This window comes from Triturus cristatus, chromosome 5_1, assembly GCF_964204655.1.
Source record: "Triturus cristatus chromosome 5_1, aTriCri1.1, whole genome shotgun sequence".
NCBI lineage: Eukaryota > Metazoa > Chordata > Amphibia > Caudata > Salamandridae > Triturus > Triturus cristatus.
In genome coordinates, this window is record NC_140587.1 from 514,626,068 (window position 1) to 515,202,783 (window position 576,716).

The window sequence follows — 576,716 nt, forward strand, 5'->3', positions numbered from 1 at the left end:
GAAGGCACGTTAGATGGGGCAATATAACCCGTGCGAAGGCAAGTGTGGCATGACATATTCACGGGGTGGTGTTACAGTGCACATGGGCTAGAGAGTGTCATCGCATACGCACTAGCTGGTGGAATACAACACAGAGGTGTGTGGCACTCTGTCAGACTCTAATTACGGTACTCAACTTACACAGGAACAGAGATGCTAGTTCCCAAATCCACCCCGACAGCAATCCAGAGCTTAGTGTGACAAGTCTCTAGAGTGGCTATCTAGGGGGGAGGGGGGAAATGGATAAAATAACAAAAGAGAGAAGAGACTGTTCTGTGGCTTCCTTCAGGAGTCCGTCCAGCAGACTTCTATTGCTGAAGAGATAACCTGTAGACAAGAGTTATTGTTATCATAAACTTTTAGTCCTTAACCTCTATTATCTCTTAACCCCTATTGTCTTATTTCCTTACCATGCCAATTTCAGAACTCAGCTTCTCTTCTATTTCTTTTCTGTGTGTGCTTTTATTCCTTAACTATATTCTTCGTCTGCAATTAAAAAGGAAATAGCTAGAACCCAAGGTTTATCTGCCTCATATAAATCTTTCTCTCTGTGCTTCTTACTTACTTTCCTATTTTTCTTTTCACTCTCCTATGTTTTATCTTCCTTGGTATCTGCCTTAGTTCACAGTTTCTTTTTCTTTTTGCACACCTGCAATATATTTACATTTATCTGTTAAGAACTTCTGCTTTCTTTTTAACTAGGTGTTATCTATTTTCATTTGGTATTCTACTTACTGAGTTTGAGGTCTTTTCCTATTGGTAATTATTCATCTGTGTATTTAATGCTTTCTCTTCTTTTCGTGGTGGTATTTTACTCTCTGTACTTAGCTACTGTTCGACGACTTATTTCTGTGGTAAGTATGGTTTTATCTTATTCTAATTATTAGTAGTTGCTCAAGCGTTCTAACCTGTATTGCAATTCTCTCTTCGTTTTTTCAGGACTTGCCGTTACAACTCGTTACCTCTGTGAAGAATTACAGTAAAGCCACTTTCCTCACAGTAAGTTCTATGACTCTATTGATATCAGTAATTTACTTCAGTTCTCTGACGTGACAAATATACACTCGTTAACTTAGCTTCGTTTTTCTTTTTCTTCCTTCAGATGCTCCTGTTGACGCTGCTTCCTCTCCCTGACGACTCGGTGCGAAATCTTCACAAACTGAGATTTGCTGTTCTCCTCAAACGTCACTTTACTTCATTGAACTCGGATTTCGAACTTGTATCTACTGACTTCCGAAAGCCCTTCAGTTTAGATTCTATAAAGCCTTCAAACGAAACCTGAAACACTTTTTGTCAGCGCGCTCTGAAGTGTGCACCTGACTCTCTAGAATACTTGGTGAAGTGCGCAGTTCCTAAGCAGCGCGAGCCTCACCTAGGATTCCAGCGCGTTCTCTGCCAAACACTAGAACGCTAACAGCTACTCGGTTCTGGTGGCCTTTTCTGGAGCCATTTCCGAGTCAGCTCCACCCATGTACCTTCCATTGCTCGGGGTGTACAAACTTTGAATCTTCGATGCGCAATTAAACCTATCTGTAATTTTGGGATCCTGAAACACTCGGCGGGCACTGGTGGGTGTAACACAGCATTGGGCTCAGCTAGGAGCACGCTGTGACTCTCAAGTGAGGTTCGTCTCCTTTCCAGAGAGTAAAATAAAAAGTATTACACATCCGGCGGTGGATGTGTGTTTTATTAACCGTGAGGGGGGTTTCTTGCATAGTTTGGTCGAATTTTTGTCGAATCCCCTTTGAATGGCTTGGTGTGCGTGTGTATTAAATGTGCCCATCAATAGCTACCCATATTTGTATAAATAAACAACAAGGGTGTCTACTTGGAGAGTACCCACCGGCGGGGGCGCCGGGATTAGGCACGGCAGGGCATCAGACACGTCAGAGCTTCACTAGCTGTAAATACATTCCACGTGGATTGATTGTATGCATAGTCGCCTTTTAATGAATATCACGCAAATCGTCATGGTGATAGGTACATACGGTTTGTCCAGCATGTCCTAGGTGTTTCTATAAATATAATTAAATATATATATTTTTAAAATAATAAAAAACAAAGGACGTCCCGGGGGATGGGGTCCCCGGGGCCATAAGTGGCCTGAGGAGGGGGGCAACGCAGCCCCCCTCCTAAAGATTTTTTTTTAAAAAGGCCATGACCCGGGGGTTGGGGTCCCCGGGGCCGATTAAGGCCTTGGGAGGGGGGCCACGCGGCCCCCTTCCAAATTTATTTTCTTCAACAAAAAAAATGAGGGTGCAGGCCCTGGGGGATGGGGTCCCCAGGGCCAATAAATTAGAAAAAGAAGGGGGGCCACACAGCCCTCCTTCTTAAAAATATAAAATAAATAAAAGACCGGAATCGCCCCCTCCTTGCAGCATTCTGCAAACGCGCCCCCTGACCAGTTGTAAGTTACTGAGGGTCCCTGAGGGCCAACTAGCCCAACAGGTATCTCCAGTATGCGCCAGGGAGCTGCGTTGCAGACAGGTGTTATGAGGCCACGCCCCTTTTTACACCTCTATGCAACGCAGCTCTGTGGCGCTTACTGTAGGTACCTAGTGGGCTAGTTTGACCCTAGGGAGCCTCAGGATTCAAGGGGACTTAATCTCCCAACTTAAAACGGCCACAGGGCGTGTTTACACAGTGGGGAAGGGAGGGGACGGGGCCTGAGGTGACGTGTGCAAACACGCCCTATGGCGCATTTTAAGTTGGGGAAATAATTCCCCTTCAATCCTGAGGGCCCATGGGGGCTAAGTAGCCCACCAGGTGCTTTCAGTAAGCGCCACTGAGCTTCGTTGCAGAGAGGTGGTCCAGGCCGTGCCACTTTTTACACCTCTCTGCAAAGCAGCTCTGTGGCACTTACTGGAGGTACCTTGTGGGCTAGTTGGACCCTAGGGACCCTCAGGATTCAAATGAACTTAATCTCCCAAATAAAAACGGCCACAGGGCGTGTTTACACAATGGTGAAGGGAGGGGACGGGGCATGAGTTAACGTGTCCAAACACGCCCTGTGGCGCGTTTTAAGTTGGGGAAATAATTCCCCTTCAATCCTGAGGGACCCTGGGGGCCAACTAGCCCACCAGGTGCTTCCAGTAAACGCCACTGTGCTGCGTTGCAGAGAGGTGGTCTAGGCGTGCCCCTTTTTACATCTCTCTGCAACACAGCTCTGTGGCACTTACTGGAGGTACCTAGTGGTCTAGTTGGACCCTAGGGACCCTCAGGATTCAAGGGGACTTAATCTCCCAACTTAAAACGGCCTCTGCAGCACCACTAAACTTGACATGGCGGTGCGACTTTCACGGCGGGACGGCCGTTAAATACCTTTCGGAGTTTGTCCAGAAACGAAAGCGCACTCCGACAACAGATCACTTTCCAGTGCTTTATTAATTGCAGGAGCAAGGCTGGGCATTTGGTGTCAGGATAATTTCTTTACCTTCTTTGCCTTCTTTGCCTGTGAACAAGAGCCTCCTGGCTCTTGTTCACAGGCATCACAGTTAACGCAGGCACCAACAAACAACGGCAATATGTTTCCCTTCAGTGGGACTCTCTCAGGTGAGTTCACTTTCACGCCATGCACTTTGGGTCTTGTAGTGCTGTTTTATGCTTTCTACCCTCCAGTGGGCGTGCTCCATTTGCCGCTAATTATGATTATTGTGTAAGCCCTCCAGTGGGCCCCCAACACCCAAGCACAGTCTATTTACCATCTGTTGTGGCCGCAGTGAGGCAGCGACAGGTTCTGTGCCTCTGCAATTAATAAAGCACTGGAAAGTGATCTGTTGTCGGAGTGCTCTTTCGTTTCTGGACAAACTCTGAAAGAATATACCCTCAGCAAAGGATAACCGACAACGTGCGACAGAGATGGGAATAATTCAAGTGGGGGATAAAACCCCTTCAGACCACCTTCACGTTTCCTTCCACAACTTCCTATGGATGCCATTGATATATTCTCGGAATCAGTGATTCAGGACCTCAAAGAACTCAGAAACAGAGAGGGAAGTTGCAAAAGCAAAAATCAGCGACAATGGAACTTATCCTTGAACCAGAGAAAGGCAATACAGAATTTACAACAGGATGCTTCTATAATCATAAAACCTTCAGACAAGGGCGGCAATGTCGTCATACAGACCTACACAGGTTATTGTAAGGAAGCTCTCCGTCAATTACATGATGAAGCTAACTATGCCCTAACGACTGAAAAAGAGTACAGGATTAGCATTCAGAACTATGCCAATCTGATCCAAAAGTGGTTCGAAAGAGGAACGTTGTCCAGGGAAGAACTATTGTTCTTACAAAACAAAAATCCAAAGATGCCTACATTCTATCATTTACCGAAAGTGCACAAAGACACAGTGAACCCACCTGGAAGGCCAATAGTGTCTTCAATTGGAGGTCTGACTGAAAATATGTCCAAATTTATTGATTATTTTTTAGCACCTTTGGTTGTTCAGACAAGCTCTTATACGAGGGACACTAAGGACTTTCTGAAACAGATGCAGGGCATTACATGGGAGAATGATTTCCTAATGATAACCATGGATGTTTGTAATTTATACACGAGCATAAAACATCAGGATGGTTTGATGGCTGTAAAATTCTTCTTGGGGCAACGACCAGCGAGGCTTCTAGATCACAATGAAATGTTACTGGAGTTTATTGATTTTTGCTTGAACAATAACATCTTTGTTTTCCAAGATCAGAGGTATCGACAGACAATGGGTACTGCCATGGGCACCTGCTTCGCCCCCAGCTATGCAAATCTTTTTGTAGGCTGGTGGGAGAAGCAGGTAGCCTGGGCAGATGACAATAGCATTTGGGTGGACCAAGTTGTCTGCTGGCGTCGTTACATTGACGACCTCTTCATTATTTGGAAGGGGTCCAAACAATCAGCAGAAGAATACATTACTGCTCTCAATGTAAACAACTTTAATTTGCGATTTACCCATGAAATAAGTGACAAGGAAATACACTTTTTAGACATAAGGGTCTTTGTAAAAGCTGGTATGATTCAGACATCATTGTATAGGAAGACCACAGCAGGCAACTCTATTTTGCATGGCGGGAGCAGCCATCCCAGAAATCTGATAGGTAGCATTCCGTATGGCGAGTTGCTACGTATCAAGAGGAATTGCTCAATGGATGAGGATTTTGACCAAGCAGCTAATGACAGCGTTAGACGCTTTAAAGCTAGAGGATATTCCCAAAAGGTACTGAATGAGGCACAATTGAAAGTCAAGGAAGTGACAAGACTAACCTTGTTAGAAGACAGTCCCAAAAAGAAAGATGAGGCAGGAAGCTTAAGATTAATTACTACTTATACCTCATCAGCAATGAGGATAAGACAAATATTACGAAGGCACTGGAGGATTCTCAGAATGGATACTACTATAGGTCGTTCTCTGACTGTTCATCCTCAGATTACTTTTAGGAAATCAAGATCCCTAAAAGATCTATTGGTACAGAGTCACTTAAAAAAACCATCTGTTTCCACCTTGGGACTGGGGGACCTTCAAGGTTCATTCCCATGTGGGAAATGTAAGGCGTGCCAGGCAAGTAGAAAAACCATCATGTACACCATTCCGGGATGTAAAACCCCAAAAAAGATTACTAAATTCATAACTTGCACTACACCATTTGTGGTATATTGCCTCGAATGCCCCTGCAACTACCGTTATATAGGTAGTACAGTAAATGCGGTCAAGATGCGCATCCTAGAACACCAAAGGGCAATTGCAAATAGAGATGTCAATTACCCAGTTGCACGACACTTTGCCTCTCACCACAACAGTGATAGAACTCTCCTCAGTTTCTTCAGTCTGGATTGTATCCCTAAAGATATCAGAGGTGGAGAAAGGGAAAAAGCTCTGAGACGCCTGGAATCCAGGTACATTATTGAACTCCAGACAAAAACACCTGAGGGGCTGAACTCAGGGGAGGAATTAATTACTCACTTATGAGAAACTACTTTGTCACTGTGTTCCAAAATTTGAGCTGAATAGAAATCAAGGAATAATTGTAAAATTTGCATAAATATGACCAATGAGGTAATGAGATGTCTCGTTTGAAGTGCACTAATGATATTGTGAATATACAATCTTAGAGTATGCCCATACAGGGCTTTATATTTACAGAATATATGAGAATGAGATGCCTCATCGAGAAAGAATTTATGAATTGTAAAACATTCAATTTAAAGTTTAAATATTGAATGAATTATAAGTTTAATTTGATTATAAAGAATGTATATCATGAATGAAATGTAATTTTGCATGTTCAAAGATGGCGACCAAAGTCACATAGCACTGGTCCCTCATTTATGTTTATAGAATGAGATAAAATCAATTTCCGTTTTGAACGCGAGCCGACACTGACGAAAGCTACGGCTGAAACGCGTCTGTTTGCACTAATAAATCCGAATTGGGATTAATATCTAACCGGAGTGCTGGTCCTTTGTTCTTTTTGTGGAACTTTGGAGCGTTATATATATATATATATATATTCACTGAAAAAACCATGGGTTTCACACACGTTATAGTTAGGAATTAGCATTTAAAAAACCTTAGAAATTCAGTGAAAAAACCATAGGTTTCACACATGTTATAGTTAGCTGGACATTTTACTCGTAAAAAACCAATGAAATTGCCCCGTTATAGTTAGTTCAGCTAACTATAACTCGCACGCGCCCGCAATGCACTGCTGATGACGTCACATATTACATCACTCATGACATGGTCAGTGACATCACTCATGACATCACTGATGACATCTCAAATGACATCACTGATGACATCACTGATGACATCATCCAGTGAATGTGTGTTTTTCTGAAAATTAAATATGTTTTATATATGTATATCTCAAGGTCGATGGAAGAATAAATGGGTATATAAGTGTCTAAATGGATGATTTGTTTTTGAAAAATTGATTGTGTAACTGACTGATTAAGTGTATCATAGTGAATACATGGCTTAGTGAGTAATGTTTAAATATGTAAATATCTGTATCAGTCTCTCACTTTGTGTATAAGTGGCTGCATGGGTTGGTGAGTAGCTACATGGGTGTCTATATAGGTTATTAGTTGGTTTTTTGAGTGTCAGTCTGAGTGTCTGCATGGTTCGGTGGGGGGTATTATGTAGTGCATAGGTGCATGAATGAGTCACTCACTGTTTGTATGTGTTGAAGACAGCATGTGTGCAGGACTGTATGGGTGGATGAGTGTGTGTATGGGTGTGTTAGTGAGTGAATGACTGTCTCAATAGTGTCTTTATGAGTAACTACATATGTTTTAAACTAGTATATGTGACTATTGGTGTATATAAGTGAGTATATGTGAGAGTGAGAGATTGAAAGAGTTCCTGTATGAATAAGTATGTGTTTCTATAAGTGATTGTTTAAAAGACTAAGTATGTGTAAGTTTCCGTAGAAGTAAGTGTGGTGGTGTGTGTATAACTGTATATGCAAGTAAAAGTATGTTTGATTCTTTATTAGTATGAGTGACTATGTGTGTGAGTAACTCTATGGATGAGTGGCATTGTGTAACTGGATGTATAGGTGTATGAGTACATATGATGAGTGAGTACATGTATGAGTGACTGTATAGGACTGTTGGTGAATGAGTGAATGTGTATGTGAATCTTAGAATTACTGAAGAGGTTGTTGTAACTGGTATTGGTATGTCCATTGTTTTAAAAATTTTAGTCTCTATTATTGAATGTGTGTATCAAAGGTTATATTAGGGTGAGAGGAGGTCTGCCACTCTATCACAAGGATGATGTCATCAGTGATGTCATTTGAGATGTCATCAGTGATGTCATGAGTGATGTCACTGACCATGTCATGAGTGATGTAATATGTGACGTCATCAACAGTGCATTGCGGGCGCGTGCGAGTTATAGTTAGCTGAACTAACTATAACGGGGCAATTTCATTGGTTTTTTACGAGTAAAATGTCCAGCTAACTATAACATGTGTGAAACCTATGGTTTTTTCACTGAATTTCTAAGGTTTTTTAAATGCTAATTCCTAACTATAACGTGTGTGAAACCCATGGTTTTTTCAGTGAATTTGCAAGGTTTTTTAAATGCTAATTCCTAACTATAACGTGTGTGAAACCTATGGTTTTTTCAGTGAATTTGCAAGGTTTTTTAAATGCTAATCCCTAAATATTTCGTTTTTGAAACCTATGTTTTTTTCTGAGAATTTGTATGGTTTTTTATATGCTAAGTTATGTATTTTTAATTAAAGATATTTTTTTTTATTTAAATAAAATTACTTTATATTCATTTATATATTATCTGTATTTTTTTTAAATTATTTTTTTAAATAATTTTTTTTTTTTTTTTTTAAATAATTTTTTTAATTATTTAATGTCCTCTTTTTTTTTTTTTTTTTATTTATAAATTCTTGGGGTGCGCGCTCTGAGCGCGCACCTAGTACTATTTCGTATGTTTTTTATGAATTCCAACGTACGTTAATTACGTACGCAAATATACTTATTGGTGCGCGCTGGGAGCGCGCACCCAGTACGTATGCGTACGTACGTACGCATGCGTCCTACGCCCTCGACACGGTTTACTTCCGCATACGCTAAAATTACACGCAATAACGGTCGCGTATACGCGTGTTAAACGTATGCGCGCTAGGTGCGCGTATATGACGTATGCACCTGCGCGTTTACGCGTTCGTGCATACGTCATCACGAGGTGCGCGCACGGAGCTTGCGCAGTGCGCGCACCTCGGGTTTATACATAATAAAACAACATTTCTTATTGGTTATCATTACTTTCAGTTTCTAATTGTTTCAATACCACACCCAATCCCCTCATGGCAAGTCATGTGATCAAGAATCATCACTTATGATTGGTTTGAAGTACTTTCTGTTCCAGATTCTTCCCAAACCACACCTACTCCCCTCATTATTAGTTCTGATTCCTTTGGAGAAGGAGCTATTCTGTTGTTGAGAGACAATGGCTGAACAGCAACCTACTTCAGACAGTGAGCAGGACACTCTTGAGAGGCAGAGGAACAGGAAGCAGAAGGACAGCTTTGTATGGCAGTTTTTTACTTTTCCTGAGAATGAGAAAAAGGTAAATGCACCAAAAGTTACATGTGTACTTTGTAAAAAAGTCTTATCTCGTGGGAATCCTAACAAGAAATATTCTTTTAGCATTCACACTATGTTGAGACATGTTTACAAAATGCACCCAGCATCTTATCGTCGAGCTTCTGGAGAAAACCCTCCACCTGCTCAGCCGATGACATCAGCAGCAGCTCAGCCGAGCACATCTTCGGCAGCTCAGGGGAGCACTTCAGCTGCGATGGTGCCTTCACCTGTTTCTTTACCTCTTGTTGGTCCACCTTGTTTGGCGAGGTTGTCTACACGGTGCACTGATTGCGGTTCTCTTATTTCTGTGGGGGAGACCAGTCTTGATCTCCTTCAGAGAAAATTTGATGCGCATTCATGCACTAGGCCATAGATGTTTTTTCTTTTTTTGCGTTTTTCTCTTCCTGTTTCCCTCCATTAACTCAAGGGCTCTTTTAAGAGCCACTTATAAACTTAACCAAACAAATTTTTTTTTTGAAAATTTTTTTTAAATTTTTTTTTGAGGTGCGCGCACCCTGCGCGCACCCAAGGTTTTTTTTTTTTTTTTTTTTTTTTTTTTTGAGAGACTCCCCCTTTTTCCTACTAATGCAACTGTGAAATCACCAGAGCAAAACGCAACAAATCTCTTCCTGTAATTCCTATTTGCACACAGAGTCATGTTTTCACATTAGTCACAAAACGAAAAATCTTTGCCAATTTGAATGCACACTTACTGCTCTTTTTTGTTGGCAAGTGAAAATCACTTTTACAGACTGACACATTATGAATCCACTTTTCAGATTTTTTTAAATGCACATGTCCAGACTGCTTTTTCAGACCACAAACCATGTGTATGCTGGGTTACTGCCTACACTCCAGCAAGGGCAACCAGCCTTAGTGATGCTGAATGTATTTGCATTACAGACTGAAACCTCAAAACCCCACAGCACATTATCAGAGCCAGGACCTCTGTTCTCTACACCTCTCTCCACTCAGCAGAACCAGATAATGGCAATCTTTCCCTCTATTTTTCCACACATATATATGTTAATTTCAAATCTCACTGCTTCCCCCTTTTTTTCAAATGTAATCACACATTTCTATTGCTTGAAAACCAACCCTTTTCCAAAAGTACCCTTCCCCAAACTTCACTTCTGCCTAGTTCCCTTCCCCCAACTTGACTTCTGCCTGCTACCATAGCAACAGCTCATGGAACACTGCTGTGTGGAGTTAGGTCAGAAGTTCGCCACACAATGTTTCAATTCCACAGAGCAAGAGTGCTTGACTTTTCAAACCTTACAGCAAATCCATAGTACTGTTCTTTGGTAACACATTTTTCTGAACCAATACAAAACATGCTTCTATTATTTTACACATACAGCCTAGTTTTTAGTGTAGAATGGTATGAAACAGCCAATCAGTTCTTTTTTTTTAAAAAAAAAATATGTATGCCTCCATTTCCAAACTGTCTTTGATTTCTTTTTACCATTCTACTGAATTACACCTCCTGAGTGCATCCAGATCTCCTTTGAAGATGTTCACAGTGTGGATTGTAGGACACAGCTATGTCTTCTGGAGTGAAAAATTTGCAGAGAAAAGAGGTATGGTGAGAGACCTTGCTTTGCCAAATGTAGACATCAAGTGGATTGGTCAGAGAGGGTTAAAGTGGCACCAATTAATGCCTTTGGTGAAAACCTTTCAACATCTCCCACAGCCTAACCTTATTATTGTGCACTGTGGTGGTAATGATCTAGGCACTTTAACTGGGGTAGGTTTGGAAATGCTTATTAAGGACACCTTTGTGCAATTGATGTCGCTTTTTCCACAAACTGCCTTTGTATATTCTAACATATGCCAAAGGCAAAAGTGGAACTGGTCCAACCAATTTTGTCCGCAGATTGACAAAGCAAGGAAGCACGTCAACAAATCTATTTCTGCTTTCCTCAGAGACTATGGTATGGGTTCCATTTACCACAACAACTTGCGTTACGACATGCAAGACATTTATAGAGGAGATGGTGTGCACTTCAATGATGAAGGGAACAGAGTCTTCCTCTTGAACCTCAGACTCTGCGTCGGTACTTACTTGTAGGTACCGAAAAACAAACAATAAACACAAGGGCTCTTTTTAGAGCCACCTTATATCTAAACACTTAAATGCAATTTTTTTTAAATTTCTTTTATTTTTATTTTTTTTCCGGGTGCGCGCAGGGTGCGCGCACTCGGCGATATTTTTTTACAAAATATTATTCTTTTTTTTTGCCCTACAAGGTCCTACTTTGACCCCCTTACAATGCCTACTGGGTCTATTTCTACCCACTCTGCCCCCTTTTCAACTGCTCCCCCTTTGATTATCACCTCCTCTTTATGCGATAGCCAAAATGGCGGCCGCCGCTTCCTGACTTCCACCGATTCGAATGTTTACTAAGATCTAACAACCAATCAGAATTGCGCTCGCGCACGGCAAGGTGCGCGCACCCAGCGCGCACTCTGCGCGCTTACAGATATATATATTGATTCAAAGGCTATTTTCTCAGAATCTACTGAACAGATTTACACCAAACCTACAAAAGGCACTTCCTTGACCTAGGGACTACCTCTCTGCCAAATTTTGAGTAATTCTGTTCAGCCGTTCGGGCTGTAGCTCGTTCTAAAGGTCCTATGGAAAAATGCATGGGAAAAACGCGTTTTGGGACCCCCCTTTTATCTCAGCCCCCGCTTGACAGATCCCCCCGAGACTTTCAGGGTAGGAGCGGAGCGTAGCGCCCCACCTATTTTGAGAAATTCGCGAGGATTCGTCGACCGGCGCCAAAGTTATTCAAAATAGAATGTTGAGGTTTTCCTATGGAAACGTGGTCCTAACTATAACTACCTACTGGCGACCGCCAGTAGGTAATATATATATATATATATATATATATATATATATATATATATATATGCTTGCAAAGACCTCCAGTTTGCTGGGGACCCCCAACCTTGCAGGGCGGGCTCGTAAATAGACAAGACTGGAGAATCCTGCCAGATTTGCACAACACGAACACCACAGAGCCCAACTCCGTCTTGTTCCCTGAAAAGCATTTATTGTACTGAATGCGCAGCAGCTTTTGAACACTTAGCTCCACCTACGCGTTTCGGCATCTTGCCTTTATCCAGGTGAGTGTTCATAATATTTAAAGTCACAGTGATAAAAATTAAATCCCAGTGGTCACATGGCCATATTCAAACTTCAGGCCCCAGAATGCACTTTGAAATACTGCAACGTGATGTGGCACAGTTCAATAGTTGCTGAATAGCGTGATTTCTTTGCTGCCATTATCTCGTGTTCATTCTTGCATTCGTGGTGCATCTGTAAATGTAAAAGCATAATGCTGGTAGCTGCCACGCAAAAATTGGATATTCAGGAATGCGAAGATCACGAGAGGAGGGTGTCGCCTCTCTCAGCTCCCTTTCTCTCTCCGACTCGCAATACCAAATTGCCATGGAAATCCGACGGCTGGTGCGAGAGAGAAAGCAGGTCATGTCCCCTCCATTAGATGCTTGCAAAGACCTCCAGTTTGCTGGGGACCCCCAACCTTGCAGGGCGGGCTCGTAAATAGACAAGACTGGAGAATCCTGCCAGATTTGCACAACACGAACACCACAGAGCCCAACTCCGTCTTGTTCCCTGAAAAGCATTTATTGTACTGAATGCGCAGCAGCTTTTGAACACTTAGCTCCACCTACGCGTTTCGGCGTCTTGCCTTTATCCAGGTGAGTGTTCATAATATTTAAATTCACAGTGATAAAAATTAAATCCCAGTGGTCACATGGCCATATTCAAACTTCAGGCCCCAGAATGCACTTTGAAATACTGCAACGTGATGTGGCACAGTTCAATAGTTGCTGAATAGCGTGATTTCTTTGCTGCCATTATCTCGTGTTCATTCTTGCATTCGTGGTGCATCTGTAAATGTAAAAGCATAATGCTGGTAGCTGCCACGCAAAAATTGGATATTCAGGAATGCGAAGATCACGAGAGGAGGGTGTCGCCTCTCTCAGCTCCCTTTCTCTCTCCGACTCGCAATACCAAATTGCCATGGAAATCCGACGGCTGGTGCGAGAGAGAAAGCAGGTCATGTCCCCTCCATTAGATGCTTGCAAAGACCTCCAGTTTGCTGGGGACCCCCAAACTTGCAGGGCGGGCTCGTAAATAGACAAGACTGGAGAATACTGCCAGATTTGCACAACACGAACACCACAGAGCCCAACTCCGTCTTGTTCCCTGAAAAGCATTTATTGTACTGAATGCGCAGCAGCTTTTGAACACTTAGCTCCACCTACGCGTTTCGGCGTCTTGCCTTTATCCAGGTGAGTGTTCATAATATTTAAAGTCACAGTGATAAAAATTAAATCCCAGTGGTCACATGGCCATATTCAAACTTCAGGCCCCAGAATGCACTTTGAAATACTGCAACGTGATGTGGCACAGTTCAATAGTTGCTGAATAGCGTGATTTCTTTGCTGCCATTATCTCGTGTTCATTCTTGCATTCGTGGTGCATCTGTAAATGTAAAAGCATAATGCTGGTAGCTGCCACGCAAAAATTGGATATTCAGGAATGCGAAGATCACGAGAGGAGGGTGTCGCCTCTCTCAGCTCCCTTTCTCTCTCCGACTCGCAATACCAAATTGCCATGGAAATCCGACGGCTGGTGCGAGAGAGAAAGCAGGTCATGTCCCCTCCATTAGATGCTTGCAAAGACCTCCAGTTTGCTGGGGACCCCCAACCTTGCAGGGCGGGCTCGTAAATAGACAAGACTGGAGAATCCTGCCAGATTTGCACAACACGAACACCACAGAGCCCAACTCCGTCTTGTTCCCTGAAAAGCATTTATTGTACTGAATGCGCAGCAGCTTTTGAACACTTAGCTCCACCTACGCGTTTCGGCGTCTTGCCTTTATCCAGGTGAGTGTTCATAATATTTAAAGTCACAGTGATAAAAATTAAATCCCAGTGGTCACATGGCCATATTCAAACTTCAGGCCCCAGAATGCACTTTGAAATACTGCAACGTGATGTGGCACAGTTCAATAGTTGCTGAATAGCGTGATTTCTTTGCTGCCATTATCTCGTGTTCATTCTTGCATTCGTGGTGCATCTGTAAATGTAAAAGCATAATGCTGGTAGCTGCCACGCAAAAATTGGATATTCAGGAATGCGAAGATCACGAGAGGAGGGTGTCGCCTCTCTCAGCTCCCTTTCTCTCTCCGACTCGCAATACCAAATTGCCATGGAAATCCGACGGCTGGTGCGAGAGAGAAAGCAGGTCATGTCCCCTCCATTAGATGCTTGCAAAGACCTCCAGTTTGCTGGGGACCCCCAACCTTGCAGGGCGGGCTCGTAAATAGACAAGACTGGAGAATCCTGCCAGATTTGCACAACACGAACACCACAGAGCCCAACTCCGTCTTGTTCCCTGAAAAGCATTTATTGTACTGAATGCGCAGCAGCTTTTGAACACTTAGCTCCACCTACGCGTTTCGGCGTCTTGCCTTTATCCAGGTGAGTGTTCATAATATTTAAAGTCACAGTGATAAAAATTAAATCCCAGTGGTCACATGGCCATATTCAAACTTCAGGCCCCAGAATGCACTTTGAAATACTGCAACGTGATGTGGCACAGTTCAATAGTTGCTGAATAGCGTGATTTCTTTGCTGCCATTATCTCGTGTTCATTCTTGCATTCGTGGTGCATCTGTAAATGTAAAAGCATAATGCTGGTAGCTGCCACGCAAAAATTGGATATTCAGGAATGCGAAGATCACGAGAGGAGGGTGTCGCCTCTCTCAGCTCCCTTTCTCTCTCCGACTCGCAATACCAAATTGCCATGGAAATCCGACGGCTGGTGCGAGAGAGAAAGCAGGTCATGTCCCCTCCATTAGATGCTTGCAAAGACCTCCAGTTTGCTGGGGACCCCCAACCTTGCAGGGCGGGCTCGTAAATAGACAAGACTGGAGAATCCTGCCAGATTTGCACAACACGAACACCACAGAGCCCAACTCCGTCTTGTTCCCTGAAAAGCATTTATTGTACTGAATGCGCAGCAGCTTTTGAACACTTAGCTCCACCTACGCGTTTCGGCGTCTTGCCTTTATCCAGGTGAGTGTTCATAATATTTAAAGTCACAGTGATAAAAATTAAATCCCAGTGGTCACATGGCCATATTCAAACTTCAGGCCCCAGAATGCACTTTGAAATACTGCAACGTGATGTGGCACAGTTCAATAGTTGCTGAATAGCGTGATTTCTTTGCTGCCATTATCTCGTGTTCATTCTTGCATTCGTGGTGCATCTGTAAATGTAAAAGCATAATGCTGGTAGCTGCCACGCAAAAATTGGATATTCAGGAATGCGAAGATCACGAGAGGAGGGTGTCGCCTCTCTCAGCTCCCTTTCTCTCTCCGACTCGCAATACCAAATTGCCATGGAAATCCGACGGCTGGTGCGAGAGAGAAAGCAGGTCATGTCCCCTCCATTAGATGCTTGCAAAGACCTCCAGTTTGCTGGGGACCCCCAACCTTGCAGGGCGGGCTCGTAAATAGACAAGACTGGAGAATCCTGCCAGATTTGCACAACACGAACACCACAGAGCCCAACTCCGTCTTGTTCCCTGAAAAGCATTTATTGTACTGAATGCGCAGCAGCTTTTGAACACTTAGCTCCACCTACGCGTTTCGGCGTCTTGCCTTTATCCAGGTGAGTGTTCATAATATTTAAAGTCACAGTGATAAAAATTAAATCCCAGTGGTCACATGGCCATATTCAAACTTCAGGCCCCAGAATGCACTTTGAAATACTGCAACGTGATGTGGCACAGTTCAATAGTTGCTGAATAGCGTGATTTCTTTGCTGCCATTATCTCGTGTTCATTCTTGCATTCGTGGTGCATCTGTAAATGTAAAAGCATAATGCTGGTAGTTGCCACGCAAAAATTGGATATTCAGGAATGCGAAGATCACGAGAGGAGGGTGTCGCCTCTCTCAGCTCCCTTTCTCTCTCCGACTCGCAATACCAAATTGCCATGGAAATCCGACGGCTGGTGCGAGAGAGAAAGCAGGTCATGTCCCCTCCATTAGATGCTTGCAAAGACCTCCAGTTTGCTGGGGACCCCCAACCTTGCAGGGCGGGCTCGTAAATAGACAAGACTGGAGAATCCTGCCAGATTTGCACAACACGAACACCACAGAGCCCAACTCCGTCTTGTTCCCTGAAAAGCATTTATTGTACTGAATGCGCAGCAGCTTTTGAACACTTAGCTCCACCTACGCGTTTCGGCGTCTTGCCTTTATCCAGGTGAGTGTTCATAATATTTAAAGTCACAGTGATAAAAATTAAATCCCAGTGGTCACATGGCCATATTCAAACTTCAGGCCCCAGAATGCACTTTGAAATACTGCAACGTGATGTGGCACAGTTCAATAGTTGCTGAATAGCGTGATTTCTTTGCTGGCATTATCTCGTGTTCATTCTTGCATTCGTGGTGCATCTGTAAATGTAAAAGCATAATGCTCTGTGGTGTTCGTGTTGTGCAAATCTGGCAGGATTCTCCAGTCTTGTCTATTTACGAGCCCGCCCTGCAAGGTTGGGGGTCCCCAGCAAACTGGAGGTCTTTGCAAGCATCTAATGGAGGGGACATGACCTGCTTTCTCTCTCGCACCAGCCGTCGGATTTCCATGGCAATTTGGTATTGCGAGTCGGAGAGAGAAAGGGAGCTGAGAGAGGCGACACCCTCCTCTCGTGATCTTCGCATTCCTGAATATCCAATTTTTGCGTGGCAGCTACCAGCATTATGCTTTTACATTTACAGATGCACCACGAATGCAAGAATGAACACGAGATAATGGCAGCAAAGAAATCACGCTATTCAGCAACTATTGAACTGTGCCACATCACGTTGCAGTATTTCAAAGTGCATTCTGGGGCCTGAAGTTTGAATATGGCCATGTGACCACTGGGATTTAATTTTTATCACTGTGACTTTAAATATTATGAACACTCACCTGGATAAAGGCAAGACGCCGAAACGCGTAGGTGGAGCTAAGTGTTCAAAAGCTGCTGCGCATTCAGTACAATAAATGCTTTTCAGGGAACAAGACGGAGTTGGGCTCTGTGGTGTTCGTGTTGTGCAAATCTGGCAGGATTCTCCAGTCTTGTCTATTTACGAGCCCGCCCTGCAAGGTTGGGGGTCCCCAGCAAACTGGAGGTCTTTGCAAGCATCTAATGGAGGGGACATGACCTGCTTTATCTCTCGCACCAGCCGTCGGATTTCCATGGCAATTTGGTATTGCGAGTCGGAGAGAGAAAGGGAGCTGAGAGAGGCGACACCCTCCTCTCGTGATCTTCGCATTCCTGAATATCCAATTTTTGCGTGGCAGCTACCAGCATTATGCTTTTACATTTACAGATGCACCACGAATGCAAGAATGAACACGAGATAATGGCAGCAAAGAAATCACGCTATTCAGCAACTATTGAACTGTGCCACATCACGTTGCAGTATTTCAAAGTGCATTCTGGGGCCTGAAGTTTGAATATGGCCATGTGACCACTGGGATTTAATTTTTATCACTGTGACTTTAAATATTATGAACACTCACCTGGATAAAGGCAAGACGCCGAAACGCGTAGGTGGAGCTAAGTGTTCAAAAGCTGCTGCGCATTCAGTACAATAAATGCTTTTCAGGGAACAAGACAGAGTTGGGCTCTGTGGTGTTCGTGTTGTGCAAATCTGGCAGGATTCTCCAGTCTTGTCTATTTACGAGCCCGCCCTGCAAGGTTGGGGGTCCCCAGCAAACTGGAGGTCTTTGCAAGCATCTAATGGAGGGGACATGACCTGCTTTCTCTCTCGCACCAGCCGTCGGATTTCCATGGCAATTTGGTATTGCGAGTCGGAGAGAGAAAGGGAGCTGAGAGAGGCGACACCCTCCTCTCGTGATCTTCGCATTCCTGAATATCCAATTTTTGCGTGGCAGCTACCAGCATTATGCTTTTACATTTACAGATGCACCACGAATGCAAGAATGAACACGAGATAATGGCAGCAAAGAAATCACGCTATTCAGCAACTATTGAACTGTGCCACATCACGTTGCAGTATTTCAAAGTGCATTCTGGGGCCTGAAGTTTGAATATGGCCATGTGACCACTGGGATTTAATTTTTATCACTGTGACTTTAAATATTATGAACACTCACCTGGATAAAGGCAAGACGCCGAAACGCGTAGGTGGAGCTAAGTGTTCAAAAGCTGCTGCGCATTCAGTACAATAAATGCTTTTCAGGGAACAAGACGGAGTTGGGCTCTGTGGTGTTCGTGTTGTGCAAATCTGGCAGGATTCTCCAGTCTTGTCTATTTACGAGCCCGCCCTGCAAGGTTGGGGGTCCCCAGCAAACTGGAGGTCTTTGCAAGCATCTAATGGAGGGGACATGACCTGCTTTCTCTCTCGCACCAGCCGTCGGATTTCCATGGCAATTTGGTATTGCGAGTCGGAGAGAGAAAGGGAGCTGAGAGAGGCGACACCCTCCTCTCGTGATCTTCGCATTCCTGAATATCCAATTTTTGCGTGGCAGCTACCAGCATTATGCTTTTACAATTACAGATGCACCACGAATGCAAGAATGAACACGAGATAATGGCAGCAAAGAAATCACGCTATTCAGCAACTATTGAACTGTGCCACATCACGTTGCAGTATTTCAAAGTGCATTCTGGGGCCTGAAGTTTGAATATGGCCATGTGACCACTGGGATTTAATTTTTATCACTGTGACTTTAAATATTATGAACACTCACCTGGATAAAGGCAAGACGCCGAAACGCGTAGGTGGAGCTAAGTGTTCAAAAGCTGCTGCGCATTCAGTACAATAAATGCTTTTCAGGGAACAAGACGGAGTTGGCCTCTGTGGTGTTCGTGTTGTGCAAATCTGGCAGGATTCTCCAGTCTTGTCTATTTACGAGCCCGCCCTGAAAGGTTGGGGGTCCCCAGCAAACTGGAGGTCTTTGCAAGCATCTAATGGAGGGGACATGACCTGCTTTCTCTCTCGCACCAGCCGTCGGATTTCCATGGCAATTTGGTATTGCGAGTCGGAGAGAGAAAGGGAGCTGAGAGAGGCGACACCCTCCTCTCGTGATCTTCGCATTCCTGAATATCCAATTTTTGCGTGGCAGGTACCAGCATTATGCTTTTACATTTACAGATGCACCACGAATGCAAGAATGAACACGAGATAATGGCAGCAAAGAAATCACGCTATTCAGCAACTATTGAACTGTGCCACATCACGTTGCAGTATTTCAAAGTGCATTCTGGGGCCGGAAGTTTGAATATGGCCATGTGACCACTGGGATTTAATTTTTATCACTGTGACTTTAAATATTATGAACACTCACCTGGATAAAGGCAAGACGCCGAAACGCGTAGGTGGAGCTAAGTGTTCAAAAGCTGCTGCGCATTCAGTACAATAAATGCTTTTCAGGGAACAAGACGGAGTTGGGCTCTGTGGTGTTCGTGTTGTGCAAATCTGGCAGGATTCTCCAGTCTTGTCTATTTACGAGCCCGCCCTGCAAGGTTGGGGGTCCCCAGCAAACTGGAGGTCTTTGCAAGCATCTAATGGAGGGGACATGACCTGCTTTCTCTCTCGCACCAGCCGTCGGATTTCCATGGCAATTTGGTATTGCGAGTCGGAGAGAGAAAGGGAGCTGAGAGAGGCGACACCCTCCTCTCGTGATCTTCGCATTCCTGAATATCCAATTTTTGCGTGGCAGCTACCAGCATTATGCTTTTACATTTACAGATGCACCACGAATGCAAGAATGAACACGAGATAATGGCAGCAAAGAAATCACGCTATTCAGCAACTATTGAACTGTGCCACATCACGTTGCAGTATTTCAAAGTGCATTCTGGGGCCTGAAGTTTGAGTATGGCCATGTGACCACTGGGATTTAATTTTTATCACTGTGACTTTAAATATTATGAACACTCACCTGGATAAAGGCAAGACGCCGAAACGCGTAGGTGGAGCTAAGTGTTCAAAAGCTGCTGCGCATTCAGTACAATAAATGCTTTTCAGGGAACAAGACGGAGTTGGGCTCTGTGGTGTTCGTGTTGTGCAAATCTGGCAGGATTCTCCAGTCTTGTCTATTTACGAGCCCGCCCTGCAAGGTTGGGGGTCCCCAGCAAACTGGAGGTCTTTGCAAGCATCTAATGGAGGGGACATGACCTGCTTTCTCTCTCGCACCAGCCGTCGGATTTCCATGGCAATTTGGTATTGCGAGTCGGAGAGAGAAAGGGAGCTGAGAGAGGCGACACCCTCCTCTCGTGATCTTCGCATTCCTGAATATCCAATTTTTGCGTGGCAGCTACCAGCATTATGCTTTTACATTTACAGATGCACCACGAATGCAAGAATGAACACGAGATAATGGCAGCAAAGAAATCACGCTATTCAGCAACTATTGAACTGTGCCACATCACGTTGCAGTATTTCAAAGTGCATTCTGGGGCCTGAAGTTTGAATATGGCCATGTGACCACTGGGATTTAATTTTTATCACTGTGACTTTAAATATTATGAACACTCACCTGGATAAAGGCAAGACGCCGAAACGCGTAGGTGGAGCTAAGTGTTCAAAAGCTGCTGCGCATTCAGTACAATAAATGCTTTTCAGGGAACAAGACGGAGTTGGGCTCTGTGGTGTTCGTGTTATATATATATATATATATATATATATATATATATATATATATTACCTACTGGCGGTCACCAGTAGGTAGTTATAGTTAGGACCCCTTTTCCATAGGAAATCCGCAACATTCTATTTTGAATAACTTTGGCGCCGGTTGACGAATCTTCGCGAATTTTTCAAAATAGGTGGGGCGCTACGCTCCGCTCCTACCCTGAAAGTCTCGGGGGGATTCGTCAAGCGGGGGCTGAGATAAAAGGGGGGTCCCAAAACGCGTTTTCCCCATGCATTTTTCCATAGGACCTTTAGACACAGCTACAGCCCGAACGGCAGAACAGAATTACTTGAAATTTGGCAGAGAGGTAGTCCTCAGGTCAAGGAAGTGCCTTTTGTAGGTTTGGTGTAAATCTGTTCAGTAGATTCTGAGAAAATAGCCTTTAAATCAATATATATATCTGAGCCAGCGTACGTAGCGCTTACGGTGCGCTTACCGTACGCGTACGGTGGCGTGCGCGAGCGCGATTCTGATTGGTTGTTAGATCTTAGTAAACATTCGAATCGGTCGAAACCAGGAAGCGGCGGCCGCCATTTCGTGTGTTTCACTCAGAAAAAAAAGAGTGATATCTTGAAAAGGGGGCAAGGGAGAGAGTTACAGACCCCCTAACATTTGTAAGGGGGTCAAAGAAGGACAGAAAAGTACAAAGAAAACATTTATTGATTTTAAAAAAAATCACGGGGTACGCGTACGGTAAGCTTAACGTATGCGTACGGTAGAAAAAAAATAAAAAAAAAGAAATGAAATGCAGATTTAAGAGTTTAGATATTAGGGGGCTCTAAAAAGAGCCGTTGTGTTTATGAAGTGATTTTTTAGTGGTACCTACAAGTAAGTACCGATGCAGAGTCTAAGGTTCAAGAGGAAGACTCTGTTCCCTTCATCAGTGAAGTGCACACCATCTCCTCTATAAATGTCTTGCATGTCGTAACGCAAGTTGTTGTGGTAAATGGAACCCATACCATAGTCACGGAGGAAAGCAGAAACAGATTTGTTGACGTGCTTTCTTGCTTTGTCAATCTGTGGACAGAAATGATTGGACCAGTTCCATTTTTGCCTTTGGCATATGTTAGAAAACACAAAGGCAGTTTTAGGGAAACGTGAAAACAGTTGTGCAAAGGTGTCCTTCATAAGCATTTCCAGACCTACCCCAGTCAAAGTGCCTAGGTCATTGCCACCACAGTGCACTATTATGAGGTCAGGGTGTTGGATTTGCATGAAGGATTTCACCAATGGCATCAATTGATGCCACTTTAACCCTCTCTGACCAATCCATTTAATGTCTACATTTGGCAAAGCAAGGTCTCTCACCATATCTGTTTTCTCTGCATACTTTTCACTCCAGAAGACATAGCTGTGCCCTACAATCCACACTGTGAACATCTTCAAAGTAGAACTGGATGCACTCAGGAGGTGTAATTCAGTAGAATGGTAAAAAGAAATGAAAGACAGTTTGGAAATGGGGGCATACATATTTTTTTTATAAAAAAAAGAACTGATTGGCTGTTTCATACCATTCTACAATAAAAACTAGGCTGTATGTGTAAATTAATAGAAGCATGTTTTGTATTGGTACAGAAAAATGTGTTACCAAAGAACAGTACTATGGATTTGCTGTTAGGTTTGAAAAGTCTCCATTGCTTGGACGCCGAGGCCCCTTCTCGGACTAATCCCGATGTTTGGTTACCTGACGATACTACTCTAAGCCCCTTGGACTGATCCCGTTGTTTGGCAACTAACTCGCCTACCCCAAGTGCCGAGAACCCATTCCGTTGTTTGGCAGTCTACGATTCTACTCTAAGCCCAATTTCTAATATTGCGGAATTAACTACCGCTGGATGCCCTTTCGTTATTTAACAACGTGCTCTTTTTGATGGCTGCCCTTTAAACACAACCAGGACATATTTATCATTCCCATTGGCCTTCATTTCTCTGTTGTCAGCCACAGACTATTGATGATCCCCCTCTAAATGTGACGGACCTTATATAATTGATCCACCATTCCCTGCAATTAACTTTGAAGTGGTTTCTGACCACGGACACAGGTATTTAGAATATTGCAATAACCATAGTCCTGATGATGACCTCTACTTATGGAGGTTGAAACGTCGTCGACCAGACAACATTATTTACGGCTAACTACAGGGTCCTGCGAGACCTTCATGTTTATATGTAAATTACCCATTGTATATAATTCTCCTTGACCTTGAATTTATCTAAATCATTTCGCCGTACCGTGTTGTCACTTCCACACTTTTTGTCACTGCGCCGTTCACTTTTTCACTTTTTTGTCAGTGCATATGTGTTAGTTATGGTTATTTTGAATTGTATATACCTTTTGTGTATCTAATTATTAAATCTGTTCCTTCTCTACCTTGGATCTCTCTTAATTTTGCCCTTCCCTTGATTGAACCATGTATTGATTGGTCCCTTTATTCATCTTCCCTGTTGAGACATTGTTTTTTGCTATTATGTATACCCGGTCTCAACTGGGTTAACGGGCTTGCTCCTGTTTTTCTTGTATAGGTTTGAAAAGTCAAGCACTCTTGCTCTTTGGAAATGAAACATTGTTTGGTGAACTTCTGACCTAACTCCACACAGCAGTGTTCCATGAGCTGTTGCTATGGTAGCAGGCAGAAGTCAAGTTGGGGGAAGGGTACTAGGCAGAAGTCAAGTTGGGGGAAGGGTACTTTTGGAAAAGGGTTGGTTTTCAACCAATAGAAATGTGTGATTACATTTGAAAAAAGGGGGAAGCACTGAGATTTGAAATTAACATGTATATGTGTGGAAAAAGAGAGGGAAAGTTTGCCATTATCTGGTTCTGCTGAGAGGAGAGAGGTGTAAAGAACAGAGATCCTGGCTCTGATAATCTGCTGTTTGAGTGCCACATTTCTTTCACAACTAACTAATTTTAAAGGTGAGTTTAGAGTTTGAGAGGGGATGTATATGGTAAATTAAGAAATGAATAATAGAAATGGAATTCCTTTTGTTGAAGTTGTGTTTATCATTTTCTGTTTTGGGAGAAATTTAAATGTGAGGAACATGTAAAATAATATGGACTATGTTTTCACGATAAATTAAGGTGTACTGGTATAAATAACGAATACTTTTAGGGTTTGAGGTTGCACTCAGTAATGCAAATACATTCAGCATTACTAAGGCTGGTTGCCCTTGCTGGAGTGTAGTCAGTCACCCAGGTTACACATGTTGTTGGTCTCAGAAAGCTGTTTGGTATTGCTCTGGTGATTTTACATTTGCATTAGATGGAAAGGGGGAGGTATTTTTTTATGCAGAAGCAGACTCTTAGCACACAGCCAGCTGCTTACCCTGTGGAATCATGCACAGTATTCACAACCGAGTGGGGTTTGAGGTTTCAGTCAGTAATGCAAATACATTCAGCATCACTAAGGCTGGTTGCCCTTGCTGGAGTGTAGTCAGTCACCCAGGTTACACATGGTGCTGGTCTGAAAAAGCAGTTTGGACATGTGCTTTTTTAAGAATCTAAAAAGTTGGTATAAATGTGTCAGTCTGTAAAAGTGTTTTACACTTGCTAAAAAAAAGAGTAGTAAGTGTGCTTTCAAATTGGCAAAGAAATTTCGTTTTGTGACTAATATGAAAACATGACTCTGTGTGCAAAAAGGAATTACAGGCAGAGATTTATTGCGTATTGCTCTGGTGATTTCACAGTTGCATTAGATGGAAAGGGGGAGCCATTTTTTGGTGCAGAAGCAGACTCTTAGCACACACCCAGCTGCTTACCCTGTGGAATCATGCACAGTATTCACAAGCGAGTGGGGTTTGAGGTTTCAGTCAGTAATGCAAATACATTCAGCATCACTAAGGCTGGTTGCCCTTGCTGGAGTGTAGTCAGTCACCCAGGTTACACATGGTGCTGGTCTGAAAAAGCAGTTTGGACATGTGCTTTTTTAAGAATCTAAAAAGTGGATTCAAAATGTGTCAGTCTGTAAAAGTGTTTATCACTTGCCAAAAAAAAGAGTAGTAAGTGTGCTTTCAAATTGGCAAAGAAATTTCGTTTTGTGACTAATATGAAAACATGACTCTGTGTGCAAAAAGGAATTACAGGCAGAGATTTATTGCGTATTGCTCTGGTGATTTCACAGTTGCATTAGATGGAAAGGGGGAGCCATTTTTTGGTGCAGAAGCAGACTCTTAGCACACACCCAGCTGCTTACCCTGTGGAATCATGCACAGTATTCACAAGCGAGTGGGGTTTGAGGTTTCAGTCAGTAATGCAAATACATTCAGCATCACTAAGGCTGGTTGCCCTTGCTGGAGTGTAGTCAGTCACCCAGGTTACACATGGTGCTGGTCTGAAACAGCAGTTTGGACATGTGCTTTTTTAAGAATCTAAAAAGTTGGTTTAAAATGTGTCAGTCTGTAAAAGTGTTTATCACTTGCCAAAAAAAAGAGTAGTAAGTGTGCTTTCAAATTGGCAAAGAAATTTCGTTTTGTGACTAATATGAAAACATGACTCTGTGTGCAAAAAGGAATTACAGGCAGAGATTTATTGCGTATTGCTCTGGTTATTTCACAGTTGCATTAGATGGAAAGGGGGAGCCATTTTTTGGTGCAGAAGCAGACTCTTAGCACACACCCAGCTGCTTACCCTGTGGAATCATGCACAGTATTCACAAGCGAGTGGGGTTTGAGGTTTCAGTCAGTAATGCAAATACATTCAGCATCACTAAGGCTGGTTGCCCTTGCTGGAGTGTAGTCAGTCACCCAGGTTACACATGGTGCTGGTCTGAAAAAGCAGTTTGGACATGTGCTTTTTTAAGAATCTAAAAAGTTGGTATAAATGTGTCAGTCTGTAAAAGTGTTTTACACTTGCTAAAAAAAAGAGTAGTAAGTGTGCTTTCAAATTGGCAAAGAAATTTCGTTTTGTGACTAATATGAAAACATGACTCTGTGTGCAAAAAGGAATTACAGGCAGAGATTTATTGCGTATTGCTCTGGTGATTTCACAGTTGCATTAGATGGAAAGGGGGAGACATTTTTTGGTGCAGAAGCAGACTCTTAGCACACACCCAGCTGCTTACCCTGTGGAATCATGCACAGTATTCACAAGCGAGTGGGGTTTGAGGTTTCAGTCAGTAATGCAAATACATTCAGCATCACTAAGGCTGGTTGCCCTTGCTGGAGTGTAGTCAGTCACCCAGGTTACACATGGTGCTGGTCTGAAAAAGCAGTTTGGACATGTGCTTTTTTAAGAATCTAAAAAGTGGATTCAAAATGTGTCAGTCTGTAAAAGTGTTTATCACTTGCCAAAAAAAAGAGTAGTAAGTGTGCTTTCAAATTGGCAAAGAAATTTCGTTTTGTGACTAATATGAAAACATGACTCTGTGTGCAAAAAGGAATTACAGGCAGAGATTTATTGCGTATTGCTCTGGTGATTTCACAGTTGCATTAGATGGAAAGGGGGAGCCATTTTTTGGTGCAGAAGCAGATTCTTAGCACACACCCAGCTGCTTACCCTGTGGAATCATGCACAGTATTCACAAGCGAGTGGGGTTTGAGGTTTCAGTCAGTAATGCAAATACATTCAGCATCACTAAGGCTGGTTGCCCTTGCTGGAGTGTAGTCAGTCACCCAGGTTACACATGGTGCTGGTCTGAAACAGCAGTTTGGACATGTGCTTTTTTAAGAATCTAAAAAGTTGGTTTAAAATGTGTCAGTCTGTAAAAGTGTTTATCACTTGCCAAAAAAAAGAGTAGTAAGTGTGCTTTCAAATTGGCAAAGAAATTTCGTTTTGTGACTAATATGAAAACATGACTCTGTGTGCAAAAAGGAATTACAGGCAGAGATTTATTGCGTATTGCTCTGGTTATTTCACAGTTGCATTAGATGGAAAGGGGGAGCCATTTTTTGGTGCAGAAGCAGACTCTTAGCACACACCCAGCTGCTTACCCTGTGGAATCATGCACAGTATTCACAAGCGAGTGGGGTTTGAGGTTTCAGTCAGTAATGCAAATACATTCAGCATCACTAAGGCTGGTTGCCCTTGCTGGAGTGTAGTCAGTCACCCAGGTTACACATGGTGCTGGTCTGAAAAAGCAGTTTGGACATGTGCTTTTTTAAGAATCTGAAAAGTGGATTCATAATGTGTCAGTCTGTAAAAGTACTTTTCACTTGCCTAAAAAGTAGTAGAAAGTATGCTTTGCAATTGGCAAAGAAATTTCGTTTTCTGTCTAATTTCAAAGCATGACTTTGTGTGCACACAGGAATTATTTTAAGATATTTAATTTGTGAAGGTGTTATTGTGATTTTCATTTATAGGAAAGGGGTTTATAGTATTTTAAGATTTCTAAAGAACATAAAAAATGTAGTAATATATTTAAATAAAATAAATGAATTTTTTTTTAGTTTTTTTTAGGTAATGCTGAAGAGCAGTGAACAAAATTTAAGATGCCTACAAAATCCAGAGTAAAGAAAGACCACAAAAAAAACCTATATTTGAAGACAACTGGAGGACCTAAGTTAGTTGGAGATGCTCATGTTGGGAAAAAGAAAAAATCTTCTGGTAAGCAAACAAAAGATTTTTTAAAGAACATATTCAAAAAAAGGAAAAATTTACAAAATGTCTGTACTGGAAAGAATGTTTTCAATAGAAAAGGAGAGGAAAAAATTGAGAATTTAGTTAATGCAAATATACCTTCTGCAACTAAAAAGATTAACTTAATCAGAAAAACAGCGTTTAAAGAGATACGTAGAAAAATGTTTCAGAGAAGAGTTATGTCCAATTTGATAAAGGATGTGAAGAAATATAAGCAAAAGGCTAAATTTTACAAGAGAAAAAAAGAAATTGAAGCCATTGCAGCAAAGGCATTAGAATTAAAAAGGAAACTATTCATTTTAATTTTGAATAGGATGCGTACATTAGATAAAATGGTTAATGTACTGAAATCACAAAGCAAAAGGAAAAGAGTAGTGAACAGAACAAACTTTTGTAAAGTGTTTTTAGGAAAATGGATGCATAGTTCAAGTAGTGAACCTTTTTTTAATGAAGAGAGCTATTTTCAAAGTAATAGTTTGCTGCATGCAGTTGACACCAGAGGTCGTGCTTACGAAGTGAAAAATGGTTGCATAATGGAGAAGGAGATAATGGTTCCAAGAGATGAGGTACAAGTGATGGCGGATGAGGCTATGGGGAGACGTCCTAAAGCCCCAGTGTACACTTGGAATTGTAGTAGTATTTGCACTGTGCGTCAGGAATCTATTGATAAATTTCGTGAGTTTCTAAGAGAATATAGTAAAAAAAGTGTAAAACAGAAGATTAAGGTGCTTCAAAGTCTAGATCCATGCAGAGTGAGAGAGAATACTGGTTTGCAGGGTCATTCTCTGGCTTGTCTATCTAGAAAAGTGTGTATTCGTGTTTTCCATCATTTTAGAATGCTGGCTGTTCATCATACTGAAATGAGAAAGTTTGTGAGACGGTTGTATTTTGCTAAAAGTCCAGCAATAAAGTTAGATGAATTGAATAGGGCTCTGTTCCGTGGGTCAGTATCAGATGTAGAGAAGGTTGTTGATGAAATTCAGTTTTGTTACTTTGGTCCTGAACAAAACAGTGCAGAAAAGGACACAGTAAATGAGGAAGAAGTGGAAGAGAATGTACAACCATTTGTAAGTAAGACATTTAGGGCCTCATGTAGGTAGCCAAATACCGGTCGGTAACGGCCGATTTTCGGTAAATATGCCGTTACCGACCGGTATTCAGACAAGTGAGATGTAGGAGTCCAAAAACCACCTTTCGGTAAATATGAGGCGGTAAATACCGAATCATATATACCGAATTCTAAAATACCGAATCAGATTTACCGAATACATACTTAACGAATCGGTAAATATGAAGTGGTAAATATGAAGTGGTAAAAATTAAAATGACATGTAGGAGCACTCGGTAATTAAGAAATCCAAGAAAATCGGTAAATAAGAGTCGGTAATTAACACGGATTGAAAGCAGGTGGTAACCATCAACAGTGCATATTAGCAATCCCAAAATGCAACAGCGTGGACAACATGGCCGCTATGTATGTCATTGCAAGGCGCCTACCTCTACAGGCAGCAGGACTGAGGGTTTGGCGACGGGAGGAACGCATCTACAGACAGCGCATCACACTATTCCAGCTGACTGATGCAGAGATACATGAGAGGTACAGGCTACACCCCGAAACCATCATGGACTAATTCAGGGACCTGCACCCACTCCTGGACCAGCCAATAAGAAGGGCGCACGCCATACCCCCACATGTGCAGGTGCTCTGCAGCCTACATCTGCTGGCATCCGGCAGGTAGCAGGTGGTGATAGCTGCGGTGGGTGGTGTATCCCAGAGTTGCCTGTCACGTGTCTTCAGGAAGTTCCTGGATGCCATGATGCAGAGAATGCACCACTACATCAGCTTCCCCAACACACAGGCTGCACTGCAGAAAACAAAAACAGACTTTCAACACATGGCACAGTTCCCCCATGTCATCGGCTGTATTGATGGTACACACATCCCAATCTGTCCACCAGCTGACACAGAGCACATCTACAGGAACAGGAAGTCCACCCACTCCATCAATGTGCATACCGATTTGAATGATTTTGTTAAGGGTCCTGTGGGTGGCAGAACCAAAAGGTGGGCGTATGCTATTTATTTGACAGGCGAGGAATGTACCACAACACCAGACCATTCCTTGGTATGTAGGCACATTCAATTACACGGCGCATGCAATGTACAAGCCCCGAATTTGGCGTGCGTCCTACGAGGTATCCCAGTGCCTGTGATTACACCTCCTTTCACGCTGCTTGCAAACGGTAGTTATTCAATTTTGAATAATGAAGCTTGCTGCGGGATGTTAGTAGGAAACCTAACTGTCTCGCAGAAAGTTGTCTGCTGCATTAATGTTCTTTTCCACCCCCGCATGGGCGGCTGGATGTTTCCATCTGGCCTTCGATTCCAACCTTGAAAGCAGAGTTCAACAAGTGGAGCAGAAGAAGAGCGCTATTGTCCCACAAAGAGGTGCCTTTGACTTCCTCTCGTGAAACATTTGTCCTTCACGTTGCTAATACGCGCACTGAGGTACAGGCGCTTCTGAATACTGACCTCCCCCTACATTTCGGCTCTTTGATCCAAACTATTTCCAATGCCTCGGCCACGACCGGCCTGGCTCATTTTTTTAACTTGTGGGCTCGGGTCTCGTGACCTCTTTCCAAACTATTTTTGGTGTGATTCCGGCATTTTTTCATTCACTTTTCTCGAGCATCTTTGGAGGTGTCACGCTGCTTCTGGCGCTAGTGGCAGCTGTGCTGCATTTCCTTTTTCTACTCCGGAATGGCTGGTCCTTCTGTGCCACACGAGCACCTGTCCCGTCTGCATCTTCTGCGTGATAGGATGCTTGACTTCTATGGTACTTTGCCATTGGCGACTTTGAGCCTGGCTTATGGATTATCCTTCAGGTATTCCTACTTCACCTGCGTGCAACCTGTATTTCACTGCCTGGATTGTCCCTTTGAATGGCCTCTGGATTTGTGCCTGACCAACACGGTGTCTCCGGTGCCGGATTTCGATCGACTGATGAGGCCCTTAGTGTCTCACGAGTTGGCCTGTTCTGGTGTCCGGATTATGGCCTGTGGTGCGGCGCATGGTATCCTGGGTAATTGGGACATATCAACTGCTGCCTACGACTTCTTGGCTATGAGCTATTTGGAGGAACATTCCGGTTGCCCTCTGATTGTGCTAGAGGCTCCGATGGTTGGAGAACACGTATGTTCCTTTTCTTTACTTAATTGGATGGCTGAGACTTTTAGTGGCCCTGCAAACGATTTTTTGTTGGAAGCAGTGGCCACATATGCAGCCTATACATTCATGGATTAACTGGACTGTCGTCCATTGCGCCTGTGCAACTGGACAGCACCCTGGCGCAACATTTATTTCTTTTAATCATCTTTTTTCTCTTCCTGATGGTCGTTTTGAGTTTTTTTATATACTTGCTTTTTTTGATAGAATTCTATGATGCTATTTTATGTAGTTTCGGACTTTGGCACAGCATTGGTTACGCCTTGTTCTGCGCTGACTAAACTGAACTCTGCGTTCTCTCTTTTCTTGCCTATTAAATGGTGCTTCGATCAAGGGGCCGTGTAGTGAGTTCTCCCTGAATACGTACATACATTGTTCAGTTAGCATGACCACGTTAAATGTTTGCAAGCCATCTTTTTGTCTTTGCACACGACACTACGTTTACATGTTATTTCTTAAATAAACTGCTGACTCGAGACTTGCTTCACACGAGAGCAATCTGTTGTTCCCATCCCAAGCTCTGCGCAGCGACCTTGGTCTGTACATGGTGTGACAAACAGTCTGGAATATTACGCAATGCATGTTTTCCACTCTAGGTTGATCGACCCACTATTTAGCCATGACACACGCGCAGCTGCAAACACCTGAAAGTTGGTGCTTTTAATGTCACAGACATCATGTTTATTATTCAGACCGAAGACGAGCCTTCCTGCGAGAAGACTCCTGATGCTCCTGTGATGTGATTTCACTAAGCTGATCTTTGAGGTATGGGGTCCCCTATTCAAGCCTGAGAGACCTTCTATTGGCATGGTACTAATTTTAGCTTTAGTGAAGGGAAGGTGGTAGTATCCTCGGTATTTTCCGATTCGGTAAATACCACCTCGGTATTTACCGATTCGGTAAATACCACCTCGGTATTTTCCGATTCGGTAAATACCACCTCGGTATTTACCGATTCGGTGAATTCCGATTCGTGATTACCGAATGTTACCGAATCGGTAACTGTTACCGAATTTTTACCTACATATAACTTGCCGATTCTAATTTACCGATTCGGTACGGCTCGGTATTTAAGAATCGGTAAAATTTATTTACCTACATGAGGCACTTAATGATCACATAACAAAATTTGAAAAAATCTCTAATGAAAGACCAAATATTACTTGTATTTGTTGCCGCAGAACTCATTATAGAAAACAAACCAGGTATGTTGATCTCTATAGAAAAAGTGAAAATGAAGATAATTATAAGTGGAAGGATTTTGCCACATATATATTTCTTGAAAATTGTTTTGAATTGGGTGAAGTTCAGCGTATTTGTAAATACTGTTACAACAAATTAGAAGAAAATAGAATGCCGACCAGAGCTGTACTATAATTTAGAATTGGATGTTATTCCTGCCGAACTTTCTGAATTAAATACTTATGAGTCTATACTTATTCAATGTGTTCATCCGTTCCAGACCATAGTACGTATGGAGCCCAAAACTGGTAAATTACCTCCTTCAGATTTACTGAGAGGTTTAAAAGGTAGAGTGGTATATTTGCCCTTGGATTTGAAAAAAAATATGGAAACTATTGATGCAGATACTTTGGAAACTGAACCATTAGTTATTCTGGTTAATGGTGTACCTACAAAGAATAAGAAGATTTGGCAGGAGCTGGTAGATGTACGGAAAGTACAAAGAGCAAATTTGTATTTGAAAAGGAATAACAAATGGTATGAATCAATTTATATAGAAGAAGAAGAAGAAGAAGAAGATTTACAAGAAGACACAGAAACACCAACTGGACAAATTGAAAAAGTGGACAAGTCAAAGGAAGAAGAAATTTATGAACATTTTAGCATACATCCTCTACATTCAAAAGAAGTTATGGGAGACAATATTGATCTGTTTCAGATGAAGAAAGCAAAAGGAACTCCCGTGAGTGTATGGGAGGAGAGCTTGGAAGCTCGATGTTTTCCCCAGCTGTTTCCTAAAGGAAAAGGAGGACGATACGATGAACGTCCAGAACAGATTCCAGCTTCTGAGTATCGGACTACAAGACTATATGCAGAAGATCCAAGATTTCGACAAAGTATTCCTTATTTGTTCCATCTTTTATTTGAAAGCGACTTGTCTGCATTATCATATGCAGTAAATCACATTTTAAAAAGTGGAGTACATTTACAAAATGTGTCTGCTAAGGATTTTATGGAGAAAGTGCAGCACCGAGATGATCATTTGGAAACACAACTGATCAATCTGATGGCTTGTCAGTGTGGGACTAATGAATATTGGTACCGATGCCATGGTGAATTAAAATGCATGTTACGGAATTTAGGAACACCAACATGGTTCGTTACCCTAAGCTGTGCTGAGTACGCTTGGGATGATTTACTGGATTTTCTACGAGAGGCAAATTCAAACATTAAAAATATCGAATACAAGACAGCAGGAGAACTGTGCTCATTGGATCCGGTTAATGTTTGCAGATATTTCAATCATAGATTTGAGGCTATGATGTCCTTCATCTGCAATAAAAAAAATCCACCTCTAGGAGAAGTAGTGGATTTCTTTTGGAGAAAAGAGTACCAGGCAAGAGGTGCTCCTCATATTCATATGCTGTTGTGGATCAAGGATGCCCCAAAGTTTGGAACAGATGCTGATGAAGCAGTGTTATCTTACATTGAAGAATATGCAACATGTGCTATACCAAAAAGCACAGAAGAGAAAAAGTTAAAGGAGCAAGTTTTACGTTTCCAAAGTCATCGGTGTGGAAAATACTGTCGACGGAAATACAAGAGCAAAGATAAATACTACACTAAATGTCGATTTGGATTTCCTAGACCTGTTCTTTCAAATGGAAGAGTAAACAGTTTTATGTCATCTGTGAGACATACTATCACAAGAAAATCACCTAAGAATACCTACAACCTTAAAAGAAAAGAAGAATCAAAAAATATAAATGACTACAACCCAGTCATTTTATCCATGTGGAATGCTAACATGGATATACAGTATGTAGCTGACAATTCCATTGCTGTTGCTCGATATGTAACGTCTTACATTACGAAATCAGAAAAAACTGAATTGAAGGAAATGTGGGAAGAGATTTCTCATGAGAAGACTGTCAGTAAGAAGCTGTACAGTTTCAGTTTAAAGATGTTATCGCATCGAGAAATTGGATCCTACGAATGTTCAGATAGGTTATCTTCTGCAAGTCTCTACTCGAAATCAAGAAGAATAATTTGGGCAAGTTTAGGCCTTGTAGCAATGAGAAATCGGGTTCTGAAATCTGTTGGAGAAATTGAATATTTGGCCGAGAATGACCCAGAAAGTACAGATATTTTGAAATCAATCATGTTGGACACATATTACCCAAAGAGAAGACATCATCTGGAGAACATGTGTCTTTATGAAGTGCTGCAGAACTACATTTATTCACGGAAAGCCGCAGAAGACATCAACAATGGAAAATATAAAGTCATTGGTGAGGAAGGATGTTTGGTGAAGCAAACAAAAGGAAGTTTGATAAATCACAGGAAGCTGAGTTGCGACAGTACTGACAAAAAGAAATTTTACTACTTGGCTCTTTTACAGCTGTTTAAACCATGGCGTACAGAGGATGAACTACTGGGAGAATTTCAAAGCTATGAAGATTCTTTTAATGCTTGCAAAGACAGCATACAATGCAGTACATTCTCAACTTATCTGCAAATGTTAAATGAAGAAATTGAACAGGAAACTACAATTGCAGCAGAAGTAGCTAGAGACAGTTCTCAGGACAGCCAAAGTTCAGGAACACTCAGTCAAGATCCCCTAGGACAACCAATCGTTGAAAATGAAGCATCAATAGCCATGAATGAAGTGGAAACGGCTATGAATCAAGCTCAAGAAGAATTTATAGACTTACAAAATTTGGAAAGACAACTGAACGAAGAGCAGCAACAAATTTATGAAGAGATCAGAAACAAAATTGATCACGGATTTCTACATGAAAAAAAAGAGTGCTCATGCACATCATTTCATCCAATCAGGATGTATGTAAGTGGACAAGCTGGAACTGGAAAAAGTTTCTTAATAAAAGTCATCAGAAGCTACCTACAGCAAAAAACGGATTCTACTTTGTCTTGTGTGGTTACTGCTCCAACTGGGTTAGCAGCATATAACATAAAAGGAATCACCTTACATCGTTTGCTAATGTTACCAGTGGAGCATGAGAACAAAATACAATACAACAAGCTAACTGGAGAAGCATGCTTGGAAGTTTCAAGAGTATTGAAGAAGATGCAAGTTCTCATTATTGATGAGGTGAGCATGGTATCAAACTTAATGCTTGCCTTTGTGCATTTAAGAATGCAGCAAATTCTAAGGACAGACTATGACGTGTTATTTGGTGGAAAACATGTCATAGTTTTTGGGGATCTTCTACAGCTTACTCCAGTTAAAGGACAACCAGTGTTTAATACTGTGACACTTGAAGACACAAAGAAGTCATTGGGAAGCATCGGTAATGCAAATATTTGGTCCTTCTTTGAGTACAAGGAACTCACTACCAATATGAGACAAGCAAACGATGAAGAATATGGAAGTATTCTGAAAGATATCAGAATTGGACTACTCACTGAAGCTGGCACAAAAGCATTACAGAGTCGGTTGCTACATAATTTATTTCCAAAGGAAGAAATAGTTGCAGAGAAGATATACAAGAACATTGCAGAAAAGAAAAGTGTCATCTGCTTAATGCCAACTCTACGTGAATGCTCAATATTCAATGAGGAGCTTTTGAAATTGGAAAAGGAAGATATCAGGAAATTGGAAGCAGTGGACAAAATTGAGGATGGAAGAATTACTATCACATTAACAAGCACACTGAAAAATAAATTGGATTCACTAGAGAAGAACATTTCCAAAACAGCTGGATTAGAAAAAAATCTATGTGTTTGCATGAACTGTAGAGTATTTTTAAGGAGAAATTTGGATGTTGAAAAAGGTTTAGTTAATGGAGCTATGGGAAGAGTTGTGGGTTTTATTAATTATCAGAAAAAAGATGGAATTGAATGTTTAAAAATAAAATTTGATCAGATAGAAGAAGTTAAAGATATTTGTCGTTGTTCAGTTCGTTTCATGCTTGTGAAAGACTTATATGTACGTAGGAAGCAGTTTCCGTTTTCTCTAGCATATGCTGTAACTATTCACAAGTCTCAAGGATTGACTGTAGATTGTGCATTTGTGAACGTTGGTTCAACTGTGTTCAAAGAAGGTATGGCATATGTTGCTTTGTCACGAGTGAAAACATTATCAGGTTTATTCATGATAGACTTTGATGATTCAAAAGTTAGTGCTGATACAAATTGTGTAAAGGAGTATAATAGATTAAGAAGAAGCTATGCTCCTCATTTAGGTCAGTATCCTGTGTTGGAGAAACGTGTAGTTTCTCGTAAAAGGAGAAATGAGAATATCTGTAATGAAGATGTAGAGAGGAGGAAAAAAAAGAGGAGTGATGTAATTGCAAGCAAAAAGAAAAATGAAGAACAGGTTGTAGGATGTCATTTTGAAAATAGCTCTGGTGTCAACTGCTACGCTAATGTAGTGCTGAATGTTGCATTTTATCTGGAAAGTGTGCAAGAGCAGATAATAGTAAATCAGGGAAAAAGATTCTGTTCTGAGTTGAGTCTCCTTTTTCAAAAGCTGAGTAATGATAAAACTCAAATAGAAAGTGCTACTGAAATTAGAAAACTTTTAGATGTATGTTCAGGACGAACACAGTTTTCTCAAAATGTACAGCAAGACGCACAGGAATTCTTGATGTTTTTTCTTCAGGTACTGGAAGAAGAAGGGGTTCCCATTGAAAATGTATTTGGTCTCTCTTATAAATGGGAACATAGTTGTGAAAACTGTTATAATATATGTGGCTCTAATGTTGATTCTGAAAGGTTTATTTATTTAACATGGCCAGAAAGTAAAACAGTCACTTTTGCTAAATTAGTTAAAGATGCTAATCATAGCATGGAATGCAGTGAGTGTCAATCTGACATGTTTTCAACATTAATTTTAAAAGAATACGGACAGTATGTAATTTTAATGATGCAACGCTGTAAAGCTGATGGTTCAAAATTAGATACTTTAATAAAGAAGTTTACAGGACAGCAATTATCAATTTCAGGAAAAACTTTTGTAACAGTTGCAATAATTTTCCATGAAGGACCTACTGTTACTTCTGGACATTACACAGTTTATCTTAAATGCGAAAAAGGCTGGACACTGTGTAATGATTCCCAATTGATTTTCAAGCAACGTTTGCCTTTTGATTTAGCAAATTCCTATCTAATCTTCCTGAAACCAAAATTTTAGAGAGACTTGGCAAGATCTGTACAAAACAATTTTACCATTTTATTGGATTACCATTGGAATTTTCAAAAAAAATGATTTTACAAATTATCATTTGGCCTAATGGAAAGGTAACCAATTGTAATGTGGCCTTTTCAATTTTTAATGAAACTTTGGAAAAACAAAAATTTAGAAAAAATCGGTAACATCTGCACAATTTAAATTTTGGAATGTTATTGGATTGCCATTGGAAATTTATTGCAAAAAGATTTTTAAAATTACTATTTGGCCATGCGGAAAGGTAAACAATTCTATTGTGGACTTATTTAATTATTAATTAATCTTTCGGAAACCAAAATGTTACAGACAATCGGTGAGATCTGTACAATTTAAACTTTAGATTTTTATTGGATTACCATTGGAAATTTAATCAAAAAAGAATTTTAAAATTACTATTTGGCCTAAAGGAAAAGGAATCAGATGTATTGTGGAGTTATTTGAGATATATTATTTTTGTGATTATGCTTCTGTAACAAAATTGTCAGACGGTATTTTAAAGAAATAAGTATTGATATTAGATGATATTTTTTAAGAATATTATGCATTTCTATAAAGTTATGTTTATGCAAAAAGAGATTGTGGGCTTTTTTAAAACAATCTTTGAGATTGTTAATTTTTTTTTTGCCCGCTGTTAAATGATGAATGCAATTGCTTTCACAATTTATAGTGAAATGCAATATATTCTGAAAACAGCAAAAAAAAGGCAAAAAATGTTTTGGAAAAATATGTAAATATGTGTACTGTATTATAAAATGTTTTATTAAATATTAATACTTTTTTCTTTTTTTTCAGATTGAGATAGAAAATTTTCGAAAACTAGAACCATTTTTAAAGCAATTAAAATTAAATTTAAATTAATAAATATTTTTTTGAGTGGGTATGGTAAGTCAAAAATTTCATGGTCCCTTTTTTCCACTTCTCCACAATCACATTTTCAGTTTTTCATTGTAGTCTCTCAAGGACCTTGTAATGTGATAATTGATTTTTAGTGTTTTTTAAAAAAAAAAAAAAAATTATTACGCGTACCGTACGCGTACGGTAAAAAAAAAATCAAAAAAAGTTTTCAAAACATATATAAAAAATAGATGAAAGGTAAGGTTGGCTCTTACAAGAGCCGTTGTGTTCATGCAGGGACAGAGGAAAGAAAGAATGGGAATATTAGTCGGTACGACAAATGTGCTGATCTATTTTATTGTTCACTAGGGAAACACTGGTCTCCCTATGACAAATTAGATCATGACAAGTGGCGCACCGTATTTCAACCCTCAAAAACGATGGTTTGTTTCCAGAGGAGAAGAAAAAGGAGATGCTCCCACCACAGATGAAGGGCTCACCTGACCTGCAGAAGAAGGACTCGGCCCTGCAGATGATGGACCAGGCTGAGCTGCTGTGGATGTGCTTGGTTGACTTACTGAAGGGTTACCTTCAGTATGTCGAGCATGTGTCCTTCTGTGTACATCTTTAAGGTGTCTCAACATGGTGTGATTCCCGAAGGAATACTTCTTGTTGGGATTCCATCTTGACAGTACACGCTTACACAGCTTACAAGTCACTAAGGGTGCATTTACCTTTTTCTTGCCCTCTGGAAAAGTAAAATACTCCCATATGAAAGAGGTCTTTTCTTTCCTCCTTCTCTGCCTCAAGGTAGTGCTGCTAGCCTCACTCTCAGAAGAGCTCTGCTGTTCTGCCATCGTATCACAAAGACAACCCAGCTCCTTCTCCTAAGGGATCACAAGCAGAAATGAGGGGAATGGGTGTGGTGTAGGAGAGTTCTAGAACTGAAAGTAGTTTCAACCAATCAAAAGTTGTGTTTCATGATCACATGACCCACCGTACGCTTACGGTGCGCTTACGGTGCACTTACGGCAAAAGTACGCATGCGCGTAAAAAAGACGCGCTCGCGCGCATGCGCATAACAGTCACTCCCCAACACTTCCGCGTAACGTGCGCGTGTAGCGTACACGCGTACGCGCCCCACGCGCAGTACGCGCGGCTACGCAAATTGCGTAACTATACGCAAACAGCGTAGATAAATTACGGACATTGCGTAAACCGTACGCTTACCGTAAGCTTACCGTACGCGCACTAAAAAAAAAATATATATATTTTCAAAGTTATACTAATATATCTTACCTGTTTGGTAAAAAAAAAAAAGGAGAAAACTTGAAATATTGCAGATTTTTTAGAAAAAAAACATAGTGTTTTAAGAAAATAAAAAGTTAAAAAAAAACTTGTTTTTTTTTAAAAAAAAAACACATTTAATATAAGAATTTATAAAAAACAAATCATAAAAAAACAATAAAAAAAATATGGGAATCACATATGTTATAGCTAAGAATTAGCATTTAAAAAACCATACAAATTCACTGAAAAAACCATGGGTTTCACACATGTTATAGTTAGAAATTAGCATTTAAAAAACCTTGCAAATTCACTGAAAAAACCATAGGTTTCACACATGTTATAGTTAGGAATTAGCATTTAAAAAACCTTGCAAATTCAGTGAAAAAACCATAGGTTTCACACATGTTATAGTTAGGAATTAGCATTTAAAAAACCTTGCAAATTCAGTGAAAAAACCATAGGTTTCACACATGTTATAGTTAGAAATTAGCATTTAAAAAACCTTGCAAATTCACTGAAAAAACCATAGGTTTCACACATGTTATAGTTAGGAATTAGCATTTAAAAAACCTTGCAAATTCAGTGAAAAAACCATAGGTTTCACACACGTTATAGTTAGGAATTAGCATTTAAAAAACCTTGCAAATTCAGCGAAAAAACCATAGGTTTCACACACGTTATAGTTAGCTGGACATTTCACTCGTAAAAAACCAATGAAATTTCCCCGTTATAGTTAGTTAAGCTAACTATAACTCGCGCGCCCGCAATGCACTGCTGATGACGTCACATATTACATCACTCATGACATGGTCAGTGACATCACTCATGACATCACTGATGACATCTCAAATGACATCACTGATGACATCACTGATGACATCATCCATGTGATAGAGTGGCAGACCTCCTCTCACCCTAATATAACCTTTGATACACACATTCAAAAATAGAGACTGAAATTTAAAAAAAAATGGACATACCAATACCAATTACAACAACATCTTCAATAATTCTAAGATCCACATAAACATCCACTTATTCACCAACAGTCCTGTACAGTCACTTATTCGTGTACTCACACATCATATGTACTCATACACCTAAACATCCTGTAACACAATGCCACTCATCCATAGAGTTACTCACACACATAGTTACTCATGCTAATAAAGAATCAAACATCCATTTACTTGCATATACAGTTATACACACCACCACACTTACTTCTACGGAAACTTACACATACTTACTCTTTTAAACAATCACTTATTGAAACACATACTTATTCATACAGGAACTCTTTCAATCTCTCACTCTCACATACACTCACTTATATACACCAATAGTCACATATACTAGTTTAAAACATATGTAGTTACTCATAAAGACACTATTGAGACAGCCATTCACTCACTAACACACCCATACACACACTCTTCCACCCATACAGTCCTGCACATATGCTGTCTTCAACACATACAAACAGTGAGTCACTCATTCATGCACTACGTAATACCCCCCACTGAACCATACAGACACTCAGACACTCATACTGATACTCAAAAAACCAACTAATAACCTATATAGACACTCATGTTGCTGCTCACCAACCCATGCAGCCACTTATACACAAAGTGAGAGACTGATACAGGTATTTACACATTTAAACATTACTCACTTAGCCATGTATTCAATAAGATACACTTATTCAGTCAGTAATACAATCAATTTTTCAAAAACAAATCATCCATTTAGACACATATATACTCATTTATTCTTCCATCGACCTTGAGATATATAAAACATATTTAATTTTCAGAAAAACACACATTCACTGGATGATGTCATCAGTGATGTCATTTGAGATGTCACCAGTGATGTCATGAGTGATGTCACTGACCATGTCATGAGTGATGTAATATGTGACGTCATCAGCAGTGCATTGCGGGCGCGCGAGTTATAGTTAGCTTAACTAACTATAACGGGGAAATTTCATTGGTTTTTTACGAGTGAAATGTCCAGCTAACTATAACGTGTGTGAAACCTATGGTTTTTTCACTGAATTTGCAAGGTTTTTTAAATGCTAATTCCTAACTATAACGTGTGTGAAACCTATGGTTTTTTCACTGAATTTGCAAGGTTTTTTAAATGCTAATTCCTAACTATAACATGTGTGAAACCTATGGTTTTTTCAGTGAATATATATATATATATATATATATATATATATATATATATATATATATATATATATTCACTTAAAAAACCAATGAAATTCCCCCGTTATAGTTAGTTCAGATAACTATAACTCGCGCGACCGCAATCCTCTGCTCATGACGTCACATATTGCATCACTCATGACATGGTCAGTGGCATCACTCTTGACATCACTGATGACATCATCCTTCTGATAGAGTGGCGGTCGCACGAGTTATAGTTATCTGAACTAACTAACTATAACGGGGGAATTTCATTGGTTTTTTACGAGGGAAATGTCAACCTAACTATAACATGTGTGAAACCTATGGTTTTTTAAGTGAATATATATATATATATATATATATATATATATATATATATATATATGTATATATCAACGAAAATTGGAGTCCCAACGCGCTCTCGGAGACAAACAGAATCACCAGGGAAACGAAGGTCACTTAGACACAGGTAGGTTTATTAGCATCATAAACCTGCTGCAACGCGTTTCACCCGCGAACGGGCTTGTTCACACAGCGTGTTCAAAACAATTGTCACAATACATACTGTTTCGTAAAGTAATCATAGAAAGAGGACTTCGAAAAGTCTACTCATAGTACATGTATCAACAGAAACGGTTAATAACACACAGCGCCATATTGTACTCTGTTTCATGTCGATAAACAGTGTTGAATAATAAACCAAACATGTCCTTTAGTCATCGCACATCATGATTTTTCAATCGAAAACAAACATTTGGCACAATAGTGTTACTAGCATTTAGGCACAGTGATAATATTAAAGTTATTAAATGGCCACAAAACGTGTAAGTTCCCGGCAAGGTGGCGCAAACTTTCTCTATATCGACAATGTCAGTGGGTCTGCGCTCTATCCAGGTTAGGATCTCTATTATCTCTGTGCACTCAAACAAGATTACATGTTTGTACAAGTGAAAGAAATGAAACTATATGCGATCACGTGATCGCACAACAACCGCTCTTCCTCTAGGCAAGGGTATTTGCAGGTAGTGCAAATAAAACTTTATGCGAACAACTGATCGCATAGCGGACATTGTTCGTCAAATAGTGACTGGGAGTAGCCTATAATAGACTCAGGCAATGAAACTCATGTGAGTGGAGGGAAAAAGCCGCTGTGAGTAGGTCGATACACAAATAACATGTGGATTTAGGTAAATGTTATGTTTGCCCAATAGTGGCACAGAACCGACTCTACTACATTAAGATAGGTGCGTAAAGCATGCGGAGATGTTTGTCTGTATCTAATTGGTGTATCGACGAGTATCCGTCTTGAGTGATCACCTTGTGTAAAAGGTGGTCTGGACCTCTGTTCAGGGTCCCACACTGCAGTTAATTACAGTATGTACGTGGCAAATTGAGTTGCCCTGTTTAAACTTAGTTCCTATAAACACCCATATGTGTAAATCAAAATGTGAGAACGGAATCAAATTGCAAAGAGAGAGAGAGACTATAGTGCAGCGTGGTCCTGTTGGCAATAGTAAACATAAAAATTCAAGTTTAATCTTAGCTAATTAGTGCATCATAATATAGAATACATGGATATCTAACCAAAATCTCAACTACTGTAAAAAGTACTTGATAGTAATCAGAATACTTGATAGTTGTCAAAGGCCCAGTGGCTGGAAGTAAAAACGAAGAAAAGGATAGGGGCCCCCTCGTTCCTCTAGGCAACAGTCCCTTCCCTTCCTCCTGCAGGCAGAAGAACAAGATAAAAGAGAGAAAAGAAGCATAATGAGAAAAAGCAAAAAAAGAGTCAAAAGTCATTAAAATACATGGTCTTGTACAACATGGTTCAGTAAAGGGATTCATGTCAACATATTGCTAGATAAAATACTCTAGAGTAGGCTATGATGCTATTCACAAAGCTAACATTTAGCTCCCTCCTACTAAACATGGTTTAAGCAAATAGAACGATTTAAACCATAACGGGATCTTTTTAAAAGAACAGAAAAAGAGGAAAGAAGAAAGAAGAATAGTACACATGTCACAGTGTTACTGCCTGTCATTCAATCAGATTGTAAATGAATTGACAACTCTTCGTCCAAATTATGCCCATTTGGGAATCTGGTACACATCCCAATGATGTGTCTTGATTCCCTTTGTCTGAGCCGTAGGGTCCGATCCCCCCCACGTTTGTTTGGTAAGATTTGTTCTATCCCATAGTAGGAAAGTTTTTTGCAATCCGAGAAGTGGAAGCTTTCGAAGTGCCGAGCGATAGGATATTGCTTATCCTTATTCGTAATCGCTCTCATGTGTTCCAGGATCCGTTTTTTTGCCATGTGTGTTGTGCTTCCCACGTACCTAAGTTTACATGGACATTCTAGTACATAGATTACAAAAGTACTATTGCATGTCAGGAATTGATTGATTTTGACCATCGTGTTAGTACTTGTGTTCCAAAATTCCTTCACCATGCGACTATTGGCACAGGCCTTACAGTGTCCGCAGGGGAAGAAGCCTTGAATATTGATGCCTCTCTGGACAGTACTGGTTGTAAGGTCACTGTGAACAAGTAGGTCTCTAAAGGTGCGGCCCCTCCTGTAGGTGATTTTCGGTCTATCTGGTATACCGTCGCCTATTATGGGGTCACTTTTCAAAAGCTTCCAATTCTGTATCAAAATCTTTTTTATTGGTTCAGAGTTACCATTAAAGGTTAGGATCATGCGTGCAGTGTTAGAATCATCTTCTTCTCCTCTATATTCTTGCATTTTATCTTTTAAGAGAGTATTCCTTTCAACGTTAGAAATTTTGTCCATTGCCCTTTTTAATACCCACTGTGGGTACCCTCTTTCTCTGAATCTTTTCACCATTATTTTTTCTTCGCTTTGGTAGTCTGTCAGATTGCTACAGTTTCTTTTAGCTCTAAGCAGCTCTCCGTACGGGATGCTCCATTTCAAGTTGTCTGGATGACTACTCATAGCATGGAGCAGTGTATTACCTGCCGTACTTTTTCGATAGAGGATAGTTTGTAATTTATTTTCCACCACCCTAACTTGGGTATCCAGGTAATTCACTTGATTGCGACTGATGGTGCTGGTAAAAGTCAGATGTTTGTCATTTTGGTTCAGAGACTGAATAAAGGAACTTAATTCTTCCTCTTCGCCTTGCCAGATGAAAAAAATGTCGTCTATGTACCTCAACCAAAGAGCAACTTTGGTTAAGGTATCACAGACGATGGTGCTCTTCTGAAGGTCCTCCTCCCATGCTCCCATGAAGAGGTTCGCAAAACTCGGGGCAAAACATGTACCCATTGCTGTCCCCAAGGTTTGCTTGTACAGATCGCTGTTAAACATAAAAAAGTTATTCTGTAAGCAAAACTTGATCATGTCAAGAATCATAGCTGAGTGTTTTAAGAAGCTTACATTCCGCCGTTTGAGAAATCTGGCGCATGCCTCCAGGCCTTGTTCATGGTCAATCACTGTGTAAAGGGAATTGACATCCAATGTAACCAAGATATAGTTACTTTTCCATTTGAATTTCTCAATTTTACCTAAGAAATCCTTGGTGTCTCTGACAAATGATGGTAATGCATGAACAAAGTCTCTGAGGAAATGATCCACGTATCTGGAAACATTTTCTGATACACAACCTCTTGAAGAGATAATAGGTCTCCCTGGTGGATTGTCCCTATTTTTGTGTATCTTTGGGAGTAGGTACATGACAGGCAGAATGGGATGATCTTTCTTAAGGAAACAATATTCCTCCCATTCAATCAGTCCTTGATCTTTCCATTCAGATAGTTTCTCCCAGATATCGTTGATGCTTGCATTGTACTCTATCCTACTGGTCTGTGAATATGTGGTACTGTCACTCAGTTGTCTCACAGCCTCTGCAATGTACATGGTTTTGGTTAAAATCACAATATTGCCCCCTTTGTCTGCGGGTCTTATGACAATATCGTCATCCTTCGCCAAGTCCTCCATGGCTCTTTTTTGGGAAGGTGACAAGTTGTAACCAAAGTTGCGTAATTTCTTAGGCCAATTCTTCTGTCTAAATTTAAGGAGATCATTGCCTACTACCTCTTGAAATGTATCAATATTGTCATGGTTCATTTTGGGTAGGAAGACAGATTTGGGCTTGAATTGGCTACATGCCGCTTTGTCATGTTTGATTTCGAGCTCCCCTAGTATGAGTAACGAATCTGCACTCATTTGTGTGCCATCAGGGTTATTCTGTAGTTCATGTATTGTCACCATAGCATCTATATCACCGATTGTGAGATTAGATTCTTGTGAGGATCTTTCTAGTTGTTGGAATTCACGGTTTTTAACAGGTTTGAGTTTGTGCCACTTTTGTAACTTCAACTTCCTACAGAATTTAAAAATATCAATCCTACTATTAACATAATTCATAGGAACAGTTGGACAGAAAGATAATCCTAGGCAAAGTGTTTTCTTATCTCTGCTACTAAGGACTTTAGAGGTAAGGTTAACAATCGTCTGATTTACCATCTTTTCTTCCATCAGTAGTTCTTCTTGGAGCGAGTTTGCCTTTTTCCCATGTGCTCCGCTGTATCTCTCATGTTTCCTCTTCCTGTTCCTCTTCCTCCTCTTCCTCTTGTATTCCTTCCTCTTCCCCTTCCTCTTTCCCTCGGTGCAGGGGAATCGTCTCTCTGGTCTGGTCTTGTGTCTTGTCTGCTCTTCTTCAAGAGACGATACTCGTCTAAAAAAGTTGATTTTGGACGTGTTGCACTGTCTCCCATGTCTTGGAGACTTTCGGAGGAGGAGGTGGTGGCTGACACATCTGTATTTGTATCACTGTTGTCAGTTACAATATTAGTATTTTGATTGTAGGATTCAGTTTGTTTCATAGCAGAGTGCTTCCCATTAGTTTCATATAGATAGTCATATTTTTTACTGTAGGTCAAGATCCGGCCTGTTTCATAATCTCCGCAGTCGCGGTGCAATTTCCTTTGTTTTCTCCTTTTGATATCTTCTTCAAGGATCTTAAGGTGTTTGCGCATTTCTTCCAAGAAGGTCTTAATTAATTCTTGTTCTTTATGTTGATTCAGACTTTCTCTCATCTCTTCAATTTCTCTTTTGATGTTGTCTCTGTCTGACCAGGCATATTTGACCAGGATGGTCAACATTTTCTTTGAACTGTTAGCTGAGTTTGCGGACCAGTCCTCAAGCATCTGTGGGTCTGGGGATTCATATGATGGAGTAATATGAATTCTGAGGCCGCGTGGTACCATTGATTTTTCAATGTAGTCTTGCAATGACGTGGCCTCCCACCACTTTGACATCTCCTGCTTGTGCAATTTTTCAAATTTGGATAGTGTGTCCATAATTGTTTTTTCTGAGGCCGTTATTGTTGGTGTGGGACGGCCTCTGCCAGGTGCCCGGGCGAACAAGGTTGCTGCCGCCTCTCTTCTCTCTCTCTCATCATCCATATTGACAATTCTTGGGAAAAATTTCCCTGTCTGTGTGACCCCGTGACCCTGGTAAAGAGTTCTCCCCCTTTTTTAAATAAAGGGTTCCCCTTGCTACTCGTCGTCCGGCAAATAGGGAATCAGTGTCATGATATTCTCTTCGTGCCGTTGAAATTAACGCAACAGAAACGGAATTTTGCTGCACAAACAAAAAGTAAGGTAAAATGTTCTTACCTGCACGGCGTCTTCCTGCGTGCAGTATACTGTAATCCGGGTGCAAAAGTAATCCGATCTGTGAAGTAGCGGCGAACTTCTCAAATTCAAATTGTTCACGAAGTCACTCTTTCTGAAGTTCAAGCCCCAAGAGGGGTGGCGCGAACCGGCAGAGACGACCGGTAATTACTATCAACGAAAATTGGAGTCCCAACGCGCTCTCGGAGACAAACAGAATCACCAGGGAAACGAAGGTCACTTAGACACAGGTAGGTTTATTAGCATCATAAACCTGCTGCAACACGTTTCACCCGCGAACGGGCTTGTTCACACAGCGTGTTCAAAACAATTGTCACAATACATACTGTTTCGTAAAGTAATCATAGAAAGAGGACTTCGAAAAGTCTACTCATAGTACATGTATCAACAGAAACGGTTAATAACACACAGCGCCATATTGTACTCTGTTTCATGTCGATAAACAGTGTTGAATAATAAACCAAACATGTCCTTTAGTCATCGCACATCATGATTTTTCAATCGAAAACAAACATTTGGCACAATAGTGTTACTAGCATTTAGGCACAGTGATAATATTAAAGTTATTAAATGGCCACAAAACGTGTAAGTTCCCGGCAAGGTGGCGCAAACTTTCTCTATATCGACAATGTCAGTGGGTCTGCGCTCTATCCAGGTTAGGATCTCTATTATCTCTGTGCACTCAAACAAGATTACATGTTTGTACAAGTGAAAGAAATGAAACTATATGCGATCACGTGATCGCACAACAACCGCTCTTCCTCTAGGCAAGGGTATTTGCAGGTAGTGCAAATAAAACTTTATGCGAACAACTGATCGCATAGCGGACATTGTTCGTCAAATAGTGACTGGGAGTAGCCTATAATAGACTCAGGCAATGAAACTCATGTGAGTGGAGGGAAAAAGCCGCTGTGAGTAGGTCGATACACAAATAACATGTGGATTTAGGTAAATGTTATCCTCTGCTGATGACGTCAGATATTACATCACTGTATTTAGACACCTATTTACCCATGTCTTCTTCCATTAATCTTTAGCTATACATATATTACAAATATTTATTTTTCAGAAAGACACATATGTAATCAGTGATGTAATATCTGACATCATCAGCAGAGGATTGCGGTCGCGTGAGTTATAGTTGCCTGCACTATCTATAACGGGGGAGTTTCATTGTTTTTTTACGAGGGAAATGTCCAGCTAACTATAACATGTGTGAAACCTATGGTTTTTTAAGTGAGTTTTCAAGGTTTTTTAAATGCTAATTCCTAACTATAACGTGTGTGAAACCTATGATTTTTTAAGTGAATTTGTACGGTTTTTTAAATGCTAAGTTATGTATTTATTAATATTTTCTATTTTTTTAATGATTTTTTTAGGCGTGCGTGTACGGTAAGCTTACCGTACGCGCACCCCGCGATTTTTAAAAAAAAATATAAAATGTATTTTTCATACTTTTGGGTCCTTCTTGGACCCCCTGACAAACGCTAGGGGGTCTGCAACTCTCTTTGTTGCCCCCTTTTCACGTTCTCCACCTTTGTTTATCATTGTGAGACACACAAAATGGCGGCCGATACTTCCTGATTTCGACCGATTCGAATGTTTACAGTCATGTAACCACCAATCAGAATTAAGCTCGCGCACGGCAGCGTGCGCGTACGGTAAGATTACCGTACGCGCTCGGAGCGCGCCTATAGATATATATATTGATTTAAATGCTATTTTCTCAGGAAATACTGAACAGATTTACACCAGACCTCCAAAAGGCACATCCCTGACCTGAGGACTACCTCTCTGCCAAATTTCAAGTAATTCTGTTCAGCCGTTCGGGCTGTAGCTTGGACTAAAGGTCCTATGGAAAAATGCATGTGGAAAACGCGTTTTGGGGCCCCCCTTTTTCTCAGCCCCCGCTTGACGAATCCCCCCGAGACTTTCAGGGAAGGAGCGGAGCGGAGAGCCCCACCAGTTTTGAAAATTTTGCGAGGATTCGTCAATCGGTGCCAAAGTTATTCAAAATAGAATGTTGTAGATTTCCTATGGAAACACGATCCTAACTATAACTATCTACTGGCGACCGCCAGTAGATAATGTATATATATATATATATATATATAAATATATATATATATATATATATATCAGGAAACTGTTACAGCCCCGCCGCATGCAAACTCAAGCGGGGTTAATGTGGCGAGGACCTCTTAAGGCAGAATCCGCTCAAAAAAATCAGGAACAAAAGGAAGTTCAATACAGGTGCAGGTTTATTCGGCATTGTAATATCCAAAATAAACAATGGACATAGTGTCCGCCATTGATGTGTTTCGCTCGCGTCCGTGAGCTTGATCACATATATATATATATATATATCCAGAAAACGATCAATCTTTCTTTGTTCAAAGATTGCGCCGAGCCCCAATTCTTTTCAATAGCGTGCTTTATTTAAAGCAAAGACAAACACTGTCCCGACGCGTTTCAGAACCTTAGTTCCTTGGTCACGTGTCATCAAACGTTAACGTGCATCATGTGATATAGTGCAACAAATGATAACAATGCAAACAAAGGACTACGGTGTTGCCTTGATTTTGAGATTGTTTACACCACCATATTGGAATGGTTCATTGATATCACTTAATATACAATGATTTTCATTTCGAAACATTAAATCACAACTTGAAACCATTACAGAAAGTAACCGTAATGCAAAAAGTAATTTATACATAACATGATCAGATTGGATCAAATTAATTGTCAGTTGTCAACACTAAAATATCGCGTTAAACATAAACCATCCTTGATTCGTGTTTACATTGTTACCCAAGTGGGTAAATATTCACAGGTTTTAATCGCAATGTTGACTACATTATTCCTAAATCATAATGCCAAAAGTAATATATGCATAATATGATCAGATTAGATCCAAATTAATTGTCAGCTGTCAACACATTAAAATATCGCGTTAGACACAAATCATCCTCGATTCATATTCACAATGTTACCCAAGTGGGTAAATATTCACAGAATTTAATCACGATGTTGACTGCATTATTACTCAAATGCCTTAGTGGGCTAATGTCAAAATGTTTCTAATTCATATAGTGATACCAATTCGTGGGGTTTAATACTGCAATTCTTTACAACAAGGCATACACTCCGTCTCCTATAAAAATAAACCAAATGCACTAATCAATATAATGGTTACTATTTACCTATTAAAAACAACACAAACATCATACATAAAAGGCAAACTTTCGAGATTCATAGTATTAAAAACAATAACAATAGATGGTCAGGTCGAAACTGCGTTTTTTTGACAATTTTGTTACAGTTTGTTGCAGTTTAACCAAGATGGACTGATAATTCTTCATCTTTGTTTATGCCCCCTGGGAACATAGTTTAGTATTTAATTATCAGCCGTGATTCCAATCTGCGCAACTCTTGCATTCTATTCCGCCCTCTTTCAGAAATGACAATTCTGTCGAGGGCGCAATATCTCAGTAAACCAATATCCTTATTGTGGCATTCTTTAAAATGTCGAGCAATAGGATTCTGCCTGTCCTCATTAGTTATATCCCGCATGTGTTCCAAGATGCGCAGTTTCACCTGGTTAATAGTGCTACCAATGTATACCAGCTGGCAAGGGCATATCAATGCATACACACAAAAATCTGATTTACAGTTAAGATGTTTTCTTATAATGAACGGTTTCATAGTTTTAGATAGAACTATCTGTTTACAGTTGAAACTGTTTCTGCACGCTTTACAAGAAGTGCATGTAAAAAATCCCTGAATATTCTTTTTCAGGTATTAAAGTATTTTTACCTAATACATCTTTCAGGGCAGGACATCTGCGGAATGTAATTTTTGGGAACTCATCAATACATTTTCTGAAGGTTTCATCAATTCGTAACACCTTCCAGAATTTGTTTAAGCATTTTCTGACATCATTTGCCTGATTACTAAATGTGGTAATGAATTGTATTGCTTCATCCTCCACTTCTGCATTGGCCTTGATTTAAAAAAAATTCTTCTCTTTTTATTTTTGTGACTTTCTCGCATGCCTTTCTGATAACTTTACGAGAATAACCTCTTTCTTCAAACCTTTCTCTCATCGTATTCATCTCCTGTGCAAATGCAATTTCCGAGCTACAATTTCTTCTAGCCCTTAATAGTTCCCCATAGTGTATACTATTAATAAGATTAACAGGATGACAGCTTGCAGCATGCAAGATGCTATTTCCAGCCGTAACTTTACGGAATAGTTTGCTCTCCAAACGATTTCCAATAGGCTTTACTTCCACATCTAAGAACTCAATAGCGTTCTTATTAACTGTACAAGTAAACTTGAGATTAAGGCCGTTTTCATTGAGGGAATCTACAAATTCCACTGCCTCTACTTCATCACCCTTCCAAATGCAGAATATGTAATCAATATACCTTGCCCAGAGGACGACCTGATGGTTAAAGGCACTGATGTTTTTCGCCACCTGCTCCTCCCACCAGCCTAGGTACAATCCTGCATAACTGGGGGCGAAGCAGGTTCCCATCGCCGTTCCCCGGGCTTGGCAGTATATCACATGATCAAAGATAAAAAAAATATTTTTTAAGCAAGTTGACATCATGTTTAATAGCATCTCTGTATGCATGAGATAGCATACGGGTCGATCTTTTAGATAATACCTGCATGCTTCTAAACCCAAATCATGAGGTACGCAGGTATATAATAGATAATCCGATTCCCAAATTACCTCATCAATCATTTTCAAAAAATGCCCCGTATCTTTAACATACAACGGTCAAGCTTGTACATATGGCCTTAAAAAGTGATCGATATATTTTGAGGTATTTTCAAACATGCTTCCAATAGAGGAAACGATTGGGCGTCCTGGTGGAACATCTTTGTTTTTGTGTACTTTGGGTAATAAGTACATTGCTGATAGTTTGGGGAATTTACAACATAAAAATTTGTACTCATCATTAGAAATCAAATTTTCATTTTTCCATTTCTCCAACTCATTTATATAGATTTCATCACTTTTTTCATAACAATTTCTGTCACTTTTTGTGTAACTGTCCTCATCATTCAATTGTCGTCTCCCCTCTTCTAAATACATATTGAGGGGCCATACAACAACATTCCCACCTTTATCTGCTTTTTTAATAACTATCTGCCTGTTGTCCTGCAGTTCCATGATAGCTATTTGTTGTTTTTGGGGAGATTGTTGTTAAACTGAGGTTTCTGTTTGGCCAATTTCTTAAATTCTTTAAGTACACCCTTCTCAAATACCTCTATTGACACATTATACAGTTGTGGCAAAAATACAGATTTTGGTTTGAAACCACTTTTACATGCGTCATCAATCACCAATTCTTCCTGTGCCAGGCTAATCAGAGGATCGTCTACCCAATTGTCATCCACTAATTCTCTCAGTGTATGCAAAGTTTCTATATCACCAATAGATAATGTGGGGTTTTTAACATAGGTTGTATATGTCAGAGGCTTCAACTTATTCTCATGCCATTTTTTCAATTTCAATTTGGGTGTAAAAAAGAATAAATCAATCCTACTTTCTGTATAATTAAAACTCTTAGTTGGACAAAAAGTCAATTCCAATGCGAGTACATCAAACGTGTTTTTAATCTCGCCATTTCTGTCTCCAGCTCGCTTGTGGTGCATTTGTTTTTCAGTAATTCAGAAAGCTTTTCTATCTCCAATGCTAATCGTTCTGTATCTTTAAGTGCGTATTTAATCAAAAGTTTCAACATTACCGTGGAACATTCATGGTTATTTGTCATCCATTCTTCAATAAGATTGGGGTCAGGGTCTTGGAAAGTAGGGGTGATAAAAATGCGTAGCCCCCTCGGTACTCTTCCAAAATCAACATATTTTTGAAGGGCAGTTGCCTCCCACTACTTCGCCTGTTTCAATTTGGCCACTTTCCACAATTTATCCCATAGTTCTTTTTTGTTCTGTGATTCACTCATGATTTTGTTGCCCACATTGTTCACACCAACCTGACCATCTCTAGTTGGTATAAATAGCAGCTCCGCTGCTTCTCGTCGTGTTGCCTCTCTGTTTGTCAGCATATTGCTTATATGTCTTGGAACCTGACATATACTGCTTCCATTTTGATGTTGTTACCTGCACGCTTTCAAAACGTGACATGCCCGTCACGTTTGTTCCACCTAGCGCATTTGAGTAATAATGCAGTCAACATCGCAATTAAATTCTGTGAATATTTACCCACTTGGGTAACATTGTAAATACGAATCAAGGATGATTTGCGTCTAACGCGATATTTTAATGTGTTGACAGCTGACAATTAATTTGGATCTAATCTGATCATATTCTGCATATGTTACTTTTTGCATTACGATTTAGGAATAATGTAGTCAACATCGCGATTAAAACCTGTGAATATTTACCCACTTGGGTAACAATGTAAACACGAATCAAGGATGGTTTATGTTTAACGCGATATTTTAGTGTTGACAACTGACAATTAATTTGATCCAATCTGATCATGGTATGTATAAATTACTTTTTGCATTACGGTTATTTTCTGTAATGGTTTCAAGTTGTGATTTAATGTTTCGAAATGAAAATCATTGTATATTAAGTGATATCAATGAACCATTCCAATATGGTGGTGTAAACAATCTCAAAATCAAGGCAACACCGTAGTCCTTTGTTTGTATTGTTATCATTTGTTGCACTATATCACATGATGCACGTTAACGTCTGATGACCCGTGACCAAGGAACTAAGGTTCTGAAACGCGTCGGGACAGTGTTTGTCTTTGCTTTAAATAAAGCACGCTATTGAAAAGAATTGGGGCTCGGCGCAATCTTTGAACAAAGAAAGATTGATCGTTTTCTGGATTTTAAGGGGTCGCGACCCTGCCGGTAGCCCGCCACCACTCAAGAGGCAGAGATCAACCGCGAAACAAGGTTTGAATATATATATATATATATATATATATATATATATATATATATATATATATATATTATCTACTGGCGGTCACCAGTAGATAGTTATAGTTAGGACCGAGTTTCAATAGGAAATCTCAAAATTCTATTTTGAATACCTTTGGCGCCGATTGACGCATCCTCGCGAAATTTTCAAAACTAATGGGGCGCTCCGCTCCGCTCCTACCCTGAAAGTCTCGGGGTGATTCGTCAAGCGGGGGCCGAGAAAAAGGGGGGGTCCCAAAACGCGTTTTCCCCATGGATTTTTCCATAGGGACTTTAGTCGCAGCTACAGCCCGAACGGCTGAACAGAATTTTGTGAAATTTGGCAGAGAGGTAGCCATAAGGTCCATGAAGTGCCTTTTGCAGGTTTGGTGTAAATCTGCGCAGTATTTCCAGAGAAAATAGCATTTAAATCAATATATATATCTGTACGCGCGCACCTTGCCGTGCGCGAGCGCAATTCTGATTGGTTGTTAGATCTTAGTAAACATTCGAATCGGTCGAAACCAGGAAGTGTCGGCCGCCATTTTGTCTCTCGCACTCTGAGGGGGTGAAAAACAAATGTGGAGAACGTGAAAAGGGGGCAGGGTGGACAGTTCCTGACCCCCTAGCCGTGGTCAGGGGGTCCCAGAAGGACCCCCAAGGGCAAAAAATTTTTTAATTTTTTTTCCGAAAAATCGCCGAGTGCGCACCACCCAAATGGAAAAAAATCTGCGAAGTTCGCGCAGCGTGCGCGCACTCCATGATTTAAAAAAAAAAAAAAATGTATTTGGCCCTTGGGGGCGAAGCGCTCCGTGCCCACCGCGCGTGCACGGCACTAACTGCGAAAAGTACAAATTCACTGAAAAAACCATAGGTTTCACACACGTTATAGTTAGTGCAGGCAACTATAACTCACGCGACCGCAATCCGCTGCTGATGACGTCAGATATTACATCACTGATGACATATGTGTCTTTCTGAAAAAAGAAAAAATGAAATATATGTATAGCTAAAGATGAATGGAAGAAGACATGGGTAAATAAGTGTCTAAATACAGTGATGTAATATCTGATGTCATCCGCAGCGGATTGCGGTCGCGTGAGTTATAGTTGCCTGCACTAACTATAACGGGGAATTTCATTGGTTTTTTACGAGGGAAATGCCCAGCTAACTATAACATGTGTGAAACCTATGGTTTTTTAAGTGAATTTGCAAGGTTTTTTAAATGCTAATTCCTAACTATAACGTGTGTGAAACCTATGGTTTTTTCAGTGAATTTGTGCGTTTTTTTAAATGCTAAGTTATGTATTTATTAATATATTTTTTTAAACAAAACTTTTTCAAAAAGCACCGTGCGCACACAGTGCCGTGCATGCGCGGTGGTCACGGAGCGCTTCGCCCCCAAGGGCCATGACTCCCAGTGGATGCGCCTTCAATGTCCCGAAATTAAAACAATATTTGGTGTTCAAGTCCTGTACGTGCATGTGACTGTGTTGTACGGCTACAGGCGAAGTGGGGCCAGCTATGGCCCCACGAAGTCCGCTTCCTGGAGCTATTTCAAGTCAGAGGTTTTGAGTCAATCCGGCTGCTCATCGCGCGCATCGTACTTGGTCACTCGGAAATCAGACCCATTGCGCTACACGAGTCGGCCCTGTTGTAGTCGTCCGGAGGGCATCGCTGACGGGTAAGAGTTGCTCGGAGCGTGAGGCAATATGCACATCGTACTCGCTCACTCGTACGGCGGGAAAAGTCGATCGGAAATCGCCCTCGCGACTCGGACTCTCTCATGACGGATGCCGTTAGGAGCCCTTCCGAGTGAGATCGGAATCATGCCCTTAGTTACTTTTCCTTGTCCTCTGGATTGGTTTTGGGACAGTCTTTGTCCTGCTTCTAAGCAGACACTTTCTCCCCAAACGCTCTGTTATTCAATTGGTGAACTTGATTTTAAAACCCCATTCTTCATCACACAAAGTGCGAAAAGATGTTTCCCTAGTGAACCTTTCTGCTGTTTTGGTTCCTGATGGAATTGTTTAGGATAGCGTATTCTTATGATATATTCGGGCCTGCTGAACTTTTGTAAATACCATATGTATTCTAAAACTCTTGAAATGATTCTTTCACCCAAGCACTGTCTACGATGATTGAGACATTGATACATTGAATGAAATGCTGAAAGGTCTAGAGTATTTCACTGTTTTTAATTCTGAGGAAATGTATGATGCACGTCTAATTATGATGAAATGTTCTGTTTCCAACATTAGGGTGACTACTTCTTGCATTAAGAAAGTACCCCACGTGCCGTCTTTAGTTACATACAATTGAAGCACTGCCCTATACCATCACTGGGTAGCTCACAAACATTTGCACAGAAGTTTACATATTTCTCTGGTCACTATACAACTGACCCAGTATCTTATTTTCACAGGCTTACACCATCACAAGCAAAGAAAAATATGCTCGCCAAAACAAAGCTGATATATTCTGAAACTTTTACTCTCCGGTTGTCAACACATGGGTTTAACCTTTGGAGAGACACTGTTGATTTAAAATAAAATTGAGGAACTAAAGATTGTCAGGTTCAGGGGAACAAGGCATTATTTAGAGCATGGTAAATACCACATCAAATGATTATCCTGAACAAAACTGCCAAGCAGATGTCATGTCTTGGCCTGGCTAAGATAAAAGATTTAAATACACCTAACATTCCCTCTTTTGCACGTTTTGTGAATTGGCAAGAGTTCACAAATTACACAGAGGAACCATTAGGCTCCTTGTTTCGCAACAGTGCATACAATTCTTCAGGGACCAATCAGGGGTGATGGTTAGTGTGGCCGTTAAATACTAACCAATTTCATGCACATTTCCTGGGTGACACCAAAGGATTTAATAACCAGGTACGACCAACGATATGCGCAGACACAACACTCGGGAGTGTTAACAACTTACAGCTCTGGGAAACTTTCAGTAGTTTACTCACCATAACCGGGTGCCTGAAGTTGACTACAACAAAATCCCCATCTATATATTTCCTCATGGGTCCAACCCAACTCACTCTTCGCACCATTAGGATATCACAGCTATCTGTTGGATCAAAGTACTTATGTATTCCCAGCCATTTCACAACGTTGTTTCGAAGTTACCCCTCTACATAGTCGGCCATGTGGGATCCTGAATAGTTACCTGTGTCCTCTCACTACCATATAGGAGGTCCCATTGGAAGCTTTGATAAGTGATGAAGCTACAATTCCCCGACTGGGGATGAAAATAATGAATTATCCCTTCTACCTGTTACATCAACTATAACTATACAAACAACTTGTACAGAAACACAGATTTCTATTTGAAAACCCAACATGTATTGTGTCTACATCAATATACCACAAATCTAGTCTGCTCCAAGATCTACATAACCTAAAGGGCTGCCAAAAATAGATCATACAGACTCAGGCTACTTTATTAACTTTGATGATTTCTCTTTGGATTCATCTTAACCACCACCTCCATGAGGTAAATTGTGCGCATTCTAAATTTGATTGAAGAAGGCGTACTTTGTTCCTCCATGGCTGTATCTCTGGTTTACTCTTTAGGGCCCGATTCTGATTTCGCTCGGAGAGCCCTACAGCCGACTCGGTGCCGTAGAACTTTCCGACCGACTGGTGCTCCTGGGCTCCGAGCTCCTGAGTACGATGCAAGTATGAGCTGACGGACTCGGGCCGCTCAAAACCCCATTGAAGTGAATAAGATCCTGTTGAATATTGCATGGATAGGCTTCCATTGTGAAAAAAGGACGTTACGGAAAGGGGCGCGGGGGGACGGGGGGACGTGTCGGTGTCCCCTGCACTGTACGTGCATGTGTATGGGGGACCCTAAGGGTCCCCCTGTGACTGAGTTGTAGGGCTACAGGTGAAGTGGGGCCAGCTATGGCCCCACGAATTCCGCTACCTGGAGCTTTTTCAAGGCAGAGGTTCTGAGTCAATCCGGCTGCTCATCGCGCGCATCGTACTTGGTCGCTCGGAAATCAGACCCATTGCGCTACACGAGTCGGCCATGTTGTAGTCGTCCAGAGGGCATCGCTGACGGGTAAGAGTTGCTCGGAGCGTGAGGCAATATTCACATCGTACTCGCTCACTCAAACGGCGGGATAAGTCGATCGGAAATTGCCCTCACGACTCGGACTCTCTCATGACGGATGCCGTTAGGAGCCCTTTCAAGCGAGATCGGAATGAGGCCCTTAGTTACTTTTCCTTGTCCTCTGGATTGGTTTTGGGACAGTCTTTGTCTTGCTTCTAAGCAGACACTTTCTCCCCAAACGCTCGGTTATTCAATTGGTGAACTTGATTTTAAAACCCCATTCTTCATCACACAAAGTGCGAAAAGACCTTTCCCTAGTGAACCTTTCTGCTGTTTCGGTTCCTGATGGAATTGTTTGGGATAGCGTATTCTTTTGATATATTCGGGCCTGATGAACTTTTGTAAATACCATATGTATTCTAAAACTCTTGAAATGATTCTTTCACCCACAGCACTGTCTACGATGATTGAGACATTGATACATTGAATGAAATGCTGAAAGATCTAGAGTATGTCACTGTTTTTAATTCCGAGGAAATGTATGATGCACGTCTAATTATGATGAAATGTTCTGTTTCCAACATTAGGGTGACTACTTCTTGCATTAAGAAAGTACCCCACGTGCCGTCTTTAATTACATACAATTGAAGCACTGCCCTATACCATCACTGGGTAGCTCACAAACATTTGCACAGAAGTTTACATATTTCTCTGGTCACTATACAACTGACCCAGTATCTTATTTTCACAGGCTTACACCATCACAAGCAAAGAAAAATATGCTCACCAAAACAAAGCTGATATATTTTGAAACTTTTACTCTCCAGTTGTCAACACATGGCTTTAAACTTTGGAGAGACACTGTTGATTTAAAATCAATTTGAGGAACTAAAGATTGTCAGGTTCAGGGGAACAAGGCATTATTTAGAGCATGGCAAATACCACATCAAATGATTATCCTGAACAAAACTGCCCAGCAGATGTCATGTCTTGGCCTGGCTAAGATAAAAGATTTAAATACACCTAACATTCCCTCTTTTGCACGTTTTGTGAATTTGCAAGAGTTCACAAATTACACAGAGGAAACATTAGGCTCCTTGTTTCGCAACAGTGCATAAAATTCTTCAGAGACCAATCAGGGGTGATGGTTAGTGTGGCCATTAAATACTAACCAATGTCATGCACATTTCCTGGGTGACACCAAAGGATTTAATAACCAGGTTTGACCAACGATATGCGCAGACACAACACTCGGGAGTGTTAACAACTTACAGCTCCGGGAAGCTTTCAGTAGTTTCCTCACCATAACCGGGTGCCTGAAGTTGACTACAACAAAATCCCCATCTATATATTTCCTCATGGGTCCAACCCAACCCACTCTTCGCACCATTAGGATATCACAGCTATCTGTTGGATCAAAGTACTTAAGTATTCCCAGCCATTTCACAACGTTGTTTCGAAGTTACCCCTCTACATAGTAGGCCATGTGAGATCCTGAGTAGTTACCTGTGTCCTCTCACTACCATATAGGAGGTCCCATTGGAAGCTTTGATAAGTGATGAAGCTACAATTACCCGACTGGGGATGAAAATAATGAATTATCCCTTCTACCTGTTACATCAACTCCAACTATACAAACAACTTGTACAGAAACACAGATTTCTATTTGAAAACCCAACATGTATGGTGTCTACATCAATATACCACAAATCAAGTCTGCTCCAAGATCTACATAACCTAAAGGGCTGCCAAAAATAGATCATACTGACTCAGGCTACTTTATTAACCTTGATGATTTCTCTTTGGATTCATCTTAACCACCACCTCCATGAGGTAAATTGTGCGCATTCTAAATTTGATTGAAGAAGGCGTACTTTGTTCCTCCATGGCTGTATCTCTAGTTTACTCTTTAGGGCCCGATTCCGATTTCGCTCGGAACTCCCTACAGCCGACTCGGTCCCATAGAACTTTCCGACCGACTCGTGCTCCTGGGCTCCGAGCTCCTGAGTACGATGCAAGTATGAGCTGACGGACTCGGGTCGCTCAAAACCCCATTGAAGTTAATGAGATCCTGTTGAATATTGCGTGGATAGGCTTCCATTGTGAAAAAAGGACGTTACGGAAAGGGGCACGGGGGGACGGGGGGACGTGTCGGTGTCCCCTGCACTGTATGTGCATGTGTAGGGGGGACCCTAAGGGTCCCCCCTGTGACTAAGTTGTAGGGCTACAGGTGAAGTGGGGCCAGCAATGGCCCCACGAATTCCGCTTCCTGGAGCTTTTTCGAGGCAGAGGTTTTGAGTCAATCCGGCTGCTCATCGCGCGCATCGTACTTGGTCGCTCGGAAATCAGACCCATTGCGCTACACGAGTCGGCCATGTTGTAGTCGTCCGGAGGGCATCGCTGATGGGTAAGAGTTGCTCGGAGCGTGAGGCAATATTCACATCGTACTCGCTCACTCGTACGGCGGGATAAGTCGATCGGAAATTGCCCTCGCGACTCGGACTCTCTCATGACGGATGCCGTTAGGAGCCCTTCCGAGCGATATCGGAATGAGGCCCTTAGTTACTTTTCCTTGTCCCCTGGATTGGTTTTGGGACAGTCTTTGTCCTGCTTCTAAGCAGACACTTTCTCCCCAAACGCTCGGTTATTTAATTGGTGAACTTGATTTTAAAACCCCATTCTTCATCACACAAAGTGCGAAAAGACCTTTCCCTAGTGAACCTTTCTGCTGTTTCGGTTCCTGATGGACTTGTTTGGGATAGCGTATTCTTATGATATATTCGGCCCTGCTGAACTTTTGTAAATACCATATGTATTCTAAAACTCTTGAAATGATTCTTTCACCCACAGCACTGTCTACGATGATTGAGACATTGATACATTGAATGAAATGCTGAAAGATCTAGAGTATTTTACTGTTTTTAATTCCAAGAAAATGTATGATGCACGTCTAATTATGATGAAATGTTCTGTTTCCAACATTAGGGTGACTACTTCTTGCATTAAGAAAGTACCCCACGTGCCGTCTTTAGTTACATACAATTGAAGCACTGCCCTATACCATCACTGGGTAGCTTACAAACATTTGCACAGAAGTTTACATATTTCTCTGGTCACTATACAACTGACCCAGTATCTTATTTTCACAGGCTTACACCATCACAAGCAAAGAAAAATATGCTCTCCAAAACAAAGCTGATATATAATATTCTGAAACTTTTACTCTCCAGTTGTCAACACATGGGTTTAACCTTTTGAGAGACTCTGTTGATTTAAAATCAATTTGAGGAACTAAAGATTGTCAGGTTCAGGGGAACAAGGCATTATTTAGAACATGGCAAATACCACATCAAATGATTATCCTGAACAAAACTGCCCCGCAGATGTCATGTCTTGGCCTGGCTAAGATAAAAGATTTAAATACACCTAACATTCCCTCTTTTGCACGTTTTGTGAATTGGCAAGAGTTCACAAATTACACAGAGGAAACATTAGGCTCCTTGTTTCGCAACAGTGCATAAAATTCTTCAGGGACCAATCAGGGGTGATGGTTGTGTGGCCGTTAAATACTAACCAATGTCATGCACATTTCCTGGGTGACACCAAAGGATTTAATAACCAGGTACGACCAACGATATGCGCAGACACAACACTCGGGAGTGTTAACAACTTACAGCTCTGGGAAGCTTTCAGTAGTTTCCTCACCATAACCGGATGCCTGAAGTTGACTACAACAAAATCCCCATCTATATATTTCCTCATGGGTCCAACCCAACCCACTCTTCGCACCATTAGGATATCACAGCTATCTGTTGGATCAAAGTACTTATGTATTCTAAGCCATTTCACAACGTTGTTTCGAAGTTACCCCCATGATTCCACCTGATTTGCTTTCAGCGGGGGTACTCCCGCCATTACCAAGACATAAGGGCATAAATCAGGTGGCAGATTTAAATTTTCAATACAAGGAACCTTGCCCATAACCACATCTCCCCTTCCTTGTATAACTGGGTCACTTTGATCCTTTAAACTCCCTGAGGGTACTCCTGTTAGAGCCATTCATGTCGTGAGCAATACCCAATGGGACCTTGGTTACATGATTTTTTAACGCCAAGACTATAGAGGGGGGTGGGTCAATTGAGGTTGAAATTGATGTTTAGATTGGAGATCCAGAGACTGTGAAGTAACTCCCCAATTCAAGACTGTACCCCCTAAACGTTTTGAGGGCCTCATTTTAGATCTCAATTCAAGTGCATTTCCATTGCAGGCACCCTCAGTGACCCAAGTGATCACTGTAGTGCACACTTGCATGATACCATCGCGAGCACATGCTGGTGCAATTAGAAGGGCCTCAATCTTCTCAAGGTGCCTCCTTATAGGCTGTAATTGTGTCTCTAAAATGTTTGAAAAGTTCTTATACACCTCCTACATGAAGGTCTTATCCGAGAGAGAAAACATAGTACTCAGGTCCCCTCCTACCACCGTTTCAGGTCCTTTGGATTTTAATCGTGGTGCCCCCGTATTTGTCTTCTTTCATTTTGCCACCAGCTCCATGGGGAAAATAATGTTTTCCTGCCTTAAATCATCTATCGGGGGCCTTGATTAGCACCACTAGTATTATCTTCATGTGACTATGATGGGTGAATGGAAGGTGTAATGCTTTCAGTCACATCGATAATGGCCTCTTCCTCAGAACAATCAGTATCACTAAACAAGTCACCTCCGATAACAACCATAGCATTTCCTAACCCTCCCTTGCCCAAAGACAACCGTTGTTCAGTTAGGGCAATTTCATTGGACACCACTGCAACTGCGCGCTCAAGCATGGTATCATACTGGTAGGTCTATAAGGAGTTTTCTTCAGGGTCCGGAGCCAGGACATCCTAAGCCCTTGCGCTTTACCATGTTCTGTGAGAGTTCAAATAAAACTTCAAACACCGGAACAGGATTAAATGTCTCACCTTACTGTCCACAAGTTCAAGATGGTGATATCATGGGGGTAACCCAGCTCAGCCTCATCCGGACGTGGATGGGCCTGCCCTTTGCCCAAGCACTCCCATGCACATCCCGAGCTGCAGAGTATGAGGCAGTACTATAAGCACTGTGATAGCGCACCCCGAGGCTCTTGAGGACCAAGAGCAGCCCCATCCAGAAGAGGATAAGGGGTTCCCCGGCCTTGGGACGATCAAGGCATCTGGGTGTGACTCGGCAGGGCTCCGCGTATACTCACTGCTACCAGTTTCAATGTCCATAAGAAAATAGGCTTTGGCTTGGTCAGTACCTTCCAGACAGTCTTTGGAGTTATTCCATTAATCATGCACTCTGTGCTGGGAAGCATTTTTGGAGGTCTTCTGCTGGTCCTGTTCCTGATTGTTAGGACTTTGCTTTTACTTTTCCTGCTCCGCCAGGGTTGTCCCATTAAGAGACCAAATGGAACTAGCACTTCCATATGTGCTCCTGTGTCATGAACGCATGATACAGTGTTTTGGCGCACCTTTGATTCAGGAACTAAATGAAGACTAGTTCATGTCCTTTCAGCCTGTGTGACTATGCTGCATGCAGCCTGTATTCCGCTGACCTCTTTGCACTTTCGAGTGTGCCGTAGTCATATGCCAAAGAAAGCAACTGGTCCCTTCTTTGGACTTTGACCTACTGGTGAGCCTGTTGACCGCTCACTAGTACTGTTGTCCTTTGCGCTTGCCGTTGATCCTGAATGCATTCTAAGAGCGTCCTGGGATGCTTCTGCTACGAGTGATTAGGATCTTGGCTTGGCTTCTGCAGATCCCGCACTGGCTGTTCCTCCTTCAGCGGCTGCTGAAGTGGATGGATGGGAACATATTTGCTTGATGGATCTGATTTGATGGGTGCCTCTGAGAACATCGTCTGCAGTTGCTGGGAGCAGCAATGTTTTGTCTACCTCTCGGAACACATAAGTAATCTGTCAGTTTCGAGTCATCTGACATTTTTTAAGTTGGTTATATTCTAATGCTAAATTGCTTTTTAAATTTGTTTTAAATACAGCTTTTAATATTTGTAATGATTTTAAAATGGCTCTCTCTATGCTCTTTGCTATTAAAGAAGCATGATACCTTTTTAAATTTTAGCAGGGTTTTTATACTTCTTGACCCTTACATTTTAGCGTTTGTCTAGGGATAGCTTTCACTGACACACATCCAAGGAGTGTGTGTCACGTGGTCAGGATATGCCCGGAAAGAGACATCACCATTTACATGTTCTCGTTTCTTAAGTTCCCATCTCTTTCAGACATAGTGACTTTTGACATACATTTGAACCATGCAGTATAACATTCTATGAATCTGCACTGCTTTCATTTCCACTTCATAGGCACACTATCACAACACCTTGAACATTCAGTTGATGGGATAAAGTTCACTGCGGAAAATGTTATTTATGTTATCGTCCGGCTACGATGCTATCCTACTAGATTAAACAATTGTGGTCTGACAGGGCTTGTGACAATGCCATATGGGTGCTCTTATAATATACACATAACTACTTCCTTGTTTATGGATAGGAGCACTCAGCTGACACTCCGAGGTCACTACATGCCGAAATTCAAGTTTAACTGTTTCCTGAACACCAACACGGGTATATCCAGCTGTGCACCAAGACAGACAGCCTGATGACACTTACCCCCAGGCAATGGGGAGTTAGACCACTCGATCAAGTATTAGGCAGATCACCCACCATAGGCAAGATCAGGTTAGGGAGTGCTAGGTGGAAGTACACTATGCGTAGAACTTATTTGCCCACATATATTCACTGACTTCTCACAATGGTAGAGATGTCAATTTTTTCACTATTCTTGTAATGCTAATTACTCTGATCTGTTTCATTCTCTTGATTATTGCAGCACAAATATTGTATAAAAGAATCACAATGCTTCAATAAATATTGAAATGCATTGCTGAGTATTTCTTTTGTTTTTCTTTTGGTATGTATGAGAGGACAAGCAAAAGGGTTCTAGATCTGTTACCACGATTTTCTTGGGGGATCAGTGTTGTCATGTTCTGAGGTTGCACACACCTTTGTTGCCATATAAGGTTAGGGGTGCAGATGATGAACTGTGGGCTGGCAGGGAGCTAGGTCAACATATCCAGGGTGTTCATGGAATCAGTCTGGCACAATCCTGACTTTTATGTTGTCCAACAAACGCACAGTTTACCAATGTGGTGCAAGCAGTACAACAGTGCTGCAACTCAAGAAAATCTACAAATCAAAGAGGTTGTGCTGATCGGAACTGGTGCATTTCCTATGACTATTTCTGCATCGCCACTGCTGTACGAACCGTGGACACCACATCACCGACTGCGGTACGCATCGCCCCCGGATTCTGACCCATCTCTGACTCTGCTCGGCTCGGTGCCAATGCATCGCTTCATGCTGCTCGCATTGCCTACTGCCCAGTGGTTTGTTTATGATGCATTGCCTCAATGTCGATCACATCTTCACTCTCGATGCATCCTCGTCTCTGCACAGCTCGAAACCGTCGCATTGACTACATCTCTGTGATTGACAGTGATGCATCACGTACTTTGCTCCATACTTTAACCTCGATGTCGCTGCATCTAAGGTACTGTTCAGCGCTCCTGTATCCGTCCCGTGCTCTATCGTGGTCGGCCTGAACTTTTGGAGCGTGACCAGATAGTGCCAGCTGGTGCTATCTGCTTCTAAGCACTACAAAGCAGTTTATTATTTAAAAAAATCATATCTTGGTTTCTACTCATTGGTTTTTTGTCGTTATGGTCTTGTTTTACTCATAAAAATATTGGCTATTTTTCTAACCTGGTGTGGATACTTTTGTGGTGTTTTAAGTGTGTTACTTTGTGTGCTGTGCATAAATACTTTACATATTTCCTCTTAGTTAAGCCTGACTGCTCGGTGCCATCTACTAGAGGATGAGCACAAGTTAATTTAGAGTGGGTTACTGACTTACCCTGACTAGGATTGTGGTTCCTTCTTTGGCATGGTGCATACCTCTGCCAACCAGAAACCCAATTTCTAACACCACCCTTTCAAAGGTGGTGCCAATGACAGAGAAAGGTTACAGAGGAGCCTTCTGCTTCTCTCCTGAATTGCCAGAGGCCTGGCAGATAGGACAGGACCTGCACAATATATCTGAGGCCTTCCTCATTTGAGGCCAGTAAAAGTGGGTTACAAACCTGTCAAATGTCTTGTTCTGCCCCAAATGGCCAGTCAACGGTACATCATGAGCCAGCTCCAGTAGGAAGGCCCTGCAGCACTGGGGGGCCACCAACACACAGGTTGCACCAGGCTCAGGAACCTTGGACTCACTTTATAGGAGACCATTCTCCCATTAAATCAGATGATCCCCAGAGGTTTCGTCAGCTGCCTGGGCCTTGACCTGCTGCCTTTGACCCACAAGAGTAGGGCATTCCCTCTGCATATTGCCTCTCTGGCAGGATCCCCTTCCTGATGCCAGTTGGTCAGCTCAGGCAGGTTCCTTAGTTCTGCCACATCCTCCCATGTAGGCTCTGGTGCATCTTCCTCATGGTCAGCCTCCTTCTGGACCATGAAGTACTCTTAAATGTGTTTCATGAGTGGGTTTCCTGTGCCACTTGCCCTTCCTCTTCTTGGCAGGCGCTTGGGTTATTCTTCCAGACTCCAGGTCCTCCTGACTACCCTCTCAGGCTGCCATGGATCATGTGGCTAGGCACACCCACTCAGGCAACCGTAACATCTCCTAGTGGGACCTGACCTCCACCTTCTTCCAGATGGTATTCTCCAGGTCATTGCCAAGCAGACATTCCACAGCCATGATGGACTCACAGCTACCCTCAAGAAACCTGAGACTGCATGCCACTCATACAGAACCAGAGCCACTGGATAGTGACTTTCATGGTTGTCAGCTGCAACAACCTTATGGAATGCATTAGGGACAGCCTACTCTGAGGTCAACAGGTGACATCTGATGGTTTTCGTGCTGGCTCCAGTGGCACTCAGCACCTCCACCCTCTTCCCATTGATGGTGACTCACTGCCTTTATTTCCTAGTATTACTAGGCATGTGAGATACATGAGGTACTAACTCCCTATCACTCCCAAGTGCTACACTAGCCAAACCCAGTGACTGCCCACCAGTGGGGGGCTGTGTTTGCTTGGGACACTTGGCATCCCCCTTTAAGTGCCCTTCCTGTTGGCACTCATAGCACTTGGGGCATGCCTTCACCGAAGACGTACTGTCAGGGAACCAGCTGGGGGGTATGAGTCCTGACCTGAGGAAGCAGTTTGGTGCCCTTTAGAGAACTTACTTGTTTTTATGTTTATCTCCCCCTCCTTCTTCTGATGGGGACCCTGCCCACCCTTGTGGCGATCCCCCCAGGTACCTTCTTGTGGACCATGATGCTGATCCAGCAGTCCGCCATTTTAGCAAGCTCCCTGGGGCCAGTGAGCATACTATCACTCAAGTGTCGGTGCAGATCTGCAAAAACAAAGACTGAATATTTGGTACTTTGTAATCAAACTGTACAGCCCCTGTTTGAGGTTTTCTCTGAAGTGTAGAAAAGACTGATTGGTACGAAAATCCAGTGGCAGGGCATTCAAATTCTAGGTGCATTCCCAGAGAAAAACAGGTGGAATTAGGAGTAGGGTGCTAGAGCTTTGCAAAGGTATCTTTCGGCCATCGTTTGATCATTTGCTTGTGAGGTAGATAAGTTGTTCAGTGTAGAGAGCTTTATGGGTTAGCAGGTAGTTTTGAATATACGTCTCGCTTCAAGAGATAGCCAGTTGATTTTTTTTAGAGTGGGAGTGATGTGGTCAGAGCAGCTTTCTATACTCAACCTCCCACTCGACCAACATCTATTATGCAATGGCTATATTAAGATCCAACGGGCTGTCCCTTTGCTATAAGTATCACTGGATACAACAAAGATGCATTAATTCATATTTTTATTTTCAATCTTCCTTTGTAAATATATTGCAAAATTCGTAGACCATATTTTCACACAGTCACTTGCCATGCTGCCAAGAATAAAGTTATTCTCCTAATATTCAAGTGCACTCTTTTTAACAGAGATGTGTTTGTTCTGCACTGCTCAGCAGAGACGATGCATCGGTTCCGCTGGTGAGCACCTTAGGCCCACTTCCAAGGGTACAGAGTTGACTGGCACCATGTGGGAGAGTAGACTCACAGATGTGAGAGTCTAGGTGCAGGTGCAGGATGTTTGGAAGCCTGTTATGTCCTTGGGGATTCAGATCAAGAGGTTCGCCAACTAGCCCTTGGAGTCACTGTGGGTTCTGGGTTCAAAAAGTTCAGGTCCAGTCCTTCTCAGCCAGGCAAGAGGGCAGCAGGTCAGCATAGTAAAGCAGGAGTCCAGCAGAGTAGCAGTCCAGCAGAGGGGCAGTCATTTCAACTGCACAGCAGTCCTTCCTGGCCAAGTATCCACATGTCCAGAAGTGTACTGAAGTGGTGGTGTCTGAGCTCCTTCTTTTATACACAGTTGTGCCTTTGAAATAAGAAGAACTTTCTAGAGACATGCCTTTGAAGTGCACAGTTGCCCTACCTCCCCTGCCCTGGCTCCAGACTAACTATTGGGGGTATGCAGCCCTTTGTGTGGTCACAGGACATCACCTATTCAGCTGTAAGTGAGGCTGTGCCCAGCTCATTCCTCCCATCCTGCCGGTGATGGCCCATTCTAAAATACCAAAGTTCCCATTGGAGGAATACACAAAGCCCAACTGCCAACTACTCCCAGTCATGTGACCAGAGAGGAAATCCAACTATCTCATAAGTTAGGATTTTAAATTAGGATTTCAGAGACAGCAACCTTGTCCCAGTTATACCTTGCCATTTGGAAATTACACTTATAAAATGTAATACGGTAATCCCAATGTTATCCCATGGATGGGAAATATAGGCCTTGCAGTGGTGAAAAACGGATGTAAGAGTTTTTCACTACCAGGACATGTAGAACTTAAAAGTAAATGTCCTACTTTTAAATACTTGGCACCCTGCCTTCTGGGCGGTCCAGGGACTACCCTAAGGGTGACGTAAATGTATTAAAAAGGAAGGTTTGGGTCTGGCAAAGGGTGTATCTTGCCACGCCAACATGGCAGTTTAAAACTGCACACACAGGCTCTGCAATGGCAGGCCTGAGACATGTTCATAGGTCTAGTTAAGCGGGTGGCACAAGCAGTGCCGTAGGCCCACTAGTAGCATTTAATTTGCAGGCCATGGGCACATGGGATGCACTTTTCTGGGGACTTATACTTAAAGTAAATATGCTAATTGGGTATGAGCCACTGTTGCCATGTTTTGGGGTAAGAGCACCAGCACTTTAGCACTAGTTAGCAGAGGTAAAGTTTGCAGAATCCTAAGGCCAGCATTAACGAAGTCAGCAAAAACTGCAGGTCTGAAGGCTGAAAGTTAGGTGGAAAACACACCAAGCATGCCAGGTGTAACAGAGAGGTAGGCTTCACAGTAGTGAAAAACTAATTTTAGACATTGTTCACTACCAGGACATATAAAACTTAAAAGTACATGTCCAATCTATTAATTACAATGCACGTTGCTCTATGGTCTATCTAGGTCATATGCAATAAAAGGGGAGCATAAGGCTTGGCAGAGGGGTAATATTGCCATATCGAATTGGCAGTTTAAAACTACATGCAGGCTGCAATGCCAGGCCTGGGACATGTGGCTACTAAAGTGGGTGGTAAAATAAGTGCTGCAGTCCCACTAGTAGCATTTAATTTACGGGTCCTGGGTATATGGTACATAACACTACAAGGGACTTATAAGTAAATTAAATATGTCAATCAGGTGTAAGCCAATTTTACCACCTTTAAAGGAGGGAACACAAGCATTTTAGCACTGGGTAGCATTGGTAACATGCACCGAGCTCTAGGGCCAAAAGAAATGATTTATTTCAAAACTAGAAGGAGTGAAGGCAATATGTTTGGGGTAAACTTGCAGAGAGGGCCAAGCCCAACCAATAGCTATAGAAAAGGATGTAGAATCACTGTACTATCACTCAGAGTAGATAAACATAAAGGTTAGGGAACTTAGCGGATGGTAGAAGACCAGCATGATCCACGCTTGGTTCCTCTGAATGGTTTTCAGGTGGTATATCCGCTACATTGCGACCATTAAAGCTTTGCATGACCCTTTCCAATGCAGTTTTTTCCTTGTCATGATCTGTTTGACATTCATGAACAGGAAAACTGAACAATAAGCTCTACACTCCTTTGCAGTTTTATTATACAGAAAAAATCTCCCATTTTATATTGATTTTCTGAAAGGCAAACAAACTGTCATGACAGACTGCTTGGGCAGCAATGCATTTGAATTGAAAGTGTGCCTGACATATAAGGCGCTGTTTAAAACACTTATATTGGTGGGTGTTGGAGAAGTGGGTGTAATGAAATATATGTGAAAATCTCTAAATGCTAATTTTACAATTTGTAAATAATTTGTTTCACATATTTTACACAATGATTCCTCACTGTAACTCCTCCCATTCTCTTGCCTCCTTATTACATTCCTCTGAGCTCTTTTTTAAAAAATGTATTGTATTTGCAATAGACACTTGGTATTCACTCTCCCTTTTCAAATTCCTTATAAACAGCTTATACACAGGTAATTCAAACAATATTATAATTAGTAACATGGCTGTATGTCAGAATATCAAATTGAAAATATATTGGAGCCCTAGTGAGGCCTAAATGTTGAGAATCAAAATATCTAGAAGGTAAGTGTACATAGATAGGTACAGATTTACTACTCTTGAACCCACATCTTCGTACCTTGAAAATATGCATATCCTGAAATACATATTGTGAATTGATTATAGTAAACCTATATTCACCTATACATGCTTAATCTCCAGATATTTTGGTTCTCAATACTTAGGCCTTGATATTTTGGCTCCACGATAATTTCTAGTCATTATTCTGGTCTGGTGGAATTCCAGAAACATGCATACACTTACATAGAGGGGCTGTGGTCAGACTTCTTCACCACCAGGACTGGTCAGCTGTCATTTACCTTTTTCTTACACCCACCACAGCATTAAACAAGGGGCAACCAGTCAGCTCACTTAATCCATTGCCTAACTTTCACTGTGAATGATGGCAATTTTCCTTATCACATGTGTACATCTGCCTAAAAAGAAGAGCCCTTCAGTGCCAGGACTGATGATCCAATACTTCATTTTGCCAATGCTATTTTCTTTCCTTTATTTATTCTTGTTTGGTTTAATTCCTTTAATAATGCATTTGTGTTTAAGCAATAACTGCAGCTTACAGTAATTGAAAGCCAATATCACCTTTTCTTTGTGCCAGTAAGAATAATCTTTTCTAGTGATGTGCATTACATTTTAAAAGTGTTTCTTCTATTTCACTTCTAAGTACACCTGCCTGCTAGAAAACACCACAGTTTTCTGATAAAAGTATGTGAAATTATTATTATAGTTTAAAAAACGTGATGCAAACAAATGTCCTCCTTGTTTAGGTAAATCATTTTTCTTTTTGTAGCATATGCTTACCATTTGAAATTAAAAGTTACCATCACATCAACCTGCCAAGGAAAGAACTGTTGGCTTTGCCAGTGCTCCCTTGTGCTTCAAGTGTTATTTTCTCTTGCCCTGTACATATAGATTTGCAGAAAAATTAATTTTTTGCAGTTCCTTTACTAACATACAACACTATTTAGGTCCGTTGTCATTTCTAATAAGAATATTATTGCAGAATTTTTCTTTTAAAAACAATACTTCCAAAGTTTTAAGGGAGCACAGCTGGGATGTAGAGAATTTTACTAACTGGTAAACTTAGGGTGGATTGTGATAAGTGTGTTGGCTGAAATAGAAACATTAGCTCTATTTGTGTGCATTAGTGAAAAAAAAAAAGAGACGATGGAAGCACCTTTTAAAGAGCCAGCTAGACAGGTTGGTGGGCCTAACCCTTTCTGAGGAAATGTATGTGATTTTTGATACTAGTTTGAACCTTCGCAGAGAACATTGAGCTAGAGTAACAGGTTGATGAAAACGAGCACTTGTAAACAGTGTAATAAACTAATACTTTTTTGTGGCCGAAAGTGAAAATGCTAACAATAGCTACAATTTGATTAGTTTTAGTTAATTCTAGTTAGGATTTATGCTGCATGAATCAGTGAATGCCTTGAAGGGTAAAGGGGTCAAGCAGTTATTGGGCTAGTTTCGGGGAGCAGAAGAACCTCCCTAAATTGTCAAAGCTCCTTCTCCACCAATTTTAGCATGCGCAAACGGGTTAGTGACCCGTTTGCGCATGCTAAAATTGGAATGGTCATCTACTAACACAATTTTGCGAGTCGCAAATGAATTGCGACTTGCAAAAAAGTATTTAGAGACTCGCTATTTGGAAGGGGCGTTCCCTTCCAAATAGCAACTCTCTCATCCATTTATGAATGTTTTGCGACCGCAATTGCATAGCAAAACACTCGCAAATTACCACCGTCTTCAAGAGGGAGGTAATGTATTCGCAAATTTGAAGGGGTCCGTAAGGGACCCCTTCCCCTTTGTGACAGGCTCTGAAAATATTTTTCAACAGCAGGCAGTGGTCCCAGGGACCACTACCTGCCCTTAAAAAATGAAAAAAAACCGTTTCATTTTTCTTTTAAATGCAGCCCGTTTTCCTTAAAGGAAAACGGGCTGTATTAAATAAAAACTCCTTTATTCACAAGCAGTCCCAGACATGGTGGTCTGCTGAGTCCAACAGGCCACTATCCCTAGGAGGGCCTGCCAATCCCAATGGGCTCGCAAATTGCGAGAGGCTTATTAATATTCATGAGCTCCGCAATTTGCGACCCCATTGGGAATCGCAAACCGTGTTAAACACACTGTTGTACATCCCGTTTTCCGACTCGCAAATTGCGAGTTGCAAAATTGCTGGTCGTACATCTGGCCCATAACCCCTTATTTCCTCACTCATTGAGAGGTAGGCAACGACCTGGTTTCTAATGGCAGACCCTCAGCTGTGCCCATCTACATTACAGAGTGAATGTCACAAGACTTGGGATGGGCTTTCCGACGTTCCATGTGTCAGGGTATATTTGGGCAGAAAATACGACAACACTCCCTGCACATCACAGACATGTTTTTCACTGGTTCTTGTCGGTGTGAAAAAGGTCTACCAGAGCAGCGGAAAACCCCAGTATGTTCGGAGGGAAGCTTTGTGGCTCACCCCACCCCTACCCACTTTACTAAATGACACCATAGTTGTATTTTCAAAAGAAAAAGATTTTTTAAAACGAAGTAGAGCATTCTTTGTTATATAACCTGTGGCAAATGTCCGTCTAACTTCAACACAGTTAGGGGGTTATGTATTAGGAAGTGGAGGAGAGAGGTGTTAGCCTTCCTGGCTTAACACCTCTTTCCTCCACTTCTGAAATGCAAGGCTGCATCATATTCACAAAAATGTGGGGCAGCCTTGTGTTTCCCTCTGCAATGGCGCTATGTTTAGCAACTTAGCACCAACGCAGGCACCCTTGCACCAGAGTGTAAGGGTGTCTGCGTACAGGGGAGGATTGTTTATGTGAAGGAAAGTGTCCCTTCCTGCACATAAACAATCCTAGAAATGCCATTCTGTCACTTTCATGCGTGCTGCTTCATGTAGCACACATGAAAGTGACAAATTGGCATGTTTTTTAAAGTTTGTTTATGTACAGGAAGGGATATATGGCGCAGCCCCTATCGCCACCACAACATCACTATAGGTAGCTGCTACTTGCTTCAACGTCCTAAAATGGCTAAGAAAGATCTTATGGATGATACCTTGTGCCGTACAGAAAACGGTGGTCCATGCCTTGGTCATGTCCAGGTTGGACGATGGCAATGTTCTTTACTTGGGTTCCAGCAAAGCCATCATCCATAGACTTCAAGTAGTACAGAACGCGGCAGCTAAACTGCTGTGCAATATACCTAAGACTGCATCAATTACTAGCTATCTTCACGACTTACACTGGTTGAAGATAGAGAATCGCATCAGATTCAAAGAATTATGCTATAAGCATAAAATCAAAATGGGAGTGGCCCCAACATATCTGCAATCGCTGGTACAACCGTATCTCCCTTCACGACTCTTACGATCAGCCCATCAATCTAGGTTCACCAATCCCAAATTCAAACTGTCGCGCATGCGCGGCCGCTCATTTTAGTATCTTGGCCCCACTTTGTGGAATTCCATGCCTCTTACCTTACGTGAGGAAACCATATATGGTAGTTTCCGAAAAAATCGAAAGACTTGGCTGGTTAATCTCTGATTCCCTATTCTGCACTCTCTTCCTACCGGTTGGCGCCGGGAAACCTTTTGGGGTAGCTGAGCGCCTTACAAATTTAGTTTAATAATAATAAAAATAATAATAATAATTGATGTTGTGGTGGTGATAAAGGCTTGTATATATGCCCCTAAGTCCCTTCAATTCTTTTTAGCGCCCTCAAGACATAGGGAATTTAATATTTTGACCAGAAGACCTTATCCAGTTTATTACACAAATGAAATGTTGCTGTCCAATTTATTATATCAGTGACTAAGTGTTCACTCGGTAAAGTGAGACATCCTTTAATTTTTTTCCTCAGTAACAGAAATCATTTGTCAACATTGACAATTCTCCCATTTTTGTTACATTGATAGTAAAGGGAGCCTAGCCTTGTTAACTTAGGCTTCACTTGTACCACAGAGATATCTCAATCCACACTAACTAAGCATTGCCAAAACAGTGTATAACACATTCTATGAAGTGCAACCAAACAAGGGTCTTGTAATTGATAATTGCACGCGATTTTCATGACTACACTGGAAAATGTACTAATGGTGTAGACTTGTGCTCCCTTTGAAAGCAAATATTATCTTGCAAGAAAGTACATCATTCCCCATTAGGCAGATGGGCCGTGAGACAGAAGTATTTACAGATCAGGCTTTAGCCCATCATCTGACGCTCTCTGCTGCAGGTCCCACCAGCCTTTCAGAGACATTATAACCGAATTGTGATGATTTTGCCTCAGTCTAGCCAGTGTTCAAGAGATGCTGGTCGTATAAGCAATATACTCTTTCTCAATCATGGTATCTCAAAATTTCGGAATAGTAATTACAACAACAACCCTGAATACACGCCGGCATTTTAGAGTCGAGTGATGGCACCCCCGGCAACTGCAATGGTCTCGCCAGTGATGTAGGAGGCATCAGGGGAGCAGAGGAAGGAGACGACACCGCCATAGTCCGTAGGCTGTCCTATTCTGGGGCGGGGATGGGCACAACAGGAAACAACAAGAATTAATAGGTGCATGGGTCACAGTCTCAGACATACTAGCATCCATGTGAAATCAAGCATGCACAACAAACTCTTCTCCTCTTCAGACCTGACCCATCCCACCCTAGAAATGTCATTCACAGCTTTCCTCTGTCACTTAAGAGCTCAATCCAATCAAGAGGTGACAAGCTGTGAGCACCAAAAGACATTTTGAACTTATCAAAGACTACAGATGAAAGGCTCTTAATCCCTGTGTCAAACCACTGAACCATCAAGTCTCAAAGGATATGATTTGTACCCTTGTGTCAATCCCCTGATCCCATGCAGCAAGAGGTTCCCATTCTGAGTCATTCAGAGTCCCAGACAAGTCTGACTGACTCACCATACCCACACATGAAGGTTCCAGACCCAATTTTCATCTACTGAGAGCAGGTGGGAAATGTCTGCACTAAAGTACACAGCATTGGACATCTGTATGTGGTAGAGGACCTAACATTATGGGTTATGCATGTCATTCCTCATTGCAGTCAGTTTAGTTCATGATGCTGTGCCTGGTATCCCCACTCCTTAATTCTGGGCATACTTTAATGATGGCCATAGATGTGACAAACTGCATCCCTACACCAGTTACCTGTGCTCATCAAGCTGTTATCGAGCCATGGAGGTGAAGTCAGACAAATCCTCTCATTTAACTTGTTGAAAATTCCCAATCAACAAAAACACCGTAATGGACAACATATATATGTCATCAGAGAGCTTATTCTCAGTGATTCCTGAATGTTATGATGACCAGACATTCATTTGAGACCTCGGCTTTCTGTAGTCTAAAGTTATAGACTTGGAAGATAACCTTCCTTGTGGCCTTTTCTTTTCTGGGGAGTGACCCAAAAAGCTCTAACAGTTTCAGGTAATGGTGCAACGAAAATTTTGTTGCGATTTCTATAAATTTCCAAATAAACCAGGAGATATCTCTACAGGACTCTTTCCCTAGACTCAGTTGTTGTACACAAGAGGATTATCCACACAATTTGGACGCAAAACATATTTTGAGATTTCATGTCAACTGCACAAATCTTTACAAGGCACTGCTAGGGACAAATTGCTCCAGCAACATTTCTAGGTTTTTCATAACTTATTGTGTGGGGCAAAAGGTACATGGTGGACAAATGTTCAAGGCCTTCTTTCACATCAAATGTATTTCCACATCTCGTCTTACTACAAAAGCTGAATGCTTCCTTCCCAAAATGAATGAGAGGAAGGGCATCTTGGAATTATTTTAAAGTATGTTCCAATTTCTAAGATATCTGGGCAGATTGTACCACTCCAGATCCCTTCTCTTATCATTATTGTCTAAGTATCTGGTTGAGAGTCTTATACCGGCGGTGGTCACATTTCTGTCAGCATGTCCTTCTTTGTAATGCGTTTCCAGAAGCAGAGACTTGAGCTGAGCCAGGCTCAGTAAGCAAAAAGTTGCCCATGTGTGGTGCAGCCATGCTTTTAGTCTAGCGGCTCCTCTCTAGTCTTGCATTCACACTCCATCACCCCAAATCAGCTACAGCCAACAGACATACCTCAAGTTGACATTACATTTTTTTTAAATGTTGGTAAAGGCACAAAATGGCCGTCATGAAGGCAAGGTCAGGCATACAGACAAGGAATGTTCTGTGTGCTCTGGTTTGGTGTAGCACACTTTTTAAAACTGTTGATGGCACAGTATCCAGGCTACTTGGTGTTTGCTGCAAGGACCCCTCATTGGTTTTCAAAGAGACATGTGGGTCCAGAGTGCTGGAATTACTACAGACAGTAACTTTTGATAATTAGCAGGTTTGGAAGAAGCCTTTTGTAGTTGGCTGGTTTTACAGGCATCCTGATACAACCATCGCAGTGAATACCTGAGAATTGAAAAATATTTACCTGATGTCGTAGTTGGCCTTTCGTAAAAAGTTTAGGATGGTTTCGTCTTTCCACAGCTGTTTAAAGACAGAGAAGGTTACATGTGTTAAAAATCCAACCAGTACTCACATTAGCACCATCAATACCCAGATCTCCTCTCACAGTTGAGATAGAAGGAATAATAGTATTAATATCCCACACCTATTCTTAAATGCCGGTAGTTCTATAATCAAATATTCTACGAGTCCCTATACCTCCCTTGCAACCCCAACTACACTTATACTATTTAGGCAGATGACATGTGACCTTCAAGGATTCTTCACTGTTACTATTTGGGCTTTCAGCAGTGTTTCATATAGTTAACCAAGAGGTTTTTATCAAGTGGCTTGAAAGAATCGGGATCGATGGTTCCACCCTGGCCCTCCTCAGTTCCCTTTTAACCAACAGATTTCAAAGAGTGGAATGGAACTGCTTCAATTCAAAGCTATTTTTCCTGCCATGTGGTGTTCCACAGGAGTCATCCTTATCCCCGACATTTTTCAATATCTATATCACCCCCCTGCTAGAGCTTATCCAGTATTAAAGGAAGAGGATGTAGCCTTGCGGCTAGAGCGGATGACCTTGAAGCTAGGGAACCGGGTTCAAGACTCGGCAGGAACACTCAACATGCTTTGACTCTGGGCAAATCACTTAATCTCCGCGTATCTAATAAAAATGAATGTGACCATCTGTAACAAAGCTGGTGCTCATGTTAATCACTCTGATTCCTGATATCTTCCTCCCACCTCCGCATCTGCTGTACTCATTGACTGGCGCTGCACTCCGACCTGGAGTTTCCGGCTGAGGAGTCCCGGGACCCCCATTGGTCTCCGTCCCGGATTGTTCCGTGACAAAGACGCAGTGAGTACTGGGCTGGCCTGGATTCGGCCCCGCTGCTCCACTGGCTGAACGACACTGTCTCTTCACGGGGGCATCGCTCGCCCGTCTTCTCAGCTGCAGATATTCTTTGACTGGTGCGCATTCTCCAGCCGCACTGTGGAGTCCTTGATCCCATGATGACTGCCGTGATCGCAGCAAGCCTCCCTGACCCTTTGGGCCCTGACCAGCTCCACCACGGGGAAGACTTAATTGGCCGTCGCCATCCTGCCATCTACTGTCTGGAAGAGGATTATGTTCGGATTTCCCCCCCCCTTTCTATGCCCAATGCTCTGCCACTGACTTCGGGGTGGCCCCTATCCGCCCGGGCTCTATCTGTCCAGGTGCCTGTGGCTGTGCTGCCTTTTTGCCCCATCCTTGCTCTCTGACTTTGGGATGCTCGGTGTCCCTGGCGCTCCTTACTGCTCTTGCCGGGAGACCTCTCTCCCCCCTTGGAGGGCCTGCACTCCTGCGAATGTGTCGCCGCCGATGCTGCCGCCTTGGATGTGGGCCCGGGATGATGGTGTGAAGGATCAGATGGTCGATCCTCTTTTGCTTCGCCATTTTCGCTTCACCATTTCCAGCAACTGGGCTCCTGTGGTGGCACACTGCTACTGAATCAGTCCTGCCTTCTCTCTTTAAAATGGCTGCGGCCCCCCCTTAACTTACACCACAAGATGGCGAGTGGCGGTGCATTCCGTGCAAGACTTTCCCTCTCCCCCCACCTGGACTACCACCTGGATCCCTTTTGTTGAATGTTCCTTTCTCCCATTTTGGGCCTCCTGGGTTAAATGCTTGCTGGCTCCCGCCCTCCCCCCACATCATCCTCCACTATTTGTCTCCCTCTGACACTTAGTCTCAGGCAGGTTGTCGATGCCCGTATACTATGCGCCTTTGCTTCCCTATCTTCCCAGGCTTCCGCCGGTAACTTGTGGCTTATTTCAGACCTTACGGCCCTACGGACTCTAGCCTCCTGGAGATTCCCCCCTTCTTCACAAACTTCTTCATTGCTGCTTGCTGTCCCCGCTCTCAGTCTTGGTAAGCACTGCGACTTTCCTGCTATGCCTGATACCTCTCTAGCGTTGTCACTCTAACCACTTCCCTCATGACTTGCCTCCCTTGCATGCCTCTCAGGACCGTCTAATCTCTCAAAAACATAATACGATCTGTTTTCGTCCTGCACTCTAATCCTGCTGCGCCAAAAATACTCCTCCCTGGATCTCCATCTTTCTCTTTTGTCACTGGGTTCCCCTCCTCAATAGCTGTTTTTATACCAGCACAGTCTGGACTCCCATGTGAGCCCACAGATTAATCCGCTTTCCTTAGCAACCGCCCGCAATCCTCTGACGGATATCTATTTAATCTATACTAAACATCTAAAGATTATTGTTCCTTTTATCCATTGCAGATTTTATTGTCATGCCGCTCCTTCTTACTTATTGTCACATGGCTAATTATCCTGATCTTTAAACACCTGAAGCTACCTGTAAGCAACCGACGGATGCCAGAATACCCTTTTACAAAGTACCCTATTTATGTCTGTTCTCTTTATACATTATTAATTTAATGTTGCCACTCGTCTCACCTACTGACACTTCCTATTAATCCAACCCCCCTGTATTCTTCTGACCTCTCTCACCCCCTCACTCTCACCTGTTGTTTCGCCCTCATCACTTAATCTCTGTCTATCCCTCCCCTCCTACATAATCTCCCCATCTTACTTTAACCTCCTTCACCTCACTCCTTGTTGTGCCCTTAATAGCTACATTCCACTCCTCCTTCCCTCCCTTTTTCTTCCTCTCTCTCATCCAACCAAATTGACCATCATGTCCCACCTTGGTCCCACTCACACGTCCCGCACCAACCCTGCTCTCTCACCCCTTAGCACCCCCCTCAGCAGACATGGCCCTAACTCTTGGTCCATTCCCTATCCTCCCAATTGTTCAAAAAATGCCAAGAACATTTTTAAACATAAAGTACTAATCCCGCATCCCGAAACCTTAATTGTGGACATCTACCTCAGCCTCACGTCCCCCATAAAAACCAACTACATTTTCTACTCTAAAGGCCCCTCCAAATGGAAGAGCACCTTCCCAAGCCACCTCCCAGTCATCAAATCTAACAATATTCCCTACAGTTTCAAACTTTCTACTACTCCTTCCCCAATTTTTCGCGGTGAAATTGACATCTCCATCTTCAAAACTGGAAATATCCTTATACAAGCCTCTGAACACCACGTCAACATCTTCGAGCATCATTTCAACACTCTGTCCCACCAATTGTCCTCACCTCTCCCCTCTACCCCAGCCTCTAAACCCATCCTTGTGCTTCCCTACCTCACTCTTCTCCTCTTATCACGTCCCCTACCCCTTTAACTGTCCCATCCCTCTCCATGCCTGCCCCTCCCCCACACTGCCAGATCACCCCTCTCTCCTCCCCCCAGGCCCACCCCACTCCACTTGCCATCCCCCAGGCCTCTCACCCTCTCTGAAAAACAGACCTCCACCCCCGACCAACTCTGAACTCTCCTACTCCCCCCTGCCCCAACTACCTCTATAACTATAAAGTCCTTCCCCACTCACCTCCCCCAACTGACTGCCGGAACTCCCCTCTCTCCCCCCCACAGATCTCCCCCACATCCACAGCTTCAACACCTTTCTCATACCCCCAGACCTCTCACCCTCTCCGAACGCCAGACCTCCTCCTCCAACCAACTCAGAACATACCTCTCCCCTCTGCCTCAACTATGGCCCACCTCACTCTTTTAACCCAGACACTTTGCAGCATTGACTGCAACATTTCTTCCCTGCTATCCGAACTAGCCAGACTTACAGAGGATTTCATAGACTTCAAATCCTCTAACCCTCTAACCCTCCCCTCTTGGTCGATCTTGCCATGCATTGGCCCTCCAAAACTCACTAATCCCATACTCTGGAAAAGCACACCACTTTACAACCGCTCACATAGACCTCTTTGCACCTTGAATGACTACTCCGCCTCTAACCTCTCCGACATCCGCAATTCCTATCCACCCCACCTTAGGATGCGGCCTTTCCTCATTCTAACTTCCCTGTTGTTATTGGGACCAGCAGAATTCTCTCCTCTCCTTGCTCTCGCAGACCCCCCCTCAACTAACCGCCATCCACTCGTGCTCCCTCCCCAAACACAACCCTAAGCCCCTGACCTGCATGCTGATGTTTTGATCAAGTGGCTTGAAAGAATCGGGATCAATGGTGCTGCCCTGGCCCTCCTCAGTTCCCTTTCATCCAACAGATTTCAAAGAGTGGAATGGAACAGCTTCAATTCAGAGCTATTTTCCCTACTGCGTGGTGTTCCACATGGCTCATCCTTATCCCCAACGTTGTTCAATATCTATACCACCCCCCCCTGCTAGAGCTTATCCAATCTTACAGTCTGTCGGGGGTGTCCTATGCTGACGACACTCAAACCATTGTCGCCATTCCTAAAGAGGACGGGCCTATGGCCTCTACCATAAAGTACTGTCTAACCCAAGTGTCGATCTGGATGCGAACAAACTTCTTAAAACTGAACGCTGACAAAACGGAGGTGATTTTTTTTGGCTCGAGCACTAATTTCTGTAAAACTACTTGGTGGCCAGCATACCACGGCCCACTACCTACACCCATACCAAAGGTAAATAATCTGGGCATGACCTTTGACAACCAGCTCAGTTTCAGAGAGCAGATTAATCACACCACTTCCACCTGCTATTTCACCATCAGATTATTAAAAAAAGAATTCCCATTCATCGCTCTTAAGCTACAAAAATCTGTCGTGGTTGCACTCATTCTTTCCACGATCGACTATTGTAATGCCCTTTACTGGGGCACTACGAAATGTGCACAGAATAAATGACAATCTTTGCAGAATGCCAACGTATGGCTTCTTCTGAAGGCTCTCAAATTCCAATCAGTTACCAAAGTTGTACGGGCCCTTCATTGGTTACCACTAGTGGTCAGGATTACATCTAAAGCGCTATGTCTTATTCATAAAGCCCTGCACGGAAAGGGAACTTTCATTGGTATATTCACAACAAGCTCTTCGGTCCGCCTCTGCCCACTTATTAAAAATTCCTAAAATGCCAACTGAAAAACGAGATTGGGGAAGGTTAGGAAGCAGATTGCACAAAAAACATCGAACCAAGAAGAAAGGGTCAAGAAACCTAAAACTTCCCTGGAAAACTTGACAAGGCGGCCCATCAATATCACCCATTCTACCGCTATTTGGGAAAATGAATCCCAGTGGAAAATTCACCTTTCTAAAGGATCCAGCAACTGTCATCTATGCAACAACTGACAAAATGACGGGCCTCCCGAACCGGTCAACACCGCAACGGCTTGATACCACATCAGCCAGTGACATAAAACCCAACATAAACCAGAATCCAAAATCAATCCTAACACAGGATTATAAGGACACAAAGGATCAACCCGGGGGTAATAGAATTGTGACCCAAGTACATGCCATAAATCTAATACATTCCACTCCAAGATCGGTGATTCAGGGTGGTGCCCCACAGCCTGATACTAGAAAAGATATTCATAGCTTGGAAGGTGTGAATAATTAGTGGTTCCACTCAATCTCACTAACAAGTAATATGGGTTTAATGCAGGCACTAGAGGTCAAAACTATAAACCCGGCTGACAATTTGACTAGTAATTTACACAATGACCATTTGAAAGGCCAGAGGCAATCAGTGATTGAGATATCAAGTGCATCGGAACAATTACATTGCACGGATTACGTCAAATTCACAAAAATCAAGGATGCTGAGCAAATGACATAAAACAGAATGTGCATGTGGCCCAATCGTTGACAAATGGAGCACCATACCAGTCATCTTGATAAGTATCTTGAACAAAGGAAAAAATAGTAAACAGCCAATCGTGTCTAGTGGTCCAGTACAAGAGCATGGTAACAACTCACAAAAACCAACACAAGAAGAATCACAATCATCGGTGAAAAGTAAACCAGTTAGTGACCCAGCGCTGACACAGCAACTTACAGACCGGCCAAGCAAACAAGATAACCCTATGATCCCAGTTCCAAACAAGAGACAGAAGAAATTAGCTAGAAAGAACCTACTGTGTAGAGGAAAGTACTCGAAAATAGACAGTATCCTATCTTTGAATCCAAATATAGGATACAAGATCTATCAATAGTCTAAACAACAATAAATCAAGTAGTAAAGGAAGACACCAAGGAAACCCAGGAAACCTCTACGCTGCCGGACTCAGACTCTATGCCAACAAATGTGATGGGAAGAACTTGCAGTATGCATGGGATAAGGCTCAGGAGCAAATGAGCCCTGCTCAGGGTTCGCAAACGGAAAAAAATATATTTAATGACCAACGTGTACAGGGCTCAGTGAGCAATAGGAACACCATTCTGGCAAAAAAATGGAAAAATTACACTTTGATTCTGCCACGACTCGTATTAAAACCGAGAGGATGACAGACATGGAGAGCAACAAATATATTAAGCCAATCCTAGGCCATCAATACGGAGGACAAACATTCACCTTGAAAAGTACCAACCAGAAAAGAAAACGATGGGAAATGGTCTGGCCGAGGTGCCCCCAAACAATGGGCAAAGCGAATAGATAGTAATCAATGTAAAGAAAGATACTGAGATGACCCAAAGATCAAACCGGAAACAAGGAGTTACAGAGTATAGCTCTCCCTCTTCATTCTTGACAATGATTAAAGAGCCGCCAGGAAAAAACAAAAATCAGATGATATTAACACCTCAGTACACATTGCAGGGTCATCAGGACTCTCTCACCAGAGGAAACATATTGAGACTGTTTGCGGAAATATCGACACTGAAAAATCTCTCCTCTACTCACTTATTGTAAATCAAATACATTTTCCAGGGAGGGGGTGAAGAAGCAGGCGGAACAAACTCTGTCCACTTAAAAAACAGAGTAGATCGTATCATTAATTCTAAATGCCACCCAACAGTTTGAAGCCTAGGGTACACTTACAACGCCCACAATGAAACGCTACCCTTTACCCTTGCTACTTCCGTACAGAAAGCTTAGCACTGATCTTTGAACTACTCCTGTATACTCAGTACTACAAAGTGCCAGAGGCAAGATGGAAACTGACAAACAAGAAGTAAAGAAGCAGCTGAACGAACGGAGTGCTCGTAAATAGCATTGGATTGCATCAACCTTAAACAACACTGGAGGTAAATGACACACTAAAAATAGAGCCAGTAAACCCAACCACTCATCATTAAACCTTGTACTCTGGAACATCGCTGTGGCAAAAAAGGAATTACAGGATAACTCTCCACCAGACAACGGGAAAAAATACGAGATCATCGCCCTCCAAGAGACTTGGTTAATTAACCCTGTCCAAGTGGCAGGTTATACTCTTCAGCATGTAAAAAGCAACAACACTGCAATGACATGGGAGGCCAAAAGGTGGCCTCACAGTATATGTATTCACGGCATTGAATATCATATCGGATCAGCTGCCCAACTCCACAACAGATATACAAATAATTAAATTCTACTCCTGGCACAAATATCCAACAATCACGATAATTCTGATAAATGTTTATGCACACCCAAACAAGAGTAAAAAAATGGTGCTATTTAATAAATTAATTTCCATGATAATGGAAATAAGGTTCGAGAACCCAACATGTGAAATAGTGGTGACAGGTAACCTAATTTACACACCAGATGAAGATGAACATCTAGCAGCAAAAAATGCTAGCTGGTCAGTACAACCTCAAGCGTGCTCGGTATTCAAGCGATTTGATCTAAATGGACAAAGGTTAGTGACAGACTTGGAACATCTTGGAATGAGAGTTATAAATGGCAGATCTCAGCATGATAGGCTCCAGAGATGTACTTATCACGGTATAAATGCTCAATCAACAATAGATTATACAATTCTTACTTTACCGTTGCTTGCAAATATGAAGAATTAGAACATTGGAATATGGAGTACTCCATTGAAGACAATGGAGTGCGCCGTGCTTCTACGGGCCAGTAAAGGCCCACAAAGCAACATTCCAATGTTTTCACAAAGGCCTCTCGGAGCCCGAGGGGATTTAAACCCCTCGGGCTCCAAGAGGCCTTTGTTTTATTTGTTAGAACATTCTGCCTTCTAGTGGCAGATTGTTCTAATAGCCTTATAGTCCTTCGTAACTGGGCTATACTGGCTATTAAAGTCCCGCTACCTTGTTAAAGCCCTCGCCGAATGCTGGGGCGCACCTTTAATAGCCGGTGTAGCCTGCTATGGCGGCTATAAGGCTTTAATAGATCATCAAATACACAATTCGAAGCAACCACTCATATCAACACCTTGAGCTGAGTATCATCCCTCCTAGGCACCTGACTGCCCCACTCGAAGTGGGGCAGGTAACAACCACAAACTTGAAACTCCTAAGAGGGTCGAGTAACACTCTCTGGGCCAGATGCACGACCCTATTTTGCATGCGCAAACGGGTTTGCGACCCATTTGCGCATGCAAAATGTGAAAAGGCTATGTACAATTCCTAAATAGCGAGTCGCAATTTATTTATGACTCGCTATTTAGGAATTGCAAGTCGAAATTAGGAAGAGGCACTCCCTTCCTAATAGCAACCCCAACCCCATGTATGAATGTTTTGCAACCGCAATTGCGTTCCCAGGGACCACTGCCTGCCCTTAAAATTGTTTTACAAAAACGTTTCATTTTTTTTTTTTAACTCTTCCCGTTTTCATTTAAGGAAAACGGGCTGCATTTAAAAAAAAACACCTGCTTTATTTAAAAGCGGTCCCAGACATGGAAGTCTTCTGTGCCCAGCAGGCCACCATCCCTGGGGGGGGCAGCCATTCCCAATGGGGTCGTAAATTGCGAGTGGCTCATTAATATTCATGAGCCTCGAATTTTGCGACCCCATTGGGAACCGCAAACCGTGTCTGAGACACTGTTGTACATTTCAAATTGCGACCCACAATTTGAAATGGTCATACATCTGGCCCTCTATGAGCTTGCGAGCATGGCAAAAGAGCTAAATGCATGTAGTAACAACTTAAGAGGAACCCAAGTAGGTATCTGGGTGTCCTTTTTAAATAATCTGCTAAAACATGCTCATGCAATTAACCATGTCAGAAGGCCCCTACACGTGCAGTCTAAATGCCTGAAAAAAAAAGCACGGAAGTTAAGAAAAGAACAAAGAAGGACAATTAGAACCACAAGGAATGCCATTGCCTCAAAGGATGCTTGGGAAAAAATAAAATACCTCAGGAAGCAATATAAAAAACAAATCTGGGAAGGTAAGAGAGTGCAAACAGACGCATTTTGGACTAAGCGCCTCATTAATGCAAAATGAACAAATACCTGGGAAACAGTAAATGGCCTTACAAGAACGTCAAAAGTAATAAATGTCTCATAGACAATGCACCCAGTAGGGAATAACCTGGCCAAACCCACACACATTTCCTATGTGAGCCAAGGGAGTAGACCACTTTGCCAACTTAATTGTTTCGATCCCCAGCCTCCCCAAGAATGCACTACTTACGCTGTAGTTCTAGAGAACGTCACTACGCTAGCTAACTCACAGAGGGGAGATCAACCTGCGCTCGAAAACTAACAATGTATTGTCTCAAAAAGAGCACAGGAGGATAATATGACCTCTCAGCTTAGCTTCAATCAGTTCGTAGAACAGCACGGGTTGAAAACCGGGAAAAACAATGCTGGGGGTCTGTTTAATTATCAACTTTAGAAGACCTTTGGAGGCTAGTTCTGTTCTTCAACGTCTCCAACCCTATATTTGAACACCTGGCTCTGCAGCTCAGGTATTTTTATAGGCCACATTCTCGGTAATAGACGAAACACAGGGTGCTTCTGAGCAACAGACTTTTACTTTAGAGAAAAGGAACAGCTACAAAGTCCTTTTTAGGTCTCGCCTGACCCAGCGCATGCGCTGAACTGGTGAGACATATAGTAGGTGGGTTTAGAAAGTGCTACCCACCTTTTTGTGCTGGCGACAAGCTACAGTGCACGATGGCATGCACGCGCAAAGCTGCTCGCCGCATTCCCCCCTCCCTTCTCGCCCAGCCATCCTGCGCCAGCCTGCTGCACCATACCCCTCCCCCCGCTTCTGCGCGCGCATCCCTAGTGTGCGTCATCGCGATCACTTTCTCTTTTCCAGTGATCGCGATCGCGATGAGGGACTGTCAGTGTGAGACCTCACGCCAGCACACATAATCTACCTTCATTTTTTTAACCTGTCTCCCTCCCATACTTAACACCCACCATGCTCCTTCTGCCGCCGACCCTCCGCTCTCTGTCTTCCTTTTTTTACCTGTCTCCCTCCCATACTTACCACCCACCATGCTCCTTCTTCCACCCACCCTTCATTGTTAAAGTTATATGTGATGTTTAATTTTAACTTGTTATTGCAAGCACACAGTTGTCACATTTAAGCACTGATATATTTTATTTTATTTTTTTGTGACCTATACTTGCAAATAATTATAACGAATAATTTACCCATTTCACCAAATGTCCAAGTGTCTTTCTAATGCTTACGCTTGACGCGACTGAGTCCATTTAGACAACTAAGGATTACTTACTGCCGTTTTCCTCCATTTAAATTTATTTGAAAATGTTTCGACTCTTTTGCCTAGTCGATTACTGAAACTAAATCTGCTTACCTGCACTTGACATGGCCTCCGTGAAATGTCAGCAGGATACAAATTAACAAAATAAATGATTAGAGGGGTGATGTTCCTCATAGCTCAGCTGCTGAATTTGGAGGATCAGTTATAACTCCCAGCTCCCCGCAGGATCACAATTTGTGACTCTCAGACAGATATTAAAGGCCTGGTTCGCCGTGCCTCCCTTCGCCACGTTCATGTGATCCTTTACCTAAATTGCTTGCTTTCCAAACCGGCTAATTAAAACTCCAGTTCTTCCCTGCGTATTAAAATCTTTCTCTGAATTGCACCAACATATATTAAGAGAAAGGCAAACTCTTTTGTTATGATTGCAAGCTTTTCCGCCTTAAATGAATGTTTGGGAGTAGGACACCTCGTGGCTCCTCCTGTCGAATGTCTTGTCCGATACTTGCTCTGCCAGCAGGCGTGCCTCGGTATCGCAGGTGTTTTGGGCCTAGCGAGCCTCCGTAGAGGGCAGGCTACTTCCCGGATCTTAGTTCCACGTTGTGCATCTGTTTCTGCTCAGCGTAGAGCCACGCTCTCTGGTGCATTGCATTCCTTCTTTGAAGCGCATTGTGCTGTTCACCCGCCCCCCTTTCCCTCTCTAATGTTGAATGGGAAATACGCCTTTGTTTCTACTTCCTGCTTTTCATTCCCGTAGGAAGGTTGTGGGCCCGCGCTTTGATTACAAAAAATAATAATAGAAAAAAAAGCTTGCCCTTTATCGTCCGGTCCTTGAAAAGACTTCATGGAACATTAAGCTGCTTTTAGATGTTACTGAAGTCGAGCAGTGGACGCTGCGCACTCCAACCAAACGGCAAATACATCCATACATTTAATGCGCCATACGGACCCATAGCTGGGTCTAGTATGCTGCTATCGAAAGAATCCCACACTTAACATTGACCCGGAACCACACCTGTGCTGTATAGAGTGGCTCACCGCGAAACAATGGAAAAAACAACCAAATACATTCTAAACACGGCTTTTTGACTTGGGCCAATGAGGAACTCAAAACTGCAAATGACACCCAGATCCCAGTAGTACTAGGGGTAAATACTAATGTTAATTATTCACATACAAATGCACATAACCTGTCGCCTCCCTCCTTAGAACACAGGCTCTCGCTCCCTCTCAGGCAGGTGAGCAAATTCAGCTGGTAAAAACACCGATGCACCCGAACCCATCACATAGAGAGATGACTTGTTTGGTAAATTGTTGCCTTTTGAAACCTTGAGACCTGGTTTTTAATCTCCGTGTCTGTACTTTCACCATAGTGAAATACTGTGAATCTGGGCATCTCATTTTAACTAACAATGTCTCAGTTTATTAATATGTGCGCTAGAAATATTTTACTGTTTGCTAAATTTATCAGTTCCTTTTCTCTTCACTCCCTGGTTTTTCCACCCCAGTCTCAGCTAAACTTCACACCTTATGTTTGATAGTCTACGCAAACAATAGAAATGTTCTCTGCTAAGTGTAGTGACGCTTTTTGTCCACTGACATTTACTCGTACGCAACTTTTTATTTTGCCTGTTATATATATGTGAAGCACTCATTTCTGCACGTGAAGTGTTCCTGGCTATACAGATATTATCAATGACTAAATCGGTAGTATTGGCCATACCCTCAGGAAAACCCAGTACTGAGGCTTCCGCTACAAACAGCCGGTTTATTGTCCACGTGCTTGCTCCCAGCCCCTCCCTTCCTGCCACACTCTGTTGTCTTCAGTGTACCTCAGTACCTCCGCCTTTCCCACCCTCTGTTGTCTGTGTGCTTGCTCCCAGACCCTCCCTAAGCCCTCCCTTGTTGCCCTTGATTCGATGTCTCTCCCTCTGTGTTACCCTCTGCCCCCTCCCTCCAAATGTGTTGCCTTCTGCCTTCCGCCCTTCAATAAACCAAACAAATTGCAATGATGCAACCAGTGTTGTGCTACCCATATGCCTTGCCTTCCTCCGTGTTGGCATCGCTAGCAATAACAAGCATTGGCATAACCAATAGGTCTCGCCTTTGGGACCTAATAAGTGTTTAGCCATGCAACAGTTGCATAACTAAATACTTGTAAGGTCCCAAAAGCGAGACCTATTGGCTATGCCAATGCTTGTGTCAGTGGAGCAGCTGGACTGACTCCACACCAATTTCATCCCAAAGAACTTCCAACAACTGCAGACCCTAGAGGTTTGCCTCATTACAAACCTCATTAGAGAAAGGTCTGTCACATCCTCTCCCTAATAAGCCTGACACTAGGAAAGGCTTTAGTCTGCTCTCAAGGAACGTTACAAAATCAACAATTGATGGACAGAATGCAGAACAATGTCATACATTCACCCCAGTACAGAGATCTGGGCCTAAATCCATCGTTTTTTTGCTCACCATGCCATTCCAGTTTGAACCCAGCCATGTGCAAATCAGTCTTGACCCTGTGCCTCATGGGACCAGTCCAGACCGAACAGCCATGCAAGGTCCTCCCTGGACTGGAAACAAGCATCCTAGGACCGGTTTCAGGGTTTCACCCCTCATCTGCCAGGATAGCTTGACTCCAGTGGCATGGAGAGCACTGACTGGGGAAGAATGTTTGAATCATGCAGCATTACGTCCATCATTTGTTGCAGTTACACTCAAGCAACGTGCCAGGTATACGGTTTAAATTGAATAATGCAAATTGGCTTTTGTTGGCAGAGAACCTTGATATAATATGTTGTCAGAAACACGGGTTAGCAATTGATAGACTTGGGGGTTTCTAGTTGGCATAGGTATGCACTTGTGACAAATAGGGACCTCCTCCTCTAGTCAGGGTAGGGGGTACACTCCTAAAATAACCCCTGCTCACCCTCTTGGTAGCTTGGCATGAGCAGACAGTCTTATCTCAGAGGCAGTGTGTAAAGCATTTGTGAGCACATACAGTAACCAAGTGACAATACTACAAATGGACACCACACAGGTTTTATATCAAAAATAAGTATTCTTTATATAGATTTACCACAAGACCATTAAACGACAAAAATACACAATACTGTTACTTTAGATGGTAGAATTTTGCTTAGTTCTCTTAAGTTCTTAAATGCGACACTTTAAGTCAATGTACCTTTTAGATGCGACACGCAGGGCAATGAAAGTGTTGCAACGATGTTGATGCGATGAAGTTTTTGGTGCAAAGAAATAAAGTCGTGAAGATCTTTCAGATGCGGTACGCTTCTCCGATGTTGCGAGAAGACTCAACTTGATGCTTCAGCTGCAGCGGCGTCACTCTTTATGCGATGCGACGACAGCGGCCTTGGCAGCGGCACTCTTCTCCGACGTTGCGAGACGCTTCCGCTCGATGCGATGCTGCAGCGGCGACACACTTTACGAGATGCGATGACAACAGCTCCTACGGCGGCACACTTCTCCTTCATGAGTCGCGCTTCCAGCTCCTTGCGACACGCAGTCCCTCAGAAGGCCCAACAACAGCAGCAGGCACTTCCAAAGAACTCTGGGTAGCTGGGGGGTGGTCTGTTGTTCCTGACACTTCAGCAGGAGGCAAGCTCTTTTCCAAGCCCTTGGAGATCCTTCACAAGTTGAGCAAAAGTACACACAAATTTCCTTTCTCCTCTCTTTGGCAGTAAGGCAACCACTGCAGGCCAATCCCCCAGGTTCAGGGATAGTTTCCTCCTCAGTTTCTTCTGGTTTCTCCCTCAGCAGAGGTTCTTCTTGTTTTCCCAAAGTGATCTAAATTCTTGGGATCAGGGTCCCAATATTTATACCCAGAAATCCTGTGTCCTCTGAAGGCAGAGGGGCCTTTGCCCAGTCCAAACCAGTTCCTGAGCACTCTGTTTACCAGACTTCTCCTTTCCTTTCACAGTGCAGGGCAGAAACATTAGACACCCCACAGGAGGTGGAGCCAGCAGTGTGGAAGGCAAGTACAGCCCTGGAGCACTTTGTTGACAGGATTCCTTATCTTCATTCACTGTGCAGGGCAGAGACATCAGCCGCTCCCCAGGAGGTGGAGCCAGCATTGTGGAAGGCAGTCACTCAAACTCCAGACAAAGGAATACACACAGCCTAGCAGAGGCAGGTTTCAATGGTTAGACAAGAAAATGCCTACTTTCTAACAGGGGCATTTTCAAACAGAGAATGGTAAAACCAACTTCACTAAAATATGTATTTTATGATCCTGAGTTCAGGCATACTAAATTCGAATTTCTACCATGTTCTCTGATTCAGTTAGGATTATAAGATGTAAAAACCAAACTGCCCATTCTGGCCTATGGAGAACAGGTAGCCTTGCAATAGTGAAAAACGAAAATGGCTGTAATTCACTATTAGAACATGGCACACACTCCAGGGCATGTCCTACCTTATCCTTACAATGCACCCTGCCCTTGGGTCTACCATAGGGGTGTCTGATATGAAGAAAAGGGAAGGTTTAGGGCCTGGCAAGTGGGTGAACTTGCCCAGTCAGCATGACAGTACCAGACTGCACGCAGGCTCTGCAATGGCAGACCTTAGACACATGTTTATAGGCTGCTTCTGTGGGTGGCACAACCAGTGCTGCAAGCCCACCAGCAGTATTTGGATTACAAGCCCTGGGCACTCCTGGTGCACTGTACTAGGGTCTGACAAGTAAACCAAACCAACCAATCATGGAATCACAAATCATACATCAATTTACAATAGGGAGAGCATATGCACTTTAGCACTGATCAGCAGTGGTAAAGTGCCCAGAGTCATAAAACAGCCAACAACAGGTCAGAAAAAATATAGGAGGAAGGCAACAAGTTCAGGGATGACACTGCAAAAAGGGCCAAGTCCAACAGCAATCATTCTGTATAACTGGAAACTGCTTTTGGTGTATAGCTGCATCACCATTATGGGCGGTCAGAGCAAAAGGTGGCTTATACGTGTTCATTTCAGTGAATTTGACCAAGCTAGTAGTTTCTGAAATTCACTGTACTTCCCATTATCAAATGCTATTATTAAACATTCCTGATTCCTAAGATTTGCTGTTGGTTCATTTTTCCCACAATAGTTGTGCTGCCTGTGCTACCTATGTGATTGAAGGCTTAGATGTACAGTTAACCACCTTTTTGGATGTGTGTAAAAAGGAATTACTTATGTTTTGAGTTGGAGATTTTAATGTTCAGCTGTATAATTTATGATCTCATATGTTATGTGGTTTTGAGGATATTGATGGGAATGAACTGACACACTTCAAGCGTGTGCCCTATGGAGATGCTTTAAACAACAACATAGGTGGCGATTCCGATCGGGAAAAAAAAATTCCTGTACGACTCGTATCCGTATATTTTCATGTACGAATCGTACAAGTCCTGTCCCACCGGTGAAGTATGATTCGTACGTGAAAAATACATACGAATCGCTTCGGGAAAAGGTCTACGAGACGTACCCGGACAGCTTTACGTACAAATCGTAAAACTGAAGTCCGAGCGCACAAGTACGATCAGTACCGCCCTTCCGAATACACAAGAGTATGTAAAACGTCCCGTACGGAGCGAACTCTGTCCCACTCGTATCCCGGGTAAACTTGTGCCGGAAAAGGGAGACGTACAGCCCCTCCCTCCCCTCGTGTATGTCCGTACGTACCCCCCGTATGGCAGCACTGTACCCCCGTATGTCAGCACCGTACCCCCCATGTCCGCACCGTACCCAAGCCCCGTACTTGTACGCACCATACCCCAGCCCCGTACTTGTATGCACCGTACCCCAGCCCCATACTTGTACGCACCGTACCCCAGCCCCGTACTTGTATGCACCGTACCCCAGCACCGTACCCCAGCCCCGTACTTGTACGCACCATACCCCAGCATTGTACCCCAGCCCTATACTTGTACGCACCGTACCCCAGCCCTGTACTTGGACGCACCTTACCCCAGCCCCGTACTTGTATGCACCGTACCCCATCCCCGTACTTGTACGCACCGTACCCCAGCCCTGTACTTGTACACACCGTACCCCAGCACCATACCGCAGCCCCATACTTGGACGCACCGTACCCCAGCACCGTACCCCAGCCCCGTACTTGTACGCACCGTACCCCAGCACCGTACCCCAGCTCCGTACTTGTACGCACCGTACCCAAGCACTGTACCCCATCCCCATACTTGTACGCACCGTACTCCAGCACCATACACCAGCCCCATACTTGGACGAACCGTACCTCAGCACCATACCCCAGCCACGTACTTGGACACACCGTACCCCAGCACCGTCCCCCAGCATCGCGTATGTACGGACCTTACAACAACATTGCATATGCGAGCACGGTACAACAACATCGCGTATGTACGCACCTTACATACACGAAAACGACTCTTACTGAACCAGGACACTGTAAAACAGCACAAGGAGGGTCAATTTGACTCGCACAACACCACAAAACACATCTACAGTAGAAAATACATAAAAATGACTGACCTGGCACATTCAAACAGGCAAACAGAGGCCCAAACTCACAACCACCTATTATAACACACACACAGAAATTTCAAACTCAGGCACACCCACAAATGGACCAATAAAAAGGGCCCACACACACAAACCATGAGCCTTTGCAACAGACTCACTGCAGCTACAGAGCATACCCCAACAACTGCACCCATACACCTTAACATATACACCTTCACACACTCCTTCACACATACCCCCTCTTCACATTCCCACACACACCTTCACATTCACACCCACACACCCACAACCATCCACACCCTCACCCTCACCCCACACCATGCCCACAGAATCCAAAGTTCACAAGGGAGGAGCTGGACATCCTTGTCAACGAAGTCATCAGAGTCGAGCCACAGCTCTTTAGAACATTGGTCAGACAGACCAGCATAGCCGAAAAATCACGCTTGTGGCAGAGGATCGTCGATAGGGTGAATGCTGTTGCGCCCATCAGAAGGACCAGGAATGAATGCCAAGCCAGGTGGTACGATCTGCGGAGGGCAGTCAAGCGGAAAATGAACGAGGACTACGCCCAGAGCAACATCACTGGAGGTGGGCTGCCCCACAGACCGGTACATTACCATCCCTGGGAGGAGAAGGAGATGGCCCTGCTTCCGCCGGTGGGAGTACACGAGTCGAAGGCGTTGCAGAGCCTGGTGAGTACACAAACAACTTACGTAACATGGGGGTAATGGCATCCACACCCCAACTACACCAAATGCACGCAACTACCCCCAAGCCCTCACCGGACACAACCACACTCAAAAACAACGCTCATGCCACTAACATGTGTATGCCTCATTCACAAAGCAAGGCCATGCCATGTCCCAGGTACCACGAACCACAAACCCAAGACTGGATGTCCAGGATGCTAGGAGGGTGGGGCTCACAAAATACATTGTTCAACTCAGAATCAGACACCATTGCCCTCAGCCCATATGGCCCAGGTACATACCCATGCACCATGCTCTATGCACAGGGACTGGCAAAGTACTGACAAGGTAGCTGACACTTGGCCCTGCTGTAGGCAGCACAAGGCCCTCCTGTGACCACTGTAAACTCAAATACCAACACCACAAGCTCAGATATCTAGGACAGGAACTTACACTCACTGTCATGGCAGCATGCTCCATGAGGGGACAGATACATCACCTGGGAGACCCAATGCCAAATCACACTACACCTACCAGCAGGCCCTGTCACACACACCCCTTACACAAGCACACTCCCCCGGGGCAGGCAATGGATTTACCCACTCTCACAATGGACATGTGACACAACTAGATCAATCCATAACCAAAGAAGCATCCAAGCCAAAAATCTACATGTCAAACACTAAGGAGAACATATCAGTCTGTCCCCCGCAACATACCCATCCACAAGTGAACATTGAGGGGAATGCTAGGCACATACAACTACCTGGAGGAACTGTGCCAACTTGAATATGTATGAAACATGGATGTCGCATGAAACAGCATTAACATTGTCTCTCACACAGGGCAACGTCAGGGATCTCCCCCCAACAATGGGGGGGAAGAATCACAGTCCCAGGCTCGGGAGGAACCTGATCCCACCGGCAGCGACGCCTCTCAACACTCCGCGGATGACCCCAACCCACCTGGACCCTCTGGTGTCCAAGCCCCTTCAGCACCTGCTTCAGGTACATCTGTGCCAACCACCACCCCCATTCCTGCCACATCCCAGGAGACACCCAGGAGCCCTGCCCGCACTGAACAACTGAGCCAGTCTGACCTGGAGGGACAAGGTTCGTCGGGCACCCAGGAGGAGGCAGACAACCCCGCAACTGCCATCCCTCAGGGGTCCCGTAGACCCAATGTGCCCACAACGGCAGGCCAGGCTCGTGTGGGCAGGGGGGGTGGGAGTGGAGGCAGGCGGAGGCGAGAACCTGACCAGCCAGCTAAAGGGACCGGTATGTCACACATACGCAACATCATGGACGCATACCGGTGTGACACCAGGGCCATCAGCCAGGTAGTGGAGACCCTCACAGAGATTAAGAAACAGCCGGCCGAGCAACACGCCAGTCAACAAGAACACCAAGGACGGATGGAGGCAAGACTGGCTGAGCTCCTGGTGGTGCAAACTGACATAAGCCATTCACTCCGTCGGATCGCCGACAACATGGCCAACCCTCCCTGTGCCACCAGGCGAAGACCACCACCAGCCACAGGGAGGGAGGAGGAGGAGGACTCGTCTGACGGAGCGTCCCAAACATCGTCAAGGCCTGCATCTGAGGGTCCCGCGAGGAAGGTGGGTCGTCCACGGAAAAGACCGTGAGAGGCAGCGGACCATCCACATCTCCCAGGTCACCTTGCCTGGCACCTGGCCTTCATGCGCAACAGCAGTACCTCATTCACTGACATTCCCTGCCACATGGACTTGCTGGTCACAGTCTGACCAATGATGACAAACACTGTGGTTTGGACTCTGATGACTTCAAATGCCAAGGATCCCATCTCCCCCTGTGAACTTTGGATTCTAGGCACACTGTATAGCACCTATTTTTCCCACAAAACACGCCCCCCACCGAGAATAAAACTAAATTTCTTTAATTAGATGTTGCAGTCATTTTGCATGAGTCTACAACATACGTGTGGGGAAATGTCAAACTATGCCTGAGTGTTGAGCTAATTCCAGCCATCCATACCCTGGGATCTGAGTTGGATACAGGACACACATGGGTCGCAATGTATCATCCAATACAGACATGGAGCACAATACTCACCTGTGATGTCCTCAAGCTGCTGAGGGGGGGCTTACAATACTGTGCGGACAGACCAATTTGGAAGAGTATCATTAAGGCGTAGAGGTCATGGCTAATGTCGAGGTTCCCGGGGAGGTAGTGAAAGGTATGTTTGGACAGGTGGGAGAACTATGTCCTGCATGCTGGAGTTCGGTGGATGTGAAGAATGGTGGCCAGGGCAAGGTTGGATGCACGGAGTTGGCCCAACGGGGTCTTGGATGACAGAGGTCCAAGGTTGGTTTGGGGTCTGGGGTTGTGGACTGCCTCCTGAGTGTGGGGTGAGGAGTGTGAAGGTCATCCTGCAGCAGACAGTGATCCATTGCAGCTATCTCAGGTGGACGGTGATGTGGCTTGGGTGCGGGATGTTGAAGCTGAGGTGTGCAGATGCACCCTGGATGTGGACAAGTTTTCCGGGAGTTTGGCAGCACTTGCTCCGTAGAGGGCGGGGCTGTAGTTGACACGGCTGGTGTCGTGGACCTGGGGGACGTTCTGTCTTGCCTTGGAGTGGATCTATCTGTGGATCATGTGCATCATGCGGAGGGTGTTGCAGCATGAGGTACAGATGCTGGTGAGTTGCATGGCAATTGTGAGCGACGAGTCCATGATGCACACCATCTTGTGTGCGTGGGCCACTGGGTGCTGGTGCAGTGCCCTGGGGGGTGGGACACAAGGAGTTGACCCAGATGTAAGGGGACAATCCTCAGATGATTACCTCAGTCCTGTACAAGTCCAGCCTCAGGTGGCTGAATGTTCAGCCATTCATCAACGGACCTCATGCTTTCTTGAAGGTTGGAACTGGCAATGGCTGTGTCTTTGGTGAGGGTGAGGAGCAGCTTGCTGTCAATGGCATACAAGATGATGATGAGGTTGTGTGCGCATGTGATGGTGGAGAGGGGGGTCCTGGACACATTGAAGATTGACACGCTGAGAGATGAGCCCTGGGCCATGTGCCAGATGACGCCACTGTACTACATGCTGAAGGCTTGAGTCCCACTTCCATGGCCATGCTGGTGAGCTACTTGGTGATTTCATCTTGGTCCATCCCCTGGATACCAGTGTTGGAGATGTGTGAGCTGACAGTGTGTGACCACATCGTGCATAATGCTGTGTAGAGGTCAAGGGGGGTGGGCTCACCATTGTTGAGCAGGGCAAAGTTGTCGGTGTTGGTGGCAATGATGACGGTTGCAGTGGGGTGATTACTGTGGAAGACGGTCTTGTGCAGGTTGCCTGGAGCTCTTTGCATGGAGGAAGATTGTCAGTTGCTCGTTGACTGTCTTCCTGATGACATTTGCTGGCTAGGGAAGCACGGTGATGTTCCTTGATAGCCAGAGTTCCTGCCGTCCATTGTCTAAGAAGGGCCTGGGTCACTGCATGCCTCTATCTACCATAGAATGTGGCTAACTCCAATGATACATACATGACGTGCTGGACGGGGGCTACAAGGATGGGGAATGATGTGGTTGAGATGTTGTGTGGGAAGGGGCCTGATGGAGATCCCCAGGGGATGTTGCACATGAGCCGGGTGTTGTATCTGCTGATGATGGAAGTCCAAAACCTGAGGGTGGTTGGTCCTGCGTATAATAGTGTGATCTGCCTCTGTGTGCCAAGGCTTGCATGTATGTCCATGAGCTTGCAGTGGTGGAAAGATGCAAGGGATTGGCTCAGCCTTGCAAGGGTAGGGTGTCTTTTGGATGGAGAGCTGATGTCAGTGCACTCACGATGCTGATGAGCTCCTTGATGTCGTGCGGTTTTATGGCCTCGGTCCCAATTGAAGGATCTCCAATTGTCCTTGCTGATAATATGGTGATGGCTGTGTGTGCCGTTTTCCAGGGTTGTAAGGCCACTGATGGTTATTTGTGTTGCAAGCTGTGCAAAAGAGTCCTGCTAGACGTTTATGAGTCCAGTAGGTCTGCCTTGTCCCAGGTGGCTTAATTGTTGATGTGCGTCACAGGAAAGTCCGTCAACGTGGCTAGATTGTTGGATCAGTTGCTGATCCAGTGTGTGAGGTTACAGGGTGTGGCGGTGGTGTTGGTTCCAGTGTCCCACACAGCATGGCTGTGTTGACTTACATCAAGCATCTTTGGGGGATTGGTAGCGGGGTGTGTGGCAGTGTGTTGCTCGTTGGAGACGTGGATGCTAATGTGGATGGACCAATGATGGATGCTGGTGTGGTTCTCATCCAGCCAGAAGTTCCTGGCCCACAGCTACATGTATCCTGTGGATGTGAGGGCGTGCGTGACGATGGACGTGTTGATGACTTTGCGGAATTGTGGATGTAGGCCTGGAGATCTGTAGATGAGTGTTACTCGGAGGGTTTGCAGGGGGTTTGTGCTAAACCGGATTTGTGACCCTGAGTGCGTACTTGGGAATAGATATTAATTCATCCTCCGGGATTGTTAGTGCCGTCCCTGCGGGTGCTCTTGTATCCGTCTGACATGGCAATAAAGAAGTTGTGTGCTGAGGATGCTTTCATCCAGGTCACTGTCATGAAGGTGATGTGTGGGCCTGTTGTGTTGAGGAGGTAACAGAGTCCCATGGCAAGCTGGTGGATGGAGCCGGTGTGGAGTAGGAGGGACATGAACTGGTTGGTGTGACAGGACCTGGAAGGCGGGGCAGCGCTGTGTAGGCAGTTGGAGTTGCACACTCAGCATGCGAAGGTGTCGTGTGTGCGCTTAGGGTATGCCTGAGAGCATGCGGTTGATTTTCGGTTGGACATTGCTTGGAGGGTGGCTGCAACATGAGACTGTTGTGTGATGTGGGTCATGCAAGGACATGAGGGTCGTGCAATGTGCACTTTGCATGCTCTGATGGTCCTGCCTTTGGCACTGCGTGGCCGCTAACAGTGGCACAGACAAGCCGATGACAGCCTAATGAATGGGTGGAGGGAGGAAGCGAGGAGCATCTTGGAAGCGTGTGGGTTGCAGAATCCGGGAACTTGGTGGGCCCTTGCCGCAGGGGCCGCAGCAGCAGGCGGCATGTACTGGAAACTAAGCCAAAAGTAGCACACAAAGACAAGGTTGTCAGAAAGGACAACTGCAACAGGCGTATGTAAAGGAAGGAGTGTCAGGTTACTCATGGCTCACCCAGAGAAAATGGATGAACAATCACCAAAGATGACTGAAACAGGATCAGGAAACAGAAGGCCGAGCTGCGCACAGGAGACACACCCTCAGTAGGCGTTGACGGCCCGTTGGGGGAGCAACCTGCTCAGATACATACACAACCATGGACTTCATTCACAATAGAGATTATAAGCCATGAAGAACTGCATGCATGTTGCCAAACTACACATAGACTCATATGCACAATCTTTGACAACTATGCCAGAGATGACGCATGCAAAGTGGCAAGAGACCTGCATTGACAGAGATGAGGCACTTTGGAGGGTGAGGAACACCTTTATTACTCAGGCTCACACTAAGGGAAATGCATCAATATGAACAGACTCACAGGTCATTTGACTGAACATGTGGGACCTACGCTGGACACCCTCTTCACAACACGGATGTTGTAAATCCAAATGAACAGGCACACAAGTTAAGGGGATGAGCCAAACACCTCCTGCTGCACACGGAGAGGCTGCAATTCCCCATTGAGCCTGTTATGGGGATATCCCACACTATGTCCACCCGTAGCATCCCGTATGTTTTAGAGGGAAGTTTTACACACATTGATGCCTTCATCAGAATCAAAACACCATTACAGATGACTGTCACGAAGGGTGACTATCAATTCGTGTGAGTCATGCTACATGTTATGTGCCCCATGGTGAGTTGACATGTATGCATGGTAACACAACATGCACAGAAGCAGTCCCCACACATTCCAAACACGTACCGCACCCAAAATGCCTTGCTGCAATCCTTACCCAAAATTACATTTCCCCAGGTCCAGGCATGGAACGCTGATTCAGCACATGTTGCAATCCTCATGAGGAATAGCAGGAGGACAACGATGACACGAGCAGACAACATGCGCAAGAACCTGGGAATGACAGACACACAAGAAGTCAGCTAAAATATATTTCTCCGCATACATGGTCGTTTACTACACAGGACCAATGTTGTCCCCATGCTAATTTAAAAGAAAGTGTCTCAGCTTAAATGTGTGGAATGACATCATCACTCGAGTGGCACATCAGAACACACATCTAAGTCACTTAGCATACAGTCAGCTGGACAAACACTCCGCAACACATGCCACCCAAGGCTCCAAGCGTGCACACTCAGACCCAGTGACTCACCATTATGAGAAGAAGTTGCGTATGAGCTGACTCCGGATATCCTCCCCCTCCTCCTCACTTGCCTCGTGACCAAGCCCTTCATCCTCCACGGGTGGATGTTCCTGTTCATCCTGCTCCAGGATGAGTGGCACTGCCTTCTCCACTGTCATGTTGCGCAGCATGCAGCACACAAGGAAGATTTCGCAGACCTTCACCGGTGCATATGGGAGGGACACGCCTGTCTTGTGAAGGCACCGGAATCGGCTCTTCAGGAGGCCAAACGTCCTCTCAATCACTCGCCTGGTCCGCCTGTGTGCATTTTTGTACCGGTGATCTGCAGCTGATCTTGGGTTGCGGAGAGGCGTCATCAGCCATGGCATGTTGGGATAGCCAGAGTTCCCTACATGGAAACATCATGTAAATAAGTGGGTCAGGAGATGCCGTAAGAGCCAAAGATACCGCAACACACAGGACAAACAGAGTATACCCACCAACAAGACATGCTCGTTCATTGTGCAGCCGCAGCATCATTTGTGGCACCCTGCTACGCCTCATGATGTAGGCATCGTGTGCTGACCCTGGAAAACGTGCACAGACATGGGAAATCAGCGTGTTAGCAAGACACACCACAAGGGCATTTATAGAGTGGTAATGTTTACGGTTGCGATAGGCTACCTCCTGTGCCTGTGGTGGTTCCAAAGCCACATGTGTCCCATCAATGGACCCAATGACATGAGGCATCCCTCCCAGAGCATAGAAATCCCCCTTGACACCTGTCAACTCCTCAGGAGTCGGAAAATGGATGAATTCATCAAGGTGCTCCAACATGGCTGCCAAAACATCACGCAGGACACGGCTGAACATTGTCTGTGACATGCCACCAACATCAGCTATGGTGAATTGAAACGTACCTGTGGCAAAAAAATGTAGGGCTGACATCACCTTCATCTTGGGGGTCAGCACAGTAGGATACCTGTGTCGCGGTTGGAGGTGTGGTGCCACCTTGGCAGTCAAGTCCTCAATCAACTGTTGAGTGAATCTGTAATGTCGGATGCAGGCACGTTCCCTCATGGCACCCAAGTCTGGCATTGGTCGGGGGACAGGCGGTGCCCTGCAGAAAATTGTAATGAATAACGAAGATTGAGAGCATAACAACATCAATGTCAATGAACAGAGCACATGCTCAACTGCTACTACACATCTGCTAAATACATAGTCTGGTCTGTGCAATACATCCAGGACACGTATGCCAGCTTGGTGATACTCCTACGAAAAGCCAGATACACCCGTTGATTGGCAAGTTTACATGACATGCCCTGAAACGAGCTGGGGGCCAGTCTGATTGAACAGCCAGAGACATCACAGGAGTGAAATACATCCACATAGCTGCATTTGAAGGATGTCATCTCATACAGACAGCTGACGGCAAGCTAGACGCACAGGTCACATGGAATGTCAAATGTACAGATCACACACATTGCGATGAAGGGGTACACGTGAAAACAGAAAACACAGACATTGAGACGACGCAGATATGTCCTCATGTCAAAATATCATGTTCGATGCATACAGACCCTGCTTACATGGGAATCCCTCATGTGGCATGGTGTGCGTAGATGTGTGCCATGCCCATCTCCACACAGACACATGTTGGATGCAGCAACAGCAGATGTAGTTGACGGAACACCAACGGCAAGCTCATGGGAACACATGACACACACATGACATAGTCACATCGGGGCACGCTGATCGTGAAATGTCAGTTGTTAGTGTCCCTGGCATCAGGGGACAGTTGCGGGTGGTGGTGAATGTGCCATACCAGTGATGCTGTGCTTGACACGTTTGTACTACAGGCACACATGTACAAAGTGTGAAGGGGAAGTGTGACACATAGTTCCCCATCACACATGGCATGTGTACACAGGTCATCACACATCAATTGTGCAACTACATGAGGAGACATGTGCAATATCATTGCCTGACACACCTAGGCCCTGCACATGAAAGTCTGCAATGACAATGACGATGTACAGCCTTGTGTGAGTCGGAGACCTCCATTCTTTACGTGTGCACCTCCTATCACCAGTGTAAGAGTGTGAAATGCACCCTACACACGCTCCGAGAGCGTGTGTACGGTCCGTATCACTATAGTAGTGGTGCCGTAGGAGTACGCGTGGTACGGACCTAACACACACGTACTCCTACGGCACCACTACCATAGTGATACGGACCGTACACACACTCTGATAGCGTGTGTACGGTCCGTATCACTATTGTAGTGGTGCCGTAGGAGTACGCGTGTGTGTACGGTCCGTATCACTATTTTAGTGGTGCCGTAGGAGTACGCGTGGTACGGACCATACACATGTCGTGTATATGGTCCGTATCACTATAGTAGTGGTGCCGTAAGAGTACGCGTGGTATGGACCATACACACACGCGTACCCCTACGGCACCACTACAATGGTGTTACGGACCGTACACACGCTCTGAGGGCGTGTGTACGGTCCGTACCACGCGTACCCCTACGGCACCACTACAATGGTGATATGGATCGTACACACACTCTGAGGGTGTGTGTATGGTCCATACCACGCGTACACCTACGGCACCACTACAATGGTGTTACGGACCGTACACACGCCCTCAGAGCGTGTGTACGGTCCATACCACGCGTACCCCTACGGCACCACTACAATGGTGTTACGGACCGTACACACGCTCTGAGGGCGTGTGTACGGTCTGTACCACGCGTACCCCTACGGCTCCACTACAATGGTGATACGGACCGTACACACGCTCTGAGGGCGTGTGTGCGGTCCATACCACACGTACCCCCACGGCACCACTATTATAGTGCTACGGACCGTACCCACGCTATGGATGTGTGAGTACGGTGCATATCACTATTGTAGTGTTGCCGTAGGGGTACGCGTACACGTCCACTTCCATTGTTGCGTATCGCAGGGATTGGTGGACACGCCCCCCGGAGTGACCAGACCCTGGAGGTAATGTATGTCCTCAATATTGTAGGTTTTAATTTGGGTAGGGGGTATGTTTCCTGCCCCTCACCCCCCCCCTTGGCCCCTGGGTGTTGTTCTCACCTTCTGCGGCGTGTGCGTCGGGTTTGGTGCACCAGGTCGTAGACTAAGAGGGCCGGGATGACACGTAGGATGGGGTCCATGGCTGTCCGTCGCGTACCGGGGCTCCGTTTTCTCGTCGGACTCAGTTTTACGGCTTTTTTTGGCTGCCGTAAAAAAATAGCTGTGCGTAGTGACGTAGGGACGAATCGTACTTGCTGGTCCGTAAAACGCTGCCTGACTCCGTACGGACGTCGCGTACGCGCTGTCCAGGACCAGACTCGTAGGTATTTTTTTGCCGTACGGTGTTTTGTACGAATCGTACGGACATGCTATTTCCTACCCGGGTTTTACAGGATTGGAATCGGCACCCTAATGTGAGAATCATTGAAAATTTGAGGAGGATTTTATATGAGATCAAACCAGAGCCTACACCTATACAGTTCGAAGCACTTAATGCTTGGGAACGTGCAGCTCATGCTAGAGAGAAGGAAATGTATCAATAAAGAGCCAAAAAGGCAGGGCCCGATTCACAGAACTAACTTAAGACAAAATCCTAAACTTACTACCATTTTGGTATTCACAGAAGGCACTTACTCATTTTGGTACTCACAGAAGGCACTTACTCATTTCTGTATTCACAGGAGTTAGGAGTCCTAACTTAAGGACTCCTAAATGCCTTCTGTGAATACCGAAAGTCTTAAAGTTAGAATTTTTCTCAGTTTAGGAGTAGTAAAGTTAGGACTCCTAACTTTAGGACTCCTAAATGCCTTCTGTGAATACCGAAAGTCTTAAAGTTAGGATTTTTCTCAGTTTAGGAGTAGTAAAGTTAGGACTCCTAACTTTATGACTTTCGGTATTCACAGAAGGCATTTAGGAGTCCTAAAGTTAGGAGTCCTAACTTTTCTACTCCTAAACTGAGAAAAATCCTACCTTTAAGACTTTCTGTATTCACAGAAGGCATTTAGGAGTCATAAAGTTAAGACTCCTAACTTCTGTGAATACCGAAATGAGTAAGTGCCTTCTGTGAATACCAAAATGAGTAAGTGTCTTCTCTGAATACCAAAATGGTAATAAGTTTAGGATTTTGTCTTAAGTTAGTTCTGTGAATCGGGCCCGCAGTGTGCACATATTTTGATGTGAAGTGGGACACAGTGCAGAAGAAGAGGTGAACAGATTTAATAAAGAGAGCTAAGTTGTATCTGGCGTTGACAGGTGAGGAGTTTGAGAAGGGTACACAAGAGAAGAAAAAGAGAGAGTGGAAATGAGTAAAGGAATCAGCTGAGGGATGTTAAAATACTGATAGTGACTCAATTGATAGTCTTTTGTATGTGTTGTTGTCGGAGCATCCGCCCCATACAATGAGGCTCAAACAAGGGCGGATGGAAATGCTAATACCAGCAGAAATTCTGGAATTGCTACTGCACCAGTAACCATGACTCCTAATATAATGGTGCCACCCCAGGGATTATGAAACAAACCTCAGTGGAAGGGAGGTGGGGATTTGTGTCCCTGGTCCCTCCACAGTTCCAAATATTACTGCATGATCCTGATGTTCTCACTGTTCCAGTTACCATTGGCCCTGTAGTACCTACATATAATCCCAGCTCCACAGGGAGTGTTATGCATAACCTGGCTGCTCCTACTGAGCCAAGAGCCCTAGAGAAGGCTCCTAAAAGTTTGAATGTAAAGTTTATTCCCTTGTTCCCATTAAATGGGAGTTCTACTTATGGTGCACTTGAAACCCCTCATCAGCGAATCAGACCGGATATGGACCTTTGAGGTCATTTCAGGGTTTGCCAGATGTGGATTCCATTACCTGTGAGCTACCTCTGAGGGTGCATATTAGCACCATCAGAGAAGAAGCAGTACCAAAGAGGTATATGTGGAACCTGCTGAGGTTCCACATACACTTGATGCTCAGGAACTAGATGACTGGCTCAAGATTCTTAATGCTATCCTGAATGAAAATGGAAGTACAGTAATAAGTGAAAGTACAATCAGGTCATCTTTAAAAGTTAATTAGGTGGATGTAGTTAAATTAAGACTTGAATTAGACAAGAAGATAAGTGGATGTCTTGAATTAGCTCGAATAGACACTTATTAACAAAATGAGCTTCTGTTTATGGGCAAGGGTGTCACTAGGAGGGTGAGGCAAGGTCATGATAAATTATCTGAAATAACTCAGAAATATGAAGTAGTTTTGAGTGTACAATAGCTTTGTAGAAAAAACAACAGCTCTCGTTTCGCAATCAGGACTTAGAAAATATGAGGATACCAGGGTTGAAAATTCATGAATTAATTCAAAGTATCCGGATTTAGAGTGCGCTGGATAAGTGGGAAGTTAAATGGCCAAAAAGGAAAAGTCCCAAAAGGTTAATGGGGGAACCACCTCCTTCCGGAGAGGGTGAAGCAGAGCCACAAGCTTCCCTTTATGAGAGGTACCTAGTAGAGGTTACATTCATGTACCTTGGAGTAGGAGTGATCTTGCGTCATTCCCTAATGAGTTCTCTAGGTTAAGAGAGAAACTTATGGAATGGTACAAACAAGTTGAGAGGTTTATGAAAACATGGAAGGTTTTGTGGGCTGATTTGAATGCTATTGAGGTTCCAAGTGATTTGTGGACAACATGTAAGATAGCTACAGATGGCTCGAGCGAGAACCACTGAGGGACAGTTTGACTAATGGTCCGTCACTCATAGTTATGAGGAAGTACAACCAGGTGATGATGTAGTTGAAGTATAAATTGTCACCCCAAGATATTGTATGGCTCAAGATTGATTGGACTACCCTGGAACCTAAAGAGACAAATCATGCATATGTTGAGAGATAGTTTCAGGCGTTTGTTCAAACAGTACAGGGGAATGGTAGCATTGGAAGCTAAGGATATAGGACATTCTGTGTTTAGGGTTGTGATAGGATTGAGACCTGAGAATAGCATGATCATCTAACAGCATTTGATTTGTTGACAGAATAAGTTAGTTGATGAGATCTTGCGATAGGCTAAGTATTGCAATGATAAGATTGACATGAGGGAGAAGAATCTAAAGGAGAAGCTCATGGTAGCACAGATGAAAGCTGCTCAGTTGGGAAGTCAAGGTCCTCCGTTTTGTTGGGAACCCACCTCCTGTGCAGGCAGTGTACCTGCAGGGAGCTTCTGTCATGAAAAGGTGGAGGTGGTTTTCAGTCACAAGGTAGGGGTTGGGGTCGGGGTATCCCTATTGATCCAAATACTGGAACTGATGTAGCCACGTTGAAAAAGTCTAACCCATGCCTCTACTGTAATCGGTTGGGGTATTGGAAGTGAGAATGTTGTCTTAATCCTGCAAATCAAGGTCAGAATTCAGGGCTTACACTGTCTCAGAACAGTAATCTTATGCAGCCACAGAATGTACCTAGACCGAGGAATTCAAAATTCAATGTGCCCCAAGCTCCAGGGATGCAGGTTCCACAACGCCAATGCCATAACAAGATGCCCCTGGTTCCAGATTTGTTTCGAACCAAGTTTGAAATTTAAATCAGAATTCTTTCCAGGGATACATTCCTTACTGGCACTATACTATGTTTGAGACCATTGAGAATGTTGGTTCCGATCAGTCTGCTGCCAGTGCCTGAAGGGGGAGGAAGATTGCGTGCTTGGGGCAGTCTTGGAGGTAGAACAGAGTGGCCCAAATTTAAATGGTGAGGTAAATGGTTACACTGTATCATTCTTGGTTGATACTGGTTGCTACCCATCGCTACCCATTCTCCTGTGCAAGTTCCAGACCTACCCCTCTCAAGAACATTTATCCAAGTTGTTGGAGTTGCTGATCAACAAATGAGGAATCCTATTACTGAGGATGTCCCTGTAAAAATTGGGAATTTTGAGGCTAATCACCTATTTGTGGTCTGTGATTTAAGCCCTGTGGGTTTGTTAAGACGTGACTTGTTGTGCAAGTTGAATTGCACCATTTACTGAACATACAGAGGTGTGGAGTTCCAGACCCAAGACGAGGATGTTGCCTTTAAAATGGTTAATCAAAACCTGGTTGTTGCACTGTACCCTATGATGACAAGTGAAGACTTAACCCTGGATCTCAGAGAAACCGTGAGGTCTGAGTTTTGGGATTTTTCAGGAAAGGACATGGGACTCATTAAACAAGTTGAGCCTATCCGTATACAGATAAAGCTAAATGCAGAATATCCCAGAACACCACTGTATAATCTGACACAATTGCCAAAATAACTCCAGGAATGGAGACAATGATTCAGCAAGGCATTTTGAAAGAGATTTTGCGGAGTCCATGTAACCCACCTAGTATGGGCCTACAGAAGCCTAGAAGTAAGTACCGCATAGTGCAGTGCCTTCGCAAGATAAACAATATAGTGATTCCTTGTTGACCTGTGGTGCCAAATCCTGCTGTGATATTGTTTTAAATTCCATGTGCGGCTGAGTGGTTCTCTATACGTTTGCATGAGGACAGTCAGTTCCTCCTTGCACTTAGGCTTGGCAATCATGTTTTAGCATGGTGCCCAGTCCCACAAGTGTATACGGAGAGTCTTTCCATTTTCAACCAGATCCTTAAAAGGAATTTGGAGTCTTTGGTTTTGCCCTCTTATTCTGGTACAGTATATTGAAGACCTGCTTGTTGCGTCAAAAACTGGAGAAGCTGCAAAACTGACACTATTTCACTGTTGGACCATTTGTCTGAGAATGGACGTAAAGTGTCCCCAGCAAGATGCAGTACTGTTTGAAAGAAGGAGTCAGAAAGCTGTTGCAGGAGAGAATCTCAGCGATTTTTCAAATGAAACCGCCAACCATCTAGAAAGAGGTCAGGATGTTTTTGGGAATGGTGCACTATTGTTGCCAGTGGATGCCCAATTTTGCCCTAGTGGCCAAGCCTTTACAGAGGCTGGCACACAAAGATGTGTTGGATCTGGGGCCTTGGGACAATGATTGTTTGGTTGCCTTCCTGAAGTTGGGAGAAAGTCTGTGCCATGTCCAGCACTAGCATTGCCTGATTACAACAAAGTGTTTTCACTCTTTTGCAGTGAGAGGAAGGGCAGCACTCTCTCAGTGCTTACACAAAGACATGGATATACCCGTAGACCTGTAGCATACTTCTCAGCTACTTTATATCCTGTAGCGGTGGCTTAGCCCAGATGTCTTAAATCTGTGACAGGTGCGAGTGTCAGCATACAGAGGTGTGAAGGCATTGTGGTGAGTCATACTTCAAAGGTGTACATGCATAACTCTGTGGAATACTGTTGACTCATACTAGCACACACTATTTGACAAACAGCCACCTGACCTGGTATAAGCAGACAATACTGGCGGCTGAAAACGTTACTTTGAAGAGGAATTCTGTTTTTAATCCTGCCACCCTACTACCTCATGTGTAGTCCTGTCGGTTGCCTCTGAGGTGTATATGTTTGAAAGGAAGGAGGCACATTCTTTCATTATGTCCATTAGATACATTGTGTCTTCCTCCAGAGCACTATATTGTTAGGACTGTCTATTGGACTACTTTTTACTTTTGAAGCCTGTACTCTTCCTGCTTTTGAACCTTGCTCATAATTCTTCCCCTTGATGCAAGTCTGATTTTTTCTGATAACGAGAATGTTTAACTCAATATATTTTGTTTTTGTCCATAAGAATTCTTAGATTTTCATCTGTTCGTAACACTATTAAAAGTTTGATATTCCATTTTTGAGGTTGGCTCTATTTTTCATCAGTTTTAAAAAAATGTGTCTGAATTTGTCATTATCAGTCCTCTTATGTATGATTTCTACAATACATGTAGAGAGGTAACCAATTGTTAGCTGAGGTCTTAATATTGTTTAAATAGATCTTGTAACCTGTTTTCTCTAGCAGTTTATATTTTATGACAATCATTCTTAAAGTTTTTGATTTCAGGGCTGTTGTGTGCGAGTCCAGTGAATTAAATATAGGTGAATGGTCTGATATGCTGTTGACACCTATCACACATTCAAATACCTTGAGGAACATAGTTCCATTCAGTAAGAGGTAGTCTATCCTTGATTCAGTGCCAGGAGTATTTTAAAGACGGGTGTATTTAAATACTGTGGGAAAGAATGGTGTATTTGTATACTGTTGAATGACAGAGGAGCCAAGTAAGCAGCAGTGCAATATCAGATCTATATTTAAGTTCGACACTCCAATCCACGGATTTTAGATTGCCTGAATTCTGTGAAAAGTTTGTTAAGGGTGGAGAAAAAGCCTTGTTGTGGGCCATTATGTGCATAGATAGAGCCCACAGTGAAGGTAGTATCCTTTTGATTATTTTTGCAAATACATGAAAGGCCATCAAGTCCGGCATGTTTAATATTCATACAGCAACTATTTTGAGAAGGAGAATAGCCACTTTGTTTTTCCTGTAATTCTGAGTGCAAGCTGGGGGAACAGTGTCTTGAGTAGTTGAGTCTGCAGAGAAGGCAACCTTTCCCACCCATTCCCTTATTAAGTCCTCTGATTAAGAGAGAATGTAGAGAGGTGGGTCTCTTGTAAAGAGACAGTATCAGGTTTTGTGGCCACTAAATAGGTTATTGATTTCCACTTAATATAAGAGAACAGTCCATTTATTATGAGGGACCACACTGTGAGTTATTTATGCTGTGCATGACTTCCATGAATGTTTAGCAAGGATGTCATTATTGTTGGCCTGTTGACTATGATCTCAGTAGTGGTGTAATGGGTGTATGTGTCCTTATTCCTGTGTTTTAGGTATGGAGAAGATGTCTTCTAGTATCAGATATGGCAGATGTTGGTGTTTGGCTATTAGCCTATTTCCCTGTCAATAATGTTTCTTGCTGTGATAGTTCAAGCTCTTTGATTCTTTTAGAGTACAAACATCATTTAGTGGTAATTCTATATTACCTATCATGTTCCTGTAGAAGCAGGCTCTGAAAGCTTTAGTTGGGTGTTTTGAACTTCTGTTGTCCATGTGTACACTCCTATAGTCCAATATGTCTTGGCAGTCATTGAAAGTGCAGTGTTTTCTACCCTATTTCCATAGGATTATTTCGGACAGGCAATATCGTAGGTTCTATAGGGGAGTTTGGCTTGTCTCTAGCTCTCATAAGTTTTCCTCCTGTAATACAGAGACTTCAGCTGCCCAGAACGCTACGGCTCGTCTTTTATGACACATTCCTAAGCATGACCCTGTGTCAGCACAGCTGTGTGATCTCCATTGGCTCTCCCTTGATAAAAGGATCAAATCCAAGGCCCTTTGTTCTATGTACAGAGTTCTGTCTCAGACAGGACCACTATACCTTAAAAGTCTAGTCCATTCTTACTCTCCCTCATGTAAGCAGAACCTAGCTGTGGGACCTCGCTTTAATCTTGTGAGACAGGGCGGTCGCTCCTTTAGATTCCACACACAACTTAAGACCTGGCTATTCAAACTCGACTCAACTGTGCGTCTCCTTTATGTTTTGCTAGCGCTGAGAAGTCCTTTACGGCAGCCACGTGCTTTACGAATTTCTAAATTAGAAATGCACTCTGCTTCTTTGTCTCTGCATCTCAAGGGCTGTTATTGCGCGCCCTCTATTAGAGCATCAATATTGGTTTGTAATCTGCCGGTTGCCTTTGTGCTATCTTCCTGCAGTTTAGATGGGCATGATCTCAATGCGCTCTAGGACTCTCTCCATTTGTCCTTGTCACATTTCCTTGGCCTGCCATTAAAAGTCACCAGCATCACAAAACATATCTATTTTTTTCCTTATATTACGTTACAGTGTGTGAAGTTTGTTTGTGCAGGATATTTGTTCCTTGTAGGAAATCTGCTGCACAATTTTTTATGTCTGCAGTATAAGCCTTGTGTATTGTAGGTGGGAGCACAAAATCGGCCTAGATGTGTCTTTTGTGGTTTGTTTTCTTGGGCACATTCTATGCACTTTTTCAAATTCTTTGGTGACAGTATATTCCAGGCCTAATACTTTTTGGTATGAACATGGAGAGAAATTGCATTGCATTGTTGTCTTTGTCTGTTTCTGGAACTTCAAAAATTAGGATGATGTCTCTCCAACCCCTGTCTTCTCATTCAGTTACATTTTTGTCTGTTCTTTCCCCAGTCTGACACCTTAAGAACTTTAGCTTCCAGGACATTCAGTCCTGTTTGGTTTACAAAGTACTGTACTGAATGTGGCAAATTCTCTACAGAATGTCTTCAATTCTTTATTTATCTCTGTTGTGGAGGGTTCCACTTTTGTTATTCCACTGTAGTTCTCGATGTTTTGATGTTTTTCAGTTTGGTCATAATTGATCCCAGTGTTCAGCTCTGGCGCTTCTGTTGTGTTTTTTACTGGTTAAAAAACAAAAAGCACGGATCCCTAGAGGTCTGGCTCCTTGACATTGTAATGACTGTGTATGTAAGAAGAGCCATGCTTTAGGGTGACAAGTACCAATCAGGTCTTTGGCTCTCTTATACCTGTGTGGAAAGTTGATCCAAAAGTTGTTTATGGGGTTCTATTTAGTTACTAGTGAGCTGTGTATATGTAAAAAATACTTATAACTTTTGGTAACGTCTCTTTGTATCTTTCCCCCTTCAGATGTCAACTCTTTGTTTACTTTAATTTGCCAGCCTATGGTTTATAAAGCTCTATTGAGTCATCGCTGTAGTTTTACAGATACACAATTGGGGGAGTTTGATCTATAGCTATGTTTACAATGCTAGAAACATGGCCGCTTTCAGTCGCTGTGCAACATTTGAGAAACTCTGCTTCATAGAGCACCAGTGTTTATGGACTTATGCGGTCACTTTCTCACACACCAGTTCACTGCTGTGACCCAGGTTTTATTCTCCTTTAACACGATGTACACAACATCGCTTCTTCTTATTGGACTTTGTATTGGCTCCTGTGTAGGACACAACTTACAGGAGTTTTATGCCTGGCAGCACCAGCATATCCTACTCTCACATATGGATTGTCTCTATTTTGTCTGATGTAAATGGATGTTGCTTTGACCACCCTCCCTTTAGTTGGGCATCACTACTGTCAAGTGGCGGAGTGAAATCTGGAGTGGTCTTCATTGGTGGTTCTCAGTCCTCTATTTCCTTTCACCCAAAATGGTTTCTGATGTGGTGAAAGTGTTTCTGATGCTGTGAAAGTGTTTCTGAAGTATGTGAGACTTTAAGACTTTTAATTGGAGTGTACAATTGGAACTCTTCAAAATTGGCCATTCCTCACATGTTGCGGCTCCACCCCCTCCCGGGGCAGAAGTGTTTGGAAGACAATCATAGGGTTTCCGTGTGTGAAGTCTGGCACAAATTATGAGTGCTGGCTTAGTAGTTTGTCATATTATGATGGCTGGCATAAGAACTTTGAACATTAACAGCAAGACAGGGGGATTTTAAGGCTTAGAATGAGTTGGGGGTGCTCTGGTAGTTGACAGGCTATTATAAAGAACAGAAAAGTACAAGTGACAGTAGGTGACAGATTAGCTTGAAAGCCCATAAGAGACATCAGAGACACGAAAGAAGAATTCTGAAGCTGTGAGATGCACTAGAGTGATTCCAGCAGGGCCGGAAAAGGAACAGCATCAGCCCTGGTGATTTTAGATTGCTTCCATGGGTGAGGGCTTGCCAATGGCCAAAGGGAGCTCTGAGAGCTGTGGTCCTCATCGTCAGCACATGTGAACAAAGGCAGACAAAGAGTAATCTAGGAAAATGGGTGCCAGCAAAGGAGGGCCGAATGAGGGATGAGAGAAGGTCGATTGAGAGGCTTAGAGGGCCATCACAAGTGGTTCTGATATCAAGGATGGAAGAGTTGGTCTAAGCAAGAAGGACTGTGAGGACTAATAAAAAGATAAGATCTGCCTGAAAAGAATCCAAGGCACATGGGACAAACTGGCGGAACGTATATGTCAGGAGCTGGGCCAGCCCAGCTGTTCACCAGGGAGGAGGGAAGTGGTCCACAAGTTGTCTTTCAAGGTATGAGCGATATTGAAACAAGGATTAATTTCTTCAAAGGGCCATTTTTCTCAGTTTAGGAGTAGTAAAGTTAGGACTCCTAACTTTAGGACTCCTAAACTGAGAAAAATCCTAACTTTAAGACTTCCAGTATTCACAGAAGGCATTTAGGAGTCCAAAAGTTAGGAGTCCTAACTTTACTACTCCTAACCTGAGAAAAATCCTAACTTTAAGACTTTCGGTATTCACAGGAGGCATTTAGGAGTCCTAAAGTTAGGAGTCCTAACTTCTGTGAATACCGAAATGAGTAAGTGCCTTCTGTGAATACCAAAATGAGTAAGTGCCTTCTGTGAATACCAAAATGGTAGTAAGTTTAGGATTTTGTCTTAAGTTAGTTCTGTGAATCTGGCCCGTACATTATTGCTTGGTACTACACAGATGTCCCTGTTGGCTTTTCCTGAAGAAGGCATTTTTGTGCCGAAATTAGAGTAGAGTTAGATTTTTTTATTGCTATGCCACTCTTTACCAATGGATCATAGTCTTTTGTGTCATTGACCAATATTTCTTTTGACTAATTGCGCAGTATAAATTAAGAATTGCAAGATATTATCAGTTTAGTTAAATTCTGTTGTTATTGTTCTCGGCTGTGTACCTTGTTTTTTATTGTGAAAGAATGATTGTAGAATTAATGTATTTGAAGAATGGAGATGATTTAGATAGCTAATATATGTATTTTTAAATAAATTATACTTGTATACGTTTATAGTAATTTGATGTTGTCCCTATATGTTTTGTCCCTATATGTTTTAGAAAGCTTTTTCAATTTGAATATATGTGAGTTGCCCTTGGTATTTGCATTATAGTAGAGCTTGTCACTCGCAGCATCCTTAATGAATGGACTGAATGGATCCTGATTCAGGATGCTATACGACTGGGTCTTGCTGGCATTTGGGCTATGTGTATTCCTCCTAGACAGCCACCAACTATAGGGAGCTTATGTGTGCCTAGATTAGCCACCACTGGCAAGATGGGAGGGATGAGCTGGGCACAGCCACACTTACACTTGAATAGGCTGTGTTCTGCCTCCACACTGTCCTCCCTGTAGTTAGTCTGGAGCCAGGATAGGGAAGAAAGGATGCCTGAGGGTTTCAAAGTGAAACATCTAGAAGCTTCTTCCTCACTTCAAAGGCACTACTTGGAATAAATACTGGACCTCAGACACCACTACTTCAGTACACTTCTGGACATTTTGATACTCAGCCAGGGAGAAGGACTGCTGTGCTTATGAAGGACGTCCACTCTGCAGGACTGCACTCTGCTGGACTACTGCTTTGCTGTGCTGACCTGCTGCATGCAACACTCCAGCCTGTGTGAGTAGAACTGGACCTCTCTGAGAAGAATTGTGGTTGCTGCATTCTGACGGGTTTGACCCCCACCTCCCTCAACCAGCAACCTAATTTCTTACAGTGAGTTTCTGCTTGGCCCTGCCCCATGCTCTTTTACAGATACAAGAGACCTCTTGTTCACCTCATTCATTATTTAGGACACAAAGCTCTCTATTACACTGATAAACCGACTGTCTGTGAATGCCTGCGAGCACTGAGAGATGCTGCTACAGAGGTGAAAGACACAAAAGGTTAGGGGAGGAATGCTTGCAATTTGTCTAACCACTGGCAGTCGCTCGGGGAAGCATTCCAGCACATTGTCCTTTTACTCACCATGCCACCTCAGTTTGGACACAGCCTTATGCAAATGAGTCTTGACCCTGCTCCTCCTGGGAACAGTCCAGCCCGCACTGCCAAGCCAGGTCCTTCCTGAACCAAAACACAAGCAACCCAAGACCAGGGTGCCCTAGTTATAGGTTCACCAGCTGGGTACAGTTTGGCTCCAGTGACACAGTGAGCATGGGACTCACGCCTGGGCATACCCATGCCACTTAGGGCAGTACATGAAATGCACTACGGAGGTGAGGCATGAAGAGGGACCAGATAGTAGCAGAAATATTGGGGCTTTTTGAGAGAGTGACTGACATTTGGGCACAACACCTGGTGGTACTTTTCTGAGGCTGTAGAATTATAGTACCTGGGGCCGTGTGAAGGGGACAATAGAAGTTGAATGCCACAGAAGGAATGACATATTTGAAATGGTGGAGTACATATAGTACAACTTGGGGGCACTAACAACTGCAAAATGGATGTGTGGGGCATATAGAGAAGGGACATGAGACCAGGGGTACCTCTGTGATCAGAGTTACATGGGGGCTATTGGGGCCAGCAATGAGAGATGCTACTGGTTGGTATTGATAGAACACTCTCAGGGCAACATGGCAGGAGGCTCCGGACCCCTTAGAGGAGGCAATTGCAGCCGGCAGCATACCTCATCTGGTTGTACTTTGACAGGGGTATTGGAACACAGCTCCACAGGGAGCATTGACTGGGCATTTGAGAGTAAGAGTCCTTGGAGAGTCAAATGTCACTACAACACTTAAAGGGGGAAACGCATTTTGAAGTTACCTGGAATGGAATTATGGGCATTGGAAAGTCGTACAGGGTAGGGGCACACCAAGACAATCTGGCAATTGGTGGGGGTGCTAAGCCTCAGAGAGAGGAGGCAGTTGGACGCAATTGGTGGCTGAGAGACATACACCTGCAAACTGGGGCAAACAATTTGCGCTACAGCACTCCCTGTCTTATGGTACTTGAATGAGTTTTTTATAAAAATAGCAGGTCACTGGAACAGTACACAGGGACAGCGTGTTCACACTGAGTGCTTCTGGGAACTGGTCATGGAGATAGGGCATTAGTGACCCTGAGGCAATTGATGGTTAAGGCATGAAGAATAGACATCTGCAGAAGATAGCAAGAACACATAGTGCACTCAGTTGGGGAAATTGGCAGTGGGGGCACAAAGATAAGCCTTTTGACAAAGATACAGTGTAACCTTGAGGCACCTAAAATTCCAAGTACTTTTCTTTCAGCAAAACAATTAAACAATTGCTGTTTCATAATAGAGGATTGTTGCATCTGTTATTCCCAGCTTTTTTTACCAGTTATTTTTGTTTTGGTTTCAGTGCCAACAGGCCACTCATATTGGGTACATTTTGTTTCACAAAGAGATCAGTTAAAGGGGATCAGAGGAGTCACTTGGGGCCTGATGCACTATTCTCATTCGCAAATCAGTGATGCAGATTTCACACAGCGACTGGTTTGTGTATGGGAACACAATTTGCGATGCAGCCTATGTACTAATATATTGCATCATAAAATGTCCATTTACCGTGTGACACAAACAACCTATCTAATGAATAATATTTAGGCAGTTTGCGGTTTGTGACCCTATATGATTGGCTGTGCATGTAGGGATGGAGGACTGCATGGACAGTAGACCTCTGTCCTTGCATTTGCATCCCAAACATGAAACATCTTTTAAAGCAGCCTGGTGTCCATTAAAGGGACATGTGCAGTTTCTAAGAAATTTTTACTCCTAGGGAAAACATCCTCCAGACCCCTGTCTGCTCCCGTAAGTTTACCGAAACGATTTACAAAGGTGAAGCTGTCCTATGAGGTGTCACAAGTGTGCTAATGGAGGAACTGTAGGATTAGAATGATAAAAAACAAGAGCACACTAAAGGCTCTAATTAATGAATAGTGTGAGAACCTTTCCCTGGGACCTGTGGGAGTCAGGGTCACTGGGTAGTAGATCACCAACTGCCCTAGGAGCCAGGAGAGACTGCTCACAGACGTCCCTTCATTTCAAACCTTTGCTAGCCCTCGCATAGTGCTGTCTAGAGGTCCACCCCACAGATTTGTAAGAACAATGTCCTTGAGCCTCAAAACACATATATCCTTTCTTGATACACTATATGCCTTACAAACTGTGAAGGTGAAATTTTATGCCATGGCACACTTTCCGAACCATAGATGGCATGCATGTGGCATTATGCCCCCTCCTTGAAAGTCCAGGTCATCTGGAAAGCAAATTATATCCTCAAAGACGCAGTGGCTAAGCACCACCAGAAACACATCACACCTACACATTTAGACATTGTGAAGTTTAACATCAACTTCAGAATGGCGATTATGGGGATAGATGTCTCCTCGGTAAAGCCACAGAAAGCTACGGGTAGACGACATTACCTTGCATGTTAGCAGAATGCATTATATTTTATGTGTGACAGTGTCTATGGCACATGTAGATGATCCCTAATTCCTTACCTAAATCTAAGTACTGCCAAGTAGCAGAGGTACACCCCTTTCCACAATAGGATAGGATAGATACTAGATTAAACCACTGAAAGGAAGATGCAGGTGCATTCACAAATAAGGAACATGAACCATAGACATGTGGCACAGTAATTGCAACATGTGCCATTTTATACAACCTGGCATTGCCTTGAAGCACTGAGAGTGAAGTGGAGAAGTAGGAAGACAAAGAGGATGGTTTTCCTGATATGTCACACATGCATAATTGTGATGGAGCCATGGGAGCGTGTGCCAGGAGAAATGCAGCTACTTAAAATGATATCTGAGGAAAGCATTATGCAGTTTAATGTGCACACTGCAGATAATGTATTATAGATATATTGTGCACAACTCTGTAGAGGAAAGAGTATCAGTGACAGGAAGCCACTAACTTGAAGAGCAATAACCCCAAGGCAGTCTTTTTTGCAGCAGTGCCTCAAACCCTTAGATGTGTCCTCTCCATCATCATTTACCATGAGGCTCAAGATGCTACTCTTCCTCTTGCATATAAGCACAGAATATCTGCAAAGCCAGTATGCAACCGTAAGCACTGTTAAAAATGAATAATTACGGAAAATACCTCTGGCCTATATTTCCCTCCTGCTTAATGTTTCCCAGTTTGTACCTCTACCTCTGTTTCTTCATGCCACCCCCTTCTCCTACAGTGTTTCCCTTGAATGCTCATGACGTAGCTGCTGGATATCTGCTTTATGTCTGACCACCTTCCTCTCTCTTTCCCCTGCCCATGCAGCCCCTCTGAAAGATAACAGCACTCACCACATTTATACATCAATCCCTGAAACCTAACAGCAGTCTTATGGCCTCTCTCCTCTGTAGCTCCTGGACGGCTTTTGTCTCCACTCCCTCCCCTCTGCCGATTCTTTTTCACTGCGGATTGATTATAACTGCATATTCTGAATTTGTTGAATATGTGTGTAGGTTTAAATATAATACAATTGTAATTGTGTATATAGTTCTAATAATTTTGTTGATGCCTATATGCTCTATACTTCATGTATACCATCTGGTGTTTCCTTAGGGCGGTGCATCTATCATTTCAGAACCTTATCCACTACACCCTCCTCAACTCATCATGTGCAAACCCATAAAAAATATCTGTTTTTTACTTTTGCGACAGTAATGTCAGTAGGATCCAGCCCCGCCCCAGTGCTTCCTTTTATGAGGAAGCAAAAGCACAGGTCTGTATATCTGTAGAGGCACCACCTGTGCTAGCAATTGACCGCAGCCTGAACAAATCCTGTTGATTCTGATGATCATCCAACAAGTGCCTCTCTGCACCCTGCAACTCTCTGCCCTGTGTGATAGATCCACAAGATGCTTTTGTGTAAACATAAAGGGCTGGGGTTCTCTAACCAAAAAGAGACAATAGCAATTCTCCAAATTAAATGCCAGGAGAATCTGGATTTCATTAAAGACACTGAGGCTAACATTATGCATTGCTCCTTTAATGCCACTCCATGCAGCACTTAGATGTAATACATCACAAAGAAAAAACATTCGAGAGAGAACCTTCCTGACATATAATAGACATGCATACAGAACAGTCTGCCTCTTTGAAATGCGAACAAAAGTCTTTTTCATTGATAAACGAAGAATCCAGTAACAGTAAATAAACATTGGTATAGCAAATACCTTCACAGCTGAGCCATGAAAAGGAGTCCTCTCGACAGTGCCAAACTTCCAGAAGAAGATACACCGTAGTAGGACCAAATTACTGAGCCATGTCTGAAAATAAAGAAGAATGCAAATCCTCAATTTGCAGGTAATTCTGAATTAATAACCAACATTAATCATATGCACCAATCCAACCCTACTCTTGAGCTGGGAGGGTGTGATAATGTTAGCTTCTGTGTCTTTAATGAAATCCAGATTCTCTTGGCATTTAATTAGGAGGAAATCTATTTCATTACAAGATCGGAGGCTACCATTATGCATGTTGGTAGTCCTGCAAAACCACATCTAGCATGTGGTCAATCGGTTTACAATAGAGTTTTGAAAAGGTAGTAGAATTTGACCAATCAGAAGCCCTAAGGATGTCCTCTAGTCTGTCACATTTCCAAAAGAACGGACTAGCCATAGCTCCTTTCATACAGTGCAATTTTTTAAGGTCAACGTCCACTAAACACATTGTCCATTTAAGCCATCTTGCTATTGCAGCAAACGTCACACCTCTGAAGGGTTTTACAAATAAGATGAGCATCTGATTAACACCATCAGAACGATGCTCCCTCATCCTAGAACCATTTTCCTTCATATAATCTACCACACAAACTTCTTGCAAGAGTCAAATTTGGGATAAAATCTCCTGACACTTTCCAGGCAAGAACATTCACACTCCCTTTCTAAACCAGAGAGTGTTCTCTTTCTTCCACGCCCATTAAAAGGCCTTCCTCTGCTGGTAGAAGCAAGGGAATATTGCAAGCTAACTCAAAGGTCACTGGGAACCTAGCCTGGGATTACCAAAAGGAGTTACAATACAACAGACCATACCTCCTTTCTCACCTTCTGGAGAACTCTCTCGATCATTGCAAAAAGGGGGAAGGCATATGCTTGGGTTCCTTCCAAGACTGCAGGAATGCGTAGACTGCCAGAGCACCCTGGGATGGTATACAGCTGAAGTGCTTCTTCAGTTAAAAAAGTCAGCCTGCTTGCAAACAGATCCAAATCCAATGGACCCCACAAGTGACAGAGACTTCAGAGTGGCTTTCGTTCAGCTTCCAGTTGCTGTAATCCCTCAAGAACCGCGAGTGCCAATCTGGTGAAATATTTGCCTTCCCAGGTAGGTACTCTACTCTGAGACTGATCTTGTGTTCCAGACAGAACATTCAAAGTCTCTTTGCCAGATCTGACAAGTCTGAGGATTTTGTATCCCCTAACCGAATTAGGTATGCCACTGCAGACTCCTTGTCCATCTTCAACATGACTGTTCTGCCCTGCAGAGAATGTTTGAAGCTCATTAGAGCATATAGGCCTACTGTCAACTCCAGATAGTTTATATGATGGGACCTCTTCATATAAGACTGTAAACCAACCATCAACCCAACTCTGATCTGGCCTCCTGATCGAAGATCATCCTGTTTCCATACTCAAGACCAGGCTCTTCGACTGAACCACAGCGCATTTGACGGATCAGCAGTCCCCCCTTCCCAGCGCCTTGAGCCCCTTACGGGTGAGTAGGCACATTTTACAAGACACTTGATTGATTGATTGATTGATACCACAAACCTCCTCCTAGGACTCTAGCTGTCACCCTATGTAAAGCATGATAATGTAATGGTCCCAGAACTATAGCTTGAATGTAAGAGGAGAGGAGACCTAGAGGTTTTGCAAGTTCTCTAAAGGTTATAGAGTCTTATTTTAACATAAGCCTTATTTCCTTGCAAATCTAGGTAATTTTTTTTTCTGGTAAATGCAGCAGAGTCTTTACTGTGTCTAATATGAAATCCAAGAATTCTAGGGACCTGGATGGAATCAGAATGGACTTCTCCCTGTTTATAACAAAACCCAAGCTTCCGAGAAGATATACACCCATATTCAGATCCTATAAAATCTGAGATTGACACCGGCACATGTTGATATCATCCAAAAAAACTATCAAACATATCCCTCTCTCCATCAGAAAGGAGGCAATCGCTCTCATTACTTTGGTGAAACATCAAGGGGCTGAGGAGAGACCAAAGGGAAGTCCTTGAAACTGATAAAGACCATGATTCCATATGAACTGGAGGTAACATTGACACTCTATAGCCATGGGAATGTTGAAGTAGGCATTCAGATCCAACTTCACAAGCCAGTCTTTTTCATTGTTTTTGTCTTTTTTTTTGGACCGTTTGTTAATTTAATCATGTGTTTGAATCACTCGAAAAGACCCAACTCTTTTTTAAACACTTCTGGATATAACACATCCAAAGAGCTTGGTTGGACAGTTTGAACTTGGAAGAAATCTTTCTTCAACATCACCTGCTGTATGTTATTGAGATCAAGAATGATACCAAGATAACCTTGGTCTCCCCACCCGAGAAGACATGCATCATCCCTTGCTACGTATACAATGCCTTTGGATTTACTATCCCTGAATTCCAAATCAGCTATAGATTCACCAACAACATCAATAATTTTTCCACCATAACCAATGGGTTGTACAAAAGACTGATTGAGAGTTTGCTTTGGAAAGGATTGTTTTCAGAGTGATTCGCCTATTAAAGTGAATGGAGATCCAGAATCTGCCAACATTTGTACTTTTACACCATTCACAATAATTGTACGCAGAGGTCTCTTCAGTCCTTGAGGATCAACACCCCAAATACCATTGGAACAATCCATGTCCACAATAGTGAGGATTTCATCTTCTTCGCTGGATGAAACGTTTTCTTCCGTTAAAGATTCAACATTGTGTACTTTCTTGAATGGTCAATTTCTTTTAGACTTGCAAACATCAGAAAAGCGTCCTTTCTTGGAGCAATTGACACATATTTTATCAATGGCTGGGCACGATATAACATTAGCAAGGTGATTAGTACTGCCACATCTGTAACACACCGGTACATTCCCTGACATAGTGTTACTACTTTTCTATCTGGTTTAAACTTTAAGTAATTAGATATCTTATATTTTGATTTAACTGCACACATTTTTTGGTTATTGCTGTTGGTTAAAGACATTTGTTCCATGTACGAACAAGTGCTTTCAATCCTTGTAGCGATGTCTAAAGCCTTTTGTAAAGTCAGGTCAGGTTTGAATAGAAGTGCCTCTTGAACCTATTTGTTGTTTGTCTTTTCAACTAACTGGCATTTGATCATTTCCTCTTCGAAGGCTTTGTATTCGCAAGAAGAAGCAAGAATGCGCAAAGCGCCAACGTATGTTGAAGCAGATTCACCTTGCAATTGAACTCTCTTGTAGAACTTGTGTCTTTCCAAAGTTACATTTCTACAAGCTTTGAAACAATTGTCTAATGCTCTGATGGCAGAGGCATATTCATCTACTACATTGTCTCCTTTACCATTACCAACAATGACAATTTCTTTAGGAATCTGTTATCATATGTTGCGGCCTTCAGTTGCTAAACAATGTCTAAAAACAGCATATTTCTTCTTACAGGTAAAAGACTCTCTATCAAGAGCTTTGAGATACGCTTCAAATCCTTCTTTCCATTTTTCCTAGTCTTTTCCCAGATGACGTATGACGTAATGTCGTGGTGTGCAGATCACCGTGAACCGCACTTGGAAAAGAAATGGAGATAGAATGCCTGCACCATTGAAAACAGAGTGCTCGCGCACATCAGCGAAGGCGGCTTGCGGTCTCCAAACAGAATGGCACAAAGTTCAGCGTGACCATCCGAGCCAGTCTTTTTCTAACAATATATCTCTCAAGAGATGGATTCCTTCCATCTTGAAGTATCTGTAGACCAGTAATCTGTTGAGATCCCAGAGATTCATAACAGGTCCTCATCCTTGGTCTTTTTTTTCCTCAAGGCAGAGCGTACTCACAAAAACCCTGCGATCCCAAGGAACTTCTGCAATAGCGCTCTTTTGTATCATTGATTCCAACACTTCTTCCACCACCTTCTGTTGGTCTAAAGTAATATTCAGTTTCCTTGGTCAAGAAAATTGAAATGGAACCTCTAGGAATTCTATTTTGAAGCCCTGAATGGTTTCCAGAACCCAAGGGTCTTGTGTAATTGACTCCCAAGTCTGGGAAAATAACCTGAGGTGACCCCCCACTTTTCCCAGGAAAAAAGAAATAGGAGAAATGTTTGTACTCTGAAAGTTGTTAGATCCTTGTCCACGTGATCTGAATCCTCTAGTATAATGGGTCGTCCTCTTTGGGTATATAAGGATGGCGAGGCACCTGGCTGGTAACCTCTACTGAAGCCTCTTTGCCTGAAGCTGTGCCTCTGGGAAACTCGGCCGGTAGAAAGGCCCCTTCTTCCGACCCGACCAAAAACACCTTAATTGAAAACTTTTTCCCATGTTTGTTTGTGCTTTGTCAAAAGCTGTAAATGTAGCCACATATTTTCCTAGCATCTTGATCATATCTTCCCCAAAAAGAAGGCCTTTGGGGTTTTCCGAAGGTTATTTCACTGCCAAGTCACCTAGTTTGGGGTTGATCTTAGTTAAAACAACCCTACGCCGCTTGGTGTTAAGCCCAACATTTGCGTTCCCTAGGAATATTAAACCCTAAGTATGTTAATATCTACTGGGGTCCCATTTACATGGGCCTCTTCTGCCATGTCAATTATTCTGGTGAGGGGTCCTAAGATATCAAAAAGGCAGTCCTGGCAGGCAGTAAGAGATCTTTCCATCCCTTTTCTAGGATCCTTTTCAAGCTTAAATAAGAAAGTAATAAGTTCGAGATCCAGATTAGGTGTCAAACAAACTTTCTCCTGGGTCACTGGTCTAGAGCATTCAGCTCTCAAGATGTTACATGCTTCTTTTTATAGGGGATTTCTCATCCACCTTCTAATTAATTTCCCTACATGATCTTGAGGCCACCATTTGGCACTTCTTGGGTGCCTGATATTATGATGGGAGAACATCTCTTGACCTAAGGGGTCCATGATTATACCCTCTTCTGTCAGGAGGCCTTCAATGTCCAAATCACCCTGATTCAGGTCAAAGACTTATTCATCCAGTAATTCCTCATTTTGATGCCCTTGATCTTAACTTTCTTTAACCTCTTTCCCTCTTTTTTACCGCACTTGGAGTCTCCCCTTGAGGTGGATTCCATGGCACAATCTTCATCAGAAGCTAAGGATCTCTTATTGGACATGACCTACTGCAAGGTTTCGCGTACGCAGGTGTGCATCTCCTGTTGTACAATTGTTTTTAATTAATTCCTCATTTGTATTAGGAATGAAGGTATCAGGGCTATTGATTTCATTATCATACATCTTCATAAAGGTATTTTAACCTATTGTGTAATAAGATATTTCTTTTGATACCCCCTCTTTTTAATTTTTTTAAATTGCAATGGTACCGAAAAAGTTTCAAGTTTTCTTAAAAACTCAAATAAATGTCTGAACAGGCACAAAACAGTATAAATTGCCTAGAAAGTGCCTTGTTTAACCCTAGCGTATGAGCGTATGGCTTTCTCCAGCTGATCGTCAGAGACACTGCAACTGTCAGGAATTCCCTGATGTCATTGTGCCTCGAGCAATCAGCTGTCCAATTAACCGGTTGCCATATAAGATGGCGGCACGTAGGGTGAATGGCCATTAGCCGATTCTTTCTTCTAACTCCTTGTCCTGACGCGTCGTACTTTAATAGACGCGCTGGGAGAAATGTGATAATGCGGCCTGAAAAGGATAGCTTACCGCAATTGCAGCGGATGGAGAATATTTCCTCGACACATCCGCAGCTATTGAGATACGTAAGGGAAGAGAAAGGTTCAGAAGGCAGGAATTGCTTTCAGCATTATGAAGGCGTGCTCCCCGCTGAATATCGAAAACAAACAACGCCCGCGGAGGGGACCACGGAAACACCTCACGAAGCCAATTAAAACCCACAAAGTGGCAATAAATGAAGGAGCAATCCGCAGTGTATAAGACACAAATATGTGTAAAATGTAAAGAGAACATTTTATAAAGAGGGAAGAACAATTCTAATTCTAATTATTAATTAATTAAATACACAGAATGACAAGCAAAGAGAGTAGGTTTCTGTACATCTGAAAACCTAAATGAACTAGTTGAATATTCTAAATGTAAAGGATGAGAATAAAAAAAAAAAGAAACAGAAAATGGAGATACTTATCTGGGGGTAGCCGCATGTAGTAGTAGACTGTTCTGTGAGCATGCCTATTATATGTCAGGAAGGTTCTGTTCTGGAATAGTTTTTCTTTCTGATGTATTATTTCTAAGTGCTGTGTGGAGTAGGTATTATTATTAAAGGAATAATGCATAACATTAGCCTCCTGTCTTGTAATGAAATCTATGTTTTCAACAGTATTTCTTAGAATCAGGACTCCGAGCATCTCTAGGTGCTAGCTCCAAATTTCTACACTAAACCCACACTTCATTTGCAAAAATATGTCTTTACTCAGCCCTGCAAAAACATCTTTATTACATTTCTTAATGTCTTCACCACCTGGTTAACCATCGATCATGTCCTCTCTCGCCTAACAATGCCTGATCATAACATTTCCTTTACATCCAACATATGACTCCTTTGTCCAGATACTCTTCACACACCCACCACATGGTTGTGGGACCCACGATGGCAGTCAGCACTTCTCTCCAATCTGGCATAGAAGCCGTATCTTTTCCTCAACAATGCCCCAACCTCACTTATTCAATTTCCATCCACCACTTTTATGCCCACATACTCACCACACTGCCAAACTTGGTAAGCGTTAGTCCTCCTGCCAAGCAGTTCACTCTGATATTCATTGGCGATAAGGCCGGTGCCAGCACTTTGGTCAGGCCAAAGAGGGCAGTCTTACTGACAGCGTAGGGACCGATGTTCTGAAAAAGAAAGTAATAATCACTTTTGAGGTGGGTGAAGCATGAAGGGGCTATGCGTTGGGATCAACAAGGTTTAAAAGCAGAAAACTGAAAGAACATTATAGCAGCAGGTGTACTTCCAAAGTGCTTGTTTCAGTATTCACAAAGAAATACTATAGCAGAGTCTAATAACATAAAAAACATTCGAATTGAACCAAACATTGGAAAAGCCAATAGATTTGACCTTTTATTGATAAAAGTGCATTCATTTTCTATTTTCTATTGTTCATTGATCCACTCAGGAACCCATACATCCATCTGTATGGCTATTCTGTTCATGCACTCATTCAATCATCCATCCCTCTACTTGTCTGTACATTGATAAACCAAGGTACAGGGCCATATTTGTCTTCTTCCTTGTGTTCACCTGAAATCATTCAGTCCCACCAGAATGTTGCGGCATCCTCGCAGTTAGTAGGTGTAGCCCACCTCAAGGTCAACTGGACCACAGGTCCCCAAGAGGGCCTTCAACATTGGGCAATTAAATTGGGCAGTTGCAGCTCTACACAGGCCAGTCATGGATTTGGCTGGTGCAGCCTCATCCGGACCAGTAATGGATTTGTATGATGCATGCTCACAGACGTTTGTTTTGGACTCGACAGGTGAATCTACATATGGGTCGATCAGGAAGTCAGCAGATGCGGCCTGCATGGGCCCGTGATTGCTTCAACAGATACAGCCACACAGCCGCTATTTAGTAACATGCAGTAACAGCCCGGCCTAGCGTCGGCAATCACACTGTTGCAGTTCACATAAGGATCCACTGGGAGTGTCTAGGCATCCTCTCTGGCACCTAGGTCCTGTCAGATCGCTCTTCAGAAATCTGCTTCTTCTGGGCACCAAACAGCCAGTGGGGATGCACTGAACCTCACTCCTTAATGGACAGTCTCTCCTACAGCAGGGCAGGCATGCTCCTTCCATCTCACAACAGGAGGACAGCCTTCTACGTGCTCTATGACAGGTGCAGAGATTCTCCGCCAAAAGATCTACAACTCAGGTGATGTCCACGCATCTCTGTGAGACCAGCACACATGCTGGCACCAACCATAGTTGCACTGCAGGTCCATGACGAATCTTTGGCGCAATCCCTTACTTGCTCATAGAGGCCTGCTAATGGAACAAAGTGGGGTGGTTTGAAACCCATGTTTATCCATGTCTCAAATAACAGAAAGGTGCTCTCCAGACACAGCCTTGGTGTAGAGTGATGCTTCTCACAGCTGATGGGTCTTTATCTTGAAGAACCCATAACAGGATCACCTTGCTGTCATCAGCACATCTGGAAGACTAATCACGGAAAGATGAAAGGGTTGGCGTCACCTAAATGTTCTCCTCATCTTACACAACAAAGCCTGCAGTTCCACTCTTCACTCTCACCTTCCACCAAACAGCAGTGTTCAGGAAGACTAATAAGCAGATTCTTGCTAACCAAAAGGCTTCTTAGAATATATAAAGGTCTCCGCTCCTCCATCACTGCAGTATCTACACCTACTCCCTCCAACTACAGGAATTTGACCAATGCACTTCCACTTTCTGGTTGCACAGTCCTCATTCCTCACATTCCATCCTGTACAAGGCCACGCCATGGACATTAATAATGAATTACACTGACCTCAATTACTCTGGTTCATTCACACACCATGCTTCTCCCACACAGGATGCACACACCAGCACACTTAACACACACTTGAGATGCTGCAAAGAAGGACTGGGCAAGCGCAAACTGCAGAACTTTACACAAGTGGCAAGTAGGCCTCCACTCCAGTGACTCAGATAAAAAAGGCATGTTAACACTGCTGATACTCGAAATATGGTTTGTTGTCACCACCATTCTAGAGTGTAAAACCAGTGACAATGACACTAGTGCACTGTCCCAAATGATGGCAAAGTTGGGGCACCAAGGCCTAAACATCAAAAGTCAGGATATAAGTTACACACAGCCTAACACTTAGGGCACGGGAACATGCCTGATTACTAAGCAGGGGACATGCTTGGCATAGACTGTAAGATTAATTTTCTGCAACTAATTTGCTCAATATCATTGATAATCTGAAACCTTTAATTGCCACTGAATATCTAATTGTCTTGGGAGGAGGAGGAAACATATATTCCGGGTCTACTACAATATGAATCATATGGAATTTCTATAATTCATGAAATTCTGTGTGTTCCTTTCTTGAATATTTGTGTTTTTTCAGGTAAATGGAGAGCTTTAACTAGCAACTGATTTACATAGCTGCCAAGATTGCCGATTACTATTCTGTAGCTCAACATATGTAAATTGATATTCCTGGGAAGCGTATTGCTTGTTGCTGCTTCCATATCTTGTAAGAAAACTCTAAAAAGCAAACAACATGGAGGGGAAATTAGGGGGCATATTAACAAGCCAGGCGATAAAATTATCGCCGCTTTGGCGGCAGAAAACTGCCGCTAAAACGGCGATAATGGGCTTGATAATATGCTCTATGGAATTCCAATTGAAGCCCATGTTAAATGTGAAGGGCGTCTAACATGGGCTTCAATTGAAATTCCATAGAGCATATTATCAAGCCCATTATCGCCGTTTTAGCGGCAGTTTTCTGCCGCTAAAGCGGCGATAATTTTATTGCCTGGCTTGTTAATATGCCCCCTAGTTATTAGTTGAGAGTTGTGAAAGTCCCACTCAAATAATAAACACAATCCTTGTCAGGGTGAACCACAGAAAGTCACTACATTAAACTGTGCTTTAACCTCTGGTAGCTTGGCACAAAGTAGTCAGGCTTAACTTGGAGGCAATGTGTAAAGTATTTATGCTGCACACACACAGAATGAAAGTAAAAACGCAACATAAGAAAAGTCCCAAACCAATTTGCATAAATACATTTTAATCAATAAACCAACATCTAAATGAATGAAATCCAGTCAGTAGTACCAGAAATATGATTCCTTCAAGATTTTAGGGAAAATAGCACCAAAAAGCACAGAGCACCACTTGCAGTTATCTAGTTGCACCAGACCAGGCGAAAGTCACAAGTTCAGGCTGACTACAATGCATCGCGGCTCGGAAATGGACCACGTTAATCCTGCTGAAAAATTACCGTCTCAAGTCCTTTGCATTGACAGGGACCACTAGGAGCAGGTTGAGCTTCATGGATGGTCGTCGTTGTACCACAAAAAACTAGTGGGTGGATGTCGTTGTAGCGTGAAGAGCCGGTTGGACATCCAGGACAGTCATTGTTGGAGCTTTGAACTGGCTGTTGATGCAGTCATGCAAAGTGCATCTCTCACTTTGCCATTCTTCGCAGGCAGCTCAGTCTTAGCATGAAGGGGCCCGTCCGTGGTCATGAAAAGTCCAAACATCTGGGTTTTCACCTTTTCTTTAAGGGGTAGCTCTCATTGATCCTAGCTAAGGGGCCAAGATCAGGGGGCACCTCTGGGAGGATCAGGACCCACTCCAGCAGAATAAATGAATATGCCGTTTATAAAGCACTCAGCTGTGAAAAGATGTCTCTGGGCTTATAGCAGAAGAAGACTTAAGTAGCTGTATAAAAAGACTCATCACATGTTGAATAGCCAAGTTTTACACCTTTTCTTAAATGAGAGTCCATCAAGAGAATCCTGGATAGATAATGGCAAAGCTTTCCAAAGCTGTGGAACTAGGTAAGAAAAGGACCTGCCTCCCAGACATGCATGACACACCCAAGAAACCGCAAGCAACAGCTGATTGTAAGTTCTTAAAGATCTGAGAAGAACATAACGCTGAATTCTATTCCTAAGGTAGATAGGACCTTTATGGTGAAAACCACAAAAGGTAAATACCAATGATTTGATGTGATAGGCTATTTATACTGCGCACTGCTACTCCAAGGAGTGTTCCAGTGCAGTTATAGCTGAGAAGTCGGTGAAGAAGAGTGAGACCTACATGAAGAACCAGGTTTTCAGTTTTTCTTTTTTAAATACCTGGGTCACTCGTGGAGCGTAATTCCAAGGGAAGCTGAATCCATGCAGATGCGCCGAAAAAAGTTTGCAATCTACCTTTTGCTCTCTGTCGCTGGATCCTAGGGGTGCATGCCAGATACGCAGGTGTGCAAGCACTAAAAAGAACTACTCTTGCTAATCAGAAGCCAGGGTAGAGACTTTAAAATAACCAGAGATAGAGTAATGTCTAGAAATGTTAAGAAGCAGCCCGCCAGCTGCATTCTTAACCAGAGGCAGAGGCCAGCTGCAGGGTTCATGCAAGTTCAAGCTTGTCCTGTTGGTCATGGCCAGTTGCAGCAAGGCCTCTGGAAGCTTGTTGAGCTTGGACTCAGCAAGGGTATGCCCAGACAAGGGTTCTGTGCTCACTGTGCCACTGGAACCAAGTTATACAAGCTATACCTGGCTGATGAGCCCTTATCAGGGCAAAACAGTTCCTAGGTTGCCAGTGTTTCGATTCGGTGAGGACCTGGCCTGTGATTTCGGGCTGGACTGTTCCCATGAGGAGCAGGGTTCAGGCTGATATGCATATGGCTGGGTCCAAACTGAGGTGGCATGATGAGCAAAAGAAGAAGGAGTTAGGATGATACCGCACACAATCACCAGTGGTTAGAGACTTCACCTTTTGTGTGTATTGATGTCACCTATTGTGTGTTTGATGTGTTGTAGCCTGTAGGGCAGTTTTAAACTGCCATTCTGACCTGGCAAAATACAACTTTTGGCAGGCCTAAAACTTTCTTTTTAATGCTCATAAGTCGACCCAAAGGTAAGATCTAAATGCTCCTAGGGCAGGGTACGTAGTATTAAAAAGTAGAACATGTGGGTTTATGTTTTACATATTCTCCCTTCCACTGGATTACCTAAATACATTTAGAACATGCTAACGTTAGACTAGGAGCAGATACATACATACTTCTTGGTCTCTTTTGAATTGTAATTTAAAATCCACTTTAATGGTAAGGCTGGATTTTAAGTTACAATCATAAAAATTTCCCTTTTAGAAAGTTGGCATTTTTATGCCCGAATCCACTGTGCCTTTCTGTCAGTAGCCTGAGTAACATGCCTCTTTTGTTTTGGGTTGTGTATTGCTGCCAGACAATGAGACAAACGTAGCCCACATGTCAATAGGTTGGGCCATCCTGCCAGTTTGGCCTAGAAAGGGCTGTGCCCAGACCCACCTGCACTTCTAAGGGCTTTACCTCCAGCACACACAAAGGAACCTGATACCAGGCCTACTATTGCCCCCCTAGCTCAGTAAGAAGAAAGGGGTGACATGGAGGCACCCCTTACCCACAGACTGGTACTGAATAAAAAAGGTGGTATTCTCAGACCCCAAATCAGATGACTCCTGATCCTGTGGAAGATTCAAAAGAAGGACTGCCCTGTTGTCCATGTGTTAGAAGGACTGACTTGCTTCCCTGATGTCTGAGAAGGGAAGATTGGACCTGCTCTCTTGAACCCAGGACCAGAACAGTGACTCCAAGGGCTAGCTGGCTCTGTTTCAGAGAGCCCATGCAATGCTCAGGATAATATATTTAATGCTCCCGGTATTATTGTGTTTATTTCTTAGTAGTGCCATCTGTATCCAACTTTATTTTGTGCTTATTGCATCAGTAATTTACCATATTTATTTGTGCTCTGTGAAAAATCGAAGTTGAGCTTGGTATGCAAAAAAATCTATTTCCTAGAAAAATGTACATTCAAAGTGGGATGCCCATAGCATTTAGTGCTACGGGTGGCCTTATACAATAAAATAATACACTGACGTGAAAGCATGAACATTGTGGTACAAACACAACACAAATGTGCAGTTGTTAAAGCTTCATTAGGAAATCTGATTTCATTATAAATATTTGTAATGACTGTCGCCCAAATTAACACGCATTTTTGTTTTTTCCATTAAAAAACATAAATACAGGTATACAGACCGCAAAACATTGTTTTCCATCAGTGTTTACCTGTAAAAACTGAAAAACTTGACCAGAATCTATAAGTCATTGCCACTTTAATCAAAGCTGGATAATGGAAGATAACACTCATTTTAATGTGCAGATCAGCAAACCTAGGAAATGTAACATTAGAAGTGAGGGCCAGGCAACAATTGTTGGTGGACACATATCTTTCCCATTCCAAATTCCTGGACCACTTAGTTCTGACTTAAGTTAGCAGTGAAATCAGAATGGAGATGGTCAATGGCTGTGTTTGTACGCTGATTTTGTTTTCGATCTGTCATTTATCCCCATTGTCATGGGAACTTCACCCCCATATATCCCTACTGGAAATATTTCGGCACACGTTTCACTGGTTAAAGTTGTGGAGTTCTGGATTGGTGTGTGTACTCCCAATTTCAAGGTTTGTCGGTGGCTACTATTAAGGGCTCTGAAATATATTTCTAATTATGTATCTGGAGAGCGGGGTCTAAGCGTGAAGGCATGTAGACTACGCTGCCATACTGGCTTGCCATGCTCGGGGTTGGGATGCAAGATAAGAAGACCCGCATGAGTAAACATTAGTGCCCGAATTAGCTATGGATTACATACATGAAAGAGATATGAACAACTAGTAGTTAAGAAAATTACAATTTCACAAAAAAAGTGCTGTCAAAAATGTACGTTCCCCTGCATTGTAATTATGTAGACATACTTGTTGTTATTAAAGCCTATTGAAAGTTTTCTGGAAGACCTGTATATCCGTAGATCATAGAACAGGGGTTCAGGAATTACAGTAACAAGCTGCAACGTTTTAGTTAGGTTCCCATATTTAACTATACCCTCTTGTAGTGGCAGAAGATACCTCCTCCATTGCAAAAGCGTGAAGTCTCACACCACTAAAGACCAGCTCTGAGACTTGAAAGGATGAACAAAAGTGGTTTATTCATTAAGCACCTCAGCCATAACCTGCCAGCATCCACTGACAGTTGAAGCCCACCTCCCTGACTGTCATCCTCAGCATTTCAAATGGACATTCCATGAGTCGGAATGATAGGGTAAGGCAAACGTAAAAGAAGGTGGCACAAAAAGGTGCGCAGGTTCCACAGCCAGATTCAGCATCTCAAAATCACATTCTGTTGGAATGTTTTTTATTGTCAAAAGAATCATTTCATAATTAAATTGATTATGGTTTGATTACAACCATTTTTAATTGGGAAAGCTTGCAGCACTTAATAAAGTTACGTCGAGCCAACAAGCCTTACCGGTTTTTAATGGTGAGAATGATATATTGATACTCTCACAGGGGTCCATTGGGTACTTGTGAAGACGTTATGCACTGACAGTTCATTTACTCTTGGGTTTCACTGTCTTTCTCTACTTCATTGGGTTGGAGATTTTCACGATAATACACACACTTTTCTTTTGCTGTATGGAGAGAAAGTAACCTGTGATGATAAGTGGGTATGCCGGTGAGTACCAGCCAGCAGCCCCCTAGGTGTTACGACCGTTAGGTGCTTTCTCTCCTTTCCCACACTTTTTTCTTGTTATTTGTGGTTGGAACAGGTTTTATGATGGTTTATGACATTGGTTTTGAAATTTAATACACCACGACACACTGACTAGTGAAAGGGAACACACTTTTGAGTGAGCTGAAAAGTATTGGAAACCCCTTTAGTGTTGAAGTTGTACTAGGTGTATTTGCTTGGTCAGGCCAGTTTATGTTTATGATGTGCTGAGTGGGGGGTGGCCTGGCCTTATTTCCCCCTATAGCTCCTATTGTGATAACTATGTGTAGTACTGACCAATAACCCGAGTGTCATTAAAATGGCCACCAAAAGCGCGGGATTCTTACTGCACATGCATCTACTGCATCAACGTAGTATGACATTTTCTATGCTTGGAGGAAAAAACTTTGGAGCTGCGCAATAGCTTCTAAAATGGCCGCTTGAAACTCACATGTTAATGTGCATGCTTTGCTTACACTAAACCTTGCAAGTTCTACTAAATTGGTAATGCAAAAGATATATAAGTAAATGGGATTAGAGTAGAGATAAGTGGTATACAGTGAATTCATTTAATTTCGTATTCTAACATGTCTTTTTCTGACTTTATTAATAATTCATATTTGGGCCTTGGAGGGTGACTGAAATCCCTACCCCACCTGACCTGTGCACAAGCGCACTCAAACCTGCCCAGAACTATGATGACACCGTTGAAACTCCACCTAAGTTGCGCTGGCAAGAATCTTTTGGGAACTTAACCCATCGACCTGGACAGAGGAAGAGAAGATAAACAAAATATATACAATGTATTGATCATAATGTGAAATGCGGGTGGGAAAAAAGTTAGGGAAAGTAAATAAAGGGGCGGGAACATTGAACAATGAACCTAAGTAAAATATTACATCTAGCATGGTGTGATGACCTCTTCCCCTTGCCTTGCCCAATCAGAAGTAGGGGTTACCACGACATTTAAACATTTGGGGTTGGTACATGAACATAGAATAGTATAACCGAGGTAGTTTAGTTAGTTAGATGTCACAGACCCTAAGCAGACTGCAGATGCCAGAGACCCTGCTTGAGAGACCGAAATACTGATAGAAGAATCCAATCATCTAGAAGGGGATTGCGGAAGAAGATCAAGGAGGCACATACAAGAAGGGAATCGTGGAAGAAAATCAGGGAGGCACATACAAGAAGGGATTCGCAGAAGAAAATCGAGGAGAGTAATGCCAGAAAGTGGTGCGACGCATGCGTTGCACTTAGAAGAGATCACCTTCCCAGTCCTGAACATCTCCTGATCCTTTGTCTCCCCACCTGTCCTGGGGACTTCACCTGACTCATTGGCCAGGAGTTTGGTTCTCACACCATCCTAGGTAACTATAATTCTGTGTAGTCTGTCCTTATACTGCTCTCTGTTTTCTCCCTCTCCAGGTACTGTCATCACGATATTTTTATTTAGACATATTGAATCAACCTTGATTTCTTCCTGAAGGAAAACGGTGTATAACATATATTTTGATCTTTGACTCACAAGATTATTGATTAGATAAAACTTTTAAAACTCTTTGAGTCTGAATAAACTTCAATGTAATTTCTACCTATTCATCTAGCAACTAGATTAATTGACCAGAGGAAATTTATTATCAAGGAGATTGGGTTGGTAAGAATTTGGTAAAGGTACATACAATCTTGCAGGTAAATCAAAATTGACTCCAGTGGTACTACTAGCTTATTGTATGAATGTTTATGGGCCCAGGTGAGAATAGGCTGTGTGAGTAACCCAAGCTGGTAACCCGCTGGATCAGTTTTTCTTGGTAGCAGAGCTATGGTTTATAGTTCTAGTTAGTTAGGTAATAAATATTGTGGTTTGAATTATTGATTTATGTATTAACCAAACCTGTGTGTTTTGTTTTATGTTGTCTGGAAATTCCCAGGAATATTGAATAGCGGTTGGCGAATGGAAGTCACACTGCAGTGAGGTTACTTGTCATGATTTTGAGAAGGTGCTGAAAGTTATGCTGAACTAGAAGCACTGATTTAGTGATTATGTTTTCGAATTAAAGTGAGAGTAATTGGTAGCAAAGGAGTTCGTTGGTGAAACTTTGGTCTTAAATCACCTAGAAAGGGTAATACTGAAGGAGTAGCAGGTTCTCTGATGCTTGAGTGAAGAGTAAGTGGAAAAGTTACACTCGTAGTGTGTGAAGAGTAAGCGGCAACATTTTTTTACTATTCTTTGGAATTTAGAGAATCTGACAAAGTAGCGAATGTTTCTATGTTGTTAATTAATGCAATATACATGTAAAATTGTGAGAAAATATGTTTTACCTGGTAAAGGAGGGGTCAGCTGCGAGTGCTGCACTGACGTCACAGAGGGCCGCGGTGAGATTGGTTGGAACAGCGGGCTTGTGACTGACGCGAACATTGTAAAGGAGGGGTCAGTAGTAAGAAGTGATACTGACGTTACTGAGAGCCGTGCTAGTATTGGCTAAACGCATAGCAAAAACAGAATCTGATTGGTTAGAAGAATAAGAAGTCACGCTGGTATTGGTCAATTATTAAAGTAAAAGCGAACATTTGATTAGTTGAAAATAGAAGCCATAATAATTATTCATAGTGGGTCTTGTATGTGGAAACACGATCCTACTTTGATAGGGAATTGCCCAGACAGAAGGTACTTAGGATTTGCAAGAGAACAGTATATAAAAGGATTAACAACAAAAATGTACGGAAAAAAGAGAAAAATTTCAATTATGCAGAAACTTAAAAATTATTTTAAAAAGGATAAACCCATTAAAACTAGAGAAGGGATTCTTATCCCTCCCCCGAAAACGCCCACATCATACATGATGATGGAAAGAGGCTATCATACCTGTGTATGGTTAGAAAATTAAAGATTGAATACACAAAAGATGATGGAATATTAGCTTTCCCCGAATTTGGAACATTTAATGGGAGAATCTGACATAATTTTACGCACTAGAATGAACGAATTAGAACCCAGAGCCAGATTAACACAGTACGAGGCATTAGAGGAATGGGAGACTGAAGCATTTGAGCGTGATAGATCCAGAAGTATCAGAAACTCGAGCAGATTTTATCCCAAAATTCCACGTGAAACCCGAGATAGTCAGATGAAACAGTGGAGACAAGCCACGGTGGCTGAAGGATTATATCCTGTATTGATGGCTGAGGAACGGACAGAAGAAAAATGCACAGAGAAAACAAAGCACTTAACAATGGCAGGTAGTGGAGACTCGGAATATGATTATTTAGAAGATATTTTAATGAAAAATCCTCTGCCTTATCAAGAAAGACCTAAAAGAACTACCCCGAGTGCCCCAATTCTAGAAATACCTTTAGTTCCACAGGTTGTACATGAAAAAACAATGGAGATGTTACTTCGAGAAAGAGAAAGGGAAGCGATATATAAGAAGAGAAGCAAATTAATACAGAAAATAACCCAGTTAAACACGCATCCTGAAGCTCTGACTATACCAGTGACTATAGGTCCTGTTGTCCCACTGTATGGGGATAAATCAAATTGTCCTAAAACACCCGTCATGACTTCTCCCATTATTGCACCTAGACAAGAAAAAATAATAATTGATGACCAAGCCTGTGAATGTGAAGTCAGTGATTTTAATAATTGACTTACCGATAAGAGGGCAAATAAATGACACACCTAGAAGAGACACACCAGGTTGCTCGTAAGAAGAACAATTAGAGACATCCACAAGAATGAAGAGTGCCACAATAGTAACCCCAGAAGAAATAGAAAGATGGGCACAAGAAATAGAAAAACCAAACCCACCAGCGAAAATATTAGACATTTTCAAATTAAGAGTTGAATTAGAAGAAATGATAGCTGGAAATGTAGGACTGGATAGGTTAAACACCTATAGTGAAGAAGAATTGCTGTTCATTTGCAGAAGCATAACTAGAAACAAGAAAATGTTTCATGAAAAATTGACAAATTTGGCCTCTGAAATGGGAATTGAAATAGGGAGACCCAAGGTGTTGCAGAAACCCTATAGAACATAATTTTCTGATAAAGATTTGGAAAACATGAATATGTCAGGAAACAAATTGCAGATTAAGGAGTTGATGACAATTTGGCAAAAATGGGGAGATTTAGACAGACGGAAAGTTAGATGGACAAAGAAAAAGGAAGAAGCACAGACAAGTCGATCAACATCCGAATATTTGATGAAAGAAACAGAGAAGGCTGGAAGATTGTGCCCAATGAGAGAGGTTCCAGGAGGGAGATATGAATATGTCCCATGGACCCAACAGGATATTTTATCATTTACTAATGATTTCCCTAAATTGAGAGAAAAACTAGTGGAATGGTAGAGGCAAGTTGAAAGGTTTGGGAAGGTTTCGAAGGTTTTGTTGAAAGATCTGGATGGTTTATTTGACATAGTGGTACCTGATGATTTGTGGACAGAATGTAAAATTACAGTTGATTGGCCTAATGATGAGTACCCGAGGGATGTAAAAACAGGAGCCCCGTCAGAAGAGGTTATGAAGAAATATCATCAAGTAATCACTTTCTTAAAAGCGAAAATTCCACCAAAAGAAACAGATTGGATATAGATAGATAGAACAACCCAGGAAAAGTCTGTACATGCTTACTATGAGCGCCTTTTACAGGTGTTCAAACAGTATAGTGGATTTGAAAGTATTGGGGCTAAGGACATGACTCATTTTGTGTATCGATTTGTGTCAGGGTTAGGGCAAGATATATCCCAAATGAATAAGCAGCACATGCTGTGCTGGCAAGCGAAGCCCATAGATGAGATCCTCAAATATGCAAAATACTGCGGAGATGAAATTGACAATAGACAAAAGAATTTAGAGGAGAAAGTGATGTGGGCCCAAGTGAAATTAGCAGAACAACAAGAACTGCAGCTAAATAATCAGGCAGGAAATACAGGAAAAGGGCAAAGTCATGGTGAAAATAACGGGGTAAACCAAAAGGGCGATTGAGCAGAGAAGAGGCAAAGAAACAGTTTCCTTCATGGGTGCGGAAAATTGGGGCATTGGAAAAAACGAGTGTAATAGTATACAGAATAATAATGGCCCAAATCAAAATTTAAATCCACAGACGCAGAATGAGGTGATAATGAGTCAACTGCAGCAGGTTGTAAACCTACAGAGTCAATTGCCACCAGCCCCTATGCCAAATTTTGTGAGTCAAGCCAAGTACAGTACGGACACTGGATTTCAAGAAGGAAGTGGTAAGAAAAATTTGGTAACATCACAGTTTCTTTTGCAGGACTCTTATTTTGATGACAATACCCTATGATGGTGCCTGATGGGGGAGGAAGAGGAGTGCGTACTTGGCGCATCCTTGCCGGTAGATCAGTCAGGTCCATACATTGATGGTAAGATAGAAGGAAATAACATTACCTTCTTGTTGGACACTGGTGCTACCTGTTCTACTGTGAGAACAGCAGACATCCAAACCTACCCCTCTCGGGAGAAGCGATCCAAATAGTGGGCGTTTCTAATAAACAAATTAGAACCCCTATTACAAAACCAATGGAGGTACGCATTGGAAAATTCAAAGAGATGCATACGTTTGTAGTGTGTGACTCCAGTCCTGTGAATTTATTAGGTAGAGATCTACTGTGCAAGATGAATTGCACCATATTTTGCACACCGGATGGTGTTGCAATTCAGACCCCAGATGAAGACGGACTATACAAAATCATGTTAGCCAAACAAGAAACAGAAATAGATGAATTGTTTTCCCTAATGACAAAGGATGAGTTACCAAATGAGGTCAAAACAACAGTAAATCCTGAAGTGGGGGATTTTACAGGAAAAGAAGTAGGATTAATGACAAATGTAGATCCTGTGAAAGTGACTGTGAAAGAAGGTGCAGTTTATCTAAATACTCGACAATACAAAATGAGTCCTCAAATAAAAGCTGGTGTTGCAGCAGAAATTGATCGAATGGTCGAGCAAGGCATTTTAAAAGAAATAATGAGTAGTCCCTGTAATTCACCTATAATTGGCATTAAGAAACCTAACGGAAATTATTGGGTAGTTCAAGATTTGAGGAAGATAAACAAGATTGTTGTGCCATGTTGCCCTATAGTACCGAACCCTGCAGTGATTTTGTACCAGATACCATGGAAGGCAGGATGGTTTATCATAATTGATTTATGCCATGCCTTTTTCTCCATTCCATTACATCCTGATAGTCAGTTTTTATTTTCTTTCAAATTTGAGGACTGTATTTATGTTTGGAATCACGTACCTCAAGGGTATACTGAAAGTCCTTCGATTTGTAACCAAATTTTGAAAAAGTGTCTTGAAACATTAGTGCTGCCTAGGAAGTCAGTCTTGGTACAGTATATTTATGACCTATTGGTCGCATCAAAAACAAGGGATGACTGTCTTACTGATTCCATTGCTTTATTGAACCATCTGGCCAAAGGTTGACAAAGTGTCCACGGAGAAATGACAGTTTTGTAAAACAGTAGTAAAATATTTGGGACATCCGAGGAATAAGAAGAGTGACCTCTGAAAGAATAAAAATAATAAGACAAATGCAATTACCACAAAACCAACAGGAAAAAAGGATGTTCCTTGGTGTCGTAGGATATTGCAGAAAATGGATTGTAGGGTTTTCTCTAGTGGCAAAACCCCTGATAAAAATGACAAAGAAGCGAGGAAAAGACCCAATAGAGTGGGATGATCAAAGCATGGAAGCCTTTGTAAAATTAGGAAAATGTTTGTGTGAAGCACCTGCTTTAGGTATGCCTGACCATTTGAAGGAATTTGCACTGTTCTGTTGTTAGAGAGATAATTGTGCACTCTCAGTCTTAACACAGAGGCATGGTCTAATGCGACATCCTGTGGCATATGTTTCTGCTACTTTGGACCCTGTAGCATCTGCATTGCCTGGTAGTCTAAAAGCTGTAGGCACAACATGCATGAGTCTGGAACAGAGTGAGTCCATTGTGATGGGACACCCTGTAAAAGTGTACGTCCCTCATTCAGTTGTAATTTTTTTAACAAGAACTCAAACTCAGTATCTTACCCCTAGTAGAATGACAAAATATGAGAAAATTATACTAGGGGCAGAAAATGTGACCATAGTCAAATGTACTGTTCTTTACCCAGCTACCTTGTTACCAGATGCATACAATGAAGAGGTGAAAGATGAAGTTGAACACAAATGTCTTGACGTGACGGAACTCAGTACCAAACCCCGTCCAGAAATACAGGAGAGCCCTTGAGGAATGCTGAACATGAGCTCTTTGTAGATGGCTCGTGTATGCGCCATGAGGAAAGAGGACTTAGTGCTGCTTACGCTGTGTGTACATTGGCCGGAATAGTTGAAGCATCCTATTTACCAGAAGTCAAGTCTGCACAAGTAGCTGAATTGATAGCTTTAATCCAAGCTTGCAAAAGTGGGAACAATTGGAGAGTAAGATTTACACTGATAGCCAGTATGGTTACAGGGTTGTGCATGACTTTGGCCAGCTCTGGATGCAGAGAGACTTACTGATTTCTTCAGGGTCTCCCATTAAAAACAGAATATTTGTGAAAGAATTACTTGAGGCAATACAATTGCCAAAAGAAGTGGCAGTGGTCAAGTGTGCTGCACATCAGTCAGGAAATGACCATGTGACTGCAGGTAACCAATATGCTGACCAGGTTGCCCAACACTGTGCCAAATATAAAATAGCGGTAAACAAGAAAATTGAAACATGTGGAATCAGCTGCCAACTTATGCTACTTTCTGGATTAGAAACATGGAAGAAGTAAGAGAACTACAAGATGAAGTGGGAACAAAAGAAAGAGAAGAGTGGTAAAAGGTTGGTTGTCAGAGAAGGGCAGAAGATGGTGTATGGGTCTATTTGGATGGCAGGCCAGTAATGCCAGACTGTATGCTTGCACCAATGGCTAGGATGTATCATGGGGACACCCACATAGGCAGAGATGCTATGATTAGACTTTTAAGACAAAATTGGTTTAATGCAAAGTTCAGGAATGTCGCAGAGAGTCTTTGCCAGAGATGCTTAACATGTCAACAAATGAATCTAGGCAAGAAAACAATAGTCAGTATGGGAAAAATTGGAAAGGCAGAAGGTCCATTTGTAAGGCTTCAAATAGATTTCATTCAGTTGCCTGTTTGTCGAGGATTGAAATATGTACTTTTCATAGTTTGTTTATTTTCAAAGTGGGTGGAAGCATACCCAACCCGAAGAAATGACAGCTTGACAGTGGCCAAACTCCTATTGAGAGAACTTTTTCCAAGGTTCGGTTTTCCAGTAACTATTGAATTAGATAGAGGTTCTCATTTTAATAATGAAATAATTCTATTAATTTGTGAAGCATTTAAAATTGAACAAAAGCTGCACTGCGCATACCGCCAAAGGCTTCTGAAGTGGTAGAACAAATGAAAGGCTCAATTAAGTCAAGACTGGGAAAGGTGTGTGCATCAGCCCCACTGGAGTGGCCTGATGCTTTACCTCTTGTTCTGATGGGACTCAGAAGTATTCCAGACAAACATACTTGATTGAGTCCCCATGAAATACTTAAGTGAAGAGCAATGAGGCAAGCATGTATACCAGGACACAAGCTGTTGAATATAGCTGATGATTTGGTACTGTAGTATTGCAAAGAGTTGGCTGAACAAGTGCATTATATCTCTCACCAGGTTGGAGAAGACACAGTCGCCAGGCAGCTGAACCAAGTGCATTATCTTAACCCCAGTGACAGGGTTGTTGTGAAGAATCACACTCGAGAATCGTTACTAGCACCAATGTGTGAAAAAACACATCAGGGTATATTGGTTACAACGACAGCAGTAACATGTGCAGGCTTGCCTAATTGGATTCATGCAAGCCATACCAAAAGAGTACCAGCACCTGACGAAGATGAACCTCAACTGACTCAAGCAGTTGGGGACACTGAAGATTGTACAGCTGAAGGATCCATATTAACAGATCCTGAAATAGCTGACCAAGAACAACCAAGCACCAGTCAGGATGATTGGATCCCAATAGTAGATATACCAAAGTAATTGTAGGAACAAGAAGCCAACCCAGATTAGTTAGTCAGGAAAAGAGTGAGGACCAGATAAGAGCAGAAGAACGCACTCAGGTAAGTGAAAATACAACTGTTAGGGAACCTGAGCAGGACCAGTCAAGGAGAGAGCAATCTACTCAGACAGAAGAAATTGAAGTCCCAGCCCCTGAGTCTGAGGAGGGACTGATAGGTCTTAGAGAACAGATTCAGGCAGAAGAAAATCAAGAAACAGAAAGACCTGATCAGGACCAGTTAGGAAAAGAAAAACGGGTTCAGGAATAAGAAGAAAAACAAATTGTAATAAAACCTGAACAGGGTCAGATTAGGGAGGAAGAACGTATCCAGGCAGATGATACTAAGGCGATAAGCCTTGGACAAGGTCAAATAGGGAGAGATTATGAAGGCGAAAATAACCAAGTTGTGCCACAAATTAACGAAAACAAAAAAACACTTGGAGAAAGTGAAAGTGCAGTGCAAGCCAAAAGAATCAGAAAAGGCGATAGTTGGCCTATTATTATCAAGAGATTGGAATACCACCTTAAAACAATAAGTGAAGAACCGGACCAAGTAGACAAAGTATCCAGTCAGCCTGAACCATCAACTGAAAATCCCAAACGAAGAAGCACAAGATTGAAAATACTAAGCAATAAATTCAAAGGTCCTGAATGGACGTACGTTATTCTTGAGGATTTCGAGAATCTGGAAATAAATGAAGGAAGTGATGAAGAATTAAATGCAGAACAAATTGACGAAGAAGTGAGACCAACCTGAAAGAAAATTTTGCTTTTCCCCAAAGATTCTGTCACAGATTGAAATTCTCAATTGAAGGAGAAGAATCTTCTTATCCTAAAGAAAATGGCTGACAATAGAGCTGCTGGAAAACCGAAACAAAATTGTGTAAAGAAATGTTGTAGAATATGTATATGTAGCATATTTTTAGTACTTATAGTTTGGTTAGTATTGACAGTAGCCATCCCTTATTTGATGGTTGCAAAGAAAAGTAATAACACCGAGATAAATGAGAAAGTAGCTAACACTAAAGGAAATAAGGTAGCATTAGAAGCACCAGATGAGAATAAGACAAAACGAGACAAAGTAGATTTAGAAGCACCAGATGAGTTAGACATATTGCACACTGTGACAGACAATGACACTGCTTAAAATGTATTTACAAAGTTTTTAGTACAGTATGTGTACACTATGGAAGTTAGTGATTGTTATGTGTGTATGAAATTACCGGCATCAGTAGCAGAAGGTGTGACATATCATCCTATTCCATTAACATATGGTATATCTTGTAGTGTATCAGCAAGTTTGTTTTATAGAACAGGAAAACTACAATATTATTATTCTAATGTAGGCGTGATTTTTTCCGAGGTTCCTATGCGAAAGAGCATGAACCCAGTTCTTAGTACTAGAGATTCTCAATTCATGGGTGAATATTTTCAAACTATGAAGACAATAGATATAGCTGAAGCACACAAGCACAATTTAACATGTAAATTACACGAAGAAGAAAAGATAATTTTGAATTTAGTTGAGCAAAGGAGACAGGACTTCCAGAGAAGGGCTTCTGAACCAAAACCACAGATACCTCAGTGGGCTGGGAAAGAAGAAATTTATAAAACTGGCAACACTCATGCTGCTATGTCCCTGGGCTTTGAAAAGAAAGGGAAGATCTGCCTCCATAGATGAAAGACTGAATATAACAATGTGTTTATTGGTTCCAGTGAATGCGAGCATAATTTTTTGATTATCGGGGATGGGGACTAAAAGGTGGAACAGATCCAGTATTTCTTGGAATTTATTATGTGTGTGGCAATAAAGCTTATTTCAGATTGCCTGATCATTGGTACAGGAGTTGCTATTTTGGAATAGTATTTCCAAAAGTGTACCGTGTGAAAAGAATCACTGGAAGCAATGAAGACGCAAAGGAACTAACACGTATAAAAATAGCTAGTTTTTCTGAAATAGTAGGTGACATTTTCAGTGCATTGATACCTTCAGTGGGAGTAATTATGAATTCACGGAAAATGTGTCAGCTTTCTACAGTAGTGGATCGGTTATCTACTGACACTGCTGGATGGTTCTTGATGACAAAATACAGAAATGGTTGCGATCAGATCTATGGTTTTGCAAAATCGACTTGCTCTTGATATTATTGGCAAAAGACGGCGGAGTCTGTAAAATGTTAAAAGTGCAACATTGTTGCACTTACATGCCTGATAGACGTGTTGAAATTGGAGGATATTTTAAAACTATTACGAAATTAGAAGAAGATATAAAACCACTGGAAGTTGACAGTGTATGGAAGAAATTAACAAATCGTATTTCTACTATAGGTAGTTGGTTTTCTAATATATGTAAAGGTATTTTAGGTCAAACAATAATGCCAATTATGGTTTGGAACAAATGATGCAGGAAAAGAAAGAATTATGAGGTGAATGAAAAGGGAAAATAAAATAAGAAGAAATACAATTGGAAGAAATAAAGGGAGATTTTTACAAAAGAATGAGGGGTTTACAGCACAAAAAGGAAAAAGAAAGAAATGAAAGAGTTGAAGAAGAAATTGAAATGGAAAGGTGCTAAGTTATTGATCACATAAAACTTTTAAAACTCTTTGAATCTGTAGTTATTAAGAATAAACTTTAATGTCATTTCTACCTATTCATCTAGCAACTAGATTCATTGACCCGAGGAAATGTATTATCAAGGAGATTGGGTTGGTAAGAATTTGGTAAAGGTAAATACAATCTCGTAGGTAAATCAAAATTGACTCCAGTGGTACTACTAGCTTATTGTATGAATGTTTATGGGCCCAGGTGAGTATATGGTGTGTGAGTAAACCAAGCTCGTAACCCGCTGGCTCAATGTGCTAGGTATATTTACCACATAAACTTGAACAATTTAGCATTGCAGTATATGTGTGTTTAACTGAAAACATCGAAATGTTAAAATTGTGCTAGATACTTGCAGTTATTCATGCATTTGATGTGCCCATGTAATGTGTTGATTTAGAAACGCTCAGAAAAGAGTTCATTTACATGTAAATTCAGGAGGCCTATGTGCTATTCTCGTATGTTGGCCGATTTCTGTAGGCCAGAAATGCATTTTTCCCTCACGCTCTCATGTTGTAGAGTTAATAGCTGAATTTCATGTTCATGTTGGATTTGTTCTTTACTCACCTTTCTGCTGCAGGAGGGGCAACCCATCTTTGTAAGTTAGAATAACACATTTGTTTTAGGAGTTAGGCTCAGGGGATGAAAGAATACATTTACACAAGAAGCGCTGATAACGTAAGACAGTGTTCTTTCTCACTGGTGAAGGCCTGGGAATCAAGGTCATAGAGCCAGGAGCTGGGAGTATCAAAACTAAATGGAAAATCACCTATGAGGAGTGCTCAGCTGGATGAGGTGATCGGAAGTCAAGCATTGGGTGTGATCTGAGATTTTGGTGTTTGAATTAGGGACGGTGCCCCGGGAGTTGAGTCAGGAGAGGAGAGGAGATCAATGGTGATGAAGGAGAATCTTAGAACGAGCTCTGTAGCCTTTGGCTACTTGACCCATACAACGTGAGTGTACTTCTCAGGAAGTCTTCACACGCTGACACCTTTTCCTGACTTGCCTGGGGAATGCTAAGTAGGGATGTCACATTAGTGGTAGTGTAGGGACAGACTAATAATCTTACTTACGAACTTTCAATGAAGTCTGATCTTGTCGTGGGGGCATTTATTGCCTGTGTCTTGGTCTTGGAATTCGTCATACTTTTCATGATCTAAAGATTGAGAATCGCTCGTAGGTTTGGCTTTGTATTAGTACGGATGTATTTTTAAAAACTCGTCTTGATGTGTTTGTATGTCCAGTTATTTTTGGCTTTGTGTAATAAACCTACTAAACTTAGAACCTGGAGTCTGTGATTCTTCGGAGTCAGAAATTATTGGATTTTAATCTGTTATAAAAAAGTTGTTTCTCCCCTCCAGACTTCCAGGTGGACACCAACGGTCCATTGGCTGAGGGTTCTACAATAAATGATCAAGGAGAACCCAGCCCCTTCACAAGTATATGGTACTGAGGTACCCAGGGCATAGGTACACCAGTGGTCCCCCGCGGGCTGAAGCATGTATTATGCCACCCATGAGGGATCACTCAAAGTGTAACTACAGGCCTGCCATTGCAGCCTGTGTAAACTGGTGCTAGCACCACTTACGAAAGATATAGGTTTCCCTATATCTAAGGTCACTGCACCCCTAGAGCAGGCCTTTCACTCCTAAAGGCAGGGTGCTTGGTTCCAAGTGTGAGGGTGCCCCTGCATGAGCAGGACACCCCTACAACATTCGGAGTCCATTTTCCCAGGTTGTAAGTGCATCAGCCATTAAGAGACATAGAGTGGCCATGCGTCATTACGCGATGACCATCTCTAAATTGGCTGTATCGAACCCTATCATGTTTGGTATCAAACATGTTGGAATCATACCCTCCACACCGTAAACAGTGTGGGAGGTGAAATTCCATGCACTGTAAAGATCCTCTGGGAGGCCATCAATGCTCCCGGTACCAGTCTTCTAGACCCGGAAAGCACAACATAGATGCTGCTGACCAGAGACACAATTCTACCTTCCTGCTGCTGAGCCAAGCTCAAGCAGGGGAAGGCAGAACAATAGGTATCCTGTCACAGGGAGGTGTGACCACTCCCAGACAGGGTTTAGTGTATTGCTTGTTTAGTCTGCTTGAAGGGCACATTTGGTACCCTCCTTGCATAGTCCAGTTTAAACCAGCTCAGGGAGCCATTGGCGCCCGCTCTGATGCGAAACTGAACAAAGGAGATGGGAGTATACTCAAAGTAACACAGAAGAGGGTCCCTGAAAATGTCAATATTAAGGGGAGAACCAGGGAGAGAAACAACAAAGAACACAATTCGTTAGGATATCAGGAATAAGCAATGTCCCACAGAAATAGAGTTTACTTCATTTATTATCAAAAAACATATTTTTCATTTATTTAAAAGTCACATCATACTTATATATACAGTAAGTATATTACTGAACAAATGGACAAAATACAAACATAACATAAGAGCCCTAAAAATGTAGAAGGATACAAAGTCTGTACATGTCTCCAAAACATAGCATACAGAAGAACAACCATATATTGAGAGAAAACAACACAATATTACATTAAACAAAAAAGGACCAATTACAAATTACAAACACAATCATATTTAATACATAGACAACGTAAAATGCGCCAACGTGCATTTTGGGGTACCATGTACTTTAAACCATCCTTCATCAGGGCGCTGAATTGGTACTTCCGTTCAGTGGTAAGGAGCCATCTGTCACCATAAATATGTAATAACGGGCTCTATACAATAAAAACACAGTATTCTGTGGGAGCAAACAGACAGAATCAATATATATATTATATCTGAGTTTAATGATAGAGAGAAGGAGCAAGGTGGTTGATGGATATATCACCACCACTAATATGTCGTAATATAGAAGGCACTATGTCACCCAATGTGCACTATAAAAGAGAGCACATTTGTGAAAATACTCAACAACAGAGAAAGTTATAGAAAAAACAGACCCAATCAGAGCCCTCTGCATAAAAGAAAGATGGGAAAAATGTAAGAAAGGAAGAAAATGTATGTAAGGAAGAAACTGGCATACTTTCCAGAGATGTGCCATTCCAAGTAGACTGAAGGGGAACCCTCTAGTGAAGCTTGGAATATCTAGGGAAGAATAAAAAGGATAAATTAGGGGTTATGGGGCTTACTAAGATGCTATAATAGGGAAGACTAGAATAATGAAAGACAATGCATAGTCTCTCAATGGAGTCACGCTGGATGCCTTAGTGACGCCTAGTCTATTACGTAAAAGAGAAGAATTGAGTGAAGTAAACTAAGGGAAAAAATATATAAACGGTATGACATATAGTGACGAATAAGTGCAAAAAAAGTTACAGAAACAGATAAGATAGGTGGTCTTACATAAAATTAGGCAGCCATGACCCGAGGACTTTTCTAATAATCTGTAGTCGCTCTGTGTATCAAGGCTGCAACTGGGAAGACTCCTGCTGCTCCTGATCTCGTTGCCCTGTTCGTCTGCTGCAACCTCCATGCCTGAACTTCATACAGGAACCTTCCAAAGCGTGTGGGCATTCAAGACACCTAAAGGAATCTACCTTGAAGTGAAGGAGTCACTTGCCTGCATCTGCAGGCACCATAGCTAAGCTGACTGGTCTGCTGATCCTAGGCTCCCACAGACTTCGAAAAGCTCAGCAACACAGGTGGTGGTTCTTCACATTCCTTGAGGCCTGATCTGTCCTCTCACCAAGTTTGATGCCAGTATCCCTCGTCGGAGTCGCAGGAACCGAACCCCTGTGCATCGCATCAACTTGTTGTTGCAAAGGCTTATTTGCTTCCTTCTATCAAGATCTTCAGGCTCCAAGTAGTTCCCACCTCAAGCATTTTCTGTGACCAAGATCTTTGTCCTCACCACAGCACTTGCACAGTGGGCCCTCATCTTTCGTGAGCTGCTCAAAGTCCTCTTGCGACTCCAGTGCCTCTAGCCTGTGGGTCCTGTTGAGGCTCTTCTTTGCTTTCTGTGGCCTCCCCTGGTTGCTTGAGTCCTGCCCTGACTTCCCTGCGTGTAGTGAGTCATCTGGACCTTGCTGGTCCTGACACTGTACCTTCTTTGCTTTCCACTTTGATTGCAGTTGACAAGCCTTGTTTGTGCTCTCGACAGACACCGACCCCTAAACTATCGACATTCGATATGGGACAGCTTGTGAATGGCTCCTTGTCTTCCACAGCATTGCCTGGTCCTCACAGCTGCACCTCCAAGGTCACCATCAATTTCCCGGCAACACGCAACATCGGTGGGCATTCGTCTTCCATTCCCCCTGGTCACTCCTTTAGTGGCATAGGCTCTGTCCCCTCTGCTTGCGGGTACCGCTCATACTGAATCCACCTTGGGTTCTACCAGACACTTTCACCTTCTCCAGCAGCGGCATCTTCCTGAAGTCTCCCATTGAGTTTCACAGTGGGTTACGACGTCACTTCACACCTCTGCACCGGCTTCCCTGGTGTAGGTATCCTGGTTCCTAGGGTATGCAGGGGTGGTGTGGTTCTTCAACCTTCGGTCTTCCACAGGGTTTCTTCAGGGTCCACTGGGAAAAGTCCTTATTTAAAATTGCAACTGCGACTTTCCTATTGACTTGCATTGATCCCGCAGTCGTGTTCCCACTCTGCACACGACTTCTGTGGGGCTCCTGATTACTTACCTCGGGTGGTTCCTTGGGTCCCCGGCACTTCTAGATCTTCTAGGTATAGTCTTGACTCGAGTCATGGTTCGCATACCACTATTTTAGTTTATGTTTGGTCTCCCCCTGGTGACCACTGTGTATTCTGTGCTACTTATCTTTTTTTATTGAAAAGTATTGTGTGCAATGTGTATATCTCCGGGTAGGAGATATCTGTATGTGTTAGTGAGTGTCTTACAATCAATACATATTTTTATAAATACACTGTGTGGTTCTTTTTCACTTAAGCTATATTATAAGATTGCATTCTGGTAAAACAAGCTGCTTTACACTCCTGGACTAAGCCTGAAGGTTGCTCTCCACAGCTACCACTTAGAGAGCATTATAAGGTTGTCTAAGACTACTAAAATCACCATAAGGGTTGTCTGGATTGGTGCTGGGTGCCCACTTACATAAGTGTGCATCATATACCAAGTGTGCTTCTCACAATAATCTACCGGTTAAATCCGCCATCTTACACCATATAGAAAGCAAGAATAAGAGAAGACATGGTTTAATAATGTAAGAGATATTACCGTGGCCCGGTTCCGCATGTGTAACATATGAGGAACAACTTTGACGTGAAGAAAAAAGGTGTGTGAAAAATTAGATTTCTTCGGTTTGCAAGGAGGGCCGAGTCATGTATTCCCGGATATCAGATCCATAGGAAGCAATGGCTACACATTTTTGCATGATAAATCTTAATCATAGCTTCAATAGGCTTATTACCTAACCTTATGACAAAATCCAAAAACCAACTAAACTAATCTAGAAAAGAGTTGTCTTCTACATGAAGATACCGCTCATACTGAATCCACCTTTGGGTTCTACCGGACACTTTCACCTTCTCCAGCAGCGGCACCTTCCTGAAGTCTCCCATTGAGTTTCACAGTGATTTACGACGTCACTTCACACCTATGCACCGGCTTCCCTGGAGTAGGTATCCTGGTTCCTAGGGTATGCAAGGGTGGTGTGGTTCTTCAACCTTCGGTCTTCCACAGGGTTTCTTCAGGGTCCACTGGGAAAAGTCCTTATTTAAAATTGCAACTGCGACTTTCCTATTGACTTGCATTGATCCCGCAGTCGTGTTCCCACTCTACACACGACTTCTGTGGGGCTCCTGATTACTTACCTCAGGTGGTTCCTTGGGTCCCTGGCACTTCTACATCTTCTAGGTATAGTCTTGACTCGAGTCGTGGTTCGCATACCACTATTTTAGTTTATGTTTGGTCTCCCCCTGGTGACCACTGTGTATTCTGTGCTACTTATCTTTTTTATTGAAAAGTATTGTGTGCAATGTGTATATCTCGGGGTAGGAGATATCTGTATGTGTTAGTGAGTGTCTTACAATCAATACCTATTTTTATAAATACACTGTGTGGTTCTTTTTCACTTAAGCTATATTATAAGATTGCATTCTGGTAAAACAAGCTGCTTTACACTCCTTCTGGACTAAGCCTGAAGGCTGCTCCCCACAGCTACCACTTAGAGAGCATTATAAGGTTGTCTAAGACTACTAAAATCACTATAAGGGTTGTCTGGATTGGTGCTGGGTGCCCACTTACATAAGTGTGCATCATATACCAAGTGTGCTTCTCACAATAATCTACCGGTTAAATCCGCCATCTTACACCATATAGAAAGCAAGAATAAGAGAAGACATGGTTTAATAATGTAGGAGATATTACAGTGGCCCAGTTCCGCATGTGTAACATATGAGGAACAACTTTGACGTGAAGACAAAAGGTGTGTGAAAAATCCGATTTCTTTGGTTTGCAAGGAGGGACGAGTCATGTATTCCCGGATATCAGATCCATAGGCAGCAATGGTTACACATTTTTGCATGATAAATCTTAATCATAGCTTCAATAGGCTTATTACCTAACCTTATGGCAAAATCAAAAAACAACTAAACTGATCTAGAAAAGAGTTGTCTTCTACATGAAGAGACTGGACCAGTTTTGAGAGGAGCTGGGGCGGTTGGGAACCTTTAAAAGTGGTGAGGCAAGCAAAGTGCCCCACCGCTTCCCAAAAAAGAAAATTAAACAACCCCTCCCTCCGAAAGCCAAAAATAAAACAGCCCCTCCCTCTGAATCCCAAAATAAAACAACAAGCATCATACAATACAAACACAAACTAAATACTACAATGACATGCATTATACTAACATTTAAAATAAATAAAAGCAAATAAATGGTACTTAGGTTTTTTTCCTAGTCCTTTAAGGTTTGTATCGATAATGACACAAATAGACAGAAAGGGAGGAACAAGCTAGGCAGACAAGCCTGCAGGCTGCTCTCTGTCTGCTTTGTCACTTCCAGCATCACCTGCCCACCATAAAACTCCATGGAGCACTTCAAACCACACGTACAAGTAGCCTGATGTTAATTAACACCGTAGGATTAGTTAGTAACACCACTGACCCAGGCAGTTTATGTAATGTGGACCTCAGAGTGGCACACGTTGCTCCCTCACAAAGTTAAGTGAGTTTGCCTGCTTCGAGCTGAGTCCTGGGAAGCGAAACACTACATCATCATCTGGCATGATTGCTGGCATTTATGTACATCCTCAACTCGAAGAAACTTCGAATCTGGAAGAGGCAAAAGGCAAAGCCTTGCATTGTGTGGATAGCCTGTTTATACTCATTAGTGGAGGAGCCAGGACTCCCTTCGAAGGTGGCGCTCCCAGGCTCTGATTAGGGTGACCGACTGTCCGTAAATTTCCCGGACCGTCCGTTAATTGGAAGTCACATCTGTTGTCCATGACGATCCCTATTACGGATGCCTTTTGTCTGTAATTTTGGAGGTAATAACCACCTGCACTGCTCACCTTTGAAATGCCTCTGTTTTATGAGAACTCCCTGCTGGGGCCGCCTCGTACTCCCCTGTGCTCAAGAGCAGCCCCTCACCAGTCTCACAGACTGTGACGGACCCATTTGCCTTCTGTCTGCCAGCTGATTGTGGCATACAAAATGGCAATGGGACAGTCTGGGCAAATGGCATGTGGTGGGGCTGAAGATAAGGAAAAAAAAATTTAACAAATTAAATGGAAGTATCATTATCCAGGTACGTTTAAAAAACAAGCCTATGCAATCGGTCACATATTTGTACAAGTTAGAGCTTTTGTTTACCTAATGTCTAATATAAACTTATTTTGACTTGCACTTATGTTGGTTGTCTATTTACTTATATATTATTGTGCAATCTCCTCTGATGTGTCTTTAAAACTTACCCCTTGTCCCAACGTTTTGTCCTGAATTTTGACCTTCTGTCCTGGATTTTTGTCCTGAATTTTGACCCTTTGTGCTGAATTTTTACACCCACTGTCCTAAATTTGCACCCATGCCAGTTGGTCACCCTAGCTCTAACCCGCCCTGACCAGCCGCTACTGTTCTCTCTCATACTTCATTTCCCTTTCCCTGTTAGCAGTCTTTCCTCGTTTTCTCCCTCCTTCTTCTTTATCCCTTCCTTCTACCTTTGTCTCTTCCTTCATCCCTTCCATCTTTCCCTCCCTCCCTGCCTTGATTGCTCGTGTCTCCACTGCCCCTTTGCCGTAACATGTCTGCGGAGGTGAGCCACTTGCTTTAATATCAAACGGTTTACGGCTTTGACAGTTTTTTTTTTGTTGCATATTTATATAGCGCGAACTCGAACCGAAGGTATTGGAGCGCTTTACATAGCACCGTATTTCTCTTCTCTTTCTCTTTTAAGCTTTATTTCGGCTTATATAGCCATAAAAGCAAGAATACATAAAACATTTCCAACATACAAATACAAATACACCGACCAAATCTTCAAGATAATACATACGGAGGGGCAAACAACAATTAATCACATCTCGGTTGTGCAACTTACAACTTTAAAATCAAAGACATACATTATAATTTAATTTAAGCCAGATTTTTTTTTAAAAACTTTTTTCTAAAAACATATTAAAAAGGAGGAATCAGTGCAATTCGTAATAACTAACCAGACCAGGGGAGGGTGCAAATCGCATCTGTATATTACAACTTGCAACCTATCTGTTTCCTTATAAGGTACACATTAAATAGGAACCTGCTTATACAAAACACTACTAGTTGCGAGGTATTTGACTTGAGTATACGTTCTGCCTCTTTATAGGACCTAATCCCCATGTTTTTACATAAGGGTTTGATCTAACGGTCCCTTTATTTTTCATAGGCTGGGCAGAAAAGCAATAAATGGGCATCATCTTCTTTTGCTTTTTGAAAGCAAAGGGTACACAGCCCACTGGCCTCCTTGCCCCCCCACCTACAAGTGTTTGCAGAGGTCTGTAAGACCCCATATCTAAATAGCAAATATAATGTTTTTGCTAAGGGTGGTCTTATCTCGTCCATGAATTGTTCAAATTCAGGAATATCCTTTATGGTCAGAAATCTCTGGGTCAGTGTGCCAAATGTTGAACTTAAAAATAGTTCGCCATTGATATATGTCCAGAAAGTAGACTTCAGAAGCTTTTTGAAGGGTGGTGTCATGTTCTGAGGTTCTTCCCAAAAATGGGAGAGCCCTAGCCTGGTAAACCACTGGGAAATGTGCTTTAACCACGCTTCTTATACCCATCAATCCGGATTATTTCTATCAGTCCACTTTTATAGTCACTCAACTCCGGAGTTGTCCATAACCTAATCCAGTACAATAGTGGCCTTAGTATGGCTTGGTAGTCTGTCCTTTTGAGGTTAATATCCATAAACACTGGAACTATGGGGGTTCTAATTGGTATTTTAAGTAACCTACGTATAAAATAATTTTCTTCCTTCTCGAAGTTACTTTTAGAAGAATGCCCCCATACTTCAGCGCCATAAAGTGCCGCTGATTGAGCCTTCTCTTTAAATAATTCGAGTGCCGGCGTAATAGCTTTAGAATGACTACTGGCGTGCACCTTTAGAATAGGCATCGAATTTTGTTTTAAGATTAGTTTACTTTTTTCCAACTGCCCCTTCCAAGAAGGCGTACTATCCAGCATGATTCCTAGATAATTAAAACTCTCCACATACTCTAATTTTTGGTTGTTTAAGGCCAGATTCTTCCTAAAAGACTTCTGGGGATTTATGGACATATATTTTGTTTTAGATAAATTTATTTCTAACCCCTTCCCCACACAGTAATTATTAAAGGAATTCACAAAGTTTTGCAGACCCTTTGGAGTCTGTGAGATGAGAATTGTATCATCGGCAAAAAGTAATGCTGTGATTGCCTCATCTCCTAGTTTCGGGGAGTCATGTTTGCAGTCTCTTAAATAAGTAGGTATATCATTGACGTATAATGAGAAGAGTGTAAGCGCCAGTACAAAGCCTTGGCGTACACCCCGTCCTACTGGAATAGCTTTTGAGGTTTCACCTTCCTTCCCCCATCTGACTTTGGCATAATTCCCTGTGTAGTCTAATGAGTTCTTTAAGTAACTCACTAGGGACCGCCATGTTCTCAAGAGTAGACCACAACAATTTACGTGATACGAGGTCAAAGGCGGCCCTCAAGTCAATAAATGCCACGTACAAACTGCCCTTTCTTATGTTAATGTATTTCCAGCAGATGCACGTGAACCTGAATACTTGATCAACCGTGCTGGTTTTTTACCTAAACCCTGCCTGGTATTTAGTTAATAACTGAGTCCCCTCTATCCATACTAAAAGTCTATTTAAAATATGTCTGGCAAAAACCTTTTGTAAAAGATGTATTAAACTTATAGGACGGTAATTGGCTGGATCATAACGGTCGCCTTCCTTAAAAATCGTTACAATTTCAGCCCCTTTCCAGGTTTCGGGAATCGGCGTTCCGGCCACTATAGAATTACAAAGGAAATTAATATAGGGCCCCCAAACTTCCACATCGTGCTTTAATAGATCACCAGGGATTTTGTCAGGGCCAGGGGCTTTACCCATTTTGACGGCCTGTAATGCCTCGATAGTCTCTTCTAGACCAAATCGTAAGGGAGAGTTATCGGATGTTAGATTAATCTCTTGGTCTCCCATGGTCAACCCCTCACTGACATTAGAATATAATTTAGAAAAATGGTCACACCATGTTTTTTCGTCTAAATAGATATCCCTAGGTGATCTCCCCTTCTTATTTCCTTTTGAGATTAGATTCCAAAAAGCACCCTGATCTCTCTGTTTAGCCGCATTTAGAAGGTCATCCCATAGGGCATCATCCCACGCTTTTTTTGCTTGGGTCAGTGTTTTATTATATACCTGTCTGCTATCACTTATACCGTGAAGGTTCTTTAGTCTAACAGCCTGGATCAGATTGGATTTAGCTACACGACAATCCTTATTATACCATTGATTAACTACCTCTAAATGAGTTTCTTTCTGGTTCTTATCCTTTTTGTAAATTTTACTTAAATGAGGAGTTAGCGCATCTACTAATTTATAATGTAGATCTAAAACACCCTGGGTGCCCAATAAGGGCATCTGGCTTGCTTCAATGGTGTCAGCAAAGGTATTGTAAATATTTAGCATTGTCTCTTCATTAGCCAGGATGTAGGGCCATCTTATAGCACGCCTATTGTTTGTTACCTGGAGTTCCCCAAGGGGGCTACTTAACATAACTTCTACAGCTATGTTAGATATAAAAGGCTCTGAGTATAACCATAATTGAAGAGGGAAATGGTCACTCTCTGTCCTATGATCTATTTTAAAATCAATTATTAAGTACCATAGGCTCATGGAAACCAATATAAAATCTATATGTGACCTACAGTTGCCTTTACAAAATGTTGGAGCCGATGGTCTATCGGACTGAAAACGGCCATTACATGCCCTTAAATCATGAGTCACTGACATTTGTGAAATCTGCATAGCAGCTATGGAGTTTTTAGCTGAACCAGTGGAATCCAGAGGCAGGACATTGTTTGCAATATCCTGTTCCTCAATTAAAATCCCCTCCAACTACTACCTGTTCATTTGGTCTTAGTGTATCTAAAAAAGAATCCAAGAACTCTACCACCTTCGATTCCTTATTAAGAGGGTGTGGTCTATTATAAATATTTAGCAAATATATAGTTTCTTTTCCCCTAGTCACCATTTTTAATCCCAGTAAATCGGGGGAAGGAATCGACAATTGGGTGATATCTAGTTCCAAAGTAACCCTTACCCAAATCACCAAGCCCCCAGACGCTCTTCCTCTTACTGACGGAGTTGCGCCACAACAAAATGATTTGTACCCTAGTCTATGCGGCGTTTCTATAGCCCAAGTCTCCTGAAGGAGAATGATGTCATACTCCTCAATATAGGAACACCAGGCTGCATCCCGTAGGTTCCTGGCTATCCCTGCTATATTCCATGATGTTCATCTAACAGGTAAGTGTTCTTTTGGGCAAGATAAAGATACATTCACCAATCTGTCATGTCTTGCTGCACCATCTACAGGGCTACCTGAGGTGTTCGTTCCATCAACTGGGAGTTTTACAGTATTAATCCCCTCTGTCTCAATACTCCTAATGCAACACTGTCCAGCCTCACTCAGACTAGCATTACTAGCTCCTATATTGTTTGGGAGCTCATCAATTACCCCAGCTTTAAGAGTTGAGACAGGCCTAGCTCTAGCATCATAAGATAATGTGGGAGTCTCCACATTTGTTTGTTCAGGCTCTACAGTACTCGAATTCATATCCCCAGCCTCAGTGACTACAGTAGCCTCTATATCAGAATTATTGACCGACGAAAGGCAATCATTCTGATCCAGGGTACTTAATGCCAAGTACCTGTTATTTGTAGGGATCTGGAAGGTTGGGCATCTGTTAGAATTCTGAAACCTACTTGGAATGTTAACCTGGGGAGCCTTAGCTAGATGACTATAGAAATATCCCAAGGGATGCACACCCACACTATTCTCTCCCAGTACCAACAATGCTGCTCTGAGTAACACAGTTGCAACATGTTGGGGATATTTGAAATTTATAATTATACAATCGCCTCTACAGGTTTTCCTGGCATTGCCAATCCATGAAACCCGTCTAGTCGATAGTATCTGGTACGAATAGTTTAGGGGGAACCCTCAATTTGTGTTCAACCAGGACACTGTTTTCCGTTTAAGGGAGTCATGTGCTTCATTTCTTGTATTAGACTGTGAGGAGTCTAGGGGTGGAACGTTTGAAAGAACAACAACATATGACTCACACTCTAGAGGTAGATTAATGGGGCGTATTTTTCTTACTGGGACCGAAGTCCATGCTGGGCTAGTTGAAGCCATTTTAGACGGAGTGGTTTTATCAGCCATCTGGCTTCTCACCGTGGGATTAGGTGAGCAAATACTCTCAATCAACGGTAGCTGTACAGCTTTTCCATGTTGTTCCACTAACTCACTCTGTGAATTACTCTGAACATCAGTTGTTTTAAATAGAAGATCACCCAATCTAGACACTTCTGCTGATAATAATTCTATCTTTTCAACAAGTGGTTTAACGACAGCTTCAAATTTGGCTTCTAATACCTTGGCTATATGAGCCAAAATTTCTGAGCTCATATCTATATTGGAGCCACAATTATGGGTCATAGTCTCCTTATGGCCAATAGAACTTCTCTGAGCTGGTTCGGGTAGTAGCTTGTGCTGTGCACTCCCCGTTTAAATTGCGTTTTCCTACACTTCCTTACCGCTCTCTTTACAGGAGAGCGCACTATTAGAACGACCCTGGGCTCGTCCAATAGATTCAGGTCTAATACATCCTGGTCTACAACCATTAGTGCAGGAGACTCCGCTAGTAAGCAGTCAGTAACTAAGCCTGGGCGAAGCACTACTCTACGCTCGCGAAGTTTGCGAAGTTCGCGCTACTTCGCACTACGCGAACTGCACCTAGCACAGTGCGAACACGCATAGCGTAGTGTTGCGTAGTGCTGCGGTCATTTTTTGCTTGCTCGCGGTCCTCAACGTCAAGTTGGCGACCGCGAGCAAGCAAAATGACATCCCGGCAAGATTTTTTCCTTGTTCGCGATTAGCCACTGCAAGTGGGCGATCGCGAGCATGGAAAATAAACCTCCCGGCAAGATTCCCAACGCGAGGAGGTCAGGTTTCTCATTGCGAGTGGTCGCGTATGCTCGCGACCGCTCGCGATGAGAAACTACCAGTTCGCGTTGAGAAAGCTGAAGCTCGAGTAAAAATCTACTCGAGCAGCAGAAAACTACAGCTCGCACTGTGCAAGATGCCATTTTCAATGATTGCACAGTGCCGGTTGCTTGTCCGCACTGTGCAATCATTGAAAACAACATCTTGCACAGTGCGAACATGTTACTACGCAGTTCACGAAGTGCTACGCGTAGCTCGCGTAGTGCGAACTTCACTTTGCGTAGCTTCGCGAAGTGCTACTTCGCGAACTACGCCCACCCTTATCAGTAACAAGAGGTGCAATAACATTTGGGCTGGTGCTAACGTCAATGGTCGTAGATGTTAACTCCATGCTACTATCCCGTCCCAATGATTTTCTTCTGTCATTATTAATTTTACTCACCACCTTTACTAGGTAGTTATCCATGGTTGATTTGTTTTTAGCCATTGGTGTGCTTATATTACACTTTTTAACTCTTAGGCTATATAACAAACACTTCAAGTAAATGCTACCAACAGTGTTCAAACTTTACAATACTTGTTAAATAATCACCAAACATTTAGCACAAAACACAGAAAGAATCTTGTTGCTGCGACCAGCACAATTAAGAGACGCAACAGTCAGGGCGTAGCCGCAACAGGAAAACAGGCGACAAACAGTCCCGCCCCTCTCCTTTCTCCTTTCACCTGGCGTGAAGTAAACAGCTCAACCCACAAAGTACCTCCAGAAGCGTTCAAGGCGATAAAGTAAGAAAGCCCACGATATTTTGGGGGAACTATTCACTCTGTCACACAATAGAACACAGGAGCAACAGAATAGCCATCGTCATCACCCCCCAGAAGCCGGCCACCGAGGCGACACAGGTCGCAACATAAATAAGGGGGCTCTGTCAATAATATTTGGCTTGGTCCTTGCAACGGATGTTCCACACAGTCAATGAGCAACAAAGGAACTAACAATATTCAAGTATAATCCCCCACCTTACCTCGCGTAAAGGGGGTGGCCCAGCCCTGCCTCTCCCTGCCCCGGACGGCCACAGACGGCCCGCCCTTTGCCCGGGCTTAGCCCGGCACCGCCCGCGCACGTCCCGCGACACGGGGTCTCTGCTCGCGCTTTAATGCCTCCTGGCGCGATTGTCTAGCGGCGTCTTCCGGCCGCTGAGGCTTCTGGGGCTCGTAGTCCCCCCACACTGCGGCCGCGATGATTGTTGCTGCGGCGGCGGGAGGGAACGGTAGATGCAGTGGCCGGGTATCGGGGCAATACGCTCAGGACCCAATGCAGGAAGACAACCGGCGAGTCCAGCTACAATTTAGAAAGCACCCCAATTGGTCACCCTAGCTCTAACCCACCCTGACCAGCCGCTACTGTTCTCTCTCATACTTCATTTCCCTTTCCCTTCTAGCAGTCTTTCCTCGTTTTCTCCCTCCTTCTTCCTTATCCCTTCCTTCTACCGTTGTCTCTTCCTTCATCCCTTCCATCTTTCCCTCCCTCCCTGCCTTGATTGCTCATGTCTCCACTGCCCCTTTGCCGTAACATGTCTGGGGAGGTGAGCCACTTGCTTTAATATCAAACGGTTTACGGCTTTGACAGTGTTTTTTTTTTTGTTGCATATTGATATAGCGCGAACTCGAACAGAAGGTATTGGAGCACTTTACATAGCACCGTATTTACATTACACATTCAGGCACGGGGAGATTAAGTGATTTGCCCAGAATCACAGGATGTGGACGCGACCTCGAGGCTCGAACCCTGGTTTCGTGCACCAGAGGCGGAAGCGCAGCCGACAGACCACATCCAGTGTCGGACCCGGGTGCAGACTGGGGGCGGGTTGAGTGGTCTCTTGTGCCTGATGCGCTTCATTCCTGAATTCAGTTGGAGGCCACAGGACAACACGCTCCATCTTTCACATGCACAGCTACACCACTTAGACCTCACATAGCGCCTTATATGCCTCGAGGCGCACTGCAGGGTTGGAGCCGGAAAGGACATGAAGGCTAAGCGTGTCATCCATCTCCGTCTATCAAACACTGGCCAATATGTGAATGCAAGCCTGTCCGGGCATCCTTGGCATGTAACAGTAGGTGTTGCATGCAGCATGATGTCTGTGGGAGCCCTGACTTCAAGTTACCGACCCCCCATTTACGTGTCTCTTTTCTGTCTAATTATAAATGCCTACATACAGGTGGGCTATGCTGCACACCAGCAATTGTTTCTTTCTTAGACGGACTGCAAAAAAACAAAGAACCACTCACCAATAGTCTGGTTTGCACAGCAGTATACTGCTTCACTTTGCAAAAGACACCTTGAGTATTTTTTCACCTCATCCAGACACCATTAATTATCTTACCCAAACCAGGGCATGGGCCGTAACCAATCCAGACGCAGCTCTCATGCTATTGACCAGCATGAGAGAATCACCAGGATTGGATGGAGCCTGTTGGCTGGACACTCCTTCAGGCCCTGGACCCTGTGCTTGCTCTCCAACCACTTGTCTAAGACAGCTCGGGTTGGAGAGCTTCAAAGTGCATATGCCAGGCTGGCCGTAATAAGACAGCCAAACAAACTGACGTGCACTTTGGAGTGTCTACCCAGCCATACCCCCAGTCTTCCATGCTGCCAATCAGCAGCAGAGGACACGCCCCGCATTTCTGTCGGCTCAGGGGCAGGCTGCACCTCATCGGTAAAAAATAATTACGCGTGGCTGTCAGAGGGCAACTCTCCTCTGAACCCATGAGGAAACAGCCACTGTCAAAAAGAACCCTTAGGTACAAAAAACAGTGGACTTTATTAATGTGATGGTCCTTAACTTAAAAAACTGGAGACTGTAATAGACATAAGGCCTACACCCATTTGTGATTTACTCAGTTTGGTGCTTCAATCTAAACTATTCATGAACATAGGAAAGGAATGCAAACGTGTAATATTCATTGTACAAGCAACACGTGGCATCACATTTCTACCAGCAATGGATTACATTACGTCATTTGTGGTACATAGCTGTTTGATGTAATGGATTACATAAACCAGAGTGGTGATGTAGGCTCTGACCAAAGGAACTGTTTTGTGATGCAGCAAAAACTTAAATAATATGAAGGAGAAAGCAATAGCAAAGCATAAATACATGGTATAGTGATATAGTATAGGAGAATGCATCAACTAATGTTTTACTCCACTCAAGAGGTGGCAGTTCAGGGTAATTTTGAAATAAGAGTTGGGGGCAGTATCAGATTTCAAGGGGCAGAAAGTTTGAATAATGGGATCCATATAGAGAGATCTGAGAATGGATGCAGCTCATGGTTCTTAAATGGAAACAAGCAAGTTCTTGGTAATGTAATGTCAATTTTTGATTTGTCTGGAGGAGGTCCATACATTAACAGTGCAGTCGAAGGAGGTAGTGTAGGACCACTTCATATAACATAGTTGTCAGCAGTCACCCAATTACTTGAGAAATGTGAGCGGTGACTATGTACTTGGGCAGGTTGCATCCTGTCCTGGTGGGATGGTAACGTTGAGAACCGTGTCAAGTGAGGAGAAGGAATTTCGAGGGAGTTTCACAAGCAGTTTTTGATGCATCCACACCTATTTTTCCCATCATCACATCACTGCTGTGAACAAAGGTCTGGGCACAAAAATGCTATATCTCTTGACCTCCAATATTTTCCTCCAGTACTCCTTTTGTCGTAAGGTCAGGATCAACATTGCCTGCTGGCATGGAGTCTTGCAGGGACACACTTATATTCTTCCTCTACTGTTGATAGCTTAAACACTGCTTGAGTGCCTGTTCAGTCTGACTGCAGTTGAGCACTCTAGCATAATGCTCGCCCACTAGCACACTTGCTGCCCCTTGCAGTTGCTCACATCTGGCCAAATCACTATACTTGTGGTAGTCAAAGTAGTACTCAGAGGGTTTGTATGAGATGAGTGGGGGTGTGGCATGTTTTGGCGAGGGCTTCACCTGCTGAAGCAGCTCTTTGTGGTTGTGTACAAGGTCAGACTGCTCATATTCTGTCTGATAATGATGATGTTGTATCATCAAAGCAGATCAGAGCATAGTTGCTTATCTAGGATATTCTGTTCATCAGACCAGTTGCATGTAGTTGAACATCATGCGTGGGTGGCAGTTCTCCAAGTAGAGATGACCTTTCCTGCCATTGAATAGAAGAGAAGAAAAGATCTGCTATTGATCTGGTAGGCAGAGTATCATAAAGCATTGATTATTGTTTTGGATTTTTGTGAAATTGCTTAAAAATTTGTGTACATGTAAGCCTTAGGGCATCGCTGTGTGTGCTGTATCTAGGACCCTGCAGTGGTCAAGTTTACTCACAAGTTAATTCATGGGTTTGGGCAGGGCTCGCTTCAGAACTGCCATTTGAGTTTGAATTCATTTGTATGAACAGGTCAAATTTGTTTTATTTGAGTGCATCACAACCATTGTACTAGTTATAATGGTTTTCCTCCTCACACTGTTGGTTTTGCATCATTCAACATGTCATTTGAAGATATATCTCATATAACTGACAACTAAGCAGAGACTAAAGCCTACACTTCTGAAGAGTCCTCTGATATTTACATACTTATTCAGGAGGTCAGATCATTCAGCACATCATCTGGTTAGACCACACAATAAATCAGACAACCTGAATGGCTTATGCAAAAGTAAATCAACCAGCGTTTACACACAACTACCTTGAGCAAATACCATAAAGTAAAGAGGATCCTGAGGGGTTTATACTTGCCCATTAAACCCATGCTGTTTAAACTTAACAATAAGTTCATGGCCAAATGGTACACCATTTTGAAGAAGTGTTTTATAGACCTCATTTTGTTGTACATTGAAGAACTGTCTCTTATTCTGAAGGGAAATGAAGCATAGATTCATGATTTAAAAAGCAATCTGGAGAAGAGAGTGGAAGATGAAAGTTGGCAAACATCTCTTAATTATATCAACTCAAAACTTGATACTTATGCCAAGGAAATCCACGAACACAAGATTCGCGAGTTTAAAAGAGACACTGTTGTTTACAAGGTCGACCAAGTATAAGCTTGGGCTGAGGTGTACGCTCAAAAGCATGTGTTCAGGAAGTCAACCACCACCTCATCTGAGGAGAGTAATGCTACCAATAGTGACGTTCAGCCTAATCGTCCAACGATCACCTCTAGTATTTTTCTGGCTGAAAAACAAATGACACCAGCAGCAGATATTTCCGCAGCCAGGGTCTCTTTTTTGTCAACGAATATGTTGTCTAACGACACCCCGATAGCTTACACCAGCCACGACAACATGAGCATGGCAAAACCCGCAGGGGACATGGCCATAGAAAAAAAGGGGTGAAAACCAGGAGCCAGACGAGATATTAATAATCAACATATCTTCCACTAGTCTTACCACCATGCAGACATAAGAGCTACACTTCACCCTCTAACTCCACCCCCTCTTTGTCTAAGGAAGTTAGTCAACCGGCTACACGCCAGACACCGGCCCAACTACACTAATTGCCTCCCCTAGACTCGGTAAATTTCTGGAAATTATTACATTCTTTTAAATCCAGCTCCCCACTCTATCCCCTTCCCCCTACCAAAATGTGTACCCTGAGTCCTCATCACCTGTCCCTGCTGGTCGAACTTCTGAACTCTCCTCTGCAGGAGGGTTCCTTATCCAAAGCCTGGAAGCACACCATGGTTCTCCCTCAGCTAAAAAAGACCCCATCTAGACCCATCTAACTTGTACAATTTTAGGCCTATCTCTCTTTTGCCCACTCGCTTTAAGATATTGGAGAAGTACGTTAACACCAATCCTACTTCTTTTATGGAACCGCAGAATACCGTTTATCCCTTCCGGTGAGGATTTAGAGCTGGGCATAAATAGGAATCAACCCCATGGGAGTTATAAAACACCTCAGACGGCTCCTGGACATGGGTGGCACTGCTGCGCTGATTCTCAGAGCAGCTTTTGGCACTGTGTCTCATTACACCCTTATCAAAAGCCTGACACTCATAGGTCTTCAGGGCTCTACTCTGGCCTGGCTTTCCTCCTTCCTGACGGATTGTATGTTTGAGGTCTTCTCGTCAAATGTCGTTCCTAGCTCACACTTGCTTATTTCTGGTGTCCTGCAGGGATCCGCCCTCAGCCCTTTGCTTTTTAGTATCTATGTCCGCCCCTTGGTGGACTTAGTGGAAAGCTGAGGCATTACTCTATTCTCATACATGGACAATACCCAGATTATTTTCCCTCTGACTTCGGAGCAAGATTCCACCCCTGAAGATCTTAACCCTTGCCTCTGCCTTGTCTCCACTTTAATGAATTCCAGCTCTCTAAAATGGACTCGTGACAAGACTGAGGTCATGGCTCTGGGTAAGAACCCTCAGCTCTGGGGATCTCAGAACAGGCCTGCCTTTCTGGGGGCCTTTCCCGTCCCTGCTGACAAGGTGAAGAAGAAAAGATCTGCTAATGATCTGGTAGACAGAATATCAGAAAGCACTGATTATGGTTTGGGATTTTTGTGAAATTGCTTAAAAATATGTGTACATGTAAGCCTTAGGGCATCGCTGTGTGTGCTGTATCTAGGACACTGCAGTGATCCAGTTTACTCACAAGTTAATTCAAAAGCCTGACACTCATGGGTCTTCATGGCTCTACTCTGGCGTGGCTTTCGTCCTTCCTGACGGATAGTACGTTTGAGGTCCTCTCGTTAAATGTAGTTTCTAGCACGCACTTGCTTGTTTCTGGTGTCCTGCAGTGATACGCCCTCAGCCCTTTGCTTTTCAATATATATGCCCGCTCCTTGGTGGACTTAGTGGAAAGCTGAGACCTTTCTCTTTTCTCAAACATGGACAATACCCAGATTATTTTCTCCACCCCTCCTGCCTCTGCCTTGTCTCCACTTGGATGAATTCTAACTTTCTAAAATGGACTCATCACAAGACTAAGGTCATGGTTCTGGGTAAGAACCCTCAGCTCTGGGGCCCTCAGAACTGGCCTGCCTTGATGGGGGCCTTTCTCGTCCTTGCTGACAAGGTGAAAAAACTTGATTTTTGGCTAGACTCCACTCCGTCCATGAAGCCTCAGGCTGCCATGGTGGCCTCCACGTGTTTTGCCACTATGAGGTTGCTTAGAAAGATCTTGTGGATGCTTCCCATTGCTGCTCAAAGAACCGTCATCCAGAATTTGATTCTGTCCAGGTTAGACTATGGTAACATCTGAAATCTAGGAGCAGACAAGTCTGTGATCCGACGGCTTCAAGTGGTGCAGGACTCTGCAGCCATGCTCCTGTTCTGGCTTCCTAAACACTCCTGTGCATCTGGCCTTCTTCATGATCTCCACTGGCTCACCGTGGACAAGCGTATCACTTTCAAGGCCACAGTACTTGACAAACCTTGCCTCTCCCTACAATCCCCCCATACTCAACCTTCCAGCATTCAATCTCTGTTTACTGTTCCTAGAGTCAGGTGCACCCGAATGGTCGGTCACTCTTTTGCTCTTTTGGGACCAAAGCTCTGAAATGCATTCTCGGAATCTCTGCGATGCTGCACCGCTCTGCTCACCTTTCGGATAGAGCTCAAAACCTGGTTATTTTGGGGAACCATGTGGGTAGCCATGCAGCTCTACAAGAATTAAGCAATAATAATAAGCAGTCCTCAACAAGGGCATGTCATTTGTTCCGAAACACTAAACTAACTTGTTGGAAACTTAAGAGTCTCTTTTCAAATGTATGCACAAAGTATGATTACTCAATATTTTTGACAGTTTGAAATACCCGGCTTTGGCATGTCAGGATCCTGAATACCTTGAGTTCAAGCCTAAAAGTCCTTAATCAGTACCCACATCTCATAAAACCCTCGACATGTTCGAGACATTGGTGAAAAAAAAGATTTCCAGCAGATTAACTTTTGTGGCTCCAATTTTAAGAAAAACTCCAAACTGGAGTATGACGAACTCATTTCACTTGCTCAAATCAGAGACTTGGCATTACAGTCGGCAGATAAGGCTGGTGCCTTATTGGTAATGGGTACAAAAGGGGGTGGTGATGGACGGAGCATCAGAACCAATCAAACACTCACACCCAGTCAACAGATCTGGGTTTGATCCATCACCGTTCTTTAGCCCACTCTGCCACCCCAGTTCAGACATGGCCATATGTAAATCAGTCTGACCCTGTGCCTCATGGGAACAGTCCAGCCCGAACTGCCAAGCCATGCCTTCCCTGGACTGGAAACAAGCTTCCTAGGACCGGTTTCTGGCATTTCAGCCGTCTTCAGCCAGGCCTGCTTGAATCCAGTGGCAAAGTGAGCAAGGGACTCACGTCTGAGCATACCCTGCCAACTTATGGCGAACAAAGCGGTACAAAAGGGGGTGGTGATGGACGGAGCATCAGAACCAATCAAACACTCACACCCAGTCAACAGATCTGTGTTTGATCCATCACCGTTCTTTAGCCCACTCTGCCACCCCTGTTCAGACATGGCCATATGCAAATCAGTCTGACCCTGTGCCTCATGGGAACAGTCCAGCCCGAACTGCCATGCCATGCCTTCCATGGACCAGAAACAAGCCTCCTAGGACCGGTTTCTGGCATTTCAGCCGTCTTCAGCCAGGCTTGCTTGAATCCAGTGGCAAAGTGAGCAAGGGACTCACGTCTGAGCATACCCTGCCAACTTATGGCGAACAAAGGAGAAGGGAGAGGAGTTGGCCTAACGGCTAGGGCGCTCGACCTCAGACCTGGGGAACTGGGTTCGAGTCTCGGTAGTGACGCTGAACATCCTGTGATTCTGGGCAAATCACTTAATCTCCCCGTGCCTAACAAAAAATGAATGTGTGTCCTCATGTAACGTAACTGGTGCTATGTAAAGCGCTCTGATACCTGATTGGATTCGGGTCAAGTTCGCGCTATATAAAACTCTGCAAAAAAAAAAAAAAAAGCGATACAAAAGGGGGTGGTGATGGACGGAGCATCAGAACCAATCAAACACTCACACCCAGTCAACAGATCTGGGTTTGATCCATCACCGTTCTTTAGCCCACTCTGCCACCCCAGTTCAGACATGGCCATATGCAAATCAGTCTGACCCTGTGCCTCATGGGAACAGTCCAGCCCGAACTGCCAAGCCATGCCTTCCCTGGACCGGAAACAAGCTTCCTAGGACCGGTTTCTGGCATTTCAGCCATCTTCAGCCAGGCTTGCTTGAATCCAGTGGCAAAGTGAGCAAGGGACTCACGTCTGAGCATACCCTGCCAACTTATGGCGAACAAATCGGTACAAAAGGGGGTGGTGATGGACGGAGCATCAGAACCAATCAAACACTCACACCCAGACAACAGATCTGGGTTTGATCCATCACCGTTCTTTAGCCCACTATGCCACCCCAGTTCAGACATGGCCATATTCAAATCAGTCTGACCCTGTGCCTCATGGGAACAGTCCAGCCCGAACTGCCAAGCCATGCCTTCCCTGGACCGGAAACAAGCTTCCTAGGACCGGTTTCTGGCATTTCAGCCGTCTTCAGCCAGGCTTGCTTGAATCCAGTGGCAAAGTGAGCAAGGGACTCACATCTGAGCATACCCTGCCAACTTATGGCGAACAAAGCGGTACAAAAGGGGGTGGTGATGGACGGAGCATCAGAACCAATCAAACACTGACACCCAGACAACAGATCTGGGTTTGATCCATCATCGTTCTTTAGCCCACTCTGCCACCCCAGTTCAGACATGGCCATATGCAAATCAGTCTGATCCTGTGCCTCATGGGAACAGTCCAGCCCGAACTGCCAAGCCATGCCTTCCCTGGACCGGAAACAAGCTTCCTAGGACCGGTTTCTGGCATTTCAGCCGTCTTCAGCCAGGCTTGCTTGAATCCAGTGGCAAAGTGAGCAAGGGACTCACGTCTGAGCATACCCTGCCAACTTATGGCGAACAAAGCGGTACAAAAGGGGGTGGTGATGGACGGAGCATCAGAACCAATCAAACACTCACACCCAGTCAACAGATCTGGGTTTGATCCATCACCGTTCTTTAGCCCACTCTGCCACCCCAGTTCAGACATGGCCATATGCAAATCAGTCTGACCCTGTGCCTCATGGGAACAGTCCAGCCCGAACTGCCAAGCCATGCCTTCCCTGGACCGGAAACAAGCTTCCTAGGACCGGTTTCTGGCTTTTCAGCCGTCTTCAGCCAGGCTTGCTTAAATCCAGTGGCAAAGTGAGCGAGGGACTCACGTCTGAGCATACCCTGCCAACTTATGGCGAACAAAGCGATACAAAAGGGGGTGGTGATGGACGGAGCATCAGAACCAATCAAACACTCACACCCAGTCAACAGATCTGGGTTTGATCCATCACCGTTCTTTAGCCCACTCTGCCACCCCAGTTCAGACATGGCCATATGCAAATCAGTCTGACCCTGTGCCTCATGGGAACAGTCCAGCCCAAACTGCCAAGCCATGCCTTCCCTGGACCGGAAACAAGCTTCCTAGGACCGGTTTCTGGCATTTCAGCCGTCTTCAGCCAGGCTTGCTTGAATCCAGTGGCAAAGTGAGCAAGGAACTCACGTCTGAGCATACCCTGCCAACTTATGGCAAACAAAGCGGTACAAAAGGGGGTGGTGATGGACGGAGCATCAGAACCAATCAAACACTCACACCCAGACAACAGATCTGGGTTTGATCCATCACCGTTCTTTAGCCCACTCTGCCACCCCAGTTCAGACATGGCCATATGCAAATCAGTCTGACCCTGTGCCTCATGGGAACAGTCCAGCCCGAACTGCCATATTGGTAATGGATCACAGTTTTTATGAGAACAAAGTCATGCTGCATGTCTCTGATGAACATGCTTATATGCCATTGGAGAATGACCCAATCCTCACATTCATGGTTACCCTAAAACAGATTCTTGATAGAGCTTTGAAATTGGAGTGGATCAGTGAAAATGCCAGGTGATATTCGAAAACAGATTTTCCATGAAGACCTCACCTTTATATGTTGCAAAAAATACACAAAAGCATCTGTGATCCTTCGTTTAGACCCATTGCTTCTGGGTGTGTGTCTATCCATGAACCCCTTGGCAGATATCGTGACACATTTCTACAACTTTTTGTCGAAAACTGCCATTCTTACGTTTAAGACACCACAGGTTTTTTGAAGCAACTTGTGCATTTTCAGTTTACTGACAATGAAGGAATTGTAGCTCTGTACCATAGATGTCGTCTCTCTGTATACATCTATACCTCACAAAGAATGTTTTGAGGCTGTGGAATGGGCAATGGTCAACTCAGATGATATACGTTCCAGCAAGGTTTTTCTTTTAGAAGTATTGCATTTCTGCTTGTTTCACAGCTATTTCATATGGAAAGATACTTTTTATCTCAAGAAGAGTGGCACATCCATAGGTGCTTCTGCGGCACCCAGTTATGCCAACATCTTTATGTCTAAATTTGAGGACAGCTTTATCTATCACTCTGATACTCGGCACACCCACCTCATCATGTACTGACTGTACATCGACAATATATTTTTGATTTGGCAAGGCAGCAAGCATCTACTTGAGCAGCAGATATTGGATCTCAACTCTAAGAATCTGAGGATTCACCTCACTTACTCCTTTCACAAGACTCACATCACTCATTTGGATGTTGAACTTGAGCTTACACCCATGGCCCTTTCTAGCAACATCTTCAAGAAGCCCATACACCGTAACAATATGTTATTCTACAACAGCTTTCATCCTCACTTGCTGAAATGACACTTACCATTCTTGCAATTAATTCATGTAAAATGGAAAACATCTGATGAGAATGTCAGCAGACGGATATTTTCGCAGTTTAAACATCAATTTTCCAAACGCAGGTATCCTGAAATTGCACTGGACACTGCTCTACATCGAACATCCAGTCTGGATCGTCCAACACTACTACTCAAAAACAAGCTGTGAAACCAACATGGGAAGTATTTGTGTCTACATTTTCAACTCAATCTAATGTGATCAAATGGATGATTTTACATTGTTAGGAGCTTCTGTGAACAGAATCAGATTTTAAGAGTCTTTTCTTGAATAAACCCCACTTTGAGTACTCACGCACCTGGAATTTGAAAGTGTTATTGTCATCACTGGCACAGAAGCATGACAACACATCAAAAGATATGGGGAGAGGTTCCAATTGTATCCACTGTGACAATGTCATTGTAGGCAACACCATTTCTCACCCCCAAACTGGAAAACAGTGGTTGTGTATGCCATCAAATGTCAATGTGGATTACTTTATGTGGGCAAAAGAGAGAGGCAAGTCAAGGTGTGCATCAAATGAGCATATAAGCATGATAAGGCTTAAGAATAGGAACTCGTCTCTTGTGGATCATTGGATGGACAACAATCACAATATTGCACAACTCAGATTTATAGTAATGGAAACCATGCCCGAGATTCCAAAAATTAACACATGGAAACGTTTATTGCATCGTGAGACATACTGGCTCAAGTATGGGAACACACTTATCCCAATGGGTCTCAACGATAAGATGGAACTGGCATGCTTTCTTAAAAAAATATTTTCTACTACAAACATCTCCCTTACTGTGAACTAGGCCACCCATCTTGCATGTTCCACTCATTCACCGCTAATGGTTACTAGAAGTTTCCACAAAGAAAATACATTCATATCCATCTTGATTTTCGTTGCACACACGCACCTCCCAGCATTTGTTGTACATGATACATACTTCTGATCATGTTCACAATGAGTTTTCCATCATCCTTAAGATTCTGTTGTTTAGCCATTTGAAACACACATGATATCAATGTAATCGCTGGACCTGTGCACTGATTTCTATTGCTTTATGGCATGTTTCTGTGACACTTATACATGTGCTGGTGCCGGATGCTCATATACATGCACTGTGATTTGCAATACTATTTGGAAAACTAAATTGCGCTACATCTTTTCTACACATTTTGCTGATTGTATTCCCCATTTCTGTCATTAGGGCAGCTTAATGCAGGTGCAATAAGCTTGGACAAGACCCATTGTTACTATTGTGTTTCGAATGGCATTTGGATGATATAATCGATTTTTTAACAAGAAGCGCCAAGCCGTTAACATTGATAGTTTTGTTTTCATCACTTGCATGTCTTTTGTTTCTTCTCGACCTGCAGTTATTTTATCATGGTCGGTTTTTATGATGCAAACAAGTGGGTGTGGTGCGCGCCTTTGGGAGCGAGGGGTGCAGACAAACACTGACCAATTTTGTGTGTTGAAAGGGCTCTTTATTGAAAAAGGTGCACATCACAACCTATCCTGGCCAACTGCCTTACAAAACTAAGACCTCACTATACATTCAGTGAACTAGCCCCTATCCCACCCCTACGATCCCCCTACATACCCACCCTGTAGCTAACTCATTAACTGTATTGCATTTCAACATTTCCACTTTCAATGCCCCCTACATCCTATGAGTATCTATATGAACCTGTAAGTAACCAAATGTCCTAAACTGACCCTTTAACTACCTGCCTACCTCCCCTTGTACATGGTTCCCTAACTGGCAACGCCAAACGACTTCTGCAAACTCCTGTCAATCTTTTCATGCCCCCTGGAGCACCTGTTTCAAGTGATGGTGTACGTAACCCTTGCCTCTGCACATCTGTTTCAACCACCGTCTTTAAAACCCCTAAACAATGTTTTAGCCCCCTCCCCCCCGAATCCCTAATTAAAGAGATGGGAGGGCGGGACAAAATTAACACTAAATACAGACTAACAGCCACCAGGTCACCTAAACCTAGAATGGTGGCTGATAGCCCGAACCAACCTATACATTTATGTGCTAGGCTATTTTTGTTCTATAAAGTAGCCCAACACAAAATGGTAGTCACTGAACTGCACCATCCTCCCAATCTGCCCGGCGGCAGACTTCCTTCAGGTCAGCTGCCACCCAAACCCCCCTTACAATGTCCTAAATGTACGGCTTTTGAACTCTTTTTGTAGCTTTCTTGTGCATTCGATTTATCGCACTGATACACCTCAATGCTCGGGCACCTATGCTGTCTCCCGATTCACCACATCTGTCAGGCTTGATCTTTATCCTTAGGAGCTGTACTGAGGTGAGCCACATATTTAGTACCTTCTGGGAACAGTCTTTGTGCACATGGTGGAGATTGTACTTGATGGTGGGAGCATGGTTAATGTTTATTTTCCCCCTTTTTTTACCAGCGCAGATGCATGTTGGGACTTGTTTTTCTTGCCAGCCTCCGTCTCACACATGTCGCTATCAGTACATTTGTTTTTCACTGTAACATGAGCTCATTTTATATGCTTAGATTACAGATAGTATATTGTTTGATAATGGAACATTAGTCTGCATAAATCTTTGTCGGTAACGCATTGAGGTGGCATCACCGAGGTGATGGTCTTTTGTACATGCTGAAATATTGGATGTGTTTTATTTTCCTTCGTTTCCCTGTCTGCCGGTTGTGTTTGAACGTATGACATTATTTTACATATGCCATCAGTGATTTTTTCTTAAATTTTAGTTACCCCTGATGAATGGTGATTCCCACCCGAAACGCATTGGGTTTTTTGAGCAACATTGATGGAAATTCTCTTCTTGTTAATGATATTCTCTTTGTCAGCAAATGTGATCTAACAATTGTAAACCAGACATAAATCCTACAGGCTACTTAATAAACTGCAATCGATGTACTATGAAGCATTGATTGTTGTTATGGACTTTTGTGAAATTGCTTAAACATTTGTGTACATGGAAGCCTTAGGCATCGCTGTGCATGCTGTATCAAGGACACTGCGGTGATCTCGTTTTCTCTCCTGACAGAGATTTCTGCCAGGTTAGGGGCCTCACAGGATCAGTTATCACTAAAGTCCTGTGGCTCATAAATAGGCTCAACCACTGTGCCTTTGGTGCATGGATCTATACAGTGAGGAAGGGTGGAGGATCAACTCGCTGGTGTCAACCCCATCTCCACCTCCCTAGAAGGGCAGAGAAACAGTTTTTGTGGTGGTAGGGTTGGATCTCCCAGAGTCAGTCCTCTAGTTTTTCCTTGTAGTTTCCTTGTGCAAGCATCATTGGACAGTGCAGCAACCGTACAATCAAAGCAGAATTTCTCTTTTAAATTATTCTGGTCATCATGCTGGTTTTGGGCAGAGATGGAGCATTCTTTCTGGATGGGGCCTCCATGTAAGATGACTATTTCTGCTTTGATCATTTTGTTTGCCAGCAATCTTTGACAGTGCTGAAAACTGGACTACAACGACAACACAAACAAGAAACATGCAAAGCCCATTGAAGCTGGTGACCATCAACAATGCAGGTGGAGGAGCGTGGCTCAATGGTTAGAGCGGCAGACCCTAAAGCAGAGTTCTGGCCAGGGACCAGGGTTCGATTCCCGCCTCGGCGGGGCTCGGGCTTAATTTCCTCGGACCTGTCTATTCTCGCCTCGGTGCCTATTCTAATCACGGGCCCCACGCTGCAACTCTGGGCAATAGCTTGCTTAGCCTCCACACCGGCCCCAACAGCGCTAAGGATGCCTGGCTTCACCCTGGGGGTGCCCAGGAGTGGACACTTCACAGGGAAAGCCAGGAGGGGTTCCACAGCGGTATGAGTATCAGCGCCAGGAAACCTCAAAGGCGACACCGCAAGGTGTCCGTCTGGTGACAGTGCGCTCTATAAGTACCTTGACATTTACATTCCTGCAGCCATGCTGAACACAGGGCCAGTTGCTACGACACACACTCTCCTGGAAACAAGAAGCTACTGAAGCAGTAAATCTAAAGGTGTTTTGCTTTACAGCCTCTCACAAGATAGTGGAGTGATTCTGAGGTGGTGTTGAGCATAGAATATGACACTGGTAATGCTGCTTCGACAGTTGAGACTGGCTTAAGAGGGTGAACAATGTTCTTGCACTAACAAGGTTAACGAAAAATACTAACCAACAGTGGACTGTACCCAGATATAGAAGAGGAAAACACAATCGACCCTCTCCTGCAATAAGAAAAAAAGACAAAGTTTCATTAAGGAGTGTGAGAAGATCAACAAATATTGTACAAACAAACGTTTCATTTTTGCATTGCCCCACCTCATTCTCACTGTACCGGGTCTCGTACTGGAAATGGGGACAGTTTATCTCTTTGTAAGCACTCACTACTACTGGTGCTCTTCTGGCCTCTTCCCTCTCTCTGAGGCAGTGTAGGCCTGCTGAACCGAGGCCAGCCTGGAAGTCTTGTGCTCCTTCCAGCAATTCCCTCACTCCTGGAGCCTAGTGGACACTGTCATGTGCTAAAAGAGAATCACAACTAACCACAGCCCTCATCCCCTCAATTCCCGCTCTCTATCAAACCACTTTGGAATGTTAAAAGGGATTTGTAAAGAGAATACTCCTAACACACAGTCATTGTCTACCGTAAACAGTCAAACATGGCTCCACTTACACCTGTCGGGTATTCACAAAAGGAAACCTAAAACTTGTAAATACATTTAACCCAGCATAATTATTTGCCAACACTGCACGCAATTGTAGAGTTGCAAACACCACACACTACACAGAATGTTGGCCAAAACTTTATGAACTCCCACAAACGTATAAGTTTTCCAACGTCACATAATCCTTGCTGATATTAGAATAAATAACTTGTGAAAAAATATCAAATGATGACATTCCCAGTAGTACGCCTGGAAACCTGAGACTGGCATGGCTTTCGATGAGCACTTCTGGCCATGTCTGTGAATTCCAGAAAACTAGTAAATCTACACCAACTCATAACAATGCCTCTATGGGAGTAAATGCATTACTTTTTTGTGACTGTGTCAAATTTGTTAATCTGCAATGCCAATTAATAACATATAGGAATATATTGAAAGTAGCCGTTTACGACTTCCCCGAGCTTTGATGCTATCACTAAAATATTTTATAGCCGCCATTTTAAAGTTTGATCAGAATGTTTCCTCCGCTTATTTTTGGTTTGTTAATCATATAACTCGACTGCTCGTTTGACTTTGGATATGCTGAAAAAGAGACCTCATTTTCTGACGGGATATGCAAAAAAGCTGTCAACCCCCAGTCCAGCTTTCTCGCGAGACACTCCCAGCTGTTCTCCATCTCCCTATATCCAGTATGATGTTATCAAGAACCCTCAAATTTAGAAGGCATAATACTGAGATCAGTTCTGCTCCGCTGCATCCATTCTGTTCACCACACCTCTTTGTGGATACTGCAGTTTGCAGAGAATTTGCTGCTAGTTCTACCTCTATGAGCCTCCGTCCTATTCGTGACGAGCCCACCAGCCAGGCCTGTCAAGAGACTGCCAGCCACTCTGTATGCCGCCTTTCTCCTTGATTGCTTCACTCATTATTCCAAGACCAGGAGTCACTCAATGGACCCTAGCTATCGGTAATATTTCATTCACCTCAACTTGAATGTGCACTGCACTTTGGCTAGCAATCATGCATTGCAAACTACGTCCTCTATTATACATCTTCACACAAATCAGTGTCTCACTGATGAGCTTTCATTAATTTGTTGATTGTTTTATTAATTCTATCAATTGTCATTCTCTGAGACCTCCCTTGCCCTATGCTTCAATTCTTTTCACACTTCTCTGCCGATTTCAAATCGGCTAAAGAGAGGGTTGTTGCTTAAACATTCGACCTGCCACACATTTCTCTTGCTCAACAAAGTGTCATTATAGCACCTCAAGCACAGAAGTCTCCAGGTCCAGAGTGTCCTGCAAAACTGAAATGCAGCCAACTCTATCGAATGAAGAAACGCTCTACTACCTTCAGTGTCCTCAATACTCAGCCCAATGTAAATTGCACACGATGCAAACCCGTTATAACCATGAAAAACGGGCACTATGCTGTTTCCTAATGATATACCAGGAAACCTCTCAAGCATGCCCATGATATGCATGGCCTTATCAACTGCAGCAAACTAGACACCCTAATCATCACTGCTCTAAAGTTTAACAACACATCAACACAAATTCATTTGACTCAGCACCAAGACCGCTCCCAACACTGAATACAATATTCTCTGCCACTGCTGACCACCAAGCTGAAATGTTTCTAGTCCTTCATCTAGCAACTCTTTCTCACATCAAATCACCTCCTCACTGGTTGTGATTTCCACATCTGGCAGGAGGATAATTCCTTGAACATGACAATCCTGTCAACAAGTTGCTTACATATCAAAGACCATTGCCTAGACATCATCATTCTACATGGCATTTAAGTCATCAACAATTTACCACTAATCTCAATCATCTGATCAGATTAGTTCTCACCACTGCTCCTTCACTTCTCTTCCATTCAAACATGAGAAGAAGAGAAACTCCACCATTCTCACTCTCTTCCACTCAGTAAAGACAATAGCTACTTCATTATTTATTTGCATGTTAGTGGATGACTTCTCCAACTTCACGAAGGCTGCCAACCACAGTATCTTTTGGAAGCATTCACAAATGACAACAGGGCATACAATACAATAGCTTCAAACTGAATAGCTCAAAAATCATCCTAGGCACCCATCATCTTGTCAAGCAAATGGATGTACCTCCCCACCTCATCCTCCTCCACATGCCAGTCTTTATTTGACCAAAAAGTTTAATGCAAGAAACCTAAGATCCAGCTGTGATGCTGACTTCTGCCTCAATTCTCAGATTGGACAATGTTAAAAAACAATTACAACTAAAAATTATCAAAAACACTTCCATACAAGTCCCCTTAGACAGTCTTCCAGCATCCCAGAAAAGGACAGAAAGCTTGTGGCCAGTATTCTCTTATTTGGGTGTGAGAAGTACCAACTGGTGGCAGCCCAACTAAAGAGCCTACACTGTCTCCCAGTAAGGAAATAATCAATTTAATTATTTTCTTCCTTTATCTATAAGTGTAATGAAAGATTCACTCTCAAATAAATCAAAGCTGAGATTTAAAAAACAAAAGCATCAACCATGTGGTCCTCAACACTTCACATATGAAAACATTCTTGTTATGCAAAAATCCAGGACTGGTGTCAGAAGATTTGCATTGCTGGCACCCCGCCACTGTAAAAATCTTCCTTTTGGGACCTTCAGGCACAAACTCAAAGAAGAGCTTATTGAGCCCTAAGCTTAATGGGGCACTCATGATAATTGTAACCCTGTCTATTTTAACTAGTTTGGCTTACATTGTTTTCAATATGCAGTTCTATCCACTTCTGTGAATGTGTTGTAATTTGCATGAACGCATGCATCTATTGTATACCATTAATCTATTGTTTACTAATTCTTCTTTACATGTGGTCTGCAGACCTCTAGGAGTCTGTGACTGTGAAAAGTATGACTAGCTGAGTAATAAATTATTTACACATAAAAACTGAATTGAAAATTGTATATTACACTATTAATTGTGACGGAATTTGAAATTGAAGGATAATTATTAAATTGGTATTGTTAGTTTGATTTGTGGGGCATCACCGGTACAGCAAACAGTTGGATTTAATCGAAGCACTAATATGTACCGATAAAAAGATAGGAGGCAAAAAGATTAGTAATATGCTGAAGTCTAAGCTGTGGCTTTGTTTTTTTTTTTTAGAAATAAAACAACATTTTGAAAAGCTCCAACTTTCCCATTAAAATTCGATTTTTCTATATTTTATTTTTCTTTGTGAATTTAAGACTATATTTTAGAATTTGTGTAGGTCTTTTATGTCATTTTGTGTCAGTATTTTTGTGTATTTTACGTGATGTTCAAATCAAAGAAATTGATTAGGTTGAGGTCAATTGCTTCTAATAGGCTCCCAGGTCCCAGAAATCACAAAGTGAACAACTGGTTTACACTCTTTCTTCCCTCATGTAGGTAACTGCTCTATGTATATGCTCCACTCACTCTCACAAGTCCTAACAGGAATTAAGTTGTGTAAATAAATAAACATAAGCACTGTGAGCTCTCCTCACCCTCGCTTCTGCATGTGAGGAACCGATAACTTTGCCATCAAGAACGTAGACTTCACATTCACATCAAAAATCTGCAATAATTCAAAGAATGGTAAGATTAATGTAGGAAAACAGAGGACCTGAAAGTATAAAAACCCCTGATGTTTGAGATATACACATACAGTGACTATTAAAGGTAGAGGCAGGGAATTCCACTGAAACAAAACAATAGAATGTGGCCTAACAGCTAGGGTGGTCAACCTCAGAGCTGGGGAACCCGGTTCAAGTTCGGCAGGGACGCTCAACATTCTGTGATTTTGGGCAAGTCACTTAATCTCCCCATGCCAAACAAGAAATGAATGTAACATAACTGGTGCTCATGTAAAGCGCTCTGATACCTTCGGGTCTAGTTTGTGCTATATAAAACTCAACAAAAAAAAAATCCAGATGCACTCAAAGCCAATTCTTCTTCTTCAAGTTACCCCTGCTGATCTGGGTTGGCAGTGCTTTTAGACCAACACTGTTATTGTGTTTCTTGATGCTATCGCATGTACAGTATACCTACAACCCATAGAACAGACCCAGTAAATTAAAGAGTGAAGAGCAAGGTTTTTTTTTCTTATTTGTAAACTTGATATGACCTGTTTGCTGTTGTAGATCAAGTGAAAATGTATTTCAGGGTATAGCGCCTTCATTTATTAGAGGAACAGCCAAGTACTCTTCTTAGAGTGAATACGGTTAACTAGTACATGGAGTGCTGCTGAAGTAGCATAGTTCCTGAGGAATGGATAGCAAACTATTGCTCTCAAACTCCCTACTGCTGAATAGTGTGTAATGGATGCCCACCATATCAGCCCTCTTATCTTCCCTAGAGGACACAGCCTTACCTTGTCCCACATTTCAGCTGTTGAATCCAAGACATTTCCAACAAATGGATTGACTGCAGCATTGGAAATCATGTAGTCTATTCCGCCTTGCCACTCCAGAGCCTCAAACAGAGAATCAAAACAATAAGACATGCAACAAGTGCCTTCATGCAACAAGAGCCTTCACAATGCTTGGAGATTTAGTCAGGGCACTATCTGTTGGTTAGTATCCCCAGATTTGAAAATTGTAGGGACTGATATTCGTAGTAGTGCTTTGATTATCTCACTCCACAATGGATGATAAAAGCCAAAACATTAATCTTGGTGGAATCAATATTGAATATGTGTGTTATGCCTCATTGCCAGGGCCAGAACTCAGAAAAGGAGGTATTATCTACACTCTGATCCCAAGGTGTGAGGGGTTTTTCCAGGTTTTATTTTCAAGCATGTAAAAATCCATTGTTAAAGAAAGATTAAGAGAAAGAAAAAACACAGGAGAGAAAAGAATAGAGCTGGAGCTAGATTGAGAGAACATAAGAGAGAGGAGGAACATAGGTTAGAGGAAGAAAGTGAAATCTAAGAAAACATTAAAAGAATGGTGAAGATGGGGATGCCAGCAAAATATTTAGGAGAGGTGAATCAAAAGATAAAGCAAGGACCTGAAGATTGAGAAGGTATTTTTTGAGAAAGAAGAGGGGCTTAAGTAATAAAAAGATCAGGAACTAGTCTCAAGAAAAAAAGTAGCATACATAATTAAAAAGTTGAGAGATAAGGACGGTGCACAATATAGCACAAATTACGTAGTTTCGGTCTTGTGACACAATCTTTATTTTCTTTTTACAGTACGGCACAGCCAACGCGTTTCGTTCCTACGGAACTTCGTCAGGGCTGAAAAGAATATATATACACATAAAAACCTTTACAGTAGGTAGGACATACAAACATTACAACTGTTAGACATGTATATTTAAACATATATATGAACACATATATAAAACTCTAGACAATGCATAACATCAGGATGGTTAAAACACATACACCATAACAAACGTAAACTTCTTCACATATTGGAAAAACATAATTTGCAGCACAAAAAAAAAAAAAAAAAAAAAAACAATCTCAAACACATATCACAACACATTTTGGAAGGAACCAATATTTTTACCTGTAAAATTACCAAAAGGGCACAAACATGTACAACCTCAAAGAACATGTAAAAATACATTAAAAGACATATACAAAAAATCTCAAGGATATGAAGACCAAAAAAGTTGCAGGTAGGTGTATATAAAGTGAGAATCTAAACAGTGTACCATGAGGACCTATCTACATACATAGAGAACACCTGCAAAAATTGGACCTCCAACATCCCATCTTATTGGTATAACACAAAATAAAGCGATCATTTGGTTAAGAGAAGGAGGCCATATGACCCTCTAAATACAAAAACAATATCATCATTATGGCAAATTGCAGCAACGTAAGAAGGCCTCAAATATCCTAACACAAGGACATCAATACTCGGTAATAGTCTCACCTTTTATTGCATCCGTTTAAGAAAGATCCTATATGTCCATTTCATTCTAACTTCCTGATATTGAAAGCAAAAATTGCGTTGATCTAAAATTAAGCAAAAGTGGGAAAGCAACGAGTCAAAACAAACACGTCAACTTGAGCTTTAAGTACGAGCAAGAGAGCATAAACAAACGAAATCCCACGAAGTCAGAGTCTCAGTCCCATCTAGGTATTGGTTTCAATCGCCTCAAAAAAACAAGCCAATAGATAATCGGTAATTGCACATTTGCTCCCTCGTACGCCTGCCTCTTCATGGGGTGGTTTGAGAGGGAGCATGCTTGGGGCAGAGGTGCCTCCCCCTGGATCAATAACATCGTATACTGGGGGAGGTATATTGACGATGTAATCTGTATTTGGTCCGGGTCTGTACAACAGCTTGATCAGTATGTAATGTATCTTAATGCAAATACCTTCAATGTTAAGTTTTCCATGGTATATCATAAAGAACATATTAACTTCTTAGATATCCAGTTTTATATCAAAGGAGATCAGATACACAGTACCCTGTATAGAAAAGAAACCTCATGTAATGCAGTGTTGCACGCTAAGAGTGCACACCCACGTTCTGTAATAAATAACATCCCATATGGTGAGATGATAAGAATCCGACGCAATTGCAGTGAGCAGGACACATTTAAGACCCTCATCAATGACACCATTGGGAGATTCAGTAAACGGGGGTACGAAAAGAAAGTCCTAATGAAGGCGGAACGGAGAATTCATAATGTAAGCAGAAACGATACGTTATTGGACAAGCCTACTAGGGAGGGTACCAACTCTTGAATTAGGTTTGTCACCCAATATACTACACATAGTAGTGCCATCTTCAACATTTTCCGTAGACATTGGTCCCTTTTGACGGAAATTCCGGGACTTAACGAGTCAATTGAGAATAGACCCTCCATTACTTACAGAAGGGGGAGAGCCCTTAAAAGTACACTATGCCCGAGTTATGTTATAACACCCAAAAGTACACTTTCCTGGCTGCCTGAGAAACCAAAGGGTTTCTTTACTTGTGGAATGTGTAATGTTTGCCCGATGGGCAAGAATAAGACGCTTGATTTTTGTTACAATACCAGTAGGAATTATGTGATCAATTACTTCTTGAATTATAATACTACATATGTGGTTTATGTTCTAGGTTGCAATTTTGGAATCATTTACGTTGGTAGCACTATTCGTAGTCTTAAAATAAGAATGCAGGAACACCGACGTGCAATCAAAACTAAAGATACGAGATATCCCATAACGAACCACTATGCGCAAGAACACCCTTGTGATCAGTCTTTCTGGTTCCATGCCATTGATCATGTCCCGGTACTAACGAGAGGTGGTAATAGGGAACTATTATTGCGTCAAAAAGAATCAAAATGGATATGTAATCTAAGGGCCACTAGTCTGGGGCATAATACGGATTGTGAAATGCACTACTTTCTTTGAAATGTATCTACTACAATCCCGGATATATGTAGGAGATATATCAAGTAAACACAATGTTTCTGATTATAGTTACATAAGTTGTTTGTTGATTTACTCCACAGAGACTTAACATCTCCCAAAATGTTTATGATGTGAGTAAGTTCATTATTTTAATTCTTTGCCCCTGGCAAATTGCTTTCCACACAGATGAGGATTGTCTTCCTATGGTTTTGGTTTCTTTCAGGTCTATGTTTAAGTATCTGTTGTACAGTAGACTTATATACACAGATCTCATTTCTGGTTTAGTAATGTACGTGCGGGTCCTATTTGGAGACTCATACTAGATTTAATCTGTCCCGTGATCTCTCGTCTCAGTACTATATATGGTACTTACCTATGAACAACGTTGTCCCTTACAAAAATATAATATTTCCGTTTGTGTTGAGATCATGGTGTGGTGATCGGTTGGAATTATGGATACTTCTCTGGAGTAGTTATTTCCACCAACTTTAATACTCCAATATGGCGCGTGTGTCCACTCTTGGTTTCTATCTGCCATGTCTAGCACACCGGGTTTATGTCTGGGGGTGTGATTGTTCTTTTTTAAATCATGATCACCATCATTTTTAATATATTCTAATATATCGGACGTATAATTGGTTCGGAGATTTTTTTCTAAAATATAAACCTTTATGTATCGGTTCTCTAAATATAAAGTGTGCCAATGAAATATCGCTTTATGACTTTATTATGTCTGTCGTCATTTGGCTAACATTTTAAATGACTGTACTTGCCGTATATTTGATTTAGAATAATATGGTAGACGTTTATTCATCAATATTGAGCTTACTGTGAGCTCCTGATACTATTACAATATGGCGCACTATTTGCGCTTGTATTTATCAATGGTCGACGTGGTGTGACATGTGACCTGGGGGAGAGGCATGGCGGGTAATCTGAGGGATTTTAGAACACGAAAGCGGCAATGGCAGGTTACTCAAATTTGCTTGAAACACTACGAGTGGACTGTTATTATGGTCGGCATGGAGACTTTCCAGGTTAGGATATGGTTTTCTTTGTGTTGTATTGTTTATTTATCCGGAAGATGAAACTATTGCCTAACGTAATTTTGTCGTGTTTGGGGTGATACCATGTATTTATTATCTTTTTGGTTTGGCACTTTAGAAATGAAACTTATGATTGGATAGGACCGATATTCGTTCTATCGTGAGGATTACGTTTATCTCGTTATATTGGGAGGTAAGCGGACATCGTTATTTTTTAACTATTTATTTATCGTGTTCGACCAATGTCCGTGCGCATATATTAGCACAGACAGGGTTTTTTCCCTGGCATGTGTCTGAACCAATACGATTATATTGGATCTGCATTGTGATATCTACGAGTACCCTATGCTAAGTCTCTTTGCTCTATGATGGTTGCTCAAAAATGTATAAGACGCATATTATAAACACCTTGTTTCTCGGACTCTTTGTGGATAGGGACAGAAATATGTCCCTATTCCTTGTTTATTGACACTAGGAAAGGACAATGTGCAATTATCGATTATCTATTGGCTTGTTTTTTTGAGGCGATTGAAACCAATACCTAGATGGGACTGAGACTCTGACTTCGTGTGATTTCGTTTGTTTATGCTCTCTTGCTCGTACTTAACCCCTTCGATGCTCATGACGGAACGGTTCCGTCATGAGCATCAGTTGGGCTGTGCTCATGACGGAACCGTTCCGTCATGAGGACAGCCCCCGGGGGAAGCGCTGGCGCTCCCCCCCTTGTGCAGCGATCTTCACCCCCTTTACGGGGGTGGCAGCGGAAGAGCTTCCGCTGCCACCCCCGAGCCCCCCCGAGCCCCCCCACGCTTTCTGATGACGTCAGCGCGCACAGCGCGCGCCGGCGTCATCAGGAAGCGTTGGACGCGCTGGAATCCATTTCTTCCAGCGCGTCCAAGGGAGCAGAGGTAGGTTTTTGTAGTCCGGTGGGGGCCGCGGCGGTGAAATCTGTAGTATTGAGGCATCGGGGGAGAGGAAAGAGTATTTCCTCTCCCCCGATGTCTCAATACAGGGCATTCCTGCTCCACGATCGCGCACAGCGTCGCGATCGTGGAGTAGGGATGCCCCACTAGACACCAGGGATTTGGTATTTCGAATTTGGGAAGCGACCCCTTAGGCAAGGGTCGCTTCCTTGGGGATAAAAATTTGGCGAAGTCTTTTCTGCCCCCCCTGGGGGCAGATCGGTCCGCTTTCTGCGCGTTTCTGCCCCCAGGGGGGGCAGAAAAGCCCACTAGACACCAGGGATGTCGTTTTCACTATGTAGGAAGCGACCCCTTAGGCAAGGGTCGCTTCCTTGGGGGCAAAATTTTTGGAAGTCTTTTCTGCCCCCCCTGGGGGCAGATCGGTCCGCTTTCTGCGCGTTTCTGCCCCCAGGGGGGGCAGAAAAGCCCACTAGACACCAGGGATGTCGTTTATGCTATGTAGGAAGCGACCCCTTAGGCAAGGGTCGCTTCCTTGGGGGGCCCAATAATTTGAAGACTTTTCTGCCCCCCCTGGGGGCAGATCGGTCTTCTTTCTGCCCGTTTCTGCCCCCAGGGGGGGCAGAAAAGCCCACTAGACACCAGGGATGTCTATTTCGTTATGTAGGAAGCGACCCCTTGGGCAAGGGTCGCTTCCTAGGGTGGTAAAGTGATTAGAAGACTTTTCTGCCCCCCCTGGGGGCAGATCGGTCGTCTTTCTGCCCGTTTCTGCCCCCAGGGGGGGCAGAAAAGCCCACTAGACACCAGGGATGTCTTTTTCTTTATGTAGGAAGCGACCCCTTGGGCAAGGGTCGCTTCCTTTGCGGCCTAATTTTTTAGAATACTTTTCTGCCCCCCCTGGGGGCAGATTGGTCGTCTTTCTGTCCGTTTCTGCTCCTAGGGGGGGGGCAGAAAAGCCCACTAGACACCAGGGATATAAATATTATTGTAGGAAGCGACCCCTTGGGCAAGGGTCGCTTCCTTGGGCCCCTAAATGTTTTGAAGACTTTTCTGCCCCCTCTGTGGGCAGATCGGTTTTATTTTTTTGCCGTTTCTGCTCCCATTGGGGGCAGAAAAGCCCACTAGACACCAGGGAATTAGTTCAATTAGAAATAGAAGTGACCCCTCGCTTCCAGGGTGCAATTTGTTATATGTATTTGGCTCACCTGCCCCGGGACTGAATAGCCTTTTTTTTCCTGCTGTTTTCTGCCTGACCTGGCACACAAACCGATTGACCATTTGGGTAGTGACATGGCATGTTATAATGTTTATTGTTATATTTTTTGTGATTTCCAATTGTAATGTTTTTTTTGTTTACTTTTTTGTTCTAGGTGAAGGCTTTTCTTCTGTTCACGTTGACGTTTTGGTTCTGGTGGTTTTGCTGTTTGTGTAGTTTGGTAAGAGACTGTTTTTTTGTACAATGCAAATGTGTTTGATTTCTCTGCCTGTTTTTTTTTTGCAAATGGTGTAATAATAGCAGTATGTTTGGTTTTTGAGTTTCTAAAACTTTTTGCATTGGTGCACGATGTGTATTTTGTTGTCTTGTGAGTAATTTTTTTTTTTTTTCTTCTTTCTAGTTTGATATCGTTGGTCTTTGCTGTGTCACTGCAGAGTTTGTTTCTGGTGAGTGCAGCTGTCTCTTTTGATTTTGGATTGTATAGTTTTTGAGTACATTGATCTTATTGATATAAGGTACACATTTCTTTACTTACTTGGTTTGCACATTGTTGGTTGTTGTTGACTTGTTTGTGCAGTCTTCTATCTTAGTAGGTATAATGGCTAGCCGCAGGATTACTGCTCAGCAGGTTGTTGGTTTGCTGTTTGAGTCTTCCTCTGATATTGGGTCAGAGACTGACTCTGCTTCTGAGGGAGAGGGGGCAGGGGACGATTCTGGCAGTGAGTTTTCTCTCCGTATGGGGTCATCGGATGATGAAGATACTCTTAGTGCGGATGAAGTGCCTGTGTTAGAGGAGGAGACTGATGTGCCGATAGTGCGGCAAGAGGCATCTGGGCTGCAGCCTGCGGCTGCAAGGCTTCCCGTTGGTGTAGTGCGGCAAGAGACATCTGGGCTGCAGGCTGGGACTGCAAGGCTTCCCGTTGGTGTAGTGCGGCAAGAGGCATCTGGGCTGCAGGCTGGGGCTGCAAGCCTTTCCGTTGGTGTAGTGCGGCAAGAGACATCTGGGCTGCAGGCTGGGGCTGCAAGTCTTCCCGTTGAAAGTGATGACCTCTGGGTTGCCCCTGGCATGGTGCAGCCGGAATTTCCTGAGTTTACTGGTGTTCCAGGGTCTAGAGTGAATACCGAGAACTTTTTGCCTGTAAATTCTTTTCAGTTGTTTATGGACGATGTGTTTTTGGCAGAGATTGTTGAGCAGACTAATTTGTATGCCGAACAGTTTTTGAGGGACAACAGTGCCAGTCTTAAGCCACACTCTAGAGCTACCCGGTGGACTCCCACAAATGTTGAAGAGATGAAGAAGTTCTTGGGTTTAACTTTTTTGATGGGCTTGCTAAGGAAGCCATCATTGGCTTCATATTGGTCTAGCAGTCCCTTGATGGCAACGTCTATTTTTCCGGCAGTCATGACTCGTGACAGGTATTTGCTTCTGCTTCGGATGATGCACTTTGTTGATAATGGTTTAGCGTTGCCACGAGATCACCCTGATTGTGACCGTCTTTTTAAGATTAGGCCTGTCCTTGATCACTTTGTTGATCGATTTTCTGAGATTTATGCCCCTGGTAGAGAAATTGCAGTGGATGAGTCTTTGGTGTTGTTCAAGGGCCGCTTGGTTTTTAGGCAATACATTCCTAGTAAGAGGGCACGCTATGGAATAAAGCTGTATATGCTGTGTGACAGTAGGACTGGATATGTCTCTAATTTCAGGGTGTACACCGGTAAGGAATCTAGGTTTAACCTCCCTGGTTGTCCGTCCACTTTTGGAGTGACTGAGAAAATTGTTTGGGAACTTGGTAGAGGATTTTTTAACAAAGGCCACCATTTATATGTAGATAACTTCTACACTGGTGTACGGTTGTTCAGGGAATTGGCCAAAGTGGACACTTTTGCTTGTGGAACAGTCCGCTGTAACCGTAAAGGTTTTCCGAAAGAACTTGTTTGTCAAAAGCTTGTGCGGGGACAGTGCAGTGCGTTGCGTTGAAAGGAGCTTCTTGCTGTGAAGTTTACAGACAGGAGAGATGTCTACATGCTGACTTCCATCCATGATGAAAGCACTGCACCTGTGACTGTTTGGGGTCAGGTCGCTGAAGCGCGCAAACCTGTATGTGTTTTAGACTATAATAGGTACATGGGTGGTGTTGACAGAGTAGATCAGAGGTTGGAACCTTACACTGCTCTTCGTAAGGCTTACATTTGGTACAAGAAGTTGGCTATCCATCTTTTCCACTTGGCAATGTTTAATGCTTTTGTTGTGTTCCAGGATTCTTGCCCTGAGTCAAAGATGACTTTTGCTAAGTTTCAGGAGTCTGTAATAGGCAGCCTTGTTGTAGTGGAACAGGCAAGTGTTCCTAGAGTTGGACTGGTGGAGGATGTTGCTAGATTGAAAGAACGCCACTTTCCAGATCACATTCCTCTCACACCCGCAAAAGATTTTCCCAGTAGGAGATGTAGAGTCTGTTGGCGAAGAGGTTTGCGGAAGGAGAGTCGTATGTACTGCCCCGATTGTCCCTCTCATCCTGCACTGTGTCTCTCTGCTTGTTTCCGAGCGTACCACACGCGTAAAAACTTCTGGGAAGATTCATGAGTGGTAAAGTGAACTGCCTGGTCTGTATTCTTTGGAAAATATGATTCTGTTTCAAGGTTGGTGTTAGTGCAATGTATTTAGTTGCTGATTTTCTGTTAGAAGATTTGTATCTATTTGCAATTTGTTTGTGTTTTTATTTTTTTCTAAAAAAATCCAAAATGTGATGGCGGTGTGTGTAGGCTTGCGCTTGGCTGTTGGTGTGTGTGGACTGGCACTTGGTTGGTGGTGTGCGTGGAATGGTGCTTGGCTGACGGTGTGCGTGGACTGGCGGTGTGCATGGACTGGCGGTGTGCGTGGACTGGTGCGTGGCTGGTGGTGTGCGTGGAATGGTGCTTGGCTGGCGGTGTGCGTGGACTGGTGCGTGGCTGGTGGTGTGCGTGGAATGGTGCTTGGCTGGCGGTGTGCGTGGAATGGTGCTTGGCTGGTGGTGTGCGTGGAATGGTGCTTGGCTGGCGGTGTGCGTGCACTGGTACTTGGCTGGCGGTGTGTGTGGACTGGTGGTGTGTGCGGACTGGTGTTTGGCTGGTGGTGTCCGTGGACTGGAGCTTGGCTGGTGGTGTCCGTAGACTGGAGCTTGTCTGGTGGTGTGTGTGGACTGGAGCTTGGCTGGCGGTGTGCGTGGAATGGTGCTTGTCTGGTGGTGTCCGTGGACTGGAGCTTGGCTGGTGGTGTAGGTGGATTGGCGATTGGCTGCCGGTGTGCCTGGACTGGCGATTGGATGGCTGTGTGTGAGTAGTGACTTTCTGCTGGTCACTACACACACTGCTAGCTGAGTGCCACTCCACGCAATCCTTCAGCCTGTGTAGTTGCTGTGTCTGGATTGTGGGCGTGTGAAAGTGATGGGCCCTTGAATGGCGCTGTGTGCTGGTGTGAGTTTTGTTATGTGATGGGCCCGCGGCTGGCGGTGTGAATGGTTTTGTATGTCTCACACGTATGAAAGGTGTATGAATGGCCTGTAAAGAGGTTGGTGCCTTGTCGTGGCTTTACAGCTCACGAGCTGTGAGTCAATGGTTCAGTTTCTTGCCCTTTCAATTATTACCAGTGCATTTCATGTTTTGTGAAATCACTTGGTAATACAATATTATCTACTGAACCATCACTCACCCTCGTGCCAAATCCAACCAGTATGTGTGTGTGCTTGCGTGTTAGATGACTGTGCAGTAATATTTGTCTTTCTGAAGCAGGGTGTACCTTGTCCCTTTTTGGTGATTTTTGTACTGTGTTGCTTTTGTACCTGGTGGTGCGAATGGTCTTGTTTGTATCACGTATGAAAGGTGTGTGAATGGCCTGTAAAGCGGTTGGTGCCTTGACGTGGCTTTACAGCTCACGAGCTGCAAGTCATTGGTTTGGTTTTTTGTGAATTTAATTATTGACAGTGCATTTCATTTTTGTGAAATCTCTTGTTAATAAAATTTAATACACTGAACCATGACTTGCCCTCGTGCCAAATCCAACCAGTATGTGTGTGTGTTTGAGGAATAGATGGTTGTGCAGGAATCTTTGTCTTTTGTTTCTCTGCCAAGGTACACTTTCCATGTAAGAATAACCCACCAACTGTAGATATTGTCGAAAACCCTTGGGAGTTCATGGTGATGTCTCTCTAGTGATTTGAAAAATATTTTTTATCCCCATTGTCCTGTAAACCTCAAATTGTCTGCCACATTTTCTTTGCAGTATTATTCCTAAATTCTCACGCTGTAGTAACAACAGGTAATCTGGTTTTGCAAGGGGGGTTACTTTGGTTTTTTGCCCAGGGCTCGGCGGCCATCTAGGGAAACCTTTCCAACCCACGCATTTCTGAAAACTAGACACCCGGCGGCTTCCAGGGAGGTATGGCTTGCGTGGATCCCCCAACGTTTCCTTACCCGGAATCCCCTGCAATCCTCATTTTTTGCCCAAAAAATCACTTTTTTCACACATTTTGGGGTGGGAAAGTAGTGGCATCACCGGGCTCACACAAATTTACCACCACCCAGCGTTCCCCCAGGTCTCCCGGTAAAAATGGTGCCTCACTTGTGTGGGAGGCCCAAGTACCCGCGGCAGGCAAGGGCCCCAAACGTAGTGAGGCGACATCAAGATGGCCTATCGCCAAACCACCTGGTTTTGCAAGGGGGGTCACTTTGGTTTTTGGCCCGGTGCGCGGCGGCCATCTAGGGAAACCTACCAAACCCAGGCATTTTTGAAAACTAGACACCCGGCGGCTTCCAGGGAGGTATGGCTTGCGTGGATCCCCCAACGTTTCCTTACCCAGAATCCCCTGCAAACTTCATTTTTTGCTCAAAAAATCACTTTTTTCACACATTTTGGGGTGGGAAAGTAGTGGCATCACTGGGCTCACACAAATTTACCACCACCCAGCGTTCCCCCAGGTCTCCCGGTAAAAATGGTGCCTCACTTGTGTGGGAGGCCCAAGTACCCGCGGCAGGCAAGGGCCCCAAACGTAGTGAGGCGACATCAAGATGGCCTATCGCCAAACCACCTGGTTTTGCAAGGGGGGTCACTTTGGTTTTTGGCCCGGTGCGCGGCGGCCATCTAGGGAAACCTACCAAACCCAGGCATTTTTGAAAACTAGACACCCGGCGGCTTCCAGGGAGGTATGGCTTGCGTGGATCCCCCAACGTTTCCTTACCCAGAATCCCCTGCAAACCTCAATTTTTGCTCAAAAAATCACTTTTTTCACACATTTTGGGGTGGGAAAGTAGTGGCATCACCGGGCTCACACAAATTTACCACCACCCAGCGTTCCCCCAGGTCTCCCGGTAAAAATGGTGCCTCACTTGTGTGGGAGGCCCAAGTACCCGCGGCAGGCAAGGGCCCCAAACGTAGTGAGGCGACATCAAGATGGCCTATCGCCAAACCACCTGGTTTTGCAAGGGGGGTCACTTTGGTTTTTGGCCCGGTGCGCGGCGGCCATCTAGGGAAACCTACCAAACCCAGGCATTTTTGAAAACTAGACACCCGGCGGCTTCCAGGGAGGTATGGCTTGCGTGGATCCCCCAACGTTTCCTTACCCAGAATCCCCTGCAAACCTCAATTTTTGCTCCAAAAATCACTTTTTTCACACATTTTGGGGTGGGAAAGTAGTGGCATCACCGGGCTCACACAAATTTACCACCACCCAGCGTTCCCCCAGGTCTCCCGGTAAAAATGGTGCCTCACTTGTGTGAGAGGCCCAAGTACCCGCGGCAGGCAAGGACAACAAACGTAGTGAGGCAACATCAACATTGCCTATCCCAAATGTCGACTCACTTGGGCCTCCCACACAAGTGAGGCACCATTTTTACCGGGAGACCTGGGGGAACGCTGGGTGGTGGTAAATTTGTGTGAGCCCGGTGATGCCACTACTTTCCCACCCCAAAATGTGTGAAAAAAGTGATTTTTGGAGCAAAAATTGAGGTTTGCAGGGGATTCTGGGTAAGGAAACGTTGGGGGATCCACGCAAGCCATACCTCCCTGGAAGCCGCCGGGTGTCTAGTTTTCAAAAATGCCTGGGTTTGGTAGGTTTCCCTAGATGTCCGCCGCGCACCGGGCCAAAAACCAAAGTGACCCCCCTTGCAAAACCAGGTGGTTTGGCGATAGGCCATCTTGATGTCGCCTCACTACGTTTGGGGCCCTTGCCTGCCGCGGGTACTTGGGCCTCCCACACAAGTGAGGCACCATTTTTACCGGGAGACCTGGGGGAACGCTGGGTGGTGGTAAATTTGTGTGAGCCCGGTGATGCCACTACTTTCCCAACCCAAAATGTGTGAAAAAAGTGATTTTTTGAGCAAAAAATGAGGTTTGCAGGGGATTCTGGGTAAGGAAACGTTGGGGGATCCACGCAAGCCATACCTCCCTGGAAGCCGCCGGGTGTCTAGTTTTCAAAAATGCCTGGGTTTGGTAGGTTTCCCTAGATGGCCGCCGAGCACCGGGCCAAAAACCAAAGTGACCCCCCTTGCAAAACCAGGTGGTTTGGCGATAGGCCATCTTGATGTCGCCTCACTACGTTTGGGGCCCTTGCCTGCCGCGGGTACTTGGCCCTCCCACACAAGTGAGGCACCATTTTTACCGGGAGACCTGGGGGAACGCTGGGTGGTAAATAAATTTGTGTGAGCCCGGTGATGCCACTACTTTCCCACCCCAAAATGTGTGAAAAAAGTGATTTTTTGAGCAAAAAATGAGGTTTGCAGGGGATTCTGGGTAAGGAAACGTTGGGGGATCCACGCAAGCCATACCTCCCTGGAAGCCGCCGGGTGTCTAGTTTTCAAAAATGCCTGGGTTTGGTAGGTTTCCCTAGATGGCCGCCGCGCACCGGGCCAAAAACCAAAGTGACCCCCCTTGCAAAACCAGGTGGTTTGGCGATAGGCCATCTTGATGTCGCCTCACTACGTTTGGGGCCCTTGCCTGCCGCGGGTACTTGGGCCTCCCACACAAGTGAGGCACCATTTTTACCGGGAGACCTGGGGGAACGCTGGGTGGTGGTAAATTTGTGTGAGCCCGGTGATGCCACTACTTTCCCACCCCAAAATGTGTGAAAAAAGTGATTTTTTGAGCAAAAATTGAGGTTTGCAGGGGATTCTGGGTAAGGAAACGTTGGGGGATCCACGCAAGCCATACCTCCCTGGAAGCCGCCGGGTGTCTAGTTTTCAAAAATGCCTGGGTTTGGTAGGTTTCCCTAGATGGCCGCTGCGCACCGGGCCAAAAACCAAAGTGACCCCCCTTGCAAAACCAGGTGGTTTGGCGATAGGCCATCTTGATGTCCCCTCACTACGTTTGGGGCCCTTGCCTGCCGCGGGTACTTGGGCCTCCCACACAAGTGAGGCACCATTTTTACCGGGAGACCTGGGGGAACGCTGGGTGGTGGTAAATTTGTGTGAGCCCGGTGATGCCACTACTTTCCCACCCCAAAATGTGTGAAAAAAGTGATTTTTTGAGCAAAAATTGAGGTTTGCAGGGGATTCTGGGTAAGGAAACGTTGGGGGATCCATGCAAGCCATACCTCCCTGGAAGCCGCCGGGTGTCTAGTTTTCAAAAATGCCTGGGTTTGGTAGGTTTCCCTAGATGGCCGCTGCGCACCGGGCCAAAAACCAAAGTGACCCCCCTTGCAAAACCAGGTGGTTTGGCGATAGGCCATCTTGATGTCGCCTCACTACGTTTGGGGCCCTTGCCTGCCGCGGGTACTTGGGCCTCCCACACAAGTGAGGCACCATTTTTACCGGGAGACCTGGGGGAACGCTGGGTGGTGGTAAATTTGTGTGAGCCCGGTGATGCCACTACTTTCCCACCCCAAAATGTGTGAAAAAAGTGATTTTTTGAGCAAAAATTGAGGTTTGCAGGGGATTCTGGGTAAGGAAACGTTGGGGGATCCACGCAAGCCATACCTCCCTGGAAGCCGCCGGGTGTCTAGTTTTCAAAAATGCCTGGGTTTGGTAGGTTTCCCTAGATGGCCGCCGCGCACCGGGCCAAAAACCAAAGTGACCCCCTTGCAAAACCAGGTGGTTTGGCGATAGGCCATTTTGATGTCGCCTCACTACGTTTGAGGCCCTTGCCTGCCGCGGGTACTTGGCCCTCCCACACAAGTGAGGCACCATTTTTACCGGGAGACCTGGGGGAACGCTGGGTGGTGGTAAATTTGTGTGAGCCCGGTGATGCCACTACTTTCCTACCCCAAAATGTGTGAAAAAAGTGATTTTTTGAGCAAAAAATGATGTTTGCAGGGGATTCTGGGTAAGGAAACGTTGGGGGATCCACGCAAGCCATACCTCCCTGGAAGCCGCCGGGTGTCTAGTTTTCAAAAATGCCTGGGTTTGGTAGGTTTCCCTAGATGGCCGCTGCGCACCGGGCCAAAAACCAAAGTGACCCCCCTTGCAAAACCAGGTGGTTTGGCGATAGGCCATCTTGATGTCGCCTCACTACGTTTGGGGCCCTTGCCTGCCGCGGGTACTTGGGCCTCCCACACAAGTGAGGCACCATTTTTACCGGGAGACCTGGGGGAACGCTGGGTGGTGGTAAATTTGTGTGAGCCCGGTGATGCCACTACTTTCCCACCCCAAAATGTGTGAAAAAAGTGATTTTTTGAGCAAAAATTGAGGTTTGCAGGGGTTTCTGGGTAAGGAAACGTTGGGGGATCCACGCAAGCCATACCTCCCTGGAAGCCGCCGGGTGTCTAGTTTTCAAAAATGCCTGGGTTTGGTAGGTTTCCCTAGATGGCCGCCGCGCACCGGGCCAAAAACCAAAGTGACCCCCCTTGCAAAACCAGGTGGTTTGGCGATAGGCCATCTTGATGTCGCCTCACTACGTTTGGGGCCCTTGCCTGCCGCGGGTACTTGGGCCTCCCACACAAGTGAGGCACCATTTTTACCGGGAGACCTGGGGGAACGCTGGGTGGTGGTAAATTTGTGTGAGCCCGGTGATGCCACTACTTTCCCACCCCAAAATGTGTGAAAAAAGTGATTTTTTGAGCAAAAATTGAGGTTTGCAGGGGATTCTGGGTAAGGAAACGTTGGGGGATCCACGCAAGCCATACCTCCCTGGAAGCCGCCGGGTGTCTAGTTTTCAAAAATGCCTGGGTTTGGTAGGTTTCCCTAGATGGCCGCTGCGCACCGGGCCAAAAACCAAAGTGACCCCCCTTGCAAAACCAGGTGGTTTGGCGATAGGCCATCTTGATGTCCCCTCACTACGTTTGGGGCCCTTGCCTGCCGCGGGTACTTGGGCCTCCCACACAAGTGAGGCACCATTTTTACCGGGAGACCTGGGGGAACGCTGGGTGGTGGTAAATTTGTGTGAGCCCGGTGATGCCACTACTTTCCCACCCCAAAATGTGTGAAAAAAGTGATTTTTTGAGCAAAAATTGAGGTTTGCAGGGGATTCTGGGTAAGGAAACGTTGGGGGATCCACGCAAGCCATACCTCCCTGGAAGCCGCCGGGTGTCTAGTTTTCAAAAATGCCTGGGTTTGGTAGGTTTCCCTAGATGGCCGCTGCGCACCGGGCCAAAAACCAAAGTGACCCCCCTTGCAAAACCAGGTGGTTTGGCGATAGGCCATCTTGATGTCGCCTCACTACGTTTGGGGCCCTTGCCTGCCGCGGGTACTTGGGCCTCCCACACAAGTGAGGCACCATTTTTACCGGGAGACCTGGGGGAACGCTGGGTGGTGGTAAATTTGTGTGAGCCCGGTGATGCCACTACTTTCCCACCCCAAAATGTGTGAAAAAAGTGATTTTTTGAGCAAAAATTGAGGTTTGCAGGGGATTCTGGGTAAGGAAACGTTGGGGGATCCACGCAAGCCATACCTCCCTGGAAGCCGCCGGGTGTCTAGTTTTCAAAAATGCCTGGGTTTGGTAGGTTTCCCTAGATGGCCGCCGCGCACCGGGCCAAAAACCAAAGTGACCCCCCTTGCAAAACCAGGTGGTTTGGCGATAGGCCATTTTGATGTCGCCTCACTACGTTTGAGGCCCTTGCCTGCCGCGGGTACTTGGCCCTCCCACACAAGTGAGGCACCATTTTTACCGGGAGACCTGGGGGAACGCTGGGTGGTGGTAAATTTGTGTGAGCCCGGTGATGCCACTACTTTCCCACCCCAAAATGTGTGAAAAAAGTGATTTTTTGAGCAAAAAATGATGTTTGCAGGGGATTCTGGGTAAGGAAACGTTGGGGGATCCACGCAAGCCATACCTCCCTGGAAGCCGCCGGGTGTCTAGTTTTCAAAAATGCCTGGGTTTGGTAGGTTTCCCTAGATGGCCGCTGCGCACCGGGCCAAAAACCAAAGTGACCCCCCTTGCAAAACCAGGTGGTTTGGCGATAGGCCATCTTGATGTCGCCTCACTACGTTTGGGGCCCTTGCCTGCCGCGGGTACTTGGGCCTCCCACACAAGTGAGGCACCATTTTTACCGGGAGACCTGGGGGAACGCTGGGTGGTGGTAAATTTGTGTGAGCCCGGTGATGCCACTACTTTCCCACCCCAAAATGTGTGAAAAAAGTGATTTTTTGAGCAAAAATTGAGGTTTGCAGGGGTTTCTGGGTAAGGAAACGTTGGGGGATCCACGCAAGCCATACCTCCCTGGAAGCCGCCGGGTGTCTAGTTTTCAAAAATGCCTGGGTTTGGTAGGTTTCCCTAGATGGCCGCCGCGCACCGGGCCAAAAACCAAAGTGACCCCCCTTGCAAAACCAGGTGGTTTGGCGATAGGCCATTTTGATGTCGCCTCACTACGTTTGAGGCCCTTGCCTGCCGCGGGTACTTGGCCCTCCCACACAAGTGAGGCACCATTTTTACCAGGAGACCTGGGGGAACGCTGGGTGGTGGTAAATTTGTGTGAGCCCGGTGATGCCACTACTTTCCCACCCCAAAATGTGTGAAAAAAGTGATTTTTTGAGCAAAAAATGATGTTTGCAGGGGATTCTGGGTAAGGAAACGTTGGGGGATCCATGCAAGCCATACCTCCCTGGAAGCCGCCGGGTGTCTAGTTTTCAGAAATGCGTGGGTTTGCTAGGTTTCCCTAGGTGCCGGCAGGGCTAGGGTACAAAATCTACAGCTAGTCACTTTGCCAAAAAAAGGGTCATTTTTCACTGCAAAACCACGTTGCGTTTTGCGCCGTTTCCTGTCGCGGGCACTAAGCCGACCCGCACAAGTGAGGTACCATTTTTCTCGTAGGACTTTGGGGAACGCAGGGTGGGTGGAAATTTGTGGATCCACGCAGATTCCAGAACTTTCCATCACAGAAATGTGGGGAAAATGTGTTTTTTTTGTCAATTTTTTACGTTTGCAAGGGATTCTGGGTAACAGACCATGGTGGGAGGCAGTCAAGTCACCCCATCCTGGATTCCCCTGGGTGTCTAGTTTTCAAAAATGTTTAGGTTTGCTAGGTTTCCCTACGTGCCGGCAGGGCTAGGGTACAAAATCTACAGCTAGTCACTTTGCCAAAAAAAGGGTCATTTTTCACTCCAAAACCACGTTGCGTTTTGCGCCGTTTCCTGGCGCGGGCACTAGGCCAACCTGCACAAGTGAGGTACCATTTTTCTCGTAGGACTTTGGGGAACGCAGGGTGGGTGGGAATTTGTGGATCCACGCAGATTCCAGAACTTTCCATCACAGAAATGTGGGGAAAATGTGTTTTTTTTGTCAATTTTTTACGTTTGCAAGGGATTCTGGGTAACAGACCATGGTGGGAGGCAGTCAAGTCACCCCATCCTGGATTCCCCTGGGTGTCTAGTTTTCAGAAATGTATAGGTTTGCTAGGTTTCCCTAGGTGCCGGCAGGGCTAGGGTACAAAATCTACAGCTAGTCACTTTGCCAAAAAAAGGGTCATTTTTCACTCCAAAACCACGTTGCGTTTTGCGCCGTTTCCTGTTGCGGGCACTAGGCCGACCCGCACAAGTGAGGTACCATTTTTCTCGTAGGACTTTGGGGAACGCGGGGTGGGTGGAAATTTGTGGATCGACGCAGGTTCCAGAACTTTCCATCACAGAAATGTGGGGAAAATGTGTTTTTTTTTTCAATTTTTTACGTTTGCAAGGGATTCTGGGTAACAGACCATGGTGGGAGGCAGTCAAGTCACCCCATCCTGGATTCCCCTGGGTGTCTAGTTTTCAAAAATGTATAGGTTTGCTAGGTTTCCCTAGGTGCCGGCAGGGCTAGGGTACAAAATCTACAGCTAGTCACTTTGCCAAAAAAAGGGTCATTTTTCACTCCAAAACCACTTTGCGTTTTGCGCCGTTTCCTGTCGCGGGCACTAGGCCGACCCGCACAAGTGAGGTACCATTTTTCTCGTAGGACTTTGGGGAACGCGGGGTGGGTGGAAATTTGTGGATCCACGCAGATTCCAGAACTTTCCATCACAGAAATGTGGGGAAAATGTGTTTTTTTTTTCAATTTTTTACGTTTGCAAGGGATTCTGGGTAACAGACCATGGTGGGAGGCAGTCAAGTCACCCCATCCTGGATTCCCCTGGGTGTCTAGTTTTCAAAAATGTATAGGTTTGCTAGGTTTCCCTAGGTGCCGGCAGGGCTAGGGTACAAAATCTACAGCTAGTCACTTTGCCAAAAAAAGGGTCATTTTTCACTCCAAAACCACGTTGCGTTTTGCGCCGTTTCCTGTCGCGGGCACTAGGCCGACCCGCACAAGTGAGGTACCATTTTTCTCGTAGGACTTTGGGGAACGCGGGGTGGGTGGAAATTTGTGGATCCACGCAGATTCCAGAACTTTCCATCACAGAAATGTGGGGAAAATGTGTTTTTTTTGTCAATTTTTTACGTTTGCAAGGGATTCTGGGTAACAGACCATGGTGGGAGGCAGTCAAGTCACCCCATCCTGGATTCCCCTGGGTGTCTAATTTTCAGAAATGTATAGGTTTGCTAGGTTTCCCTAGGTGCCGGCAGGGCTAGGGTACAAAATCTACAGCTAGTCACTTTGCCAAAAAAAGGGTCATTTTTCACTCCAAAACCACGTTGCGTTTTGCGCCGTTTCCTGTCGCGGGCACTAGGCCGACCCGCACAAGTGAGGTACCATTTTTCTCGTAGGACTTTGGGGAACGCGGGGTGGGTGGAAAATTGTGGATCCACGCAGATTCCAGAACTTTCCATCACAGAAATGTGGGGAAAATGTGTTTTTTTTGTCAATTTTTTACGTTTGCAAGGGATTCTGGGTAACAGACCATGGTGGGAGGCAGTCAAGTCACCCCATCCTGGATTCCCCTGGGTGTCTAGTTTTCAAAAATGTATAGGTTTGCTAGGTTTCCCTAGGTGCCGGCAGGGCTAGGGTACAAAATCTACAGCTAGTCACTTTGCCAAAAAAAGGGTCATTTTTCACTCCAAAACCACGTTGCGTTTTGCGCCGTTTCCTGTCGCGGGCACTAGGCCGACCCGCACAAGTGAGGTACCATTTTTCTCGTAGGACTTTGGGGAACGCGGGGTGGGTGGAAATTTGTGGATCCACGCACATTCCAGAACTTTCCATCACAGAAATGTGGGGAAAATGTGTTTTTTTTCGTCAATGTTTTACGTTTGCAAGGGATTCTGGGTAACAGACCATGGTGGGAGGCAGTCAAGTCACCCCATCCTGGATTCCCCTGGGTGTCTAGTTTTCAGAAATGTATAGGTTTGCTAGGTTTCCCTAGGTGCCGGCAGGGCTAGGGTACAAAATCTACAGCTAGTCACTTTGCCAAAAAAAGGGTCATTTTTCACTCCAAAACCACGTTGCGTTTTGCGCCGTTTCCTGTCGCGGGCACTAGGCCGACCCGCACAAGTGAGGTACCATTTTTCTCGTAGGACTTTGGGGAACGCGGGGTGGGTGGAAATTTGTGGATCCACGCTGATTCCAGAACTTTCCATCACAGAAATGTGGGGAAAATGTGTTTTTTTTGTCAATTTTTTACGTTTGCAAGGGATTCTGGGTAACAGACCATGGTGGGAGGCAGTCAAGTCACCCCATCCTGGATTCCCCTGGGTGTCTAGTTTTCAGAAATGTATAGGTTTGCTAGGTTTCCCTAGGTGCCGGCAGGGCTAGGGTACAAAATCTACAGCTAGTCACTTTGCAAAAAAAAGGGTCATTTTTCACTGCAAAACCACGTTGCGTTTTGCGCCGTTTCCTGTCGCGGGCACTAGGCCGACCCGCACAAGTGAGGTACCATTTTTCTCGTAGGACTTTGGGGAACGCGGGGTGGGTGGAAATTTGTGGATCCACGCAGATTCCAGAACTTTCCATCACAGAAATGTGGGGAAAATGTGTTTTTTTTGTCAATTTTTTACGTTTGCAAGGGATTCTGGGTAACAGACCATGGTAGGAGGCAGTCAAGTCACCCCATCCTGGATTCCCCTGGGTGTCTAGTTTTCAAAAATGTATAGGTTTGCTAGGTTTCCCTAGGTGCCGGCAGGGCTAGGGTACAAAATCTACAGCTAGTCACTTTGCCAAAAAAAGGGTCATTTTTCACTGCAAAACCACGTTGCGTTTTGCGCCGTTTCCTGTCGCGGGCACTAGGCCGACCCGCACAAGTGAGGTACCATTTTTCTCGTAGGACTTTGGGGAACGCGGGGTGGGTGGAAATTTGTGGATCCACGCAGATTCCAGAACTTTCCATCACAGAAATGTGGGGAAAATGTGTTTTTTTTGTCAATTTTTTACGTTTGCAAGGGATTCTGGGTAACAGACCATGGTGGGAGGCAGTCAAGTCACCCCATCCTGGATTCCCCTGGGTATCTAGTTTTCAAAAATGTATAGGTTTGCTAGGTTTCCCTAGGTGCCGGCAGGGCTAGGGTACAAAATCTACAGCTAGTCACTTTGCCAAAAAAAGGGTCATTTTTCACTCCAAAACCACGTTGCGTTTTGCGCCGTTTCCTGTCGCGGGCACTAGGCCGACCCGCACAAGTGAGGTACCATTTTTCTCGTAGGACTTTGGGGAACGCGGGGTGGGTGGAAATTTGTGGATCCACGCACATTCCAGAACTTTCCATCACAGAAATGTGGGGAAAATGTGTTTTTTTTCGTCAATGTTTTACGTTTGCAAGGGATTCTGGGTAACAGACCATGGTGGGAGGCAGTCAAGTCACCCCATCCTGGATTCCCCTGGGTGTCTAGTTTTCAGAAATGTATAGGTTTGCTAGGTTTCCCTAGGTGCCGGCAGGGCTAGGGTACAAAATCTACAGCTAGTCACTTTGCCAAAAAAAGGGTCATTTTTCACTGCAAAACCACGTTGCGTTTTGCGCCGTTTCCTGTCGCGGGCACTAGGCCGACCCGCACAAGTGAGGTACCATTTTTCTCGTAGGACTTTGGGGAACGCGGGGTGGGTGGAAATTTGTGGATCCACGCAGATTCCAGAACTTTCCATCACAGAAATGTGGGGAAAATGTGTTTTTTTTGTCAATTTTTTACGTTTGCAAGGGATTCTGGGTAACAGACCATGGTGGGAGGCAGTCAAGTCACCCCATCCTGGATTCCCCTGGGTGTCTAGTTTTCAAAAATGTATAGGTTTGCTAGGTTTCCCTAGGTGCCGGCAGGGCTAGGGTTCAAAAACTACAGCTAGACTCTTTGCAAAAAAAGTGTAAATTTTCAGTGTGAAAATGTGGTGTGTTCACCTTAGGTTTTGAGCCACTTCCTGTCGTGGGCACTATGCCTACCCACACAAGTGAGGTACCATTTTTCTCGGGAGACTTAGGGTAGTTCAAATTTGTAAAGCAACTGTTATTACCTATTGATTTTTGATGCATTTCTCCCTTCCAAATGAAAGACATTGTGTAAAAAAAATGTCATTTTGAAAAATGACCAATAATTGTCATGCAAATATGAGTATTCCCAATTTCGAAAATGTGCAAATATGCACTGTTTCTGAACACTGTAATTTGTTCCCATTTCAGAAATACATAGGTGACTTTCATACCGATTTTTCCATGTATACATTTTCCCACAATAATTGCTATATACCCGGACCAAAAAGAAAAAACATTACAAAATGCTGCTCATTTTTCTACTCTGGGTTCGTTGGGCTCTTGGTGAACCTACAAGTCCTATATGTCCCCACAACCAGGAAGGTCTACCGGATGTAACGGTACATTGCTTTCAAAGAGATGTCATAATTACGAAGAAGTTACAGGTAAAAACGTTGACTCAAAAGGCTGCTTTTTTCAACAAATTTTTAATTTTTCCTATATTTGCCTGTAAATTTCTATAAAGAAACCTTGATGGATCTACGCAAATGACCCCTTGCTGAATTTAGAATTTTGTCTACTTTTCAAAAATGTATAGCTTTCCAGGATCCATTATTGTTTTGTTACCCTTTTCTACCGTTAACTGGAAGGAGGTTGAAAGCACAAAAAATAGCAAAAATAGGGTATGTCCCAGAAAAATGCCAAAACTGTGTAAAAAATGTTGGTTTGCTAACAAAATTCTGTCATTCCCTAAAAGCTGGAGAAATTGTGATTTCAGCCCCACAAACCCTTTTTTGATACCATTTGCAGAGAAAAACCCAGAAGCTTTCATTTGCAGCCCGTTTTTCACATTTTTCACAAAAAAAAAAAAAATTGCTGTATTTTGACTAATTTCTGGGAACCCTCTAGGAGAATCCACAAACCCTGGGTACCTTTAGAATCCCCAAGATGTTGGAAGAAAAGGACGCAAATTTGGCGTGGATACCTAATGTGGTCAAAAAGTTACAGGGGCCTAAGCACGCACTACCTCAAATAGCCCAAAAAGGGCTTAGCACAGGAGGGGAAAAGGCCTAGCAGCGAAGGGGTTAAAGCTCAAGTTGACGTGTTTGTTTTGACTCGTTGCTTTCCCACTTTTGCTTAATTTTAGATCAACGCAATTTTTGCTTTCAATATCAGGAAGTTAGAATGAAATGGACATATAGGATCTTTCTTAAACGGATGCAATAAAAGGTGAGACTATTACCGAGTATTGATGTCCTTGTGTTAGGATATTTGAGGCCTTCTTACGTTGCTGCAATTTGCCATAATGATGATATCGTTTTTGTATTTAGAGGGTCATATGGCCTCCTTCTCTTAACCAAATGATCGCTTTATTTTGTGTTATACCAATAAGATGGGATGTTGGCGGTCCAATTTTTGCAGTTGTTCTCTATGTATGTAGATAGGTCCTCATGGTACACTGTTTAGATTCTCACTTTATATACACCTACCTGCAACTTTTTTGGTCTTCATATCCTTGGGATTTTTTGTATATGTCTTTTAATGTATTTTTACATGTTCTTTGAGGTTGTACATGTTTGTGCCCTTTTGGTAATTTTACAGGTAAAAATATTGGTTCCTTCCAAAATGTGTTGTGATATGTGTTTGAGATTGTTTTTTTTTTTTTTTGTGCTGCAAATTATGTTTATCCAATATGTGAAGAAGTTTACGTTTGTTATGGTGTATGTGTTTTAACCATCCTGATGTTATGCATTGTCTAGAGTTTTATATATGTGTTCATATATATGTTTAAATATTCATGTCTAACAGTTGTAATGTTTGTATGTCCTACCTACTGTAAAGGTTTTTATGTGTATATATATTCTTTTCAGCCCTGACGAAGTTCCGTAGGAACGAAACACGTGGCTGTGCCGTACTGTAAAAAGAAAATAAAGATTGTGTCACAAGACCAAAACTACGTAATTTGTGCTATATTGTGCACCGTCCTTATCTCTCAACATTTGTATCTGCGATTGCAGTGGAGCATAAGTGTAGCACGCTCCGGACGTCGTGTGCACAAATCAAGACTTCACCAAGTGACTCAGAAACGGGGTGTGCTTAGCCATGGTCAGCTACACTGTCTTTTTTTATTAACATAATTAAAAAGTGACAGGGGGAGAACAGAGAAGGAGTCAAAAAGAGAGAGACATAGGATGAGAATAATGACATTGAGAGACGTAAGAACAAAGAGTTGAAGAGGAAATTACTAAAATGGACAAGTAGACAAGGCAATGGAAAAAAATGATGGGATAATCAAATAAATAGAATTGGAATAACAGTGACACATGCAATATCACATTCCTTATCTTTGCCTAGTAGCCATGCATCCTGTTTCTGTGTTTCACCTGTAAATATTGTTGCTGTGTGTGAGAAATCAGGTCCTGTTTGTAGTGTCCCACCATTTCCCCCCATTTCAACCACTAGATGCTGGTTTTCTGACTCTGATTGTGCTCTATGCTAACCAGACCAAGGGTATGTGCTCCGATTAAAAGTATATGGTAATTGAGTACAAGTACAATTGGCAATGACAGACGCATGTAAGTCCCTAGTATATAATAATGCAAGGGGGATTCAAAGTACCTATATGTCCCTATCATATAATAGGGCAGGGAGGTTTAGGGGTCCAGTAGATTCCCTGCAGTGCAGTGTGCACTACTCTGGTGCCTGCTGCCATTTTAAAAGCCAGTTCCGCCTCGAAGGTTGTTTTTAAATTCCAATTGTTTGTAAATTCAACTTTGGCTTTAAAGGTACTTCCAAAGTAGTAATCTACCTCATGTTTCACAAATAAATCACCCCTAAGGTCTACCCTAGGTGCCCCAGTGGTAGGGTGCCATCTAACTATAAGCAGGGTCCTTATAAAATATGTTTTATAAGACCTGGTGAGGGGAAAAACTTCCAAATTTGTTTTCCCTTATTGCAGATAATTGGAATATTTTATTTAATTATACATATTGCCTGGAAGGAGCTAGAAATGTCATTCAAGGACTTAAAATGATACTTCTGATAAATCTGACAACTTGCCACTGTTAGATTTATAACTATTACAGAAAAAAGGTTTTGAGCTTTCTTTTCTGTAAGCCAAATCCAGCCTTCCAGCTGCCCTCTCCCAATTAGCTAGACCTGCCAGGCTGAGCTAAGCTGTCTTAATGAGGTGTGAAGTAGCCTGCTAGAGAGACAATGGATTTCCTATGGGAGGAGAACTGAAAATGCAGATGGAGAAGCAGTAGGAGGAGGATGGGGTGGCCAACAAACTGGTTTCCAAGGGGAGAATGACACTTTAGGACAGAACAGGCTCACCCCCACATCCGGCAACCCCAACCACACACGAGCCCCTGTAAATTGATTTAGGGAGAAAGATGGAAAGGGAATGTTGGGGAATCTTAGCCAAGCCAGTGCAACCTCCAAGAAGAGAAGTTCTTCATGTAGGATTGTGAGAGATTAGTGCTTTCTGGGATTGACGAGAATATGCCACACTTTGGAGGAGGTAGGCATACACCTAGGTGGCACCCTGCATCCCATTGGTCAGGGGTGCCCTCCTGCTTGAGACCCAGAAACGCTGCATAAATATGGAAGAGTTGCCAAGTAACAGATCTGCTGCTTGAAATTAAAGAGAGAAGGACTTCCCTGTTGGAAACCTGATCGGCACCCCAAAGAATTGCAATCTGAAGAACGGCACCTGCTGCATAATCTGGAACTACAGCCCTAAGGACTTTGCCTGGCTTCATAAGGTTTAAGGAGTAGACTCTCTGAAAGTTACAGGTTAACAGAGCCCACCTGCTTCATCTCCACCAAGAAGTCCCTAGCCTGGAGTGCGTCCAGTAGACTTTTGAGGATTTAGCCAGGTGTATTGTGGGAATTGTAGTCCCAACATCCCAATGGCCATCTCGGAGGACACTTTGAACTCTCAAGGAGACCTTCTGGAAGAAGTTCCAGAAGTTTGGAGCAACTTTTGTCAAAAGCTCCAGAAGTTGACCGGGTACATTGTGGAAGTCTTAGTCCCAGACCTCAACAGTCAAACCAGAGCATCTCAACCCTTGGTTGGTGCTGTGGGCTACTTTCCTGCATCAAGAAACAGTTCTGGAAGTAAGTGTAAAGTACTCTTGTCTTTGTCAGGCCAGCATGGGCCTTTTTATTACTTTGGGTGCTATTTGCTTCTAAGAGGTAGTTTTACTTTCAATCTTTAAAAATATATATCTGTGCTTCCTTATATTGGATGTTTGTCATTTTGGTGTCTATTTGGTCACACAAACATATCTTATTTCTATAAATTGGTTTTGGATTTTTATTGTGTGTTACTCATTTAATGTATTTGTATTTTTAAATGCTTTACACACCTGTCTCCTAAGTTTAGCCTGCCTGCTCGCAGCCAGCTACCGAGGGTTGAGCAAGGGAATAATTTGTTGAGACCTTTACTGAACCTTTTATTGTGTTAGTGGCCTTATTACTAGTAGGTAGGTCCCTACTTAGCACTATTAATAATCCACTTTCCAATATTTGGTTACAGTGCTCAGTGGTGCAGCTATTTTCTAAAGATGCAAAGACTGAGTCGCTACACCATCTAAGTATATAACACTAAGGGCCCGATTCCAATCTGGGATGTAAAATGTACCGACCGACATGTACCGGGACTGGAGTCTGAGCCACACGTACACGCTCCGTATGACCATACGAGTATGATGCCATGCCTGTGATTTCCAAACGAGTCCCACGGAGCGCAGCAGCACATTCGAGCCGCACGGTAAACAGTGACCCACTCGTAAAGGGAACGCGAAATGTACCGACCGACACGGGCCCGGACTGGACCAGAACGACACATACATGCTCCGTACGAGCGTACAAGTACGATGCAATGCGTGCAAAAGCCAAACGACTCGCACGAAGCACAATCCGGAAGAACGAGACGTACGGGAAACAGTGACTGCCATTGAAAACAGCCCGTCATGACCGACGCGTATGCAAACGCTACAACACAGTACATTGTGAGTTAGAAAGACTCAGAGTACCTCCCTATTGCCCCTGTCCGCGTCATTCACAGTTAACTGAACGTCTCCATCATGCACAACAAAACCCACATTTAAATCCAGAGAAAAAAAATCAAACAAGCAATATCCAAATCAATAAAGAAATAAAAAAAAGAAAATCATGAACAAAGACACACCCACTAATCCACCTACATTAAGGCCCAAATCCCCTACCATGATCCTTTGCCATTTTCAAACACATCACAGCAGAGAAGACAACTACACTACACTCTGAGCCACACCCACAACTCACGCACCACACAACATCCACACTATTATCACCTTCTAAACACACTCACAACAAGCAAGAGAAACTGACACCCACTCACCCTCACTTACACTCTCTCACACACATCAATTTCCACAACCACACAGCACCATGCCCCCAAAGAAGAATCCAAAGTCCACAGATAGTGAGTTGAAAGTATTGGGTGATGAAATACTTTGAGTAGAGCCACATCTATTTGGAACCTTGGTCCAACAGACCCCCATGTCACAGAAAACAAAGATGTGGGAGAGGATCGTCGACAAGGTGAACTCACAAGCACCTTGCCTGCGCACAAAGGATGACATCCAGAACAGGTACTACTATGTGCGAAGGAGGGTCAAAACGCTCATAGCCAGAGAGCACACCTTGAGCCAGCGTACTGGCGGTGGCCCTCCTGCAAACCAACATACGTCACGTCCTGGGAGGAGAAAGTGTGGGCCATACTCCCACCGGAGGGCATCCATGGATTGACAGGAATACCAGAGCCTGGTGAGTACCCAACCAATCCAGTAAACATTGAGTGGCAACACACACACACACACATCACTGCCAAGTGTACATTGAAAACAAGTAGCATTAGCAAAGCCAAATTAAGCCTGAAAAAAGTTATTCAGTGATGTTTATGCCAGTTACAGAAAGGCAATAGCTGCTATCTCCGACTAATATAGTACTAGGTCATAACATGTAAAAAACTAACAACAAATACAGCAATGCATTGGTACTAAACACCAACAAACACTGTCAGCCATATTGCCAGCACTGTTACACCACCTCCCAGGGAACCTGAGTCACTTGAAGGAAGGTCATGAATGCTGGGAGGGTGGGTGTATCCAAAAGCTTGATGGCAGCTGTAGTCACAGACAACGACCCCCTCCCACATGATCCATACAAGCTCTCCCTAACCATGTCCACCTCACAGGGAGTGGAAAAGTACTGACAATATGGCAGACACTGGGTCCTGCTATGGGGAGCACAAGGGCCTGGTGGGGGTTGTGCACCAACATACACCAGGACACCACTGCCTGAAATCCAGATCTTTAACTAGGACTTACTGCAGTGGAAGCATTGATGGGAATTGGCTGGCCTCTGTGGGAGACAGTGGGCCTGCGAGTACACCAAATAACAGCAATCCCGCAAATACACCACACCTTCACAGCAGGAACAAGTACACCCCTTGGGACCACTCACACAAAAAGTAATGCCCTGTCAAGATGCATGCAAAAACAACAATTGATGGACAGAATGCAGAACAATGTCATACATTCACCCCAGTACAGAGATCTGGGCCTAAATCCATCGTTTTTTTGCTCACCATGCCATTCCAGTTTGAACCCAGCCATATGCAAATCAGTCTTGACCCTGTGCCCCATGGGAACAGTCCAGCCCGAACTGCCAAGCCAGGTCCTCCCTGGACTGGAAACAAGCATCCTAGGACCGGTTTCGGGCTTTCAGCCCTCGTCAGCCAGGATAGCTTGATTCCAGTGGCATGGAGAGCAAGGGACTCACGTCTGAGCATACCCTTCCCACTCGGGGTGACAAATGCAAAAACAACAATTGATGGACAGAATGCAGAACAATGTCATACATTCACCCCAGTACAGAGATCTGGGCCTAAATCCATCGTTTTTTTGCTCACCATGCCATTCCAGTTTGAACCCAGCCATATGCAAATCAGTCTTGACCCTGTGCCCCATGGGAACAGTCCAGCCCGAACTGCCAAGCCAGGTCCTCCCTGGACTGGAAACAAGCATCCTAGGACCGGTTTCGGGCTTTCAGCCCTCGTCAGCCAGGATAGCTTGATTCCAGTGGCATGGAGAGCAAGGGACTCACGTCTGAGCATACCCTTCCCACTCGGGGTGACAAATGCAAAAACAACAATTGATGGACAGAATGCAGAACAATGTCATACATTCACCCCAGTACAGAGATCTGGGCCTAAATCCATCGTTTTTTGCTCACCATGCCATTCCAGTTTAAACCCAGCCATATGCAAATCAGTCTTGACCCTGTGCCCCATGGGAACAGTCCAGCCCGAACTGCCAAGCCAGGTCCTCCCTGGACTGGAAACAAGCATCCTAGGACCGGTTTCGGGCTTTCAGCCCTCGTCAGCCAGGATAGCTTGATTCCAGTGGCATGGAGAGCAAGGGACTCACGTCTGAGCATACCCTTCCCACTCGGGGTGACAAATGCAAAAACAACAATTGATGGACAGAATGCAGAACAATGGCATACATTCACCCCAGTACAGAGATCTGGGCCTAAATCCATCGTTTTTTTGCTCACCATGCCATTCCAGTTTGAACCCAGCCATATGCAAATCAGTCTTGACCCTGTGCCCCATGGGAACAGTCCAGCCCGAACTGCCAAGCCAGGTCCTCCCTGGGCTGGAAACAAGCATCCTAGGACCGGCTTCGGGCTTTCAGCCCTCGTCAGCCAGGATAGCTTGATTCCAGTGACATGGAGAGCAAGGGACTCACGTCTGAGCATACCCTTCCCACTCGGGGTGACAGATGCAAAAACAACAATTGATGGACAGAATGCAAAACAATGTCATACATTCACCCCAGTACAGAGATCTGGGCCTAAATCCATCGTTTTTTTGCTCACCATGCCATTCCAGTTTGAACCCAGCCAAATGCAAATCAGTCTTGACCCTGTGCCCCATGGGAACAGTCCAGCCCGAACTGCCAAGCCAGGTCCTCCCTGGACTGGAAACAAGCATCCTAGGACCGGTTTCGGGCTTTCAGCCCTCGTCAGCCAGGATAGCTTGATTCCAGTGGCATGGAGAGCAAGGGACTAACGTCTGAGCATACCCTTCCCACTCGGGGTGACAAATGCAAAAACAACAATTGATGGACAGAATGCAGAACAATGTCATACATTCACCCCAGTACAGAGATCTGGGCCTAAATCCATCGTTTTTTTGCTCGCCATGCCATTCCAGTTTGAACCCAGCCATATGCAAATCAGTCTTGACCCTGTGCCCCATGAGAACAGTCCAGCCCGAACTGCCAAGCCAGGTCCTCCCTGGACTGGAAACAAGCATCCTAGGACCGGTTTCGGGCTTTCAGCCCTCGTCAGCCAGGATAGCTTGATTCCAGTGGCATGGAGAGCAAGGGACTCACGTCTGAGCATACCCTTCCCACTCGGGGTGACAAATGCAAAAACAACAATTGATGGACAGAATGCAGCACAATGTCATACATTCACCCCAGTACAGAGATCTGGGCCTAAATCCATCGTTTTTTTGCTCACCATGCCATTCCAGTTTGAACCCAGCCATATGCAAATCAGTCTTGACCCTGTGCCCCATGGGAACAGTCCAGCCCGAACTGCCAAGCCAGGTCCTCCCTGGACTGGAAACAAGCATCCTAGGACCGGTTTCGGGCTTTCAGCCCTCGTCAGCCAGGATAGCTTGATTCCAGTGGCATGGAGAGCAAGGGACTCACGTCTGAGCATACCCTTCCCACTCGGGGTGACAAATGCAAAAACAACAATTGATGGACAGAATGCAGAACAATGTCATACATTCACCCCAGTACAGAGATCTGGGCCTAAATCCATCGTTTTTTTGCTCACCATGCCATTCCAGTTTGAACCCAGCCATATGCAAATCAGTCTTGACCCTGTGCCCCATGGGAACAGTCCAGCCCGAACTGCCAAGCCAGGTCCTCCCTGGACTGGAAACAAGCATCCTAGGACCGGTTTCGGGCTTTCAGCCCTCGTCAGCCAGGATAGCTTGATTCCAGTGGCATGGAGAGCAAGGGACTCACGTCTGAGCATACCCTTCCCACTCGGGGTGACAAATGCAAAAACAACAATTGATGGACAGAATGCAGAACAATCTCATACATTCACCCCAGTACAGAGATCTGGGCCTAAATCCATCGTTTTTTTGCTCACCATGCCATTCCAGTTTGAACCCAGCCATATGCAAATCAGTCTTGACCCTGTGCCCCATGGGAACAGTCCAGCCCGAACTGCCAAGCCAGGTCCTCCCTGGACTGGAAACAAGCATCCTAGGACCGGTTTCGGGCTTTCAGCCCTCGTCAGCCAGGATAGCTTGATTCCAGTGGCATGGAAAGCAAGGGACTCACATCTGAGCATACCCTTCCCACTCGGGGTGACAAATGCAAAATCAACAATTGATGGACAGAATGCAGAACAATGTCATACATTCACCCCAGTACAGAGATCTGGGCCTAAATCCATTCTTTTTTTGCTCACCATGCCATTCCAGTTTGAACCCAGCCATATGCAAATCAGTCTTGTCCCTGTGTCCCATGGGAACAGTCCAGCCCGAACTGCCAAGCCAGGTGCTCCCTGGACTGGAAACAAGCATCCTATGACCGGTTTCGGGCTTTCAGCCCTCGTCAGCCATGATAGCTTGATTCCAGTGACATGGAGAGCAAGGGACTCACGTCTGAGCATACCCTTCCCACTCGGGGTGACAAATGCAAAAACAACAATTGATGGACAGAATGCAGAACAATGTCATACATTCACCTCAGTACAGAGATCTGGGCTTAACTCCATCGTTTTTTTGCTCACCATGCCATTCCAGTTTGAACTCAGCCATATGCAAATCAGTCTTGACCCTGTGCCCCATGGGAACAGTCCAGCCCGAACTGCCAAGCCAGGTCCTCCCTGGACTGGAAACAAGCATCCTAGGACCGGTTTCGGGCTTTCAGCACTCGTCAGCCAGGATAGCTTGATTCCAGTGGCATGGAGAGCAAGGGACTCACGTCTGAGCATACCCTTCCCACTCGGGGTGACAAATGCAAAAACAAGAATTGATGGACAGAATGCAGAACAATGTCATACATTCACCCCAGTACAGAGATCTGGGCCTAAATCCATCGTTTTTTTGCTCACCATGCCATTCCAGTTTGAACCCAGCCATATGCAAATCAGTCTTGACCCTGTGCCCCATGGGAACAGTCCAGCCCGAACTGCCAAGCCAGGTCCTCCCTGGACTGGAAACAAGCATCCTAGGACCGGTTTCGGGCTTTCAGCCCTCGTCAGCCAGGATAGCTTGATTCCAGTGGCATGGAGAGCAAGGGACTCACGTCTGAGCATACCCTTCCCACTCGGGGTGACAAATGCAAAAACAACAATTGATGGACAGAATGCAGAACAATGTCATACATTCACCCCAGTACAGAGATCTGGGCCTAAATCCATCGTTTTTTGCTCACCATGCCATTCCAGTTTAAACCCAGCCATATGCAAATCAGTCTTGACCCTGTGCCCCATGGGAACAGTCCAGCCCGAACTGCCAAGCCAGGTCCTCCCTGGACTGGAAACAAGCATCCTAGGACCGGTTTCGGGCTTTCAGCCCTCGTCAGCCAGGATAGCTTGATTCCAGTGGCATGGAGAGCAAGGGACTCACGTCTGAGCATACCCTTCCCACTCGGGGTGACAAATGCAAAAACAACAATTGATGGACAGAATGCAGAACAATGGCATACATTCACCCCAGTACAGAGATCTGGGCCTAAATCCATCGTTTTTTTGCTCACCATGCCATTCCAGTTTGAACCCAGCCATATGCAAATCAGTCTTGACCCTGTGCCCCATGGGAACAGTCCAGCCCGAACTGCCAAGCCAGGTCCTCCCTGGGCTGGAAACAAGCATCCTAGGACCGGCTTCGGGCTTTCAGCCCTCGTCAGCCAGGATAGCTTGATTCCAGTGACATGGAGAGCAAGGGACTCACGTCTGAGCATACACTTCCCACTCGGGGTGACAGATGCAAAAACAACAATTGATGGACAGAATGCAAAACAATGTCATACATTCACCCCAGTACAGAGATCTGGGCCTAAATCCATCGTTTTTTTGCTCACCATGCCATTCCAGTTTGAACCCAGCCAAATGCAAATCAGTCTTGACCCTGTGCCCCATGGGAACAGTCCAGCCCGAACTGCCAAGCCAGGTCCTCCCTGGACTGGAAACAAGCATCCTAGGACCGGTTTCGGGCTTTCAGCCCTCGTCAGCCAGGATAGCTTGATTCCAGTGGCATGGAGAGCAAGGGACTAACGTCTGAGCATACCCTTCCCACTCGGGGTGACAAATGCAAAAACAACAATTGATGGACAGAATGCAGAACAATGTCATACATTCACCCCAGTACAGAGATCTGGGCCTAAATCCATCGTTTTTTTGCTCGCCATGCCATTCCAGTTTGAACCCAGCCATATGCAAATCAGTCTTGACCCTGTGCCCCATGAGAACAGTCCAGCCCGAACTGCCAAGCCAGGTCCTCCCTGGACTGGAAACAAGCATCCTAGGACCGGTTTCGGGCTTTCAGCCCTCGTCAGCCAGGATAGCTTGATTCCAGTGGCATGGAGAGCAAGGGACTCACGTCTGAGCATACCCTTCCCACTCGGGGTGACAAATGCAAAAACAACAATTGATGGACAGAATGCAGCACAATGTCATACATTCACCCCAGTACAGAGATCTGGGCCTAAATCCATCGTTTTTTTGCTCACCATGCCATTCCAGTTTGAACCCAGCCATATGCAAATCAGTCTTGACCCTGTGCCCCATGGGAACAGTCCAGCCCGAACTGCCAAGCCAGGTCCTCCCTGGACTGGAAACAAGCATCCTAGGACCGGTTTCGGGCTTTCAGCCCTCGTCAGCCAGGATAGCTTGATTCCAGTGGCATGGAGAGCAAGGGACTCACGTCTGAGCATACCCTTCCCACTCGGGGTGACAAATGCAAAAACAACAATTGATGGACAGAATGCAGAACAATCTCATACATTCAACCCAGTACAGAGATCTGGGCCTAAATCCATCGTTTTTTTGCTCACCATGCCATTCCAGTTTGAACCCAGCCATATGCAAATCAGTCTTGACCCTGTGCCCCATGGGAACAGTCCAGCCCGAACTGCCAAGCCAGGTCCTCCCTGGACTGGAAACAAGCATCCTAGGACCGGTTTCGGGCTTTCAGCCCTCGTCAGCCAGGATAGCTTGATTCCAGTGGCATGGAGAGCAAGGGACTCACGTCTGAGCATACCCTTCCCACTCGGGGTGACAAATGCAAAATCAACAATTGATGGACAGAATGCAGAACAATGTCATACATTCACCCCAGTACAGAGATCTGGGCCTAAATCCATTCTTTTTTTGCTCACCATGCCATTCCAGTTTGAACCCAGCCATATGCAAATCAGTCTTGTCCCTGTGTCCCATGGGAACAGTCCAGCCCGAACTGCCAAGCCAGGTGCTCCCTGGACTGGAAACAAGCATCCTATGACCGGTTTCGGGCTTCCAGCCCTTGTCAGCCATGATAGCTTGATTCCAGTGACATGGAGAGCAAGGGACTCACGTCTGAGCATACCCTTCCCACTCGGGGTGACAAATGCAAAAACAACAATTGATGGACAGAATGCAGAACAATGTCATACATTCACCTCAGTACAGAGATCTGGGCTTAACTCCATCGTTTTTTTGCTCACCATGCCATTCCAGTTTGAACTCAGCCATATGCAAATCAGTCTTGACCCTGTGCCCCATGGGAACAGTCCAGCCCGAACTGCCAAGCCAGGTCCTCCCTGGACTGGAAACAAGCATCCTAGGACCGGTTTCGGGCTTTCAGCACTCGTCAGCCAGGATAGCTTGATTCCAGTGGCATGGAGAGCAAGGGACTCACGTCTGAGCATACCCTTCCCACTCGGGGTGACAAATGCAAAAACAAGAATTGATGGACAGAATGCAGAACAATGTCATACATTCACCCCAGTACAGAGATCTGGGCCTAAATCCATCGTATTTTTGCTCACCATGCCATTCCAGTTTGAACCCAGCCATATGCAAATCAGTCTTGACCCTGTGCCCCATGGGAACAGTCCAGCCCGAACTGCCAAGCCAGGTCCTCCCTGGGCTGGAAACAAGCATACTAGGACCGGTTTCGGGCTTTCAGCCCTTGTCAGCCAGGATAGCTTGATTCCAGTGACATGGAGAGCAAGGGACTCACGTCTGAGCATACCCTTCCCACTCGGGGTGACAAATGCAAAAACAACAATTGATGGACAGAATGCAGAACAATGTCATACATTCACCCCAGTACAGAGATCTGGGCCTAAATCCATCGTTTTTTTGCTCACCATGCCATTCCAGTTTGACCCCAGCCATATGCAAATCAGTCTTGACCCTGTGCCCCATGGGAACAGTCCAGCCCGAACTGCCAAGCCAGGTCCTCCCTGGACTGGAAACAAGCATCCTAGGACCGGTTTCGGGCTTTCAGCCCTCGTCAGCCAGGATAGCTTGATTCCACTGGCATGGAGAGCAAGGGACTCACGTCTGAGCATACCCTTCCCACTCGGGGTGACAAATGCAAAAACAACAATTGATGGACAGAATGCAGAACAATGTCATACATTCACCCCAGTACAGAGATCTGGGCCTAAATCCATTGTTTTTTTGCTCACCATGCCATTCCAGTTTGAACCCAGCCATATGCAAATCAGTCTTGACCCTGTGCCCCATGGGAACAGTCCAGCCCGAACTGCCAAGCCAGGTCCTCCCTGGACTGGAAACAAGCATCCTAGGACCGGTTTCGGGCTTTCAGCCCTCGTCAGCCAGGATAGCTTGATTCCAGTTTCATGGAGAGCAAGGGACTCATGTCTGAGCATACCCTTCCCACTCGGGGTGACAAATGCAAAAACAACAATTGATGGACAGAATGCAGAACAATGTCATACATTCACCTCAGTACAGAGATCTGGGCTTAACTCCATCATTTTTTTGCTCTCCATGCCATTCCAGTTTGAACTCAGCCATATGCAAATCAGTCTTGACCCTGTGCCCCATGGGAACAGTCCAGCCCGAACTGCCAAGCCAGGTCCTCCCTGGACTGGAAACAAGCATCCTAGGACCGGTTTCGGGCTTTCAGCCCTCGTCAGCCAGGATAGCTTGATTCCAGTGGCATGGAGAGCAAGGGACTCACGTCTGAGCATACCCTTCCCACTCGGGGTGACAAATGCAAAAACAACAATTGATGGACAGAATGCAGAACAATGTCATACATTCACCCCAGTACAGAGATCTGGGCCTAAATCCATCGTTTTTTTGCTCACCATGCCATTCCAGTTTGAACCCAGCCATATGCAAATCAGTCTTGACCCTGTGCCCCATGGGAACAGTCCAGCCCGAACTGCCAAGCCAGGTCCTCCCTGGACTGGAAACAAGCATACTAGGACCGGTTTCGGGCTTTCAGCCCTTGTCAGCCAGGATAGCTTGATTCCAGTGACATGGAGAGCAAGGGACTCACGTCTGAGCATACCCTTACCACTCGGGGTGACAGATGCAAAAACAACAATTGATGGACAGAATGCAAAACAATGTCCTACATTCACCCCAGTACAGAGATCTGGGCCTAAATCCATCGTTTTTTTGCTCACCATGCCATTCCAGTTTGAACCCAGCCATATGCAAATCAGTCTTGACCCTGTGCCCCATGGGAACAGTCCAGCCCGAACTGCCAAGCCAGATCCTCCCTGGACTGGAAACAAGCATCCTAGGACCGGTTTCGGGCTTTCAGCCCTCGTCAGCCAGGATAGCTTGATTCCAGTGGCATGGAGAGCAAGGGACTCACGTCTGAGCATACCCTTCCCACTCGGGGTGACAAATGCAAAAACAACAATTGATGGACAGAATGCAGAACAATGTCATACTTTCACCCCAGTACAGAGATCTGGGCCTAAATCCATCGTTTTTTTGCTCACCATGGCATTCCAGTTTGAACCCAGCCATATGCAAATCAGTCTTGACCCTGTGCCCCATGAGAACAGTCCAGCCCGAACTGCCAAGCCAGGTCCTCCCAGGACTGGAAACAAGCATCCTAGGACCGGTTTCGGGCTTTCAGCCCTCGTCAGCCAGGATAGCTTGATTCCAGTGGCATGGAGAGCAAGGGACTCACGTCTGAGCATACCCTTCCCACTCGGGGTGACAAATGCAAAAACAACAATTGATGGACAGAATGCAGAACAATGTCATACATTCACCCCAGTACAGAGATCTGGGCCTAAATCAATCGTTTTTTTGCTCACCATGCCATTCCAGTTTGAACCCAGCCATATGCAAATCAGTCTTGACCCTGTGCCCCATGGGAACAGTCCAGCCCGAACTGCCAAGCCAGGTCCTCCCTGGACTGGAAACAAGCATCCTAGGACCGGTTTCGGGCTTTCAGCCCTCGTCAGCCAGGATAGCTTGATTCCAGTGGCATGGAGAGCAAGGGACTCACGTCTGAGCATACCCTTCCCACTCGGGGTGACAAATGCAAAAACAACAATTGATGGACAGAATGCAGAACAATGTCATACATTCACCCCAGTACAGAGATCTGGGCCTAAATCCATTGTTTTTTTGCTCACCATGCCATTCCAGTTTGAACCCAGCCATATGCAAATCAGTCTTGACCCTGTGCCCCATGGGATTAGTCCAGCCCGAACTGCCAAACCAGGTCCTCCCTGGACTGGAAACTAGCATCCTAGGACCGGTTTTGGGCTTTCAGCCCTCGTCAGCCAGGATAGCTTGATTCCAGTGGCATGGAGAGCAAGGGACTCACGTCTGAGCATACCCTTCCCACTCGGGGTGACAAATGCAAAAACAACAATTGATGGACAGAATGCAGAACAATGTCATACATTCACCCCAGTACAGAGATCTGGGCCTAAATCCATAGTTTTTTTGCTCACCATGCCATTCCAGTTTGAACCCAGCCATATGCAAATCAGTCTTGACCCTGTGCCCCATGGGAACAGTCCAGCCCGAACTGCCAAGCCAGGTCCTCCCTGGACTGGAAACAAGCATCCTAGAACCGGTTTCGGGCGTTCAGCCCTCGTCAGCCAGGATAGCTTGATTCCAGTGGCATGGAGAGCAAGGGACTCACGTCTGAGCATACCCTTCCCACTCGGGATGACAAATGCAAAATCAACAATTGATGGACAAAATGCAGAACAATGTCATACATTCACCCCAGTACAGAGATCTGGGCCTAAATCCATTGTTTTTTTGCTCACCATGCCATTCCAGTTTGAACCCAGCCATATGCAAATCAGTCTTGACCCTGTGCCCCATGGGAACAGTCCAGCCCGAACTGCCAAGCCAGGTCCTCCCTGGACTGGAAACAAGCATCCTAGGACAGGTTTCGGGCTTTCAGCCCTCGTCAGCCAGGATAGCTTGATTCCAGTGGCATGGAGAGCAAGGGACTCACGTCTGAGCATACCCTTCCCACTCGGGATGACAAATGCAAAATCAACAATTGATGGACAGAATGCAGAACAATGTCATACATTCACCCCAGTACAGAGATCTGGGCCTAAATCCATCGTTTTTTTGCTCACCATGCCATTCCAGTTTGAACCCAGCCATATGCAAATCAGTCTTGACCCTGTGCCCCATGGGAACAGTCCAGCCCGAACTGCCAAGCCAGGTCCTCCCTGGACTGGAAACAAGCATCCTAGGACCGGTTTCGGGCTTTCAGCCCTCGTCAGCCAGGATAGCTTGGTTCCAGTGGCATGGAGAGCAAGGGACTCACGTCTGAGCATACCCTTCCCACTCGGGGTGACAAATGCAAAAACAACAATTGATGGACAGAGTGCAGAACAATGTCATACATTCACCCCAGTACAGAGATCTGGGCCTAAATCCATCGTTTTTTTGCTCACCATGCCATTCCAGTTTGAACCCAGCCATATGCAAATCAGTCTTGACCCTGTGCCCCATGGGAACAGTCCAGCCCGAACTGCCAAGCCAGGTCCTCCCTGGACTGGAAACAAGCATCCTAGGACCGGTTTCGGGCTTTCAGCCCTCGTCAGCCAGGATAGCTTGGTTCCAGTGGCATGGAGAGCAAGGGACTCACGTCTGAGCATACCCTTCCCACTCGGGGTGACAAATGCAAAAACAACAATTGATGGACAGAATGCAGAACAATGTCATACATTCACCCCAGTACAGAGATCTGGGCCTAAATCCATTGTTTTTTTGCTCACCATGCCATTCCAGTTTGAACCCAGCCATATGCAAATCAGTCTTGACCCTGTGCCCCATGGGAACAGTCCAGCCCGAACTGCCAAGCCAGGTCCTCCCTGGACTGGAAACAAGCATCCTAGGACCGGTTTCGGGCTTTCAGCCCTCGTCAGCCAGGATAGCTTGATTCCAGTGGCATGGAGAGCAAGGGACTCACGTCTGAGCATACCCTTCCCACTCGGGGTGACAAATGCAAAAACAACAATTGATGGACAGAATGCAGAACAATGTCATACATTCACCTCAGTACAGAGATCTGGGCTTAACTCCATCGTTTTTTTGCTCACCATGCCATTCCAGTTTGAACTCAGCCATATGCAAATCAGTCTTGACCCTGTGCCCCATGGGAACAGTCCAGCCCGAACTGCCAAGCCAGGTCCTCCCTGGACTGGAAACAAGCATCCTAGGACCGGTTTCGGGCTTTCAGCCCTCGTCAGCCAGGATAGCTTGATTCCAGTGGCATGGAGAGCAAGGGACTCACGTCTGAGCATACCCTTCCCACCTAGGGTGACAAATGCAAAAACAACAATTGATGGACAGAATGCAGAACAATATCATACATTCACCCCAGTACAGAGATCTGGGCCTAAATCCATCGTTTTTTTGCTCACCATGCCATTCCAGTTTGAACCCAGCCATATGCAAATCAGTCTTGACCCTGTGCCCCATGGGAACAGTCCAGCCCGAACTGCCAAGCCAGGTCCTCCCTGGACTGGAAACAAGCATCCTATGACCGGTTTCGGGCTTTCAGCCCTCGTCAGCCAGGATAGCTTGATTCCAGTGGCATGGAGAGCAAGGGACTCACGTCTGAGCATACCCTTCCCACTCGGGATGACAAATGCAAAATAAACAATTGATGGACAGAATGCAGAACAATGTCATACATTCACCCCAGTACAGAGATCCGGGCCTAAATCCATTGTTTTTTTGCTCACCATGCCATTCCAGTTTGAACCCAGCCATATGCAAATCAGTCTTGACCCTGTGCCCCATGGGAACAGTCCAGCCCGAACTGCCAAGCCAGGTCCTCCCTGGACTGGAAACAAGCATCCTAGGACCGGTTTCGGGCTTTCAGCCCTCGTCAGCCAGGATAGCTTGATTCCAGTGACATGGAGAGCAAGGGACTCACGTCTGAGCATACCCTTCCCACTCGGGGTGACAAATGCAAAAACAACAATTGATGGACAGAATGCAGAACAATGTCATACATTCACCCCAGTACAGAGATCTGGGCCTAAATCCATAGTTTTTTTGCTCACCATGCCATTCCAGTTTGAACCCAGCCATATGCAAATCAGTCTTGACCCTGTGCCCCATGGGAACAGTCCAGCCCGAACTGCCAAGCCAGGTCCTCCCTGGACTGGAAACAAGCATCCTAGGACCGGTTTCGGGCTTTCAGCCCTCGTCAGCCAGGATAGCTTGGTTCCAGTGGCATGGAGAGCAAGGGACTCACGTCTGAGCATACCCTTCCCACTCGGGGTGACAAATGCAAAAACAACAATTGATGGACAGAATGCAGAACAATGTCATACATTCACCCCAGTACAGAGATCTGGGCCTAAATCCATCGTTTTTTTGCTCACCATGCCATTCCAGTTTGACCCCAGCCATATGCAAATCAGTCTTGACCCTGTGCCCCATGGGAACAGTCCAGCCCGAACTGCCAAGCCAGGTCCTCCCTGGACTGGAAACAAGCATTCTAGGATCGGTTTCGGGCTTTCAGCCCTCGTCAGCCAGGATAGCTTGAGTCCACTGGCATGGAGAGCAAGGGACTCACGTCTGAGCATACCCTTCCCACTCGGGGTGACAAATGCAAAAACAACAATTGATGGACAGAATGCAGAACAATGTCATACATTCACCCCAGTACAGAGATCTGGGCCTAAATCCATTGTTTTTTTGCTCACCATGCCATTCCAGTTTGAACCCAGCCATATGCAAATCAGTCTTGACCCTGTGCCCCATGGGAACAGTCCAGCCCGAACTGCCAAGCCAGGTCCTCCCTGGACTGGAAACAAGCATCCTAGGACCGGTTTCGGGCTTTCAGCCCTCGTCAGCCAGGATAGCTTGATTCCAGTGGCATGGAGAGCAAGGGACTCACGTCTGAGCATACCCTTCCCACTCGGGGTGACAAATGCAAAAACAACAATTGATGGACAGAATGCAGAACAATGTCATACATTCACCTCAGTACAGAGATCTGGGCTTAACTCCATCGTTTTTTTGCTCACCATGCCATTCCAGTTTGAACTCAGCCATATGCAAATCAGTCTTGACCCTGTGCCCCATGGGAACAGTCCAGCCCGAACTGCCAAGCCAGGTCCTCCCTGGACTGGAAACAAGCATCCTAGGACCGGTTTCGGGCTTTCAGCCCTCGTCAGCCAGGATAGCTTGATTCCAGTGGCATGGAGAGCAAGGGACTCACGTCTGAGCATACCCTTCCCACTCGGGGTGACAAATGCAAAAACAACAATTGATGGACAGAATGCAGAACAATGTCATACATTCACCCCAGTACAGAGATCTGGGCCTAAATCCATCGTTTTTTTGCTCACCATGCCATTCCAGTTTGAACCCAGCCATATGCAAATCAGTCTTGACCCTGTGCCCCATGGGAACAGTCCAGCCCGAACTGCCAAGCCAGGTCCTCCCTGGACTGGAAACAAGCATCCTAGGACCGGTTTCGGGCTTTCAGCCCTCGTCAGCCAGGATAGCTTGATTCCAGTGGCATGGAGAGCAAGGGACTCACGTCTGAGCATACCCTTCCCACTCGGGGTGACAAATGCAAAAACAACAATTGATGGACAGAATGCAGAACAATGTCATACATTCACCCCAGTACAGAGATCTGGGCCTAAATCCATCGTTTTTTTGCTCACCATGCCATTCCAGTTTGAACCCAGCCATATGCAAATCAGTCTTGACCCTGTGCCCCATGGGAACAGTCCAGCCCGAACTGCCAAGCCAGGTCCTCCCTGGACTGGAAACAAGCATCCTAGGACCGGTTTCGGGCTTTCAGCCCTCGTCAGCCAGGATAGCTTGATTCCAGTGGCATGGAGAGCAAGGGACTCACGTCTGAGCATACCCTTCCCACTCGGGGTGACAAATGCAAAAATAACAATTGATGGACAGAATGCAGAACAATGTCATACATTCACCTCAGTACAGAGATCTGGGCCTAAATCCATCGTTTTTTTGCTCACCATGCCATTCCAGTTTGAACCCAGCCATATGCAAATCAGTCTTGACCCTGTGCCCCATGGGAACAGTCCAGCCCGAACTGCCAAGCCAGGTCCTCCCTGGACTGGAAACAAGCATCCTAGGACCGGTTTCGGGCTTTCAGCCCTCGTCAGCCAGGATAGCTTGATTCCAGTGGCATGGAGAGCAAGGGACTCACGTCTGAGCATACCCTTCCCACTCGGGGGGACAAATGCAAAAACAACAATTGATGGACAGAATGCAGAACAATGTCATACATTCACCCTAGTACAGAGATCTGGGCCTAAATCCATCGTTTTTTTGCTCACCATGCCATTCCAGTTTGAACCCAGCCATATGCAAATCAGTCTTGACCCTGTGCCCCATGGGAACAGTCCAGCCCGAACTGCCAAGCCAGGTCCTCCCTGGACTGGAAACAAGCATCCTAGGACCGGTTTCGGGCTTTCAGCCCTCGTCAGCCAGGATAGCTTGATTCCAGTGGCATGGAGAGCAAGGGACTCACGTCTAAGCATACCCTTCCCACTCGGGGTGACAAATGCAAAAACAACAATTGATGGACAGAATGCAGAACAATGTCATACATTCACCCCAGTACAGAGATCTGGGCCTAAATCCATCGTTTTTTTGCTCACCATGCCATTCCAGTTTGAACCCAGCCATATGCAAATCAGTCTTGACCCTGTGCCCCATGGGAACAGTCCAGCCCAAACTGCCAAGCCAGGTCCTCCCTGGACTGGAAACAAGCATCCTAGGACCGGTTTCGGGCTTTCAGCCCTCGTCAGCCAGGATAGCTTGATTCCAGTGGCATGGAGAGCAAGGGACTCACGTCTGAGTATACCCTTCCCACTCGGGGTGACAAATGCAAAATCAACAATTGATGGACAGAATGCAGAACAATGTCATACATTCACCCCAGTACAGAGATCTGGGCCTAAATCCATCGTTTTTTTGCTCACCATGCCATTCCAGTTTGAACCCAGCCATATGCAAATCAGTCTTGACCCTGTGCCCCATGGGAACAGTCCAGCCCGAACTGCCAAGCCAGGTCCTCCCTGGACTGGAAACAAGCATCCTAGGACCGGTTTCGGGCTTTCAGCCCTCGTCAGCCAGGATAGCTTGATTCCAGTGGCATGGAGAGCAAAGGACTCACGTCTGAGCATACCCTTCCCACTCGGGGTGACAAATGCAAAAACAACAATTGATGGACAGAATGCAGAACAATGTCATACATTCACCTCAGTACAGATATCTGGGCTTAACTCCATCGTTTTTTTGCTCACCATGCCATTCCAGTTTGAACTCAGCCATATGCAAATCAGTCTTGACCCTGTGCCCCATGGGAACAGTCCAGCCCGAACTGCCAAGCCAGGTCCTCCCTGGACTGGAAACAAGCATCCTAGGACCGGTTTCGGGCTTTCAGCCCTCGTCAGCCAGGATAGCTTGATTCCAGTGGCATGGAGAGCAAGGGACTCACGTCTGAGCATACCCTTCCCACTCGGGGTGACAAATGCAAAAACAACAATTGATGGACAGAATGCAGAACAATGTCATACATTCACCCCAGTACAGAGATCTGGGCCTAAATCCATCGTTTTTTTTCTCACCATGCCATTCCAGTTTGAACCCAGCCATATGCAAATCAGTCTTGACCCTGTGCCCCATGGGAACAGTCCAGCCCGAACTGCCAAGCCAGGTCCTCCCTGGACTGGAAACAAGCATCCTAGGACCGGTTTCGGGCTTTCAGCCCTCGTCAGCCAGGATAGCTTGATTCCAGTGGCATGGAGAGCAAGGGACTCACGTCTGAGCATACCCTTCCCACTCGGGGTGACAAATGCAAAAACAACAATTGATGGACAGAATGCAGAACAATGTCATACATTCACCCTAGTACAGAGATCTGGGCATAAATCCATCGTTTTTTTGCTCACCATGCCATTCCAGTTTGAACCCAGCCATATGCAAATCAGTCTTGACCCTGTGCCCCATGGGAACAGTCCAGCCCGAACTGCCAAGCCAGGTCCTCCCTGGACTGGAAACAAGCATCCTAGGACCGGTTTCGGGCTTTCAGCCCTCGTCAGCCAGGATAGCTTGATTCCAGTGGCATGGAGAGCAAGGGACTCACGTCTGAGCATACCCTTCCCACTCGGGGTGACAAATGCAAAAACAACAATTGATGGACAGAATGCAGAACAATGTCATACATTCACCCCAGTACAGAGATCTGGGCCTAATTCCATCGTTTTTTTGCTCACCATGCCATTCCAGTTTGAACCCAGCCATATGCAAATCAGTCTTGACCCTGTGCCCCATGGGAACAGTCCAGCCCAAACTGCCAAGCCAGGTCCTCCCTGGACTGGAAACAAGCATCCTAGGACCGGTTTCGGGCTTTCAGCCCTCGTCAGCCAGGATAGCTTGATTCCAGTGGCATGGAGAGCAAGGGACTCACGTCTGAGTATACCCTTCCCACTCGGGGTGACAAATGCAAAATCAACAATTGATGGACAGAATGCAGAACAATGTCATACATTCACCCCAGTACAGAGATCTGGGCCTAAATCCATCGTTTTTTTGCTCACCATGCCATTCCAGTTTGAACTCAGCCATATGCAAATCAGTCTTGACCCTGTGCCCCATGGTAACAGTCCAGCCCGAACTGCCAAGCCAGGTCCTTCCTGGACTGGAAACAAGCATCCTAGGACCGGTTTCGGGCTTTCAGCCCTCGTCAGCCAGGATAGCTTGATTCCAGTGGCATGGAGAGCAAAGGACTCACGTCTGAGCATACCCTTCCCACTCGGGGTGACAAATGCAAAAACAACAATTGATGGACAGAATGCAGAACAATGTCATACATTCACCCCAGTACAGAGATCTGGGCCTAAATCCATCGTTTTTTTGCTCACCATGCCATTCCAGTTTGAACCCAGCCATATGCAAATCAGTCTTGACCCTGTGCCCCATGGGAACAGTCCAGCCCGAACTGCCAAGCCAGTTCCTCCCTGGACTGGAAACAAGAATCCTTGGACCGGTTTCGGGCTTTCAGCCCTCGTCAGCCAGGATAGCTTGATTCCAGTGGCATGGAGAGCAAGGGACTCACGTCTGAGCATACCCTTCCCACTCAGGGTGACAAATGCAAAAACAACAATTGATGGACAGAATGCAGAACAATGTCATACATTCACCCCAGTACAGAGATCTGGGCCTAAATCCATAGTTTTTTTGCTCACCATGCCATTCCAGTTTGAACCCAGCCATATGCAAATCAGTCTTGACCCTGTGCCCCATGGGAACAGTCCAGCCCGAACTGCCAAGCCAGGTCCTCCCTGGACTGGAAACAAGCATCCTAGGACCGGTTTCGGGCTTTCAGCCCTCGTCAGCCAGGATAGCTTGATTCCAGTGGCATGGAGAGCAAGGGACTCACGTCTGAGCATACCCTTCCCACTCGGGGTGACAAATGCAAAAACAACAATTGATGGACAGAATGCAGAACAATGTCATACATTCACCCCAGTACAGAGATCTGGGCCTAAATCCATCGTTTTTTAGCTCACCATGCCATTCCAGTTTGAACCCAGCCATATGCAAATCAGTCTTGACCCTGTGCCCCATGGGAACAGTCCAGCCCGAACTAACAAGCCAGGTCCTCCCTGGACTGGAAACAAGCATCCTAGGACCGGTTTCGGGCTTTCAGCCCTCGTCAGCCAGGATAGCTTGATTCCAGTGGCATGGAGAGCAAGGGACTCACGTCTGAGCATACCCTTCCCACTCGGGGTGACAAATGCAAAAACAACAATTGGTGGACAGAATGCAGAACAATGTCATACATTCACCCCAGTACAGAGATCTGGGCCTAAATCCATCGTTTTTTTGCTCACCATGCCATTCCAGTTTGAACCCAGCCATATGCAAATCAGTCTTGACCCTGTGCCCCATGGGAACAGTCCAGCCCGAACTGCCAAACCAGGTCCTCCCTGGACTGGAAACAAGCATCCTAGGACCGGTTTCGGGCTTTCAGCCCTCGTCAGCCAGGATAGCTTGATTCCAGTGGCATGGAGAGCAAGGGACTCACGTCTGAGCATACCCTTCCCACTCGGGGTGACAAATGCAAAAACAACAATTGATGGACAGAATGCAGAACAACGTCATACATTCACCCCAGTACAGAGATCTGGGCCTAAATCCATCGTTTTTTTGCTCACCATGCCATTCCAGTTTGAACCCAGCCATATGCAAATCAGTCTTGACCCTGTGCCCCATGGGAACAGTCCAGCCCGAACTGCCAAGCCAGGTCCTCCCTGGACTGGAAACAAGCATCCTAGGACCGGTTTCGGGCTTTCAGCCCTCGTCAGCCAGGATAGCTTGATTCCAGTGGCATGGAGAGCAAGGGACTCAGGTCTGAGCATACCCTTCCCACTCGGGGTGACAAATGCAAAAACAACAATTGATGGACAGAATGCAGAACAATGTCATACATTCACCCCAGTACAGAGATCTGGGCCTAAATCCATCGTTTTTTTGCTCACCATGCCATTCCAGTTTGAACCCAGCCATATGCAAATCAGTCTTGACCCTGTGCCCCATGGGAACAGTCCAGCCCGAACTGCCAAGCCAGGTCCTCCCTGGACTGGAAACAAGCATCCTAGGACCGGTTTCGGGCTTTCAGCCCTCGTCAGCCAGGATAGCTTGATTCCAGTGGCATGGAGAGCAAGGGACTCACGTCTGAGCATACCCTTCCCACTCGGGTGACAAATGCAAAAACAACAATTGATGGACAGAATGCAGAACAATGTCATACATTCACCCCAGTACAGAGATCTGGGCCTAAATCCATCGTTTTTTTGCTCACCATGCCATTCCAGTTTGAACCCAGCCATATGCAAATCAGTCTTGACCCTGTGCCCCATGGGAACAGTCCAGCCCGAACTGCCAAGCCAGGTCCTCCCTGGACTGGAAACAAGCATCCTATGACCGGTTTCGGGCTTTCAGCCCTCGTCAGCCAGGATAGCTTGATTCCAGTGGCATGGAGAGCAAGGGACTCACGTCTGAGCATACCCTTCCTACTAGGGGTGACAAATGCAAAAACAACAATTGATGGACAGAATGCAGAACAATGTCATACATTCACCCCAGTACAGAGATCTGGGCCTAAATCCATCGTTTTTTTGCTCACCATGCCATTCCAGTTTGAACACAGCCATATGCAAACCAGTCTTGACCCTGTGCCCCATGGGAACAGTCCAGCCCGAACTTCCAAGCCAGGTCCTCCTTGGACTGGAAACAAGCATCCTAGGACCGGTTTCGGGCTTTCAGCCCTCGTCAGCCAGGATAGCTTGATTCCAGTGGCATGGAGAGCAAGGGACTCACGTCTGAGCATACCCTTCCCACTCGGGGTGACAAATGCAAAAACAACAATTGATGGACAGAATGCAGAACAATGTCATACATTCACCCCTGTACCGAGATCTGGGCCTAAATCCATCCTTGTTGACTGTTGCTAAACTCCCACACATGTTATGGCGGATCTACGTTGGACCAATGTTCCAAAGGACTGTGGACTTTCCTCTAGAAATTTCATCAATCAACACTACCATCTGCACTCTGAGCTTTGGAGTCCTATTGCACTGTACAGCACTTCCACTTACGTATAACTTTCAAACACATGCATGTGAATAAATTCACTAGAGTTCAATACATGTGTCTGTTGTGACTGAAACTTGGTTTGTGTAATTGAGAGGATGAACTGTGTAAATATGTCTGTGCATGGAAATTACTACAGCTATGTAAACACAGTAATGTGAGTCATGGTGATGTGACACATGTGAGGTAGACACCGCACTACGTCAACACAACACATACTTACCATGCCCATCTAACTCATCGTCCCAACACATGTGAACAGAGAATGCAGTGTGATGCATGTAAACAACAACCATCCTGAGTCTGTGGCAAGCTGCCCACAGGTACAGCATGCAAATGAATGTTGGATGTGTGGACACAGACAAAGCACACTTCAAAGTGATGCACAGGTTTATTACACCAGCAAAATTCATAAGTCATCAACAGATGGGAAGTAACCTCACGTGACAGTGAGCACAAAGTCAGCCACTGGCAAACCACATTAGTCTAGGGGTGTGTGGCACATCATGAATAGGACAATGGCAGCCTGCAGTCTGCACCAGGAATCCGTGATTTGGGGGGTCACACTTGACCAAACACCAGCCATAGGACACTGTGGAGCACAGACATACAACTTCTTTAGAATCATCATACGTCTACAATACACATGCCAGTCACTAAGCTCAAGATACCTGGACACAACTCATTTACAATTTCAGCACTGTTTGGTAGTACATGCCCAATAGTAGGACACATCACTGCAAGCAGCCTGTCAATGACACACTAAAGCTACAACATTGCAAAACTTACACATATCAGCCAATTACAAAACATAGGCAACATATCACTGTATACTCACTATCATGTGAAGAAGTTGTTGATGAGCTGTGTTTGTACATCCCCCTCACCCTCATCATCACTGGCAACATGTCCCAGAGCAGGATCCTTCACGGCAGGCGGCTGTTGGTCATCATCATCCGGGATGAGAGGCAACTCCTTCCTCACTGCCAAGTTGTGTAGCATGCAGCACACAATAACAATTTTGCACACCTCGTCCGGGGCATATTGGAGGGCACCACCAGTCTTGTCCAGGCAGCGGAATCTGGTTTTCAGTAGTCCAAATGTCCGCTCTGTCACTCTCCTGGTCGGCCCATGTGCCTCGTTATAACGGATCTCCCCAGGAGTAACAGGGTTCCTGCGGGGGGTCAGCAACCATGGCATGTTTGGGTGTCCACCTACATACAAACAGACAAACATTCAATGAGTTGGAGAAGTGGGTGAATCTGTAAAGTTGCCAAAAAACACAATGGAAACAGATATTACACATCAACAAGCCAGGCACGGTGGTTTGGCAGCTGTGTCATCATGTTTGGTATCTGACTCATCCGCATGATGTAAGTGTTCTGTGCAGAACCAGGGAAACGTGCACACACATGTGAGATGGTCATGTCTGGCAGACATACCACCAGGGCATTAATAGAGTGGAAATGTTTCCAGTATGTCTGCTCATGTGCCTGTGGTGGCACCTAAGCAACATGTGTGCCTTCTATGGAGCCTATGACATGTGGCATTCTTCCCAAGGCATAAAAGTCACTCTTAATTGCAGGGAATTGTCCTGAGGTTGGGAATTGGATGCACCGGTTCAGGAATAACAACATGCCACCAATACATCGCGAAGCACACAACTGAACATGGTTTGTGACATCCCACCAGCACCAGCCACAGTGTACTGGAAGGTACCTGTGGCAAAGAAGTGTAGGGCTGCCATCACCTTCACCTTGGAGGTCAGCACTGATGAATATGTCCGGCCAGGTTGCAAATGTGGTGCCAATTGCTCTGCCAAATTCTCAATTATTGGCCTGGTGAGGTGGTACCGCTGGATGCAGTCACGTTCATACATGGCTGCAAGGTCTGGGAATGGTCTATGGACAGTTTGTCTCCTGCAGCACATATGTGAGCAAAGAAAGTGTGTTAGTGACCCTGCATATGTGGCAATGACCTTGCACAATATCACATGCAACTTCAGAACAAGACACAATAAAGTGTTGTGTGTGCTGTTGGGCACAGACAAAAATGTCAGCTATGTGCCCTTCACATGACATCTCAGCTCTACATGTTCACACAACAAGTGCTAAGCTGTGCTGTGAACAATCAATGTTGTCGCCCCCAGTACATCATCACACATGTCACCTACCCAAAACACACCTCAGTGACTAGGTCCGACAGATGTGTTTCCCACATGACCGGTGTTTGTCTGTCACACACACAACTATCTTTTCTCGTCACAAGGGCACTGACATTATGAAGCATCAGATGTACATGTCACAACACACCCAAAAAACACACATGATGTACTACCAGAGTGTCGCACAGTCGAAAAATGAATGCCTGTGATGGACAGGCACAACAGAAAATCACATGTCCAAAACACATGGAGGATGATGACGATTCACAACTACCGCAAATGATCAGCAACATGTGTGTAGCACAATACGCACATACTCTGCATCAACACCACAATGTCGGATGTGGGACACCCAGTGAAACTTCGAGCCTTTCACCTATGAGTCAGGGTGTATGTTACATGTCAGCACACAATGGGCACCTACAAATGTATACATGCCTCGGGGTGTGATCTGCACAGTTGGAAATGACAGTGGTGATGTGCATTACACACAATGGTGTCTGTCACCATCACACCTTGCAAAGCCTGGGAGTGTGTGCCACTAAGTCCACATATTCCCACTGGTAAAACATCCTGAGATGTCACATCATACACTGTGTGACAGGCTGTTCATATTTTGTTAAGTAACTTATTCCATGGTAAGGTATTGTGTGTGTTGCATCACTTAGCAATTGCCTGCATTGGTGATCGATACGTGTGAGTTCCCAGGAGACGTGTCGTACACTGACTGAGCAAGACGTGCGCCCGCAAATGCTATTGCCTGCAATGGTGATCAATGCATGTGAGTTCCCAGGAAATGTGTCGTACACTGACTGAGCGAGACGTGCGCATGCAAATGCTATTGCCTGCAATGGTGATCAATGCGTGTGAGTTCCCAGGAGATGCGTCGTACACTGACTGAGCAAGACGTGTGCACGCCTAGGCTATTGCCTGCAATGGTAATCGATGCGTGTGAGTTCCCAGAAGACGCGTCGTACACTGACTGAGAGAGACGTGCGCACGCCTCTGCTATTACCTGCAATGGTGATTGACGTGTATGAGTTCCCAGGAGATGCGTCATACACTGACTGAGAGAGATGTGCGCAAGCCTAGGCTATTGACTATCATGGAGACAGACGTGGCTGATTTTTTAAAAGACGCGGCGCACACTCACAGCCTGAGCCGTGCACGCGCATTAGCTATTGGATGTGATGGAGACGGACACGGATTTGAGCGTTGTATGAATAGTGTCCAAATAAAATTCAGTTGGCTCCCTACAACAATGTATCAACAGCAATGGGGTGATGTGGTTGAATTTTTTAACCATGCAGGAGGAGTGTACGAAGCGTACAATGCAATTGATTGGCCATTTTCATAACATGCAAACGTGTTGAACCTATCACATAGGGTGCCTGGGACAGCAGGCAAGCAATGTGAGGCACTCATTTCTGTGGCACACCTAATGCACAATATTAATGGACTGGCCATGGGCCTTTATGTTCTCTTTGGTTTCACCACATCAATTATTTGAAGCTGAATAAAGCACATTTTAATTTCAATGTTGTTTTGCATCTGCTGTACATGATGTTGTTCATGTGTATCCCCAGTTGCTGTTGTAATACTTGTAATGTAGCTATTGATTGTTTTTCAATTGTGATGGACTCCATGTGGTCCCTTGTATCCGAGTCCTATTACAGTATGTATCCATGTTATCCTTTGCTGCAATTAGAGTGTGTCATGATCCATACAATTTGGCACAGAGAGCCTCACAATTCCTTTGCTTTGTCACATCTGTGGCTTGCACTGTTGCACCTATGTCATGCTTACACTTGTGCACAAAGTCATTTCTTGGAACAGTGGGCACTTCTACACTGGACATGCAGGTTTTTGTAAAATATGGTGACCAAGTAATCTGTGGCGTCAGTGCCAATTGCCATGCATGTTAATTGAGTATGTGCAGAGGACTTAATTACCCTCCTGTACACAGTCTGATGTGACCTGAACTTTCAGTGTGCTGTAGTTGTTGGCTCACAAACCACAATTCAGGCAGACATGACAGGGCCCTGCACAGACTACTTTTTGCACACCTGACCTTCCACACGAGTGGAGTCACCTCATGGCAGTGTGTCATTCATTGTAATTGCCAGAGGCCATGTGGTACGTTCTGTGTGCATGTCTCTGAGTGTTACTTTCCATTTTTCTACACAGCCTGTATTCCCTACAGATGTCCCTGTCTGTGATGCTTGATGAGTTGCCCTGTATTCATCAAATAATTTTGCCCTGTGATTTCTGGCTGGTAGGTGCATGGGAATCTACTGACCATTAGTGTGTCATCCCTCAGTGTGTTTGTTGTTAGGGCCTGGGAGGTGGGCAAACACAAGTGTGACATATGTAGGGTTGGCAATGGCTGTTTATTGTTTCTAACATCAAGTTGATTTCCCTTTGTGGTATCTTTCTCTGACTGGGTCACTTGTATGTGTGTGTTACTGCTCCCACTGCTCGGATGCAAAGCTGCACAGTTTTAAGTTCTCAACATATAGGTGCCGATTCCGATCCGTTAAAAATAATTCGCGTACGACTCGTATCCGTATTTTTTTACGTTCGAGTCGTAGAAGCACCGTACAAACGGCCAAGCACGATTCGTTTGTGAAAAATATCTACGAATAGCATCGGGAAAAGTCTACGAGAGTGCGCTGGAAAGTTTTCACGTCAGAATATCGTCGGGAAAAGTGTACGAAAGTGAGCCGGACAGTCTCACGTACAAATCGTAAAACACAAGTCCGAGCGCGCAAGTACGATCTCGACCGTCCGTCCGAATACACAATCGCACGTAAAAAGGCCCGTACGGAGCCAACGCAGGAGCACACATGTACACGGGTAAACTCATGCCCGTGTACGAGCCGTACAGCCACCCCACCCCCAAATATGTCAGTACCGTACACCACCCTGTCCGCACTGTACCCCAGCCCCGCATGTACGCACTGTACCCCCAGCCCCCCACCGCATTTAGGCACCGCACACCAACACCGCATGTACGCACTGTGCCCCAAGCCCCCCCCCTGCATGTACGCGCCGCACACCAACACCGTACCCCAGCACCCTCACCCAGCATCGCGTATGTACGGATCGTACCTACGCCAAAAAGACACATACAGAACCAGGACAGTGTAAAACAGCACAAGGAGGGTCAAAGCGACTCGCACAAAAACACAAAACAAGTCTACACAACAAAATACAACTCAATGACTGACCTGCCACATCCAAACTGGCCAACAGAGGCCCCAAACACAACCACCTCTTATAACACACCCACCAAAATTCAAACACAGCCACACCCAAAAATTGACCAATAAAAAGGGCCCACACACACAAACCATGAGCCTTTACAACAGACCTACTGCGGACAGAGCCCACACACAAACCACCCCACATAACTCATACCTTCGCTACACCGCCACTCACACACCTCCACACAACCTCCCCCACAAACATCCCCCTCTTCACATTCACACACACACACATTCACACCCACACACCCACAACCACCCACACCCACACCCCACACCATGCCCTCAGACAAGAATCCAAAGTTCACTACGGCAGAGCTGGAGCTCCTTCTCAACAAAGTCATCAGAGTCGAGCCACAGCTGTTTGGAACAATGGTCAGACAGACCAGCATAGCTGAAAAACCTGCCATGTGGCAGAGGATCGTCGACAAGGTGAATGCTGTTGCGCCTGTTCGAAGGACCAGGCATGAATGCTGTTAGACCTGGCACCTTGGCGTGAGTCTCCCTTCCTCTTTTTGTCGCTGTGCCTCATGTGTTTTTATGGTGTTGGCCGCTCAGCGCACTGTGCCACTGCCAACCAGTGTCACGGTGCGAGTGCTCCCTATGTAAATTGTATATGTTGGTTGGATTCCATGATTGGATTGTTTGATTTGCTGTCAGACCCCAGTAAAGTGCGCCGGGGGCGCCAGGGCATGTAAATGCGAACACCGCTGGTGGGCTTGCAGCACTGGTTGTGCCACCCACCGAAGCGGCCGGTAAAATAGATCTAAGGTCTGCCACTGCAGAACCTGCGTGCAGTCTGGTACTGACACGCCGACCGACAAGTGCCCACACTTGCCGGTCCCTGAAACCTTCCCTTAGCTGCATGTTAGTCACCCCTCTGGTAGGCCCACGGGCAGGGTGCATTGTACGCCTGAGGTAGGACAAGCCGGGATGCGTGGCATGTCCTAGTAGTGAATTACCGCCATCTTGTTGTTCACTACTGCAAGGCTACCCTGTTCTCATAGGCCAGTATGGGCGGCCTGGATTATTACACCCTATGATCCTAACCGACCCAGGGAACATGGTAGGAGATCGAGTTTAGTATGCCTGAACTCGGAATGATAAGGTACATCTTTTCGCAAGGTTTATTTTAATATTCCGGGTTTGCAAATGTCACTTTTAGAAAGTTGGCCTTTGCTTGCCTAAACATTTCAGCCGCCTCTGCATGATGTGTATCTGATGTCTGGCTGGTGTGAGTGACAGGGCTGGGGGAACCCAGATGGGCAGGGCTAGGTAGCCTGGTATGAATAGGACGATCGACAGGTAGATGGGTGGGAGGAGTGCTCCTAGGCTCTGAATAGGACAGTGCTCCGCTACCTCGATGCCGGCTCCACCCCCTGTGGAGCGTCTGATGACTCTGCCCTGCACTCTGAAAGAAGAAGCCTGCATCACGTAAACAAAGTGCTCAGAAACCGGACTGAACTAGGCAAGGGCCCCCCTGGCCTGGGAGAACAAAAGATTTGCTGTATAAATGGAGGAGCCCTGCTCCTAAGAAACTAGATCCGCTTTTGACCAAGAAGAATCTCTGCCTGAGGAGGAGGCACCGGGAAAGCTGTAGGAGGAAGACTGTCCCTATCCTGGGGGATTGGCCTGCAGTGGTGACCTTGCTGCCAAAGGAGAGAAGAGAAACTGTTGCTGAAAACTTTTACTTTACTTTTACTTTCAAGACTTGTGCTTTTCCAAAACGATCTCCAAGGGCTTGGAACTGAGCTTGCCCCCTGAACTGAGCCCCAGGACCATTGGGCTCTACCTGATCTTCACTCGCCTGCTGCTGGACTGTGGTGTCCTTTCCCCCGCCGGAGCTGTGACCCTCGTGCCCAGTCCCTCCCTGAGCCGTGACCAGGACCGCTTAGCCGCCCCCGCCTTGGGAAGAGCCTCGCTCGATCGGAGCCGCTCCCCCTACGCTGTGGTGGGCTGCCCCGTCACCTCGCTCGTGGAGGCTCGCTGTGCACCTTCACCCTCCCGCCGGAATCGGCGTTTGTGAGCATCTCCAAGCCTCGGACGGCCCGGACGCATCGGCGTGCCCGGCTGCCCCGCTTTGTTCACCCGCCACCTGCAACACCCCGCTCCTGTCGTGAGCCTGAGGATCAGACCCCCATCGTGAAGTGTGGGAGCCCCGGACGCCGCCTCGCTCTTCTGCCGAAGAGCCGCTGAAATCCCGCACCCGCCTTTGCGTCAAGAAACAAGGTACTGTACTTACGAACTCGACCGCGAGCTCGCATCGGATCCAGGGTCCGCAACGTTCTTATTTCCCTGTCATCTGCTGTGTGCTCCCCGGGCGCTGCCTCAGCACGAAGTGCGCTGAGGCCTACAGTTACCTTGTGCCCGCCTAAAGAACTTTCCGTAAAACAGAGAGAACTTGACCGTATTTCCAAGAATTGTGGCCCCATCAGTTCAACGTTACTGGGCCTTGTATTTGAATCTGCTGAAACTACATAAAAGCTTATTTTTATATACTTCCTGATTGGTGTCCGTTTGTGGTGCATGCAAGGGGTACTGTATGTGTAATTGCATTTGCTTAACCGTGTACGCCTGAGACTTAGCCTAGACTGCTCGCGCCACGCACCTAGAGGGTGAGCAGGGGTTATTCTGGGGAGTCATCCTTCGCCCTGACAAGAAGTAAAGGGTCCCTGCTTGTTGTGGGTTCACACCTGCGTCAACCAGAGCCCCCTCATTTCTAACATTGGTGGCAGCGGTGAGGATTTACGGATTTGCATTTGTGGTTTGCGTATAGTGAATCACTGATCACCACGTAGTGAGAGCAGACCAGTAACACAGCCACAAGGCTAGCATTTGTTTTTGTTTTGCCAAGAGTCTCCGTTGCTAGAGCCATGCCTGGTTCACTTTCAGCCGGAAGGGCGGCTTCCATAATCTCTGGATTTGAAGACGTAGATTGGGAGGAAGACGCACTTCAGAATCGTACCAATGAAGACTTGAAAGGTCTTTGCTCCAAGTTCAGGATTGCCCAAACTGGATTGAAAAACAAGACCCAATTTGTGAAGGCGCTGAGGGCCTGGTATGAGTCAAAGGCACCAGAGAATCAGGTGGAAGTGGTTCCACCAGAAAGTGTCCATGAGTTTGGCAGATGCCTGTCGCCAGAAGAGTTGGCGGACAGGGCAGCAACCCGGGCACACGAGGTGGAAATGGCAAAACTTCATGGGCAGATGGATATGGAAAAACAAAGATTAGCCATGGAAGAAAAGAAACTACAATTAGAGCATGACATGAAGCTGAGGGAGCTGGAGCTGAAAGCAAAAAGTTTGGAGCTTAATCCCTCTGGTGGCAGCACACCGCCAGTACCGGCGGAACCAAGAGTTTATATTCCCAAGGATGTAGTGAAGGAGTTCTTCAGGAATGACGACATCGGGCAGTGGTTCAGAGCCTACGAGGTAGCCATGTCTTCCCACCGGGTCCCTGAGAAAGATTGGGGAGCGGGGTTGTGGGGAAGGTTCCTGAGTGAAGGGCGGGACACACTGTTAGATTTACCTGTTGATGTTCGTAATTCTTATGCCCATATGAAGGAAGCATTGATGGCTAGGTATGGGTTGACCCCTGAGTTATATAGACAGAGGTTCAGGGGTTGCACTAAGATTCCCAATAGTACGTATGTGGAGTATGTGACTTTCTTTTGCAGAGCGCTGGATGGTTGGGTAAAGGGTAGTAAGGTAAATGATTATCAAGGGCTTCTTGATTTAATGGCATGGGAGCACTTGTCCAGTAATTGTTTTCCTGAGCTACGCCAGCACCTGATCGATAGTAAGCTGACTAACCCGAGGAAGCTTGCTGAGGAGGCGGACCGCTGGGTCAGTACCAGGGTCCACAAGGGTACCGTGGGAGATTCCGCCAAGGGTGGGCAGGGTCCCCAGCAGAAGAGTGGGGGGGACAGGGGTAAACAGAAGCAGTTCCAAAAAGGGCCCCAAAATAGTCCCCAAGGGAACCAAGGGAAGGGTTCTCAGCCTCCCCCACCCCAGAAACCGACCGGGGCCCCGACAGGTCCTCCTGTTCCAAAGGGGCCCGTAAGATGTTACAGGTGTAACAATTTGGGGCATTTTGCCTCTGATGTAAAATGTCCGTTGTTTGGTAAACCAGCACCCACTGGTGCTCCACCCCGGCAGGTGACTAGTGTAGCCTTGGGGGAGGAGAGGGATGTCCAAGGTGGGTGGGGTCCCGCAGAGATGTCCCTGGTCTCGCTAGGAGACCGTGAAGTGGTCCCTCCAACCCAGCTGCCTGAGAACACTAAGAAGTACAGGCAGTGGGTGACCATAAATGGCCGTAGAGTGGAAGCTCTTAGAGATACAGGAGCCAGTGTGACAGCTGTCAGGTGTCACCTGGTGTCTCAGGAGCAGGTGGTCCCCAATGCATTCTATCCCGTTGTTGCCGCTGACAACACAGAGAGACACTGCAAGGTGGCTCAGGTTCCCTTTGAGTGGGGGGGGGTCTCTGGTACTCTTCAGGTAGCTGTGAGGCCCGCCATGCCTGTAGACTGTTTGTTTGGGAACGATTTGGAGAGCTCACCTTGGGCTAAGGTGGAGCGGAGTGCTCACCTGGAGATGTTGGGTATGCCGGATTGGACGTGTGTCACCACACGGTCCATGGCAGCCAGTAGAGGTACTCAAGAGGTCCTGGAGCCTGAGAGGGAGGCCCAGGAACCGGCCTCAGAGAGAAGGAGCAAGGGGCGCGGGAAGCCGGCCCCTGAAGTTCCCACGGTCCAGGAGGAAGCAGACCTTGAGGGGGATGCCCTGGAGCCTACAGGGGAGCAGATAGCTGAACTGGGAGACCTGCCGGAGCTGACCCATTGGCAGCAGGAAGGGGGTCCCACCAGGGAGGACTTTTGCAAGGCACAGAAGGAGTGCCCTTCTCTCGTGGGTATGCGGCAGCAGGCTGCAGACCAGGCCGCAGGTGATCAGTCAGGATCGCATTTCGTTTACTGGGAGAACGACCTCCTATATACAGAGCCTAAGGTTGCTGAGCCTGGGTCAGCCCGTGCGCTGGTGGTACCCCAGGACTTCAGAGCCTTCCTACTGGGGCTGGCTCACGATGTGCCATTGGCAGGGCATTTGGGGCAGGACAAGACCTTTGAAAGGCTTGTCACCCACTTTTATTGGCCTCAAATGCGCAGGAGTTCCGATACTCACTGCAGGACATGCCAGACTTGCCAGGCAAGTGGAAAGGGTGGAAGGAAGCAGAAGGCTCCACTCCAGCCATTCCCTGTGGTCGGTACCCCATTCCAGCGAGTGGGGATTGACATTGTAGGGCCACTGGACCCCAAGACAGCGATGGGCAATAGGTTCATCCTGGTCCTGGTGGACCATGCCACCCGGTACCCGGAAGCCATTCCTCTGAGGACAGTGACGGCCCCCGTGGTGGGACGTGCACTGATGGGAATTTTCTCCCGAGTGGGATTCCCTCTAGAGGTGGTGTCTGACCGAGGTACCAATTTCATGTCCAAGTACATGAAATCTCTTTGGCAAGAGTGTGGTGTAACCTACAAGTTCACCACCCCTTACCACCCCCAAGGAAACGGGTTGGTTGAGAGATTCAACCGAACCCTCAAAGGCATGATAATGGGCCTAGAAGGAGCCATGAGGCGTAAGTGGGACGTCCTCTTACCATGCCTTCTCTTCGCTTACCGTGAGGTGCCACAGAAGTCTCTGGGGTTCAGTCCCTTTGAGCTTCTGTATGGTCACCCAGTCAGAGGACCTCTAAGTCTGGTCAAAGAAGGCTGGGAGCAATCTCCCAGGAAACCTCCCCAGAATGTATATAGTTACATGCTGGCCTTCAGGAATCAGACTAGGCGATTCAGGCAACTTGCTGAGGCAAATCTGGAAGCCAGCCAGGAGGAGATGAAGCGGTGGTACGACCAGAATGCCACTCTGGTAGAGCTTCAGCCTGGACAGAAAGTATGGGTCTTGGCCCCCGTGGAGCCGTGTGCGCTCCAGGATAAGTGGACCGGTCCCTTTGAGGTGGTGGAGCGCAAGAGTCCTGTTACCTACGTGGTGGACCTGAAGTCTCCGAGGAACCCCTTAAGGGTCCTACATGTCAACCGCCTCAAGCCCCACTTGGAGAGGTCCCAAGTGGGCATGCTCTTGGCAACAGATGCTGGAATGGAAGAGGAGACAGAACCTCTTCCTGACCTCCTGTCAGCCAAGGAGCAAGATGGGTCAGTGGATGGTGTCATCCTCTCTTCCACCCTGACCCCTGAGCAACAGAATGATTGTCGCCAGCTGCTGGGACAGTTTTCTGACCTGTTTTCCCTGGTCCCTGGTGTCACTGATTGGTGCGTCCATGATGTGGACACTGGGGATAGTCCACCTGTGCGGCACAAGGCCTACCGGGTGACTGACAGGGTGAGGACATGCATCAAGGAGGAGGTCTCCAAGATGTTTGCCCTCGGGGTAATTGAGTCTTCTAGCAGTCCTTGGGCCAGCCCCGTGGTCTTGGTCCCAAAGGCTGCAGCGCCGGGAGCCACACCCGAACTCCGGTTCTGTGTGGAATACAGAGGACTCAATTCGGTCACTAGGACCGACGCACACCCCATCCCCAGAGCTGATGAGCTCATCGATCGGCTAGGGGCTGCCAACTACCTCAGCACGTTTGATTTAACGTCGGGGTATTGGCAGATCACCTTGACCGAGGGGGCCAAAGAGAGGTCAGCATTTTCCACCCCAGATGGGCACTACCAGTTCCGGGTTATGCCATTTGGGATGAAGAATGCCCCTGCCACCTTCTAGAGATTGGTCAACCAGGTGTTGGCTGGGCTGGATTCGTTCAGTGCAGCCTACCTGGATGACATCGCAGTGTTCAGCTCCACTTGGGAGGAACACTTGCGTCACCTCTGGGAAGTGTTGATGGCGCTGCGCAAGGCAGGCCTCACGATCAAGGCGAGTAAGTGCCAGATCGGGCAGGGTTCCGTGGTGTACTTGGGACACCAAGTTGGGAGTGGCCAGGTGGCACCCCTTCAGCCCAAGATAGAAACCATCCTGAATTGGGAGGCGCCCAAAACCCAGACGGAGGTGAGAGCCTTCCTAGGTCTCACCGGGTACTACAGGAGGTTTGTCAAGGGGTATGGCAACATGGTTGCCCCCTTGACAGCGCTGACTTCGAAGAAGCAGCCCAGGAAAGTGATCTGGACTGACACCTGTCAGAAAGCTTTTGAGGCCTTGAAAACTGCTATGTGCACGGCGCCCGTGCTCTTGGCTCCCAACTTCTCCAAAGAGTTTATCGTTCAGACAGACGCTTCAGAGCATGGTGTGGGGGCTGTTCTTTCACAGATTAATGAGGAGGGCCTAGATCAACCCGTAGCCTTTCTTAGCAGGAGGTTACTTCCACGGGAACAAAGGTGGAGTGCTATTGAGCGTGAGGCATTTGCTGTGGTCTGGGCGCTGAAGAAGCTAAGACCCTACTTGTTTGGGTCTCACTTCCGGGTTCAGACGGACCACAGGCCCCTCAGATGGTTGATGCATATGAGGGGTGAGAATCCCAAGCTGTTGAGGTGGTCCATTTCCCTACAGGGTATGGATTTCACGGTGGAACATCGCCCTGGTACAGATCACGCCAATGCTGACGGTCTGTCCAGATTTTTCCGCCTTAGTGAAGAGGAACTCCCTGGGGTAGGGTAGTTCCCCCCACTTTTCAGCTGGAGGGGACACGTGTTAGACCTGGCACCTTGGCGTGAGTCTCCCTTCCTCTTTTTGTCGCTGTGCCTCATGTGTTTTTATGGTGCTGGCCGCTCAGCGCACTGTGCCACTGCCAACCAGTGTCACGGTGCGAGTGCTCCCTATGTAAATTGTATATGTTGGTTGGATTCCATGATTGGATTGTTTGATTTGCTGTCAGACCCCAGTAAAGTGCGCCGGGGGCGCCAGGGCATGTAAATGCGAACACCGCTGGTGGGCTTGCAGCACTGGTTGTGCCACCCACCGAAGCGGCCGGTAAAATAGATCTAAGGTCTGCCACCGCAGAACCTGCGTGCAGTCTGGTACTGACACGCCGACCGACAAGTGCCCACACTTGCCGGTCCCTGAAACCTTCCCTTAGCTGCATGTTAGTCACCCCTCTGGTAGGCCCACGGGCAGGGTGCATTGTACGCCTGAGGTAGGACAAGCCGGGATGCGTGGCATGTCCTAGTAGTGAATTACCGCCATCTTGTTGTTCACTACTGCAAGGCTACCCTGTTCTCATAGGCCAGTATGGGCGGCCTGGATTATTACACCCTATGATCCTAACCGACCCAGGGAACATGGTAGGAGATCGAGTTTAGTATGCCTGAACTCGGAATGATAAGGTACATCTTTTCGCAAGGTTTATTTTAATATTCCGGGTTTGCAAATGTCACTTTTAGAAAGTTGGCCTTTGCTTGCCTAAACATTTCAGCCGCCTCTGCATGATGTGTATCTGATGTCTGGCTGGTGTGAGTGACAGGGCTGGGGGAACCCAGATGGGCAGGGCTAGGTAGCCTGGTATGAATAGGACGATCGACAGGTAGATGGGTGGGAGGAGTGCTCCTAGGCTCTGAATAGGACAGTGCTCCGCTACCTCGATGCCGGCTCCACCCCCTGTGGAGCGTCTGATGACTCTGCCCTGCACTCTGAAAGAAGAAGCCTGCATCACGTAAACAAAGTGCTCAGAAACCGGACTGAACTAGGCAAGGGCCCCCCTGGCCTGGGAGAACAAAAGATTTGCTGTATAAATGGAGGAGCCCTGCTCCTAAGAAACTAGATCCGCTTTTGACCAAGAAGAATCTCTGCCTGAGGAGGAGGCACCGGGAAAGCTGTAGGAGGAAGACTGTCCCTATCCTGGGGGATTGGCCTGCAGTGGTGACCTTGCTGCCAAAGGAGAGAAGAGAAACTGTTGCTGAAAACTTTTACTTTACTTTTACTTTCAAGACTTGTGCTTTTCCAAAACGATCTCCAAGGGCTTGGAACTGAGCTTGCCCCCTGAACTGAGCCCCAGGACCATTGGGCTCTACCTGATCTTCACTCGCCTGCTGCTGGACTGTGGTGTCCTTTCCCCCGCCGGAGCTGTGACCCTCGTGCCCAGTCCCTCCCTGAGCCGTGACCAGGACCGCTTAGCCGCCCCCGCCTTGGGAAGAGCCTCGCTCGATCGGAGCCGCTCCCCCTACGCTGTGCTGGGCTGCCCCGTCACCTCGCTCGTGGAGGCTCGCTGTGCACCTTCACCCTCCCGCCGGAATCGGCGTTTGTGAGCATCTCCAAGCCTCGGACGGCCCGGACGCATCGGCGTGCCCGGCTGCCCCGCTTTGTTCACCCGCCACCTGCAACACCCCGCTCCTGTCGTGAGCCTGAGGATCAGACCCCCATCGTGAAGTGTGGGAGCCCCGGACGCCGCCTCGCTCTTCTGCCGAAGAGCCGCTGAAATCCCGCACCCGCCTTTGCGTCAAGAAACAAGGTACTGTACTTACGAACTCGACCGCGAGCTCGCATCGGATCCAGGGTCCGCAACGTTCTTATTTCCCTGTCATCTGCTGTGTGCTCCCCGGGCGCTGCCTCAGCACGAAGTGCGCTGAGGCCTACAGTTACCTTGTGCCCGCCTAAAGAACTTTCCGTAAAACAGAGAGAACTTGACCGTATTTCCAAGAATTGTGGCCCCATCAGTTCAACGTTACTGGGCCTTGTATTTGAATCTGCTGAAACTACATAAAAGCTTATTTTTATATACTTCCTGATTGGTGTCCGTTTGTGGTGCATGCAAGGGGTACTGTATGTGTAATTGCATTTGCTTAACCGTGTACGCCTGAGACTTAGCCTAGACTGCTCGCGCCACGCACCTAGAGGGTGAGCAGGGGTTATTCTGGGGAGTCATCCTTCGCCCTGACAAGAAGTAAAGGGTCCCTGCTTGTTGTGGGTTCACACCTGCGTCAACCAGAGCCCCCTCATTTCTAACAAATGCCAAGCCAGGTGGTACGATCTGCGCAGGGCGGTCAAGAGGAAGATGAATTAAGAACATGCCCAGACCAACATCACTGGAGGTGGGCCGCCCCGCAGACCCGTACACTACCATCCCTGGGAGGAGAAGGTGATGGCCATGCTACCGCCGGTGGGACTACACGGAGTGGAAGGAGTCGCAGAGCCTGGTGAGTACACAAACAACTCACGTAACATGGGGGGAATGGCATCCACACCCCAATCACAACAAATGCACGCACCTACCCCCAAGCACTCACCGCACACAACCACACTCAATAACCACGCCCATGCCACGAACGTCACCATTCACCCTTCACAAATCAAGGCAAGGCCATGTCCAAGGCTACAACAACCACAAACACAAGACTGGATGTCCGGGAGGCTGGGAGGGTGGGCCCCACACAACACATTGTGAAAATGAGACGCAGACAACAATGTCCTTAGCCCATATGGCATAGGGACATACCCATGCACAATGCACAGGGACTGGCAAACTACTAACAAGGTCGCTGACACTGGGCCCTGCTGTATGCAGCACAAGGCCCTCCTGGGACCACTGTACACTCAAACACCAACTCCACAAGCACAGGTATCTAGCACAGGAACTCACACACACTGTCATGCCAGCATACACCATGAGGGGACACACACAGCACCTGGGAGACCCAATTACAACTCACACTACACACAACAGCACGCGCGGTCACACCCCCCCCTAACACAAGCACACACCCCTGGGGCAGGCAACGGATACACACACTCCCACAATGGACATGTGACACAACAAGACCAATCCAGAGCCAAGTAAGCATCAGAGCCAGGTGGGCAACTAGAGCCAATTTCCGTGGGGGGCAGAAAAAGATTTCGGGGGGGGGGCTAAATCTTCCAGCCATAGGCAGAGTGGCTGTAAGAAGGGGTGAAAACACAACAAAAGCCTCATTAACAAGTAAATGGTCTTCCAAAGACCTGTGAAGTACTCGGGTCCGGCTGCAATTAGACGGACGCCAGCCCGCGAGGCGGTCTCAGCCGGGCTGACACACATGACAGGGGGGGCTGAAGCCCGGTGAGCCCAATGGGTGTTGCGCGCCTGATCAGAGCCAACTATCTACAGGTCACACACTCAGGAGAACATCCCAATCTGTCCCCCGCAACATACCCATCCCCAAGTGGACACTGAGAGGAATGCTAGGGACATCCAACTACCTGGGGGAACTGTGTCAACTTGAATATGTATGAAACATGGATGTGGCATGAAACAGCATTAACATTGTCTCTCTCTCACACACAGGGCAACGTCGACGATCTCCCCCCAACACTGGGGGGGAAGAATCACAGTCCCAGGCACCGTGTGAAGAGGATCCCACCGGCAGCGACGACTCTCACCACTCCGTGGATGACCCCGACCAACCTGGCCCCTCTGATGTACAAGCACCTGCAGTACCTGCGTCAGGTACATCTGTGCCAACCACCACCCCCATTCCCGCCACATCCCAGGACACACCCAGGATCCCTGCTCGCACTGAACAACACAGCCAGTCTGACCAGGAGGGACAAGGTTCTGCGGGCACCCAGGAGGAGGCAGACAACCCTGCCAATGCCATCCCTCAGGGGTCCCGTAGACCCGATGTGCCCACAACGGCAGGCCAGGCTCGTGTGGGCAGGGGTGGTGGGAGTGGAGGCAGGCGGAGGCGCGAACCTGACCAGCCAGCTCAGGACCCCGGTATGTCACACATACGCAACATCCTGGACTCATACCGGCGTGACACCAGAGGCATGGACCAGGTCGTGTCCAGACTTTCCAGGATGCAGGGGACCCTCGATGAGATAAAGAACCTGCAGGTCGAGCATCATGCCAGTCATCAACAACACCAAGGACGGATGTGTTGTAAATTGAAACCACGATGTGATTAAGCATTCACTAAAGACATGAATTCCCCTTTTATGACCAAGTCTCTTTCGTTATGTTGACTAAAGTCTGGACTCCATTTTGTATTGTCATGTCTCCACGTGCTCAACACGAGAAGAGTCCTATCTTCGTGTTAGTTGCTCTTGCAATCTGCCTAGTAACAGTCTATAAATAGCTCCTTTGTCCATCTGGCGCATACCCAGGCTTGACCACATCTGTTATCAGTTAGTCCTTGCTTGACCATGTTTTCGCGGGCTCAAGGAGTGTGTCAGCTCCGCCCACATATTGATCTTGTATCGAAAATGTCCATAAAAGGTAATATTCTTTGCCTCATGTTGTATCCACCCACTTATGAGCCCCTCTGTTGTGTATAAAAGGGGACCGTGTACGCAAGTCCTTTGTGCTACTCTATGCAATACTGAAGGGTGTTGTATGGATTGTAGGACCACCCTTAAGGGTTAATAAACTTTGTCTTTGTACTTTACAGTTTCCGTGCCAACTTCCTTATAGATTCCATTGCAGGAGAGCGAACCCTTGTGTCCTCCGGGCCTAGCTGGGGCCTGTATTCGTCAATTGGCGCCCGTCACGTGGGGCTCATCGGCGACTCGGATGCTCGAAGGATTGGTCGCGACGAAGGTGAGGAATTTGGCCGGGGATGTGATCACTGCCAGAGGCACTTTAGTCCTGGCATCCCGAGGTTTTTCTTCCTTCCCTTCCGAGCTGACCATCTGGGTGGCGCCGGTCCTCGACTGAGACCTCTTCTGTCGGTCCTGCCGTGACAGCCGTTTGGGCGAATTTTGGAGCTTGGCAGTTGGAATCTGGACTATTGATTGGTAAGAACCGTTGTACGGTACTTGCTCCGAGTTTTTGAAGCCTGGTTTGGCAATTTGAGTTTGATTTGTGATGACCGGTCATATCTTGTATTGGCTATTGTGAGAATATATGCGTTGCAACACATATAGGCAGGTAATGTGGAGATATTTCTCCGGAACTGTGTAACTTTGAACGGCACAACGTTTAAGTGCCATTTCTGATAATACTGCATATTTTGCATTATTTTTGAGCATGCCTGCTTTTAGCGCACTCCGTAAGTGGTGCTGCTGTTTTGGAAACCGGTTCAACCTCGAGGAATCTGCTCCAGCCCCCCCAGAGGGGACTCCTAATAGGGATATGTATGTGAAGCATGGTCTTTCCTCTATAATGTACAGCACGATATGGAGGAAATACACCAAGAAGGATCCTGAGTTGCGATGGCCTTTGTATGGATCGTTTGATATGCGTAAGATTGAGTATGTGGAACAGAGTAAATGTAAACGGCGTGCTCGTCAAGACATGTTTGAATGTGTGCGATTATGGGTGAAGGAAGTGTGTGAGCGAGAGAAACGTGAGAAAGCGCTGTTTGATAAAGAGCAACGGAAGAATGATCATGTGAGAGCACAGGAAGCAAAGCGTCGGGAGGAAAGAGAACTGGCGGAGAGACAAGAGAAAGAGCGTCGGTTGCAAGTCTCGGGTCAATATGCTGTTCGTCAATCACTTTATCCTGTCCTTAATAATCCTGACGATGATTTTTATTTATTAGATCGTTCTCCGCCCCCTTATGTCGGCGCGTCTGCCCCGAGGTCACAAGATTCTGGATCGGTTACGGGTAAGGTAGACACGCGGTCCATGTTATCGGCTGACCGAATGGGTGAGCTTCGGCAAGTTTCCTATCGTGCACTTAAGGGCAAGTTATCCCTTGCTGAGTTGTTGAATTCCTGGGAGCTGTGGCAGGATAGAGAGAAGTTGTATTTTATGGGCCACTTTTCTGATGAAGTGATTGCTGCTTTCCGGAAATATTCCAGTGTCTTTGAGCCTGACGATGTGGTATCAGATGCTAAAGCATTGCGTAATGGTGTTTTCTCTCCCTCTAAGGCGCCTGATGCGGTTCGGCGGCTGTTTGCATTGCGGGACGCGGTGAGGGACCTTAAAGAGAAAGCACGCCAACAAGCTGAGGAGGAGAAGCAGTCGGATTCGCATACCGGAGATGGCCACTCATCCACCTCCCAGTCAGATAAGAGCGACCTAGTGCATGCTAAACCAATGCGAGAGGCAGCACCTTTGTATGTTCCTCCTAAAGGAGCGGGGACTAGTTTGGATATTACCTCCGCCGATGCTAAGGGATATTTTGTGTATAATTGGGTTTATACTCCTTGGCATAGGGCTGATGTCATGGCATTAAAAAATGCATTGCCTGATCCCCGCAAGAATCCAGCGGCCTTCTACGAAGAAGTGGAGGGGGCCCTGAATTCTTGTACTATGACCTTAGCAGATATAGATCTGTTCTTTGGGCTTATTTTACCACCAGATATGTGGCGATCTGTGCGGAAGGTGGACGATGTTGCCGCTTTTAAAGCTCGGTGGTCTGAGCTGGAGGATGAGGATAGGGAGAGGAAGCCCGCGCAGAAACCACCTCAGCTTATCTTAGATCTCCCTGCTGCTATTCTGACTAAGTTGAAGACAATCATCCCCCCTAAAAAGATTGACTGGAATATGCTAGCCTCGTGTAAGCAGAAAGTTGACGAATCAGTTGCAGATTTCTTTACGCGCTTTGAGGAGACGTTTCATGATTTTAGTGGTCAGTCACTTACGGATGATACGGGTCGACACCTCTTTGCTGATAAATATGTGGCGAATTTACTACCGGCGATCGCAGCCCGCCTAAAAGCGAGTGAAAGTTCTTGGTCCACTGCGACCCCGACAGCCCTCCTGACTATAGCTCAGTATTATGAGCGCCAGGAGCAAGAAGCGAAGGGACAGGAGGAGAAGAAATCGAAGGATTGAAAAACGAAGGTGATGTTAGCGCAAGTATATGGTCCGCCCCGCCGGGGTGTCAATAGAGGTAGGGGAGGATTTTATGGTCCTCCCTCGGGCCGATCTGATTTGAACAGGAATCAATGTGCGTATTGTAAGCAATCGGGACACTGGGCCAGAGATTGCCCGGCGTTGCATGCTTCGCGTCAGGGACACAATCAGGGTGGCCCGAGAGGTAGAGGGGGTTTCTCGAATTTTAGAGGGAATTCTAACGATCACGCTCGTTTTGACCCTGCCGGGCAGCAACGAGATAGGCCTAATATTTTCGATCGACAAAACCAGTATCAAGTGTCGGGGGTTGACCGCTCAGGGTACCATGATTCTCAGCATGCATAGGAATGCGTTGGATGGGGGTTAGAATCAGTTGAGGTGCCGGTTGATCAGAAGGGTCCTTACGTATTAGCTGAGGTTTTGGGTTCTACTGATCAGTTCCTAGTGGATACAGGAGCGACTCGTAGTGCGCTGTCTAAACAATTGGTTCCGAGGGCTCCCCCATCTGGCTTAATGGTTACATCGGTAGGGTTTGACGGTACACTCTCCCGAAGACCTCTTTCGCGGCCCCTCACATTTCAGGTTGATTCTTTTTCTGCACCCTGTCCGTTTTTGCTTGCCCCGAACACGCCGGACAACATTATGGGCCTTGATATGTTAAAGCACTTCAGAGCTACGATCCGCTGCTCCCCTGCTGGAGTGCGGGTGATATTAAATGACAATTACCCTTGGTCTGAACGGATGTGTGTGGTTGCAGAGGATGCTGTGTTAGCTACTCTCCCTCGCGCTTTGTGGGCCACCTCGGATACTGATGTGGGACAGATGGTGATTCCGCCTGTTCACATTAGTGTCCAGGAGGGGGCGGTGTTACCACGCCTCCCACAGTATCGTATTTCCCAGGAGGGGGAAGAGGCTCTTATACAGATTGTGCAGGATTTGATTAAGGTGGGAGTAGTGGAGGAAGTTCCCTACAACGTCTGTAATAGCCCGATTCTACCCATTTTGAAAAAGGATACGGATGCCAAAGTCTATCGGTTTATAATTGATTTGAGAGAGGTAAACAAGATTGTGATACCTCAGTACCCAGTGGTTTCTGATATCACGACGTTGCTTACTTTGGTCCCACCTACGGCGACCACGTTTTCAGTTATTGATTTGAAAAACGCTTTCTTTTCGATTCCTATTCACCCCGATAGCTGATACCTTTTTGGTTTCACTCTAAATAATAGGTCTTATCGATTTTGTAGAATCCCTCAGGGCTACACGGAAAGCCCTAGCATTTATAGTCAAGCTTTGAAAAGACAATTGGACTCCTTTGTTCTTCCCGAGGGTGTCGCCCTCATTCAATATGTCGATGACATCTTGCTGGCGGCCGACACTCCGGAGTTGTGTGAAACGAGTACGTTGTCCTTGCTTTCCTTTTTGGCATCCCACAATCACAAAGTATCTCGGAAGAAATTGCAGTTCTGTAGACCAAAGGTGACTTATCTGGGTCACCTTTTGTCTAAGGAGGGGCGTGCACTCACACCAGATCGTATTCAAGTAATTTTGGACACGCCAGTGCCTTCCACGCAGAAGGACGTGCGTGCATTTTTGGGTCTTGTTTCTTTTTGTAGGCAATGGATACTAGGGTTTTCACACATAGCCAAGCCATTGTTAGCCCTTTTGACAAAAGACACACCTATTCCGCTTCCTTGGTCAAATGAGTGTGACACTGCCTTCCAGAAATTGCGACAGGCCCTTTGTTCAGCACCAGTGTTAGGGACTCCTGATTATACAAAACCTTTTTCGCTGTATGTGCATGAAAAAGATGGATGTGCATTATCAGTTTTAGTGCAGATGCACGGCGACAAGCAGCGCCCTTGTGCATATTTTTCGGCTGTACTTGACCCTGTTGCCCGAGCATTGCCTGGTTGTTTTCGTACGGTTGCGGCGACAGCTGTGTCAATACGCCAAAGCGAGGGAATTGTGTTATCTCATAAGCTGTTGGTATTAGTCCCCCATGCTGTTGATGCCCTGCTTAATCAGACAAAGACGCAGCATTTGACCAGCGCCCGTTTAACGGGATATGAGCTGACACTCTTGGCTCCTCATATTACGTTAAAGAGGTGCGTAACGTTAAATCCGGCCACATTGTTGCCATAGCCCGAGATTCAGTCTGAAGCACAGAAAGCACATGATTGTATTCTTCTGACTGAAGAACAAACAAAGGGTCGTATTGATCTCCAGGATACGCCCTTTCCAGATGTGGATGGAGAACTGTGGGTGGACGGGTCATGCCTGAAGCTACCAGATGGTACGACTTCAGCAGCGTATGCAATTACCACATTGCAAACAATAGTGAAGACAGCACGCATTCCACAGAAATCAGCTCAAGCAGCGGAACTGATAGCATTAACACGAGCATGTGAGCTCAGTACAGGATTGTGTGTGAATGTTTATACAGATAGCCGGTATGCCTTCGGAGTAGCGCACGATTTCGGCCTGCTCTGGAAGGAGAGAGGGTTTTTAACGTCACATGGAGTACAAATAATGCATGGGGAGTTAGTTCACAATCTTTTAACTGCATTGACATATCCGAAGAAAATTGCCATCGTTAAATGTAGCGCCCATAGGAGAGTAGTCGATAAAGTTGGAGAAGGGAATGCGTTAGCAGACCGGGTGGCACGGGAGACTGCGATGCAGCCCGGTGCTACTGCCATGTATGTAGTGAAGTCGCAAGTAGAAAGATGGCACGATGCGAAGGAAGAAGTGCGAGAAATACAGAGGACCGCTTCTGATAAAGAACGGGAGCAATGGTCCAGTGAGGGAGAATTGGACGATGAGGGTTGCTGGAGAAATAAGCAGATGGATAGATGGAAATTACCCACGGCTTTTGTACAACCTATGGTTCAGATGGCACATGGGCTAGCACATGTTGGAGCTTCCGCAATTGTAAAATTGCTTACCCAAGTCTGGGAGCATCCAGAGATTGCTAGCACGGCAAAGAGGGTGGTGCAGACCTGTATGATCTGCCTGAGGTACAACCCAGGAAAGGGTACTCGAACTCCAGCAGGAGGATTTGTAACACCTACTGCACCCTTTGAGGTTTTGCAGATGGATTACATCCAGCTTGAGCGCTGTAACAATTTGAAGTATGTTCTAGTAGTGGTTTGTGCCTTTAGCAAATGGGTTGAGGCATACCCTACGAAAGACAATACTGCAATGACTACCGCCAAGATGCTGTTGAAGGAGTTCTTCCCTCGATATGGCGTTTGTAGACTTCTGTGGAGTGATAACGGACCCCACTTTATTGCGGATGTTATAAAGTATGTTTTGAAGGGTCTGGGCATCACCCAGAAGTTCCACGCAGTGTTTCACCCTCAATCTGCGGGACTGGTCGAGAAGTATAATGGAACACTGAAGCTCAAGATCGCTAAAATCCAAGCTTCGACGTCTTTGACTTGGCCAGATGCTTTACCACTGGCGTTATTGTCAATTAGATCGGTACCGCATTCTCTAACCGGTCTTACACCGTACGAGATTGTCTTTGGACACCCAATGAATAATTGGGGTCCACCAAAACCTAAGACTGTGTATGATGTACCTTGTGTAATGATGAATGATTATCTGGCGCAGTTAACGGATAACTTGGTTTCTATTCATCAACAGGTCCGGGAGGCGCTCCCAGATCGGTCCACCGGTGAAGGACATAGTCTCCGGCCTGGCGACTATGTCATGGTGAAGATCTTTGACAGGACGAACAGCTTGGAGCCGAGATGGGTTGGTCCTGAGCAGGTCCTACTTGCAACGAGGACGGCTGTGCGAGTTTCCAACAGAAAGAATTGGATCCATTCCCTGCACTGCCGCAAAGTACCGCCCGGATTGGTGGAGTCTGCTGTATTGACCGATCAACGAGAAATTCTGGCTGCAGAGAAAGGCCGTGTTGGGGAACCGAACGACACTGAGGAGCTCTTTCCGGACCACGCGACTCCTGGAGGAAAGCGATATCATCTCAGGCCAAGGAAGTGAATTCTTCAGTACCGGGACATGTTGTCAGAACGGCCCTTGGGTTAGTGAAACGGAGAGCCAATGAGGCAAGGGGGGGGGGATCAGCCCTGCATTAGTGTAGCGACACCCGTCTTGGCCCGTTGGTGAAGAAATCGACCGCTGCCTAAGGGGAAGAGTTCTGACAAACCTTTTAGTTTCAGGAAGATATTGATCCTTTATTCTGACATGGAGAAAAAGAAAATCCTTTGTGCAACAGGTTTTATGCTTACAGTAGCTATTGTGGGGATAACCACATGGTTTGTGGAGGATGTGACCCCTGCTCGAAAGTTACTTGTGTTGACTACTCCCGTGCCTGAGGAGCACTACTTCTATACCCTTCCGTATCAAGAATTGAAGCATCGTCAGTCTTATTTGAATAACACTTTCATCCAGATGTTGCATCATACCCACGTTGCCACGAATGCTACGAACTGTTGGATATGTGGTATGATGCCAGCTCACCAGAAGAAAGGAGGAACGCCATTCATACCTCTTCCTTTCTCTCATAATGGCTCTTGTAGAGCATGGTACACTTTGCTTTTTGCCACCCGGAAGCCCACAGTGGGACGATTACTCTTCAGACTCAATAAAGAATGTCATCAGGATAAAGATGGATATCCGCAAGCGAATGGGACAATTTGGGAATGGGAAGAGTATCGACCAGACAATGAATCGATTCCTTATATTTTCACGAACACCAGAGACACTGTGGGAAAAGACAGATTTGTGATTCAAGTGGCACAAGCTCAAGCGGACCTGTGTGTCCAGAGTGTGGGTTATATTCCTGTTGGGGTTAGTGATTGCATTACCATATTAAACATCGACGGGTTGAATAACAGTACCTTTTTAGCATCCCATAATACATACTTCGTATGTGGAAATAAAGGTTATTACCGTTTGCCAGCCGGTTGGTCTGGAGTATGTTATGTAGCCTTTCTATTGCCCCCTGTATTTTTGGCACCTGCATCCTATCATAAGGATTTGAAGTTCTTAAATAATGTGACTGTAAATAGGTATAAACGTACTCTATCAATTGATGATGTGGATCAGACTGACACTAGCCTGCAGCAGTATATTGATTTTAATTTAGGATTGTTTTTCTTCGTTGGGGCTGCCCTAAATAGTAGGAAAGTTCGAAGGTTAACAAGAGTGGTAGAGGCCGTGACAAACCAAACCGCTGCTGCTCTTGGGAATCTTACGGAAGAATTACAGATTACTAGAATTGTTGCATTGCAGAATCGTATGGTGTTAGATGTTATGTTAGCCGACCGAGGTGGAGCTTGTAAAATTATCGGAAGTAGTTGTTGTGTGTTTATCCCTGACCACACGCCGTCAGTTTATAATGCTATCAACAGGTTGCACAAAATTGCAGCTGAAATCCATACAGAAAACGGCACTTGGTCCTTTTCTGGATGGTTTTGGGCATTGATCACTGCTTGGGGGTGGGAGGTTTTAACTGGTCTTTGTATAATTGTAGCAGTTCTGTTTTCTTGTTGCATCTGTGTCCAATGTGGTCCCTTGCTCTGTTCCTTATGTGTATCATTCTGTATTCCCGATAAGAAAGCTATTGCCGATGTCACTTATCAGAAACATTTAGCTAAAGAAGTAAAAGAAATGATGACAATTGACATATATGATGATTATCCTAACAAACCGGATGTCTTCAGTAAATGCTGAAAGGGTCGTCTGTTGTAAATTGAAACCACGATGTGATTAAGCATTCACTAAAGACATGAATTCCCCTTTTATGACCAAGTCTCTTTCGTTATGTTGACTAAAGTCTGGACTCCATTTTGTATTGTCATGTCTCCACGTGCTCAACATGAGAAGAGTCCTATCTTCGTGTTAGTTGCTCTTGCAATCTGCCTAGTAACAGTCTATAAATAGCTCCTTTGTCCGTCTGGCGCATACCCAGGCTTGACCACATCTGTTATCAGTTAGTCCTTGCTTGACCATGTTTTCGCGGGCTCAAGGAGTGTGTCAGCTCCGCCCACATATTGATCTTGTATCGAAAATGTCCATAAAAGGTAATATTCTTTGCCTCATGTTGTATCCACCCACTTATGAGCCCCTCTGTTGTGTATAAAAGGGGACCGTGTACGCAAGTCTTTTGTGCTACTCTATGCAATACTGAAGGGTGTTGTATGGATTGTAGGACCACCCTTAAGGGTTAATAAACTTTGTCTTTGTACTTTACAGTTTCCGTGCCAACTTCCTTATAGATTCCATTGCAGGAGAGCGAACCCTTGTGTCCTCCGGGCCTAGCTGGGGCCTGTATTCGTCAGATGGAGGCAAGACAGGCTGAGCTCCTGGCGGTGCACAGGGACGTGAGCCAATCACTCCGTCAGATCGCCCAAAGTCTGGCAAACCCTCCCTGTGCCACCAGGCGTAGACCAGCACCAGACACAGGGAGGGAGGAGGAGGAGGATTCATCTGACGGAGCATCCTCAGCATCGTCAAGGCCTGCATCTGAGGGTCCCCGGAGGAAGGTGGGTCGTCCACGGAAAAGACCGTGAGAGTCAGCGGACCATCCCCATCTCCCAGGTCACCTGGCCTGGCACCTGGCCCTCTGGCGCAACAGCAGCACCTCACCCAATGACATTCTCTGCCACATGGACTTGCTGGTCACAGTCTGACCAATGATGACCAACACTGTGGTCTGGACTCTTATGACTTCCAATGCCAAGGATGCCATCTCCCCCAGTGAACTTTGGATTCTATTCCCCCGGTAGAGCACCTTAGCACATCTACCAAAAGACTCACCCCACCAAAAATAAATTCACATTGTTCTAAACATGAGATGTTGCTGTCATGTTGCATTATTCTATGACATATGTGTGTGGAAATGTCTAACTATGCCTGAGTGTTGAACCAACTCCAGCCATCCATCCCCTGGGAACAGAGTCTGGTACAGGACACACATGGGTCACAAGTATCATTCAATGTAGGCATGGAGCACAACACTCACCTGTGATGGCCTCTGGCTGCTGAGGGGGTGCTTGCTAAACTGTGCGGACAGACCTATTTGGGAGATCATCATCAAGGCGTAGAGGCCATGGCCCATGTGGAGGTACCCGGGGAGGGAGTCCCAGGTATTTGTGGCCAGGTGGGAGAACTATGTCCTGTATGCTGGAGTACAGTGGATGTGAAGAACGGTGGCCAGGGCAAGGTTGGATGCACGGAGATGGACCAACGTGATCTAGGCTGACAGACGTACAAGGTTGGTGTGGGGTCGGGTTTGTGGACTGCCTCCTGTGGGTGGGGTGTGTGGAGGACATCCTGCAGCAGACAGTGATCCATTGCAGCTATCTATGGTGGACGGTGAGGTGGCCGGGGCGCAGGGTGTAGAAGCCCCCTGGAAGTGGACCAGTGTCCTTGGAGTTTGGATGTACTTGCTCCGTAGAGGGCAGGGCAGTATATGAGATGGATGTTGTCATGGACCTGGGGGATGGTCTGTCGTAACTTGGAGTGGATCTATCTGTGGATCATGTGCATGATGCAGAGGGCGTTGCATCATGAGGTACAGATGCAGTGGACTAGCATGGCATATGTGAGCGAGCCAAACATGATGCACTCCATCTTGTGTGTGTGGCCACTGGGTGCTTGTGCAGGGCCTGCAGCAGCAGGCGCCATCTCCCTGCCAAATGGCCCATTTTGCACACAAAGACTAGGATGTCAGAAGGACAACTGCAACAGGCGTGTGTGTAAAGTGAGGAGTGTCCAGTGTCACATGGCACACCCAGAGACAATGCATGCACAATCACCAAAGAACCATTACACCGGATCAGGAAACTGAAGGTCGACCTGCGCACTTGAGACACACCTTCAGCAACTGGTGATGGCCCATTGTGTGGTTGACCTCGCCAAAAAACATACACGACCATGTACTACATGCCCAATAGGGACCCTAATCCATGATCAACTGCATGCATGTCGCTAAACTACACATGGACTCCTATGCTTTATCTACAGCAAGTATGCCAGAGATGCCGCATGCCAAGTGGCAAGAGACCTGCATTGAGACGAGGCACCTTGGAGTGTGACAAACACCTTTATTACTCATCCTCACACTAATGGAATTGCATCGATTGGAACAGAAGCACAGGTCATTCGGCTGAACATGTGTGACCTACACTGGACACCCCCTGCAACACACAGATGTGGTAAATCCTACTGAGCTGGCACTCAAGTGAAGGGGTTGAGCCTCACACCCCTTGCTGCACACGGAGAGTCTACAATTCCACATTGAGCCTCATATGAGGATGTCCCACACCATGTCCACCATGGCCATCCTGTATGTTCCTGAGGGACGTTATACACACATTGATGCCTTCATCAGTATCCACAATCCATGACAGATGACTGTCAGGAAGGGTGACTATCAATTCATGGGAGCCATGCAAGACGTCACGTGGCCCATGGTGAGTCGACATGTATGCATGGTAACACAACATGCCCAGGAGCAGTCCCCACATATCACAAACACGTACCACCCACAAAACGCCTTGCTGCACTCCTTACCCAAAATGACTTTTCACCATCTCTGTGCATGTAACTCTGATCCAGCACACGTTGCAATACTCATGAGGAATAGCAGGAGTGCAATGATGACATGAGCAGACGACAGCCGCAGGAACCTGGGGAGGACAGACACACAACAAGTCAGCGAGGAGCTAGTAATCCGCAGACATGTACATGCACTCTACAGGATTGATGTTGTCACCATGGTAATAATGAATTTTGTGTTCCTGCACAAATATGGGGAATGACATTATCACTTGTATGACACATCAGAACACACCTCCAAGTCACTTGGCACACAGTCAGCTCGACACACACATTGTAACACATGCCACACAAGGCTCTAAGCGTGCACACTCAGACACAGGGACTCACCATCATGAGAAGAAGTTGCGGATAAGCTGACTCCGGATGTCCTCATCCTCATCCTCATCGTCACTTGCCCCGTGCCCAAGCCCTTCATCCTCCACAGGTGGATGATCTTGCTCATCAAGATCCAGGATGAGTGGCACGGCCTTCTCCACTGCCATGTTGTGCAGCATGCAGCACACAAGGAAGATTTTGCAGACCTTCACCGGGGCATATGGGAGGGCGCCGCCGGTCTTGTGGAGGCACCGGAATCTGCTCTTCAGGAGTCCAAACGTCCTCTCAATCACGCGCCTCGTCTGCCCATGGGTGTCGTTGTACCGGTGTTCTGCGGCTGTTCTGGGGTTGCGGAGAGGCATCATCAGCCATGGAATGTTGGGATAGCCAGCGTCCCCTACATGGAAACATCATGGACAGAAGTGGGTCAGGAGAAGCAGTAAGATATGAAGAAACCGCTAAATAGAGGACTAACAGAGTATACCCACCAACAAGACATGCACGTTTGTTGCACAGCTGCAGCATCATTTCAGGCACCCTGCTACGCCTCATGATGTAGGCATCGTGTGCTGATCCTGGAAATCGGGCACAGACATGGGATATCATCATCTTAGCAAGACATACCACAAGGGCATTGATGGAGTGGTAATGCTTGTGGTTACGGAAGGCTACCTCCTGTGCGTGTGGTGGCACCAAAGCCACATGTGTCCCATCAATGGCCCCAATGACATGGGGCATCCCTCCCAGGGCATAGAACTCACCCTTGACACCTGTCAACTGCTCACGAGTTGGAAAAGTTATGAATTCATCCAGGTGTAACAACATGGCCTCTAACACATCATGCAGGACATGGCTGAACATGGTCTGGGACATGCCACCTACATCAGCTATGGTCAATTGAAACATACCCGTGGCAAAGAAATGTAGGGCTGCCATCACCTTCATCTTGGGGGTCAGTGCAGTAGGATACCTGTGAAGCGGTTGGAGGTGTGGCTCGAGCCTTGTGGTCAAGTTGTCAATCAACGGTTGGAAGAAGCGGTAGCGGCGTATACAGTCACGTTCCCTCATGGCAGCCAAGTCTGGCATTGGTCGGGGGAGAGGCGGTGCCCTGCAGAAATTTGGAAGGAATAACGAAGATTGAGTACAGCACTACACCACTGTCAATGGACTGAGCACATGTTCAACAGCTACTACACATATGCTACATACAGAGTCTGTACTGTGCAATGCATCCAGGACACGTATGCCAGCCAGGTAACACCCCTAACAACAGTCAGCTACACACATGGGTGCGCAAGGTCAACATGCCATGCCATGGAACTAGCTGTGGGCCAGTGTAAGTGAAGAGGCTGACGCATTACAGGAGTGACAGACATCCACATATGTGCATAAGAAGGATGTATTATCACACAGACCGGTTGTGGGACACTAGAGGCACAGGTCACATGTCCTTGAAATAGGACAGTCCACACACCTTGCCATGAAGGGGTACATGTCAGGAATGATGACACATAAATTGAGACTACGCAGATATGTCCTTGTCTCGCAAGTCCATGTGCGATGCATACATACACCCGTTACGTCTGATTCCACATGTGGCCTGGTGTGCGTAATAGTGTGCCATGCCCATCGACACGCACACACATGTTGGATGCAGCAACTGCAGATGCATGTCACGGAACAACTACAGCAAGCTCATGGGAACACATGACACACACATGACATAGTCACATCGTGCAATGCCGGTAGTTACATGTCAGGTGTCATTATCCGTGTCCCTGGCATCGGGGGACAGTTACGGGTGTAGGTGACTGTGCCATGCCAGTGATGCAGTGCTCGACTGTCCCCAGAGAGTAGCTCCTCTGTATCGATTTAGATCAAGTAATTTGCTGTTGTGTCATGCTCCCCATTGTTTCCCAGTGGCATGGTGGGTAAACCAACTGTGTGGTGCAGGGCCTACATATGTTTGTAGTATTGTAGATGTCACTCATGTTGCTGTTCATGCTATGCGCTGTGTCCTATGTAGTTTGGACTCATGTGTCATATGTATACAGGTGTCTGATCATTTCCTGTCTCTTCACCTTGGCCACAGCATCGTCGGGGGAAACCGAGGGAGACACTGGCATGGACGTGGGGGAGGTATCCAGCACCGGGGCCACCAGTGCTGGGGAGTCTGGCGCAGCAAGTGGCACGGAGGCCGAGGGGAGTCAGGCGGAGGACCTGTCCAGTCCCAACACCGACTATGACGCTGATGGGTCCGAGGCTGAGCTCCCAGAGGGGGCGGAGGCTGCTCCCAGAGCTGAAAGCAGCACTCCATCTCTCGCTGCACCCTCCATTCTCATCACCGCCCTCCCAGTTGCTCGGGTCCCTTGTGTCTGTGCTAGGCAACAACAGGTGCGTGAGAGACGGCAAGGAGGTGTATTTAAGAGGTGAAGGGTGCACTTCCACTCCGGATCATTCTGTGGTGTGTAGGCACATTCAATAGCATGGTGCTTGTCACATGCACGCTCATGATTAGGGATTCGTGTGCCAGTCATGACCCCGTCTTGTACGCTGCTTGCTAACGGTAATTATGTGCTATTCAATGATGAAGCTTGCTGTGGGATGCTTCCGGGAATTCCTGACATCGTGACTGTATCACTACGAGTGGTTTTCTGTCATTACGTCCTTTTCCCACCCCCGCATGGCCGGCTGGATGTATCCATCTGGCCTTCCATTCCAACCTTGAAAGCAGAGTTCAACAAGATGAGAAGAATAAGGGCTCCATTGTCTCAAAAACAAGTCGTGTTGACTTCATCCCGAGAAACATTTGTCCTTCACGTAGCTCACACGCGCACAGAGGTGCAAGCGCTTTTTAACACTGATCTCCCACTACATATTTTGGACTCGGATTCAGACTATCTTTCATGCCTCGTCAACAGGTGGCCTGGCTGTTTTTTTCTACATTGTGGGCTCCGGCCTCGTGACCTCCTTCCAAACTCTGTTTGGTGTGATCCCCGCATTTCATCATTCGATTTTGTCTAGCGTCTTCGGAGGTGTCCCTTTGCTTCTCGCCCTTGTAGCTGGGGTGCCATAATTGATCTGCGTACTACGCTGTGGCTTCACAAGACAGCATGCACCGGCTGCCCCATCTTCGGAACAAGATGCTTGAATTCTATGGCACTCTGCCGCTGGCGACCTTAAGCAGTGCCTATGGATTGTCCTTCCGGTTTCCCTTCTTTACCTGCGTGCAACCTGTCTTTCATTGCCTAGATTGTCCATTCGAATGAGCTCTGGATTTGTGCCTGTGTAACTCGGTGTCTCCTGACCCGGATTTTGATCGACTGATGAGCCCCTTAGTGGCTCATGAGTTGGACTGTTCTGGCGTCAGGATCATGGCCTGTGCTGCTGCACATGGAGTCCTAGGCAATTGGGACATCGGAACGGCTGCAAATGAATTCTTATCCAGAAGTTATCTTGATGTCCCCACCTGTTGTCCACAAATTGTGCTGGATGCCCCGATTGTTGAGGAACACGTGTGTTCTTTCCCCCTGCTGAACTGGATGGCAGACAATTTTTCGGAACGTTCAGATGATTTCCTCTTGGAAGCTGTTGCAACTTATTGTGCTTATACCTTGATGGATTGACTTTAGCCCTGCTCATTTCATGGTGCATCCATCGATGTGATATTTTTTCCCCTTTTACATGGTTAATTGCCCTTCAACATCGTTCATAATTGACATTTCTTTTCTGACTTTTTCGCTTCCCTTCTATGGACTTCCAGTTCATGCCCTTGGTTCCGTTCTATCAAACTTGAACTCTGCGTTCTCAAATTTGCGCCCCTAGTGGTTAGTGGTACGAACAAGGGGGGGGGTGTAGTGACGATTCCTATCTCCCTATGTACAATGCTAAGTTGGCACCACCGCGTTAGTTGTTAGTAAGCCATCTTGCCAATTTTGCTGCTTTTGCACGCGACTCTGTAGTTGCGTGTTATTACTTTTGAAATGCCTACTCGAGTTTACTTCACATGAGGACTGTCTGTTGATTGACATCCTTCACAGTGAACAGCGAGCTTGTACTGTACATTGTGTACACACACAGTCTGGGTGACTAGACGGTGCATGTTGTTGTGTGCAGGTTGATCGTCCCACTGGTTAGCCATAACATGCACGCAGCTGCAGATACCTGATGGACGAGTGCTTGCCATATTGCAGTGCAGCACGTTTTAGTTTCATTGTGATGGAGGACTTTAGCAGGAGATGGGACTAGATGATCCTGTGATGTGATTCCACTGAGCTGATCTGTACGGTGGGGGGTCCCCCGTTCTAGCTTAGAGACCTTCTATTAGTCGAATGATACTACTTTTAGTTTACTGGCGACAGGAAGGTTGCTGTTTCCACTGTCAGTTTCTTATGATTGCTCCTTTCAATGTCTATGATATTTCAACAATGCTGATGCTTCTGGCCTTAACCATTTGTCTGCTTATGTTAGCTACAGTCCTGCATCTTAGGACTGATCTGAGAATAATGACGAACAGGTATGTCTGATTCCCACCATTCCTGAGAATGTTGTAAGTCGCTTGTTCTGGGTTGTCTATACATTGGGACCGCCGAGCTCAGCCTCGGCTAACAAATGGGACACTTAGCTAGTCATATGAGGGGTTCTGGGTTCTGAGGGGAGTTTGTGGTATGCCAAACAGGTCTCCTTCGTGCCAGGCACCGCACCCCCTGCCCCTGTCTCCCCTGCTGCCGTCAATGCAGAGTCTGTGGACATTCAGCGCCAGTTGCAGGGTGCTCGGACATCGCTGCTGCGTGTCCTCCATGGCCACACCAGACTGCTGACACGGATGGTGTCATACATGGAGGGCATGTCATCAGCGATGTCTGACCACCGGATGCTGCTGAGGTCCATGGACTCGTCACTGACGGCAGCGGTGGGTCTCCTGCAGCGCTCCGTCCCCCCCTACCCCAGCACCATCCGCACTTCCCACTCCCATGCCTGTCCCATGCACACCCAGACGTCCCCATGCACGCACCCCACCGGACACAGGCAGCACACAACCAGGGAAGGCCAAGCGCACACCTCCTGTCACGCACCCACAGGGGGGAGAAGGCACAGGCACTGGGTCGTGGGGCAAACAGCAGCCACGCTGTCACAGTAGGAGTCCGCATTCCTCACGACCCACTACCTCCAATACCACTCCCCTTGGCTCTCTTGCCCAACAGTCGGCCAGAGTGTCCTTCATGGCCAGTCCGTCCCTCAGCCCCAGTGTCTAACCACCCCGCAAGCGTTTGAGGGATTCCCCGGGCAGGGTAGTTGAGTCCCCCCCTTGTCCACACCCTCCCCAGTTGCGCTGCGACCCATCCCTCTGACCCCCCCCCCCCTTCTTGGGGCCTGTGGTGCCTTCGGGTGCAGGGGAGACACTGGAAGAGCTTGCGGCCATGTGCAGCGCCATACTGCCCTCCTCCTTTGGCGCTGCCCCACCCCCTGTGGTGGAGTCGTCCGTCCCTGCACCCACAACACCTACCCGTGCCCCTCCTGTCCCTGCGGTGCCTGGTTCTTCCCCCCCACATGATGCCCCCCCTTCTGTGGATGATATGGTACAGTGAACTGTGCAGGCGAGCTTGGGGAGACGTGTCCCAACGTGTACCCCCCCGGGACTTCGCATCTGGCGTGGCCTATGGGCTTGTTGAATGGTGTACTCTAGCTACTTTTCTTCGATATGCTGAATGTGGTTGTTATTTTTTTGTTTGCACACTATTTCTTTTCTGGTATTGCTGCTGGTGCTGCTGCTCCCTGAGTTGGGGTGGTGATGATGTGTTGGGTGTCTGGTAAATGTTGTTGTGTCCTGCTCATGGGGTGGACCCTCGTATCTGCATGCCGTCACAAGGTGTCTGCATATATTCGTAGGTCATGTTAGCTCTTACTGCATGGTGACATTGTCCCAAGGTGTGTTCCTTCCTCTGTGGCACCTGTCATCTTCCCTGCAGGGTGTTTCCAAATTGTTGTGCTGAGCTGTGTCAACATTTCCTCGGTGTGTGACACATCCCTTCGACTTTGGCCATGCATGCTCTGCAATGTCTCCACCTGCATCGTTTGTGGCATCCTTGGTGGACACTGTACTTGTGTATGGAGTATATTGACATGACTTCATGTGGACATTTTCCCTTTTCCGCACTTTGCATGTGTGTACTCCCTGCCTCACACACATTTGTTACGTGTTCTGCAGGGTATTTGGGCACCTGCCTGACAATTGTGGGCATTGAATCTGTGTGTACTCCACCCTTTTAATTCCATGGGAGGCAACGACTTGTTGGCTGCCCCGGCACCTGTAAATTCCTATCATTCCTGGAATGTGGGTGACAGTGTGTGTTCCCTTTGGCTCTCTTAGTTTAGTGGTGTTTGACATGAGGATGCAGTCTTGTGGCATGATCTCAGTGTGTGTATTGTGCCGCCTCCGCCAGGGGTGGGTATGCATGTGTAATTTGTCATCACACCCACATGTGGTGTGTCATGCAGTGGGGGAAGGACGTCCATCCTCATGGGAGTGGGACACTGCTGTCAGTGATGTGTTGTCATGGCACTCTCAACATTGTCGCACATTGTGGATGCCTTCATGCACCCATGGAGTTTTGCTCATCAGAGGGTGATGTACACACCCCCATGTCTCTGTCCACTGCTGGGGGTCCTCTGCACCCACCCCCATGTGTCTGGGCACTGCTGGGAGTGATGGGCACCCACCCCTCATATGTCTGGCCACTGCTGGGAGTGATGGGCACCCACCCCTCATATGTCTGGGCACTGCTGGGAGTGATGGGCACCCACCCCTCATATGTCTGTCCACTGCTGGGAGTGATAGGCACACACCCCTATGTATCTGTCCACTGTCATGGTTCGAGCCGTACCCACGCGCTGATGGCCTGGGTGGTGCCCGTACCCCTAGGGCTCCCCAACTTTGGGGGTGCGGCCCGTACCCTTGCCTTTGGGATGTGGGTACAGGCCGTACTGGAGTAGTTGGTGTGACGTAGGGGTGGGCGTGGTATGTGCCGTACACACGCGCTGCTGGCCTGGGTAGGGCCCGTACCCCTAGGGCACCCCAACTTTGGGGGTGCAGCCCGTACCCATGCCTTTGTGACGTGGGTACAGGCCATACCGGCGTAGTTGGTGTGACGTAGGGGTGGGCGTGGTATGTGCCGTACACACGCACTGTTGGCCTGGGTAGGGCCGTACTCCTAGAGCACCCCAACTTTGGGGGTGCGGCCCGTACCCATGCCTTTGGGACGTGGGTACAGGCCGTACCGCCATTGTTGGTGTGACGTAGGGATGGGCGTGGTATGTGCCGTACCACCATTGTGGTGGTGACGGGTACGCGTCCATGTCCACTTCCGTTGTGGCGGGACGTGGGATTGGTGGACACTCCCCCCGAAGTGACCAGTCTATGGTGGTAATTACTGTGCATGATGTTTTAGTAATTTGTGGGGTGTGGGTTATGTTTCCTGACCCTTGCACACACACACCCCCCCTTTGCCCTGGGGGTTGTTCTGACCTTCTGCGGCGCCTGCGTCGGCTTTCTGTATACGAGTTGGTAGGCTATGAGGGCCGGGATGACGCGTAGGTTGGGGTCCATTGCTGTCCGTGGAGTGCCGGGGCTCCTTGTTCGCGTCGTCCTCAATTTCCCGGTAGTTTTTGGCTCCCGTAAAAACTGCTGCATGCGGAGTGACGTCGGCACGAATCGTACTTGCTGGTCCGTGAAAAGCTGCCTGGCTCCGTCCCGACGTCGCGTGTGCACCGTCCAGACAGAGATTTGTATGTAATTGTTTGCCGGTCGGTGTTTTTTACGACTCGGGCGGTAATGGTATTTCTGTGCGAATTGTACTTGCGAGTTTGTAAGGTGTTTTTCCCGGGTACGAGTCGGACGGAAAAAACGCTCCGTCCGACCATTCGTACCCAGGTTTTACAGGATCGGAATCGACACCATAATCTTTGTCGGTATCCATGTTTTCCTCATATTTTCTGGGACTGTGGCAGGGATCCCAATTATTCCATGTGTGACGAGTTGGTGCACTTTGGATCCCCCCTGCCACCCCTTGTATTGTCATGCTGAATGCGCAATGTCCACAGGCCATGGCAGTTGCATTGCAGATGCACATTGGTGCAGTTCACAGTGTGTGGTGTTGGGAGTGTCCTTATGTGAGTTGTGCCATGGCCAGTGATTTGTGTTTGTGTAAGTGTGAATGTAATTGGTCTGTCAAGACACATGACCCAGTGTGCACAGGTGACTGGGGTCCACAGTAGGGGCAACATCCCAAATTTTCTTCACAGAGGGGTTATCATGCACTCTACTGTCACCTCAATGTAGGGTCCTTGAGGGTACAGATGGAGTGGGTCTGTCTCTTGCATGTGTTGGTTGCTGTTCCACCCGGCTTGTGTTACCTGAGTCTGTTGGGATCCCACTCATCTGACGATGCCTTATTGCCCACAGAGGGATAGCCAATTCATGATTTACTTTTGTATGGCACTGTGTGTAATTTGAGCTCAGCACACCATCATGTGTTGCATACCTGCATGTGTACACTGAGACACACACATACATGTTGTGTTTGAGATGCAGTGTGAGTCAGCCTGTTTGTGTTTGTGCATCTGCACCAATGCATTGGTATGGCTTTTGTGTGCCATAGGCTGAATCTTGTGTTGTGGTTCTCCACTGCTATCCTTGTGTCTCCTACATCATTAGTCAGCACATTCATCCTGGTTGGTATGCCCCATTGCTGCCATGGTATGTGACTGCGTCACCTCACATCTACAGTCTCCACAGGATACCTTAGTTTGTGTGTCTGTCCCTGCAGATAAATGTGTGTGCATTCTGATGCTCACTTCTTACATGGTCTGATTGCCCACAGGAGCATTGTCAGCCCCAATGGGCAATGGTTGTCTGCACATGGCTGAGTGTATATTTGTGAGACCCAACAAACTATCCATCAACAGATCTGTGTGTGTTTACAACACAACCACTACTTTGCCACTACATTGCTTGTTGTGTATGTGCTAGGTATGATACCTGGTATGTTAAAGTGGCAGCAGAATTTGTGACCACAATCATCTTTTGGATACTGTAGTGATGGTATGTTTAGACCCCATTACCATGATGTTCATGATGTGCTTGATTATTGAACACCATAATCACCTTTCGGTCACTGTAGTGAGGGGGTGTTTAGACCCCATTACAACACTGTTACATTCACCTTTTGGTCACAATGGTGATGGGAAGATGTTATGTGTTCCCTTTCAGTGTCACAGTTGCAGGCACTTGATGCACAATTTAAAATCATGACGTGATGGCAGGGGTGGTGCGTTTGTCCTGCAACGCCTAAGTGTGAGGAATACTGATAGTGGTAGGTATCCCCCCTATGAGTAGGGAGTGCCAGTAGTGGTAGGTATCCCCCCTATGAGTAGGAAGTGCTGGTAGTGGTAGGCATCCCTCCCTATGAGTGGTTACTGCTGGTAGTGGTAGGTATCTCCCCCTATGAGTAGGGAGTAATGGCAGTGGTAGGTATCCCCCCTATGACTGGTTACTGCTGGTAGTGGTAGGTTCCCCCCTATGAGTGGTTACTGCTGGTAGTGGTAGGTATCCCCCCTATGAGTAGGGAGTACTGGTAGAGGTAGGCACCCCCCTATGAGTGGTTACTGCTGGTAGTGGTAGGTATCCCCCCCATGAGTAGGGAGTGCTGGTAGTGGTAGGTATCCCCCCTATGAGTAGGGAGTACTGATAGTGGTAGGTATCCCCCCTATGAGTTGGGAGAGCTGGTAGTAGCAGGTATCCCCCTATGAGTAGGGACTGCTGGTAGTGGTAGGTATCCCCCCCATGAGTTGGGGGTGCTGGAAGTGGTAGGTATCCCCCCTATTAGTAGAAAGTACTGGTAGTGATTGATATCCAACCCCTATGGCTTGGGCAATGCTGGTGGAGAGGGATATCCCCCCTATTGTTTGTGTGGCATTTCGGTGGTTTGTGATGTTTGTTTGTGTGGTGGGTGTCTGACTTACCTTCTGCGACGCACGCGTCGATTCCTGTTGTTGATCCGGTCATAGAGGGACAGTACAGGGATGACTTGCGCAATCGGATTCATGGTTGGTTCGTCTCCTAGGCGTGGATCGTTAGTTCGTCTCATCGGCGTTGTGAGTTGGTCCGGCTCGTAGCCGTGTATCGTCATTGTGGCGCAAATCGAACCTGAAAAACTGTTCTTCCGGAGGACGAGACGTGCTGGAGGTGGAGACGCGTTCGGCGTATAGGAAGTATGCATTGTACTTGCCCTCCCGGAAACTACTGTTGTTTTGACTCCGTGAGACTCGTTTCAGCTTTTACAGATCCGGCTTGTACGGGAACTGTAGCTGGAATGGGAGCATATGGCTAGTTCGGGTTTTCTACACATTTGCGCATCGTACTTCCTCGCTCGGATGGTCCGGATGCCAGTACGTGTCATTCGGAAGGTGAGCCTACGAGTGGCTCTTTGGGTGCATACCGAGAGGGATCGGAATCGACCCCTAAGTGGGAAACTGCCATCGTACTCCCTTGGTCGGAAAGAGGCGGTGAGGGGAGTACTGAAGGGTTTCCAGATGGCAGACGGGCTCTCCGAGCCCAATGTAAGCCATCCAGAAATCCGAGTCCGATTCCTTTCCGACTGAGCCCATCGGAATGGCTCGGCCGGAAAGGAATCATAACGGCACATTCCGATGTGGGTTGAAGGGCTCCGACCGTCGGTTGGAGCCCTTCCGTCCGACATCGGAATTGGTCCATTAATTGTTTCTTACAGCAACCGATTAATAGTTTCACAGCATGTGTTAAGCTTCTAGATATGGGTGTTTAGAATTGTGAACCATTATTAAAACAATGCATCAATGGATTGCATTTTTAATTCAATTTGTAGCCAAACTCTTTTATTGCAAGACTATAGATAGCCACATGTACTCTTTGCCAAACGTATAGAGAAAACCTGTATCCCAGGTGGGATCTGGTCATGTCGAAAAAAGGAGATTTCCAAACGTTCATTAATATAGTTTTACTTTTCATGTTGACAGGCATTGGTGGTGGGAGTAAGGGTCACTGGCTATAATTAACAATACTAGCACATGACCACTATAATATTTTGTTGCAATTAATTAGTTTTTTCTTCTGGGTATCTAATACTATTATAAGAAAATATAAAATTATTATTTCATGTAGACTTCACAAAATATGGTTTAGGCAGTTTAGTATAAATCAGTGCGAAGGGTGCTGAATTTTGGATGTCTTTATACCATGCTGTCAGGCTCCTGCTTTCTAAGGAATGAGAAATAATTAAAAAAATAGTAAAAATATGATCTGCAAAGCATAGTTATTCTTTTCACTGTTTAAATAGCATTTATAATTTTGCTCAGGGCCCTGAATTTCACATTGTCTGGTGGCCGTGGCGACAGGCATTACGACATAACTCAATTGTAATAAGTTATTATAATAAAGTAGCTATCTCATTTTTATTTACTGTTGAATAGTGATATCACAGCTAGACATTAATAAGTCAATTAGAGGAAGGTTTGATAAATCTATTGCAGGCTTCCATACATGGTCAGCTTTCCATAAGGCAAAGCTTCCTACTTGTGAGTTGCATTACTGCAAAAAGCCTGAGAAATTGCCTTTTTCAGGGTATTACAGGGAGGGCTTCAACTCCCAATGCTGTGGATCAACTGCAAGAGAGTATTGTGTGGTTGTTTGATGTAGGCTTCATGGATCCGAAGGTCTACAGTCATTCCATTGATGCAAGGTCTGTAGCATCTCAGCTGAGAACACTAAGCATAGCCTTTAATGGAGTTACTCTAATGAACTGGGCCAACAACGAGTTTTGTGAACATGGCTACTATGCTTTCAAGCTAGGGCTAGATTTTTCACACATGAAAATCTCAAGGGTGCTCGTGTTAACTGTCCTGAGCTTGGATCCTTTCAGAGGAACACAAGGGCCTGGAGAATTATTAAGAAAAATCTCTATGGAATATTTGTTTTCGGGGTCCTTGGGGACTGGGATGCTAGGCTTCTAACTGGGTCCCCAGATATTTACGAAGGGCTCAGATATGGGCATGCATTGGCTGTATTGCTTACTGTGGCTATCAGCCTCTGTCTGTCTTCCTCCTTCCCAACATGGCATACAGCTCCCAACACGGTCAGATTCTCTGCCTTCAGCTCCTCCACGGCCCGGTCCACGTTCACCTTCTTACGGCTGCTCACCACCACATACGCACCATCCTCTGCTAGCCGCCGGGCAATTGCAAATCCGATCCTGAAAGAAGCCAAATCGGTACTATTAACAACATGCTTTACTGTAAGGGAATTAGGGACAGGAACCCATTCAGGGTCTTGAATGTCTCTGAGCTGGGTGTTTGGAGTCGTCTTTCTCTAGTCCTTGAGCTGTCTGCACTCCCAGTTATACCTCATTCTTGTCCACTCACCCAGACATAGTCACAATAAATTGGTCTCATTTAACTGGTCTTCCAGAAGCAAATGCTGAAAATGAAGTTGCTCTGTTTATGGAGGGTCATTTTAGTCTGTTCTGTTTTTGAGCCTTTAGCATTAAGACCGCTAATAATAATAATATCATTGTGTTGTAGTAACCAGAATTTATATCAACAGAAGCCAGCTTCTCAATGGATGGCGTTCTTGTTCAGCTCACTTTAGTCGTGTAACATGAAGTTTAATGACCAGGTTGTCAGTTGATTTCCTTTTCATCTCCCTGGTATCTTCTTTCTCCATCCAGAAACCTAATTTTAGAGGCGGTTCAACGTAATGACATACTCACATGTCTCTTACAACCTGGCGTCCAGAATCCCTCCTTTCAAGTTATCAATCTTCCCTTGGTGTGGTAGGGGAATTTGACCTTAGGTCTCAAAACGTCTCAAAGACGTTTTTGGGCGGCTTCAGTAATGCCCCTGCTTCCCTTGATTCCTTGTCATGCATCAAAGATTTAAAACTGTAAGCCCCCTAAAAATACCCCTTGCTTTGGTACTTCTCATCCTCTCTCAGAAACTTACCTTGCACACATTGGTTTCATATTGATTGCATAGGTCTCTTAATCTCAAGTCACATGTTCAAAACCCTCCATTTTAGGCTCCCAGGGTGTTCAACAAAGGGACCAAATCAGCCAGCAGCAACAGTTTGTGTGCCCATTATTTAGTCTAAGACGGATTCAGGGCCCAAAACCTATCCATTCTCACTAGACCTTTTGTCTTCCTACCCATAAAAACTGATGTAGCACATTTGACATTATGGTGAGTTAAGACTGCTGAAATGCTGTGTTACATATGCACCTACATGCTTCAGAACGCCTGATGGACGTAGGCAATTCTATGAAATCATTAAAGTATGCCATACATTTTAAGAAATGTAACATTCTAAAATATTTGGTATCCTATATTATATTCTTGAATTTCCTTGCTCGCCTGAACTAGAGGATATCTGCATTCTGTTATATAATAATTAAGACACTGAGATACGTCCATGTAAATGTGTGATTTACACTGACATTTGAGTGTCTCCGACTTCTGCCATATAACTGCATAGACTAGAATCACAGGCCTAATAACAGTTTGAGGTAGCCCTGAACATGCAGCTGGAATTAAAACATTCCAGTTTGGTAGGTAGACATAGGTGCCGATTCCGATCCTGTAAAACCCGGGTACGAATGGTCGTACAGAGCGTATTCTCCGTCCGACTCGTACCCGGGTAAACCACCTTACAAACCCGCAAGTACGATTCGTACAGAAATGCCATTTCCGTACGAGTCGTACAAAACACCGACCGGCTAAAAAATACCCATAATTCCGATCCGGGACATCGCGTACGTGACGTTCGGACGGAGTCAGGCAGCGTTTTACGGACCAGTAAGTACGATTCGTGCCTACGTCACTCCGCACGAAGCATTTTTTACGGAAGCCAAAAACTGCCGGCAAATTGAGGACGACACGAACAAGGAGCACCGGTACGCGACGGACAGCCATGGACCCCATCCTACGTGTCATCCCGGCCCTCCTAGCCTACGACCTGGTGCACAGAAACCGACGCAGAAGCCGCAGAAGGTCAGAAAAGCACCCAGGGGCAAAGGGGTGGAGGGGGGCGAGGGGCAGGAAACATAACCCCCCCCAAGTTAAAACATATATATCCAGCATATAACTTACCCCCATGGTCTGGTCACTTCGGGGGGCGTGTCCACCAATCCCACGTACCGGCACAACAGAAGTGGACGTGGACGCGTACCCGTCACCACTACAATGGTGGTACGGCCCGTACCCAAGCTCTGGGGGGGGCGTGGGTACGGGCCGTACCACCAGTGGAGTGGTGATGGAGGGGTACGCACCGTACCCACGCTGTGGGGGCGTGTGTACGGGCCGTACCACCATTGGAGTGGTGATGGAGGGGTACGCGCCGTACCCACTGTGAGGCTGTGGGTACGGCGTGTACCCCTCCATCACCACTCCACTGGTGGTACGGCCCGTACCCACGCCCCCACAGCGTGGGTACGGCGCGTACACCTCGATCACCACCCCAATGGTGGTACGGCCTGTACCCACGACCCCCAGAGCGTGGGTACCGGCCGTACCACCATTGTAGTGGTGATGGAGGGGTACGCGCCGTACCCACGCTGTGAAGGCGTAGGTACGGCGCGTAGCCCTCCATCACCACTCCACTGGTGGTACGGCCCGTACCCACGCCCCCACAGCGTGGGTACGGCGCGTACACCTCCATCACCACCCCAATGGTGGTACGGCCCGTACCCATGCCCCCACAGCGTGGGTATGGCGCGTACACCCTATGAATGCGGGGTTAGGGTCCGTCCCACCTGTACCCCTATGGCACCAGTACAAAATGGATACAAGGCGTACACACGCCACGAATGTTGGCATAGGGCCTGTTGTAGCATATAAGCAGTATATTGGTGTGTGTGTATGCACAGGACAGCAGTGTACTTGTTAGACCCGGCCCTCGTAACATAGCTAGACCTGACCCCTGCACCTCACACCAGCCCCCAAACCCACGGCCTAGCCGATCCTTCCCACCAGAACTCACACGCACCCAACCCGGACTTCCCCGTCCGTGGCCTTCCTCCCTTCGGCCACACCGGGCCCGCGTGCCCACTTCATGCACCAAGATGGCCGCCCGGCCCCAGCGCGACCCTGGCCTAGAGGCGCCACTCTGGCTGGAGGACATCACGCTCCCCTTGGGATGAGAGAGGGAGGAGCAGTTTCTATCACACCTCTGCGCTTCCCTGGGACGGTGGGTTTCGATCGACCTGCCGGCCTCCCCGAGGGCTGGCTCCACGCCTGCTGGGTGTCTGGGACTCCTACCGACCCGGCCCTGAAAGGATCAAAAGACAATGGCAGGAAACCCCAACAAGCGACCCCCAGGTGACAAGACCCCTGCCTGCACAGACTCCGGACATCAAAGAGGAGTCGCCCTATAACAAGGGGTGCTCTGGGACTGTCCGGCAGATTCGCCTTGGAACACCTGAGCCCTGCTGAGTGACTCGCGGCTCCCTGAAGATCGTAAGACCTCCGAACTTGTACCTGAGCCCTGCTGAGTGACTCGCGGCTCCCTGAAGATCGTAAGACCTCCGAACTTGTGCTTGAGCCCTGCTGAGTGACTCGCGGCTCCTCGAAGATCGTAAGACCTCCGAACTTGTATCCGAGCCCTGCTGAGTGACTCGCGGCTCCCACAGACTCTCTTGGTCCCGCCGGACCCCACGACGACAAGCGTATCCCCCAGCTCGAGGATTGTGAGCTGTGCGCCGGGTACGCTCCTGCATTTGATCCATATCCCCAAAGACTGTCCCGCTACCTCCTAACCCCCTCCAAGACTCTGTGAGCCCACGCTCTGCTTGTATATATTTGCCTTGCTGATCATAAAGATCCTACCACTTCGATCTGATAAAGATTTGCTCTTAAGAACTCCTCGTGTGGTGTCTCTCTGTCGTGTGGTGCCGAGTGTGCGATCCTAGATACGAGGATCCTCCCCTGAGGAGTCTCCCGCCAGTGCCCGGCTACGATACCTCGAGGGTGGGTCTCAGGGCAGTCAGGGCCCCCTCCGGGCCCCTCTGAGGTCGCCTTCTAACAGTACTGCACCAAGGGGGCGGGTGGGTTGGTGGGTGGGTGGCTGCATATCACTCCCAGCAGTGCCCAGACAAATGAGGGGTGGGTGCAGAGGCATCCCAGCAGTGCCCAGATATATGAGGGGTGGGTGCAGAGTCCTCCCAGCAGTGCCCAGACATATGAGGGGTGGGTGCATATCACTCCCAGCAGTGCCCAGACATACGAGGGGTGGGTGCAGAGGCATCCCAGCAGTGCCCAGACAAATGAGGGGTGGGTGCAGAGGCCTCCAAGCAGTGCCCAGACATATGAGGGGTGGGTGCAGAGGACTCCCAGCAGTGCCGAGACATATGAGGGGTGGGTGCAGAGGCCTCCCAGCAGTGCCCAGACATATGAGGGGTGGGTGCAGCGGACTCCCAGCAGTGCCCAGACATATGAGGGGTGGGTGCAGAGGACTCCCAGCAGTGCCCAGACATATGAGGGGTGGGTGCAGAGGCCTCCCAGCAGTGCCCAGATATATGAGGGGTGGGTGCAGAGGACTCCCAGCAGTGCCCAGACATATGAGGGGTGGGTGCAGAGCCTCCCAGCAGTGCCCAGACATATGAGGGGTGGGTGCAGAGGACTCCCAGCAGTGCCCAGACATATGTGGGGTGGGTGCAGAGGCCTCCCAGCAGTGCCCAGACATATGAGGGGTGGGTGCAGAGGACTCCCAGCAGTGCCCAGACATATGAGGGGTGGGTGCAGAGGCCTCCCAGCAGTGCCCAGACATATGAGGGGTGGGTGCAGAGGACTCCCAGCAGTGCCCAGACATATGAGGGGTGGGTGCAGAGGACTCCCAGCAGTGCCCAGACATATGAGGGGTGGGTGCAGAGGCCTCCCAGCAGTGCCCAGACATATGAGGGGTGGGTGCAGAGGCCACCCAGCAGTGCCCAGACATATGAGGGGTGGGTGCAGAGGACTCCCAGCAGTGCCCAGACATATGAGGGGTGGGTGCAGAGGAATCCCAGCAGTGCCCAGCCATATGAGGGGTGGGTGCAGAGGCATCCCAGCAGTGCCCAGACAAATGAGGGGTGGGTGCAGAGGCCTCCCAGCAGTGCCCATACATATGAGGGGTGGGTGCAGAGGACTCCCAGCAGTGCCCAGACATATGAGGGGTGGGTGCAGAGGAATCCCAGCAGTGCCCAGACATATGAGGGGTGGGTGCAGAGGATTCCCAGCAGTGCCCGGACATATGAGGGGTGGGTGCAGAGGCCTCCCAGCAGTGCCCAGACATATGAGGAGTGGGTGCAGAGGACTCCCAGCAGTGCCCAGACATATGAGGGGTGGGTGCATATCACTCCCAGCAGTGCCCAGACATATGAGGGGTGGGTGCAGAGGCATCCCAGCAGTGCCCAGACATATGAGGGGTGGGTGCAGAGGCCTCCCAGCAGTGTCCAGACATATGAGGGGTGGGTGCAGAGGACTCCCAGCAGTGCCCAGACATATGAGGGGTGGGTGCAGTGGCATTCCAGCAGTGCCCAGACATATGAGGGGTGGGTGCAGAGGACTCCCAGCAGTGCCCAGACATATGAGGGGTGGGTGCAGAGGACTCCCAGCAGTGCCCAGACATATGAGTGGTGGGTGCATATCACTCCCAGCAGTGCCCAGACATATGAGGGGTGGGTGCAGAGGACTCCCAGCAGTGCCCAGACATATGAGGGGTGGGTGCAGAGGCCTCCCAGCAGTGCCCAGGCATATGAGGGGTGGGTGCAGAGGACTCCCAGCAGTGCCCAGACATATGAGGGGTGGGTGCATATCACTCCCAGCAGTGCCCAGACATATGAGGGGTGGGTGCAGAGGCATCCCAGCAGTGCCCAGACAAATGAGGGGTGGGTGCAGGGGCCTCCCAGCAGTGCCCAGACATATGAGGGGTCGGTGCAGAGGACTACCAGCAGTGCCCAGACATATGTGGGGTGGGTGCAGAGGCCTCCCAGAAGTGCCCAGACATATGAGGGGTGGGTGCAGAGGCCTCCCAGCAGTGCCCAGACATATGAGGGGTGAGTGCAGAGGACTCCCAGCAGTGCTCAGACATATGATGGGTGGGTACATATCACTCCCAGCAGTGCACAGACATATGAGGGGTGGGTGCAGAGGCATCCCAGCAGTGCCCAGACAAATGAGGGGTGGGTGCAGAGGCCTCCCAGCAGTGCCCAGACATATGGGGGGTGGGTGCAGAGGACTCCCAGCAGTGCCCAGACATATGAGGGGTGGGTGCAGAGGCCTCCCAACAGTGCCCAGACATATGAGGGTGGGTGCAGAGGCCTCCCAGCAGTGCCCAGACATATGAGGGATGGGTGCAGAGGACTCCCAGCAGTGCCCAGACATATGAGGGGTGGGTGCAGAGGCCTCGCAGCAGTGCCCAGACATATGAGGGGTGGGTGCAGAGGACTCCCAGCAGTGCCCAGACATATGAGGGGTGGGTGCAGAGGCCTCCCAGCAGTGCCCAGACGTATGAGGGGTGGGTGCAGAGGCCTCCCAGCAGTGCCCAGACATATGAGGGGTGGGTGCAGAGGACTCCCAGCAGTGCCCAGACATATGAGGGGTGGGTGCAGAGGCCTCCCAGCAGTGCCCAGACATATGAGAGGTGGGTGCAGAGGACTCCCAGCAGTGCCCAGACATATGAGGGGTGGGTGCAGAGGAATCCCAGCAGTGCCCAGCCATATGAGGGGCGGGTGCAGAGGACTCCCAGCAGTGCCCAGACATATGAGGGGTGGGTGCAGAGGAATCCCAGCAGTGCCCAGACATATGAGGGGTGGGTGCAGAGGACTCCCAGTAGTGCCCGGACCTATGAGGGGTGGGTGCAGAGGCCTCCCAGCAGTGCCCAGACATATGAGGGGTGGGTGCAGAGGACTCCCAGCAGTGCCCAGACATGTGAGGGGTGGGTGCATATCACTCCCAGCAGTGCCCAGACATATGAGGGGTGGGTGCAGAGGCATCCCAGCAGTGCCCAGACATATGAGGGGTGGGTGCAGAGGCCTCCCAGCAGTGCCCAGACATATGAGGGGTGGGTGCAGAGGACTCCAGCAGTGCCCAGACATATGAGGAGTGGGTGCAGATGACTCCCAGCAGTGCCCAGACATATGAGGGGTGGGTGCAGAGGCCTCCCAGCAGTGCCCAGACATATGAGGGGTGGGTGCATATCACTCCCAGCAGTGCCCAGACATATGAGGGGTGGGTGCAGAGGCATCCCAGCAGTGCCCAGACAAATGAGGGGTGGGTGCAGAGGCCTCCCAGCAGTGCCCAGACATATGAGGGGTGGGTGCAGAGGCCTCACAGCAGTGCCCAGACATATGAGGGGTGGGTGCAGAGGACTCCCAGCAGTGCCCAGACATATGAGGGGTGGGTGCAGAGGACTCCCAGCAGTGCCCAGACATATGAGGGGTGGGTGCAGAGGCCTCCCAGCAGTGCCCAGACATATGAGGGGTGGGTGCAGAGGACTCCCAGCAGTGCCCAGACATATGAGGGGTGGGTGCAGAGGCCTCCCAGCAGTGCCCAGACATATGAGGGGTGAGTGCAGAGGACTCCCAGCAGTGCCCAGACATATGAGGGGTGGGTGCAGAGGCCTCCCAGCAGTGCCCAGACATATGAGGGGTGGGTGCAGAGGACTCCCAGCAGTGCCCCGACATATGAGGGGTGGGTGCAGAGGCCTCCCAATAGTGCCCAGACATATGAGGGGTGGGTGCAGAGGACTCCCAGCAGTGCCCAGACATATGAGGGGTGGGTGCAGAGGCCTCCCAGCAGTGCCCAGACATATGAGGGTGGGTGTAGAGGACTCCCAGCAGTGCCCAGACATATGAGGGGTGGGTGCAGAGGACTCCCAGCAGTGCCCAGACATATGAGGGGTGGGTGCATATCACTCCCAGCAGTGCCCAGACATATGAGGGGTGGGTGCAAAGGCCTCCCAGCAGTGCCCAGACATATGAGGGGCAGGTGCAGAGGACTCCCAGCAGTGCCCAGACATATGAGGGGTGGCTGCATATCACTCCCAGCAGTGCCCAGACATATGAGGGGTGGGTGCAGAGGCATCCCAGCAGTGCCCAGACATATGAGGGGTGGGTGCAGAGGACTCCAAGCAGTGCCCAGACATATGAGGGGTGGGTGCAGAGGCATCCCAGCAGTGCCCAGACATATGAGGGGTGGGTGCAGAGGACTCCCAGCAGTGCCCAGACATATGAGGGGTGGGTGCAGAGGCCTCCCAGCAGTGCCCAGACATATGAGGGGTGGGTGCATATCACTCCCAGCAGTGCCCAGACAAATTAGGGGTGGGTGCAGAGGCCTCCCAGCAGTTCCCATACATATGAGGGGTGGGTGCAGAGGACTCCCAGCAGTGCCCAGACATATGAGGGGTGGGTGCAGAGGACTCCCAGCAGTGCCCAGACAGATGAGGGGTGGGTGCAGAGCCTCCCAGCAGTGCCCAGACATATGAGGGGTGGGTGTAGAGGCCTCCCAGCAGTGCCCAGACATATGAGGGGTGGGTGCAGTGGACTCCCAGCAGTGCCCAGACATATGAGGGGTGGGTGCAGAGGCCTCCCAGCAGTGCCCAGACATATGAGGGGTGGGTGCATATCACTCCCAGCAGTGTCCAGACATATGAGGGGTGGGTGCATCATCCTCAGATGACCACAACTCCATGGGTCCATGAACGCATCCCCAATGTGCGACTATGTTGAGAGTGCCATATCAACACATCACTGACAGCAGTGTCCCACTCCCATGAGGATGGATGTCATTCCCCCACTGCATGACACACCAAATGTGGGTGCGATGACAAATGACACATGCATACCCACCCCTTGCGGAGGCTGCACAATACACACACTGAGATCATGTCACAAGACTGTATAGTCATGTGAAACCCACTAAACTAAGAGAGCCAAAGGGAACACACACTGTCACGCACATACCAGGACTGATAGGAATGTAGAGGTGCTGGCACAGCCACCAAGTTGTTGTCTCCCATGGAAGGAATAGGGTGGACCACCCACAGATACAATGCCCACAATTGTCAGTCAGGTGACCAAATATCCTGCAGAACAAGTACCATATGTGTGCTAGGCTGGGATTACACACATGCATAGTGCGGAAAAGGGACCATATCCCCATGGAGGCATGGCAACATACTCTATACACAAGTGCAGTGACTACCAAGGATGGCACAGACGATGCAGCCGGACACATTGCTGAGCAGGCATGGACATAGTTGAAGGGATCCATCAGCCACCAAGGGAATGTAGACACAGGTCAGCACAACAATGGTGCAACTCCCTGCAGGGAAGATGTCAGGTGCCACAAAGGAAGGAACACTCCTTGGGACAATGTCTCAAAACACAAAGAGCATACACGACCAAAGAATCATTGCAGAGACCTTGTGATGCCACGCAGATACCAGGGTCCACCCCATGAGCAGCAGACTACTACATTTCCCAGATACCCAACACATGATCACCACCCCAACTCATGGAGTATCAGCACCAACATCAATACCTGAAAAGCAATTGTGTGCAAAGTAATACAAAATGCTTTATTCAGCATGAAAACAAAAAGTAGAAAAGGACACTATTTACAAAGGCCATAGGCCAGTCCAGACACGAAGTCCTGGGGGGGGGACACATGGCCATGCGTCTCCCCTAGCTTGCCTGCACATCAGATACCTCTGGTTGATCGACTGGGGTGGGGGCATCATGTGGGGAAGGACCAGGCACCGCAGGGACAGGAGGGACAAGGGTAGGTGTTCTGGATGCAGGGACGGACGACTCCACCACAGGGGGTGGGGCAGCGCCGAAGGTGGTGGTTAAGATGGCGCTGCACACGGTTGCAAGGTCTCCCAGCGTCTCCCCTGCACCCGAAGGAACCACAGGCCCCAAGGAGGGGGGGGTCGGAGGGATGGGTTGCAGCGCTACTGGGGGAGAGTGTGGACAGGGGGGGGGACTCAACTCCCCTGCCTGGGGACTTCCTTGACCGCTTGCGGGGTGGTGTCACACTGGGGCTGAGGGACAGACTGGCCATGAAGGACTCTTTGTCCGACTGTTGGGCAGGGGAGCTAAGGGGAGTGGTTTTGGAGGAAGTGGATCATGAGGACTGCGGACTCCCACTGTGGCTGCGTGGCTGCCGTTTGCCCCCTGACCCAGTGGGTGTGCCTACTACCCCCTGTGTGTGCGTGACTGGAGGTGTGTGCTTGGCCTTCCCTGTTGGTGTGCTGCCTGTGTCTGGTGGGGTGCGTGCATGGGGATGTCTGGGTGTGCTTGGGACAGGCATGGGAGTGGGAAGTGTGGATGGTGCAGGGGTAGGGGGGGCGGAGCGCTGGAGGAGACCCACTGCTGCAGTCAGTGACGAGTCCATGGACCTCAGCAACATCCGTTGGTCAGACATCGCTGCTGACATGCCCTCCATGTACGACACCATCTGTGTCAGCAGTCTGGTGTGGCCATGGAGGACAGTCAGGATCGATGTCTGCCCAACCTGCAACTGCCACTGAATGTCCACAGACTCGGCAGTGAGGGCAGCAGGGGAGACAGGGGCAGGGGGTGCGGTGCCTGGCACGAAGGAGACACGTTGTTGCCCTACACGGACAGAAGGGACCCAAGCAAGCGGGAGGGCGGTGATGGGAATGGTGGGGGCGGTGACAGTTGCAGGGCTGCTGCCAGCTGTTGGAGCAGCCTCCGCCCCCTCAGGGAGTTCAGCCTCGGACCCGTCTGCGTCGTAGTCGGTGGTGGTACTACCCAGGTCCTCCGCCGCACTCCCCTCGCTCTCCATGCCACTTGATGCTGCCGACTCTCCAGGTGTGGTGGCACTGGTGCTGGATCCCTCCTCCACGTCCATGCAGGTGTCTCCCTCGGTGTCCCCCGATGATGCTGTGGGCAAGGTGAAGAGACAGGAAATAATCAGTCACCTGTGTACATCTGACACATGAGTCCAAACTAAATAGGTCACAGTGCATATCATGAAAAGCATCATGAGGAACATCTAGAATAACCAGCACATATGTAAGCCCTGCACTCCCCAGTTGGTTCACCCAACATGACCCCTGAAATAATGAAAATCAGGACACCATAGCAAATAACTGGAAATCCAATTATACAGAGAAGCTAGTGTCTGTGAACAGTGGAGCACAGGCAGATCATGACGGCATGCCACCTCCTGGTCACTGTGAACGAAATAGTATTGGTGCACCCAATGCCAAATAACAGACGCCAATGCTGAAGGGGTCCCCACACTCATGGACCTGTGAGTACTGTAGAAAAGCAAATGTAATACTGTCTGATCTATTGGGAAGCACAAAACTTTACATAATTGACATATTTGGAATGAGTGAATGTCCCACCTGTGGAACAGAACACACCTGTGCATGAATATCAGAAGTCACACAAGGAGGTGCATACAAAACTACATTTACACAGTCATAGTATGAGCTGCCCACATAATGGCAAGAAGCCAATGTTAAGAAGAAATGTGGTATCAGGGAGTACACATACATGGCACCACGGTGGTCGGGATGACTTGACACCGGTAAGTTGCCTTCAGCAACAACCAAGGACTAACCCAAATGCTAGCACACTGTGGGAACATGGATATGTATAAATCCTAAACAACTTTTGGCCTGAAATGTGCCCATGTTCAAATTGTGCCAGCGTGTACCACAAAAGTGTAAAAGTGGTACTTGTGCACTCCCTTGGGAGACCTCTGTCATGCAGGCACATCATTGTCCTTCACAAAAATCAAAGTGAAGCATATAAACTTTTGGGACATGTTGACAAGTGTAGTGAGTGCCAGGGCACATGCCGTCTTGAATAACAACTTAAAACATGCCACCTGTTACATGGCCATCCGTACCATGATGACACAGTTGGCAACACATCTGACACACTACCTGTCATGTGGAGTGGCACACATGTCCAGACACAGGACAATGCATTAGCAAATGGCCATGAAATTGTGTTGGAATAAGGAACACCTGCACTGAGGAGACACCCTGATGTGAACGAAGAATGTCCACACAGATGTCAGCACACACAGACCAAACCACATAGCATCTGGAGCACACACCCGTGCCAATAATGGATGAGCAGGAAACTTGTTTTTTAACTTGTGACACATGCTGCAAAGCACAAGCATGACACCCTGCACAACATGCCTGGGTCACTGCACGTTGAGTGCCTGTCCAAACAATCATCACACACTGGTCAGACCTAGCAAGGAGACATAAGGTATAGACATGTAGTCCTTGCCCGCAAAAACAACCCATACCTGAGACAATGTGATTGAGACAGCTCAAAAAGTGACACCTCTCAATCTGGGTTTACTAAAAAGTGCATCAGGAAATCCTAAATGTACTCCACATCACCTCGTGAGGCTGCCAACACATATTTGTGACACAAAACCTCAACAGATTGTTGGACATAGACACACAGGCACTGGCCAGTGTGAGGATGCAGAAGCAAAATGGGGTCAGCCTGTACAATGGGCGCATGTAGCACACTTTAGATAAATACAAATGAGGCCAGGGAACAATGCCACAGAGGTAAAACTATGCTGAACACATTGAGAATGGGCACAGTGTTGGATGACACACATGATACCGAGGCAAGGGTGTCTTAGGGTACTGAAGTGGGCACACTGCTCCATGGGCCTGAAATTATCTGACTGTAACATGAGCTACCGTCCCGGCACTATGCATATCTACCACTCATGCACATCATGTCTGAGGAAACAACATCAGTCATGCATGCTGCAAGTCTGTTCATTTGAACACTCACACTCCTATGTTGAGACTCAGCATCAGTGCCAACTGATATGGACCCCCACATGACTGAACAGGACAGGGCACAGGCAAGGTAACAACACATGTCTCCGACCCCACCCCCACATGATGCAGACAGCAATGTGCACTTGGATCAACCGCCAGCCTAGATGAGCATGTGCAATAGTGATTACACACAGACCAGGGAACACATGTCAAGGAGGGGAAAGGAGGAAGAACAGCAGCAGATGACTTTGGGGAACAGGAAATGCAATGCACATATTAACCCTGCCAGTGTATCGATGCGACTGGGCACTTCCCAAAGCTGGTGACACACTATAAACACACATGTACCTACCCCCTTGCTGCTGCTGCATCGCCTGTAACCACCTATCCATGTCAGGGAGGACCACCGCCAGGACACGCTTCATTTGGTGGTTCAGGCGCCGGCGGCCGCAGTTCTTGCCTTCCGGTGAGTCCCCCAGCAGGAACCAGGCGATCCTCCTGGTCCAGCACCGGATGTCCTGCCAGCATTTCCTCACCTGTGCCAGGCGCCGACTCTGACCCTCCACAGATCTCACGGCCCTGTCGGCCCACTTCCAAATCTCCCCCTTCTCGTAGGCGGTTACCTGTGAGGATGACAAAGTGAGACAACATCACTACACCTGCTCCATGTCACAGAGACACACATTTGAACATCTTTGATATGTTGAACAGGGCATAGTATGCTGCCAACGAATAGCACCTTTGTCATAGGGACATTAGGCTCAGTGGAAGCCCCAATGCACTACATGCATTGAAAGTACACAGGAGGCATGAGAGGTGCGACACACTCCCTGATCATGGCACACACTGGACATCACAAGCAACACAAAGCTGATGGCCAGCACCTCCAAGCAGTCACATGCCCCAGGCCACTGACCCAACAACAGCAGACTACACAGACACACACAGGCACAGATCATTCACCTGCCAGTGGCAACAGCCGATACAAACCTCACTCTGCACATGTGCCACTTGCCTGGGGGTGTCACAGGCGTGGGGCTAGCCAAGCAAGTCAGACACACAACACGGCTTACTTCTCACATCAGATGGGTCGAGCTGTTGCCTCCTCCATGCAGCTGTGGTGCAATACTCCACATAGACACTCACCCACATGACAAGGAACATTCACACACATCAATGTCCAGATCATTTGGACACTCTCACCACAGCTCCACTCAACTCACACACATCTGTGGGTACAGTCACCTGTCACACGGGGGGAACACTGAACCACCTCAGGACTATAGAACAAGAAGGGCCAAGAGGATTAGCTATGCTGAATGTGCCATGCAGCATGCAGTGAATGTCAAAGTAAGCACAATGTAAGTGAGGAGTGCACACATGAACCACATCATGCTCTGCATGACAGACATGAGCCATTCCCCCCCCCCTGGGACCCACTCTAAACAACATTTCATGTCTGTCACACCTGGACACAATGCCAGAAGTGCCAGTCACAAAAAGAAGGGGCATAGTCAAAGGTAGTGGAGTCAGCACTCACCTGCACTCCTGGTCTACCATACAGGCTGGGGAACTGTGGGAGGATGACGTCCAGCAACGCCTCATTCTCTTCCTGAGTGAATGGCTGGGCCCTCTCCACAGACCGCGACATGGTGACAGAGGAATCACAAGCAGCAGTAGTGGTGTCGAATCAAAGGTTGTGCAGGCAAGTGCCCTCTCATGGGTTCTGCCTGACTTATATCTGCATTGCTGGCCTATTTCAGTAACAGGAGTGCAGAGTGATTGGTCAGACTCCTTTGCATCCTACGTTTACTCCAATCCCTTTAAACATACACCAGTGACAGCATTAGCATTTTTTTCGAATTTGCAGCATCCTGTCAAGTAAACAACCACTTTGCAATAATGTATATTGTGGCCAACTGCTTTTTCCAGGCCACATGATGGAAAAATTTGAACTTCAAACTGGGTATCCATGACAACCAGCATGCATGTAGGCCCTAATACTTGTCCCTTATGTGTCCCCATTGTTAATTTCAAATCCCCACACAGGTACGGTGCGTTTCACACATACCTCTAGGGCACCATTGCTCTAGTGCTACGGGCCGTACACGCGTGTGTAGGGCCTGTAGCACTATGGTGGTGTTGCCGTACGCGTACGCCATAGTGCTACGGGCCCTACCCACGTGTGTAGGGCCCGTAGCACTATGGTAGTGTTGCCGTAGGCGTACGCCATAGTGCTACGGGCCGTACCCGCGTGAGTAGGGCCCGTAGCACTATGGCAGTGTTGCCGTAGGCGTACGCCATCGTGCTACGGGCCGTACCTGCGTGTGTAGGGCCCGTAGCAGTATGGCGGTGTTGCTGTAGGCGTACGCCATCGTGCTACGGGCCGTACCCGCGTGTGTATGGCCCGTAGCACTATGGTGGTGTTGCCGTAGGCGTACGCCATCGTAGGCATACGTGTGCAGGATGTATTGCACAGACCTGAATCTGTATGTAGCATATGTGTATTAGCTGTTGAACATGTGCTCAGTTCTTTGACATTGGTGTAGTAATGTACTCAATCATCGTTATTCCTTCCAAATTTCTGCAGGCCACCGCCTCTCCCCCGACCAATGCAAGACTTGGCTGCCATGAGGGAACGCAACTGCATACGCCGCTACAGATTCCCCAACAGTTAATTGTGGACCTGACAAACAGGCTGGCCCCACACCTCCAACCGCGACACAGTTATCCGACTGCGCTGACCCCCAAGATGAAGGTGATGTCAGCCCTACATTTCTTTGCCACCGGTACGTTTCAATTGACCATAGCTGATGTGGGTGGCATGTCCCAGACCATGTTCAGCTGTGTCCTGCATGATGTTTTAGAAGCCATGTTGGAGCACCTGGATGAATTCATCCATTTTCCAACTCCTGAGCAGTTGACAGGTATCAAGGGTGAGTTCTATGCCCTGGGAGGGATGCCCCATGTAATTGGGTCCATTGATGGGACACATGTGGCTTTGTTACCACCACAGGCACAGGAGGTAGCCTTTCGTAACTGTAAACATTACCACTCCATTAATGCCCTTGTGGTGTGTCTTGCTAACATGGTGATTTCCCATGTCTGTGCACGTTTTCCAGGGTCAGCACATGATGCCTACATCATGGGGCGTAGCAGGATGCCAGAAATGATGCTGCAGCTGCACAACGAACGAGCATGTCTTGTTGTTGGGTAGACTCTGTTTGTCCAGTATTCAGCGGTATCTTAGTATGTGACGCCATCTCCTGACCCACTTCTTTACATGATGTTTCCATGTAGGGGACTCTGGCTATCCCAACATGCCATGGCTGGTGACGCCTCTCCGCAACCCGAGAACAGCTGCAGATCACCGTTACAACAACGCCCATGGGCAGATCAGGCGAGTGATTGAGAGGACGTTTGGCCTCCTGAAGAGCCGATTCCGTTGCCTCCACAAGACCGGCGGGTCCCTCCCATATGCACAACATGGCAGTGGAGAAAGCTGTGCCACTCATCCTCGATCCCGATGAGCAGGAACATCCACCTGTGGAGGATGACTGCCTTGGTCACGAGGCAAGTGAGGAGGAGGAGGAGGAGGAGGAGGAGGAGGAGGACATCTGAAGTCAGCTCATACGCAACTTCTTCTCATAATGGTGAGTCCCTGGGTCTGAATGTGCACGCTTGGAGCCTTGTGTGGCATGTGTTGCAATGTGTGTGTCCAGCTGACTGTATGCGAAGTGACTTTGAGGTGTGTCATTCCACACATTTTAGCTGATACACTCAATTGACAACTAGCAAGGTGTCAACCTTATTCATGTAGAGTAAATGACCATGCATGCGGATGACTATGTGTTTCCTGACTTCTTGTGTGTCTCTCATCCCCAGGTATTTGCGCATGCTGTCTGCTCGTGGCATCGTTGTTCTCCTGCTATTCCTCCTGAGTAATGCAACGTGTGCTGAATCAGCGTTACATGCACGGACATGGTGAGAAGTCTCCTTTTGGGTAAGGATTGCAGCAAGGCTTATTGGATGTGGTAGTTGTTTGTAATGTGTGGGCACTGCTCCTGTGCAGGTATTGTTACTATGCAAACATGTCGACTCACCATGGGGCACATAACATGTAGCATGACTCACATGAATTGATAGTCACACTTCGTGACAGTCATCTGTTATGGGATTGTGGATTTTGATGAAGGCATCTATGTGTGTACAACTTCCCTCGGAAACATACGGGAGGCTACGGGTGGACAATAGTGCGGGACATCCCCATGAGAGGCTCAATGGGGAATTGCAGCCTCTCCGTGTGCCGCAGGGGATGTTTGGCTCATCCCCTTCACTTGTGTGCCACTCCCATGGATTGACAGCATCTGTGGTGCGAAGGGGGTGTCCAGTGTAGGTCCCACATGTTAATCCGAAAGACCATGTGATCCTGTTAATATTGATGCATTTCCACAGGTGTGAGCCTGAGTAATAAAGGTGTTCCTCAGCCTCAAAGGTGCCTCATCTCTGTCAATGCAGGTCTCTTGCCATGGTGCATGCGCCATCTCTGGCATGGTTGTCAAGGATTGTGCATATGAGTCTATGTGTAGATTAGCAACCTGCATGTTCTACATGTATTTGATTCTCTATTGGGCATGACGTCCATGGCTGTGTATGTGTTTTGGTATGTTGGTCCCCACAACGGGCCGTCAACACCTTCTGGGGTGTGTTTCCTGTGCGCAGCTTGGCCTTCAGTTTCATGATCCGGTGTCAGTCATCTTTGGGGATTGTGCGTCCTTTGTCTCTGGGTGTGCCATTAAAAACCGGTCACTCCTTCCTTGACATACACCTGTTGCAGTAGTCCTTTCTGACATCCTAGTCTTTGTGTGGAAATTGTGGCATAGTTCCCAGGACATGCCGCCTGCTGTTGCAGCTAGGGGTGGGCGGAATTTGCGTAATCGCGTTACGCAAATCTCCGCGAAACTGTAAAAAATCTCCGCGAACACGCAGAATTGCTTGTTCGCGATACTTTTTGCCTGTTCGCGATCGCTGTTTGCGTGCTCGGGGTGAAATATCTCGCAAACACGCATATTGAGAGCGCGAACAAGCCAAAAATTTCACGAAGTCACGGAACGCAGATTTTTGTCAATTTCGCGTTCTCCGCGGAACGCGAAATTACACAAATTCCGCAAATTCCACGAGCTGAACGGATTTTACCGCCCAGGCCTAGTTGCAGCCACTGCAGCAAGGACACACGAAGTTTCCTGATTTGGCAACACACACACATCAAAGATGCTCCTCACTTCCTCCATCAACCCATTCATTTGGCTGTCATCAGCTTGTCTGTGCCACAGTTGCGGCCACGCCGTCCCACAGACTGGACCGTCTGCACATGCAACGTGCACTTTGCACGAGCCTCATGTCCTTGCATGACCCACATCACACTACAGTCTGATGTTGCAGCCACCCTCCAAGCAATGTCCATCCACACATCTGCCGCCAGCTCTCAGGCATACACTAAGCGCACACACAACACCTTTGCATGATGAGTGTGCAACTCCGACTGCCTACACAGTGCTGCCATGCCTTCCAGGTCCTGTCACACCCACCAGGTCATGTCTCTCCTACTCCCCACCGGCTCTGTACCCCGGCAAGGACATGGGAGTGGGACTCAAGGTAGTATGCTGTCGTTGTGAGGCACATGGCACAGGTATCATCTGTCAGTGTGTCAAACTACAATGTGTCCAGGACCCCCTATCCACCATCACATGCACACACAACCTCATCATCAACTCGTATGCCATTGACAGCCAGGTGCTCCTCACCCTCACCAAGGGCGCAGACATTGCCAGTTCCAATATTCTAGATTGCATGAGATCCATTGATGAATGGCAGAACAGCAGCCACCTGAGGCTGGACTTGTACAGGACTGAGGTCAACATCTGAGGATTGTCCCCTTACAGCGGAGTCAACTGCTTGTGTCCCACCCGCAGAAGCCCCACACAAGCACCCAGTGTCCTTGCATCATAAATTGCTTGCTCACATTTGCCATGGTAATCACCAGCATCTGTGCCTCAGACTGCAACACCCTCTGCATTATGCACATGATCTCCAGATAGATCCACTCCAAGGAAAGACGGACCATCCCCCAGGTCCACGACAACATCCGTGTCAAATACTGCCCTGCCCTCTACGGGGCAGCCACATCCAAACTCCCAGGATACTTTTCTACAACCAGGCTGCATCTGCACACCTCAGCTGCAACATCCCGCGCCCCAGCCACATCACCGTCCAGCAGAGATAGCTGCAATGGATCACTGCTTGCTGCAGGATGACCTTCAGACTCCCCACCCACACTCAGGAGCCAGGCCACAACCCCGACCCAACACCAACCTTGTACCACTGTCATCCGAGACCCCGTAGTGCCATCTCCATGCATCCAACCTTGACCTGGCCACCATTCTTCAGATCCACCGTACTCCAGCATGCAGGACATAGTTCTCCCACCTAGGAACACATACCTGGGACTCCCTCCCTGAGAACCTCCGAATGAGGCATGACGTCTACGCCTTGATGGTACTCTTCCAAATAGGTCTGTCAGCACAGTATTGCATGCACCCCCTCAGCAGCTTGAGGCCATCACAGGTGAGTATTGTGCTCCATGTCTGCATTGAATGATACATTGTGACCCATGTGTGTCCTGTACCAGACTCCTATCCCAGGGTATGGATATGTGGAGTTAGTTCAACACTCAGGCATAGTTTGACATTTACACACACATATGTTGGGGAATAATGCCAAATGACAGCAACATCTCATGACAAAATAAAGTATTTATTTTTGGTGGGGTAAGTCTTTTGGTGGATGAAGTAAGGTGCTCTACTGGGTGCATAGAATCCAAAGTTCACAGGGGGAGATGGCATCCTTGTCAGTTGGAGTCATCAGAGTCCAGACCACAGTGTTGGTCATCATTGGTCAGACTGTGACCAGCAAGTCCATGTGGCAGAGAATGTCATTGGGTGAGGTGGTGCTGTTGCGCCAGAGGGCCAGGTGCCAGGCCAGGTGACCTGGAAGATGTGGATGGTCAGCTGACTCTCCCGGTCTTTTCCGTGGATGACCCACCTTCCTCCGGGAACCCTCAGATGCAGGCCTTGATGATGTCTGTGATGCTCCGTCGGACGAATCCTCCTCCTCCTCCTCCCTCCCTGTGGCTGGTGCTGGTCTTAGCCTGGTTGCCCATGTTGTCGGCAATCCGACGGAGGGAACGGCTCATGTCCGTTTGCACCGCCAAGAGCTCAGCCAGTCTTGCCTCCATCCGTCCTTGGTGTTGTTGTTGACTGGCATGTTGCTCGGCCTGCAGGTTCTTCATCTCGTCGAGGGTCCCCTTCATCTCTGTGAGGCTCGACACTACCTGGCTGATGCCCCTGGTGTCACGCCGGTATGTGTCCAGGATGGCGTATGTATGACATACCGGTTCCCTCAGCTGGCTGGTCAGGTTGCGCCTCTGCCTGCCTCCACTCCCACCACCCCTGCCCACACGAGCCTGGCCTGCCGTTGTGGGCACATCGGGTCTACGGGACCCCTGAGGGATGGCATTATCGGGGTTGTCTGCCTCCTCCTGGGTGCCCGGAGAACCTTGTCCCTCCTGGTCAGACTGGCTTTGTTGTTCAGTGCGAGCAGGGCTCCTGGGTGTCTCCTGGGATGTGGCAGGAATGGGGGTGGTGGTTGGCACAGATGTACTTGACGCAGGTGCTGCAGGGGCTTGGGCACCAGAGGGGCCAGGTTGGTCGGGGTCATCCACGGAGTGGTGAGAGTCGTCGCTGTCGGTGGGATCATCTTCACGCTGAGCCTGGGACTGTGATTGTTCCCCCCCATTGTTGGGGGGAGGTCGATGACGTTGCCCTGTGTGTGAGAGAGAGACAATGTTAATGCTGTTTCATGCCACATCAATGTTTCATACATATTCAAGTTGTCACAGATCCTCCTGGTAGTTGGATGTGCCTAGCATTCCTCTCAATGTCCACTTTGGGATGGGTATGTTGTGGGGGACAGTTTGGTATGTTCTCCTGAGGGTTTGACCAGTAGAATTTTGGCTCGGATGCTTATTTGGCGATGGATTGGACTTGTTGTGTCACATGTCCATTGTGAGAGTGGGTAAATCCGTTGCCTGCCCTGGGGGTGTGTGCTTGTGTGAGGGGGGGTGTGTGACCGGGCCTGCTGTTGGGTGTAGTGTGATTTGTCATTGGGTCTCCCGGGTGATGTGTCTGTCCCCTCATGGTGCATGCTGGCATGACAGTGAGTTTGAGTGCCTGTGCTAGATATCTGAGCTTGTGTAGTTGGGGTTTGAGTGTACAGTGGTTACAGAAGGGCCTTGTGCTGCATACAGCAAGGCCAAGAGTCAGCTACCTTGTCAGTACTTTTCCAGTCCCTGTACATTGGGCATGGTGCATGGGTATGTACCTGGGCCATATGGGCTGAGGGCATTGGTGTCTGCTTCGGAGTTGCACAATGTGTTGTGTGAGCCCCACCCTCCCAGCATCTCGGACATCCAGTCTTGGGTTTGTGGTTGGTGTGGTCTGGGACATGGCATTGCCTTTATTTGTGAATGGGGCATGGAGACGTTAGTGGCATGAGCGTGGTTTTGGAGTGTGGTTGTGTGCGGTTAGGGCTTGGGGGAAGTTGCGTGCATTTGGTGTATTTGTGGTGTGGATGGCATTCCCCCCATGTTACGTGAGTTGTTTGTGTACTCACCAGGCTCTGCGACTCCTTCGACTCCGTGTACTCACACCGGCGGAAGCATGGCCATCACCTTCTCCTCCCAGGGATGGTAATGTACGGGTCTGCTGGTCAGCCCGCCTCCAGTGATGTTACTCTGGGCATATTCATCGTTCATCTTCCTCTTGACTGCCCTGGGCAGATCGTACCACCTGGCTTGGCATTCATGCCTGGTCCTTCGGATGGGCGCAACAGCATTCACCTTATCGACGATCCTCTGCCACAGGCTTGTTTTTTGGGCTATGCTGGTCTGTCTGACCAATGTTCCAAACAGCTGTGGCTCGACTCTGATGACTTCGTTGACGAGGAGGTCCAGCTCCGCCCTTGTGAACTTTGGATTCTTGTCTGTGGGCATGGTGTGGGGTGTGGGTGTGGATGGTTGTGGGTGTGTGGGTGTGAAGGTGTAGGTGTGTGTGTTAATGTGGAGAGGGGGTGTTTGTGAAGGAGGTTGTGTGAAGGTGTGTAAGTGAAGGTGTAGTTAAGGTGTAAGTAAGGTGCAGTTGTTTGTCTGTGGGGTCTGGCAGCAGTGAGTCTGTTGCAAAGGCTCATGGGTTGTGTGTGTGGGCCCTTTTTATTGGTCCATTTGTGGGTGTGGCTGGGTTTGAATTTGTGGTGGGTGTATTATAAGAGGTGGTTGTGATTTAGGGCCTCTGTTTGCCTGTTTGGATGTGCCAGGTCAGTCATAGAGATGTATTTTGTCACGTTGACGTGTTTTGTGGTGTTGTGCGAGTCAAATTGACCCTCCTTGTACTGTTTTACAGTGTCCTGGTTCTGTACGAGTCTTTTTCGCATAGGTAAGGTCCGTACATACGCGATGCTGGGTGAGGGTGCTGGGGTACGGTGTTGGGGTATGCTGCGTACAGGTAGGGGCTGGGGTACAAGCATGGGGTGCGTCGCGTACAGGTGGGGGCTGTGCTAAGGTGTTGGGGTACGGTGCATACAGGTGCGGGGCTGTGCTACGGTGTTGGGGTACGGTGCGTACAGGTACGGGGCTGGGCTACGGTGTTGGGGTACGGTGCGTACAGGTACGGGGCTGTGCTATGGTGTTGGGGTACGGTGCGTACAGGTGCGGGGCTGTGCTACGGTGTTGGGGTACGTGCATACAGGTATGAGGCTGGGCTACGGTGTTGGGGTACGGTGCGTACAGGTACGGGGCTGGGCTACGGTGTTGGGGTACGGTGCGTACAGGTACGGGGCTGGGCTATGGTGTTGGGGTACGGTGCATATAGGTGCGGGGCTGTGCTACGGTGTTGGGGTACGGTGTGTACAGGTGCGGGGATGTGCTAGAGTGTTGGGGTACAGTGCGTACAGGTGGGGGGCTGGGGTACGGTCCTGGGGTATGGGGCGTACAGGTGCGGGGCTGGGAGATGGGCCTGGGGTGCGGCGCGTACAGGTGCGGGGCTGTGCTACGGTGTTGGGGTACGGTGCAGAGGGGGGTACGGTGCTGACATATGGGGGTACGGTGCTGACATGTGTGGGGTGAGGGGGGCTGTACGACTCATATCCGGGCACAAGTTTACCTGTGTACATGTAGGCTACAGCGTTCGCTCCTTACGGGGCATTTTACATGCGGTTGTGTATTCGGACGGGCGGTACGGATCGTACTTGCGCACTCGGACTTCTGTTTTACGATTTGCACGTAAAAATGTCCGGCTCCCTGTCGGACACTTTTCCCGAATCTATTCGGACGTAAAAAATTACGGCTCCCTCTTGGACCATTTTCCCGACGCAATTCATATGTGTTTTTTACGTACGAATCGTACTTCGCTGTTTGTACGGTACTTGTACGAATCGTACGTAAAAAAATCCGGATACGAGTCGGACAGTAAATTTATTTAACGGATCAGAATCGGCACCATAATATCGAGTTTTAAATATCGTTCTGTTAGAATATCGAGTTTTAAATATCGTTCTGTTAGAATATGGAGTTTTTAATGTCGATAGTCAAAACTATTGTGGTTTATAATATCGATGTCAAGAATATCGATTTAATGTGTTGTATAAAATATTGTTGTTAAAAATGTTGATTTTGAAAATATTGTTATCAAAAAAGATTGATTTTGTAAATGTAGTTAATTTTTTTATAGTATATATTTGTTAATGTAATAATAATTTTAGTAAATTGGATAAGCGTGGGGAGTGTTTTAAAAAACAAATTGTTATTTAAAAAACATTTTAAGTAATATTAAAGAAATGTAAATTTGCTTTTTAGGAGTGGGATGTTGGGGTTATAGGGGATAAGGGTGGGGAGTGTTTAAAAAAAGACATTTTTTAAATTGAATTTATTTTAAATTAATATTAAAGAAATGTAAAATTGTGTTTTCTGAGTGGGATGTTGGGCTTATAGGGGATAAGGGTGGGGAGTGTTTTGAAAATCAATTTGGGGGACATTTTAAAATGTTTTAATTAATATCAAAGAAATTTATAATAGTGTTTTAGGAGCGGGATGTTGGGGTTATAGGGGATTAGGGTGGGGAGTGTTTAAAAAAAAGTTTTTTTCAATTTGAATTGTTTTTGTTATATTATAAAAAATCAAAATTGTTTTTTAAGAGCAGGATGTTGGTGTTATAGGGGATACAGGTGGGGAGTGTTTTAAAACTTTTTTTAAATTTAAAGAAAAAATGTAAATAATAATAAACACATTTTAAAATGTTTTTTAGGAGTGGGATGTTGGATTTGTATGGTATGAGGTGGCTAATTCAAAACAAAATGTACATTTAAAATTTTAAAAGATCTTTACAAATAGTAATAACATTTGTATGTTAATAGTGAAGATTGGTTGGTATTGCAGATAATTTATCAGAGTAATGTTTACAATTTCAAAATAATTTGAAAAAGTAAAAATTTGAAATCAAATAAAAAAAAATATGATGAGTTGGTGATTTTTATATAGTATTATATTAGTTAAAAATAAAAACAAACAAAAAATAAATAGATTTTTAATGTAGCGATGTTTTGTTTTGAGACGGGCTCATTGTGCTTTTCTAGAAAAATGTATAATAGTTTAAAAATATAAAAATTATAATAAAAATTTATCAAATTATAAACTTTGAGGATGTTGAATGCTTGGGTTTGTAAAAATTAATGGTTTAAAACTGAAAATTAAACATTTTTACATTTACTTTTGTATGTAAAATTAATATTAAAATTAAATTTTTTCTAAAATAAAATTTGTTGTTTTTTTATCATGTAATTCCTTCAAGAACATTTGTAAAAAATCATAAAAAAACTCTCATAACTTTGTTCTGGATATGTTTTTAGAATTAGGAATATGTTAATATATATGTAGAGTGTGTATTATTTTACATGGGTTTATGTACTTTTTGGGGGGATATTACATTCTCGGAATATATTGTTTTGCACTTTCCTTGAGTTAATATAGTTTGGAGTGGGAATAGTAAATTATATATGTTTAGTGCCCAGCACCTTCCCTGAGTCAATATAGTTTGGAGTGGGAATGGTAAATTATATATGTTTAGTGTCCAGCACCTTCCCTGAGATAATATAGTTTAGAGTGGGAATAGTAAATTAGATATGTTTAGTGTCCAGCACTTTCCCTGAGTTAATATAGTGTGGAGTGGGAATGGTAAATTATATATGTTTAGTGTCCAGCACCTTCCCTGAGTTAATATAGTTTGGAGTAGGAATAGTAAATTATATATGTTTAGTGTCCAGCACTTTCCCTGAGTTAATATAGTTTGGAATGGGAATGGTAAATTATATATGTTTAGTGTCCAGCACCTTTCCTTGAGTTGATATAGTTTGGAGTGCGAATAGTAAATTATATATGTTTAGGGTCCAGCACTTTCCCTGAGTTGATATATTTTGGTGTGGGAATAGTAAATTATATATGTTTAGTGTCCAGCACCTTCCATGAGTTAATGTAGTTTGGAGTGGGAATGGTAAATTATATATGTTTAGTGTCCAGCACCTTCCCTGAGATAATATAGTTTAGAGTGGGAATAGTAAATTAGATATGTTTAGTGTCCAGCACTTTCCATGAGTTAATATAGTGTGGAGTGGGAATGGTAAATTATATATGTTTAGTGTCCAGCACCTTTCCTTGAGTTGATATAGTTTGGAGTGCGAATAGTAAATTATATATGTTTAGGGTCCAGCACTTTCCCTGAGTTGATATATTTTGGTGTGGGAATAGTAAATTATATATGTTTAGTGTCCAGCACCTTCCATGAGTTAATGTAGTTTGGAGTGGGAATAGTAAATTATATATGTTTACTGTCCACCCTTTCCCTGAGTTGATATAGTTTGGAGTGCGAATAGTAAATTATATATGTTTAGTGTCCATCACTTTCCCTGAGTTGATATAGTTTGGAGTGGGAATAGTAAATTATATATGTTTAATGCCCAGCATTTTCGATGAGTTAATATAGTTTGAAGTGGGAATAGTAAATTATATATTTAAAGAAAAAAACACTAACAGTGGAACCTTCACTTGGCCAGCACCTAACCTTGTGTAGCTCTCCCTGTAATAACCCATTGTATGAGGGAAAATCGTGTGCACTCTCAGTGGCACCCACTGTTACAATGCCTATTCCCTTAGGAATCCGAGTATATACCAATAACCGAGAGGTGCACCACATGAAAGGCTTGAGAACAGAGGAATCCTTTGTAATAATAAAATTTCTTCAAAGATCATTCCTTATATTCATTTTATTTTCATTGATATAATAGTTCCAAAAGACATAAAAATCAGTTCATGTAACTCTACAAACAGACCAGCCGACGCGTTTTGTCGTTTTCTCCTCTTTTGTTTTTCCTGTTATTTCACTTCACTTCCCTTTTTGTCTTTATTTCACGAATCTTATCTGTTCTTATCTTCTCACTTAACAATTAATGCAAGTCGTTTTCCTTTTGTTTGGCCCCTAAAAGGATTTTGGATTTGTATTAAATACAATGCACTGCTTGGAATGTTTAGTGTGAACTCTCAACATAGGAATAAAATTACTAATAGGTGTAAATGCATTCCAGAACTGGGAATTATTTCTTCTTTCTCCCGGTACACAATGTCGTTCTGTCTTTTTGGTGCTTTTATGGTGCTTATATCTATGTATAAGTGTTTTTATATATGTATATGTATTTTTATATGTGTGTTATTTATATGTACTTTTCTGTTTACTGTTTGACAGCCCTGAAGAAGTCCTGTTCCAGGACGAAACGCGTCGGCTGGTCTGTTTGTAGAGTTACATGAACTGATTTTTATGTCTTTTGGAACTATTATATAAATGAAAATAAAATGAATATAAGGAATGATCTTTGAAGAAATTTTATAATTACAAAGGATTCCTCTGTTCTCAAGCCTTTCATGTGGTGCACCTCTCGGTTATTAGTAAATTATATATGTTTAGTGGCCAGCACCTTCCCTGAGTTAATATAGTTTGGAGTGGGAATAGTAAATTATATCTGTTTAGTGCCCAGCACCTTCATGACTTTTTCTAGTTTAGAGTGGGAATAGTAAATTATATGATTAGTGTCCAGCACCTTCCCTGAGTTAATATAGGGGCTCATTACGATGGCGGAAAAATAGCTACCGCCAGGCCGGCGGTGGCAATCGTTCCGACATCATCATGATATTTACCCCTGACACATTATGATGACGTTGAGCATCGCGGTGGACGGAAAGTCCGTCTGCCGCTTTTCCTGCCTGTAGCAATCACCACAATTGCCTGGCGGAGCAGTCAGCATGCTCACAATGGCGGCGGAGCCTAGCAGGCTCTGCCGGCACAATCATGATGCGTGCGGAAGCCAGCCTTTCGGTGGGGGTTGAACCGCCATTGATAGGCTGGCAGAGAATGTCATCAGGGGCCCGTTGCAGGCTCCCCTTGTGTTAGGGGGAGGTATGGGGGTATGGGTACACTGGGGGGGTACCATGCATTTCAGTGCACCAAGTCGCAGGCTCAGTGTAGTGCCTGCCACGCAGTGCAATGAAATGCACAACATGCTCTTTTTAACATTGCAGCAGTGCTGCTGTCAGTGCTACCACCGCTATGTTAAAGGTGCGGAATCCGACCGCAACGGTGGCGGTCCCATCATAATTGGATATGCGGGACCTCCGCATGCATGGCGGTCGGACCCAATCACCGCTTCGGTGGCGGGCGGACCAAGTTTGCCCGCCATCGTAATGAGCTCCATAGTTTGAAGTGGGAATAGTAAATTATATATGTTTATTGTCCAGCACTTTCCTTGAGTTAATATAGTTTGGAGTGGGAATAGAAAATTATATATGTTTAGTGTCCAGTACTTTTCCTCAGTTAATATAGTTTGGAGTGGTAATAGTAAAATCTAGGTCTTTATTTTGGAGCAAGGTTAATGATAAAAATGTATGTTTAAGTGGTAATAGTATGGTATATATGTGTATTAAAAATAGATTTATTACAGCAAGTTAATGTAGGATAATTATTTTATTATAAATATATAAAAAAAAATAATACAGGAATTAAATACAGAACAATATTTATATTTTATTTATGTCTTTATTTTCATCCAAAGACTGAAGTAAAGAAATATTATGCATTTTATTTTATTTACAATGTTTGATATATATATTGTTATAAAAAGAAATAATAATATTATTTTTATTTTTGGATACATTACTTGGGGCCTTATTACGATGGCGGGCAGATCACCACCGCCGGCCCTGGTGGTGGCGACCCGCCCGCCATCGTAACCAGATTTACCCCCGCCATATTATAATGGTGGGGGTATCGCGGCGGATGCAAAGTGCGTCCGCTGATTTCACGCCAGTCGTCAATCGTTCTCGCAATCATGCCCACTAATATGGTGGCGGTTCCTACCAGGCACCGTCATCCATATTAGGATGTGCGCGGAAACTGGCGTTTCCATGCCTGCGATGTGCTTTGGGGGCCTGTTGCGGCCCCCCGGGGGGTCGGGGGTGCACTTGGAGGGTACCCATAGTACCCCCCTTGATTCCTATGCACAAGGTGGCAGGCACCATGCGGTGCCTGTCACGCTGTGCATTGGAATGCACAACATGGCAATTTGGCATTGCGGCAGGTGCTGCTTTAAGCAGCACCCGCCACAATGTCAAATGTGAGGAATACGACCGCCAGGGTGGCATCGCATCCTAATTAGCACATCTGGCGTCCAGCCCCAGCACCACGAGGATGTCCGCCCACCATCCTAATCACCCCCATATTTAGTAGATATTTAATCATAAACATATACATTTTAAGTATAGTCAGTATAACAAATTTTTATGTTTTATATAAAGGAGAAGTTGGTAAATATGTAAATTTTTTACAAATAAAAGATGCAGTTATCCACTGGTTTTTATACATTTTTTTAATACATTCTTTTGGTTACAGTTGTAGAATATTTATTTATATTGTAACTATGCATTACATAATTACATATATGGGGTCATTAGTATGGCGGGCGGACTTTGTAGAAATGGGACCGACTGCAATTCATGCTGCGGTCCCGCAACTACAATTAGGATGCTCCCGCCACACTGGCAGGCGCATCCTGCATTCATGACATTGCGGCGGGCGGTGCTTTCAGCACCCCCCACCCCCCAGAATCCCTGGGGGCCCGCTAATGTCGAAGACTGCATGCCTTTCTGTGGCGGGAAAGGCATGTCCCGCCTGCTTATTAATATGGATGGCGGTGTCTACCAGACACTGCCACCATGTTAACAGCTTTTCCGCCCGGTAGGCAATCGGGCGAAAAGACCGTCCGCCGGGGTACCCCCGCCATAGTAATATGGAGGGGGGGAATTGGCATGCGGGCGGGAAAGAATGTCAGGCTGAACGCCAACGCCATGCGGGCGGTGGCAGTCCGCCCGACATTCTAATGGGCCTCTTTGTGTACATTTTTAATAACCACCATTAGGTTTTCATTGATAGGTTAATTATATTATTTGCATAATTCCTAAAAAATAATATTATATTTTGTATAATATTATTTAAATTGTATCTATAAATAATATTATAAAGGTAAGAAAGCATTTAGTAAAAGAAAAATATTTTTTAACATTAACACAGTTTTTCACATTTTTAGCAAGCAGTACAATTTTTTTTCTTACATTGGTAAGTTATCATAATGTTTTTAATGTATAATAATAAATATTATACGTGTTCTAATATTTACTATAATAATTTCAATTTTAAACAGCAAAGAAAAAACATTTTGCACATTAGTAATATTAATTAGTATTTTAAAAACTTTTTTTTATTACATTTGTAATGCACATTGAGTTTAATGCAGAAAAGTATTTTTATTATTTCAATTAGGCAGCCATTTTTAAAACTCAGTTCTATTTTGTATGCTATCTATGTTGTTTTTGGTCATTTCTGAGGTGGGAAGCTGCGTCGCATCCATTACAGTAAGTTTTATTTAATTGCTTTTATGCTTAATTTAGGAGTAGGACAAAGTTAGTTAGGTAGTATATAGTGTGTGTAATGTTTGGATTTTGTGTTTTTTGGGAGGTTTAGTATGTAGTTTTGCATATGCGAAATGGGGTTAGTGTGTTGGTAGGTCAGTGTTAGGGTTTGCTATGTATTAACCTCGGGCGTAGTGGGCTACGCGGGGTTACACGGAGGTCCACGGAGTTGCGAACAAACTCCGTGGACCTCCGTTACGCTACATTACGCCACCCGCCTCCATCCCCCTGTATTAAAAATTACTTCTACATGACTCTCGCAAGAAATGCGCGGGCACGCGCCCATGCGCAGTTTTTTCAAAGAATTACCCATACGGTGAGGAAGAGGAGGAGGGCAGCCTGGAGACGCCGCATGCCAGGTAAGTGGTTTTAAATTAATTTTAAGTCATGTAGAAGTAATTTTTAATATAGGGGGCTCAAAAAGCACATTCACAAACACCCAACTCAACTTATACTCACTCACCCTCACTTTCACACACACACACACATACATCTCCACCACCACCCATCACCATGCCCCCAAATAAGAACCCAAAGACAGACCCCCATGTCCCAGAAAACAAAGATGTGGGAAAGGATTGTCAACAAGGTAAACACACAAGTACCTTGCCTGAGCACAATGGATGGCATCAGGAATAGGTACTATGATGTAAGAAGGAGGGTCAAGAAGCTGATTGGCAGAGACCATGCCCTGAGCCAGCGGACCGGTGGTGGCCCTCCTGCAAAACTTACGCACTTCACTTCCTGGGAGGAGAAGGTGCAGGCCATCCTTCCACCGAGGGCATCCATGGATTAATAGGAATACCAGAGCCTGGTGAGTACATAACCAACTAGCCAATATTGTGAGGCAATACACACACACAGACATCACTGTCTAGGGGACAGTAAAACCAATTACTGTTAGCAAAGCCATATCAACCAAAAGCTAATTATCCTGTGATGTGTATGCCAGTTAGATAAACACAATAACTGCAATCTCAGAGTATTGTGTAACTATGTCATAACATGTACAAACGTACTAACAAATACAGCAAGGCTTTGGCCTCAAAACACCAACAAACACTGTCAGCCATCTTGCCAGCACTGTTACACTACCTCACAGGGAAGCTGAGTCACAGGAAGGAAGGTCGGGTTTGCTGGGAAGGTGGGTGTAACCAAAAGCATGATGGGAGTCGTAGTCACAACTAGCAGTCTCCTCCCACATGGCCCATCAAGCCCATCTTCAACTATGCTCAGCTCACAGGGAGTGGAAAAATACTGACAAGATGGCTGACACTGGGCTCTGCTGTGGGGAGTACAAGGCCCCGTTGGGAGTAGTGCTCAAACAAACCACAGGACACCACTGGCTGACATCCTGAAGGTAAACTTTGACTCCCTGTAATGGAAGCATGGTTCATGGGGGATTATCTGGGCTCCCGGGCAGGAGGAGGTTTTGCAATGACTCCAACTGCTATCAAGGCCTGCTCTACACACACCTTCTCAGCTAGAACAAATACAACTCTTGAGACCAGTTAGTCCATGACAGTTAAAGTAAATGCCATGGCAAGATGGTTGACACATGGGCCTGATGTATGAATGGGCCACAAGTCACACCTAGGTTCTGGCCCTCACACACACGTTCACACCCTCAGCTATCTTAACTGTATATTTTCACTCACTGTCTGGAAGGTGTGTGGAGTGCAGGACAAGTGGTGAAATGCAGACATAGCACACATCAATACACACACAGGAAGCTACATATACATCATTGACAAGGGATGCCTGACAGGGAATGGAATGGCCTTAGAAAGATAGCTGTCACTGTTGCATGGTGTCATTTACACAAAGCGCTATTGTGAGCGGTTTTTAACTCCTACATCATGCAGCGTTGTCAGCATCCTTGCCACTACACACCCCTCACTGTCATTGACACTTTCAATACAAGGAGTAATCTGGACTGGGTTGGAGGAGGCGTACAACTCACAGCAGCATAACACAAACACACAAACCTCTGGACCTCACTGTTATGAGCATGGAAAAGCAAGTAAGCAGCCTTGGTTAACTAATCTTTCCATGGCAGACATTGACAAGATAAATGATGTTATCACATACAAAGCTCAGCAGCAACAGCATTTGCTATGGTAACAAAATCACATGTGGGCAATGAGATGAGAACTGGGAAAACACATATAACAATATAGTATATCTCAATTGATCACATACATGTTCAGGGTGGAGACCCACATGTCCAGTATGGAGTCCAAAATGGATAAAATGGATGACCCCACTGTGGTGCATAGGGACATACTCACATGCCTCCGCCAGATTGCTGAGAACATGACCACACCTCCCTGTGTGCCCACTACATCTGTTGCCACAACATCTGCAACTGCCACTGGAAGGGATGAGGACTTTGTCAGAGAGTCCCCGGTACGGCAGCAGCCTGCACCTGAGGGTGCCCTCAATAGAAGAAGAGGGGTTGTGCGATGAAGAAGGACAAGTGAGAGACAGATGGGCATGCATACCCCCCAGGAAGTGAACACCTGCTCCTGATATCCTCCATTGTGTACAAAGCGTTCACCTTGTTGATTGTCACTGAACTCTCCCACATGTCATGGTGGTTCAAGGTTGGAACAATGAATCAAATGACTGTAGACTTGGCTTTAAAAATGTCATCTACTAACACTAACAACTCCTCTCTGAACTTTGGACAGCACTATCAATTATGTGCACATACTTAAAACATGCATCTAAGTTAAATCATAATCACACAATACTCGCCTCTGTCGTGAATTAAATTTGGTTTGTGACAAAGAGATGATGACCTGCTAAACAAATACTGTGCAGGAAAACAAATACAGGAATTAAAACATAGTCTTGTGAGTCATGGTGATGTGACACATATGAGAAATAAAAACCGAAGGAAATGATGGACGGAGTGTTGAACATTGCAAGCACTCACCCCCAGTCAACTGATCTGGGTTTAATCAATCACTGTTCTTTAGCCCACTCTGCCACCCCAGTTCAGACATGGCCATATGCAAATCAGTCTGACCCTGTGCCTCATGGGAACGGTCCAGCCCGAACTGCCAAGCCATGTCTTCCCTGGACCGGAAACAAGCTTCCTAGGACCGGTTTCTGGCATTTCAGCCGTCTTCAGCCAGGCTTGCTTGAGTCCAGTGGCAAAGTGAGCAAGGGACTCACGTCTGAGCATACCCTGCCAACTTATGGCGAACAAAGCAAAAACCAAAGGAAATGATGGACGGAGTGTTGAACATTGCAAGCACTCACCCCCAGTCAACTGATCTGGGTTTAATCCATCACTGTTCTTTAGCCCACTCTGTCACCCCAGTTCAGACATGGCCATATGCAAATCAGTCTGACCCTGTGCCTCATGGGAACAGTCCAGCCCGAACTGCCAAGCCATGTCTTCCCTGGACCGGAAACAAGCTTCCTAGGACCGGTTTCTGGCATTTCAGCCGTCTTCAGCCAGGCTTGCTTGAATCCAGTGGCAAAGTGAGCAAGGGACTCACGTCTGAGCATACCCTGCCAACTTATGGCGAACAAAGCAAAAACCAAAAGAAATGATGGACGGAGTGTTGAACATTGCAAGCACTCACCCCCAGTCAACTGATCTGGGTTTAATCCATCACTGTTCTTTAGCCCACTCTGCCACCCCAGTTCAGACATGGCCATATGCAAATCAGTCTGACCCTGTGCCTCATGGGAACAGTCCAGCCCGAACTGCCAAGCCATGTCTTCCCTGGACCGGAAACAAGCTTCCTAGGACCGGTTTCTGGCATTTCAGCCGTCTTCAGCCAGGCTTGCTTGAATCCAGTGGCAAAGTGAGCAAGGGACTCACGTCTGAGCATACCCTGCCAACTTATGGCGAACAAAGCAAAAACCAAAGGAAATGATGGACGGAGTGTTGAACATTGCAAGCACTCACCCCCAGTCAACTGATCTGGGTTTAATCCATCACTGTTCTTTAGCCCACTCTGCCACCCCAGTTCAGACATGGCCATATGCAAATCAGTCTGACCCTGTGCCTCATGGGAACAGTCCAGCCCGAACTGCCAAGCCATGTCTTCCCTGGACCGGAAACAAGCTTCCTAGGACCGGTTTCTGGCATTTCAGCCGTCTTCAGCCAGGCTTGCTTGAATCCAGTGGCAAAGTGAGCAAGGGACTCACGTCTGAGCATATTGTTTTTGCACATATGAGAAATACACACTACAAGGTCAACACAACACAAAATTCCCATGGCACACATACTCATTGCCTCCACTATTATTAACAGAAAAGACACTGAAATGCACATACACTAAACTCATTCTGAGAAAGTGACAACCAGGCTACAGGTTCAGTATGCAAATGAATGTTGGATGTGTGTATACAGACGAGGCACACCCCAATGTGGAACACAGGTTTATTACACAATCACAACATGTCGCATCCACAACAGATGCAAGGTAACCTCACTGTGACAATGAGCACAAAGTGACCAAGAGGGGCAGAAATGTCAGTACTGGGGTGTATGGCACTGCTTCTGGTTTCCAAGAAAAGTTGCACTCTCTGGAACAGCATTGTGTGTTTTGGAGGTCACATGTCACTAGACAACAGCCAAAGGACCCTGTGAAGGACAGGCATACAGCAGTCTTGAAATCACAAAATAACTGCATACATCTCCAATAGACATTCCATACACAAGTCTAATGATTCGTGAACAAAACCTAGGACTCATGTCAACACTGTAATGGTGAACAGACTAACTCAACGGACACATAACTGCAAGAATCATGTCAAGTAGCATGCAGCCACACGTAGACATTGTACTACATACACATATCAGGCAAGGATAAAGCTTAGACAACTCATCACTGAATACTCACAATCATGAGAAAAAGTTGTTGATGAGCTGTGTCCGAACATTCCCCTCACCCTCATCATCACTGGCAACATGACCCATGGCCGAATCCTCCCCTGCTGGACGCTGCTGGTCGTCATGTTCTTGGATGAGAGGTAGCTCTTCCCTCACTGCCAGGTTGTGTAGCATGCAACACACAATGATGATCTTACACACCTTTTCTGGTGCATATTGGAGTGCCCCTCCTGTCTGGTCCAGGCAGCGGAATCTGCTTTTCAGTAGTCCAAATGTCCGCTCTATCACTCGCCTGGTCCGCCCATGTGCTGCATTAAAATGTATCTCAGCAGGGGTAACAGGGTTCCTGAGTGGTGTCAGCAACCACGGCATGTTGGGGTATCCAGAGTCACCTACATACAAACAAACAAACATATCATGGGTCTGAAAAGAGGGTTAAAATCCAAGCTACAAAAAGCACACAAGGTAAATAGACATTACACACCGTCAAGCCAGGCGCGCTGGTTTTGCAGCTTTGACATCATCTGTGGGATCCTACTATTCCTCATGATGTATGCATTGTGTGCGGATCTGATGAAACGTGCACAAACATGTGAGATTGTCATGTCCGGCAGACATACCACCAGGGCATTGATAGAGTGAAACTGCTTACGATTCCTGTATGTCTGTTCATTTGCTTGTGGTGGTATCAAAGCCACATGTGTACCATTTATGGAGCCAATGACATGTGGCATCCTTCCCAGAGCATAAAAATCACTCTTGATGTCAGCAAATTGTCGTGGTGTTGGGAATTTGATGTACCGGTTCAGCATTCAACATTCCCTCCAAAACATCATGAAGCACATGGCTAAACATCGTCTGTGACATCCCATCAGCAGTAGCCACAGTGTACTGGAAGGTTGTCGTGGCAGGGTTGCCATCGCCTTCACCTTGGGGGCCAGCACTGGTGGATATGGCCGTCCAGGTTGCAAATGTGGGGCCAACTGCTCTGCCAAATCCTATATGAGTGGTCTGGTTCAGCCATGGTTTCTAGGTCTGGGAAGGGTCTGTGGACAGCTGGACTCCTGCGGTACATAGGTGAACAAAGAAAGATTATCATTTCCCATTCATATATGGCAATGAACATGAAAAATATCACATGCGTTATCATAGCAAGACTCACTGAAGTCAGGTATGTGCTATTGAGCATGGACACATATGCCAGCTATGTGCCCCTCACCGAACATTTCAGCTCCTCGTGGTTAAATAACAAGTGCGATGCTGTGCTGTGAACAATCCATAGGGTCTGTCACAGTACATCTCAACAAATGTCACATACCAAACACACACCTCAGTGACTAGTGAGGACAGATGTGTTGTCCAAATGACAGGTGTTTGTAAGGTCCACACACAGGGATCTTGTAATGCCACATGGACACTGTCAATATGTAAAGCCTGACATACACGTACCATCGCACACATGAAACACATGATGTGCTGCCAAATTTGTTTGCTTGGCAAACATGTATGTCTGTGACACACAGACACAACTGCAACTCACATGCCAAATACAAATAGAAGTTTGAAACGATTTACATCTATAACATACAAAAAGAATTTTGTGCATAGCACAATACGCAAATACTCTGGATTAACCCCACAATAGTAGCTCAGGAACACTTTGTGACACACAGTCCATTTCAGCTGTAATTCAGGGTGTATGTAACTTGTGATCACACAATGGGCCCCTGGAACTGTGTCTTGGCCTAGGGTGGTGATCTGCAAAGTTGTCACTCACAGTTGTGATGTGCATCACACAGAATTGATTTTGTCCCCATGAAACATGGCTCATCATGGGAGTGTGTGCTACAAAGAGCTCTGTCCAATATGACATGTGAAGCTATGTACCCACGCATGTAATGAAGCAGGACATGTGGTTTTCTATACTGTGTGACAGGCTTATTGATTGGTGTAGAGCACCTGAGGCTCTGCCAAAATATTGTGGATGGCATCCTTTGGCTGTTTTCTGTAATGGTGACAGACGCGGGTGACTATTCAAAAGCCGCGACGTACACTCCAAGACCAAGCCGGAAGCATACATTGGATATTGGCCTTCTGTGAGACAGACGCGGGTGACTATTCAAAAGCCGTGGCGCACACTCCAAGACCAAGCCGGACGCATATATTGGATATTGGTCATCATGTGGACAGACGCATTTTTACAGAGTGTACAAATAGCGTGCACACAAATTTGGTTGGGCAACAACAACAATGTATCCAAATCTATAATGTCATGATGCAGAAATTTGGAAGGACGCGGTAGGCGTGTCCGAGGCGTGCAATGTGATGGATTGGACAAAATCCAAGAATGCGAACGTCTCTGACCTATCTCTTTGGACCCATGGAACAGAATCCGCCTCTGCAGCACAGATGTAGGGCTGTCTGTTCCCAAGAGACTTCACTTGCCTGCACTACATGCTACTTGCCTACATCACAACCTACCACTGCTGCTGTCTCTGCATCCTCTGGAGTCTGCAATTGCACATACTGTGGAGAGGGCCCCAGAACAGAGGAGGAAAACCATGCCCTGCTGGACAGCCTCCTTCCACAGTACAGCAAGCTGTATGGGAAACCAGGGGAGCAGGTGAGTGTTGATTGCACTGACTTCTCAGTACACCATGTTTCCTAAGATGCACTACTACCATTCTGATCACCAAGGACATGCATGCACACATAGTCATTGTAATTCTCACAGTGTGTACAATCATGTACTGGACAGGGACAGTGAAGTAACATGTATCCTGGGCTATTTCATCTCATGCACTGTACTTATGTTGTGAAGGCAGGCTTACACGCAGGACAACAGCCCCTGCTGATACATGAACTACCTTAATACATCTTCTGCCCTACTACCAATGACCTATATGTCCACGTGTGTGAAGAACAAACATGTTGCATGTGTAGTAATGGTGTGTCACTATGTCATCCTTACAGGTCGACGCCCATCAGAAGCAGGAAATTTGGTTGACCATCATACGGGCTGTGAGATCTGTGGGGGTCTTCAAACGCCGCATCCGCCACTGCCAGAAGAGGTGGCAGGACCTCTGTGGCTGGACCCGGAGGATTGCCAGAGTCCAGCTGATGCTGACACCTCCTCGCAAAAGGGGTGGACAACGGACCCTCACACCCAACATGCTCCAGATACTCACAGTGATCTTCCCTGACCTGGATGGGCAGTTGAAAGCCAGACAGCAGCAAGGAGGGGGTGAGTTTGAGCCAGTTAGCTGTACTATGTCTGACATGCATGTTGCACTCCCTCAGCCTGATAACACTATCACGTCGTGTGTCTGCTGAGACAACACTTGTGTTGCAAAATGTAAACATGCCCCATTGTCATCTGATACTCAGGTGTGTCCCTATCCATCTGTGACATGTGTCACTAGACTACTGTGTATTAGCTGTTGTCCAAGGTCACTGTGTACAGCACCATGTGCAACAGGTGCATTGAGTTGACCGTCATGAGTGATGTGCTTGTTTGACATGTGTCAGCAACTTGACAGACATATGACCTGCACTCTGTGTGGTAAATACCTAAATGGACGATGAGATGATCGGGGTAAACAGAGGTTTGTGGCCTGAGTACTGCACACACGTGCAGCAGGTAAGACCAATGTTGCATGGTAAGCAGCCACGTACTCCCACCAATGCCATGTTTCACATGGACTAGGACAGGTATGCCAACTCAGGCCATCAGGGACACTGTCATATCTCATTTGTGTGTGTCAGGCAACACTGTAACCATTGCAAATGAAGATTAATGTGTCTGACTCTGTGTCAGTGTGTACAGGATGAGCGAATTTGATGGCACATGTGGCGAATGTATTGGATATGGACAGAAATCTCATGTATCTCAATTTGCACAGATACACAGGACAACTCATTTGTGTGTCATCCCTTGACTGTGCATATTGGTGGCTTAAACAGATATGTGTATGCTGCATTACTTTGTTTTTGGGAGTATGCAAAATGCTCCTGTACTGAGATATCAGACTTCGTATACTCAAATGTCTCAGTTAAACAACATGAGTTTGTAAAAGTGTTCGAATTCTATGTAGCACTTAAGAGTCATGTATACTTGTGCACTAAAGATGATACTTGCACAGTGTATACTTGAGTGTGACCTGGTACTGACTGCTAAATCTTGATTCACTGGCTCAGGAACAAGAGTCAGTACAGAGTGTTTAGGCAGACAGGACTGTGGCAAAGTGTGGCACATGAAAATGTTTAAGATGCAGTTTTGTACTTGTCAGTTGTCCTGCATGCAGACCTCTTTAGCATTGGAGTTCACGACATGAGCCCATATTGGTTACTGTGGATGGGAGTATGTTCATCATGTAAACTTAGGTATTTGTCCATCCCATTTGCGTGCCCAATTCAAGACTACCTTGCATGAGATGAGACATGTTTGTGTTAAGCCCTGACACTCAGGAGCATTACAGATCAGACAGCAGGCAAGACAGTGCCCCGTTGGGCATGTACATAGTTTAAATTGAGATACAGCTAACAGATGTTTCCGTTGCCAACATGTGTTTGTTAACCATGATTCACAGGCAGACTGAAAGGTGACCTATCTACATATGTGTGAGGTAAAGGAATATTGGCTTTGGCATTATGCAAGGCCTTGCTCTGTGATGTGTTGGGATTAGAAATCCAGTGTTGAGTATCTGCAGATGACTGATGTGAATCTGTTTCCCCTCATTGCTCACAGCATCCTCAACGCCAACTGGAGGAGAGAGTTCCACAGACCAAGAGGAAGCAGCTAGCCAGACAGGGTCCACTGTGGAGGAAGATGAGGGATCCAGTGCACATAGGGTGAGGGGAGCCACACTGATGCCCGCTCAACCACATCAACATCAGCTGATGAACCATCCAGCTCCAGTGATGACTCCCTTGTGGTGATGGGTGTTACCAGAGCGGTGGCCGCACCCACAGAGTCTGTCCCCACCACCACCACCACCCTCCCAGCTGCTCCCATTCCAAAGGTCCGTAGACACTCCCGTGTGAGAGAGTATGTCTCCTTTGCTCCAGACACCGCACCCCCTGCATCTGTCACCCCTGCTGCTCTGAGTGTGGAGTCCATGGACTTGCTGAAACAGTTGCATGTGGGGCAGACATCCATGCTGAGTGTCCTCCATTCAAACACTAGTCTATTGACCCAATTGGTGTCATACATGGAGGGCAAACCAACAAACATGTCTGCCCGACAGCGGACAAATCAGTCCATGGCATCCTCACTGATGGCAGCAGTGTCCCTCCTATAACAGTCCCTCACCCCTCCTACCTCTGCCCCAGCCACAGTCCACACTGACCTACCTGCCCAAAGCACACTCACACAGGCACATGCGCACACACCAAAAGACAAAAGCAGCACACAGCAAGCTAAGACCCCACCTTCCCAGAGGGTCTTCCTCTGTGACCTAGGGCTCTTCCCCACTAAAACATCAGTTCCATCTCGCAAGGGGAAGAGGAAGTCACCACGCACAGAGAGGAGATCCTCCACCACATGCACACCCTCCCCTAAGGGTAGGAACACTGAGGCCCCCACCCGTACACCCCCAGGACGAAGAAAGGCAAAACCCCACCACCATGCCACACTTCCCCTGAAAGCTACATTCGCCCAACCCAAGACCACCCATCCCAAAGTTCACACACCAAAAGCCATCCCCAGTTCACATACACACCATTATTCCATCCCCAAAATGAATAGGCCCTCACCCCCTACCACAGACACTTCCACTCCCACACCACACACTCAGTCACTTCCAGACACTGCAATGGAGACCCTGGGCCCCCATCTGACCTGTCCACTGCTGTGGATTCCCCACCCCCCCAATCTGACATGGGCACTGCAGTGGAGCCCCCACTCCCACAATCTGACATGGTCACTGCAGTGGAGCCCCCACCCCCACAATCTGACATGGGCACTGCAGTGGAGCCCCCACTCAATCCGATTTGTCCACTGCAGTTGCTACAGACACTCCAGTTCCCCCCAATCCTCCCATTACCCATCCTGCAACACCCTAATCCTGTCCCTGCGGTGCCTGGCCTGCCCCATAAGATGCCCCTCCTTGGGGAGTTGTCCCCTAGTGATGTAAGTGCAGACAAGCAATGTATTACAAGTCATCCTACATAGCCCCTGAAGGACTCATTGACACGGACTGGCCATTAGCCTTGTTTATTTGCGAGAATCGTGATGTTACATTTAAATGCTGAATAAAGCAATTTTTGTTATTTTGGCTATTTTTTGGGGTGTACATAATGTTGCTGATTATTGTACTGCAAATGCTGTTGTAGCATTGTTTTAGGCCAACTCATGATAAAGTGATGTGATGGACTGCCTGAGGACCATGTGATATGTGTCCTAGTACAGTATGTTGTGGAGTTGTTGTTGGCTGAAATGGCTTGTTGTCACGAGCAACATTGTATTTGACAAGGAGTGTGACATTTTTTTCACAACATCTCCCATCTTTGACGTACAATTCAGCACTTATGTTGGTCTTGACATTTATACTTATTTTACTGTTTCTAATGGTATGCACCACTCCAAAAGATATCATATTAGCGCATTGATGATGTACAAGTCATCTGTATACTTGGTGTCACTTGGGATACATGGATTCTGAGTACGTGTAGCCAACTTGGGAAACACACCTGTACACAGGATGATTGGGACAAAGTATTCTGTGTGCTGTAATAGATTAGTCAATGTCCGAGTCTCATTCTGACATGGCAGAGACATGCTAAGACCAAGCTTGACACAGTGGAACTTCAACGGTAGTAAAATCACCTCTTGGCAGTGATTTACTCTGTGACCTTTCCTAAGCCCATGGTATGTGTTCTGTGAGTATTCATTTCTGGTGTCGACAGCCCTTTTTCTACCAAGACTGTAGTCCCTGCAGATGTTCCTGTCAGTGAGGCTTTCAAAATTGTCCATTGATTTGACAGCCAATTTGACTGTGAGTCTTTGTTCTGTGGGTGCATGGGACAAAATGAGTCAATCTGGTGACCGCCATAGTTTGGTTGCTATAAGTGCCTGCGCTGTGTGTAAACTCACATTAGACATAATTAGGATTCCACCGCTCACATCTGTGCTACCAACATTGGCGAGTTTTTCTCTTTCTTCTGTTTTCATGCATTTGGTACTTGAATGTGTGTATGACTGCTCACACTCAGCAGATTCTTCCCTTCCCTGTCACCTGATGTCAACGTGTCTTGTTTGTAGGTCTCCTTGGGTGTATCATTGCTACAGGACAGTGTTGGGTTTCGCTATGTGTCTGTTCATGTGTTACATTTCACGTTATGCATGTCATTGGTCCTAAGTGGAGTGACAAATTCAAGCATGTGTTATGTCTAGCTATGTGTCTTGTGTTTGTGAAACACAGATGCAACCACCACCCCTGGGATTGGCATGGGTGCATGTGCATTGCCACCATTCAATGGAGACTTAGCTGCTGCACATTGTGTGTGATCAAGGTGTGTGGTATTTCAACTGGTCAAATGTGACTCGCCTCTTGCCATGGCCCCTGTCTCCATTGTGGCCCTACATTACAGGCCAAGCCCTGTGAGTGATGTTTGGGTATGTGTAAGGGAAGGTGTTCTGACAAGACACATGACACAGTGCACAAGAGTGAGTGTGCTCAAGCGTATGGTCCACATCATGATTTGGCAACACAGTGGATCATCATACAGGATACTGTCACCACAGTGTAGTGCCCTTGAGTTTACCAGGGATGGTGAGTCAGGCTCCTGATTGGTTGTTGGCCTGCACATCAAACAATGCAAAATTGCCAATGGTCTGTGATACAATGGTGGAGATGCATCTGGGTTATACTAATGACGCATATGTCTCAGTGGTGTTTAGCCCACCATCGTGTGGTGGGAGCATAGGGACACTTACACATACACATAATGGGCCCGATTCACAGAACAAACTTAAGACAAAATCCTAAACTTAGTACCATTTTGGTATTCACAGAATGCACTTACTACTTCTGGTATTCACAGAATGAACTTACTACTTTTGCGATTCACAGAATAAACGTACTACTTTTGCTATTCACAGAATGGATTTAAGACTACTAAATTTACGTCCGCACTCGGGCCGGATATTCTAGTAAGTTTATTCTGTGAATCGCAAAAGTAGTAAGTTCATTCTGTGAATACCAGAAGTAGTAAGTGCATTCTGTGAATACCAAAATGGTACTAAGTTTAGGATTTTGTCTTAAGTTTGTTCTGTGAATCGGGCCCGTTGTGTTTGTTCTGCAGTGTGTGGTTGGCTGGTTGTATTGGCACATCTTGACCCGCGTATTTCTACTGGCTTTGTGAGCAGTGATTCGATGTATGGTTTTGTTTGTTTAGCTACTGTTCCTGGGAGTCCAATATCTTCAATTTGGCCATTCATCGTGCTCTGGATTTGCCATTGCTGCCACAGTGTGGAACCGAATCTTGTCTACAGAATACGGAATTCCTTTGTATGTGTGTCTGTATGTGAACAAATGCGTGTTTATGCATTTGAATGGTCACTTCTTCCATTGTCAAAATGAACATTGGTGGCTGTGTTAGCCAACAATTTTAGTGCTTGTCTCCACATGGTATGTTTTTCTTTGTAAGGCCCAACTATGTCTGCCTCAACAGATATATGTTAGTTTGGCACACAACCACTACTTTGTCACTACATTGCTAGTGGTTTTAGGCTTCAGAGAGTCATACCTGATTGTCTGCACATGCTGGGAGTCTGAACCCCACAATCACCTTTTTGTCACTATACTGATGGGGTGTAACAGCCCATGTCCCCTATGTGTTTACAAAAGAAGAGGGTTTGAACCCCATGCTCATCTTTTGGGCACCACATTGATGGGGGTGATAGCCCATCTCCCCTATGTGCTTGTCAATGCTGGGTGTTTGATCCCCCTATCACCCTATGGTGACAACACTGGGGGGGGGGGGTAATAACCCATTTCCCTAATTGTAGTATGCAAATGCAAATAGAAACAGGAACTCCTTGAGATAATTCCTGTTCTTTATTGGCAGATACCAAAGTAGTTAAGCAGAAGGAAATAAAGAGCCCACGGACACAGCAGTCACCCAAGCAGGAAGACAAAAGCAACTGACATAAAGGCTAGAACTATTGCATGACACACCACCATTCTAGATTAAGGTTCTACTAACTTAAAGAGACAGTAAAGAAATAAAATAGAGCACAATACAGTATACCACATACCCCCCCTTATAATGAACAAAATATATAAACACATTAATATAAGACATAATCATGAAATGTTGTTGGCAATTTACAGACTCGTTGACCACGTGATGGTAATAATGGTAAATCAGAAATATTAGCTGGAGAAACACCAGTATGGCAACTGGAAGAAGCATTCAAGTGAGAATCAACATTTCCAGAAGTTAAAGTTTTAGAAACTTCAAAATCCGGACCAAAAGAAAATTGTGCATCATCATCATCATCCATGTCCACCCTGTTTTCATAAACTTTGTTAAAAATTTTGGCCTGATTTTCAGTTAGTTTCACAACATTGTTTCTGTTCCACCAACCTTTGTTCTGTAAAAGAACAGAGGATTTAGTGACCCTAATGACACGAACAGGAACAGAAAATTTAGATTGGCCTTTACAAACTTTGTTCGGTTTTTTAATTAACACCCAATTATTATGCTTAAACTCAGGGCCATGAAGATTGGAAGCACTATTGTAATAGTTCCTTTGTTGTAACTGCTTGCTAGATACTCTATTCTTAACAATCTGAGGGTCTGCGAAAGTATTTCTTTTGTTTTGCAAAGCTAAACCTGCATCCAAGTTGGTAAACCAATGTGGCATTAATTTTGATTTAGCTTCTCTACCTCTCAAGGCTTTAAAAGGTGTTACACCAGTTGTGGAATGGGGTGTTGTGAGGTAGCTCCAGACCTTTTATTTTTTATTTTTTTTATTTTATTTTTTTTTAAACCTTTATTCATCAAAAAACAGGGACACAGCTATTCAGCCGACAACCCGGAGGTTCGGCAGCTTCAAGAGGGCAGTACAAAGAAGCGTCCACAGTGCATAAAAGGAGAAGCAAAAAGGTTCTATTTTAAATAAACACAAACACACACCAAACCCAAGCAAGGCGAAAAACACTGAGTACAACTGGTGAATGCCCCTCAGGGGAGTCCGGACCCCCCTCGTCTATCAGTCACAGTGCTGTGATAAGAGGAAAAAGGGGAAAAGCAGAGACCCAAGAAGTCAATTAACAATCAAATATATGTACAGAGCTGGAAAGAATGCTAAGGAGAGAGCTGCTCCTCGGGGGGATCCAGATCAGGGGCAAGACATATGCCCCCCCTATATTGGTTCCACCGCCCCCAAATGGCATGCCACTTCCGAGGGCGCCCTCTAGCGCAATATACCGTCTTTTCCCTGAGCATACTCCAGTCCATGTTTTCCTTCCACGCAGCCAATGTGGGGGGTCCCGCGGAGCCCCACAGGCGCGCTATGTCTCGCTTAGCCACCATGTTACCCAGTGTCACCCATTGGGTCTGTGCCTCATCGTGATCAGTAGGCCCCCAAACATTCAGGAGACAACACCGCGCCTCCGGCTGCATAATAATGCCCGTCACCTCCCCCATTACCGCATGGACTCTCCTCCAAAATTCCATGATGACGCCACATTCCCAAATGATATGCAGGAAGGTACCCACCATACCACAGCCCCTCCTACATAAGCCCTCCTCACAAAATCCCATATGAACCAGCCTTGGCCCCGTAACATAGACTCTGTGGAGTATTTTGAGCTGCACCAGCCTCAGACGCGACGGGATCGCGACCTCCTTAGGAGAGGAAACCGCAGACTGCCAGTCCTCGTCGTCCAGCTCAAGTCCGTCCCTAGTCCATTGGTCCCGCAGCGCCAGACCTTTTCTTGCAAGAAATTTCTTACATCAAGGTTTGACGCAATGGCAGTTAGGACTCCTTCCTTTAGAAATCCATTGGCTCTCTCAACTAGACCATTAGAGGAAGGACTGTATAATGCAACTTGGCAATGTTTGATTTCATAATATTCCAAAAATTCAGTAACCTGGTGAGAAAGAAAAGGTTGTCCGTTGTCAGTGTCTACGCACTCCGGGGTACCTTCAACTCTAAATAACTTCTGAAGAAAAGAAATAACAGTTGAAGAGTTAGGCGTATGTGTGAATGAGTAATAGATCCACTTAGAGTGATAGTCTATGGCGACTAAACAGTACCTATGTTCTGGTGGTAACACATTGAAAGGACCAGAGAAGTCCAAAGCAATTTTCCCCCATGGAGAATCAGGAAATGGAACCGTGATCAACGTTTTTTGTAGGTTTTCCAATGTTTGTCAGATACAATACAGGTTGGGCAATTATTTACGAAATTATAAACCTGTTTATCTAAACTTGGCCACCAATATATCTCTTTCAATTTCTTAGAAGTAGCAGAGACTCCTAGATGACCTTCATGACTAATTGATATGATTTTCTCTCTGAGAGAAATGGGAGGGACAAATAATCCGTTCCTAATACAAATACCATTTTCAAAAGACAATTCCTCACTAATCTGTGTAAATTGTCTTAGGTCACTACTTAAACTCTTGCTACTAGGCCATTTGTTTTTTATAAAAACTTCAACTTTTTTGAGGGTCTCGTCAGATGCCATGGCAGATGTCCACTCAGTTTGTGAAATGCTACCATTACATGATGAAATGGCATCGACAAGACCAACAACACAATCTTTATGGTTATCATTCTCTCCTTCATCGCAGTTAGACAGAGGAATGCGGGAAAGGCAATCTGCCCTAACATTTTTCCGGCCATGAATATATTTTATTGTTAGGTTGTATTCTTGTAATTTGGACAGTAGTCTGACCAATCTTGCGGAAGATTTCCCTAAACCATTGCCAGAGAGTAATGAAACTAAAGGTTTGTGATCAGTGAAAATTTCAGTTTGGCTACCCCAAATATAAGTTTTGAATTTGTGAACTGCCCACACAATGGCTAAGGCTTCACGTTCGATGGTGCTATAATTGCACTCAGTACGTGTTAGTGCCCGTGAAGCGAAAGCAACAGTGTTTTCTTTGCCATCAACCCACTGTCCGAACACTGCCCCAAGCCCTCTTTGACTAGCATCTACTGAAATGAATGATTTAGCATTGGAAACAAAAGGTTGTAGAGCAGGGGCCTTTATGACTAACAATTTGGTATTTTCAAATGTGTCTTTAAGAATGTCAGACCATTCAAACTTTGTGTCCTTCTTAAGGAGATTTCTTAGCGGTCGTACGATTTGTGCGTAGCCAGGCACAAATCTTGCATAATATTCACATAAACCTAAGAATGAGCGTAAGGAATCTTTGTCGTATGGAGAGGGTGCATTGCGTATGGCTTCAATGTTGCAAAATTTTGGTTTGATGCCATGACATGAGATGTTATGACCCAAGTATTCAACTTAATTGACAAGTAGTTTACATTTGGTGGCTTTTATGGTCATGCCTCTGTTGTGTAAAATGCCAAAAACTTCATTCAGTGTTTTTAAATGTTCTTCACTTGTCTCTGTGGGAATTAAAATATCATCTTGGATTGCTTGTACTTGGGGAATGTTGCAAAACAAGTTGTCCATTAGTTTTTGGAAGACACTTGCGGCTGAGGCAAGTCCAAAAGGTAGTCTCAAGTATTTGAAAACCCCAAACGGTGTTACGAATGCAGTGAGGTTTTGGCAAGTTGGAGTTAGTTCAATTTGGTGGTAGGCCGAGTGTAGATCAATAGTTGAAAAAAACTTGGACTTTCCAATTTTGGCCAACATCTCATGTATGAGAGGTAGCGGGTGGAAATCAACCAATATATTTTGGTTAAGAGACCTTAAGTCCACACGTAATCTCAAATCGCCGGTCCTTTTTTTTCAGAGAACGACTGGAGAAATCCATTCCAAAGAATCTATAGGGGAGATGATACCTTCGCATTGTAAATTATTAAGTAATGATTTGAGATCATCTCTGATACTTAGAGGCACCGGTCTCACTTTATGCATAATGGGGATAGCATTTTTTTTAAGAATAATATTCTGTTCGTAGCCCTTGACTGTGCCTACGGAGTTTTTGAAAACTCCTGGAAATTTACTTTGCAAATCTTCAATTATTGAGTTGGGATTGATGATTAGAGAGATATTTAATGGTAAGTCCCCTAGAACGATTGGAGGATCTTGACCATGGCGTAAGATAATACCTAAAAGTGCAAGATCTTTCCAGCCGATGATATCTCTACCTTTAATGGCAACATAAATCTTAGTTTTAATTGATCTGCCAAGGCATTCTAGGATGTCCCAGAAGAAACCTATTAGGTCAATGTCTTGCTCACCAAAAGCCTTAGGGTTTATGTCTGGACTGATTAGTGTTGTCTCGTTAGGCCACAGTTTGTAAAATGTAGTGTCGGCTAATATGGTAACAGGTGCTCCTGAATCAGCCATTGCTAAAATAATTTTGTTATCAATGCAAATATCAATTAGAGGACCTCTTATAGGTTTATCAAACGATTCAGGAACTTCAATGGTAACAACGATGTTTGTAAATTGAGGATTATATTCTTGCGTCTCTGGTGTGTCTAAAGAAACACTGGAAATGTTCATTCTGTTGGGTTGTGAATTATGCACAGTGCTCCTGCAAACACCTTGGAAATGCCCAGTCTTTTGGCATTTAGTACATTTCTTACCCAAAGCAGGACAGGCAGGACTGTTTCCGATGTGATTTCTGGAACCACAACGGAAGCACACTAATTGAGTCCTAGATGGTTGATTCCCAAATTGTTTCTTGCGATATACCTGTTTAGGATTTATCGCACAAATTAAATTATCATCAGAAATGAGGTTTATATTTGCAGGGTCTGTAGTTTGAAGAGGAGAAAGACTCTGGTTATTGTGTGTGGATAATACCTTAGATGTGACGATTGATCTCTCAATAGACTTTGAAACGTCAATAGTTTCAGCTAAGGTAGGATCAGGGAATGTGAGGAGACGCTCTTGAACCTTCTTGGAATAACATCAGAATACAAACTGATCCCTTATATGTATATCTACATTAGGTCCAAAATCACACTTCTCTGCTAACACTCTCAAAGTTGCAATGAAATCTTCAACTGACTCTTCAGCAGACTGCTTGCATATAGCGAAATTAAATCTCTCCAATAACACGCTTGTAGCATCAGTATATTGCTTGCCCATGCGCAGGTTAGCTTCAATAAACAATTTCCAGACAGTATCCTCCGAAGTAGGAGCAGGATAATGTGGAAGATTGTCAAAGACCCTGCGACCAGCTGTGCCAAGATGATTTGTTAACAGTGCTAATTTCCTTGCGGGTGCATATTTATCGGCATCGATGGCAGTGAGGTAATTTTCGAACTCTCTTAACCACTCTGACCATTTCAAGTCTGGTTTGCCCGGTTTGACAAGAAAAGGTGCCGGTTGGATGACACCTTGGCTGGATGCCATTGAAACTTGAAGTATCGAAGTTATATTAAAATGCTGGAATAATCAGTCATTAAATCAAGTTGACAATTTGAGTTACAACCTTGTGGAGAAAGCTGCGGCAATAAAGGTGCTAGTCCGGACGTTAGAAGTTAAAATTAAAACAGAACAACTCACTGAAATGAAGATGATGGTGTGCGAATCACCGCCGTGTATAACAGATAAATCAGAATTGAGATAACGATGAGATGACTCGCTGCAGCGAAGACAGTGCGTGAGTCAGCGATGCAAATACCACGTAACCGAAGAAATCTTGATCCGAAGTCCAGATAGTGTAAGAAACCCAATCAAAGATGGCCGCCGACAAGCGTGTGACGAAGTCACGCTCTCCCAAGATGCAGCGCGGTTGTCAGTGAGCAGTGGAAGCAGCGATGCGGGGAGATGATCGGAATGACTGTAGATTCGGTTGTAGAACGAACCGTGGCCACAACGACGAGGTAAGCGACTTTTGAATGTAGACGTCTCGCGCCTCGCGTTACACCACAGTCGTCGTGAAATAAATAGGAAACTTGATGCCACTGACCTTGAAAAATGGAAATGTTCTTTAAAACTCAATGACGATATAAATCGCCCTAACGAATCGTTCCGGTGGGCTCTTTCGTCGTGAAGTTGTGGCGATAGGGAATCTACCCCACTCCTGGTACCAAATTGTAGTATGCAAATGCAAATAGAAACAGGAACTCCTTGAGATAATTACGGTTCTTTATTGGCAGATCCCAAAGTAGTTAAGCAGATGAAAATAAAGAGCCCACGGACACAGCAGTCACCCAAGCAGGAACAGAAAAGCAACTGACATAAAGGCTAGAACTATTGCATGACACACCACCATTCTAGATTAAGGTTCTACTAACTTAAAGAGACAGTAAAGAAATAAAATACAGCACAATACAGTATACCACATAAATGTGCTTGGCAAAGCTTGGGCTTTGAACCCATGCTCATCTTTTGTGCACCACACTGATGGGGGATGATACCCCATCTATCCTATGTGCTTGTCAATGTTGGGGGTTGGTACCCCTAACACTGAGAGGGTGATACCCCATTTCCCCTATGTGCTTGACAAAGCTTGGGCTTTGAACCCCATGATTATCTTTTGTGCACCACACTGATGGGGGGGGTGATACCCCATCTACCCTATGTGCTTGTCAATGCTGGGGGTTTGTACCCCACAATCGGCCTTTGTTCACTAGAGTGATGGATGGAACAGCATTTGTTTGCATAATGTGTCACTGAATCGAGATGTTTGTGCACAATACACAAACCTGGCATGGTAGGAGTGTTTGCCCTCCATCTCCTCTGGGGTAGACTGTGCTGGGGGAATGGTCATCTCCCCCTCTGGGGTAGACTGTGCTGGGGAGTGGACATCCACCCCCTATGTGTGTTTAGGCTTTCACGGGATCATCACATATTAGTGGGTGGTAGGTGTCTGACTTACCGTCTGTGATGTACGCGTCGGTTCCGGTTGTTGATTCGGTTATAGGCGTACAGTACAGGGATGACATGTACGATCGGATACATGGCAGCTTTGTCTTGTACGCTGTGTTCGTGTTGTGGTGCGAATTGGACCTGATGTACTGTTCTTCCGGATGCTGTGACGTGCTGGAGGTGGCGACCTGTTCTGGGTGGAGGAAGTACGCATCGTACTTGCCCGGCCGGAAACTGCTGCGGTAATGGTTCCGGCCTAGTCCATTCAGCGTTTATGGATCCGGCTCGTACGGGAAATGTTGCTCGATTCAGAGGGTGCGTGTCGCTCGGGAAATGCACACATTTGCGCATCGTATTTCCTCGTTTGGACGGACCAGCTCTGGGAATGAGTTGGTTGGAAGATAAGGCTACGGATGGCTTTGGGAGGGCCATTCGACCGAGATCGGAATCGGCCCTTTAGTTGTTGGTAACTTTATTCTTTTTGTATTGATTGTAATAATTTATGTAGGGTTGGTTGGGTTCTGCCTGTTGTGGCTTAGAAAGCATTATACAAAAACAACAGTTGATGGACAGAATGCAGAACAATGTCATACATTCACGTCAGTACAGCGATCTGGGCCTAAATCCATAATTTTTTTGCTCACCATGCCATTCCAGTTTGAACCCAGCCATATGCAAATCAGTCTTGACCCTGTGCCTCATGGGAACAGCCCAGCCCGAACTGCCAAGCCAGGTCCTCCCTGGACTGGAAACAAGCATCCTAGGACCGGTTTCAGGGATTCACCCCTCTTCAGCCAGGATAGCTTGATTCCAGTGGCATGGAGAGCACGGGACTCACGTCTGAGTATACCCGTCCGACTCGGGGTGACAAATTCAAAAACAACAGTTGAGGGAAAGAATGCAGAACAATGTCGTACATTCACCCCAGTACAGCGATCTGGGCCTAAATCCATCATTTTTTTGCTCACCATGGCATTCCAGTTTGAACCCAGCCATATACAAATCAGTCTTGACCCTGTGCCTTATGGGAACAGTCCAGCCCAAACTGCCAAGCCTGGTCCTCCCTGGACTGGAAACAAGCATCCTAGGACCGGTTTCGGGGTTTCACCCCTCTTCAGCCAGGATAGCTTCATTCCAGTGGCATGGAGAGCACGGTACTCACGTCTGAGCATACCCGTCCCACTTGGGGTGACAAATGCAAAAACAACAGCTGATGGACAGAATACAGAACAATGTCATACATTCACCCCAGTACAGCGATCTGGGCCTAAATCCATCGTTTTTTTGCTCACCATGCCATTCCAGTTTGAACCCAGCCATTTGCAAATCAGTCTTGACCCTGTGCCTCATGGGAACAGTCCAGCCCGAACTGCCAAGCCAGGTCCTCCCTGGACTGGAAACAAGCATCCTAGGGCCGGTTTCGGGGTTTCACCCCTCTTCAGCCAGGATAGCTTGATTCCAGTGGCATGGAGAGCACGAGAATCACGTCTGAGCATACCCGTCCCACTCGGGGTGACAAATGCAAAAACAACAGTTGATGGACAGAATGCAGAACAATGTCATACATTCACCCCAGTACAGCGATCTGGGCCTAAATCCATCGTTTCTTTGCTCACCATGCCATTCCAGTTTGAACCCAGCCATATGCAAATCAGTCTTGACCCTGTGACTCATGGGAACAGTCCAGCCCGAACTGCCAAGCCAGGTCCTCCCTGGACTGGAAACAAGCATCCTAGGACCGGTTTCGGGGTTTCACCCCTCTTCATGTCTGAGCATACCCGTCCCACTCGGGGTGACAAATGCAAAAACAACAGTTGATGGGCAGAATGCAGAACAATGTCATACATTCACCCCAGTACAGCGATCTGGGTCTAAATCCATCGTTTTTTTGCTCACCATGCCATTCCAGTTTGAACCCAGCCATATGCAAATCAGTCTTGACCCTGTGCCTCATGGGAACAGTCCAGCCCGAACTGCCAAGCCAGGTCCTTCCTGGACTGGAAACAAGCATCCTAGGACCGGTTTCGGGGTTTCACCCCTCTTCAGCCAGGATAGCTTGATTCCAGTGGCATGGAGAAAAGCATTATGCCATCCTTCCACAGCGTTATTAGTTTTTCTCCTTTCTTTGGGTACTGTTATATACATTCCACCATGGAATGTGATATTTGGTCTGTCTCCTGTGTCGAGATCTATGTAGCCTTCCCAGCCACGTATCCTCAAAATAGTCGAGTAGGGGACTTAGTTAATGTCCATTTGTTTGGTAGTAGGGGCTTTCTATTAATAAATTGTAATGTTCTGTTACATCAGTTATTGGGACGTATGCTAGTGCAATTAGCTTTTTAATTTCATATGCAAAATTGCTATTAGTTGCATACTCTAATGCATGACAGGAGGCAAGCATGAGTAAGACGTATACATAAGGTGTGGAAGGTGGTTTATGGACAGCCAAAAGGTCAGTTTTGAAGGCTGCAAGGTGTGAGGTAAGGTTTTATATTTATGTTGCTGAAGTATGTATTCTAGAGTGATGGTCACAAGGCCACACTCTTTTTACATATATATGTTTGCAAGCACTGTTTATATTTGATTGTTATCCCACGAGCGTGGCTGAACAGCAGCTACGAGCTTCCTAGCAGCCTAGGTCAGTTGCATTCAGGACTCACTGCAGCTGGGCAGTCCCGGTCATGCGTGCATCTACATTTGGAAAAACACCTAGGTTCTTTATTCTGTGTCCTGGCATTCTCATTCTATCTGGTGATGAGAGGGATGCGATTTTGCTCGCAGCCACAGCAGAGGATCTATTTTTGCCACAGACGAAGACACATTTTCAGCCTGCCGCTAGTCGGTTGCTGTGCCTTCCACTAACACCAAGCCCCATTGCTATGAATTTTCCTTGCGTCTTTTTCCTTGACACTCATCTCACTGGCCTGCAGCCTCCAGAGGGAAGTTAAGGAACAGTTTTATTAGCTGTACCTTTGCTTAGACGTCCTCGAGCTGACGCACTCGAATAGAACTCTTTTGCATTTTCACATTGAAGTACTGGGTTTTTAAAACCCAGCGGTGCAGGGGAACACACCCTAAGACTTCGAGTTCTTCCTGTTTCAGACCCACAGAAACACAGAGTCTTCTAGGTGAAGTCAAAGATCGTATTTATTGGCTGCAGACCAATTACAGGTATCCGAGAAGTACAACACAATGTATGTTCTCAGGAGACTGCTTAAACTTACAGAAACGGGCTTCTCCTTATATACAAAATATCAGGCTTCAGGCACACATTCCTTGTTTTACGATATGGTCATTCACATGTATTCATTACAAACGAAAAGGCAGAGTCATGATGACCATCCCACATTCCAGTTAAGCCAGCCCACAATTATTTACCCAGCGAGGCTCAGATCCCACATCAGATATCAACAGACCCCAATAGACACGGGCACCTCCTGTTTGTAAAACAAGCCATAAAGCAGGAAGGGTCAGGTGTGAAAGAGATTAGCCGGAGGCTTGTGTAGGATGAAAAGGCTTTATGGTGTGTCAAACCCTGATGCTAATCACAGGTGGCCGTAGGACGGGCAGCTCGTGGGACCGGACTGACCTGGGGCGGTGGAGCCAAGTCGCACAGGTCATAGAGAAGTCAATGGAAGGCGCATGTGTTCGTAAGGCCTGTACTCGTCCTTAATGTGTAGCCTATGTGAGGGCAACCATAAGATGGCCACCGCTCCAAGATGGAACCCACGAAGTCAAGGTGAAATATCGTATACGAAGTGCGTTTATCGATAAAACGTTATGCAAGGCACTTGTACAAACTGCATTGGCCATTCGCGGTTCGGTAATACCGGAATAGACAGGGGTAGGGCCCTGCCTCCTACGCGGTCCCAAATTTTAAAGTACCACAGACCCTCCTTTTGCCCTTACATAGGCAATAACTATGCTTATATCAATCCGAGTCCAGGTCTATATTCATAAAGTCATGGAGATGTTGCTGTAGCATCATCCTATTACTTAGCTCGTCCCTCGATACAGGTTTCCTTACACATAATGTAGCACAGAGGCCACATATCGCAGGAGCGCACTGTATACACAGACAGAACAGGAAAAGAATGGCTAAGATCATTCCAATGACCATCAGAATCTTCCAACCCCAGGCAGATATCAGTTCCCAGAACCACCCCATCAGTGACCAATCTCCTTTATCCACGTGTATAGATTCAGATATTTTATGCAGTTTGGAGATGGCTTGATAAACTGTTGGAGCGTTATCTGGTATGAAAATGCAACAGCTAGATTGGATAACCTTACATACCCCACCGCGGTCTGCAAGTATGACGTCTAGAACCATACGGTTCTGCAAAGTCATAAGGCGATCCGCCTGGAGCTCAGCTGTCAAATTACCAAGGGCACCAGCTGTAACATTAACAGTGGATTCAACCACCCGAGTCAGTTGTCTCAGGTTCCTACTATTGACCATAGGTCCCCAAAATGGCAGGAGACCCAGAAAGAAGTCTCCCGCTTCCTGACCGGCAGTATCCTCCTTACTAACCACGCCTCTCACAACTCTGGTCTTGTGATAATCAGAGGCAGCAGTGAATGTTGGCGGTAGCAAGTTTGCAATATAACATGTGCCCGAGAAATCAGGGGGCAACCATGTATATGCTCGGTCATTGCAGACACAATATGTACCCTTGGCAGCCAAAAACGCAGGGGAAAACTGTGATGGAAAAGTGTACGTTTCAGTACAGTCACTTTTCCCCAGTTGAGCTCTTGGATTCTGACCAATACCTTGTAAACAGAACCGACCTATGTGGGGTACGACCCAAATTGGGGATGAGATTTTCCGCTGCCTTTCACCCAGACTAATGCTATACCCCGTCGCGTTCCAACCTACATAAGCTCGCAATTAATCCTTGGGAATAGATGAGTATGCGTCGATATCCCTGCTCATATCGGCAACTCCTTTCATTAAGGCTTTATTATTTGTGCTAGGTCTGATGGAACGCGGTTGTCGCGGGGAGTAGGCATCTAATGCAAAGAGAAACATGGTCTGGAATGCCCATGACGATCCATTATAGCTAAACGGCAGCACTAGATAAGGAATACCCTTGTTAATGGTGTGTGGCATTAAACCACACACCCAGCAATTGGTTGTATTCATGACTAGTTGGTGCTGGTGCAGGAGTTGAATAAACGAGTTGTTTACGAACTCAGACCATCTGGCTTGTTTGTGTTCAGGCAGAGGGTGGAAAGAGTATAAGGAGGCAGTAGGAGGAGGTATAGGCTGTTCAGTGGGTGCAAATGGCTCTTGAGAGGAGAAGAATACAAATCCTACAGTAAACACCATCATACTACATAGTATAAACAGACATAAAAATACAAAACGTTTGCTCTTCATTATTTTACATATTTTAGTCTTAAAGTTCATTTCCTCAGCGGGTCTCTCCATCTTGAAAAACTCCATCCTCTAATCGTGCCGCTCGCGGCGGGTGAGTATCTTCTGCTAAGGAGTACGCCTGTCAGTCCAGGGAACGCCCTAGACCAACCAGAACCGTTGACCTAACGTCTTCGGCCTGTACCCCAAAGTCTTGGCACCACGACCCTGCGGCTGAACCCGGATGGTGGTTCGAAAAACAAAAATCAAGAAAGTCCTTCAGATGGGAGAGCTATAATATCAAAAAATAGTAAGGGAAGGGAATTTTTATTTGTCCATAGGCCTTGGTCTCAAGTTGTAGCGGTTTCTGCCAGGTACTGACTGGTCTTGAAACAAGAGTTCAGGCTCTGTGGTGTCCAAACGATTTAACGGTGGCACAGCTTCTTGCAAAATATCGTCACTTTCTTGTTCTGAAGTTGTGCCTCTTACGCGTGCATCACTAAATGGTACAAAACGAGGTACAGTGTCTGTTTCTGAATCGGCGATACCCTCCTGGACCCACTGGTCATATGGTAGAGGCAAAGGGATCCGTTTGCAGTGGGCGCCGTGAATCCAATTATTTTTCCCTTTTACTCGAACCGCTGATCTTGTCGACAGAAGTACGAGGTGAGGGCCGATCCAACGGGGCTCATCGTTGTTCTTTCGCTGAAAGTTCTTCACGAGTACCCAAGAGCCAGGATCGATATGGTGTCCTGAAGCTTCAGAGGCCTGGGGAAGAGTATCGTGCACCTGTTGGTGTAAAACACGCAATTTAGCCGTCAATTCATACAGGTAGTCAAGCAGTACTGGATGTTCGATTTCGCTGAATTTTGTCGGTCTTGGCACACCCCATACATTGGCCGGGCGGCCAAAAACCACTTCATATGGACTAAGTCCTACTCGTGAATGCACAGTCATTCTTGTGGATAGGAGTGCTAAAGGCAGAGCGTCAGGCCATTTAAGACCGGAGCTCGCCTGGATTTTGGCCAGTTTGAGCTTCAGAGTGCCATTGTAGCACTCTACTAATCCAGCTGATTGGGGGTGATTTGCAGCGTGAAATTTCTGTTTTATACCTAATCCCTCACACACATTCTTCATCACTCGACCCACAAATTTGCTCCCATTATCACTCCACACCATTCTTGGCATTCCAAACCTAGGGAAAAATTCTTTCACAAGGGCTTTGGCTGTGGACAAAGCAGTATTGTCTTTTAGGGGATATGCTTCTATCCATTTTGAAAAAGCGCAAACAACAACCAGTACATATTTCAAGTTGTTGCACCTTTCCATGTGGATAAAATCTAGCTGCAAAACCTCAAATGGATATGATGGAGGCGCAAAATGACCAGCTGGAGTTGGGGTTCCCCTACCAGGGTTATATTTCAAACATACCGTACAATTCTTGACCACATTCTCTGCACACTTGGGAATTCCAGCGTTCTGCCATACTGGAGCCAACAACTTACAGATTCCTTTCACACTAATATGTGCCATTCCATGTGCCATAGTAACTACTGGAAGCACATATGCATCATGTAGCAACCATCGCCGATGTTCTGACAAATCGACCCAACAACCATTCTCATCCAATTTACCAGTACTTTCTCTCCACTTGCTCAACTCTTTCTCTGTGGCTTCAGCTTGAAGGGACTTCACACTTTCTATCGTGTCTTCACACATTCCAACATCACCAACCCATCTTGCAGGGCCTGCAACATACATTCGAGTCTTCACATCTTTTGCTGTCTCTTTCGCGATTTCGTCAGCAAATGCATTACCACGACCAACATCATCAGTGACTTTCTTGTGCGCACTGCATTTCATAATCGCAACTTGTAACGGTAGGGTCAGTGACTCGAGGAGATCATTCACCAACTTGCCATTCTGAATTTTAGCTCCATGCGAAGTCAGGAACCCACGTTCTTTCCACAATCGCCCAAAACTATGAGCCACGCCAAAGGCGTACTGTCTGTCAGTATATATGTTCACTTTCATTCCTTCAGACAATACGCATGCTTTTGTAAGGGTAATTCATTCTGCTGCTTGAGCCAAATTATGTGGCACGTGCAGTTTCAACAATCGTGTGCAAAGTCGTGATAGCATATGCAGCAGTCGTATCACCATTCGGAAGCTTGAAACACGAACCATCCACCCATAAGGTACCATCACACTCAGTCAGGGGAGTATCTTTAAGACCTATTCTCCCTTTTGTCTCTTCTTCTGTTCTGAACAGACAATCATGTTGCTCAATCTCATCTATGTCTGCTGGAATCGGCAATAATGTAGCTGGGTTCAACGTGTTGCATCTCTTTATGTGTATATGATTTGCCAACAGTGTCAATTCATATCCTGACAATCGAGCACTAGTTAAGTGCTGTGTCTTGGTCCGGTTTAACAATGTGTCCACAGCATGTGGAACCATTACAATCAATGTTTTATCCATTACCAATCCAGCAGACTGTCGAATAGACATAGCTGCTGCGGCTGTAGCTCTCAGACAACTTGGCAATGCCCTCGCTACCGGGTCCAAGGTTGACGAAAAATATGTGCATGGACGCGGTCTGTCGCCAAAAGGCTGTGTTAACACTGATAATGCGCAACCGTCCTTTTCATGAACATACAATGTAAAAGGCTTGCTATAGTCAGGGGTACCCAACACAGGAGCTGAACATAATGCATTACGCAATTCCCAAAAACTTTTCTGACACTCTTCGGACCATGGGACAGGATTCGGTGTGTTTTTACATGTTAATGCTAACAAAGGTTTTGCCAGCAAAGAAAAATTCGTTATCCAATGCCTACAGTATGAAGTAATGCCCAAGAAAGCACGCACTTCTCTCTGTGTTCTTGGCACGCTTAATTGTGCAATGGCTTGAATTCTTTCTGGGGTCAGTTTCCTTCCCTCCTTCGATAAGAGATGACCTAAGTAGGTCACTTCTTGTCGACAATATTGCAGTTTGGAGAGAGACACTTTATGATGAGAGGCAGACAAATGGCGCAACAATGACAATGTAGCTTCTTTACAAATCTTTTCAGTATCCGCGGCGATTAGTAAATCGTCAACGTACTGAATGAGGGTAGCACCACTAGGTAAAACAAGTGCATCAAGCTGCGCTTTTAAAGCTTGACTGTAGATTGATGGACTTTCACAGTAGCCCTGTGGAGCGCGTTTAAAGCGGAAGCTTCGACCTCCTAAACTGAAGCCAAAAATGTCCCTACTCTCCTCTGCAATTGGGATGCTAAAGAAAGTATTCTTTAAATCGATCACTGAGAACCATGCAGCAGAGGCTGGAATCATAGTTAACAAGGCAGTTATATCAGGGACAACTGGAAACTGTGGCACAACTATTTTATTTACCTCTCTAAGATCAATCACAAATCTGTAAACAGGTGGCTGTGAAGGGTCCGTTCGTTTTAAGACAGGTAAAACAGGACTATTGCAAACGTTGCCTCTTGTTTCTTCAATTACACCCTTTTGAATCAAATCGCTGACAATTGCTAACAACGCTTTCTGACCTTCATTGGAGATCTTGTACTGGGGAATGCGTGGTAATCTGACATTGGCCTTTAAAGTGATTACATATGGCGGTATTTCCAAGAGACCCACATCATTGGGACCAGCAGCCCAAAGGACATCCGGAAGGGATGATAATTCAGGTGGCAATGTATTCTTTGACAAGTACATCGGGGAAATCACTTCCTTACCCAATGTAAGTTGTACTCCTGAGGAGAACAATATAGCGTTGCATGCAATCTTTTTAACAAATCCAACCCTAACAGATTTTCACCACAACCTGTCGTTAGGATGAGGGGTGCTTTTAGCTCACAAAGTCCAACAGAAAGGGGCATAGGACTAGAAATCGAGTTCCTAACCGGGGCGCCAGAAAAACCTACTGAAACATTAATTTCGCCAGACAAAGGCGCGCCAGCGAGTTTTGAATGCATAATTGAACTCTTTGCAGCACCAGTGTCCAGCAGAGAGGGCTCTGTTACACCCGCTGTAGTAACCTTAACATACGGTCCACTCTGATCCACTGGCACTGAAACAACTCCCTCTCTCTGTCTATGGCTGTCCTAGTAATCATTACCTTCCACATTGTCGTCTTCTGCATAATAATCATTATTATAGTACTGAGCTGTATTACCATTTGCATTGGCTTGCTGATCAAAGCTATTTATCATATTTTGAGGCAGAAGAGGACGCGCGTTCTGGGGAACATTTCCACGCCCTCTGCCTCTAGGAGCTTAAAATGACCTTCCTCTCTGCAATATGAACATTGATTGGGACCTATAGGGATACGTGGTTGATAATACCCATTCATTTGCTGGTTATTCTGAAACTGTTGGGGTTGCTGATAGATACCTTGGGTTTGCCTATAATTATTCTGTCCTCCACGTGGCGGATAAGCCTGCTGTAGAAGGACCTTCGTTTTCAGTTCTTTCGTTTTCTTGTCTGTTCTATCCTTCTCGTCTTTATCTCTATTTTCGTAATACTGTGCAGTAGCCAGTATTTGCACTGAAGAGGAAACAGCCCAAGAACTCTCTGAATCTTTTAATTTCTTACACAACTCGGGAAGTAGATTCTGCACAAATTTATCAACAAATAACCGTTGGCCACCTTCAGTACTCATGTCTTGACCACTGTGGTCGATAAACGTTTCTTCAAACCTTGTAAAGAAATCGGACACTGTTTCATCTTTCTTCTGTTTGCATGCGGATAGTTTATCCCAATTCACGCGCATCGCGGGCATTAAAGTTTTCATTTATGTAATAATTCTACCAGGGAGGTCTGCTACTAGGGGCTCAGGTTTTGCACCACCAACTTGTCTAGTGTCGCAACGATATTAGCCCATGTGCCCCCTAGTTCTGCAGCATGATCCGTATTACGAATGGATCCCCATAAAGGCTGTGGAACCACATTCCCAAACAACATATCTATGTCAGCCAGATTCATGACACACGATTCTGCAGTCTGTGATAACTCCTTATAATATCCTGTAGGGTTTTTACGGGGGTCAGGCAATGTTTGTTTAAGCGCTATTACTTCAGAACGCTTCCAAGGGACATGTACCCAAACACGCTGGAAATGAGCTGGAACAGCTGGATTAGTATTTGGATCAGCAGGTCTCCAAACTGGAGGAACCTCACGCATCGGATATTGGCGCGCTTTTACCTTTTTCCTCACAGGGAATTCCTGTTCGAACAATGATTGTTGACAATCGCCATTCCTGAAGGACAGTAAAGTCGCAACTGCTTTATCTACATCGGGACCCACAATTGTACCTGTTTCAAAATCAAATCGCACTCGACACACCTCCTGCGGGTTTGAGTTTGAACCATGATCCTCCAATTCCTCACAGAGGAATTCACACATTTTGTTGAACACATACCTCTGTTTTGGGGCGTCCCATTGGTGAAACACGTTAACAACTGACCCCACATCATAGAGTGAAGGGAAAACAATCCACCTACGCGCCATATGATCTAATACCTCTTTCTCTTCAGGATTAGGCAGCTGACTACGCAACTGCTTGGGGTCATACTAGATGACCCAAAGAGAGGCGACATTAAACCAGTAACTACATTAGCTAGTCGTTGTCGCGCTGAAGGAGAAGTTGAGGCGAAAACGGGGGGAAAGACAGAGGGAAATAAAGCGGATGCAGATACAGGTACCTGGGTAGTGTAAGGAAAAGCGCCAGGGGAGGCAGCTGATGTACTAGGCAAAGTCGCAGGAAGCGCAGGGGCAACAGGTAACAAAACTGGCGGCCCTTGAGAGGGCTGCGCTGTAGGGATAGGAGCCAGCTGATGGGGAGCTGGCGGCTGTGGGAAGGCTTGCGGAACATTAACTGGAGGCTGCATATTTACGAGCTGTGGAGGCGCTGTGGCATTTTGCGCATACGGGGGTGGTGAACTTAGCAAATGGGACATTAGGGAATCATTCTCTTTCTCTTTTGTCTCATCTTGTACAAGGGGTGACAAAACTGGGTAACATTTATCGATCCCTAGTTTCCGCTGTCTATGTAATTGCTCATTCATTTGCTCCTCCTCATTATCTTTAAATTGCACAGCTGCTTGCACCATTGATATACCTTTTTCTCTCTTATTCCTTTTTGCTAGCTTAATTTCCTTCTGTTTGGCTTCCTTTCGCCATAGGCGGAAAGAATCAAACATCGCCGGCCGGGCTTTCTTTTTAAACAATTTAACTTCCAAATTATCTAAGATATCTGTATCGAAACTACCATTTTGGGGCCATTTTAAAACACCGTCCTTTCTGGTGTATCGGATCCATACTTCATTATATGCAATAGGGCCATGTTTTACATAAAGCTCATAAGTTGGAGTTCCAATTGGAGGAACCGGACATGAATCCTCTAATTGGGAATCCCTTCTACAACCCAAACAAAACAATCTTCCAAATACACTAGATCCAGGCATCTTCGCTCACTAGTCTAGTTTCAAACTTCAAAGGATTATCGAATACGATAGTCTCGTGAATACACGAGTCCTCTGGCTTTGGCACTTGCAAGTTCCAGATCAAAGCGATCCCGAAGGATACCAAATTCCCGAAGGATACCAAACAAACTGGGAGACGCTCCACTTATACTTAACTGAATATCGATGATCGATGGCGTCACCAGAAGACTCTCTCGATTGTTTCGCTCTACCAAATCGTCAAGGGTCCAAAACAAGTCGATTAATCAGGGCAGCAGTCCTTCGTAGCCGTCGGGACGCGGAAAACCTCGCAGAAAAGACTTTCGGACCACGTCGACATGCAGGGGTCGATGAAGTGGCGGCCTTCCTCCGGAATTTCCACACGAAGCTCCTCACGGACCTCTGGCTTGGACCGGTATCACTGAAATCGCCCCGAGTTGGGCGCCAACTGAAGTACTGGGTTTTTAAAACCCAGCGGTGCAGGGGAACACACCCTAAGACTTCGAGTTCTTCCTGTTTCAGACCCACAGAAACACAGTCTTCTAGGTGAAGTCAAAGATCGTATTTATTGGCTGCAGACCAATTACAGGTATCCGAGAAGTACAACACAATGTATGTTCTCAGGAGACTGCTTAAACTTACAGAAACGGGCTTCTACTTATATACAAAATATCATGCTTCAGGCACACATTCCTTGTTTTACGATATGGTCATTCACATGTATTCATTACAAACGAAAAGGCAGAGTCATGATGACCATCCCACATTCCAGTTAAGCCAGCCCACAATTATTTACCCAGCGAGGCTCAGATCCCACATCAGATATCAACAGACCCCAATAAACACGGGCACCTCTGTTTGTAAAACAAGCCATAAAGCAGGAAGGGTCAGGTGTGAAAGAGATTAGCCGGAGGCTTGTGTGGGATGAAAAGGCTTTATGGTGTGTCAAACCCTGATGCTAATCACAGGTGGCCGTAGGACGGGCAGCTCGTGGGACCGGACTGACCTGGGGCGGTGGAGCCAAGTCGCATAGGTCACAGAGAAGTCAATGGAAGGCGCATGTGTTCGTAAGGCCTGTACTCGTCCTTAATGTGTAGCCTATGTGAGGGCAACCATAACATGGCCACCGCTCCAAGATGGAACCCACGAAGTCAATGTGAAATATCGTATACGAAGTGCGTTTATCGATAAAACGTTATGCAAGGCACTTGTACATACTGCATTGGCCATTCGCGGTTCGCTAATACTGGAATAGACAGGGGTAGGGCCCTGCCTCCTACGCGGTCCCAAATTTTAAAGTACCACAACGTACGTTGCCATATCAACCTGCAATGCTGTGGTTGTTCAAAATGTATTCCTGCTGCACACGGGGGGAGCATAACAGAAGGCTTTATTAACGGCACAGCACCGGTAAAGGAACAGCACATCAAGTATTAAAGGGACATCACACATTTGCTCAATAATTTTTCTGCACTTGTGATATGTTTTTATAAATTCATTCTACTTAACTTCATAGTGAGTTTAATCACAGATTTTACCAAAGGAAAATTTTACTTTGTACTTGTCTACCTTCAAGGTTAATGCATGTTATTACAGTGAGCTCCTAGCACGAATTCTCAGCATAGGAAGTTTCACTAATTAACTTTAACACTTAGTTTTATGGCTTCCACACAGCAATTTCAGCAGCCCCTCCATTTCTACAAACTCCCGGCAAACCTCCGATTAAATGGCGTCAGTAGTTCAGTGGAATTGAAAACCATCTCATTGCAATTGGCGAAATGATATTTCCTACAGCACGCAAAGTAGCAATTTTGTACGGTTGTTTTGGAATAGCCACACAAGTGTTCAACAATCTTCCTAATTTCCTAGCAACAGGTGGTTCGCGTGATGATTGGGATGTCTATAAGGAAGCTTTGGCACGCATGGGGTAGCAATATTCTGAAAAACCTAGTATTGTACTTGTGCGCCACAACTTTTAATATGCAAGCACAGTGCTGATGAGGGCGTGGAGGAATACATTGCAGAATTAAGAAACTTAGCTGCTAGGTGTGATGTTGGTGCAACTACAGACCAATAGAGAACAACTTATTTTCTCTTCTTTCTAAAAGAATTTAGGAAAGATTGCTTGGCTGCTTTAACCTTTGATTACTGTAAATGATTGACATTGCGAAAGACATAGAAAGTGCCATGATTTCTTCTAAGGGGCAACAAGAAAACCAAGCATCTCATGCAAACATATGGTCGATGACAACTCTCTGTGTGCAGTGAACATTAGTAACAAGTTTCCAAACAAACTTTTGGGAAGCATCTAATGTGTTTCAGGTGTGGTTTGAGATGTCACGTTGGCAATTCTCCCAATTGTCTGGCTGTTGGTAAAAGGTGCATGTCCTGCAAAAAAATGGGCCGTCTTCAGGCGGTTTTTCAGAGGAGGCAAGAGATTCACAAAAGTTAACAGCGTTGAGATTACTGCGAATATAGAAATCTGTTCTGAAAAACTGAACAATGTTATTTTGACCATCGAATGTAATTCTGTTGATGTATGTAAAGTCAAAGGTCCCTGGTGTGAGATGATTATTGGTATTGTTTCCATTAAGGCCATGGCTTACTTGGGTTATCCGATCACCATTTTATCAGATGTCACCCTTTATGAAAATTGGAATGATGGTGTTACTCTCACTCAGACTGATGTTAATCCAAAGGCTTTTGGAAAAACGGAGATTGACATGCTGGGGTATTTCCACCTCAGATTAGAACGCCTCGGCAGGCGTACGTTCAGCAAAGTATATGTTGCTCTTAGAGGTAGAAACATTATAGGTTGGCAAGATTTATCCAAAAAGGGTTTGTACCTTAAACCAGGTAAAGATCAACCTATTGTTATTGGTGATCTTCCAGCTGACTATTAGAATTACAATAATGAATGCAATGTGAATGTGGCTAATCTTTCCTTTTCAGAGTCCAATGTCAATGGCATTCTTAATCAATTTCCTTCAGTATTCAGCAACAAAGTTGGTAACGCCATTGGTTTTGAACGTGAGATTCGACTTAAAGCTGATGCTCAACCAGTTGTGCATAAAGTTTGTCCTCTACCATTAGGTGTCTGGGAGGAGTTGAAGAGCGTACTGAAAGATTTGTGTGGTGAGGGCATCCTCGCACCTTGGAATTCCTCTGAGTTGGCTTCTCCCGTAGTTTTGGCTCACAAAAGGTCAGGAGAGGTCAGGTTGTGTGCAGACTTGCGCTCACTTAATTGTAACATCTTGGTGGATTGTCATCCCCTGCCTAACATTCATGAATTGTTGTCTAATTTGGGTTGAGCAAAGTATTTCTCCATAATAGACCTCAAGTTGGCATACCACCAAATTCCACTATCTGTTAAGTCACAAGAACCCACCACTTTCATGACTCTATTTGGTGCATATAAATATCTCAGGCTACACTTTGGTTTAGAATCAGCTGCCAGCGTATTGCAGAAATGAATGCACTTGTTACTGGAAGACACTCTAGGAGTACAATCTTATCGGAATGACATTCTGGTGTATGCTGGGAGTCGAGTTGTCAGAATTCTCAAAATACTTTACAAGTTAGGAATGACTGTAAGGTGTGATAAATGTAGATTTGCTTTTCAGGAACGTCGTCATTTAAATATGAATGACTATGATACTGATATTCTATATGTTGTTTTCAAATGAAATTATATGTCTTTTTTGATTTTATCTATAAATATGAATAAAGATGATGATGATGATGATGATGTTCAGGAACTTGAATATTTAGGTCACTCTCTCTCCTGAGGGGATCAAACCCAAGATCTCACTTATTAAAGCCATCAGGGATTCCACACCACCTAAAGAAAGGGAACATCTTTGCTCCTTTTTAGGGCTAGCAGAATATTATGCTTGTTTCATACAGGGTTATGCGCATATTGTAGAACCTCTGTTGGCACTACTGAGAAAAGGTCTCAAATTTGTTTGGTCTGACGACCTCTAAATTGTCTTTGAAAAAATCAAGAAACTTATTGAAGAATCTCTAGCTTTACGCTCATTTCAGGGTGGCCAAAGATGTTTTCTGACAGTTGATGCAAATCTTACTGGCCTTGGAGCTGTTTTGGGGCAGTGGGTAGCAGGTAAGGAGCACACTGTTGTCATTGCCTTCAGGACTCTCCAACCAGCAGAAACACTCTATAGTACCATCGAGTGTGACTCGCTCGTGTGTGTATGGGCAATTCTGAAATTTAAGTCATATATTTGCGGTTGTGAGTTTGAGTTTAATAGTGATCACAAACGACTCATGCACATGCTTGGTAACAGTGGTGCGAACAAAGCTTCTGCGAGATTGATTCATTTGCTATCCGAACTTGAAGAGTATCTTTTTATTATTAGGCACATACCTGGCGGAAAGAATTTCAGGGCAGATTGTCTGTTAAGAATGGCACTGAATGAAGAACAGAATGAATCTGAAGATATTGAGTGTGTAGTGGCAGCTGAGGATGCCTTGCTGGAATGTGCACCTATTAAGGAAAATGAATGGAATGCTGCCTGTGCTAAGGATGTGACACTCTCTCAGGTCAATGAAATTATGACAAGCAGCTGGCCAGAATGCAGAACTCTTTCTGCAGAGTTAAGCTACTTTGCAAATGTTGAGTTATCCATCATTCAGGATATGGTCATGCGTCATGACCTCTTTGTTTCTCTAGAGACCTTGCGCAGCGCAATCATCCAGGCTGATCATCGGGGACATTTATGGGTCACCAAAACTTGTCAACGTTTAAAGCAGTATCACTGGTGGCCTTCTCTAGAATCTCAGGGTGGGTCTATGATTAAAAATGTGTGCAGAGTGTTTGCTGTCAGATAAGCATGGGAGAATATTATCTACTCCATTTCATCCTGTTCCATTTCCCCAGAATCCATGGGACAAAGTGGATTTAGAATTGTCTGGTTCATATGAAATCTTGCCATCTGATAACAGGTATTTTATCTTGCTTGTTGATTATTATACTAAATGGATGCACTGTTGTATTTGTGAGGGGGCAACTACTGCTAATGTTATAAAATTCTTGTTTTCCCCAAGATTATCTTCACTGATAATGCACACATTTTGTGTCACAACAACATATGTGTTCATTTCTTAAACAACACGATGTCAATAATTTTAAGGTGACATTATATTCCCCCTCTTCATAGAGAGGAAACAGAATTGTGAAAGAGGGTATACAGACTGCAGTCTCAATCGACAAGACCCTTTAGAATTTATACGTAATAAAGATTGGTCTCATAACATAACTCTGCATGCTACAACAGGGGTTGCGTCTGTTGCTCTTCTTAGGGGCAGATAGGCACACACTTGTCTATTTCCTAACTGGTTAATTGAGAAAGGTGAGCAAAGTGTGAAATTTCTGGACACACCCAGATCCCAGGTACAGCAGAAACAGGCAATTATGAAAGTACGTTTCGATGCGGAAAAACATGTTGAAGACCAACCTTTGCAGAAAGGAGATTGGGTACTTATTAAGAATCCTAAGAAAGTTATGAAGGGCAGGTCTAGATTTTCCTCAACTGTAGCTGTGATACAGGTGAGCAAAGGGTCAGCTCTCCCTGATAACAAAGAATGGTGGAATAAAGGTCACTGGTTAAGATTACTAGTTCCCAGGCTGACATCATAAACAAACATGAAGTTGGTAGTAGTGACCATTGTGAATGGTTTGACTGGCCTCAGAAGGGAGAAGAGGAACAGAGGTCAGGAATGTGTTCTGTAACACCGACGTCGGTTGTGGAACAAGTTTCGCCAGCACTTAGGACATGTGACATGTCGTAGGTGAGTGTGGAGTGACAGAGACGTTTGCCCTGCTGGTTCAAAGATTATGTATTGTATTTAATTTTATACTTTACGTTTTCGTTATTTTCTCTGTTTTACTGTTTATTAAGGAGTTACACACACACTTTCTACTTATCTCTATTCTTCCTTATACTTGTTATGTTCACTTTAATTTTTGTGGAATTTCGTTTTTCTACTGTTTAAAGGGAAGATGTTGTACTATGTATTCTAGAGTAATGGTCACGAGGCCACACTCTTCTTACGTATATATGTTCGTATACACCGCTTATATTTGATTTTTGTCCCACGAGTGTGGCTAAACAGCTGCCATGAGTTTCCTAGGAACGTAGGTCTGTTGCATTTGGGACTCACAGTAGCAGATGGTCCCGGTAGTGGGTGCATCTACATTCAGAAAATAAATCACCTCGGTCCTTCATTCCGTGTCCTGGCATCCTCATTTCAGTAGCTTATACCATTCACAGTAAAGAAGTATATTACACACTAGGGATCAAGGGGCATATCAACAACAACCGGCGATAATTATCGCTGAGCGCACTTAGCACTAGGATAATTATCGCCGGCTAGCGTGGATTTTTATCGCTGAGATAGCGTGCTATTAGGAATGCTTATCTCAAAAACGATACAAATCCTAGCGCTAACTGCCTAACGTGAGAATATCGCTGGAAACCCAGCGATAATCTCACGAAATGTGTCATTAGCTTGTTGATAGGGACTCACAAACTTAGCCATGATATCCTCCTTCCATAGGATATCATGACTAAGTCAGTCCTGAAGCAGGCGTAAGGAAAGTAGCGATAACAGGGGTTATCGCTACTTTTCCTGCCGCTATGCTTCATAGTGTGGGCCTTGATGATAGGAGAAATGTCGCTTAGCAACATTTCTCCTGTCATGTCAGGTCAGGAACGCCCACTTTGCATCTCATTAGAGATGCAAAGCTGGGCGTTAAGATTTCGTACGCTAAAGCAAGGTTTCACGCGTTAGAGTGACCTTGCTAATTAGGCGATAAAATGATCGCCGCTTTTCGGCCGAAAACGGGCACAAAAGTGGTGATCATTTTCTATCGCCTCATTGTTGATATGCCCCCAAGTCTGTCATGTTTATTCCATAGCGCCAATTCTAAGGAAGAGCTACCTCACTCCCCCTGAGGACAGTGAAAGATATTGTAGATTGTGGTGTCCTGTCAGGAGTATAAACATGAAAGTCAACACCAGAGGACGATGCACCAGAAAATGGCTCAAGGCCAAGAAGTATCCCCATTGGAGGTTCCAATTACCTTTCACCCAGTTCCTCCATCCCAGTCTCCTGAACATAATTGCAAATTGAAGTTTTGCAGGAATTCAGCATGGCAGCTGTGATCCACATTACTAGTTCATTGCTCTATCCTTTTTTTTCTCCCTCAAGCAATCACCCAGGTTTTATTGCGCCTGCGTGTAGCTCGCTTGGCGCTCTCTAACTAATACCCTTGCTTGACGAGCGGTGTTTTGATCACACCTGCTTGCCTGACAGAAGAAAATTGTCTGAAACTTATCATTTTTGAGGTCCCACCTACTAGATAGGCTCGTGCACACCCAAGGAGTTTCCTCCTCACATTTGTTTATTGTTAGTTCCTCTTCTGAAGAAAACTCGAGCGAGTGCTTTTCAGAGAGGCTCTGCCCGAGTGAACAAACAAGTGGTTCCGTTCAGCGTCTGCTGCTGTCAGTCAGTGAAAGGTTGCTAGATCCCTAAGTAAGGTTTTCTTAGTGATTACAGTGACAGAAAGTATTTGACTGCAAGGAAAAGACTTACAAAGACTTGGTACTCCTTTTCTAAGTGAGTCTTTCCGTACATTCCGAATACTACCGGCAAACATTATTGAAATAAACTCCACAAGAGAATTAAAGTCAAAACTAGACTCTTAACCCTACAACCACATAAGAGAGGGGCTAGTCCTTGAAGGGTTCTAGGTACAGATGAGAATTATTACATAAATATTTACTGTATACGTAAAAATTGTTGTGGTATTGCATTTAAGAAAAAGTTATTGTATGCCAACTGTCATGTTCATGAAAGTTATAATCTTTTAGATGCTTGTTAATTTGAATAGCGTCAAAAAAAGAAAACTCAACCAAGAGACTAGAGAGGTGTAATCCGAAGGCAGCACCAGGGACCTCAAGCCAGTCTCTTCTTTCCAGCCCCACTCCCCTTCCCCCTACAAGCAATAGGAAGTTTGCAAAAGTTCCTTGTGAGTATACATTGGAGGGCATTGAGAGAACGTTCTTTTGCTCCTGTGGAACCAGTTGCCAACAGCTTACTCCCTTGACACTTCCTCAAGGATCCACATCATTGAAAGACCCAAGCTGGAGGGAAAGAGGAACCAGACAAATCAAGCTGGTGGAAATCTCCTGGAAGACCACAAGGAACTGTCTTTCAAATCTGTCAACAAGTCATTCCATGTGCCCATTCCCACAGAAACTCTCTATGATGTCTTGTCTGCTCCTCTTTTTCTAGTCACACCAGTGCTGAGTTAGGTGTCACAACACTGCATTCAAGAACAGGGCAATTCATACACTTCAACTATATATCATCTGTTTCTCTACTGCCCCCTGCTGACTCACCCCGAGTTCACTTATTCTGCTCTACCCACAATGTCATTTATAAATCTTTTCCACATGTGTGGTCATTATGCAGGCATTTGAATCGTGTTCTCCAAACTTCAGAATATCTTAAAGACTAAAAACATGGATGCATCTTTCCAACATCTATCCTATGATACTAGTGCTAATTTACTTTTTATGACATTTGGTATCATGCAGAAGATCTTTTAGTTACGATGTTCTTCTTAGCTTTTCCATTGAGCATTAGTTCTCTCACCCTAAAGTGGAGCCGGTGATGATCGCAACTTTGTTCTTGTGGGGTCCATCTCTCTGCGTAGATGATGCACTGCTCATTTGAGGAGAGCCACACAATGAAGCACGGAATACCGGTGCCCGGAAAATGTGTCTAGCCCACAAGCACATCATCCTTCTCTTCCGTTGCTTGAGTATGGTAAGTCTTGCCCCTGCAATGGAGGTAAGAAAAATAGCAGCTGAGTGTGGAAGCAGTACCTTTAGAATATAGGCAAATTGGGCTAGCACGACAGAAGGTGCCACCAAGTGCAGTGTCTTTGGAAATTTAGACCAAGATGGTGGCCTTTCAGGTCAACATCATCAGTCAGAGGTTTCACACCTCTGACACTCCCCCCACTATGTGTCAACGTCATCTCAGGTGAGTGAAAGAGGGACTCAGTTACCAAGCAGAATCCATTCTTCACTGTTGACATGATTTGTTGCTGATGGGGAGGATAGGTAGAGTGTATTGACTGTTCTGAACCTTTATACCGGACCAAAGGATTCTGCATGCACTTGGTTCTTCTAGGCAATTTTATATTTTTCCTGTGGACATATGAGGCTGCAGTGAATGGTAAAGCGAGGGAAACGTATTGTTTCTATGAAGAGGGAGGTGGAGGTCACCTGTGGGTGGTAGAAGTTCCAGTACCATGGGAAGGATCCAAAACAGATGGAGACATAAGTGATATTAGAACATTGGCATGTGGAACACTCCATTTAATACAGTGGAGTGCTCCGGGCTTCTACGGGCTGGTAGAAGCCAGCAGAGAAACGTTCCAACATTTTTTTTGTTCACAGCTGCCGCTGTCAACAAAGGCCTCTCAAAGCCCGGGGGGGAATTTCAATCCCCTCGGGCTCCAGGAGGCCATTGTATTATTTGTTAGAACATTCTGCCCTCTAGTGGCGGAATGTTCTAATAGCCCTATGCCCTCTGTAGCTGGGCTATACCAGCCATTAAAGTCCTGCTCCCTTGTTAAAGGACCTCTCTTTAACGCTGGAGAGGGCCTTTAATGGCTGGTATGGCCCACTACGGCGTGCTATAAGGTTATAATATAGGTAATTTCTACACAGTGCATTTCCACAAGCTGAACTTAGAGTTAACTACCCAGCACAAGGGTGTTCACTGCATCAGCCTCGGACAGAACGGAAAGGAGCAACACCCACAGTGTTTACGAATCCCCAAAAATGTGTTCTGTGTACCAGCCTGAATTAATCAAATAAAATAGGCGCTGGACAAAGGGGTACTGAGGGTTCTGCAGCACCCTCAAAATCATGCTGGAGTTCCGTAGTTGATGAGCAATAAAGATGACTTTTAATATTTTATTCTTGTGGTGTCATATTGCAGCACGTTCAAAGAAAGAGGTCACATAGGCTATGTATTCTGATAAACTGCTGCTTATTTTTTTAACATGGACATTGGTGTCCGTTTACTGTTCTTTCTCTTACAGCAAAGTGAGAAGATTTTGTAAAGTGAACACTGAGGCAATCTGCTAAAGTGAAAGGAAAACCTGCACGTTTTTCTCTAACACACAACAAAATGTAAATATCTATAAATGAACTGTATAAATATTTTTAAATGTGTCAGCAGTTAGGAAAGTACAAATGAAGACAAATATCAACTCAAACCTGATTTGAACGCATTACTGTTTGTGCGCTACATGCTTTTATTAGTAAACTATGTCGGTGCAGATTTAGTGGCCATCTCAATGGAAAATGTGTTGTCCGTAAATGACAATGAACTGCCATACTATGCTTTAGTAACATTTGTGTGACCGTGTGCTCCAAATTTCAGGCGTGGACGGCACAGGTAAGAGCGATGGGGCGAAGTCGAGAGACGACAGGATAGGTAAAATTAAATAAACCCACTTACCTTACGCTCGCCGCATCTCCGACTCGGTGAGCACAAGGTAAATGGTTTTATTTATTTTTTAATTTAATGTTACCTATCCCGTCGTCTGTCGACATACGCCCCCGCCCCACCCCATCGCTCTTACCTGTGCCAGCCAAAATTCACAACCAGCTACACTCCCCAACCTTATGCTCTCCTGCTGAATGAATGTGGTTAATTTGCTACACTGGTTCTTTATGTGGCGCCTGGCTTTTTCCACAGTCAAAATGAGTTTAGTTAAGTAACAATGATAGCAGGGCCCCCACTCTGAAAATTGTTCCAGCACCACTGAAAATATGCAACCTGTATTTTTGCTTTTCGATCACTGAATCTTCACTAAAAGGCCTAAAAGACACATATCTCAAGTTATTTCAAGACAATGTGATTGGAAACGTGGTCTGAAATAGAATTTGAATTTAGGAATTAAAAACCATTAAAAAGGAAAAGAAAATGTAAAAAGAAAATGACATCCTGTTGTATGTTCACACTCGTTGGGAAGAGTTAAGGACTCAAAGACCTCTACAACTGTACAGACTTAGGGGCATATCAACAAGCCAGGCGATAAAATTATCGCCGCTTTAGCGGCAGAAAACTGCCGCTGAAACGGCGATAATGGGCTTGATAATATGCTCTATGGAATTCCAATTGAAGCCCAGGTTAGATGTCCTTCACATCTAACATGGGTTTCAATTGGAATTCCATAGAGCATATTATCAAGCCCATTATCGCCGTTTTAGCGGCAGTTTTCTGCCGCTAAAGCGGCGATAATTTTATCGCCTGGCTTGTTAATATGCCCCTTAATACTGCACCATGGACTTTAAGCGACTGTAAAACCCTGTTCCAGGGCTGCGTTTTTGACAGCCTACAGAACTCTTAGAAACACATTAGCTACATACATTTTATAATGCCAGTAAGCAGATGCCCAGGCGATTCAAGTAAAACAAGATCCGCTTCATTAATGATCTTTTGAATATTAATTTTAGATCTTTGGACGTATTACCCAGAAAAACAAAGATTAATCGCATGACTTTACCTTCTTCCTCCGACTAGGCAAAGCGAATGATCTAGCAGCGTGTGCAGGACGTCGGATCAAAGGCGAGGCTACTATCCTGCCCTGATATTGCACCCCTTCCCAGCCAGCACCAGGAGTTGCCTCCTCCCCCCTCCCCTTCCCCCAACAGGTTGATTTTTACAGACCACACCCTCCGCCGTCAGGTGCAGAAGGATAAAAACAAACAAACAGGGAAAATAACATAGCAAAGACTTGTATTTACTTTGCTTGGCTGAGAGAAATAAAAGTGTCAGCTTGTTGCTCCTTCTTCTAGCAGTGCTCAGTTTGAAGTAACTCCAGCACACATGAAACTTTTCTCTGTGCGTTTTATTTCATGAGTTGCTCTTTCGCAGTGTCGTTTGCTAGCTGCGGCCCCATTAGCGAACCAGATAGCAAAAAAACAGTGCCCCTCATTTTCAAATCAGGTCAGTTTCGAGCTTGTATGTGCCGAACGTGTTGACAAGTCTTCTTCACAGCTATTAACTTCCAAGATGTTTCTTTTTATCAGTGCACACTCAACTTGTGACCCTGCTATGAGCAAATCCAAGTGTGTCAGATTTTGTTCTTGAATAATATTGATTCTTAATTGTGTTTAGAACACTGTTGTTCGATGATTCAACAATTACCTCCTTTGGGGTCAGATGTTTCAAGGCATCCGGGTCTATTTCCCTACAGTCACAGAATTCATCGATTATTATGATAAGTACTTAATGATTTTAAACTAAGTTCAAGAAATGTTACCATGTGGCATCGAAGTACGAAGATTTATTAAAGATCTTGTATTTTTCATAGAGATTTTGATCAATTCTAGCACTTTTTCAATCAAGTACTGGAGATGCATATAGTAGAGAAGTCATCAGCTTTGAATTTTTGGCAGTGGTTGATGGGCCAATGGCTCTTTTACCATAAATATTTTCAAAACGTTTTACTGAGTTAATTATTCTGGTTCTCTGTCTTAAGAAAGTATTTTCAGACCAGGAAAGTTTTTTTACAGTCATTTCAAGGTAGTAATTTGTTAACCCTCTCTACAGTTGCTTACCCTAAGAAATGATATTCTCCTAAGAAATGATATTCCTTTTTCGGTTTCGCCTGCACAGCTCTTGCGCTTTGCTTGTGAAATTATTTGTTTTTAATATAAATCTTAAAAAGGGCTAATATCCCGCTCCCTTTCTTTCCTGGCTTTTTATTGATTCCTGTGCTTGCGCTTACTTTTCCTCCATTTCTATTGGCTCTAGCATATTTCCTTGCATTTACCCCCGGCTGTAAATCCCCCGGTCTGGAGTGGGCTAAGATGCAGTGTTTGCACCAGGTGGAGTGTTAGAGTTTTGATTAATGTCATTGTGATGTGTGGCCAGTGGCTATGGTCATTTGAGGTGTTTTCTTTGTGATGTGTGAGTGAGTCAGAGTGCACATCCAAAGTAATCATTTGATGTATTTAGTGTATATATCTTTCTGATTTCTTGCAGGACGTCAAGTATTATTAACTGCTTGTTTATTCATTATTATTATTATTCATGCATTTAACTGTTGCATTTACCAAGTGTGTTATTATGGCTTGCATATAAATATATATATATATCTCTATATACATTTGAATGTTGTTAATTTGGCATCTGGGAAAGCATTTCTCTTAGAGAGCATTGCATAAATAAGACCCCGCACCTCATTCTAAAAAGAGAGTCTTTGCATTTTGTAAAGTGAAACCCCTTTCTAAGTGTTGTTGTGCTTTATGTCTCCTGCCTAGTCTTGTTTGGGCCATTGTTGTGGGGTGGTATTTTGAGGGCGAGGCAAGACACCATCCCACCCCTATGGACCACTCCCGAACCCTCAGCATCATTGTCGACTCCTCCCCATGACCCGCCAGATCATCGCTGTCACCTCCACCTGCTTCAACTCCCTCCGCATCCTCCGCAAGACCTGCAAGTGGATCCCCCCCCCCCGGTAGCCAGGAAGACCGTCACCTACGCACCCATAACCAGCAGACTGAACTACCGAAACGCCCTCTACACTGGAATCAACAAATCCCTGCTACAGAAACTCCAGACCATCCATAACTCAGCGGCCAGACTCATCTTTGGCACCCCCCCCGATGTAGGCACATGACTCAACACCTCGAGACCTCCACTGGCTCTCTGTCGAGAGGAGAGTAACCTTCAAGCTACTCACCCACGCTTACAAATCCCTACACAACATTGGACCAACATACCTCAATGAAAGAGTATCTTTCCATGTACCCAACAGAAACCTCCGCTCCACCGACCTCCTCCGCTCCACCGACCTCACCCTACCAGAAACCCCGCGCATCCACAGAAACAGAGCAGGTGGAAGGGCATTCTCCTACGTCGCAGCCAAGGCCTGGAACGAGCTCCCAGTCAACATCAGATGCTCCCCTACTCTGCAAACCTTCAGGAATAGCCTCAAGACCTGGCTTTTTGGCTCACCCAAAGCTGCAAGCCCCCCAGCGCCTTGAGACTCTCACGGGTGAGCAGTGCGCTTAAATTCCCTGAGTGATTGATTGATTGGTCCCGCATCGTCTTTGGCATCCTTGGAGTACCTGGCAACATTGTTTCCAGCAGGATTCTTTCTTGCTGATCCTCGCTCACGCCGAGCCTTCACTGTCGGCGCTAGCAGTTGCTGCTGGGAAGGGAGGAAGACTACATCACCCAGGCGCCCTCAGTTGTCTCCACCTGTGGCTAGGGCCGCCCACCCGACCTTCCCGCCCACTTGTTGTATATCTATCCATCACCGCTTCCGCAGTGCGGAACGCGCGCGGGAACGAGCCCGGGCGAAGCCCGGGACAAGGGCGGGACCGTTTGTGGCCGTTAGTGGCCGGAAGAGGCTGGGCTGGGCCATTCCTCTGAGTCCCGCTCCATTGAGCACTCACAGTGCGAAAGGTCTGTCTAACTACTTGTAAACTCTGGCCATTGGTGTAGTACCTATATTTTGTGTTATAGCAAACTGTGATAGGGGAGTGGCAAATATTATATTGTAATTCACTTGTTGTGTATATTCATATGGTTGTTTAGCTGGTCCATAACCCTGTATAATACGCTTTAGGTTTTACCCCCTAATAGAACTCGTAAAATGGGAAAGCGCAATACCCATAAAACCCCACTTGTTCACAACCAAAATGCTATTACACCACAGCTTCCTAGTTTAACAGCGATAGACCGTATGTTACAAAAGACGATTGGCGTGGTGGCAAATGCCATTGAAAGTACGGAACGTCGCTTATCATTGCCCATGGGTTGTCTCCCTCCCCTCCCCAATCCCGATTTGTCACTACTTATTACCAATTCTCAGGATTCCACTCTATTACCTTCCTTTGTATTGCTTCCAATGACTCGTCAGGTTCCTGACACCGTAGTTGTGTCTTCTATGGATAATAATGTGTCCCCTAACCTTCCCCCTTTGCCATCCCACTCAAGGCTATCCCAGTCGCCGATCATATCAGCATCCCCTCCAGGTGGTTCCCAATCAATTATCAATTGTTCGAGGCCACTTAATCTGTCTGGGATCTCAGAGGATGCCCAAAGCATAAGCTCGCCTCATGTAATCACCCGAGGTCAGTCTGCTAGGCTTAGATCTGAGCTACCTCAGATCTAAGCCTAAGATCTAGTGGGGGTAGGGGAACTGCAAAAAACAAAAAGCACCAAAAATCCAAGAAGCGCAAGATAACTCTTGAAAACTCTGATGTTAGTCACTTATCTGACACCTCTGTTATAATATCGGAAACTGGTGGTGTTATTCTTGGAGACTCACCTTCACATAGGCTTGAAGCATTGGCAGGAAGACCCCCGGTACAACCCAATAACGAAACTATTAATACTGGTCCCACATTACTCCAGAGTGACACTTCAAACCAGAAACATCCCTTAAGCCGTGCTCAAGAGGTTCCTTTAATTGACTGTATTGAACAAACTATGAAGTCTCTCTTACTTCCGGTCAATGAGAGGCTTAAAGCTTTATCAATTAGGCTGGATAGGCTTGAGCAAGATATCCTTGACAACTTCTTTTCCTTAAAATCTCTTATTAAATTGCACGCAAAAAATAGTTCTATTTCACAGGAACAGAAGTCACAAGATCCATTGCCAACGCATACTGTTGCTATTTTAGAAAATAATAATGTTACCCCTGGGAATGTGGGTAGTGACAACTCTTCTGCATTAAGCTCGAAAAAAGGAAATAAAACGAGCAAAAGTTTAACAACAAAAGCTAGTAAGGTGTTAAGAGCCAATCAAGCTTCCCAACCTAAGGCCACCCTTAACATCCCTAATAATGGAGCTATTGCGGGAAGTGAGAGAGTCGGTCCTGCCATATCTTCACAAAATTTTGGTGATAAATCCACTTCTAAGAATGCAATTGCAGTGGGGGCAAAATTGTCAAATGGAGTGGACAGGGGTGACAATGAACAGTCTAGTCCCCCAATATTGACCTACCTTCAGCCAGCATGCCTTATGTGGTAGTATTGGTAGGAGTCCCTCAGCTGCCATCTGGTAAGATTGAAGCATACTCGGAATTGAAAAATAAAACCATCTATCACTTGAATAAAACGTGTCCTCTCCCTAGACAGTTAGATGGGAAGGTTCTGTTCGTTAGAAGGGTTGGCTGGGTAGGTAACAGACGCAAGGAGGTCCTTGGTGACTGTATTATAGTTAATTTTCGTGATGCACAGGCCGTGAAGTTCATTTGTAACCACCAAAATGAGTCCTCTAGCAGCACAATCAGAGTAGTTGGTTTAGATTTCTTTTATTCCTGTCAAGTTTCCCAAATACAATGGCCAGCTCAGAGCAATAGATTTTGGGGTAGGCATATGAATGAGTACCACCCTTGTGCTACTTCTACCTATGGCTACAAGGGGGAATTTTTTGACCATAATTTAGGGTTTTGACGTATCCATTATTCCCCCTTGTATTTACAAACTAACCCCATTGATCCCTTCTCTTTGGTGTCCCCTTTAGTGGATATAAGAAGCACTCTGGATCTGGAAACATCTTTCCATCATACTTCCACTCTCAATCAAACCAATGTAGTGGTTAATTCTCCTAGAGATCAATTCGATCCAACATTGAGCTGTATTAGTCCTACTCTGGAACCACTTAAAATTATTAGTTGGAACTTGGCTGGCATAAATAGGAAGTTGGGCCTGCCAGAATGGAATTCTCTGGTAGAAGATCATAAGATCTGTATTTTTCAGGAGACCTGGAGCTTGAAGCCCCTCCACAAAGTCGGGTATGTTACCTTCTTTTTGCCCGCAATACCCTCAAGTACAGGGAAGGGCCGCCCATCCGGGGGTCTCCTTATATGGGTAAGCATCACGCTTGGATGTAATATCATGCAAAAAAATACTAATTGCCCTGATATAATGAGAATTTTACTGAGAGGTCCTAATAGGGGGAGAGCCCTGGAAATAATTAATGTTTATGCCAGGGGTTCTAAAAATGGTTCTATTTACCCTACAGTAACTTTACTCGAAAATGAGCTCAGAGCCTGCAGTGATGGGGCTCAGGTCTTGGTTGCGGGAGATTTTAATTGCTCATTTGAGCCCCTTGCGACCGAAGATATTTTGGACCTGGTGGAAGATGATTTAAAAAGAGGCATACCACCATTAACTATTAAACCAATTAAAAAGTGGTCCCAAAGGGTGATACAGCTAAATGCACTGACTATGGAGTTCGGATTGAGAGCTGTAAATGGCCGCACTGTTTCAACTCAATGGGTGCTGACACCTACAATAGGGTGAATTGCTCCTCACGGATCGACTATATCCTACTTGATTTTTCACTTTGGAACTCGGTTCAGGATATGACGGTCCTATCTACTATTGAGAGTGATCATAACCCGCTGTCTCTAACCCTTAATGATCTATGGCCTAGTAAGACAAATGGATCAAGTCATAAGCCTGCCCCTAAAGTTTTTCTATCTAATTGTGGGCGGCGTCTAAAGTGGAATAAAATAGCTTTAGACGAAATCAAACTCAATCTTATAGACCAAACCTTATTAACCTCTCAAACAGAGTTTGATGCTATCTCTCAAAGTCCCCTTGCAACAGGTAGGGTAACCCTAATTTTTGAAGAAGCAATTAAAACTATAGGGGAAGTTTTCCTTGAACAAGTGCCCCGGGGTAAACCCATAACGAATTCACAGCCGAAGGGCACTCACGATTGGTTTACTCCTGCATGTAGGCAGGCAAAAACAGCATTAATTAAAGCAATTAAGGGTAAAACACAATCCCTAATACAGTCCAATAGGATGAATTACAAACGGGTGATAGCTAGTGCTAAAAAGGATTGGGAGGATGAGTATTGGTATACCCTGAAAAAGGCTGGCTCTGCTAAGGATGCTAGACTTTTTTGGGATACTATCAGAGCTAGGAATAGACCTGATAGTAACCATATCACATGCAGTATTACCGGTCAAGCATGGTTTACCCATTTCTCCCAACTGTATACTTGGCCACAGGGGTTCAGCATCGGAGCACCATTTGATTACTCTGTTTTAGAGGGTGATATGATCGAGCCCGATTTCACAATTAAAGAAGTTGAGTCTGCTATCAATACTATCTTGCCCCAAAAAGCGGCTGGGCGTGATGGTATTCCTGGCGACTTGCTTCGCTACGATATTCCAAAGTGGGGGAAGTTTATACATTCCCTGCTTGTTGCCATCCATAAAGGTGCGGCAGTCCCGGAATCATGGAAGGGAGCAGAGGTCGTCCCTATTTTTAAAAAGGGCTTAAGGGACGAGCCTTCTAACTACCGCCCTATAAGCTTATTGGATACAACCCAGAAGGTAGTTGGGAAGGTCTTATTGGGGAGGATCCAACAATGGATTGAAGATAATGATATCCTCTCCAATTACCAAGCGGGGTTCAGAACAGGTACGGGAACAATAGAGCAAGTATCTAGATTAATGCTGATCTATTGGAAGGTCGTGGTTATAGGCAAAGGCAGTCTTTATCTCGCTTTCATTGACTTAAAGACTGCCTTTGACCTTGTGCCTAGGGAGATCTTATGGGAAGTCCTTTATAAAATGGGCCTACCACGCTATATTCTTCCAATGTTGATGAGGCTCCACGAAGGTAATTTTGCCCAAATTAGATGGGGTACACAGGGCGAGAAAACAAACAAAATCCCGGTGGATAGAGGGGTCTGTCAGGGATGTGTTCTTGCTCCCACCCTCTTTTCTCTATATGTCAACGGTGTGGTCGAGCATCTGTTAAAAGATCCCTCAGACGAACCATCCCTGGCGGGCGAGCGTGTCCCCACTCTCCTCTTTGCGGATGACACGCTCTTGTTATCCAAATCCCCAATGGGCCTTCAGAAGCTCCTTAACAACTTTCAGACCTTTTGCTTGGAGCGGGGATTGGTCATTAATACTGACAAAACCAAATACTTGGTGATGAATCCCCCAAAAAAACTTGCCCGACCCCCTGTCCTGAACTCAGTACCCTTAGGTAGGGAGAGGGTATTTGATTATTTAGGAATACGCATCTCACAAACAATGCAATGGACCCCCCATTTAACCAAAATGCTTCTAAATCATAAGAGGGTGACAGGGGCCCTACTAAAGGAACAGCGTCTCTGCACCATAAGACCGATAGCCCCGGTTGTAGACATTTATAAAGCAAGAGGAGTTAGTTCTGCTCTTTATGGAGCAGAACTATGGGGTACCCAAAATATAGATGAACTTTCCAAGTCGGAAAACAAATTTTGTAGATCATTGATGTTGCTCCCTCAGGGCACGCCAACTTTACCGTTGATGTTTGATTTAGGCTGTCGTTCTATAGCTGATCTTGCAAAACTCCGGCCATTGCTTTTATGGGCCCGGTTGTGGCGAGTCCCAGAACTCGCCAAATACGCTAAAGGGTTGTCCGAAATAATGGCATCACCGGGATGGCACAAAATAAAGTGGTTGAGAGATGTAAAAGCTTTACTTATCGCTCTTGGACTAAGTGAAGCATGGGATAATAGATCATCTCCACCAAAGGCAACTCTAAAGACTTTATACTGGAATTGGGTTATGTCCCGAACATATGTTGACCAGTCTTTGGGAAAACTCACGGAGGACTTCTTGAAGTTCAAGGACTTACCCATTCGGGAACTCTATCTGGACATTATTGAAAAACCGTTCGATAGAGCTCTCTATTTCAAGTTTAGAGTTGGGACTCTCCCACTAAGAGCGTTTACAGCACGGTGGAAAATTCCGGCACAGACAACTGCCTTTTGCCCTTTTTGTACAACTTGCACTGAGACCCTAGCGCATTTTTTGTTCCAATGCCCGGAATATGTAAAACCCAGGAAAAAGTGGCTCAAAGCACTGTGTCGGCTTTTGGGCACTAGGTCACACATTGAGGCCTTGCGTATCTTAACGTCAGATTCACGCCCACTTTATGTCTGTGGTTTATCTAAATTTTTATCATGGGCCTGGTATTTACGTAGCAAAAGGCTTAAAATTAATGTTTAATTCCTTTTTATTGTTAAATTGTTAATTGCTTTTAACTTGTGTAGAATGTATTTATTTCTTCGTTGAAAATTTATGGAATCTAGTGGTTCTTGTAAATGCTTTTTAAAATGGAAAAATGTATTTATATTCAGCTTTTATGATATGTTTTTATCGAAATAAAGCCTTTTTGACTTTGACTTTGACTTTGATTGATTACTCCCATTGCTTACCAATTGCTTTGTGGTTTGTAACTCACATTTGCTTGCTTTTTATTGGCGGTCTATGCCATTCTACTCTGTACCACTATACGCCACGGCACTCTACACCAATGCACTCGATGCCACCGCTATACAGCACTGCACTCTGACAGTCTACTCTGTAACACTGCACCCTCTGCCACCTAAATCTTTGCCAATCTATTCTGTGACACTGCTGTATGCCACTGCACTCTACTCTGCACCATTCTACTCTGCAACACTGTAAGCCAGTGCACTTTATGCCGCTACACTCTGCATCACTCCACTCAACTCCACTCTACTCTGCAAACTACACTCTCTGCCACTGAACTTTATGCCACTCTTCTCAGCACTACTACACTCTAATCTATGCCACTGCACTCTACTCTGAAACAATCTACGTCACTCTACTTGGTACCACTCCACTCTACTCTGCCCCACTCCACTCTACTCTTCACCACTGCACTCTACACCAATGCACTATCCACCACTTTACTCAAACCCAGTGCACTCTCTGCCAATCTACTCTGCACCACTGCTCTCTATGCCACAATACTTGACTCTGCAACAATGTATGCCACTACACTCTACGCCATTACTGTCCTCTACACCACTCTCTTTTACTGTGCATCACTGCACTCTATGCAACTGCTCTCTATGCCATTCTACTCTGCACCACTCTAAGTGCCTGCACTCTATGCCACTGTACTATGCACCACTGCACTCTGACCATCTACTCTGTAGTACTACACTCTCTGCCACTGAACTCTACACCAATCCAAGGCACTCTGCTCTATGCCTTTGCACGCTACTCTGTGCAACTCTACTCCAATGCACTTTACTCCACTACACTCTGCAACACTCCACTCTACTTCACTGCACTCTACCCTGCACCACTCCACTCGACTCTGCACCAATCCATTCTACACCACTTCACCCTATTCCATTCTCCTCTGCAAACTACACTCTCTGCCACTGAAATCAATGCCACTCTTGTCTGCACCACTGCACTCTATGCCACTGCACTCTACTCTGCACCACTCTACTCTATGCCACTCTACTGCACTCTGCGTCAATGTACTGTATGTAACTGCATTCTGTGTCACTCTACTCTGCACCGCTGCACTCCATGACATTGCACTCTACATCAATCAACTCTAAGCCATTTTAATCTACTCTGTGACAATGCACTCTACGGCACTACATTTTATGCCATTGCAATCTATGCCACTGCACTCTCCACTGAAACAATGTACTCTATGTCACTGCACTCCATGTCACTCAATTCCACTCTGCACCTTTCCACTCTATGCCACTGCAATCTACCATGTGCCACTCCTATTCCAAACCACTCTATTCTACGCTTCTGCCCTCTTTGCCATTTCAATGCAATCTACACCACCTTACTCAAAACCAATTCACTCTAGGCAACTGCACTCTAAGCCAATCTACTCCGCACCACTGCACTGTAGCCACCATACTCTACAACATCATACTCTAAGCTACTGCACTCAACGCCACTCTACTCTACATTGACCCCTAGCGGTAAACTCCACTCCGCTCACGGAGTTTGCGGAATTCGGGCCCTCGGTGCTCCGCGGAGGAACGGGGAATTCACGAATTCCGCCATTCGGGTGGGAAGCGGAGGTTTTTTTGTTCGTGCTCTCGAGTTTACTTTTGGCGCTCAACCGCGAGCACTAAGACTCTCAGGCCACTTGCGAGCGCGCGCAAGACTTCTTACACCGCTAGAGAGCTCCTGCAAGACTTTGCGCTCACTCGCACAGCTTCCGGCTGCGAAGGCACGAATCTAGCATTCTTAGAGCCGATTGCAAACAGAATAGTCGAGCAGCTTTTCTGCTAGAGAATGCAGCTGAGAGGCATTTGGAATGGATTTTCTTTTCAAACTGGTTGTGGTAGTTGTTTTTTTTATGTGAGATGCCATTTTTTAAAACTTTTTTTTTAAACCAGAAGGAAGTGCCCCAGAGACTCCAACTTACTGTTCCTGTCCAGCAGGCTCCTCCCAGTGCTTTGTCTCTCTCCTGATCACTTTTCATTGGCATTTGGAGTTGGAAGGATCACGCTCCTTGTCTGCTGCTTATATACCATTGGATTTAAGGACTTTGTTTTTGAGATATGATAAGTAACTTGAAAAACTGGTGTATAATGGTGTTGTTTGTTTGACTGGGGGCATGCACCTGGATTTATTTGTACATTTATTTGATTTTAAAAATGTATTGTGGTGGGAGGCCTGCAATTTTAGTAGGGGCCTAGTTTTTTTGTGCATTAAAGTTATCTTCTTTCATAAAGGAAAAATGTTTTCCCAGTTGAGTACATTTTCTTCTCCATGTTTTTCAATAAGTTTGCAATATTGATTGATTCAGTTCACTATTTAGCCTAGTCTGCCAATGGACCTTCCAGCCAGTAGGCCCTGTACGATTCATGCGTGCATAAACCAACTGTTTTTGATGTGTCTGTAGAATTGAAACATCATTTAGGCCATGGATGGCATTGGATTAATATAAAATGTGTTTTTTGTGTGATTTTTCATGTTTTTTCCCCTGCAAAGAGTGTTTAGGTGGAATGATGACTTTGGAGGATGTGTGTTGTGAACATTTTAAGCCCTGTTAATTTTCGTTTTTGCATTGTTGAATTAATTCTGTGCTCTCTGTGTTACCATGCCTCCTTTGTATGTCCACTGTGTGCATGTATGTGTGTTTGGCATAGGCCACCATTTGCCTTTGTTGTTCAAGAATCATCATGCCATGTGGCCAAGGGCCATTTTGTATAGTTGGTGTCCAACATAGGCCTGCGTGTGTAGTTTGTTTTATAGGCCTCCTGCTTGTTGTTGTTGTGACCAATGTGTCTGCTGGCAATTTTGTGTAGCCAACCAGTGTGCTTTCCCCATAAGCCTGCATTTCTTCTTTGTTTGTGGCTGTGTCCCATTGCTGATTGTTGTTGTTGTGACTAGGCATGTGGCTGCCTGCTGGTGGCCATTTTGTGTAGCCAGCCAGTCTACTTTTCCCATAGGCCTGCATGTCTTCACTGTTTATGGCCATGCCTCGCTGGTTGTTGTTGTTCTGACCATGTGGCTGGCAGCCATTTTGTGTAGCCAGCCAGTCTGCTTTTCCCATAGGCCTGAATGTCTTCTCTGTTTGTGGCCATGCCTCCTTGCTGGTTGTTGTTGTTCTGACCATGTGGCTGGTGTCCATTTTTGTAGCCAGCCAGTGCGCTTTCCTCATAGGCCTGCATGTCTTCTTAGTTTGTGGCCATGCCTTCTTGCTGGTTGTTGTTGTCTGACCATATGACTGGCGGCAATTTTGTTTAGCCAGCCAGTGTGCTTTTGCCATAGGCCTGCATGTCTTCTCTTTGTTCCCCATGCCTCCCTGTTTGCTGTTTGACTATGTGGATGGTGGCCATTTTGCATAGGCATCAAGTGTGCTTTAAAATGAAGATAAGAGGGACCCCTTGCGCAAACCAGGGGAATAGGGTACTATTGACAAGTAAAAAGAGGAGTTCCCTTGGTGGAAAACTAGAATAAATGCTTGAATAATTATAACAGACACAAACTAAAGCCCATGTGTTAGAAAATTTACAATGTCAAATTAGACCATAACAATTTAAAATGAATAAACATTTATTTTATTAAAATAACAATTAAAAAAGTTTTTTGTTTTTGTTAACCTCAAACATATATAATCCCACCAATAGTACATAAACACATATCACATGATAGGAGCCTGTGACATTAAAGAATTGATGCACAAAACACCGATATAAGATATTTTTAAAAGAAAAAAGATCACAGCAAAAACAATTTTATCTAGTGTCTATCCTTAAACTATACACTTAACAGAGAGACAGGGACAGACAGTTTTATACCACACAAGTGCATTGTTCCTGAAATAGCAGCACAGGAGGAGGAAGAGGGTGATTGGTCAGGAATTGAATCAAATGTTTTAGCTGACCAACATCTGGGTGAACCACCTGAGTTTGAGGACAAACTCTAATTCCCAGACTGAGTATGCCAGTGCCCCCATAGAACTTTTAACATTTTCTCATTGAACTTAGTTCTTTCATTGCAAAAAACATTACAACAAATTAGCTAGAGGAACATTATCATTTTTGTGTCAGATTTATGCTGCACCACATTTGTCTTATTAGTCACATATATATTGGCGTATTGCAATTAGACCAGTGTGCATTGAAGAAGCTTCCACAATTCCTTCATGACAATGAGGACAATGCCTTCCCCCCTCGCATGCCTATTGCCTAATGCCTATCTCTTTTTGCATCACTTAGTATTAGAACGGTTGCCCCATAAAATCATTTATATGTACAGGACTGCCTGCCAATATCAAATTTCAATGTGTTGCCTGCATCAAAGATGATTGAATACCCAATACCTGAACTACCCCTGCTTGCCTTGGAATGGATAAGCTAACTTCAGCTATTGCAACCGTGAGTGACTGATTGGGTGAGTGATCATTTAAGTTGATTGATGATTCATGTGGTGGCAGACACTCAAGGAAGGTGTGTGTGTTGAACTGTATACAGGAAATTTCTTAAGGTGATTATTGATTTGCATTGTTTGGGGGTTGAGTGATGGTCGCCTATTTTTTTTGATGATCCAAATCTGTCTTGCTCGGGTTCTCGCTATCCATGATGATGATGTTGACTGGTGTGGTACAGGATTACTCGAGTCACCCAGGACTGGAGGAGTATCATGGAAGAACTCAGGGCGGGACTTGCAGGTCTACCTCATCAACAGTAACCCCGGGCAGAGTTTGCGGAGTACAGCTATGCGGCGTTCTAGGGAGTTGGGGGGAAACTCTGTGGAACTCCGCTTTGCTCTGCTACGCCACCCGCCTCCACCCTGCATAAATTAATGTAACGTACAACATAATTTAAAACAAATAAAAGTAAGTTACCTTATTGCGGTGTCCCCAGGCTGCCCTCCCCCTCCTTCTGTACATCTTGAACAAACTGTGCATGCGCAGTTCGTGCAATATGTACGTGAGGCGGAGGAGGGCAGCCCGGGGATGCCAAAATAAGGTATGTTGCTTTTATTCTTGTATTATGTTGTACATAATTCTAATTTATGCCGGGTGGAGGCAGGGGCCCAATTTATCAGGGGGGACAACTCTGCTCCGCTGCGTAGCCAGAGTTTTTTTCCCTACTCTGCATTCTCAGCGGAGCGCGGAGTAGGGAAATCTCTGCAGACGCTGCTGGCGAAGCGGAGTTCTCGGCCTGCGCCTAATCAACAGCAAGAAGCAACAAGTTATTGAGTATCGACTGCAGTTCAAAGGTAAACCAAGAGTCTGAGGCCTAGTCAGGTATTTGGAATAGTGAGAAGTGTGTTTTTGAAATGCTGCTCTGTGTGTGTGTGTGTGTGTGTTGGACTTGTAGCAAAAGTGAAACTCTGAGCCCCTCTCTTGTTTTTTTTGCTCTGCTTCTGAGTCTTCTTATCTTGATACACTGCTCATGAGGCTTACCTTCCTTCTATCTTTCTACTCGACTCTAAAATACAGTTTCTCTTTTAAAATCTGCAAGCCTTCTTCTAGTCTCCTTCACGAACGAAAGGCAAAAGCAAGATGAGCTCAACAGAACTCCTGCTTACCTACCGGGCCAGAAAGAGTGGACATTCCCGAGGAGAATGCAGACTCACCATCCAATTTTGCAATACAGTATCATATTTCTTTTAACAATCATATTAACTAAGAGACGTGGGTGGGTGGGTTCACTCCCTAACCTAGAAGACAGAACATTTGGATATATGGTAAATTGGGTCTCCGGGTCTGAAGGACTGTTTGCAATGCATGTATCTGTACTCTGTCATACTCATTCCTTTGTTTCCTTCTAACAACAGATTGTTGGCGAATGATGTGCTGCTGCTTTTTGCTCAGATGAATATTGGACTTGTGTTGTAGTATTTGTCTTTGTCAAACCTTTCCCCAAATCCCATTACCCATCTATTCATCAAACCCCTAATCCTCTTCCCCCCAGCTATGTGATTTATTGAGCTGTGGCTTAAATTACACTATCAATGGATCACACACTTGGTGGGGCAGATGTGGTGAAAGCAACACCAACTTACTGTAGAATCTTTCGAAGCAGTAGCCCACACCAGCCCAGGCCATTGCCAACCTGCACATTAAAAATGTTCCGTAGTTTTTTAGATATAGAATGAAGAACATCAGCATCATCATCATTAAGGCTTTATGTTGTCTAACTGTAGACGCTTAACCTAAGCTTGTCAACTCCAGACTTTGAGTCAATTTTTGATAACTTGTGGATTTCAGAAATATTACTGCTAGCTCCACATTAGCCAAAACTTACTAGTATTGCTATTTTTTCTATTTTAGCACAGTCACGCATTCTCATTGTGTTATCGTCATCAAGTAGTACTCAGGTGGTGTCAATTGTTTGTAAATCTTTGATAAATATATATAACCCACTTCCTCTGTCTTTCTACTTCCATTTAGTTGCCTACGATGGATAATCATCAATCAATCATTCAGAACAATCCTACAGTTGGAGCTCACCTGGGCACAACTGAAAATGGGACCTCGCTTGTGAAGTTGTGATGCCTCCCCTGTTATTGTCGCACATGTATTCAGGTAAGACAACTAGTATGGATGTAATTTAACTTAGTAAGAAATACATTAACTGGTACTGTTTTTTATCTAGACAGTTCAGACCCTTGACACAATATGGCCTAGGCCATCTCATCATGGCAGCATTTCCCATAATCATCAAGATAGTTAGAGAAGTATAAGCCTAGACTCTATAACTAAGTGCTATGCTGTCTTCAGTCTTAAGTTGCAAGCAAATAAAAAGGCTGTGTAAAACTACTTGAAGGCAGCAGTGCAAAGTAAAAGTAAAATAAACTACTTCAGGCACAATCTAGATTATAAAAATATTTTTCACCTTTATTTATTTACAAAGCAACCCACCCTCACCCCAAACAACATGCCCACCCCTCTCCCAAACAAAACTGACCCATGCCCGAAAACTCAAAAAGTTCAAGAAAGTCCCATGAGTCCCACTCCGTTCCTACCCTCTCCACCCAGCCCCAACAAACAACAAATCCCTCCCACCAAAATAAAATATTTTAAAAAGGGTTAGAAATGTTCTCGCTGCGACACACAACATCTGGTCCCTCCTCGATAGATGAGAAATTGTGGCCCTCATCCTCCTGGACCTCTCCGCTGCCTTCGACACAGTCTCACACCGCACCCTAGCCCGCAGACTCCACGACGCTGGTATCCGGAATAAGGCACTCAACTGGATCTGCTCATTCCTCTCAGGCAGAACGCATCGGGTCAGACTCCCCCCCTTCCCTCTCGGAACCCACAGCGACCACCTGCATAGTCTTGCAAGCATCCTCCATCAGCCCCATCCTGTTCAACTTCTACATGGCCCCGCTAGCATCCATTGTCAGATCATACTGGCTCAACATCGTATCGTACGCCGACAACACCAAATTCATCCTCTCCCTATCCAACGAACCCAACATCTTCAAACACAACTTTCCAGAAGGAATGGAAGCAGTTGTCAAGTGGATGAAGAATAGCTGCCTACAACTAAATACAGACAAAACCGAAGTACTCATCATTAGCCCACACCCGACACCTGGACCAACACCTGGTGGCTCCCTGCCCTCGGAAACTCACCCTCCCTCACGGCCCATGCGCCCAACCTTGGAATCATCCTGGACTTCAGATTCAAGATGGATGGCCAGATCAATGCTGTCACCACTTCCTGCTACCACTCCCTCCGCCTCCTCCGAAAGACCTTCAAATGGATTCCCCTTGAACACAGGAAAACAGTCACCCACGCCCTCATCAGCAGCAGACTTGACTAAGGCAACGCTCTGTATGCCAGGATCAACAAGAACCTCACCCACAAACTCCAGAACATCCAGAATGCCGCTGCCAGGCTAGTCCTCAACCTACTGCACCACTGCCACACCAGCCAACACCTACGAACACTACACTGGCTCCCCGTCCAGAAGAGAATCACCTTCAAGCACCTCTCCCACGCCCACAAAGCCCTACACAACACCGGATCAGCCTACATGAACCACCGCCTCTCGTTCTATGCACCCCAAAGATCCCTCCACTCAGCCCAGTTCTCCCTTGCAACAGAACCCCATACCAAGAAGACCAGAACAGGAGGACACTCCTTCTCCTTCTTCATGGCCAAGGCATGGAACACTCTCCCTCTCCACCTCCGACAGACACCTTCACTTGCCAAATTCTTGAAGGGACTCAAGACCTAGCTCTTCGACGAAGCACCGTGACACCCTGAAGCCGTGCACCCTTTCCCCCCCAGCACCTTGAGACCCTTTCGGGTGAGTAGTCGCACTTAACAAACCCGTGATTGATTGATTGATTAAAAAGGGCATTATGGACGTCGGTCCAAAGCTGGTCGATGCTCTGCTCCATCGAGGTGAATCATCCCTCAATAGTGCCCAGCCGCTGCAGGATATGGTGCAGCAATGGCCTATTGCCTTTCTGGTGGGGGTTGGCAGCAGTTTTCTGGTGGCGGCACCGATGATGGGATGGCCGGGAGGCTGGACGCTGAGTGGGACCAGCTGCCCTGGGGCCCGGGAGCTGTGCATTGATTTCCTCCTCCTCTTCTTCAAGGACCACCAGCTGACCATATTCCTGCTGGATACACTCCCACCTCTGCCGCTGCAAATGGACCGCTATCTCCTGCCTGGTGGATGATTGGGCAGGACCAGCAGGAGGAAAAACAAAAAAGACAAATTGTAAGTAATGCTCTTTGCAAACAATCATTTTAAATTATTGGGTGGCACAGTAGCAGTACATTGCTGGTCCCCTAGCGCCATTGGAATATATTTGATGTGATGATTATGATTAGGATGATCACAAGGCCAATTTTATGTTTTATTTTATCCACACATGTTGCCAAAGATTAAAAAGCAGTGACTGTGTGGCAGAAAGTAACAGGCAGACGGGCAGAGAATAACATCACAGGATTAAAAAAACAGTGATTTGATTATTTTTTTCTTCTAACGGCTTTTCAAGTAACTATAAACAGAGTCAGACACTTTGAGTTGAAAAATAAATGACTTCTCATTGATGAGTATGGCATTATGCACTTTTATGGAGTATAAGTTGTGTGTGGTGCTAAAATAATGAAAATCAACAAAAGGGGAGGGGGGCCAAAAGGGCTTTTGGTAAGGTCCAGCTAAGTGTGCCCAAAGTATGTAAACAACAAGTGACAAAGCTGTTCCTAAAGGGAATGGGAAGGGATGTACCATGTAGGAAGATATCTGTTGTGGATATTGGAGCCCTCACACAGCCATCGGGATATTGTGAATCACATACCCTTCAGGATGTAATGTAACATCATCGGGCTGCTCCTACGTCGAGTCGGCTGGTGCAATACCCGACGGCCTCTTGTTTAGAGAGCACTCTTGTGGAGATCTTCTATATCCACGATAGCCGGTTGTTCAACTGAAAAAAGGTGTGGGGCTTGGTAATGATGTAGATGAATGTTAAAAAGGGGAGGGAGTACTATCTCAATAGTTTTATTATGATGTCTCCTCACCTGGTTAAAAAACATGAGGTAAAGTGATAGTAACTCAGGTCTATGTTCTGGGTTATCTACACTGCCTCGTCATGGTCAACATGTTTCTCACTATAACTGAGCTGTACTCAAGTGATTCGTCAGGACCTTGAAATTCTATCTACAGGTCTATCCAGAAAGATTAAGTGATAGACAACAAGCGTTAATATGTATAACTGGTATTGTTACCTGCGCCTCGGTCTACCTGTATGGAAAGTGGGAGACCAAAATCGTTAAAGAACGCTCATTCACAAAACAGTTATCGTACATGGTGCGGGTGGAACGTGCATTTACAATGAAAGTGCACAATCTGTGTAGGGAGGGGGAGGGGGATTAAAAACACACAAAACCACGTGAAGTGATCACTCTAGAGAGAATTATAACAGCAGTAGTTGCACTTACCCTATCTATTCCATAGGATAAACCACTGCAGTCCCTGGTAGGCTTGCGCAAGGAGTTCCTTGCGTTCTGTATTAGTGTATGGGGGCAGTATTTAAAAAAAAGTTTAGGTAAAAACAATACTCCAGGGTCATTAACACCCCTTCTCTTGGATGTCACGTTATTCACAACCATGTGAGAGTAAATACAAAACTCCAGGGTCATTGACACTCCTTCTCTTGGATCCATATCAATCATATATAACAGTTGCAATGTGGATCAATGGCTGTAGATGGAGTGTGGAGGTGATAGGTGAAGTCCGCTTTCAGTAGGTTTAATCTGAAAAAAGCGTTATAATAAAATCTCCCGCCAAAAGGAAAATAGGAGCGTATCTCATGTAAATGCTCCTTGTCATCCTTATTGTGTTAATCTATTGGTTCCCGTATGCGTGGGCCGGTCTCAAACTAGATTGAAGTCGAACGAACTAGTGACTAGGCGTAACATGGCCATATAGTAGTTAATGTGCGTAGTAGAGCTAGCGGTACATAATAGAACCAGTGACAAACGTAAAAATCACGTAAAACACAAGTAAAAAACAAGAGGGTTTTACTTACTGACACGCCGAGTCCGTGTCGCTCGTAGACCTACCCCGCACTACCAGGACTGGGGGGGTAGGGTTCTACGGTCTCGTGTGTGTTTATGCGTCATGGTCCGTGTTGGTCTAGAATGCGATATTCATTCGAGGGAGTGGTTAGAGTTGGCCGCCATGTTGGGTGAAATACGAGTGGAGAAGTCGTATATAGACCAGGAGTTGGTTGTAGCCGTCTCCTCCTGCAGCGGCACTGGAGCCGCCATCACCGATGTTCTGTTTGGCTAGAATATAAAACATTACACATAATTTAGACCCCAGATAGGCAACCCCCAAATAAAACAGCAATGCAGCACTACAGCTCAGTTAGCACGTATCTGCCAAATATCACTCTAGGCATTTGATTGGTTGGTTCACAAAATTAGACAAGCCAGGGGTGGAAAAACGCTCAAGAAAAAACTATGCTGTTGTTGGCAAATGCAACTTGAGTGGGACCTCATACTTTTTTTTGCAGCCTTGCTGCGCTGTAATTGGAAACTGGTGGTGTACTGTAACTATAAATTTACGGGTCTGCAGCACACTACACTGGGGGGGAGGGTGGTCCATGATGACCATGCCGTTGTCTCATGAACTGAACTGTGTTGGAGCTAGGCATAAGCAGGAAAAGGAAAGCCTTCTGAACAAACATACATGGTGATTTTTTTTATTTAAAATACTAGCTTACTTGGGCCGGCTATTTGAATCTTCACGATTCACAATAGATAGCACCAACATTCTGATAGACAAAAGACCCCAAAATTCTACGGTTCTACCCTAAGAAGACTACAACAAACATAAAAGGACTTACTGGGATCTGCAGAGCCCTCGGCAGCGGTGGTGGTGGTCGGCATCGTCTGACCAGCTTGCCTCGGACCCTCGGAACCATTCCTCTTCTTCTCCTTGGGTGCTGATGACAGAAATTAGGAAGATAAATAAAATTAGATTAGTGATTCTGTTAATAATCTCCACAAAATGTTTTATGAAAAGCAAATGCAGTCGCTAAAACAGATCACCTATAGTACTACTAGTTTCTTTCTACGCGAGTCTGTCGACTGTCCTTAAATCCATATTCCAAATCTCCTTAACAAAAACTACATTTGGAAGAAATGTATTGCAGTCAATGATCGTTGATTTTATTCTACTCCCATTTCTCACCACCTTTGATGAGCCAACTCAGTCTCCCTTTTTGGAATGCATAGATGCATGCTTCACATCATCACTGTGAATTCAATTAAATAACATGGAACTGTATGAGCTACATAAACAAAGTCACAGAGAGAATGCGCTACTCAGTGATTCACTATAGTGACAGAGGAAACAGTCTGCAATGGCTTCTTCATTAATCAGCCAAAGCGAGCGGCTGATGAATGCGATTAGGTAGCGGCACCTGCCTAGCAGAAACTAGAAACTGGATCACACAATGATAACATACCAGCGTAAATTTTGCTAAACATAATTTACCTTTGAGTGTGAGCAGCATGCTATTCAGATTTTTTTTTTTAGCATTGTAGAACGCAAACACAACAAATAATTAATACTCACGAGCCCCGGAATCTCGACGCCTAGCAGGTTGAGCACGTCCTGTTCCCAGTCGAGAATGTTCACCCAGTGGTGTGTCAGCTAGCCGGTGCGCTGCATGCACCGGTGCACCGGCCCTTAGTGCCGCCGATGCTCCTGCAGGGGGTAGCTGCTACCGGGCCTACTGCCTGCTGCCAGCATAGAGGAGCAGTGGCACTGCACAAAAAAACTAGTACTGCCACCTCCTCCTCTCCAAAAATCGCCCCGGGCTGCATACCTGGCCGGCGGCGCTGCCTGCATGGAAGACACCCCTCTGCCATGGCACTGGGTAGGGAAATAAACTATGATGGGAAAGGAAGGGGGAAATTAACTAAGTCAAAAAGTCATAAAAACACGCAAAAATTTGAGTCCTTTCGCAGGTCCAGAAAGTGAGTTGAAGAGTGAGTCTGCATGTCCTATTTTTCTTTGAGGTAGACGTTTCCTGCCTCCCCTGCCCCGGCTCCAAGCTGGCTACATGAACAATGCAGTGGTGACAAGTCATTTGTGTGAAGGCAGGGCACAACCAATTCAGTTGCAAGTGGTGCTGGGCCCAGCTCTGCCCCCTGACCCTGCCTGTGATGGCTCATCCAGGCACACTCAACCCCTCTATTGTGTGGCTTTCTGGGAGGAATAAACAAAGTCCAACTGCCTGCTACACCCAGTCATGTGACCCAGGAACAGGCTGCAGGTACCAAATAGGGCAGAAAAATACCAACTTTGTAAAAGTGGCATTTTCAAAATTGTAACAAAAAATCAGACTTTACGAGGGTTTTGGCTTATAATTTCTCAGACACCAAATATGAAGTGTAGACCTGTTCCCAATCAAATGTTAGCACTTAATAAATGTAATAAGGCAAACCAATATTATCCTATCGTAGAGGCAGGCCTCATAGTAGTGAAAAATTAATTTAGAAGTTTTCACTAACAAAGCCATGCAATACTTAAAAGTACATTCCCACTTTTTAATTAAAATCTACTCGCCCCTATATGCTACCTAGGGACTACCTTAGAGGTGACTTATATGCAATAAAAGGAGAGCTTAAGGCTTGGCAGAGGGGTTATATTGCCAAGTTAAATTGGTAGTTTAAAGCTGCAATCAGGCTACAATGGCAGGCCTCGGACATGTTGTAAAGGGACACTTAAGTGGGTGGTACAATAGGTGCTGCAGTCCAACTAGGATGAAGGCAAAGGGTTTAGGGTGACCATGCAGAGAGGGCCAAGTCCAACAAATACCTACAGAAAAGTATGTAGAATCACTGTAATATCTCGTAGGATAGGTAAACATCAAATTTAGAGGTCTTAGCGGTTGGCAGAAGACCAGCATACCCCACTCTTGGTTCCTCTGTATGGTTTTCCAGTCCTCTATCCACCCCATTACAACCTACCTTAAAGCTTTGCATGGCCCTTTCTAACGCAGTTTTTCCTTGTTGCGACCTGTTTGGCATTCATAAACAGGAAAACTCAACATTAAACTCCACACATAGGGAAAACTCCTTTGTAGTTTTGTTATACAGAAATTCCCATTTTTTTTCCCTGAAAGACAAAGAAAGTGTCATGACAGGCTGCTTGGGCAGAATCACATTTTTAGCCAAACATGTACCTGCAATGTCAGGCGCTGTTTAAAATACTTATGCTGGTGGGTGTTGGAGAAGTGGATGTAATGAAATTCATGTAAAAATCTCTAAATTATAATTATACAATTTACTAATTATTTTTTTCACATATTTTACACACTGTAACTCCTCCCTCTCTCCAACCCCCTTATTACACGTTCCTGCACTTTTATATTCATTTTATAGTATTTGAAAGAGACACTTCTTAACCATTCTTCATTTTTTAATTCCTTTTTACGTCTGGCCGATAAACAGCTTTAGCTTGCTCGCCAGCCTCAGGTAATGCAAAAATAAAATTAAATACAAACATGGTTGTACGTCAAATCAAAACTATCCTTGAGCCCTAGAGAGGCCTAAATATTGAGAACCAAAATATCGAGAAGGTAAGTGCACATAGATAAGTACAGTTTTACTACTCTTAAATCCACATCTTTGTACCTTGGAAATATGCATATCCCAAAATGCATGTTGTGAATTAATTATAGTAAACCTATACTTACCTGGTAGCCTGGAAATATGGCAGACAGGATGTGAGCTCCCAGCCAGTTTTGTGTAGCAATCTTGTGTAATCCAGAAATAGTGCGAATTCCGCCATCTCCCCTGAATGGATTTGTGCTGCAGAACTTTCCCTCCACCTGTGATCCATTTAAAGATGCCCAGACTTACTTGTGAGACCACAGCTCGGTGCGGGAGCCAAGCCGGGGGTCTGCTGAGGAGGAGCCTCAGGATTGTGCTGGCTCTCCACGGGCTGCTGGGCAGGTGATCGCCACCCTGAAGAGCCCAGGGGTATTCTCCGACAGCGGGAGCACCATGCACCAAGGCAGAGATCCGGAGTGGTGCCGGTGCACCGAGATGTGTGCGGCCAGACAGACACACACTGCTGCATCCAGCTATGGGGGTGAGACAGGGCCTGGACTGTAGCTAGGCTTGGTGGATCCAGTGGAGCCCTGGTGGAGGGTCTTGGGATTATCCTATGACCAAGTGTGCACTGCTGGAGAGAAAAGCGTTGTGGTCTCCACGCGCATGGTAGGGGGACCAGGAGCACCAGGGGTGCAGGAAAGCAGGTCTTCTTCTTCCTCCTCATTATTGCCTGTCACAGAGAACGTGTGGCCTGTGAGAGTGGGAGCTGCCTACACTGCCAAGACAGCTCTAGGGGGCATATGCCAGAACATTACCTGGGTGGCATCAACTCCACTGCCTACCCTGGGCCACCTGGACCCTGAGCACTGACTATTCTGAGGCAAGTGGCCCCTGCTTGACTGGGTCCTCCCCTGGCAGTTTTCACCATGTGGTCCAGCCGTATCATGTTAGAGGGGGCCCCACTGTTCTGAGATTTGCTTACATCATCTACCCTGGGAAGAATCTGCCCAGGGATCCCCCCAAATTCCACCACTATGCTTCACCTGGACGTAGGGACCTTGTAAAGTGCCTAAAGTTGGCAGGCTTGGCTACCAAGCAGACCTAACATCCCTGCTGTTCTGAGGGAAGGGATCCCGGGCAGGCCCTCAGCATTGAAGGGGCGGCGGGGGTCGCACTGCCTGAAGACGCACTGTGGCCCTCGGTCAGCAGCGGGGTACTGGTGCAGCGTTTTCTGCAGCACCTCCGCACCTGCTACCCACTCTGACCTGTCCCTGTGGTCCACAGGCAGGGTGCCTAGACTCTCGGGACTAAAAATCAGCTCTGGTGTCGATGTCCAGGGCCTGAGCGCCATACCAACTACAGGAACTCAGCATGGTTAAATACAAGATACTCCTTGTCCCATGGAGTGAACACTATCACACAATACACTACGCTGCGGTAACCAACACAGAGAATGATGCGGCCTAGAGTTGCAAATAAGCCCAAAGATGACCTGGAGATGGAGACGGCCAGATCAAAGCTATTGGCGGCCAAACATGGATCCTGCACTACCCTTAAGCACAAAATTGAAGTGGTCTCTATCGATGACAACCGTCTCTGAGCAGATTTAAGAAAAGTAGCAGATAAAGTTAAATCTGCGAAGGACAACATAACTGAACTGCAGGGGGATGTTGCAGTCCTCAAAAGACAGATGGCCCAGATGACTACAGTCACAGCAGTCCTGGAATAGAGGCCTCAGGATTCCGGGAGCGAGTGGAAGGGAAGTAGGCAGAGAAATTCCTAGAGAACTTAAACCGCCCAGCTTATCTGACCTGTTTGTTGCAAATAGGTTGTCCAGGGCCCGGGTGCCACAGCAGCACCCCAGTGGGCCTCCTCGAGCCATCATCGCCAAGATCTTAAATTATCACGACAGGGACTGTGTTCTCTGAGCAGCATGAGAGGGACTGGCCCCTTTCTTTGATAACATAAAAATCGCCATATACCCAGACAACATGAAACAAGTAAAAGAAAGCTGTAAATCATTTGTCAGCATTAAACAGAAGTTGGGTGCTCTAAATCTTAGGTACATACTCCTGTACCCCGCACAGCTTAAAGTTTTGCACTAGGAAAAATTGAATTTCTTTGACCGTCCAGAAGATGTTTGGTAATGGCTCGGAATAAGAGGCAAAACTGGGGAATCCGTGTCGGTGGCCAGCCATTCTCAGACTTGGGGGACTTGCACTTGCAGACCCTCACAGCGGAACTAAGAGAAGTCAACCAGCTCTAACTCTCATCCCCTGGGCCTCTGAAAAGTGATGATCACCAAAGACCGCACCATGAACTCTAGACCTGCCTGCCACTGATCAATGCCCAGACCTGCCACTGACTACTGCTGGAGCAGCAGCCCCCATCCCCCAGCCCCTCACCAAAACTTTGTGACTGACACTATGATCGCTCCAAAGGTGGGGCCTGGAAGTGACTGAATAATCATGGGTTCCAGTGTCCATAATGGGGTAGAATGGCTTTTTAATAGGCTAAGAGTGGCTGTACGATGCATACATGATCATAGCGGCTGCCAGCAGTGGCCTTATTGTTGTGATAAACACCCTGCTAGATGGAAATATGAGTGGTCTGCATATTTGGGGGCTGGTCGACATCTGTGGTGGTATAGATAGGAGACATAGACATGCACCTTTTAAACATTTGATATACTTAGATCAGTATGACTGGCTGGTACGCTGTTCTATGCTCTGTACAAGCCAGTCTCAGTTGGACTGATGAGGGTGCAGTGCATGTCCTGGCACTTGCATGGGATGGAATCAGATAGTATTGTTGCACTGTTTTTCTCCGAGGGTGGGTGAGGGGGATTTTCCTTTCATGTATTCCTGAGTTCTTAGTACTTCAGCAGTAGAGGGGTAGAGAAGGATGGGGGTGTGGGGGGCGACACATGTCTGGATTCCAAACCTGGGATGAGGGGGTGATTATAAAGTCTTAACCCAGAACATCCGGGGTTTGGGAACATACAAGAAAATATACACTGTTATTTTCTTCCCTAAATGTCATAACATCGACCTTGCATGCCTAAAGGAATCTTACCTGGATGATACGGGTGTCACGAATTTAGCCAAGAAATGGCGTGGTTATGTGTTTCATGCCTCTTTCTCTACATATGCTCAGGGCACTTTGATATGGGTGGGTCCGGGAGTTCCTTTCTCACTTACTTATTAGGAGGCTGATATATCCTGCTTCAGGGTGATCTAGATGGACGAGACCTCATAATATTAAACACATAAATCCCCAATACAGGTGATCCTGCTTTCTTTCTCAAAGTGCAGAACCTGATCACCCAAGAGGTCCACTTTCCCCTGCTGTGGTTGGGGGATTTCAAATGCATTTTGGACTCTAATTTAGACAGGACTCCTGATTGGACAGGCACAAAGCCTCCTATGATGGCCACTCTCTGGGCGGTCATGACTAACATAGGGTTGGTAGATGTATGGTGCCTGAAACACCCTACACAGAGCGTGTAAACTTGCTCCGCTGCAACACACAACACTGGACAGGTGGCAGGGTTCCCTAGGCTGGACGACATTCATATAACTCGTATGGTGTGCTTTCTGTCTGACCATGTAACAGTTTGTTGCTCAGTGATGATAGGGGCCACAAGGCAGAGCTCCAGGTCTTGTGAATGCCCACAGATATATTGGAAGACCCAGTGGGGAGGGAGGCCCTATCGCTATCAATAACAGGCTACTTTGCAATGAAATGGGGGTTCCACCATTAGTGGATACACGGAATGGGAGGCACTTAAGGCAGTTCTGAAGGGTACATGTATGAGAAGGACGTGTGGAGTCCGTAGGCAGCTTCAGGCTGACTTAAAAGGGAGGAACTGACTCTTGTGACGGCGCTGACAGCACATCCATCTAGTGCCGCCACACTCCGGGAGGAACACAGAGTTCGTGGGCGTATATCCGACATTTGGGACCGATTCGACAAATACACTTTGAAACAATACAGGCAAAAATTACATCGGGAGGGTGACAAGTCAGGGCGCCTTTTAGCTTGGATCTTATGAAAGGAACAGACCCACACTCACGGCGCACTTATCTGTTCCAGATGGTGCCAGAGTCACTTCCAGCGTAAGTATTGTGGACCTGTTCTGTAACAACTAACAACTTACAAAAAGGGTACACGGCAGACCTATCTATGGACACACATGTGTACACTCCATTCTTTGAGCGCTAGATATTCATACTCTTGAGTGGGTTACTTCAAAGCAGTTAGATAAACAGAACTGGAAGAGATTTTAAAACTGCACTTGGCATGCTACCGTGTTCCAAGACTCCCGGTAGTTATGGCTTCCCATCCGAATTTTACCAAGCATTTTCAACCATACTGACACAAGGGCTCCTGGATATATTCCCAGAGTCCTTGGCTGCTGGAGTACTGCCTCCGACCATGTGGGATCGCAAAATACGCATGCTCTTTAAATCGGGGTGTGAGGAGGATAACCCTGCTGTGTATAGGCCCCTCACAATGGTAAATTCTGCCGTGAAGGTGCTCTGCAAACAATTAGCCAACCAGCTGATGCCCCACACAATGCACTTCATTCATGAGGACCAATGTGTGTTCATTCCTGTTAGAAGTACTGGTATGAAGCTACAGCATCTGGCACATCTCCTCCACGAGGTCGAAAACTAAGATGAGGAGGTGTCCCTTGCGGCGGTCGAACTGGAAAAAGTGTTGGACAAATTAGATTGGGGCTACTTGCTCCAGGTGCTGTGCATTATGGGTCCTGGCCTTCGGCTCTGCAGGTGGGTTTGGCTCCTCTAAGCAGAGCTGAGTGTGGGTAAGTCATTACCGCTCGAAGGCATGGACACGAGCCGTGGGACCCGGCAGGGCAGCCCATTGTTGTCGCTCTTGTTTGCGCTTGCAATAGAGCTGTGGGAATGGGGCGTAGCACTTGGAGATGGTCGACATATCATTGCTTAATGCAGATGATGCTTATTTTATCTCTCCTCACCCTGGGCTGCGGTGCCAAAACCGCTGCAGTTGCTGGAGGATTTTGGGAACCTGTCTGGCCTCCGGCTTAATTGTAATAAGTCCCTGCTAATCCTCCTGGCCTCCCTCGTCGACACACGGTAGATCAGTTTCTGGTTCTGGGCTTACGGTGGGAATTAGTGCATTTTAGATACCTGGGGGTTCAGGTAGTACACTCCTTCTCATACCAACTAAGCCTTAATGAAGATAGAGTCTTAGAAGCGCTGTGGTCATCAGTGGCCTTTTGCCGCTCTACTTAATGGGCAGAATGGCAATAGCTAAAATGGTCCCATTACCCAGAACGCTGTATGTGCTGCAGAGTTTACTTTACCCCTTCAGCTGAAAGTCTTTAAGCAGTTAGATTCTATCCTTATTTCTCTTCTATGGGTGGGACGTCGTAACAGAGTGGCACTGATAATGTTAACCAAACTATACGAGGATGGGGGCTGGAAGTTCTGCACCTTGACTTGTATTAATATGAGGTACACCTTCAGCATGCGGTGTGTCGGCTTGACCCAGACGAGAACTGGGAGAAACACCTACTGGCTGGCAGAGTCGAGGCGGAATGTCTGCCCGAATTCTTCATGGAGGGTGTAGGGGTCTTGAAGGGCCTTCCCTAGTTCAACAAACGGCTGTACTATGGCACTGATATGTGTGGACCGTATTGAAATGGGCCCTGATTCCACAGCACCTAGTCCTTCACAAACACTTGGGATCCTCATAGGCTGAGGCTTGGATCGTCATTTGATTTTGCTGCTGTACAGATCTTTGCGTGCAGATCCAGTGGGTCCTTCGCGCCAGTCTAGTGCAGCATGAGACCGGGACTTGGACAATCTGCTGTATGACATGACTGGGCATGAGTTAATGAACTAACCCACACTGTCTCTTGCAGCAACCGCTTTAAATTGATGCACTACAACTTCCTCCATAGGACTTATCATACACCCAGGGACATGCACTGTATAGCCCCCACATGCCCTGACAGGTGTCGATACTGCAGCATCAGTGGGGCAGGTTTTATGCATTTAGCTTGGTAGAGCTGATTAGTACAAGACTTCTGGAGACAGGTGGTGGACGACATTACCAGAACCACACACTTGAACATGACGCTTTCCTCTAAATGTTGCTTTTTAGGTAACATAAAACGATCGAAGGGCAGGAAGATACCATACAAACTCCGACAGTACGTCTTAGTTTTAGCACAACACAGAGTCGCCATCACCTGGATCGGGCAGAGGGCACTTGAGATTACACTGTGGCATAAATATGATTCGGAATAGTTCTTAGCGAGGAGACCCACATGAAGCTCAATAGATGGGACGACAAGGTGAATGATGATCTAGTTGACTGGATGGCCCTAGTTGACACTCTCCTGGACCCTCACTTGGATACAACCTCAACGGACAGTGATGGCACGGGTGATGGGGGGGATACCCTGACAGTGGTCCCAACACCCTGATCAAGAACAGAGCTCCATGACACACATGTAGGGAGAACCCACATGTGTCCTGGGGGATTTCAATTGTCGTGTATGCCTGGAATTTTCTGTGTTACAATTGCATTGTGTCACATGTACTGTCCCTCTAATCATGCAAACATCTGTCTGCTGACTTGTTCATATTGTGTTGTTTTGTAAAACTAAAAAATACATGTTTTTGAAAAATAAAAAAAACTATATTTAGCTATGTATACCTAATCTTGAGATATTTTGGTATCCCAATATTTAGTCCTTGATTTTTTGTCTCCACGATAATTTCTAGTCGATAACATGCACACACTTACATAGAGGGGCCTTTGTCAGCCTTCTTCACCCACTGGACTGGTCAACTGTCATTCACATTTTGCTTATGCCCATCACGAAATACAGCAAGGGGCAACCAGTCAGCTCACTTAAGTCATTGTCTAACTTTCACTGTGAATGATGTCAATTTTCCTTCTCACATGTGTACATCTGACTAAAAAGAAAAGCACTTTAGTGCCCGGACTGATGACCCAATACTTCACTTTGCCAATGCAATTTCTTTCTGTTATTTATTCTTGTTTTAATTCCTTTAGTAATCCATTTGTGTTTAAGCAATGACTACACTTTACAGAACGTGGCAGCCAGACTTATCCTCGACCTCCCCAAGAGGACACACATTCCCAAACACCTGAAAGACCTCTACTGAATACCCATCCAGAACAGATGCCAGTTCAACCTCCTTACCCATGCGTACAAAGCCCTCCACAACCAAGGACCACACTACATGAACCACTGCATGATGTTCCACCAGCCCACCAGAAACCTCCACTCTGCACACCTCTCCCTCGCTCAGACACCATGTATCTGTCAGAGCCGCTCCAGAGGAATCTCCTTCTCCCACCTCATTGTCACAGCCAGGAACACCCTCCACCTCTGCACTTCACCCTCGCTGAACCACTTCAGGAAGGGAGTCAAGACCTGGCTCTTCAACTGACACCTGCAGCTCAGTGCCTGGATAACCCCAAGGTGAATAGCAGTGCTAAACGAATACTACTTGTTTGATTGATTGACAGTACTTGAAAGCCCTATATCTCCTCTTTGTCCCAGTGAGAATTCCATTTTCTAAAATTATTATTTTAGTTTAAAACTTTTGATGCAAACAAATGGCCACTACATTTAGGTGGGAACATTTTTCTTTTTGCAGCACATGCTTGCAATTTAAAATTACCAGCGCACCAGCCTGCCAAGGACAACCAGTTAAGTTTGCCAGTGCTCGATTGTGCTTCAAGTGTTATTTTCCTCTGCCCTGTACATGTGGATTTGCAGGGACATTTAATTTAGGTACTTGCTGTACTAGCATACAACACTATTAAACCCCAAAGTGATTTCTAATTAGATTATTATTTATGATTTCTTCTTTTCGAAACAATATTTCCAAGGTTCTTGCTATTAAGGCCCATAGCCATTTCCAATAAGAATATTATTTCTGAATTTTTCTTTTACGAACAATAATTCCAAAGTTTTCAGGGAATAGAGCTGTGAGGTGGAGACTTTCACTAATTGGTAAACTTAAGGTGTATTGTGATAAGTGTGTTGGATGAAAGAGAAACATTAGCTCTAGTTTTGTGCATTGGTAGAAAAAGAGACGATGGAAGCATCTTTTAAAGAGCCAGTAAGACAGGTTGATGGGCTTAACCCTTCCTGAGGAAATATGTGTTTCCTGATACTGGTTTGGAGCTTGGCAGAGAACATTGAGCTAGAGTAACAGGTTGATGAATACGAGCACTTGTAAACAGTGTAATAAACTGATACTTTGTGTGGCCTAATGTGAAAATGCTAACAATAGCTACAATTTGTGTAGTTTCAGTTTATTCAAGTAAGGATTGACGCTGCATGAATCAGTGAATGCCTAGAAGAGTAAAGCGGTAAATCAGTGATAGGGCTGGTTTGGGGGAGCAGCAGAAACTCCCTAAATTGTCAAAGCTTCTACTCAACCAAACCCCTTTTTCCCCCACCTCATTGAGAGGTAGGCAACCGCCTGCTTTCTGATGGCGGAGCCTCAGCTGTAGTAGCCCGTCTACCATGCGGAGTGAATGCCACAAGACTTTTGGTGGGCTTTCCGACGTTCCACGTGTCATGGCATATTTGGTCAGAAAATACCACAACACTCCCTGCACATCAGACATTTTGTTTTTCACTGTTTCATGTCGGTGTGAGACCTTGTGGTGAAAAAAGTCTACCAGAGCAGCGGAAAAACCCAGTATGTTGGGTGGGAAGTTTTGTGGCCCACCTCTCTTTACTAAATGACACCTTAGTTGTGTTTTCAAAAGATAAAGATTCTTTAAAATCAAGTAGAGCATTCTTTGTAATATAACCTGCAGCAAGTGTCCGTCTATCTTCAGCACAGTTAGTTCCCTTCAATTTATGTTGGCGCCCGCAAGACATAGGTAATTTAATATTTTGACCAGAAGACCTCCTCCAGTTTATTAAACAAATAAAATGTTTACTGTCCAGTTTATTATATCAGTGACTAAGGGGACCATTATGATGGTGGGCTGATCGCCACCCGCCATAACTCCCCGTCTGCCTGCCTGCCATTTACCTCCTGCCATATTACCATGGCTGGGGGTACCACGGCAGACACATTTCCGCCCGTCGGCAATCGTCACGATTGCCGGCCGGGCAGAACTCGGGCATTATATGGTGGCGGTGTCTGGAAGAGACCGCCATCCATATTAAGATTGCTTTGGGGGCCCATTACAGACCCCTGGAGAGGTGTGGGGGGTGGTGGGCTGCACTTGGGGGGGTACCTATGGTACCCCCTACATTGCCATACATAAGGTGGCAGGCACCGCATGTTGCCTCTCACGTTGTGCATGGCAATGCAGAACATGCCTATTTAACATTGCGGCGGGTGCTGCTTACAGCACTGCCTGCCACAATGTTAAAGTCCAGAATGCACCCGCCAGTGTGGCGGGCACATCCTAATTTGCCTTGCGGGACCGCCGCACCTCTGGCGGTTGGTCCCGTTTTCCGTTACGGGGCCATCATAATGGGGCCCTTAGTGTTCACTCGGTAAAATGAAACATCTTTTCATTTATTTCCTCAGTAAAATGAAATCATTTGTCAATGTTGACCCGTCTCCCATTTTTTTTACATTTACAGTAAAGGGAGCCTAGTCTTGTTAACTTATGCTTCACTTGTACCACAGAGATATCTCAATCCACACTAACTATGCATTGTCAAGACAGTGTATAATACATTGTATGAAAGTGCAATCAAACAAGGGTCTTGTAATTGACGATTTTTTCCAATTTCCATGACTACACTGAAAAATGTACTAATGGTGTAGACTTCTGCTCCCTTTGCAAACAAATATTATCTTGCAAGAAGTACATCATTCCCCATTAGGCGGATGGGCAGTGAGACAGAAGCATTTACAGATCAGGCCTGAGCCCATCATGTGACTCTCACTGCTGCAGGTCCCACCAGTCTTTCAGAGACATTACCGGATTGTGATGATTTTTGCGCAGCCTTGCCAGTGTTCAAGAGATTATGTCATATATACTCTTTCGCAATCATGGTATCTCAGAATTTTGGAACAGTGATTACAACAACAACCCTGAAAATACACGTTGATGTTTAGAGTCGAGAGATGACACCCCCGGCACCTACAATGGTCTCTCTGGTGATGTAGGAGGCATCAGGAGAGCAGAGGAAGGAGATGACGATGCCATAGTCCTTGGGCTCTCCCAATCTGGAGGGTAGAAGGGGTACAAAAGGAAAAAATAAGAACTGATAGGGTACATGGGTCACAATCTAGGAAATGCTAGCATCCATGTGAGATCAAGCATGCACAACAAGCTCTTCTCCTCTTCAGACCTGAGCCGTCCCACTCTGGAAATGTGATTCACAGCTTTCCTCTGTCAATCTAGAGCTCAATCCAATCCAGAGGTGACGAGCTCTGAGCACCAAAACACATATTAAATGTATCCAAGACTACAGATGAAAGGCTCTTAATCCCTGAGTCAATTCCCTGATCCACCAAGTCTTAAAGGATATACATTTGTATTCTTGTGTTAATCCCATGATGCCTTCCAGCAAGAGGCACTCATTCAGTGTCATTCAGAGTTCTAGACAATTCTGAGTGACCCAGAATACCCACACCTGAAATTACTGGGACAGGTTACAGAACCAATTTTACCAGGCTCATTCCTGCACCTGATCAAACCATGTGTTCCCTTACTTTTTTATCTACTGAGAGTAGGTGTGAAATGTCTGCACTAAAGTACCCGGCATTGGACATCTGTGTGTGGTAAAGACCGTAGCATTCTGGGTTTTGCATGCTTTCCCCATTGCAGCCAATTTACCTCATGATGCCCTTTCCCGATATCTCCATCCCTTTATTCTGGGCATCCACAAATGATCGCCATAGATGTGACAGACTAAATCCCTACTCCAGTTCCCTGTGCCAGTCTAGCCACTATAAAGCCATGGAGGTGAAGTCAGTCAAATCCTCTCATTTAACCTGTTGAAAATGCCCAATCAACAAAAACACCATAATTGACAGCATTTATATATCATCGGAGAGCTGCATTCTCAGTGATTCCTGAATTTTATGTTGACCAGAACTTCGTTTGAGGCCTTGGCTTTCTCGAAGATGATCTTCCTTGTAACCTTCCCTTTGGAGAGGGTGAGCTAAAAGCTCTAACAGTTTCAAGTAATTACCTAACCAAAACTTAGATGCGATATCTATATGTTTCCAAATTATCCAGAAGATATCTCTACAGGTCTGTTTCCCTAGACTGTTGTACACAAGAGGATAAGCCACACAATTTGGACTCACAATGTATTTTGAGATTTCAAATTAATCCCACAAATTGTTTTCAAGTCACTGTCGGGCACAAATTGCTCCAGCAACATTTCTAGATTCTTCATACCTTATTGTGTGGGGCAGAAGGTACCTGGAAGAATATTTATCAAGGCCTTCTTTAACATCACATTGATTTCCACATCTCTTACTACAAAATCCATACGCTTCATGCCCAAAATGAGTAAAAGGAACGGTTTCCTCAAATTTCTAAAATATGTTCCAATTTCTGAGATATCTGGGCAGATGGTACCACACCAGATTCCTTCTCTACGCATTATTGTTTGAGTATTAGATTGAGAGCCTTATGCCGACAGTGGTCAAAGCTGAAAATCTTTGACTGCATACCATTCTTTCTAATGCGTTTTAAAGAAGCAGAGACTTGATCTGAGCCTGGTGAAGTAAGGACAAGTTACCCATGAGCAGTGCAAGCATACTTTTAGTCCATGGGCTCCTCTCTAGTCCTGCATTCACACTCCATCACCCCAAATCAGCAACAGTCAACAGACACACTTCAAACCGCCTTTATATTTTTAGAACTATAGGCGGAGGCAAAAAATGGCCATCATAGGGACATGGCCAGGCATATAGACATGGGATTTTCTGTGTGCTCTGCTTTGATGTAGCACAGTTTTTTTAAACTGTTGATGGCACAGTATCCAGGCTACCTGCAGCGTGCTGCAATTACCCCAGTTGGTTTTCAAAGAGATCTGTGGGTTGAAAGTACTGGAATGACTACAGACAGTAACTTTTGCTATTCATAATTAGCAGGGTTGGAAGCAGTCTATTGTAGTTTGCTGGCTTGCAAGCCATTCTGACACAACCATCGCACTGAATACCTGAGAATTCAGAAATATTTACCTGGGCACGTTGTTGGCCTTTTTAAAAAAGTTTACCAAGGTTTCGTCTTTCCACAGCTGTTTAAAGACAGAGAAGGGTACATGTGTTAAAAATCCAACCAGTACTCACAGTAGCACCATCAAAGCCCTGATCACCTCTTGCACTTGAGATAGAAAAAATAATAGTGTTAATAGCCAACAACTGTCCTTAAGTACCTGTATCTCTATAATCATGTGGCAAATGGTCTATGAATCCCAACACCTCCATCGCAACCCCAACTTCACTGTTATGGACTATTTAGGCTTGTGACCTTTAAGGCTAAAAATTATACAATTTTAACTTTCGCCCAGTTCAACGCCCTTCACCACAACTCAAATTATTGGGGAAATCACATTTCCAAATATCCATGTTCCAAACCAATATCCTATCCAACCGTGTGTGTCCCATTCAGTGTCAGTCTGTACCCATGGCAAGTGGAGCTCTCAACCTGTCAACATTGTTATTATTGAGAACTGATTAGCATATTGATGAGGTTACTATAAGTAAAATATTTATTGTTCAGTTAGTTGAAATCATTGCAATTTGTAACAATATAATAAATTATTCAAATAAATTAGACCCGTATATAAACAAAAGTAAAGCAATACATTTTGTGGAATATATGTATTAAAGCTGTCGATCCTGAACAGCTGTAGTCCGTGCAGGTAACAAGTGTGGGCGGTGGCGCCGGGTCGAGGGGGATTCAGAGAGACAATTAATTATTTATTACATTTTCCCTCCGCATCGTCCCTCGAAAACATACCCCCCCCCACCCGGCCCCACTGCCCTCTGCAGTTACCTGCACGGACGCGGCTGATCCTGGAAGATTACGCAGGTATCTTTTTCAGCATTAAAATATGAGTATGGTCACCAGTGATTAACATGTTGTGTACTAGTTTAATAAATTTTGTAATGTTATTGATAAAAAAAAGTTAGAGCTGATTTAATAATTTAAATAATGCTTATTTGCTTATATAGCTTAACCAGGCCTCAATTTGACATAACTGGGCCTCAGACTGCGTGTACAGTAATACACCTTTGAATGAACGAAAATAAATGCTGCTTTATTCTTCACCTTTAAAAGGCCTATTGGTTTTCTTTTCATTATCAGAAAAATAACAAAAATAGGACCTTTACCTAGTTTCAGTGGAAGCTGTGCTCTAACTGTACTCACTCTTGCAATAAATCTAGGACTTTTCCCTCTTCATCCGAATGATTCTGAAGGGTCCATTGTATTGAATAGGTGCAAAGCTTCAGTGTCAGTCTCTTAATTTAAGGTTGAAGTGTTATAATCAATTATGCATTTTGAAGCCACAGTGAATATAGCGCTCTGTTCTTTTCTGCAGCTCCGAACACCAACCCTGCTGGCAGGGTGAAGGACCAGGGCTGGCTCCTCCATAAAAGCGGTCGCCTCACTGGTCAGAGTCAGCCAGCGAAAAATAAAATGATAAACAATATTATCATTTTATTTTCCGCAGAGTAACTGAGCCAGGAAGTCCTGGGTGGGGCAGGGCCAATACATGGCAGGGAGGAGGAGTGATGGACACTGTAAAGTGTGCATGTTGGTTTGGCCGGCCAAAAAGACATGCGCTCTTAGGTTTCTCCAACCTAGCAATGTTGGAGAAAAGCCGCAGGCTCCCTGTGCCTGAGCGAGCATCAGACCAGTCGGCTAAGGCCAATCCCCGCGATGTTCTCATTCTTGGTATAGCATGAGAGCGGCGTCTGGATTGGGTGGGGAGCCTGTCCTTTGAGCCCCAGTGACTTCCGGGAGTAGAGAAGCACCGAGGCGGCTGGCAGCGTCGGGACAGGTGAGTTTTTAAAAAGTATTATTATTCCCCTAATCCCCCATCCACTCCCCTCTTTACTCCCCTCACCTTTAGTTTTGCGGCAGGCGAGCACTTCCAGGAGGGGCAGGAGAAGGAGCACATCAGCCCCAGCGCAAATAGCACTCTGTTCTTTCCCCCAGTGTGGGACGCCAAGTCTGCAGGCAAGGTGCAGGACCACAAGCACCACAAACCAGCTCTTCCAGGAGGGGCAGGAGAAGGAGCACATCAGCCCCAGCGCATATAGAGCTCTGTTCTTTCTCATAGCTGGGGACACGTGCAGGAAGCCCCCCGGGGCAAAGACAGGGCCAAGAGCAGGCCCGTCTGTGCCCATCAGAACCCAGAAGAGGCTGGGCTGGGCCACCCCCTCTTTGCTCTGGCTGTCAACATTAAGCTCAAAAAAGGTAACCGTGTTTAAATCATTGGCACGTATATTGCTGCTCTCAAGCCTGATTTAAAAAAAATAGGGAAGAGGAAAGCTAGCAATAAGGGCCTTACAGCTCCAGTGAAAGAGTCTATAACCACTTATTTGTCCTCTGTGATGGGTTGATAAACTCTGAAAATATGTTTAGTAGAGGGCACAATTGACGCTCTTAAAATAGAGCCCTCTTTGTCATCTGTTCAAAACTTATGCTGTTCGAACACGTGGCAACTTGGAGGGCACCAGTTCTTCTGCTGACTTTGATTGTGGGTCTAATACAACCAATATTCCCAGTGGGTGGGGACATACGGGAAGAACTGGCATTTGAGCTAGAAGTAACACTTGTATGGCACAGCAGTCTTCTCCCGGTATTTTGGTTGTTTTAGCAGCTCCAACTGTGTCAACCCCACTCAAATGGAAATGGAAGGAGCTGTCTGCAACTTCCGTGGCAAATGGAGCTGAGAAACAAGTTCAGAGCCAAAGTCAGAAGAAGGGGTATCTTATAAACCGCTGTAAGAAAAGATCTCTCAGTAACCATGGCCTCTTTCTGATTTGATAATGCTAGAAACAAGAATAAGAGATAATTTCTCAAGTAGTCTAAATAACTTAGAGGAGCAGGTTAAACAATTGTGCACCCTAATACTGGAGAAACTAAATGACCTGGAAGTAAAAAAAATAGAAAGCGGTATGAAAATATTTTTCTCAGAAAATAAGAAAGCCTGTACTAGTAATTCCATCTGTGTTCTACAATCTGGTTACCAAGACAAGAGGTCAAAATTATGAATGCCCACTTCAAGATAAAGGGCCACAGATGTTGGGGAATAACCTGGCCAATCCCACACATATGACCTATGTGGGCCAAGGGAGTAGACCACTTTGTCAACCTAATTGTGTCGATCTCCTGCTTCCCCCAGAATGTACTCCTTATGTTGCAATTGTAAAGAGCATGCCTACACTAGCTACCAGAGGGAAGATCATCCCGCGCTCAAGAGCAAGACGACGTATTGGCTCAAAAAGAATGTAGGCTGGGTTTATAACTGCTGAGGTTCTTTGGATTCAGAGAACAGCTGGTTTGAAAACTAGGCAATAGAATCCCTGGTGGATGGGGTCATTATCAGCTTTAGAAAACCTTTTGTGGCTAGTTTCGTTCTCCAACATCGCCAGACCCAGAATTTAACACATGCTTTATTATATCTCTGCCGCTCAGCTATTTTTCGGTAACAGAGGAAACACAGTGTGCTTCTGGGCAACAGATGTTTACTGTAAAGACATGGAACCGCTATTAAGTCCTTATGTCAGTGGAGCAGGAAGACTGACTTCATGCCAATTTCATCCCGAAGAACATCTAACAACTGCAAACCCTAGAGATTAGTCTCAGAGTTTCCTCAATACTCCCCTCATTGGGAAAAGGGCTGTCACATCCTATCCCTAACAAGCTTGATTCTAGCACATTTTTTAGTCTGCTCTCATGGAACATAGCTGGTATACGATTTAAACTGAAGAAATCAGATTGGTTCTTGTTGGTAGAGAGTTTTGATATAATGTGTTATCAAGAAACATGGGCTTCTATTCGAATTCTCAAGGGCATATTATCAAGCCCATTATAACCCATTAGCGGCAGTTGGCTGCCGCTAAAGCGGTATAATTTTAACACTGTTCTTGATAATATTCCCACCAAATCTTTTGAGTTTACCACAGAAATTTCAGGTTCACCGAAATACATGCCTTTTCTACATCCAAAACAAGCTGTGACCGTCAGTATTTTTCATAGTAGCATTAATATCATTTGCTTCAATAAGATTGTGGGTGGTGGAAAGGAGGATTCTGTCCGGAGCACACCTGAACTGGTCAAATACCATATAAATTCCATAATTCGATTTGCAATGATTTTCATACAAAGCTTGTAGTCTCCGTTATAAAGAGGTATTGGGATGTATGAGCTGCAAAGTAGAGGCTCTTTGCCAGGTTTTGAAAAAATGATAAAAATGCCTTTCTTAGAAGATTTTAGTACGAGATCCCCTTTAAAAAAATTACATGAAGAGTTTTGCCAAAATGGGACTAAGTAATTCGACCACCTCTTCATACCACTCAATTCCAGTACCATCTTCTCCTTCAGTCAGTGGCTTCTAGCTCTTATGCAACTAATTATTTTAGGTTCTTTGTATAACATTTGATAGTCGTTTCTAAACACTCTACCTATAGCTTCATCTACGGATATATCTGTTGGCTCCCTGGTTCTTTCATTTTACATAAGTCATTTTACTTTGTCATATTAGGACTTTCTCTATCTTCTCATTTTTTCTGTTATCTTCTGGCAATATGTCTGTGCAGTTATATTTTCAGAGGCTGTAATGCCTAACTATTAGCCCGAATACTATATAATTCTTCCTAACCAGTTTCTGTAAATCATTCTATTAAGGAAGCATTGTTTTCCTGGAGCTTGGAGCTATATTATTCTATTGTAGCATATTTTTATGTGACCTAATCAAGTCTTTTTGAGAAAATGACTCGCCCTCGTAAATATGCAGCGAAGATGTTCCAGATGACGTGTGATGATGCAGAATTTACATTAATTCTAAAAAACTCCCCCGTTTTATATTGCCTATCGACTGGGGCTCAGCGGGAACTGTTTTATCTAGGAAACCCATCTTAAACCCATCTAGGTTTGTTGTACTGTGTTGAATGGCTTCTAACGCAATCATGCTATGGTTAGTGAATGCAGAGGTTTTGGTTGCAGGGATTATTATATCATAGTTCTTGAACACCACAAATGAAACAATCATTTATTTTATCTTAAGCCATGACTACCAAAAGTGTATACCAATATTCCAGCATATTTTATCATTCATATTTCATTAAATCTCAGGTTTCTGATGATTTCAGCCAAGTACTCCTTTTTTCTTTATTTCTCAATCATTATTCTTCACACCCCTTAGCAAAGGGAGTATGTAATCAACTTTAGTTACAGCTAAATTTAAATCCCCTCCCAAAATATTAGGTGATAGATATTGGGCAAGTACCAGCACTAAATTTGCAATGGGCCAGGGCCATCTTGTATTGTATTTTATTATATGTCAACACCCCATCCTTTATCTTCATGACCTCGATTTTGAGGGTCCAGTTCTGACTTGCAGTGACAAATGCCTCTTTCCTTGGGAACGATAACAGCTGCATCCCTCTTTGTAATCCTTGTAGTAGCTTGTTGGCTTCCCTGACAAAATATTGATGTTAGAAATATAGAGGTAAAAAACTGCAAAAAAAATATGGAAGTAAAAAATATCGATGCAAAAATATAGAACACAAAATTATTGAACAAAAATATTGATGTAAAAAATATAGGTGTACAAAATATCGAAATTTATATATAGATATATATAAAATAAAATAATAAATATTAAAAATGTGAAATAATAAAATTAATATAAAAAAATTAAGTAGATTTAATATACATTTTAAAATATGTAATAAATAAACGTAATTAAAAAAGTTAAACACATAATAATTGATAACATTATAAAACAATTAATCAACTATTGATTTTAATGTATTTTATCATTTTAAACTTATATGAAAATTTCATAAATATAAATATATATGTATATATGTGTGTACCAATAACATAAAGTTTAATTAAAAAAACATTCTATTATAAATTAAAACATTCAACTATTTAAAAATCTTCAAACTTAAATTTCCCACTCCAGTGAGTGCAACAGTAGAGAAAGTTTTGGATAGCGGAGGGGTGGAAATTACTATTCCCACTCCTGGGAGTGCAGTAGTAGGGAAAGTGTTGGATAGCAGAGGGGTAAAAATTACTATTCCCACTTCAGTGATTGCAACAGTAGGGAAAGTGTTGGATAGCGGAGGGGTAAAAATTACTATTCCCACTCCAGTGAGTGCAACAGTAGGGAAAGTGTTGGATAGCGGAGGGGTAAAAATTACTATTCCCACTCAGTGAGTGCAACAGTAGTGTAGTGTAGTTCCTGTAGTACCCCCGCAGAACCTGCGCTTTTGGATAACATACACTGTGGGCCTGGTGGTAGACTGATTCTGAGCACCCCCACCGAGTATGTTAGCCTGTTTTGCATTAGCTAGCTCACAGTGCCACTAGAATCTCCTTTTATCAGAGAGATTTGTTTTTAGCAACCTCAGAACACAACAACCCTGATTCCTCAGACTTGTGGAAACAATGTTCTACTTTTCAACCAGTCACTCGTGCTTACTCATTTGGTCTCAGAGAAGAAACAGTCAAGCGTGTTTACATTAAGAATTTATTGCACAGTTGTTCTTCTAGTGTAAAATATATGTGCTGCGACAACTGTTAAACAGTAGCAGAGATATATGATCAGCAGTACAGTGAATAAAAAGGAATAGTACAGTTCTACCATTTTGCAATAGTCATGAACCTATACAAGAATATAAAATGCATTGATAAAATAAAGCGCATACTCCTACTATGCCTGTGTAAATGTACTTAAATGTACCTAGCATTTGATTAGGAGCGAAAGAGCCAAGAATCCCGCTAGGATTTAGTCAAGCCCCATTACCTAAATATTGAGAGTGTGGGACCTCTTCCTGGTCTCGAGTTGGACACCCCGCAAGGGATGGTTAGATCACTGTCAGCTGGAGTGACTGCATGCAGGAGCCTCAGCGACTCTGGTCAGTCTGTCGGCCTGGAAGTCTTAGTTCCCTCTAGTTAGTGATAGCAAAAGGTGCTGTATTTATACAGAAAGAGTATAGAGTCCATTTGTCCTTTGTGCTTGTGTTAGCCATTGTTTAGTATGAGGATGACATATGGGATGAACCTTGTGCGTAGATAGGAGGAAGGTAAAGTATAGCCCCTGGATAGTTTCCTTATAAATTATTCATATGTGCTAACGATGAAGTCATAGCACTATTGTTCGGGAAAAACCCTCCTTCTGCCTAGAACTAGGTGAAAGGTTCATTCCATAAAAGGCGTTTAATCCTTATAAGGCGTTCTGTCCCTAAAAGACATTCTGTCCTCATGAGGCATTCTGTCCTTATAAGGCGTTATGTCCCTAAAAGGCTCTTTAGTGTGGAATGTAGCAGAGATGATGTAGGTGAAAGTGTGCGATGTTCCCTCGACCTATATTAGGGTACCTATATGAAACATAACACCCACTCATCCTAATACACAACAATAATAATATGCACGCCAGATACTCATTTTTACTAGGTGTCAGCGCATAAAATTATCGAAAGTCATTTAAAATTTTCTTTAAAAACTTGTTTAAAAATAGTTTTAAAACAGTTTAAAAAATGGGGAAAGAGAAAAATAAAAACGTTCTCTGAAATATGACTTCTGTTTTAAAAAAATACATTCACAAATTACAGTCCAGAATTAGTTCGAACATACACGTTGAACTACAATAGGCGAACTTAGAAGGCCATGCTTTGTTATTGAAAGTGTCAATTTGAGGAAGTTTGTTGAATGAAAGGGGAAAATCCTACTTCTTTCCCAGCACACGATGAGCCAGATTTAGATTAATTGCCCTGGCTGTGAGAGGTAACATCATCGCTGCTTGCTGCCGCAGGGGACGAACCTTGTAACACCTCGCAGAGCAAGTCAATAGTGCATAGATGAAATTCAGTGCTGCCAACAGCTGGTGGAGAGGCAGCTGGTGCTGTAGTCAATACCTCGGTGCTAATGGTGGAGCTGAAGCTCAACTCATTTGTAAAAGGCACCTGCGGGTCCTCGAGGAATGCATTTGTCAAGATGAGAATACACTGAGGACATAGTTGAGCATGGGACCGCAGTGGTTCCAGCCTGGAGTCTAAGTCCACTGGCGTCTCCGTTTCAGGTGTCAGACAGATCTCCAACTCGCATTCTTCCCTGCAAAACATGCATCGAAGAACAGGTACGATGCAGTCCTCAAAGACTGCTCTGAACCATAGGAACTAAGAAGCACTTAGTTCCCGGAGGCGAGGTGTGCCCAGATGTTGAACCATGCGGTCCCAATAATATCTCTCCAGGAGAGCTTTTGCCATCTCGCTGGTGGTTGGGCCATCCATTGCGTAGCACGTAAACCACAATCAGGATACCAGCTATTGCGAGCAGGATCAGAGGTAGACCCCCGAAAATGCTTCCAAATAAGGAGTGTATAAAGTTTGGAATAACTCCGAGGATTGTCGGAAAGGTGCTAAGGAATCCTGACCCTATGGTCCTAAATAGGTGTACAATACCACTTGTATCTGGCATATTAAAGATATGACCCACCATTTCTATGAAATGAAGGGGGCAGTTTGTATGTATAAGCACCTGCATCTCACTCGAGGTCCTTGCGGTTTGAAGTTCAAAGGTTTCTCAAGTGGAAGTTAAGGGTACAGTCTGCTGTAAAAGCAAGGCTTTCATTCTGCTCAAAGCATCAAATTGTATTAAAGAAACATTCACTGAAGGCCATAGCGAAGCCTCCCTGACTGTATTTGTCGAAGGAAACAATATTGCATACAGCACGTAACCCTGGTGTTCACGGTGACCAGATAGGTGATGCCCGGAAGCATACCAGAGTAACCTTGATCGTTCAGCATCAAGTAACTCCCATTCAAGAGTAACTGGAACACTGGTGTAATCACGGCAGCTGGAGTTCCTTTCATGTGGCAAGACAGATTCGCTATTGAACCATTACATGCTCCGTGCAAAACAATATCTTGGCACATGAGAGAACCGCATAAAACGTTCTTGCAGTTTGTACCACTAAGAAACACTTCTCGATCCCCACTCCGGCATCAAAATCTATATGGTAAATCCCAGGATTATTTCATGTATTCTTTACCCCAATTTTTCAAATCTGCCTGCATGCCTTTGCTCAAGGCAATAGTGAAATTGAAAGGTTGTGACCGGGAGAGTGATATGGTCGTGAATTAGCCATTCTGTTGATGGTGATTCCACCACTGTGAATGGTAGCCTCCCCAGTTTTTCAATTTGCAGCATTGTATATTTAGCTCCCATTTGTGCCATTTCTGTCTGTGTATCTGTTAGATTGTATTCTGAAAACAGAGACGTACTGTTTATGAAATGCCAAGGCACAAAGCCTGCACGCAAAGATTGCAGCGTCCAACTTAATAACATAATAGAACGTAACTGAGATTGGCCGTGTTGTAATATGGCTAAATCCTGTTCCAGTATGTCGATAGCATAAGATACAGTGCTGCCCAATAAATATATCCTGGGGGGTCAAAATTGTTAACTCATTTTTTACCACAGCTGAAGCTTTTTCTAAGTTTATACGGTCTATTTCCGTATTCTCTCTGTGGCTTTTTGTTGGGAAATCTTCCAGATTTCATTATAGGCAGCATAAATGCCTGCATATATGAAACGTAGTAAAAAGTCCCTAAGATCCATGTCATGGGAGAGTAAAGATAAGTGTTCTTTCACTTCTGCAAGTGTTGAGGTTTCTAGCCAATCGAGGCACACCCTGCCAACACTATAGGATGTCACTACCCCTGGATATTCTCTCTGTACATAACATGGGTCTGGCCTATGGATACTGAGTCCCTCGGTGATGTTCAGGAATCGCTTATGACATATGTTTGTGTCTAAGGGCCAAACCACCCACTTCTTCCAATTTCGGTCTGTTCTATTGTACTTTAGTATGTCATCCACTGTTACCCTTCATTTGTAGTTGGATTCTGCCATCCCTGTGTTGGTGTTGGAAACCTAGGAGTGTTCAGGTCCTTGTTCTTGGCTAGTCCAAGACAGGATGTCTGTTGCACAGTATCATTTAAAAAGATCATCTGCTGTGGAATGAGGCATGCTCTAAATAGTGCCTCTGTTGGTTAGGTTTAGTTATTGGTTAGGTTTAGGTTGAACCTTTTTCATCGTTTAGTTGCTTTTCCCTTGGGAAGAAACTGGGAGAAAATGTTACTGCCCTGCCCTTGTGACGGGAGCTCCTCCCAGTCTACTATTCATACCATTCTTTTTTGTAAATACTACTCGGACCACCGGAGAAAACTACTTATACCACTGCTAAAGCGTGAGGGCTTCCGAACTTGCCGCCCAGCATTACTTTTTTTACAATCACTGGAGGGCGAGAGTCTGGTCTATACTGTCTCAAATTTTTTAAAATATATCATGCGGCATAGACCAAACCTAGGCTGATCTTATACATTTGTTTCTAAAGTTAGCAATATTGTTCAAATCAATTTGAGGCCTGTTTCTTAGACACTTTTACTTCATTGTTATTTTAAATTTGTGATGAAATTGCTGTGATAAATTCGGTCCTTTGTATTTTAACTTAAGTGTACATTTTTTAACTGTTGTCTCTTTTAAAAATGTATTCTCTGTGTGTATCTTTTATGACCTTTCCTCGGGAGGTCGAATAAAGAAAGTTTTGAAGTTTTTGAAGTAGTGCCTCTGTACCCTGGACTTGCCAGTCCCTCGAACCCCAGACTGATTTTAAGTCAATTTCATCTTTCCATAGGTCGAAACCCTGTTCAGACAATTGAGCCAAAATGGAAGCAGAGTAAATCTGTTTAGTGTTTGACAACATAATTCTCAGTGCTGATGTTGGTGCAACCTTATAGTAATATGAGGCTGGATATGTGGTGTTAAACCCTGAAAAGTATGAAACTTTCTGTGCAAACGCTTGTGAACTACTTTTTGGTGATGTTGGGAATGTTCCCACTGATGGTACTCAAAAACATTCCTGGGTGAAATGGATTTGTGCAGGACATGATGACCATAATGTTGGTAACAGTACAATGTGTCATAATCAAAAGAACCCTCTGACATTTCATTATTAGAAAATGCAGCAGTTTTCTCTAAATCAGACAATATGTTATTGATTGTTTCAGTGTCCCAATCATCAGAAAATGTACTTGAGGTAATGATATCACTTAATGAAATTTTAAATACGTGATCAATTTTTAGAAGCTTGGTCGGGCCGAGTATGTTAAAATCAACCTTGTCCCATACTTTACCATCCGGTATAGGAACTGCTGTAATGTTCACTGATGACAAGTCTGTTTGCTCACGATGTGATGATGGATGTGGCTTCAGTAGTATGTTGACCTTTTGGACCTTGGAACTTTGTTGAAGATAGTGTCTATTATTAGGCATACTAATAGTTAGTATTAAGCCAAGCCAGAAAAGAAAAAATAATATCCCAGAAATTACCCAGAGTTCAATCCAAGGCGATACCAGGTATGTCTTTAGAGAAGAAAGTTCTTTATTTGTTGCTTGGTGTTTTGGCTGGCGTTGTTTCCGGCTCGATTGGATCCAGAGAAAACGTATCAAAGTTCATGAAATAGCCAGAAGCAGTTCGATCAATTGTAGGAATTGCATCAGGATTAAATGTTATTTTCCTCGCAACGAGGCATGTTGATGTAGACTTCTGTATTAGGTCTAATTGCAACGTGTGAATTATTCTGATGTTCATTTTGAATTTGAATGTGTGGTTCAAGTGGAACAAGTTCCATAGCATTGTTACTTAGTCCTTCATTCCTTACAGGTGGTTCTTCAAACGTGATGAGTCTTTCTGTTTGAACTTCTTCGATTGTAGAGAGAGGATGGTGTCTGCTACTGTGGAAACCACGAGGCTTACTGCTTATTATTGGCTACATAGTGTGGTTTGATTGAGTCGATTGAGACAAATCTTTTCTCCTTTTTCCCGGCAAGAGGCAGCAAAAGTACACTTCTTGTTCCTTTTACTGCAAGGACTGGTACAGGTGTTCTATATGAAGGTCCAAATTCCTTTTTGCCCGCAATTTTCTCTCTGACCAGATCCCCAACTTTTGGGATCCAGACAGGTCTTGCCATGTCTGCCTTGACTTCCCCAGTGGTGGTCTGCTTTAGATGGACATAGCTTTGTTTTGTCCTGGATTCATTTAGATCCTGTGAAACAGCCAAACGATCATGGATATCAAATGGTTTTTCATTCGCCACTGCGCCTTCACAATCAAGATCAGGTACCCACATTCGTGTCCTAAAGAGGACTTCATATGGAGTGACGCCCCCTAAAGAGTTTTTTGACTGGTTGTTTAACGCCTGCTGTACCCCATAAAGGTGTTTGACCCAACTACCGCCCTTGCCTAATACCCTAGCTGTTAAAGATTGCTTTAAGTCCCGGTTTTTCCTCTCCACAACTGAATTTCCCTCGGGATGGTATGGAGAGGAGTACCACAATGCTACCCTCATTCCTTCCATGGCCTCTTTGAAAGCCCGAGAGCTAAACGCAGGACCGCGATCAGAATGTAACGTGCTAGCTGCGTATGTGCCAATAAAGACTCGCAAATCTTTGATAACAGTTTGAGCGTCAGTCGAGCGCTGAGGCCATACCCATAGGAATCTCAAACATGAGTCCACTGCAACCATGATATATTTGTAAGCCCCGTCCGTTTGTAAGGGGGCGCAGTGGTCCAAGTACACACATGCGAGAGGTTTGTCTGATTTTAATAATGGTGTCTGTGCAGGTTTTGCTACCGTGGAGCCTTTCATCTGCTTGAAGATGTCGCAATTCAAGGCATAAGGGCCCATTAGGATGGTGGTCGGAAAACCACCCCGACCGCCATGGTAGCGGAAAACAACCGCCTGCCGGTACCGCGGCAAAACAGGCGGTCCGATTAGGACCAACCTCCAAAGAAAACCGAACGCGGCGGAAAGAGCCAAAGAAAAAACGTCCGTAGCGGGTGGAGAAGGCTAAAACCTGTCGACAGCAGAGACACCGCTCGGAAAATTAGGATATCCCTGATGTGCCCGTAGTATGCTGTTTCCGACCGCTGCGGTCACCAACAGTGATGAATGGGAGAGCCAGCGGAAGGGCTGTAGCAAAGCCACCGCTGCGGACGCTCCGTGACAAATATGGCGGCTGACAGAAAAAACTCACAACAAGTCCACAAAGTGCACACAGCAAACTAGCCATACAGCCAAAAACACATAACACACCCCAATGACAGAAACACATGGCAACTACCAAAATAAAAATCCCAGGACAACCCACACAACACACCTGACAGCAATACCCCATTTGGACACACCCACATAGCTGAGTTTAAAACCAGCCTCTTCCCTGACCACAATCCTTTGCAACACTCCACAACTGAAGGCCCCAACACCAGAGCACAAAGGAGAGGCAAATCAACACACCATCACTACTCACACCACACATAGCACCACCACCACTTCCACACCTGCACCTCTAACCCCTCTGCACATCACCACCACCCCCAACACTTACACCCCTGCACCTATAACCCCTTTGCACATCAGACACCATGGCAACACAGAAAATGCCCAAATTCACAGAGAGTGAGTTGACAGTCATGGTGGATGAGATAAAAGTAGAACCACAAGTGTTTGGTACCCTGGTCCAACAGACACCGTTAGCCACAAGAGCACAAATGTGGGCAAGGATATTCGATAAGGTCAATGCAGTAGGGACCACACCAAGAACAAAAAAGGGAATCATGAAGCGGTGGCATGACTTGAAGAGGGTTGTGAAAGAAAAGAGGAGCATGAACCGTGAGCTGGCTCAGAGGACTGGCGGTGGCCCTCCCATTCCACCAAAAACATTCACGGCATGGGAGGAGAAGGTGCTTGCCATACTGCATCCAGAGAGTCTTACAGGAATAGCTGGGGGAGTGCAGGCTGGTAAGTACAAACAAATGTACACCATTAGACTGCTATGTACTGACTTGCACAACTACAAAGCTACACCTCCTAGGCCCAATTCCATTCATCAGCACCACAATACCCAACACAGGTCTCACAGATGTTACATACACTCCATCTGAACCACCCCAAAGGGAGCCAGCAACATTCACAGGGTTGCATGTGTACAGGCAGCCAGCACCACAACTCCCACCAGACCCCCTTGTTCCACAGCTCAGCAAGATGAAGCACTCCCTCCCCCCCCCAGCCAGAAGCATGTGGCAACCATCACATTACCCTCATCAAACTAACAGGTAGGTAGCCATCTTAACAGGGAAGGGTGTCTGTGGGTGGGAGGCCAGAACTACAGCTCCCAACAGGCCCCCATGTCCCACAGTTAAGAAACATGGAACACTCGCCCCAGACAGAAGCTTGCGGCAGCCATTGTATCACAACAACCAAACTTACAGGTAGGTAGCCATCTTCCCAGGAAGGGGTGTTTGGGTTTGGGAGGCCTGCACTACAACTCCCACCAGGACCCCCTGTCCCACCCCTGAGCAGGATGTAGTACTCCCCCACCCAGAAGCTTGTCGCAGCCATTGCATCACAGCAACCAAACTTACAGGTAGGTAGCCATCTTCCCAGAGAGGGTTGTTTGGGGGTGAGAGGCCTGCTACACAACTCCCACCATACCCCCTGTCCCTCCCCTGAGCAGGATGTAGCACCCCACACCTACCCAGAAGCATTTGGAAGCCATTGTTCCACTACAAACAAACTAACAGGTAGGTAGACCTCTTCCCGGGGAGGGCTGTTTGGGGCTGGGAGGCCTGCAACACAACTCCCACCATGCCCCCTGTCCCACACCTGAGCAGGATGGAGCACTCCACACCCACCCAGAAGCAGTTGGAAGCCATTGAATGGTTCACACTCACCTAACAGGGAGGTAGCCATCTTCCCAGGAGGGGAGTTTGTGGGTGGGAAGACTGCGCTACAACTCCCACCATGTCCCCTGTCCGACCCCTGAGCAGGATGTAGCACTCCACACCCACTCAGAAGCATTTGGAAGCAATTGTCCCACTACAAACAAACTAACAGGTAGGTAGACCTCTTCCCTGGGAGGGCAGTTTGGGGGTGGGAGGCCTGCAATACAACTCCCACAATGCCCCCTGTCTCACACCTGAGCAGGATGGAGCACACCCCCGAAGCATGTGGCAGAGATTGCATTGCTCACATCAAACTAACAGGTAGGTAGCCATCTTCCCAGGGAGGGGTGTTTGTGGGTGGGAAGACTGCACTACAACTCCCACCATGCCCCCTGTCCCACCCCTGAGAAGGATGGAGCACTCTCCCCCCACCCGGAAGTGTTTGCCAGCCATTGAATGGTTCACACTCACCTAAAAGGTAGGTAAACCTCTTCCATGAGAGGGCTGTTTGGGGGTGGAAGGCCCGCACAACAACTCACACCAGGCCCCCTTGTTCCCCAGACCATCAAGATGGAGCATTCCCTCCCACCCAGATGCATGTGTCAGCCATTGCACTGTCCACTACAAACTAACAGGTAGTCAGACATATTATGCTTTCTTGTCCCAGCCCTGAGCAGGATGGAAGCCTACACCACACACACACACAGATGTGCCATAAATCCAACCCAAATGTGAAAACATAACAGGTAAGTAGCCAGTACATGCACCCAGCCATCCCTCTCAAATAGCATGGTGCCATATGACAACACCAGCCCTCTCATCGCACAAATATACACACAAATACCATTGCCACTCACAGTGTGCAGACAGCTGATCAAATTAAACTGTCACAGCAACCAAAGTGTGACACACCAATTAACATGCTGAAGAAAGTCTGTGCACAATCATGCACAGCACTGAATGCCATGTGTCAGTGCCATGGGGCCAGAGCAACAAGGACCATATGAAAACCAAGAAAGCATGTCTGGTGTTACAAAATCAGATATGCACATGACATGACAAAGGTATGCATGAGATGAGAATCGTCAGTTCATACCCAGATGTAACGGCTGCCAGGGCAGAGTAATCAACAAAGAGGCTTCACAGAAATTCTTATTTGCGCTAGTCCCTAGATGGCAACATGTCCCTGTAATCACAAAATATGCACATGGCGCATGGTATATTTTGACACCTCACACCATGGACAAGTAATGCATGTACCTCAACATCATCTCAGGAGGCATAGAAGTGCGCATACAAACAATGTGATGATTAGTCAACTGTATGGTGTACAAACAGTGAATAATGCACAGCAAACACAAAGCTTGTGGGGTGCACTACAATGACCATTTACCATCTGACCCACAGCTGCCCAAGAACTGACATCAGAGGACAACACCAGCAACCTGCAGAGCCAGTCTCCTCCCCCCCCCCAGAACATGGACTCTCGGATGTTGACTCCCAGGATTCAGAGAACCAGGAGACCGTAGCAGGCACATCTGGTGTGTAACAGGTCCCAGGACAACATCATCCCCCTGCCACATTTGCAGCAACACCAACCTCACTGCAGACCCCTGCTTTTACGACCTGTGCGTCCTCCGCTGCCGCCCCCACCACCACCACCCTCACCACCACCAGTGCTGCCTGCAACACTCTCCCTGTCCCAGAGGATGACCACCCCACCCCACCAACTGAGGAGGGCAGGGAGAGGATGTGGGTGCCTACAGTGGTGAGGCAACAGGTGCGTGGCAGCAGGGCAGGTGGGAGGGGCAGGGTCACTCACAGACAACCAGAGCCTGGGATCCAAGCCCTGGACAACATAAACAGAGTAATTGGGGCCTATGAACAGGCCCAGGGACGAACGGGGCAGTCCGAAGAAGTTTTCCACGATCTCATCCTGCTAATGAGGTCCATCAACACCCGCATTGACCAAATTGTGGACCTCTTGGGCCAGCAAGTGGTGGTACTGAGGGACAGGCCTGCACCACAAACAACACCTCCACCTCCCCCTGGTGGGCTGCATGATGAGAGTTCAACATCCTTCCCAGTGGCCACAGAGAGGGATGAGTCCTCAGACCCCACTGGCCCTACAGCAGAGCCCCCCCCTGCCAAGCGACGAAGGGGCTGTCCCAAGAAATCCCTGGGAGTCTCACGTGGCAAAGCACCTGCCAAACGTCAGACACGGAGCCAGCCATGATGGTAACCCTCTTCACTACTGCAATGACTTTTTGGACTGTCCTTCCCCACACTGCCTTGTGAATGGCATCTGTCTGTTGTAGTGGGTAACCACATCAATGTGGTGACTACTCGATCCTCTCATTTACCATAACTGTCAACTCACTGCTTCACTAATCACCCAAATGTAAATGTACTCCCTCACATGTCACTATTGTAAATAAATACTCCTTACACACATGTTGTTGTTTCTGCTCCGTCTTTATTCCAGTATGTGCAGTCTTCACCATGATTACAATGTACCAAGAGTATGGAATGTATGTAGGCAAGGAAAACACAACAGAACAAGATTCACTAGTCTAGGTGTGGCATCACAGACATCACACAACACTTACCATCAAGCTAATCCAACATGCACACATCACAGTGAGCAACAAGTGCCAACATACACATCCTGTAGATGTTCCAAACTACCCTGTCTCAGAAACGTTGTCAGCCACCACTGAGTCAACAACCGGCTGCAGTCACAAAGCTCAGGTACACCGTCACAACAACAGCAACATCATCAGACAATGGGTCCGTGGTACATTTTCACTCACCTTCAAGTAAAATAGCAGTTGATGAGCTGTTGATGCAGGTCAACACCTTCCTCCTCTCCACTGTCCTCGTCACTGGACACGGGTTGGTATGCAGGCGGGGGACTTGGCTGCTCATCATCATCCAGGATCAGGGGGATCTGCTTGCGAATGGCTAGGTTGTGCAGCATGCAGCATGTCACTACAATCTGACACACCTTGCCGGGCGAGTACCTCAGTGCACCTCCGGTCTTGTCCAGGCAGCGAAATCGTGACTTCAGGAGACCAAAAGTACGCTCCACCACACGACGTGTCCTCCCATGGGCATCATTGTAGCAGACATCAGCTGGTGTCCTGGGAATCGGCAGTGGGCTCAGCAACCAAGGACGGTTGGCATATGCAGAGTCAACTAGGTGTGAGGAACACAGAGAAACCTTGTAATGTTACTGTGGCAGAGGACAGCATGTCACACACAGCACACTATTTGACTATGCAAACTCACCCACAATCCATGCACACTCAGGAAGCAGATTAGCCATCAGATGTGGTACAATGCTGTTACGCATGATGTATGAATCATGGGCTGAGCCTGGAAATTTGGTACACACGTGTGAGATTATCATATCCATCTGGTACACCACTTGCACATTTATGGAGTGGAAATGTTTACGATTCCTATAGATGTGCTCACATGCCTATGGTGGAACAAGCCCAACATGTGTGCAATCAATGGCACCAACAACATGGGGAATGTGTCTAAGGGCATAAAAATCTCCCTTCACAGCTGCCGATTCAGGCCCCCTGGGGAAATGGATATATCTGTCCTTGTAGATCAGCATAGCGGACAGGACATCATGCAGCATCATGCTGAACTTAGGTTGCGACATCCCACCTGCGCTGGACACCGTGTGCTGGAATGACCCAGTGGCAAAAAAATGCAGGGCCGCCATCACCTTAGACGTTGGGGTGAAAGCTGTTGGATATGTTATGCGAGGCTGCAGGTGGGGCTCCAACATAGCACATAAGTTCTGTAGGGTGGCTCGATCCAGACAAAATTTCCAGATTATCTCCTCATTCACCATGTCTGCCAGCACTGTGAAGGGACGATACAGATTTGGTCTCCTCCTAGTTGAGATGAAAGTGGACACATGTCAATGCAATACACCATGAGATGTGCAAAAATCTTACGTTTTGACTGACACAACGCCAATAAGGACTGTCATCATAATTGAGTCACAGAGCAGCTTACATGTAGGGACACCTTCACCTTCACTACTCGTACACTTGTCCCCTTTCACACAGCAAGTACCTCCAAAACAACATCTGACTATGACAATGCACATAGGGATATGGCCACATCTAGCATGCACACACCTGAGAGTATTTCATCCAGCATATGTGTAAAACTGCAACACTACTGTCTCATACTTAGCTGCTGTACCTGACACACCTTCAGGCGTAAGTTGAACATTGCACACATCAACTTCACAATGAGCACAGGCTGAGCATAAACAACACGTGTGTGCATGATCCAAGAAAAGAAGACTGTCAAATATGCACATTGTTCAAGAAGACATGCATCACTGTGAGTTTCACAGCACTTTCACAGATTGACATGTGTGCACATCGGAGAGTCCATAACAACACTGTTTTGTGTACATGCCCATCAATATCACAAGTGACATATGAGGGAGTAAATGCCAATGTACAAAATCACATACACCAACATGGCATCTGTAGTCAGCAGTGGGTTAAATATGACATTGGCATTGTGTGCACAATGATGTCCCATTAATCATGTGGCCAGTGTGCACTGTTAATAACTGCCCATTGGCCATTGACACAGCATGATGTGTCCATAGGTGCTGTCAAAGTGCCCCCCCACCCAAATCACGGTCACTCATGTCAATGTAATGCACCCAAATCGCGGTAGCGCCCACCTGACACCAGAGGTGTGTCACCGCCAATGCCCAAGACACACTCGTGGTAGTGATATGCATATGAGTATTGCCAAATGGCGGTTGGCATGCTCTGCACCCCAAATCACGGTCACTCATGTCAATGTATGGCACCCAAATCGCCGTAGCGTCTGCCTGGCACCAGCGGTGTGTCACCGCCAATGCCCAAGACACACTCGAGGTAGTGATAAGCATATGAGTATTGCCAAATGGCAGTTGGCATGCTCCGCACCCCAAATCACGGTCACTCATCTCAATGTATGGCACCCAAATCATGGTAGCATCCACCTGGCACCAGCGGTGTGTCACTGCCAAAGCCCAAGACACACTCGCGGTAGTGATAGGCATATGAGTATTGCCAAATGGCGGTTGGCATGCTCCTCACCCCAAATCACGGTCACTCATGTCAATGTATGGCACCCAAATCGCGGTAGCTACCGCCTGGTACCAGCAGTGTGTCACCGCCAATGCCCAAGACACACTTGCAGTAGTGATAGGCATATGAGTATTGCCAAATGGCGGTTGTCATGCTCTGCACCCCAAATCACAGTCACTCACATCAATGTATGGCATCCAAATCGCGGTAGCTACCGCCTGGCACCAGCAGTGTGTGTCACCGCCAATGCCCAAGACACATTCGATGTAGTGATAGGCATATGAGTATTGCCAAATGGCGGTTGGCATGCTCCGCACTCCAAATCACGGTCACTCATGTCAATGTATGGAACTCAAATCGCAGTAGCGCCCGCCTGGCACCAGCGGTGTGTCACCGCCAACGCCCAAGACACACTCATGGTAGTGATAGGCATATGAGTATTGCCAAATGGTGGTTGGCATGCTCCGCACCCCAAATCACGGTCACTCATGTCAATACATGGCACCCAAATCGTGGTAGCTACCACGTGGCACCAGCAGTGTGTCACCGCCAATGCCCAAGACACACTTGCAGTAGTGATAGGCATATGAGTATTGCCAAATGGCGGTTGGCATGCTCTGCACCCCAAATCACGGTCACTCATGTCAATGTATGGCACCCAAATCGCAGTAGCTACCACCTGGCATAAGCAGTGTGTGTCAGCACCAATGCCCAAGACACATTCGATGTAGTGATAGGCATATGAGTATTGCCAAATGGTGGTTGGCATGCTCCGCACCCCAAATCACGGTCATTCATGTCAATGTATGGCACTCAAATCGCAGTAGCGCCCGCCTGGCACCAGCGGTGTGTCACTGCCAATGCCCAAGACACACTTGTGGTAGTGATAGGCATATAAGTATTGCCAAATGGCAGCTACCGCCTGGCACCAGCGGTGTGTCACTGCCAATGCCCAAGACACACTCGCGGTAGTGATAGGCATATGAGTATTGCCAAATGGCGGTTGGCATGCTCCTCACCCCAAATCACGGTCACTCATGTCAATGTATGGCACCCAAATCGCGGTAGCTACCGCCTGGTACCAGCAGTGTGTCACCGCCAATGCCCAAGACACACTTGCAGTAGTGATAGGCATATGAGTATTGCCAAATGGCGGTTGGCATGCTCTGCACCCCAAATCACAGTCACTCACATCAATGTATGGCATCCAAATCGCGGTAGCTACCGCCTGGCACCAGCAGTGTGTGTCACCGCCAATCACCAAGACACATTCGATGTAGTGATAGGCATATGAGTATTGCCAAATGGTGGTAGGCATGCTCTGCACGCCAAATCACTGTCACTCATGTCAATGTATGGCACCCAAATAGAGGTAGCGCCCGAACGGCACCAACGGTGTGTCACTGCCATGGACCATGCCCTTACAGCCAATGGGAACTGCAATTGCGGTAGCCTAATAATTTTGAAAATCACGGTAGGCGTGCTCCGCCACCGCAGGGCCGGTCTTTGGATGCAATTGAAATATGCACCACCGCTGTATCGCCCGCCTGGCCCCTGCGGTGTGTCACCGCCATGGACCATGCCCTTACAGCCAATAGGAACTGCAATTGCGGTAGCCTAATGCAATTTTGAAAATCGCGATAGGCGTGCTCCGCCACCGCAGGGCCGGTCATTGGATGCAATTGAAATATGCAAAATCGCAGTAGCGCCCGCCTGGCCCCTGCGGTGTGTCACCGCCATGGACCATGCCCTTACAGCCAATGGGAACCGCAATCGCGGTAGCCTAATGCAATTTTGAAAATCACGGTAGGCGTACTCCGCCACCGCGGGGCTGGTCATTAGATGTTATTGAAAGATGCACCACCGCGGTAGCGCCCACCTGGCCCCTGCGGTAAGTCACCGCCATGGACCATGCCCTTACAGACAATGGGAACCGCAATCACGGTAGCCTAATGCTATTTTGAAAATCGCGGTAGGCGTGCTCCGTCACTGTGGAGCCGGTCATTGGATGCATTTGAAAAAGGCTGACCTGGAACACCAATTGCAGCAGCTTAGAACCACAGAAACTACCCCAGGGGGCTATATATATGTGGGAGAGGGCCTTACATTTCCACAGCTTTTAGTGTCTGCTGCCTGAGACCACTCACCTGCCGCTGCTGCTGCCCCCAGGGACTGCTGCCTGCCACCCCTCAACACCAACTGCTGCTGCCTCCAGGGACTGCTGCCTGCCACCCCACAACACCAACTGCTGCAGCTGCTGTCACCTGGCCACAGTGATGGCGAGGACTGAGAAGATCCGGGCCAGTCCCTTCACCAGCGAGGAGCTGGAGGTCCTGGTGGATGAGGTGCTCACACAGTATCCAAGGCTATATGGTACCCCAAATGTCGTGATAAGTCTTCAACAGTGTGAGTGAGAGGGCAGGGTGGGCACACATGATGTTTTGCTGCTGCAGTATGTGCCTGAGTGTGTGGGGTGCCTAAGAGTGTGGGGTTTTGTCATGCACTGCCTACCATGCTTTCTCCAGGGGGAAGGGGTGCGTAGCCTATGTCACACGTTTCCCTGCCTGCACCTCAAGATTTGAGGGACATGTATTGTCTTGTCAGCCATACAGTGAAGCCGCAAGTTGGTAATGGAGGAGTCAGGACAGTGATTGCTTGTGTGAATGGCTGTGTGGGTCCCTGTTGTACGTCTCAGTGTGAGCCCACCTGGCCTGCACAGTCACCTACCAATCTGACAAGGACACATCACTGAATGTACAGAGTGTGACATGTGTCTTATTTTCCTTACTCTCCATCAGTGAGACGTCTCAGCCCTGTAGATTGCACATGACAAGCCTTGTGAGAAGGGTGTGGGTTTGTGAGATCATGTCCCTCAATGTGACATCCATGACACAGTTAGCCATTCACAGGGCAAGGACATTGAGGGCTGCGCAGTGTTGGACACAGTCAGTCTACCCCCAAACATAAGTTGATGTGTAATGTATGTCTTGCTCTACTTAAAAATGGACTATAGATGTGGGCAAACTACACATGGCTTAATGTGCCGGCATCCTGCATGTGTATGAGATGGGCAGGTACTGTGTCCACCCTCACACCTGCATGCATTTACATGTGGTTCTCCCATGCTGATGTACCATTTGAGATGCATTCTTGTCTCTGTGAGACATATCTGTGGATTTGTGATGAGTCAGTATCATGCTACTGCACTGAGAGATATTGGTACATAACTCTGTGTCACTGATGTTTCCCCCTCTTGTCTCCCATACCTGCAGCTCAAAGTACACCAGCGTAAGGCCGTTGTGGAGGGCCATTGCATGCAAGGTGAGGGCTCTAGGTGTCTCCAACCGACGGCGCACCCACTGTCACAGGAGGTGGGATGACATCTGCTGGCTGAGCAAGAACGTGGCCGAGATGACACTGGGGCTGATCCCTCAGACTGGCAGGTTGGCGCGGTGCAGCATGACACCACTAATAGCCAACCTCTTGGCCGTGACACAGCCTGAGCTGGATGCACTTTTGAAGGAGCTTCAGCAGCAAGCTAGGGGTGAGTATTCTGGGAAGGGTGTCTTTGGCTGTGAGTGGCTGCATGTGTACACAGCCTGGGCCAGCGCTGAGCTATGGGATGTTGGTAGTGTAATGCAGTGGCTTGTAAGTGGCCTCTGTGCTGGGTGCAGCTGTCGTGCATTTGCCCTACCTGTACTTCCTAATGTAATTTTATTACTGGGCATTTGCATTGCATTCTGCATTGGGGTAGTCTGGTAAATCACATGGAAGGGAATGGCAGTGTGCCTGTTCTGAGTATGCTTTCATCAATGCGTGCATTGCCTGACCTTAGATTTGCGAGGCTTAGACATCTGATGCCAATGTGAAACAGTAGTTGTGCCCCAAAGTACAACATGGTGGATGGCATGAGCTCATGGCCATTGTGGACTGTTATGTTGGAGTATGTATCTGTGTTGTCCACTTCTGCTCTATACAGATATGACAGTGGCAACATGTTGTGGGGTTCATCCTTGCCCCCATCAGGGCCCTAGGTGTGCTCAGAGCTATATGTTTGTCTGGTTGAATGGAGCCACCGGCAGGATATTGTGCTGTGTGGTCATCACATGGCTCACTTATGCCTGGTTTGCTTGTTGACATGCACTTTGCTTGCATATGTTTGTTCTGTTGATGCCAATGATCTGACCCTACATCTCTCTCATTCAGCATCTCCCGTGGGCATGGAAGAACAGGGGATGGACACCAGTGGTGAGGCATCAAGCACAACAGCTGCACACAAGCACAGTGACACACAAGTGACCAGCGCCTTGGAGGGGAACAGGAGTCTGCCTGAGGAATCACAGCCAGAGACACAAAGCTCTACGTCATCTGACAACAGCGGTGACGCATCTATGTTGGCGGGCACAGGGAACGGAGACTCTGTCGCCTCATTCACCACACAGTGTACAGTGCCCACCCTCCCAGCTACTCCCACTACTGCTGCCTGTGTTCGCACCAGTAAGAAGGGAAGAGTGTCCTTCATCCCAGGCACTGCTGCCCCTGCCCCTGTTCCCCCTCCTGCCATCAGTGCTGAATCTGTGGACCTTTTGCACCAGCTGTGTGTGGGCCAGACAGCTCTCCTCAATGCCTTCATAGACCACGACAAAAAGTTGGCACAGGTGGTTGCTTTCATGGGCATACATTCAGATGTGGGTGGGCTACACCGGACTGTCCAGTCTTTGTCCTTCGCAGTGACGGCAGCCCTTCACCTGGCACAATCTCGGAGTCCAGCTTCATTCCCTTTGTCCACCCCCCTGCCAGTGGCCACATCTGACGATTGTGACCAGACACAACAGACTTCAAGGTCAAGATACAGCACATGCAGCACAGCAGCAGCCCAAGTGGGCCGGGGCGCAGACACCATCCCCACATAAAACTAAAGCCAATACAGACCGCATGGACAAAAGGCCGTCAGGCGACACCAAGGGCAACAAAGCCAAGAAGCAGACCGCATGGTCACATGCCTCAGAGGCATCCCCAAAGGACTCACCTGTCCCAAAAGTGTCTCGCAGAGACAAGCAGACAGTTTCCGTGCCCACTGAGAAGGTGGTGCCTGCTAAGAGTACACATAAGAAGAGCTCCAAGGCAGATTCACCCCCAACCTCGACTCCCATCCAAAGCCCAGTGAAGCAGGGAAAGGAAGGCACTGTAGGGGAAACTCCTGGCAAACAGGGGATGGAGGGGCAAAGGCAAGGCCATGCCAAGTGAAAAGCTGGATCCAGCATGTCCCCAGAGGGTGGGCCACTGTCTGCACCTGATGCAGCTTTGTTGGTGAGTGTGCCTGTTGTGTGCACACCACTTCTCATTAATCCCAAGACAGGGAAGCCATTTCGAGTCCCCAAGAAGTGGAAAAGGCACCCCTCCACAATCTGCCACCCACACTGTGTCTCACGGAGGCATGACTCCACCTCCACGTGCCACTACACCACCTGGTCCAAGCAGCCCTCCGGCTTCACAAGCCACGGATGCCTCTTCCTCAGCTGGGCCTCTCTCTCCCTGGTCAAGGCCTCCAACTGTCCCGAAATACAGCCAGCTCCCAGTCCGACTGACAGCCAAGTCTGAGTGGTAGTCATCCTCACACACCTGTCTCTCCCACAGCGGTGCCTGTACTGACTGTGTTGCTGACCATGGCAGGGTACAGTCGCACACTTTCCCTGTGCAGCTTCTCATGCACTCACTCTGCACATTGGACTGGCCACTGGCCTTGTTGTTCACTGCTGTTTGCCCCTTGCCTGTGCAGCTTCTCATGTAACTACTCTGCCCTTTGTGCTGGCCACTGGCCTTGTTGGTTACTGCTGTTTGCCCCTTGCCTGTGCAGCTTATCATGGACTCACTCTGCACATTGGACTGGCCACTGTCCTTGTTGTTCACTGCTGTTTGCCCATTGCCTGTGCAGCTTCTCATGGACTCACTCTGCAAATTGGACTGGCCACTGGCCTTGTTGTTCACTGCTGTTTGCCCCTTGCCTCTGCAGTTTCTCATGGGCTCACTCTGCACATTGGACTGGCCACGAGCTTTGTTGTTCACTGCTGTTTGCCCCTTGCCTGCGCAGCTTCTCATGAACTCACTCTGCACATTGGACTGGCCACTGGCCTTGTTGTTGACTGCTGTTTGCCCCTTGCCTGTGCAGCTTCTCATGGACTCACTCTGCACACTGGACTGGCCACTGGTCTTGTTGTTCACTGTTGTTTGCCCCTTGTCTGTGCAGCTTCTCATGGACTCACTCTGCATATTGGACTAACCACTGGCCTTGTTGTTCACTGCTGTTTGCCCCTTGCCTGTGCAGCTTCTCATGGACTCACTCTGCACTTTGTGCTGGCCACTGGCCTTGCTCTTGCCTAATATTGGTGCCTATCTGTGCAATATGTGAATAAAGACAGTTGCTTCTGTTGTCTGTTTTGTCAGTGTCCTTAGTGATTAAAGTTTTTTCTATGTGTGTATGGTTTACTGTGCCACATGCTATGTATGCCACTCAAACATTGCCAATGGCTTGTCTCACTTTTTCTAGTTTTTACAGGGGTGACAGGGACTTCAGTTCTTCCTGACTCTGATGCTTGTGGGTGCAATGATGGTGGTTTTAATTGAAATACTGTTGTCGTTATCATACTTTGTTCATGTTAGCTATATTGTACACATGTCAGATTTGGAGGCACTGCCAGCAGAGAGTGGGATTCTATCCACAGGATTGCAGGCAGGCTGGCCAGGGTCATCATGTATGTGTGATCTTACTTTATGTGTTCCTCAGCAGTGTGGATGTATAGTCATCTTGTGATGGTCAGTCACCCTAGTCACATGGGTTACTTTCAATGTGTGCACTTGGGTGGTCAAGAAGTGTGCAGTGTGAAGGGGGTGAATTTGTCCGGAGTGTTGATATGTGTGTGGCCCTGCAATGTCAACTACAGACATGTGTCACACAGGAGTAGAGTGCCTGTTTCTGTGATTGTTCAGCCCTGTGATTGTGATTGTGTGCACATGTGTGTGTTGTATGTTGTGCACTGTGCAGTGTGTTGGTGCGTCCTTGCAGTTCTGGCTGACTCCTACTTGTTGTTATTGGCAATTGTGAGTATGCAGAGTATGTGACTGGCAAGTCAGTGTTGTGTTTTGTTGATCATCCATGTGTCGTGGTGCTATTTGTGGTCACTGTGCATACCTCTCAGCCACATTGACATTGTGGGTGTGTTTTCTCATGCATTGCTGTCACTTGAGGCTTTATTGCCTCCAGTATGGCATGTGGGATGTGGTGTCATACCATCCCCTATCTGTGCTTCAGATGCCTACCCATTGTGAGTCTGTACTCTATTTGTGTATGGTACACTTCTGCCATGTCCACTACTAACGTACACACCACTTCACTTTCATGTCAGCTGTACCCTTGGGTTGCCTGTGTGTGTGCCTCCCCATCACTTCATTTGTCACACAGTGCTTTGTGGTGCAGATCTTTGCACAGGAGCAATGTGCCACTCAGGACATTTTCCCACAGGGTTATGTGTGATTCTCTTGTACTGTTTAGCAGTCATGGCTGTATATATGCAGTTCAACTGTTTGTGCTGCATAGTCCTCTGGTCAGGTTGTTTCTACATTGGTGTCCCAGACTTGTGCATCTGTGGGTGTTGGGTTAGGCGTATGTGTGTTTGCTGAGGTACTGCTTCACTTCCTGAGTGTGATGTTATCAGTGTGCTGTTTTGATTGTTGTTGTGGGTGTTCATGGTGTGTCACTCATATCTGTGTGGGACTGGTATGTTTGATGTGCACACATTGCTTGGTGTGCATGCAGTGCTGTGGGTGTATGTTGCCTTGTCCTTGCCTGGTGTGCATCCCCTGATGTCCTGCTGTGTTTGTAATGTGATTTATAGGCATGTGCATCTGTTGTGTGTTTGATGTGGCTGTGTGCAGTGTTTGGGCTGTGTTGTCTCTTGCAGATGATAGATGCTCTGTGTGTGGTGTTCTATTTGCATGTCAGTGTGTGTGTTTTGTTGGTGTGGTGTGTTCATTCAGATGTGTGTTGGCAGTGTGGTGTGCCTAACTTGTGTGTCTGTCACATGAACTTAGGTCTATTCTAGTTCCTGTGCTTGTGTTAGGTGCGTCCTTGGTGTTTTCTCCTCTCATATTTGAGCTGTCTCTTGTCATTCTTGTACATGTGCAGGCATGGGCCTGATTCCCAGAAGTAATCTGAGACAAGATCCTAAACTTACTACTTTTGGTATTCACAGAAGGCATTTAGTAGTAGTAAAGTTAGGATTTTGTCTTAAGTCTGTCTTAAGTCTGTCTTAAGTTTGTCCTAAGTTTGTCTTAAGTCTGTCTTAAGTCTGTCGTAAGCCAAACTTAAGACAAAATCCTAACTTTACTACTACTAAATGCCTTCTGTGAATACCAAAAGTAGTAAGTTTAGGATTTTGTCTCAGATTAGTTCTGTGAATCGGCCCCTATGACATCATGTTGACTTGATGGGTGGTGTGGTATGTCTGTCTGTGTGTCATTGTGGCCCATTTCTCCCAGTTTGTGTCCATGATTGTTTTGTGATGGTGCACTTCTTGTCGGTGTTGTGGTATGTTGTCTGTGCATTGTTCCCGACTGATGTGGCTGTGCACTCCTGTTCTGTCTGTGCTCCCATTGCCTTTCCACAGTTTGGCTGCACAGGTCATGTCTGGTCTTGTTGTGGCTCTGTGTGTGTGTTTTTTTTTTAGTTATGGGTTTGGATGTTGTTTTTGCGCAGACATTGGTTATGGCATCCCTGTGTGTGTGTGTGTGATGTTTGTGGATAGCCCCCAGGGAGTGTGACTGTTTGTCTGTGTAATGACTGGACATTATTGACACCATTCTGTGGGTCTGACACTGGTGTTCTGTGCTGCAGGTGTGATGGGGGTATGTGTGTAGATTCCTACATGTGTTTGACAGTCATGGAATGTGTCAATGGGCCCTGTGTGTTGTGCTGCTGACATACTCCTGTCAAGTAGTTGTATACATATATGTGCCTGTTCACTGTTTGACTGCAGGGCCTTCCTTTCATCCCTGTGCCTATACATGGGTTGCCTTGCTGTCTCCCTGAGTTCTTGCACTGAGGTGACTGTGGTTTGACTACACTCACTGTGCCAGCCATGTGTGATTAGATGGGCTGAGGGTGTTCTTATATGTTTCATGTCTTGCATGTGATGTACACATACTTGGTAGTTAGCTACTTGGCCTTCAATTTGTGGGCACCTCACTTTCCTATATGTTGTACTCCATTGCTGCTGGCATGTGGTCTGTGTATGTGGCTGTGTGTCAGTGTGGGTTATGTCTTTGTGACTTGGCAGGCTGTGTGTCCAGTGGAGTGTTGTTCATTATCTGTGTGTGTGTTCATTTTGTGCTTGGACTCAGTTTTCTTGCCATGTGTGTGGTGTTGTTGTGGTGTGTGGCTTGCCCTGGCCATGTGCTTCTGTGCTGTGTGTTCCTCTGCAGCCACACCTGCTGAGGCTGTCTCCCTAGTTGTTTGGTGTGTGGTGCAGGTGTGGGTTCACCTGGCTTGTTTTTGTGCATGGGGAGCACAGGAGAGGCACATGGCATATCCCTTCATGTTTTAGGGGGGTCCTAGTGTGTGGAGGGTGGAGGTGTGGCCCTATGATCTTTGTTCACTGACCATGCCTTGCGCAGGCTCTACCTTCTGCCCTGCATTCTGCATTGTGCGCATGTTTTCCCGCGTCTTCACCGCTGCGGTGACGTGACCGGGACATTACATCAATATCGTGGTAGATGGGTGGCCTGGATGCGGAGGGGTGATTTGATGACAGGTAGGACATGTGTGGGTACACTTGTGGATGTGTTCCTGTGCCCACCAGGGTGTCTGGTATGAACAGGAACCTTATATCAGCCCATGAGTTGTGTGTTGTGGTTGTGTGCGGAGTTGTGTTATTGCGTACCTGCGTCGTCCTCCCGACGGTCCATGAGTTGCTGGTAATATATCACATACAGCACTGGGAAGACGTGTAGAGCTGGTTCCATTGTGGTCAGGACCGGGTGGAAGGGACCGGGACTCTGGTTTCACGCTCCGCTGTTGATCTTCCGCCGTCTCTGGTTGGGCAGTTTCTCCGCTGCGGTGCGACTGGCTGTTTGGGGCATCCTGATTTGTACAGCGGACAGGACATCATTCCGCACAGCGGTGAGTCTCCATTGGCTCCCACCGCCGCAGTGGTGGCCGCACTTTGATGGCGGTTCGCGTCGCACCGCGGTGGATGGGAAATTGGCTATGTTTGGCCATACTAATATGGCGGGAGTGAGGACCGCTGCTGGCGTGCAGAAAACAGCATTTTCTGCCACCGCCAGCACCCCGGTGGTGCCTCCCCCCGCCATGCTAATAGACCCCATAGTCTTTAGTTTGCTTAGTTAACCCTGGCCACCAATAGTGCTGTTTCAGTACAGAAATAGTGGCTGTAACGCCTGTGTGAGCAGAGCCCAAACCCTTGTGTGCTGCTTGTATTAAACCTTGCCTATGATCCATATTTGGTATTACTCTATACCCCACTCCAGGAATCTGAGCATATGGAATGTTTTGTGCATCTAACTTGTAGGAGTATTTGAGTGGAAATTTTTTAGGTACTGCTGTGCTGCCTTTGCATGAATCGATGACAGCTACCAATATATCTCCGTCTATTCCCGTTTTTGAACGAGTGAGTGCAGCTACGGAAGCCGTGCGAACAGCCCCCTTTGCGACTTCATCAGCCAATGAATTCCCTTCAACGTGAACGCCATCACGTTGATGACTCAGTGTATGGATCACGTGAGTCCTTGGTAGCTCGTTTTTCAACTCTGCTACCTGACAGCCGACAATAATGCGTTTCCCCAGGGATCCGCTTCTAAGCCCTGGTGAGACAAATCCTGCAGCAAGACCGCCGTGAGGGGAACGGCCTGTCGTGGGGAGCACACAAACCCGGATTCCTGCCTATTCCTGCCTATTCTACCGCCGTGAGGGAAACGGCCTTTCAGCCTACACTACCCAGCGCTCCCAGCCCCGGGAGCCTGCCGCTGACATCATCAGGCAGGCATTTAAACCACCTGAGTGCCCCGCAGCACGGGCAGCGCCCGGGCGAAGCCCGGGCCAAGGGCGGGCCTATCCTTGCCCGTCAAGGACCGTATGAGGCCGGGCTGGACATACCCTCTGACATCTGCTGTAGATCATCTGAATTGTAAGTGCTGCCAGTGATTGCTTGGCTTTACTAGATACTCTTGTGCTTCTGTTGATCATCAAAGCAGCATTGTTTGTGCACGAATTCGTAGGCACCCCTGCATCAGTCCTGCCTTCGTGCTATCAGATCCACCCGAACCCGGCTATACCATCTGGCATTGTCCCTTGGGATATATGTTATTACTAACTCTGGATTGATAAGGGTCGTAGATGAGTCTGTCATAGACTACTAGTTCATGTTGGAACCTTTTTGAACTGCTCTTTATTTTCTTTTGAGTTCTTTTTTCGCCAAATGTGCTGAGTACTGTTGCACCTATCGACGCCTTTCACATATCAGACCATCGGCCCTTGCTGACGCCGCCAACGCGCCTGGAGGCGCCTTTAAGATCGCGGCTCGTGATTCACAAGTAAGACTGGTGGACTGTTTCGCCGAGGTTTCGCCGAGGTTGCGCATCTATCTCTGCCACTGATTTAATACTCTGTTAGCACTTGTGATTGTGATACCATGGCTGGGAAAGGGAAGCGGACTACAGGTACTGCCTCAGTGACGGGAACTCTTGACCAGTTCATAACTAGAGCTGTTTCCGTCCTGGAGCATGAAATTTCTATCACCGAACGCCGCCTCTCAGCTGAACCTATGTATATTAGGCGCTCATCTATTGGCGCATTGGCCCGGGCCAAGTCACCAACCAGGCCAGTGGAACAAACTTGTGGTAATTTGCTCCAGCATAGAACTTCTGACTCTAGTCTTATTTTATCTTTGCAAAATACAAGTGTAAGTGCCTCTGAAGTTATTAATCTCCCTCCTCCAACTGAGGGTCATGTAAGCCCTGTAGGCATTGCCCCGTTAACCAGGGCCAATAATAAAGTATCCAAAGTACCTAGATCAGTTCCTCCTAAGAGGAAGAGGGGTACTGACGTCCAAGGTGCAAGACAGTGTAAAATTCCCAAAATCTCAGAGAATGTGTCTATTTCTGCCATCCCCCCACATGAAGTGTGTTCAGACCCTGTTGAGGCTTCTATTTGCCCACTAGGTCAGCCACAAGCCAATGATATCCTTTCCACGATTGAGCAACTGGTTCGCTCTCTAATGCTACCCCTTTTGGAAAGAATCAAACTGGTTAGTGATAAAGTTGACAACCTAGAGCAGACAATTCTTGACAACTTTTGTTCCTTAAAGAATGTAGTTATACTCACCGTAAAAGCAAGTGATAACCGGAGCTCTCCACCTTTAGTCACCCCTCCATCTGTTGTTTTAGCTCCTTCAGCTCTTCCTGGTACACGACCAGTTTCAACATTTGATAGCTCTGGTCTGGGTCCCTTAAAATCAAGGAATAAAAATTGCGTCCCTTCTAAGAAGGCTTTACAGCCAATTGCTGTCCCAGAGGTTGATCATACCGAGGTTGTCACACACACTGGTCCTATCGAATTCACTTCTCGTCCTGCCTTGGCCCATATCCATCTTCCCCCTCAGTCTCTTCCTTATGTGGTGGGTTTAACTGGTGTCCCCGAAATAAAAAATCCAAAACCCGAAACCTGTGAAGAACTTAAGAATAAAGTGATCCACTGGCTAAATAAGTACACGCCCATTCCTAACAATTTGGATGGGAACATTTTGCTTGTAAGAAGGGTTAGCTGGGTAGGATCACGACCCAAAGATGTTTTGGGCGATTCTATTATTATCAACTTTAAAGACAGCCGTGTTGTTAATTTTATATGTCACCATGCTCCTTTTTGGTTTCATTCGGGGATCCAGGTGCATGATCTACACTATTTTTATATGCAAGTTGCCATCCACGAGGACAGAAGGGGTCTCGCTTGGCCGGGGATAGGTTTTAACTGTGGGTCTTCTGCTCTGAATCCCAATGATAATAATAGTATGTGCTACTGGAATGATATAGACTGACCAGTGGTTGATCATTCTAGCGCAACGATCCCTGGTGGAGCTTGCTCCAATGTTGATTTGCCACTGGCTTACTCTGATGTTTCTTCCTTGGCTCACTTTTGTACTTCTTCCCCTCCTAAGGAAAAAGTTTTAAACTTGCCTATTCAGCTTCTGAGTCCACAGGTAGTCACACATTGTTTTGATGCCCAGAGCGGGGTGTCAAGATCTAGGCCTGGATCCTTGATTTCCTGGAATGTTGCTGGCCTCAAGGCGAAGATGGATTCCCTTGCATGGCTAGAGTTCATAGGTAACTTTGATGTCTGTTTATTTCAGGAGACTTGGTCTGTTGAGCCATTATTTCTGCCAGGCTATTTAAATTTCCACATTCCAGCATCTAAGGGCCCTAAGGGCCGCCCTATGGGTGGCCTAACCATCTGGGCTCGCCAGGCTTTATTCCCTAAGGCTAGTAAGTTCCAGACCGGGTCTCTAGATATTCAATTAGTTAGGTTGCCCTTGGTCTCTATGCAAGACCTGGTTATTTTTAACCTCTATCTTAGAGGGACAAAGGGGAAAAGGTCGCAAGTTTTGGTCACTTTGGATTCTCTTATGGATACCTACGGCAGTACGAAGGGCACGATTATCGCGGGAGATTTTAATGTTACGTTCGAACCCCTTTTAGCCTCGGATTCAGAATGGGGTCTTGATCCTGAGGAGGATCGTCTGTGGGATATTCCAGCCTTGGCTCTCCCCCCAATTAAACGTTGGTCTGAGGTCATAGTCCAGGTAAATTCTCTTTGTTATGAGCATGGTCTTAGGGCTTTGAATGGTAGAACCCAGGGTGATAAGTTGGGCGCTAATACTTTTGATAATGGTCGCTCCAAAAGTAGAATTGATTATGCCCTCTGCTGTAATAATTTATGGCATTCCATTAAAGATATGGTGGTGGAATCTAGAGCCGAGAGTGACCATAATCCCATTTGTGTCACCCACCAGTGGTGGAGCGGTACTTCCTCTGTAGCAGGTACAATTGAACTCCATCCGCCAGAAGTTGTTCCCTCTAATAATATGCGCAGGGTTAGATGGCGGGAGGTGGCGGCTAATGATATGTCCCTAGCAAAAATAGATGCTGATTTGGCTGGTGCCATCTTGCATCTAGAGGACGTATTGGCCTCCGACGAAGGTTTGTTCCAAGTTACAGGTATTCATGAGCTATTCTTTGAAAGATTAAAGGGTTACTTTTTGAAGCCAGTTGTTAAAAGTAAAACACGCCCTTTTGGGCGGCTTCGTTGGTTTGATAGGGAATGCAGAAAGGCAAGATCGAATCTAGCTGCTGCCCTTTCAAGTGGCAACAGGACTCGCACCCAGCTGGCAAGGCAGGCTTACAAAAAATGCCTTGTGCAAGCTAAAAAGAATTGGGACGAGCTCTTTTGGCAAGATTTGAAGGGAGCAAGCTATGGGAATGACCCAAGAAAGTTTTGGAATATTATTAAATGGAATAGGGGTGGCCTGCCCGATACTCCTTCAAATCATGTGGCCCAGGATGAATGGCTTAAGTATTTTAAGCCTCAATATGCCTGTAGTTTTTTATATAGCCATTTGGTTACAATCCCACATGTTTTTTATAACAAAGGTCCTTTCAGCCCCAAAGATGTTTCTATAGCCCTGGCCTCGGTAGCCACCGGACGTGCACCTGGATCCGACGGGGTTCCGTCTGATGTCTTTCTTCAGAATAGAACTTGCTGGAGCAAGTACATTGCACTAGTGGCCAACGCGGTGGCTGAAGGTGCCCCTGTACCAAAATCCTGGGGGGGCGCCATTATTATCCCAATCTTTAAAAAAGGTGATAAGGCTCTCCCGAGTAACTACAGACCTATTAGTCTGATAGATACAATACAGAAGATCATAGGGAGGATGGTCCTGAATTTAATATTAGATTGGGAAGAGGATAATGGGGTTTTATCTACATGTCAAGCTGGATTTCGTAGATCTATTAGTACAGTGGACCAGGTTTTTTGTTTCATCCAATTACACTGGAAGACTGTGACTCTGGGGAAAGGCAGTCTCTTTGTGGCTTTTGTTGATCTAAGAGCTGCCTTTGACCTAGTTCCACGTTCAAGGTTGTGGCTTGTTTTAGCAAAGCTGGGGCTTCCTCTGGAAGTTCTGACTCTGGTTATGAGATTACACGAGTCCAATTTTGCTAAAGTCCAATGGGGAGGTTATGATGATGTCACTCCTGAGTTCCCAGTCGAGCGCGGTGTACGGCAAGGCTGTACTATGGCCCCGACGCTCTTTTCCTTGTATATTAATGGGATTGTAGATCGTATGCTCAGTGTTTCCACAGATGCTCCTAAGTTGGCGGGGATAGTCACCCCAATACTGATGTTTGCGGATGACACTCTCATTGTGTCAAAAACGCCAAGTGGTTTGCAAAAAGCTTTGTCTGTTTTTGATGATTTTTGTCTAGCCCATGGATTGGAAGTAAATGTCTCTAAGACCAAACTTATGGTTTTTAACCCACCTCCTAGTTACAGAGTAAGGAAGTTCTTTATGAATGCCCAGCCACTAGAGGAGGTCAACAGCTTTATATATCTTGGCATGCACATATCTAATGACAATAAGTGGAACAAGCATGTCATGATGACCTCCTTGAAGTTACAGCAGACTACTGGGGTTTTACTCAAGGAGTTTAAAACCTCCTTTACTAAGCCAATTAAACCTGTCCTTCAAGTTTATGAGGCAAAGGCTTTAAGCTCTGTCTTGTACGGGGCAGAGCTATGGGGTTTCGACTCGTTGAGATCCCTAACGGTAGTCGAAAATACATTTTTACGTAGTATTACAGGCCTACCGCAGAGTACTCCCTTGGTCCCCTTAAGATATGATTTAGGTAGGAGAGCTATCCTGGAACTAGCCAACCTCCGTCCTGTCTTATACTGGCGGAGGTTGTGGTCTACTCCGGAGCTCTCCTCCTACGCCAGGGGACTCTTGGATGTTATTAAGTCTGATACTTCTCATAAGATTGGCTGGCTTAGGAAGATACGTGCTGCCCTCGTTGACTTGGGCTTGGTGGGGCTGTGGAGTGATCCAATGACAACGACATTCCCTTCTAAGAGCTCCTTGAAAATGTTGTACTGGGAACATATTGATTTTAAGATCTGGAGCCAAGTTAATAGCTCCTGGATGACTAATTGGTTCCTAGTGACAAAAATTACTGCAGCCCTAGAAACTTATTGGGACCTGATTACTAAACCTAGTGACAGGAAATTATATTTTCAGCTACGAATAGGTTCCTTGCCACTCAGGTCTCTGACTAGTAGTTGGTCAAGTGCTGGTAATGATACATGCCCTGTATGTGGCATGCAGTCTGAATCGATTGGACATTTTTTGTTTGTCTGCCCCGCTTATATTGTCCCAAGACGCATTTGGTTGTCTCCATTGTGTAGGGCTTTGGGCACTAGGAGTAGTATTGTGGCCCTAAGGATCTTACGCATTAATACCCTACCAATTATTTCCATTGGTCTTGCCAAATATTTGGGCTGGGCATGGTATCTAAGGAATAAATTGATACGCTCACTCTGTTATTCTTAATTGAGCTTTGTATACTAGAGCTATGGAATATTCTTGCTGTTTTAACTCCCCTTATTTTATATGACATTCTATCATCTAGTCGTCTGCTTTATTGTTTAATCTTTTTTAATATTCATTTTAATATTTATTATATGATGTATTTTATGATTCTTTTGCATCCATTTTTGTGTTTTTAATGAATTGTAATTTTGTGATACTTGTGTCTTTTATGAATTTGAACTTTCGAATAAAGACTATGATGATGATGATGATGATGATGGATATTGCCTCTGAGCATTAGATGAAACTTTCAAAGGGATCCCGTGGTTGGTTGAGTGGTCCTCCCACCCAGCTTGATTTTTGTACAATGCTGGAGCTAGGGATACTGCCCATCCCGTGCATATGTATGTTTAAGGTGAATGGGAACATGGTTGTAAAATGCAGGAAAAATAATACTTTCTCCCTTGGGGCACTCCATTATGAATGCTGGCGGCCAATCTTGTTCTGCTAACAGGATGTCATAACCAGATGATAAGTTCTTCCAAAAGAGACCTTTTACTTTCCTGGGCTTGACCCCTCCATCTGGAGTGTTAATGAGCACATTCGGAAAACTAAGTCAGAAACTGTATTTAGGAAGACTCTGAAGACCTGGCTTTTTGGCCAATGGGTCAAGACGAATCAATTTTGAAGGCTGCGCCTACCAATTGGGTGTCATCAGGGTAGGAAGCAGATCCCCCTCTGTCAAGCGAGGCCTTTATCTCTTACGTTGCTTTGACAAGAGCAGTTTCTGTAATATGTCCTGGCCTAAACCCAAACTAGGTTGGGTCCAAAATGTGGTTGTTATGAAAACATTTGTAAAGTTCTAGGTTAGGCGGTAGTTATTGGGATCAGTTGACCAGAGATTGGGCTTTTTTATTAAGGGAAGGATGGAAGCTCAGGAGGAAACACACATGTGGAAAACATTGTGATAAAAATGACTGATAGATTGGTGGTAATCACCTCCGGTGCTAGTCTGAGTATCTTGGCGGGCAGGGGTTATAGGGGGACCCAGATTTAGCTCCATATGCTGGAGGCCACTTGACTTGTAGAAGTGGGAGTGAATTCAGAGAGGTGGTGGTAATTATGCTCTAAATCAGATGTCTGCTTCTAAGAGGCCATGTCAATGGAGTTTTCAATTTTATTTCACATTTTATTACCCTTATCTTTAAAAATAAAGGCTAAGGTATCATAGAACTGTTGGCTGTGAGTTGGGGGCAGAGGTAAGCTTGTTTACCAACTGATAAAGTTCCTTGGTGGAGTTGGAGGCCTTTTCAAAAATCTGTGTATAGTAATTACTTTTCTCTTTGCTAAAAAGATTGTTGTATTTGGCTTGTGCTAAATGATATGAAAGTTTTTCTTGGGTGTTATAGTGCATCTACCAACTCCTTTCCTTCCTTCTTCAGGCTTGCTTCTCCAACTTAAGGGCTTCAGTAAACCATGGGGCCGAAGTTTTCATCCTGTTGGAGTGTGAGGGACTAGGAGGGACTAGGTTAAGAAACATGGTGTTGAGCCAGTCTAAATAGTACTTGGATGCTAGCTCAGCATCTGATGGAAGGATAGGTTGATTGTGTGCCAAGAGTTGGATAAGGTGTCAGAATATAATCTATTCCAGGCTCTGCATGGGGTTGGCTCAACTGAATTGAATTATTCATAGACTTTATGTGGAATATTAAGGTAAAAAATGATGACATGATGGTCAGATCTGCTAAGAGGCTACTGTGCAGTGAGGGGCTGCAAATCAGGATGACTGCTAAGACGTCAGATGAAATCCTCACAGGTAAGTGTGGATTGGGACGTGCAGGTCAGAATCCTCTGGTACACACCAATGTTGCCTCACAAATGGACTTGAGGCAACACAAGCTCTAAACTGTTGAGTGTGTTTTATATGAGGAAACGTCACCCAAAAGGCCTGCCACTGTTTAAAGTGCAAGCGCCAACACATCAGCTCGGACGTGATATATGTAAACACTGTTCAAACAGGCTATGGTCAAGCGGTAATACATCTACCACAAAATCAGAGCAACACACAGCTACATGCACATGTTAAGCACATCCACAAACAGGTGCTGGTGCATGAGTTGGAGGGTGGGCTTTTAAGCTGGGAAATGAGCCTATTCGGCCAGGAGGGGATATATGTTGTGACATCATGTCATACCAAGAGAACATCATCTATGTATCTAACCTATTTTGCAATGTGGGATTTGTAGGGGATATCTGGGTGGTAAAATCAATAATGTAAAGATTAACCATGTTTAGTGGAAAAACTGCGTCCAAGCCCACACCTTTGGTTTGCTCATAAAAGTTACTGTCAAAAATAAAGTAATTTTTACCAAAAACTATGTTAGGACAGTCAGTGATGAAGGATGTAGGCACTTGCTATTGAACATACATCTATGCTAAATTTAAAGCAAAAATGGGACTACTATTCTGAAGCTAAGAAACTTTCCATAAAATTAAAACCCCTTGGTACCCAAACAGAATTGTGAGATCAATGTAGAGAGTATGGTGCAATCCCAGATAATCTTTGCTATAAATTTAAGATAAACCTAAAGAAATCATCTGTGTTCCAACCATTGGTACCTTGTGAAACTAAATCTAGAAAGTAATTTTGAAATGCTGCTATTTGTTAAATAAAGATACTCCTTTTTTTAGCAACCTGATGTTTGCTTCATATAGAAATATAGAAAAGGACTTTTGCGCCCAACAAATGGATCTACCTTTCAAAAACTATACTGGTATGTGATCAGTTCTCATTAAAACCTCTTTTCCCACAAGAATAGTCACTTGTCCATCTTTAAATATGTTTTCAAATCTTTGATCCTTCTTCTTGCATATCACCTCTGAGCTATTAAATAAAAATGTGTGAACACTAGCGGCGGCTCCTCTGCTTGCGCATAGGAGCACTGCCCCACTGCTTTTTGAACAGCGCAAAAAGGAAAATAAACGATCATAAAACAATATTATTATCATTATATTTTTCCATACTGAGGCAGTTTTACGGGGCGGGCGGTGCAGGACTGTCATCACAGCCAGCAGGGGGGCGGAGTGGTTGGTGCACATAAGTGCCCATGATGGTTTGGACAGCCGTCTTGGGTCGGCAAAACAGTCATGTGCACTTAGCATGTTCTCCACCTGGCTATATTGAACAACCAAGGTGGAGAACATGCACAGGCTTCCATTCCCTGTCTGAGCGCTGAACCAGGCCGCTCAGACCAATCACGACTCTGCTATCATGCTGTTGACAGCAGTGTTATGATTGACTAGGGAAGTCTGGGACCCTGGGTACTGCTGGGAGCCAGGAACAGAGGAAGGACAGAGGAGAGGCAGCAGACGACGTTCAGCAGGTAAGACGTCTTTTTTTCTTCTTTTTTTATAACCCCTCCCTGCCGCCAATCCCTGGCAGCCGCCACTAGTGAACACTGCATTCACTAATTTTATTGTGTGATACATGTGTCCTGCTCACAACTGCAGTGTTTTCCATACAGGCATATGCTTTCCTCACATATATAATGAGAATGTGAAATTTGCTTGAAAACGTACCCCTTGTTTATTTATTTTTCAGCTTTTTCCATTTTTTTTAAAGTAATCCAACAGTTTATTTACTAAGCGTTTTTTCAATTGTATATCTATTGTCCTACATGCTTTTATCCTAAAAATTGATTGAATGATCTATTAATTCTGTATATCTAAATACATAGATAAACTAAGAATTCCCAAATAGTTTCAGAGTAAACTATTAAATGGTTCCCTTGTTGGACACTTACCTGTGTAGAAATTTAAGCATCTTCTATATTTTAGGCGGAAACATTCTTAAAAGTAATTTCTCCTTTTTCAAAAGGGACATTTCATAAAAAGGAAGTTCATTTTGCTCTTCAAGACAGATGCAACTTCGAGGTGTAAAAGAGTGTAAATGATGTACAGCTTAAAAGGGGTGTGGAATACCTGATTTTATTGACAAACCCTTAAAACGAGTATGTCAGCCCCATGTAAGCCAAAAACACTTAAGAGCACAGACAAGGCTTTTGGGGAGGTATTCCCAACCCCAGCACTATACCCTATTGGGGCACACACATCATCAGTAGATAAAGGTTCAACTGGAAACAGGGATGCTTCTCTGGCCTCCATGATGGGTTGATAGTGGTGTACAGGAGGAGACAGGAGTGGACCAGGGGGCTGCTATGGCCCAAACAATTACCACACTTACAGGACATGTTCTTTAGGCATGGACACAGGCCAGATCCAACTAAGACATCAGGTTATCAGAATAAACCATCCTTTTTCAAGTCAAACTCGGGACACAACAAGGGGAGGAAAGGGAAGGGAATGCTTAACAAACAGTGTGGGGATTCAAGGAAGAACTACTCCTAGGCACCTATTCACAGAAGAAAGGGAGAAGGGACATGTTGTACTGTGACTCTTCATTATTATTGAAGCATTGTAAGCATTCTCGCGGACAGCATGTGCACGCGCGTGAGTGTTCCTTTCTCTTACTCACTCACATGCTGAGCACTACGTGCACGCCAGAATGTCCATGGCTATGACATTCTGTTTATCTTCAAAACATGCATCAGCGTGCAGACAGCTTGGTTTTGTGCACGGATGCATGTTGCCTTTCAAACCTCACTAAGCTTTATTTATAGTGTTCAGTCTCACAGTTGAGTCAGTTGTGCCCTTGGACCCAATTCACACAAGTAGTCTGAGACAAAATCCTAAACTTACTACTTTTGATTTTCACAGAAGGCATTTAGAAGTAGTAAAGTTAGGATTTTGTCTTAAGTCTGTCCCAAGTCTGTCTTAAGTCTGTCCTAAGTTTGTCTTAAGTATGCCTTAAGTATGTCTTAAGTCAAACTTAAGACAAAATCCTAACTTTACTACTACTAAATGTCTTCTGTGAATACCAAAAGTAGTAAGTTTAGGATTTTGTCTCAGATTAGTTCTGTGAATCGGCCCGTCAGTATTTATATTTAAAATAAATACCTAAATACTTTTCAAACCCAGGATTGCCTTTCTGCTTTTTCCTACTGGATGTGTCTTTCCACATGGTAATTCCATACCACATTTAGGCGACAATTTGGACTGAAAACACGCGTTTGGAGCCCACAGACCTGTTGTTTTTTTTAAAGCTCCTCTTTGCTGAGGACATTTCCCTTTCTTCAGTTTACTGTCTGGTTAACCCTGGAATTACTCTTTTGCCTATTGAGATGCTATAGGAATTTCCATAAAGAGCTTCATCTTCAAACTGTTGGATTATAAATCTACACATGAGCACATGCTATATTTACAAGTTTCTGTCTTGCTCTGATTGTGGAGCGCCTTTACTGCTTGTTTCCAACGGTGACAGGCACACCTTGTAAGTACTTTCATTATATTACTTATTCTCTAACTTTGGGGAACTCATGGCTGATGCTAATACGGCACTCAATTTATTGGCTCACTTGGCTTCCTTTCTGAAAACGTCCAGGAAAACCACCAGTGAAATGGGTCCTGTGGATTAGAGCTTTTGAAAACTATTTTATTGCTGTGGGATCTGATGAATATGTGGCAAAACGTAAAGCTGCCATTCTCTTCAGTCATTTGGGTCGTGTAGGACAACTGGTTTTTACAATTTGCCCAAAATACCAGCTCCTACAGAGAGCAGAATGAATGGGATGCATTTCTGAAAGAAAAAGCTCGCCTACAAAATAAGTTCAGTGATGAGCCAAGTATTCTTTTGGAACGCTTACATTTTGTAAAAAGAAAACAAAACGTCTGTTATCTACTAATTGCAACTTTGGTGTGTCATTGGATGTATACATACGTGATCAGTTTGTCTATAGATGCACTTCAAAGAAGATTCAAGAAAAACTACTATGCTTCAGAGACCCTTTACTCAATGAAGTTATAACTGTTGCAAAAGGCATTGAACGTTCCATTGAATCATCTAAGGTCGTGCGTTAGGATTTAGTTAATTCAACCCCTGTACATGTTATTGATAACGAAGTAGATGTAAATACTTTAAAACTAAAATCTAAGGTGAATAAGATTTTAACAAAACAGGAATTTTTTGTTACTGGTGCGGTTCGAAAGCTCACATAGGTAACTCGCCTCATTGTCCAGCCATTGGTAAACATTGTATTAAATGTAAAAAGATTGGAAATTTTCATACAGTATGCAGAATGGGCAGGATTCAGCCTAGTGTAAGCAATGTGACTTCATCATTAGAAAGTGAAAATACTGATAGTTCAAATATTGTACCTAGTCTTGGTGTACTTCAAATTTCTGACAATGATATTAAGGATCCTATATGTCAGGTTACTACAGCTGGATTCCTCACTTTGGACATGATGTGCGACTCAGGTGCACCTATCACCATTATTTTTGATGCTCTATTTTTCTCTAAAAGGGGTAAGGGTGCAAAATGCATTGCTCTGATGTACGTTCCAAAGCATATGGAGATCAAGATATTGATATGTTAGGTTTCTTTAATGACAGTATCACTTGCTTGGGAAGGACTGCACATACTAAAATATATGTTGCAAGAAAAAGTAAAGCTATTGTGGGGTGAAAGGATCATTCCAAATTAGGAATCTACCTAGTTCCTGGTGGTGATCCCCCTGTCAGGAGTCATAATTTTCCTCTTACTTCCTTGTGCTCACTTGAGGAGTCTAATTTAGCGGTGTGGCAAAATACATTTCCAGTTGTTTTTAGTGACTCGCTAGGTTGTGTTAAAAGGTATTTACACAACATTGTGTTAAAAATAAACTCAGTTCTGGTTACTCATGAAGCTCGCCCCATTCAGAAAAGTGTTAGGGATGAACTCAAATCCCTTCTTGACAAAATGTTAGCTGAGGGGGTAATTGTTAAAGCAGAGGCTTCTGAATGGGTCAGTAGCATAGTTATTGTGCGCAAAAAGGACAAAAGCATCAGATTGTGTGCAGACTTGCGCAGTATTAACAAGTGAATTGCTATTGTAAGTCATCCATTACCTAAAATTCAGGAATTATTAGCCAAAATAGGTGGTGCGCAATACTTTTCATTATTGGATCTGAAATGTGCATACCATCAAATTCTTCTTCATCCTAATGCTCAGAGTTTCACCATGTTTGTCACACCTTTTGGTGCTTACAAATTCACTAGATTGCCTTTTGGTCTAGCGTCTGCCGCTGGTGTACTTCAGAGACTAATGGAGACCATTTTAGAGGATATATCTGGTGTGCAGGCTTATCAGGATGATGTTCTTATATTTGCTGAAACCATTGCTGAACATGACAACATTTTGGCCAAGGTTCTTAGCAAAGTCACTGAATATGGAATCACTCTCAGATTGGGCAAATGTCAATGTTAAGGAATTTGATTATTTGGGGCATTCTATTAGCGCCAATGGTATCTTGCCCAAACTTTGCTTGGTGAAAGCCATTAAGGATGCACCTGTTCCCAGGGATAAGGATTGATTACGCTCATTTTGGGCTTGAGTGAGTACTACTCAAGGTTTGTGGAGGGATATTCATTTGTGGTACAACTTTAAGAGAGCTGCTTAAAAAGGGGCAGAAATGTATTTGGAATGATGAGACACAGACTACGTTGGAGAATGTGAAACAATTATATATTTCAGCACCTGCACTTTCCCCTTTTCAACCAGATAAGGAATGCACACTTACAGTGGACGCAAGTCAGGTTGGGTTGGGTGCAGTCCTTTCGCAAACTATTCAAGAACGCACAGTCGCATTTGCATCTCGCTCTTTGTCTTTAGCGGAATCTTGTTATAGTACTATAGAGCGAGAGGCACTAGCTTGTTCATGGGCTGTGGAGAAGTTTAAAATGTTTTGTGGGGATAGCACTTTACCATGTTTACTGATCACAGACCATTGTTACACTTATTGAATGGGAATGGATCTGGTAAAGTGTCTTCTCGTTTAGTAAGGATATTACCCAAGTGACAAGAGAATAATTTTACATTGAAATATATACCAGGTGGAAAAAATGTCAGAGCTGACTGTCTTTCCAAGCTTTGTTCCAATGGATGGTTACAGTTCCTATATTGTAAGAGAGAAGTAACAGCCAGCAGGTAAGCTGTAGATAGAAAGGAATGTCTCCAAGGGTAGGGTGAGTGTGCAGAGTGAGGAGAGAGTACTCCTGTGGTGGTACTGTGTGCCCTCACACACCCTCGCGGATGTATAGCATCATCATTGGGCACGGTTGCTCCTTGTGGGGGTGGCGCTGCAGTCCCTCACGGGCCCTTGGTTAGGGGCTCTCTGGTGGAGTTCTTTTAAGGAGTTGCCGCATTTGTGAGTGAGGGTGTGTGGGTAGATATGTGCTAGTGAGTGCAGGATTAAAAATGAAACAGGGACCTAAAATATTTTAATCAGGAGGTCCCTGGTCCAAGCTAAAAATACTCGGGGATGGAGATGCACAGTAGTGCTGTTTAGAGAGGGGAATCAAGACCAAATAAAAGTCCCACTTCTCTCAACCCTTGTGGTGTGTTAACAAAAGGTGATTTAAAGAAAGGTCAACATGTTTCGCGCTATAGGATGGTCCCTAATGGATCCCGGAGCGCTTCGTCAGGACCAGAAAATGAGTGCTAGAAGATGGGTTTCGGGTAAAGACTGCCCGTAATCCCATTCGTTACCTAGGTCTGGTATGCTTGACAGTTAGTGTCCAGAATCCGTTTTTATACGTCAATCCTGTTCACAGCCTAAAAAGGAGACAAGAAGGAGAGACAAAAAAAGAAGAAAGGTGGGAGGGGGAAAGGAAGTAGTAGCTTATTAAAGATATATGGTACATATATCATTTATAGGGAGACACTAGTGCACGGCATGTGCTCTGGTGCCTCATGCATGAAAAGGACACCAACCGAAGTAGTGTCTAAAGGGATCATGCAGGGTTAGTCAACCATGGTGCTGGGATAATGCCCAGCGTGGCTGGGTTAACATAATAATGGTCGTGAACTCACTGGGAACCAAACTGATCTTAGTACAAGTGAAGGTAGTGTGGAGGACGTAAGGTCAGAAGACGCTTCGTCGATGGTGCCCGCTAAGGGAGGAGGCGTGAATGGGCGTCCCTGAACGGTATCACCGTGAGGACCGGTGGTGTGCTGTGGAAGTCATGCCTCGTGTCGACATGAAGATACAAGGGTGAGTGACTCGGCGAAACACAGGTGGCACGGTGTGTTGTTGTAATGATGCCTCGTAAAAACCTGAGTGATTCGGCGAGGCATAGATAGCACGGTATACTGAGCGTGCATAGTTCTGGTGTTAACAAGCAGGCAGACAGGGGTGGTCTGATGATTAAACATCAGTACACATACAAAACTACATTTACAGATCGCGAGCCTACCCTCTCCTCCTAGATGATGGGCTCCGTCAGCAATGCCGCGGAGTAAGGCTGGAAAAAATGAGAAATAGGGCTACGATAAATGATACTAGTAACGAGGATGGGGCTCAAGGGTCCCGAGCCAAAGGGGGCGGTACTTACATCACTGAACGCCTTACGTCGCGGGGAAACCTACCCGTGCGGTTGCACTGCCGGTTACATTGTTAATGCGACTACGGACTGGATAAGTAGTGTAAACAGTGACGCCGCGGGCCCTGTGCAATGACGTGGTGTCGGTGCGACCGGAGGCATGGGACGAGAAGAAGCCGGATGGATGTGTGGCTGTCGCGGCCATCTTGGAGTGGAGTGCGGGCCATGTACAGAGGAAGGAACGGGAATTAGCCGAAGGTCTGCGGGAGTAATATGGGCAGTAAGCCCGTAACCTATTGAGACCATGGGCAGAAGGACTATGTTGATTTTAAATAAAAATAAAATAAAGAAAAAGATAAAGAAAAAGACACCATCGGTAATGGTCATGGTTAGTGTGTACTCTCTTTTGCAAAGGTACACCGTATTGAACGCAAGGGCCAACATGGTCCATGAGGATAGGTCCGGGGTGGAGGCACGGACACAGTACCAATATCTAATATACAGGAAAGTCCTCGCAGGGGATCTGTCTACTATGTCACCGGGTATGGGTCACCAGTAGCGTGATGTCACAGTGGCAATGTGGTAAATGCTGCCCCTCTGTTTTCTGCTGTATAATCAGTGCTCAGATCACAGCATTGTAATCAAGATATACAAAAATGTAGTAATGTCTCCTACCCAAGGGTGGAAGAGGTGGTTTTTGTGGTAAACTGGACTCAATGCCGAAGGCGGGGGTTAGGATGGAGTAAAACATAAAGATGATTGTGCAGAGGCTGCCAAAAGAATTCATAGTTAGTATAACTCGGGGTACTTAACAACCTTGACCTCATCTGACAGATCATAAACTTTGTTACTCAGGTCTGGAGATGGTTCCGGTGACTGGTATCTCTGACACACATGTGGTGGTATGAGTAGTTAATGTAACTAGTGTCCCTGATTCAGAAGTCTCTGCTTACGATAGGGAATATTACTATCAAGCTATCTCATGGTATGTGGTTATCTGGATAGTTAAACCCAGGGGATATCTTCATTAAGTCCCCCTTTATTGCTTTTCAATTTGAACACCCATCGTTGTTCCTGTCTGAACAGTGTGGATGGTGACCAATGTGGATTGGATTCAATGATGGTCCATCGTAAGCTATCGGGGGAGTGATTCATCTCCAAGAAATGGCTTTGTAGTCTTGTCGCTGTGCGCTTGCACCGGATCGTACTTTTATGTTCCCCAATTCGAGTTTTGACTGTTCTTATGGTCATCCCAATGTATCGTGATCCGCAGGGGCAGGTGATCATGTAAACACAATTTTTTGTTTTGCAGTTGGTGTGACGTAACTGTTTCCATGGTCTTGATAGTCCTAGATCAAGTTCCTTGGTACTGCTTGTCAGTGGGCATACTGTACACGACCCGCATGGGTAATGACCAATTACCGGGGGAAGGTTCCATAGTGTTGGTTGCGTTTTTGTGGTGTTCTTGGGACGTGTGTGCACTAACATGTCCCTCAGATTTTGTGTTCTCTTAAAGGCGAAGAGAGGTTTAGGTCCTGGTTGGAAATCCCCCATCTCAAGGATCTTCCAGTGTTTCTTGATTATCCTTTGGACTTTGTTCGAGTTTGGGGTGAAGGATGTCACACATGTTAATATGTCTGAGGTGCTTTTGTCTTTGATTCCTTGTAGAGCTCCTCTGTGATTATTTCTTGCTCTTTTGCGAGCCTGCTTCACAATTCTTTTTGGATATTCTCTCCTTATCAGATTCTCTGTTAAGGTGTCCGCCTCTTTTTCAAATTCTTTGATGGTATTGCAATTGCGGCGTAGGCGAAGGAATTGGCCAACAGGTAAGTTGTTTCTTAGAGATTTTGGATGGTGACTTTGGAATAGGAGAAGACTGTTCCTATCTGTGGGCTTCTTGTAGTTGGTGGTCATCAGGCACCCTTCTTTTAGAGATATCAAAAGGTCAAGGAATGGAATTGATTCAGATGACAATGTGCCCACAAATTGTAGGTATGGATTTAAAGTATTGATCCACATGAAGAATGTCCGGCATGTTTCTTCATCCCCTTTCCAGAAGATGATAATGTCATCAATGTACCTACGCCATAACAAGATGTTGTTGGTATATGGGTTGGTCTCTGTTAGGATGTGCTCTTCTTCAAAGTTGGCCATGTATAGACATGCCAGACTCGGCGCAAAGGTGCTCCCCATGCTCGTGCCCTGTATTTGGTGATACAGATTATTCTCAAAGGCGAAATAGTTTTCTTTTAAGGCTATCGTCGCACAGTCACAAATGAAAGTAATAGGAGTAGTTGATGGCCATGGGTCGATGTTACGCAGGGCCTTATCAAGGACCGCCAGAGTGGCATCTTGGGGAATGTTCGTATACAACGATTCCACGTCTAGCGTGACCAACAGAGTGATAGAATCAGGTGTCTCAAATCTTTCAATGAGGTTGAGTACCTCTGTGGTATCTCTCAGATACGTCGGAGTTTTCATCACTCTCCCCCCCACCAGGCAGACCCATTGTGTCCGGGATTGATTCCCTGTTAGAACCCTTGAGCAAATTCTGTGATGTGTTCCTACGCCCCCTAGTGATGAAAACTCCGACGTATCTGAGAGATACCACAGAGCTACTCAACCTCATTGAACGATTTGAGACACCTGATTCTATCACTCTGTTGGTCACGCTAGACGTGGAATCGTTGTATACGAACATTCCCCAAGATGCCACTCTGGCGGTCCTTGATAAGGCCCTGCGTAACCTCGACCCATGGCCATCAACTACTCCTATTACTTTCATTTGTGACTGTGCGACGATAGCCTTAAAAGAAAACTATTTCGCCTTTGAGAATAATCTGTATCACCAAATACAGGGCACGAGCATGGGGAGCACCTTTGCGCCGAGTCTGGCATGTCTATACATGGCCAACTTTGAAGAAGAGCACATCCTAACAGAGACCAACCCATATACCAACAACATCTTGTTATGGCGTAGGTACATTGATGACATTATCATCTTCTGGAAAGGGGATGAAGAAACATGCCGGACATTCTTCATGTGGATCAATACTTTAAATCCATACCTACAATTTGTGGGCACATTGTCATCTGAATCAATTCCATTCCTTGACCTTTTGATATCTCTAAAAGAAGGGTGCCTGATGACCACCAACTACAAGAAGCCCACAGATAGGAACAGTCTTCTCCTATTCCAAAGTCACCATCCAAAATCTCTAAGAAACAACTTACCTGTTGGCCAATTCCTCCGCCTACGCCGCAATTGCAATACCATCAAAGAATTTGAAAAAGAGGCGGACACCTTAACAGAGAATCTGATAAGGAGAGAATATCCAAAAAGAATTGTGAAGCAGGCTCGCAAAAGAGCAAGAAATTATCACAGAGGAGCTCTACTAGAAATCAAAGAAAAAAAGCACCTCAGACATATTAACATGTGTGACATCCTTCACCCCAAACTCGAACAAAGTCCAAAGGATAATCAAGAAACACTGGAAGATCCTTGAGATGGGGGATTTCCAACCAGGACCTAAACCTTTCTTCGCCTTTAAGAGAACACAAAATCTGAGGGACATGTTAGTGCACACACGTCCCAAGAACACCACAAAAACGCAACCAACACTATGGAACCTTCCCCCGGTAATTGGTCATTACCCATGCGGGTCGTGTACAGTATGCCCACTGACAAGCAGTACCAAGGAACTTGATCTAGGACTATCAAGACCATGGAAACAGTTACGTCACACCAACTGCAACACAAAAAATTGTGTTTACATGATCACCTGCCCCTGCGGATCACGATACATTGGGATGACCATAAGAACAGTCAAAACTCGAATTGGGGAACATAAAAGTACGATCTGGTGCAAGCGCACAGCGACAAGACTACAAAGCCATTTCTTGGAGATGAATCACTCCCCCGATAGCTTACGATGGACCATCATTGAATCCAATCCACATTGGTCACCATCCACACTGTTCAGACAGGAACAACAATGGGTGTTCAAATTGAAAAGCAATAAAGGGGGACTTAATGAAGATATCCCCTGGGTTGAACTATCCAGATAACCACATACCATGAGATAGCTTGATAGTAATATTCCCTATCGTAAGCAGAGACTTCTGAATCAGGGACACTAGTTACATTAACTACTCATACCGAAACATGTGTCTCAGAGATACCAGTCACCGGAACCATCTCCAGACCTGAGTAACGAAGTTTATGATCTGTCAGATGAGGTCAAGGTTGCTGAGTACCCCCAGTTATACCAACTATGAATTCTTTTGGCAGCCTCTGCACAATCATCTTTATGTTTTACTCCATCCTAACCCCCGCCTTCGGCATTGAGTCCGGTTTACCACAAAAACCACCTCTTCCACCCTTGGGTAGGAGACATTACTACATTTTTGTATATCTTGATTACAATGCTGTGATCTGAGCACTGATTATACAGCAGAAAACAGAGGGGCAGCATTTACCACATTGCCACTGTGACATCACGCTACTGGTGACCCATACCCGGTGACATAGTAGACAGATCCCCTGCGTGGACTTTCCTGTATCTTAGATATTGGTACTGTGTCCGTGCCTCCACCCCGGCCCTATCCTCATGCACCATGTTGGCCCTTGCGTTCAATACGGTGTACCTTTGCAAAAGAGAGTACACACTAACCATGACCATTACCGATGGTGTCTTTTTCTTTATCTTTTTCTTTATTTTATTTTTATTTATAATCAACATAGTCCTTCTGCCCATGGTCTCAATAGGTTACGGGCTTACTGCCCATATTACTCCCGCAGACCTTCGGCTAATTCCCGTTCCTTCCTCTGTACATGGCCCGCACTCGACTCCAAGATGGCCGCGACAGCCACACATCCATCCGGCTTCTTCTTGTCCCATGCCTCCGGTCGCACCGACACCACGTCATTGCACAGGGCCCGCGGCGTCACTGTTTACACTACTTATCCAGTCCGTAGTCGCATTAACAATGTAACCGGCAGTGCAACCGCACGGGTAGGTTTCCCCGCGACGTAAGGCGTTCAGTGATGTAAGTACCTCCCCCTTTGGCTCGGGACCCTTGAGCCCCGTCCTCGTTACTAGTATCATTTATCGTAGCCCTATTTCTCATTTTTTCCAGCCTTACTCCGCGGCATTGCTGACGGAGCCCATCATCTAGGAGGAGAGGGTAGGCTCGCGATCTGTAAATGTAGTTTTGTAGTTTTGTATGTGTATTGATGTTTAATCGTCAGACCACCCCTGTCTGCCTGCTTTTTAACACCAGAACTATGCACGCTCAGTATACCGTGCTATCTATGCCTCGCCGAATCACTCAGGTTTTTACGAGGCATGATTACAACAACACACCGTGCCACCTGTGTTTCGCCGAGTCACTCACCCTTGTATCTTCATGTCGACATGAGGCATGACTTCCACAGCACACCACCGGTCCTCACGGTGATACCGCTCAGGGACGCCCATTCACGCCTCCTCCCTTAGCGGGCACCATCGACGGAGCGTCTTCTGACCTTACGTCCTCCACACTACCTTCACCTGTACTAAGATCAGTTTGGTTCCCAGTGAGTTCACGACCATTATTATGTTAACCCAGCCGCGCTGGGCATTATCCCAGCACCATGGTTGACTAACCCTGCATGATCCCTTTAGACACTACTTCGGTTGGTGTCCTTTTCATGCATGAGGCACCAGAGCACATGCCGTGCACTAGTGTCTCCCTATAAATGATATATGTACCATATATCTTTAATAAACTACTACTTCCTTTTCCCCTCCCACCTTTCTTCTTTTTTTGTCTCTCCCTCTTGTCTCCTTTTTAGGCTGTGAACAGGATTGACGTATAAAAACGGATTCTGGACACTAACTGTCAAGCATACCAGACCTAAGTAACGAATGGGATTACGGGCAGTCTTTACCCGAAACCCATCTTCTAGCACTCATTTTCTGGTCCTGACGAAGCGCTCCGGGATCCATTAGGGACCATCCTATAGCGCGAAACATGTTGACCTTTCTTTAAATCACCTTTTGTTAACACACCACACGGGTTGAGAGAAGTGGGACTTTTATTTGGTCTTGATTCCCCTCTCTAAACAGCACTACTGTGCATCTCCATCCCCGAGTATTTTTAGCTTGGACCAGGGCCCTCCTGATTAAAATATTTTAGGTCCCTGTTTCATTTTTAATCCTGCACTCACTAGCACATATCTACCCACACACCATCACTCACAAATGCGGCAACTCCTTAAAAGAACTCCACCAGAGAGCCCCTAACCAAGGGCCCGTGAGGGACTGCAGCGCCACCCCCACAAGGAGCAACCGTGCCCAATGATGATGCTATACATCCGCGAGGGTGTGTGAGGGCACACAGTACCACCACAGGAGTACTCTCTCCTCACTCTGCACACTCACCCTACCCTTGGAGACATTCCCTTCTATCTACAGCTTACCTGCTGGCTGTTACTTCTCTCTTACATTATATGAACTGTAACCATCCATTGGAACAATGTATGTCTTTTAAGAGCATTGGTTCAGGACCTTTTTCTAACTGCTCCTAGTCCCTCCTCCTATTTGATATTGTCTTTCCGAGCTACCTAATTTGGAGGATGTTAAAGCGGATATGAGCTCTGACGAATGTGTTGTTGCTTTGGTTGATGAGGTCATTTCCAATTCTGCCTCTCTTTCACATGAGAATTGGTTAAAGGCTTTTGCTTTGGATCCTGCTTTAGTTATGGAGGCTGATTTTATTTAAAAAAAAAGGCTGGCCCACAATTAGAAGTGTGGAACCTTCCATGAAAACTTTTTTACAAGTTGCTGAGGAACTAGCTATGGTGCGAGGAGTATTAGTGAAGGGAGATCATTGTGTTCCAAATGTTTCCCTAAGAATGTCTCTTATCAAAGAAGCTCATGCTGGTCACTTAGGAGTTTCAAGTACATGCAAAGCATTGAAGCAATTTTTTTGGTGGCTGTCATTGGAGTCACAAGTAGAAAAGTGTGTTGAGGATTGTCCCATTTGTTTAGTGTCGGACAAACATTGGAAAAGACATGAAACACCCCTTATACCTGTTCCTTTGCCTGAGGAAGCTTGGTGTAAGATTGCATCGGATTTTGCAGGACCGTTTGAATTATTGCCTTCAGGTCAACGCTATCTTATGGTAGTTGTAGATTATTTTAGCAAATGGGTTTAATTTAAATTTACATCACAATCTGCCACTGATTCAGGCATAAATTTTTTGAGGAGCATATTTTTCATTGAAGGTGTTCCAAAGGAATTAGTTTCTGATAACGACCCACACTTTGTGTCTAGGAAAATGTGTGCATTTTTAGATGAGCATTCCTTCAGACACCTAACCACGGCTTTCTATTCTCCTTCTGTAAATGGACTTGTGGAAAGAATTAATCGCTTTCTAAAAGAAGGAGTCCAGACAGCTTTGTCCACCTTTCCTGCTAGCTCATGCTGCAGGCATTATGATGTCACATCTCAGCTGTAATAAGTAAATTAGAGAATGGCTTTTATACAGGGATTGCATGATGCCATTATTACAGTCCTCTTGTTTTCACCAGGCATGGGGGGGTTGTTTGAAGGAAGTTGGAGGGAAGTTCCATGAAGGAGGAAGAGAGGGAAATACATGTAGGAAGAGAAGCTCCAGGTTGGGCAGAATGTGTAATCTCTCCCTATTTTTTCACTGACCAAATCAAATCCAGAAGACTCCATTAATATAAATTCTTTCCATGATGATAAAGTGGTACTGGTAGTTCATATTGAGCTGTCGATATCTTTGAAGTTCTGTTTTTCAATTCCATATTCTGACATAGAAATGAATAGCAGATCTGATTACAAGGGGAATGATTCTGTTTTGATTCAAGAGGGGGCAGAGGAAGCTGGTCATGGAAGAGGTTGGGAGATAGAGAGAGAAATCTTGGCAAAGATGAGTCCTGCCTATGTGTAAAATTGGGCTTATTTGCCATCAATTGCCCAGCTGTAAAAGCTGAGAGGCACTTTTGCTGGGAAGAAAGGATGGGAGTTTGAGGGGAAATGTAGCTTCATTTTCTCAGTAAAATTTGTCAATCACAGTTGGGTTTGCTGCAACCACTACCAAGACCGGCGGCTTCTTGGGACAGAAGAAGTTAACGGAAGGTTATGATACCATGTAGCCAAAATATACACTAAAATATACACCCAATGGGATATTTTTGAAACTATATTTAGGACACAATATTTCTGTCAGATAATATTTTTGCTAATGTTATTTTGACACACAACCCTCAGAAAGCTACTTACTGGAAGTATTTCCTAATTCCGGCAAAGAGCTGAGAACTGAGGGGTGAAGGCTCCTGCTTTGTCTACAATGTCTGTACTTGAAAGCTTTCCCTGAGGGTCAGGGAAGCCTGGATTCTCACTGTTACGAAATGCTATGAGGATACAAGCAGGAGCCTGTCCACTATGGAACATATTTCTTGTATCTGGGAACATGTAAAAGATGTAAGGCACAGAAAAAGCTACACATATGTGTTAGACCTGGCATCATTGGCGTTGGTCTCCCTTCCATTTTTTTGCTGTTGCCTCCTGTGTTTTTGCTGTGTGTTTTGCTGGTCTAGATGCTTTGGGCACTTTGCCACTGCTATTCAGTGCCAAAGTGCAAGTGCTCCCTATTGTAAATTGATATATTGGATTAGTGACCCTAGTACCATGCATCAAATGTGCCCAGGGCCTGTAAATAAAATGCTGCTGGTGGGATTGCAGCACTGGTTGTGCCACCCACAGAAGCAGCTTGTAAAGTAAGGCTCAGGCCTGCCATTGCAGAACCTGTATACAGCCTGGCCAGTCCCTAAACCTTCCCTTTTCAACATATTAGTCACCCCTAAGGTAGGCCCAAGGGCAGGGTGCACTGTATGTAAAAGGTAGGACATGCCCTGATGTCTGTGGCATGTCCTGATAGTGAATTACAACCAATTTTGTTTTTTTTCACTATTAAAAGGCTATCTGTTCCCATAGGCTAGAATGGGCAGTTTGATTATAACATCTTATAATCATAACTGACCCTAGGAATAAGATAGGAAAATAAAGTTTTGTATGCCTGAACTCAGAATGTTAAGATACTTTTTTTAGTGTGGGGGATTTTACATTCTGTGTTTGAAAATACCACTTTTAGAAAGTAGGTATTTTCTTGCCTAACCATCCAGCATGCCTCTGCTAGGTTTGTGTATTCCCTGTCTGATTTGTGAGTGACAGGGGGCTGGAGAGGGCTTTGGCTCCAGCAGTCTGATGGGCCTGGGCTGGGCTGAATAGAGAGTAGGGGGAGGAGATTTCCTTTCAGCTACCTGGGGCCAGGTCTGCCTTCAAAAATGCTGTCTCCACCTCCTGCCAGGAGGCTGCACAGAACTGGTTTTGGCTGGGCACAGGCACCCTCTGCCTTCAGAGGACAACATATTTACTGGTATAAATATTGGGACCCAGACCCCAGAACTTTAGATCACTTCTGAGAATCAAGACGATCCTTTGCCAAGGAGAAGAGCCAAGGAAGCTGAAGGAAGAGACTGCCCCTGTGCTGTTTTGCTATTGGGTTGGCCTGCAGTGGTTACTTTATTGCCAAGGAAAGGGGAAAAAGACTTTTGTGAACTTTTCATAATCTTGAAGAAGAATCTCCAAGGGCTTGAAGTGTGCTTGCCTCCTATCTGAAGTCTCAGGGATACAAGACTTCACCACCAGCTCCCCTGAATTCCCTTGCTGGGAATTCAACCTGCAGAGAGGTGCCTACTGTTGTTTGGGCCCTCTGAGAAGACTGCGTGTCACTGGGAGCTGTAAGCGTGATGCAACAAGGAGAAGCGTGTCGCCGCCGCAACAGTTGCCGGCGCATCGCCGAAGAAGTATGCCGCCGCTGCAGCTGTCCGCTGTCGCATCACCGATGAAGGGTGTCGCATCACCGGAGAAGCGTGTCGCAGGGCCTGTCGGGGCTCAGAAGATACTGAGTTCACCACTCTGCCGTCGGGCGTGCACGCATCGCATCCAACGTTATCGCAATGAATCAAAGACCCATTTTGTTGCATCGCACCGGATCGTCGCATCGCGGTGCCACCTTGTCGCATTGTCACCGGGCCGCAGTAAGAAACAACGCATCAACTCCCCACACAGTAAGGAAGCTAGCCTCAACTCCCCCTGCGCAGCAGTAATGAACCGAGGCATTCACTCCCCTGAGTGTAAAGAACGGCACATCAACTTCCCTGCGACCCTTTCGTTTGTTTTGCGTGACGCATCTAAGGTACTTTAAGAGTAAAGTGTCGCATTTACCATCTACATTGAACTAAGCTATTTCTACCATTTTAAAGTCTATTTTTGATTACAGTATTATGGATTTTTGTCGTTTGGTCTTGTGTTAAGTCTAGTAAAGATTACTTATTTTTCTAAACTGGTGTGGTGTCCAGTTGTAGTGTTTTCACTGTATTACTGTATGTGTTCACAAATGCTTTGCACACTGCCTCTGAGATAAGCCTGTCTGCTCATGCCAAGCTACCAAGGGGGTGAGCAGGGGTTATTTTAGAAGTGTAGCGCTTACCCTGACTAGAAGCAAGGGTCTCTATTTGGTCAAAGGTACCTACCTCTGCCAACTAGAGACCCCCAATTGCAACATTGGTGGCAGCAATAGGATTTGAACTTGCATTTGTGACTCATATACAGTGATTGGTGTACACTACTAGTGAGTGCAGACCATAACGCGACCACATACTTGTTGGTAGAATTTTCCTTGGAACTTATTTTTGCTTTTTGAGAACTGCCAAGTGTTTTTCACCATGAGCAAAGCAGCATCCATTGCATCTGTTGACATTGATTTTGAAGAAGATAGGATTGACACACTGTGTCTTACTACAAAGCTGCTTGCAGGAAATTTAAAGTGTCTATGAAAGGCCTCACCAAGAAACAAGAATACCAAAAGGTGCTGAAGGTCTGGGTTGAATCTAGGAATGTCAGTGAGCATGCTGAAGAGCCTAGGGATTAGGTAGAGAATTTAGATGGGCAGCTAGAGGGGCCAGTGGGCCTGGATGGGAGAAATGTGCATTCCAGGGCAGGCAGCAGTGTCTCTTCAAAGGACCTGTTCCCAAGAGAGTTGGAGGACAGGGAGAGAGATAGTGTGCATAAGATGGAGTTGGCCAAGCTCAAAATAGGTGGTCAGATGGAGTTGGAGAATAAAAAGTTGTCCTTGGAGGAAAAAAGAATGCAATTGGGGTATGAGAGAATGTTGAGGGAATTGGAATTGAAAACTAAGAGTCTAGAAATTTCTCCCTCTGATGGCAGCGCACTGTCCGTGCCTGTAGAAACAAGAGCGTTTATTGTCAAGGATGTCATTAAGGAGTTTCATAAGAATGAAGATATTGGGCAATGGTTTAAGGCCTATGAGGTAGCTATGACCTTCCACCTGGTGCCTGAGAAGGATTAGGGAGCAGGGTTGTGGGGACGGTTCCTCAGTGATGGGTGGGATACCTTATTGGAATTGCCTGCTGAGGATCAACATTCTTATGTGCACATGAAGGAAGCCTTATTGTCCAGGTATGGGTTAACCCCTGAGCTTTATAGACAAAGGCTTAGGAATTGTAAGAAACTGGAGTCTTGAACTTGGGTAGAATATGTGCCTTTTTTTGCAGAGCATTGGATGGTTGGGTGAAGGGTAGCAAAGTGAATGATTATCAGGGGCTCTATGATTTGTTTGCATGGTCGCACTTCTCTAGTAATTGTTTTCCAGAGCTAAGCCATCACCTTATTGATAGCAAGCTGACTAACCCTAGGAAGCTTGCTGAGGAGGCAGACCGCTCAGTGAGTACCCGGGTGCACAAGAGTCATGTGGGAGACTTCACCAAAGGTGGGTAGGGTCCCCAGCAGAAGAGTGGTGGGACAAGGGAAAACAGAGGGAGTTCCAGAAAGGGCCCCAAAGTAATTCCAAAGGAACCAAGGGAAGGGTTCCCAGCCTCCCCCTGAGAAGAAGCCAAGGGCCCTGACAGGTAAACCTGTTCATAAGGGATCCCTGAGATGTTTTAAGTGTGGTGAGATGGGCCACTGTTACTATGATCCCCAGTGCCCACAGAGAGAAAAACCAGCACCCACTGGTGCACCACCCCGGCAGATGGCTAGTGTAGCCCTGAGGGAGGAGATGGGTGTCCAAAGTGGGTGGGGTCTCACAGAGATGTCCCTAGTCTCTTTAGGAGACTGTGAGGTGGTCCCCAGGATCCAGCTGCCTGATAACAGTAAAAATTACAGGCAATGGGTGACCATCAATGGCCATAGAGTGGAGGCTCTTAGAGCCACCGGAGCCAGTGTGACAGCTGTCAGTTGTTGGCTGGTGTCTGAAGAGCAGGTGCTCCCCAATGCATTTTAATCGGTTGTTGCCGCGGACAACACGGAGGGACTCTGCATGGTGGCTCATGTTCCCTTTGAGTGGGGGGGGGGTCTCAGGAACTCTTCAAGTAGCTGTGAGGACAGCCATGCCTGTTGACTGTTGGGTAAGGATTTGGAGAGCTCCCCTTGGGCTAAGGTGGAGCGAAGTGCTCATTTGAAGATGTTGGGTCTGGCTGAGTGGGCGTGTGTGACCACCCGGTCCATGGCAGACAGTAAGGGTGTTCAAGAGGACTTGGAGCCTGAAAGAGTGGCCCAGGTGCCTGCCTTAAAGAGAAGAGGCCAGGGGCGCAGGAATCCCACCCCCACAGTTCCCACAGTCCAGGAGAAGGCAGACCTTGAGGGGGATGCCCTGGAACCTTCTGGGGAGCAGGTAGCAGAACTGGGGGACCTGTCTGAACTGACCCATTGGCAGCAGGAAGGAGGACCCTCCAGGGAAGAGTTCTGTGAGGAACAGAAGTGCCCTTCTCTTGTGGGTTTGTGGCTACAGGCTGCAAACCAGGCAGCAGGCGATCAGTCTGGATCACATTGGATCTACTGGGAGAATGGTCTCCTGTATAGCGAGCCTAAGGTTGCTGAACCTGGGTCAGCCCGTGTGCTGGTGGTACCCCAGCGCTTCAGAGCCTTCCTACTGGGTTTGGTTCATGATGTACCTTTATCAGGACATTTGGGGCAGGGCAGGACCTTTGAAGGGCTTGTCACCCACTTTTATTGGCCCCAAATGCGCAAGAGTTCAGATACTCATTGCAGGACCTGTCAGACTTGCCAGGCAAGTGGACAGAGTGGGAGGAAGCACAAGGCTCCTCTACAGCCATTCCCTGTGGTCAGCACCCCGTTTGAAAGGGTGGGCAATGACATTGCGGGGCCTTTGGATCCCAAGATAGCCATGGGCAACAGGTTCATCCTGGTCTTGGTGGACCATGCCACCCGGTACCCAGACGCCATCCCTGTCCGGTCGGTGACGGCCCCCATGGTGAGTCGTGCGTTGATGGGGATTTTCTCCCATGTGGGGTTCCCCAGAGAAGTGGTGTCAGACAGTGGTACAAACTTCATTTCCAAGTATATGAAGTCCCTATGGCAGGAGTGTAGTGTAACCTATAAATTCACCACTTCTTACCACCCCCAAGGTAATGGGCTGGTTGAGAGATTCAACCGGACCCTCAAAGGTATGATCATGGGTCCTGAGGAACCTATGAGGCATAAGTGGGACATGCTCTTGCCATGCCTTCTCTTTGCTTATAGGGAGGTGCCACAGAAGTCCTTAGGGTTCAGCCCCTTTGAACTGCTGTATGGTCACCCTGTGAGAGGACCTCTGAGTTTGGTAAAGGAAGGCTGGGAGAAAGCTCCCAGGAAACCTCCCCAGGATGTACATAGCTACATGCTGGCCTTCAAAAACCAAACCCGGCGTTTCAGGCAACTCACTCAGGTGAATCTGGAAGCCAGCCAGGAGGAAATGAAGTGGTGGTACAATCAGAATGCCACGCTGATTGAGCTTCAGCCTGGTCAGAAAACTTGTGTCATGGCCCCCGTGGAGGGCTGTGCGCTCCAGGATAAGTGGACCAGACCATTTGAGGTGGTTGAGCGCAAGAGCGATGTCACCTACTTGGTGGACTAGTGGTCTCCCTGGATCCCTTTTCGGGTCCTGCATGTCAACCGACTGAAGCCCCACTTAGAGAGGTTCAAAGTGGGTATGCTCCTAGCAACAGATGATGGAATGGAGGAGGAGACTGACAGTGCAAAATGGGTCAGTGGATGGTGTAAACCTCTCTTCCACCCTGACCCCTGAGCAGCAGAATGACTGTCACCAGTTGTTGGGACAGTTTTCTGATCTGGTCTTCCTGACTCCCAGTGTCACTGATTGGTGTGTCCATGATGTAGACACTGGGGACAATCCTCCTATTAAGCACAAAACTTACAGAGTGACTGACAGGGTGAGAGCTTGCATCAAAGAGGAGGTCTCCAAGATGCTTGTGCTAGGGGTGATTGAGTCATCAAACAGACCTTGGGCCAGCCCAGTGGTCTTGGTCACAAAGGCTGCCCCACCAGGTGCCACGCCAGAACTCCGGTTATGTGTGGACTACCGAGGGCTCAATTCAGTCACCAGGAGTGATGCGCACCCCATCCCTAGAGCTGATGAGCTCATTGATCGGTTAGGAGCTGCCCGGTACCTCAGCACGTTTGATCTAATGTCTGGGTACTGGCAGATCGCCTTATCTGATGGGGCAAAAAAGAGGATAGCATTCTCCATACCAGATGGGCACCACCAATTCTGGGTTATGCCCTTTGGAATGCAGAATGCCCCTGCCACCTTTCAGAGGTTGGTCAACCAGGTGTTGGCTGGACTGGAAGATTTCAGTGCCACCCACCTGGATGACATTGCATTGTTCAACGCCAGCTGGGAAGAACATCTGCGCCACCTCTGGGAAGTGCTGATGGCGCTGCGGAGAGCAGGCCTAAAAATCAAGCGAGTAAGTGCCAGACCGGGCAGGGTTCAGTGGTGTACTTGGGACACCATTTTGGGAGTGGCCAGGTGGGGCACCTACAGCCCAAGATTGAGACAATCCTGGCTTGGGAACCCCCCAAGACCCAGACAGAGGTGAGAGCCTTTTTAGGACTCACTGGTACTACAGGAAGTTTGTCAAGGGGTATGGCAGCATTGTTGCACCCTTGACAGAGCTGACTTCCAGGAAGTAGCCAAAGAAAGTGAACTGGACTGACACCTGTCAGAAAGCTTTTGATGCCCTGATGACTGCCATGTGCACAGTGCCCGTGCTTTTGGCACCCAACTTCTCTAAAGAGTTCCTTGTACAGACAGACGTTTCAGAGCATGGTGTGGGGGCTGTTCTTTCACAGATGAATGAGGAGGGCCTAGACCAATCTGTAGCCTTCATCAGTAGGAGGTTACTTCCACAGGAACAGAGGTGGAGTGTAATTGAGCATGTGGTCTGGGCACATTTTGAGACCATTCTTGTTTGGGACTCACTTCTGGGTTCAGACAGACCACAGGCCCCTCAGATGGTTGATACAGATGAGGGGTGAGAATCCAAAGCTGCTGAGGTGGTACATTTCCCTCCAGGGGATGGACTTCACCGTGGAACACCGCCCTGGTACAGAACACGCCAATGCTGATGGTCTGTCCAGATTTTTCCGCCTCAGTGAAGAGAACTCCCAAGGGGTGGGTAGCTTTCCCCACATTTCAGCAAGAAGGTACACGTGTTAGACCTGGCACCATTGGCGTGGGTCTCCGTTCCATTTTTTTGCTGTTGCCTCCTGTATTTTTGCTGTGTGTTTTGCTGGTCTAGATGCTTTGGGCACTTTGCCACTGCCATTCATTGCCAAAGTGCAAGTGCTCCCTATTGAAAATTGATATAATGGATTAGTGACTCCATGATTGGCTTATTTGATTTACTTGTCAGACCCTAGTACCGTGCACCAAGTGTGCCCAGGGCCTGTAAATCAAATGCTGCTGGTGGGATTGCAGCACTGGTTGTGTCACCCACAGAAGCAGCTTGTAAAGTATGGCACAGGCCTGCCATTGCAGAGCCTGTGTGCGGCCAGGGGCTGCAATGTTGAGTTGGCAAGTGCACACACTTGCCAGTCCCTAAACCTTTCATTTTTCTACATATTAGTCATCCCTAAGGTAGGCCCAAGGGCAGGGTGCATTGTATGTAAAATGTAGGACATGCCCTGATGTGTGTGGCATGTCCTGATAGTGAATTACAGCCAAATTTGTTTAGCACTATTGCACGGCTATATGTTCCCATAGACCAGAATGGGCAGTTTGATTATAACATCTTATAATCATAACTGACCCTAGGAACAAGATAGGAAAATAAAGTTTTGTATGCCTGAACTCAGAATGTTAAGATACATCTTTTAGTGTGGGGGATTTTTACATTCTGTGTTTGAAAATACCACTTTTAGAAAGTGGGTATTTTGTAGCCTAACCATCCAGCATGCCTCTGCTAAGTTTGTGTATTCCCTTTCTGGTTTGTGCGTGACAGGGGGCTGGAGAGGGCTTTGGCTCCAGCAGTCTGATGGGTCAGGGTTGGGCTGAATAGGACCTGCATTGAATAGAGCGTAAGGGGAGGAGATTTCCTTTCAGCTACCTGGGCCAGGTCTGCCTTCAACAATGCTGTCTCTACCTCCTGCCAGGAAACTGCCAGAGATGGTTTTGGCTGGGCACAGGCACCCTCTGCCTTCAGAGGACAAAGGATTTACTGGTATAAATATTGGGGTCCAGACTCCAGAACTTTAGATCACTTCTGGGAATCAAGACAAACCTTTGCCAAGGAGAAGAACCAAGGAAGCCGAAGGAAGAGACTGCCCCTGTGCTGTTTTGCTTTTTATGGGGTTGGCCTGCAGTGGTTACTTTATTGCCAAGGAAAGGGGAAAAGGACTTTTGTGACCTTTTCATAATCTTGAAGAAGAATCTCCAAGGGCTTGAAGTGTGCTTGCCTCCTGCTTGAAGTCTCAGGGATACAAGACTTCACCACCAGCTCCCATGAATTCCCTTGCTGTGAATTCTACCTGCAGAGAGGTGCCTACTGTTGTTTGGGCCCTCTGAGAAGACTGCGTGTTGCTGGGAGCTGGAAGTGCAACGCAACATGAAGAGTGTCGCCCCCGCAGCAGTTGCCGTCACATCACCGAAGAAGCGTGCCACCGCCGCAGCTGTTTGCCGTCGCATCACCGACGAAGCGTGTCGCATCACCAGAGAAGTGTGTCGCCACCGCAGAGGTCACCATCCCATCACCAGAGAAGCGTGTTGCAGGGCCTGTCATGGCTCAGAAGTTACTGAGGTCGCCGCACGGCAATCGGGCATGCACTCATCGCATCTAACATTGTCGCATCACTTCAAAGACGCCATTTCGCCGCATCGCACTGGATCGTCGCATCGCATCAAGGCGCCATCTTGTTGCATCGTCACCGGGCCGCAGTAAGAAATGACGCATCAACTCCACACACAGTAAGGAAGCGAGCCTCAACTCCCCTGCGCAGCAGTAAGGAACCAACACATCCACTTCCCTGAGCGTAAGGAACGGCGCACCAACTTACCTGCGACCCTTTTGCTTGTTTTCCGTGACGCATCTAACGTACTTTGAGAGTAAAGTGTCACATTTACCATCTACATTGAACTAAGCTATTTCTACCATTTTCAAGTCTATTTTTGAATACAGTATTGTGGATTTTTGTCATTTGGTCTTGTGTTAAGTCTAGTAAAGATTACTTATTTTTCTAAACTGGTGTGGTGTGCATTGGTAGTGTTTTCACTGTATTACTGTATGTGTTCACAAATGATTTACACACTGCCTCTGAGATAAGCCTGTCTGCTTGTGCCAAGCTACCAAGGGGGTGAGCAGGGGTTATTTTAGAAGTGTAGCCCCTTACCCTGACTAGAAGCAAGGGTCTCTAGTTGGTCAAAGGTACCTACCTCTGCCAACTAGAGACCCCCAATTCTAACAATATTTGATTGAAAACCAGCCATCTTTTGGGTGTTAATAAAATTATTAAGATTAAACCATAACAGACCATTAAAAACGTAGGGCATATTTACAATATTTTGGCATAGGAAAAGGGCAGGAATTCTCTGTATCTATAAGATACTGTGCATTCCTGTCCTCTCTGCCAGGGCACAAACTATAGCTGAGCGCCAATGGTGAAAGGGTGTCTGTGTTGTAGGGATTATTGTACATAATTCAAAGCAATACTTAATACTACTACTACCCATCTTGTACACAGAGCTGATCTGGTAGCTGCCTTATCTGTACCCTCTCACTGTTCACACAGTGCTGATGCCTTGACTCTGTAAGATCTTGGTGCTACTACTGGAAAGGAGCCTCATATTCAAACTGCAACTCATTTATGCTATCATATTGTGCTTTTTGTCCATTATATGAATATCTACAAGACTGGGCGATGGTACCCATTGTCAAACTTTCCATCCCACACATCCCTGGTGTGTACCAAACTGATCACACCATGGATACCTGATAGGTTCTTGCACCCACCATCACAAACGTCTCTGGTAGTTATATGCATAGTCCACCTTGCAAACATTGCTAGGAGTTTACCTTCTCTAGATATCTCTCACATGCTTTTTAGGGTTATCCTCACACTACAGAAGAGCAACAATTGAGATACATACACCCACCAACCCACAAACCAATGGTAAGTACCTGTAGCAGCCATTGGCAAGACAGGCTCCTGCAACTTCACACATTCCTTATTAAAATTGACATGGCCATCCTACACAGCCTCCTTGATAGGTGCTTATGAAAGCCACCTGATTATTCCCTGGTCAGTACCTACTCTCAACATTTCACAGCCTTCCTATAGGCACTGATTTATAACATCTTAATATTGGTACTGAGTATTTGCTTTCTCCATCATCTCATCTTTGATTGGTACCTGCTTCTGCCATTGCTCACATTCCTGGCAGCTACTTGCTTCTGCCATCCTATACATCCTTGATAGATTACTGCACCAACCAGCAAAAAATCCCTAGTAAGTATTCTCTCTTATTCAGTACACAGCATTGGTTGATACCAGCTCCTCCCATCCTTAATATCCTTGGGCAATATTCATATCCACCATCTCACACATCCGAGGTGGTACTCACATGCCACTCACAAATCTCTTGTACTTGCTCCTTCTATACCATACATCCTTTGTAGATACTTGGGGGCATATTCTCAAGGACTCATCACCGATTTATCACCCTATTTACAAGCCTGCGCTAACAGCTGAGATTGTCAGTTTACCTGCGATAGCTGCAGCTAAAAACATCACCAAGCTGACAGCGACAACTAATGCTAATCATATGCAGAGTAAGTGTTCCCGTCCAAAAACTCACGATAACACCACTTCGCGATATTCTCAATGACCAGCCAGATCGGCGATGCGGTCCAAAAACAGGCGATAAGGCATGTTAGCAGCAGGGACTTAAGACCTGCTTTTTTCTGGTCCTAAGTAGGACGAAAACCTGCAGAAGAAATGGAGCCCAGCCCAGAACCACATCTGAAGACCAACAGATGCCATGGAGCTACTAATCATGCAGCTTGGAGACCCAAGAGGGCCACAACACCCACCGCCACCACCCCCAGGACCACCCCCCCGGACTACCACCGAGGCAGCGCAGAACAAGACAGAGGATATTCCGAATATGCACCAGCCTCAGAGACTTAACGCCAGAGGATGTCTTTGCCCACTACAGGCTCAAAAGGACAACCATCGTCTGCATCCTGACCTACATTGCCCACAGGCTGACGGTACCAACACAGCGGACAACCAACATCCCTCCGCAGACAAAGCTGCTGTCTATGCTGCACTTGTTGGCCTCTAGTACCTTCCAACCAACAACTGCCAGAGTCGGAGGAATCTCACAGCCAGCCCCATGAAAGTTCCTCACACTTGCCTCGGATGCCATCATCAGCTTGATACCCCAGCACCTTTACTTCCCCCACACTGTGCAGGAACAGGTGGAGACCAAGCAAGACGTCTACGCCATAGCTGGCTTCCCGCACGTGTTGGGGGCAATTGACTGCACACATGTCCTACTTATGCCCCCTGCACCTAGGATGGCACCTATGGAAACGACTGCTCGTTGATAAGTACCAACGGAACACACTACGAACCTCAACTCCACAATCATACAACTCACAACTGTGCGAATGCATACGTAACAAAATCACATACAACATGCCCACCAACATGCCCACCTAACAGACACGACAACACAAGTAACTGTGGTAACAGGGACCAGACATGTAGACAAACCATCCAAAAAGGCATAGCCCCTCTGCCACACAATTGCAGAATGTGGGGAGAGGTAGGGACCAAGTATGTGCGAAGGAGGCAAGTGACCCATGAATAAGAATGTACACAATGCCAAGTGTGGCGGTGGTGTGCTGAACGGTCTTTAGTAGGCAGAGCACAGACATGTCCATGTGGACATATACTGCTGATGTTTGTAGTGTTGTGGACAGTGGACGCAACCATGTTACCTCAGGCAGTGGGGAAGACCGTGGACATGTAGCTATGTCGACCCCTATAAGCGTAAGCATAGTGAGCTGGGCTGCCGTATGCCAGTCCAACGTAGGAGTGTGAATAAATAGCCCGGGGCTCTGGGCGTGGTTCACTTCTGGGATGGCCACCAAAGTAACTACTGTGTGTGTCTCTGATATCCTGACCATAGGCCTACACACACGTGGTCGACCACCTTCAACGGACAAATCTACACCGGCGAAGAGGTGGCTACGTCACACGCCACCCGGCGCACATCTCATCATTGCCTCCAAGGGTGTGTCTGCCTGGGCAGCGCCCCTCACCCTGCCACGATGCCACCACTGTGACCGGTGTGGTGCCTGCGAGAACCTATGCGCCTGCTGCACCCCAGCCCGCTGGTCCCCAGAACCATCCGGCACCCAGCGGTGATTGCCCGCCCCTGTGCACCCAGGCCTCACTGCTCACCTCCCACCACTGGCGTGTCTCCAAGAGGGCCCACGATGTGCCGGTGCAATCTTCAAGCCCGAGGCCAGCGAGCTTACCAGCCTCCTCAGCCGATCCCCGGCTTCTGCGCAATAGGTCCCCAGCTCACCCAGCGCACCACACTTACGGAGTCTCAGCGATGCTGTGTGAGTGTGCTTTTTGCAGCCTGAGACCTTCTTGAGGATTGCCTTGTTAACGTGCACCCGGAATCTAAGTGAGTCTCAGTGATGTTGTGTTTGTGTCCTTTGTGCAGCCTGAGACCTTCGTGAGGATTGCCTTGTTAACTTGCACACCCGGAGTCCAAGTGAGACTCAGCAACGCTGTGTGCATGTGCTTTATGCAGCCTGAGACCTTCGTAAGGATTACCTTGTTATTGTGCACCCGGAGTCCGAGTGAGTCTCAGCAACGCTGTGTGCGTGTGCTTGGTGCAGCCTGAGATCTTCATGAGGATTGCCTTGTTATCGTGCACCTGGAGTTAAAGTGAGTTTCAGCGATGCTATGTGCATGTTCTTTGTGAAGCCTGAGACCTTCGTGAGGAGTGCCTGGTGATCGTGCACCCGAAGCTCAAGTGAGTCTCAGCGATGCTGCGTGCATGTGCCCTGTGGCCGCCTGAGATCTTCGTAGCAGTAGCAGCCCGGACTGGCAGGAGGAGCTGAGCCGCCGGCCCGAGCCCGCCATTGCCAATTCACAAAGATTGCATTTGAGGCCCAAGTCGCTAGGTAACGTGTGTCGACGCCTGGGGCGGGGTGCGGGCCGGAGGGAGATGCTCTCAGCCTCTTTCTCATTCAAGCAGCGCAAGTCTCTGCTTCGGCTCATATCACTGCCCTCACTGGCCAAGGGAGTGGCAGTACCGGGGCCGGAGTGCGGAGCTGCACTTTTTGTTATACCATACCTGTGTTGGGAGCAACTGTTAACAGAGGCTGCCTGTGAATCAACACGAGTGGCAGAGAGACCGCCTAAGGCACCTTGATCGGTGCTGGAGCGTATTACGCACTACCTTATTTCTGCATAATGGAGTACCTGATTGTCGTATTACACATTGCATAATTTCTGCATAACAAACTACCTGATTAGTGTACTATGCATGGCATTATTTCTGCATAACGAACTACCTGATTGTAGTATGATGCATTACATTGTTTCTGCATATCGAACTACCTGATTAGCGTATTAAGCATTGCATTATTCCTGCATAACGAACTACCTGATTAGGTATTACACATTGTATTATTTCTGCATAACGTAGGACCTGGTTGTTGCGTTATGCATTGCATTATTTCTACATTGCAAAGTGCCTGATTGCAGCATTACTAACTGCATAACATTGCATTAGGAGTACAGTGGAATGTTTAGAAGTGCTCATTAATATCACCAGAGCTTACCAGGGATGGCTGGCCTAATAACCAGCCAGGAGGAATATTACAAATACTCATATGTTGGATTTAGATCGTGTTGTCTTATCGTATATCTTTTAATCTAAAATTTATACTTGTTTTTTATAAAACTCATGTGGAGTCCATTTGTGGTGTCATCATTGGGTTGCTGTGAGCGTGGTTGCAAATACTTTACACATTTGCCTTGAAGATAAGCCTGGCTGCCTGTGCCAAGCTACCAAGGGAGTGTGCGGGGTCTATCTCAGAAGGTGGCCTTCCTTTCCCTGACGTGGAAACGCCGGTCCTATTTGGCCTAAGGTACCTACCTCAGCCAACCAGGGTTCCCGGGTCTAACATTTGGTGGCAGTGATGGGATTTGAACGTGTATTTGCAAATTCACTCACAGTGATTGGTGTACATCACAAGTTTAGCACAGACCATGACGCAACCACATATTGTGTTCTTGATTTGTTGGTTCTATTTTTGAGCGACTTTAAGCCACACATCATGTCTCAGAGGAGTCAAGTAGCCAGTGAGGCGGCAGAACTAGAGTTCGACATTGAGGCATTGCTTACCTACAAAGTTGATCAATGGAGGCAATTCTGCAGAGCTTTGGGATGTCCCATGAAAAGTAGTGCCAGGAAGGAGGAGCTGCAAATGGCATTGAGGGCCTAGTGGCATGCCAAAGGGGCTCAGGAGGCGGGTGACGTTGAGGAGGATGACCCAGGGAATGGATTTGGTCCACAGGATTTGCCAGTGGAGGGACCAACCTCAGGGGCTGGTAGTAGTCATTCAGGGAGGAGTTTTCACCAGAGGAGTTGGAGGAAAACCAAAGGGTTAGAGAGAATGAGTTGGAGGTTTTAAACTTAAAACTCAAGGAGAAGAGAAGAAGTTGCTCAGTGAAAGTGAAAAGCGAGCAGAGGAGAGCAGCGACGTTGTGTGCGTTTGCTTTGTGCAGCCTGAGACCTTCGTGAGGATTGCCTTGTTAACGTGCACCCAGAATCCAAGTGAGTCTCAGCGACACTGTGTGCTTGGTGCATCCTAACACCTTCATGAGGATTGCCTTGTTATCGTGCACCCGGAGTTAGTGAGTCTATGCAACGCTGTGTGCGTGTTCTTCGTGCAGCCTGAGACCTTCGTGAGGATTGCCTTGTTATCGTGCACCCGGAGTTAGTGAGTCTCAGTGACGCTGTGTGCGTGTGCCCTGTGGCAGCCTGAGATCTTTGTAGCAGTAGCGGCACGGACCGTCAGTTCCAGAGGAGCTGAGTCACCGGCCCGAGCCCGCCATTGCCAATTCAGAAAGATTGCATCGTAGGCCCAAGTCGCTGGAAGAGGAGAGTAGAGTGAGGTCGCATCCCCCAGGTAACGTGTGTCGATGCCTGGGGCGGGGGCGGGCTCGGAGGGAGACACTCTCGGCCTCGCACTCATTCTGGCAGCACGAGCCTCTGCTTTGGCTCGTATCGTGGCCCGTACTGGCTAAGGGAGTGGCAGTACCGGGGCCGGAGTGCAGAGCTGCACTTTTTGTTATACCATACCCGTGTTGGGGGCAACTGTTTACAGAGGCTGACTGCGAGTCAGCACGAGTGGCGGAGAGACCGCCTAAGGCACTGTGATCGGTACTGGAGTGTATTACGCATTACCTTATTTCTGCATAACGGAGTACCTGATTGTCGTATTACACATTGCATCATTTCTGCATAACGAACTACCTGATTAGTGTATTATGTATTGCATAATTCCTGCATAAAGAACTACCTGATTGTCGTAGTACGCATTGCATTGTTTCTGCATAACAAACTACCTGATTAGTGTATTACGCATTGCATTATATCTGCATAACGATGTACCTGGTTGTTCCGTTACGCATTGCATTACTTTTCCATTGCAAAGTGCCAGATTCTAGGATAACGAGCTGCATAACATTGTATTAGGACTACAGTGGAATGTTTAGAAGTGCTCATTAATATCGCCAGAACTTACCAGGGCTGGCTGGCCTAACAACCAGCCAGGAGGAATATTACAAATACTCATATGTTGGATTTATATAGTGTGGTCTTAATGTATATCTTTTTATATAACATTTATACTCGCTTTTTATAAAACTCGTGTGGAGTCCATTTGTGGTGTCAAAATTGGGTTGCTGTGAGCGTGGTTGCACATACTTTACACTAGGGGTGGGCAGAATTTGCGAAATTAACTTTCGCAAATTATCGTGAAAATGTTTAAAATTATCGCAAACAAGCGGAAATATCGCGAAGATGCAGAAGTTTTTTTCCGGCATGTTCGCGAGATTTTCTGCATGGTTGCGGGTCGCCAACTTACCCATGTGGTTGCTTGCGGGCGTGGCCATCTTGTTTTGAGTTGTCTCGCGGTGCATGATTGCGAGAAGAAAGACGTGATCGCGCGACGCATGACGACACTGCGGGCGCGAACTGTCGCGAGACAGCGCAAATGGATAAAAACAATACAACATCTCATGGAGAACGCGACCGGATCAAGAAAACTTGTCGGAGAACGCAGGGATTCAGGTAAGGCGATCGCGCGCGCGCGAGAATGTATTATTTTACAGCGCGAGCAAAAAACAAATTATCGCCAAGCTGCGGAAACCGGGATTTTTGACATTTTCGCGCTCTCCGCGGAACGCGAAAATGTCAAATTATCGCAATTTCCGCGAATGGAACGAAATTTTCGCCCAGGCCTACTTTACACATTTGCCTTGAAGATAAGCCTGGCTGCTTGTGCCAAACTACCAAGGGGGAGAGGGGTGTCTATCTAAGAAGGTGTCCTTCCCTTCCCTGGTGTGGAAACGCGGGTCCCTATTTGGCCTAAGGTACCTACCTCAGCCAACCAGGGATCCCGGGTCTAACAGTGGGCCTACCTCAGTGCACCACAAGTCATCGTCCAGCCTTCAGGCCTACTGCATCATCGCAGGCTGCACACCCGCTCAGCTCTTCAGGTAGGCCTACCGCAGTGCACCACAAGTCATTGTCCGTGGGACTATCCCACAAGTCCGCCTAAAGCAGCCAACAGCTTGTCCTCTGTAACACCACTGGACCCCTTTACAGTCACTGGGCCACCCCCATCCCAGGCAGGCCGCTGAAAAGTCTGGGTGGAACATCTGGAGACGTACTCCGAAGTGGACAACATCCCAGCGCCGCCAGGGCGGCCCACGCGTAGGCATGTGAGGAGTGTGAAAAATTGGCCCGGGGCGCTGGGCGTGGTTCAGTTCTGGGCTCTGGGCATGGCTCAGTTCTGGGCTCAGGGCGTGGTTCAGTTCCGGCCTGGCCACAAAAGCAACTATGGCGTGTGTCTCTGTTGTAGTGTCGGCGCCACCCGGCCCTTAATCGACAGTGTTGCAATGTAGCATGCACCCGGAGGGCTGGCTCGCCCGAATGGATAAATAAAGGAGCGCAAGACCGCTCGAGGTCTTAGCTGATACATGCAAACTGTTGTGTGTGTATCTTTATTGCCGCAGCATAAAACAAAGGCCTAGCTTAATCACATCGAAAAGTTCAGCCAGACCTGAACGCTACATCTGTGTCCACCCTATCCTTACCATAGGCTTACACACACGTGGCCGCCCACCGTCAACGGCCAACATTATAGTGTTGCTGTCAGGTTTGCAGACATGCGCAGACAGGCATGACAATGGTGTGCCATAGGAATGCAAGTGATGCAACCGCACAGCACACACAAGTAAATAGGCTTGGGGGGAGGGAGTAGCAGCTGTGAGGCTATGTAATACACATTGATCCCGCACATTTGCCAGAAGCAATACATGGCAAACATGAATCCCAAAGTCGCACAAATCACACGCCACAAAACTTGTAAGTCTGCCAACACAGCATGCAGAACCACCAATTTACACTAATCTCACTTACCTCTCACAGGTAAGCAAGGATATGCACTCTGCCCGTGGATGATGACACCCCTCCGAGCCCCGAACACCCCGGCCCAGATGCAGTTCAATGTGGCCCACAAATGCACCAGGGGCATGTTGAGCGCACATTTGGCATGTTAAAGTCACGTTTCAGGTGCCTGGACATCACAGGTGGAAGACTCCTGTACAGCCCAGAAATAGTGTGCAAGATGATCATTGCATGTTGTGTATTGCACAACATATGGGTACGCACCAATGCCCCATGGATCCAAGTGCCAGATGCACCGGACGTTGATGAGGAAGATGAGGCAGGTGGACCACACCCCACTGCAGCTGGAATAGCCCAAAGAAACACAATCATTACCTATTTCTTCGCATGAGCATATCACATTGTGACTGTCCGTAGCAATCATGGAACAGTACAAAATGACCACATGAACAGCATGTGCAAATAAATTTATTGCAACACACATTCCCTGTGTGCATGTCAGTCCTCTGCATTAGCACATCACTCTGACAAGTGTAAGTGCAACATTAAGTGCTAACAATCTCACGAATAGCAAATAGATGGTGGGGATGTCTCCTCAGTACAGAGAGGCTGTTTAGGGTGTCACATACTCGAAATGCCATTTCAGGGTGTCAAATGTAGTATGTAATGCCACTCATCCGGGTACCACATGTGTACAAAAACATGACATGAAGGCTGTCATTGGTGTTCAGAAAAAGACAGCAGGGTGTCATTTGGGGTCAAATATGAAATTTCATGTGTAATATGGGGTCAGATATGAAATTTTGGGTGTCTTTTGGGGTCAACATCCCTGATGCAGAGATGCACCCTGTGACTCAAGTCCCACAACATGAGCAACATGGACATAAGGGGTTGACGTTAGGGGTTGTTTGTGCTCATGGATGTGTCAGAGTGTGACCTGCTCCTTTATGGATGTCCACACTCAGCCACCTCAGTGTTGTGGCATACACCATGTCATGATTATTGGACTGCAGCAATTCTAATTGTCATGCAGTGTCACTTGCATTCTCAGTGTGGCTCATGGACCTGCAGCTTTGCTGGGTTCAGCACATGTGCATGGGTTTGTTGTGAGATTAGTGATGAGTGGGGAGGGCCCCTCTGGGCACATTGTCGACGGGGGCCTACTTGCTGTTTCTATGTGTGCTGCAGTATGCCACGGAGATGAGGGACATGATCCAGAGTCATTGTGGGTGTGCACTGTGCAATACTTAATTGTGCATGTGTGCCATTGTGCCTATCTCCTCCCATCCCCAGTCCCTGGTCGTTACTCACCCTGTTGCTGTTGGGTCAGGTCATGTTGAGCAGTGTCCGGTCCCCCAACTCCTGCCACCGTCTCCCAACTGATGACTGTGGACACCATTTCCTCCATCTCATTCAGCTCCTGCTGTGGCCCTGGGCACCCACATCCGGTCTGCATTGCTGCTTTCATGTGGTTAGCAGTTTCAGCTTGGTTTTGCACTTCACATCATTCCAGCGCTTCTTGCAGTCGTCCACTTCTCTTCTCTTCACTCCGACTGCATTCACTTTGGCCAAGATAGACTGCCATATTGCATTTTTAGTTGTCAATGACACAGTGGAGGTGATGAACAGTTGTTGGTAGTGTTCTATCACCTCTGTAATCAGGATCTTGTTTTCCTGCGGACTGAATCACTGATTCCTCTTCTTCTTCTCCTTGCCCTTCTCCTTCCCCGAGGTCCATGGCTGGTCCTCCGGGGATTTGCGAGGTTCTGGTTGGCCTCTGTAGTTGCCCCAGCTTCCTCCACGGTGCTTCTCAGTAGTTTTTTTGTTTTTTGTTGTTGCAGCTTTTATGGTGAGTTTTCCAGCCTGACATGGGAATTGCAAGCCTGGCGCTGCTTATCGCAGATGCTTTTATCGCTGCTGGGCCCATCGCAACTTTTTTCACATTCGGGTTTCCTTTTTTATCGACGTCCTGGTAATTTTAACGCGGACATTTGACGTGTTTTCGGAAATCTATTGCCTGTTGCCGGCTTGTTGAGAATACGCAGTTAACACGGCGTTGGTTTCCCACGATAGACAGCGTTATGTAAAATTGCGTTAACCTAGGTTAGCGATAATTATCACCCGTTCTTGAGAATATCCCCCTTGGATCATGCATCCCATTAGTAGGAAACTTCTCCTGGCATCTCACATTTTTATGATAGATATTTGCTGTCCAACAGATCCCTTGCACTTACTTAATCTCACCTTTATAGCATCACTCTTGCCAATCCAGCCATAATGGAGGAGGAAATGATCTATACCACCCTCACAGATGGCGGGCCAAAATGTCTTAAAAATATTAATCAGGTCCTATGTTCCTAATGTTTCTGAATACGTAATGGGACAATAATCCTCCATAATCCAACAAAAAAGACCTGGCAAAAAAAAAAACGGCACTTTCCAACAATTTTTACATGTAAACACGTAGGATTACTTATAGGGTAATATATAAATCTATTTCCCCTAAATCAGTCGTTCTTTTCATGAACTCTGAATAAATCCCCTGTGCCATGCAACTTAGTATTTAGGGATGGGTTTCCAAAATGTGAAAATAAAGTCACTCAACCAACACCCATCAAAAGGTTTTTTTTCTTTTCTTTTCTTTTGATGGGTGTTGGTTGAGTGACTTTATTTGTGGCTGGTCTTCCACATTTTGGGAATTAATAAATACTAAGTTGCTCCAATCAACGCCAGGGGAATACGCACTTCAGACAACCCCTGCTCACCCCCTCGGGAGCTTGGTACGAGCAGATAGTCTTATCCCAGTGGCAATGAAGCAAGTATGTGTAGCAATACTCACTGTAACACAATAAAACACCACACAAAGACACCCTGCCAAATGCACATTCTCCGTCACAACCATACTGAGACCAAACAGTCTATCCACAATCAGGCAGAAACACACAAATAAACTGAACAAGAAAATATCCACATTCTAAAAGTGCTTGTTGCGAACACAGACTTAAAAACCATACTTAGCAAGAGATATATTATCAAAGTCTGAGCTCATTCCTATTCTCCATCTTACCCCTATGAAGGATATACTCGTTGAATGTTACAAAAATTCCCCATTCCAGCCTATCAGCAGGACAGCCTGTTAATAGCAGCATTTCACCACTCAGACACGCCACACACACCAGCACACATCAACGTTGCAGAAACACTGCACCCAGCCCAGGGGTGTACCCTGAACCTACTATAGATGTGTCCTATGTACAAACTGTGCACCGCCGCTGCGGTGGTAGTCCTGAGGCATCTTTTACGGGCTACCCATGTGGGTGGCACACTCAACGCTGCAAGCCTACTAGTAGCTGTGAATTCACCAGCTCTGGCACCATCAGTGCACCTCACTAGGGATCTACTAATAAAATCACTATGCCAATCAGGGGGAACCTAGCACAATATCAATATCAATTTACACTGAAGGCACTTTCACTGTGACATTGGTCTGCTGTGGCAAAATTTCCCAAGCATCTAAGCTAGCAAAAACGAAAACCAGCACAGCACCAACATGTAGGAGGTGGAGGCAAAAGTCAGGGGAAACCCCACCGAGGATGCCATACCTTACACTATTTGACTGTACCGCCCTGCAGCTTTACTGTGTCTAAAACGATCAGCAAACAACTATCTTGTATTTTGAAACTTTGTATAGATGCCCAGTCTTTCTACATGGTCCTAAAAGACGCAGCAGAGCCTATATCTCTTACCAGCCAATGCTATTCCAAACAAAGACCTATCATATATTCTACAAACATTACTGCCAAAGAATGCTCTTTAGATCAGCAACAGAAAAATATTGAGAAGCAGGAGAAACATAAAAATAGCCAGAGCAGCAGACAACTGGAGGGCCACATTTTTCTTTTTCTTTTGAACTGCACATAGGTCTATCACAAAGTTTGAAAACAATCAAAATAGTGGGACTATATAATGTACCAGCCTTCTCCTCACCAACACCTTTTCTCAACCAAATCCGGAATCATACACAACAAGGCTCGTGAAATCTGCAAGAATACCTGCTCCACATCACCAGATGCCCACAGAATGGGCGGCACATCTTCAAAAACTCGGGGGGAAACAAACACTACTAAACTTATCACATGCTCACCACAACTAGGCATTAACTGAAATGAAGAATTCACAATAAAAAAGTCCAATGTTCAGAGCAAGAGAGCACAGAACATGTGCTAAACAAATGCGTCTAAAACACCCACCAATACACGCAATACACTGTACTATGTTTAATACATAACAGAAGGAAACAATACGGACCAATCACTTCCCAATATCTACAAATTAGTCGCTATTGCAAAAAACCCAATAAAAACGAATCTGCAAATGAACAATCAAATTCCTCTTTTGAGTCACAAATCTCCTGTCCACTAAAATCTAAAGGACTCCTTCACTCCCTCATCTTTCCTTTGAAGAGCAACAACCAGAACAGCCTGAACGTCACTGCAGGGATGAAAAGAACAGCATTTGCAAATTGACTTTTCTGAAAGCAATGCTGCAGCTGTCTCCGGCTGGACCATTTTAAAATGTACATCTTAATCAGGAATCTGCTTACTAACATTATCTGGTGTACAGTAATCTGTGTTGTTTAATTTTCAAAACAATTTTTTCCCTTCTAGGCCTGTATCACAAACAACAAATTGGCAACTTTTACTCAAATGGACCTATTTCTGCTGCCTCGTGCTCTAAAACTGGGTTTGTAATTTCTCTGTTTAAAACTCCTACAACTAAGTGTGGACCTTCCACTGTTTTCACAATGGCCTTGGTAAATACAGAATTGTAAGTGTTAAACTCCCATTTTCAAATTCAGTAACCTGTTGAAATGAGTTCTCATTTTGTTTTTGGAAATAATTCACATTTGTTCTGGACGACTTATTTTAATTAATTTTAGCATTTTCCATATTTTGTGGGAACATCTGAGCTTGAAAACTCCTGTAAGTGGCACCTGTTTCTGAATTGATATTAGCATTTGCTGAACTGGCACATTTTGCACCTGCAGTTCTCTCTGTGTTTGCGCATTTGCATTTGCTGCATCAAGTTCAAATTTACATTTCTTCTTCCAATGCTCAAATCTGGCAAAAGGATACTTTTTCCACCAGTGCAACATCAATACCTGAATTTGCACAAACCAAAACACCTTTATTTCCATCCTGTGAAAACAACACCTTGTAACTCACTTTCTTTCTCTGCAAACAACTTATTCTGAAAACTTTTCTGTGCAAATCATCTGTACACCATCATATTTTTTCCCTTTAAACTCTTTTCTGCTTCATCCCTTGTCCAACACTGGAGTACCTTTCATCCTTCAGAATACCATCTATCAGCTTTCCTTGAAAACAAACCAATATTTACTGTACATGCACATTAGTCTGAGCAGAAAACATTAATCCAATGCACAAAGAATCTCATGCCACTGGCATCGGGCCATTCTCTTCCACAGTGTTGCGGGAACACTAAATACACACATTCACAAAACTCATGCACCAAATGTTTTAGCTCCTGCGTCGTTCTTTCAAGCTGTACCCAATTAACATTCTTTGCTGGCTTTCTGCCCTTTAGAAAAGGCTGGCCCTGTGATGTGTATCTCTGCCTGTCTGTGCCAGGAGCTGGACATTCTAGCCCCCACCTTAGAAATTCTTTTTCTGTCTTCGCAGAACTCTCTCTTCTCTCGTCTGCTGATTTGCTCTGAACGTCCCTGCTGGATGAGCCCCCTCCTTGGGAATGCCTCCTTATCACACCGAAAGTCATGGCAAGCCAGCCACATACTGAATTTACAAGCTATGTTTTTCAACTTTAAAAATCTTTATATTCAGTGAAACACTCACAGCCCAGAGCTTGAAACACTTTTTCCCAAATTAAACACACGTTCCATTGTGGGCAAATCCAAATGAAACACACCCACTCAGGAGTTCGTGTCTGAAGCTGGCTCTAAACACAAACACACTGCTCTCTCTACCAGAACTCCTGCCTCCCCCTTTTTTGTCCAAGAGAGAGCACATGCAGCACTGCTGAATTGCGAGCATGTATTTCACCTCTCCTTACTGCACCTTTAGAATACGTGAGCACAAAGATACATTACCTTGAATAATCACAGCACTCTTTTCAATTTAGATGTGCATCCCTTCCTTACATTTTTCTCATGTTGCACTCTTCCTATGTCAAAACAAATCTACATTCTTGCTAGTATTTCTGATCAAACCATATTTCTATTTATGTATTATTATTGTTTTTCTCCTCAAAATTGAAAGTGTCATCCTCCAATGGGCATCTGCAGAACACAATGACAACAAGAGACCAAATTAAGCTCATGCCAGACATTTTCAAAAAGAGCCCACACAACGCAGCTTGCAGAGGCAAGGCATCCTTACCTCCACACGAAGAGCACAGTCACTACTCACTCAAACAAGCATTTCACAAGCACCACCACCGACATCGGTCCACACACCTCATAGCACCCAAACATCGCAATCAAACCACAAGTCAGCCTGGAGCAAAACAGTCTAAAGACTGCACCAAGACGAGTATACAGCCCAGAGACTGTACCAAGTTCAAGAAGACAGTCCGGAGACTGTACCAAGTTTAAGAAGACAGGCTCTAGCCCCAGACATTTTCAAGCATAAACCGATTTACCAGTTGGCCTGGCAGATTGTCCGCAAACAGTCCCAGTCCTTTTCGTGTGCAAGCCAAATTTCCAGTTGGCCTGGCAGACTGTTCACGAACACTCTGTCTCTTTTCCAAGGGTCCGAAAACCCATCAAGTACAAACCAAGACGGTATTAAACCGTACCAAAACACATCCTGTCGACTTGTATCATCCAAGTAAGGCAGTTCGCAAACTGCACCCAAGAGAGTCCGGAGACTGCTCCAATACAAGAGGACAGGCCTCAGCCCCAGACCTTTTCAAGAGCAAATCCAATTTCCAGTTGGCCTGGCAGGGAACCTGTGAGCGGTCCCAGACCTTTTACAAAGAGGCCAATTTCCAGTTGGCCCAGCAGGCCGCTCACAAGCACTCTGTGTCCCTCAAGGGTCTGCAAACCCATCAAGTCCAAGACAAGACAGTCAGAGACTGTACCAGGACACGTCCAGCAGGCACGTGTCGACCAAGAATGGCGCCATTTTCCAAGAACCAAATCACTCACCTGGTGCACACAGGTCAAGCAAGGTATTCGCCACTGCCGACTCTCCAGACCAAATGGTCAGCTCCAAGGTTTCACCTTCCGGATCCCAGCCAAGGGACACTAGCCGAGGATCTGTCCAATCAGAGGGCAGAGCAGCTGCGAGAACCAAGCTCGGTCTTGTATGTGAGGGACCCCGATCCACCCGACCGACCAGACACTGCCCCGGCCCCTACGACCCAATTACGGGTGAGGGGACCCTTTTGCGGAGTTCCCGTTCGTGAGCCAACTGAAGGACGGGGCCCTCTAGGGCCCGCGGATATATATACAACCACCTGCTATGCCTTCCCAAATGAAGAGTCGGTCAGACAGTTGAGAATACAAATAGGCATTTATTACCAATACTCTGCAGAGGAGTCCGTCATGACCTGCACCCTAAGATGACCAGAGAGGGACTGACCCTCCCAGGCATAGGAATAGAAATTATACATTTCAGTAGGAGCACAAGACATACACACCCAGTCACTTTCCACAGAAGGCAGCAGAAGAGAAAGAGGGGCACACAAGGATGAGCTAAGAGTCTGTGGCCGGGTGCACACTATCTCTCCCTGGCAAGGTCATTCTGTTTGTGCCTGCAGATGAGCCAGTGGGAGCAGGCTTGTCTCATTGGAAAGGTATGCAGGAGTATAAACAATATATCCATTAATACAGCGAGGCCCAACCTTAGGCGAAAATGCACCCCAGCACGTTTCTGCTGAAGCAAGCAGTACATACACATTCAGTCACAGTCTAATATGGATTGCGAAAAACAAAATGGAGTCACACTGGCTAGCTAAACCTTACATGCTGCAAGGATAACTCAGTGGGTTGCATAACGTAAATACAAATGCATGTATTTTAGCCACACATTGCTAACCTAAAACAGCACGGCAGAAGCATCATAGGAAAGGGAATTTTAAATCTAACAAGGGGCTGATTATGATATGGCCATAAAAGGTTGGAGCCTTTATGGCCGCTTCGTATTGAGCCGGCTGGTTTACTTTGCGACCGCCTCATTACTATGGAGGTGGTCGTAAACTAAACCTGCAGTTCATTCTGGCTGGCTTCCGATGGGCTCAAGGGGAGCCCGTTGGCCAGTCAGAATCTATGTCTGTCATCTCAAGGATGGGCAATTCCGCCCTTGAGATTACAGTGTCGAGTTTTGGTAGCCTTTGCGTGCCTGCCTTTCTGACATGGAAAGGCTGTCGGAACTCGACTTTTGTCCCCCTGGGTTCACGGCCTCCAGTTGGAGGCCGAGGGGGTACCTATGGTACCTTAAGGTGTCTGCCACGGGGTGCAGGGATGAACTATACCTCCCGTTTTAGGTCGAGCATTCGAGGCCTATTGTAATTTCTCTTGTGGTTTATACCATCCCCCTTGCTCTTGATTTGTTTGTTTCAGTGCCCTTTAAAAATCCTTGCTTTCTAGTGGCCAGTCCTGCCTCTTTTTTCCTCCTTTTTCTCTTCTGTTCCTCCCAGCAGCAGGGACTAAGTACTGGCCCGTTACGCAATGGTTCTTCATTTGTTCTTTGAGGGACAATTTTTTTTGTTGGTTTCCTGCTCTGTTTACATGTGTTCAGCTTTTGTGACATAGCTCTTTAGCTTTAACTATAGAATTTCTCCCTCCCACCTTCTCTTAATGCTACAGTTGGGTCAGTGCTCCCTCCCACATAGTGCCTCCCGCTCCATTGTTTGTATTTTTTAAGCTTTTTGCAATTTTCCATGTCAATTGTTTGGGCTTCTTTTAGCGGGTGGTGCGTTTGTTTTGTTTTCCTAAACTCAATTTAGTAATACACAAAACACTATCTATGTGCTTTAGCAAAAAAAATATATTTGGGCCTTCCTGGCAAAACGCTCACTGGCAAATGCTGCCCCTCGCTCTACATTGAAAGTCTCTGTGAGGATTCTTGTTTCACTATTTGTTTACGTTTGATACAACGGCTGTGTGCTGGAGCTCTTTATCAAGAGCACTCGGATCAGGATGTGATAGGATATGAGTTTAATAGACAGAATTAAAACGTCTGTAATAAATCCATGTCACACACCCCACTAATAACACTGAAATTGGCCCTCTTCGTCACATTGAATCCAACTGTCACTCACCATTTTGATGTCTCTTAAATCCATATAAACTAAAGTAAGTTTACTAAATCTGCAGTTTTTGCTTTTCTTGCTGAAAAGATCTGTGGAATTATTTTAATTACGACAGATTTCCTTGGCACTGGATGCCATTCGATATCCTTATACGGACAGTCGGTTATCACATTTCCTATTTATTTTCTTCCCTCGAACAAATAATGTTTATGGCAGTGCCCTTAAAGTCTTTCTTCCTTACTCATGCCAACTTTTTCTCTTTTATGGTTACACTAACTGAGTGGGAAATGATGCCCACAGTTGATGTGACTTTTTTGCTATTTACGTTTCTTTATGCTAGAGGCCCCTTGAAATGGTTAACATAACGTATTTTAATGCAGCCCCTAAATGCCACAATTGTGTGGTGTGGCTTCATTGTGATGAAAGCAAATTGTTTTTCTAAACCCCATCTTATTTGCTCATCTTTGTATGCTGAAGTATTAAAAATCTGAGCCTGGGATTGCCAGTATTTCACAAGTGTATTTACAGATGGCAATATGGAGCCACACTAGCCAAACCACTGAACACTTAGTATATATTCCAGCCCTAAAAGTACTAGCGCATTTGTTTTTAATAGGAAGCAGTTCGTATGATTAAGGGCATGACACTGTGTCAATTTTACAATTCGATTTCTTTTAACATGGGGGTGTACCCAGTTCAGACTGCCTCCATACCTGATCAGTGGAAACAAGCCTGTAGGTTAGTGTGCTTGTAGACCTTCTTGACCTCCTTGACTAACACCAAAGGCCTAGGTAACGCGTTGGCATGCCCATCCACAAAAGTGGTAGTCCCATAACAGGTTTTTTTTTTTTTTATCACTGTAAGCAACTGGTGCCAAGAGAAGTAGACCCACAAGGTCTACAGTTGTAACGAGATGTTACTGCGATATTTACTATGTCAGGTGGAATATCAAAGATATTGAAGAAGACGCCTCACTCACATAATAGTGACATGCTTCATCATAGGCGTTTTCTCCACACCCAGAAAAGATGGTACTATCTGGGCGGACTGGACCAAAGATATAATGGGAGTACTTAAATAAGTTGATAACTGGTTAAGCAGGGAACCAGATTTTTCATTTAAAATAAAAATACCTACAAGTATACCTCTGCTCAATCCTTTATTCTGGGGTACTTGTGGTACCGTTAAAAACCGTGTGTTGGAGTTTTTTTTTAACATAATTTTATTCAAATGTACCCTCATATAAATGCCAACATGTTTCGGCCCATGTTGCTAGCCCAATCGGGTCTGGGGGCCTTCGTCAGGGCAAAATATTTCTGTTCCTTAACTAAAAGGTTCCTGCCTAGTTTTTACGCATGTGCTACATGCATACCAAGAGTGAGGTCTAATGCACTCACCTGTACCTCTTGTACTCGAACTCCAGTAGATTTTCTATGAAGCGGTAAAAACGACAATAAGGAACATATACCTAAGTGTATATTTCTACGCATCAATTGCTGTTGTGCCTATGTCGTGCTTTTATTCACTATAATAGTGTTGAGTATAGGTGCACCACCCGACTAAGTGCTCACCATTTAGGTGTGGGTAGAAATTTGTACTTGATAAACCGGATTTGCCACTCCACATATTACTTTTCACCACACTCTGTGATCCATATCAAAAAAGCTCCGTGATTCATATACAAGAATCTATTCATTGTGAACCACATATTCCACATGAGTCTATACCCTTACAGAAAAGACACACGTGCTCATGTGATATCCTTTATACAATCTTGCGGCGATTTATTGTGCTCCGTGAGTCCCATGAAATCCTAGTGTATTATTTATCTGCTCATTTCTTTTGATATATACTGTTGTTAATTTTAATTGAAGTATCATAAAGTTTCTCACCTACTGATAGATGCTTACTGGCATCATGCAGAACTCGTGTGTCAAGGTAGTGTCCTGTAGTCAAACGCTATATAGGACAAATAATATGTATTACCCAAACCATATACATTGTGTTCTAGGGAACACATATCGCAGTGTTTTCCCAATTCCTCATGTTACAATATTCGAACCTCCTTAGGCTATGATACTCTTCATTGTATCTGTTCCTTCAATCTTAGCCCCAATATTAATGGTATGACATTTTCACAATAGTTATGCTGCAACTCGCTTGCCTCTTCCTTAAGAATAGTTTCACGGAAGTCCATAATGCCCTTAATCTAGCGCCTTTTAATGATATAATTATTTCACAATGGTCTCTCTGCACTTCATGAGCCCGTTGTTTGTGGATAATTGCAAGAGAATACGTGCCCTTTGTAATTTTATCTCTTGTGTTTATGCCACGGACAGGGTCGGGTTTCGGTGCAGCTCCTTATGTTTTATCTGTCTAAAATCGGACGAACTGTTAGAAATGTTTGTGTGTGCCCGCCCGTTAAACCACGGGACCATTCATACAGTTGTATTCTCCGTGACTCTACCATATATCGAAGTGTCAGTTTTTATTCTCCGTGACTCTACCATGTATCGAAGTGTCAGTTTTTACGTATTTCAAACACTCAGTGTAAAAAAAACGCGGGACTCTATTCACTCCGGTATATATAATATAGTTGCATCCAATACTCATACGTACTCACTGGACTGGCAACACTTACTTCGTCAAGGATCCACCACCGCTATTCCGCCTATTTGGACACATCGTCTGCCGTCGAGGACGTTGTAATTCTGATGTGCATCTTAAACAGTGATTGTGTATCTACCGGCTTGGTTCTTCTGTCCAACCACACGAGTTCTCTATGGTTAGAATACGGGATTCTGGGCTGCACAGTGACGTATATGTTGCAATCACTCGGGGTTTCTGGGTATTGTAGTTCTATTGCGTTAAGTAGCTGTTACGTTGTTTATTCTTTTACTTATTGGCTTTCTTTTGTCAGTGCCCAACTTTATTGTTCATTCATTCGTGTTTACATGCTCCCGTTCTAAATTAACATAAATACGAGTGTTGAGAACCGCTTAACGGGGTAAAATAAAATGTGGATTCTTTCTTATTTCGTGATATTTCTATAATTATCCACATATTATGTTATACGGTGATTTTATTGAATTTGTGTATCGTACTTGTAAGGCCTGGAGTAGTCTTGCGAGTCTACATATTCCCCGAGGTATCATCAATTAACCGGTAGAGTCACGGAGAATAAAAACTGACACTTCGATATATGGTAGAGTCACGGAGAATACAAATGTATGAATGGTCCCGTGGTTTAACGGGCGGGCACACACAAACATTTCGAACAGTTCGTCCGATTTTAGACAGATAAAACATAAGGAGCTGCACCGAAACCCGACCCTGTCCGTGGCATAAACACAAGAGATAAAATTACAAAGGGCACGTATTCTCTTGCAATTATCCACAAACAACGGGCTCGTGAAGTGCAGAGAGACCATTGTGAAATAATTATATCATTAAAAGGCGCTAGATCAAGGGCATTATGGACTTCCGTGAAACTATACTTAAGGAAGAGGCAAGCGAGTTGCAGCATAACTATTGTGAAAATGTCATACCATTAATATTGGGGCTTAGATTGAAGGAACAGATACAATGAAGAGTATCATAGCCTAAGGAGGTTTGAATATTGTAAGATGAGGAATTGGGAGAACACTGCGATATGTGTTCCCTAGAACACAATGTATATGGTTTGGGTAATACATATTATTTGTCCTATATAGCGTTTGACTACAGGACACTACCTTGACACACGAGTTCTGCATGATGCCAGTAAGCATCTATCAGTAGGTGAGAAACTTTATGATACTTCAATTAAAATTAATAACAGTATATATCAAAAGAAATGAGCAGATAAATAATACACTAGGATTTCATGGGACTCACGGAGCACAATAAATCGCCGCAAGATTGTATAAAGGATATCACATGAGCACGTGTGTCTTTTCTGTAAGGGTATAGACTCATGTGGAATATGTGGTTCACATTGAATAGATTCTTGTATATGAATCAGCTTTTTTGATATGGATCACAGAGTGTGGTGAAAAGTAATATATGGAGTGGCAAATCCGGTTTATCAAGTAGAAATTTCTACCCACACCTAAATGGTGAGCACTTAGTCGGGTGGTGCACCTATACTCAACACTATTATAGTGAATAAAAGCACGACATAGGCACAACAGCAATTGATGCGTAGAAATATACACTTAGGTATATGTTCCGGATCACTGACATAATATCGACTACAAAAATATAGACTTACAAAAATATCGATGCCAAAATATAGAATGCCAAAATATCGAAGTCCTATCTCCAAACAGGAAATTACAAAAATATCGAATCCAAAATATCGTTGTAAATAATATAGTCAGTCAAAATATCGAATTTTTTAAATGTTTTAAAAGTAATGTTAAATTAATTAAATAATACATATAATTAACTGACACATACTTAAAAATACTTAAATAACAGTAAACTTAATGAATAATTAAAGTAAGTAAAAAAAAAAATTTAATACATATATCTTAACGTGATATTAATTAAAAATATTCTATATTTTCTGTGTAGGATAGCGGGCGCGTAAAATTTACTATTACCACTCCAGTAAGTGCAATAGTAGGGAAAGCGTTGCATAGCGGGAGGGTAAAAATTACTATTCCCACTCCAGAGAATGCAACAATAGGGAAAGCGTTGGATAGCGGGAGGGTAAAAATTACTATTCCCACTCCAGAGAGTGCAACAGTAGGGAAAGCATTGGATAGCGGGAGGGTAACATTTACTATTCCCACTCCAGTGAGTGCAACAGTAGGGAAAGCGTTGGATAGCGTAGGGGTAAAAATTACTATTCCCACTCCAGAGAGTGCAACAGTAGGGAAAGCGTTGGATAGCGGGAGGGTAAAAATTACTATTCCCACTCCAGAGAGTGCAACAGTAGGGAAAGCGTTGGATAGCGGGAGGGTAAAAATTACTATTCCCACTCCAGAGAGTGCAATAATAGGGAAAACATTGGATAGCGTAGGGGTAAAAATTACTATTCCCACTCCAGAGAGTGCAACAGTAGGGAAAGCGTTGGATAGCGGGAGGGTAACATTTACTATTCCCACTCCAGTGAGTGCAACAGTAGGGAAAGCGTTGGATAGCGTAGGGGTAAAAATTACTATTCGCACTCCAGAGAGTGCAACAGTAGGAAGAGCGTTGGATAGCGGGAGGGTAACATTTACTATTCCCACTCCAGTGAGTGCAACAGTAGGAAAAGCGTTGGATAGCGTAGGGGTAAAAATTACTATTCCCACTCCAGAGAGTGCAACAGTAGGGAAAGCGTTGGATAGCGGGAGGGTAAAAATTACTATTCCCACTCCAGAAAGTGCAACAGTAGGGAAAGCATTGGATAGCGGGAGGGTAACATTTACTATTCCCACTCCAGTGAGTGCAACAGTAGGGAAAGCGTTGGATAGCGTAGGGGTAAAAATTACTATTCCCACTCCAGAGAGTGCAACAGTAGGGAAAGCGTTGGATAGCGGGAGGGTAAAAATTACTATTCCCACTCCAGAGAGTGCATCAGTAGGGAAAGCGTTGGATAGCGGGAGGGTAACATTTACTATTCCCACTCCAGTGAGTGCAACAGTAGGGAAAGCGTTGGATAGCGTAGGGGTAAAAATTACTATTCCCACTCCAGAGAGTGCAACAGTAGGGAAAGCGTTGGATAGCGGGAGTGTCAAATTTACTATTCCCACTCCAGTGACTGCAACAGTAGGGAAAGCGTTGGATAGCGTAGGGGTAAAAATTACTATTCCCACTCAAGTAAGTGCAATAGTAGAGAAAATAATAAATGTATTTTTATTTTTAAATTAATTAATTATTAATACAAAAACAAGTATTACAATTAATTACCAATCACACAAGAATTGATTATTTATTAATAACAATACATTTTTGTTTAATTAATTAACAATTAATAATTAATTAACAAACAATTGTTTTTCAATAACAAACATTAATAAATGCAAATATTACCAATTAATAATTAATTTAAAATATATTAATTAAGGATATACACAAAGTATTTAAATAATTATTTTTTTCCAATTATATTACTTCCCACCATATTCCCGTATAAACACAATACCCACTACAAATATTAATTGAATACAATTAACATAATTATCAATTTACCTATTAATACTAATTAATTACCAATTAATACTAATTATTTACCAATTAATAATTAATCAACAACCAATTAATTTGCAATACCAATTAATAATTAACTAATAACAATTAAATTACTTCCCACCCTATTCCCCTATAAACCCACAACCCGCTACAGAAGTAAAATGCAAAATTAAATTAAAGATATATTAATTAACAATATACACAAATAAATTAAATAATTATTTATTTACAATTATATTACTTGCCACCATATTCCCCTATAAACACACTGCCCGCTACAAATATTAAATGAATACAATTAACATAATTATCAATTAAACAATTAATACAAATTAATTACCAATTAATACTAATTATTTACCAATTAATAATTAATCAACAACCAATTAATTTGCAATACCAATTAATAATTAACTAATAACAATTAAATTACTTCCCACCCTATTCCCCTATAAACCCACTACCCGCTACAGAAGTAAAACGCAAAATTAAATTAAAAATTATTAATAATTCCTAAAAATTATTATTTAATGTACTATAATTAAATTACTTCCCACCCTACTCCCCTATAAACCCACAACCCGCTACGGAATTAAATTACAAAAAAATAAAAAAACATAAAATTCAATAATTTAAAAATATTCTAACATACATTCCAATAATAATACATACTTTTAACACATATACTAACACTTAAAACACTATAAAAAATTCGATATTTCTAACAACTATATTATGACTGTCAATATTACTTACTTCTATATTATTGCAATCGATATTTCTTACCTGTTTTTCGATATTCTTCACCACTATATTTTTGCAAGTCGATATTCTGTCCATTCGATATTTAAAACTCGATATTCTGGCTACTCGATATTTTTTTTTCGCTATTATGTCTAGTTACCATATGTTCCTTATTGTCGTTTTTACCTCTTCATAGAAAATCTACTGGAGTTCGAGTACAAGAGGTACAGGTGAGTGCATTAGGCCTCACTCTTGGTATGCATGTAGCACATACGAAAAAACTAGGCAGGAACCTTTTAGTTAAGGAACAGAAATATGTCGCCCTGACAAAGGCCCCCAGACCCGATTGGGCTAGCAACATGGGCCGAAACATGTTGGCATTTATATGAGGGTACATTTGAATAAAATTATGTTAAAAAAAAAACCAACACACGGTTTTTAACGGTACCACAAGTACCCCAGAATAAAGGATTGAGCAGAGGTATACTTGTAGGTATTTTTATTTTAAATGAAAAATCTGGTTCCCTGCTTAACCAGTTATCAACTTATTTAAGTACTCCCATTACAGCTTTGGTCGAGTCCGCCCAGATGGTACCATCTTATCTGGGTGTAGAGAAAACGCCTATGATGAAGCATGTCACTATTATGTGAGTGAGGCGTCTTCTTCAATATCTTTGATATTCCACCTGACATAGTAAATATCAAAGTAACATCTCGTTACAACTGTAGACCTTGTGGGTCTACTTCTCTAGGCAACAGTTGCTTACAGTGATAAAAAAAGTTTGATTGGGAGAACGCAACTGGGTTGTTCACTCTCTCACTCTCCTTGTGTGAAAATAAGTCCCATAACAGACCCAGACAGTCTCCTTAAACGTGGTTCCTTCAGGGGACACATATCATCGCTGGGGTGTTCTTACTGCTGTTCCGGATAAAACCCACTGAACAAGCCAATCCCTGTGGCCTATTGTGTATTATGAGAGTGTGCTCAGTGGTATTAGGCCCACAGTGTCTTGCTTGCATGCTATTGATTGGGCAAGTGTGAGTACCTACTATTTTTAGCTTTAGCGTTAACCAAGGCCTTTTGATTTCAATAAAATTAGATGTATAATACTTAGGGGGTTTCATCCACCCCTAGTCATTCATTGATCTTTTATTGTGTCGTTCACATTTTATTCCTCACCCTTCAGCATGGTGTAGTGAGTCAGCCCACATTAGCCATTTGCTAAACTCATTGTGATTGACTGCATTCTTTCCTTTTACAAGGATCACACCCTCACACATTGCATCCCTTCACTTTCAGGGAGTACTCTGATGACAATGTGTGCTTTTTGAGACAACAAAAATATTTTTGCTTTTATACATTTTTTTAAATTTACATTGATAAGGGCCTGGCAGCTTCCCCTAACAAAGTTGCAAAAAACGTCTGTCAAATCAAAACAAGCACGCATAGCCATCTCAATGTGTTTTGTGTGTGCTGTGTTTTTTATATGGGGGGGGCTTTACTGGTGTGCAATGGATGGAAAGGATTACAAGTTCATGTTTGTGTCATGCGGCTCTGTTCGCTCCTATGTTTGGGATATATTCACTCTGTGCCCTTGTTATTGAAGGATGAACATTCGAAAGAGGAAGAATTAATGCCTGTTGATATGTTAGGTTAGTGAGTTCACTGCTGATATTAGGGAAGCTTGTCCATATTTGTACCATTACTGTGCTAAATATGAGCACCTGCTATTATCTTGCTAGTGTGCTATATGACTACCTACAATTGTTTGGTTGAGATGTTCTTAGGACTGAAAGGTGGCACGTGTCATTGGCATGATCCTAGGGATGGGAATAGACCTGGGTTTGTGTAAGAGTCCTGGTACATTTCAATTTTTCCTCATACGGGGTTTGTGTACTCTTGGGTGGTATAACGGTGAATTTTCATGGTGTATTCCTGTTAGGAGCATTTACACTGGTAACGGAGCAGCATGTGCCGTTGTATACTGTTGCTGCGTCTTAACTTTTTTTTTTTACGCTCAAAGGTGTTGTAGTATTTCTTTCTTCTGTGCTTTAGTTGATGTTTCTTGCACTTTTGTTTTTGCTACCAGGGTAGTGTCCTAATCTTTGTAGCTTAACTGTCTCTTTGCCCTGATGCCGTGAATATTCCATGCATGGTGATTTGAGTGTTGTGTATCCTGAATTAAATGGAGTATTTGTTTTTTTGCATTCTTTCACGAATTACCAGCACATTGTATATATTGTATTCATGTAGACATATTTCTTAACATGAAGAGAAAGACAAAAAATGGTTTTGAGGAAGATAACATGGGAATAAGGGAACTATGGAAACGGAAGAGAGGTCTGGGTAGGTGGGAGAAAGGAGGTAGGCTGGAATAGAAGGTGCAAGGCAAAGGGAGAGCAATAGGCAGAAAGGTGTGTGTAAGTATAGTGGACTTGCAACAACATAAGGAGTCTAGTTGAATATTACTCCAGGAAGGGCTTAACAGTTGAGAGAGGATTCTTTGTAGCCCAAACCTATTGTGAGCGAATTCCAGAATCCTGCTTCTGCACTAGAGTTTTATTTGTTGCCTTTTGGGTATATATTTCCAAGTTTAAAATACTTATAATGTTTAAAACACTAATCAGATTTCTGCGTTATGTCTGAGGGCAGAGTATCTTGTTCCCATTGGTTCTTATGGTGTATCTTTTACATTTTCACTAACTCTGACAATAACTGGAATAAACCTCATCTTTGCTGAAGCTAATGTTCTTCATATCTAGGTTGTAACCTTTGGCTGCTACACCCCACATTAGAAGTGCCACCAAGTGCCTTAAATGTTTCTTGTTGCACCAATTCTCTTGAGACATCTGCTGGAAATATAGGAAATGTATGGTACATCATGCCTTCCAACAACTGAGATCAGTAGGTGATCTTGAGGCTTAGCTAGCCTAAATAGGTAGTCGTAGTAAGGGAATGGGGTAAAATAAGGGAACGGTGTGATTTCTACTTTCTATTACAGGGTTGGCTTGGTTGAGACAAGTGGTCCGAGGTATTGTTTATAAATGACTCCATGGTGTTCTTGTAAGGTGCCCTGTATTCTTTTAGTATCAGTGCTTTATGCATAGTACTAGAACAGGTTTTCAAAGTTGAAACTGATAGTGCCTGCTCCTGTGTAGTTAGCTCACACAGCATGTTACTGACATAGGAAATTGCTGCATTGTAAAGAGATTCCGGGTTTTTAGATCTCGCCTAGGTAGCGCTTGTGCTGTCTCTGCGGGACATGCTGTAGTGAGAATATGGTCTTTAAAAGCTCTGCCCATTTATTTTCAAGGACTGCCCGTTACAGGTGTTGTTACTCAGAGCTTGTGAGCACTATCTCTTTCTTTAAAATGGAGCACGCGAGACAAGTGCTGGCGATTTACAGAGCTCTGTTGGGCTGTAAATCTTGCTCTTACCATGCCACATTTGCTGTGCATTCAAAGACTAAGGTCTGTTTGGCTGCAAATGCCTCCTCCTCCTCCCTCCAGCTTCTGAAAACCTGCAAGCAGTGTGTAAACATGCACTTCGTACTTAGCCGTTGCTTACGAGAAGCAAGGCTGGCAGCAACTGCGCCTCTTTTACTGCCAACCTTAATTCTGGTAAGCAAAGACTAGAAGTGCAAAGTGCACATTTACGCAAAGCTTGCAGGTTTTCAAAGCACATAAATAAAAGTCATTTACAATGCCAATAGCTCAAACTCTCTCAAATGCGAGACCTAGTGCATTGCAAATACTTGTTTTAATGGGAGCTTGTGTTATGGTTGGTTTCCGGCTGTAATACGAGCTCCCATTGAGAAAAGTACAATGCGACTGAACAGTGTTTGGTCGCATTGTAATGGGCAGGTCAGGACCACCGACTGGATGTCAGTCGGACCCAGGAATGAGTTGGTGTCGGGTGGAAGGAATTCCGCCGACATCGAAATGAGGCCCTTAATCTGACCCGCGTATTGCCCAGCACCTTCCCAAAGATCATTTACTTTCAGTGCAAATAGTAAATCTGACACCCTATAGTGTCCAACAGTTTCCCCAGGATAGTTTAGTGTGGAGTGGGAATATTGAATCTGACCCCTTTACTGCCCAACACCTTTCCTAAGGTGGGGTAAGTTGGAGTAGTATATATATAAAGGATAAAGAACAGCCTGCCATACATTATCAGGATATTGCAATTCAACGAGGTGTTCCATAACCATATAGAGGAACGAGGCCCAAGGCAGAGTTTCTTTATAAGGTTATGGAACTCCAAGGTGACTTGCAATATCCTTATCATGTATTGCAGGGGGTACTTTACCCCATATATTACATGGTTACACCATCTCCTTTCCCATACACCACTTAGAACTGTCGTGTGTAGCTCATCTATATGACAGAACGAGCATGTTTGCAAACATGAAGATTAAAAATAAAACCTCTAGTGCAAAATTGCACACATCAAAAACCTGCTAGATATTTATTTCAAACAAATATTAGAAATAGTTCAATACAAATCAGTTTAAAAAAAAGCTGCAACTTTTAGAAGAACTTGTAGAAACATGCAGAAAGATTCTAGCTTTTCTCTTTCTGAGCTGTTAAAAAAATAAACATATTCTCTCTGCTTGAAACTGCTTCGTCAATTATGTTGAGTGAGCTGACCTACCTTTCACATCACCTGCTAGCTCTGGCAGATATCAGAACTCGACAGTGATATCCTTATAATAGTTGAGTTCTGATGACTTTTCTTTATAATCGGTGTCTTGGTGCATCACAAGTCACCAATTATAAAGAAATTAGTGACTGCCATTTATGCAGGGATTACAGAATCCCATGTATTATATTCATTTAGTATGTAAATGTATTAGTTAAGTATTTTATATTGTAGAGTTTTACCTGTACTACTGTTAAGTTGCATTTTGTTTATTGGAATATTTGAATTATGTATGCACTTGTATTAGATTGGAGAAGTATTTTTAGCAATGTAATAGTTTGTTGGCCATACACATATCCAAGACTGTTCTGGACTCTCTCTGCAGGTTTTTTATTTTGAACCGGGACACAGCATGAATAGATCTCCTGTGTGTGGTCGCGACTGGTCTGAGGATCCCCCATTTTCACCAATATGGAGGTCTCCTTTCTTCTGTTGTATAGTTGGTAACTTGCTGCTGCATGTGGTGGAATATGTATCAAACAACAATGGCTCACTCACCCCCTCCTCCAAAATGAACAATTATGGTTTGATACATTGTGGTTAGCCTAGTTCTAAGGGTAACAGGGCCTGCTCCTTTGGTTGTTACGCGCTTTTGGTAGAATAGGCAACGGAGGTGTCTTGTTGTTTTTGGTAGTAGGTCTATAAAATGTGCTATTCCTGTTATTTAAACTTCTCAGATGTCAGAATCGAACTGTGTTCCTGCTTTTTTATTTCTTTATATTTCCTCGACTGTAGTATTTGGTGGCTTTGGGGGTGCGTGTTCAAGCAAATATGTTTATATTTGTGGGACTTTAGCTCCCCTTTGGTTTAAAGAAGATTGTTGAGCAGTCAGTAAGATTTGCTTAAGCCACATAATGTTCATATTTTGCTGTGAGTTAGTGAACAAGTGGAATGTAGTACAAAATTACATATTATGAATCCAATGCCCCAACAATGTGTTTTGTATGAATAGCATAACATTGTTCACATTTTACGAATACCAATTTTTGCTTAATATCCGCTTAGAATCTTGTGTCTATTTTGTCTTATTGTTTCAGAATTTATCTTTGCCTGTGCTGGTCAAGCTGTTCCTGTCTTCCCAACATTCTTGTGAATGAGCCTAGCAGACAGTTGTGTTTTAAGTTTAGCCTTTAAAAAACTCTTTCGGTCAGCTGAAGGTCTTCTCGTTTCTACTGCTTTAATGTTCCTGTTTTAACTTCCGGCATGCACTGCTTTTAGTGCAGACAATGTCATTCTATTGCATGAAACAGCAGAGATGAGCGGGATGTTACTGTGGCATTTAACCAGCAATGTGCCTAACCTTTTCTTTTATTTAAGTTCAGCAAAACCACAGCAGGGAGAGGATTCCAGATGCAGTTTTATTTCCAGTTCATAAATGCACATCTTTTTTTACATTGCCTTTTGAAGGTTAGCTATATTTTGATACTCGATTTTACAAGATATATGATATAAAATCTTAGAGACATCATGTAAAACAACTTCATGTAACCTTTGTAGAATAATACATAGCTATGTATGTAGTTTTAACATCAGATGAAATTGAATCAGAAAGGTACAGTATGTCTTGTTTCTTAGAATATAAAGAATAGTATGCAAATTGGATGATTTGCAAATACCAAAGTGGTTGTAAATGAGATGTGTATGAGATGCAGTTGCACATAACAGGAACAACAAGGACTAAGGGCCTGACTTAGATCTTGACGGTCTTACCGCTGTCCCGCTGCTGCGGTCCCAAGTATTCCACCCAGTCGATGGCCATTCGCCAAAAGGATTTAGATGTATGCAGGCTGACTCGCCGTTCACGTTGACTGTGTTTCCCGCCGCAGTTGTGGCACACCGCTGCCGACATGGCAGACTCCAATGCTGGCCCATAGTACACTATCATCATCAGGATGGCAGGTTCCCGTTGAGCAGATTTGTCTTTCACAGTTGTGATGGTGGCGCTTCCCTGATAGAGAAGTCCATCGCGGTACGTGCTCAACAATGCACTATCACTTTGGACATTGGATGAATGCTAATAGAACACAACCGTTTTCCACTGGCCAAATGGAAACCCCTGCATCCTACACTATAAAACACACTCCATTTCAGACCGTGATCCTTTGCCATTCCACTGCACCACTACATTTTTTAGAAGATATTTCACCAGTTTATTTTGTTCCTTTTTCTTGTTTCTTGTCCCTTTATTTCCTTTAATTTATTACCTCATGGTTAAATTTTTATTTAGTCATATTTCTTTGTACAATGCCTGGCACCAATAATCCACGTTTTACTGAGGGAGAATTGTCAGTTATGGTGGATGAAATCATAAGAGTAGAGCCACAGTTCTTTGGAACCCAAGTCCAAAATGCACTCCTATCTCATAAAAGGCAAACATGGGCCAAAATAGTGAATAGAGGGAATGTAGTAGCTAGCAACCTGTGCAAACAAGTGGAAATTAGGAAGAGGTGGAATGACCTGTGGGGTAGGGTGCGTTCCCTGGCCTCCAAGCGTCACATGAAGGCCCAGAGGACTGGTGGTAGTTCTCACAGGCCCCCCTTACAACTCATGCCCTTGAAGGAGAAGGTCTTGCAGATCCTACATCCTGAAGGCTTGACAGGAATCCGTGGTGGAGGGGAGTCTGGTAAGTTACACTTTACAAAGTTTCACTAAACCTCAATGTCTTGTTTGTTCTCAACTCAGCTGTTACCGATGTGTTCTGCACATATTTTCAAAACAGAGAATCCTCAAACTATCAGTAATACATAAATTGGCTTGTATGAATGTTTTGTGTTGCACCTAAGATTACAGGTGTCAATCTCCATTACATGTCACATGATGGTATGGTGCCTGTAAGTGTTACAGCATCAAATAATCTATTACACATATGTGTGTCAGATTGTGTCTGTCAAATTTCAATTGCATAATTTCCACTGGTATGTTCCACCAACCATTTTGCAAGTGTTGAGAAGTTGTCTTTGAAATTACTATAACTACCATGGTGCCCTGTTTTTTTGTCAAAAGAATATTGCTATGTCATATTGCTAATTCTCTCTTCTCTAACAGATTTCAATATATGGTGAGGTGTCATGTAGTGATCAATCCCTATTTAATGCTCTCTTCTGAAAATGGTTTGCGCTGTTTTCTGAATGTTGTCCTGTTCTTCTTAACTGATTGAATTGATGTTATGAGTTTCATAAATCAAACTGTGTTGACCAAAAAATTGTAAGGCATGAATGTTACTATGTTGAATATAAGTGGTAATTGCAAAAATTGACTCTGCGCTGTTCACATGATGACTAATGCCAAACATCAATCCAAGTTGTGTAAATGCCTGTTTTGAAGTAAGCTAGGCATAGAAATTGTCAATTACACATTTCATCTCACCACTGTGTTTGGTTGAATGGTTGGGAGATGTTAGCTATACTTCCTAATCACTTCATAAACATTTCAGGACATTGTATTACCTGTTTATTTGAAATTGCTAAACACTATGGTAATATGTTAAATAGCCATCATCATAATAATCTCTACCTCTTTTTAATTCTAGGTATCTACATTGTTTGTCTCAAATATTTTAGAAGGTATGATAGGCACTTTTGCTAATAAAAATGTTCTCAATTTCTCTAAAGGTCCAAGTGCCAAAGCACATGGCCAGGATTCTGCCACTGAAGAGACCTCCACTCCAGCCCAGGATCAATCCTTCAGTGACAACAATACTCCGGATAATCTAGATGAGGATGAGGATCCTGGTCCATCTGGGCAGCATGGCCAGACGGCTCCAGTGAGTCTCACTGTGCCCACACTGACAACTCCCACCCCAGCTGTAACACCTCAGCTAACTGAAGGCTCCACTTCCTTTGTTCCTACCACCATGACACCGATTGTGTGCCCCACAGTCATGGGTAATGTTGACACAACATCACCACCAGCCCCAGCTCACCCATGATCCAGTCGGATTGGGGCACACTTGGTCAAGGGCACAGAGTAGTGGGGTTAGGGGTGAGAGAGATAATCTGGGCCAGCATAGTGAGGCCACTAGAGTCACTCTCACCCAGACCACCATTGACCAAGTCTTGGGACCCCATTATCAGTCCCAATCTGAACTGGGTGGCAAAGTGAGCTAAAGAACGATGATGTATTCAACCCAGATCTGTGACTGGGGGTGAGTGTCTGAAAAGTTTCAGCTCTCCGTCCATCATCTCCTTGTGTTTGTAGCCTATCATCAGTCCCAAGACATGATGGGCAAGGTACTTACCGAGGTTCCAGAGATGAAGCAGTTGCAGAGGTAGCTCAATATTCAAATGGAGGCTCACAACGCCAATATGGGTTCCCTGACTGGTGTGCTGCAGGATATTTACACCCATATGTGCAGGGCTTTCCTAACACCTTCTATCCCTTCCTGTGGTCTTACAACATCTGGCCCCTCTACATCTACCACAGCCACCAGAAAGGAGGTCCTGCCACCGGAAGAACCACTTGCAACCACCTCAAATAGGACAAAGAAAAAGGGGTGATCCCAAAATGGGTTTTTCCCATGCAATATTCCATAATGATTTTAGAAACAATTACAACCCAAACCGCTGGATGGAATTGCACCAAATTTGGCAGAAAGGGACCCTTTTGTGAATTGGTGTAAATCCATTCAGTAATTTTTGAGATATTAATGAAAATCCAAGTTTGTATATATAGAGATGTGAATGCTTCGCAAACCCTCCTGATCCCATGCTGAGATGTGATTGGCTGCCAACACTTGAACCCTGATGGCGCTTAAAAGTACTTTTTTATAAAAAAAAGTTTGATGCAAAAATGTAAAGGAGCTGCAAATTTGCATGAAATATTTTTTTAAAAAACAAGTGCTGTTTTCCGCACTAGATTTGAATATAAGCCAAAGGGGGGCCAGGTTCCGGGGGTATTTTAAAAAAAAGAAGGGCCCCCCCCTCCTGAGGCTTATTGAGCCACAGGGGCCACCACCTCCCCAGAGCTAAATAACAGCCACAAGTAAGTCCCCCACAGCGGGATTGCTCAGACCTCATCAGTGCCGCCACCCCCTTTCCCGACCACTTTTCAAAGGGGCCTTCTGGTGCACTTCTGGTTAGGGGAGGAAGTCCTCTGTGCTGCTGAGGGTTGTCGGGGGCCAAGAGCCTGTATTGTTGTCACAAGTATGTCTCCAACAGCGGGACTGCTGAGACCTCATCAGAGGCCCCTCCCTCTTTATCAACCACTCTGCAAATGGGCCTCCCGACACACTACTGGTCGGGGGGATGAAGTCCACTTCGCTGCTGAGGGTCGTTGGGGTAAAGAACTCCTATTATTGCCACAAGTAAGTCCACCCATCCCTAAAAGAGAATCAGACACTCACTCACAGACCCACTCAGACACTCATATACCCACTTACAGCTCCACTCATACCCTCTCACACCCACTTTGCAAACCCTCTCAGACACTCATACACCCACTGAGCTACTCATGCACTCACTCACACACTTAGGGCCTCATAATGATGTCAGTCGGATCGCAACTGACAGCCCATCGGTTGTGGTCCCACCAACATCTGGAGTCACAGTCCGACCGCCACATTATGACGCGCAGTGGCCAGAGGCAGAGCGTGGAGAGACAACCGATGCTTCCAACGGGCTCAAGGAGACCATCTGTCGGAATGTGATCCCCTACAATAGGGTGGTGCCTGCTCCAGCACTGCCGTAGGGATTGAGATGTCCCTTTCATACAGCCTTTCAATGGAGGTTTGGTCGCCAGAGAAAGGCTGTTGGAAACAGAATTTGGGGGCCACCATCCCTCTGCGGCCTCTGCTATGAGGCCTGGGGGCATATGTGGTACCCCCCTAGACATTCATACCCCATGTGCCAAGCACAACATGGTGTCTGGCACACAGTGCATGGATATTTGCAAACATCAATTATTCCAATGCAGGTGGTGCTGTGGCCCTTTTCTGGCCTCAGTACAAGCCGCAATATAGAAAAGGATGTTTCCAGACCGCCTCATGGGCGGTCGCATCCTAATTTTTCAGAAAGAACCGCTGACTACTAGTTGGTCGGTTTCCATGCCAAAATGATGTTGGTCAGATGAGCATCCAACTCACATTGTAATAAGGCCTCAGTGTCAAAGGTTAGTGGTTACAGTTAGGAAATAACATTTTAAAAACTTTCAAATTCACTTAACAAACCACAGGTTCCAGGGATGTTATAGTTTAGAAATACATTTAAAAAACATAGAAATTCACTGAAATAACCAAAGGTTATGGGTACGTTATAGTTAGGAAATAGAATTTTTTTAAACTTAGAGATTCACTGAATAAAACAAAGGTTACAGAGACATTATAGTTAGGAAATAAAGTAACAAAAACCTTTGAAATTCACTGAAAGCTCCTAAGGTTACAGGGACATTATAGTTGGGCTCAGATTTCATTTGTAAAAAAACAGTGAAATTCAGCAATTAAAGTTACCTGAGCTAACTAAAACTTACACCTCTGCAATGCACTGCTTATGACCTCATATATTACATCACTCATGACAAGGTCAGTGACATAACTGATGCCTTCAAAAATTACATCACTGATTACATCATCCACAGAATCACTCACACCGCCATTCAACCTCTCTTACACCCACTCATTCCCCCAAACAACCACTCACAAACTCATTCACAGACCCATACAAGTACTTACACAACCACTTACTTATCCATAGAACCACTCACATACCCACTTAGTAAGTGGAGACCTTGAAAAATGGGACACAGACAAACTATGGCGACAAAACAAAGCTAGTGACAATTCAAGCAGAGTGGAGCGTGGTGCACTCAAACGCTTACCATTAAATACTAACTTGGTCATAAGAGAAGCAGACAACGGGGGAAATATTATTATAATGAACCGCCTAAATTATAACAATGAAATACTAACACAATACGATATGCTATGAGAAACTGAATGGTAATCCAATGTTTGAGTTAAGTCAAAAAAGTAATCTTCAATTGAAATATTGCCATGAAAATTGTCTTCTGACAATGGATGAATATTACTACTTACAAATTGAACACCCTAGATACCTATGTCTGTACACACTCCCAAAAATACACAAGGATGCTGCCTTCCCCCCCGGAAGGCCGATAGTGTTGGGTATTGGGGGACTGACTGAGAGAATCTCTGAATACGTAGATTTGTTTTTCCACCATACATAGAGAAACTCCACGCACATATCAGGGACACTAAACATGTTTTGAATCTGTTACAGGATATACAGTGGGAGTCTGGAATGTGGTTATTTACACTAGATGTGACGTCTCTCCACACTAGCATCTCACATGAGAAAGGTATATCAGCATTGAATCATATCTTGAATACCATATCAGTGACATATTTTGAGCATACTCAGATGTTGTTGTCTATGAATCAGATAATTCTTGAAAACAATGTGTTCATGTTCGAACAATCATGGTACAAGCAGCTACATGGGACCGTGATGGGCTCCAGGTTTGCCCCTTAGTTCTTACACAAACCTCTTTATGGGGGTGTGTGAGGAACATCACAAAGGATTGAGCATATACTGTAGTGGGTACGATATATCGATGACTGCCTGTTGATTTGGACAGGCGATAAGGTACAGCTAAATGAGTTCTTTATTTACCTCAACAACAATGATGTTAATATTAAGTTTACCTACAAGTATAGCAAGGAGAAAATTACATTTTTAGACTTGGAGCTGTATGTTAAAGAAGACAGCCTACACATTAAACTTTTCCATAAACCTACCTCATGTAATGGAACTCTACATGCCTCTAGCTCACCTCCTAAAAATCAGATCAATGCTATCCCCTTTGGAGAGATGATGAGAGCGAGTAGGAATTGTAGAGGAGCATGATTTTTAAAAATGTATACAGGATATGTAGAGACGATTCCTAGAAAGAGGATATAGTATACAAGTGGCGAGAACAGCAATAAGAAGAACGGTTAGTATAGATAGACAATATACATTGGATACACATACCAGAGAGAGAATTGATTCTGAGTGAGTACACCATATTGCTGATTATAACGGATTGTCATATAAATATCACAAATGCCTAAATAAATATTGGCATTTGTTGAAGACCGATAAGTTGTTGGTAGAATACATATCTGAAAGACCATCTATTACATACTGTAGGTGTCGTACATTGCAGGCTCTGTTATGTCCAAGCTACCCAAGGTTAGAACAACAGTACAACTGGCTCACCAAACATACACTGGGTTTTTATAAATGTGGATTCTGCACTATGTGTAGATGGGCCAAGGACAGAATGAAATACTTTACAGAAATAAGAATGAAGGATTATACTATACGTATGAACAGCACATGCCAAACTAAGTTTTTAGTCTATGTAATAATGTGTAAATGCGGATGCATGTATGTGGGGAGTACCATTCGGGCTCTCGGGGGCAGAGTAAGTGAACACATGAGGGTGGTGAAAATGGGAGATGTGAAATACCCAGTGGTGGTTCAAATGAAAGAGTGCAAATTATAAGGAATGCATAAAAGCTTTGAGATTTTTTGAAATAGATTATGTGCCAAGAGACCCCAGGGGTGGGAATAGGAAATTGACCCTAAGAAGACGTGAGGTCATGTGGATTATGAGATTACATACAGTAGAGAATGGCTTAAATATGGATCAGGAATTGCATTACTTTCTGGGATGTAGGTAGATCTGATAACCAGAAGAGTTTTGCGACTACAATGTTGACAGACAAATATTTCCCTATTTCTATTACTCACTGAAGATTAATAAATAAATTTACTATGAGACGTACTGAGGTTCCGTTTATAAAACTCTCCTAATGCTATAAGTATGTCGAATCATATGATCTACGTTTGTACAGTATATGAATGTATATTTTGAAACTGCAATGTGGACATCCCATCATTCATAATTATTTAATTAGTATATGATGATATCTACTCTGTATTGACACAAGACAACATGAAGATTTGCAATAATTATGATAAAAAATAAATATATGGATTTCAAATTAGATTGTGTTCAATTGCCACTGCATACCAGGAACAGATATTGGGTCGTCATTTACAAGTATAAAATATGGAATGTAGACAGGGTTCTGTTCTGCTTGGGTTTTCGGATCAGATAGAACCCGCTCATCAGAGCCTCACTAACCCAGTCAGAACGTTACCCCCTCCCTCTCCCTAGGGCCTATCTACAATCAGATAACCACATATATCTTACCACCTAAGGACAGGGACTTCCTACTATACATACCAAGACCTCTTATAATCGGCGGCCTCGCGATCCCATACGGATCCAGACCTCTCTGCCCATACGACAGTATCACAAGTGGCGGCCTCGCGATCCCATACGAATCCAGACCTCTCTACCTAGACGGCAGTCTCAGCACAATCGGCGGCCTCGCGATCCCATACGAATCCAGACCTCTCTGCCCATACGACAGTATCACAAGTGGCGGCCTCGCGATCCCATACGAATCCAGACCTCTCTACCTAGACGGCAGTCTCAGCACAATCGGCGGCCTCGCGATCCCATACGAATCCAGACCTCTCTGCCCATACGACAGTATCACAAGTGGCGGCCTCGCGATCCCATACAAATCCAGACCTCTCTACCTAGGCGGCAGTCTCAGCACAATCGGCGGCCTCGCGATCCCATACGAATCCAGACCTCTCTGCCCATACGACAGTATCACAAGTAGCGGCCTCGCGATCCCATACGAATCCAGACCTCTCTACCTAGACGGCAGTCTCAGCACAATCGGCGGCCTCGCGATCCCATATGAATCCAGACCTCTCTGCCCATACGACAGTATCACAAGTGGCGGCCTCGCGATCCCATACGAATCCAGACCTCTCTACCCAGACGGCAGTCTCAGCACAATCGGCGGCCTCGCGATCCCCTACGAATCCAGACCTCTCTGCCCATACGACAGTATCACAAGTGGCGGCCTTGCGATCCCATACGAATCCAGACCTCTCTACCCAGACGGCAGTCTCAGCACAATCGGCGGCCTCGCGATCCCTTACGAATCCAGACCTCTCTGCCCATACGACAGTATCACAAGTGGCGGCCTGACGATCCCATACGAATACAGACCTCTCTACCCAGACGGCAGTCTCAATCGGCGGCCTCGCGATCCCCTACGAATCCAGACCTCTCTGCCCATACGACAGTATCACAAGTGGCGGCCTCGCGATCCTATACGAATCCAGACCTCTCTATCTAGACGGCAGTCTCATACGACAGTTCATCCTATGATCACCATAACATACAAAAAGGGAATCAGTCTCACTATTCATCAGATCACACAAGGATTGCCAGTTCGAGCATAGCCTGTTCTCAGGTTCGAGGGGCTCCTCTTTCCATTATTCAGTTACCACTTACCTGATCAGGGTTAACATCTGTTCATGTAGCCGCAGCTGACTAGAAGAATAGGCTACCCTCTCATACAAGAACACGCAGCACATGTTGGTTCACTACAAACTGGGTACTTTATTACTCATTACATACACAATCACATAACATTACGATATAACACATAACCTGCAAAGAAAAGTGAAAGATTAAGTTGTACACTCTAATAAGAAAGGGTCGACATCACCTTAGTAGTATGTAGCCTGCACTCAGTGGTCATCTAGGTTCCCTTCTCGTCTGTGCCTCGGCTCGCCTGGAATCACCCTTCTCCGAGTCACTGGGACCTCTTCCTTATCGGCTACTCTCTCCTCTCTGGCTATTCTGCTAAGAGAGCATCTGTCTCTCGGTTCTTCTCCGCCTTCAAGATGGCGTCTGTCTTCCCTGGAATAAGTAGTAGCTTTACTGCTAACGGCTAGATGCCGCCTACGGACTGAACATGTAACTGCCTCAGACTTTCACTAATATAGAGGTGCGTTTCCTCATGGAAAATTCCGGCCTGTAACCTGCCGCCCACCAAATTCTTGTACCTCCCCGTACCAAGGACACGTTCCCAGCCGGCCGGCCTGATGTAGTGTCTTCGGCATGAAGAAAAATACAATCCTTCGATAAGGGCCGGCCTGAACCGGTTCTCTCCAAGCGAATAACACCTCATAACTAAAACATTACATTTGACCTAGAAGCATCCCAAGCTGCCGGAGCAGAAAGAAAGATGGAGTCTCTCCCGTTTGAGGCCTACCAGGCCTGAATTCAGCACGGCTCCATGAAATACCCTCACTACAGGACAGGTTATCCCTAATACTAACGAATCTATCCCCTAGGCTATGTGTGCTATGGGGAAGAGCACAGACTCATGTCGAAGTGCCTAGTAAATAGGCTCCATTCACTACTCTAACCCTTAGACTTGAATGATAAGAGACTGAAGTCACATTCCATCATTGTGCCTCACAAGAAGGCCGGGAAAATCGAGCAGAACAGGTTCAAAAACTAGGTTCTATTAAACAGGGATACACTCATAACTAGGATAGAAGACAATTAGAATATACTAAACTAATTGTCACAAATCAGATTATTTTTATAATTATGGAATCAGGGGTCTGACATGTAAACCCAGTTTTCATTTCATTTGACAGGAGTGAATATAGCGATTTATATCAGATGTTAATTTTGTGGTAAACGATCCCGGTTTACTTGGCTTGTGGCTTATTAGTGGAGAATATTATATGTGGAGAATGTTATACTTTACACCTTATGGTCGGTGGAATAGATACATAATTTTTCTTTACTGTTGACTCAAATATACTAATAATACTTTGAGTCCTTGATCATTAATGTAATTGACTAATTTATTAGAAAGGAAAAGGAGGACACAAATGTGAGATTTTCCCATGTGTATACCGATTTAAATTACTAGTGGACATTGACACTGAAAGATGGTGGGTCCTTTAGGACTGGTTACACACCCCATGCGTCCTAGTACGTAGAATAGAGGTCGCCTCTTACAGTTAAATGACATCTCTAACAATACAGATGTACACGCCTTTCAGAATGACACAGGAATGCTGGCCCGCACTCAGGTAAGTTTTGTGCCATTACGGTCCGGTGTGAACTCTCTCATAAGTTCAGTCTTAGAAATTTTGCACAGTGAGTTACTGTGATTTCATTAACATCACAGATATGCGATTGTTACTTGTGCTAAAGTGAAGAATTAGCATGATGGGCTGCCATACTGCATAAACCATAGGATGTATGTATTTCGGCGAGTAGCCAGAGTACGGATATAGTTTGCTGACTTTACTTCACCAAGTTCCGGGGTCGATATTGGGCCACTATGGGCTAAAAGCAATTTAATTTATAACTACTGCACAGAGTGGACAACAGGGTCAACAAGAATGATTTTGTCACTTTTATTGCAGGAGGTGCAAACTTTGAAGACGCTGAATATTATATTGTACTATGCACGCTATTGGGTGAAGATCCATACATCGATAAGGTACGGGGCTCCTTTGATATTATAATAGAAAATCATGATTAGAAAAATCATGTTAGAAGTTCTCACTCCTTTGTTTACTTTTAGAGTGAAGATTGCTCCAAACAACACATACCATTTGTGATAAGAATGACGGCAATGCACTTAGGAGTTTATCACAATATGTAACTTTTGGACAGTGATAAGTAATGCATGAGTGGATTACACAATCCAATTCATATCACACTATAATAAATCTAACCAACTTTATAAGATCTGTGGTGGTAATGGCAATTGAAACCTAGTGGCATGATAATGGTTTTGTTACATAATGTTTATTTATTCATTTATTTTGCACGTTATAAGTAATGATGCCCCATGACACATGGACAACAGTTGTGCACTCATAAACATTGTAAGCATGATTTTCTCCCTTGTATTAAATCGTAGAGTGTACTGTGGTCGAGTACCCATAGACATATGAGATATGACTTGTTGATATCTATTAATAACCGGATGAATTTAGAAGACAGTTTTATTTAATTTAATATTCCAACCCTGAGGAAGTCGTAGGTTGACTTACCCACAGACATTACACGTGTTGGCACAAGAAGTATTATCTGATTAAAGAAGAAGGTTTGAGGAACATGGCACCTGCCGGATGATTTTCTTTTGTACTTGTAATTGCGTTGCTCAGAGCTCTTGTTTCAATTATTGATAAACTTTGGTATGTAGGGTTGACATCCCGCTTCTTCAGAGCACTGCACCGATTCTTTCATCTATACTAATTGTATACTGTGTTTTGTGTGCCTGATTTCCCTTATTCTCCCACATTAGTGTAATTCACGTATGATATTGGTTAACTTTTCTGACTTCAATTTTAAGAAACAGATTCTAGCTACGGCAATATATAAGAAATCTTGTGCTATTGCTGACAATGTTTTTTATGAGAGTGTTTTCCGATTTGTCTATCATGGAGGCATGTCACTGAAGAGCTTTCAAGGTCTGATCCGGGAGTTCAAAATACTGGGGGGTGTAGCCTCATTGGTCCAGCAGTTCAAGTTGGAAGTTCTCATTGATGGTCAATGCCATCTGTTTACGATGGTTGAAGAGGCCCAGGCCTTGTTGTTCAAGATCTCAAAAACATGGATTTTCTTGTGGCAGCAGGAGTTCTTTTTCGTTTGGAAGCAAGGGGGTATCACACGATGGGCACCAGGTGCAGTTCCAGGGCACCAGTTGCAGGAAGGGAGCCACGAGGGGGGAGGTGGGCAATCCCCGGATTCCAGGGTGGGGGCTGATGTTGAGGGTTGCTGAAGTGGGGTTGCAGGAGCAGTGAAAACGAGAAGGATAGAAGAGGGGAGTATCTTTGTAAGAGAAAACAGGATTGGAGTGCAGCAAGAGATAATTTTTTTTAAAGCTTTCAAAGATGGGAGGTCTGGCTGATTGAGGTGAAAATGCTTTAACATATCAAAAATTCACATGTAATGTGAATGGCTTGGTGAACAAATGCAAATGTGGATCCTTGCTGAAATGCTTAATCTCATTCAATCCTGAGATAATATTTTTGCAGTAAATCCATTTCAAGAGTAAAACCCCTAAAGTATGGATCCCGGGAAAATATTTGTTAGCATATTTCGCCTCTGCTGAGTAGCAATGAAAGGCATTGCAATTTCATTCTCCAATCTGGTGGAAAGCCATTGTATCAGACAATGTTCTCAGCCTGCTGAATTATTGTGGCCCTGTTTCAGATGAAACTAAGCCATTGGAGCAAATTTAAAATCAGGGAATGCAGGCGGAGGGGGCACTAGTGATAGGATGAGATTTCAATTATGTACAAGACTTGAGAAGGGATACCTCTAATAAGGCTAAAAGACAACTGAAGCCAAAAACAGCTAAGCTATTTAAAATAATGATGCAGATTTTGCACTAGTCGACCCTTGGCGGGTAGATCATCTGGAGTCTACAGATCATTCAATAGTTTGTCTCCCAGTAACCTTAGAATCCTCACGGGAAAAGAGATCAAGATGGCAATGGGACAAATCTGTGCTCTCAAATCAGATTTGGTCAAATTATATGAGAGGTTTTATACAGTTTTTTTTAGACAAACTGGAAATCATAAGAACGCATGTATACTGTCACCCATAGGAGAGATAGCAAAAATGTAATTCTTTGCTGACAATATTATTTTATATTTGAGAGCTGACAATTTGAATATACAGAGAGCTATGGGGGAAATTGCTGGTTTCATATAAATAGGGGGTTATTACTTAAACCAGGCAAAACAGAGCTATTACTGTTGAATCCATTAAGCTCTGAGCTACCATCCAGTTTGCAGCTGATCCCTCAATGCCCTTTGCAGTATTTAGGAATTTATGTTACATGTAATTTTTCACAACTCCTTCAATTATATTATGGCTCAGTGCTCATTAAGTTAAAACAGTTACTAGAGAGGTGGACTCTTTTACCATTGTCCATGATTGGTAAAGCCGCACTAATCAAAATGTCTATCCTCCCACTATTTTTATTTCTTTTTGTGAATTTCCCATGCAGATATCCCAGTGTATATTTAAAAGAGCTTGACACTATTTTTAGAAAATTAATATTGCATAATAAGCAGCCTAGGTTAAAAATGACAATTTTACAACTTGATACAGTCCAGGGCGGTTTAGCATTACCGAAGCTACCGACATTTTATCAGGCTGCTTTATCAGAGAATATGGTCCCGCTTGTGGCAGCACCCACTTTCCTCTACCATTTTATCTTGAATCTAATGATTGGAGAAAGCACAAATTGCATTACAGTTATTCTTAAAAATGGCAAAACTTGTCAAAAACTTAAGGCACAAAGTGCTAAATGTTCTAGCATTCTGTATGCAGGCACTTTTTACATCATGGGATGTCCCTATGTGTCATGCCCATACTCTACTACAAGACTGTGAAATCTGGGGGCTGGCCCTACCCAAAGCAAACTTGCAGATGTGCAAAGCTATGGGGTTTGATAAACTGGGGGATATTTATAATGGCTCAATCTTGGTAATGTGGGGTCAAATAATTCAGCAATTTGGTAATCAGAATGTGTCTATATTTCTTAGTTTAAGTTGGATAACCAGTTTTTTAAAGCCAGCTATCAGGTAATGAAGGAAAATATGTGTTTATTAATCCATCGCATTAGTGAAAATAGGCGCTCTGGAATGTGGAACTGGTATCGTTTTCTTTTACAATACTCTAATCAGGCATTGATACCTGCATTTTTTTAAAACATTTACAGAGATACCAATTGTAAGGTTGAACATTAGGGAGTGGCATTATCTTAGTGAGTTAGGACAGCAGCAAACTTCAAAAGAATGTTATTTTTATCAAGGTGGCTGGCATATTATACACCACATAGGTTTCATGGGATTTTCCATTCGACCTTGATCAATGTTTTGATGTAATGCAGCAGATAGCGGGGACTGGGAACACATTTTTTTTAATTGTCCCAGATTACAGCAGTTTTGGATTCAGGTTTTTTTAATGAAATTTGCAGAGATGTCCAAATCAAAATCACACCAGAGCCAATGTGGGTCTTGTTTGATTCATCGCATGTGGTGCATCAGTTGAGTAAACACCATCAATATTTTATCTGGATAGCTATATCAGTGGCTCGCTCCATGATTTACAATGCTGGAAAACAGCCACTGTCTCTACGTATCAACAATGATTTGGCAAAAGCTTTCAAGGCAGTATATGCAAAGCGGGTAGGGGCCCTCCACAGGTTTATTGCGATTTGGGGACATTTTCCCTCTTCCTAAGGGGGGGGGGGTAGTTTTATCCTGAGGTTAAGAGAATTAAGCATGAACTAACAGTGAGGAAGCACTTTCTTGATAATTTGTCTATAGGTCTCCATGCACTCTAATAATGTGATATTGGAATATAAAATAATGTACTTCCGTGTTGCATTCACTTAAATTCTGTTATAGGATCCAGGTCACTGAAGCTAAGAATGAATTCTGATATTTGACTTGGGTGCTCATTTGAAAAAGAGTTTACTGGGCCTTAGAGGGTCAATAATGTGAACCATGGGTTTTTGCACTTGCACTGTGGCACTTTGGGTTCTAGATCTCTTTGGATTCTGGGCCAGATGAATGGCCTTTTTTTGTGACCCCATACAGGAGAACCTCCCGTTTGCGGCCGCAAAAAAGGGTAAAAGCATGTGCAAATGCTATTTTGCGAGTCACAGAATCGCAAAATAGCATTTGCGACTCCCTTCCTAATAGCGAGTCAACATGCTATGTACTAGTGTTTTGCAACTACATTTGCGGCCGCAAAACACTCGCAGTTTACCACCTACTTCAAGTAGATGGTAAACTGCTTGCAAAGGGGAAGGGGTCCCCAGAGGAACCCTTCCCCTTTGTGAGTATGTTGGAAAATATTTTTTAAGAGCTGGCAGTGGTCCCAGAGACAACTGCCTGCCCTTAAAAAAAAGAAACTGAAAAGTTTCATTTTCTTTTTTAAATGCAGCCCGTTTTCCTTAAGGAAAGCGGGCTGCATTTAAAAAAAAAACTACTTTATTAAAAAAGCAGTCCCAGCAATGGAGGTCTGCTGAGCCCAGCATGCCACCATTCCTGGGAGGGCCTGTCATTCCCAATGGGCTCGCAAATTGCGAGAGGCTCATTAATATTCATGAGCCTTGCAATTTGCGACCCCATTGGGAATCGCAAACAGTGTTAAACACAATGTTGTACATGCAAAATAGCGTCTCGCAAATTGCAAGCTTGCGTCTCACAATTTGTGATGTGCTATTTTGCAGGTCATACATCAGGTCCTCTGTGTTTAAGATCTTTTATCACACTTCTAGTGCCAGTGCATTTTTCGAACATTTTCAATGTTTTTTTCAGCAGTATATGTCTGGTTTTTTTTTTTTTGTAAATCAGTAATCTAGAGCTGCTTAATTACCAACATGATATTTTTGGATCTGCACAACTACCACAGTGGCATTTTAGGCTCCTGATTTTTGATACTACAAATTTGAATTGCACTTTTTGCACATTCCAATTTTGAATTGTATTATGTGAAGCACTTTATGCACCATTAATGTTTCTTAGCATTGGTAATGTATGCTTCGTTCTGGCAAGCAGTATTGTCTTGAAACTTAGCGATTATTAGACGTTTGGAATGTTTCAATTATTGATACAGAAGCAACACAAACCCATTGGGTGAATCACCAGCTGTACTAACACACTTTAATATTGGTTCATGTTTTCAATGCCTTAATGTGTTTTATAGGTAACATTATAATTCCTCAATGTGATGCCTATTTTTCTACTGCTAAATAAAAATCTTTTTTTTTATAGAGAGAGAATTTACCTCCGTTTGTGCGGGTCATAATCTGCTTTGGCAGCTTCTCTGGTCTGGTTATCAATTGGATAAAGTCTGAGCTCTTTCCCCTTTCCCCTCATGGACACGATGAGCCAATGCTTGTTGGAATAGCCTCTCGCGTGGGGCACTCACTGCTCTAAATACCTAGGTATTGCACTCCACAGACAGAAAGGAACTGTCATCCACCTAAACTAGGGCACAGTTATTGATAAATTTGCTATGCAAGAGGAGAATTGGATCAGGTTGCCATTATCCATGGCTGGCCGCTTTGCTATCATTAAAGTGTTCGTGCTGCCTAAGTTTCTCTATTTGTTTACCAGCATCCCTATTCCATTGACTTATTGTGTTTTTTGCAAACGCTTAGAAGCCTTTTGATCCACCTGCTATGGGCTGGCTGTGGGAGATATTGACTTTGCCTTATGACAGATTTGGTGTGCCAGATATCAAGCTTTATTTTTTGGTTGTGCAATGCCAGTTTGCAAGGCATTGGTACCACGCGAATGCTCGCCTTCCTCATATTCAGCCAGAGAGAAACCAGGCTGGAGACATTCTCTTATCCTTCCTCCTTCCCATGGGGCTGCCTCACAGTCCTGCAAATATTCAGACTCTTTCTACCACATGTTGGGCTTGGAAAAAGCAGTCATAAACTGGGTGGGAGACTGCTTTATTCTCCATCCATCCCCAATGCATAACCCATGGCTCCCACTTATGATGGAGAGTTTGGTGCAGTGCACCCTGCTTCAGCATCATGTACACACCAGGACATTTTATTACACATGAGGAGAATGCTAATCTCCAGGATACAACACCCTTGGACTGTTTCTTACTCTCCAGACTGCATTATACCTTATGCAATGAACTCCCATCCTTCTCCAGTGGAGCTGGGCGGCATTCCTCTGCTAACCCATACTATCACCTCCCCTGACACCCCAAGACTAGCATCCAGGCTGGACCACTCCAGCATTACCCTGAGGCTGAACCAAAGGGAGAGGGTGTGGGGTGGCTGGGGAAGAGACTTGAGGCATTCGATACTTGAGGCAGTGTGACAGTAGTGCTGTAGACAAGCAAAACTCATTCCCCCTAATTATCACCATAAATTGCTACACTGAAACCTTTTGCACTGTGCATTCGCCACACTGAAGAGATCAGCCAGCATTGACCCTATCCGGTCCACCCACTTTCCCCAGTGTCAAACTGAACATGCTGCCTTTATACATCTCGCCTGAACATGTTCAACTTTTCAAGCATACTGGACTAAGATGTTGACACTTATAGCTGCTATCCCCCTCAGCCCTCTCTTGGCTCTCCTGGGCTATGTCAAAGTTATCCCACTGGGCATTCGACGGATCATGGCCATGGCACTGTTGCTTGATAAACAATGTTTTACCATGCACTGGGGTGGTAGATTTCCTCAGAACGATGCAGACGGGCTGCGTGATGTGATCTAGTGCGTCTCTATTAGTGAGATCTATGCGGCTCTGCAACCCCCTATGCTGCGGCCTATAGATATATGGGCCCCTCTGCCCATGGACACTGAGGCAGTATCCTAGTCATGCCACTTGATTATTGCTGTGTTTGCGTGTCCAACTTGTTAGTTGCATGCGGTCTTTTGTATTACTAGCTTCGCTGCTATTCGATTAGGCATGTTTTCCTTTTGTGTACTACTGGATGCACCATCTATACTTCCATGATTTTTACCTTGTTGTTACAATAGCTTACTCGTTACCTATACCACCTGCTGAGCTGTGTTGCATCTCTTCTTTATAACTGAACTATGCCCCTGACGAGTTGCCTTCTTTGTTGTCCTTTTATTTTTTTGATGAGTGATTACTGTGTGAATGTGCCAGTTAAAAAAATAAACACAAAAAAAGAAAATGATGTCTTTAAATTACGTTTTTCAAAGTCCATACAATGGTTATTTTCCTGTGTTGTGCAATAATATAAAAAAAGCTTTTCCGCACCTGTCCTAAGTATACTTATCTCCTTTGAACACACTTATTGTTCTATTAACATTTTATGGGATGATTCCGTTTTTTTTATTTCAAATTTTTATTGCAAGGATATAGCTGCCTTGTTCAATCTGCAACATAATTTTTTCTTTTTCTTCTTTTTATTACATATTCTAGCAGTACCAAATAAAACAAATTGTAGTCATCGCACATGCTTAAAAAGACCAGCTATTGACTTTTCCAAGGGTTACTTAGTGTTATTCTGTACCGTGAGAGTGCGCTGGTCAACAATGATCGATCAAAATGAGCATAGGTAGAGGGGTTCTAATAGGCAGAAGTACCACAATCTGGAAGCTATGTAGGGTGGGTGCTTATTAGCTGATCTTAGGCTATGCTACAATTCTGTCAGTTTATGGTATACAGAGGTATCCTAGGGATGTCTCATAGATGTCTTTGAAGACAAGTGTTTAGAAATTGGTAATCGTTGACGTATTTAGCAGAAGGATGGCTACCCTGGTAATGATGACCGGAAGCAGAGCTGTGTTTAAGAAGATTGTATAGTGTTCTAGTGTCAAAGTACAGTACTTTGTTGTGGAGAGATTAATTAAAGACGTCCCACTAGTGAACTATTACAATACAACATTTTCCCGAACAGAACTAGCATATTGAACAGTGCAAAAAGAACAATAGATGGACAGAATGCAGAACAATGTCATACATTCACCCCAGTACAGAGATCTGGGCCTAAATCCATCGTTTTTTTGCTCATCATGCCATTCTTGTTTGGACCAAGCCATATGCGAATCAGTCTTGACCCTGCGCCCAACGGGAACAGTCCAGCCGGAAATGCCAGGCCAGGTCCTCCCTGGACTGGAAACAAGCATCCTAGGACCGGTTTCGGGCTTTTCAGCCCTCATCAGCTAGGATTGCTTGACGCCAGTGGAATGGAGAGCACGGGACCCACGTCTGGGCATACCCGTCCCACTCAGGTGAGAATTGCAAAAAGAACAATAGATGGACAGAATGCAGAACAATGGCAAACATTCACCCCAGTACAGAGATCTGGGTCTAAATCCATTGTTTCTTTGCTCACATGCCATTCCAGTTTGGACCCAGCCATATGCAAATCAGTCTTGGCCCTGCACCCAATGGAAACAGTCCTGCCCGAACTGCCAGTCCAGGTCCTACCTGGACTGGAAACAAGCATCCTAGGACCGGTTTCAGGCTTTCAGGATGCTTGTTTCCGGTCCAGGGAAGACATGGCTTGGCAGTTTGGGCTGGACTGCTCCCATGAGGCACAGGGTCAAGACTGATTTGCATATAGTTGTGTCTGAACTGGGGTGGCAAAGTGAACCAAAGAATGATGATGGATTCAACCCAGATCTGTGACTGGAGGTGAGTGTTTGAAAAGTTTCAACACTCCGTCCATCATCTATTTGTGTTTGTTTTGTTTAGCACATTGAACAGTGCCATGATTGTGTGAAAGGGGATATGAGGATGATTGTTTCATATATATAAGACTTGATATGATGCTGCAGTGATGATGAAAGATCCCAACTACGTGGAGGGGCTGTGCCAAAAGTCATGGTAGAAACAGAAACAGAACTACTAGAAGTAGAGGTAGATGTGGAAGAGGTAGGGTAGTATAAGACTTCTGTCCTAAATGAGCTCCACATGAGGAAATATATGGCTTTCCAGAGACAAATGACAGTAACACAGTTAGATATACGTGACTGGAGGAAGGGTGTGAAGGTTGGGAGTGAGAAGGTTTGGGTATTGTCAGCATTGAATTGGCTACAGAACCCAAATGAGGAAAAAATGTCACAGAAGAAGATACCTTCTTAAAACCAGTAAAATCTAGTGATCAAAACTGCAATTCATGATAAAATTCACGAGTTCCAGATCTGTCAGCTATCATAGAGCAGAATCCAGGCTGGCACCGGTGTAACAGCAAAAATTGTCATAAAAATATTAGTAGGTTTTGATTTTTCAAAGGATTTTTTCATGTTTTTAAATTATGTTTCTGTTTACCAGACTGTTTAAGAAAACTAGTTTTAGAGAGTCCATTGCATTTGTTATATGGACCTTTAATATTGATTTTATATAATTTGCATCTTTTGCAATATACCTTTTGGATCAATTGCTGTGGATGGATAGCCTACTTAGTTTCAGTTCAAGCTCTATATATTTTATTGAGTTAATTTAAACCTCGAGAGCCATTAGTGCTAGGTTTTCCCCAAGTTGAGTTTTGTTCATCTAAAAGTGAGGTAGAGGAATGCCCCCAACACAGATTCCCTGGTAATGTCACTCTGTACACATCCTCATAATGAATCATCTGAGCCAAAAGAGATGCACCTCCACAACACTATCAAGTTATATGCAGTCCTGAACGTTAAACCATTCTATACCTATCCTAGCCATTCCGGAGATGCTGGAATGAACCTACCAGATGAAAACAAATCCCTCAAGCTTTTACCTTCCATTATGATATAAAGCAGCAATGGAAATTCCCTGACCCATGCCTCAGGTGCAAGAGGCTGCACGGGCACAAGCTTTAAAGGCCGATTACATAGGGACGCAATTTTATCTGTCATGAGGGCATATTCTCAAGGACTTATCGCCGAGTTATCGGCACTTTAGCACCGCAAAAGTGGTGAAATATTCATTGTCCCATTCTCAAGCTGGTGCAAACTGTAGAAATCGCCAGTTTTCCAGTGATAGCTTCGGCAAAATCATCGCCAAGCGACAACTTACGCTAATGATACGCAGAGTAGGCATTCCCGTGCAAAAACACATGAAAACACCACTTTGTAACATTCTCAACGATCGGCCAGATCAGTGAAGCGATCCAAAAACAGGCGATAAGGCGCGTTAGTAGCAGGGAATGAACACCTGCCTTTTACTGGTGTTAAGCAGGACAACCTGCAGTATAAAAGGAGCCCAGAGCCACTTTGGCAGACCAACACATGACATGGAGCTACTGATCATGCAGCTCGGAGAACCAAGAGGCCAACAACACCCACCGCCACCGCCACCAGGTCCCCCTCCCGACTACCACCGAGGCAGCGCAGAATAAGACAGCAGTCCTTCCGAAAATGCGCCAGCCTCACAGACTTAATGCTAGAGGAAGTCATTGCCCACTACAGGCTCAAAAGGACAACCATCCTCTGCATTCTGACCCTCATTGTCCACAGGCTGATGCTACCAACACAGCGGACAACCAACATCCCTCTGCAGACAAAGCTGCTGGTTGTGCTGCACCTGTTGGCCACTGGTACCTTCCAACCAACAACCGCCAGAGTCGAAGGAGTCTCACAGTCAGCCCTATCAAAATTTATCACAACTGTCCTAGATGCCATCATCAGCTTGGTACCCCAGAACCTTCACTTCCCCCACACTGCGCAGGAACAGCTGGAGACCAAGCAAGGCTTCTATGCCATAGCTCGCTTCCCACACAAGTTGGGGGCAATTAACTGCACACATGTCCTACTTGTGCCCCCTGCCAACATTGCACACAATTACCCCAACAGAAAGCACATGCATTCCATCAATGTGCAGGCAATAGTGGACCACCGAGGACTCTTCACCAACGTTGTCGCCAACTACCCAGGCAGTGCGTATGATTCCTACATCTTCCGACAGTCCATCATTAACCAGCCCTTCGAGGATGGCACCTACGGAAATGCACTGCTCGTTGGTAAGTACCAAATGAACACAGCATACACCTCAACTCCACAATCATTCAACTCACAACTGTAAGAATGCACACGTTACAACAGCACATACAACATGCCAAACAACATGCCCACCTACCGGATATAACAACACAAGGAACTGTGGTAACAGGGGCTAGCCATGTAGACAAACCATCCACGTCATGGCCCTTCTGCCACACAATAGCAGGAAGTGGTGAGAGGTGGGAACCAAGTATGTGCGAAGGAGGCAAGTGATCCATGAATCAGAATGAACACAATGCCAAGTGAGGCGGTGATGTGCTGGACAGACTCAAGTATGCAGAGCACAGACATATCCATGTGGACATATACTGCTGGTGTATGTAGTGTCATAGAACGTGGATGCAACCATGTTACCTCAGGCAGTGGGGTAGACCTTGGACGTGTAGCTATGTCATCCCCCCTTGTAAGCATAAGCGGAGTGGGCTGGGCCAGCGTAGGAGTGGAAATTAATAGCCCGGGGCTCACGGCGTTGTTCACTTCCAGGATGACCACCAACGCAACTACTGCATGTGTCTCTGTGTCCACCATATCCTCACCATAGGCCTACACACACGTGGCCGACTACCTTCAATGGCTAATATCACAGTGTCATTGGCAGGCTTGTGGACATGTGCAGACAGTCATGACAATGGTGTGTTTTAGGAGTGCAAGTGATGCAACCGCGCAGCGCACACAAGTAAATAGGCTCGGGAGTGAGGAGCAGCTGTGAGGCAACGTAATACACATGGATGCCGCTCATTTGCCAATGCAAGACATGTCAAATAGGAATCCCAAAGTCCCACACATCACACACCAATATACTAATAAGCCTGCCAACACAGAATGCAGAACCACCGATTGACACATCTCTCTCCCCTCTCACAGGTGATCAAGGATATGCACTCTGCCCATGGATGATGACACCCCTCTCAGCCCCGAACACCCAGGCCCAGAGGCAGTACAATGCAGCCCACAAACACACCAGGGGCATTGTGGAGCGCTCATTTGGTGTGTTGAAGTCATGTTTCAGGTGCCTGGACATTACAGATGGAAGACTCCTGTACAGCCCGCAAATAGTGTGAAAGATGATCATTGCATGTTGTGTGTTGCACAACATATGTGTACGCACCAATGCCCCATGGATCCATGTGCCAGATGCACCGGACGATGATGATTAGGATGAGGCAGGTGGAACACACCCCAGTGCAGCAGCAGCAGGCATAGCCCGAAGGGACACTATCATTAACAATTTTTTCACATGAGCACGTCACATTGGGACTGTCCTTATCAATCATGGGACAGGACAAAATGACCACAGGCACAGCATGTGCAAATAAATTCATTTGAAGATACATTTCCTGTGTGCATGTCACTCCTCTGCATTAGCACATCACTCTGACAAGTGTAAGTGCAACATTTAGTGCTGTCAATTTCACCAATAGCAATTAGACGGTGGCAGTGTCACCTCCGTTATCGGGATACTGTTTTCCTGCGGACTGAACCGCGTGTTCCTCTTCTTCTTCTCCTTGCCCTTCCCTGACCCTGGGGTCCCAGGCTGGTCCTCCGTGGGGCTTGTAGGGGTTCTGGTTGTTCTCTGTACTTGCTCCGGCTACCTCCATGGTGCTTCGCAGTTGTTTGTGTTCTGTTTGTGTTTTTTGTTGCCGATTTTATACTGATTTTTGCAGCCTGACTTGTGGGACTTGCAGGCCTGGTGCTGCTTATCGCTGACCTTTTTATCGCAGTTGGGCCCAATGCTACTTTTTTCGTGTTCGGGTTTGTATTTGTATCGCCATCACAATAATGTTATCGGGGACATTTGACGAGTTATGGGGAAACTATCGCATGTTACCACCGTGTTGAGAATGTGACATTGACACTGAGTTATTTTCCCCCTGATAGACGGCAATATGTGAAATTGAGTTAACCTATTTTGCCGATGATTAACGCACGTTCTTGAGAATATACCCCTTAGTGTCAGTAGAAATTCATGGGAATTTTGCAAACTGTGATATATCTAATAGATTTCAAATCTGTTACGGATGAGGCTTTGAGCTCCAAAGTATTTCTCAAATATTGATAAGTACTTACCTCATCAACAAAACATTTGAGTTATTTTGCAAACTCCCAAATGGCACGTTTTTACATATTCAAATGAACCATCAACTGATTGTGTGAGGGAAAAACAATAATCCACCATCTACATTTAGAAAAAGCGGATCTTACAGAACTGTACAATTTTCATGTATTATGAAAGATAAAACAAATTTGTCAAACAGAGCTGGGGAATTAACACACATTTTCAAAATTTACTGGCAAATCTGAAATATAAACATTAAGAAAATTGGTTTCATTTCATTAATCTTTATTTCGGCAATATTTCAGCCATAAAAGTAAAACCGTCATTACAATAAGATAATAAAACATTAAAACAGTGGGTACAGATGCAAAATCCAGTATAAAAGCCACAGGCGCTAGCCACTATTCGCTATTAGAAAACTCCTTTTAGACCACATGGCGAGCAGAAACTTCGATAGGGCAAACACAATATATCCTGCAGTATCAGATTTAAAAATTCTTAATGCAGCTGAACATTTCTGGAAGCCCAGGTTTTTACAGATTGGTACAATCCAGAACTTCCGAGCTCTACTATAAGCAGGGCAAAAGAATAAAATATGGCATTTATTCTCCTTTTCAGCTCCACAGCCTGCGCATTGGGTGACCCTAGAAGATGACCATTTGCTTATGAGACACCCTATTGGGAGTGAACCAAACCTCCATTGTATATACAGCTTCCTGGCCGCAACAGGGTGAATAACATTCAAAAATTCTTCAAAGGCAAATGCAGATTTAATTTCTAAAAATGATTTTACCATAGTGCCATTTCGAGAGTCGTGCAGCCATATACTGCTGCAACGTGACCTATAGCACTCTGTTAGTGATTTTCCTGAGATCTCCCTATAGGCCTTAGCTGGATTATGCCACAGGGCTGAGAGACCCATTGTCAATAGTTCTTGTTTAACAAAGGTGAGCCATGATATGTTGGTTTCAAGAATGCACTGTTACTGAATATAATTGTTCGTTTCAAAGTGACTAGTGCTTGTGTTATCCAATCTAACTTTGACCCACTTATTTTTACATAGTAATGAGATTAAACAATTGCCTACTTTACTAACTTAGTCTACATAAGGCGTCATGACATAGGGTCTGGAAGATCACATTGGTATTTCAGCTCCCCTACCAGTCCTTTCTGGAATTGGGAACACCTTGGTATTGTGGTATTGAGGTTTTGCCCATGATCCACCTTGATGAACCAAGAATTACTGCAAGCATCAGGCATAACATGCACAATTCCACGGGTAGGTCACAGTGGTGTCCCTTTATGCACCCAGAACATTCATCAGCTGTTAGCTGGTGAAATGTCCAGGTGGGGAGAGATTGGAAAAACTATAGTGACAAGTTTCATGCACTTCCCAATAGTCCACATTCACAGCTTCCTAACGGATTGTGAAATACAGTTTAATGCCTGGTGGTCCACTGCTATTTTGTTCATTTCCCTCGGACCAAAAAGATCCACAAAGCAGGGCTCATACATAGCCATTAGAAGAACTTATACTTTATTCTAATAGTTTCACTGTTTTGTGCATAGCTGAGCATGGGAGCACAAGGACGTATTATATTATTTAATTTGATCCCATAGTATACCTCTCCTTTTAGATGGGTGGCATATCATGCCTCTACGTATATCATTACATAAGTCTAATGAGACACAGGTGTAGTCATTGTAAATTTACACAGGCCTTGATTCTGTGATAGGGGGAATAAGGAAATATCCACGATGCATTGTATGAATTATTGCAGATCCAAGAGTATAATGTTTGCACTTTTTGGCAACTATGCATATTGATTGGATGTTTTTTTAATATGCTCTTTTTGAATTTGTGCTTTTATGATCCTTGGAGGTTGAAATAAAGTTCTATGAGAAATACAATTAATTGGTGATGGGGGAGATACTATTCATATCAGCTATATCAAAAGTTGCTCCCTAATTTAAAAAGACACAAAAATGGGTCGTTCTAGTTTTGGTGTTTGCATAGCTTTGCACATTAGTTAGTAGTGGCAGACAATCCAGCTCATCAAACTTGAACCAGTTAAAAGAAATTGATTGGCTTCCTTACCCAGTTTAGTAAATGCTACAATACTTTGAAAAACCTTTTGTGAACAAACCCAGAAGGGTGATCATGATATATTCTCCAGGGAGGTGCTCTTGATTGGCATTCTTATGGATAGGCCACAGCAAGATGCCCTTCCAATGATAATGGATGATAAAATAGTCAGAACACAGTAACACTTTGAAGTAATAAATAAAAAATAGGTCCACCATGAATGAAATAGACAGAAGAAAGCTACATGTTCACATGCCATTTTGGGACGAATTGTTAGCAGAAACAACCACAAGTAAAATCAAATTATAATCAAGTTAAAAATAATTATTAAACCTAAAACATCCAGGAACTACTTGTCACAAGATATTGTTTAACTCATTAATAGCTTGCCCTCACAAACTATCAATGAGGATCGTAGAACTGGATCATGATGTTCTTCATTTGCTTATTGAAGAGTTGGCTTAAGAAGGAAGGACTCTTTATAGGCATCAGCACTGGAATTATGTGACTCACCACCATGGGAAAAATTCATAAGACCTCACAACATACAGCAGTTGTCATCACCAGTATCACAAAAATAGTTTTGGGTTGGACAACATGTTGTCTCCTAAACACAGTTTGCCTTTTGTTAGATTTATGTGATCGCTAGAATCAATCAAGATGTATTATAGCATTTGAACATTATGCATCTCCTTGTGTAACAACTGAGCACAAACTGTTTGGTTGTGTAATCCTGTAGGAGCGAAATGTAGCAGAAAGTTCCCAAATCCTCCTAAAGACTGCCACATCCTGAATGCTATACTCCAGGCCGAGTTAGCTCCAAGAGGCAACGGGAGCGGGAGCTAAAAAAGAAAAAGATGCCTCCGGTCCACCTGGGCAGTATCAGCATAAATAATTCCTGTTATTCCTCATGATTGGTAGACTCAGTGGCTCTTGTGGAGTGTTCCTATAGGACTAAAGGACATGTTAGAATTGTCTAAAATAAAAATAAGCAGAAACATCTTGCTCTCAAAAACTCTCCTGAGTATTGCGTTCCCCTATCCTTCCCTACTACTTCAATTTTTCCTGCTACAGGTAATCTTCATTTTCAGGATTCAGGTTCAGTAGCAGGCATAACCTAACGGAAGAATGTAAGGACATTATTTTAGAACACTATGGAATTCTATTGCCAACTTCTTACTAAAAGGTTCCCCAAACCACTGCCTCTACTAGGTACTTGACGCCGAGTTCATGGTGAGTGTACTTGTCATCAATGATATTCAGGAATTTTAGTCATTCCTTAAAAAGAGTTGCAGACCTATTAAGCCGGAATAAACAAATTAAATAAATGAATAGGTTATCTTGACGGCCAAGGCAAAGAATAACCAAAAACAGTTCAATCACGAAGAAATAAATCAACAGTTCTTTGTTATGATGAAGGACTCTTCATCACCAGTAACTTATCTGATGTCTTTTGCAGGTGTGCCAAGACACAAAAAGGAGACAAGCACCAAGAACTCCCAGGATCGTTAGTAAGTCAATTATATTACAATGCATGCATTTTTTATCATTGTATTGCTGTAGGCATCTGCTGAGAAGTGGTTTTTGTAACCTTTTTCTTACAGGTTTCTCTGTGAGCAGTGCAACATCACCATTGGAAAGATCATGGAGAAATGCAGGAGGCGGTCAATAAACAAGAAGAGTCGCGTGTAGACAAGATTGGCGCAACACCAGAAACTGCCAAAAACCTAAAAGAAAAATATTCCTCAAGCATGAAGAAACAGTAATGTTTGGGCAGTAATAAGTATTTCCTATTAGACTGGTGTGACTTTTTTAGGAAAGCTGTGTCCAGCAAAATGGCTGTTGTTCTCACGAGAACGTGGCACTCATAGAGAGTGTAAGGAATGAATATTAAAAACAAATTTCAACTTGAAGACCATATTAAAATTGCACCTTTCAATGCCTTTAAACTGTTGCAGGACAGTTTTTGCATAGAAAATAAAAGATAGGAAAAATGTGCTTGCTTTAAACGTTAAAAGAATCACTTTGGAATACATTTCAGTTTTAATGAAAGAATGTTTTCACAAAGAAAATAACACATAGGTTAAATGTATGTGAAAATAACGTGAAGAAAAGATTTTTGTACCAAGCTATCATTATTAAATGTGCCCTTTTATTTAGGCCCAAGCCTTTTCTTTTGACTTTTGCTCATAATTAAGTAGAGGTTTATTTAGGACATTTTGCCCAGCACCAGCATCTTGCTAAAGAATGTGCTGACTTCAAGCTGATGTTTCTTATCTTCATCATACCAAATTAGATCATTCACATTACAATGAACTTTGTTGTGGATTCATAATGAATAGACTGTTAGAATAAACAATAATTTAGATAAACTTTCTGTTTGCTTAACTAGAGCATCATTGATATATTTGTTTCAGCGCATCTGACTTGCCTTTGTATTCACAATAGACACTGAACACAGCTTTTAGCTTAGGTAAGAAGGTTCTCATGAGAACTTTCCTCCATGTTTCTAGTAGTGGCAAAATTGTTTTAATATATACCGGCGTGAATGTTTACCATGGGATTCAGTAGGAGAAGCAACGGATGTTTACAAAAACACCATTGGGTGAGCGTTTTCCATTGGATGAGAGAATCAGACACCTACTAAGTTTTGTAACATTATTGTGTGATTTTATAATAATGAATGTTCCTAGTGAGTTAGAGGAGAACTTGCTTTCTGATCTCAGAGACTAACTTGGAGGAGATCCTTTATGACTCTGCTACGGGAGAGTTGCATTATTGCACTCATGTCCTTTGTTACCAACCGTTATTGTTAAAGGTGACTTTATTCTTATTCTTTCATGATGATCAATGCTACTGCAAAGATTGTTCCTCTATCGCTGATATTTTGAAGGTTGCTACTGCAGCTGTGGGGAACTCGGCTGAGTTTCTAGAACAACACTTTATGGGAAGTTCTAGCCTCTAACTATGCTCCAAAATCTTGCTCTTTTCTGAATAGGAACTCTTGTGGGTTTCTCTGCATAGGTTAGAATAGTCTCTTTAGCTAGATAGTGATAATTTCCTTAATGAGACACTCTGTGTTGATTTGTGCTGTCACTAATCAACCTTTTATTAGCTATTTCTGTAAACTGAACAAATCTGAATAAAGATGACAAAACCATACTAATCCTAAATATAAATAAAGGTTTTAAAAACTCATCCTACCTCTCATCATTGACAGAATATTAGGGATCTGGCAGTTGATGATTTATGCATGACTTGTGTTTTGTTCCAGCTCCATTTGTACTACGGTGGCAAAGGTCCATCTGACCCTTCAAGTGCCATCTGAATTTCCAAAGATTGAGATCTGTAAGTTGGGGTGTTTGGTCCTAAGTACCATTTGGCCAATCCTTTAGGCGCCAACAAGAGCATGACTCAATAGGTAGTCCACCTCCTGAGTGCTGGAACACTCTAGTCACGGTACATCTGTGCCGTTGGTTGGCCTAATGCATGTGTGAAACCTTGACATTTATGGGAATGTGCCTGCTGTGGTGCAATTTTATTATAGACAGCCAGCACACACTTTAGTCATCATCTTTGATAAGCATGGTATCGCATGCTCAACTACACTTGTTCTAGTATCCCATGTACTCTCTATGCACTTTGTCATATTTACGTTTGCCAACAGACTCCTACATTTGATGTAACTTTAAATGTATGTTGGCTGCTACCCACATGGCAAGGCAAGACGATTTCAGAGAAAACACTGCAACACCATGCATGCGTGCCCTCCAAAAAACAGATATTGAAGCCAATACAAGACAGCTGGGAGATTGAAGGTTTACAGAGCATGACCAATTAATGTGTGGCTCAATTTTGAATCACACATTGATGTGTCATGTTTCTTTGAGGGTAACATGAAGGTGATCCTTTTCCCTTCATGCACAACACCAATGATGGCATTGTACACAAGGCGAGTGGACGATACCAGTGCTTTTAGTCCAGAGTCTCCAGACCAAATACCACAGAGCACATACTTACAGGCTTGAGTGGCAGTCAAAACCCATTCTTTCACACATTACATCCATCTACATCATTGCGGTAAAAAAAGTTTCATAATTAATATAGTTACATTTGCATCATACTTTTGGTTTTCAAGTGAACTGGAGCAATTAGTAGTAGTCAATAGGTTAATGTGTGTCCTGGACCTGATGAATTACCCACAGGACTCAGATTCAGTACATGCTTGATGAACATAAATGATTGACATTCAGGAAGCTGCTGTTTGGCGGGTTCATTGAACAGATGGGAATGGGGGTAGGGACTATGATTGAGAACAAGGCAAGTCTACCTTCCACCTCCATGCCTGTGCTGGAAACTTGGAAACATTAGGGGCAGGTGGCCCAGCACACCACAGTAAGAAGAGGGGGAGACTCCAGAGGTGGGGGCTGGATAGCCTAATGATGAAGTTTGATGGAGAATAAAGAGCTCAAAACATATTGATAAAACATACTAATAAAATGGTAGCAAAATCAGTGTGTTGTGCTAGAAAGTGTCTTTACATAAGGCATGAGCTCTCAGCACGAGGCAATTACATTTATTGGGATGTTTATTTTTAACGTCCTGGAATTCTTCTGGATTACACAAAGGGCTTAGTTACTTGCCCTTAGCTCAAGAAAGACTTTGGCTATGTTGAATCTATTTTGAAGGGCTTTTCTAGTCATTAACATCATCATCATTTCGTCTTTATTCAATTTTTAGAATAAATTCTAAAAAAGATACAATACATCACATTCATCAAGATACTAGAACAATAGCCTTTCCATCATAGAAACAATTAATGAAATAAAGTGCCATCCAGGCAGGTAATAATGCAACAAGGCATATGGCTAAACAAACAAGGCTCCATAAGAACCCGTTATTGAACGCAAAATGCATGAAATTAATTCTGCAATAATACAAGCAGCAAGGTCAATTCTCCAAGGTGTGATAGTACATGAATTCTAAGCTGCAAATAAATACTTGCATGGTTTGACATTACATCTATACAGACATCAAAAACCTCTAAGGGACCGCTATGATTCTATAAGTTAAAAACTGGGGACGACCTTACGCTCTTCAAGTCTCTGCTTGAGCCGTTCATCACCGTGTTCCCCTTCTTCATAACTAATAAGTATAGGCTGCTCTTGATAACAAGTGGTGGGGTGGGGTATGGGGAGGTGTAGGGGTAAATAACAACAATAAAAGCACTTACCTGCCACTGCCGGGTGCCTTCTCCGGGTTCTTCTGATATGGTACTGACTTTGATTCCCCACAGGCTGGTGCACACTGCGCAGGCTCCTAGGCACCAATCAAAATGCTGCTCTGATTTCCCTGAGTGGGCTGCTTTGATGCTCGCTCAGGTTCTAGGAGCCCTTGCCTCTTGTCCACCCAGCTGGGCAGCACAGCTCGGTTGGAGAGAGATCAAAATGTGCAAGATGGTTTGACCGGCCTTAGAGAGCCAGGAAAACCACCATGCGCACTAACAGTGTGCACTAGTTCCTCCCTTTATGTCATTATGGCCCAGGGCCACCCAGAATCGGCTGACTCTAGCGGGGAAAGAAAAATAAAATGATGGTAAAATGTTTTTGTTATCATTTTATTTTTCCTGTTTCCCTCAGTTGGCTCTCAGGCGGGGGCGATGCTCCGCCGCCATAGTGGAGGAGCCAACACTGTAACGAATGGGTTTGTGCTCACCTCACACTTATCACCAGTTTGATCAGCTAGTCCTGATGAGAACCCCCCAGCCACCAGTGGTTTAAAACGTGTAGGCGGCAACCAACAGAGATTCTATTCACTTGGCATCAATATCAACAATGAAAAGAGAGTGTAATCAACCCATCCATATTAGATGAATTTTTTAACCCCAATGAAAATAGTAAGAGGGTCATGATATATTAGAGTATTGATAATATAACCCTCTAGTAAAAAAGTATTGGATTGGTTAAAACAATTGATTTCCAATGTGTTTCTATAAATACACCTTTATTTGTTAACAATTATTTTGTTTAACCCTAAGCACGTTTTGCAGTATGATGTTTGCACCAAAGTTACCATTTAGTGTAGGAATGTAATGTCATCTTTTTCCTTTTTTGGGTGGTACATTTTATGTTAAACAAGAGTGTTTTCCTTTTTTATGACTTGTTAAAAACACAATAATCAGGTTTAATGAATTGTGAAATGAATTCACAAGGCCAGTTTCTTGAGTAACTTGTCCTTGAGTAAAGTGACTTGAATCAACGCAGCCACCTCCTATTTTGTTTTTTGTACTTTATGAGAGGTCCAAGGTGGCTGTAGTTAAGGGCCCAACCCCCTATGGTTACAACTTTCTAAAAGTGGCATTTTCAGTATTGCAACTTAAAGTCCAACTTTACCACTAAATATGGTATTAAATTACAATTCTTTGGAGACCAAACTCAATATTCCTAGCTACTCCTAATGGAAAGTTATCACTTATTAAATGTAATAAGGTATCCAATGTTATCCATTGGGAGAGGAAGGCCTTGTGGTAGTGAAAATAAATGTAAGAGTTGTTCACTACCAGGACATGTAAACGTTAAATGTACATGTCCCATTTTTTAAATGCACTGCACCCTGCCCTATATGCCATTTGGGGCCAACCTAGGGGTGACTTATATGTATTAAAAATAAAGGTTTAGGCATGGCAAAAGTTTTATTTTGCCAAATGGACCTGGCAGTTTTAAATCTGCACAAACAGGATGCCATGGCAGGCCTGAGACATGTATGTTTAAAGGTCTACTTAAGTGGGTGGCACAATCAGTGCATCAGACCCACTAGTTTTAAGGAACAAGCACAGACTCTTTCACACTGGTTAGCAGTGGACAACAAAAATGAATTCATCAAAAACAGGACGAGTGAGGGAAATGCTTTGTGGGCAGACTGTCATATGGTTGTGAGGTTTCAAAATGTGTGAAGAAGGGAAGTCTCAAGGGGCATTGGTGGGAGATCTTCGGCAGAGCCCTGGAGTTCAGGTGAGTCGACTTCGACCTAGCAGAAAGCAGAAAAACGTACTCTGTCCAAATAAAGATGGACTGTGATGATACCATCAACACCCAATACTTTACCTGGGCCTTGAGGAAGCAGCCCCTTCAATGTCAGATATGACATGGGCATAAGCAGATGTGTCACTATTGCTAAATATTAGACAACAGAACCAAGCATTGAAGCCTGGTTTGATAAGGTAAAAACACAAGGTAAATCCTTGGTTGATAGAAATGGGGGTAAAATCCCAAACCTCTAAACCTTTCCTACAGCCTGCTAGATGCACCAGTCCAGGAGATACAACACAGTGGACTACTTCTTCAGTTACCACCTCTGCTGCCCACTCAATGAATGTGACAGTCACAACTCAAACTCTAGTTCCTTTAGCTCCTCCTGAGCACTCCTCAGGAGATACTTCCTAGTATGACATTTTTATGAATCAGTGTCAGCTCCAATTCCTATGCAGAGCAGCAGCTTTCTCTGATGTAACTTCTAAGGTAGCGTATGTTATTTCTTATTTAGTAGGAAATGCCACTACTTAGTCAATTCCTTTTGTTGAGAATGATGATCCTCTCCTTTACAATTTTGCAGCCTTTGAGAAGGCCATGCGATTACTATAATACACTTCTACTTTTGAAACTTAAAAAAGAAGGTCATGCAATAGATATTCACAAAACACACTTTTATGCTGTGCAGTGACAATGAACTTTTACATTTTAAACCAGGTAACAAAGATCAATTTAATTATAATTTCAATTTCATTCTATTGGTATCGGAAACAAACTGGTCCAAGGAAAAATATACCTTACTGTTCCATATGGGTTAACAAGACAATCTTAGAGATTTTTTTTGCAAATAGTAGAACCCCTAGAAGACTGCATGGAGTTCATAGATCTCACAGTCAAACTTGACCACAGGATAAGAGAGAGTAAAAAGAAAAGGTCCCAATTTGACTCTAAAGTAGTTATGGTCCAGGGAGACAAAAACAGAGCCAGAACACAAAACCCTGGAAGCAGGTGAGCCAATGCAGATTGGGGAGTTTGCGGCCCTTTCTCAAAAGAAGAAAGGGACAAGATGTGAAAGTTAACCCTAGGCCTATACTGGGGCAAGTGGGGATATTGACTCTGTAGTTGGGTGTAGCTTGGTTCCAGTGGCATAGTGAGTAAGGGACCCATGTCTGGGCATATCCTAGGCCACATAAGGTGTTACATCAAACACACAAAACGTGATGAGAGGAATGATTGCAATTTGTCTAAGTGCCTTATACATGTGCTTGCAGAGCTGAGTCTCGGGTAAGGACCGAGCAGTTTTGTGAGGTATATGTGCAGAAATTCTGTACTTCTGATGTTCTTAAAGAGAGTATTTACTGATATCATACAGCATATTGCACTGCAAAAACATGCTGTAGCAAGTCATGCTGATTTTTTTGAACTACAACAACAAAGATTGTGTAAGGAACAGTTCATGGACTGGCACATAGCAGTGCAGAAAAACATGCCAAATGGCCAGCACTCTATGTCTACTTGAACAGCAGACAAGCAACTCATATTAGAGGATGCTCTCAATGGAATAGCTGCCCCTGTCTCATCCTCGCTCTGGGTGTACTCCTTAGCTCCTCGATCCAGTTACTGTTAAATCCTGAGAAGGCTGTACAACAATTGAGAGAGGTAAATTGGAGGGAATACTTCTTCTTCAGAGTTTTACCTTCTGTCACTGTGCATCTGGAATTTTGTCATCATGCTTGTCATTATGTGAGGTTCTAGACTGTGCATGTAATGTCAATTGCACATTAAAAATGCTCTAGAGTGATTTCAATGGACATTCTTTGTAGTATATGCAATAACAGTGGCAGTGATTTGGTAGACTGTTGCCAAGACAGCGGTGTGGTTAATATGACAAAGCTTCAATTCCCATTTCATTGTCTATGACAACAAGTCCATATAATGACATAAGACAACCCCTTGTTCCAGTTTACTCCTTTCACCTGTTGCAAATGGCTGCAGCAACTTGTGAGGGCCATGGAGTGCTGATCATAATGCCACTCTTGTGGGTTGGCAATTACTGTACCATTCAATTCATAGCACTAACATCAGGTTAACAGACCATACATTTCCTGACCTAGATGTGCAGTAAAGTAAACATGCCGTCCAGAAAAATAGGACAGAGTCACTGGTGATAACAGGGAGTCCATTGTTTCTGATGCCACCAGCAGTATGTGGATTTTAAATGCCACCTCTCTAGGCAAAAAGTATTTTGAGCTCCAAGGTGTAATCTCTTTCCCAAAGAAAGGGAGCAGTTTTATGATTGTGCCATCTTTCATAAGTATATTTGGGGGCGAGAGTATTTTCTTCTGAATTTGAATATCTTGGAGGAGATGTATAACATGGTTATGAACTATATAACTGATATGAGAAAACATTTAAGGACACAGTGTACAAAATGTAACAACGGATATGGACTTTCCGTCAGACATTATGGTGATTAAAAGAGAACAAAGTCAAGAGAGAAGAGAATGGAAAAACTAGAATGGGAGAGAGACTTGAAAAAGATGGGAGTACACGGGCAGCGAAGCGGGAAAGTTCCTAAAATTGACAAACAGTGGGCTCCATTCCAAGAGAACAGAAAGGAGACAGCAAGAGTGACATTCGGCAGCGATTTATACATGTCTTTTCAATTGCCTCGCTGACACAAACAGATAAGTTCACTTTAGGCCACTGTTTTGAATTTAAATTATAAGTAAACCATTTTGTCCTGAACGGAATGCTCCGGGGGGACTCTTAGGAGGGAGATTACAACACAGGTTAGCCTCCTAGCTGCGGCGGTACCGGCGTTCACCACTCCTTTTAAGGGGCGGATGACGCGGCCGCGCAGCATTGACAATACCTAATCATGCATTTGCGGCTCGGTTAGGACTTTCAGGCTGCTGCCGCTGCCGGTTCTTCTCCGTGTTTTAAAAAAAAAAAAGCGTATATTTCATTTACTGTTTCTGCTTTGGGGGGAACTTTGCTAGTTTTATGGATATTACTGGTGGGAATAAATCTGCTTATTTTTAAAGTTTAGGACATTTACTTTGTGGGGTGTTTCAGTGTGCTGCTTGTTATCGCACTGACTTGCTCATTTGCACAGACTTCTTGAATGGGGAGTAGGAGCTGCGTTCTATGCTCCGGGGGGACTCTTAGGAGGGAGATTACAACACAGGTTAGCCTCCTAGCTGCGGTGGTACCGGCGTTCACCACTCCTTTTAAGGGGCGGATGACGTGGCCGCGCCGCTGGTGCGCCAAAGGCGCGCCCAAGGCAAGCCTGTCTGCGCCCGTCTGCGCCCGTCTGCGGCCAACCGGGTCCAGGGGCCAGGACCCTGGGCTCTGTGACCAGAGGTAAGCTCTCATACTCTTGCAACCAATTACTCCAGCTTAAAGATAGTGTCTCCCTGTCATGTAGCCATTCCATGGCCCCCGATATTTGCGATCTTGAATGTGGGCATTGCCCTTTTGATTTTCAGTCTTTTCTTGAGCCTAGGATTACTATCACCCCTCATGCCGATAGGACTTTGGCTATGGCCATGTTGAATTGTCGCTCCCTCCCTAAACATTCTACAGAAGTGAGGGTGCTGCTGGAGGAGTACAAACTTGACGCCTTGTTCCTCACGGAAACATGGTTATCTAGTACTGCAGATTCAGAAATAGTTCGTAGTCTCCTGTCTGGGTTTTTGATCCAGAGACAAGATCGTGTTGTGGGAAGAGGAGGGGGACTAGCTATTCTGTACAAGGATATCTTCCGGTGTCAAATTACCGACAGTCTGATTCCGGATTGTGAGGGCTGCTTCTTTACGATAGGCTTCTCCCCCACATGTACTTTCTCGGGTATTCTTATTTATCGACCACCAGGCCCTAGTTTCAATTTTAGTAGAGACCTCCCAGACAGCATTGCCAAATTAGTTAGTTCCACCTCCAACTTTACAGTGCTAGGCGACTTAAATATTAATTTTGACCTGGCTCTGGACCCTGAATCTGAGGTACTTACTGACATCTTAGACGTATTGGCCCTGAAGCAAAAAGTGTCTGGCTCCACTCATCAAAAAGGCCATCTTTTGGACCCTTTATTTTCCAATATTAACGAATTGTCAGTGGATAAACCTATACCTCTGCCCTGGTCAGACCACTTCATGGTTCCATTTGCGTGGACTTCTCAGGAGGTTGGACAGCCAAGGGAAAGGATAAAACTTTGGAATCGGAGCTGGGCTAATCTCTCCACGGACACATGGGCGTCCACTCTTGATAGCACTAGGCCGGTGCTTAGTGATGACCCTGAACGTGATAATATTACATTTAAGCAGTGGCTTGAGACGTCTTTAGATAGCCATATCCCTAAAAAAGGGCTACTTAGAAAAAAAGTTAATCATGACGCTGCCTGGTACTCCCCTAAAATTAGGGAGTTGAAACAACTTTGTAAGCGCCAAGAAAGAGCCTGGAGAAAGGATTTCTCAACCACTGAGAAATTGAAATACAGAGATGCCATTAGAGTTTACAAAGCTGAAATCAGATCTGCCCAATCTAATTATTTTACAAATAGAATTTTGTTAGCGGATAACTCGCCCCGTGAAATTTTAAAAATTACTAAATCTCTTACGCAACTCCCTGAGTCCTCCTTGCCCCCTGAAAACGCCACAGGTCGTTGTAACGAATTGGCTCTTTTCTTCTAGAAGAAGATTCAGGATATTTACTCGGCATTTCCTCCTTTTTCGGTTTTAGGAGAGGGGGCGACTTCCCCTTTGACTAGAAATGAACCCCTTCCCTCAAAACCTTTTATTGACTCCATTCCATTGATTGGACCTGGGAAATTTAAAACTGCAATTGGAGCGCCTCAAATCTGGCTCCCCTAGCAATGCAGCATCCCCCCCGCATCCTTAACCAGGTATTTGAGTCAATTGCTCCTGTTATTCTTGAGCTAATAAATAGCTCTTTCTCCACTGGGATTGTCCCCTCTCTTTGGAAACAGGCTAGGGTGAGAGCTCTTTTGAAGAAGCCCACCTTAGATCCCAGAGTGCTTGCCAACTACCGCCCAATTTCGTTACTTCCTGGGATTGCCAAAATATGCAAGAGGCATGTTAACTCTAATGTCTCCGCTTTTTTGGAAAGCAACAATTGCCTTCATTCCTCTCAAACAGGCTTTAGGCCCCAGCAGGGCACTGAAACTGCCTTGCTAGCGGTAGTAGAGGAGGCGAGGAAAATCTTGGATGTCGGAGGCTCCGCAGCGAATATTTTACTTGATCTCAGCGCGGCCTTCGACACGGTAAGTCACCAACTGCTATTGGCGAGACTTGAGGAAAGTGGGGTGACTGGCATTCTTCACAAATGGCTTGCGTCCTTTCTCTCGGATCGATCTTTTCTAGTATTTGAAAATAATGCCACCTCCAACTGGATGCCTCTGCAGTGTGGGGTTCCGCAGGGCTCTTCTCTTAGCCCCACACTTTTTAACGTGTATATGCGTCCTTTGGCTGATATCGTCGAGCCGTTCGGGATTAAGATCATTACGTACGCCGACGATACTCAGCTCATTGTGTCCCTTAACCTGTTAAATAATAACAAGTCTATCTTGGCGTATTGCTTGGAAAAGGTTTCAGCATGGATGGATTCTTCTTTCCTTAAACTGAATGCGGCAAAAACAGAACTTATGTATCTGGGAAAAACGATCAACCTGGAGAGTGGCACTCTCTGGCCTAAACGTTTGGGAGATATGCCGGTGCCTAAGGACCAAGTGAAGAGCTAGGGAGTTTGGTTGGATCACAACCTGAGTTTTAAAACTCAGGCGTCTATGGTTGCTGGCTCTTGCTATGCCATTCTTAAAATGATTCAAACTATCCTGGCCCTTTTGCCTTTACAGCCAGGAAGCTGCTGATACAAGCACTAATTTTATCCAGGCTTGATTATGCCAATGTGCTCTATCTGGGCTCTTCCTGTTCGACTATAAAAAAGCTTCAAACAGTCCAAAAGTGTGCCGCACGACTTCTTATGCAGGCTCATAATAGAGAATCCGCGAAACAGTTCATCAGGGGACTCCATTGGCTGCCAGTTGATAAAAGAATTCAATTCAAAGCTATGTGTATTGCTCACAAATCTTTGGTTGCTAGCTTTCCTCCGATCCTTCAATCAATTATCTCATTTTATGTCCCTAGAAGACCTCTTCGATCCGAGGCGAAACATCTTGCTACTGTCCCTAGATTCAAGCGAGCCCGCTGCGGGGGGCGTCTTTTCTCTGTCATGGATTCGTCTTGAGCCCAACCATCTTATCTTTCGCAGGCATCTAAAGACTTTTCTGTTCTCCTGAGCGGTTAAATACGCAGTTTTAGGTGTGTCTTTCTTAGCGCTGGGAGGCCTCTGGTAGCCATGCGCTTTATAAGTGTCCTATTCATTCATTCAATGTGAATCGTTATGGGGGCTTTTTACAGCGCTATTCGTAGGCCACACCAAATAATATCACAGTACTTAGAAGCAATACACACATATATATATATATATATATATATATATATATATATATATATATATATATATATATATATATATATATATATATATATATATATATATCACAAACAAAGAACCCAACTTGGAGAGCCACATACGGTGAGTACTTCTTTATTTTGTTAGGCAGCCTGAAAATAATGTCCGTTAGCACAGGATTCTGCATGCCATCTTTCATATTCCTTACGCGTTTCGAGAGTTCATGCTCCCTTGCTCACAGGTGATGACAAATGGGGGCAGGCAATATGCCGTAACTCTAAATATCCAGTAACATGAATCCCGCCCATGGGCGTGTCAGCACAATGCATCCTGGTATTGAGAGTTCATATTCATGTGCAAATCTTGAGTAAATACAGCCGCCCTGCTGCCCATTACGAGTTCCTTACCACAGTGGGTTCCTGTAACAACAAAGGCCATAGTCAGACTGGTAATGTCCTGAACAAAAGACTCAGCGTTCCTTTTTGCACTGTCACAATAGCTGTGCCGGACCCGCACATCCGCGGGAGGGCTCGTCCGCGACCATGGGTGGGCCGCAATTAATACCACAAACAAAGAACCCAACTTGGAGAGCCACATACGGTGAGTACTTCTTTATTTTGTTAGGCAGCCTGAAAATACCGTCCGTTAGCACAGGCTTCTGCATGCCATCTTTCATATTCCTTACGCGTTTCGAGAGTTCATGCTCCCTTGCTCACAGGTGATGACAAATGGGGGCAGGCAACATGTCGTAACTCTAAATATCCAGTAACATGAATCCCGCCCATGGGCGTGTCAGCACAAAGCATCCTGGTATTGAGAGTTCATATTCATGTGCAAATCTTGAGTAAATACAGCCGCCCTGCTGCCCATTACGAGTTCCTTACCACAGTGGGTTCCTGTAACAACAAAGGCCATAGTCAGACTGGTAATGTCCTGAACAAAAGACTCAGCGTTCCTTTTTGCACTGTCACAATAGCTGTGCCGGACCCGCACATCCGCGGGAGGGCTCGTCCGCGACCATGGGTGGGCCGCAATTAATACCACAAACAAAGAACCCAACTTGGAGAGCCACATACGGTGAGTACTTCTTTATTTTGTTAGGCAGCCTGAAAATAACGTCCGTTAGCTCAGGATTCTGCATGCCATCTTTCATATTCCTTACGCGTTTCGAGAGTTCATGCTCCCTTGCTCACAGGTGATGACAAATGGGGGCAGGCAACATGCCGTAACTCTAAATATCCAGTAACATGAATCCCGCCCATGGGCGTGTCAGCACAATGCATCCTGGTATTGAGAGTTCATATTCATGTGCAAATCTTGAGTAAATACAGCCGCCCTGCTGCCCATTACGAGTTCCTTACCACAGTGGGTTCCTGTAACAACAAAGGCCATAGTCAGACTGGTAATGTCCTGAACAAAAGACTCAGCGTTCCTTTTTGCACTGTCACAATAGCTGTGCCGGACCCGCACATCCGCGGGAGGGCTCGTCCGCGACCATGGGTGGGCCGCAATTAATACCACAAACAAAGAACCCAACTTGGAGAGCCACATTCATGTGGTAAATAATTTAATTACCGGGACTTAATTTGATACAGAACATAATAAAAATAGCTCAGTAAATAAGAGGCAGAATCCGTGGTATTAGAGGTTCGGAATGGGTTTTATTCCAATGGACGATTTCGAAATCGTGGCCTCCAAGTTCCATCACCACGGAGGTTCAGGAAGTGAAGTACATACATTATTGATAATTATTCACTTTTATACAATAGGCATTACAGTGAAGTAAATGCAAGAGGCGTAACAATTGATAGCAAAGATAACATTTCACATGCGTAGCTGAAAGAGGCGTAATTGGGTGTAACAAGGAAAACGTCATTGGTTATGATGTCACATATGGGTGGACCTATGAAATAGTTTCGCAATGTCAGCAGAAATACTTGGCAGAGATGCGCGCGCGGCAGTATGACGTGTAATTGACGTGCAACTAGGGGGTGAAGGGGACTTGACATTTAGCTCTACATGTGGCGACAGAAGTCTGGAGGGTCAAGTCAACCTAATCCCAAATCATATCTAACATCCTATGTTTAAAGAACTATGTTATCCAAAAGAGAGGCCTCTTAGAGTAGAATCTTATTCTATACTGACTATACTGACTGTTAGTGCGTGTACAAGCGTCTAAGTGTCTACACTAGATGCGAGGGCAGGAATCTTCCATAGTAACAGGGCTATGAATTACTTGTATGAAGACAGAGAAGCCGGGCCTTTGCTCGGTAGCTGGAAGAATGTTTACTTAAACTACTAGACAGGAATGCATTGGGCAGGGAACGGAGCAGATAATTTCGAAGGTGAAATACAGTTTCTTGGCAGGCAACAAGCTGATGTCAGGCTTCGTGAGCCGCGCAGGGAATGAGACAAAGTTCATGGTCACAGATGCAGGCTCAGACTGGAGCTTCAGAGGCAGAAAGCAAGAAAAGCTTGATGACAGAATCAGGGCCTACTCGTCTGAACTGTAAAATGGCATAAGTGAACCATATAAAGGCGGTGGCCTTTTGTACTTAGGAATGGAATATCCGGCTCATTCATGGCGGATCTGAAAGAGGACATGTTAACGGTGGACGCACATGTATTTGCGTCTTCATAACTGGAACTGGAGGGAACATACATGTACTTGTAACATGCACATAGAACCGTTGGGGTCCAAGATAGGGGACATAACTGACCAGAAAAATCCATATTTCCACATTCCCTCCTTGTCCCCTACTTGCCCGTCAAGAGATATCAATCTTCATTAATCCATTGATCTGTTCATATAGCATCATTTGTTCTTCTTTCTTCTTCCGGGATTTTGAACGAAAATCTTGATGTGGAATACACGATGTGGCACACAGACCACAAATCGCTGGTCCACATTGCAGGCATAGACAGCAACTGAATAGTATGAGAAGGCCAATACCTAGGAACGATAGAACTCTCCATCCCCAGGCTGATAACACGCTCCAAAACCACCCGGACCAAGTCCAAGTGCCTGGATTCTGGTGTATCTGGCTCACAATCTTATGAAGGCGGGTTATAGCTTTATATACAGATGGCGAATTTTCTGGTATGAAAATGCAACAACTTGATCCGATGACCCTACAAGCTCCGCCCCTATCGGCCAGGATGACGTCAAGGACAAGACGATTTTGAAGCACAACAATCCGCATAGCAGACTGCTCTTCTGTTAAATTGCCTAAGGCGGAAATAGTTTCGTTCACTACTGCTTCAAGGGTTCTAGTTAATCTACGTATCAGCTTACTATTAGTAACGGTGCCTATATAGGGAAAGAGACCTTTATTGAAATCTGTGTATTTTTCCCATGCTGTTTCAGTGTAATCGACAATTGGGAGATCTCTCCTTTCTCTATTGTGTACTAAATGAGTATTTCTGTGATAATCAGGAGGAGCTAGGAAAACAGGTGGCAAAAGGAATCCAATGTAGCAGGTACCATCCCAATCTAGAGGCAAACGTACATATGCCGTCTGACCACATATAAAATAGGAATGGCGGGAAGCTCTAAATGTCGACTTGCCTTGATCACTGAATTCTATTACAGTGTTGCATCTACTATGGCCCATATGTATGGAACCATTCTTTCTTACACATAATTCACCTTTTACTGAAAATACTGACATGGCGGGCAAAATTGGAGTAGCTTCGGATTCGACATTTAGGATCATAAGATTAAGCGTAAAATTACCTAATCCATATACTTCATTTTCTAGATCAGTTCCTGTTCTCTTGTGAAGTCCCTCCTTGTTAGGGTAGCAGACTTTAAGTAAAACTAAGTTCAAATTTCCCCATACCCAGTTGTCTTGATAAACTGCAGAATTTGAATCTAGGGAATTAATTAAACTAAACCATGCTCCACAGGAGCCGTTGTGTGTGAATGGGTATGGAAAAAGAGGTAGAATTCCTTTATAATTCTGATAGGGAGGGAGTCGGCCACATATCCAACAATTTGTAGCATTGCTAACCTGATGGGAATGATGTAACATACTAATAAAAGTGTTATTGCGCAGCGCAAATCTATATGATAATTCATGCGGGGGTAGGTCACTAAAAGAGTGTTCAGCAGTAACGTTATAAACATGTCTAGAAATAGGGTAATATATGTGCAACAATATACTTGCAGTAATTATTAAGAAACTTAGGAAAAACAAAATTAATAACGTCACTGTGCAATGACTACGCAGTGATTTACAGTATGCATGTCGTTTCAACATTTTTCGGGTGCATTCTCTATTCAGGTCCAAGGGATACATGTCAGAGACAATTCAACCGCTTCACCTCGGAGAGGACTTAAACAATCAAATTGCTTGACTGATTGGACCTGAGTTTTAGTTTATAAAGATCGGAATTACTCTTTTCAACAAAAGGAAGTTTTGAGTCAATGGGTGAAGACACACAAGGTGTGGTGTTTACGTCCGATGGTAGTCCATGAAATTTCTTGATATGACTTGAATGAATCCAGCCTTTTCTGCCCTCGATCTTCAAGGCTGTCTTTGTGGTGAGCAAGACCAATTTCGGTGACTTCCACCTAGGATCCAGCTGAGTCTTTCGATCAAAGTTCCTTACTAAAACGAGATCCCCTGGAATTACGTCATGGGGTTTCACCTCAGTGTTGTCAGGGAAGGCTGCAGCTACCTGTGAACGACAAGATTGTAGTGCAGACATCAAGGAAGCCAAATAATCTGTCAGCATATTACAGTCAATATCAGTTATTTTACGTGGTATAGGCGTCCCCCACATATTTGGTGGTCTGCCAAAGATCACCTCATACGGAGATAGCCCTGTTCGAGAGTGTGCTACCATTCTCATGTAAAAGAGTGCAACTGGTAATGCTACTACCCAGTCGACACCTTTCTCCCTGCATATTTTGGACAATCTAATTTTCAGGGTCTGATTATGTCTTTCCACGAGACCTGCTGCCTCGGGGTGTCGGACACAGTGGAATTTCCACTGATAGCCTAACAAAAGTGAAACGTGTTTCATTAGTTCGGATGAGAACGGCTGGCCGTTATCTGAGTAGACAGCACGTGGTAAACCGTATCGTGGGAAGAATTCTCGAACTAACTGTTTGGCAGTAGTCGGGGCAGTGTAATCTGAAACCGGGTATGCCTCTGTCCAACGGGAAAGAGCACAGACAACTACGAGAACATATTTGAATCCTCGACATCGTTCCATCTGGATATAATCCATCTGGAGGATTTCAAAAGGGTGATCAGGAGGCTGAAATCCACCCTGCTCTACGGGGATGCTTTTTCCTGGGTTGAACTGACAACAGATCATACAGGTACGAACTTTTTGTTTCGCTGCTGCTCGTAAATGTTTGTTGAACCAGATATGTTGGATGCTGTCCAGCATAGCTTTTTCTCCTAGATGTGCTGGACTATGTATAGTGTTAATAATAACTTGGACCATTGAATCAGGAAGGAACCATACAGATTTTTCCTTCGTCATCCATCCTTGGTCCGTTTGAATCCCTCCTAATTCAGTCCATTTCTTTATTTCCTCTGGTGTAGCATGTGTCTGTATGTCAATTACGTCAAGAGCGGGATCTTTAATTGTCATACAATGTGTTGGCGTCGGGACTATTGTCTTTGTCATGTCGGATGTTTGAGTTTGAGCAGTCTGTTTAGCTGTTCTGTCAGCTAGATCATTGCCTTGAGAAATGATATCAGTAACTTTCGTATGAGCTTTACATTTCATAATTGATATTGCAGTGGGTAGATGTATTGCATCTAATAAGGCATGAATGAGGGGTCCGTGCTGAATGTGGGCACCGTGAGAAGTTAAATAACCTCTCTCTCGCCACAGCACGCCGAAGTCATGTACAACTCCGAATGCATAACGTGAGTCAGTGTATATGTTGACTTTTTTATTTGCGGCTTGAATACAGGCTTGTGTCAGAGCGACGAGCTCTGCTGCTTGAGCGGACAAGGTATTTATACAATTTGTTTCAATGATTTCAGTGTCTGTTGTGACTGCGTAAGCGGCCACTAACTCTCCTGTACTTGTTCTCATACATGAACCATCTACATACAACGTCAGGTCTGGGTCTGACAATGGGACATCTGTCAAGTCTTGTCTGGGTTTCGTCGTGATTGTAATAACGTCAATACAGTCATGAGCTAGTGGGTCTGTTCCGTTTACTGGTAACAGTGTGGCAGGATTCAATGTGTTACAACGTCTGATTTCTATATGTGGTTGGAACAATGTTAATTCATACCCTGTAAGTCGCGCTATAGTTAAGTGTTGTGTTTGTGTGCGGTTCAAGAGAACCTCTACTGCATGTGGTACTTGAACTATCAATGGATGTCCTAACACTATGGCATCGCTTTGTCTTATTGCTAAAGCTGTCGCTGCCACTGATTTTAGGCACGCAGGCACAGCCTGAGCTACGGGATCTAATGTACTAGAAAAATAAGCACACGGTTTGTGTGATCCTGCTTGTTCCTGTGTGAGTACTGACAAGGCAGTACCTTCGCGTTCTGTAACAAAAAGTGTAAACTGTTTATTGTAACATGGTGTTGCTAAAACCGGTGCTTGACATAAAGCTTTCTTTAAGCTTTCAAAAGCTTGTGTATGTTCCTGAGTCCAAGGGAGAACAGTCGATGTGGCTGCCTCCTGTGTTGTCAATTGAATGAGTGGTTTTGCTAGAAATGCATACTGAGGGATCCACTGCCTACAATATGAAGTGAGGCCTATAAAAGCCCGCACCTCCTTTTGCGTCTTGGGTATAGGCATGTTAGCTATTAACTGAATGCGGTCGGGTGTAAGCTGCCTTCCCTCCTTGGACAGCGAGTGTCCAAGATAAATAACTCGCTGGACACAGAATTGCAGCTTAGAAGGGGACACCTTGTGCCCCTTTTCGGCTAGAAATTGTAAAACTGTCAGTGATGCTTTCTCACATTCAGGTTCGCTTCTAGCGGTGATCAGCAGATCATCGACATATTGAAGCAGAGCAGTGTTGACTGGCATGTGGATACTGTCGAGTTCTCGTTTCAGTGCTTGGCTATAGATGCTGGGGCTTTCTGTAAATCCTTGAGGTGCGCGTGAGAATTTAAAGCTACGTCCATCTAAACTAAATCCGAAAAAGGCATTCTTGAGATCAATTACAGTAAAGAATGTTGCTTCAGAATCAATAGCTGTCAGTAATGACGAGATATCTGGGACCACAGGGAATTGTGGCACAATGCATTTGTTCAATTCGCGCAGATCAATAACCAATCGATATACTGGCGGGGCCTTTGGATCTGTTCGTTTAAGAATCGGAATTATCGGTGAATTACATACATTGGAGTCTGTTTCTACAACCACTCCTTGGGCAATGAGCTCGTCAATGATTTGTAGTAAAGCCACTACAGCATCTGGTGGTAACTTGTATTGTCGCATTCGTGGTAGTACCACTCCTGCCTTTAGTGTAACTCGATATGGTGTAATATTCATGCAACCAACATCAGTAGGGCCTTGTGCCCATAGATGTGTAGGTAAAGTCTGCAGTCGGGGATCCATGTCTCGAGACACATAATGACCTTTGAAATCACGTAAAAACAATCTTACTCCTTCCGGAGAACAACATATTATAGCTCCTAGAGCTTTCAGTGTTTTTATACCTAACAAGTTTTCTGGACATGATTTAGTAAGCAATAAATCTGTAGTTCTGGTCAAGGGTCCTATCGTCAGTGGAAGAGGCTGTGATACTTCGTTAACAATAGGTTTTCCTGAAAAACCAAGGGAAATATTCTGTGAGCCTGAGAGGGGTGCCCCTGGAACTTCACTACGTTTTATTGTTGTTCGACTTGCCCCTGTATCGAGTAGAAATTTTCTATCTTGACCTAATAATTCACTATGTACATAAGGTCCTTCTTGGTCTACCGGGATCTCGATAAGGGGTAAGTCAACTTCCCTCTCTAGGCTGGTTCATGCGTATCGTTGATAATCAGGATAGTCGTACTGTGCGGTCTGGTACAGTTGTCGTGTCGTGGTTTGTGTGGCAGCAGCAGGCAACGCTGGTGCGGCTGGCACAAACTGTATAGACTGTTGTGGAGCTGGCATGGCCTGTGCATGCTGCGGTGCTCCTTGTTCATTCTGATCCTGTCTAGGTGGCCGTGGTCTTTCTTTTGTAATACCCGTGGCGATATTACGCTTCAGGATTGGACAATCGTGTATATAATGACCTGGTTGTTTACAGTAGTTGCATGTCCCTTTTACAGGTCCTGTTGATTCACCGGAATGTGTCGTACCCTTTTTATGTCCTTCAGCTGGAACTGTCTGGGAGACTAGCATTTTCATTTTCGTGTCTTTCATGCGTCTTTGTTCATGATCTTGTTCCTCTCTAATTCTATTGTGATGATACTGTAACATTTGTAACATTTGTGATGGGGTGTTACCTTGCCAGGTACTCTCGAATTTCAATACTCTATTCTTCACTTGGGGCAAGGAATTTTCAACTAATTTTGTCACAAACAAATGTGGGTATGATTCGCTACTTGCTTTTATGCCACTATTTATACCAAAACATTTTTCAAATCGTGCATAGAAATCACTAGTGTCTTCATCTTGCTTTTGTTTACAGGCTGAGATTGCACCCCAGTCTTCCTTTTTCGTAGTTAATAAACGTGGCAGTACTTGTACTAGTAAACCTGGTAGTGCTTTAGTTTTGTCCCCAAGCCCCGAACCTGGACCTCGGGCCTTTTCTTCATTTTCTAATGCTGTCCAGTCTATCTTTTGGTCTCCCACCTCCCACTCTTTTTCCTTGAGTTTTTCATAAATGCCAGCAGGCATCAATACCTTTAATATTGTCATAATGTCGGGATAGGTATACTCTCCCATGAGTAACATGTCTTTAATTTCTCGGTGGAAACCCGCTGGGTCTTTGTCATGACTGGGTACCACTTTCTTCATTTCCAACAATTCTATTTTTGATATGGGCGTATATACATATACACGTTTAAACTGATTGTCCTCGCCCTTTATTGGGTGTACTTCTCGTAAGGGATTCTGTCTGTCCATGTAATACATCGGTCTTTCCTTGATGGGCAGTGAGACATGTTCTGGACATACAAAAAGAATGTACTGCTTTCTTGATTCTAGTATTTCTTTAATTAGATTAGTACCTGAACCTCTCCATCTATTCGTGAGTAATTCAGTCAATATATCAGGTAAAGGACCAGGATCTGAATGTTGGCTTTTATACAGTATAAGAAGTTGTTGAATCATATAAATCCCAGCTAAACGCTGTTCATCTGGGGTGAGATTCAAAAATGTGTGTGCTACTGTATCATCATCATACTTTCCGGGACTGTCAACCCAATGAACGGCTGACCTGGCTAATTCTTGTTCATCCATAGAATCGAGAAAATGATAACCCCTTCGTTCTCGGAGTAATTTGTCAGCGGCTTGGAACGAATGCTCGGGGGACCTTATATTTATTATAGGTGTTTGGAAATTCCTGTTATTTTCTAGACATATCGGGCGTATCGGGTCAGTACGACATCTAGTACTATTACAAGATCTTCCTCTACCTACATAGGCTATGGTGTCTGACTGTCCTGTGGGCAGTCCTGATCCTTCCTCCTCGCTTTGTTCGAACTGGTCTACCGCTAATCTCTCTTCGTGTAGGCGTTCTATTTCTTTACGGATCTTTCGGCACATGGCTATTATACAGTTTTGCTTATCATGTCTCCCTTCTGATATATTCTGGCTCCATCTGGTAAGAATTTGCATTGCTTCCGGGTCTACCCCCGGTCGGTCTTGATTTCTGATCACACAATTTATGAGGAAACGTAACAGTTCCCCCTGTATTTCCACTTTCTGGTATTCCATAGCTCTGTTAATACATTCAGAATCTCGCCCTGTTTGGACAAAATGATATATATTATCTAGATGCATAGTCATTCCTGGTAACTTCCCTAAATACACCGCGGCTCGTCTGATACGTAATGATGCCAGGATCATTTCGTCCTCTTTGCCGGGCACAGGGTCATATCTACAATCTATAAGAAGTTCCTTAAGCGTGCGGGAATTTATGAGTTTGGGGGTACGTGGATGTGCTGACTCTTGAAAGGTAAGTTTATTTATTCTGGGTGGCGTAGAAAAAATATTGGTAGCACCTCCCGTAGCCCCGTCTGGGGTATCGGGCGTGAAAGGATTCGTTGAACGCGATACAGCAACTATAGGTGTGGACACAGCTATAGAAGTAGCTGTAGGAACAGATGTGGAAACAGATGTGCTTGCCGGAACTTGTGTCAGGATTTGTTGTTGTAGAGATACAGATACAGGATCTTGGCGTTGAACCTCCCCGGCCAACGGTCTATGTGGGGCGGGGTTAGCATACTCGGGAGCTGCGTCATCTAAATATGAGGAAAGAAAAACATCTTCTGCGGTTCTAGGATGCCCCTTGGGATGTACTTTTATTGGAAATAATGGGGGTGGCAAGTCTTTTGGTATCCCCGCAGTAGCCTTAGGTAATCCTTCGGCCAGAAGGGGATACATACCTTTCATAAGGGCATTTCTTTGTCTGTCTATTTGTTCTGATTTTACTCGTGTACCTTCTTCAATTAATAGATTTTCTTGAACTTTATTTGAATTCTCTTTACTCTTCTCTTCCTGTCTACGTGCTTTTTCTGTGCGTCTATACGATTCTTTACGCCATAATTCAATGGCGTCTTTCTGTGATTGTCTAGCTTTCTTTTTCCATAATTCTTCCTCTACTTTCACGATGCACTCTGCATCCCAGGTCCCAGCCGCGGGCCACCTCTGACTTTCTGATAATTCCTTAGTGTAGTCTACCCATAGATCAAGAAATAATATAGCGTCTAGGCCGTGTTTATGATACATGAAGTACCCTGGAGTGTCCCTAGGAGGAATAGGAACAGCTTCTTCGAGTACCCCTTTTCTAGTTGTGATCTGTCTTAATTTCGAAAAGAGCGGCATATTGAGAACTGATCTGATACTTGATCTTGAACAAACTTAATACAATAAACACGATAATGAACAGTCATTCATACCACAATATGCAGAACGTATTAACACATTTAACATTTAACATTTAAGTGAGCACAATGATGATACGATCTAAGGAAACTTAATCATAAAACATAATTCTCGATATTAACGGAAATTATTCTGGATTTATATACTTGATATACTAGATATACTGCTAAACAGTACAGATACACTGCTAAAACAGTGCAGACCGGATTTGTGTACCCAAACCCGTCTGGACCGGCACAACTTATGTGCACGCCAGAACGCCTCCCCAGTAATGGTACTCACCGGGTAGCTCGGAACGGAAGGCCTCGGAACGGAACTGAACTGAACTGGACCGGACTGGACTCGACTCGACTCGAAAACTTCGGACACGTCAGGACATCGCAAACCTGGTGGGCCTCTGTATACCTCGGATCTTGCTCTCTCAGCTAGGCTCTGGTCGGGATACTTCGCACTTCTCACCGCCTCGTCTGGGTGTTGATCGCAGCCTCAGTCGCCCCCGCTTGACCGGAGGGAGATACAGGAAATCCTGCTGGTACGCGTTGTTGTCCGTCCAGCTGTGGCAGGAGACCGGGCCTGCAACGCACCGCCGGCGCGTGAGATGAGAAAGTGTCCCTGTTCGGGCGCCATTTATGTGGTGAATAATTTAATTACCGGGACTTAATTTGATAAAGAACATAAGAAAAATAGCTCAGTAAATAAGAGGCAGAATCCGTGGTATTAGAGGTTCGGAATGAGTTTTATTCCAATGGACGATTTCGAAATCGTGGCCTCCAAGTTCCATCACCACGGAGGTTCAGGAAGTGAAGTACATACATTATTGATAATTATTCACTTTTATACAATAGGCATTACAGTGAAGTAAATGCAAGAGGCGTAACAATTGATAGCAAAGATAACATTTCACATGCGTAGCTGAAAGAGGCGTAATTGGGTGTAACAAGGAAAACGTCATTGGTTATGATGTCACATATGGGTGGACCTATGAAATAGTTTCGCAATGTCAGCAGAAATACTTGGCAGAGATGCGCGCGCGGCAGTATGACGTGTAATTGACGTGCAACTAGGGGGTGAAGGGGACTTGACATTTAGCTCTACATGTGGCGACAGAAGTCTGGAGGGTCAAGTCAACCTAATCCCAAATCATATCTAACATCCTATGTTTAAAGAACTATGTTATCCAAAAGAGAGGCCTCTTAGAGTAGAATCTTATTCTATACTGACTATACTGACTGTTAGTGCGTGTACAAGCGTCTAAGTGTCTACACTAGATGCGAGGGCAGGAATCTTCCATAGTAACAGGGCTATGAATTACTTGTATGAAGACAGAGAAGCCGGGCCTTTGCTCGGTAGCTGGAAGAATGTTTACTTAAACTACTAGACAGGAATGCATTGGGCAGGGAACGGAGCAGATAATTTCGAAGGTGAAATACAGTTTCTTGGCAGGCAACAAGCTGATGTCAGGCTTCGTGAGCCGCGCAGGGAATGAGACAAAGTTCATGGTCACAGATGCAGGCTCAGACTGGAGCTTCAGAGGCAGAAAGCAAGAAAAGCTTGATGACAGAATCAGGGCCTACTCGTCTGAACTGTAAAATGGCATAAGTGAACCATATAAAGGCGGTGGCCTTTTGTACTTAGGAATGGAATATCCGGCTCATTCATGGCGGATCTGAAAGAGGACATGTTAACGGTGGACGCACATGTATTTGCGTCTTCATAACTGGAACTGGAGGGAACATACATGTACTTGTAACATGCACATAGAACCGTTGGGGTCCAAGATAGGGGACATAACTGACCAGAAAAATCCATATTTCCACAAGTACTTCTTTATTTTGTTAGGCAGCCTGAAAATAACGTCCGTTAGCACAGGATTCTGCATGCCATCTTTCATATTCCTTACGCGTTTCGAGAGTTCATGCTCCCTTGCTCACAGGTGATGACAAATGGGGGCAGGCAACATGCCGTAACTCTAAATATCCAGTAACATGAATCCCGCCCATGGGCGTGTCAGCACAATGCATCCTGGTATTGAGAGTTCATATTCATGTGCAAATCTTGAGTAAATACAGCCGCCCTGCTGCCCATTACGAGTTCCTTACCACAGTGGGTTCCTGTAACAACAAAGGCCATAGTCAGACTGGTAATGTCCTGAACAAAAGACTCAGCGTTCCTTTTTGCACTGTCACAATAGCTGTGCCGGACCCGCACATCCGCGGGAGGGCTCGTCCGCGACCATGGGTGGGCCGCTATTAATACCACAAACAAAGAACCCAACTTGGAGAGCCACATACGGTGAGTACTTCTTTATTTTGTTAGGCAGCCTGAAAATAACGTCCGTTAGCACAGGATTCTGCATGCCATCTTTCATATTCCTTATGCGTTTCTAGAGTTCATGCTCCCTTGCTCACAGGTGATGACAAATGGGGGCAGGCAACATGCCGTAACTCTAAATATCCAGTAACATGAATCCCGCCCATGGGCGTGTCAGCACAATGCATCCTGGTATTGAGAGTTCATATTCATGTGCAAATCTTGAGTAAATACAGCCGCCATGCTGCCCATTACGAGTTCCTTACCACAGTGGGTTCCTGTAACAACAAAGGCCATAGTCAGACTGGTAATGTCCTGAACAAAAGACTCAGCGTTCCTTTTTGCACTGTCACAATAGCTGTGCCGGACCCGCACATCCGCGGGAGGGCTCGTCCGCGACCATGGGTGGGCCGCAATAAATACCACAAACAAAGAACCCAACTTGGAGAGCCACATACGGTGAGTACTTCTTTATTTTGTTAGGCAGCCTGAAAATAACGTCCGTTAGCACAGGATTCTGCATGCCATCTTTCATATTCCTTACGCGTTTCGAGAGTTCATGCTCCCTTGCTCACAGGTGATGACAAATGGGGGCAGGCAACATGCCGTAACTCTAAATATCCAGTAACATGAATCCCGCCCATGGGCGTGTCAGCACAATGCATCCTGGTATTGAGAGTTCATATTCATGTGCAAATCTTGAGTAAATACAGCCGCCCTGCTGCCCATTACGAGTTCCTTACCACAGTGGGTTCCTGTAACAACAAAGGCCATAGTCAGACTGGTAATGTCCTGAACAAAAGACTCAGCGTTCCTTTTTGCACTGTCACAATAGCTGTGCCGGACCCGCACATCCGCGGGAGGGCTCGTCCGCGACCATGGGTGGGCCGCAATTAATACCACAAACAAAGAACCCAACTTGGAGAGCCACATACGGTGAGTACTTCTTTATTTTGTTCGGCAGCCTGAAAATAACGTCCGTTAGCACAGGATTCTGCATGCCATCTTTCATATTCCTTACGCGTTTTGAGAGTTCATGCTCCCTTGCTCACAGGTGATGACAAATGGGGGCAGGCAACATGCCGTAACTCTAAATATCCAGTAACATGAATCCCGCCCATGGGCGTGTCAGCACAATGCATCCTGGTATTGAGAGTTCATATTCATGTGCAAATCTTGAGTAAATACAGCCGCCCTGCTGCCCATTACGAGTTCCTTACCACAGTGGGTTCCTGTAACAACAAAGGCCATAGTCAGACTGGTAATGTCCTGAACAAAAGACTCAGCGTTCCTTTTTGCACTGTCACAATAGCTGTGCCGGACCCGCACATCCGCGGGAGGGCTCGTCCGCGACCATGGGTGGGCGGCAATTAATACCACAAACAAAGAACCCAACTTGGAGAGCCACATACGGTGAGTACTTCTTTATTTTGTTAGGCAGCCTGAAAATAACATCCGTTAGCACAGGATTCTGCATGCCATCTTTCATATTCCTTATGCGTTTCGAGAGTTCATGCTCCCTTGCTCACAGGTGATGACAAATGGGGGCAGGCAACATGCCGTAACTCTAAATATCCAGTAACATGAATCCCGCCCATGGGCGTGTCAGCACAATGCATCCTGGTATTGAGAGTTCATATTCATGTGCAAATCTTGAGTAAATACAGCCGCCCTGCTGCCCATTACGAGTTCCTTACCACAGTGGGTTCCTGTAACAACAAAGGCCATAGTCAGACTGGTAATGTCCTGAAAAAAAGACTCAGCGTTCCTTTTTGCACTGTCACAATAGCTGTGCCGGACCCGCACATCCGCGGGAGGGCTCGTCCGCGACCATGGGTGGGCCGCAATTAATACCACAAACAAAGAACCCAACATGGAGAGCCACATACGGTGAGTACTTCTTTATTTTGTTAGGCAGCCTGAAAATAACGTCCGTTAGCACAGGATTCTGCATGCCATCTTTCATATTCCTTACGCGTTTCGAGAGTTCATGCTCCCTTGCTCACAGGTGATGACAAATGGGGGCAGGCAACATGCCGTAACTCTAAATATCCAGTAACATGAATCCCGCCAATGGGCGTGTCAGCACAATGCATCCTGGTATTGAGAGTTCATATTCATGTGCAAATCTTGAGTAAATACAGCCGCCCTGCTGCCCATTACGAGTTCCTTACCACAGTGGGTTCCTGTAACAACAAAGGCCATAGTCAGACTGGTAATGTCCTGAACAAAAGACTCAGCGTTCCTTTTTGCACTGTCACAATAGCTGTGCCGGACCCGCACATCCGCGGGAGGGCTCGTCCGCGACCATTGGTGGGCCGCAATTAATACCACAAACAAAGAACCCAACTTGGAGAGCCACATACGGTGAGTACTTATTTATTTTGTTAGGCAGCCTGAAAATAACGTCCGTTAGCACAGGATTCTGCATGCCATCTTTCATATTCCTTACGCGTTTCGAGAGTTCATGCTCCCTTGCTCACAGGTGATGACAAATGGGGGCAGGCAACATGCCGTAACTCTAAATATCCAGTAACATGAATCCCGCCCATGGGCGTGTCAGCACAATGCATCCTGGTATTGAGAGTTCATATTCATGTGCAAATCTTGAGTAAATACAGCCGCCCTGCTGCCCATTACGAGTTCCTTACCACAGTGGGTTCCTGTAACAACAAAGGCCATAGTCAGACTGGTAATGTCCTGAACAAAAGACTCAGCGTTCCTTTTTGCACTGTCACATTAGCTGTGCCGGAACCGCACATCCGCGGGAGGGCTCGTCCGCGACCATGGGTGGGCCGCTATTAATACCACAAACAAAGAACCCAACTTGGAGAGCCACATACGGTGAGTACTTCTTTATTTTGTTAGGCAGCCTGAAAATAACGTCCGTTAGCACAGGATTCTGCATGCCATCTTTCATATTCCTTACGCGTTTCGAGAGTTCATGTTCCCTTGCTCACAGGTGATGACAAATGGGGGCAGGCAACATGCCGTAACTCTAAATATCCAGGTAACATGAATCCCGCCCATGGGCGTGTCAGCACAATGCATCCTGGTATTGAGAGTTCATATTCATGTGCACATCTTGAGTAAATACAGCCGCCCTGCTGCCCATTACGAGTTCCTTACCACAGTGGGTTCCTGTAACAACAAAGGCCATAGTCAGACTGGTAATGTCCTGAACAAAAGACTCAGCGTTCCTTTTTGCACTGTCACAATAGCTGTGCCGGACCCGCACATCCGCGGGAGGGCTCGTCCGCGACCATGGGTGGGCCGCAATTAATACCACAAACAAAGAACCCAACTTGGAGAGCCACATACGGTGAGTACTTCTTTATTTTGTTAGGCAGCTTGAAAATAACGTCCGTTAGCACAGGATTCTGCATGCCATCTTTCATATTCCTTACGCGTTTCGAGAGTTCAAGCCCATTATCGCCATTTTCGCGGCAGTTTTCTGCCGCTAAAGCGGCGATAATTTTATCGCCTGGCTTGTTAATATGCCCCCACGACTCTTCCCTCCTCTATCCCTCTGTGCATCATCTCAAACTTCATTTACTATCCGGATCTCCCAAACAAGCCTTTCTAAACCCTTCACTCATGGATCCCTCCTAGACTCATCCGATACCGCATCTTTCTTCCTAATCCTCTTAAAGAGACTCTTCCACCTCCATCTTTCCTTTACTCATCCCATACCTCTTCCTACTGCTATGATCTCCAAATAAACAATTTCTAGACCCTTCCCTTTTCGACGCCTCGACTATCCTTTTCAATTTAGCTAACAGATTCACATGTCAACCACTCAAATTAATTTCATACTTCACTATACTAATTCACCACTAATACTATTTGGGTTCCGGAGTAGCGTGCTACTCGCCAAAAAGCGCTTCAACGCCTCATCAGGGGTAACAAGAGCCATATAAATGCAAACCCTTCCCTCTTCTATCCCCCCACTATCCTTTTTCTATCCAAATAACAGACTCACATGTCCACCGCTAAAATTGATTTCATATTTCCCTTTACTAATTCACTGCTAATCTTTTTTTCAGTTCCAGAGCAGCATGCTACTCGTCGAAAAGTGATTCGATGTCTCGTCAGGGGTAGTAAGCGCTATATAAATGCAATTACGATTGCAAAGGGGTCAAAATGTTTCGCTAATACCAGTGAAAGGTTTTTGCCTATCTTTAGTCTAGAAAATGCAATGTTAAATGTGATTATTTCCAGAGCACGCACACAGACTCATTGTAACGTTTTCACGGCATACAACCTTCAGTTTGTCCTTGGCATGGGCGGTTTGCAAGCAACAGTATTTGCGGACACATAGATACATATGTAAATCAAACCCAAATAGAAATTCTCTGCTTTCGCGCGCATGGCATGGAGGCCGTGCATGATATTCAGTTCACGTTAACACAACTGCATGACAGTTTTCCATAATGGCTCTGCGCCGCTCTCTGAAATAAAAGCAGCGATTTACGGAGAACAGACATCCGCATCAGAGTGCACATTTAACCCGAGAATGTGTCCACCTTGTCATTTAAACGATGCTTTCAGTGCAAGGCAGAGATATCGGCCAGCGTTAAATACCGGTTTTAATTCCGCGCCACAGCTGCCTCGGCTTCCATTTCCAGGGACATAAAAGCCGAGGAGTTCAGCAGATGAGGCCGAGGGGCCCTGAGACCTGTGGCTGGGACAAGGTGGAATCCATTCCGGATCCATCGGCTTGATTGATGACACGGCCAGGGTACGGAGTTTTTGTGACCTCCGCATCCTCCGCCGAATGCTGAGACACGCGGCAATTTGCAGCTCGCTCCCCTGAGATGCTGGACTCACTGCTACCTTCAGGGATGCTGCCCGGGAGCCTGCCGAGCAATTTAAATACTGCACACAATCTAAGTGCAATCAATGACAATAAAAACGGAAAGCCAGCAGATTTCTTTCGGTTTCTAGGAAAGCCGAGGGCAGAATTTAAATCTCTGCCGTCCCAGCAACGAAATGTCAGTGTCAATTTTTTGCCTTGCACAAAATTGAGATTTCTAACAAATAGCAATCTCCTTTTTCCGATTGAAAACATGGATTCTTTGTGGGTGGAGGCATTCACGCCGTGATGAATGGTCGCATTAATAGTGTTTTTATTTGAACGGACACTGGCCGCCCTGAAGCATAGTAGAAGCCTCGCACTCCCGGGCCCCGGGCTACCTGAACCTACAGCACTTGTATCATCATCATCCATGGTTAACTTTATTCGGTCATTGAGACCGTACAGAGGCATACAGAAATATGATAATTGAAGCAAAGATTTGCATGATAAAATTGTAAGCCAAAGTAGAAGACATTATATATCCAATAACAAAGCATATTAAAAGCCGAGCCATTAAGAGATAAAAAAACAAGTTAAGACAAGTTGAAAAAACTGGCTTCCAAGGTATTAAAACCATACATGCTAAAAACACATAGAAAATACAAAAAGTGCTAGTGCATAATTAGTAAATGTGCAAATTAGCTGAGTTCACTATAGTTTGTATATGAGTTATAAAGTGCCATAATCATAAGACATCAAGTACGAACTGAACACTTTGTACAGGGTAATACTTAAACATATGATATGCTCAATTCATTTTAGCTTCTGCCTCCTAATGAACCAAAACCTCCCTAAGAATTTGGCCATTGTACATACTATTAATGGCCTTGTATCTGTCCTGAGGATACGTAGTGCCTCTAGGTGACTGCGGGTTCCTAGTTGTCTGCAAACAGGGGCTAACCATATGGTTCTTGGGTTTTTGCATAGAGGGCATGCAAAAAGAATATGCTTAGTTATTTCCTCTATCTCAAGGCAACATGGGCAGTTGATAGTTTTCACTTGGGAGCCCCTATTCCATGATGCAGTAAGGGAATTTAAGGGGAGACATCCAAATCTAAATTGAATAAATAGCTTCCTCTCTTGCGCGACAGTAATAAGGTCCATATAAGTCTCATACACACCAACCATCTTAAACTCCATGAACTCTATCGTAAATCGACCACCTTTCACTTGTGTAACTATTCTCTCTGTGTTAGACCTGGCATCTTTTGGCGTGGTTAGCCTTGACTTTTTGCCTCTACCTCCTGTATTTTTTTGATGCTATGCTGGATGTCGTTTTTACTGGTATAGATGCCTTGGGCACTTTGCCACTGCTGATCAGTGTCAAGGTGCAAGTGCTCCCTAGGGAAATTGTGATGTAATTAGCTATACATTTTTGGCATATTTGTTCTACCTGCAAAGGCCCTAGTAAAGTGCACTGAGAGTGCCAGGGCTGGTAGTACAAATGCTACTAGTGGGCTGCAGCACTGATTGTGCCACCCACAGGAGTAGCACTAAAATGATGTCTTAGGCCTGCTTGCAGTGCCTATGTGCAGTCCAGGACTGCCATGTCGACCTGGCCAGTGCAACCACTGTCCAGGCCTTATCCTTCCCTTTCTGTACATGTTAGGCATCCCTATGGTGGCCCTAGCTACCCCCCTGGGCATGGCGCAGTGTATCTGAAAGGTAGGGCATGTACTGAGGTGTGTAACATGCCCTCGTAATGAATTACAGCCATTTTCGTTTTTCACTACTGAGAGGCTATTTTGCCCATAGGACAGAATGGGGGAGGCTGTTTACATGCCTATTTTCCCCTAAAGGCAATATAGAAAATCCATGTTTGGTATCTTTGTGTTCAGACTTTAATTATACATTTTTTTAGAAAGATGGTTTTTAAATTCACTGTGTGAGAATAGCACTTTTTAGAAAGTAGCTAATCTCCTGTTTAACCTTCCTGTGTGCCTGTGTGCAGATTGGCTGACTGGTGTCATGTGATGGGCTAGGTGGCTCCAGGAGTCTGGATGAGTCAGCAGCAGGGTGAATAGGGAGATCTGCTCTATATGGGTGGGAGGGGTAGCCCCTGGGTTTGAGTAGGGCTGCCTCTGCCAGCACAATGCCGGCTCCACCCCCTGCTGGCCAGGCTGAGGACTCTGCCTCTGCCAGCACAAAGAAGGCTCCACCTCCTGCTGAGCGTCTAACGACCCTGCCCCTCACTCTGAAAGGAACCAGGTGCTCCAGGGCAGAGCACACCCAGGAACCGGTTTGAGCAGGGGAATCCCCCCACTGAAACAAGGAGAGACAAAGACTTGGAGGGGTATAAGAAGAGGACCCCAGACACCTAAACTTTAGATCACTGTGGAACTAAGAAGGAACCTCTGCCAAGGAGAAAGCTGGAAGGAACTGAAGAGGAGAAGACTGCCTGCTTGCTGTTTTGCTTTGCTGCCAAGGAGAGGGGAAGGACTTTGCTGTGTCCCCTTCTTTTGATTCTGATCTCCAAGGGCCTGAGGAGAGCTGGCTCCCTGTTAAGAAGTCCCAGGAACAAAAGGACTTCCCCACCAGCTCCCCTGGAACTCTGCTGAGGAAGTTCTGACCTGCCTTGGAGTGCTTGCCTAGTCTTTGGGCCTCAGGAGGTCGTTTTGCTGTGTTTGGGAGCTGGAAAGCAGAAGCGTGAACAAGAGTAACTGGTATCCATCGCATCATCCATTTGAGGGACGCATCATCCGGTTGCGAGTCGCAAGAGCGAGAGTGCGAGGAGAATTTTATCGCGGCGTCATCGCAGCACCCGGAGTCCCCGCATCGCCGAGTGCGTCGAGCATCGTCCCGGTGCGTGAAGATTCCTGACGCTGCGAGGGTCGTCGCAGAACCAGTTTGTGGGCCGCACCACTGCCGGTGCGTGAAAGTTTCCAGTCGCAGCGTGTGTTGACGCAGAGTCCCGTCCCATGACGCATCGAGGGTTGCGGCGCCAGAAGTCAGCGCTGAGCCGCGCATCGCGCCGCATCGAAGATCATTGCATCGTACCTGTGCGTGAAGCTTCCCCTTAAGAAACCTACGCAACAAAAGCCAAAGTCATCGCATCCTCCACCTACAGATCGGAGCCGGCGCATCCGCATCTGCTGCGTGAAGCAGGGCTGCTATAAAGCCTCCCCAAGGTTTCAGGAGTATCGCATCGCCTTTGCCATCTTCATTGTTATAGCTTTTGGGAACCTTAGCGCAACTACAGGTACTGTTGGGCACGAGAGTGTCGCATTTTGTGCATTGAGAGTCGCATTGTGCAGGACACTGATTTTTACATCCTGGAGTACTTTCTGCAAACTCTTGAACTATCTTTAAAGTAAACTTTTTAATTGTATGTTGGTTTTTCTGTAGTATTTGGTCTCGTGAAGTTTTTAGTAAAGATCCCTTATTTTTCAGAAACTGGTGTGGAGTAAATCTGTGGTGTTTTCACTGTGTTACTGTGAGTGTTGGTACAAATACTTTACACATTGCCTTTGATAGCCTAGACTGCTCAGGTCAAGCTACCTAGAGGGTGAGCAGGGGTTATCTTAACAGTGTATCTCCCTTTCCCTTTCTAGAAGCAAGGGTCCCTACATGGACAGTGGTACCTACCCTGCCAACTAGAGACCCCCAGATCTAACATTGGTGGGCAGCGGTGAGGATTGAACTTGTATTTGTACTTGACCCACAGTAATTGGTGTACATTACTAGGAGAGCAGACCATTACACAGCCACATACTGCTGATTGGTTCTATTTTTGAGGTAACTCTTGAATTATCATGGCTCCAAGTGAGAAAGCAGCCAGTGTAGAAGGAGAGCTAGTGTTCACCATTGAGGATTTGTATTCATACAAGGTAGAGGAGCTCAAGCGGTTCTGCAAGTATTTTGGTTGTCCCATAAAAAGCAACTTCAGAAAGGAAGAGTTGCAGAAGATTCTGAAAACCTGGTGGGAGGCTAAAGAGGCTGAAGGAGCAGATGATAATAATGAAGGGAATGGGTTTGGGGCAAATGATTTGCCAGTGGGCAACCCCACCAGCGGAGCGGGGAGCCACCATTCCAGCAGGGGTCTCTCCCCAGCAGAGGAGTTACAAGAGAATCAAAGAATCAGAGAACATGAGCTGGAAGTAATGAAAATGAAAATGAACATGGAAATGGCAAAGGAGGAGAAGAAGAATGCCCTTGCTTTTGAGGAAAGAAAATTGCTTTTGGCTCATGAGTTGAGCATGAAGGAGCTGGAGATCAAAGCCAGAGAGGTGGAGACCGGCTCAAATGGTGGCAACAAACAGCCAGTGAAAGGGGGTAAGGTATATATCCCCAAGGATGTGGTTCAGAGTTACAGAGTGAGTGATGATATCTATGGGTGGTTTTCTGCCTATGAGATTTCTTGTAAGATGCATAGAGTGCCTGAAGAAGATTGGGATGCAGGTCTGTGGAAGCATTTTGAGGCCTCAGGGAGGAGTGCTCTAGAGCCCTTGGAAGCAGCCGGTAACCTGACCTATCCCCATATGAAGGAAGCCTTATGCCTCAGGTTTGGGTTAACCTCAGAACAGTACAGGGTACAGTTCAGGAACTCCAGGAGGGAGGGGTCCCAGACTTGGGTAGAATGTGTAAATCTGTTCTCACGTGCATTGGAAGGTTGGATAAAGGGCAGCAAGGTGAATGATTAGAAGGGGTTGTTGAATTTGATCATTTGGGAGCACTTGAGTAGTATATGTGTTTCAGAGCTGCACCAGCATCTTTTAGACCGCAAGCTTACTGATCCCCTTGAGCATGCACAGGAGGCGGACCGCTGGGTCAGTACCAGGGTCCATAGGGGTTTTGTGGGTATGAGGTAATTCAGTTTCCGATCTCGTTCCTATTTAGCCACCATTTTGTGTCTTTCTGCCATTTTGTGTTGCCCTCACTCAGGCGGCACGGTGAACAAAGTGTTGTTTTCCCTCATCCTACTGCAACGTGTCAAATAACCTCCTACCTCTGTTTATAGCTGGTGTCAGGGTCCGGCCGACTCCACTAATCCTCATCTGGTCTTACTGATCCCTGTTTCAACTATCTGTTGGTTCGCACCATTCTTTACTGACTTTATCTTATCCTCTGGCCTTCGCTATTCTTTACTCGTATTTTCTCATTTCACAACTGTCCTCTGGGCCATACAAATGTGTCCTGCCACCTGCAAGTCGACTTATAAACACTACCACTGATTAACTTGTGGGGAAGGGTGACAAACACAGTTGGGAGAGAGGCTTATTTGAGTTACTTAATATCTTGTTTTCATATTCTTCTCATTGGTTGACCCTGTATGCATTGGGAGTGTTCTTTGTGAATATGTATGTTATAAAAGATTGTGCGCCACGAAGTAAAGTGGCAGTCTCCTAAGAACATACCGAGTGTACTTCTGGCACAACTGTACTTAGCTGCAGCTAATAAACCCTATCTTCTACGCCTAATGGAGTGTCCCGTGTCTCTGTTCGACAAAGCAGGTGAACTCAGGAGATTAAGGCGTTCCCTGCGCCGCCAGACCCCTACGGTCTTGGTTCTTCAATTGGCGCCCTACGTGGGGCGGCTTCAGAGGTAGCAGTTCTTGCCCGAGGATCGTGAGGAGCCCCGCAGGAAAATTCTGGAGGATTCGTGAACCACGTCAAGCGACCCCTGTATGTTGAAGTGGTCCGAAGGTCTTTTGCAGCGCGGTTTCTCCTTTCTGACGGCTGCTGATGACTGCTGCCCTGACTGCTGCCCTGCTTTGGTCCCATGGATGATGTTTGGTATCGCGAGACATTAGACGGGCCTCTGTTAGCGTAAGAAGACACTTAGTTAAGTATTGGTGGGTAGCTCCCACTATTTTGTTTTGATTTGGGTCTTTGTTTCGGCTATTGCAAAAGCCGAAGCCGAGGGTTGAGTACGTTTGTGCTATAGTATTTGATTTAACCCCTTTATGTTTGTGAACAGTCCAGTGAAATAACGATGCCTGGTCTGAATAAGTTTAGGAAGTTCTATTGCTATGGTTGTAATAGGGATTCCCGGCTGGAGGACTCTTGTCCGATTCCTCCGGTTGGAACTCCCACCTATGAGCTTTATTCAAAACATGGTGTCGGCCCCATCGCCTTTAATAAGGCATGGATCCGATACACGAAGAAGATGGCGTTCTACGGTGGCCACAAAATGGTAGTTTTGAGCCTGACATATTAGACAATTTAGAAGCGATATTGTTCAAAAGACAAGCCCGGCCGGCAATGTTTGACTCTTTTCGCCTCTTGCGTAAGGAAGCCAAACAGAAAGAAATTAAGCAGGCAAAACAAGATAAGAAAGCACAAAATAAGATGATTATACAGGCTGCCCAGCAGTTTAAAGATAATGAGATTGATAATGCAACAGAAATTTCAGAGAGACAGCATCGTATGGCAATAGATAGATGCTATCCGGTGTTGCCTAATTCCCCTTCTGATAAAAGTAAGGATCTGGAGGAAGACCCTTTGATGTCTCACCTATTGAGATTGCCTCCACCCTATGTACAAGGTGCTAATGCACCCCCGTTGCTACAACCTGTTCAGTTACCTGTTGTCCCCCCACCTGTTCCGGTTCTTCCACATTTGCCCCTTCCGGTATTGCCACTCCCACCTCTCGTGCCACCGATTCCTTTGTTTCCATCTCCTGAACCTCAATATTCTTTGCCTTCGGCTCCCCTTAGAACTGCCAGTTCCTCTCCTTTATCGCCTAATCCCTTGTCCCCTGTCCTTATGTCTAATTCTCCTACTGTGCGCAAACGAATATCTGGTTTCTTGTCCCCTTTCTTTGAGACTCTGAACATGTCTCCGGCTTTTTCTCGTAGTCAACTTCCAGGTTCCGACGAACGGGTGGTATTGGACTCTCTCGCTCGCAAATGGATTGAGAAGGGTCCCCAGTATAGTCTGAAAGATATCATGACCACCTTTCATCAGTGGAAGGCGCCCACGCAGAGATATGTATTTAATGTTATGTGTGACACTCTCGCTAAAGAATGGGAGGATATGGATTTGGGTTTACTTCCCCAGGGTATGTTGGATGTTCAGGCTAATTTCGATAAAGGACTCATTGTGGGTTCTAAGGTTGAGGACGCCGTAAGGACACTTGTTACTTTTAGGTCCTTATTTTCCTCACAAACTTTTCTTGATTCTGATCCTGCTGTTCGGCCGACATTGAAACATTACCCGATGAGAGAGGTTCCTCCGATATGGAGGGAAGAGGTTGCGCAAGCAGGTAATAATCCAGCTATTCCCGCTCACTTCCAGCGTATATGGGTACATGTGCCCTGGAAGAGATCTGATGTTTTAGCCCTCAAACAATCTCTACCGGATCCCCATAAAAACCCTGCTGGTTACTATAAAGAATTGTCTCAGACTGTTGATGCCTGTATTATGAACTTAGCGGATATTGACATGCTGATGGGAAATGTAGTCCCACAAGCGTTATGGGCTCGGATTCGTAGAGAGGATCATGTCCAAGAATTGGTGGTACATGGAATGCTATAACTGCCTCAGATAGAGCACAAGTGGGTGGTGCTAAGCCTGATGTTTTGATCACAGAACTCCCTGGTAGGATTATTGCTTTAATGAAAACAATGATGCCCGCCTTACGAGTTAATTGGGATAAATTAGCCGCGTGTAAACAGAAGAAAGATGAGAGTGTCTCCGATTTCTTCACTCGTTTTGAGGAGACGTTTATTGATCACAGTGGTCAGGATATGACTACGGAGGGTGGACAGCGATTATTTGTAGATAAATTTGTATTCAATTTGCTCCCCGAGTTGTCACATAAGTTAAAAGACTCTGAAAGTTCATGGGCTGTTTCTTCTTCGGCTCAGATATTGGCTACTGCTCAATATTACGAAAACAGGGACAAGAGGAAAAAGACAAGCAAGAGAAGAAGACTAAAGAATTAAAAACAAATTTTCTTCTGCAACAAGCTTATCCTCCTCGCTCTGCTCAACGCCAGTTTCAACAGCCTCCCCAGTTTCAGAGGGTGTTTCAAAAGCCTGAGCCGTATATTCCGCGGCCTTTGTTAGGTCCCAACCAATGCACCTATTGTAGGGAGGAAGGTCATTTTAAGAATAGCTGCCCGGTTTTATTACAGCGTAATGGAGGACTATCTACTCCACGAGGTCGTGGTGGTTCCCAGTTAGCGCCCAGGGGTAGAGGTCGAGGTATGTCACCCCAGACACAGCGTTCCCCTCCACCTCCACATTCTATGAACTACTTTGATCAACAAAATACTCAGTCTACACAGTATTACAATGATGATTACTATGTTGAAGGTGAGAATGACGGTCTTCACGCTAACTAGGACAGCCATAGACAAAGTGAGGGAGTTGTATCGATTCCAGTAGATCAGAATGGGCCTTATGTTAATGTCACTACAACGGGTGTTTCAGAGCCATTTCTTTTAGATCTGGTGCGATGAGAAGTTCTATTATTCACTACAAACTCCCTGGGGCACCTTTGTCTGGCTTAACAAACGTATCAGTAGGATTTTCTGGCGCCCCAGTTCATAGCCCGGTCTCTTGTCCTCTGCCTATTTCAATTGGTTCTTATGATTTGGAAGCTCTGCTTCTTTTAACGACTGGTTGCGGCAAAAATCTGTTGGGTTTGGATTTATTGAATAGACTGCATGCAACAATATATTGTTCTCCTTCTGGTGTACATCTCGTTTTGGGGCAGAAACTGACTTCTCCAATGTGTTTGTCTAAAGATCAATTTCCACCTGAATTGCTCTCTCTCCCTGCAACACTTTGGGCTACGAGTCCAAATGATGTTGGTTGTCTTGAGATCCCACCCTATGTTGTTACCCTCAAGCCCAATGCTAAATTGCCACGCATCCCTCAATACAAAATTCCCAATGATGGTGAAAGAGCACTTTTTGCTATTATTCATGATTTGGTTCAGAAGGGTGTGGTTGAGGAGACGAGGGGAAATGTATGCATTAGTCCTGTTCTTCCGGTTCTTAAACGCACTGATCCTTCTCAGCCTCCTGTTTATCGCTTTGTTATTGATCTCCGGGAGGTTAATAAAATTGTTGTACCACAGTTTCCTGTTGTTCCAGATATCACTGCCCTGTTAACTATGATACCTGCCTCGGCAGCTTGGTTTTCTGTTATCGATCTGAAAAATGCTTTCTTCAGCATCTCCATTGCTGAAGAGAGTAGGGATATTTCTGGCTTCTCTTTAGGAGGCCGAAGTTTCCGGTTCAATCGCGCACCCCAAGGCTATTGTGAAAGTCCCTCCATCTATAGCCAAGCTCTGAAATGCCAGCTTGATGCTTTTCCTTTGCCGCCAGGTGCTACCCTTATTCAGTATGTGGATGATTTATTGATTACTTATGATTCAGAGGATATTTGCAAAAACTTGACTATTGCACTATTGCGTCACTTGTCTGACCTTCACCATAAGGTTTCACCTTCTAAATTACAACATGCCCGCCAAGAGGTTACCTATCTAGGTCATCTCTTGTTGAAGGAGGGAAGGCGACTGACCCCAGAACGTATTCAAGCAATTGCACAAATGTCTGTGCCATCCACACAAAGAGAGGTGCGTGCCTTTCTGGGCATTACCTCTTATTGTAGACAGTGGATTTCAAATTTTTCTTTGTTGGCTAAACCTTTGTTGGCACTCACTTTGAAAGACACACCCCAACCCCTTCCTTGGACTGATGAATGTCAGAAGAGTTTTTCTGATTTACATGCTGCTCTGTGCTCTGCTGCTGTGTTGGGTACTCCGGATTACAGTAAACCCTTCACGCTCTATGTCCATGAAAGAGAGGGTTGTGCGTTTTCAGTCTTAACACAACGATTTGGAGACAAGCAGCGGCCATGTGCCTACTTTTCGGCTACATTAGATCCAGTAGCCAAGGCATTGTCTAGTTGTCTTAAAGCTACAGCAGCAGCAGCAATTTCTATTCGTCAATCTGCTGGAGTGGTGCTTGATAACACTCTTGTTGTCATGGTACCACATGCAGTGGATACCTTGCTAAATAGGACAAAAGCGCAGCATCTTACAAGAGCTCGCTTGTCTGGGTATGAACTGATGCTCTTGGCTAGTCACGTGCACATCAAACGATGTAACACTTTAAATCCAGCCACATTGTTAACTCTTCCAGAAGAGAAAGGTATTCAGGAACAACATGATTGTTTTTTCCGTACTGAGGAGGAGACAAAATGTAGGATTGATTTGAAAGATACACCACTAATGGACCCGGATGGGATCCTATGGGTGGATGGTTCTTGTTTTAAACTCTCTAATGGTGAAACAACTTCAGCTTACGCTGTTACCACCTTGCATACAATTGTGGAGACAGCACGCATCAGACATAATTCAGCTCAGGCGGCTGAACTGATAGCTTTGACCAGAGCATGTGTGTTATCTAAGGGGAAGAGAGTGAATGTATTTGGTCGTTTGTGGAAGGAAAGAGGATTCTTTACCTCCCACGGTACTAAAATACAGCATGGTCAGTTGGTAACTGATCTTCTTGAGTCACTTGCTTTGCCTACCCAGATAGCAATCATAAAGTGTAGTGCGCATAAGAGGATTACCGATGATGTTGGTCGTGGGAATGCTTTTGCGGATGATGTAGCGAAAGAAACAGCCAGAGATGCTATGAGTCGCATGTATGTTGCGGGCCCTGCAAATTGGGTCAAGGAAAAAGGAATGTGTGAGGATACAATAGAAAGTGTGAGATCGATTCAAGAAGAGGTTACAGAGAAAGAGTTGAGTAAGTGGAAACAGAGTACAGGAATGTTAGACGCGATGGGATGTTGGATAGAATTGTCAGAACATCAGCGTTGGCTATTACCAGATGCCTATGTACTGCCTGTAGTTGCTATGGCACATGGTCCAGCCTACATCAGTGCGAAAGGAGTATGTAAGCTTCTGGCTCCAGTGTGGCTGAACGAAGGGATTCCAAAATGTGCAGATAATTTAGTGAAGCATTGTATCGTTAGCATGATGCATAATCCAGGAAAGGGAACCCCAACTCCAGCAGGTCATTTTGCTCCCCCAACATATCCTTTTGAGGTGTTGCAAATTGATTATATTCACATGGAACGATGCAACAATCTCAAATATGTTTTGGTGGTGGTGTGTGCCTTCTCCAGATGGATAGATGCCTACCCCCTGAAAGACAAAACTGCTTTGTCCACTGCCAAAGTTCTTCTGAAAGAGTTCTTCCCTAGGTTTGGTTTGCCGCGCATTGTCTGGAGTAACAATGGAAGTGAATTTGTGGGCCAAATTATGAAAAAGGTGTGTGCCGGTCTTGGTATCGTCCAAAAATTCCATGCGACGAACCATCCCCAATCAGCGAGTTTGGTAGAGTGCTATAACGGCACTCTCAAACTTAAGCTTGCAAAGGTACAGGCTAGCACGGGACTTGCCTGGCCCGATGCTTTACCTTTGGCTCTCCTATCCACTAGAACAGCTATACACTCTCGTTTGGGACTCAGCCCACACAAGGTTGTTTTTGGACGCCCGGCTAATGTTTTGGGAGTCCCTCGCCCTAAAAAGTATTCTGACATACAGTATCCAATGCTGATTGATTACTTGCATGACGTCACCACTAAATTACGTGTTCTCCACCAACAGGTTCGAGACGCTTTACCAGAGGCCTCCACAGACCCAGGTCATTCTATCCAACCGGGATACAGGGTCTGTGTGAAAAATGTTCAGAGGACAAGGAACTTGGAACCTCGTTGGAGGGCGCCTCGACAGGTTCTTCTGGTTACGCGTACAGCAGTGAAGGTCGAAGGGAAAAAGAACTGGATCCATGGCGTGCACTGCAAAAGGGTGCTCTTGCCCTTGCCTTTTGACCAGTGGGTCCGTAAGGGTGTAGGTGATTTTGAGGGCGAAAGGGTCCCTCGGTTTGTACCTTTCAGTAGTGCACACCTAGATGGAGCTCGGTCTGAAAAAGAAGATGACAACGTTTTACAAGAAGCAGTACCGCCACATCTCCGATTGAACACTACAGATCCACAGACACTATTTCAGGACCAAACTGTACTGAACAGAACTCGATATAATTTAAGGCCTAGACTGCTCAAGGACACCTGAAATTTTCATCTCTTTCGTGACATGTATCATCTGTCCAGGTTGCAGGGCCACGGTAGGAGTCTTGGTTCGTGACCTGTATAGTGGCTAGGCCCCCAGGACTTGCAGTGTCATAGGACGGCTAATAATCACAGCCAAGTGAGTAAGGAAGATTGCCGTGAGCAACAATTTTAGAGGATGGATGTCAAATTGGGAAAGAATAATAAGAAGGAAGAGATGAAAAAGAAATATTGTAAATTAGTGTACAGTCAATGTGGCATAACATTGTGTGTTCTTATGTTTTCTAGTATCATATTGGCTTGTATAGGTTGGATTGTTCATGTTATGCAGCACAAATCTGTTCCTACTTCTATTTCTTTGCCTTTTCATTCTACTATCTCCCCACACCAATTATATACGCTTCCCCAACATGAACTAATCAGGAGAACAGAATATTTTAACAATTCATTTGTCCAGTTATTGCACCAACACCAATTGGTAGTTGTTAGAATCCGGGTTCTCTGGTTGGCATGGGTAGGTACTTGTGACAAGCAGAGAACCTTTCCTCTAGTCAGGGTAAGGGGTTACACTCCTAAAATAACCCCTGCTCACCCTCTAGGTAGCTTGGCGCGAGCAGACAAGGCTTATCTCAGAGCGTTATAGGTTAAGCATTTGTGAACACATACAGTAACCCAGTGACAACACTACAAATGGACACCACACAGGTAGGTATATTAAAAATAAGGATTCTTTATATAGGATTATCACAAGACCATTAAACGATTAAAAATACACAATACGGTTGCTTAGTTGGTAAAAGGTTGCTTAGTTTCTCTTAAGTTCTTAAATGCGACACTTTAAGTCAATGTACCTTAGATGCGACACGCAGGCAACGAAAGTGTTGCAGCGATGCAGATGCGTTGAAGTTCTTGGTGCAAAAGAAATAAAGACGGGATCTTCCAGATGCGTGACGCTTCTCCGAGGTTGCGAGAAGGCCCGACTCGATGCGTCAGCTACAGCGGCGTCACCTTTGACGAGATGCGACGACAGCGGCCTTGGCAGCGGCACTCTTCTCCGACGTTGCGAGACGCTTCCGCTCGATGCGATGCTGCAGCGGCGACATCCCTTCTGCGAGGTGCGGCAACCACGGCTCCGACGGCGGCACGCTTCTCCGTGGATGCAAGACACTTCCGGACGATGCGAGATGCTTCCGCTCGATGTGATGCTGCAGCGGCGACACTCTCTGCGAGATGCGACGGCAACAGCTCCGACGGCGATACGCTTCTCTCCCTTGCGTCGCGCTTCCAGCTCCTTGCGACACGCAGTCCCTCAGAAGGCCCAACAACAGCAGCAGGCACTTGGGGAGCTGGGGATGAAGTCCACTGGTCCTGGGACTTCGTTCAGGGGGCAATCTCAGTTCAAGCCCTTGGAGATCTTTAAGCACAAGTTGAAATAAAAGTCTTTGTAGTCTTTTCTCCTCTCCTTCAGCAGCAAGGCAACCACTGCAGGCCAATCCCCCAGGTCAGGGACAGTTACTCCTCCTACAGCTTTTCCAGTTCCTTCTCTTCTGGCAGAGGTTCTTCTTGTTTCAGCAGGATCTGATCTAATTTCTTGGGAGCAGGGTCCCAATACTTATACCCCTAATTCCTTTGTTCCTCTGGGGTAGAGGGGCCTTTGCCCAGTCCAAACCAGTTCTTGAGCACTCTGTTGACATGACTCTGCCTTTCTATTCAGGGTGCAGGGCAGCGACATCAGCCGCTCCGCAGGAGGCGGCGCCAGCATTGTGGTAGCAGAGCACAACCCTATTCAGAGCCCAGGTGTACTCCTCCCACCCATCTGACTGCCAATCTTCCTATTCACCACCAGGCTACCTAGCCCTGCCCCTCTGGGTTTCCCCAGCCCTGTCACTCACACAACCAGACAGGCAGATACACATCATAGCAGAGGCGGGCTGAAATGGTCAGGCAAGCAAATACCAACTTTCTAAAAGTGGTATTTGCAAACACAGAATATTAAAATAAACTTTACTAAAGGATGTATTTTATTATTCTGAATTCAGGCATACTAAACTCGAATTTCTACCATGTTCCCTGGGTCTGTTAGGATCATAGAATGTAACAATTCTGACAGCCCATTCTGGCCTATGGAGAACAGGTAGCCTTACAATAGTGAAAAACGAAAATGGCAGTAATTCACTATTAGGACATGCCACACACATCAGGGCTTGTCCTACCTTATGCTTACAATGCACCCTGCCCTTGGACCTACCATAGGGGTGACTAATATGAAGTTAAGGGAAGGTTTAGGGACTGGGAAGTGGGTGCACTTACCCAGTCAGCATGACAGTACCAGACTGCACGCAGGTTCTGCAGTGGCAGACCCTAGACACATTTTACTAGGCCGCTTCTGTGGGTGGCACAACCAGTGCTGCAAGCCCACCAGCAGCATTTGTATTTACAAGCCCTGGGCACTCCTGGTGCACTTTACTGGGGTCTGACAGTAAACCAAATAAGCCAATCATGGAATCCAAACAACATAAACATTTTAAATAGGGAGCACTTGCACTGTGGCACTGGTTGGCAGTGGCACAGTGCCCTGAGCAGCTAACACCAGCAAAAACATATGAGGCACAATGACAAAATGTGGAAGGGAGACTCACGCCAAGGTGCCAGGTCTAACAGTAGTCAACACAACCGACTGTTGGGTGTGTGGACTTATGCCTCATACCACCGAGAAAGGGATGCCATATTTAGCCCTTCCATTTTCCTATGAGGTTTCCGCTTGGGCCTATTTTGTAATGTTTTCAAATGCATATCAGAACCGATTTAGACGTCCAGCTGGTTCATATGGTAGTGGACAAGATTTTAGTCATAGTTCTCTGATAAAAGGAATAGTGGCTATGGCTAGAATTGTGGAGAATAGTAAGATTCCTGTTGATGAGAAACGGGCATATGATGCTTGGAACGTGACTCGTTATGCCACTAGCCTTACAGATAGGATTAAACAGGGAAAATCTCCACCAATTTGGACTGTGCCTCGTCAAGGTAACTTTTGTTTACAAATGAATGGCCAGACTACTGACACTGAACAAGGAAAGAGTGTTTGTTCCCATACATACATTCACACATCTCAGAATTCACCATCGTTAGTGCCATTCCAGGGCACGTATTTTGTCTGCCACGATAGAGCCTACACGTGGCTACCGACGGATTTTTGAGGAACGGGCTATATAGCCTTTCTTCTCCCCCCTACATACACTGCTCCTTCGGGACATCATAGAAACAAATATGGCAGAGGGATTATTGATTCTAAAGACACGGCAGGACAAGAGGGAGGTGATTTCCTTAAAGGATTTCTTCCTTTTTGGGGCCCAATGGCCAACAGTAGTAATATGAGACAATTGGTTTGTGTTGTTGAGACTACCATAGACGTCACTGTGGGAGCCTTGAAAATCTCACAGCTGAACTTCAGGCGGATCGTCTCATGACATTGCAGAACCGGATTACTTTGGATGTTATTCTTGCAGATCGTGGTGGAGTTTGTAAATAGATCGGATCTAGCTGTTGCATTTATATACCTGACGACGCCCCTACGGTATACCAAGCCATCTCCAAATTACATGTGATCTCCGAGTCGATTCATCAGGACGAAGGAGATTGGTCTTTAGTGGAATGGTTTTGGGGATTACTGTCCAAATTGGGATGGAAGGTATTAACATTCCTTGGAGTGGTTTTGGCCCTCATTTTTTCCTGTTGTCTCTGTATGCAGTGTGGCCCCGCCATCTGTGGTCTTTGTGCCACTATGTGTGTCCCAAGGCCTGTGCCACGGAAGACGGAGAGCATTAAAATGATGTTGCAGCAACAGCTTGATGACATAATGGCCATTGACGTCGACTCAGATTAAAATGAGCCTGTGTGTCTTGCCTGAGTAATGGCAAAAGGAGGGTCTGAGGTAATTCAGTTTCCGATCTCGTTCGTATTTAGCCACCATTTTGTGTCTTTCTGCCATTTTGTGTTGCCCTCACTCAGGCGGCACAGTGAACGAAGTGTTGTTTTACCTCATCCTACTGCAATGTGTCAAATAACCTCCTGCCTCTGTTTATAGCTGGTGTCAGGGTCCGGCCGACTCCACTAATCCTCGTCTGGTCTGACTGATCCCTGTTTCAACTATCTGTTGGTTCGCACCATTCTTTCCTGACTTTATCTTATCCTCTGGCCTTCGCTATTCTTTACTCGTATTTTCTCATTTCACAACTGTCCTCTGGGCCATACAAATGTGTCCTGCCACCTGCAAGTCGACTTATAAACACTACCACTGATTAACTTGTGGGGAAGGGTGACAAACACAGTTGGGAGAGAGGCTTATTTGAGTTACTTAATATCTTGTTTTCACATTCTTCTCATTGGTTGACCCTGTATGCATTGGGAGTGTTCTTTGTGAATATGTATGTTATAAAAGATTGTGCGCCACAAAGTAAAGTGGCAGTCTCCTAAGAACATACCGAGTGTACTTCTGGGACAACTGTACTTAGCTGCAGCTAATAAACCCTATCTTCTACGCCTAACGGAGTGTCCCGTGTCTCTGTTCGACAAAGCAGGTGAACTCAGGAGATTAAAGCATACCCTGCGCCGCCAGACCCCTACGGTCTTGGTTCTTCAGGTACCACAGCCAAAGGTGGGCAGGGTCCCCAGCAGAAGAGTGGGGGGGACACGGGTAACCAAAAGGAGTTCTCACAAGGGCCCCAAAACAGTTCCCAGGGTAACCAGTCCCAGCCCCCCAAGTCAAAACCCAAACCAACCTGGCACCATAAGGGCAGGTCGGATAACAGGGGTCCCATTAAGTGTTATCACTGTCAGGAATTGGGTCACAAATCCCCTGTGTGTCCCAAGAAATCCCAGGCACCCTCTGGTGCTCCAACACCGGGTATAGCTAGCGTAGCTTTTGGTGGGGATTTAATTTCTAGTGATTTGGAGGGATTAGCAGTTATGGCCCTTGTCTCTTTAGGAGACACAGAGATGGTCCGGGAAACCCCTGTCCCTGATAACACTAAGAAGTACAGGCAGTGGTTGACCATCAATGGGAAGAGGGTGGAGGCTCTCAGGGACACTGGAGCCAGTGTGACTTCGGTCAGGTGTCAGTGGGTCCCTGAGGAGTTGATCATTCCCGATGTACTTCACCCTGTAGAGTCAGCTGACAACTCCGTGCACCTTTGCAAGGTAGCACATGTTCCCTTTGAGTGGGGGGGGTCTCAGGGCCTCTCAGAGTCATTGCGAGTCAATCCATGCCAGTAGACTGTCTGCTAGGTAATGACCTGGAGAGTTCCCCATGGAAGGAGGTGGAACGCCAGGCTCATTTGGAGATGTTGGGTTTGCCTGAGTGGGTCTGTGTGACCACTCGGTCCATGGCAGCCAGACAGTGTTGTGGAGCAGACCTGGAGCCTGAAACGGTGGCCCAGGTCCCTGCCAGAAAGAGGAAGGGCAAGGGGCGTGGTGCGTCCACCCCCGCTGTTCCCACGGTCCAGGGAGGAGCAGACCCTGAGGGGGATGCCCTGGAGCCTACAGGGGAACAGGTAGCTGAGCTGGGAGACATACCTGAGCTGACCCATTGGCAGCAAGAGGGTGGTCCCTCCAGAGAGGAGTTCTGCCGAGCGCAGAAGACATGCCCTACTCTTGAAGGTCTGCGGCACCAGGCTGCAGACCAGGCAGCAGGTGCTGATCCAAAGAACTTCTTTCTCTACTGGGAGAATGACTTGTTGTACAGTGAGCCTAGTTTTGCTGAGCCCAGTGGATCACGTACCCTGGTGGTACCCGCAGGGTTCAGAGACTTCCTACTGGGTCTGGCTCACGACGTGCCTCTTGCAGGACATCTCGGGCAGGACAAGACCCGACAAAGGCTTGCCACCCACTTTTACTGGCCCGGTATGAAGACGGACGTCGGTTCCTTTTGTAGATCATGCCAGACTTGCCAGGCAAGTGGCAAGGCTGGAGGGAAGTGCAAAGGCCCTCTCCAGCCTTTTCCTGTAGTGAGCACCCCTTTCGAGCGCGTGGGGATAGATATTGTGGGGCCACTGGACCCCAGGACAGCCTTGGGCAACAGGTTCATCCTGGTCCTGGTGGATCATGCCACCTGGTACCCGGAGGCTATCCCTCTCAGGACAACCACAGCCCCGGTGGTGGGCCGTGCGTTGATGGGGATCTTTTCCCGTGTGGGTTTCCCCAGAGGTGGTATCTGACCGGGGTACCAACTTCATCTCCAGTTATATGAAGTCTCTGTGGGAGGAGTGTGGGGTAACTTATAAGTTCACCACTCCTTACCACCCTCAAGGAAATGGGTTGGTTGAAAGGTTCAACCGGACCCTGAAGGGCATGATCATGGGGCTGACAGAGCCCATGAGACGGAAGTGGGACGTCTTTTTGCCATGCCTATTATTTGCCTACAGGGAGGTACCACAAAATTATCTAGGGTTCAGTCCCTCTGAGCTTTTGTACGGGCACCCTGTTAGAGGACCTCTCAGTTTGGTGAAGGAGGGGTGGGAGAAATCCCCGGGAAAACCCCCCCAGGATGTGTTCAGCTATGTGCTGGCCATCCGTAACCAGACACAGCGCTTCAGGACACTCGCTCAGGCGAACCTGGAAGCCAGCCAGGATGAGATGAAGAGGGGATATGACCAGCATACCACTCTGGTGGAATTTCAACCTGGGCAGATGGTGTGGGTGATGGCACCAGTGGAGCCTTGCGCGCTCCAAGACAAGTGGACTGGGCCATATGAGGTGGTGGAGGGCAAGAGTGAAGTGACCTACCTAGTCAACTTGCGGTCTCACAGGAACCCCATGAGGGTCCTACATGTGAACCGCCTCAAACCCCATTTCGAGAGGTCTGAAATAACAATGCTACTTGCTACAGATGCAGGGATGGAGGAGGATAGCGATCCTCTTCCTGACCTCCTGGAAGCTAAGGAGCAAGATGGGTGAGTGGATGGAGTGGTCCTCTCGCCCACCCTGACTCCAGAACAGCAGAGGGACTGTCGCCATGTGTTGAGTCAGTTTGCATCTCTGTTCTCCCTGACCCCACCAACTGGTGTGTCCATGATGTGGACACGGGAGATAGCATGCCTGTGAAACAAAAGTTTTACCGGGTGGCTGACAAGGTCAGGGCCAGCATCAAGAAGGAGGTTTCTAAGATGTTGGAACTATGGGTAATTGAGCCCTCCAGCAGCCCCTGGGCTAGCCCAGTGGTACTTGTACCAAAAGCTGCTGCGCCAGGTGCCACTCCAGAGCTTAGGTTTTGTGTGGACTACCATGGGCTCAATGCGGTCACGAAGACTGACGCACACCCCATCCCCAGAGCTGATGAGCTTGTGGATCAGTTGGGAGCTGCCAACTACCTCAGTACGTTTGATTTAACTTCTGGGTACTGGCAGATTGCCTTAACTGATGGGGCCAAACAGAGGTCTGCGTTTTCAACGCCAGAGGGGCACTTCCAGTTCCGTGTCATGCCCTTTGGGTTGAAGAACGCCCCTGCCACATTCCAGAGACTGGTCAACCAGGTACTGTCCGGGCTGGAGCAATTCAGCGCCGCATATCTGGATGACATTTTCGTGTTCAGCTCCACTTGGGAAGAACACTTGCAACACCTCTGCGCAGTGTTGAAGGCTCTGGACAGTGCAGGCCTCACTATCAAGGCCAGTAAGTGCCAGATAGGGCAGGGTTCGGTGGTGTATTTGGGACACCAGGTAGGAAGCGGCCAGGTGGCGCCCCTACAAGCCAAGATAGATACCATCCGGGCTTGGGAACCCCCCAAGACCCAGACAGAGGTGAGAGCCTTCTTAGGACTCACCGGGTACTATCGCCGTTTTGTCAAGGGGTATGGCACCATTGTTGCTCCCTTGACAGAACTAACTTCCAAGAAGTTACCCAAGAGAGTGAATTCGACCAGTGCCTGCCAAGAAGCTTTTGATGCCCTGAAGGAGGCCATGTGTACAGCACCTGTACTCAAGGCGCCTGACTTCTCCAAGGAATTCATAGTGCAGACAGACGCTTCTGAGCATGGAGTGGGAGCAGTGCTCTCACAACTAAATGATGAGGACTTGGACCAACCTGTAGCTTTCCTTAGCAGGAGGCTACTTCCCATGGAACAGAGGTGGAGTGCTATTGAGAGGGAAGCTTTTGCTGTGGTCTGGGCTCTGAAGAAGCTGAGACCCTACTTGTTTGGGACTCACTTCCGGGTTCAGACAGACCACAGGCCCCTTAGATGGTTGATGCAGATGAGCGGTGAGAATCCTAAGCTGTTGAGGTGGTCCATTTCCCTACAGGGGATGGACTTCACGGTGGAACACTGTCCCGGTACAGACCACGCCAACGCTGACGGTCTGTCCAGGTTTTTCCGCCTTAGTGATGAGAACTCCCAAGAGGGTGGGTAGTTCTCCCCGCATTTCAGCTGGAGGGGACACGTGTTAGACCTGGCATCTATTGGCGTGGTTACCCCTGACTTTTTGCCTCTACCTCCTGCATTTTATTGATGCTATGCTGGATGTCGTTTTAACTGGTATAGATGCTTTGGGCACTATGCCACTGCTGATCAGTGTCAAGGTGCAAGTGCTCCCTAGGGAAATTGTGATGTAATTGGCTATACATGTTTGGCATATTTGTTCTACCTGCAAGGCCCTAGTAAAGTGCACTGAGAGTGCCAGGGCTGGTAGTACAAATGCTACTAGTGGGCTGCAGCATTGATTGTGCCACCCACAGGAGTAGCACTAAAATGATGTCTTAGGCCTGCTTGCAGTGCCTATGTGCAGTCCAGGACTGCCATGTCGACCTGGCCAGTGCAACCACTGTCCAGGCCTTATCCTTCCCTTTCTGTACATGTTAGGCATCCCTATGGTGGCCCTAGGTACCCCCCTGGGCTGGGTGCAGTGCATCTGAAAGGTAGGGCATGTACTGAGGTGTGTAACATGCCCTGGTAGTGAATTACAGCCATTTTCGTTTTTCACTGCTGAGAGGCTATCTTGCCCATAGGCCAGAATGGGGGAGGCTGTTTACATGCCTATCTTCCCCTAAAGGCAAGATAGACAATCCAAGTTTGGTATCTTTGTGTTCAGAATTTAATTATACATCTTTTTAGAAAGATGTTTTTTAAATTCACTGTGTGAGAATAGCACTTTTAAGAAAGTAGCTAATCTCCTGTTTAACCTTCCTGTGTGCCTGTGTGCAGATTGGCTGACTGGTGTCATGTGATGGGCTAGGTGGCTCCAGGAGTCTGGATGAGTCAGCAGCAGGGTGAATAGGGAGATCTGCTCTAGATGGGTGGGAGGAGTAGCCACTGGGTTTGAGTAGGGCTGCCTCTGCCAGCACAATGCCGGCTCCACCCCCTGCTGGCCAGGCTGAGGACTCTGCCTCTGCCAGCACAAAGAAGGCTCCACCTCCTGCTGAGCGTCTAACGACCCTGCCCCTCACTCTGAAAGGAACCAGGTGCTCCAGGGCAGAGCACACCCAGGAACCGGTCTGAGCAGGGGAATCCCCCCACTGAAACAAGGAGAGACAAAGACTTGGAGGGGTATAAGAAGAGGACCCCAGACACCTAAACTTTTGATCACTGTGGAACTAAGAAGGAACCTCTGCCAAGGCGAAAGCTGGAAGGAACTGAAGAGGAGAAGACTGCCTGCTTGCTGTTTTGCTTTGCTGCCAAGGAGAGGGGAAGGACTTTGCTGTGTCCCCTTCTTTTGTTTCTGATCTCCAAGGGCCTGAGGAGAGCTGGCTCCCTGTTAAGAAGTCCCAGGAACAAAAGGACTTCATCACCAGCTCCCATGGAACTCTGCTGAGGGAGTTCTGACCTGCCTTGGAGTGCTTGCCTAGTCTTGGGGCCTCAGGAGGTCGTTTTGATGTGTTTGGGAGCTGGAAAGCAGAAGCGTGAACAAGAGTAACTGGTACCCATTGCATCATCCATTTGAGGGACGCATCATCCGGTTGCGAGTCGCAAGAGCGAGAGTGCGAGAAGAATTTCATTGCGGGGTCATCGCAGCACCCGAAGTCCCCGCATCGCCGAGTGCGTCGAGCATCGTCCCGGTGCGTGAAGATTCCTGACGCTGCGAGGGTCGTCGCAGGACCAGTTTGCAGGCTGCACCACTGCCGGTGCGTGAAAGTATCCAGTCGCTGTGTGTGTCGACGCAGAGTCCCGTCCCGTGACGCATCGAGGGTTGCAGCGCCAGAAGTCAGTGCTGCGCTGCGCATCGCGCCGCATCGAAGATCGTCGCATCGTACCTGTGCGCGAAGCTTCCCCCTAAGAAACCTACGCAACGAAAGCCAAAGTCATCGTATCCTCCCCCTACAGATCGGAGCCAGCGCATCCACCTCTGCTGCGTGAAGCAGGGCTGCTGCATAGCCTCCCCAAGGTCTCAGGAGTATCGCATCGCCATCGCCATCTTCATTGTTATAGCTTTTGGGAACCTTAGCGCAACTACAGGTACTGTTGGGCACGAGAGTGTCACATTTTGTGCATTGAGAGTCGCATTGTGCAGGACACTGATTTTTATATCCTGGAGTACTTTCTGCAAACTCTTGAACTATCTTTAAAGTAATCTTTTTAATTGTATGTTGGTTTTTCTGTAGTATTTGGTCTTGTGAAGATTTTAGTAAAGATACCTTATTTTTCTGAAACTGGTGTGGAGTAAATCTGTGGTGTTTTCACTGTGTTACTGTAAGTGTTGGTACAAATACTTTACACATTGCCTTTGATAGCCTAGACTGCTCAGGCCAAGCTACCTAGAGGGTGAGCAGGGGTTATCTTAACAGTGTATCCCCCTTTCCCTGACTAGAAGCTAGGGTCCCTACATGGACAGTGGTACCTACCCTGCCAACTAGAGACCCCCAGATCTAACACTCTGCCACACATTTCCAATAGTGAGCCTTAACCCACTCTCTGCTAGGTAGTAAGCTTAGATAATTTTCTTCCCAGAGGTTCCCCAGGCCTATTTCAAACAGCAATGTTTTGACATTGCGAAACCAAGTAATTTTTAAAAAACAATCCAGCTTAAAAATCTCCTCCATGTCAGTCACATAATGGACAAGCTCAGATGTTTTTTTAATGCGAAGCCAAAAGAGAAGAGGTCGAAGCCTCGCTTTGTCAATAATAGTAGTTCTGCCCAAATCTAGTCATAGGGGAGTGACCGGAGTACTCTGGGGAAGTGAACAAAGTTGTCTTAAGAATTTATTCTCTGCAAGAAGCAGACCCTCCAAATTAACAAATCCCCAGATTTCGGCCCCGTAAAGAGCCGAACCAACCACCTTCTGATCATATATCTGTAGTGGTGCTGCTATCGGTCTAGATTGTGATGACCTATGTTCTAGGATTATAGCCCCAGAAGTTTTCCTCGGCTGTAGATTTTGCTTCGAGATGTGTTGTTTCCATACTATTTTTTCGGTGAGGGTTATGCCAAGATATATAATGGAGTCTACCCTTTCCAGTGGAATTCCCCCCAGTAAAAGTTTCCTTTTAAATGATTTGTGGGGGTTCAATAGCAATAGTTTAGTCTTTGAGGTGTTTACTTGTAGACCTCTCCTCACACAAAAAGACATGAAGCGATCTAACAGGAGTTGGAGGCCACTTGGGGTTTTGGAAACTAATAGCGTATCATCCACAAAAAGCAATGTGCTTATTTTTACACTCCCCAATGAAGGGGCATCTGCATGGGCTTCAGCTAAATAATTCACCACCCCATTTACAAAAAGAGAAAATAGGGTGGGGGCTAAAACACAGCCCTGCCTCACCCCTCTTATAACCTTTATTGGGTCTGTCAATTGTGTTTGGTCTCCCCAGCGTACCTTTGCATAGTTGCCTTCGTGCAGGCGAATTAAAAGTGCTAAGATGTCGTGGGGGAGCCCCTGATCATAAAGTACTTGCCAAAGTGTAGCCCTTGGAATGAGATCAAAAACTGACCTCAAGTCAATAAAAGCAGTATAAAGACTGCCCTGTTCCAATATCACAGACTTCCAGGCCAAGAGGGTAAATCGAAAAACCTGATCGACAGTACTGACCTTTTATCTGAACCCTGCTTGAAAGGGGGATAATATGTCATTCCCTTCCATCCAATCGGTAGTTTTTATGAGCAGGGTACGCGAGAAAACTTTCTGCGCCCCATCTATCAGACTTATCGATCTGTAGTTTGAGGGCAGTGATTGATCCCCCTTCTTGAAGACCGGGATAACCTCGGCTCCTTGCCAAGAAGGGGGTATAGGAGCCCCCGCAGCTATACCATTGGCAAGTAGCCACATATAGTTAGACCAATTGGGAATATTGGCTAAAAATACATCGCCAGGTACTCCATCTGGGCCTGATGCTTTGTTTTTAAGTATAGAGCTAATGCTTTCAGTAATGTCTGCTGCTAAAAAAAAATTACCGTCAGCCTGTAAGTTCGATAAGTCTAAGGAGATATCTTCAGGAGTAGACATTCCTGTTCCAGAATAAATTCCGGAAAAGTGGTCAAACCAGGCTACCGCTGTAATATTATTAGTGGGTGAACTTGGTCTCTCAACGTCACCCCTTGATACAAGAAGCCAAAATTGCTTTTGATCTTTCAATTTACAAGCAGCATTGATCTGTTTCCAACGATCCTCCACATGTTCCCTTTTGGCTTCCCTTTGTACTTTCTTATATGCTCTTCTAGCTATACTAATATTAATAGTATTTTTAGCTTTAATCTCAGCTGCTAGAAGTGACCGTGCCTCCTTACACTTTTTATTAAACCAAGAATAATGAGAATTAACAGGTGTCTTCTTTCGATGAGGTCTCTTACATACAAAGAGGGAGGCTAACTGAGTAAAAAAGGACGAATGTATGTCTGTAACCATTTTAAGATCATCTTGTTGGTCGGCTCTAATATAGAAACTATCAGTATTTTCTTGTAAAATTAAATTTATAGCTTGAATTTTATCAATATCCAATGCTACCCGTGCCCATTTTAATCATCTATTATCGTTTGTGGGGTATAAGTCCTTAGACGAAAGCATTACCTCAGAAGTAGCACTGGTTTTACTCAAGAAGGAGGACATGGAAAGATCAAGTGGATTGTGATCACTATTAATTGTTTCTCCAACCGCCATATCTTGTACTTCTGGCCATAATCTGATATGTATCAAAACATAATCAATGCAACTCATATTAGATGTCCTATTGAAGGTATTGGCTCCCATCTTATCAGAGTTTGTGCGGCCATTTGCTGCCCTAAGACCATAACCAAGGGATATGGCCTGAAGCTGCAGAGCAGTTTGAGTCCATTTTTTGATTGGTGGTAAGTCAAGGGGAGGAACATGCCAATGTGATTCTACCTGGTCGCTGTTAGATATATCCATCATACATAATGGTTCATATGTACAAATAAAATCACCTGCAGCTATCAGGGGTATTGATATCTTCCTCTCTTCAAGGATGTTTTCTAATATGTGAAGGGATGGAGAGGATGTGCCTGCCTTAGTCCCGCGGGTATATACATTAAAAATGTCCACTATCCTAACGTTTCTACCCCTGAGACTAGCTGCAAGTATATTAGGATCGTTAGTTTGAATCTCTCTTATTGTACATAGCAAATCGATCCTGATGCAGATCAGTAGCCCTCCCACTGGTCTTCCTGGTCTGTCTGTGGTAGCCGATCGATATAAAGTAATGTACCCTGGGATATAAGTCGGTGTAGTAGCCCAGGTTTCTTGTAAGATACATATATCAAATTGGACAATATATTCAATCCAATGAGGAAGTATCATGTTAGATTTTATTCTAGCCACATTCCACGTCAATATATGGAGTGATGTTTTATTTTTATCTAATTCTCAAGGAGTATTACAATGGCAGCTCTTAAATGATCTACTCGTCTGTGGATCTTGAGAGATGGTTTGCTGATCATACCTTAGTATTTATTTTGTTCCCCCACTGGGAAGCCATGGACCAAGAGTCTCAAGGCATTGGAGCGGCGTTATAGTCAAAGGAGCAATTGTTGAACCTTCTAGCTGTAATATGTCCGGGCCTGAATAGTGTTTCTATCATGGGGATTAAAGTTTATAGGAGGCAAAGTTTTGAGACACCTCAGTCAGTCATTCTGAGCTAGTAATGAATCGGATCCCATCAAGATACTACCTCTTCTATTCACATGTGGGTGTACTAAAGCAGAGGGACTATATTTCAACTGGATGTTAGTGGTGGTTGGAGAGCAGGTTCTTGCTTCTAAAGCAATTAATTGGTGGACTAAATTTTCATCACTTAAATTAAGTTCAATAGAATCTGTGGAGGAGGCACCATTTGAAATTCGTTTAGCCCAGAGAATATCGTCTCTAATAATAGATCTACACCCTCTTGTCTTACGAATCCAATGGATTGATTTATTGAGTAGTGAGTGTTGATCCTCTTGTCTGCCTTCCGATATAACCTTGGGCACATTAGTCAAGAAAATACTCTTAGGGCTTATGGTGGAATCGTAATCCTGAGTCTGCCTTAGAGTACTAAAATCTCTATTCACCATACGCCTTGATCTTGGAGGACTTATATTTCTAGATGCTAAAGGGCGGCGCGTTTCGATGGACATTAGAGGAACTGGATTTCTCTTAAGCCCAGCAGAGGAATTAGTATTTTTAATGGGGGCATCAACCGTTAGAGGGCTGGGGAACAAAGCACTAGATTTTACTGTTGTTAGTTCACTGGTTGTCAAGCAGCTCACCTGGTTAGATAGCACTAAAATCAATGTTTTAAGTGAATTAATTTCTTCCCTTAATTCTTCAATGAGCTTACAAGTGTGGTTCTCTTCCATAAAATGCCGTGCTCAGGAGGATTTCCCCCTTTCCCCAAAGACCTCTATCGGGCTATTTATACCTGCGACATCCTGGTTAAGCTGTGGATTATCTCCCAATACTGCTTCCTGACGATCCGCCAATGGTACAATCTGTTCTTGAAGTGGCGAAAATCGATTAAATAGTGGAATAGTAACAAGTGCGTGCATGTCATTCCTACTACTATCGATGTTGTTATCTAACACGAGAGTAGGAGTGGGAAAGTCCTATCTCCCTATCATTCTCCTCGATTTCGCTCTGCATTTCGGTGTTTTGATCAAGAGGCTTAGAAACCTTGGGGACAGTGATTCGTGTGGTGCGCTTTGCGAATATAGAAGGAATTTGCTTTGTTTTAATCACAGGGCCAGGCTCTATGTCCGTGATAAGATGTTGCTCCCTTGGCCTAGAGGTGAGGACAGGAGTACTGGAGGGAGGAATCATGACATTCTATCAATAATTCATCAATACGATCTAAGACACAATTTTGAGCTGCCGATTTACGCGCTGATTTCGCTTTCCTATTTTTCTTACGCCCCCATCTGGTGACCTACCCTCCTTATTGACACTCACAGTTAGTTTCCTTTTCCCCATTAGAACAGAGAACCAAGTAAACAGATGTCAAAATACGTTTTTGACTGGCCGATATATCTCGATTTTCCTTAAGTTAAGATGCAATATGCCACCTATGCAATGTCAATACGAGTGTAACTCACAGTTTTCGGAGTATCTAGCGTCCACAAGACCTAAAAAGTTCCACCAAGTCTACGAGAGTTGAACAGCCAAGGGGGGTATCCCTGCCTCTTCCTGGCAATGACGGGCAAGGACGGGCCTGCCCTTGGCCTGGGCTTCGCACGGCGCGCGCCCGCACGCGTCCCGCAAAGCCGGTGCTGCGAGTCATTTATAAGGGCGCACAAAGATGATGATAGCACCTCCAGGTGCGTACTGCTGGGCTCCCTGGGACTTTGAGTCCCTCCACAAAGTTCAAAGTGGCGACGATGCGGCTCCCGCGAAGCGGGTGCCCCGAGTCGTTTATAAGGGGCACAAAGATGATGATTGCGCCTCCAGGCGCATGCTGCTGGGCTCCATGGGACTTGGAGTCCCTCCACAAGGTTCAAAGTGACGGCGATGCGGCTCTGATATCCTTTGGGTGTACAACACTAATCCTATGTATGAGCTGCTTGGTTCCTATGCAATCCAGCACTTGTAATACCTACACCCCTTCCAGACACAATACGCACTACCAAGCCATCAGCAAGCTGTTTCCGATGCTCAGTAGGGGTGTCTGGGAGCGTTGGGATCGTCTTGCACGCACATTTGTATCAGCGAACCAAAGCTTACTACACAGTAACAAGGAGCATTATTACTATGCAAAAACAAAATTGAGCCACGTTGTTAGGAGCCCATTGAAAACCCTATTTTTCGGTACCGTAGTCCAGCCATGCATGCACTGACAAAGACCAAGGCCAAGACACAAAGCAATCATTTCCAATGGTTTGGATATTTGTTAGAGGCAGTGTTTCTTAATAGTCAAATGACTGTGTCTATTGTGCACTGCTGTCCTAGAAACAAAAAAATTAAATAAAGCAAAACCTTGCACTCCAACAATATAGAAACTTGGAGATTCTCTGCTGAATATCTTATTTAAGCAGAGTTAAGTTGTACCCTCAAAGAAGACTGATATTAAAAGGCATCAGAAGATAAAGTCTGCAATGTCTGTGCTGAACGTAAGGCATACACAGCAAAATGTTCCATACTAGATCCCTAAGTGTTTATGTCTTCACTTTGTGAACAAATAAACCTGTAAATTCATCAACATATCATAAAAGCAAAGCAAAACGAATGTACTATGTGTAAGAAATTGAAGTTGTTAGTTGAAAGGTGTGAGAGTCCCCCTCAAGTAATAAAAACAATCCTTGTCAGGATGAACCACAAAAGTCACTGAATTAACCTGTGCTCACTCCTCTGGAAGCTTGGCACAAAAGCAGTCTAGTATATAATAAATGCAATGACATCAAAATGACAAAATTCCAATTAGTAGAACCGGAGTTATGAATTTGTAAACTTTTAGGTGAATATAATGCTAAGCAGCACAAAGAGCCACTCACGGTTATCTGTTTACCCTGGACTAGGGTAATGTCTCGAGTTCAGTTTGACTGTGGTGGAGAGAAGGTTGGATACAGGGGTCAGATTTGTTCTGCTTAAGTGTTTACCTTCTGAGCCCAAGTCCATGCGAGGACAGGGGGAGGTTTGCTAAAGATGGGAGCCGCCAGGAGGTCGTTTTTGGGGCAAGGAGCATGCAAGATGCTGCACATGGTCAGCGCTCTAGCACGAAGAGTTGTTCATCGCTGGGTCTTTGTGTTGTTAGTCGATGCAGACTGTCACTGTTGATGCAGACAGTTGTGGGCTATGTGAAGTTCAGCTGTCGGTGGAGATTCATGTTGGTGGGCGTCGCAGATGGTCATTGTTTGGCGCGAAGAGTCAGCTGTCAGAATGAGCCCAAAACTCCTGGATTTTCACCTTGAGTTCAGGAGGAGTACACTCTGAAGCCAGCCAAGGCTCCAAGATCTGGAGAGCACATCTTTGGGATCAGGACTCACTCCAGAAGAGGCCTGCAGCAGGGCTCAGGAAGGTCCAGGAAGTCCCGGGTGGTGCTGGTCAGCTGAACAGTTGCAGGGAGGACTCTGGCAGCTTGTTGTGTCCCTGCAGCTCAAACAGGAGGTCAGCCAACTGACCCTTGGAGTCACTTTTGGGAAGCCTGGGCTCAAGACAAGCAGGTCCAATCTTTCTTCTTCAGATAAAAGGTAGACCTTCTTCTGAATTTTCCACAGTTCCAGGGGAGTTCTGATGAGAGGTTCTGAAGGCGCAACTTTCATTCCCAGTGTCAGTCTGTGGATGGAGGTGGCCCATTTGTCTAAGCATCCCCCTTACCTAAGTTTTGCTCCAGACTGTCCAGGGTAACAAAGGGCAGGCAGGTCTAGGTGTGATCTATATATGTCAGTGGCAGATGGAAGTCATGACAGGGTAGGCATAGTCCTGAGGCTATCCTTTGAAGCTCAGGAAAGCTGAGTACAACACCCTGCCCTTGTCCAAGGCCCTTTTGTTCTCATATCTTGAAGGAATACACAAAACACCACAGGAGAGCCATTCATGGTCATGTGACACTGAACACTGGCAGTAAGGCACATTTGATTTAGGCAGAAAAATGCATATATTCTCAAAGTAGCCTATTCAGAATTATAACTTAAAAAACAACCTTACCATTAAAGAGGATTTTAAATTATAAATTAAATAAGTGGAAGAAGCATTTCTCTATCTGTTCCCAAGATGAAGTTATCATTTATTAAGTGTAATAAGGTAACCTAGTGTTAGTCTATGAAACCGATAACCTCGCAACAGTGAAAAACGACTTTAGGAATTTTTCATTATTAATACATGTAAAAATTAATAGACATGTCCTAAATCTTTACAGACCATGTACCTGGCCCTATGAGCCTTTATGGCCTATCTTTGAGTAAGGTTTAGGCCTGGCAAAATGCTAGGCTTAAACCAGGTGAAAATGGCAATTTAAAACAACACTATAGGCTGCTATGACAGGCCTGGCATATGTATTACAGTGCTAGTTAAGTAGGTGGCAAAATGAGTGTTGTAGCCCACTAATAGCATTTAATTTACGGGCCATGTGTACTTGTAGTACCATTTACTAGGAGCTTCTAAGTAGATGGAATTTGCCAATTGGGTGTATGCCAATGTTACCATGTTTAAAGGAGAGAGCACAAGCACTTTGCAACTGGTTTGCCAGCAGAAAGTGTACAGAGTCCTAATGCCAACAAAAAAAGTTCAGAAAAAACAGGGCAGTAAAGGTAAAACGTCTGGGGGAATACAATGCCAAGTAAGTCAGGTCTAACAAAAGGCAATTAGTGAGTTGCACTGTGTTTTTATGACAAACCAAGTCATCTGAACAACATGCACTTTTTAAACAAAAATCATGTAAATCATCAATTAAAAAGCTAATTGATCATAAAAGTAACTGCAGAAAGAACACACCTAGGGCTAAATTAAAAGCTACACTTTATGTTGCATCTACTGCCTAACAGAGAAACCACTGGTGAACCATCACCAAAGGTTAACTGGAAATGAAGTGGGACAATATCATACACAAATGTCTATGACCTTGATGAAAATCCATCCAAGTAATAGCAAAGCATAAAAACACACACTTAAGCAAATGGCTGAAGAGGACTGCACAAAGTCATCTCTCTCTCTCTCTCTCTCTCTCTCTCTGTATTTCTTACTGCACTTTTTAAAGACTTGATGACTTTTAGGTCTCTAGACAGCTAAACCTCTCTTCCGCAAGATTTAAAAATAGGTACTCTGTGGGTGTTGGTCATATGCCTATGATTATGGCAGGCACATGTGTAGTGACATTCACAAAAACGGCAGTGCATATGGAAATTTAGGAAAAACCTATGATTTACATGAATGCACCCAACTTTAAACTCAGATCCTTTGTACAAGTGAAAAGTGGTCTGGTTCATGGTAAAAGTGCCAGTGAATCATAACTTTTGTTTCCATTTGTATATACATGAACGCATAACAAGAATTGGTATGGATAAATAACCACAATTGCATTCTCCCAGCATTCCTGATGGGCACCCTTACTACTTTCCTGGGGAAACCTTGGTTTCCTCTCCAGAGCCTAAGCCTATGATTGCAGAAGATTCACTGCGTTTGGAGATTTTATAAGATTATTAATTTTATATCTAGGCATTTATATCGACAGATTCTTAATCAATGTTTGCAATTTACACTGGTAGATGGTATCTTTTTTGCACTTAAAATCAAATTATGTGTGCAAAATGTTTTGAGGTAATTCTTCCATATTCTAAGGCTGGTCATTTTCACTATACAACAATTGCAGCACAGTCCTCACAGGAACCTACACAACACATCTTATTTGATTTATATGCCTCCTATTTCATTAAATCCTGACATCATAAAATAGGAGTTCCACGAATATCTATCAATTCATGTGTACTTCAATATTTACATGAAATCAGGCCTGTATAGCCATAAAAACATACTTATAATACAAAAATAAAGTATGGTATATTATCAAACAAACATCCTGTTTTATGTTATAGACAAATGTGCAGGCACATACTTTGCGCTACAATATATAAGCATTATTTACATAGGCATTCTGCATGCAAATGAACGCTCACCTACTCATGAAGCAGAGGTGTCCAAAAGCAGGCATATCTGGTCATACAAAATTGTACTATATAACAATATTGCCCTAGTCTGTGCACCCTTATCACATTACACAGGGAGTTATGTTAGTTTTCGAGAGATTATTGACATAGGCACAGCTTCATTCTTCATATCAATTCTGTGGTAATGACAGTAAAAAGGAAGAAAGGCATAGACAACATGTGTCATAGTTGGGTGAGGTGTATGTGTCATCTGGCCTAAAGAGAAGTACTTGCGGCAAGTTGCAGAAGCTGCACTGCTTGAATATTGTGGGACTTCATAGAAAGTAGAAAGCAAGCAATGTCAGGAGCAGCTGTGCAAATGTAGTGGCAGCAAATAGGTCCATTTAGCTAAGAGTCAGATGAGACAGTGTTGGCAAGGCCATAGAAACCAAAGAGTTAGATGTAGTCCTGAAAAAGCTGTATGTGACACACCTGGAAATGTGGAGATGCCTGCAATATGATATTGTATGAGGAATTGAACAGTTTCAGACCAGGCTGCAGAATGCTGTAAGCTGAGTTGTGAGTGAATAATGGTAGGAAAAATACATGGAGGTACTGTGCTGTCGGGGGAAAACGTGACCCCTAGTTTCAGAAAGTGATTTGCTGAAGATTCCTCCCTTTTGACCCCTCTGTTCTGACAAAGTCTTTGTAGTATGAAGCCTCCTTCATGTATTCTTCCCCAACTACTACCAAACTCAAACCTATTCCTGAAATTTCATCACAAATCCTCAGATTTCTCCATTCATTCGAGGCTACAAAAGCAAACAACATATATTTGACACACCTTTTCTTGCGCTGATGAGTTTAGGGGAAATTTTTGTTCTTGCATGCATCACATTCATTGCCTAACTTAGAACTTAAACACCAGCAAGCAATACCTTTCAGTTAGGCTTCAATTAACTATCACTTTCTTTGCCAATGTTGTCACTGCAGTACACTGATAATACTAGTATTGGAGAGATATGGTTGTATCTTCATTCATCTCTTTTCTACCATAACCTCATGAAGATCCACTTGAAGAGGCATACACAAATTAACTCCTCAGGTGATGTTTCTCTCCTGAGCATTTAGAGTGCGGTAGGATATCAAGGTGGGGCTCAGTAGATGTGGGATGGCTGAAAAACCGCATAGGTGATGCTGCAAGCAGTATATCATAAGAACGCTACTTACTATCCTAGTTCCATGGCTTATCCTGCCTGGCAAGAGTAAGAAAGTGGGTTTTTAATAGGAGTTAATGCAAGTCCTCCACAAGGAATAAGTCCACAGACTTGTCAAGAAATACACAGTTTCAGTCTTTTAATTTTAATCCGTTCATCAACCCCTGCTTGCTATGGCACAGAGCAGACAGACTTATTTTAGGAAAATGTGTAAAGCATTTAGTAGAAGCAAAACAGTTAAAAACTGACAACACAATAAAAATCCCCCAAACAATTTAGAAAAAGTTTATGAGCAATATGACACCAAAACAACAATCAAATATGAGGAACTAGAGATCTTTTAAAGATTTAAGGCAAAAAGTGCATTCACCGTTGACCGGGAGCTAGGCTCAATTTCAAGCCGGCCATTATGGAGTGCGGGTCACTAACCCCAAGTGGATCCATCCAAGTCAGTGATTATACGGTCGTATGACACAACCATGCATTCATTTTCCATGCGTTACTTAACAATGCCGGTGGAAAAACAAATGCGTTTGAACCACCCATTCCATTTACAACGCAATTCGTTACAACAACTTGCCTTGGGGGGTTGAGGGTGCTGGATTTTGGAAGAGTATAATTTACTATTCCAACTCCAGTCACTGTTACAGGACAGAAAGCAAAATTACAAAGGATAGAGAAGTATTCACCACACCCTCATATTTGTAAAACGTTCAAATCCCAGGCCTATGCACTAGCCTTATATCAAATCTATAGAGCTAACAATCCTTACAGTAGTTATTGGGCAAAAGTAAACAGTCCAAGTTTCCAGATCAATAGAAAAAGCAGAGTCCACCGCACTGGATTTCTTCAAGGATGTGATTTTATTTTCCTGTGGTGGTAGATCCACAAAACAAAAACTGCCAACACGTGTTTCGACTTCCCTTAGACTTTGTCAAGGCTGCAATGCAAGATATACAATGCTATTGTAGTTACAGAGTAAGAGAAGAAGATTCAACAAATTAATCAAATCTACAATCTGGCATAAGCTATTTAAAAATTAATAGCTAAAAACAAGTGATACAATCTTATTATGCTACGATCATTTAGTTAACTATGAGTCACACATTCTGTCCAAATTATTCACAATTACAAGCTAGACATGTTGCTTGAATTTTGAAGATAAGGAGACATTTCTTACATTTTTTATATTTTTTAAATCTACGGAAAAGGTCTTAATGGATAGTCGAGTAGATCCAAAAAGATAGTCAATAAGATTGAGTGTAATTGTACGTGCAATACACAAAAGCCCGAAGAAATCACCAGATAAGTTACACTAAGTATAAAATAAAGAGCACCCGAAATTTGTTTAAAAGAAAAGTTTAGTGAAAAGCACCCTAATTAACGTAAGACTTCTAACGATTAGTGTTTGTTACCATTTGCCGCAATTAAGTAACAGTACACCCACCAAATGGCGAACTGATTCCTGACCAAGTATTATATCCATCGGGCAGCAAAAAAAATTCTCATATCACTGTCATAAAGATAACCGCAATTCTACATGATGAAAGAAGAAATATTAGTACATGGTTTATCTAGTAATGTCCCAGATAATAATTTGCCTGTTGAGACAAAAATGCTGAGCACTGTTGTAACAATATCAACTGTAGTTATCAACCATACACAATTCACTCATTATAATTACCCTTAAGCCATCATGTTTTGAATTGGCCCGCATAGCTTCATGTGATCAACAAATATACAATTCCTTGACGGGTCATATTTCCAATGCTAGACATATGGATATGTCTAGGTTTATATGTTTTGGTAACATTTAGACCACAATCAGAAAACTCGATTCCAAAGAAAAAAAAAGAAAAAATTTATAAAGAGAGCGTAGTATATCCACATAAAATACTGCAATGTGAATAAACATAAAATTTGTCTCAGTTATGAGTATTGCATTTACAGGTTACACTTACTTCCTATAATCGGCGCCACCTGCTTCTTAAAAAGGGGGTAGTGCAAAATTCACCCAAAGTCTAGTTTTCTTGGTTCTGATCTATAAGCAAGACAAGAACATACATAGTTCTGTTTCTTGACTATTAACTACGAGCAAGCATTGCATACAAGAAAAGGGGAAAGAAGCGTTCCGAGTGCAATGAGTATAACATATCCAAAGGAAATGCCACAATATGGTGGAACTAAAATATCTCCAGCTAAATTATTTCATGGGGAAGTAAACTTACTTCCTTTTTAAATGGCACTACCTGCTTGTAAAGAAGTGGTCGGGTAGCGCGTTATTCACATAACAAAGAGATCTCTTGGCAGTAACCTACAAACAAGACAAGAACATATGTACTTCTATATAACAACTAACCAATAATTATGTCTTATTGATGCTAACTGGTCTCACCTTAAAAAACGTATATATTAAGCTCAATAGGCCTTCTGGAGAAATGGTATATGGAACCCTGATACGTTCCAAACCTAAAATAAAAGTTACTACCCTTAGTTAATCCAGTAAAAATAACCGCATAAAAACAAGATAAATATTAATGCTGCCGCTCCTATTGTTCTGCCGAAACACTCACCAAAAGTAGACGCCATTTTCTCCTCTATCCCGTACGTCTCAACCGTAATATACGCGAGACACACGCCAGAGCCCTTCCATATCAAGAGGGGATGCCGTATGTGATATGCGTACACGGTCACATGATATGTCATGTGACCGAAAAGATGTTCAGTATACTAAAACGATCTCGAACTTAAGAATCTCAGCGCCATTTTGAAAAGGCTGCAGCGTAGAGCGTTCCTATTAATCTGTCCCTAATTTTGACTCGTTGTTTACTAAAACAGCCTTCAATCTAATTTGTGATGGCTGATAACCCTCTGTGCGTAACTCCATATTAAAACTATATGAAGGTCACTAATTTGGCACAATTAAAAACGCACTCCCTAATCTTTATAGTTAGCACCTTTCAACCGCCAACCATGGCAAGAATGCTAATATATGAGCATATATTCGTGTGCATATTTAATATAGTATGTGTCCAACATATGTGATCTCGTAAGCATAGATCCATCAGAAAAGCGTTATTAGTTAGGTGCATTTGAGTCATTCTATTCGTATGACTTATTCTATGATAATTAAGGAGATGAAAAAGAGAAAAGAAAAATAGAAAAAGGAATACAATAATGTGTGACTAGACATTAGAACCAAAAGAAAGGGAAAGGGAATAGGTCAAAGAAAGAGAAGAGTATATGTGTCGAAAGAAAAGTGGTGTTAAACACGTCCCAAAAACATTATCAGACAATGTAAAATTGCACTTGATGCTTCAACACTTTATACAAATACTTGTTTAGTAACACTTGTAAATTCCCTAGAGTCATTTACATATGGGATATAAAGCCATATTCTTAATCATTGAAATTCAATTAGATTTGCATTATAGAAATATGTACAAAGATAGATGGCTCTTATTCTGATTTCTCATTAAAGTGTTGTCTCATCTACTATAGACGGATATTAATCACAAGAATCTATATAGTAATCATTAGAAACTCATTCTTGTAAAAACACATGTAGTTCCCTATCTATATTTATTCCCAGGTCAACAGACCTGAGTTTGATCAACCACCTTGATTCTAGTTTTCTAAGAGCCAGAGTACGGTTCTCCCTCTTGGATTGGCTTCCGCTACCGCTATTCCATGAAACCTAATGTTCAATATTTCTGACGTTTGATGTGTACTATTGTAATGAACCGCTAAAGGATAATTATTGTTATTATTCAGAATTGCCCTAATGTGTTCTTGAACACATTCTTTGAGGGGTTGATTGTGCTGCCAATGTAGATCAAGCCACATTGGCAGACAATACAATAAACAGTAAATTTGGTATTGCAATTCATGAATTGGCGAATTTGATGAGTCTGACCTGTATTATAGCTGAAGGTTTTTATTTTGTCCAAAGCAAATTGACATATGCTACAAGTGGTACATTTAAATAAGCCAGCCGGCTTTTCAGGTAACCAATTTTGTAATGGCCCTGCTGTGTTATTCTTTGGTATAGAAGGACTAAGTATATTCCTGAGCATTCTGCCTCTGCTATAGGTCACTTGTGGTTTCGTAGTAATGTATTTGTCTAAGCTAGAATCCAATCCAAGAAGATGCCAGTGTTTGTACAGTATTCTATAAATGTCCTGACTTTGTGCATTGTATGATGTAATAAATGCAAGCTTATCGCTCTTTTTTGTTCGTTTCTTACTGTTATTCCTCAAAATATCAGTGCGTTTGGTGTTACCAATTCTATTTTGTGCTTTGTCGAGGACTAGACTGTCATATCCCCGAATGAGAAATCCATTCCTCATGTTTGTCAGTTCCTCTTGAAATATTCCGCCGTCACTACAGTTTCTTCTGAGTCTCGTCATTTCACCGTATGGAATACCTCTCAATTGTGTAGCTGGATGTGCACTCTTAGCATGCAATAATGCATTGCATGCAGTAGGTTTCAGATACAGTTTACTTTCCAGTCTATCTCCCTGGACATATATCGTTATGTCTATGTCGATGTTTATCACTGTTATGTGTGAAGGTCAGGTTATAGTCATTATTATTCAGGTATTCGGTGAAATCAGAAAGGGTATCCCTATCACCCTCCCATATCATCAGAGTATAATCTATGAAACGCCTCCAATATATGATCGAACCTGTCAAAACATTGGGGCATTTCTTCCATAGATGTTGTTCTTCAAAAAAACCCATGTATATATTTGCAAAAGACGGCGAAAATTTCGCCCCATGGCCACCCCTGATGTTTGTCTGAACCGACTCCCATTATGTAGAAAATAGCTATTATCGAGGGCTAATCGGGTAAGTTCTAGAATCATTTGTGTATGCTCATAGAGTGTTGCATTGCATTTTGACAAAAAATATGTCAACGCCTCCATACCCTTTGACTGTGGGATGCATGTATATAATGCACAAACATCTAGTGTGACCAAGGTAAAGTCGTCACACCATGACAGATCTTCAAGTTTATTTAACAAATCTTTTGTATCCTCTATAAAAGATGGTAAGCCTCGTACAATTGGTTTTAAATGTCTATATATTCCGAAATCTTCTCAGTGGGATACCCTATTCCTGAAATAATTGGTCTACCAGGCGGGGTCGTCTGATTCTTATGTATCTTTGGCAAAATGTATATACACGCTGCTTGTGGTGTCAAATTTAGCATGTATTTGTATTCCATATCTGATAATAGGCCAGAGTGAAGATAATAGCTTAACGTCTTTTCAATGAGTGTTGATATCTCTTTCATTGGATTATTTGATACCTTGACATATGTATCGTTATCAATCAATTGCTTATCAATTTCTTTGGTATACAGTTCCAAATCCATTACGACAATGTTGACCGCTTCGTCTGCCTCTTTTATTGCTACATCCGAATAGCTAGTGAGTTCAATAGTGCCGCTCTTTCTGTTTTGTTTAGATTGTCTTTAAAACCTTTATGTTTTTTCTGACCTTTATCTTCCAATCTGTAAAGATTTTTTGTGACTGCTTAATAAAAGCAGTCTATCATATTATCCGTAGGTAAGCGTTGGACTTTAAAATCCAATGCCGTTTGACCTAACGCATGTCGTTGTAACCACTTGTGTTGTAAATGTAATGCGTGGTTCAGATGCATTCATTATTCCACCCACTTTGCAAATGCAAATTGTTGTTTAGCGGCCGTTGTAGTTGCCTTTTCCCAGATTTTACCTTTTGACTTACTTCCAAAAACAAAATCCCAAAGCGGGATTTTGTTTTTGAAAATACAAAAAACAACGACCCCTGCTCCCATGGTGTGGGGATCATTTCCAGGTTTTCACTGCTGTTTATCAATAGGTTTTACCTGGCAGTGTCAGACAGTGCAAACAGGCCATTTGACCACCCACTCTTAATCGGGTGGGTGATCAAATGGCCAAACCTCCAGTGACCTGGGCCATTAGAGGTGTATGCCAGTGGCAGAGAAGGAGTAGTTTCCACTCCTGGCATACTGAAGGCATTCCCAAGCACTCATTTCAGCGCCTGCAGCATCACAGAGGAGTACATCTCATCTCTAGTATCACCTAGAGAGAGTCTCTTGGGTTGTTCAAGGTATTTCTTGAGCTAGGAAAGGTTGAGGGGACAGAGAAACAGAGGCAGGCACAGAGAGCACACAGAGGAAGATAGCATTCAGTACTAAGAGGCAAAGTGCGCTGGGAGAAACAGGTTGAGGAAGGTTTGAGGAGTGAAGTAAAGAGCGTGAGCATGCTCTAAAGTTTAGGAAGGAGCAGGGCATGCCCTCCAACGGAATAGTAACTAAGAAATGAAACATGATAAAATGAAGGGAAACATAGCCAGTGATATCAGTAGAGGAAGTGTCCACTGGTCCAATCAAAAGTGAGGTGAAATTTTAAAAAAATGGTCTAGGCTAGGTGCAACCACAAGAATAGAGAGGAAAGCCATCACATAAAGAACAGGCACCGTAGGCATACAAGAAAGCCATTTAATCATCAATCTATGTAGCATGTATGCTGTGCTCTCTCCAAAAGGCAGGCGGGCTGTCAGTAGCAAAAATAGAACAAGCATTTGCCAATGCAATAGGTCTCGCATTTACGCGAGTTTGAGCTATTGGCATTGTAAATGACAATGCCTTTTATTTATGTTTTAAAAAGCAAAAACAAAAATAAAAAGGATTGTCATTTGCAATGTCAATAGCTCAAACTCGCTTAAACGCGAGACCTATTGCATTGCAAATGCTTGTTCTCCGTGGCTCCTGTAAAAGAAGGAAGGGTGATCGGGGCAGGAGACAGCAAGAGTGATCGAATGTGGACATGCAGTGGCCTCGCGGATGGAGGTCTCAAGCAACGGAAGGAAGCGGAGGAGGGTTCATAGGAAACCAAGACAACGTGCGCGAGGCGTCAGAAGCACATGGGTGGGCTTTAAAAAACAGTAATAATGAGAATACCACATTGGCCCAAAAGTGAGCCTTCAGGGACGTATTTTTCCATAATGTGACCACCCCGCAGCAGCTACAACTATTATGTGTAAAGCCTCACTGGGTTATGCTGGGGTGTTTTTTGCATAAAGACAATCTATATATACATAGGCTAATGTAGAAAGCAACAAAATAGATGAAACTATTATTTAGCCAGTGAAAATATGATATAAAGGTAAGAATTTAAAGAATACAATTTCCCGAAATGCCACATGGAATGTCACGCGTCGTCATGTCATGGGCTTTGATAGCGCTCGTTATGATGTGACTTTCATGCTGCCTGACTTGGTCAGTCCCCCACTTCTCTATTTTAGGACGTGTGCCCTGACTGTATGGCATACTCTGAAATCATATGGAGCGCTCTACTTTGAAATGTAAATTTAAAGGCGCTCTTGGGAGGTGTAGGCGATGGCCAGTACCACAAACTGATAGTGTAGGGGTGTTGACAGCGCGAGTGATTTCGTTGCAGGGGATGAAAGACAGAGGTGAGAGAGAGGAGCTGTCAAGAGCGAATGAGATAAGCGGTGGCGCTCGCGCGGTCGACCAGTTCATTATTTCACACTCTAAAAGCACTCTCCCCGTCTCTCTAATTGAGCGCCAGCAGAGAGGGGTCGCTGTTCCAAGTAAATTTCAGAGTAAAAAGCCGATTCTAAACAGTAAATGGAGACAGAGCTACCCCTGCTTGGCAACTGTTCCCGAGATCGCTCCTTTAGATGTAAAGAATCCGCTGTTCTTGTTTTGTATTTGTGGATTTTGCAAGTAGTGTAAGCAGGGCCAGACCACGAACAGAATCAAACAGAGAATCACACAGATAAACAAGCGGAAGTTATCGCGTTTGCGATCAAACATCAAAGCGGCGAAAGTGAAAGTAATCGAGCAGAGCATCAAAGGGCTGGGTGAGAAGGGAGGGGGGAATGCAAGGAGCAGAGAGGAGCAGCTGTGGGTAGCACATTTGAAAGCCCACTTACAAAATGTCTCAAAGAGACAGCTTTCGCTGTCTCAGCGAGACCTAAAAAGTACTGTATAGTTTCAGTTAGTTTATACTGTAGGGCACTGTAGTAACTCGAATATTGTTAGATCATTAGAGAAGATACAAATTAAAATCAGGTTGGTACTGCTCTGATGTGACCCGCTTGACATAAGATGAAAGGTCATCAAATATACCGGACTCACTATGCTATGATAGTGCCACCTGCGTGCTCACTTCTGTAATCTGTGCACAAAGAACAAGTCGATACTTCAGAGAGGAACACCATTTCCTGCCTCACCATTAACAAGGTGATGGGGCTAGTGGAGAAGAGATCTCTTTAAGCTGAAGACATAATAGATGTCTTTATATGGATGCATTTAAGCATGAAAAACACTTTTTGCCTGGCATAACAAAAATCATTCTGTGTGAGCGTGAGCACATTATTGTCTATGCGTTTATCTGTGTAGCTGTATGTTATGAGTGTTTATATGCGCATGAGTGGCTGTGCACTACATCTTGCAATTTGAACTTTATGATATTTTTTTTAAGTAGTATTTGAGTAACTTGTCTAATTCATATATATGGATGACAGCAGATGCACCGAGAATTTTACTAAGAACTACAAGAAAAGGGCCACAGCACAAGCCACAGTGTAAATGGGCATTTTGTGCACATCCATGCCCTGTGTGCCATGCACCATGTGGTGCATAGCACATGGTGCATGGATATGCAGGGGGGCACCACTTGTGCCCCCATGGCCACTTTTCAGTGGCCCACGAGGGACAGGGGCCCTCTTTGGGGACCCCTAAGTCCCTTTCTGACAGCCTTTTCATGGCGGTTGGACCGCCAATAAAAGGCTGTCGGACAGAGACATCGTAATCCCATCAATGGTGCCTGCCTTGGCACCGCCTCTTGTCGAGAGTACAATTTCGACCACTGCCACATCAGGATCAGATGATCCTGACAGAGGAGGGGAGTTTTCTCCCCAACCACTGCAGTCAGACTGTCTGCATTGTAATGTGGAGGACGGACCAATGGCCTGTCTGTCGGGCGGAATGCCATCGACGACCTGTCGGTGGAGGTCCGTCTGATATCGTAATCAGGCCCTTAGTGTGAGAAATAAAGTCCAACACAAGATTGGAGCCATGGACCATCTTTACAACAGCAGAGCCTGGATATTTTTCAGCTTGGGCAAACTGACTCATGACACCATCAATTACACCTGATGACAACTCCTAAAAACGCCCTGGAAGAGGATACTTTCTCTATCACATGCTATCCAAAGGTGCATCGCACAAACCAGGTGTGCACGGCATAGACACCGTTTTTTTCCTGTCCAGTGTTGCCCTAATAGCTTGCAAAATCAGTGCTACCAATGACAACTGTAACCACACTCAAGCCTGCAACAGACTGACACAGTTACAGCAATCAAATCAAGTGATAGAGCGGAGGGTGGGTTTTACAGACTCCCTGTGCCACTATGCTCCCTGGAAGTGCCTCAGGACAGATCCCTTCAGCTGCTGGTGATGGAGTCCTTCACCTGTGATGCTGACATGAGATCGTACTGGCACCCTGGGCCACCACCATATTTGTTTCAGGCCAGTTGGTCCTGCCTGGTGCTTACCCCCGGCACCCATGTAATCCAACCGCAACCCCCCCACCGCCCCCCAACCCTGTGACTGAGGCCCATGCCACGGGGAAAAGGCTGCCAGAGCAGCTATAAAAATCTGATTATCTTCTCCGTGATTCGGTGCGTCTCTGGGGTGACTGACCACGTGCCTTGGAAGACTGACTGCTCCTGGTTTGAGTGTTTTGTATTTGGGTTGTGTGCAGGAGTCACTGTAGTGTGCGAGTGTTTCGAATGACCTTCTAGAAGAAGTGTGTCTGCATTTCTAGCCTGTGTGCTGTTCTTATGAGGACAGCTTCTTTTGAAAACTGTTTACAAAGAAACATTTGCAACGTTCCGCACAGCCGAGCGTGCTGCATGGATGACGTATCCGAGACAGGCCTGCTGCCGCCTTGAAACCTTAGGTGAAGCAGCATGCCGACTACACGCCAAGCCACCTGTCACACAACCAATGTATGAACTAATGTATGTGTGGATGAATTTAATTTTGAGTAATGCTAGCATACAGTATATCCCCCATCGCCGAGCTCTTTCCTACTCATGCTCCAGTGTGCCAGGAATCTGTGCAATAAAATACCTCCAGATGGAATGTTGGATCAATTTGATAAACCAAGCATATGTGATGTAATCCAATTAGTAAGGAGAAAACAACATTTCGAGGTGTTATTCTTCTTTTTAAATGCGTAGGCTAATACCAAATTGACTTTTTAGGGCAAAACTGCATTTGCTTGTGTGATTTAAACGTTTTTTTTTGTTTGGTTTCCTTCTATTGTTTTAATTTCTCTGCAAATAATTTGGATTCTGGTTCTTGCCACGTGCAGGTCGAACATTTTTCAGAGGTATATGTATTGAGAGATAGCGTTGCTCTTTGCAGATGGTTGCATTTACATTACATTTACATTACATTACATTTGCATTTGCTTACATAATATATTGGATTAGGCTGTTCTTGATTCAAAGACTTTTGTCACTGAAAAATGAGAAACCTATCAACGAAGACTCACTCTCTTTTTAAGTTGAAGTTTTAAATGGAGTTTCGCTCTATCAGAACTCTCTCTGTGCTATTTTGTTCTGAGTGAGCCTTGATACCTTTATTCTATTGCCTATGATTTGATCATTGTTAGGCAGGAGAGGCCAGATTTTAATTCCATCCGTACCAGATTTATGAGCACAACAATTGTCGCATGGAAGATGCACTGGGGGTGCCTGCTTTATTCACGGTCTGACATCCAGGTTCAGTGCTGCGGATGCCAGAGTACTCCCAGCACAATATTCAAGGACATCCTCGGGCCACATTGCTTTAGGATCGTTTTTTTCTTTTCAATGCCTTTGATCCAGCGATCCTGGGCTAATCATTTTCTACAGACAAGGCCCGATTTCATTACCCAACAAGTCCCTTCACGCTGGGTTAGTGAATTTCTAAACAAATACCAAACTTACCAAAATCCAATTTGTATCTTCATTTCTAATATACCAATTTTGGCGATGCGATCTTTATATAGTTGACAGGGTTTGGCAAACTAATACCTGGTTCTAAGTATACTCATAAATCAAATTAAACACTTCCAATAAAGACAGACTCATTTGTATATTTATAATGTTTATCTAAAATAATGTGAATAAATACTCATCAAATACCAACATACAGTACAAAATCTTAGATCATCACAGAGCAACCATATCAAAGAAATAATGAGAAAAACACATCTCTTCAGATGGTGTATAAAGGAGGCGAAGGAGGCAAAGAGACAAACGTTCAGAGATAAGTACATTTGCAAATGATTATGCAAATTAAATTTTCTGTCTATACTAACCCTGTTGAAATAGTAAATCTACTCCCTGGCCATGAGAGCAGTAAGGCCCCTCAAGAAGAGTTGAAGAGGCAAAGACGAAGTCAGGAATCAGCGGACAGGAACAGCCAGCTCAGGAATAGGAGTTAGCAAAACAAGGCCTCTCCTCATGCAGGTAGGAAAGCAAGCCACCATCTAACCTCCGACAGACTTACCTAACCCATCTCACCAGGGACCTCAATTATACCCTAAACCCAAGAGGTCTAACCCAAACGAGTGTCAGAACAGAAGGTTTTTCTACATTTGATTGGTTAAGGAAGGGGGTGTATTGTCACACCACATTCATCATGACCATCTTATTCAATGTCCTATTGTTTATTTATTCATCACGTCAGCTTTCACCCCAGGAAATACATATTCATGCCGGTTATGTAGCATACTTTGTATAACATTTGTCCTACAATGCCGCATTCTAAGGAAATGTTCATGTATTCGATGAAGAAACAGTTTCTTGCTGCTGACTCTTGGCAGGCACACAGGACCCATGAAGGACACTCGTCTTTCACTTTCACCGTTTCGTTTAATTCTATTTATCTGAATTTATTTCATATTTCATTAACCCCAAATGTTCTCTGCACAG

At 45.0% G+C, this 576,716-nt stretch overlaps 1 protein-coding gene across 2 annotated transcripts; it reads right to left on the reverse strand.

Annotated features, from left to right (window-relative positions):
* Window positions 1-74,635: 74,635 nt before the first annotated feature.
* Window positions 74,636-344,162, reverse strand: LOC146831143 (dehydrogenase/reductase SDR family member 4-like). 2 transcript variants are annotated; one of them, XM_085604107.1, is made up of 10 exons: window positions 344,062-344,162; window positions 341,127-341,313; window positions 269,852-270,029; window positions 180,602-180,703; window positions 179,736-179,806; window positions 175,737-175,788; window positions 126,839-126,973; window positions 120,145-120,237; window positions 77,254-77,309; window positions 74,636-75,325 (listed from the first exon to the last, which is right to left on the reverse strand). In XM_085604107.1, the coding sequence occupies exons 2-10, from the start codon at window positions 341,273-341,275 to the stop codon at window positions 75,211-75,213; spliced, it is 951 nt and encodes a 316-aa protein (XP_085460233.1). In that variant the 5' UTR covers window positions 341,276-341,313; window positions 344,062-344,162; the 3' UTR covers window positions 74,636-75,210. The 2 variants fall into 2 exon arrangements, with proteins under 2 accessions (XP_085460233.1, XP_085460234.1); XM_085604108.1 differs by lacking the exon at window positions 120,145-120,237.
* Window positions 344,163-576,716: the final 232,554 nt, after the last annotated feature.

Coding starts and splice junctions, on each gene's coding strand:
- LOC146831143 (XM_085604107.1), bottom strand. CDS start 341,275: ATGATGTGCTTGTGGGCTAGACACATTTTCCGGGCACCGGTATTCCGT. Junction 180,704..269,851: donor GACAGAGGCTGATAGCCACA/GTAAGCAATACA, acceptor TCTCTGTTTGAG/GCTCTGGAGTGGCAAGGCGG. Junction 179,807..180,601: donor CAGCTGAAATGTGGGACAAG/GTAAGGCTGTGT, acceptor GAATTATTGCAG/ATTTTTGATGTGAATGTGAA.